The sequence below is a fragment of the Lonchura striata genome, chromosome 10 (genome assembly GCF_046129695.1).
Source record: "Lonchura striata isolate bLonStr1 chromosome 10, bLonStr1.mat, whole genome shotgun sequence".
NCBI lineage: Eukaryota > Metazoa > Chordata > Aves > Passeriformes > Estrildidae > Lonchura > Lonchura striata.
Genome location: NC_134612.1, coordinates 18,852,894 through 19,429,609, shown reverse-complemented (window position 1 = coordinate 19,429,609; position 576,716 = coordinate 18,852,894). Strand labels below are relative to the sequence as shown.

The following is a 576,716-nucleotide window of genomic DNA, read 5'->3' as shown; positions in this document are numbered from 1 at the left end:
CCCAGTTAGGCCACAGCTGCTTTCCTCCCTGAGAATCCAGGTGTCTGTGTGACTGAACACTTCCCTAGAACAGCCAAAAATCTCATTATTTTCTATATTTCTGCACCTTTATTAAAAATATGCATCACAACAGTCAAACACAGTTATCCCTTTAAAATCACAGGCAGTGAAGAAAGTGCTGTAAAATGAGTGGTCTGTGAAGTCAGTGGCCCATTTTCCCTTCCCCTTAAACATCCCTTCTTTCCATCAGAGCAATCAACACTTGGAAATTGCATCAGTTTACTTCAAATCAGTTCAGGTAAATTAAAACAGCTTTTTTTGGATACACAGTTTGACACCAGTGTAATGTTAGCTACATAACTTCTGCCAGTTTTCCGGCATGATGGGGATTTACTATACTAAATTTGCCAGAATTAATGTAGATCCAAGTGTTGTCCCCAGCAGCTGCTTTTAAACTAAGTTGACACAACAAAAGGATTTGCAATGATTGATCATGGAATTTCTGATCTGTTTATATAAGAAACTTTGCTATCTCTAAGAAAAAAAAATAAATTATACAAGACAGTATGAAATTGATAATGTTTTGAGTATGTGCTTGGACTAGCAGCTTTGGGATATTGCTGTGCTTCTAGTGGTCAAAATGGACTTTCAGAAATTGTTTGAGTATGTCATCAGCTCAGATGTGTGTTTTGCAGATTTTGGTGGAAGGAAGCCCACATCTGTACAGGCAGCCATGGTTACAGAGGAACATCTGTGCCCCAGGATTTGCAAACATCCTTCTGACCACATGCACAGGATTATGGTGCTGTACAGGCACAGTAACAGCCTCAGCCATCACACAGGTGCATCACTTACCACCAGCAGTAGATGCAAATGCAGACAGAATATTTCAGACATCAAATCAGTTCCTGTTTTAGCAAGACAGGCAGCAAACTAGATGACTATGGGCAAATGGTAATTCTGCTGACCTCTGAGAGCTTCACTTCTCCAGGACAGCAGGACTATTACATGCCACACGCTTAGAGCCTGCCTGAATTAAGACCTAAGACAAATTGGGGGTTTATCTGGGACATTGAAAATGTCCTAGAAAAGATGAGACTTTTACCTCTAAATTGTCCTTGGCTTTCCCTGCTCCAGAGCATAATTTCATTTATTAGTTAAATTTATTCATTTTAATTCAGGAAAAAAAAACCAAACATTTCTCAAACATAGCAAAGAAAAGTAGGAGTAATTATTTAATAACAAGGCAGAAGTTTATGAAATATGAAGAATATCTAAAATAATGATAGCAATGCTGCTCCTTCCTTTGAAAATTTGAAAATCTTGCAATCAAAACCAGTATTTTCACAGTTTTTAATTTTGGCTGAAAGCTGAAAATTTAATTGCAGCCGTTAGTATTATTTGCTACACTGGAAAAACCTTAAGGAGTCTGAAACACTATTTGTAAAATGGTAGTAATAAGTGTGCACTTTCATTACACTATTGGATTGACACAGTAATTTGCCAAGGTGACCCTACAGAGAAAATTAAAAATCTGTTTTTTCAGATTGGGCATCACAAATATATTGGAGATGTGGCAGTGGTGGGCCATAGTCAGCGCTCCTGGTGTTAGATGTGGATATGGTTACAGAGAGTGAGAATATTTCCCCAATAGAGAGCAACCTGGTTATTGAGGTACTGCTGATGCTCTGTAGGGCTGTTGATGTGTCAGATGAAACAAGTGTTTTTCTTTCATTAGCATAAATTGCCTGTTATGAACAGTGAGTTAATAAATATAGTAAATAACTGCAGAAGTTTTGACTTTATATATTACTCCCCAGCTGCTACCACCAAGCAATCACTTGGATAAAGTGTTTATTCTGCAGTGGGTAACAACCCAGCCTGATCAAAGCTTTGCCTGCTGTGTGGGGACTGCCTCCTGAATAAATAAGGAGAGTCACTAAGTAGTTGAACATTTAATCTATCTGCAAATGAAATTAACTGGACAAACCCAGAAGGGTTCAGTCTAAATAACTCTCCTGAATGGAGTGTAAATCCTAGGGTGTTAGATTTTAGAAAAATGCACACCATGGTTAAGGTTCAGGGAAGAAAAGTTCTTTTCCATAGCTGCTCACAAATGTCGTGAGAGTCAAGCACATTAGTAAAAATGTACTGGACTACTTTGGAAGAACCTTTGTGCTGTCTTTGCAAATACACACAGTTGTTCCCTGCACAGTTTGCAGTCTACCAAGAGAAGTAACTCTTAACTATTAAAGTAGTTTCCATCCTCTGTTCAAATCCAGCTGACACCAAGTTCCACATCCATGAGAGTGGACAGAGCAGTAGTAAAATGGCCCTTCCTCATCAGCTCACTGGAACTGAGGATTTACAGTTTCTGATAAAAGGAAATAGTGGGGTAATCCACAGTAGAAAAGCAGATTTGTAGGCAAGTTTTATTCTTAAGCTTCTCTCTTTGAGGAGAAACACTAGGGAATCCAGAGCAGGTCCAGAAAGGGACTATAATAGAAGTTTGATTTTGTCTCTCCTTTTTGGGTTGCCATCTGCTTTATCATTTACAGAATGTTAACATTCTTTAAAAATGGGCAGATGGACCTCATTCAAGTTCTGACAGTAACTCTTTGTTATTGGTACAAATAGCTGCAGAGGTATTTAATTACCATTAGTAGTCATCAGTTTGCTTCAAGCTGGTGACATTCAGAATAGTGAGCAGGCTGCATTCTTTGTGTCCAGTGAGTTCATAGAAAGTTAAACCTACTTTTGACAACAGCCTCAAGTTAGCTACCATTAACCCCTCTTCAGTTACTGGATGATGTGTTTGAACAGTATGAATGATTAATGAAGGTTAAATAGTCCAGTTTCTATCTTAAAACCTTTTGTTATTGGCAAAGGGCATGGCAACTGACAAGGTGAGCAGAAATTCAAGTGTTTGGTTTTCACCAAATAGTTCTTGGCAAATTTAAATTATTGTGAGATGGTACATTCAGAAGGAAATGAAGGGTTGGGCCAAGAATGTAATCCTTGCCAGTCTGGCAAAATTAAACCAATCTTGCTTATGAAATTAAACTTCTCTACTTATATTTTTCTCAGCAGACAGTGCATTCTATTGCAGTATGTAAAAATAACCAGTCTAGCAAAAGACCAGCATTTGGTTTTATTCTTTGTCCCTTTCTTAGATGATAGAAACAGAAGGAAAGAAAATTGCTGGTAGTTGCATTCACCTACTCTACCCTAATTCCTGCTCTGAATCTGGCTTTCTGAAGTTTTGCAGAGGTGAGACTCACTTTCAACACCATATGATTTGCTGGTGAATCCATGGTATAATATTTGCCAGTTCTGCATTAGGAGACAATCCTGGAAGGTTCAAAAGTTACAGGGCAGAGGTGGGTCCAGACACTTGGGTCTTCTTCAACCTCAGACCATCCAGGGTTGCCTTTTTGCCTGTGAATGAGTTAAAGGCAGACCAAGCAAACACAAATCTTTTCAGCCAATGCTCTGAGATTCAAACTGTCGTGGGCTGATTTTTTCTTCTCTCTTGCACACTGCCATTGCAAAGAAAGTTAACACTGACTTCTTTAGCAAGTGATCCTTGCTGACACCTTTAAAGCTTTATTGGCTACTGGAACTTTCCAGAACAGTACAGACCATTGACAGACCTAGACTCTGTTTCCTACTTTTTCTTTGAATCTGCTTAGACACTTTGTGATCATTAACAGTGACCATAACAAAAATATATCTGATCTGCACACCTCAAAGAAAAGGTTAAATCCTCATTTGTTAAAAGTAACTATTGAGCCTTAAGAGCTTCCATTGTAATCTAATGTAATGTACATAGTCTAAAGTATGTGATCTAAGAAAAATATATCTGATATCACTATGACTACAGCCCCTTCTAGTCTCTCTCCAGTGATATCTGTTGTCTACAGGAAGAAAAGAGCAATACCCCTAGGTTATTCAGCACTGATTCTTGTCCTATTTTCTGTCTAATATCAGACCTCATACCAACTAACTAACTAAAATTACTGGTGACAAGACTGTGCTGCCACTGGAGGAAGATGATGGTTAATTGGCCACAACCCTTGTAGTGACATCACTGAGATGGGTCACAAAAGACTGTTGGGTCATACTCATTAGGTACAGAGGGACATATTTTCTGTCCATGCCTTCCCATTAAAAAGAGAGCATTGTAATAATTTAGAAATGTGATTTTCAGTAGCTCTGGTGTGTTTGTGAAACAATTTTGTGAAATCTCTTATGCATGTATGCCCTCCAGGTATCATGGGTAACATCTGGACTTGCTTGAGTAATGCTTCTTGCATTGTTTCCTGTTTTCCAAGGCAATCCTGTACCTGTCCAAGGTAGAGCACTAATTATTAGTTAGGAGAGGATTAGAAATGCAGAGTTGTGCCTGATATGACTCCTCCACCCTGGCTGTAGCACTGCATGGAGTGCAGTCTAAGGCAGCTTTTCTGACTGATGAAATGTCCAACCCTGGGGTATGAGTCTCAAACAGTACCTGAATTAGCTTTTGCTGAAGTGAACCCTGACATGCAGTCACTCCACTGCACTTCTGGAGACTTCTGCAGGCTGCTCTGTTTCATCTTGTAACTCTTGTGCTTCTTGTTTCCTAAGATACATCTGCGTGGGAGCAGACACCGTGAGTCAGCTCTGCCCTGAGTTAGATACCAAGGCTAACTAACAGTTTGAGAAGTCAGTGCTCAGATGCAAATTGGTATCTGACTTTCCTGATTTGTTTCCTTGATTTAATGCCCCCTTAATGGTGGAAGAAATGCTTTCAAAAACACTGAAGTGAAAAATGTGTTGAGAAATGTATACAGAAATTAATTTTGAAATGGAAAGCAAAAGAATGAGCCTCCAAGACTGAAAAATGTGTTGCTAGGACATTACAGCCCTTAGCCATTGTGTTATGATTTACCCTTTCATGTGTGTATGAGGTAAAGATAGGGGATGGAAGAATAGAATGTATCATCCTTCTAGGCTCACTATCTTGGACAGAGTCCACCATGCAAGGAGGTACTTCCACCTCTGGATTTTCTCACCTGTCTCAGAGCTTTCAGAGCTACATGATGTGACCTGTATGTCCAGGTTTAATAGCCATCAAACTTTTAAAGAAAAAATGATGGCAAAAGTCTGCCCAATATATTGTTGGCTTACATTTAGTTGCCCAGTCACAAGCCCAGTTCATTCAGCTGCATTGACATATGTAAGAAGAATAAATGATTAGCAAATATTCAGAAATAGGTATCTAGAGTTCTGATAAGTGTGTATTTTGTCAAATTATGTCTGGCCTTTAGAAACTGGATAAAACATCCATAAGTTTCTAAAGACTAAATTTATTCTATTATATAAAGTAGGTAATGAGCTGCCTAAGGATTTATTTACACGTACAGTAATAATATTTTAAAGAATGATTAGGAGCAATGAATCACACTTTAGCAGCCATTTTTTGGTGAGTAGTAGAATTTTAATTAGCTTCATATTCATTACTCATCCAATACCTAGTCTCTAATTGTACCCTCAGTGTATTTTGCTGTCACTGGAGTTCACTTTTATTACCTATAATCATTGAAGGTTTTATGAAGCCTATCTGTAGTACATGAATACCACAGTGCAAGTGAATCACTCAGCCTTACTAAACTGGTATGAGCATTTGCCAGTAGATAAGTACATTTTGTACTTGCACTGGCATGACAGTTATGAGAGGCTGAAGAAAAATCTGATTTAATTGACCATCAAGGAAAAGTCTGGTATTTGAGTATGTAAATTTTGTGAACTCAGTAGTTTGTTCCATTTTTTCAAAAGTATTTGTTTAGAAAAAACAGGTGTGCAACTTCATTTTAAAAATAAAATTAAAATAATTCCTTTTCTTTTTTTTATCATTAACAATACCCATTTAATCAGTATAGAATAATAACGTCCATGATAGCTGTACTTCTCTGTCCATGCAGTCACCCAAAAACTGTACATGAAAAAGTAAAATACATGAGCCTATTTTGGTTTTCATTAAAACCTAACAAAAAAGTGTTTATCACTTGTGCTTTTAGAGTGAACTTCACCAGCATCATTGACAAACAGACTCTTAATCCCTTTGGAGTGCAAATTCACAACCATGAGAACTGATTCCTGCTACTGATGGGTTTCTGGTTTGTTTGTAAGCTTGTCTCCTCTTTCCCTGTATTCTGAACTTCTCTGTTTGGATTGTAAATTTGTCCATCAGCATAATAATGTGTTGATAAGAACAGTAAATAAAATTACCCCTGACAAACAGCAGTATCATAAGCATAGAGTTCCATAAAACTGTCTGTTCTTCATAAGCTTTTTCATCTTTTAATAAGGTAGGTAGTTCTTACACAAACATCAAATGTTAAGTGGAAATGTGTTGCTGGTGACTATGTTGAAAGTGCTGACCTTGCCTTTTTTCAATCAAATTCTCAATAATAAGAATGTAAGATTTGCCTAGAGCGGGCCTGAATTGGTATTAAGGATGGCAGCTGTCAGTGATTTTGCCTGTAAAGTAATGTTACTTGATGCTTCTGTCACAGAAATGATAATAAGAAAGTAATTAGTGTTTGTAGTATTAATCTTATTGGAGCAAGAATTCTTTCAGAGATCATGATTTTTCTCTAATTTCTCAATTGGCCATTAAAGAATTGTGAACTGGTACTGTATGTCATTCTCACACTCAGAAAATGTCAGTCAAATAGAAAGATGACAATTAGTAAGTTCTGCTTAAATGCCTACCATAGACAGAAGCAGATGGAAGAGTGATTTGGTCTGAATTTTTTTTTCTGTTCTGGTACTGCAAAAATGCAGTAGAAAGTAATATCAGACAGCAAGCTACTCTCTAATTATTCTAACCAAATTGCCTTGAAATTATTAAAAAAAAAAATCCAAAGGGAGTTGGTTTAGATATGAAGTTAACAAACTGCGTTTCAGGAGTTTGTAATAAATACACACCTGTTTTTTGTTGGCTAAAAACTCCTTCAAATTTTTAAGACATTGCTGACTTTCCATCAAAGATGTCATTTAGATGAAATTATATAGATGAAAGAAGAAGCAGTTGCAAGCCCCAGATATGTTGAGGCAAATTTTTAGTTTAAACCCAAATCTGTCTCTGTGTGCTAAGGTATCACCCAGAAGACATGACTCCATCACAATGCCAAAGGGCTCTAACCCACCAATGAGAACAGAGAATCCATCAGTTCTCTCCTCTGATTTCTTCTGGAAGAGAATTGATGATCTTCCCTCTTTTAGCATCACTGGATTAGAAACCTAACCCTGTTGAAATTAGTGGTGCAAACACCAGGAAGCAAGGTTGGGATGGTGCAAGGATGTGAGGAAATTTGAATGGCAAGGTTGCTACAGTGGAATTGCAAATGTTGCTAATAGTCTTTGATAGACTCAGATTCAGATACTTCCACCAGGACTTCCACTTGCTTGGGATCACTTTGCTGATCACTGCTGCTCTCACCTCTCTGTGAATGTGTCTGCCTGATCTTTTGTATAAATGCAACATCAAGATATATTTCTGGAAAAAATATACCTCATCTCATAGTAAGTAAATGACAGTCAATCATTCTTGCAATGTTCCCAGATAATTAGCCACTGGGCCTGTCTAATTACTTCCATGAAACATGAGTTGTCTTTCTTAAATTTCTGAAATATGGTCTGGGAAGTCTCAAGTAACACAGTGGTTAGCCACTGGCTGGTCAACAGTGATGATTAATAAAGTTTATTAGTGGTAGTTGAATGAGGGATGGTAAAATATGGATATGCTCCTTACTTTCAAATGATTTATTAATTATTTTATATTACCTTTTTCCACTGTAGTGATTAGCTTGTTTTAATAATATATCAATGTAATCATGTATACATGATAAAAATACACTGGTTCACCTTGCATGGGAGTAGAAATTCAAAACAAGAACAAGTCTCTAGCAAAAGACACTAAATAGGGCTCAGAGAATTTTCCAACCGCACATTCTCTTTTTATTTCATTACAGGAACGACTTTTCCTGGTACAATGAGTTTCTATTTAAGAAAGGTGTCCAAGACATACATTTTGGTGTATTTTCACAATTTATTTTATCCAATTCTTAGCTGTGCCTTTTTCCTTCTTTTAGCGCATTTGCTTTTGGTCCTATAGAACCTATTGATAATCAGAATTTCCACTCTGCAAAATTTGAAATTGCATCAAAAAGTTTCACATTTCAAAACAATCTATATCTGCTCCAATCTGAGAAGACTGCATTGGGATGATTATCTTTACAACAGTTAAAATGGCAGAAAAGAATCTCTTATGGAGTCTGTGGAAGAGGGACAGCCCATGCAAGCAATTCCTGCAGCTCTCTGTGTGTAAGACCCACATGGAGTGAGTTCTCAGAACCCAATGCCAGGGTGCTCTGCAGTGCTGTGCCAGCTTGGTTTGTTGTCTCCAGGTCCCAAGGTGTGGCACAGCTAATCCTCTTTGCCTTTTAATGAAATTGTTCTTTGGATTCCTTTGTTGAGGAAGATTTTCCTTGTGCTTGCACCTGGGACCTTAGAATAGGAGGTGCCTTCCTTCCCTGGCTTTTGTTCTCCCATATCCGCTGTACAGTCAGTCCGGTCTGAGTTTGGGTTTTGTCTTCCCTCTGCAGATTTCCATGTCTGAACACAGGCTTATGGCTCTGTGCTCACCAGGAGCCTGCTCCGCCTTTGGAAGCTTCTACAGAGACATAGATCAATTATAATTTTGGGGAAATGATGACATATGGCCAGTTTTGTCATGTTGTTCTGTTGGCTTTTACATTTAGGTGATCTGGGAATGACAAATGTTTCAGCCACAAGTTTTGCTGCAGGGCCAACAGTGGTATCAAAAGAGAAATTAAGGGAAAATGCAACTCTGTCATCAGCTGATAGAGAGCTTGCAAAACGTTGTGTCCCTTCACAGCTTTTAAATGCACAGCTCTATTGAAAATCATGGAGAATCAATGGAAAACTACAAGCAGTTATCCATTACTCTGCAAATACACTTTACATAGCTGAACTGCATCAAATGTCCAGTTCCAATATACCATTCTCTTGCTCTTGATTGAATTCTGGTAATTCATCGTCAGCCTCTACTGCAGGATAAATCTTTCCTTGAGGATATTCTCAATTCTTCTTGAAAACCAGGGAGGAATCCTGGCACTAGTGTTATTCTCTTTTATTTATTTCAGTGCAACAACATTTTGGCCCTTTTTTCTTGCTCTGTTATATCTAGAGAAGTTTGCATGAAAAGAACAAAAAGCTGTAGAAGAAAAGGCAGATCTCTGCAACCTTTATTCTCTTGATTTCCTGGAGAATCCTCTCTGGGTGAAGGTAAACACTTGCAAGAATTGGGGTTTTTTTGGTGAACAAACTGGCTCACCATCCCTGAAATCAAGGAAATGGATTAGTCAAAACAATTTGTGTTTTTATACAATGAATATGTTTAAATCCAGCATGGAACTCAGCTCCAACTGTGCACTGGGATCAGGCCAAAAATATGCCTTTCCCAAGGTGGGTCCCAGAGACAAAGAATGAATCAGGGCTGGATTCCTATGCAGGTGTAAGTCACTGGCTATATTAGAGGGAAATTGAAGACACCAGTAAACATATTTCATATGAAGTAATTGTTATTCAAAAATTAAAATTACTTGTATTAAAATTGCTAACAGTTATAGGTCAGATTTTCTTGCTGTCTTGTGGGGCTGAGAAGTTTACAGGTAAATGCAAAATTTGGTGTTTTTTTACAGAAAATAAGATAACTTTTTGCATTTGGATACAACACAAAGTTATTAGGCTTTAGGATGGACCTGTTATTTCCAAATCTAGGAAGTTTGAACTTATAGATCCAGTCAGTAGTTATTTTTAATCTATTAAAGTCTGGTAACATAGAAAATGCAAGTTTTATGTGCCATTTGTGTCTGTATATGCCCAAGGAGTGCACACATCTGTCTCTGTGACTGACATTGTTTCATTTGAACTTTGAATGTAATGACATGGCAATGAAATACAAAAGGACAACCTGCAGTGATCTTTGGAGAGGGATCATCACCCTCTCAGCCAAGAAGTTCTCTTTAACATGAATTAATTTTGGATGGAATGGAAGGGACTGAAGAGTGATGTTCCTCCAGCATCTCTTTAACTCACCACCCCTCACTCCCATCCCAACTCAGTGCTGTATGTAAGCAGAAATGTGGCATTGGGTTTAATCTTTTGGCACAGGGAGATCAGGCACTCCCACTAAGCATTAAAGCACTCAGCATTAGTGCTCAGTACCAGGAAATCCCCCAGTTCCCAGAGCCTTGGGTAAGATGCTTACATGTCCAAGCATATTTATACACTACTGGAAAATAGGCATTTTTACAGGAAGCATTTCAGATTGCACTTTGTATACTTTTTATTCATTTTTAGAATGTTAAACACAGAACCTCTTTGATTTTGCACTGTAATGGCTCTGTGGGACTCGGTTACCCTGGGATGAAACAACACAAAATCACCTGTTACTAGGAAAAGTGTAAGAGAAAGACTCATAAATATAACAAACAGAGTAGCAGTGATGTTCATCTGATACAACTGAAAGGGTGGACTGGTACTTGTAGCTGAGAAATTAAAATACTAACTATTTTATAGCATGAAATCCCTTTGTGTAAACTGTGTAGCATTTTTGCAGAGTACAGGCTGCCGAAAACATTGTTGGTTCTTGAAAAGTGAGATCTCTGCATGCCTGGGGGATAGATGACTCGAGCAAGTGGGAAAGTGCTGGACAGGCTGCTGTCACTGCCACCTCTGGTCTTCAAACTTCTGTGTTTGAACATTTCTTCTTCTGCACCCACCGTGCTGCTCCCTCCAACTGGCCACACTCTGCCTTGGGAGGTTTGGGCTTCCCAACCCTCTGGATAGGTGAACTGCTCTTTATTCTCTCTTCTATATTCCTGCTCCTTTAGTCAACTGTTCTGGCCATTCCAACCTCTCCTCACTCAGGAGTCAGAGGGTTTTATAGGCTCATTTCTCTGATTTAGATACTTGAAGAAGAACCCTAAGGTAATCCTGAGCATATTGGAAGGTAAAAATGATGATGCTTTTCATGGATTTTTAACCTTGGAGCTTGGTGCAAGGATGTTGGTTTAGGAGTCAAGACTGATAATGATCTCATCTCTGCTCCTGCCTCTTGCACTGCTGAGGTCAATTCACTTCATTTCTCCCCTGTTTTCATTTGCCAACAGACGTAGTTCTAGAGACCTGCTTTTGTATTAATAGCTCTGATATGTATGGATGCAAATTACTAAGAAACCCTCAGTATTATTTTGTCAATGCAATAATGAACTTTACACTTTTAGAGAACCACATATTCCAGAGAACCAGACTTGAAAAAGAAAATGAAGAATGGTTTTATCTATTATTGAAATAGCATAAATATTACTGCCACCCTTGAAATTAAGAAGAAGAATTTGAAATGCTTCTTAGCACTGGGCAGGAATTGGGCAACTGCACAGATGCCTCTGGAAATCAAATCCAGGCAGAAGGGAAAATACTCCCTTGTTGTACAGAAAGGAACTGATGTTCATATGTTTGGGAATTTACACAGATCCTCATTCAGTAAGGCCCAGCGGCAGGAGCCACCTGCAGATACGGCTGGGGGCACACAAGAGGACGGGTATATCCTCCACATACCAGCTGGCCCTTGCAAGAACCAGTCTCCTCTTCACTCCCCTCTGAATGCCACAAGCTCGCTTTTTAGTTTCATGATCTTAAAAAAAAAAAAAAATTGTTTATTTAAAAGAGAAAAACTTCCTGCAAATAATTAACTGCCAAAAATGACCACTTGGGAGTTTTATACTGATTTATTCCTCTGTCCACCGAACACTTCTGTTCTGTATCTTCAACCTACTACATTATCACTTGTCTATTTTGCATACTGGGGTTATGGATTTGCCTTTTCAGCTGTCTTAGGCTATTTGCATATCCTGATTGTTGATAAAAATATGACAAATTGTTCTTGGTAATGGGAGGGGAAGGGTTTTAATGATAAATGGGCTTTGAACAGCAAGCATATATATTCTGCATTTCCTATGAATGCTGTCTACCAAAAAGCTCATTGCAGCCTGACAAAACATTTTTCTGGATTTAGCCTTAAATAAAAATTTAATAGCCATATAAAATAGCAAAAGTTCTTTTCCCTTTTCATTTTCCCCCCTTTTTGGCAGTTTTCCTCACTACTTTTCTTTCTTTAAGAGCCTTCTTTGACAACAGGACAGTGCCCCAGATTTCCCAAATCTTAGAAAGCCTGGAAAAGGTTAATTGGGAAAGTCAGGGTTGCAGTTGGATATAGTTAGTGCAGCTGTATTCTCTCTGCTGCTTGTTAACATTTTGTCAGTGCCTCCAGGCCCCACTACTCAGTGTCACTGCTGTCGCCAGTGCCCCGGCTGTGAGTCCCCTCCCCAGCCTCGCTGGCTCCTCATTTCTGTACGCTTCACTTTGCTGAGCCACTCCGAGCTGGCGTCATCCATCCAGTCACAGCTCTCTGAGTTTGCCATGTGCACTGACCCCGTGCTGACCCTGAACCATGATACAAACTATGGGATTGTAATTAATCTCTAATTACCCACAATACCTCGCTGGGTATTCAGCCTGCTGTTCAGTTGTATTCCTAACCAGTTCAGTCATCGGCGGAGCATTCAAATTTCAGGGCAGCTCAGTGTTTAGAAACCAAGGGCTTCACTAATGTTGACTGGCTGGGCTACTTTAGAGGGCTGTGTCCACCTTGCTCTGCTCCTGCAGGCAGGGCAGAGCCAGGCTCCAGCTCCAGCTTGGACAATTGAGGGTGCAATGCTGATGTGCATGTCCCACCATTCAAAAGACAACTGAGAAGGCTGCGTGTGACTCCGGTCATTTATCTCTATTAGTTCTTTCTTTTGCAGCTGGTGTTATTTCCCCTGCCAGGGGACAGAAGGAGACTGTTATTGAGTCAGCCTATCTTGCTAGAAGGCAACACTCTTATTTTAATTTAAGTTGTATTCCTACTTCTGGCTGAGTGATGGGATCTAGAAAGAGTAATTCACTGGAAAGATGCCCTGAGGATGCTGACTGGGAGTTGGGAACCAGTGCTAGGATTGTGAGATGGGTCCTGCTCTTGAGCTCCCAGCTAAATTCAACCCTTAAGAGGAGACATTGGGTTTGGGCTTGACTCTAGGAGCTGTTGTGGACTGCAAATCCAGTTTTGCTCTGGTGATCCCCCTGCGACAGGGTCTTCCACTCCTTCTGCATACAGCATATGCAAAGCCATTGTGCTGCAGGCCTCAAGTGCTAGGTGGAGCACTCAGGAATCAAAGAACTGTAGAAGAAAAGAGAAAAAAAACCTTCCCTTCCTGATTACCATTACCTGCGCTGGTAAATTCTTTCCCCAAGTGTAGCTGCCTTACTATCTTCTCATGTTTCAAATGGTTTTCTTTCCCTCCTTTCCCATACTTTCACTTTTCTGACTTTCCCCTGTCCTGAAGTACTCCTCACATCTTCTCATTCATCCTACTATTCTCCCTCCACTCCAAAATCTTTTCAAAGTTTCATACACCCTTTCTTGGAGATAGGAAGGAATATTTTAATAGGATATGGTTTGAGCAGAATGTTTTTATTTGTTAAAAATTTGAAAGTCCTAGTTCCAATGACATATGGACATTGTCAAACCAGACCAGCACAAATTTGTTTGGCTCCCAGTGGCCAGATACCATGTCTGACATACCAGAACAGTGCTGGAACTTCAGGACTGCTCTCACCCCCTCTTTTGCAACTGGTGTTTCTTGGTTTCTGTACTCCTGACTGGGTGACAGACCTGTCCCTCAGCTCACAGGGATTTATGGGGCTGTTCTGGGCACCACCAAAGAGAGCAGCCAGCTGTTGCATTCCAATGTGAAAACTAGAAAGAAAACGTTGTTATAGAAAAAAAATTAAATTTCTTTTCAGTGGGAAATTCACAATTTTAAATGGAAAACTAGTAAATATATCAATCTCTGTTTTGAACCTCTTAGGCTCATTCCTAGCACTATTTGGAGTGGGAAGCTGTCTCAAAATGAAAGTGTCTTGAGAAGTCTTCTGACCTCCTTTGTACATGATAAATGCTATATATATGCTTTCAAATATAGAATTTTATTTTTTCACTACGGGAAAACAGAGCTGGCTTAAAAATCTAGGCAGTTTTACTTATGACTTGATACCAGCTCAGTCTTATCCCTGACTACTAGACCAGTAGTAGCTGTGTTTCTCTATGTGACAACTTTTCCGTGGCCAGTATCCAACAGCCACCTCAAATCTGATGTAACACTTGCTGTGGTGACTGTTTTGCTCTTAAGTTGTCATGACATATGAAATGAGCATGTTAAAACCTGCCTAACTTGTTCAAATATTGTATATGGCAATCCTGTTCTCTACCAGCAATGACTTGTACTACTTTGCTAGCTGTCATATGGCAGATATGCAAGAAATCTTTGAGAAATCTTTGTACCAGACATGCTCCACACATCTCATTGGACTTGGTTTTGTCCTGGGTTAAATACTTATTCCTTAAGTATTTAACAGAGAATTTGGGATGAGCAAGATCTCTTTAGCAATCCCACAAACCTTCAGCTTGGTTGTGTGACAGACTCTCCCAGGGTGCCATGCTGCCATCACATGCAATTATAGTAACTAGTCTAATTAACACTTATTTTTCCCACTGAACTAATATTCCCAATGTCTGAAACAAAGTGGGTAGTTAAGACACTGCCTCCATCTATCCAGTGCATCCATCAGTCGTCTGTTTTCCTGCTCCCAGCACCCAGCTCTAAGGAGCACCCTGCACCTGTTGGCACAGTTTGTCCACATAATGTCTTCTCCTCTACTTTTAGATTTTTGCTTCCCACACCAGGTGCTGGCAGCATTCCCACCTGCAGGACATGGAAAATACTAATGAAAACAGCTTCAATTTTTTTCCCTGAACATATTTTAGACCTCCTATCTTTATTCACAACACTGTAAAATCTTAGCATTTTTCTTTAGAGGCTGCAGGTCAGTAAAATTGTTGGACTTTCTGCTTATGTTTACTTTGGTAATTAATGAAAATAAATAACTGCACCCACAGTTAAGGTCCAAAGAACAATGAAGTCCTAACAATAATTATCCCTTTTTTAGTTGCCTTCGTATTCCTTAACCTCAGTTTTGGAAAATAGATGAGATTTGCCAATGGGCAATGTGGATGTACATTATATGTATACCCTGGATGCACTTAGGGAACTTATCTCTATTTCTAAGCAAACCCTAAAAGAATGTGGATAGCACTATTAAATAATCCATCTATTTATAACATACAAATAAATGTTTCTTTCTTTCACAATTTAAATTGAAAACCGACCCAGTTTATGATACTGGTGTGCTAGAGATTGCAGGAGAAAGAATGAAGAAAAAAACATCACACAATATTTTTCAGCACCCAGTAATGCAGGCATCTGATAAAACATAGGGATCTGTGATTCATATTTGGCCTGCTTTTGACCCCTGAGCTTTGTAGAGTGATGAAATTTGAACAGCAGTATTTGTGTATTTAAACAGTTGGTTTTGAAAAGCCACATGAGACACCCTTGACACCGCCTTTTTTCTAAAACCAGCTTTCTCATTTCTACCTCTTGCTCATACATTTCTCTTTTTGTTTGGGAAAATTTCTGTTATCACACTGAGGGGTTATTAAGTGGCACAGAGAGCCATATTCTATTCTGGAATCATTTACCAGATGTATGACCTTGGGCAGTTAGTGGAAAGTCACTTTACCTGTGTTAGAAATGGGCACAGAAGTGAGTAAATCCCAGCACAGAGGCTGGTTGATGAGGTAATTACCTATAGGCACAAGCAGGCATTTGTGGATCTATGGTGCTGTTCCACTGATACAGAATGGACCTTGTTGTAAATCTGCTTATTTCATAAAAACTTCCTCATGAACAGATACAGTGGTGGTTGGTAGATTATTGCCAAGAAGCAATATAATTTTTTCTTTTTCTCAGTTTAAAAACAACACCTTCTTCTGTTTAAGCTTCTCAGAAAATTTCTTCTTTTTTTTGTTTCCTCTCACTGACAGAGATCCAGGTCTTATGTTTTTGACTAGCTTGTATTTTCAAGTCTGTTCCCTAGAATTTAAGAATTTAATTTTGTTTTGGCAGAAATTCTCACATGCTTATGGATGTGTTTACCTTTTCTAAAGTTAATTGTCCTCATGGACTTGGTCTTCCATGGTGTTTTGTCAGACAGAAGGAAGTGGAAGGTTACTTTTATAGTTGTATACTCAACTGCAATAATCTTTGATTTTTCAGTTGATGGCTTGAAAAATTATCAGTTTTAGGAAGGTTTGCCTCTCCTGAACTTACAAGCAGGGATGGAAGCTGGGAACACGTGGACATACTGGTCTGTTTATTTTGATTACTGTGGTGGGAACTGCCGTGCTGAACCTAAGACCTTCTACATTTTCTTCATATGCCTCAAGTTTGCAAAAGTACCTTGATCACCCAGCAGAATACAAATGGCAAATTCCTACTGCTTAAGGAAAAAAACTAATCTTCACATCATAATGAAAGATATATCACATTTTGTGCAGCTGGTGGGGAAATGGTTAAGACAAGTCTGGAGGGAAAAGGGAAATACTCCAGCTGGCTGCAGACAGCAGGTATACAAAGCCTTGTCTCTCAGAAGAGAGGTGCTCTATCTAGGGGCTACAGATTTATAGCAAGAGCCTGAACAGCAGGGTTCAGTGCAGCTCAAACCACAGGTTTATTAAAGGGTGACTCTCAGATGCACAGAGAGCAGGACTTCTCTATTAAAGATAAAACCGAATGCAGGAAAGGGTGGTTGGAGTAAACCTTTCCACTGACCTTTATGGCTTGACATGGCTGCAAAGAGCCAGATATTATCCTTTGGACTTTTCCACTGGAGTTTCTAGCTAAATATTGTCTATTCCAACAGATAAATTGGGTTAAAACTCAAGATTGTAAAGGAAGAACAGACAGAATTTACTTTGGGGGTTAGAAGTGTCAGTGAAAAGCCTACTGTGACCTAATGTGTCAGTCCTAGTGATGCAATAGAGAAACTCACTGAAAAACAAAGTTCAAAACAAAAGGAAAAAGATCCTCATTTTTTGTATTTGGGTTGTTGGGTTTTCTGCAAGGAATTTCTGTTGCAAGCACGGAAGTTTGGGGGTTCTCCCCATGATCATTTTAGCGGCATTTTATACAGCCATTGAAAGGCTCTTCTGTCATATTTTCCCTTTTTTCTTTATTGATTTTTTTTTCTCTTTAAGACTTTAATTCACTCTTCTTCAGTTGCTACAGTTAAGAGAAAAATTCTCTAGATCACATAGAGATAACATTCCAGCCAACACTGGGTCACTTGCACTCACACAAGAATACAAGCTTCCTGCAGACAGCTAGTCCTTTCCTGCTTTTCAGGCCTTTTTGCTCAATCTTTTCTTTTTTTTTTTTTCCTCCCTTAGTATTTGGGTCTTATTCTTTCTTTAGACTTATCCTTCGTGCTGTGCTCATCTCAAATGTACCAATAATTGCTGCTACTTTTATGTGGTTTGATCATTCTGTGCATTCCTTGTTGAAACTATCAGAGCAACAAGACATCTAAAACATGATTCTGTAGAGTTAGAGTAATATTTTGGGTGTCTGAAATCTCTTATAAATTGTTCTGTAGAAAGTCCATTTTTTAAAGGAAAAAATGACAGCAACAAGCCAACCCTAATGACATATTTCAGTGTAATGCTGTAATTTTAGTCCCTGCCATGAACTATTGCTGTTGTACAGTAAAGTATTTTGCTAGTAAATGGTGAATTGTTTCCAGTAAGACCCTTTCTCTTTATTCCATCCTTCCATCAGAATGATTCCCATCTTGCTGATTCCAATGCATTAAAAGAAAGTACTCATCTGAAGCACATTAGACACCATGTGAGTGCCCTGCAAAAAGTAAGTAGTAAAGATAAGTAAAGCAAGTTGTAGTTTCACATTGTTTATTTTCAGATGTTTTTGAAAAGGCAGAAGGCAAAGGTGCTTCTTGCCTTGAAATGGATGAAGTGTCCCAAGTGCATGACCTGTTTATTGGTATCAGTGTTTTGCCTTGTTCCTGCACATGTGCACAGTAATGTGCAAACATGTTTAACAGCCTCTGCACTAATAAGCCTTTCCCTAGGAAGCCAAATATCTTTTTAATAAGGCTTTTTTATTTTCCTCTTTCTCTGGTGCCCTGCTTGCTGGAAGTCTCCTCCTTCAATGTACTTCCAGTTCTCTCTTTCTCATTGAAATTAATTTTCTAGTGGTTTACTTCTGAACTTCTTTCTTCTATTGGGTGCATTTCTATGGCTCTTCATGGCTGACCAACTTCAGGATCTGTTGCCATCAGTCAGCATCTAAGAACTTGTTAGAGGATGAGTAAACAGGGACAAGATGGTCAGTGGTCACACTGATGGTGGGGTCAGTAGGACCTCCAAATGCTGCACCCATGCAGGCAGAGGCACAGAAGGGAGGACAAGGATTGACACTATGATTTCCATGTTTTGTGGGGCCTTCATTTGCAAACTTGGGAAACGTGACTCTGAACTGAGCTCTGAGCACAAAGCCACAGAGCCTCCATGGCTGGCAAGCGTAGACCCGGAAACTCAGATGAATAGAGCCCTAAATGTTTTTTTGTTTAATGCTCATGCTGAACAGAAAATGATGAATCCATTAGCAAGTGATTCTGCTGCCAAAAGAAACAGACTTGCACTTGCAGATTGCTTTCTTTCTGTGCTATCAAGCCACTGCATGGTCAGGTTCTTCAAAGCTGACACTCATCTATCAATTTAAAATGGGTTTTTTAGAGGCACTGTAGTATTTGTTTTATGTGTGTATGTGTCTGCTTGAAAGTGTCTGATTAAAATATACTGATCTCATCAAGCACCTAAAAAAATCTAAAGTAGAAAATTACTTATTTTCTGTTTATGTTTAATTATTTTGAAGTTTTTCACTAGTTTCACATGACAATGGGGCTTTTGGAGTGGTTTGTTTGGGTTTTTTGTTCGTTTGTGGGGGTTTTTTGTTGTTTTGTGTTTTTTTTGGTTTTGGTTTTTTTTTTTTTGTTTGTGGTGATGTGTCAGGAAGACTAAACAGCTCTTACTAGGCACAATGTGAAAAATGTACCAGCGGAGAGTGGATCTGGGAGGTTCTGATCTCATAAGGGGCAAGAACATCTCTGAGTCTGAGAAAACTCCCTGCAGTCCTAAGAATCCTGCTGAAAGCAGTGAGCCTCCTGAATAATTAAAGGATCCATGATCAGATGAGTAATGTCTCTAGAAACAAAAAAACATCCTAAGCTAAAGAATTTTTTAAATTTATGATATATTTTATCCAGCATAGTAAAAACATGTATATTTATAGCTTAGATTACACTTTGTTTTGTGGGATGAAAAGACACATTTTAAAGTTGGCCCCTTTCCTGAACAGATGTTTCTGGCCTGGGTGAATAACTTACTCAAGCATATGATTGAACAGAATTGAAACAGAATTTTTGCCAAACTCTGTTCTGACTAAAACTGAAATCTTTCACCACTTTTCTTCCCTCTGTCATACAGGCTCTGCTGTTCAGTTCATCCTGATCTCTGTCTTCCAGCTATGCCTGTTGATGGCTGATATCAAACCCTTTGGTTTTGAACTTGCATTATTTCCATGCAAGAAAATCTGTGAGCAGTTTAAAAAAAAAACATTCTACCCTGAAAAGACTGTCAGGGTAACATCAGGGGCTTCAATGTTTGTCTCTCACTGAGTTCTCACATCAACTGTGTTTATTTTGCCAGTACAAAGATGTTTACTCCTAATTGCCACTGCTTCTAGCTCCAGCTGGCTTCTTTCCTTATTGCACATTATCACCAGAATTTAAGGTTTTACAGGTCAAATTAAACTCACAGTGACATCTGTGGCACCCATTGCTTTCAAAGAGACTACCCAGGTGTGGCTGAATGCAGATGGAAGAACCATCCTCTCTGTGCAAGAGGGGACAGCGTGGATCTCCTTTACTCTCGGTCTTGATGGATCTGTGGTTTAACAAATCCCAAAAGAAAATAAATTAATTTCTTGTCCAAGCCTACACTGAACTGGGAGTAAGAAACAGATCTTTTAATAGCAAATTAATTAGTTTTCATGAAGGTATCACTGAGTCTGAGAAAAAGAAATGAAGGAGTTTCATGATGACTATGACTCTGAGTGTGATGCTGTTTCACTCACCTGAGGTGTTATAACTACCTCCCTCAATGACTAAATGCACTGAGAACTGCCTAGAAAACCCTACTGACCCTACTGTGTGAGGACACAGCAATGTCAGTGTCAATGATGCCTTCACAACAACTGAGATAGTTCAACTGACATATCAAAGCCCTCCAAGAAACTGGGGAGGGGGTGTGATGTCCTTGGCAGAACCTGATGAGCTAGGATGCACATTTGCTCTTCAGGAAGACAGTGAAGCATCCTCTTGTGCATCTGCTTTCCCATAAACAGAGAGGGAGTAGGTTAGTGGATATTTGCACAGTTCCACACTAAGCCTTTGTGCACACTGATGCAGGTCAGAGGACATTGATGCAGTCATTGAGATGCTGTTAGTAGTTAGAATCTTAAAAATAGTAACATTGAAATACAAATAAGCGACTAGATTACATATGTAAGATAAACTATATAAGAAAGCATAACTATTTACATAAGCACATGCTTCTTGACAAACTTGATAAATAAAAGTTTTGAATATTGTTAACTCACTGCCCAGTGGTTATACCTGCCTCTGATAGATTTTTAAATACTATCATTGATCAGTTTTAGGATTTGCTTATCTGTGCTGTATCCACAAGTTTCACTGAATATTTTCCATGGTTGAGTTTCTTCTGTCCAGCCTCTCAGTTTGCATGCAGTGCAATTCTTGGGGATAGCAAGACAGTGTAGCTGCTCTGTTCAGAAATGTATTAGTAAAAGTACTTGAAAACACTGATTATTTTTTTCTTTTTGCTCCATTAATACTTTGGGAAACACATAAATCTCTTATAAATCTCTTGGTTTAATTTCTCTTTGGAGTTTAATGCTTAAACAAGCATTTACTTTCCTACATTGCTATTAATGCATCCCATTCTTGAAAGTAAAACCTAGCTGAATTTCAGGAATTTGAAAAAGTTATGATCTTAACATATTAATTTCACATATTAAAGTATGCAAGAAGATTCTCAGATACATTCACACACTCAGTTTTCAAAAAGGATCATCTGTATGAGTAGTTCTTTGTTTTCCTTTCTGTGATTTGTACAGGTTTTTAGAGCACTCAGACTGATACTGGCAATAATTGAAAATTCTTCACAAATGCTTTAAATCTCAGAGGCTGGATTCTTCTTTACTGACTCCAATCTCCTGCCATAATCGCTGCATTTGGTTCAGTACAGAACAGGTTTAAACTGGGAGAGTGCAGGGGAGCAGGGGAATGGAGTCATATTTCCATGTGTTCTGTTCTGATATTTTAAAAAATTACACTAGCTGCCAGATTTGGGAAGTCTTGTCTGCTGTGACCGCCTGTGGCAGTGAGGAGAACATATCATGCAGGTCCCCACTGCTTGGTGCATGCTCTTTCAGGCTGTCATTAAATGTCCCTGTGTGCTGCCATTTATACAGTGGGCATCACATGTATGTACAGAGAGATGCAAGTTTGCAGGGACTCTTGTGTAAGCATGCCCTGGATGAAAAATCAGAGATTAAGCAGTCCACTGTCCCCAGCTCCCCTTGGCCAACAACCTATTGGCATATTATTTTCCTTGGGGGAAGAAAGCTGATTTACCCTTTGGAAAAGTGCTGCACAGACCAATCTAGTTCTCCACCGAGAGAGGTCATTCATTTGCCTGTTGCTTGCCATGTTCTGGGTCTTCTGCTGGGGTCTGGAATCTGTTCCCATTGACCTTGCAGGGCCTGGACTCCTTTTCCATCAGGTTTTGAGTGGGATTCTTCCCACTGACACCCATCATTTGAAAGCTGGCTGTGGAGTCTGAACTAAGCAAAGAGCTTGTCTTTTATTGATGAAGAGAAACAGATACCTCTCCAGGGACCCGCATCCCAGGCTAAGATACATGTCTAAATAGCTGTGATGAACTGCCCTTTCTGAGGTTTTCTCTGTACAGCCAGATTATAAAGGGAAGCAGAGTAGCTTAGACCAAAGGGATGATAAGAGGAAAGATGACTACACACCGGCAGTCACAGTGGTAGCAAAAAGCCTCTGGCTCAGGGCGGCAGAATTTTATACCCATAGAAAACAGCTTTCAGTTGCTATGTAGGCAATGAGAAAACTCTGTCAGTCTTTGATGGAAGCTGCTATAGGTCCTGGAAATTATTATACCTGATGGGGAGATGAGCAGTGAGGGAAAAAGAATTTGTCCACGTTTAAAATAATCTGTAATTCAGTAGATTGTCAGGAAACCTCTATTTCACTTCTGAGTAACTGGATTGTGAAGCAGAACTAATGGTAATGTACTTTTAAGTGAACATGAAATATGCAAAAATGGAGCTTAAATATATTGCAAGTGTTCTGACCCCTTAAAATATAGTTCTTTCTGTACAATAAAAGGATTTTGGTAGAAGTCAGTGCATAACAGCACTTAAAATCAGGCAAAAGATTATTAAAATGATGCTTCCTGTGTTATTAAAGTCTTTATCCCAATGTACTGTGGAGCAAATCCAATGGGATGCAGTTACTGAAGTGTGCTCCATCACAGAGCAGCTCTTTGGCAGAGGCTGTCTTAGCACAATGTCCCTGCTCTGATGGCTTTGCATTTCCACTATAGTGGCTTCACTTTTCTAACTGAAACATCCAGGTCTTTCATGAGGTAGGGGGATAAGGCAGCCAAAGAAGAGAAAGTCCAAGCAGAAATCACAAAAACAGCAAGGCCAAAATTCCATCCAACCTCAGCTCATTCTGCATCTGTGCTCACTTTGTTAGGATCCACCAAGAAATTGAGGGCAAAGCGTTTTGTTTTCCCCCTAGGTCAATAAAAAATACTTTCCCAGTAGCAAAACTGCTCAATGTTGTTGAGCACAAAGTCTCCAGTCATCCAGGAAATAGTAAGTCAGGTGAGTGTCTTGAGGCAGTCTGGCCTCAGCTTGTCCTGGTATTTGTAGTAGTGAGAAAGCAGAAATCTTACTGGTATCACTCATTTTGTTCTGATTTTTTCTATATTATGTACTCACTTGAATTATGAAACCAAGTTATTTTGTTGTTCTTTATTTGTCTCTGTCACAGAGAGCAAACTTTCAGCATCCACTCCATTAGAAAATGCTTCTCTTATTTGGGTGATAAAATAGCTGAGAGAATTATTTCCTAGAGCTTTGCACTTGAGCAAGTGGCCAGATTTTTGGTCAAAATAAAGGTAAATAATTTTTATGAGCATTTTAGGTCAATAATAGCAGATCTGGGCTATCTTTAGGAAATTGTTTTCTTGGAAGTACCGCTCCTCAAACAAAACATGTTTGCTTCCATAGAACATTTTGGAAGGTATTTCTTCATACTCTGTGGTAAAGTATCAACTTCTGCTATCTGTTGATTCAAAAATTAGAGGTGTGCAGCAGTTGCTCTGGCAACAGAGTCTCGTTTTACCCCTCTGCTCATTTCCAACCTGTTACTAAATTACTCAGCACAGAAGGATGCATCAAAGAGCACCTAGAGACACTGCTAATGTAATGAAACCGAGCCTTCATCTACTTAAAACATGTTGTGTCAGCTTGGAAATAAGACAGGTGATTTCTTTACCCCCAAAAGTTGGCACTGTGTCAGCTACTTAAAGTTTTAAAGTTGTAAAAACAAGGTCTGCACACAAAAAAAATATTTCTATAGAATTTTTTGATATGTTGTACCTGGAAATATTACATTTGTTTGTTAGCAAATTACAAGGTATCTTTATCTCTTTACTGGTTATAACAGCTGTCATGTGTTCTTACTATTTTTAAGTACTTCAGTTGGTATTTTCTGTGTGTATGTCATATAATGGATGTGTGGATTTATAGCTACTATTGCAGACATTTAGCAGTATGATCAGTCCTTCAGATGGGAAGAAACTGCAGGTGGGAATCTGTTATGGAAGACAGCACTGTGCAATTTAAAAATGTTATCACATCATTTCTGTGGGGGCAAATTCTCTTTATAGAGTTTGAGTTTAGCAAGAAATTTAGTCTCAAGAGCTTTCACTCTGCTTTGCAGAAAGGGTAAAATAAGGAAGAAATTTATTCTTCTGTTAAAAGATGCTGTTTCCAGCATCACACCATGAGATCAGTTTGGCTCCCTGTTTTTCAAGCAGGGCTTTCAAGGCTGAACCCTTGTGCCCTTGTCTCCTGGGATAAAATGGGGAAGGACAATAATCATAAGGTTCAGGGCTACTGCTGGTCCACCCTGAGCACAGAGTCTCATCTCTGGTGTGACACCCACACCAGGAACTGTGGGCATCCACAAGGCATCAGCAGTGGCCTTGCCAGCACTGCTAGATGCTTTCCTCCTTTTACTTGCTGCAGAGAGGTGACAGCAGTCTCATCTGGACTCCTCTCTCTATTCTAATCCTGGTTCATAAATTCTTTTGCCATATGTAATGTAAGTTCCTGAATTACTTATGTGAAGTCGTGTTTGGCTGTGATTTGAGAGGTTCTATATACAAGAATTACCTTTTGATAGTTTTTTTCCACAGCATCTGTAGACTATTATCAAGTAGTAGGCGACCAACTGGAAAGAGCTTCCACAATGTCAGCAAAATTTTCAGCTCCTTAATGCAGTGGTCTTATGCTATTTCCCAGCTTGAAAACCCAGTATTAAGCCTTTAAAATACTCTGTAAGATATCTTTGTATAAAAGTAGGGTGCCAGATAGTGCCTATAAATGTAGATGTTTGCATTTAGATTTACATTGCAACCTTTTCCTATGTGATTCTGGTATATTCACACCAGCTTCTTTTGACTGTCATTTTTAATGTATAATGTTTTTACCAGGTGGGCTATAGAGCTGTGTTATCACTACAGTGAAAAAGTCCACATGGACCATGTTACAAAGTGCAGAACATACTAGATATAATTTCCATACTGGTTTTAGAGGTCAGAGTTAAGCATAACTTTGCTCCAGATGCAAGATGTGGACAACAGAGACATGTTTTGCTATAGGTTTTACTAATGCAGGTTTAAAATAACATGACTGAAGTTCTAAATTGATATGACAGTTGCACCTTTTCTGGATAAAAGAGCCAGCTGCAATGTTATGCCTGGTTTTAAAACCAATACACATGATCTGAAACAGATTTTTTCATCATGGTTTTGAAATTTTCTTTTCAGACAGAGGGAGTGTTTAGGAACATTTCAAAGAAATGTAAACATGCGCTTAGACAAAATACAATGTGTCCAGGCCAAATTTCAATTGGAGTGTTTATTATTTTCCACCTCCTTCCAAAATTTCAGTGGCACTTGGCTTGTATTCTCTTTATTTCCACACTGGTGCAGTGTAGCTGCACGTAGTTAGACCTCTCAAGTGCCTCAGCCCAGGGGCAGCCGAGGTTGGGGAAAGGCTTTCCCAGTACTTGGAGATCTGCTTCCCCATCTGGGAACAATGCTGCCAGTGGGCTAATGCTGCAGGAGCCAGCGGGACTCCTTCCTCTGCTTCTGAGACTTTTTGAAAACTGGCAAAGGAATTGATTGAGAGAAATGGGGCAATGCATGGTTTTACTGGAGAAACCAATTTGTTCTTTCTGATACCTGAAGATGTTTCTTCTGAACATAGCCCTGAAAAAGGAATAGAAACTGAAGTTTCTCTTGACAATTCCAGTCTATGTGTTAGAAAAAGAGCCAAGATCAAAATCTGCCGGGGAGGCACCACTGCTGTTGAAGGAAAGCTCATCATTGTTAAATTATCTGTAAATATCACATACTGTGGGATGCTCTGTAGTTTGTATGCTGCGCTATGTAAACTCTCCTGAATGCTTTTTGGCAGAATTTTGCTCCCGTGCAAACATTTTATAAACTGTGTCATGAAGCAGCTTGTTTTGCCTACAGCATCAAAGTCTGGGTGTCTCACAGCTTCCAGTGACTCATGCCTTTCTTTGCAGCTTGGTTGCCTCCCCGTGAGACAGAATAGCTGGCTAATAAGTTTGCTGAGTGTATTGATGTCCTTTTGGTTGAAAGGATCATATTAGCAAACAGTAAGATGAGAAGCTATGGATATGGATTAAAAGACATTAGGATAATAGTAATTGCATTTAAATAGGGGAGATCAACCAAGTAAAGAAAAAGGAAAAAAAATAGTGACAAATTTTTTTGCCTTGCCCTTAGTTTAACTCTTGTAAAAACAATCTTTGCAAGAGGAGAGAGAGCAAATGACTCCAGTATTGTTTTGATTGCTTTTAGATTGGCATTGATGTGCTGTGATCCTTTTCTTCTCATGTAACATTAGAGGTAGAGGTCAACAATCTACCTTTTCTTAATTGAAGGACCATCAGCTTAATTTGGGAACAGACTTGTCAAATGAAAAACTTACCCAGGAGTCCATAAAAACAAATAACAATAATACAGCTAAGGTCAGCAATTCAGGAACATTTTACCAAAACCTAACTTGTTTTAGGAATAGTGTCACACAGTGTATTCAGATGATGTCTTATGTACTATATAATGTTAATATTACTATATGCCATTATAATAGTATATGTAATATCTGATATAATAATACAACAATATGTAATAATATAATTAACTATTATAATTATTTATGGACTTATACAATGTATATAATTATAAAGAGCAAGAAGGAAAACCATGCAGTTTTAGAGAAAGTTCAATTTGTTCTCTTATTCAGCACTGTGTAGGTTCTATTTATGTAATTACTAGACCTTTGGATATTGCTGAGCTTTTTACTGAGAATGGGTCTTGACACATTCAATAAGTTCAATTGCCCAAATGTAGGAAAGTAAAAAGTAACACGGCGACCTTAACTCAACCAAAGATCTTGATGTTTTTCAATTTCAGCAGAAGTTGGATCCTCCTCATTAGATGTAACTTTTGTTATGGATTCTTGGTGTGATTTCAACTCTTTATTGAATTATATACAACAAAATATTAAACCAGTGTAGTGGAAATCCTGTGACAACAGCAGTTCTCAGCATTTTCAGGGAAACAACTTTACACACAAAACTAAACCATGACCTCTAAATTTGATGTAGACCTCCCTCTGTATGTCAAAAAATCTCATTTTAAGCCTAATTCAAATTTAAACTAAATATTCTTTGCTCATCCTGTCTTCAGTGGAATCCTTTGCTGATTCCCCTTCAGCTCCAACAGAGGATGAATCAAGCCATCCTCACCCTACGGGCACCCAGCAACCCCACCCTGTGACATCAGCAGCCCTGCAGCCAGAGAAGGGACTGAGATCCCAGATTTGAAATAATGTTATTTGTGGCTTTCTTGTTTTTCCTCTTCTACTAATGACAATACAGAGAAATATCTGTTCTTAGTAAATGAAAAGCAAACACTAACATGTCAATTAGATGTTCCTGTAAAGTGTCCAGAGTATGTTACAATATGTATTGCACACTTCAAAAGCACATTACCTTGTCCAATGCCACATATGAAAAGGTCAGCACTGGTCTTCTTCTTTTTTTTATTTTCTACATATAAATCATTGGCAAAAAAAAAAGCTTTAACATTTGTGTTACTATTTTAATCTTCACTACTATTTATGAGGGATCTCAAAATACTTGTGACCCTTAGAAAATATTCCAGTGGGGGGCAGTGCTGTGACCCACTCATGTTACAAATGAGACACAAAGATGGCCTAGCTGAAATTTTCCAAAGTGGCTGCTGCCTGGGGCAGGGAAAGGGCACCTCGCTCTCTGAGCATCTAGCCTGAATGATGGAGGGTTCCATTATCAGACATAGTGTCATATACCAGTGAGAGATACAAATATTCTGCATTTCTCAAAAATAAACATGCTATTCAGATAGCTCAGGTTTTGTACAGAAAGTAAGCAAAACCTGCAGAAAAGTGAAATTCTGAGTGCACTGAAGGACAACTGATGTGATAAAGCCAAGGGGATAGCTTTGTTTTCCACACTCAGGGTTTCACCAACAGATGAGTTCCCACTTAGTTAATCAGGCTAGAGCAATTCTGTGCAACTTCTTCCCCTGAAATAACTTTGGCGATGTCAGAATCATATATATGCTGTGCTCTCTGCCTCTGACTCACTCAGGAACATTCTTAAAAAGGCATTTTTGTGTCTTTATAATTGAATTGATTCTCAAGTTGTGCCACGGGTGTACACCTTATCAAAGAAGACTTGGCACTCCATTTGTACATAATGCCCTTTCGGAGGAGGTTTAACATGCAATGTTTGTTGTTTCTAGCAGGTCTCTCTGCAGAGAGAGAGGTCACTACTCAGGGAGGCACTTTCCTCCTTGGAAACAAGAAAAGAAATCACCAGGAAGGAGGGGAAAATGCATCTGGGTAACAGGAGGGGATCTTGTCAATCTTCAAGCCACTAGAAAATGATCATGAAAATCTTTTGTTAGAGAAGCCTATAATGGTACTATTGCTTGTCTATTGTGGCCACTAACAGCAAATATCCTGCGAGGCCAGGGGAGAGGTAGGATTAGACATATTGTGAAGAGGGGCTCTGGATGCTTGAAAAGTACAGTCCTGCCCATCAAGGTCAGAGGGGTCAAAATAGTGTCATCATTAATCCTCAATGGAATTATTCCCATAAACAAATTTACCTCAAAAAACATCTACAGTGTATATGGAATAATGCCAATGATGAACTATTGGATTTCTTCCACAAGTGGAAACAGGAAAGCAATTGTATCAGAAATGCAAAATGTAATTGCAAGAAACTTAAATTGAGCTGGTGACCATGGTGTACAGTATTTTTCTACCACTAGAAACTGCATTTAGCATGAAAAAAAATTAGAAAGCTTCTATGGTATGATAATTTTTGATGCATTTTAAGAATAAGCCCAGTTGTTAAATACTTTTCAGAGGATTAATCCTTATCCATATGTATATTTCTGGGGATACCATGGGGCTGAAGCTGTATGCATTCATTGCAGGATGGCAAAAAGGGTGAATGGAATCTTTCCTACTGGAAGAGGCACTGAGTACCAGCTTTCCCTTTCTAGCCTAACAAGTTCAGTTGTCCTTCTCAGCTGTGATTTTGAGCCAGGGTCCTTGCATAAACTGTCTTCTGTCTTCAGTACTTGGTGGGGCAATTGCTTAAGTAACTTAATCAGAGTTTCCTTGTTAATAAGGAAATTGTTCTTTCATAATACACTTGAAGCGCATGAAAAGAGCTTCAAGTAGACAATGATAGACATGGATGTTACACTGAATGGCAGCTGCTAAATATATGTGTGCTGATAAATGTCTGTGAAGCAACTTCATATGGAAAGACAAGTTAAACGTTTATTTAAAGTTTTAATTAAAAGTTACCTCACTAAAATTTTCAAAAGCATCAAAGTCACCGACTACATTGAATTATTCTCCCTCTTTGTGCAGTCAGGAGCCTGGTTTTTATGCCATCTTGAAGAATGCACATTATTAATTCTCAAACTCACAGTACCTAACAAATGACCACATATGAGAAAGATGCCCTTGACTGTAGCCATCTACTTGCAAAGTAATATTGTTTCCAAACACCTGAATAAAAGCACATTAACAGCAGGAGTCAACAGAGGTAGTTGTATGATTTTTATTTTTAAAGCAATACTTTAAAAATGCCCCGATACTTTTTTAGCATCTTTTTCAACTGTATTTTTCTTGAACAATACTTACATCATCTTGATCTTTGCAGTCAAAGCATTCTCTCAGTTGCATGCTGTGCAACTCTGAAAATTTGGAATGAGTTTAAAAGTTTGAAGGACTTACTTTAACTGCCAAGCTTAAACATAGATTCAGGCATTCCCTGGGTCCTCCAAAGCATACCTCTTTTTGTAGGTCTCTACAAAAATGGGGGTATGGGAAAGTCACTTAAAGGTTCTGTGGCCCTGCTGTAAAATGGAGACAGTGACACCTCTTTTGCTCCTCCTGCATGTTTAAAGTGAAGCTCTTTCAGGCCAAGATGTTTCTTTTTTCTGGGAAAGGACAAGAAGGCTCCAGTATAGACTAATACTTTGAAACAGTATAAGGAGGATCCAAATCTGTCCATTTTTAATCCTTTCACAGACAGCTAATCAAACAATGAAAATGGAGCCCAAAGGGAGCATTACATGAACTTGGGCACTTACAGGGAGATTTCTAGATGCTAAATCAATGAGTTAGTTACCAGTTGGTTTTTCTGGGATAGCTAAAATAAAATTAAACAAAAATACTTTATTTCGCTGACTTGATTTTCATTAGCTTGTTTTTTTTAATATCAACATCAACAAATCCTCAACTTTGTCCTAAAAAGACAGCATAATATATTTTGATCTAAAAGTTTGTTGTGGTTGAGCTGTAAGCACTCTAAGGCTGTGATAGTGATGAGAGTCATAGGAAACAGAAAGGTTCTAATATTTCATGTTCCTCAGTATCAGATTTAGCTTTGAGGATGAGCCTAAAGGCAGCAAAATCTGACTTCTGAGCACTTTGAGCTCAGTAAGCTTGCAGTGGTCCCTGTTCTGGAGGTGTAACTTGTAGTCAAAGCTACTAGAGCACAGGAAACTTAAATGGGCTGCTCTTTTCTACTAGGCCTGTGTATGCAAAGGGTTTTCATCTCAGAGCAAGTACATGCACATAACTCAGAGACTTTACTTATATGTCAGGTGCTGCAATTTCTCATCTCACAATGTGGGTCTCATCTTAAAAGAGTCTAACTTTTAATTGATAAAACGGGACACCCAGGATTAAAAAAATTCTCTTCCTGGAGACGATGGCTTGTAGCAAGGTGCTGTCAGGACACAAGGCAAGAGCTCCATTTACTGTCTGTGCTCCTCCACCAAAGCCCTGCAGACCAGGTGCAACACTGCACGCCTGCCCTGATTGCAGCTCTAAAGGTGACCTAAACCTGACCCTGCTGCTAGACTCATCCACCTAACCTCACCTAGTGCTCAGATGAAACAACTTCCTTTTAGTCTTTTGGTGTTTTTAATTGTTATTATTCCTTTAGATCTTGTGCAACAATAAAAGGGAGGCTTCAGTTCCTGGCTGCAGCAACCGCTCCTACGAATCAAAAGAATGTGACTTTCATTTTGAAAAGAATGAATAAATATATCCTGAATAAGAAGGGCACAGATTCCAAACACCCTGAAGTCTTGCAAGAAACAATTGTTTCTTCTTTCATTTGATTCATTCTCACAGGTTCTCTCTATGCATCTCACTGAGTCTGGGTTGGTTTTAGAGCCAAGGCTTTGTCTCTGGTGAAGGTGTTGAGAGGTGCCACAGGAACAATGAGACAGAAGGTATAACCAAGGGTTTGGGATTTCAGTTTACGGGAAGAGCTGGTAATTTGGGAGATCTGAGTTATCTTTATCTGACCTGACTTTCAGTGCATTGGATCCTTTGTACTTCCTGAAAGTCAGACCCTGTGATGGGGTCTTGAGTCCAGAATTCACCAGACAGGAAACCTTCCCTGGCAGGGAAGAGACCCATGGGCTCAGCAGCCAAAACCTTGTCTGCCACACTGACATACAGCCTATTTTAACTTCTCTCAGGGTAGAGGGAAAACAGCCTTTCTTGCTCTCCTAAGCCCTCCCAGTGAAGGCAGCCCTGCACATTTCAGCTCTCCCCCAAAAGCCAGGTTTCAGCACCCCAGCCAGGGCAGGGATCTCCCCACCCAGCTGTACACCCTGAACAGCTCTTTTTGTCTCCTCTCCCCTTTGTCAGTGAATGCCCCAGGGACCTGGTGCACTCGAGTTTCAGACCTGCAGAAGCACAGCTCAGAGAACTTTTGCTGTCAGCTTCCTAATGCAGTACTCTTTGTGAGGCAGACAGAAATTATGGGCAATTGTTTGCCTTTGGTATTTTATTTTGGTTAAATTAAGTAAGTGTAAGATGTGAAATAACTCACATGCTGCAAATTCGTGCTGCAATTTCATAACACTATTTTGCTACAGTCCTGGAAATGAGAGAGGATTTTATTCATCTCTGTGATAATTACATTTGAAATCCATGTCAATTGGTCTATCTCCCCCCAGACTTGTCTGAATAATGAAGTTTGTTCATTTGGTGAGACCTTTATTTTGCTTTGCACAGTAGATGTTTCCATCTTGGTAGGTAACATAGAGTTAATGAGAATCCTTTGGTAGCCAAAGTTCTTTGGCATCTAAAATACTGACCATGCAGTTGTATCTCTGATAGCATCTTTTTTCATGGGCCAGCCTTAGAGCATTAGAGCAAAAGCCAATTTCTCTTCCCCAGCTTTCTGACTTCTGCTTTTGAAGTACAAATCCCCCAGATCCTGGGAAGGAAAGGGTTAATATTTTTTGTCCCTGAGCTACCACAGGTGTCTGCCCTCTTTGAGGATTACAAGGGAGCCCAGGTATGCAGGGTTTAGCTGGAGCAAATTGCTCCATCAGGAGGGCCTATAAAAGGAAGGAGTGACCAAGTGATGGGTCAGGCACCCAGGGCTATGGAGATTGCTTACTGTGAGGAGCTTATTTATTTATGTAATCCCCTTTTCAGCCCAGCTATGGGAAATCTTTTCCATTTTCCACTGTGCTCTCCTTTTGTGCTCTCCCATCCACCTAACCTGAAAGAGCTTTTTGAGCATCCTTCAGTGGCTCCTCTGGCCCATCACACTTCTCAGACTCATCCCATCATTTCTGTTCTGTTTTACATGGTTTAATCTGTCCTATTATTTCCATATTGGCAGCTTTTAAGCTAAAAGGCCTAGCACACTTGTAAAGACTATTAGACACAATTTATTATTTCTTCTGTGGCCTTTTGCATGTAAAATGCAAGCCCATTCCATTTCAAGGAAAGACACTTAAAAATTGACCTACATTTCTGTTGAACTATGTCTCATGTAGCATAGTGCTCAACTTTCTGGAAAGACAGGGCTTTGCAGGATGTCAGAAATTAGTTTGAGAAGGAAAAGTATAAAGAACATGGAGTTAAAAATATAACAGGCACTTGCTCACCACTGTGTGAAGAATGCCTTATTCCTTAGTTTAGGTGAGATTACAATTAGGGGTAGATAACACTTTAAGAGACCTATTGTTCTTTTAGGTCTTTTCATTTTTATACAACATAATTACAACTATTATGCACTTTCATCTTGATTCATAGAAAAGGCAACCATATTACATCAGTAAGAACTTTATGTTCATAATATTAAGATATGTTTCTGCCTAGGAAATTAACTATTTTACCGTACTATCATAAATTACAAGATTAGATGGTTTAAAGAATGGGTCTAACTGCCAGGAGTCTTAGTGTAGATAATAACTCTGGATGTTTCCTGGTCTACAGTCACTGTTGTGTCTTGGAAATAAATTCTTAGCAAGATCATTTATTCTCCCCATTAATAAAGGCATATATCTTCAAATTTATCTAGCTTTTTCTTAGTGTAACAATGAAAATACTGTGATATTTTGGGCCAAAGCAATTAGCTTCTCTGCTTGAGGTGAAAGTGAAAGTCTGCAGCAGCTCTCCCAAACCTGTTTCCTTACTTGTCTCCATTGGATTTGTATTGCCTTGTCTGCTGAGAACGGGTTTAATAATGCTCAGTTCTTCACAAAGGGGTCACAAGGCTTAGTCAGTGCTTGTGAACTATTTAGGTCTCAAAAATAAAGAAAATTTAGTTGATAAACACTGAGCACCCATGCTACTGACAGACTGAGGCGCTGTGTTGTCTTTGTAGTTCTGGAATAATTCAGTGAAAGATCCAGAAGTAAAAGTTTGTAGATTCTTTATTTCCAGTTTGTAAAAGGAAGAGGAGAACCCCTGCATGGATGCATACATATATATTTTTCCTTTTTCTTTGTGTTTGGCTTAGGGATGTGTACAAGATACAACCTTGTGCAAATGTCATGGGAATTTATGTAGTTTAAAGACTTTAGTTCATTGTTGTTTGAGAATTTTTTTCTTCAGATTTCTTTATTCTATTTCCTTTAATAACCCATTCATAAATGATGTGGCATTTTGTTCTGGCTCTGATTTGATTACCAAAAAAACATTACTAACAGAACAGCAGCCAGCATGCACTGAATTCCTTTTAAAGTACTGTATTAAAGATTTCTCTTCTTTCTGAGCATCTTTACACTCACTTTTCCAGCAGGATTTCATTTTCCATATAGCTATTTTTAAAAAGCAAAGGCCTGACCTCCTTGATGTTCAAGTTTGAAATTTGCCTTGAACCTAATAGGACTAGAACTACCTGTTTCATCTTTGGGAGTTTCCAGGTAGTTTGATGAGCCCAAAGAGGCTTCATTCCTTACTGGAACCTCTTGAGGGATTTTGTAATGGAAATAACTGGTAAGCAGCCCAGCAGTGGATTCCCATGAACTCCTATGCACAGGCTGGCAAAGCTTAAGTTATTGATCCTGGGGAATGGAAGGGATTTTTGCTTAGTAGCATGAGGTGATAGCTGCAGAACATTCAGCTCAGCAGATCAGTATCCTTTATGCAGATGTGGCTCAGGACAGGACACAGTGAGGCTGGACTTGGCAGCCCTGTGTTCGCTGTAACTCCTGTGTGCTGTTAATCAGCCAGTTTGACCCTGCTGGCACTCAGAGCTGTTGTTAGACACCCCCAGATCCAGCTTTTGCTGCTGCTCAGCAGAGCTGCTTGATCTGACCTCCTGCACTGAGTCATCACTTCTGGAGGCTTTGCTTTTAGACCAATTAAAAGAGTCATCTTCCAGAGGAAAAAACTTATCAGTTGAGTCACACAAAACTCTCCTAGATCCATCATTGCTTCTTATTATGAAATTAATGAGTAAAAGGAAGAAATCAGGAAAAAGAAAGTATTAAAGTGCGGGATGGGATTTAAATGTATGGGAGGAGACTGTAGGAGATGTAAATTCTAACAAAGTTTATAGAAATATAAGTCAGCACTCATTTATATTTTTGTAATGTTTGATAAAACATGAAAATACATGTACCAGAGTTCTATAAAAGACATCCATCTTTTTATAAGTTATGAAAAATGTTTATGTTCTGCTACAATTATTGAATTCATGCTCCTCCTATACAATCCTCACTGTATACAAATCTGCCTCCTCCTCACTGGGCTTGCTAAACATTACCCTCAGCTTGGCTTAAAAAGTAAGTATAGGCATTAAAGAGTGTAGAGATTGTAAAAGATTTTTTACTTTTAGTTAACTTTTATAGAAGGTATTTCACTCTTAGTTAACTTTTCAGGCTTAGAGGAAAAAGATATAATGATATATGTCTTGAAAATGGAAACTAAAGACATTCACAACAGAATCAATTTTATTTTAAGGAGGATAGTTAACCTCTGATACCTGGAGACAATATGGGTTCTCTGCCATGGCAACTTCTTAAATCAAGCCTTGGTGTCTCTAATGTTGTAGCATGAAAGACAAGAGTTTTAGTGTGAGATTATTGCCTTCTGAGATAAAGGTGATCAGGCTCTCATGAACAGTTCTCTGCTCCACTTCTAGCTACAAGAATTTACTTTTCTGTTTCCAGTTACAAAATTAGTTAGTTAGTTTATCTCCATCAGTCCCTGGGCTCAGTCCTCTATGTAGACCTCTGGAATCAAATCCTGGATCACAAGAACCTGAACTTGTCTAGATAAAGTATCTATCTACATAAGGAGCACATTGATTGTGGAGAAGCACATATTGCACAGTGTATTAAGCTCAGGTCCCAGCTGACCTGACAATCAAATTCTAACAAGTAGACCTTTTGGGAAAGTATCTTTTGATGTAATATATTCCCAGTGTGTCAGGCTGGAATTGCCTTACCTCGGCTCTGGAGAAAGTCAAGTACTACCAATGGGAAGTGGTGATTTATGGCTAAAACATTGGTGTTAAGGACTATATGTAGTATTTGTTTGCTTTTAAGTCTTGAATGTGGTTGTCAGTAGTGTTTTGGGTACAGAGATTCTACCACAAGGCTGGCAGCTTAAAGCCTTGTGAATTTGGTGTACAAGGAAACTTTCGATCTTTTTGCTTCCATTTAACATGCAGGTTCCACAGCACTGAAAGAGTTAATCCTCAACCTGTTTTCACCAAACCTGACAGCATGGCTGGAAACTTTTTATCTTGTTCTATTCTTCCTTGTCCTTATCCCCAGCCCTTTCCATCATTCTTCTTATATCCTGAAAAGAAATCAATCAAAATGTAGATTGAAATTCCAAGTAAAAGTCAGTTTCTTAAGGAAAGATAATGGCTGCTAGACAAAAGTACACCACTCGCATTCTGACAAAGAATTATGGTGTACCCTGCATGTTCACTTGTTTCTCCTCAGTGCTGTTTATAGTGAGTTATTTCCTTTCTATTTTCAATGTGTTCCAGTTGGAAATTCCTCTCTCTGAGCATTTGCTATGATGAGAGTCATATAAATCTGGAAAAAGTAAAAGAAAGAAGATGATGTGCCAGAGTGGGTAACTTAATCCCACCCAATGACAGAATAAGGTGCTTGTTTCTGTATCTGAGGATTTTATGAATGTATACCTTTTTTTTTTTTTTGTTCAAGTTAGGGGTTTGGAAGTGGAAAATCTAAGGTACAGCCCTAGCTTTCCTGAAGTCTACTGATCCCTTGAAGAAATGTTCAAATGTGTTCAAATGTATTTTAGTTGTAAATGAGATTTTAAAATGCTGCTTAATTAGAACTGAAGTTCTCCAAGCACAGTGCTGATTCAAAGGCCAGTCCATGGTAGTGTGGTCTTAAAGTGAGGGGGGGGAGGCAATGCTCTCTGGGAAAGAGTGGAGACATCAGTTTTATTTCTAGGCTGTCAGGAAGAATTCTCAGTTTGAGGGTTGCTTTTGGGCCCGTGTCCATCAGGGTCTGGAGGAGGATGGCTGATGCACTCCTTCCATACACAATTCTGACACCTGCCAAAACCTAATGGTTTCCTGTTACTGCTGACACAGCCCAGATCTAAACCACGGACCTGGAGGTGAAAGGCTCTGTATCCCATCAGCAATCTTCCTCTCTACATTTCTCCTATTGTTAATTTTTACTATTCTTGAAAACTTACACTGCAGAACCTCACTGGCACCAGTCAATCATAAAATAAGACAAGTTTAAGTGCATCTCTTTTGAGGGCTAGGCAGATTCTTTCAGTCTGATATTTCATTTCCATTCTCAGATAGGCTGCTCCTTTTTTTGTTACTTGTTTACAGAAATGAATGATATATCATAGCTTTCAAGTTTTATTTTCTTCTCAAAGTTTTTTAGACATACTAAAGGACACAATCCAAGAAACTGGAATGTAATTACAGATTTTGCATCTTCTGTATGACCTGTCAGAAGTCTGCTATTTCTTATAAAGCCATTCCAGCATATACTTACTGTCAGTTTGATAGAAGAAACACTTTCATAGGTTTCTTTGATAGACACATTTAAAATGACATCAGTTCCTAGTTTTAAAACCTATTGTTATTAAGTCTCTGTTGCTATTTATGTTAGAAATATGTGCATGTATGTCAAAACAATACATCAACTTTGCTGATTGGCTGCACGTTGAATGGGTTGCCAAGGTAACAGAACAATTGCTTTTAATCTTTCCTAAATTGTCTTATTTGTTTGTTTCACATTCCAAGTTTCATATTTAATTTTCCAAAAGCTTAATTTTATGATTATTTTTGAAATATTTTTTAGACCACTTGTGCATTCTGCACATATTATGAAATGTGCATGGCATACACTTTCTATCAAGAGTAAAAAGAGTAAATAATTAAATGGCTTATTTGAGATAAATATCTATTATTGTGTTAGTGGGTATGCAAAGAGCTCTTCAGTGTGGTATATCTGGTATTTATAGGTTACTTCTGAAGCAGTGCATAGTGATGTCATCTCCTCCACAATTTGATTATCTTAGGTGGCAAGACCATCATCTAGGACCTGTGTCTTTTCTAGGAATGCTGCTGTTGGCACTACAAAAATATGAGCAAATACCTTTTGGGGTGCTTTCCTATTTTTACTTGGAAAAATAACTCTTTGCCCAACTGGAAGAATGCTCACTCTGTGTGTGTGAGTTTCTAGACCCAGGTATAAACTGGATGATATTTTTGCACTTCCTGCTTGAATCTGGAGGGAAATTTTGATACCTCAATACGTAAATTAGATAGGAATTATCCAAGTTTCTATTTTTTTCCCCTGTTTGGTTATGTAGCAAACCCCAAAAAACTTCTCATACTTAGTGGGGTCAGGCTAAATCTGAGAAACTCAATAAAGCTGCCTTTGTTCAAATGCATCCCAGTTAATTTCAGGCCAAATGGCGATGAGTACATTAAACTCTTGAGTTTTACATGGAGTCAGGAGAGTTAGACACAGTCTTGTATCTATGGCATGTCAGTAAGGACCAGCTTGGTCAGTGAATTTCAGTTGTGCATATACATACAGAAAGGTAACCACAGATTTTGGGTAAGGTCATGTCTGTGTTTTTATACATTTGCAGTGGAATATTGGGACAAACATATCCAAAAGATAATGGTGGGTTTTCATCATCCACCAAAATAAGACCTGGAAAGGCACATCCCTGACAATCAGCTCAGGCTTAAGTGGGTTTGGACAAGAAGTGACTTCCCTACACACACTTTTCCAAAGTAATTACCATGCTATGAAAGTGCTAAGCAACACACTGATCAACTTTATAGCAAGCTTTTCAGATCTCTTTTTCCCCAGAAAATGGTGAATTCATATTCAATCTTTCCTCTAGAAACTTGCCCCGTAAGTTATTAAATAAAAAGTAACATATATGAACATTAGTAACCCAAGCTTTGCTGATGTTTTGTCAAGGAAATTGCAGTGTCCATTTCAGAGTAGGAGCAGTTATGTATCCAAGCATTATTTCAGCAAAATGGGAGATTAGGTCTGTTAGTTGATTACATTAAAGAGGTTTTTAAGAGCAGCGTGTGTCCTATAGTTAAGGATGTATCATCATGCTTATTAGGACATATTGTAGCAAAGCTCACACAATCTTTTAAATAGATGGCAAAAGAAGATCAGAGGGCTCTTACACCTGTAGGCATTTTTTAATTGATGGCAAAAAAAGATCAGAGAGATTTTACACCTGTGCAAGGTTCTATTGTCCTTTGCATGTTATACTGAAATGTTCTGTAACTGTAACCTCAATAACTTGATAAATACTGCACACAGAGTCTAAAAGAGCATATGTTATAAGAAATTTTATTACTAAAGTAAAGAAAACATATTGTTGATATGAATACAATGGAGAGATTTATGTTGGGAAAGATCAACAAGTGCAAATACAGACTTGCCAGCTTCTATCTGAAGAATAAGAACAAACATTGTATTTCAACAAATAAGAAGAAATGCACTTGGAACTCTCTTGGCTAATTCTTCAGGAATCAGTTTTCACAAGGATCATGGTTTGTGTTCCCAACCCTCTCTTTGATGTTATCTAACCATTGTATCAACTATTTTCCTGTTATATCATTTTGAAATGGCTTCCAATGGCTTGTATAAATGTAAATAATTCAGCATTTTCTGGGTTCAAGTTACACCTAAAATACATAAAACATTATTCTTGCTTTTAATGAATAAACTGTAGTATAATAGTACTTTCAAAGAATTAGATTTTAAAAGTAGCATATGAAAATAATGAAATTCTGTAATAATTTGCTTTACAAATAGTATCACCTATCTGAACAGTGGAAATATTTTAAATTATGGCTGTGGGATGGAGCATTATTTCATGTTAATAAGGCTGTGTGCCCAGTGAACAGAGCAGTGAAACTTTTAATTCTATATCCAGCGACAGTGATAGTAATAGGAAAATGTTGAGTGGAATAGAGCCTTGAATGGAAGGAGCACAACATTCTCGGGGGAATTTTTGGCAGAGCAAGAAGTCAGGAGCCATGTCCCACTAAGGAAAGTGCAAAAGAGGTGTCAGGGTAAAGAACTTTACAAGACCTTCTAGAGTAATCTGAAGGATGTTTCACAGCCTGAAAGAAAGTCTTAGATACTTTAACACTCAGTATTTGATGCCAATGCACAGGTGCCCAACCCACCTAAGACTGTGAAGTATTTGTGTGCTGTTAATCCTGGCCATAAAACACAAAGTGGCTCAGGTTGAATATAACTCTATTCCCACATCAGTGAATGTAACAAGAATGGAAAATGATACAAACCTAGCCCTTTCATGTTATAATATTAATCTCAACTGGCACAACATGAGTCCACTTCTACAACAAAGATTGGACAGTGAAAGGGAAGGGAACACATGTCAACTATTCTCACAACAAATCTGAATAATCTAATCGGGTGTGTGGTCCTTCTCAGAAGTTTGTCCAAGTCTGGTTACAAAATTACAGGACAGTTTTTTGGGGTTTTCTTATTGTAACAAGAAAAGACTCAGTATGTTTCTATCTAAGAAAAGGCTCAAGTTTCGGTTGTTATTAAGGACTTTAGTCAGAAGCACACTAAACATTTTTGGATATCAGAAACTCTTCAACTGAAAAATGTCACAGCTACACTTGAGTGGTGTGATATTTTTTCTCATTCTTGAAATGTACCAAGCACCAATCTTTAGCATACTGTAGGCTGGAAGAAGCACTTCTGAACACTCTTTTTGAGTACATGTTCTGTACTTTAAAAAGCAGCGGTTTCCACCCCCTTGCTGTCTGGCTCTTCTCACCTAATACAATATTCATGAGAGACCAGATCAACAGCTTCAGAGAACAACACCCTCTCCACACAGAACAGCTGCTCCACGGATCCCTGTGCACCCTCCCTGGGGTTGTGCCTCAAACCTGTTCCAGGAGCACCACTTTAGGGAGTGCAGGAGCAACAGAGGCACCACATCCCTCTGACTCCCTGTATCTCTTCTGGTGCTATCCACTTATAACAACTGTGAATGTGAGTTTAGAGCCAGTCTCCCATGGACTCTCCCTGGGCTGTGAGGCCTTTGAGACGCGTCACAGAAACCACACTATGTCAGCCATTCAGTGCTGCCTCTTTAGCATGGGTGCATTGCACTTAAACTACTCTCTAGAACTGCTTTTAGCTCTTTTAAAATTGCAGAGTCACTCGCTCTTGTGACTTTCTGGCATTGCCTCTTGCTGAGGAGGTGCTTTGTGACTTGCTGGCTCAGCACACTCGCACAGGCTGTGTCACCCCTGCTGCCTTGGTGTGTGGTGACATTGTGCATCCCCGAGTCGATGCTTCACAGCTGCAGCTTGCTCAGGTGCCACTTGCAGGACCCTGACTCCTCAACTTGCCGAGTGGTGTCTTTGTGACACCCACCACCCTGCCCCTGCAGCATGTGGCTGCTCTCAGTGGCCAGTGACAGAGCACTGTCTCACCTCAGCAGGATTTTAAGGCTTTTTTGAGAAGCCTGGGAGGTATTTTAAAATTTATTCCAAAGTGCAGGGGACAGAAAGTGCAAAGCCAAGGGTCTGTCTGCTACTAAGTGTAATAGACTGTAAATTTTTAATGTGGTATTTTTTTTGTTACTTGCCCTGCTTCTGAGCTGTCACCATCCTGCTGGGTTTCATTTCTACTGCTCTTTGTATGGTTTGTTTCCAAAATTTCTTCCTAGCTGCTAAAATCCAATATTGCACTACAAACTTGACGTAGCAAAGTCTCTTCTGCCTATGGTACCACACCCATGATGGGCTGGAATCAGGCTGGGACTCATCTTGCCATGTTTTCTTATACCACAGAGCAGCTATTCCCTCACCTCTATCACATGCTACTGCAGAAGAAATCACCCTGTTACCCACCTAATATGCCCATCTTTTGTCTGAGGTGCAATGCTCTAGCAGGCAGCAGAAAGCTGCGGGAGCTGCTTGAAATCTGGTACAAAAACATCAGCTCCTGTAGGGGACATCCTGTGGTCTTTTCAGGCAGGGGTATAAATGCCTTTGACTATTTGTATCGATGAACTCAATGTCACTATAGAGCAAAATGTCTTGCCTTTCATATAGTACAGATGTCATTGTTCTCTACCCACTCCTTAAGACAGTGATCCTCAAAAAATCAGCTGCTCTGAGCAATGCAGCCTGGCCATGCTAAACCAAAATTCACCGCCTGTACTCTAGCCACACAAAGGTTAAAGATTCCTTCATGCTAGCATGCTGAAAAGGAAGGTGAAGTAGCAAAGCACCAGGATGGCTTTTGTGGTTTATAATATATCAATTTGTACAGTAAATAGGGTCTGTGTTTAATGCTCCCCTGCAGCGATGACTATTAATAATAAAAGGCCCTGAAAGGAACTGAACTTTCACGATAAAGTATTTCTGACAGCTCACTCCTCAGCACAACAACTGTTGTCCCCAGAGACTCATTCAACATTCATTTGAATCATGGAGAAAGAAGACCAGCTTGGAAGATGTTTTTTCTGGAGTGCGGAGGGGGACTTTGATCCTAGCTCAGATAACAGCTGCTCTACCTGAGTGGATTTTCGGGTAGATGTATCCTTCAGCCCAGGTAAGCCTCGAGGGAGGTGTCTGGTTGACCTCAAAGCTCAGGGAAGGCACCTGATACCTGAGGGAGGGTATTTGAATGGCCAGGAGGAGCTGGCAGCACATTTTATCTTTGTGTCAGTCTCGCGTTTCTGGCGAGAGCCAGCGCACACAGGAAGGGAACTCCTGAAGGGATTCGAGTCACACCTTGAATTTTTTTCCCCATTGTAAAATAAAAAGGAGGCAAAAAGCCAAAATACTTTGATTAGATTTTGTCAGTACTATTGTGTTTTCTCACTGCCCTTGGAGGGTACAAAGCACTTTGTTTGAAATCCATGACCCTGATTTCCCAAGCTGGAGCAAAAAGCAAATACCAGATACTTGATAAACTTCTCAGAGGAAAATGAAGCAGTTCATATAGTGCCTATAAGAACAACAGTGATGGGAATTATGCACATCCCTACAGTAAACAGACAATGCTAGCTGCTGCAAAAAGTGTCAAATTCTTTGGCATGTATGCAGACAAAAATCCAACTGAAAATAATTTTAGCGTTTGGTAGGATATCATAAAGATTACTGTATGATCTTTTTATTCTTTCAGTAGCATCTGTGCTGGTTTCTGAAAATTAATGTGAAAAGTATTTGGGATTTCTTGACTGTAGAAGTGACAATGCACTGATTTTCCAAAACTGATTTCATTTCAATAATTCTTTTTTCCCATGCCTGTCTTTGTGATACTGGGGTAAACCCAGAGTAGCCCAGATATAAATTGCAATAATTAACTTTTTAATATTTTACTGCAAGGCCATTTGGAAACATTATCCTCAAAAACTGTTCCTTCATTTATGAATATTCTGTTCATTAATTTTCTCACCAAGGACAATTTATCATTCCCTCTTAATCTGAAGTGGGAAAGGCTTTAAGATATCCTTTGATTTGGAATCTCAAATTATGCCCTTGATACCATGACTTTTTAAAGTAAAACTTCTTTAAGAAATAAAGACACTTGCTGAAGTAAGTATCTTGTAAGACAGGAGATCACCTCCTGGTATTGATTGTCTTCCAAACAATCAATACAGGATTTCCAAAAGTAATGAGAAAACTGCTGATCATAGGTTTTTTGAGCATAATTAAAAGTCTAAAAACAGTGGAAACGTTGTGGGGAAACAAATGGAACAAATATTTAAAAGCAAGTTGAAACTTTCCCTCAGTCATAGTCAATACAGACAGGGATAGCCAAAGTTGCACCCAAAATTGCCAGGGATGTTTCTGTCTGAGAGCAGCTGGTTTGTGGCATCCAAGGCAAGAACCTTGTGCAGCCCCTTTCTGCTGGAGCGTGGCAGCTGTCCTTGCTATTAGGAACAGAGGCAGGGAGGAATTATTTTAACTGTAGAGTTCATGAGATAAAGATAGTGAAGTATGGATGGGAGCGCTGCACAGGGGTGGGTTTTGGTGTTTCTGAACAAAAACCTGCTTGTGAAGAGAACAGACGTGAACAAAGTCCAGCCCTGCAGCAAATTTTCAGTGTCTTTTCCTGCATAAAGACCAGGGACAAGCCAGCTGCAGTGCACACACACAGAGGCATCCTCTGGCTTCCCGCGGGACTGAGATGTGGCAGAGAGGCATCAAGGTAAAAGAACCCTGCTTTGGAAAGTTTTAGCTCCTGAAAGAGGCTTTGAAGATGTTTGAGGAGGAAGGATTTCTGTGGTTCTTTTGTACATAGTTTACACAGCCAACCTTTCAAACTGCTAACAGAGTCCAGAGCCTAGAAACATTCACAGTTGCTTCAAAGTTAAGGGTTTTGTCCTGTTAAGTCATTACATTATCTGAGTATAAACCAAAGAGTTTTCAGCTCTGAATAATTTAGGTGAAACAGTTAGCCCTAGGCCAGGTGCTCTACTTAGGGAGATGGTGAAATAAATTATTCAGAAAGGGAGACAGGTAAAACAGATGGAAAAGGCCGCCAAAACAAGACACCCAGAGGGCAGCTGTTTTGCAGGTCCCCTGTGAAGCACCTCACTTACTAGGAGGGCTGTGGTAATGAGTCAAGCAGTGGTGTTGAAATGGAACTTTGCCTTATTAATTCACGTGGTGGTCACAGGGAATACAAGTACTGATACCTAGAAGCAACCACCACGGTGTCCAAGCCTGTGTAACCCACACTTTAACATTAGAGAGTACATTCATAAAGCACTTAGGACAGAGGTTCCTAAATTATTTGATTGTGAAAATTATCTTCAGCGAAGAGGGGAAAAATACACTTCTCAAAGTATTTACTTAATTTAAACACCTTTTCAAACACAAAGAATCGTAGAATGGCCTGGGTTGGAAAGGATCTTAAAGCTCATTGATTTTCATCCCCCTGCCATGGGTAGAGACACCTTCCTCTAGACCAGGTTGCTCAGAGCCCTGTCCAACCTGGCCTTGAACCAACCCTTCCATGGACAGGGCATCCACAGCTTCTCTGGGAAACTTGTTCCAGTTGCATTTTGTCTTCCCACTCATATCTAGATTTTAAATTTTGATTTAACTTGTGCAATTTGGAGTGCATTTTATGAGGCAATTTGGGATTCCTACTACTTCTGTTTATGGTCATATGTGTCAATTTTTCTAGAACACATAATTTCAACAACGATAAATGAAATCCTTTGATATTAAAAGTACTCAGATTGTCCAGGAACTTATGCCAAAGCAATGAAAAGTTCTAAATTATCTTGCCATTTTTACTGACAAGTGAACATTTTACTGGCTTTTACTGTCAGTCAATGTTTGATTCTTTTGCTAATGACAATCACTACTGATGGTTGGCAATGTAAGACAAGTGTCATGAATGTATATGAAAGCTGACACAATTTTTTTTTTTAGGGAAACCAAATAAACAAATCACTGCAATGCTGATTTTCATTCCCATAATACAGTAACTACTCACACAAATAATTGTCCTGGTTATGAGGGAATAAGTTGCCTGTGCAAATGGCAAATTAGATGTACAATTGTCCAGTGAGATGTTTTTTGAACAGAAGCTAGGTACTTTGCCCAAGTCTGTCTCACTAGGGGTGAGCTTTCACCAAGAAGAGAATCCCAATCCCAATCCCATCCCTACCCTAATCCCTCTCTCTCCTGCTTCCCTGTCCCAGGAGCAAGTGACAAAGAGTACAAGAGAATGAAAGCAAAAGGAGACACCTGAGCAAGGAAAAGAGGGAAACAGATTAAAGACTTCACTAAAAGAAAGCACTGTGAGGAAAGAATACTGGTGTGGCAAACACTGAGGAAATCCTTCTCCTATAATTTCATCAGCCTAGATTCTGATAAATGGCACCAAAGTTGCATTGTCCTTGCTGTCTTCCTGGAGAATCTGATTCACAGCTGGGCCTCGAAAATTTCAACCCATTCCTAATTTCTGTGTCTTTTCCTTGTTGAGCTACCCAGTGGCTGAGCCCTGTGGGGCAGAAACCCTACCTTGGCATTTTCTGTTTGTGATGTTCAGCATGATAAAGCCTCAGTCCTACTGGGGCTGGGTGTAAGTGTAGCAGAGACAACACAGTTACAGACAACCCCTGCAGAAAGCACACTTATACATAGATCTGGATAGCAACACATCCCCTGTGGTCTTTAGATTGTATATTCCATATTTTTCTGTACTGCAGAAAGGTTTTAATGAAGAAAACGCATTCATGTTGCTATTGTTGCAATATAGGCTATTGTGGTAATAATTTCTCATTAAGGAACTCTCTAAATCTAGTAGAGACCTAGTAGAAATGACCTTGTACCTTGAAATGCAAACAACTTTTTTCAGGTATAGTTTGTTTGTTGAAGTCATGCATTTATGACATTGTGATAAATTGTGTGAAAATTCATGAAAAAAGGTTGTGGCTTCACTATAATTCCAGGCAGAACTGTTACAACAGTGAAATCTCTTGTTTAATCTCAAATGTCAGTAAAGGTAGCACAGAAGGGCTCAAACATAACCTTTTAAGAAAAGTTAACCTTTTTCTTTTCAACTTCACGCTAATGTAAGAGTTCTTCTTAAGTAACACTTTATGTAATTGTTTTCCAAAATGAGTGTAAGATGATCTTTGGCATCCTCAGGAAGTTTCTTTTGCTGTTTAATAGGAATTGTTAGATATTCTTGCTGTCTGCTGGCTCCTCTGAGCTGACATTCTGCTTGTACTTACCTGAGATATTATTCAAGACCAAGAATTTCAGTTATTTTCCAGTCAGGCAAGTGAGTATGTGAGCTAAGGATGGCACTTGGTCAATAAATCCTTTCACTTCCTTTGCACTTCCTTTGATCTCCAAGGAGGATTTTGCCATCCTCTTCAAAGAAAACAATATCCGCTGATGTCCATCTTTTCTGATTCCCTCTTGATATCTTTCCTTCTTTGTGATCATCACTGTGGCTTCCTGATTTCTTTCATTTGGTAGCTAACTGAGATATACTTGAAGCATTTACTCTTCTTTCATGTCTCTGTTTTCTTGGCCCTGTTCTCATTTTACCAACATTTTAATTAACCTTATTTTCTGTCTCTTCCTCCTAAAAAGGAAGATATTTTTCTTTTCTGGTTTTTTTTTTACCATTGTTTATACTGATCTCTTCATTTGTTACTCTTTTCCTAAGTGATATTTTTAGTAATTTAATGATTATCTTGAATTTGCATGTCTGTCTGTTTGTCATCTGCATATCTGTATACTTCCTATGGCACTTTTTCTTTTGAATGAACGTTTGTTACACAGTAAAATTATCCTGTAAATACTACTTAGAAACTTTTCAAATCATGTAATCACCTTGCAGTTCTATTTTGAATTCCCATCCTAAAGGAAAAAAACTTATATATCTAATTGCATTAGTGAGGTCAGGTGAATTACCCAGTAGCTCAAGAAGGGATTGTGATTTCACCTCATTAGAAGGTTTTTCTCTCTTCTTCCCAAGTTTTATAATCAGTAAATGAGAAAGATCACAACTGTCATCTGCCCAGCCCTGGGGCAGTGTGAGACAAAACAAGAAAGATATTCTTTTAGCAATTGCTTCCCATGTCAATTCACAGAAAGGAGTTTTCATTAAGTTTATTGGAAAACAGCATCTTCCGCTGAGAGGAAACTAATACAAGGAACAAATCTGGATTGGCACAGACTATGGAAGGAATAGGATGTACCAGGAAACAACCAACTACTTATTAATGAAGGGGAAAAGCTCTAAACTTATTTTCTACAACTTTGAATTTATACCTCAAATTATGGCAATATTTGTTAAAATAAATATTAAAATAATTTCTAAAAATCCTGTTAAGACAAACTAAACTAATTTGGCTGAAATATGTGAAAAATCCAACGGGTTTGCAGGCAGAGGATTTAATAAGTGATACTGTACACACACTTGAGAAAATAATTTGGTTCTTTCTTGGTTCATGTCATTATAAATGGTGCATTGATTAAGCAGAATTTTTTTTAACTACAATTATTCTAAGCATTCTATTTAGATTAAAATTAATTAAAAATCCTATAAAAATTAATAAAATTTATAAAATGGCTGTATTCCTGTGATTGAAAAGGCTGATGGATGTTGTTTTTCACTCAATGCATCATTAAAGAGGAAACAAACTGTAATGGTCAGCGGGGCTGAACTGAAAATAATAATGGAACTGAGAACAGTGTGTTTGAAAATTTGAGAAATCTGACCAGTATATGCAGTGTTTCTCTGGAAAAGCAGATAATTTCAGGAATGACCTCATCCCAGAGTGTAGATATCATGTGCTTTTGTGGATCTAAATAGACATTTCCAGATGATTTCATGTAGGTAAACTCCAAACTGTAATGAAACTATCTTTAGTGTCATATGTTTTTTATAGTAATATTTGTTGTGAAAATGAGTCTTGTACATAACTTATGGGCTCGATCAATTATTCTAAGATGTTTGCAAGAGATTGAAATTAGTATCCTTCTGTTATGAAAGAGAAAATCTTTATCATTGGATGCACGGCTGGATCTCTTTTTTAAGGTGCCTGGAAATTAAGAGAGGCTGATTTGTATATGTCATTACAGTAGAATATTTTTTGAGTCTGCTCCATTAAAGTGGGTGAGATTCATCTGAGATACAGCTGAGATCAGGTTCAGGCTGAGAAGACTGAGGTATTTTGCTTGCAAACTCTACAATGAATTTTTAATAATGAATATAACCAGTACTTAATGATTCAGAGGCATGTTGCTTAATATATGTGTGCAGGGAACAGCTGTAAACTTCATCTTAAAAGAATATTTTATATACACTTTGTACAAAAGAGGAGAAATTACTGCAAGTCTGAGCTTGCATTTTGAAATGTGAACTAAATTGTATTTTATGGAAAGGGTACTACTCTTTTAAGACTTTTTTCATTTTTCCTTTTTTTTTTTTCCCCAGGAAAGACAATGCACTAGAAGTTGGATTTGTTAATAGCTTTCTCTGACCCGTTATGAAATATTTCAAATTTGGTAAGTAGGGAAGAGAATGAAAATACATTGATTTTTACAAGGGGGTATAATTTTTAAAACAATTTTTCATGGACTTTTTTTTTTTTTGTCAGCTCCATTGATTATTGCCTACATCTTTCTCAAAGCTTCTTTGGGTAGATGAATCACAAGCTGTGATTATCAGTTATCTGGTGTTCCTATTAGTTATTCATCAATATGTTCTAATGCAGTTGCTATGAAATACGTGTTTTCTGCTGTAACTATTAAAAGTTTCAGTCTCTGCTGTCAGTAGTGGACACAATTTGCAAAGTAAACTTCAGTGGTAGATGAAATGCCACAAGTTTTGGAATACTTTCACCACAATAAATTACCGAATATATACTCCTGCCTCACATAAATGAATGGATAAAATTCCCTTAACTTCTATGATCAGGATTTTGGCCTGAAGCATATGGATTTAACTAGGAGCTGAGATATTTGAAAACATGGCTTCTGTTTTAAGTAGCTCTGGGTCACGGTCAGGGTGGGAGGGGCACCAGGCAAGTTACTGCATGAGTTTCAGGAGGGAAATACTGGATTTCCAGAGGACATTGGGTGAGCATGCTGCTTCATCCAAGCAGGGCACTCCAGGAGTGGCATGCATTTTTCTGCTACCCTGTCTTGTGGCTCTTGACTAGAACTCATGTGTGGGACATGTGTTAGGGTTGAGGTGACATTTTCATAGGCTCAGCAGGCAGGTCACAGACAAGGTACACGTCTGTTTGCATCTTGTTCAAGGTACACACCCTTCCATTATGAACCTCTTCCTATTCAGCCATGACTCTGCTCTCCTTTTTGCACCTTCATATTTAAAGTTGCAATTAATTCTTTAACCTTTGGAACTGAAGATTAGCACACATTCCAGCCAAATAAAAAAGTGAGATGGTAACTGAGAGGTGTTTACAATGTGGAGCAGCAGGGTTGTGTAATAGTGTGTAATTCATGTGTGGTCTGCTGAGAAGTGCCAATCTGTGCCAATCTGTAATGACAAAAAGCCAGAAAAGAGGCCATAAAAACTGGCACCAAGTGAAGAAAAGGTACTACAGTTTGAGTAGAGGTACTAGGGGTACTCTAGGTACTTAGAGTTAGTAGCCCATGACATGTAGAGGGGAAGGAATATATGGGGATTTAGTGTCTTTTCCTATGCAAAGCCTGACAAATCAAATTCTGACTGCCCTGCTACAAAACAAAATGTTTGCATTACATCTAGCCATAAGGATGGAACAGTTAAATCAACACATAGACTTTATCTGGGGAATCTATGGAAGAGCAAAGATAGGGAGGTGGTGAAGGAAAGAGAAGACCACAGAGGCTCACTTGGATGGGTTTGTGCAATGTTCTATTAAGACATGGTGATCTCCCTTCTCCAGTGCCCCCAGCTGTGACAGGGGCACAGCTGGGGTGCAGGAAATCCACTGGCAGACAGTTCAGACACACATGAAGTGTGCAAAGAACCAGCTTGGTCTCTTGCCTCATGGGATTTGAAATGGGATTGGTGGTGTCTGATTTCAAGATGCCTTCCTAGTCCCAAGAGATTTCTTTATGGAGTTTGTCAGGGAATTTACATAAGTGGCTTTTCTCTCACATGAGGATTTGAAAAGCAGAAGGCTCATGATTTTCAAATCATGCAACATAGCTTGATATCACTCATGAAGTGACACACATGTCAATGGGAAAAAACACATATGATAAGTGAAATATTTTCAGTATTTTCCTTCAGTGGAAAAATACAGTGACACTTTAAATCTACTGAAATAAAAGGCAGCTAATATTTTAATTTTCTATATATAAAAATGTGTTTGTGGAAGCTGTTATTAACACACACCTTACTGTAATGATTCATACAGATGTTAAGTAGGATTATGAGACAAATAAAGGCATAAGCATTCTCTTAAATCATGCTATACTGATCAAACAGTTCTGTGCAACATCCCAGCTATTCACTTACAACAAGAAAAAACATGATTAGTGCACATTAGTAGTGTGGTAAAGTGAAAATACTCGCCAAGTACTCATTACCCAGGCAAAGAGTACTAAGAAACAAAGCCAAGTCTACCATTACAACAAATTTACACTCATCTAAGAAGTTATTAAAAAATTAATATTAATTTCATCAAATAACTAATGTAAGCCTGTATTTGCTGATTCAACAAATCTCCAAACACTGCTTAATTTTAAGCATGTAAGTTAATAGTTTTCATTCTGGGGTCCGTAGATGCCTGGAAGACCCTGGCCAACAGAAATAAGGAAGAAAAGTATAAACCTTTGAAAGTCATTGTTCTGCTGGTAAACTTACAAAAACAGCATGTTAGAAAAAGATATTTAATATAAACACTCTGCCTTCTTGTCCATCTGAAAGTTAAGCATGTGTTAAACTGGCTGTATAAATCTATTTTTTATGTTATAGAGAACAAAACCAAGAAACACTGTGGAATACAAATCAATTAAACAGTGAGTTGGAGATACACTATGGCTATTTGTCCCAGGTGATATCATGGCACAAAAGTTAATGTAAATTCATTTCTCAATTTTAAATCTTTAAAATGTTACATGGTGGCAACTACTTTCTCTAATACAAATCATTGTGCCTTGTGTCCTTACCAATTGCTGTATCAACCAAGTCCTTTGGTCAAAATAAAAACTGAGGAACAGATTCAACAATTTTTGTTGAGCTCTTTTGTAGAGCCCTATGTGCATGACAGCATTGATATGGCAGGAGTCTGTACCTTGCAAAGAGATAAAAAGAGCATTTTTGCTGTGGCACCATTGTGTATTTGTACCTGAGTGGAGAGTGCAGCAGGATTTGGAAATAAGGATGATGTGAAACACAAAAAAGATTATTTAGTTGATTGAGTGTTAACCAGTGGTTGGAAGACCAGAGGTAAAAATAAATTTAGATAAAATTTCCTGCTGAAATTCTTTCCTGTTCTGTGACATCTTTGCCCTGTGGCCTCCAGAGAGTCACACAGACCTAGAAAATCTGAAGATATTCAGGCTCCTACCTTCCCTTTGAAAACAATCAGGATATAAGTTCCTGAATACCTTGGTGAAAAAAAGCCTTTAATCCTTGTGTTTGCTTCAACTCTCTAAGAGATAAATAGTGCCTCTCTGAGAATGTGATCATTTAGGTGTGAAGTTTTAAGAAATTGTGGTAAAGAGGCCACAGAACTACCTAAAGCAGCTGCTTTTCAGCAGGTAAAGCCTTCAAGGCAGCATAAAATTTTGGCAGTTGCAGTATTTGTTTATTCTCTGAAGCAGTTTTGATTTTTATTTTGCTCTGTGAGCACTCTGTGGGGGCTATCATTGTTCTTGGTTATCACTACAGATTCTGCTTTTATTGTTGTGTTACGGAAAAGCCTAGCACCTTAGCATGAAACTGTTTGGAGTTCAGGATAGTAGAAAAAAAAGGGGGTTTAAATCATCAAAACTATGAATCAAGCAAACAGGATTTTTTTTTTCAACGGGAGTTTATTATAATTATAATTCTTATTTGCAGCAAAACCTTTGTTTCTTGAAGTTCTTTCCCAAAGCTAGGGCCAGAAAAGTCAATGCTCACACTTGTTATCATTGTCCACATTTTCTGGCGCAGAGATTGATCTTGAATTTTATTTTTTCTCCAAGAAGAAGAACCCAACTCTACAAAATAGACCCAGATCTCTACTGAGTGCTTTCATAAAACTAATGGTAAGTTGCTGTGCTCTCAGCTGGGCATGTTAACTTTCCATCTTGATTCTGGATAAATGCTATTCAAATAGAAGATACTTATTATCATGATCATTATATGCTGAGCTGAAAAATTAATGCAGAACTGGGTCCATAGTCCTGACTAATAATTTTGCCAAAGGGAGAGGACAACTGGTCTGGAGAATCAGTAGAAAAACTCTGCCAAATATAGCCATGGGAGAAGTGCAAAGTAATGGAACTCTGAAGTAAAATGAAGTGCTTGGCAGCTTTTAGAACAGTTGAGAACATCACTCTGCAGTATTCATAGTGCCTGCCTCATCAAAGTCTGTAATGATCAACCATCTTAGAGAATGGAATATCTGCTATGGAAATGTACAGGACCTTGCACAGTGGATGGAGAGGATTTGTCATGGTGCCTGGCAGATGGCCTGACTCGATCTCAATTAACTTTAAATACCCTTTGATGTTGAGAGTGCACTTATCCCATGTTGTCTGCTCTGATGGAACAGGATAAAACCTCTCCCAGAATGCATGGGGACCTGGGTCCTGCAGGCACCATGCCACTCATACCTTGACTTTAGGGTTGATGCTCACACCATGAACACATCCCCAGACATCACCCCGTGTGTGTGGTCACCTTCCCCAGCTCCTGGCAGAAAGGGCTGTTGTTCCTTGCTGCAAGTGGAGCTGTGGTGGGCTGTGCCTCTTACTTAAGCTGACAGCTGGTGTGTTTGAAAGAGCAGGAGTTGTAGCCCAACCCACATCTCCCACATTGTACCAGACTGGGTGTTCTTTACCCCGCTCCTCCTTGCAGAGAGTGAAGCAGGTACACCCAGTGGCCCTCTGGCAGGAGAGGAGGGGATCATTGTGCAGACAGTAACACACTGTAGTGATCCCAGGATGACGTGGTGACATCCACAAAGCCCACTTTGGTCCCCTGCCCAAAACCATGCGACTGGGGAATTGCGAAGCTCAGAGTCATCTTGACTAGTTTCTATTCTGTATACATTTCTATTCTGTATATATGTTGCTGGGGTTTTGCCATACTGCCTGAGGCAAACTCCTGTCAAACTAAATTACATATGGTTACACAGGCACAGATGATGAACTGCCTACAAGCTCATAATAGAGGTGTTAATATTGAGGTTGGTCTAGAAAAGCTCAGACCTGGACTGCTCAGCTTGAATTGTATCTTCAATTAATTTAGAATTATGTGTAACTACCAATCCCTACTGAGTCAATAAAGTGTCTGCATCCAGGACTGGTAAATTAGGTTTTTGGCACAGGGAAATATTTTGTCAGGGCAGAGACACAACTGATAAATAAATTTCAAGTTGTCTCAGAGACATGGAGACAGAGACTCTGTTCTGTAAAAGCAGCAAAGGACTATGGTATGGTTCTAAAAGTCATATGGTATCACCTGAATTCAGAGCCTCCTTTTATTCTACAACTTGGAAGTTCAAGCCAGACACTGTTAGAACTAGTCAGTGATGGCATGGCAAACTGAGCTCTACCCACAAACACAGTCCAGTGATCCTACAGACATAATTCTGGGATGCAGCACAAACTTCTGAGAGGTACTCAGCAGCCTCAACCCTCTTAAAGCCCCTGGGAAGCGAGGAAGCTCAGCATGTTGTCAACACAGGCTCTAAAGTGCATTTCAGTTGTGTGCCTACCAGGCACACAGGTTGTATATTTAAACTCTCAGAACTCAGTCAAACAAGCCCAGTTTACCTCTCAGCCAGACTAAATTTTAATTCCTCAGTTAAGATTATTTCCACATTTAAATGAAAAGGATCCATTCTGTGTTGGCTGCCTAGCACTTGTAAGAACTAAGGTCAAAATATATTTCTATAGTTTGGAAACTGTACTTTTGTCATTCACTCAATAGTGTTTGAAATCTTAATGTTTGAATTTCACAACAATAATAATAGTATTGCTTTTGAATGAGAGCTCAGCATAGCAATTATCAGCTGAGACAAAATGAATGTTTAAAAAATTATCACTATCTGAACCTAAGCTTTTATACTGCAAGATGTTTTATAATCTAATTGAGAAGAAATCCTCATATTCTAATAAAATTAAGTAACTGGAGACAAAGTGAAATAAATAGCAGCAATAACAATACTTCTTGTGATTAAATATTTCACATTTCAAGGATGCCTATTCACAAAACACTTAAATAGCTCATCAATTTGGACAATTTCCCTTGGTTGTGAGGAATGGAATGCCTTAATCTGAGTGGACATTCTCACTGTACATCTACTTTAGAGAGACAGTTTATGTCCAAGCTTTTGCAACTAGACTGCCTCATGTCTGTGTAAATAATTCAGTCACAGTACACATTTTGGTGAACCATAGTCACTTGCAGGCTTGGGTTCTCTTTAGATCAAAGGGCAAACCACTCCACAGAAGAGATCAGCTGAATGGGGAGAGCAGAGTTATGGAAGAAACTTCCTAACTGATGAGCAGGCAAAGTGCTCTGAAGGTTGTCAGTCACATTGTGCTTCCTTTGATACAAAAGCATGCTTGTTTTTAGTCTCTTCATGCCCTGCTAGTACTGGGCAGCAGGGATAATGTACAGCAGAGTTCTCAGCTGCTGTGCTGGAAACTGGGAGATCTCAGCACTCCTCACAATTAGTCCCTAGACTGGGACAAGATGGTGGCCATCCTGAAAAATAATCCAGAAATTAGGATGGCACCTGACTTTCCAGGAAAATGCTTCTGTGAGTGTCTCAGTATTTAATAAAGGGTGTCTGATGTGCTCAGCTGCACAAGCAGACACAAATACATAAATATGACTTCTAGATTTGAATCTACCCTTACCAAAAGTAACTTAATTGATGTCTGTGGCATTACACCTGGTTTCTAGAAATGCTGAATGGGGCTCTCTCTACAGGTCCATAAAGTTCTCTTTACTACATATGTAATTATATTGATGTAATGTCTGTCTTTCCCTTTTATGATAAAGTAATACACAATCCCCTTCTAATTCCTTACATCTTTTTTTGTTTTATTTTATAAATCTAAAGCAAAAGTGGTTCATAACAGTTTTTACAAACAAGCTGCATCTGTTTAATATTGAAGTGAAAAAAATCATAATAGAACCATTACTTTGGAATATCCAAATAACCTGAGGAAAAATAGCATCCATCTGGTCATTGGTATAACTGTTTTTTACATCAGCTGGATGTTTCTGGGATTGCAGAATTCAACACTTATCTTTAAGTAGAGTGAGTTTCTAAAGATGTAGCATCCAGAAACTTGTGAGTAATCTGTCTGCTTAGAAGTACAATATTGTGTTACCAGATCTGCTGAGCAAAGGCACAATAAAGTTAATCCTTTGGTTCTGGAAAAGCTGTAGGTATTGCAATGGCAGATGTGCTGAAACAGAAGTGTTTACGTTTCTTAGGGCATGTGAAGCAGCAGCTCTGCCAGCTCACGAGTATTTGAATTTCCTGCAAACTTTTACCTAAGGGCTGTCGTGGGGAAGGAAAAGAGCTCAGAAGGAGTCTCTGCACCCTGTTGGCAGGCTGGAAAATCTCTTTTGGTGAATTGGTTGGCATGCACCTGGATTTTCTCATTGAACTTATTCCCTGTGAATGGAGTCATTATGGCATTACAGTGCTTTTGGTATATGGGGTACTGCATTACCAAGATCAATACTCTGTTATATTTAATATATTTTCCACCTCTTACTACACCATGTGGAAAGGAAAAAAAATGTTAGGTCAAGGATTTTGTACTGTGGAGGTGTGATATGACTCTGGTTTGGCCAGAGCTTTAAGATGGAGCTGCCTTCTAGACCTTTGCCAACAGTGAGCTCCCCAGAGAAGTCTGTCAGACTTTAAACTCACAAAGCCAGGTTGTGCAGAGCACAAAGAAGAAGGTTAATCTTTTCATGAGAGGAAATACAAAGTAGCTAGGTAAGAACTAAAATCAAAATCAGTCATTTATAGTATTTTCTCTGCCTACAAAATCCTTGCTAGCAGGTCCTTGCTTCCATGCCTGGTAGCAGTTGACTTGGGGACTTCAGATTGCAATTAATTCTGTCCAGACTAAAGAAAATCCTTCCTTCTGTCCCTCTAATGCCTTGCTGGCTGCAGCTGCCCTTTCCTACCATCATTGTGGGACTTGCTGACTTCCAGCTCCGTGCTATATCCATCTTTCCCAAAAGAAGGCACAGATTCCCCCTTAGCAAGAAGGAGTTCTTGTCTGGACACTTTTCAGGGTCTAATTATGTAGAGTTATAAAAAAGATGGTGGTGAAGAAGGTCATAGTAGCACTTAAAAGAGTTTGTGCTGGGGATTTCTAAACATTATGTTACTGTCCTTCCCTTGGAAGCTTTTAGTTGAAATCTCACAGGCAATCAAAACACAAATGGAAATGGACTCCCAAAAGAGTGAAAAATTTTGACTTCACCAGCAAAGCATCCGTAAAAGACCTGGGAATAGACCACAACTCCACTGATTCCCTTTCTGTTTTCCATTCCATACCAACACAGTTAGACACACTCAGTTTGCTCTTTGGATGATCTGAACTCACCTCTGTGGTCTTCTCACTAAAAATATCCTAGTTCTTCATCCAATGCTTTGACAGATCTGTTCTTCCAGAGAAAAAAATCATTATGAGGAATGTCAGCAAAGCAGAGGTAGTCCCAGAGGTCCAGTATAAAAAAGAAAGACCAGAAGCCCCTGAGCAGTACTGTTGGACAGGGAATGGCAGTAAGCTGGAAAAAAAAAAGCAGAAGAGTGTTCCTGACATAACAGTGACATTTTTTCTGTTGTCACAGCTGAGTATCAGCACAGAGCTTTATCAAGAGCCAGAATACCACTGAACTAGCTCCTGTATAAATACAGATTGAGAGGCCAGTCATTGCCCTGGACCATTTCCAAAGTATGTAAGAAAAGCACACAGAAACAGTCAAACCTTATTGATGACATTAATAAACAATAATCATAGAAACATAGCTTTAAAATTTTGGTTGTGTTTTTTTTTTTGTTTGTTTGTTTGGTTGTTTTTTTTGTTGGTTTTTTTTTTTTTCCTAGGTAGTTTTTCAGAAGAGTTTATATCAGCATTTTGAGGGAGGATAATGAGATTACTTGAAGCTACCAGAGCTGCTCCCAGGAGATGAAGTCTAGAAAAGAACTGAAAATCAAGCAAATAGGTGTGGGTAGGTGCTCACTGTATGGATGGATGGTAAGAAGAAGCTTATGTCTAGGGACTCAACATGATGCAGGAGGTCAACAAAGAATTTTTGAGTAAAGCCAAAATCTTGTATTGGCTGACAAAAGGAGGAAATATAGTGGGACACCTAAGAAGGAAATCATAGTAAAAAGTATTTCTTGCAGCAGCATTTTGGATGGATGGATGGATGGATGGATGGATGGATGGATGGATGGATGGACGGATGGATGGATGGCAGGCAATAGGTTAAATCTGCACTCATCAAAAACAGAAAAAAAAAAAGGAATTATCATCAATATATATAATGAGTGCAGGACCTTTAGTTTCATGTAATAGGAGAAAACTATTAAAGTTTCAACAGAGCTGAAGTACGGAGACCTAGAGAAGCTTAGATCAGAAATTATATCATAAGTATGTGTGACAGGCAGGAAGAAGATTCTGTCAGGGTGGTTCAGCCTAATTCAGAAAAACTCCTTGTTGACACCATAACGAGTTCCCCAAATAGGCTTTAGGGCTCTTATTTGCCATGTGTAGTATTTATTGTGCTTGGTGGTAGCAAGCTGTCCATTGCAAAATCTGAAGAGAAAAGTAGGTAATTTGGACTAGAATGTTTACTGTAATATTTCTGTGGAGGCCTACATTTTCAGGTCAGGTGTAAAATACATAAGAAAATATTCACAAAAGATCTTGTGGAACTTCTAGAGGAGAAAAAGCCAGATGAAGAAAGTCCTTCACAGAAGTTGAGAAAGATAAGCCATCAGGTTGCTCATGCTCAAGGAGTAGATATCTGGCAAATCAGAAAAAAAAAATGATTAGGTGTTGGTTTTTACATCAACAAGAACCTGTAAGAGATTTTACCAGAGCAATTTTTTGGTGGAACATTAAAGAAGTCAGATTCCAAAGGGCTTGAACTAAAACAGAAGGCTAATATAAACTCCAGGCAGTGATTTAGATTTTGTGTTCACTGTTTGCATAGGGGTGGAAGGGATCTTGTAGATTGCCAAGTCCATTCCTCTGCTGCTATAAGCAACTGTATCTCATAGTCTATACATTTACTAAGCTTCACACAACAATTCTATTTCCTTTCTTCCTAGTTTTAGTGGAAAGGTGGTACAGAAGTTTAGTCTTTTGATAATCAGAAACTTTAATTTATGGGTTGAATTTATTAATTGCTCATTAGTAATCATTTGTTCTTGTGTCGTCATTGTCCATTTGCTTAAGTATCTTTTCTCTCGCTTTAGTGCCTAACCTGAATGTATTTATAGAGAGCAATTATATTCACTCTCAGCATGAATGAGCTTAGAGATGAAAGGGAGAAGGAAGCAAACATGTTGCTTCAGCCTGGACCAGCTGGAATCTCTTTGTTCAGACTCATGTAAAATGTTTTGCAGCAGCTGAATCTGGAAGCAGCATTTGTGCAGCTCATAGAAATATGATACAGATCTCACCACCTCACAGCCAGATGAGATGGGAATGGACATAGCAAGCAGGGATATTGTTTGAATATCCATGGGTGCTGTGGACCTGAGAACACCAAGACTACAGTCCAGCTTAGCTGGAGAAAAAAAAAACATCTGCTTTTGGCTGATGTAAACACCCATGGTAAGCAATTGTAAGCATTTCCCATTACCCCTTGTATTTTTCTAGTGTTGGGAGTTAGGTGTCTGTCTGTAATAGGTTATCACCACCTATGTGACTTATTTTGAAGAGATGTTGTCTGCTGTAGACTCTGGAGTCAGTTCAGTCACTCTGGAGTCTGCTCTTTCCTAGCATTGTTGTATGGCTGTATCCCAGAGATCTTCACACTCAGCATAATTAGAGAAGAGCAGGGATTGCCCATCTTTCATACTGTGTATTACAAATTTCTTACACAAAATAGATTGAATAATTCAGTCACAACATTCTCCACCATAGCATGTGTTCAGATAGTGTCTTAAAAGAGGATTCCTTAAGGGAAAGGCAATTGCTCTAAACTATTCTTGTTTGGTGGCATCTCATTGCCAGCATCAGTAAGCACAGCTGAACACCCGTATTAAGAGATGTTGGATACTTTAAATGTGTGATTGTACCTCATCCCTTTGGATGTAGATTTTAACTGTGTGAGAGCAGTTTGTTGTGAATTGTTTTTTTCAACACATTTTATATAGGAAGGGCTTTTAGATCTGAAACTGCTTATTCCTCCTATATGTGTGCCATCATTCATGTTGAAAAGTATGATTTTTTCCAGTCAAAATTTTCTTGGGGTTCCGTCAACTGCAGAAGCAATGGAAAGTTAAGGGCCTTTAATTCTGTTGAAGATGTGTGATGTATAGTAAAATGAAGAAATAGAATAAGATGATGACCACTGTAGCTGCTGTAGATTAGTTACTCTGTGGAATAATGCATCTCATCACCTCTTTTCTTCTGGAAAGTATTTTTTTTATCTTGGCTTAAAGCTAAACCCTGCTGTCTCCTTGTAACTGACCCTTGTGCATCTTCATGTAAGGGCAGAATTTGTACAAATTTGAGTTCTTTTCACAGTTCAGTACAAACCATTGTGTCTTTCCTAAGGGAGAAAGATATACAAGAGTAGTGCAGGTCAGGGTTGTGGTGAGCCACATAAGGAAGCTTGTGCAATACCTGATTTAAGTGTAAGATTCTCACAGGGTTTTTAAAAACGGTGTGGTTGGCCATGGTGTTTTCCAAAGGAGCTCTGCATTAAGATTCTAGAGACGGTTTTGAGTTCACCTGGTCCATTGCCCTGAGCTTGCCTGATCAGGGAGTGACAGCCCCATGGCCATGGAGGAAAGGATGTTGCAGTAAATAATCTGAAAATCAAATTTGGCAGCCTACTCAGTGAAAAGGAATGAAAAAGCGGAGGTGGCAGGAGGGGTTTTTAAGGCTTTCAAGAAGGGTGGTGGTTTGCTTCAGCAGCACAAATACACAACTGAAACAGGGACAAACACAGTGTGGAAAAAGCCTGTTGGATACTTGTCTTTGCACAACAACTTCTTCATCAAGAAAACAGCTTAAACACAACGAGTTGTGCAATAAAACTCCAGTTTGCTGGCAGCGCCCTCACCTGTCTCCTCAAAATATCTGACATGCTGGTTCAGGTGTAGATTTTAAAAAAAGCAACAGTCAGCAGACTGAAATCAGAAAAATGTGGTGACCAGGTACAGAAGAATGTACTCTCACACTTTAGAAGCATGGAGTACAGGAAAGGGGCCTGCATCTCCCACAGGGAGAAAAAAATTGGATCATAAAAGCATTTCCCTGAGTCAGATTTGATCTGCAGACCACTAGCTAGACCCAACAGCTAAATAATACCTCTGTAGGAAAATTTTAAATTCAGAGATATTTTGAAAGGAAAATATAAAATATTTATCTTCAGGCTATGTCAGGGTGTTTAGGGAGGACCAAAGCAGACAAAAAATTAGAAATCTGTGATATCAAAACTGAGTTTACCAAAATAAAGGTTTAAAAAAAATTGAAAAACTCTCTTGAACTGTAGGAACCAGTAAAAACTTCAGTTCTTATGAAGACCTTTATTTTTATCAAACAAAACCTGTCTGCTGTGAGAAGACTCACTAGGTTGATTCTCTTGTTATAAAAATATGAAATTCCCAACATACCCAAGAAAAAACCCAATCTCTCAAGAGCTCCAAATCCAGACAGGAAGAAGGTAAAGCCACCCTGAGGAGCCTGGGCACTTCTCTAATGTCAGTGACTAACTGAAGAACATCCCCAACCTTACAGTGATGATCAGCAGTGGCAAACTCTCCAGCTGGTGTGAAACTTCATCTCCTTGAGACCTGCCATAGCTTGGACAGTTCTATCTGGGTGCTGGCACTGAAAAGTCATGGTCCAGATCAGGGACTGCTGTGCTAGACACTGTCTAAAGATACCACAAACAGGCATGTGGCAGCAATGCCACACAGTTGTGGGATTTCTTTTGGCTTTAATTGGAAAAAAACCCAACCCTGCAGTTATCTGATGCTCTTGGTCTATGTACAGAGCACGTTTAAAAATACAATAGGCATTCAAATGGGAACATTATTAATTAAAAGCCTCCGCGTACTGTACAAATGAAACATTCTTCTCTCTACCTACTCAAGTTATTCATTCAGAAAAATTCTGGGAAAATAGTTAGGCTTTGCAATGTGCCCCATAGGTCAATGTATTCAGACTCTCAACAGACCAAGTGGAAAGAGCGAGTTCCAGAACAGCAAGATCTTCACTCTCAAAGGGAGCACATTCAGAAATGTGCATGATCACAGGAAAATGGCTCTAGTACCCAGCTCCAATTTTAAATGAGTCCTTTAATATATGTATGTCTAAGCAAAGAAGAGATGCTGATCTATGCTCCTTCCTGGAGCACAGCAGTGGGAAGGACTTTGAAGCCCTGTAGGGTTACAGACCCACAGCTTGCCTGCCTTGGTTCTTTTTCTACTGTATATGTTCTAAAGGGATCAATTTATACTATATATTTATATTTATGCCACAACAACTCCTTTTCTCTATGTCCAGCCACACTATGTCCCCTTTATTTAATAACAGAGGTGTCCTTGAGAGCCAAACTGTCCTTGGGCAGCTCAGTGACAGGATGTTCCAGAGCATATCCGTAAGTGCTGGTCTCACAACTGTTTACTTTTATGAAAGTCCCATATCAAAAGTCCTTTTTTATTATAAGGATGGGTCAAAGTCTGTCTGCTGAAGCCAGAGCCAAATTTGCCTCATGCTTTAAAGTTTGGTGTTGTATTTCAGATCCATCCCCTAAATCACACTGGCTTTCAGTGTTCAGATCAGAACAATCCCTATCTTATTTGCTTGCTGGCTGCAAAACAGTAGGAAGATTGTCAATACCCTGCCCAGGCTCTAATTAAAAATCCAAACTCAAATTTAATATTTCAAACATTATTTAAAATATATTAAGATAGTCAGTCTATTGCTGTTGCTCATTACTCTGTTGAAACCTAATATTAGTAACAGCATGTACAGAGGACCTGGAGCATGAATTAATAATGAGGTCCTTGTGCTGGAAAACATGTGAGAACTTGGTTCCCTGAGCTGGCAGGGACTGCTTTGCTCTTCTCTGCACACTGATCAAGTCTTCTGCTCATCAAAATCATTGGGAAGGAAAGTATTTATGATTACTTTGCTTCTTCTGATGGCCATTCCCCAAAAAATTTTCTTGAAGAAGACAGGCCATCAGAAACGAAAAGGACTACACTGGGGTAAACCCTTTAGCCCAAAGGCACTGTGCTGTGGATCAAAGAGCAGTGATGGTACTCAAGTATCACCCTCCAGTGGCAGAGGACCCCCGTGCCCTCAGCCTGCCCTCCCCTGGTTCATGAAGTCTGTTCTTGAGGCTTTTGAGGTGAGGTTTAATCAGCTCTCTCCTTCTGTCTCCTTGGCCTAACAGAAAAAAAACTGGATGAGAACAGAGAGAAAGAGCATGTGGCTTGTTAGTGCTCTTGGCCCAGAGTGAAGGTATTGGAGGTGTTTGCATGTTTTCAGTAGAAAAGAGCAAGGACTTAGCAGGTCAGTGAGCTCTTCAGGTGATGCCAGAATCAGTAAAGATGTTCAGGCTAGAACATACCTGCACTACTTGTGTATGTATGCATCTAAAATATGTGCATATAAAAAGTATTCTAGTCATGTAAGCTGCATTTTAGCCACATAGTGATATAATAAAGAGATTAGATGTATTTATTTGTACATACCTGCTCTTCTTATGTATGCTTCACAGGAAACTGGCCATCACCTGTCCTCCCAGTGCCCTATGCTGGACTCCTCTGCTATGCACTTCTCTGCTGAGGTGAGCCCAGAGATCTTTGTGCTTCCTCTGTACAAGGACAAACTTTCTACAAATCTTCAGATTTGTAGAAAACAAACAACCATTCCTGAAGGTGCTGGTGCCCTGAATTTTAGCTGCACCCTGGTCTTATAAAGCCTTTTCCTTTAAGATGAATATACTGTTAACCACAGTGAAGCACTCAGTTCTGTACCTACTGCCTTGTTCTCACCCTGTAAATTAGAAGGTGAGAAGGAGAAGGAAATTTGCCAGAGTGAATGAGAGAAATTATGACATAATTTTGTGTAATTTTTGATGCAGGAAACAATTTTCTCAGCACACCTGTTGAGGGGAGAAACAAGGCTCCTTCAGGCATCAATCTGTGGGACCTCAGAGCTCAGCTTGAAAGCAAAGGCGAAACGAAATACGAAAATTGCAGTGCAGCAGAAGAGAGTCAGCTATCTGTGGGCCTCTGCTGAAATCCCATCTTTCGGGTAGGGTTTCTTGTGCATTTTCGTGTTTTGGTCACCTGACAGGAGCTCTCTGGCCTAATTGGTTTCCTAGTTAACAGACTAAGTAATGATGTAACCAGAGTGTGTGGGAACCAGACCTGTGTGACAGATACAAATTTTCCCAGCCACACTAATTTTGCCTGCTTACCTGGTTCTGCTGCTGGTTATCGGGAAACTTGAACTACTTAAAGGATATAATGAGCCCAGCAAAGGTTGAGACACAGCTTAGTCATTTAACATAAAATTATCTCCTGCTGCAAAACCTATTAACTTGTGAAGTCAAATTATTTTTGTTACTAAACAACACCGTGTTTTAAGAGATATGGCTGTGTCTACATCTTTTTTTTACTTTTCCTGTGGTTGGATGAAGTGAAAATTAGTTGCCTTTAGCCTAAAGGAGCAGATCAGCTCTGTTCAATTACAAGCCTGTCTCAATAACCACTTTCTACTCTTCACTGTCTGCTGTCCCCAGGCACACTCCCACAGTGCTGCTCATTTGTGCTGGTGATTTTTGTAGTTGAACATTGTTGCTGTTGCCTCCATGACAATACAAGGGTTTCAGAAAGGCTCCAGCTAAGATCTAGGTCTTGCTGAACTGGGCACTATGTAAACATATAATGAGAAAGTCCTTTAAATTCAAAGTGGCTGCATCCCAAATATGACTGACAGAGGTGGTGGTAGTTGATACGAAAGTTTTGCAGCCTCAGATCTGAGCTTCTGAAACAGTAATTGAAAAAAAAATCATCAGTAGAAAGAGCCTCATGTAAAATAATCAAATTGGGAAAGGAAAGTGAGAGAGAAAGGGAATGCCTGGCACAGAAGAAGTCTGACCAACTTCCTTCTCCATGTGGCAGACAAAGAATGAATTTCTCTAGATTTGTCTCTGCTGTAATATAAAATCCCAGTAAGCACATATAGCTAGCTCATACTCTGCAAAGGAGCAGCTTGAGCTGGGAATCCGCCTGGCACCTGTCATTTCTGTGGTCCACAGGCTGTTCCCTTGCAGGTCTCTCTGCACAACAGTTAAATATTTTCTTACAAGTTGAGGCACCCAGGCTTCTCCTGGATGGGCTACACAGCCTGGGGCAAACTTTGCCATGACACTGGTGGTTATTGTTCTGCAGAAATGTGCAGCTAGTATGGCTGTGTCTGATACTTTTTAGCAGAGAGGAAAAAAGTTTTGTGTTTGTTAGTGTGCATCTGGCTGCTCTTTCACTTTGCACTCACACACACATTTGATGAATGGAAGTAACTGAGAGCAGAAGCAAGACAGTGGACTTTAAAGGTGGTGTGAAACTGGCTTATGTTTTCCTTGAAAACAGGACTCTTAAATGTGATGACAGAAATCATGAAAGTAGCAGGGCTCTGTATACATTGATGTGATTAATCGAGCCAGTAAAAGTAGTGTTAAAAAAAGGACACCCCACAGCATTTCAGTATCCTTCCATCTGAAGTTTATACGATGCCTAACACGTATGCAATGGATCTGAGGCCTGACATTTATTTAAACTCTTTGGGAGCAATATCAAACATTAATGGGGATTAGTGTTAGAACTGGTGTAAACATAGCAAACAATCTGCTCTAAGTGTATGCTCACATTTCCATATGTTATGTAGGTAAGCAGAGCCATGGCAGAGGAAAGAAACCTGGAGATGTAGTTCTCAGCTAACTGCCTCTAGGATCAGTAGAGGCAGTCACTAGCAGGCCACAATTATCTCCTGATATCACTATCTACATACTCATAAAATGCTCTGTCTGGAGCTGCAGTTTAGTTTTGCAAAAGGTAAGAAAGATTTAAAGAGATGCAATTCCATTGTGCAAAACCACTAAAAAACAGATTAAAATGATTTAGTACTTCCAGGTGCACTGTAATTCTTGGCAGGAAAAGCTAATTCCAGGTGTCTAATTTAAAAAAAAAAATTAAAAAAAATCCAACCCTCTTGTCAAACCTGGATAAAAACATCAAGTTAGAAAAACAGAAGCTAAACTAGGAACAAAGTCCAAAGTACAACTGCAGAAAGAGCCTCTCGATTGAAGAAATTATTGTATATAAGTGAATCTCCCTATTACTTGAGTAAACATAACTTGATTCTGGGCAATATTTCAAAAGAGATAAAGCTTTGGCATGCATGAGCACATAGAAAGATGACATGTTCACAGTGGGAGGTATGAGGTGGGGTTTCCAGTAGTGCCAAAATTTATCTCACACATATATGCTTAGGGCCAGATCCAAAGCTGCTGAAGTCAGGAGCAAATCTTTCCACTGTCTTCAACTGGTTTTGTATTCTACACTCTCGCTAGGAGAAAGGGGAGGAGGAAATAAATTTTTTTCCTTATTTTCAGCCAAATTGTATACACATTTTTCCTTCTCCTTTTAAGCCTGGGGAACTCTGGTAAGGAGCAGGTCCTTAATCAATAGATGAAAACATAAACTGTACCACAAGATGGAAAATACTATCATACCAGCTAAAGTTATTTGCTTCAGCAACACATGTGGTAAGGGATATTATTATTCCATAATAGAACACACATTGATTCATTTGGCACTTTATTTTTAAAGAGTTTTTATTTATATTATGTGTTTATGGACAAATATGCACTGAATGCTTTTTAAGTCCCATTATGGTTTGGTTTTATTTCCACATGTTCAGATGAAATGACCATTACTGGGCCTAGAAACCTGCTAAACTAATGGAAGTTCTTAGAGTCGGTGCCAGTTTTATATCCTGCAGGGGTAGTTGCCACTATATTAATATCCTGCAGGTCAAGTTATTTAAAAAAAAAACCCTCAACATATTTTGCAGGCTGTATGCAATTCAATATAGTGTCACCCTTAGTATGCACCAGTTTTGCATCTGAATTAAGAGCCAGGGATCAGACCTCCAAGTACCAGATCAGACCTCCAAGTAAGTAGGTTTTGCAGAAATCCATGGCCTCACAGAAGGAAAATGGACATGGCAACCTTGTCTCCCCAAGGTCTGTGTGAAAATTCTTTAAAAATCATCATTCTCTCTCTGAAAGAGTAAGAATGCTAGTGAAAACTGGGCTCTCTGCTGCTATGATGAGGGGCCAGGTGCTTGCTGCTGCATTCAGCTGCTTTTGCCCTTGTGAATAAACGATTTTTCCTGTGCTGTAACCTCAATTTAACAGAAAGGGGGTAGAGAAACCCAATCCTTTCACAGTCACTCCCTGACGTTCAGCACTGCTGTCAGCCCTGGGAGCCCAGGCAGGGTCGTGCCCGTGCTGGCACATTGGCATTTCCGTGAGGTGAGAATGACACGCAGGAATTATGGAAACCTTTCCGCCTTTGCCTTGGCACTGCTGGGCTCGGTGGCCCTTTCTTGTGGCAGAGAAGCAACAAGGTGTGACTGTGCATAGGGCCAGGCAATTAACAGCCCAGCTGTGATTGCACAGGGCTTTCTGGGGCCTCTCCTGTTCCCACACAGAACTATGTGCACGGAGGAGAGGGGAGGGCACTTTTCATTTCATTTCTCCTCTCGCTGCTGAGATTGCACTAAGTCAGTACAGAGATCCTTATCTCAAAGCAGAAAGGAAAATGAAATGTCCAGTTTTGTCACTGTTTGAGTGCTCTGTTATCAGTGCTTCTGATATCTAGCTCAGACGGCCCTGATTTTATTGCCGTGGCATTGCTGTCAATTAGAAGTGGTGGTTCTGTGCAGATCCCAGCATTAGGGCAGACAGGGTCCAAAGTGGAGTTAAAGGTGTATCAAACCTAGCATGAAACTGCTTTGGGTTTGTGACATTGTGATAAACCTGTTTTCCATTGAAAAGCACTGAGGAGAGGTATAATTCTTAACCATCATTACAGACTCCCCAGACTATTAAGGCTGCATAAATATTAAAGGCTTGTTATTTACATTAGAACCATTATCTTTATAGATATTGGTGCTTGTTAAATGACTCATAATGCATAATTCATTCAACCAATCCTGCCCTTTTCTCTGTTTATTATTCATCTGCAAATAGACTTTGATTTTTACAAATTTGTTCATTATTCATATTATTCCAGACTCTCTGCACATATTTTAGTGGTCTCCTTTGCTCGACACCTATTGTCTCCTACCCTATTTTTATCAATTTGCTTCTGTTGTTACTTGCAGAGTGTAATTGAGCATTTAATAACAGATCTGAAACTCCCCCTGACTTTAATGAAGATTTATGGGAGAGCTCTGGGGATTCATGATGATGCTTCTGCCTCTGCCACATAGCCCCTGACAGGACATGGTCTGCAGTCATTCATACAGCAGGCTCTGCCTTTTATTCCCATTTGTTGAAACACAATAATCCATAGAGTTCTGCAGCACATGGCCAGGTTCTAAATTCTGCCAAATTAACTTGTGTGTTTATGTACAAAGCAAGTGTAGCAAGGAAGATTTCCCTGCACAGCATGGTGTGGTTCAAGGAGAGAGCACCAAAATGGGATTTCAGATATCTGGGTCAGGTCTCCAGCCAACCCTTTCCATGCAGAGTTGGCTCTCCATGTGCCTCAGTTTCCTCTTCTGCAGATTGGTATCAATGTTGCTTGAGGAAGATCATGCTCTGCAGAGGCCAGAAGGAGTAAAAAATGTTCCTGGCATCTAACTTTAGGCACAGTTATTAACTTGCTTCCCCTGAGCTTCCTGAAGAGTTGTGAGAAGTTTCTCCACTGATTTCTATTCTTGGGGCCGCTGTTCAGAAATGTCTCCAAGCTCATCCCTCAACTCCCTCTTGGAGGATCTGGATAAACTCACTATTTCATAGCTTGGGTGAAGCACCTGAAGAAATCCTGCCAGGCTTCTAGAAACAGAAAACAGTTCAGGAAATAGAGTATAATGTGTTTGTATCTGATCCAAATACTTTGATCTGTAAGATAAGAATAGTTAACAAATAACAAAAAGTTCTCTTTGTTTTTGATTCAGCTTGTCACTACTCATCATTAGTTTATTTTGGATGCACTTCTGAGAAGTTGCTACCTGCACTGTGAGGAAATAGAAATCAATACCATGCAGTAAAAAAATTAATTTGATAGTAAGGAACTAATTTGTTATCTGAGTCTACAAATAAATTATTTTAACAATCACAATAATTAAAATTGTTTAAAATGCCTGAAGAAAAAAAATTTCTTAAATATTTTTAGAAAAAAACCCAAAAGTGTACACTTTGACTTTTTTATGATTTCAGAGTGAAGTTTCAGGACAAAGGAATCAAAATGAAGCCATTTTTGTTTAAGTTTAGTTTGAAATACAGTTTTCAGTTTAGTTAGCAAAAAAGATTTTCAAATTTTTTCTGATGATTGCTGTCACTATTACAGACTGGTCCCAATATCTTTTATTTTACTGGAAGAAAATGATGATAAATTATATTTAGAAATACTGAAAGCTTGGAAATGAAAAAAACAGAACATTAAATTTGACTTAGAATCTTCTCCTTTCTTCTAGTTTTTCAGCCAGAAAAACATGACAAATGGCCCTGAATGAAAGTGCCCTCTTAATTTATAATATTTCTTCTCTTAAATATTTAAATGGTTTGTTTTTTTTTTGGTGGTGGTGGTTTGTAATTTTTTGGGGGTTTTTTTTTGTCCACTTATGTTCTTCATGTTCTCCATTTTCTTTTCTTTTTTTTTTTTTTTTCTCTCATGCAATGTCCTTGCCTCTTGGACTGATTTTTTTTGGAGATAAAAAGTTTAGACTTACTTCTGGAGATCAGAACCCAAACTCCATCCAAGCACTGGAGGAGCAGCAGTACTTTAGTGCATTGCAGTGCCTGGCCTGATTCTGGTCTGGTTTTAGACCGCCCATGATCTCAGTCCACCACACACAGCAGAAATTCTGTGATTTTCTTCATACCTATCTCAAATTCAACTGATAATGAGTTATGAAAAGAACCAAACTCCATGGACTGTAACAACCTCCAGTCCTGATCTCCTGATAAGCAGTGGAAGCATGAAAAGTGAAAAACTACAGTACTGTTCATTTCCACCAGTCCTCATGTATCTTCCTGCTTTCTTCTCTCCTCATACCATGAGTCATCCAACATTTGATGCCTGGGGACTCCATGTGTAATTTTGTTTCCCAGTCACTTTTGTCCCTTCCTCATGCAATGCATTCACATAAGCCCTGAGAGAACCCAGCAGCTCTGGCTAAAATGGCTCAGCTTCCTTCCCAGGGTGTCAGAGAGCCAGGAAGAAAGGTTTGTTCAAGGTCTTGGCTCCCTCTCCTGGCTGGCTTTGCAGCAATTTTAAATGAGATTTTAGCCCTTCAAAAAAATTGGTGTTTGCTTACTGCCAATGAACACTTGAAACAGGAGAGAAGAGCACTCTTGTGATGAGATTCTGGTTTAAAAAAAAAATTAGAATGCTGGAAGTTAATCTCACTAAAAATATGTTAAGTAAAATCATCATGTTTTTTTATATAGACTATTTGAAAAATTTTTATTCCTGCCAAGATTTATTGAATACTACATATATAAGAAAATTTGGTTTTAAAATATTTTCTTTGTTTTTCTGGATTACCTGTATTTTTCCTTCTGACCTGCAGGCTCTAGACTTCTACTTAATAAATGTCCCGATACAAGCTGTGTGTTATCCTTAAACAGTGGTAGCATTCCCCCTACCTGCTAATTGCTTTATTTGTCCTTACTGCTTCCGTTCCCTCATCAACAAAGGCTTTAGCATAAAGGGCAATGAGGTAGAACATGACAAGGAGAGTGGGAGCCAGAAGAGTGAATACTTCTGTAATTACACAGTAGCCTGGAGTAGCTCTTCTCAAATCAATTATGTAGCCTGGATTGCCCAAAACTCTGAGGACAGAGCCCTTCTTTTAATTTGCCTATGGAGCTATGTGCTCCAGTAATGGCCAAAATTTTTCCCTTGTTACCAGTTGCCTTTTATAGGAATCTACATAATTCCTTCCTTATTTATTTTTCTTTAATTACTTTATTAATAGTACATTGTATTTAGCTCAGCTACAAACTGATCATTGCAAATTGCTTCACAAACATTACCAAATGGATTTTTACCTTGTCTTGTTGAAAAGGTAGAGCCACGTCCCTTTTTCAACAGGGCAAACTGAGACAAAAAAATTGTAATAGAAAGTGTTTAGAAAAAGCAAATGGAAAATCATCCATAAAATCCTGACAACCTGTAGTTGCAAAGTAAATTGTCAGATAACTCAAGAATGTAACTTAGCAATCAAAACATTTATCCCAAATTCTATGCTTGCTCTGAAGTCCTCAGATTTATCCTTCTTGGGACTTTATAGCAAGATGATATAAAAGCAAAGTATTACTAGTGCCAAGATTTCAGTAGTTTTGTAGACTTATTTTTGCTGTTATTGAAGAGTTTACTAAACAGAATACTGCATGTCACAGGGACAGTATGAGATTTAGGAGAATGAGCATCTTCACTGTCAGCTGATTTTACAACTCCATGCAGGTCTCATCTTCCAAAGGCTCCAACTCATTGTCACAGAAATCAATGTGAAAATACTTCCTTGGTATCAGTGACTGGGATTGGGCCCACATGTTGGTCACTGCTTCCATGTGTTTCTCATTTCTTCCTTCCCTGTGGGATGCAGAACAGAAGCTGCGTCCAAATGCCTGTGAAATTTTGGATCTAGGCAAAACTTTGCTTGGGATCCCTACTCCCTTCAAAAATGAACTCCCAGGATATAATGAGCAGTCAGAGTCCTGGTTGTTTTATTTAAGCAATGGCTTCAGCAATACCCTAACTTAGGGAAGGAAATACTTTTGATGATACATTTAAAAGGTATTACAGCCACTGTCTGAAAGGAGAAGCTTCCAGGAGGCAGAAGGGAGGCCAGTGAAGCTGTTCAGGTAAGTGGCTCTTCAATAACAGGGGTGTGTATGCAATAACAGAGGCGAAATTTTTGGCAAAATTTTGATTAATTAAAACACTGAAAATAATATTTTGTATTTCACTGTTTGAAGCTTCCTAGACATTTCTAACTATCTGCAAGTAAATTTAGATTGAAAATGTTTTCAGACTCTTAGCTAGAAAAGAGATGAAAATATCCATTCATGAAAAGTTTGTGATCGTATGTATTTGTCAGTGGAAAAGGTTTATCTGGAAAAAAATGTGTCTGGCTCTAGTTGTAACCTTATCTGCATAACCTGTAATAGAACAACTATAGCTATAGAAAGACTTTTGTTCCTTTTGGCATAGCTGATCAATTAGATGTGTAGGATGGAGTTACAAAAGCTCTTACACTTTGCAGGAGTTGCTTTGCTTTTCATGGCTGTGTGAACAGCACAGAGCTAGAAATGATGTTACAAGGAGTGACTGATATTTTGAAACCCAGTTATTCTTTATGTCATGTAGCTAAAGCCCTCAATTGCCACTGGTTTCCCATAGGATTTTGATGCCACAGAAATGCACATGAAGGGTCAGTCCTTGCTTCAGTCTGTCTTGATGGCAGAAAATAAAGGCAGTGGTGTTCTGACTGCTCACAGGGAGGCAAGGGTCAAGCTAATTTTTCTTCTGGTTTGGTTTGGGGGTTTGGGTGGGTTTTATTTTCAATCAGCTTTTTAAATTAATTTTTAATTTTGATGCACTCACCATCACTATATCATCTTTTCATTAGCAACCCTCATTGGCCATAAGTAACTTCCCAAAATCTCTGAGGAGGTCTCTGGGAGAGCTGGGAACGGAACCTTTCATATATGTAATGACAGTCAATGCACACTTCTAGATAGGGAATAGATGTAAACCTTCATTCAAAATCCATGTTCAAAAACACCTTTTAAAAGACAGCTGACCTACTGGAGGATTACAGTTTCAGGTGAAGCAAGCCAGAGCCAGAGCAGGTCCTTACTGAATAACCTGCTGTGTGCAAGGTGAAAGCAGCACAATTTCAAGGCTGCATCCACTTAGTAAGTCCAAGGATCCATGGAGAGCGACTAATCGACAGGGAATGAACCAGTACATCTTGCAAGATTTTTCTCTAGTCAAGTTGGGTGTCAGTAAAATTGTCTGAAGCTGCAAGAATGAAAAGTTTAGTAATTTATTTATGGATAGAAGTCCAGTAGCTGAAGTGCAGCCTTGTTGGTGCAGCATCACCTCCTGTGCCTGAACATCCAGACATGTCAAAAAACAGCACCTTTTCTTTTCTATAACACATTTACTTTTACTGGAAAAATCCAAATGCATTATCATCCTGATATTAATTTGCCATGTTAGTCACTACTATAATGCCCAGACAGTCAAGAGAGCAGGGAATAGTTGTCATTTGGAAGGAGACAGTGTTACAGAGATGGAAATCACCCCTTTAAGGATTTATAGGAAAACAATTGATTCAGTATGGTGTCCAGCTCCCTCCCCAACTACTGCTAATGCATTTGTGAAGGCATTAACACATTAAAGTTTGAGTTTGGCTCCCCCTTATCTTAGAACAGCCACCAAATGGCATTCTTGCAGTATTAACTTTCTGTCACTTCCAGCTCAAGATATGACCTAGAGTAAAAGGTTTCCTATCACCCCATCAGCTCCCTTAACTACTCTCTTTCAATGCATGTTAATTTTGTGTCTTCATTTCACAGTGCACAACTAGAAAAAAATTAGAGACTTGTAGTAATAGTCTTCCAATTAAAAGAAAACATTTGCATTGTCAAAGCTAATAAAGCTGACTTCTGAAATTTCTGTAAACTTCAGAAGCACTCAGCCTTGCCACACAAGCTGCAGGCAGGTTCACTAAAAGTATTTTCTCCCTCCTATATTCCTACATTTGCTAAGTTACAAAGCAAAAATGAAACAGTTCTCTATTAAACACAGAGAACATGTTTCATAGGGAGAGAAACACCTCTCTGGAAACATTTGGCTCTTTTTTGTAGCCATGTGCCGCATGCATGCTGATATAACACCCCCATCCTTGAAAGGCTCCCTCCCACCTAAACCAAGACTGATTTCTAGAACTTACAAACTCTTGCCATCCCCCAGGCTGTCCTGGGAGACAGGAGCAGTGTGAGGATGATCAGAGGCTCGGGCAGCACCTGGCAGCTCTGCCTGCACCAGGCCACAGCTGGACAGGGAGAACTCCCCCTCCTGCTCTCGCAAGCCTGCAGGCAGAGAGCTGACATCACCTCCACTTCGTGCTGGAAAGGAGGTACAAACTGCAGCCAAAGTGGCGAGTTTTACTTGATGTTCATCTTGAAGGTCCCTTTTTATGTGTCTAAACTTAAGAGTAGTAAATATGACAAAAATGTTGATGAGAAATAATACAGGAATGCATTTTCTGTGCAGCCAGTCTGACCCGTGGAGATGCACATTTGGGTTTTTAGCTGGTATGCAAGACTTTTTTCCTTTGCCAGCACTAGCATCACTCCACCTCTGTGCTCTTACAACTACTTTTTCTCTGGGAGGTGGAAGGTAGAGGGCTTGGCAGAGAGCAGCTGCAGCCAGTGGAGATTTCCCTGAGGTTATATAGCTGGATCCACAGGGCTCAAAAGATGAGGGGGAAAAAGGTGCTACAGGCAGCCCAAATACTCTGGGAAACAGCATCTTTATCACTGGGAAAGAAGAGAAAACTAAGCCTTCCTTCATCCAAATCGTTTACCTTTGAGGGTTGGAGGATTTTTGGTGTTGTTTTGTTGTTTTGTTTTTGGTTTTTTTTTTTAAGGGGGAAAAGGCTGAGGCTGGGGGGGGGGGTGGGGGGGGGATGGAGAGCAAAAATGCTGACCTTAATTAATGGAAGGCCTGCTAGAGCCGAAGGAAAGAGTTTGGCTCTCAAGGCCTGGGCCTCCCCCTGAGCCTCTCCTGGGTGTAATGAGAGAGCTCAGCTTCATTACTGGCAGCTGAGGGGAAGGGTCACTGGGGCTGGATTTGCAGGGCCCTCATTGAGGGATCACTCCATGCTGAGAGAAGCTGGCCATGCTCTTGGACACCTGGTCATTAACATTGCTAATTAGCGGCCATTAATCAGGGCCCTGGGTTTTTTGTTGTGTGTCACCGGCTCAGAGGAACCAAGTGAATAAGAAGATTGTTTCATTACCTCCACAAGAGGTGGAATGAAAGCAGTTCCCATCAGCTCAAGATGAGCTGAATTAAGGGAAAGGTTAGACAACAATTTAAGATGAGCTGCCAAGGGGGAGCTGGGGGACCTGAGCTGTCCTCTGAGAGGAAAACCAGTCACCTATAATTAATGAAATCTTCCACAACCTCACTCTAATCACCGTGTGAGCTTCTCACCAAAAAAAACCCACCTATCTTTCACATTGGAAAACTCTAATTTATCTGTTCATGAAGTCCTAATCTTGGCAAGATTTAATTCCATAGGATTTTTGCACCTTATATGTATACACACATACACAAAAATACAAGGATATGTATAAGTATATTCTCACATAGTGTGAATGTGTCCCTGTATTTGTTTCACAGATTAACCTGAGTCAGCAAGGATGGTTTTCACACAGCCAACCCTCCTGGCAGGGGCAGGGGGGAACAACAAAAATCTGTATTAAAAAGTATCTAGACTATATTTAAAATATTTATCTAAATGTTTGCATTTCATATGCTCTGGCTCTGAAAGCATTGAAGAGATCTGGTGGTTTTAAGAGACAGAATAGGTAGGTAGGTTTGGTAGGTTAAAAAAAACATGGGAAAAGTGATAGTTATTGGCATACATAGGAAAAAGTAAAGAATTTAATTAGCAACCAGATAGTTAAAATGCAGTTTCTCCTCCCATGCTCTATTGTCCAACTTTTGTGGAACAGGTGCCTAATTTTCCTAATGGGATACATTTTAATTGACAAAGTAGTAGCTTCACACCAATTTTCAGTTCCTTGCTTACTTTTAATATAATAAACTCCTCTATTTCTACAAACTCAGATACCCTCTAGAAAATAATTAGAAGCAGGTTTTATCTGCCTATCTTTTTTTATAAGCCACTTTTTGATTTCTGAAACCAACTGACGAAAAGCTTGATTTGTTCTGCTGATGTGTGAGAGCCAGTAACTTTTAGTCATATGCACTGAGCATTTCAATCAAGTTGTTTGCATATCCATTCATTTCAGAAATACTCTCAAAATGGATTACAAACATTTAATTGTAAGAGGAATAAAATAATTAAGGCAGTACAAGTGGAAGTTAAAAATATGCCTAAGGATTCACAACAGTTATTGGATCATTCTCATCATGGGGCATAAATTCCTTCTTGTAGTTTCAAAGAACTTTATTCAAGTAGGCACATTGCCTTTCCTAACAACAGAAAGTAAACCCATGTTTCTTATGTATGTGATGCTCTTTGTAGAGCTGTGAGATTGGTTAAAATGTCCTTAAAATTATCTGTGGAGCATTGCAGCTGGTCTGGAATTCTATAATATGATTTCTGGGACTTCATGGGAAAGTTGAAGGCTCAAGGGGAAATTACACAATGAACAGCTGAGAAAAAGTTGCATTCTGGCACAGAATCATGCAAATGGGGCACATTCTTCAGTTTTCTCATGACGGATTGTCTCTGAAACTACTGAGCCAAGTTGCTGAAATGCTAATGAAGGAGAAGCATCAATGAGCAGTGTCATCCTGGGGGCTTCTGAAGGGGACAGAGTAGGGGATGGAGGGAGGGGGTGAGGGGGAAGGAAGGAAGGAAGAAAAAGAGAATGAAAAGAAATGGAGCAGGAGTTTCAAATATCGGGGCTGGCCCCCTCTTAAAATTAAGTAGGGGGGTTGGGGAGAAACAGAGCTGTGATGAACACGTTTCTCTTGGCTTATAAAAATGAATAAAAGCACTTAAAAGCTAGAATTTGGCTTTGACTAGGGGGGAGGTGAGTGTGGGCACAGCTCACACTGGGAGCCACCCTTCTGTTTGATACAGGAGATGGGTGTAGGCCCCCAGGCTCCCAGCAGATAAGCCTGGAGGAAGCACACAGATGTTTGAGGGACACCAGTGCAGGGAGCATGGGTGACAAACAGGAGGAGCTGGAAGCCATGATAAAGCAGGAAAACTGTGACATCCTTGCCATCATGGAGCATGGTGGGATGACTCACACAGCTGGAGGGCTGCAGTGGATGCTATAAACTCTTCAGAAGGGCCAGGTGAGGAAGGAGAGGTCATGGGTAGCCCTGTGTGTTGGGGAGTGGTTTGACTGTCTAGAGCTTAATGATGGTGATGATAGGGTTGGTGTTTATGGGTAAGAATCAGCCAGTGTGTGCCTAGGTGGCCAAGAAAGCCAAAGGCACCTGGTTTGTACCATCAAAAGTGTGGCCAGTGGGACCAGGGTAGTGACTGTCCCCTGGATTTGGGACTGGTGAGACCACACCTCCCAAGGCCTGTGTCCAGTTCTGGACACCTCAATATAAAAAACATTTAGAGGCTGGAGCAAATTAAGAGAAGGGCAACACAAGGGGGAAGGGTCTGGAGCACAAGTCCTGTGAGAAGCAGCTGAGGGAGCTGACTGTGTTTAGCCTGGAGAAAAGGAGGCTCAGGGTGGACCTTATCACTCTCTACAACTCCCTGAATGGAGGTTGTAGCCAGGTAAGCATTAGCCTCTTCTCCAAGGAATAAGGAATAAGACAAGAAGAAATGGCTTCAAGTTGCACCAGAGAGGGTCTAAATTAGATATAATCTAGGAGACATTTCTCCACTGAAAGGGTTGTCAAGTACTACTCAGGTGGAGTCCCCATCCCTGGAGGTATTTAGATTCTTCTACACTTCTGTGTAGAGAAGGTTTAGTGGAGGACTCAGCCGTACTGGTAATGGCTGGATTTAATGATCTTAAAGATATTTTTCCCACCTAATAATTTCTACAATTATAAGGAGAATAGGATCCCATTGCAAAAATGTGGGGAAATGGAGTAGGCCTTTTATTTGTCTCTAAAAAATGTTACTATTTGCAATTTTTTAAAAAGCCCTTTTATCATGGCACAGAATTTGTGCATCTCTTTTTGTACAGGGGAACAGTTCATTTTTCCATAGATAGGTGAGCTTTATAACCAGATAGCCCATGGCTCAGCTACCAAGGCTCCTTAAATATTTGTCTTACAAGTACTGGATCTTGAAGAACATTTATACTAAAAATACCCAAAAGGCTATGTTTTGCAGACTTTCAAAATCGTTCTGTTCTCTCTCAGACTCCAGTGTAAATGGCCAAAGGTCTCAGCAAGTTGGTACTGAGCTATTTTGAACATCTGGCTGGTGGTTGCTTCCCGTCAGTGTTCCTGGAGGAGCTGCCAGGTGGTGAGAACTTTAAAATATGGCCCTCAGCCCTTCAGATACAACATGTGCTAGTCAAGCTTGTAGAAGGGCTATGAAAATCTGGCAGTCACAGAGGAACAAAATCCAGTCATCTGCCTTTTGTCCTCATTGTTGGTGAGAGTAGAAAATTAGTAGGTGTCATAAGTGTTGTGCAAATGGGAGGAAACCAAACTCAGTGTTTGGGTCAGGGCTGTGCAGTGGATTCATCACTGGACCAGTGCTCTGAAGCCCTGGGTATTGACCTAATTTATAACCTCTGGCAAGTCCCTTAACCCATTTTTGTTTCCTTTCCCACTTTTTTGCCTCAATGTGTCTATTTAAATTTGCTGAAATTAAGATATCTCTTCCTATGAAAATAAGATGCCTCTTCCTATGACTTTTTATGTTGACTACCAGGATGGACCCTCAGTTTTACCTGGGTTTTTCCAGTGCTGCTCTAACACATACAGAGAAAAAACCAGTAGAGAACAATTGCACAAAATGTGAAACCCACCATGTGAAATCTTTCAGAGCACTTTGGGAATGGCTGTATTGGACCCACAGCAGTTAGGTGTGTTACATACTGCTGTATGTAATTGTGCTTTAATGGACCGCTTTAATGGTGGTTTTTACTGCTTTGAAGCCTCAGCAATACGCACAGCCTTAGTTTCACAAGCAGCCTTTAAATTTGGTACAAGTATTTGCACATGCAAATCACTGGGTGGTGTCTGCCTGCCCACATACTGCACTTATTTATGTTACATCTTGTAGCATTATTACAGAATCCCAGAGCTCTAGGCACGGAACAGGGCTTGTGCAAGCACCAGTTTCCCTGATACTACAGTGATGCCAGAGACAGCAGACAGATGTAGGCAGGCTGGGGACACTAGAACTCTCCCCACAGCAGTAGGTTGAAGGTGGAGTCAGCACCCTGAGTTATTGCCCTCCCCTTTGAGTTGTTTGGTAGGACAATTTTTGAAGATTTATCTTCCCAAGGGAGAGGCAGAGCCCAAAGTTATTTTTGATTGAAATCATCACAAGCACCAGAGTTGATCAGGAGCTGGGTTGGCTATTTAGTACTTAATGAATTAATGATATGGAGACAAGGGACCAGCTATGGAGGAGACACTTGAAGCCCAAGTGGCATGTGAGGAGACCTCTTTGGTTAACTGGCATTGCAAGGAGTCAGAGGAGAGAAGGCAGCAGCTCCTCCCTGATATAGTCCCCACAGACACATGCCTATACTGCTGTTAACCTGCAAGGGAAAGGGCTGATGGCAACACAGACCTGTACGCATTGGATTACAGAGCTTTTCTTTTTCCTGCATGATCTCTCAATGACTGTAATTAATGTGATTATGGATGCTATTCCTGCTTTGCAGGCCTCATGCCACTTTGGCCAAGTCCAGCCTCTCCACATTAAGCCCTGTCCTTCTATGCAGTGGTGTCCCAAAATGAGACAGGACATGCTTGCCCAAGGACCTCTGCACCCTTCCCACTACTGCAGCTCCCAGCAGTTATTACATCCCACCCTGCTCCCAGCCTGAGCATACTGCCCCTCACAGACCCTTGGCATCAAGCTGTGACTGTGCCAAACGAGACTTTTTGTCCTCCTTCATTGGTGACCTTTCTGAAATATTTTCCCTGTCTTTGCATGTGATGAGGGAATTCTCACCTTCTGAAAATCCTGCTTGTGCTGCTGCTTCCTGTCACTGGTTTCCCAAGCCAGTGTTGTAGCTTCCTGATCTGCTGTGGAAGGATTGTTCTTGCAGCACTGTTAAAAAAGCTGGTAAATGCTGAGATGAATATACAAGCTGTTTTCTGTAGGATGGCTCTATAGTTCTGTACCTGCTAGAAAGTATGTGTGCATTGGGAGGAACAAGAGAATGAAAAGCTGGTTGGACTTTATTGCTTTGATTTAAATAAAAATGGATTCTTCTTTAAAAGCTGGAGGTTACTTGGAGCTTAAGAAGATTTTGCAATGTTCTACTCAAGCAACACTGAAAGAGTAAACAAACAAAAGCAAAGGAACCAGAATGCAGGATAGGTGACCATGGGGCAAAGCAGGTCAGTATTAAAAAAAAAAATCCATGTATAAATAAACATGGATGAAAAGGGGAGCCTGAAAGCACACTTAAGGCCACAACGTAGGACCAAGAAGAAAGCTCCTATATTAGCACCCTAAGTTTCAATTACATCTGATGGGAAAAAAAAAATCAACATTCTTTATCTCTCAAACTGAACTTTTCCAAAGTCTGTAGATGTAAATAAGAAATTTTTTTCAAAGAGTCATCTCAAATGCTATATTGTACACAGCAGTGTGATTACAGTGAACAAGTATTAGGAGATCCTAAAACACGCTGACAGCTTCTAACATGCCTTATTGTGCTCCAGTGCTCCAGCTCGTATGGTACAGTCAGGGGACCACACACAGTTCATAACAGTCATAATGGAAAATTGTACAGGCTGGTCTAGCTAGGCATAATTGGATGGGCAAGAAATTGAGTTTTCCAGCTTTCAGAGTTGTTTACTTGACCTGTTTAAATTTTAGTAGAGATGGAATAATACGTTTCTCCAGGAAATAGGCAGGAGTTGTCACTTTTTAGCCTAATAAATCTCATCTTCAGAAGTGTCTTTAAGTTCACATTTCTAATGGCAAAGAATGCAAACTCTTTTGACACTATAGATTAAATCCAGAGTAGTTTTACAACTAACAGCACTTACACTGAACCAATTGAACTGCTTGAAAGTTTTATAGGAACCAACACTGGGTTTTTTTCATAATATCACTTGACATGCTCTCTCCCACTCTGCCAGCCTGCAATTTACTTCTTCTGACATATCCTTACTGCAAGTCCTGGTGTGCCAGTGTCACCTTGAATTATGTTTATTTTGAAAGCTTGTGGACATCCCTGTTGGCCCCCCAAGGGAAAAGCACTTTTGGGCTGACTGGTGAGAATTAGTATTGGACTGTGTTTACTTTGCCCCAAGTCCAGCAGCTCTTTGGGCTGAAATTTGAGAAGAGGCTACCAAGCCATTTTTAAAAACAAATGGATCCTAAGCCATGCAACTTCGTAGGCAAACATACCAGAGGCTCAACATATCAGAGGCAGAGCTCAAGAGTTGTTATGCTTTTTTAGGCAAGTATCTGTTTATAAAACAATGTAATAAATAAGGAGGCTCTGCACCACCACAGTGTCTTTTGGCTGGATTATTGTCATGGTGCATTGGATTCTGTCAATGTTCAGTTGGCCTGCATAGGTCAGCTGAAAGTTTTTGCCACACCAATTTTGGAGTGATTGAAAAAAAGCCATAAAAAGGTGTGAAACTCAACATCCTGACATATGAGCCACGGCCCATCAGAAGAGCTGTCCCCAGAGGGCACCAGTGCTTTGGGGTGCTCCTCATTGCCAGAAAGATTCTTTGACGTCTTAGAATGGCACAGAATATATCAGCCTTAGACTGTTCTCATTTATATCTCAGTCTGAATTCACTTATCCAAAATAAGGTATTTTTTCTGTCTTTCCAGTTCTGTGTCAATCTGACTTGAGGTTCCCTAAAGTCACTATACCCCAGCACCATTTTCCTGGCAGCACTCTTGCAGTAGGGTTATTGGAGCTTCTGAGACTTTCAAGCTTATTTTTTCTTTTTGCAATGGTCAATTTAGCAATAGTTTTATTTATCAAAATGTGGGACTGCAGCATAAAAGAGAGATCTCAGTAATTTAAAGCTTTGAAAAAAATCATAGTTGGCATAAGCCAGAAAATAAGCCATTTTAAGGAAAACTGAAAATACTTCTAGTAATTGAATCATGCTGGAATCTCCTCCCCACTCCACTCCCCTCTGTCTGAATCACACTTGTCCATTTGGACCCTGGTGTGTTACCAGGACACTCTGGAAGAAACTTGTCTGGTCTTCCACACTGATTTGAGTTTCTCTGACTCAGTGGAAAATTTGCCTTGACTTCATGGCAGCTGGATCAAGCTTTCTGCAAGTAAATAAAGGATCCCATTTTCCAGGCTTTTGTGTGGTGTCTCAGCACTGCAAAATCTGTTCAGGTTATTAAAAATAATTATGTCATCAAACTGATTTTTATTCCTTTATATTTTGGCCTGAAAAATAAAACAGGAAAAAAAAAAAGGCATAAACTCATTAAGCCTTAATCTAAAACAAAAGTTTGGAGCCAAATGTCCATGTTCAGTCTTTTCATTCTTTAAACAACAGAGTCCTATTAGACAGAGATAACACATAAGGGGTACAGATGACAAACAGCACATTCATAGGATCTGTATTCACTCTGAACAGAAGGGGAAAAGAAGTGTGTATTTACCAGTAATTAACATGTTAAATAGTGTTTGGTGAAATCCATAATATGATTAAAAAAATAAGAATTCCTGGATTACAGGGAAGAGCAATTACCTAAATAAAGGCAACTGAAAAGTTGTCCAGAGATATAATAATAATAATAATAATAATAATAATAATAATAATAATAAAGATCCCCCTCCCCAGTGGGAAATGATTGCACAGTAATCCATGCCACTTAGTCAAATATCAGAAAAGGGTCCCATAGACCCATAATTAGCAATGTAACAAGCAGAGCCTTGAGAAAACAAGCTGGTCCTCAAGACAATAATCTTCATTGCTAGCACCCATCCAACAGCCTTCAACTCAAGGAGTGAAAGAGGCAGGCAAGATAATAAAGGGACCCAACAGAGCCAGCAGGAAAGTTCCCCATGTGCTACTTGGAGTGGCCTTCAAGGGGGTAAAACAAGGAGAGGTAGGAAGGGGCAAAGCAGTCATGCCCTCCCCTCCCTAAAAAGAATGAAAAAGAAAGGAAAAGAATCCAAGTTGCTTCTGCAGAAGCTGCCTAGCGACACACAACTAATTACTACAACCAGTCCCCTGTTTGCAGATCTTGTTATCAGTAAAAATAATAATAAAATGAGCCCTAGCAGTCTGGATATCTGCAATTACAGTGTGAATTGCATGAGAGGATTATATGAAGTGCTCTTGGCGTGGAGGGTGGGGGACCAAGGCGCTTCAACTTGAGAGCAGAAAGCAGCTGCTTTGGGGCTTTGCACCTGCTGCTCACCAGGCTGTTTTCACCTCTAGACCAAAACAGCCTTCTCTCTCCTCCTCTGTCTCCTTTCTTTTCACACAGCGCACAAATGTAAAAGCAGAGAAGGATTTTTATTTGAAAAAGAAAAAGAAGGAGGAAAAAAATGGACAGAAAATGAAATTGTCTTCTTAAAGAAGTTTCTCTGAAGCAACATGAGGGGCGTCTTAGGGCAGCCAAGGGGAATCTGAAGATGGAGTGTGGGGCCAAAGAAACAGGCAAGCAGCTCCATTTTAATGCAGAGACAGCAGACAGAGTGCGATCTGAGATTGGCAAAGTTTCAATGTAAATCCAGGGGGCAAGGGGGATGGGGCTGGGATGAGAAGAAAGGACTCTTTTACTGTTTCATGCTTCTAAGTCCTGCCGATCAGCATAAGCTCAGCTCGACATTCTGGGAATAGCAATGAGGCACACACAACAATCAAAACACCCTAAATCTGTTTGATGATTCAGACACTTCGTGCATCTGCACCGACAAAATGGGACTTCAATTAAATAACTTGCAGATTTCCACAGAGGGGGGAAAAAGTCGGGGGAACATGAGGATTTTTAATTAGTAACTCTGAATACAAGCCGTTTTTTTAATTAGGTGTTTGCACTACCACTTTATTCTTAAAGGGAGATTTGTAAGCGCGTGGGATTGTTGTGAAAGAAGATCCTGGACAGTTTGTTCCTAACATTTTGTTGCAACCTGCATTTGCTCCTAAACAGCTTTTCTTTAGCAAAGGAAACTCAGCTACAACTCCAAGCAACTTGTTCAAATGAAGGCTGAGATTTTTTTGGAAGTTTTAAGTGCACACATACATCATAAATACATATTAGTGTATATATAGTGTCCAGAGTAGGTTTCAAGGCCCTGCAAGAGTTTTCATGTGTTTTTATGTTTCAGATTACTCTCTGTGATTTATCTACTTAAATTTATATATTTATATAATATATAACTCCACTGTAGGTATTATATACATAACTGCACAATACACTGGGTTTAAACAGAGATAGTAGAAGTTTGTCACAGAGTTGAATGAAATTCCCATATGACTTCACTGCTCTGCAGCCACCACTTTTACAACAAACCACGAATGATTGTAAGCTTCAGAGTCTGAAAAATGATGGGTGAAATCCCAAACCCTTTGAAGTCATTGAGTGCTTTTCATTCACTATTGGGGTCAGGATTCATGCTCAAAATCTCTCGAGTGTGCGCTGCTGTGGCACAGTGATGTACAGGTCTCTCACATGCACATGCACCGTGAACCTGCAAAATCTGCTGTGAAAAGGCATTCTCCCTGTGGCAGGCAATGGTTTTTGGAGCCTTAGAAGGCACATTTGATCTTTTTAGTAGATGAACCACTGAGGACACTAGAATGAGGACAGTTGTGTGGTAATTTTAAATGTAGCCAAAGAGGAAACTGAGGAATTAACGTATTTTTGCATCTTTATCTCTAAGTTCTTGGACATTTTTTTTTTCTTTGATAAAACATTTACAACGATGTGTAAGAGATTAAAAGTTGGATTTCTCAATACCCACCCGACCCTCCCCCTCCTTATCCTAACGGGTACAGCAAGATCATATAAAGAGGGACCATGATCATTTATCCAAATGCAAACAAACCTAAGTATGAGGATTTACCATAGCCTGACTTTCTTTTTTAAAAATTTTATTTCATGTGTTAATACAAAGACTATTTAGCAAAAGTAGAATGCCAGGATTTGCATATGAATAGATACCTAAAGATCAACGAGATCAACTCATTAGGGCTTGAACATCTAAACATATGAAAGTCAAAGAGGCCAGAGCTCAAGAGCCTGGCTGCTGAGATTCCCAGTGACTAATCCAAGCAAAGCTGATAGTTTTAAACTTATTAGTATGTTTTCCTGCCTTAACAAAAAAATCCTTTACCTGAAATCAAAGCTCAGTCCAAGGAAAATAGCCTTGTGATTGCGTCTAGGACTAAATTTCTTCCTTTGCCACAAGCTTTCTCCATGGCATTGGGCAAAGTCATTTCAGAAGGGGTTCGCCTGACCCAGCAGCATCTGTCTCGAAGGGAGGGATTTTAACTACCTCGTCATCCGGGCTCCCTTCACAGTCAATGTAAAAAAAGGCACTCTCCAAAGGGCTGTTCATTCTTGCTGTAGTGTCCCCTCCTAAGACAGTGTCTAAATCTCTGGCTGCAGGTGTTTATCTCGTCCTCTTGCCTATGCCAAGAGTGTCTCAGAGTAGTTCAGATTGAAATGAGTATGGAGTGTGATGTGCCTCAGTTCATCATCTGTAAAATGGGATTAAGTGATTAATGCTACCTCTGTATCTCATGGGTGAGTTAGGAAGTGGAATATATTATAAACCACAAGATGCTCAGATATTAAAATAGTGAGAGTGATATGAGTGCCATAAAAAGATAAGGTCCTGATCCAGTATCTGTGGCAACCAAGGGAATCTCTCCTCTGGCCTTTTGTGGGTATTAGATCAATCAATCCCCAGTGACATTATCCATTCACTGCAGAGTAAGTGAAGGTATGGCCAGAATTTTTCCACCGGCAGAGAAGGGAGAGGGTATGGGAAAGCCCTGACCTTACTCTATGCTTGAATAGTAGGAAGAGGGAAAGCACAAACAGGCTTTCAAAGCTGCCTACAGGATTTGGACACATCAGCTTATTAATGTTAGCGGAAATTGGGCATCCACATCTCTGGAAATTTCAGCCTCTGCATTTACAACACAAAAAGAGCCCAACCACAGAGGAGATATTTCCCTAATCTTGGCACCACTGCAGATTTTTGTTTGCGCTTCCTTGGATTAGACCTTTAGCAAACGACAGTGCTTGGATGTTGCGGGAAGGACACGTTTTCTCCTCATCCACTCCAAGGTGTAGCAGGCAGTGTCAGGGCAGCATATTCTCATGGCTAGATCCTGAGCCTGTCATTAAATCTGTCTTTTGACCTTGGGCAAGTCACTTAACCTCAGTTTCCTCTGACTGTAAAATGTAGATAAAATATTCCCTGCCTCACGGCAGTGTTGGGAAGATTAACAGTTAGACATTGTTCTGAGAACCTTGAATAAGAGCTGTGAGTGCATGCAGAGCACTGTTTCTATTGGATACTGCTTTCTCTTTCCACATACAGAAGGGCTGACTTTTAAACTGGCAAGAAGCCCAGGCCCGTGACTAGTGGTGTGCCCCCTTTGAATGCACAATAACTACAGTTGCATGCACAAATTGGGTATCCGTGCATGGAAACTGGACACACAGTTGTTTACAGAACAGAAGAGTTTCTCTCTCGTGCACCCTTGGAAAACTCAAGGACTCCATTTATTAAGTAGTAAAAGCAGTGCCACCACCCGTGCAGTTTCTAGGCAGCATTTTTCAGCAGGTTAATAAGGTATAATATCATTCCCTCCAGAGACTGTAAGGTGGGCACTTTACGTTGACCTGAGTTAAAATTTCACACTCATTTTACAACTCTTGCAGACTGTCTTGGTTTAAAAGTGCCAGGTGAGACGTTTTGGGGAAGTTGAGAAGGGAAAAGATTTGCAGGTATTTTGTTTGATGTGTGTAAATCAGGACTGAAATAAATGGCATAGGTGGAGTTTACCCAGATATAAATGGGACTTGGCTGAGAATCTGGCACTCTTTATATGTGAGCCTATAAACAAACCACAGTCAGGACAGCAGACACGTTGTGTGAAGCCTCAGGGGGGCTGCTTGGCCAGGGCTCAGGCTCTGCTACCCTCACTGAGGAGCCCTGCTCTGTGCTGCTTTGGGTGGGGGTGTGCTGCAGAGCTGTGGGGATCCCAGCAGCAGCAAGCTGTGATGGGAAGAATGGAGGCTGCATACTCCCTCTGTGCACAGTCTGATCTCCAGGCATTTTCCAGAACCAGAACTCCAAAAACAGAACAAAAAAAATCTCATGAATAAGGTGGAGTTGCACGGAGAAGAAAGAGGGAGTGAGGGCAGAGAGCCACTGGCCAGGACAGCATTATTTTTTCTCACTCATTGAACTCCTTTTACTACAAAAGCTAAACCTTCAAGCAGGAATATCTCACATTTCTGTATTCTCTGCTTTCCTTCTGGCTGTCACTGGAGGTATCTAGAAGAGATGGCAGCAAGGTTTTGTGAAGCCTTCCCATGCCATACAGCTTCAGGCACAACTTGCTTCAAGAGCAACCCCCTTACAGGCACCTTCTCATGCCCCAGGCCAGGTCTGTGCCATGGCCCTGCTAGCAGCAGGAGTCAATGTTCCTCGAACACCTCAACACACTGAAAGGAGACGATATTCTGGGATGGCATCAGGCCTTGTTGCCTTATTTATGGTGAAGGAGCTGGTTGCATAGGCCTCTCTTCATGGTGGGTGAGCAGCATCAGCTTAGGATGCCCCCATCACTACAGCTTATCTGCTTTAAGCAGTAATACACTAATTTACTACTGTGGTAGGAATGATTGAAATCTTTAGACATAATGGAGGAAGTTTAATAGGGTCTACTGAGAAACCCAGGTGTTTAGATCAGCTTAAAAATAATAACCTTCTCCCCTGCTGAGCACTTTCTTTTCACAATAAGCTCAGCTTTTATTCTTAACCATAAAGACTACCTCAGACAGGAAATTATTCACGTGATTGGTCTTTACAAGTAGCGGAGGGTTTAAACTCGGGGCTGGAGAGGTCATTAGTGGACAGCCATGTGATTAACCTTTGCTTGCCCGTTTCTTTTCACACTTTGTTAACAGCTCCCATTATTGCCCTTCTGTGTCTCAAGGAAGTAGTTTATTGACAGTATTAAAAATACATAGCTACAAATTCCAAAGAGCCTTATCCTTGTGTAAAACCTCCAGTAATTTCTAGCCAGCTGATACACACTGGGGAGAGCCTCTCAATTTCTGGCCAAAGTGTATCCAGAAATAAATGTGCCCATTAACAGAGGATCTGAGTTAACACATTTGTTTTACCCATTGCAGAACCTGTTCCTGGGCCTGTCTCAGAAAGTTTTATACAGCAAAAAAAGGTAAGGTTTAGTTACATAGTGCCATTAGCACTTGCTTAACATATCACAGCTTAATAGGGGTCACACAAGACCCTGAGTATCTTTGAGCAGAGATGGGCATCCAAAGGACTTTGAAACCTTGATCAAAATGATGAGGTCTTCCAGAGCTGTGGTTTGATTTTGTAATAATCCATCTGCTACTTACTTGTTTCCAAGCCAAAGGAGCAGCCTCGAGATTCTGTTCTGGCCAGCGCTGGCCGTGCCCAGGAGCTCTCGGTGGTGCAGAATGTGACACACACCCAGAGGGGTTCATGCTCGGGGGGATCTCTTCCCACAGCCAAAGAAACCAAATAAAAACACTGAGGCAAAAGCAAAACGCCATGAAAGAGGAACACAATTTCTGTGAATATAACACCAAGCAGCATCACTTTCGCACCAGTCTGGACTTTGCGAGTGTCTTGCATAAAATTAATAGTGAAGATGGCAACAACAAAATACTTCAGCAAAAGCTGGGGGCAGGGGAGAAGGGTGCCTCTTTTACTTATTTATTTTGCATTGTTGTTGCAGGGTAAGTTCAAGAGGGAGGTGAAAGGGGGGAGGTGTTCAATGGGGGCTTTTCCAAAGCAAAAGGGTCTTTTGGACAGAAAGAGAGTGTCAAGGCATTTTGACAGAAAGTGGCTGAATGTGTCTTTTCTAGTTAACTTCTGTGAACTGCTGGGCATTTCCGCACACAAAGGGGCACTTTCTTGGCAGCTGAGGAGCGAGGGCAGAAGTCAGAGAGGGCAAAAGAGGAAGAAAAAGGAGAACATCAGTTTATGAATACAAAACTTACAGTAGAATTTCTTTTTTTAAGTAGAACATGTACATTGAAGAAAGCCTCTGGGCAGGCATAACTTCCTCAGCTGGCGTTTATTTGGCAGAAACCCCAAGCCTCAGTGAATTTAACTGCGCTTCAGGAAGCATCCACCCACGGCATCACTCAGCCTGCACTGAACCCAGCAGGGTGCTGAGCCCCTTCAGCTCCTCTTGAAGTTGCTCAGTGTTGTGATGCTCAGCACCTTGCAGGGATGAGGCTGTAGCTCAGGGTGGCTGTGAAGCACAGAGAAGAAAATTCTGAGATGTGTCAGTGATCCTAGAAGTAGCTCAGGTGCCAGTGGCCCTGGTGTATACATAATTTCTGACATCTAGACTAGATAATTTACCGGTGATTCAGATAGCTCTGCACTACATTACCTGTTAGATATGTCCTAAGAATTCAGCACTTCTCCCTCAGTTATTCTATTTAGATTTTAGGGTTTTAAATTGAATGGGGAAATTTAAGTACTTGACAGCAATGAAAACAAAGGACATCTTTAGGAATTATGAAAGCTTTCATAAAGATAAACAAAGAAAGCACTTTTATTTTTTTAGTTTTATCTACACCTGACTATTTCTTAAGCTATAACCCAAGCAAGACTTGGCCTTCCTTTATGATAGTTATACATCAGAAGTGAGACAAGATTTGGAACTCACTATGAAAGAATACATTAAAATCTTTTCCAAGGGAAAGGTGAGATCAATCAGAATGGTTTGTGTAGGTTTGTAGAAACACCTGAGACAGAGCAGTAAGGAATTGAAAAGCTGCAAAAGCAGAAAAGACAGGAACATTTGAAACAGGAACCTCAGCAACAGCTTGTAATTCCAAGTACATAATTTTATTTATTCAGAGGGGAAAGGTCAAAGTAAGGCCCCAAAGCAAAGGCAGCTTAAAGTTTAGTTGGATTCACAGGCCCTTCTGGAATTGACCATTTATGTCTAAACTGGTCAAAAAGTAGTTTTGTGAGTCACAACTCTATTTTGTGTTTTAGCTTTCCTATAAGAAGAGCTCCAGTTTAACCAAACTTAACCTGCAGTACTCTTCAAGAGCAAACAGTACTAGAGGCACAAGAGGCACATAAGGACTCATTAGGATGATTGTGCTTTTGAACTCTGTATTAGAAAGATGGATCTGTTCAGCTGCATAAAAGCATTTTACAAACAATGTACCAGAGGTGTTAGTGATATTTTAACAGCTAAGACTTTCAAACCAACAACATTTTAGTAACTTAACCTGTACCTGGTTACAAACTTCTAATTAAAGCTGTGTCAGAGCTTCTATGTGTTTTTAGCTTTCTGGAGTTTATCTTGAGTCTTGGCTTTAAAAATTACCTGCTGGCTAAAATTGTCATACAAGGACTTACATAGGAACATGTTTTAAATAATAATAATAAACCCCCACTTTGACAGCTTTATAAGTTATTACAGTGTTTCAAAAAAGAAATCTGTCAGTTCAGGTTTTCTTAGGACCCCCTGGAAATTGTGCTGCCTGTTAAACAGCAGTCACTGACACTTGGGGATTGTTTCTAAGTGTTGGGAGTGAAGCCAGGTACCTCAGCTGAGGCACGTTTCCAAAAGAAGTTATTGCAGGTGTGTTTTATTAACTCACCACCCTGTGTATTTCTTCTGCATTTTAGGTCAGAAACTTCGAGGTCTGAGTGGTGCTGGTCTACTTATTTTGTATTCTGACTGTAACAAAAGGCAGGGTCCCACTTGGACTAGGCCTTGTGCCTTTGTTTTTTGTAGAAGGTTTTGTTTTTGGTTTTTTTGTTTGTTTGTTTGTTTGTTTGCAGCACTAAAACCTGAAACTTGGCTGAACTTGAGATTCTTGAAAGCTCTTGGCTGGAGTTGTTCTGCTGTGCACTGCTGCTTCTTCTTCCATAGGGGAGTGTCAAGGTAGGAGTATAGTCTATACTTCTTTGTTCCAGTGCTGTACCAAAGTCACCTCGAATTTGATCTGAGAACATACATTGCATCCTTATTTTTATCTGTCCCAGTTCTCCTATGCTGGGTGCCAGTCACCCTCTGGCCATGAGTTAATAGCAAAATAGGAATTCACTCTGCACTGTGCTCTGGACGTAGCTCTTATCTGTGGTGGGTACAGCACTCTCTGTACATGTTGCACGAGTGTCTTCTGTGGTAAATCCTGGCTGTCCTCTTTCCTTGGATGAGCTCAGAGCCCTCACTGGAACTGAGTGTATTGTGGGGAAGCCTTGAGTATGCTGTGAGTGAATGGATTTGGCACTAGGTGAGACAAACTAATGGGTTTTTTAGTCACACAGTTGTTTTTGTCTTTAAGCTCCTGCATTTCAAATAATTTTTACCCTCCTGCTCCATGCAGCTGTCACTGCTCCCTTAGGAAGGAGACATGCCTATGTTGATGGCAACAGAAGCTGGTTGCTCACCATCTTCCTGAGACAGCATCACCATCCTGATAGCAGCAAAACCTTTGATTCCGAATCCTGAGGCTGCTCATTGTCCCTGGCAGGCTTGGCATTCACTTGGTTGTTTTTTCTGTACTGTCACAGTCAGAAATCAGCAGGGGAGTCAGTTACTGGCAATATTCACTTTTTGAGCCTGGTTTGGTTTCTTTTATAGACTGGATATGTCTGGGCAGGTGTAAAGGCTGTTCTTTTTCCTCATGTTGGCTAATGTGACCTCAAACCTAGTCAGAGCAGGGTTTTTTAAATGTTCTAAGATTTTAGGAAAGGTCTTTTCAGGCTGCTTTTCAGACTGATTTTTGGGGTGCTCCTTGGAGTTTTAAGTACCGAGACCTCATTTAATACCTTAGCAGTAGCCACTGCTGTACAAATCTGACCAGAGCCACCAGAAAGCCAGTTGCTTTTCTGCCACAACTTTGTGACTAAGGTTTCCCATTGTAGTGTTGGTTTTGGTGCTTTATATAATTTTTAAATTTTGGCTTCTGTTGCATCTGATACACCTGCTATTATTTGGAAGGGTGGCTCAGGCAGGGAGTGTGCAAGTTGGAATCTGAGCTTTGCCATATGCTGGTGTGAGAGAGAATTCTCTTCAGCCACCTGTGTCTCCCTTATTCTGGGTGTAAAAGTGGACTGACAGTTCTTAGCCCTTCCCCATTTAACTGAAAGCTTTTAGAAGGATAATCTTACTGTTTTGGTGGGGTGGCTTGCTTGTTTGATTGAGGTTTTTTGACTGTTAGCTCCAGTTTTTGCTATAATGCCAACATTAAGTAATGAGAAATTAGTAAAACAACACTTCTTCCCACCCTGTATATGGTACACCAAGTATTTTTTGATGAGAAGAGCTAAAGAAACCTCTACACTTCTGCATGGGGAATGGTCACAATGAAGGGAAGAAAGAAAATATGAATTTTTATTTTGAAATTCCAAGCTGAATGGCTTGCTCGGACTTGTTGGCCAAGGGGAGAAGAGGTACCAGTTAAGTTTTAATACCACGGTGTTAATACAGTTTTAGTCCTTTTCTCTCCATCCATTTTTGTCCTGGAAGTCACATTTAGAAATGTATTTTGTGGCATCAGTGTCTGATGCTTACATGAGATCTTTGCATGCTTGTATCTAACATTGACTATTACTCACATTTTTTAATATTTTCATTAAAAAAACAGCTGAGTAGGCCCTCTGTGTTTCATCCTGGGTAGCACATTCCTGGGGTTCAATGGGCATCTCCTCTCCAAGCACTGCCTAGACCAACTGGCACTGCCAGAGGCTTGGCTGCCTTTTCCACAGTGCTTTCTCAGGGTGCCTGGTACCCAGACTGCCAGCACAAAAGCTGATTCAGAGCAGCTTGATGCTCAGGTATACTGAGAACTGAACCACAAGCAGATACCATCAAAACACATTTCACTTGTGACCTTTCACAGCCAATGAATTGGAGGGATTTTCCTTTACTGTGGATCAAATTTAAAACTACTTCCCAGGAGTGAAAGGTCATCTCGTGGAGTCATGATATCCAGTTAAATACAGCTAAATAGAACTCGTTAGCATCACAATGAATGGAGTTATATATTACCTGCTCTGGAGGATGACTGGGGTGGGTGGGGTAGATCCCTCATCACCCTTAATAAAGCACCACAATAGCAGAGAAAAAGCACAAAGAGCAGAATTTGACTAAATCTGCCCTTTAAATCTGTTTCTTCTGGCCAGCAATATGAGTGGTCAGAAAAACATGGGAAATGTCACATAAAGGATGTATTCTCCTCTTGCCATGTTTGCATTCACGGGAGCTACAATTCCATCCAAGTGAGAATATGCTCGGTAGCAGCTCCCGGCGGGGCTTTGATCTGCAGATACAGCCTGCTCTGAGGAAAAAGGAAATCCAGTGATCTTGTGTCTGAAATTAGATTCCCACAGAGGGGCAAGCTGCCCCTCCAGACACTATCTGATTGGCAGAAGGGCTTCATATATATATAAGTGGATCCATGACATCTTTTATCCTGCCAAGCCAAGAAATACTTCTGGGGAGTATTACTTGCTCTCCAGCCCTTTCCTAATGATTGTTATTTCAGCCCTGCTGTTTCTGGTCATACTTCATGAGGACTGCTTTTTCTGAGTGTAAAGCTGCATGGCTCTTTCCTCAGCACTGGCAGCAGGTCAGGGATGTGAAATGAGTGCAGGAGGCTTTGGGATCTTTGGCAAAGAGGCTGTCTCAGATCAGAGGAGGATCCACACACAAAACTTGGTGTCATCATCCTGTGAAGTGAATAGCTCAAAGTCAATCAATTACCTTGGTGATCTGGCTTTTCCTTTTCTCTCTCTCCTTCTTGACATTCTTAGGTCTTTGTATTCTACTTCTATATTTTCTGGGGGAGGGAAGGATAGATGAGATCAAAGTGAAGGATCAGCTTCTTTGTTTATAATAAATAAAGAACTGTTTGAATTCTCTCAACCTTTTTTACAAGTGGCTCCTTTGCCTATATGTATTGCTTTGACTTTTCTGTACTAATTCAAGGCTTAATGGTCATAACAGCCAAGCAAGTTACTGTCATTAGGAGTCAAATACAGCTGGGCATCTACAGAGGTTCTTTTGCTGCTTAGTTCTTAAGGGATCATAGGGATCTTTGCTCTAGTATCCAGTAAAACTGAATGTTGGGACTCTGCTGCATTCAAAACACCCACCTCAGTTAGCAAATTGCTGAGGACAGGCAGGGATGTGCAGGCTTTGAGCAATGATGGATGAACTTTGCTATGGTAAATGGTGTTGGATTTCTTCTCTAGCTGGTTAAAGCAGACCCAAACTGCAGCAACTGTTAGTGAAATAAATCACCTTTTCCATGTCTAGTGGTTACAGTGTCCTGTTCCCAGTCTTCCCCTGCCCCTGCTGCCCCTCAGCATCAGGGTCAGCAATCTGCTGCAATTCAAGAACCAAGGAAGAGCAAAACCATTTTTTTTCCGACTCGTCTGAGTGTGTCACTAAGTTGGTGAATTTTGCTCCCAGATGAAACTCCTGGAGAGGCCATGGGTGTGATGCAGCACATAGCAGTGCCTCTGGTGGCTGTTCAGGCACTGTGGCTGCATCTGAAACCCCAGAGCCAGACCATGCAGTTCCCAAGCCATTGAGTGGAAAAACTGGGGACCCTTACCCCACCTTCCAAGGGAAATTCTTTTTAATATCTTGCCTCAAGTATGATATACCAGTCATACCTGCCACCAGTGTGTTGTGCCAGCTGAAGGCAAGCATGTAAGGGAAGAAGTAATACAGAAAGGGGATCAGTAATGAGGCTTTACATTTATTCATACTAAACCAGGGATTAGCTATGGTGGGTGTAAATTATTTTGTTAATGAACTCAAATAAACCAAAACTCAGTGTTATCAGTGTCCCTGTCTTAACATTTCCAGTGATTGACTGAGGGGATCTTGATGGAGGATGTTCCTGGGAGTAGTCTGGAATATTTACCTTTTTTTTTTAATAAGGCTTGAATTTTAATGACTTCCAATAAACCTGCCATCCATGTACTGGAAATACCTCAAAATTTCCACCCCTGCCTAAGGCAAGCTCCACTGGAGTTAGGCAGTGCTGATTTACACCAGCTGAGGTGCCTGATTTTATTTTACTTTTATAGGATTTTTTTGTCCTTGGTTATAAAACTTTTACTAGCTGGAAGAGATCACATTCCATTTGGGAGCTCACTTTATGTCCTTCAGATAGCAAATCATCACCTTGGTGCAGACAAGCTTCAGCATTTTGGCATTGAGAAAAGGGGGAGCAGGGAAGGGGAGCAGATTTAGCTTCCTAACTGCAGTGCTTCACAGAGATGGGGAAATGCCTCCAGCAAAAGCAGGCAGAGGGAGCCTGTTCTGTAGAGAACATCTGGAAATGGAGACCTGCATATTCCTTTTCTTCATGCTCCCAGAGTTGCAGGGCTGTTGTGTCCCAGAAGACTCCTGCTCTGACTCCAAGCTCTCCCCATCCTCTGCAGCCTCCTCATTTCCCACAGGATTACCCTGATGACCAGGGGCATTTCCCAGGCTAAGGCTGCCTGAACATGTAACATGATCCTGGGATCTGTCATCCTCTATTGGGTAATCAGCCACTTCTCTCTACCCCTATTTTTTAATGAGGAAATAATCCTTTTCTTCTGCTTTTAATGCAATATGTCTTTTTGAATGTATGGAAAGGCTGTGTACTTCTGAGCCACTGCTGAGTGATTCTATCAGTTGGGTTTATCTTAGAATTATTCTGCACTTTCATGGTTTCTAAGGCAACCACACTTTTTGAATGAACTGTGGAGTAAATGAAGGTATCCAAAATACGTGACAGACAGATCAACCTACATGATGTGCCTCTGATATACTGAGTTACCTGCATGTAGCAGTTCAACTCTTTAAACATTTCAGACTAAATAGTATCTTTAGGTCTTAGAGAACCTGATTTATATCAGCTACAGGTCTGATTCTTGCTGATATGGAACATGGTGCTTGGTATGGTGAGGCAGGTAAGGATTGTGAAAGGCAAAGGTGGTCCCTAAAGACTTCAGTAGATTCTGACAGTTTTCATTTGAAAATAACTAATTGGAAAAATACTAAAAATGTTATTATGAGCATTGGTCTGTGTGCAATTAAGGGATAACAGTGTTTGTTTCTGTTTTTAAATATTTAAGCTAATTGGGAATCAAGGTACTGGGATTATGAACTTTCCAATCTCCTCTTCTCTGCAGAAATGGCACTTTCTGTGTATTTTAAATATAAGTGATTTTTCCAGTGCAGATCAGTTCAGAACCACAGAAATCAATATTATTTATCCTGACGATACTAGCACCACTAACAAAACTGCAAGTAATGCAGCAGAAAGAGGATTTTCCCTATATCTGGTAACATATGAACATGAAATAGCAGCCTGCAAGCTTGGAGAGTGATGGCTTCTGGTGTCCAGGTGCAGCTCAAGTCATCTCTCTTGTACCCAGCCTTTTCCCTTGCAGAATTTACTTCGTGCTTGGGAGGCTGGATGGTGTGGAGGGTTTCAAAATGACTGCTCTTAAAGCCCTGCCCATTGCACACGTCAGTCATGTACAGCTGGAGGAACTGATTGACAGCTTCAAGGATGACTGATAGGAAAGGGACTGATAGGAAAGGGCTTTAATTTTTCTTTATTTTTTTTTCCTCAGAGCCTCTCATTGGCCTTGTGTTGTTATTTTTACATTTCTGTATTAGTGCAAGCCTGAACCATGTGTGTCTCCTTTCAGACCAAACAGTTAAAGGAGACTTTTTATAATGCCAGACCTACAGTACAACAATGCAGCATAATATGTACTTTCAACTACTGTGCACACCTCTTTAGCAAGGAAAACTTCTGATGCACGTTTTCATCTTGCTTCGTTTTTATGTGGTTCAGCCCTGGCACTTTTAGATTCCTGCCCCTCCCCCCAAAAAAATAAAATATTTGTTTAATAGATTTTGCATTGCTCTTGCATTTCCATTTTTAGCACATGCAGATGTGCTCTCTCTGATGGAACCTTTCATTTTGCTAAATGGGGAGAAGGATTTTTGCACACACCAACTGAGCTGCAATTAGGATTATTACAAGAAATAGATCCAGGGAAGGTTCCTGTGTAGCTTGGTCTGAGGTTCCTCAGCAACAGACAGAGGAGATCAAAAATTTAAGATCTTTCCTTCATAGTATTCAGTTTTTCTTATAAGTAATCTTTTTTTGGGTCTTGACTTTCCCCAAACCTCCCTGAGTACCCCAAGTTCTCTTCCCAGGAAAGCAGATGGGTGTAACTGTAGGGATCCCATGAGCTTTATGTTGATGCCATCAGAAGAGACCTCATCAACAACGGGCTTGAGATATTCAGCAACTCTCCTCAGAGCAGTCAAACATTATTCTGCCTTTGATTTTAGTTCTGTTCTTGATTTTGGCTAAACAAAAATTGAGGCTATGCCCACTAAAGCTCTGGCATTTCAGCTGTCTTTATTCTACCTTTGCCACTGAGTTAAAACAGAGAAAAGCAATTCATTTTCCAAACCCAGGCATTCATTTTCCTTAATCTGAACTCAACAGCAATTTGTGAACATATTCTGTGAAATCCTTGCAGGGTTTTCACAAAAAGCTGGGTAACTCTTGCTGAGTGAGCCAGTCTGCAAAATTGTGGTAATTTTGTGAGGCACCAACATGGCAACAGTCACTGGGTGAATGCAGCTCAGCACCTCCAGCTGATGTAATTTTCAGGTACCCAAAACACCCCAGTCCCAGAAATGGAAGTGTAGAGGGATCTGCTGAATTCTGTCAGGCAGCTGTGACAGGGACAGTGCATTTGGACCTTATGTCTGCACTAGCAAAGCCTGGATTTGCCAGGCAGCTGGGGGCAGCTGCCATTAGGGAATTAACTGCAGACCATCAGTGCTGCCCCTCACACAGGCTCTGAAAACAATCCTTATAAGAGGGCAGGAAGGAATCCCTTTAACTCCTAGAACATGAGAGAAAACATTTTTATGTGGGAGGGTTATTTTAAAAGCCTCCAACCTGTTTTTCTAGGGGAGCAGTCACCAGCTTTCCTAAAATGTTTGGACAGCCTAAGGACTGAAAGGTGTGAAGAGCTTCTCTCAGCCGAGCAAACTCAGGAGACAGCATTTCTTTATGCAAGCTTAACAGTGGGTGGTAAACATGGAAAAATGTCTCTTCCCTCACATTGCAACGTGACATATCACGTAGAGCTTGTCAGGAAACAACGTCTGGGTTATGTTTGCTGCCAGGTATTACTACAGGAGGAACACCTGACATGGGGTATCTTTTTTTCAGGCAGTTACTGGGTGGGGTTATCCACACCGCTGCAGGTATTTGGGGATTAGCTGTACATCATTCAGCAGAACTGCGAGCATCACTTAGCAGAAACTCAAACAGGGACTGCTGTGTGCAGCACATGCTGCTGTGGCTTTCTTTGAGGAAGTCACGTGAACTACTCCAAATGTCCCCTGAACCACTCTGACTTCTCTAGAAATGAAGTAGATCCTCTCAGAGATAGTTAGGAAACTGAGTTAGCATCTTCTTCTAAAGCAGGGTAATTTCTGAATTTAAAGCTTAGGATTTCTGTTGACTGAGATAGTTGAGAAGGGAAGGAAACTGATAGCAGCATGGTCTTCACAGCCTGTTTTCCTGTTGGAATCAATGGAATACCCCCACACCACCATATGTGCAGGTCTAGGACTATAACAAAAAGATTTGCACCACTAGAAATAATTTCCCTTTAGTGGATATGCTACTGTATTTACATACAATTTTATATACACATATAACTAAGGATAGATCAGATCACTGAATTATATTACTAATAAAATACTTGAAAGATAAAATACGAATTCTTCTACAGCTGATAGCATTCTATTCTGCAGACCTGGCCTCGTCAGCAGACAATTGAAGGCCAGATGCTACAAGTTTGGGTATGGCAGTGTGGTACTCTCTTTCTTTTGACAATCTTTCTCTGTAGCAAAGTAAAATAATTCTGCTGTTATGTGGAGCCCAGAAAAAACTAACAGCATGTGCCAGTGTTAAATTTTATCAGGTGAAATGCCTTCCCAGAAGCTGCTGGTAGCACTGTCTTCCCTGCCAACCCAAAAGGCTCTGCTAGGCTTTTGTGGCAACACTTACTGCTAAAATGAATTCTGGGAACAGAAATTGCCTGCTCCCTCTGAGAACCTCTTCATTCAACATTTGGAATGGCCAGGTCTCCTCCCAAGCTCCTCCTCAAGCACCTGAGTGTACTGAGCTCCATAGATCTTCCCCCACAGGTCTGGCTCTCCAGCTCCTGTATCACTTGTGTGATTCCCATCTAAACTCCCTCCCCTGTTTCCAGATACACAAGTGGACCTCCAAACTAGGCACGGTTTTGCTGTTGTGATCTGAGAGTAGTTCCCCACTGAGGCAGGATCACTTCCCCAGCTCTAACTTGATACCTCCCTTCTCACACCCCGAGAGGACACACCTGCCCTTTGAGCTGCAGCTTTGCATTGAGAGCTCATGTTGAAGCTGTTATCTCCACTGACTTTTTCAGTCTCGCTCAGGGTCACGTTTTTCCAAGACAGAATCTTCCATCTTACAGCTGTAATCTGCCCTCCAGGTTCCCAGATGTATCACCTTGCATTTGGCTGTATTAAATGCAGCCACACTGAATCACAATCGTTTGACCAGGAGATTCAGCTCACTCTGTAATAGTAGCCAATCTTGGTGATGTCTGCTGAAACCTTATCGGTGAGAATTGTATATCATCACCCAGGTTGTTGGTAAAAATCTTTAAAACAATATTAAAAAAAAAAAAAAATTCTGCAGTTCAGACCATGAGGGGATTCTTCTACATCTTTTCCATGCATATTGCTAAAGGTATCCTGCTAATTGGTATTTCTCCCTTAAAAATTGAACCCATCACAAACATGCTTTTGAGCTATAGAAGATATATATATATATATATATATATATATATATATATATATATATATATAAATTCTCTTAACACAAGTTTTGACTGAAAATTTTACTTACAGTTGAAAAATTCATTAATCAACTTCATTAACAAATTGTGAGCCTGCCCCCTAATCCTTCTACCCTCTCCTTTAAACCCCAAAAACAGCTTCCAGACAGGTTTTCTAACTCTTTACCTGTGTTGAAAACAGACTAATACATACACTGGTATGAATTCTGCCTTTGGCACTAATTATCTGTTATTAAAATACCAAACAAACAGTTGTTTTACATTTCTAGGATTGCTTTTGAATTAACCTCTGTACAGTTTGGTTTCTTAAAAAAAATTACTTAGTCAGACCTGGACACCACTCATTCGTCACCAGCAATAATTAAAATTATGAGTCAATTTGAACTAAATTTCCTGGTGAGACTAATATTCCAGACTTATTACTTAGTAGTGAGTTTTGAAAGCAAATTCCAACAAAAAGATGGAAGAAGGAGGTCAACATAATGTCTATTGTTCAGTCAAATTTGCTGCCTCACAGAGATCTCACCTTGGAGAAGACCTTGGGGAAGCTGACTCTGTAAGAGTTACACACACTCTGGAATGTGCCACCCTTGTGGTGCAAAAATGTCTATTTTTGGTAGGTGCTATTCTTATCCTTGTCCTATCCTTATTTCTGGTCCAATGCCAGCATCCTAGAAAGAAAATGGCCTCTTCCTCCTGTTTCTCAAATGCAGAATAGACATAGCTGTGGACAGTTCCTGCTTTTTTCTATGTGTTTATTTAGCACTTCTCTGTTTCAGTCTAGTAATGATCATATGTGTGACCTATAGTTTGTGTGTTCTTAATAAGCTTTTCTTAAAGTGCTTATATTCAGCTCTTCTGGCCATAGATATTTCAGGAATTCTGTTGGCTTCATTGAGCAGCAAACTACATATTAAGATTAGAGCTTTGATTTCACCTTATCTTGTTTCCATCTGCTGTACACACACTTTATATCATGATGATGCATCTACTTGCAGTATGTACAGCTGCAATACTGACATTAATGAGGGCTCCAAGATAGCATCTTTATTATAATAGGCTGTTAATATGGCCCTAAAATGCTGCTGCTTGTGGTTCTGCCTCAACATGAAGCAGCTGGCAGCTATGTCAATTGTCATTCTGAATATATTAATATACAAAAAAAATGAGAGTTTATTAATACGAAGCAATGCACAGAGACTAAAGGAGGCAAATGGGCCCAGAGCTGCAGCTGACCTGGGCAGCAGCTTGAACAGAGCAGAAGCTCACATGCACCTGATGAAAAAAGGGCAGGAGTTTTGCATTGTGACTTGAATGGAAATTGAAGATATGAATTCTGCCTGAAGTGTACAGTTGTCTCCAGCACAGCATCCAACTCACCACATTCTGCTTTGTGATGATCTTTCTGAATAGAATTCTACTGCATAAGAATCTTGAATATCACAGGAAAGCATTATTCCTATTTTACAAGAAGACATTAAAGAAGACTAATAGTAGCCAAGCCCGGGCCCTTACTGTAATTGTGAATGTCTGAAATGTGCTCCTCTGAGTGCAGCATCATGCTGCAGACACATCTCTGTGGCCTGAAGGGTACATATTCTATATTTAGTAACATGTTCAAAAACTGACTTCTGATCTTAAGCTGATCAGGTAGAAAGCACAGAAAGTGCAGCTGTAAGTGTGATATTTGTCATGTGTTGTTGTCTTCTCTTTCACCCAGTGCTGGTGAGGGACTATCAATGGGACAACTCATCCAGCAGCAGCCTGTGAATGACAGCAGTTCTTGTTCCACAGAAATGCTGATTTTTGAGACAGGCCCATCTTCCCATCCCAGCCTGGTAACGACTGTCCACTGGTGACAGTTCGGAAGAAAAATGAAGGTGAAAAATCAGAGCAAGAGGAACAGAGAGGGGTAAAGCTGAAGATGATTCGGGAGGGGAAAGCAACCCCTCCATAGATTGCATTTGCCCTCTCTTGCCTTGTGAATGGGGACTAAGTCGAGGTTACACAGAGATGTTAAAAAGATAAGACACAACACAAGAGGAAGCGGTGACGGGATGAAAGGTTCGCCGAGATCAAATGAGAGAAATGAGGACTCGAAGGGTCAGTCCTCCCTCTTATGCTTGCAAGTTCGGGCATTGGCTGTGCAAGGAACCTGGTTTGACAAAGCAGAAGGACAGACAGAGGGCTGCAGGGGCTGATCCTTCCCTCTGCTGCTCCAGGATTCCGTGCGTGACATCCCCAGTGACATCCCCAGTGACATCCCCAGTGACATCCCCAGTGACATCCCCAGTGACTGCGGGGCACAAAGCTGGGAGCAAAGGAGCAGCGGCTCCTCTGAACGAACCTTGCAGCAGCACTTAACCCCCACTGGGTGGGTCACAAACCTGAGATTACATCCTTGTTCCCCAAGGCCTGGGAACACTTTGGGAAGATTTTAAGAGCTCAGTGTTTAACTGTGTATTTAGCAGCAAAGGAAAGAAAGAACAGGCTCTGTCTTGGCAAACATTTCTCTATAAATTGGGGATACTCATGAGTGAGCTGTTCACTGGAAGTCTTGTGGAATTCCAAATGTTTTTCACTCTCTGGTGAAAGCTGGAAAAGCAGCAAAGCGGTAATAGTCAGAAACATCCCAGGAAATATTTGGAAGCTGTGTAAAACTCCCACAGTAATAAGGGATGTAACCAATCCTGCAATAAGACCTTATGCAAAGCTGCTCAGTGATGGTGTATAACCACTGCAAGGTGAAATCCATATCCTCCAGTAAATTCTTCTTTCTGCAGACCTTGGTCTAAAGTGATTAAGGACTAATGCCTCTCAAAAGTGTATCTACAACTTGAAATGGGAAGATCTTGAGGTTGAAAGCCATACTTAATTTAATGTGACTATTCTGTTCAGCTCTATACTCCATGTACATAGTAGCCATAGGGTTGGCTCATTAGCAGCATTCCCACCATTACAGTAGTAAGGGAAGATAGTGTGTAAATGTAAGTATGATCCCTGAGTAACTTCAGTTTTAGGGCTTTTTTCCTGGTCCAAAAATATCTATACCTTTTCCTGCTATTAAATAAGGAAACATAAATTCGTTATTTGCTTACACTGTGCAGTGCAACATGGTACAGAAACTTTAGAGGTGGTGCTAATGAAAACCAGAAGCACCAGGCAGCACAGAGGTGCAACTGGACTGGTGAGCCTGCGCTCACCCACAACACCTAACATTGCACTGGCATGGTCAGATTGTTACTGGGCTCTGAGCTGGTGCCTCTGCAGGCTGAGAGGAAATGGCTGGGAGGGTGCTCTGAGCACACTGGAGGATGTCTCAAAGCTCAGGTTTGCACCATGTGGGCTGAGCCTGTGTAGCCGCTCCTGTAGGGTCTTGCTCCTACTGGACTTTGCAGTTAAAATTCTCAGCATCATGAAAAGTCCTTGAGTTCAGTGGGAAGGCAAAAAGAAGAATCCTACAAGGAAAATATGATTTTTCAACAAATATATGGAGGAGGGTTTTGTAAATGTGCCAATGGAAATTAATTGCTTTCATAAAATACATAAGTGTATTAAGCCAGGCTGCTCACTGTGACTTCAAATCTTGCAAAGGTGATCTGCTACAGAAGTGGGGTTTGACTCATCAAAATTATTTTCATTTGAAATTAAATGCTCTTAAGGATAGCTTTTGAGATAAAGTATTGATCCTATAACAGAAAGTGTGTGTAAACACAATCTGTAACATGGAATGACATCCTGTGAAAGAAGAAATTGTTTCAATTTGTTTTCACAGGGTTTTCAGTTGAAACCACACCCCTGTGGTCCAAAAACTCTGAGAACACCTCCAAAGCAACACTTAATGTGTGTGTATATGCATTAATGAATTTCTGTTCCCAGTGAAAGAGGACTGCACGTCTCAGCACTCTGAATAAGAACAGAGCATTCAATCCCTCTCCATAGCAAATTCAGCCTTCAACAAGTTAGTTCTTCCAGGGATGGCAGTGATGCAAAACTGCTTTGCAAATGTTTTTCTGGGTTTTGTTGCTAGGTGATGACTTGGAAAACTTTTCTATTCCTGCTGAGAGGTTTAAAAAAAACAGGCCTCACATTAAAGAGTACAAAAAATAGGCCATCTTGCTCCGTAACTCCCATTTCCTAACTCCTGGAGTTTGCACCTTGTGTGCCTTCTACACTCTCACATGCCCCTCTCTCCCCCTGCCTTGGATCTGCTTGCCAGAAACTGGAGGCCCAAAAAAACACTTCTATTAGAGTGTAAGAAAAGGAGAGATCGTTAATCTTTCTATGCCTGACCAAAAGAAGCAATTCTGCAAGTGTGCACTGATTTATACTGACTTTTCTTTTCTAGTTAAATTTTAGCAGATTTTAATTTAATTAATCCTGGATGAACAGATTAATTACTGATGATGTTGCCATCTCTTTCATATAGAAAGAAACAAGAAAGGCTTGGAGATGACTCCACAGTTGTTTGCTGAATCCTATACTTGGTCTGAATGTAAAATCCTTTGACAGGGTGGCACATGGGTAATTGAAAAGGAAAAGAGGCAGAGATGGCACTCAGGGTGAGAGGTCAAAGAGTTATCCATTGGGATACTTCCAAACTAGGCCTGTTGGTGGGGGGGAATAAGGTGTATTTATTCAATTCATCATTGGTATTTTTGTCTCTTGGTGCATTTTTAATATCATTTATCCAAGATTACAGAGATGTGGCCTTGAACTAGTATATGGCTAAACACAGTATGCTCAGAAACAATTAGACACTGCTGCTCTCCTTGAAAGTTATTTCTAAAAGCTAAAGTCTGGTGCTATAAACTGAATATAGGAACAAGCATTTTTTATATGTTAGGTGAGGACAAGATACCAATAATTGTTAAAAATTATCAAAGCCAGAGGAGGAAACAGCTATTTTCAGCAGCCAGAAAATAACCATCATTGACCTCTGTAGCCTCAATTTGCAATCTGGCTCATTTGTAGCTTAATCCTCTTTCATGAGGTTGGCCAAGTAAGAAGACCCCAAATCTCATCTGCAGGGAAGTTCTTGGCATTTGACAACATTTGGTCTCTTAAAGTGATAGCATTTCTTGAGTGTAACTTGCACTGTACAACTATTGAAAGACATAAAGCCAAGAATTTCAGGCCCTAATCCTGTAAATCCTTGCATTTTCTTTTAAAATCTATTCATGTGAAAAGCTCCCTTGGCTTCGGCAGCACTATTAGTATTCATGACTTTTAGCACATGAAAATTTCTGTATGATCAGGGTCTGAAACCAGGAGGACCAGCAAGCCCCAGGGTCTGCGCTGAGTTTCCAGCGCCCGTTTCTGGGAGGCTTTTGGCAGGTGTGGTTTGGCTCTGCCCTGGGACTGGTTTCTCTCCCTGTGCAGCCTCCACGGCAGCCCCGAGCGCTCGCAGTCGCTTTAACACTTCATCAGTTCTGGTGCGCTGACAGGAGCTGTGCTCTGCCCCTTCACCAAGCAGTAACTTAGGTGAGGGGTGGGGAAGAGGCACTTGCTTCTGAGTCTTGGGATAGGCAGCACAGGAGCAAGTGGTACTGACACTGTCCAAAGAGGTTGCTGCCTTTCTGGCTGGTTTTTTGTTTTGTTTTTTTTTTTTCTTTAATAACCTTAAGTAACTGCAAATGTCGTCGTGACAGGTGGATTAGCTTCTTTCCAGCCTATACAGAGCGCATGGCAACTCTACCCTCCAAGACTGAGATGCATTTGTTATCTAATTATGTGTTCATTGCCAGGAGAAAAATTACCAATTGCAGCACTACTGTTCTGTGCAGAACACTTTAAGAGATGGGTGGGAACTGGATACTGCATAGAGAAAGGGACTTTGTATGGTTGGTGTTGTTTAATGCCTGCTCACTACTGAGCTTTATATGTGGATTATAGATCTCTTCAGCTAAGGCTGAAGTTCTTCATATTTACCAGTTTAAATCAATTGCTTTTTCTCAGAATGGCTTAGAGTGAGTTTGCTCCTCATTGTCAATCTGCTGGTCCTTGGTCTTGCTGATGTCAAGGCAAATCCTAACAACACTCTAAATTTCATTTTGTTCTTGTCAGCCATCTGCAAGAAAAATGTTGTGGATCAGTCCTTGTTTTTGGGATAGCAATGAATTATCATTAGAAGCTTGGTAGATAGTAACATGTTTTAAACATGTTTGAGTAGTGGGTTTTTTAAATATATGTCTGTAAATGTTCTGGAATCCTTTGGGAAGGGTAATGCTGGTCTTTCAGGTGCAAAAATTATCCAGTAGCTTCAAAGAAAGGCAAAACTGAAAAACAGCTTCTTACTTAGCAACATTCAATCTCAGTACAAGAGTTTAAGGGAATCAGCCAGGGTGGAAGATAAAAAAGAGCACAGCAAGTGAAACTGGGTCGAGGGTGCAAGAAGGGAAAGGGGACTCCAGTTCTGCTTTCAGATACTTTGAAATAGTGGTGGATAATATGTTAATTTAGTTAAATAAAACAAATTTGCAGTAGTGCAGTGCTTAGGGGGAGTAGTTCACTTGCACACCAGCACTGTGAAAGATGCCATGTAAAAGACTCTTGGAGGTCAGGGAGGACAGTCACCAGTGTCTGTGGGCATCTTTTCCCAGTCTGGTGAAGGGTTTGTGCCAGGCTGAGGTGGCACAGTGGGAATTAGTGTCATGCTCTCCATTGTCTGTTTTCCTGTGGGACCAAAGGGTTACAAAAGCATTATGTTTATGTCCATCTGTTTGTCCCCTGATAAGGACTTTTTCATTTATTTGCTGATTTCATCTAAGCTTGACAAGATCTTGACGGTCTCAAAGGTCAGTAAGTTCCTACAGGTCTCAAAAGGTTTTCAATTAGTCTTGAGGCAGGGGCCTATACTGTGGAAAATTAGTTTAGGAAAGGGGGAAGAACCCATATAAATGACAAATTATGTCAAATACTCCTACTGAAACTTCGTCCTCTGACACTAAAAGCAATGTGTAGGAAACCAAACTTCATTAGCTTCTTTAACTAGAAGAACTGCTAGTTTAACTCAGGGGGTTGAACAGCCATAGGAGAAGTTTGCTTGCTGAAAGGGCAGCAAGATCTGGGAAATGCATGGGGATGGTGGATCCTGGTTCCAGCAGAACTGCACATTCAGGAATCTGTGCTGTGAGGTGTCCAAACCCAAATGACCCAACTGACCTCAAATGGAGACAGTTATGGAGCATGGTGCAATTACCCAAATACTCGGAAATTTGGAGCCCTGCAGCAAAGAAAAAAGTCTGGATAGCTGAGCTAGAAGATGAACTAATGATTGGTTTGCTTCTCATTATGACTGGTAACTTTGTATTAGATGCCAGGAATAGTCTGTGGAAACTCCCTTTAAAGATGTGTCTTGGATCAAACAAATGATTTCCAGGCAATTAGTTGAAGAGAGCAAACTGTCCAGGGCAGAGAGTTAATAAGGGCTACATGCTGCAGGAGTTATCCAGGGAAAAAAAAAAAAAAAAAAAAAATCTGAAACCAGTTTAAAGATTGAGCACTTTTCTGGAGATTTTAGCTATGTGAGCCCAGGGTGATTTCCCAGGGTTCCCATCAAAAGGATTATTTGCAGATCTGTATCCATAGATGGGATGTGGCAAAATCACCTTGGGAAGCCTCAGCAGTGATTCACCCATGCACTGCACCAGCCAGATCCAGGCCAGAAGCTTCATTAGAGTGGCAGAAAGTAGCAAGCCATGGCGGGGAGCAAGGGGAAGGAGATCAAGCCATGAGTGCATGAACAAGCAGCTCTGGGCAGTCTGCAGCAGGACCCAAAATAAAAAGAGAGAAAGCCTATAGTAGAATGCCTCTCAGTGCTACTGGAGAAGGTAACTACAAATATTATAGAATGTCTTGAGAGAGTGGTGCCTGACTGCAGGAAAAGCCTCCATTTCCATTAAAGAATTAGGTCAAGAAGGTGCTGCTGGCAGCTACTGTCAGTCACAGGGAGCGTTGTTGCTGATCCTCATATTTGCAGTCAGTATGCACTCTGGATGTATTTTCTTTTAATAAATAATTGCCTCAATTCAAAAAATTGAGATTTCTATCATACTAAAGGTAATCACAGGTGGAAACAAATTTTTCAAGTCATTTTTTCAAATAGTTTCAGCAGATGAAAGAATTGGAGTGAAATCGCTGATGCCTTTGGTATGAGCTCTGTCACTGAGCTGGTAATTGAAGGAAGAGACCATTGCCAATGTATTTCAAGGCTTATCTTTCATACTTTGTTTTTTCCTACAACTACTCAACCAGAATTTTATTTTTATTTCAGTTCAGGGCAGAAGCAGCCAAACTGATCATATCCTTCTATATACAGTATAAGAGGTTTTTTTCTTTTTTTTCCCCACTTGTCAAGAAGGAATACACTGGTTTTGTTCCATCCTTTTCTAGGCAGGTTTTGGTTCAGCAGCCAGGAGGGGATGTGTCTCCATCTCTCCAGATGTGTACACACAGGTGGAGCTCACTTGGGGCTGGAGCAAGTGAGGTGAATCCCATGGGGCTGGCCTGAGCACAGACATGCCAGTGCTGTGGCACTGGACAGACTGGTTCCTTGGAAGGCTAATTGGAAACCTGCCCTAACCAAGTGAGCAAAAAAAGTTACTCAGGGTTGTAAATGTGCACAAATAAGATGAGGGGGTTCTGATTGCCATGGGGTGTTAGATATGCATGGATGCTTGGGTTTGCTGCTGAAGGATTGGGTCTGCTGTCACTGAAAGGTTTTCCAGAGCTGCTTAGGGATTCATAAAGGGAATCTTTAGATCCTGGTATCTTCCTAACATGGCTGGAAATGGTTTGGTCATTGAGAAAGAATTTAGGTGTAAAGGTGATCTGTGTTTAGATGGTCCTTAGGATGCTGGGGCTAGCTATCAACAGGTAGAAAAAGACAGTGTTGAAAACAAAAGAAATTATTTGTTGCTATGAACATACTTAAAGGGGTTCCTACCATGAGGCTGAGAGGAAATGGGAAAGAGGGAGAAGATCTGGAGAGGTTTACATGGCAGTAGATTTGCTTTGCTTTTTCATGTAACTGGCAAAGCTGTGCTGGGGGATCATGGCACTGCCTTTGGCTCCATGGAGCAGTGAGTAAAGCCAGGATGGAAGCATTGCAAGGGGTTGATCCACAGATCCAAATTCATTTTCTCACGATGCCATGAGTCAAAACAGTTCCCACCCATCCACTGGTCCTGGCTGCTCCCCCTGTCCCTTCCCAACTGGCAGAACCATTGTCTGTGGATCCATGTTGTGAGCTGGCACAAATGGAAAATCTTTTTCCAGCTGCATCAGCTCTGAGATCCGCTTCAGTGTTGTGGCAACACTTCCAAGGGGGAGTGGAGGCCGTGACAAGCAGCAGGGCGTGGGAATATCTCAGTTTGATACTGCCATGAGGAATCTGCCCAGAAAAGTCTCTGAAATTCAGAGAAAGCAAGCACCACTTTTCTTACAGGGTCACTGTGAGAAACTGTGTAAACTTCTTTCAGAAATCATATTTAATCAATTATGCCTTTCAACTCAAACCTCCCAGAACCAAAAATGTGGTATCTGCAGCAGCTACAAGGAAAGTGTGCCCTGCGTGTCTTTTGGTGGTGTCTGGGATGTCGTAGGCAGCACTGAAGTAAAAGTTTTCAAATAGGCTTCAAAAAATAAGTAATTTGTCTGTTTTTCTTCTGTGTTCTGACTCATTAGGGATCACATTTTCTACCTAAACAAGAATCCTTTTTAAAATGTAATGACTACAGAAGTTAGGGTTTAAGCAAAATAGAAATGTATTGAGACTGACACTAGGAGTGTGGGAGTAGATAGCTCCAACACTTTTACTTGTAGCTACTGTCAGGATTTTGAAATTAAGTTGAGTGGAGAGGTGTCATGAGGCAGCCAGTTTAGAAACATTTGAAATTGGGTAGTTCTGCCTCAGCCCTAATTGCAAAAGGAAAGAAAAGCATGTTTAAAACAACAATCTCCTCTTTTCTCTGGGTCCTAGTGAGCAAGAATGAGGCTTTAAAGAAGACTTTGTTGCAGAACTTCCACTACACTGAAAGATTATAGCCCCACTTTTTTTTTCTATTTTTTCTTTACAACATGAGAGAAAGGCAAGTTCACTGTAAGTTGAAAAGTAAATAACCAGGCTAGGAATTTCTATGTACAAAGCAGATGGACACACACGGCCCTTTTTGGAATACTTGGGTATGTCTCCTTAGGCACCACAGCTTGTTTTGCACTCCGTATTGCTCCACACAGGCCATTGTTGCCATGCACCTGTCTGTAATTTTGTAGGTTCATCTACCTCCAGCAAACTATATTTAAAATCCTCAGTGCTGATTAGAGGGAAGAAAAAAGTTCAGGGGAAGGGATTTCCTAGTTCACAAATAAGAATGTGCAGTGGAGCACTCACTAAGTAAACAGAAAACATGGGCAGCTGAGAGAAATCAATTTAGCTGAACAAACAATGTTCCATGTAATGAACTACTAATTATCCTTTTATGCCATGTCAGTCTGAGTGATTACAGAGCTGTGCAGTTTAATTTGACGTTTGAGCATTGCCTTGCTCCATTAGCCTCATATAAAGCTATGACACGTTGAGAGGAATTAAAAAAAAAATGGTGGGTTGGGGGGGAAGTGGGCTGCATTTATCCAGAACTAAGTAAGCACCTGTAGCAGTTATGGGGAAAAGAGCTTCTCAATTTCTTTTTCTTTTGGTTTTTTAAATCTTGGTTGTGGTGAGAGGGGAAGCACTTGGGAGGTAAGAAAGAGGATGGCTGGTACTCACAGAAAACTCCTTCAGAGTGTTGATAATGTCCCAGTTCTTTAGACCCCATTTTAAACTATCATTGAGGGCTTGAATAAATAAATTGCATAGATCAGACATGCATACAGATCAAGGGAAAAGTGGATGGTAAACAATACAGTGTGGGAGCAAATACATTTTCCTGGATACTTTCTTTTTACTGGAGATTTGCACACAGTAGGTAAATCGAATCCCTAGGTGCTTGGGAAATCTCGTGGTTAATCTAGGACTGAAGGACATGTATTTTAAATACTGCTTTATTATCACACTGTTTGTCCAACTACCTGTACTGATAACAGGATTAGAGGGAATTAACATATGGAGAAAGCTAAAGACAGTTTGTTGGGACATATATTAGGGCTATTAACCCTAGGAGTACCAGTGAAGTATCTGCAGTCGGATATAGAGCTACACATTTTGGACTAGATTTTTCTTTCATAAAAGGTAAGGCAAGCCAAGCACCACCGAAGTTCTAAGAGAAATTTCCATGGGAATGGTGCAGATACAGGGAGGCCTGTGCCAATGTCTAGGTAATACATCAACACATGAGACAGCATCATGAGGGATAAAAATTATATTTTTATTGCCAGTGCCCAAAGGCAATATTTATGGGATTGCATTCATTTAAGCCCAAGTTGAAAAGCAAATGTTTAAAAAACATTTGGTGTAACTGCCTGGTATCTCTGCTATGCACACCATAGAAACATGTGCCATGGGACCTGCCAAGCTCACTCTTCCCTCACTGGGACATAGATGAGAACTCCCAGGTTAAGATAATATTTTTTAAAAAGCCTTTCCAAAATTCTAAATATTTTAAAATTTTCTTGTAAATCTTGAAGAAGAAATAATAGAAACTGAAATTATTTAAAAAAAAAAAAAAAAAAAAAGAAGAAATATGAAGGTAAAAAGCCTCCCAAAACTGGGAAACTCAAAGAGCCAGTTGACTATTCTGGCTGAGATGCAGCTCCTAGGAAGCCAGATCCTTGGCAAGGGCAGGCTGATTTTGATGAAGAATCCCTCTCTTGTGCACGAAGGATGGGTGCTGGCACAGAGGACGCAGTGGCCCCTCTCCCACATTTGCTGTTGACATTCAGCCTGCTCGCTTTGGCAGCCCCCAGGCTGTCCTCAGGGTCTCACAGGTGCCCCCCACCCTGCTGGTTTTTTTTTCTTTCTTTCTTTATCTCTGTTGAGAGCTTTCCCTTTGACAGCCCTGAAGCCTGGGTGCCCCTGTGCTGGCGCCGTGGTGCCGCTCAGCTCGGGGGCACCCGGTGCTGTTTGGGCACCTGTTTGCTGCACAGTCCGTGGCCCTCAGCCACCTGCTGGGGGTGTTCCATGGGACTCAGTCACCTGCCAGGTGGTACCAGTGTCTTGTTTGTTCTCTTTTCTTGTTTTGGTGCTTATCCCATTGGTCTGGCCCGAACTGAGCTGAATTTCTGCTCTGCTGCGAGGCGTGAGCGAGTGCAGGCTCCTGCCCCGGGGCTGAGCTGGCCCCTCTGTCCATCCCTAATGCCCGTTGGACACATTGGGGCCTCTCTCCGCTGTGCACTCGCAGCTCTGTTGACACTAATGGGGGTGACATGTGTCTATCCAGGGAGAATGGCCCCCATTGACCGCGGCAGCTCCCCGGCCTCGAGCGGAGCTCGTCACTTGATTAAGCCAAACTAATGAGGCACGACCGGGGCCAATGGGAATGTGTGGGACTGAGGCATTGCAAAAGCTGGTGGAAACCTGCAGCTTTACTGGGGGCTGGGTTTTGTTATGCCAGGCAAAGTCACGGGATGCCATGGGATGGAGTGTGCGGGAACAGGCGCTGTCACACAGAAATGAGCAGTGCACAGAGGTTCATGCTGCTGGTGACAGCACCCGAACCGCCCTCTTCAAGTGGTAATTACATGGGAGAGTGCCTTGTGTGCTTAGCAGGCTTTAAAACTAGGCTTGGTCACAGCTCTTGCTCAGTGCCTTTCTACATACAGTGTCTGAATTTGGCCCTGTGGCTCTTTCTCTTGGGCATGTGTACAAGAGCAATTTTGGCTCTTCAGCAGACAGCCCAGGGCAGGTAGCATCCTTTTCACCAACATTAAACAGCATCACTTTGGGAAATGGGAAAAAAGGGGAATGCAGAGACGCTGTAGGAAGTGTTTCTTGCATGTTGCCTGCTCTGCAAGAAGAGTCACCAGAGGTATGGCTTGTCCATGGCAGCTCTCCCTCATGTGCACTGCTGGTCACTAGTCCAGTCCAACTGCAGAGCACCAGCTGTATTCACAAGAGGCTGGAGGAACATGGGGGGCTGGACTCTCTTTTTCTTCGGCTGGTCCCAAAGCATCTAAACTGGGCCAGATGCAAGAATGCAAACTCAAGGCATGTGCTTGGAAGTGTGAGCGCCACTGTGCTTGCAGAAAAACAGGTTGGGAGAAAAATCAGGAGACTGACCCCTGAAGAACAGAGACTGTGGACATGGCCTCCATGAACAGAGACAGACCCCCATAAGGGCACAAAATGCTGCCTGCTGAACTGAGACCAGGAACTTTGGCCTTGCTGCAAAACACAGCATCATCCCAAACCACTGTGGTAACGTGAGGGCACAACCTGGTAGTCCAGGGCCAGACTACAAAAGCAGATAGGTCAGTTGTGGATTTTGAGAGAAAAAAGTATTAAAAAAACCTCTCCATTCTATTTAAAGATTTGCTGTTTTGGAGAGCCTGGGTGAGAAGTTGCTTGTACTTTTCCCTGTACTTTACCTGCTGGTACATTCCAGGTCAGAGGAGGTTTGTATTTTTGTCATATTGCAATACTTGCCTTTATGTAAGTGCTGCTAAGAATAAAATTAGCAGTGGGAGAAAAACATCAGTTTGATGTCTAAATTTGGAAAACTTGATGAATAACTCTATTAACTTCATTGTAGGGAGAGAAAAGAATAGCAATCTTTTGTTTAAAGAAAAAATAAAATAAATACGAAATAAGAGCTAATTGCCCTCTCTGGTTTTCTGAGGTGGGTTCTTAAACACTCTCTTGTCCCCTTCAGAGGATAAATATGAATTAGCTCTGATGTGTGAGACTCTGGCTTGAGAAGATATGGTCAGTTGGATCTGAAAAGCTTCAACATGATTATCAAATGCTCTCAGTGAAGGGAGGGAGCAAAGGGAAGGAGAGTTTGTCCTCCCAGAGGATGGGTTCCTGCAGGTGTTGGGCAGCAGCGCTGGCCTCGCTGGCACGGCCCCAGCGGGCAGCCCCTGTGCCAGGACACCAAGTAACCAGCAAGGAGCAGCACAGGGCGGGGAGAATGCCGGCCTAAAACTGCCCCAACACCACCAGTTTCTCCCTGTGCCTGCATCCCAGGCTGTGTGGGACTGTGTTCTCCAGTCAAGTCCCACAGTGATCATAGCACACCTAAGAGTTTTTTGGCTTTGTCCAGAGCTCTGGGGGATGCTGCCATCTGCACCTTGCAGGCACCTCCTTCCGCCTGCCCTGAAGTTTAGCACAAGGCAGTAAAGTCCCTACCACAGACTACAGCATTTTATGGCAAGAACTGTCTCCTTTTGCCCAGTATCTCTGGCTGCTGATACTTTTCTTGGCACATCCAGAACAGGTCACTTCTACCTTTATTGATTAATTATAGATTATTGATCAAGCAACTGAGATTGAAAACAAGAGGTTAGAAATGAGAATATTTATTAGTCAGATAATAGGCAAGTACAGTCCTTGTCGATCTTAAGAGGTGGATAATTATCTGGTCGTCTTGTTTGCTCACTTCTCTAAATCCTTCTGGAGTAAGAAGATGGCATGTAAATGTGAATGTCCTGTTTAGTTCTTCTTCCCAAGGGGCAGCCTTAGGTGCTTAACAACAATTTTCTTGTCTTCTTTTGTACTTAATTTCCTGGACACGGAGGAGGCAGTTGCATAAACTCAGCAAATATTGTTTATGTTCTTCCTGTAACTGCTCTTTGGACACCTACAGGTCATTAATTCTTTTGTTTCCACTCAACCTGCCAGGAGCAGCTCTCCTGCCCAGTATGAGCTGTTCCCTCCATGTGGGTTGCTGACCCGTTCCCACTGAGCTCTGCTACCAGACGTGTTCAGGACGGATCAGGACTCCTGGGACATTACTCACTTTCTGCTGAGACTAGAAGAGATAGAGGTCATATGGCAATAATACAGATAACCAGAACTCTCTGTTTTCCCAACCTATGCTCCATATACTTGACAGGGTTGTCTAAAGAGTGATATTATTAATTTTGGGGGCATCAGGCCTTGCTAGCAGGTGGATGCTGCTGCTGAAAAGGGAGTAAGAGCTATGCTGTGACTACAGATCTATCACACAAAAGCCCAAAGCTGTTACTGCACCCTCCAAGAAACAGCCTCTGGTGATAGAAAGAAAATCAGCATCATCCTATGACACTGATGTTCCTTCCTATAGGTTGTGAATTTAAAAGAAGGCAGGCTGAGGAAGGGAGTTTGGAAATCCCTGCTGATCAAGAGTGAGACTATTTTTCTCCTTTAAGAACATTTGTTCAGCTTTTTAATTTCCAGTGTTTCCAGTTGCCATATCAACCTGAGAAATTTTCCTGGCAATTGATGGCATATTTTTCAATGGATGATTAAAAAACTTAGTTGCATCAGGTTCAGCATTTTTTGCTAGGGTTTCACTTTATGCTATTTTACTTCATTCCCAGTGTTTGCTTTCCAAGCCATGTTAGCAGATGACCAAGGATCCCACCCTTCCTTTGCCCAGGCACATCTTAGGGTCAGGAGTCCATGTGCAGAAGTCTGGAGCCAGGTCAAAACACAGCCAATGCCAGTAGCTGGGAGAAAGCCTGTGGAACACATCCTACAGGCTGGGAAAGGCCACAGCATCAACAGAAACACCCTGGCTGAAGGCAAGTGGCAGTTTCAGCTTTTTTGCTGCTCTGGAGAGCAGTTGCAGGAGGCAGAGTGGAGGGAAGGGAGGTTGCCTCTGGCTTTGCTGTTGAACAGTGTACTGGTGTTCTGAGAACCTGCATCTGCATCCTGCACCACTGAGGTGGGGAAGGAGCCTGCACCCACTCCCAGTGGTACCCAGAAATCCCTGTGTCCCCCCATTGTTCACCCATGTCCTCTCTCCAGCCCATCCCTGGCCATGCATGGGTCACTGGTGCTAATGGGGACTTATCTGCCCCAGTGCAGATGAATCTGCAGGGACTTTGCTGTGGTGAATATATTGTTTGGTTTGTTGTGAGCTTGTGGTGGTTTTGTTTTTTTCTTTTTTTTTTTTTTTTTCTTTAAAAGGAATAAGAATGGAAAACAAGAAAGTCAAAAAGCCCTGGATCTTTACCTTTTTAAAGTGGAGACACCGCCACAGCAGGACATAATGGCTCACTGTGGTGGTGGTGGTTTGCCTGAGAGCCTGGAGATTTATGTAATGAGAAACACAATTCCTGCAAAGAACATTGTTAAATCTTTTCAAAATTTCAGCTATAAGCCATTTTATTGCTAATAATATGGCTAGATTCTTCTTTTGAAGAATCTGGGAATGTTTGACAAGTGGGGAAAATGGAGAGGACTTGAGGCACCATAATCTGTATTTTCCATTTACCTTGCTTGAAGCTTGAACAACACATGTGCCACAAATGATTTGTTTATTCCTAAGCGCTCCCAAGGAGCCCAGTCTCCATTCTCAGGCATATAATGGCTATTCAAATGAAAGCTTTAATAGGTTGTTGCAGATCTGATACCAATGCAGTGAGAGAAAGAGATATGCAAATATTCAAAATTAAACAAACTAGCTCCTGCCCTTTGCCTTCAGAGGTTCAGCCTCAGATCTGGACAATGTCACCAGTGCAATGAGCCCGCTAGACTCAGCTCTCTGGTGAATGAGTTTGTTTTTCTCTTTTCCCACCCCCACACCACTTTGCCTTACTAAGCTTTCACTTGAAAGTGAAAGTTATTTTGCTTAAATATTTTCTGTCTGTAGCACTCATGGGGAAGGAGAGCTCCAATGAGGGCTGAAATACACAACATGTTCAGATTTGAGCCTGAGGAATATTTCTGGGGAAAGCTCCTCTGTGCTGGTTTTCTCCACATCTTAAAACAAGGCCCTGAACCTGAATGTCTTCCCCTGAGCATTTCTTCATGCTGTAGAAACAATTTTGGAAGAGCAACACAAACAAAAGTCCAATTAGGGGTTACAGTCTAAGTAAAACCTGTTTCTGCCCAAACCACAAGACAAATCAGGGGCTTCACTGGTTCTTAACACCAGTTCTTCTGTTCCTTTTTTGTTGCATATCTTGTGTGTATGAGTGAGGCCCCAAAGCCACTTCAAAAATGCAAAAATAACATGTCATCCACCTAACCATTGAAACTGTGCCAGCAGCTACTGTGTGCACTGAACAGCAGTCGAACATAATAATTTTACATCAAAAATACCATAAAAGTTTTTCAGTGTCTTCCAGGTTCTTGTAAAACTACTGTTATCTTATCCAACCCGCAAGGCTTTTTGCACAATTATCAATTAGTTCTGTGGCTGGTTTTCAAAAAGGCAGTGCTGGAAACAGAGGCCATGCAGCAAATCACACAGTTGGGAGGTGGAAGTGCAGCTGTGCCTCCTCCACAGGATGTCCATGCACAGCTTGATTCTGCTCCTGGTTCAGGGGCACAATCCCTGGAGCATCCCTGTACCTCTCTTGCCCTGCCATCTTCTGTGCTCTGAGCACAAGAGCTTTGAAGCAAAACTTGCCTCTTGTTCCATCATAATTGCTGGCATACCAAACTTTGTCAGCAATAAAATATTTCTGGAGATCTGCAAATATCTAGAAAACCCCTGAGCTACAGGGGTTGAGCTGAAGCTGCAGCTTCAGACATGAAGAGAGAGCCCCATGCTCAGCAGAAGGCATGATCTTGCTTTGGCTGGAGTGTTTGGACAGTGTTCTGGCTGTAACAGGTACCAGAATGTGTTGGAAGCAGTGTGGGAAGTGGGTTTGCACCTCGGAGATTTGAAGCTCTCCCTCACTGATGTTAACCAAAGCTGGACACCTCAGGGTTTCAGGGGGGAGGGTCTGATGAGGGCAGATTAAGTAAAGGAGTTTAGAAAATCAATGCCCAACTTTTATTTAAGTAGTCTTTTCCATCAGAACACAGGAGGGAAAAGCCCAGTAACCAAAATGATAGGAGAAAGAAGATCTTCCTTTGCAAGTGTGAACTGTATCATACAGAAATGTTCCCCAAATCTATATTTGAATATGGCTAGACAGTGGAATTAAAGGTGATCTCTGGCCATGTTAAAACATGAACTGGGCCATAAGCTACTTACAGGCTGTGGTTACAAAAGAATAGAAAGGGCTGACTCACAGTGGGAGAGCACGAGGCTGGTGGGTTCCCATGCAATGCTCCCTGTGCTCTGCAGGTGCCCAGGCTGCTCCTGGGGATCCTCAACACCTCCTTCTCCCCAGACACTTCCCTTGGCACTGGCAGGTTGTTGGTAATTCTGAAAGCCTGACTTAAAGGCTGAAGATGAGAAGGGTTTCTTTTGGCCTGTCAGCAGCACAAATGAGAAGAATGGAATTCTCCAAAGTTTTTCCAGAGTGCATGCCCAATTCAAACACACTCATCCGGCTTCCTTGCAAGTGGGATTCCCAGATCACAGCTATGTCTAGCACAAACTTCCCTAACGCCATCTCCAGTGGCATTACTGTGCTAAAGCAGGTTTGTATTTTTCCAATTAAAAAATATTAATTAAATGCTGATACGTCTTGTGGGAAGCTCTTGATTTTGGCCCACCTGATTTTAAGTTTTAAACATTTTTACTTGGTCAGCATTTTATAATGAAATATATTGTTTTATAAAGAGGAGCACATAATTCTATAGGGGAAAATATATTAAGGATCAAATAATATTTAAGCATGAAACAAATCAGCATCTAACCAGTTTTTGTTTCTTTCAGACAGCCAATTTTCAGAAATTGAGATTACCAGTTCTGGTGCTGTTTAAGACTGGGGAGAAAATGAAAAATTCTGAAATGTCTGCAAGGTTGGAGAGCAGTTTTCCACCGAGCTCTCCTCAGATGAGATTGCAGAAATTCTCCTGTTTTCTCCTTCCTCCCTGGCTCTGCCACCAGGCAATTCTGTTCACACTGTTCTCCAAGACAAAATGTGAGCCAGGCTGAGATTTGTGCTGATGGTGAGTGCCTGCCTTTCTTTCTATTTTTCTTTCTTTAAATAAAACAATTTCCTAAGTCTTTGAAATGGGGCTGATAAAAAGCAGCTTTTAAAATGCATTTTAGTAAATAGTTTGAAACCAGACCATAAAGTCTCATAACTGTAGGTTTGCCCTTAATTATACCTCACTGACAGCCCATTTTCCTTCTCCTCTGCAACCAGTCTCCTTTTTCTTTAAGAGCAAAACATATTGTATGCTACTTTTGAAAGATTTGTGGAGTTTCACGCAAATTCGACAAGATCTGTAGGTAAAGAGTGTCACCTAGTGGATAACCGGCATCGATTTTCCCAAACTGTGGAAAAAGTTTAGCTGTGTGGTTTCTCCATTTTGTCCTAGAAGAAATATTACCTCAAATTGGAAGGAACCCTGTGCTGAGAAATGGGATCGCTGCCAAATGGCTGCAAATCCAAAGTGGCAAGATTTGATGGCCAGCACTGAGTGGGACATTTGTCATGGGCATGGGCACAGATCCAGTCCCATCACCAGCTTAAAGGGGAAGAACCAAATCTCCAGCTCAGTGTCTGAAGGGAAAAGGGTATAGCAGCACATCCTAAAATATTATTTCCTACATGTGTAAAGGTGTACCAGACTCCACATCATCTCCTGCACCATCATTTGCCCCTCTCCAGGCACAGCAAACAAGAGGATATCAGGAGGAGTCTGCCATGTGATCAGCTGAGGTTTCTGAGCAGTAAAAGTTAAAAAAAAAAACAAACCCAAAACTACAAAGTCCTCGGGAGATTTGGCAGAGAGTATTGGAAAGCAGGAAAAAGAGTACAAGCTCCATGGAGAAATCTCTCACCCTGAGAGAGTGGGATAGCTTTGGGAGTGTGGTGGCAGGTATCTATGAGAAAAACTTCCTAGGGAAAGCAAGAGCTAAGGTAAGCCTTGGAGAGCCTTCTGAGTTAAAAGTAACAGGTTAGAAAATCAGAACACAAGAGCCTCAAACAAGACTAAAGTGGTCTGGGAGGAAGGATATGCTCCTGAAAATTACACTGAGGCTGGATATCCTGAAGACCACTTGCAGCACTTAGGTTTCTGCTTTCTAATTAATTTTGCTGTCAGGATCCCTTAGAGTCAAGATGGATTTGAACCAGAGCACTGCGGGAAGAAATAAATATAAACAGAATTGAGACAAAAATGGAAAGAGCGCTTCAGAGTTAGGGAAATTCCTGAGGGAAAGAAAAAGGTAGAATTCAAGTAGCAAAGGTGAGAACTCACGTAACTTGGTTTCTAAACAAATCAAAGACTGGCATTCAGCTGGCTTTGTGCAAGTGGGGTGGGAAATGGAGGGTTTATCTTCCACTCTCACTACCCACCCCTGTTTTTCCTCCCCCTGTAACAAACACTGCAGTTTGTTACAATTGCATTTGGGTTTTTTTCTGAAAATCCCACTGATATCCCACTCCTTTCCTCATATTGGACAAGAATGAGAAGGAGAGCAGAAGTGTGGTGCTAGAGATGTCCCTTCCATGTCCAAGAGGCAGCAGGTGGGAAAACCCAGGTGAAAATTCAGGATATTATTGGCATCTTCTTAACATAGAGGCAAGTCATGGAGAAGAGCAGAATTGCTCTATCACTGGACTCCAGCAAGTTGCCCGTGAGCGTTCTCAGGCTGAACATTCATAGCCAGGTCTTACATTGATGTGGCTTTGGTAAAAAACAATAAGTCAGAGCAACCTGAAGAATGTATGGATGCATGTTGGAATTGCAGTTAAAATTATAAATACCTTATTTTCATAGGTCAGGAAGCCTGAGCTCTAGCAGTTAATTATCTTCCAAATAAGAGGAAAAAAGTGATTGATTCTTAAGGCAGATTGTTCTGCTAAGCTTGTGTTTCTGCATTTTTGTCATGTGTCAAATGGATGGTCTGTCATTGTTCTCCAAAGGAGGGAAAGTGATTCTCATGTAAAGCCCAGAGGAGCTCTGCTTACAGGCAAGCTGAAATATGCTGCAAGTCAGGACACTTTCTCACCTGAGCATACCCTGTGTTTCCAAAACAAACACTGGCATCACTGTATTTGCTCAGTTTCAAGAAGTTTTCCTCCAAACTATTTCATGTTTATTTTTTATACCAGTGTTCTTGGACCAGTTCCCACTGAATGAAACCGTGGAAGGCCCCATCTTCTACTGGTCCCTGCTGTGGACATTGGCAGGTACAGACTTTGTGACACCACTTAGATTGCTCTGTGCCTCAGTTTACTCCTCCATTAATCTGAGTTCTACATTGACTTTCCCACAGTCCTTTTATTCTTGGTACCTATGAGAAATTCTCTTACCTACCCTCTGTCAGACAGTCAAACCATTACTAAATCAGACATATTTATAATATTTATCCATGTATTATGTATATATATTATCTATATCTATATATCCATATATTATGATAAATACTTATCATATTTCCCTTCTCAGAGAGGTGATAATAATTTCTCTGCTCAATAAACTATAAATGGAGAGTAATCCTGCTGGGTGATACTATGAGATGTAATAGCACTGCATGAGGTCAGAATGTTCCCACGTGAGTTACAAGTCCAAAAAACAGTGAGTAAAAAGCTTGACTAGGGCAAGGATCCCACTCCTGGGAACAACAGAAGGAAGAAATAGAAGTAGCATCTGGAAAATGCTGCTCTCAATCAAGAGAGGTATCCTCCCCTGGAAATACCTGCTAACTCCAATATTAAACAAATCAAAATTTACTTATTCTGTGGAATCCTCTTTTGCTTCTTTATACAGGAACACTTGCAGAAATTTCACAATAATTTTTTTAAGAAGCTCTTGTTCCACCAGGAAATCATAGTTTCTTTAGCCAAGAACATCTAGTCTCGAGTGTGGGGAGGGCTGGCATCTTCTGCAGCAGTGTGCAGCAACAGCCCAAGCATCTTAACATTCCCAGGCTGGAAGCATCCCTGCTGTCAGCAAACCCCTTGGAGGCTCTGCTTGCCCCCCTGGCTGTGTGTGCTCCCAAATCCATGTTCTCAGAGGGCACCATGCCAGCCCAGGGTGGGCTGCCAGCTCCCCCAGGGGGCAGGTACAGCCTAAGGAGAGCTTTTCCCAGGCAGCCTGCCTGAAGCTGAGAGTGCTGAGCCTTCATGAGAAATTCCCTTCCCTTGTGGCAGCAGCACACACGAGTGCTCCCAGTTTGGATCCCTTTATACACATGTGACCAAAAGGTGAGAGAAGACAGCTGTGGGGGCAAACTGCATCGCCCAAGTAAATGAGAAATCTTTGGCAGCCAGGAAAGGATATAGAAATATAATCACATTAACATCCATCCCTCAGGCTGTCCAGGCAAATGAAGATCCAGGGAAAGCAGCAGCATGCTGAGGAAATGAGGAAAATCTGTATGTATGCATGTGCACGTGAGATGCTGTTTTACCCATTTAAATTATCACCATCATGATCATATAAAACAAAAATTATAAAGAAAAGCCAAATCCAAGGCTTCCAGTCTGTCTGCATCCCATCCTTCAAGGTGGGCACTGAATTGTCACATCCCTGAGTGCTGGGGAAATTTGAAGAGCTAATCATTTCCTCTGACTCAAAAGCAAAACAGCAAAGCAAAACCAAAACCCACTCATCATCTTTCTGAAGCTCCCTGTTTAAATCTGCTTTTCAGTTTGTGCAGCACTTCTTTACCTCATAAACTGTTTCTCAGGGTGACTCAGGACACTGGATGTGTGAGCTTGAGGACCTCAACAAATTTGAAGAGAAGATCTGGACTCTATGTTTCCTCAGCTTCCCTCCCAGCTGCCCAGACAGATTTTTCAGGAGTGCTATGAAATAAGCTTTTTATTTCTATTACTAGTTCACATCCAGTCCTGGAGGAGTTTGTGCCTTAACAGAAGAAAACATCTGGAAGCTGGCTCTCACGCAGGGCCCATTTTAAGACTGGGTTGGTTTAAGACTGGCTGTAAACTCCAATTTGCCTTCTTGTTCCTTGGGGTGGCCTAGCAGGGTAGGAAATTAATGAGGCAGCCAGGAAAAGGTGGCACCACTTCTGTATGTGTACAACTTCAGTCCACAATGGTTTCATCCCAGCACCTTTCCCTACAGTAAATCCAGTGAATATTCCGATTCCTGTTCTAAAAGCAACACTAAATGGGATGGTTTAAGCTGAGAATATTTTCCCAGCTCCTGGAAAGGGTTAGACACACAGCCCTGAGGTGGGCAAAGTGTGTGATTGCCATCAAATTAAGCAGCCGTGTTCAGCTTGTCTTGGATTTCTTTATATGAAACAAGGGATGATTCATAAAAGCAAATGCTGAGGCCACACAGTTTGTCTAGGCTCTAGTCTAACCAGGTGTAATGATTGAGGTTTTGCAGACGAGCTGCAGTTAAGGCAGAAAAATAACAGATCATGGGTCAAATCCATCCCTGAGGTAACTCCAGCATCATCAGTAGGAGTTACCCACGTGTGAATTTGGCCCCATGTTCCTGACTCATACAATAGAGCAAGGTCCCTCCTGCAGCAGAATCAATTGGAAAAAGGAGAAGGGGAAAATGCTTCTTTCTTGACCACATTAAAAATAATCACTTTTTTGTTGCACAATGGGGAAGAGAAAACCAGTCCTAGAAACCAGAATACAATTTCCTCAGCATGTCACAGGGAGGGGAGAGAGGGGGGAAATTGGCATAACCAAGAGGTTTCTTTTATCTCTGTGCAGTTCTAAATGATGCAGGGAACAGGGGAAAGCACACCTAGATATCTATATATCTATATCTATCTATATAGATATTTAGATTAATGTTCTCGTCTTCCCTCTATCTGTATCTACAATCTATACATAATGCATGGATAGCTATAGATAACTACATAGCTTCCACAAACACAGAGGAATTTAGGAAAAGAAAAGGACTATATTATTTCTGTTGATTGGACTGGATGTTTTAAAATAGTAAAATGAAAAAATACTAAATATAATGTTTGGTGTCTCAGCTTTTCCTTCCCATTTGGCAGGTCAGGTGTGTTTGTGAGCTCTATGGGAATGCAGAAAATTCATCTGCAGGAGAAAATTGCTATTCACTAAAAATTCCTAATCATTCTTTCACACTAAACAAACACCACTGAGAGATTTTTAGTTATACAAAGGTGGATTATTTTTTTGTTGTTCTTTCCCCTTTTCCTTCTCTTCTCCAACTAATGATTCAGATGTGCAAAATGCAGGATATGACATCCTACTAAGCATTAGGTGCAGTGTTTTGCAGGTGACAGGATCCAGGTCTGAGTCCAAAATAAAAGCACAATAGCCTGAAAATCATCTACTGCACATTGCTAGCACTTTACAACCTAAATGGCAGGAAAAGCAATTCATACAGTAATACAATAATCTTTCCAGAAAAATTTGTATTCCAGCCCCAGTGAGGTCCCTCTGAGCCTGTGGCCCTGGTGCAACTGCCCTCTAGAAGAGTATGCAAACTAATCACATGAGATAAAAAGCTGGAAGAAAAAGATATCACTTGATCTAGAATTCTTACACCTAGGAAACTCAGAGTGCTTGAGATCTCCCTAGTGAAAGTAGAAACTAGACCCACTTCTGCACCCCAGGGTCCCAGCCAGAGGAGTCTGATGCCTCCCATCTCCCCTCTCCCAGCACTACTCCTCTCAGAAGGCTTTTGCTAACATCCAGAGAATGCAGAGCTGTTCTACCCATTGCACTTCAACAAACCCATTCACACCTAAACCTGCTCATTTGTCTTTGCCAAGGATGCTCCTCCACTAATTTCACTGGCTGGAGTCCCTTTTCCTTGGCACAGCAGCAGCAGTGGCAGTGAGGGGCTCCAGGGCTTCATCTCCTTCAGTTCTGCAGGACACCCCACTCCTGCAGCCCTCTGCTCCAGCCTCCTTCATGCCGAGGGGGATAAACAGGAATTGTGACAGCTGACATCAGTGTTTGCTGTGGAGCTTCCAGAGAAATAGTCCTGCATTCCTGGGCTCACTGGGTATCTGTCTGAAAATGAAGGAGAAGGAATTGTCTGTACAGAAAAATATCAGTGGCGGCCCTGTGTATTTATGCCATAAATGTATCTTTTTTAAAAAATAAAAATCAGGATGATTCCCTCTGCTGACTCTATTTCACTTCGGGCCTCAGAATACAGGTGAGAACCATCTGCTGACAGGGGTGGTATATATATTTTGTCATTACTTCAGCTGGAGATTTCCTATCCCATATGGGGTGGCTGGGCCTTCCTCAGGCTCAGCTGCTAAGCCACTGCCTCACAGGAATCAACTCTCAGTGCTGCAGCATTCCTGTTTTCTTCCCTTGAGAGGGAAGAAAATTAAGGTGACAAATTTTCCATATTTTTAGCCCATGGCCAACAACTTTATTGTGACATGGCTATGGATCCTCCTCCTCTGAAGAGGACTGGTTTAATTTATGTTGACACACTGGGGTTTAATTCTCTGGACTAAATTTATACCCTCTTTGCAAAAAATTTTTATTTCTGTCCTGTTCCCCTCTGGTTCTCTCCTGTGACTGTGAGCACAGCACACATCATCTAAAGCAAACAGAAGCACAATATAATTTTTATCACTGCTCTTAACTAGTCTGAAATTCGTCTTTTTGGGTCAGCTGTGCTCATTCACATTGCAAAACATGAGAACCCCTCTAGAGCATTTTTACTGCACTCATAAAGAAATAATGGAAAACCAAGAATGGTTCCTAGAGAAAGGATAGCATGAAGCATGAGCAAAGTCTGGCTACAGTTCCACTCCTGATCTCTTCTCTGGACAGAACAAAGTAGGACAGTGCACTTAAACACATCTATTTTACAACCAGACTAATGGTTGCTTTGCTGCTGTGATATTAAAATCCTGTCCCTGAGCTTTAGGATTAGCAGCCTGTGGGAGGCACCTCGAGGAGCTCTGCGGCTGCCGCGGGAGCACTGCCCGCACCACGACTGCAAACTGCTCTGCCTCGTGGTTTCTACATCACTGAGTGCTTTGCCTTGAAATATTTTGCCTCTAGAGAAGACACACTGAAATTTTCTGAAGTAGAACATGATATTACATAAATCTGATGTTTTGACACTGATATTTTTAAGCTTGTGGAATTCACTGAATTCCACCCAAGTTTTTCATTTCAATACCTCAGAAGCAGCATTTGTCGGTCAGTTTTAGGCTTCTTCAGAAAGATTTATTTTTTTTCCATTGCTCCATTCCCCAGGGGTCCCAGTGGAGTTTCCATGGAGGATCCTTAGCATGAGAGGCTGGTGATGACATTGGTTTTGTCAAAAGTGATTATAAGGATCGTGCTGTAAAGTTGCTGTTTTGTGGCCAAAACATGCCCTTGCAATTACCCACCAGCAATAGCTCCTGGCATCTGTGGGAGAACACAGCCTTGCAATGAGGTGGGTTAGTACTAATTACAAGATGTTTATTCAGTGTAAGTAAAATACACTGTATTTTACTCATTAGCACTCAAAATGGCACATGCAATTGGAGCAACATACTAATCCAAATTGGGGATTACAGCTAAGCAGGGTGCTGAACTGTCTGCAGTTAATTTATAGCTAACCAAGACGCTCATTTACCCTGGTAAGAGCACGCACCCACCAGCAGTGCTGGGAGAGAAGGATCTCATCAGACTTTAGAGAAGTATCTTTTCCTGCAGCAAACACATCAATCCTAATAAAGTCAGATAACAAAGGAGAAGACCCAGCCTCTTTATTGGCATTAATGTGTTTGCTATAGGAAGAGATACTTTTTCTTTACCCAGTTAAGGATACAAGGGCCTTTCTCAACTCAGCTTTTCTTCAGGTGATCACCTAATAACTAAAGCACAGTAAAAATATAGTCTGTTTTCTCATGTCTTGTGTTTGCTGAATCTTTCCCATGTCCATAATCAGGGCTGATCCTCAACTGGTTTATAAGAGATTTATTATGAGATCATAGGCTGGCTTCATAAAACTCACACCCAAGTGAATGGACATTTTTATGACTGATGAAGCTTGAAATGATTAGGAAACAGTGTCAACTCAACCTGAAATGGTTATTATAATCCAAGATTAAAATGTTTTCTCAGCAGTTTGTGCTATTGAAGTTCACGTGTACATTCATCTACCAACCCCTTACTGTGCATTTCACCTGCAAATCAGATGGAGAGCACTGTGAGCTCGCTGAGCCTTTTAATTGCTCTATTGAAAATTACTGAGGAAGAAGCAAACCAATAGAAAAAGAGGGTGCTGGGCTTATTAACCCACAGGTGAGATCACTTTCTGTGTATCAAGATGGCGGAGAGGCTATAAAAGGAGGAATGGAAGGCATTTTCCTCAGAAATGATCATGAGTAATTTGGGACAAAAAAAAATAAATTGAGCATTGAAAGTCTTAGAAAGGTAAGAGTTACTGAATGGGATGCATTCACTAACTTGGTTTACAGTTTAAAAAAAATGTGGTACCTGTTTGAATTTTAATCTGATCTTTTGACAATAGTTTTACTTCTCTTGGTGAAAGGCATATTTTTGGAGTAAACCTCATATTCTAGGGAGCTGTGGAGCTTTATTTTGTGCTTTAGCATTTAGGGGGCAATGCTGTTCTGGCAGAATAACCTGAGCTTTCTGCTAGATGCCCACCAAGTTACTCTCTTGTTCCTCTCCTCAATGGAGCAGGGGAAGAAAACAAGTGTGAAAAAAGCTTATGGATTAAGGTAAAGGCAAGGGGGTTACTTGACAATCAGCATCACCAACAAAACAGAAAAAATTAGGTTTTGGGGAAAATAATTTAATCTATTTTCAGTTTAAAAACAGAGAAGGAAACTAGGAAATTAAAACACCCTCTCCACCTCACCTGTGCTCCCCAGACTCAACTTCACTCCCTCATTCCCAGCTCTTCCATCTCTTCCCCATATTTAGCAAAGGGAGATGGGGAGGAGGGAAACTGTGGTCAGCATGGCGTGCAGAAACTGCTCCCATGGGGCACCAGTTCTTCAAGAAACAGCTCCAGCATGGGCTGCAGCTTCCTGCAGGGTGCCTGGCTGTTCCCATGTTGGCCTTCCTGGGCTGCAGGGGAGCAACCCACTTGGACATGGCCTTCTCCATGGGCTGCAAGGGAACTTGCTCCAGCTCTTGGAGCACCTCTTCCCCCTCCTTCATCACTGACCTCGGTGCCTGCAGGGCTGTTTCTTCTGCACTTTTTCCTTAGTCCTTTCTCTTGTAGCTGTTGGTCAGTGTTTGTTACTCCTTAGAGGTGTTTTCACAAAGGTGCCACCAGCATTGCTGCTGGGCTCAGTTTTGGCTATATCCTTTCTGGAGCTGGCTCTGCCCAGTACTGGGGCAGCTCCTGGCCTTTTGTCACAGGGGTCACCCCTGCAGATCACCTCCCAGTACCACACCATGCCACACAAACCAAATGTCCTAATTCATTCACTATGGTTTTGTGATTGAGGAGGGGGGAGGCAATTCTGAAGTCATGCACATATCTGTTCTGTGTTTATACTTGACTACATTTAGTCTCTTGACTAAACACATGTTCTTGTGCACGCTCTGTATGCTTGTTTTATCAGCTGTTTCTTCCTATTAGGTGTTCATACTAACAGGTATTGCTATGCAGTGAAATCTCATCATAGTGTTCTGAGCTTTTTATGTGGCTGGTCACTGTGCCCTAACCCTAGATGTATGCACTGAATAACCACATTGTTCATTTATAATGTCCTTGGCTTTTCTATAGCTTTGTCCCTATGATATTACTTGTGGACACAGTGGGCTGGATTGAAGACAGTGAAGTTAAAAGTGGTGATGTATGCAGCTATGTAACTGTGAGAAGAAATGTATTGATTCCCCATACCTCCTTTTCTAACCTGCTGTAAGGTGTTTCATCATGTAGGACATCATGGAGATCTTATATTTGTTACTTAACATACATTGAAAGGTCTGACTTCTCTTCCTTGCTGGCTTTCTGAATGGGAAAAGCTGTTGTTAACATGTCTTGTGTGTCAGAGATCAGGCTGCTCATGATAGCTCGTGAAGCTTTGAACGTATATAGTAATAGAGAGGAATGGCAAACTGTTATATTAATGTAGCTGAAGCACAAAAAGTGAAACTATTGACCTTGCCAGCTCTGCATTTGGGGCAAATGTTACTGCAGTGAACAGAGTAACTTTAGATGATGTTAAACTGAAGTTGTTTTGAATTTTGGTTTGTGTATTTATCTCTGGTATAGATAAATATGAATGCCTGAGAAGGGCTGAGCAAAGTGCTAAAGATAGTTGCAATTTTGCACGTGTCAAAATTAATTTTTGTGAAAAATTTATTTGTAGACAAAGAGGCCAGTAATGAAAGAGAAACAAAAATTATTTCCATGGATTCCTAAGTCACTGATAAAGTATTTGTTAATCAACTTCCTTTTCTGAGATAATGTTCTTTTAAATCAACAAAACAAAAAAGCCTTTGCTATTGCTCTTGCCTGGCATGGAATTGGTATTCCCCAGATGGAACCAGCAGGTATCCAATAGGTCATTCAGCACAGCTCCTGACCTTCCTCAGAGAAAAGATCCTAAGACTTACAGTGGCTGCTACCTGGAGCATATAAAAGACACTGCAAAAACATATGTCAAGAGATATTTATAAGATTGTGTTGAGAGGTGTGTATGGGTTACATGGAGAAGCAAGGTGTTTAGCTATTTTCCATTCCTTTCACCCAAACCCAGTATCAAAATCAGCCTTGCAGGGCAGCATACAGGCAGATACAGCTTATCAATAGGCTGCTTCCCAGAGGTGCCATGTGCTGCCCAAAGCCCCTACTTCATGGAAGGAACTCCTGCCCCACAGCTGATTTACATGGCCTTCCCACTGTGTGCAGCATCACATGTGCTGAAGCAGCTGCTTCCCCAGCAGGGGATGAAGATACTGGGGGGCAGAGGTGCCCAGACCCCACACTTGGCCAGCCAGCTGTGGGTTTGTGTGGCTTGCATTGCTTGGGGCAGCCCAGAAACACTGTCCCTGCCTCTTCCACGAGGGAAAGCCTGTGCAGCTGAGCCCTGTGCTGTGTCCCAGGCCAAGAGTCCCAAGCAGTCCCTGCTCAGCCCCTGGCACACGGGCTCCTCGGCACAGGGAGCGTTCCGGGGAAGCCCAAGCCGTGGCCATTAGTGCTGTGCTGACAGCAGCCTCTGTGGATAACGAGAAGCCCTTCTGCCTCACTGCTATTAAACTGCTGCCTTTTCACGAGAGGAATCCTGAATCTTTCCTCAAACCTAAACAAAAAAGTCAGTCTTTTATTCGTTTCATCATTATCTAGGGCTGCCACATTCAAATGATGCTCCAGCAGTCCCTTCATTTCCGAGTGCACACGTTGAGAAGGGATTGGAAGCCTTTTGATTAAGAATAAGAGGTGATGACACTACAACCAGTGCAGGGTTGTCATCATTACCATGTACCTGCACTTCCACAGAGCTCTCGCTCTGGGTTGCCTCTGATATAAAGCTGCTGTACTCTGTGCCCTAATTGAATGGAACTATTTTATAAACACGCATTCCCTGAATCCCAGAAAAGATCCTTTTAGAGGGGAAGATATGGGGAGGGTGGTGGGGAGGTGAGGAGCTAGATGGGCTCAGTTCCTGGCAGACCAATTTTGTCTGTGAGAGAGATTTCTTTGTTCTCTGCAAAACTGCTTGTTGTCTACGAGCAGATATCATGGGGTTTTATTCCCCTGCAAGTCAAATGAATGATCTGACCACCCACTTTTAATCCTGTGATTTTCTGCTTTTGGCCTGGATTACAAGTCACCTATGGCCACCTTTGGAGTGTAACAGGCTCTAAGTTTACACAAGGTACCTAAGGGAAAAACAACCCTTCCTCCCTGGCCCTGTTTAACTGTTCATATCTGATAATTTAACTGAGTGGCTTGGTCACAATAATGACCTTTCAGTAGCAGCACAGGGAGGAAACCTGCTGTCCACCCACCAGGATGCTCTCATGTGTCTCATGAGGTTGTATTCATGTTGCATCCTAAACCCACACCGCTGATCGTGGGAGTGACACTGCAGAGACTTGTTAAGCAGTGTCCCTCTTTTCAAGCACTGTGTGCTCACACTCTGGAATACCCACTGGTGATTTACTGCTTTCCAGGTTAGCTTTCAAGTGCTGATTTTGACCCATATTCCTGTCCTGGCTATTTCTCTGTTACTGTGTGACACAACTGCAGCTGTAGCAGGTACAAGTGCTGTACCTGAGCCTCGAAGGATGCTGGGCCAGTGCCTTGGTGCATACTTGTCCCCCAGTTGCAGTTCAATAGTTAAACTAATTCTCTGCTATCTGTGTGTTTAAAGGTGAAAGGCTTTTATTGTTAAACAAGCTTTCCCTGGAGCCTACATTTTAGTAAGAATACTCTAAAACTGCTGTATGGAATTATATTAATGGACAACAAAATTACAGCCAATTTCTGGTACTATTTCAATAGCTGTGTATGAAATTTACTGCATAAGGGATGTTGAGTTAAAAGTGGTCAGAGGAGCTACTTTTATCTTGGCTTACATATAGCATTACATTTACACCTGAACACAGGGTGAATTATCATCCAGAGGAGTTGAGAAGGAATCTCTTTTCTCTGGGAATGGCAATTATATTTGATTAGGTACATGGGAGCTTTTTCCTCTCCTGGCCAAGGAGCTGAGGGCAGTGCTTTGAAGACACCCAGCCTCATGATCAAGGTGTAAAGCATAATGACAAATGTGAAGTTCCTGCAGGGTCAGAGTCAGCTACAATAGTTCAGGGGAGAGGGCATCGGACTGGGACTTAAGAGGCTTGACTTGACTGCCCTGTTCTTCCACTGGGCTGCAGGACAAATCACTTCCTTTCTGTGCCACAGTTTCCTTATCTGTGAAATGGTGGTAATGAGCCTTTCTTCTTCATTTCTCTTTGTAATCGCTCCAAGAGCTGCAGGTAAAACATGCTATACAAGCACTTGGTATTACTGTGTTTGATTTGGGGGATTTTTCTGTGTGATATCCTAACGCAAGCAGTTGTTCCAGATTTGCACACATGAGCTCAAGGACTGTGGTGTTTGTCATCCTGCTGTTAACAGCTCTTCCCTGAAATCATTTGGATGTAAAGGTAGTACCCTGGGTTTGTTTTTGTTAGGATATCTGCAGCCTGCAATCTTAGTGCAACAGGATTTGTTAGTGAAGCATAGCCCTCAAACAAAAGCACCCAGAGGATGTGCCTTGTCAGATGCTCTCCTTTGCACAAGGAACCCCCAGATCCTTTTGCCTCTGGTATCTGCTGGTCCCCTGTTGAGAGCCCTCCATGCCTGTGGTCATCAACAGTTTGCCAACACGAGGAGGGGGAGGAAAAAAATCCCCTTGACATGTGTAGTAACCTAAGCCTCATTCCAAATGTGTTTGCTCAAGCATTGCTAAGGTTTCCCTTCTTCCCATCCCCATCACTTCTCCCCTCAACCTGCCTTTGTTTCAAGATGGGAGGAGGCTGCTGGAGGGGTGGGGGATTTCTGTGGCAGTGCCTGCTGTGATCGGGGCACTCTTTGTTTGACAACGTGTGCAGAGTCCCGGCAACCTCTTGCTAATGAAATACCTTGAGAGGCAGAGTCCTAATTGTGAGGTGATAGCCCAGCGAGTGTCAGGGCAGGCAGGGTGTGCATGATGCTCTTTAGTTTGGGTCATTGCAAGTGAGAGATGCAGGAGGATGGTAGATTAGTTCCTGCTGAAACCTGAGACGCTGCCTGTGCTGGTGAATGTCACCCAGAGCTCTGCAAATGCATTCAGACAAAATCGCTGAAATCTTGGGTTTCAGGCCTAAGTGACCACAACAGGCACTCGTAGTTCCTGCCTGTGGAATAAACATTTGCTGGACACATTTCAGCTTAATAATACTTTGTGCAGCAAGCAGTCTCTCACCACCCTCTGTCTCTTCTCAGTGTTGCGACAATCCAAAGGCTACTCAGAACACAACTGTGTCAATAGCTCCTACAATTGTTTTATTAACAGGTTGCTTAACTTCCCTTGACCAGATGTCAGGGTGCAGTATTTCCTTGTTGAATGTATTTTTGTTTAACGTGCTGGTTTTGCTCAGTCTGTTCAGTGGAGCTGGACAGTAGGGCAATAATGGGAGATGCAGGATGTGCAACCTTTCCACTGTTGTAATATACAGATAGTGCTTGGTGCTATTGGTGACCTGAGATATAAAAAAAAAATTCCAAGGAATTATTTCCTCTCCTCCACATGTTCAGCTCATCTGCTGAATGCCATTTTGGAGTAGGAGCTGTACAATTGACCAGTGCAGTGGGGTAAAAGATTTCACTTGGGTACAATGAGATTTTTTAGTGGTAAATAGATTCTCAGGATGTCCAACAGAAAACACTGCCTGCAGAGTGAGGTCTGAGCCAAGTCTCTTGACTCCTAGCCGACTGTGTCACCTGCAATGGGATCTTGTTCCAGGGTTGGAGCTCCAGGATGCTGCTACATTTTTATGCCAGAGGACTGCTTGGAGCAAGGGGTGTGCTTTGTGAAAATGAAACTGTGTCTGTAAAACACTCATAACAAAGTGAGGACAATGGACATACTATGGCTTCAAAGTTATGAATACTATGAAGAAGTGCTTATCTTGCATTTTTTTAAGGCCTTTCTGCAGTATTTAACCCTCAAATCAAATTTCTCCTCCCATTTCCAAAAATTTATAGAGCCAACCATGAAATTAGGGAAGTGTCAACTGGAAATAAGGAAGCATTTGACTTTGACACTAAAATTAATTAAACTGTTATTACATTGATCTCTGCAGCATCTGTTCCACTTGTATGCAGAAATGCTGGTGTGCACTATGGGGCCATTTCATACTGGTGGAATTGGATGCTGTGATCAGCCATATGCTGATAAAATTATTCTTTTGTCAGCATGTCTGCTTGGAATTGCTTCAGGAGCTGGAAACATTCAAAGCAACAATGCTCAGCGCTGAGTGCTTAAGATTGCTGATGTGAAAGGGACTTTTGGTGTAGTTCTACACTCCACATGCACTTCATACCTCACAGGTTAGCAAGCCTGTTCCTATATAAGCAGCTAAAAATGGACTTTTAAGGCACTTCAGTTTTCATAACAAACTTTGTTTACTGCATGGGTTATAACTTAGGTTTGCAAAGATCCCTTCAACTCTAGTCCAGTTAAATCTGATTCTGTTGCCACTTTAGGGGAAGTTGGGTCAGACCCCAGAGAGGTTGGGGTAGAAGAAAGCTGATGTAAAAGCCCTGCTGACTGTGTCAGGTGGAAGGTATCAGTAATTAGGTTTATTTGTTGGATGGGCCTTTGTGACTTTTGTTTGTGTAGCTTATACAGAGATCAATCCCAGGCACCAAAATCCATCAGAATATAAAAGGTTTGTGAGGCAAATAGAGCTGCATTCACACTTTGCTTTCCTCTATGGTTTGCATCCAGAATTTGTAATGAGCTCCTATTTCTCAGTGCACAAAGAATATAAGATTTATCAGGTGCTGGGAGGGGAACTGGAAAGAAGAAAACTGAACCAGCCACTGCAGTGGTTTGTAGAGTAATGATAGAGGAACTGACTCAGTCCTGAGGTCATCTGCATTCCTCCCAGTGTACCAGCATTGCATATGGAGCCCTGTTGTGATTTAAAAAAAAAAAGGAAAATTATGTGGGCCAATTCCATCCATGGGTCAAGACACCTTGATGATGAGCAGAGCCTCATCTGATTATCTGGGTACTGTCCATGTCAGTCAGTAATTATTCCCTGAATATGCACCTGAAACACAGCTGTTACAAGCTTTTTTTTTTTTTTTTTTTTTTTCCTTTTAGAAAACGTGGCCATTTAAAAGTGGGTATTGTGCTGGAGAATTGTCATAGTTTCTGTTTACAGTTGAAAGCAATTCTCTTCAAGCCTTGAAAAGGATGTAATTATTTGGTTTTACAATTAAAGCCATACAAGCAGTAAGCTATTGTTGCATGCTCCTTAAAAATGTGCTCTTGCTTTTGATGACTGTCATATCTTTAATCAGTTAATTATCATCGCTGGTTTAGGACAAAAATGCCCAAGCAAACACAAATTCCTGCTCCTTAAGGAATTCATCTGAACACTTTTTGCACTTGCTGGGGCTGTGCAGAAGCACCAGGCGCTGGCTCAGCCTCAGCTCCAAGCCCTGAAAGGTCGGTGCTTTGTGAGGACCCCATCAGGTGTCAGCACCAGGTATTTGCCTGTGGCATTGGCCAGCTGAGTGATTAGCTGACACAGCTCCCCACTCTGTGGGTCACTGGCAAAACAGACAGGCTCAAAAATTTAAGACATTTGTTCCAACTCCTCCTGTATGTCTTACCTTACTCATTCAGCTATCAGCTCACTTGGCTGGTGCAGGCAAAATAACAAATGCTGACACTTAAGCTGCTCAAAAATAGCCACTCAGCCTGTGGTGGGCAGAAATACTGAATTATTTTGGAGGGGATTTTTTTTGTTTTGGCCTTTTTGCTCTGTCTGGTAGAAAGGAATGGAGAGGCAGCTTCATCTTGCATTGTGAGGGCTGTGTGTGCCCTCACTTACACCAGGGTTACCTGATAACTACACTGAGTTCCTGAATCTGGCCTCAATTTGTGTCCTGGTTTCACAGTGGTAGGAAAACCCACATTAGCTCACACATCTGGTTTTTAAGAGACAGGTATAGCTTTTCTGTGTGTGCAGAAGAGCAGCTTTCTGATGCCACGCTGAAATGGGAAATTTGTTCTCATCAAATTGCATTTCAGGCTTGTCCCTCCCACCTCTTTTACTCAAGCAGAATGTCTGTGAACTATAACAAAGGGATAATTTGGGTTTTTTTAAAACATAATAATGGTAATGCTGTATCCCTGTGGATAAGAAGAATAAGTGAGTGTTATGATTGTGAGCTGTAACTAGCCATAAAAAACTAATGCCCAAAGACAGTAATAGAAAATACCAAAGATCTATAATAGAGCTGATGGCTTAAGAAAGAGAGAGTCCTTTCTTGTTACAGCACAAGGAAAAAGATGATCTGCTTTGCCTAATTAAAGTTGCATTTGGCACTTAGGAGGGTTAAAAGTTGCTTTCCATTTAACATTCAATTGCTTTAAGAATTACCTCCATGATGCTACATGGTATTTCAGGGCCAGTTTTCTTGTACTGCCTCCCCTTCACTCAGTGCATGTGATTTTCTCTTGAAGTGTTAATGGCTGATGATGAAAGCTAAGGGTGGGCCCAAGGTGATCCTGCTAGCCAAAAAACTTGCCTAAAAGGGGGAAGGTAAAGAGCAGTTTTCCTGAAATATAAAAGAGGCAAGCATGATTGAAAGTTGAGGGATATATTTAGATAGAACAGGATCGTGTCCTGTGTCTAGTTTCCATGGTGTCAAAGTCTTAGCTAAATCCTCATATCATAAAAATAAAACTAGACAGAAATGCACTGTTTTAATGTGTCAGAGGGGCAGTAGGATTTGAAGATCTTGTCAACAGAAAAAACAGACGAGTATTATTCTTTTGTGGGAATCAGCACACAAAAGATACTACTCAGTTGACCACAAATAAAAATGTTGAGAGACACAAGTCAAAGAATGTTTTGTGCCATGTGTGTAAAGGACTTTATGTAACATACACTGGGCTTAAAGCACCCTGAGAAAGGCCCACATTCTCCTAATATTAAGGGTTTAACTTCAGGCTGAGAGGGAGCAAAGTTGTTCAGATCCTTAAAGCAAAGTGTTCTGCTGTATTGGTTGTGAGAAAAAGACATGCAGCATCCCACGGAGAAGTAAGGCAAAGGAAAATACATCTACCACTCCCCCATGCAGGCCCCCAGTCAATTCACCACTCTTTCTTCATAAATCTTAGCAAATATCAGTGGCTGAATTTCAACAAACCCCTCTTTTTTTTCTCCTTCTCCCAGAAGATGTGAATACCATGAAGTGCATGAATACTTTATTCCTCTTCTTCTAACCCTGAAGAAGAGGAGAAAATTGATCAGAGGACCCATTGCTGCTTACTGGCATGTGTCTGTGAGTTGAAAGCAAAGATGGTCTTATTTTGATAAAACCCTTGTGTGCACACTGCAGTATTTTAGGAGTCCTGTCCTCAAGACTACTGAAGTTACACAAGTCTGGGGATGGCAGCGACTCTGCAGTAACAAGCTGTGGCTTTGCACTCGGGCTAATTACTGCTGAAGTCCATGGGAGCTGGATTATTTCCTGCCAGAAAGTGCTTGAACTGCAGCAGAATGAATTCTGTGTGCAAAACCATTTGTGTGGGTTTTACTGTTTTCCGTCCTGAAACTGAGGCAGAGCAGAAATTAGGCAGTTTGCCAGAGGCTGAAGAGAGGCACAGACTACAAGGGGAGAGGGGTGGGCCTGGTGACTCCCAAGACACATTCATCACTTGGCAGATTGTGCTGTCCTACCAGCATGCATTGCAAGGAAAATTAACTACCTAAATGAGATGATTCTGAAAGGACTTTTTTTAGCATCTCCCTCTGCTGTTTTTTTGGTAGATGAAAATATGGGAAGTTAGCCAAAACTATGTTCCTGTAATGGCCAAATGCTATTTAAGCACCATGACTAATGAGAGCAGGATTTGGCTCTCTGTTTGCCCTGTGCTCTTCTCTCTGCTCTATAAAACATGATGGTGGATCAGGTGTTACTCACCACTGCTCTGAAAACAGGAGAGGCATATTCAGAAGAGAAGCCCTAAAACTCATTGAATTCACTGCTAATTAGGGAGAGGAGAGAGCCCTGTGCCTAACACTTGCTGAATTCTTGCAAGAAAAAGTCCAGCTTCAAGTATATTTAAATTTTAACTGCCAAGTTAAACCTTTGCACAAAAAAAAAAAAAAAAAAAAAAACTTACAATAGAAATGCTGACAGGTCCTTAACTATAGTAGCAGTAGCAGTCTCTGCTATAATAAAGATGTTGCATGTTATCAATAATCCTCTTTTTGCCTGAATCCCTGTCTTTCTAAAGAGAAAGGGCTTACTGACTGGGCAAATCTATTTATAAATTTTGTCTTGGCACAAGAGGAGCATATCGACAATGCAGTGGAGATCTGGGGAGGCAGCTGGCCTGACTGCACGCAAGCAGCAAGCTGAGTGTCAAAGCAGAGCACTTAAATTTTCTCTCATTCCTCTAAAAGAGGGAGTGGGAGGAATTAGGAAGGAGGAAAAAAAAAAAAAAAAGCTTTCCTTTGAACGAGGCAGGGTCAGAGGAGCTACAAAAGATTGAATAAACTGTCACCTTGGCTCTCTGAAGAGCTTTGAAGGGCTTTCACAAGCTGCTCACCAGTGGACAAAGTCATCTGGACTGGGAGCCAGGGTGTGCTTGCATTTATAGCCCGTGCTGAGGCACGTGTGCCATGGCAGCCCAGGCTGATAAGGACAGCTCTTCCTGCAGTTTGCTTTGCATAAAACAATGGAGGGGAAAGAGATAAGATCTCAAGAACACTTCTTTTCCCTCCCTGGGTCATTTTAAAAGGGTGTTTTTCTTTGGATGTTCTATGGTGGGTTTTACATCTGTTCACTCCCAAGCAAAGTCTTGCAGAGAAGGTGATGGACTTACTTAATAGCACAAACTAGCAAAAAAAAGTTTAAGTCCTGTCCTTTACCCTCTTTTCATATTAGTAACAGTCTAATAAAATTGGACTTTTTCCCTTCAAATGGTAAGAAATAGAGATGGCAATGCTCCTTAATGTTCCTGTACACCTGCAGCTGTGCAATACCAAATAATTGTCTTATTTTCCCAGGACTCGGGCCCATTCCAGTCTGATAGAGAATAAAGCCACCTAGATATTTACTGCAGTGACTGTATTCCTGTGAGAATCAAAGCTTTGTGAGTTTATTCTTTCTCCTTTCTGCAGTTATGAATGGTTTTGAAAATCCCACTCTGAATGTATATGGCTGTCCTCTATTACATGGATGTCAAATTTCTCTCTTCTTATACCCAAAGGCTAAAGTTTACTCAAAGCAAAGAACAGCAAGGATCACATTGCTCTCGCCAAAATAGCTTACAACATGCAACCAATAAGTAGGTCACTTATCTGAATGGGATACTCTGTAAGTAGCATGTTTGTCACAAGAGACTTATGAGCCAGTCCCCTATGGTGCACATATAATAGTCTGTCAGTCTGATTCAATTCCCACTGATGTTTCAGCTAGACCCTGGTTTAAATGGGGCTGGATCAAGGGGTGTGCATCACGTATGAACTGTGGATGTGCCTTTTTCCACAAGGGCTTACTGAAGTCGCTGGGGATGTCACAAAAGGCCAAAATTGATTGTATAACTTTTTTCAATCTTCACAAACTACTTGAATGATCCAGACATATTCCTGCAGAAAATGCAGGGGAGGAGAATAATGCACATGGCAGTGTTAGCTTGGGGCATCGATGAACTGTTCAAATCTTGCAGATGACCTTACTCTGACCCTTTTAGCAACTAAAGAATTTCTTTTAGGTTTGTCTTCATTCTCTGCTGGCTTTGGAAGGATTGCTCAAAGTTAGGAGGAAGATGATAGAGACAAAATTCCTAACCAAAGCAAAGGAATTCTGAAAGTCTTGGTGGAGAAGCTGTAATTTGGGGAATTGTCTGCTGGCTGCTTTTGCAAATGGAGCACATTGCATCCAAGAGCAATAGCCTGGGAAAGGAGGCTGAGGTGATTCCAGGCTTGGAGCTGCTGAAAATCTCTTCCAGTGCTGTGTGTTTCAGCAGCATTAGAGGAAAATCTTTCTCCCTCTGCAGTGAAATTCCATGTAGGGAAGAGCATGACCCAGTGTGTTTAAGTTTAAATTTTGACATGGCTTAGGTGGAAGATAACCTTTGACTGCAAGGGCCTAGGAAAGCAGTCTCTGCAGGGATCATCCAGCTGAAATCTCAGTGACGAGTTTGCTTCCCTCTGAGTTTTGAAGACTGTGACTATAATTAGGAGGTGCCTCTGATGGATTCCACCAACACCTCTTCTCCTAAAGGACAGAAGTCAGACTTGTGGGCTAGTGGGAGATCAAGTGTGAAAGCCAAGACTCCCAACTCTATTGCACTGGAAAACCACTAATAAGGGGTCAGCATCATCATTAATTTCAAACTATTTTATGTGTAGATAAGACACGGAGGAAGAATTGGCACTGACAAAAGATTGTTCTTCAAAGACAAGCTAGTTATTCTGCAGTTTTCATTACAGGAATTGCCTTGCTTTGGGGAACTGTTTTTCAGTGGTAGAGTACAACATTTTTGAGTGATTTAAGAAAACACAGCAACAGAAAAAAAAACCAAAAAACATCTCTCTTGGCCATTTGCATAACTGCATATGTTCAAAGTCTGGTGGGTCAGTCAAGGGTAGAAGAGTTGAGCACTGAAAGAAGTGAACAAGAGCAGATGCTGGACTGGACACTCCACAGCCACCTGTTATTTGGTAAGGGAGAGGAGATGCCTCTGGATTTATTCCCCTGGACATAGTATCCAGAGTTATCTGATTTCAAGGAACATAGAAAGGAAGACAAAATTGTGCCTTATTAGATGTTCCATAAACACCTTCCTGGTTCCACCCTCACCTTGATGTTGCTCTCCCTAGAGGCAGCACAGGTTTTACATAGGTCTGCCTTTTGCCCTCAGTCTCTGCACAAAATTTCAGTGTTGAAAAATATGTTTAAACCTGGTGTTCTGGTAAAGGTGTAAAACTGTGGTTGTCACTCAGGGTTGGACCTAGACACTTCAAGGAGCACACTTGAAATCTGTGTACAGCAACCCTGGGTGCCACCATCACAAATTGTGTGTATGTGGTGTGTCATAGAGAAGGAACATGTGACCAAGACCTTCATTAGATGGCAGATTTCCACATTAAAATGAACATTAGCAATTTCAGCCTCAAAACCACTTCTGAAAACAGTTAAAAGGCACTGAAAGTAATAAAGTATTAATCATTAGTAAGAAGGTAAAATCATTTTCCAAGGGGCATCTTGTGGTGCTACAGCTTTGCACAATTTCCTATCTCACACTTCCTTCCTCATTAGGTTGGCATTGGGATAAAAGAGCAGAATGGGTCAGGAGGTCCTGTTCCAAGTAATTAGAGAGTTGCTTCTTTTATCTAAGTGTACCTTGTTAAAGTATATCAGTGTCAGACAGGTTAATTGGAACTTTAATACATAATTGATGCTAATTTATGGTAGTTTTTGTTCCAGGATACTGATGCAGACCCCAAAGTCAGGATACAGTTTTCTTGTTATTAATTATATACTGAAAACCAATATCCCATTGGAAGGAGACCTGCAACTTATTATATTTTATAGATTTTCTGCCCCCAAACCCCTTGGTTCACTTGTTCCATGTTTGTTTTAAAAAGCTCCTATTTAGCCTCCAGAAAAAAAATGTAAAATAAATGTTTATTTCTCTTTTCAGCCATCAACACACTCCATGGAAATGTTCAGCTGTGCTGCTGTGAGAAGGGCAGGACTCCAACTCTATAGCTGAACTATTATTCCCAAAAAATGCTTTTCTCCATCTAATTGACAAAATATCCATGAAGAAATAAGTAAATGCTATTGCTGCATTTTAATTAATTTTAAAAGTGAAGTCAGAGCTGTGCATTGGTGGATCTATGAGAAGGAAACACCTAGAAAAGGCAAATAAGAGCCAAGTGCCCTGAATCATTGCAGCCCATGGATTTCCCTGTCTGAGGTTTGGACTGCCAATGGGATGGGGGTAGCAGCTTTCCCTGAACAGCATTATTTAGTGTGGTTGGAGAACTGAGATTTTCATGGTGGTGTTTCATCTGAAACACCTGGGAACCTTTTTCCCTCATCACTGCAATGACCAGGAAATACAACAAGGGGCTGTGGGTCAGCCTGCAGATCCCATGTAAGATAAGAGGATCACAGGAGGTGTAGGATGGCCAGACCATTCATTTACCTCATAATTTGCACATCTCAGATTCAGTGTCTATGGGCTTTCAGGACTTGTACAGGCAAAACATGGGGAATGATTTTTTCTCTTGTCAGTTTGGCTGAGATTTTTAGTCAGAGTTTTTCTAAATAATGTTCTTGTAGCATCTAAGTACAGCAGGGATTGCACAGATAATTTGCTGTCCCTGCTTTGGCATGTCCAAAACTAATTTTGTTTCTGGGGTTAACAATGGTCCTACAAGTACACTGGAAGTTCACCTGCTCCTGTAGGTTGCCAGATATTTGAACTGGTTAGATCTGATACATGTACAACTGGTTCCTCCTTGAATTTGTTCCTCATTTGATTTTGTTCTCTGGAAACCAGATGTGGCATAACATGATAAAATACCTGTAGTGGGTTATGCTGGAACATGACACAACATGTGTCAAGTTTCTTTTGAACCTTTCTGAGATCAGGTATCAGTCAAAAGGAGGTCATTTTAATTACCAATGATTAATTAATTAGATGATTGTTGGACAGATGATTATATAGCACTCCAAAGATTATATAGCACTCCTAATCAGTGTCTGCAACCTAGAAGAAAAATGAAGATTTTTTTTTTTTTAAGATGAAAGAATGGAAAGATTGCTGCTCAAAATGTCAGTTATTTGTGTGATGTTTGTGTAGCATTCTAAAAGTGATGAAGTGAAGTAGCATCTCTCAGTACAACCTCATGAACACTGGCAAACAATTAGGAATCACTCTGCATTTCAGAAACTACCTCTTGATTTAAATATATTCCTACCCCATTTTGGTTTTTAGATGTCCAAACTGAACTATTTTTATTCATGCTGCTATTTAGGGATTTGAGTGCTGTGCAGAGTTGGGGTGTGCCAGCAGTCCTTGCCCAGTTATTCCATGTGGATCCTCCTGCTGCTGCTGCTGGCTGGGATGGCTGGGGACCTGCAGGGTAAAGTGATCCTGATCACATCAAAGCAGCACTGATGACAGAAGGTGAGGTGCAGAATTGGGATGGGGATGCTTTCGCAGCAGAAAAATCCTTTTGATGGGATCTGCTGTTTCCAAGGATGCCTTGTGTGTTGCACAGCTCCATAAATGCTGGGGCCCTGAGGCCCCTGTGCTCCTTGCTGGCCCTGAGCAGGACGTGGCCAGCTCAGCCCAACGTGTTCACAGCTCAGGTGTACATGTGTAAGTGCCAGCATTGTACACAACCCGAGGTGTGGCCAAACTTTGGTACAAGAGCAGTGCCTTGATGGGATAACTCTGGAGACCAGTTTACCCAGGGAGGAGTGAAGGGGATTTTAGCACTTTGCTTCCTTCTATATTTCACTGATGTAGCATTTGCTTTTGCCACATGTGAAATGTCCACACTAGACAAAGGTCCACCACTGCCCCAGTCGTGGTGCAATTCACATTGTGACAGAGCAAGAGGAAAGTCTAGAGACCAGTCCATGTTTTCCATCAGGAAAATACAGAGGCACCACTGAGCTCCAGCTGCTGCAAACCAATGAGTTTGGACCTTTCAGTAGCAAAACTGCATTTGTGAGTGCCCAGTCAAGAGAAATTGTGGCAAAGAGGGAAGAGGGTTTGGCAATTTGATTGGGATCAGTGTTGCTTGAATGGCTCCATAGGCCCATGTTTAATGCTAATTTTCATGTGTCTATAACCACTCAAATTTCTTTGCACTCAATGCTCTTTGTGTGCCAGGCTGTGCAAGGTAAATCTATCTCTTCACAAAGTTTTGGGTTCTGAAGTGGTTCTGGTAACTCGCATGGTGCCGCACAGTAATTTGCTGTGTAGTACTTCAAATGTGGCACAGACTGGGTGGTCTTGGCAAATTAAAAGTGCAGTTCAGTATTTGAGGGGTTTTATTTAAGGCGTAATTTGAGTATCTAGCAGCATACTTTCCAAAGATGGCAAAACTGAGACAAACACCATTAAAAACTGAAGCAATCTTGAGGCTATAAGGATTGCATGAAAATCTCCCTTGGCTTTTATCTTCTTATTCTTTCCTGTCCGAGTATTTCACAAGAGAGGACTGAGTGGAATCGATTAACCTCACAGAAACTCCAGCAAGACTTAATATTCTCAAAGGAAGGTCACCAGGTTTCAGTCTGTGCCAGCACTCACTGTCCTGAGGTATTGAAGGCTGGGAAGCTGGAAGTGAACCTTGGTCTCCAGCAAAAGAACTGGAGAAATGTGCCAAGCGATTTGAATAGAAATTGATGTGGCAGTAATTTTTCTTCCTTTTTTCTTTTATTTTTAAAAATTTTAGAAGTTGCTCCTGTTTTCAGGACTGTGCTCACCTCAGAAAGGAGGCTGGGGAATAAGGGAATAATGCTTCACATAGATGATTGTCATTGCTTTGGTGGCACAAAATAAACAGAATGGGGAAGGCAGCAAGTGTGTTAGGGCAGGGGAAATAAGGAAGCATTTCTAACCTCTCACAGCAATAGGCAGCAGGGCACATAATGAGCTCTGCTGCACTTGTGTGAACTAAGGGAGGTTGTTCATTCCCACCTTCCTCCTGATGGCACATCTGCTAGTGCCCTGTGGAGAGCAGTCAGCCAGGGTTAGCAGCAGTTAGCCCTGTCCTATTAAGTGCAGGGTCTGATTTTAGGGTTTTTCTATTGGGTCTGATTAGAGGATTTTATTGTCTCTAATGGTTGACTAACTAATGTTCAGACCATCAACTTGGAGTTGGCTGGTGTTTTCCCAGAGTTGGGATAGAAACTCCCCCTTGCAGTTGGGATAGAAACTGTCCCTTATCTTCATTTTAGCTGCAGCTGCTCAGGTGAGGAGCCAGAGCTGGAGTATATAGCCCTCAAGGAAAACAAATCCCCTTTTTTCCTGTAAATGCTGGAAGTAATTATAAACAAGTGAATCATGTCTGGAATACCCATAGCTTTGCATCTATACAGGCACAGACTTGGGATGGCAGATAGGCTAGTGGTGGGAATTTCCTTTTTCTCAGACATTTCTCAGCTCTTTCTGAGACTGCCTGCCTGCCCCTGCTGCTTTCTGCACCATATGCACTGCTTTGGATTGACTCAATAATGATTATGAATATATTATTATTAATATATTGATAGAATTGTGAGTCTCTTTAAGACAAATAACATGCAGCAAGTATCTCAAGGTCACCTATTTCTAAGCAGTTGCTCAAAGAAGTCTACGGGTTTGTATTTTTTTTTTTTTCTCCAGTAGGAAGAGACTGTAGAAAACAAGGTATTTCACATCTTCATAAACAGTTAACTCCAGCAGTGACTGAACAAAACTGGCTAATCAGAGCTCCCTCAGGAGGGCCAGCAAAATTGGAAAAGGTACCACTGCTTATACCAGAAGAGTAGCTTTTATAGCTTCATCACCTGCTAGAAACACTTAAAGTGAAAAATATTCTCCTGCCTGGTCCCCAGGCCTGCGAGCAGCCTTTCCCAACCATCCCTGCCTTTGGAGGCCCTTACAGGTTTTGATTTTTTGAATTTGGAAGCTGTGCTTGCTGCGAAGCAGATGCTGTTCCCTGGATGATTTTGCTGCTTGGTGTTTAAATCACACTGCCATTGCAACACAACTAGGTCTTCTTTTCTTTTTCTTTTTTTTTTTTTTGTGTGTGTGTTATTTTTCTGGTCTCAAGAGTCCAGGTGTGTTTCTGCTGAACTGCCCTGCTTACCTGTTGCAATGTTTTGGGCACTAATTGCACTGAGGATGCTGCAGGAATGAAGCTGCCATGTGTTTTTTCTGTGAAATGGTGATGTGCACCTCTGCAAACACTGCCTTTGTGACTGAAATATTCTGGTCTTATATGGCACCCCTTCAAAGCCAGTCACATTAAAGCACCAGTGGAGGTGCTTTATTTCAGAAGTGTGTTTCTGCTGTCAGCTGTATGTGATGCATAGCTATGTTTTTAAAATATTAGTCTTCAAAAATTGATGAGCAGTACTGGGGGTTTATTGAGCCTCTCTTTGCAAGCTTAGGCTGTAAATGTTTTTTTACACCAATTACAGAATTCGGCTTGAAAATACAAGAAATCTTGAAGACATTCCTGGGAAATACCCAGTGAAATGGTGCATATCTCACGTTTACTCACGGTGTGCCCAGTTCCCCAGTTCATAGCTGCTGTGTTGCAAACCTGAAGGGAAGGAGCATATTTACATTTCTCAAATGACCCTGTAAATGCCGCATAAATTCTGTGTACCTGGTTAGAGGAGGAGGGAAGAGAAGGGGTTTGGTGAGACTTGGAGCTGGAGACAGAGCCGAGCTCCGAGCCTGGAGCTCCCTTTAGCGACGGCGGCGGGCAGTGCACAGCTCAGCATCCCGCATCCCGCATCCCGCCCGGTTCCCGCATCCCTCATCCCGCCCGGCCCCCGCATCCCGCCCGGCTCCAGCCCGAGAGCCGAGCTGCCCTCAGAAACCCCGGCTCTCGGCAGGGCTGGCACCAATCTTCAGAGGAATCTCACCTGGAGATGGGGAGAGATGCCGGCGCTCCCAATTCCCACCTGGGAACAGAAGACCAGCCTTCATTTAAAATGAAGTCCCTCATGTAAAATGCTCTGGCGAGGCAAAAGGCTGGACTCCTTCAGAGGCTGCAAGGCTGGACTTGAACCCCCCAGCTGAGCTGGTTCTCCTGCTTGGTTCGGAAAGCGAGAGCCTCTTTATTGCCATGCTCTTAGAGCTGGGACTAGTGGGACTTGAGATGACTTTTTTCTTCTTTGGTCAAGTGGATTACAAAAACAAATGTGCTGTTGTTAACTGTGGGCTCCAGCCAAGGGTAATGGAAAACCTCAGAACCCAAGAATTTACCTGTGGAGAGTAAAAAGGCCAAATGGCTGCTTTTTCCCATCAAAAGCAAAAGATGGGTGACAGGGAAGGAATGGACTCCTCTCTCCACAGAGTGTGGCCTGTTGCTACAAGGACACCCTGTGGGATTCTCACATCTCAAGTGCTGAGTGTGTCCCTTGCTGGTTTCTTCCCTCTCCCCCCTGGCTGAGGTGGCTGCACCTTGGCCATTTGGAGCACTGTGTCCTATGGTCTCCTCTTTCCCTCTTTTGACCCCATGGACAGGCTGTGCTGGCTGCTCTGGAAAAGTGGTTTATGGTGGTGTTCTCTGGCCTGTAAGCCCCTGCTTTGGGAGTGGGTGCTATACATCCTCTCCTGTACCCCATGCCTGTCAGTGTGGTGAGATGGGGCTGATAACAGGTTTGTACTCCAGCCTGTTCCCAAAAACTTGTGTACCTTGTTCTCAAATCCTCGATGATATAGGTCCTTTTGTTGAAGCACTGCAATCTATGGCATTATCTATTTTCAAGGAAATAGTCTATAGCTCTGATAACATATATTTAGAGGGCACTGATAAGTTTCTTCTCTGAAAATGTAACTTTATAAGGAGACTCGAAGTCCAGTCTTCATATCCATTCAACTCAGATAAATGAAAACCAGTGCTCTGCATTGCTGGCAGCTTATACTGAATTTAGGCTGATGGTCTGGAAGTAAAAGGTTTGATTTCAGTATCAACTAGTTGTCTGGGCTACAAAAGATTTTCTTTGCCATGTTTCACAGTGATGTGATGGAAAAGTCCTGAGAACATGCAGAGATATTAGAGTAAAATGCAAATTTGAGCCTCCTATCTTACAGGATTTGGTGTGCTTCAGAAGAAGATAAAGAATGAATGGCTTCCTCAGGAGCAGGAGCCAGTGTCCAGCTTTGGAGCAGAATCTAAATCTAAGTCAGATCTCATGTTGCTTGGCTTCCAGCACACTTCAGGGGTAGACAAGATGTATGGGGTAGCACATCAACAGATGGGGAGGAAATCAGCAGCAGGTCTAATTGGGGACTTTGAAAGATGGGGAGCTGGTAGGAGAGAGTGAGGGATAAGATCTTGACAACATTACAACTTTCCATAAACTTGTTCTGTTTAATTCCATTATTTTGAACATCTGGTCCATCAACTTCTCCCAAGCATTTAAATTTCATTTCCTAGTGTGAGTGAGGGATAGTTATTAATGCAGGATGGTGGGAGGTGTGTTCAAAAATCCGTTTATCAGATAATGGGATTAACACGAATACCTCCCTAGCCCTGCTTTGGAAACTCACTTCTAAATCTACATATTCAGCGACTACAGCAGCCACATTGCAGCACAACAAATGAAAGTGCTGGACAAGCATTTTAAGGCCTTCTCTCACAGTTCTGATAACAAAGCTGGAGCCCTAAAGAGGGACAAACTCTCTCCTTACTAAGTGGGTTGGAGGATGTGAGCTCCTTTGCTACTGATAAAGTGAAACAAATGCAGATGAGATTGCAGCTGCATTTGAAGCAGAAAAGAGCAGCACCCAAACACTGAAGGATGCTTACCTGGCTGTACCTGTATCTCCTTTGCTTCTTATTTCAGCAGGAGACATAATGGGCACAGGCAAAGAGGAAAGATGCAAATGATTTAAAGATAAGACCAGACCTAAACTGTTCTATATGTGTCTGACCATGCCACAGCCTGTTTGCATGCACTGGCGTATTAAGACTTTTTGTGGTTTCATATCTTATCCCACACAAATTCTAGGCTTTGTTGTTTGTTTTTTTTTTCCTACTTTCTCCCATATTCTTTACAGTTAACTGTTTTTTTTTTAATTCACAAATTGGAGTTTGAGGTGTTCCTTCTCTGCAGAAAAGTCTCATCTCATTACCACTGCATTTTTACTATTTGCAAGCATTTTACTTTCATTTAAAATAAAAGTACAGGAAAAGGCATCAGAGGTTCTCTATGTGAATAAGAAGAACAATGTTCTTTTCAACAGGGAGAAGGACCTTACTTAGAGTGAAATTCTGTTTTGTACTTGGCCTGCCACAAAGCTTCTAATAATTATTTCCATGTGTATATTAACATTTTCTCTCTTTAAAAAAGTCCTTGAATGGAAAAATACTATGGTGGGGTTTATCTCAGGAAAGGAATGGCAAGTTTCTTTATCTTTTCTGGTAGAGATTTGAACGAAACTAAAGCTTGACATTGTGAACATGTCAGTGTTGTCAACACAACCTGTGGCTTTGTAGCACCGGCCTTTACAGTTGTCTCTCTGTCTCTTTTTGCAAAGCAGAGATGAAGGAGTAGTTTCCACATGCAGAGAGCATTCACCATTTGCAGAATGAGGTGGTTTCTAAGGGATGCTGGTTTCTGCCTATGTATCATCCTGGTTTAGGTAAGAAAGCCCTGTTAAAAATTCCCCTCCCCTGTACACCCTGCTGCACCTCCTTGTGCCCCTGCTGTGCCTCCTGCCCCAGCCCTGTGGTGGGCACGGGTGGAGGAGACTTGTCTTACCCTGACTTTGCAGCCAAAGGCAGCACATCCAGCATCCCCTAAGTGCAGTGCTCTCACAGTGCTTGTGTTCATGTCCACCTACTGAAGAACATGCACAAATTTAAAAGATTAGCAGTAACACAGAAAAGTATATTGTGAGATAGGATATGGAGTTTTATGGAGGAAAAGGATTAGTAGATATTGCAAAGAGCTTCTGCAGTAAAAGAAGTGCTGAGATTTTAATAACCTAAGGTATTAAGTTTTTATCTCCATTTTTCTAAGGCTCTGCATCAAGGTTTTTTGGAGGCATAGGGAGGATTTACACACATGCATCATCTATCAATGGAACCCTGAAGTCAAGCAGAAACTCCAAGCATCTTGAGACAAGCCAGGCTCAAACTTAGCAGTTCTTCTCATCATATGAGTCCAGCATGCAGGGACGGGGTCACTGTTCTATTTTGGCTCCTTCAAATGACAAGGTCAGCTGAATCTCTGTGAGTCCAGCACACATTTCTCCCTTTGTACAAGTAGAACGCTGAACATTCTTCTTACTCATAGAAGTAACACTGTGTTACTTCTACGTGTGAAAGGGGCTTTTCTGCCCTCTTCTGATATGGGGCCATGGAGCCAAATGAACAAAGTTTTCCTTAACTCTCCCTGGTCACACTGGCATGGTCAGCCTGTGCCATCCAGCACACAGTCTGACAGGGGAGGGCTGTAACCAACAGTAAGAGCATGTGAGAAGCTCAAGGCAGATATGGTAGGAGCAGGGGAGAGTAAAATATATGTGCAGGAAGCCTAAATCCTTAATTCTCAGTAGGTAGACAGGTTTTTTTCCTTTCTTCCTAGCCTTAACTTATTTTCTCAGTAACGATTGCACCCTAACTTCCTTTGAAAGAGAAAAGAGACCATTCCCTCCCAGGGAATTGAATCCATACCTTGATTTTGTTTGTTTGTTTGTTTGTTTGGTTTTGTTTTGTTTTGTGCATATCACTTCCAACAACAGTGTATCCAAATCTGAGCTTACAGAGATTTATTTTCCACTAGATGGAGCTTGAGTATTTCCTCACCACGCATCCCTGCAGCTCCCTGCATCCATGCTCTGCTCAGGAGCAGCAGCATCCAGCAGTGCAGTTATGGCTCTTGGCCTGCACTATTGGTATCATTCTTGCCAGACCATATAATTAATAATACATTTATTTTCCTCTGCTGAAAAGTATTAATTATTTCTTAGTGGAAAGCCAGAGAACCCACAAGCAAATTCCTTTTGGGAGGATTCCTGAAGTCACACACTTATTTACAGAGCAGCATAGTCCTACAGATCATCGGAGTGCTTTTTTTTGGAAGTCTTCAACGTAGCTGTGTTTCATCATACACTTTGGGTTTTATGGTTTGGGAAAGTAACTTCCAAAATCTGGCTGGACTCTGTTCTGGTTCAGAACAGAGTCCAGAATTGTCTGAATCCACAGAGCTGTAGTGATGATGGTGTGGGCAGGCTGTGTTCTGAAGGTCAGTCACATTAGGGTTCATGTCACTACTAAAATTCACTGCAAATAGTTCTAGACAGATATGAAAACTGTTCTGTGAGGGGCTCTGTGATGACCAGATAATCATTAGTATTTTGTTGAAACCTGATAGGAATGAGAAGTTTAATAGTGTTTACTGAAAAAAAATATCTGATTTCCCAGTCCACAAAGAAAAATAAAAACCATCCTTTTCCTTGTATCTTCTGAAAATCAGCAGTAAGCCTACTGGGTAATTTTCTGAGGTTTTAATACTGTGTATGTGCCCTTCACAACCCACGCATATGCTAATTTCCACTGCTTTATACTGTGTATTCCACGAGCAAAGTCTTTGAGCTCTCTGAATGGGAAAGGAGTTTTTGTTATTGAGGGAGGAGGGAACTACCAGCTACAGAAAGAATTCAGTGCTAAGGGGACTAAAGCTTAAAGTGAGGTTGCTGATTTCCTCAGACCTGAGACTCCACAGCTCTGAGGGGATGATATAAATCAGTCTTTTAAACCAGCTCACATAGGTGAAAAATGGTCCTCTCCTAAGTATTGCTTCCCTAGACAGTTAGGAAAGACTTATTAATCTGTATCTGTATTAAATCTGTGACATAAAGCTGAGGGCAAGAGATGTATCTGGAATTTTCAGCAATTCTGACTGAACACCTGGAGGAGGACTGACATTGCCCTGGTGGTTCATGTGAGGCGGTACAGAATGTAGCATGAATAGACTGAAATATCTTGGAAATCATAGCAATACCAATAGGAAGTGGCATAAATACGGGGTGCACTGAGCAAGCAGGATTCCTCAGGCAAACATCACATAGCAGTATTGTTTCCAGGATATTTTGTTTAAATTGAGACTTTAGCTGCCAGACAATTCATCAGCTGAAAAGTTCAATATGTTCTTTCAACTCAAATTTGCTGATCATCATTAAATTCTGTTGAAGAGTTGTTTTCTTGAACAGGAAAGTTGGAAGCTTTCTCTTGAAATAGCAGTTATTCTGCTACAAGTGGAGATGTTGGCCAAAATTGCAGCAGTCATCCTTGAAAGCCAGGCAGGTCTGGGGCCTGACAAGCTGCTCAGCTCTGAGCCTTCCCTAGGCACTGGCACAGCTCGATGTGGGTGTCAGTCTTCTGACTCCCCTTGCAAAGTGCTTTATTCTGCTCAAGCCCCAAATGATCAGTCAATTGTGCACTGTCTGCCCCAGCAAAGGGTGTCCCTGTGAATGGCTCCTGCTGCACTAGCTCCCCCAAAATACTGATTACAGGGATAAACAGTGTATGCTGGGAACTACTCAAAGTGATGGGTGAGCTTTTTGGAGCCTGCCTCTGTTGCATGATTTGGTAACAAAAGGTATTGCCTTTTTTCTCCTCTTGTTCTCTGACTATTTTGAAAGTGTGTTTGGTTTCCAGAGCTAATGGTAACATTGTTTGCTTGCCAGTCAGCTGATTGGCCATTGTACTTTTAAATCAGAGGGATTTAAACTAATGCTCTCTAACCGTTCTGGAAAAAATGTAATTTTCCAGTTGGACTCAATGGCAGAGAGCGATGCCACTCACTATTGCAGGAGGGCTCCTTGCAAAATGGTCTGTGGCTGCAGTGGGGGGAAAGCGTTGACTGGTGGCTGGCAATGTAATGATCCAGCTGATATTTGGATGATGCTGTTATAGCTGGTTTGTCAAGGGCACCTGAAGAGTCAGCTATTGCACTGGAAAAGCAATGGAAAAGTTATCCTGTGAGCCCTCAGAAATGAATATATCACCATTTCAGGGTCATTCATGCAGTGTTGCTTTGCATTTCCAAGACTCATTTCTGAAGGGAAAAGCACTTGGATGATATTGCTTGACTTTGGAGCTCCCAAAGGCATTTCAGTGGGTTGGGTGCCAGGCCAATATTGAGGCTGGCTGTATGATTTAAGCTTCTGTAAGTCCTGTCTGAAAGTTGGGGAGACAAGTGCATTTAGGGCTGAAATCAGAAAAGGTCTGAGATGTGCTCAAAGGGAGGTAAGAAGTCTGTCACATACCCAGAACATGTCCTCCCCACAGAGTGCAGGAGCTGTCAGACACATCTCCAATCTGACTATTTACAGCATTCTCACTCTCCAGGCTCTTTTATTTGCATTCACAGAGAGGGACAGAGAAGGGTGCTGCTGCTTTCAAATGAGGCTAGAGCAGGAGAGCAGAAGAGTGTGCCTAGTGCTCCTTTTTATCTGCCATCTTTCCACCTGCCTGCCTGCAGTAATGATAATGCCCATGGGGATTTGCACCTCTCAGCTGGAGCAGGAGAAGTTCTCAGAGCCCAGGGAAGAGAGGGAGGCTCACTGTTTCAGAAAACACCAGAAATAAAACTGCCAGGGACAGGGGAGCCCAGATCAGAGACACAGATTTGAAGAGTTAGAAGGAAGAGAACAATTTACCTGTGGGCATTAAAGATCCAGCTGCAGGGCAACAGCAGTGCTAAGGATGAATGTGGAAGTCAGAGGGAGTAGCCAAAGCCACGTAGCAGGTTCTTGGGCACCAGGCTGTGTTTCTTCAAAGGCTGCCACCTCCGCCGGAGGGGAGCACTTCATCTCGCAGTCCGTGTGTTCGTTTGTCAGCTGCCTTCACACCCAGCTCTCCCACGCTCTGCCGTGACTTTCTGAACCTTCTGATGCTCCTGTGCTCAAATGTATTTCCTGATTATTTTCCCCTGAGATGAATTTCTCATGTCACTGTACTTTAGGCTATGCTCTAAGTTGTTTTTTTGTTCTGTTACTCTCCGTAAGTGCTGGTGTATAACTGAGCTGTCACAAGAACAAATCAGCAAAATAATTGCCTCTGACGGGGTGTTCACATCATGTAACTGCCAGTGTCTGGCACTGATATTCAAACTAGCCAGAGAAACTTCATTGAATCACAGAAAGGCTTTGATTTTTGAATATGTTGTAGGTCTGAGTGTTGATTATCCATCTTGTCTCACCCTCAAGGTCCCACTCCTAGCCCACCTCACCCCCAGTTTGGAGGCAGCCTTTGTGTTGCCATCATGTCCAACCTGGAATATGAACTCACCTGTGAAAGACTGAGGAAAAAAACTACGTCTGGCTCAAAACCAGCCTCCACATATTTACTACCCCCAGTCCTGTTTAATGGCTCCAATTCACACTCAGGGATGGAGTCAAGGATCTGATTTAGGGTTAGGGCTGGTTGAGCCCAGGATGGCTGGTGGGGTTACTGCTGGTGCCTGTCCATCCACTCACGCTCCCTAGAAGCTGGGTTGGTTGTGGCTGGGCTCCAGCTCATCTTCAGTCTCCAGCTCAGCACTGCAAAGCTGGGCAGAACTGATAAAACCAGGGAAGAGATGAAAAACTGTGCTTCTCACATGGGCATCTTACTTAGGTGCACAAAATTAGGCTGCTTACCTGCTGGATTGTAATTTATCCTGTTCTCCCTTCATTTTGATCTTAGAAGGAACAAAGACTAAGTTTTATGAAGTGTGTTCAAGTATTTAATGATGCAATTAGGAAATGCAATTTGAAAGTCAGACTAATTGGCTGTCTACACCATTAGGCATTTAAATAGTTTTTAAAAATCTATCCCCTTAGTACTTGACCCTGTTTCATAGAGCAACTTCCTTCTTCTTGGGCACCCAGCCAGTACCCTGGTTGCAAAGACAAGTGAGTGACACGTTGCAGGGGAATCTGCCTTTGAGAAAAGCAGCCTTGGGGTTTCTTCCTCCTCGCATTTCATCTGCATTCTCACTCCTCCCCTTGCAGACAGATTGACACTAGCTAGCCATGAGCACGGGAAATACCTGGCAGTAAAATAGGGAAGCTAGCTGCACTGGAAGTGGTGGTGCAGAAATTTAGGAAATTGAAAGCTCTGTGGTTGCTTTGACTCCCACGTAGCCAAAACCATTTTCAAAACCACTGATCCACAGAATACTGGCAACTACAATGTCCAAATATACTGCCTGAAACCAACACCAGATTAGAAGGAGGTCTTCCTGAATGTGTCCCTCATTCTTAGTCTCTTTCCCTAGTTTGCTGCTGACTATTTTGGAAGACTGACTCAGGCTAGCTGTTCATATGTATGTATTTATACACAAATATTTTCCTCTGTGATTGCTTTATGGCTATGCCTGTTTGATTCAAGAAAGTTATTAACTTCAGAAAATATTTATTAAAGGTTTTAAATTATTGATTTGGTCTAGATTACATAAATGTTGGTAATAGTATATATTGATGAGGAGAGAATTGCACCCAAGTGTCACATATGAAGACATGTCATTTCAGAGTAGCTCAAAATTTGCTCTTAATACCATATATAGAAATGTTAGGATTTTTTTTGTGTTCATAGGTAGATTAGTACTAGAAAACTGCAAGCTACTAGCTAATTATCACTGTTATTAAATGTCTGTCTTAGTGCAGAATACAGCTTATGAGCTTTAAAGCTTACACTAATCAAGAAGCATGATCAACCAGTGATGTAGGTCACTTACAGCTCAGCTGATATGTAGCTGCTCCTCACTGATGTTACTGCCTAAACATTTATATTGATGAAATAAAAAGTAACAGTTCCATGATATGAAGTAAAGGAATAATTACATTTTGATTATTAGAGAGTCAGTCACCAGTCCAATTTGGACAAAACACGCAAGTACATAAAAGAACAGAAAACTAAATATATTCAGTAATACAACATCTGAATTGTATCAATTGTAAAAAGCATTGGAGCTTCCAAGTCTTCATTGCTGTAATATTGTTATTTTAACCCAATGATGGTTAAACATTGCAGAGGTACATAGAGGCATGTGGTCATTGGGCTTTAGGCTATTGAGAGGGAATCTAAATCTCTCCTTTGTTTATGTAACGCAGAGATGGTTCAACACGTTTTTTGAAAATGGACCTGAACACATCTCAAGTGCGTGTCCTGACCACAATGTGATGTAAACCAGTAATTACTTTCTTCATTCCCTGCAAAAGTGTTTCAGTTGGTAGGCTGCATTCCACAGGACATTGTTGAGACTCAGCTTTCTTCCAGAAGAGAAGTGGTGCAGATTTGCACCTGCATTTCACTCCTGGCTCAGGTTGCTCTCTTCACTTTCTAAGGATATCTCCTGTGAAGTGTCTTAACATGCTTAGAAGAAACACCTTATATTGGTACTTGGAAATGACTAAGAAAGAAATCAGAGTATGTCAGCAACTCTGGAATAACTCTGCATCCTGTCAACTACTGAGTTACTAATTCCTACTTACATTGATTTCCAGGGAATGCAACTTCAGCATTTTTACATATTTATCGTATTATAAGAACTTTTGCCTTTAAGTTTAGAAACTTTTGTGCATGTTATGCTGTCATGCTGGTACCTATGGCCTGGTTCTCCTTTCACCCACGCTGGTGTGCCTGAGGAGTGGTTTGGTGAGAGGGGATGGAGATCAGCACAGCACTGCTGATTCACAACTGTGGTTCATTGTTCATGGTAGCTGCAGCTCTTGGCCAGTAGAGTTTCACCAAGGTAAGGCACTACTACTCAGTCCTTGAATTCAATGCCATAACTGACATCTAAATGCTTAAAACTGGAGGCAAGTAGTCCATGGCTGTGAGGTCTAGGGCTCCTTAGCACAAGTGTAGATGGAGAATATTCAGGAAGAATTAAAAAGATTGGGAGTTTATTAAAGCTTAGGAAGTCATCCACACTCTTTTCTTGGATATGCATTTTAACATTGTCTCCTTTCTCATTTAAGTAACACTGAGGTCAAAAACCAAAGTAGCAAAACCAAGACGGTTCATGGTGAAAATTGTCCTTAATTCAACCAGAACAGGAAAGGAACCTCCATGATACAGCAGAGGACTCTAAGGACACAGCAGCAAACTGAACTCATGTTTCGCCTCTGGCAGTGTACAGTACAAGTGTAAAATAATTTCACTAACTAGGTTTCAGTTGACAAACAGTATGGGTGAACAAATGCTTGAAATGCGCTGCTAGGGATACAGCCAGCTTTTATCCTCAGTTCTTCTCTTAGTGGTGCTATTCTAGGCTTGAATTTATGAAATAGTTTGCCCAGGGATAAAGAATGTTGTGAAGGCTTGGTTTGCCATTCCTTGTGCTTACCAGTGGATGGTTTTCCATGGAGTGCAGTGAATACTGGGTTAGACCCAAAACTAATTAATTTCCCAATAGCTTGTTCTAGAAGTTATTTTTAATTTATCCTGACCTAGCTGCATTGTCATTTTGTTAAGAGCACGTTGGTAATGTAATTCAATCAGATGTACTACTACACACAAGAATCCATAAAGCTACATCTTGTGTAACAAGAGAGATGTAACAGGAGTTATCAGGTAGGAGTTAAAATTTCCATCAGCTCATGGTAGCAGATTCTGTGCAACATTAAACAATCATGGTTTACAAGTTGAAACAATCCATCAATGTGAAACTAAACACTCTCTAATGGTGGTAAACTTTAACTCTTGCTTTTAGCTGTCTCTGGTGTAAGAGTACATCTCTGTCTAGGTGAACCTGTTCCATTTTCCAAGCCTCTGCATCAGGATATTTGCAAAGCAGTGGCTCCTGAACTTCTTGCCATGATGCAAACAGCCTTCTCTTTCTCCCAGATCCATTCTTATAATTGGCTGCAGCTGTTTAGAGATAGCTCTTTATTTTTCCCAAAAAAACTTGGCCTGTGCTGATCCCAGTACAAAAAGTCACAGCAAAAATTTCAGAGTGGAAAATCTGGCCTCACTTCTTCAAACAATTTAAGCCACAATTTTCAAATCCAACTGCCTAGACACAGGTCCCTAACATGTGTCCTTTGAAGCCACCTGCAAGGATTTAAGAAGCAACTGCCTACACTTTATGTGGCCTTTCTGACAGCATTCACCACATGTCAAGGAGGGCATGAGCCCCTAACTCAGAGGCTCCAGTTCCTTCTGTCATACCAACACAGGTATTCTAAATTGATGATTTTTTTTAGCGTCAGCAGTGGGAACAACAGAGCTTGAAGTTAAGCAACTACTTGAAGCTGTGCAGAATGCCAAACTGGCACCTTAAATCTGCACTCAGGCCTCTTAACATAAAGCTGAGTGTCTTGGCAAGCTTATGTCCACATTAATAATAAATCCTGGTGACACAACCCATTTAAGAAGAACAGTAAGAGCTGAAGCGTCCTTAAGTGGAAGCAATCTACTTTGTTGTGTTTCAGTGTAGCCAGAATACTTGGTGGAAGATCTTTTTATTTTGTTCTATGCTCTCTCTCATTATCGGAGTTCCCAAAAGCAGTATGGTTCAGTCAATGCTGTTTTAACTAGCTTGTTCCTTTATCTGGTTAGTCATTTTAAGAGCTGTCTACTTGCTTAGGGAAGTCTGTATGTTTTGATTTTATTTTTATTCTGAATGACTGTAGTCATCTGGCTGTTTATGTGAATGATTAAAGTCTTTAAAAGCTCTGCTGGATCTTTTTACTCTCTTGGTCCTGTTACATTCCAGATTTCTGCAAATGCAGAAATACATATGTCATTCTGTGAAAGCAAAGGCTGTTAACAAACAGTAAATAAACCAAACTGGATTTCTATTATAATGGCAGACTAATGAGCCGAGTAATTTGAGTGGTATAAATAAGGAATGGCCAGAAGCGAGGGAGGCTGTAAGAGAGTCCATTGTAAGAGGAGACTGGGTTTACTGAAGCCTTTCAGCAGAGTGATTATTTAATAAAGAGCCTTATAAGCAAAGGTCCCGGGCTGGAGACTGCTCTGTATTGCTGATAACAGGGTAACAGGGTTAGCAGGATCTGGTTCTCTTGAGTTCCAGTAGACCTGAAGGGGAATCTGAATGGATGATCCAATATGATGCATTTGATATGTGTACATGCAACAGATTTTGAAGCATCACAGTATAGGAATCACACAGGCATAGGTCCTGGAAATTACACTAAGATGAAATAAGATGAGCAGGACACTTTAGGGATTATAATCAATTATTTGAAGAAAATGAATGGATCTCATTCCACAGTGAGATCACATTCCAAGTCCTTTACAGACATATTGCTGGACAGAGAAGTGTTTCTATTACCTCAGCTTTCAGAACTGGTTTATGGATAGCTTTAAGAGAGCTTCTTCTTTGCACAAATCCTGCCAAGGTGTGGATGTATCCAAGACTTCTATTTGTATAGGGTGAGCTGAAGATGTGTCACTAAAGAGAAATCCTTGCTATCTCCATGTGAGCTCTTCCTTAGCCAATGTTAAATATTTTTCTAGTGTACTGGCTGCCAATAAATGGCCCAGGATACTATACTGTAATTACTTTTCATTCCTGTCTCAGTTTCCTGTAATTTTTGACTCTGTTTACTTATGGCTGTGTTGAAAGAAGATGGTGTAAATCTGAGAGTTTTAGCTGTTCCATCCTTCTGTTCAGTATTCAGGTTTTAAAATTATTATAAGCTTGTGCCTATAGAAATGTCCTTGTTTCCATCACCTGTGTTTGGCTTCCAGGCTACATACTGGAATTTATAGATACTGTGCAGCTTACAGATGCTCTGTGGAAATTTTTGAGGAACTATGTTCTCCTTAGGCTTTGAAACTGAGATCATATTTGAGAGAGAATGATGTTCAGGGAACAGACAAAAAGAGCAGACTGAGCAAATGTAATTTCTTATGAGTATAATGGGTGGAAGTTTAAAGCCATTCAAAAATGGCTGGAAGAGACTCCTGAGTTATTTCAGGCACAGCAGAGTAAATGTTCAGCCCCATTCGTACAATCTATGATGATAAGAACAGAGATTCATCACCTCAGTGCAATGGTATTGGTTGATGCTGGTAAGATTCAATTAGCTTTTCAGGCTGCCAGGAATCATTCAGTGCTAGTGAGAATGGTCCTCAGAGAAGGACCACTGAATGGCAAACTAACAACCAGTGTCTGTTTGGGTTTTGCATTCCCCCAAACCTGAATGTTGTGTCATCCTCTTCTATTTAGATGCCGAATGGCTCTAAGCAATTATCTCTGCAGCGTGCAGGGAGTGGTTTGTCCTTCCACAGCATTTCTGAGTTCTCAGAAATTCCCAGAGAGTTCTCAGGACCTTGTTGGGCCAAGCAGACAGACATTAGTGCTTTTGCAAAAACATGTACGACTGGAACTGTGCTTTAAATTGAAGAAAAGGTCTTGTAATATCCTTCAGATATTTGTAGTGAGGATCTGAAATTGTAGCTTGAGAAATGCTGATAAAGCTGATTAGTCCAGTTTATAATGTGGAAATATTTGTGTTTTACAAATACTGACCACTCTTCTCTGAACTGGTTCAGCTTGTTTTTGATTAGATTTTGAATTTGTGTTGAGTTTTTCCCTGTAGCAGGTGCAGATGAGCATGAAAACTGAAGCAGAGAGCAGCAGTGTGCTGCTTGGGGAAATGGCAAGTGACTCTATAATTTACTCAGTGGTGTGTTTCTCCTTATAATTATTGCTAGTTAAAAAAAAAAAAAAAAATCACTACGAATTGCATGGCAGCATTGTGTAAGATGAATGTAGAGATAAAACATGAATACAGCCCATGCCTTGTAGGCTGGCAAATGAAGTGTAAGGTACTATTGTTTGTTTACTGACTGCCTAAGCATGAGATGAATGATTATCTCTGCTTCAAGAGGTAGCCCAAGGTTTCCAGTGGTATCAATCTTCCTGTTTGTGATTCATTTGTGCAAACACTAGAGAGCTGAGCGTGTAACTGGAGGCGATTACCCAATTACTTCTCTGCCCCTTAAAAATGACATTGATTCTCCATTCCCTTTTGAAACTCAGGATTGCACTGGAGCAATACTGGGATGGTGAGCCCGCTCCTGGACATGTCAAGGCAGGTCCAGACTCACAGTCCTGCCTGCAAATCTCCTCGCTGGGAATTGCTGCTGCCCAGCAGGAAGACGTTTCTAATGAGCTCACCGGGAGTGGGAGAAGGAGCTGAATTCACCCAGGTGCATCCAGAGCTGCCGAGGTGTGGGAGCAACCTCTTCTCCCTCCCTAGAGAAGGCTGCACCTCTGTTGGTGTCAGGAGGCTGTGGGACAGGGCTGGTTTTAGGGTGTGACATCCTTTTTGTGGTTCCTGCACAGAGGTGTGAGGAAGCTGCAGGGGGAGGGTTCCCAGGTGGCTGACAGCAGGATGTGAAATAGGTGGAGCCCTGGGCCAGCTCTGTGCTCTCCATGGCCCAGCTAACAGCAAACTCAATGGGGAAGCTGGCCTGGGCAGTAAAAACCAGATTAATTAGTCAGGTGTGAGCCTGATGACTGAGTCCTCTTCCAACCCCAGTCTTGCCAGGACAGGTAACACTGCTTTCCCACACCAAGCATTTAAGATCTTGGCCTTCAGTGGTGCTTCTTTCTTTCTGGTTTTGATCTGTAATAACTTCATTCATTCCACTTTCCCACTTTCATTCATTCCACTGATTCCCCACAAAGCATTGCTTGTCTGCAAACCAGCTGGAGGAGCAAACTGGAAAATGAACAAGGTCCCAGTGAAAATTGTAGAAAGCTTAATCCATTTAGTGGATTAACACAAAAGTGAAATGGTGATGAGGCAGTGGTTTGTAAATATTTACATAACTAAGATATCTGATAGTATTGGACTCTGAAATCCAGTGGATATCTTAGATTAGGGGATAAATCTTGTCTCCATTTGGGATTGAACACTGCAACAGTTTCATAAGGGAGGGCTAGGCTGCTTCTCATTTGAAGTCATTAAGTAAATAATTGTTAGTTTGGGGTTTTTTTAATTGAGGACTAAAATTACCTGGTTTCACTAAAAAGTAAAGTCTGCATATGGGACATACCGAGTGAAACTCCTGGGCCTGTAGGAGGAGAAAGTTTAGACTAATAGCCTGTGAAAATACACTAACATTAACCACTACAAGTTTTAAAATTAACTTGGCAGTTCACCATCAGCTTTTGAAGAGAGCACTAAAAAGTGAATTGTGGAAATGTAATGAAAGCAACACCATGACAAGACTCAGAGTCTTAATCTCCCAACTCACCAGGTCATTGAGGACCCTAGAGAGAAACCAGCATCACCTCTTGGCATGTGAGAAGTACCTCAGAAGGGCACTTCTATGTAGCAGAGGTACTTGCTGGAGCAAATAAAACACCAGTGACTTAAAAATGTATTCTGCATTGTCTTTGTCAAGTGCTGTTAACATTTTTCAGAATCACCTTTCCCGTAAGGCAGCGTTGGAAGGATGGGGATTAATTGTCCCTCAGGAAATGCTCTGTTGGCACAGCCAGCTCACAGCCCTATGGACTAATTAGGAACAGAAACTGCAAACAAACACAAACCATTATTTGACCATACTAGCTTTCTTCTGGAACTCACTTTAGGTGCTAAAATAATATGCACCCCACTAACTTCAGTCCTGAATGCTCCTGGTTTGCCCAGTCCTTGTTTGTGTAGCTGAGTGCCTGCAGAAGCATTACTGGAACCTGATGATGATGATAGAAGAGGTTCATTCCCATGGATCTGTTGGAACTGATCTCCCAGGTGATTGACTCTCCCTATCCCTATCATTTCCTTTCTTTCTTTGCTCCATTTCACTGTTGTTCAGCTTTTGTCAAAACTGGGAAAAAAAAAAAAAAAAAAAAGAAAAGAGAAAATTTTCTGCAGGAAACAGGGATCTCCTGAGGGAGTTTTTTTCTTTTCCATAGAACTCCTAACCTAGCAGCATCACTGCATTGCTGCCAGAGTGGAAATGTATACAGCACAGGCTGCAGCCTCAGCTATCTGATCTTATATAGCACAGTCTACCCGTGTACCGATTTGTAACACGTCCAAAGCCTTGTGAAAGCATCCCCATGTGTAGAATTACATGTGTCATATTTATTTAATGATAGATTTGCTAATACAGCACCTGCTCAACAGAATTGCAGACTACATTGAAATCAATCACTGTATGCAAACTGCTTCTAGCAAGTGGGGCTAGAACTGAACTGTGCAGAGCCACCTGTGCAGAGTGTTTTTGGTCATCTTTTTTAACACAGCTATTAATCTGGACTGTCAGACTTTTCAGACACATATTAGATGGTTTTCTGTTTCTATTGTGTTTAACTAAATGAAAACTGGTGCCCTCTCTAGACTTGGAACCAAACTGCTGAAAGTCAGTGGGTGTCAGGAGTCAGGGCCTCTGTGTAATTCGGGAGAAAATTCAGTTTCCAGTCCAAAGCTCTCTCTAAAGCTTGAGTTTTTTTGTGTGCATGTCCTGGGAGATGCATTTAGAGACTTAGAGATGTTTGAGCCTGAAAAGGCTGTATTTGGGTTACCACTTTTTGGAGATGCTTTTCTGGGATGCTTGTGGCTGTAGTAAAGTTTTCTTGGGCTCTGACCTGCTGTTATACTGGTTCTATTCTGCTCGCCCTCCACATCAGATATGCCTGAGAGAGGGAAAATCCCTTTCCACTATAGTATGCAGAACAAAAACAGCAGGGAAGAATGTCTGGAAGCCCAAGGGTCTCATTCCCATACCATTTACATCCCCATTGTAATTGGCTTACCTAGACTGCTTCCTTGAGGGCTAGCGCTCCTAAATGCCCCAAAATACAAAAATAAACATTTGTTTCTTTATATTTCAACAGAGCTTCGTTGCTTTGGAAAACAGTTTTATTTAATTTGTGGTTTTCATATTCACTTGGAAGCCAGAAGTACTTGAGCTATAAAAGGAGTTTTGTGCACTGGATGCAGCTGACTTGATTTCCATCATGAAAAATACATGACTCATCAGCTGCAGGAGTATGTCTTGAATGTTTCTGAAAGTGTCCCCCAGAAAGATGTTCTAAAAGTTGAGGTAAACAAAAGAAATCTAGCTAGTTTGTATGGGAGTTTTTAAAGGCATTGGTATCAATTATAATGTGAATATTAAATATTATGTTAATGATAATTAGTAAATGTTTAATAGTTCAGTAAATAAGTTAATTATTCCATATTCTATCAAAGTTATGGGGTTAATTCTGGTCATCACTGGAAGGGAGAGCCAGAATCCTTCCATGGTTAATATTAATGTGTTTTACTCATGGTTCTGGGTGAAAAATTAAGTGGGTATAAAAACTGACAGTGTTTCTTTAGCTTCAGAGGCAACTTTCTTATTGGTGTTACTGGCCCTCACCGTCATAAATCAAACCAGATAGTTCATCAGCTCCTTTCCATATACACTTCTCACTTTTTGGTTAAAAGACTATTTTTCAGACCTGCCACAGCAGCAAGCTTTACGTACTCAAGTATTGGAGAGCTTTTCTATAGCAGGAGATACCAACAGTAAAATTGTTGCTCAGCTGTAAGTGCCATCATTGTCATTCTAAAGGGCACTGGCAAATGAAAAATATCTGACAAATTGACAACTTGACAGCGACCCAAGATGGTGAATTAATCCACCTTGGCAGATGGCTGTTGATGAATATTTAAATAGGTTAATAGTCAACATCAGAACCCTGAAACCAAATACAGGCTGGCAGCAGTAAGGAACAGGTAAATCTGATATCTAAATTATACTGTTACTAGTGTGCTTCAATCTCAGAATGGAAATCAGATCCTAAAATCTGAAATAAAAAAGTTAATAATCTTCCCTTACAGATAGTTCTTTGAGCAGTAGCCTTTTCTATCAAAAGAAGGTGCTTGTTTCTTTAATTTATGTGTGCCCTTACACAGGCAAATCCCCAGTTCCTTATTCATCTCAAAGAAACACACACATTCAAATAAGAAGATAGGTAAGTTCACAAAACAGAAATATATTAAAAATAAGTGAATCCCATCTGAATTGGCATTGATAAATTTTGAATAAATTTATGAGTCTCTCAATTTCTCTGTTCCTTCTCCCAAAACGCAATAAGAAATACTCCCTGTTCTGACCATGTATGACAGATAGACAGGAGCACATCTCTTTGGGGTGGCTTCCATGGTGTTCTTCCAGCCAAGATCTGCACTCCTGAGGGTGCCATCAGCCCAGCACCAGAGCTGGAGTTGCAGAAAACGAGAAGTGAGAAAGGAGCATAAGGATGTGTAGCAGTGGTGTAGATGACCCAACCTCAGCTCTTCACTGCGGTACTTTCTGGGTCACCTGCAGTATCTTTTTGGCAAAATGCAGAAGGGCAAGCTCAGCTGGCACCACACACATTTACCTTGCAGAGTATCATTAAAAATGTACAAGTTGGACAATGCACTTTTTCCGTATCACTTTCAGGTACTTTCGGGTGGCATTCCTCCAAAGGGCTGATGCAGTTCAATAACAGTGGTTTTAGCCATCTGTGGGCTCTGTAATGAATTCCTTTACTAACCCAGAATTGTTTGGCTCAAGAAAGGCTCCATAGCAGCCAGGCAAGTCAGGTATACTGGAATCTATCTGTTGTCTAAGGATAACTCAGCTCCATGTTAATAATAAGAGCTAGTCCATTCTCATTGTGTAAATTGAAGGGTGGTTCTTATGAGAGTCTGTTCTTGGTTCAACACTAATCAGTATTTTCATTAAGCACTGGGATTAGGGCATACTGTTTTACTATATTTGCAGATGATACCAAGATGGGAGGCACATTGCAGGAAAAAAGGTAAATTCAAAAAAATATTGGTAAAGTAGATAAATAGTCTGGGTGATGCTAAAATAAAAATATTAATTTTAAAAAATATTAATTATTTAAGAATAATTAATTGCATGAACATTAGATATAAAGTGACCAATTTGGCCTGCCAGAAAAAAAGTTTCAAAAGTTACAGAGCATACATATGCCAGTAGTCACAATAGCTATACGGGGGAAAACAACCATATCTTGTTATGGGTTATACAAATACATGTGAGATAAGTGAAATTATTTTTCCATTGCACACAGCACAGATAAGCCCTCAGTTAATGTATCAGCTCCATTTGGTAATTGTAGATTTGGAAAATAATTGGCCAGGATAATGTCCAGATGACAGCAACAAAAAGAACAACAGCTTTTATCTGAAAAAATAAGGAAACTGGATGATCTTTAGGTTAAAGAAGTAGAATTGTTTTCATATAGTACACAGATATTTTGCGGTATTACAATTCATATTTGGGTCAGGATAAGAAGCAAAAAAATTACCTATTGGTAAAGAATATCTAAGTTAGAAGTTCAGAAAATTTAATGCTTTGGGGGATATTGAGCTTTATGATTGATTTTTGGGAGCAGCTGGATGACCAGGATTGGCTGGTGCAGCAGGCCTTGGGCACGAGCGTGGTGCTGCCACATTTTATTTTCTAGAAAACAATTGCTTAAGTCCCAGCTGATGTCAGTGGTACTGAAATATCTGAATATATTTTTGTGGAACAAGCAAAACTGAGGATAAGCAGAAGAGAAGGAAATACAGTAACTTAAAAAACATGAAAGACTGTTTTTCTTGCTATGGCTCATCATCTAATGTTGCTTACGGATATATTTTAACAAATAGATTCATGGGCAGTATGAGATTAAAAAAATAAAATCGGAGAATATTTGGGTCTCATTCACCAATTTATAAATGTGAATTTTTTCTGCTTAAGAATAATTTTTGTTTTAGGAAGCAAGAAGTACAAGGAATAGCATGTCAGATGTGTACTTCCAAAGAATAATTTCAGTAAGGTCTACACAGTAGGAATAAACCTCCTGTGGCCCAGCATTGTTCCCACTCAAGTCAATGAAAAGCCTGCTATTTTTTTTCAGCTGGACGATCCTCAGAGTTATTTTAGCAATTAGGTTCACATAATGAATTAATTACATAAAATTATAAGCAATTTGTAGACAAATACAAAGAAATTAAATTAATTGAATAAATTATGTGCTGTGAACCACTCATCTGCAATACTTGTCTTTTTCTATTGTGTGCCCTTAGAAATATTCCAAATAAGAAATACAGTCTAATAAAAGTGACTTAAAGAATATAATTGTTACAAGATTGCTTAATTGATATGGGGATTATTTAATTTTTTTTGTGTGTGTGAAATTATTAAATAAATTCCAAAACATCTCATGGAAATGCATCACCAAACGTAAGCACTAGCACAGTCTCTTCTTTTTCTGAGTCCAGCATTTAAATCTGCACTGGATCCTGTCCCTCCAGGCTGTTTTTCATTGAGCCAGTAAAATAATTTCAGATTATAGCAGTGGCATAAATCCTAGGGTAAAATCAGAAGCAGGGTCAGGTTGCTCACAGGGAATTCAGTGTTCCAACACTAGAACTGATTTATTACCAACTAGTTTGTTTACAGCTATCTTCAATATCTTCTGGCTACTTTGAATTATGCATTGTTGACATACCCTCAGCCAACCTCTACTGATATTAATGAAACATTCAAAACAACAGATATTCAACTAAGGACAGAGTAAAAAATGCTTGGAGACCTCTCGATTTGTTTCAATAGGGTGAGGCTTAACATTTTATTTTTACTGATGCAATAGCATCAGTACTGTACATTTGCTGTGTAAGAAAATTGGCAGAAAGCTAAAAACTAAACTTTTCACTCCATCAGAACCATTAGCAACTAAAAATTTCTCCTTTCAGACAGGCAGGAGACTGGGAAACAAAAGTAAAAATATGTGAGGAAATTACAAAATATGGGAGATTTATAGATTTACAGCTGCAGCAGGCCTAGATGGAGAAAGTGAGACAGCAGAAAAGGGATTAGGATTAGGATTACTTATGCACTTATATAACATTTGTTCTAAATTTGATTACAGTACTCAGTAAAATGAGAACTCAGTATTCATCATGCACAGCAAAAAAACTTCACGTCAGCATCTTCATTTACATTTGCAAAAATAATTAGGAATCATTTGTAAAATGTTTTAATTATGTTAATCAGCCAATGTTTTGCTACACTTTGAAGATATAAAAGATTGTAGGAACTTCAGACAGAGCAACCATATGTTTGTTTGCCTCACATGGCTGTAGGAACATCATCTGTCATGTTCACAGCTTTTTTTTTTTTTTTTCTGCCCGCAGAGTCCCTGGTTATTCCTGCATGGTATATTATTGCACCCTACTTCTAGAATACTGGGCCATGAGGGGATTTTAAAAAAACAATAAATATATGCACACACTCTCTTCAATTTTGAGTATCTAGCTTTAGATTTATAAAGCTTAACTGCTAAACACTTCCCAAGGGTTTATTTATTCTGCAACTACTCCACAAACTTGACTGAAATGTTAGACAGGTTTTTGAAACTCTGAGTTTATGTGACTTTTCTTAAAGCTTAGCTGGAAAGGAGATGTGAAGGTGTTGTGGAATCAGTGGTACCATGACCTGTCATCAGACTTTACATATACTTTTCCTGTATGATACATAACTTGTCTTGATAGTAATCTCCAACCTAAAGGTCAGGAAAGTCTCATTCCCCAAGGGCAGTGTAAATCAACCCATTTTATTATATTTATACCAAAATAAGAGGTATATTTATATAAAGAGGGGAGAGAAAAAAAACAAACCAAAAGCTTTTTTTGTGATTGCTGTGAACCAAACAACAATGTGCTGTGTCTGTGGGAGGGAAGCCTGGCCCGGGACAAGGCTCTGGTGGGAAGAGAGGTCAGCAACAGCTGGGAGCCAGCCTGGCATTCCTGGTGGACACACCTAGATGGGAGATCTGCCCAGAGGCTTACAGAGTGTTATTAACACAGTATCAACACACTTGGTTTGGGTGGAAAGGATGGTGGTGAAAGGAAAGCTGGTGGAAAGACAGGTCCAATCATAAATACCAGCTGGAGATGTGATTAAAGAGCCAAAAACTTTATTGTAAACACTATGTTGGAAGGAAAAAGTGTTTTTGCCAGTTTATTCTGTTTGGTAGACGCTTTTGTAAAACCCTGTTGCTATATAAAATGCATCTCTGTTAGCACAAATTGCTTTTACAGCTGCACTAATGAACAGCCTCTCCAGTGCTGAGCAAGTACAAGATCTTCATTTTTGAGACCCTCTCCTACTCACTGATATATCTGAAACCTGTGTTCGTGGCCAATGCTGGCAGAGCTCTTCTGTTTTGTCCTTTGTTACCTAAGGTGGCTGTATCAGTTTTAGATGAGGCACTGAAATCTTCCTCACTTCCCTAAGGTGTCTGTCTGTCTGCCTCTCCAAGCCTCTTTGCCTTGCTCCCTGAGGCATTTGTGTAACCCAGCCAGGCTGGAGCCCTGGGCTTTGTCATTGACACCTGTGCAAGGGAGTAACCATTTCTCTTTAAGACTCTTGTACAAAGCAGGGATGGGGTGAAGTCAATGGGCACGAATTTAGTCTCTCACCCTTGAGAAAGGGAGGAACTCACCAATATTGGCTAATATCCTGCCACTTACCATTGAGGCACAGATTTAAATAATGGGGAATTGATGGAAAGCACTGAATGATAAGGCTCTGTTAAATTGTTTTCCCTTTTCCCTTAGATGAGTTGAGAGAAAGGAAGACCCTTGAAAAGGAACCTGTATAATCACAGCTTGTTGCTGGGTCAGGTAAGATCCACAGGCATCCAAATTGGGTTTTCAGCATTCAAGCTGGCTACAATCCAGCCAACAGCATAGCAAGGAACACCTTCAGAAATACCTATTTCATAATTTGAGTGCAGTATAGGAACGTATTAGCTGGCATTATATGAGCTAACTCAAATACTAAAAAACTGAATCATGAGCCTAAAAAAATATGTTAGTTATGACAAACTCACTTCATATCTAAATCCCACAGAGATTTACGTGACTTGTAAAGTCTGAACCAGAAGGGGCTCTCAGAAAACCTCTATGCAATTCTGCAGTTTGCCCTCCAAGGCATGGGAAACTGAAGTTCTACATGAGGGTGTTTGAAATCCTACTTCCCACCACCTGGAGAACACTCCATATATTAGATGTTACACTATTTTGAAGCAAGCTATTAAACCAAGAGTGTACAACCATGACCAGAATCTCCATGTTCCTTTCCCACAGAGATCTCAAACTCCTTGCCAAGGTAATATCCCTATGAGTGTAACTGTTTGTATTCCAGTTGTCACGGTAATGTCCCAGGTGACCGGTGTCAAGAGACCTGGACACCAGGCCCCGTGTTTATTCTCCAGAGTTCAATCTTTCTTTATTCACTCAGTGGTCTTAACTGAAGTGCTACAAAGCAGAAGAAAAAAAAATCCCTGTAGAATATCATGAGTTTTTTATTGACATGCATAATTTTCTGCCTGGCAATTTTTTACAAAGGTTAACCATGAGGTGACGTATGAATGCCAGTAATCACTAGGGCTTATAAATTAGAATAGAAAAGGATATTGTTATAAAAATATGAGGATAAGAATAAATTAGTTGGTAAGTGTATTTTTATAAATCATTAAATAGTCTAGAGAAAAATTCACACTTTATAAGGTTATCCTTGTTTATAACACAGAATCACAAAAATTATGTCACTGTCAAGGATATACTAGAAATTAACTGACTTACCTGAACACTTATTCTAACAAAACCACTGTTTTGCAAGATTTTGAGTCCTCCACTTTCCATCAAGACAGGGCCGTTAGAGATGTTCCAAACTTTATGAGCCATGGGTTAAAAATGTATATCTTCCCAAAAAAAAAAAAAAAAAAGAGCATGAAGTATAAAATTAGCATTTTATACTTAATCCTGGTCATACTCAGCTTCATGAAGATAAGGGATGGTTCTTCAGGATTTCCTATTTCTTCTCCTCTTGGACTGCTTCCCTGGGGGAAAAGAAAACAAAACAGCTTTAGAGAAAGCCACAAGCTGAACATTATGGCCTACAGGTAACACGTAATTAAAAAGTTAACAGTGAGGCTGAAAGGGAAGATGAATTTTAATGTTTTCCATATCTTCCTCTTATCCTGAGGACTTGCAAAATGAGTAGCACTGATAGTAAACTCTCTTGATTTTCATTTAGCAGGCTAGGCCATTCCACACATCCAGGGATGAGGTAAGTGCAGAGCATCTTTTGGTGAAGGGTCGTGCAGTGCAAAGTTCTCTGTGCCTGCAGGGCACTGACAGGTTTGACCTTCTTTGTGTCACATGGAGCCCCTCACCTGGCACTTGGGATCCAGCTCTCTTGACCTTAATGTGTTGGATAGAAGTTGAAGTTCTACAATCTCAACAAAGCTCTCAAGTGAAAATAAAAAAAACAACAATGGAAATGTGAGGTGTAACGTCAAGATCCAGGTTTTAAGAACTGAGAGGGTAAGAAGAAATAAAAAAATACTGCATTATTGTGGACATCCAGTAAGTGTCTTGGAAATGTCACCTTGTGAATCCTGTAATTTAATCAGATTTTATTTCTCTCAGGGCACAAAAAGGGAGTGCAAACTGCATGCAAGGTTTCCCTTTAAAAAGTTCAGTTTGTTTTTTAGCTCTTTTACTTTCTCCCTGAAGACTGGTTGCTCTAGGTAAGAATACACATGTGTTTTTAGATGAAAAGCCTTGTGACTGAAAATCAGCCACTGATTATCTCTATATAATTGATGCTTCAGCCAGTAAGTGAATGCTTGAAGAAACCCTGTGTCTCTCAGGCAGCCCTTAACCTTGATGGATTGGAAACAAAACAGGTATTTTATAGCGTACATTTTTAATTAGCACTGTAATTAGCAAGTAAATAATGTATAGATTAAAATATTCATTTAGAGAAATTACAAAATATTTCATTGAAACCAAAGTAATGACTGAGAGGAATTTTCCACCAGGAAAATGATACTGTAAGGAGCTACACAAACCTACATCCCTACTCTGAACCTACATCCCTGCTCCGCACCTCTTTGGCTTTTCTGTCCCAAAAGTCAGAGGTGTTTTGTAGATGCAACACAAGAGCTGGGCTGTCCCAGAGTCAGTGCACCAGATGAGACCACTCCCTTTGCAGCACTCTGGGAGGCTGGGATGGGGCTGGTGCATCCAGGGATGGGGCAGGTGATAGGGCAGAGTTTTCCAAGGCAGGAATGCTGCAGGCAGATCACCCTCTGGCATCAGTGCTGCACTTCCCTCTCCTTTCATCATGCACTGGATGTGGCCATACAGCCTGACAGCATCTCACCAGTTCCTGCTGGAAAAGAGCCCCAAAACACCATTCAAAACGGATGGAAATGCATGATGTCTCCCATAGGAACAAGTTCAGGGAGCAGCATCAGCAGCCCCAGTGACAATTTGATGGTTGCATGTTCAGGCAATGATTCTGTGGTTATGTTTAATTTTATAAACCTAAAAGTAGCACCATTGATTATATAAGAATTACTCATGCATGCATAAATAAAAGCTTGCTGGACCTAACATTTTTATGTATGTTTTTATGTTTATATAAACATTTATTTATCAGAAAGCATTTGTATCCTGATCTTGCTAAACAAACATCTGAAATCATTACTCCTATAGAAACTTAAGTGGAAAGCTTGGAGTCTAATCAAGAGAGACTGGGCAATGGGTTAAACCTAATCTTTGGAAGGTGACTTTTTTTTTCTTCAGCAGCTGGTTTTTTCTGTATAAACCTGCTGTGTGTGAATTCAGGTGACTCCAGAGTACTATTTTAAAGTGGGGTGTCTGATGTGGGAATCTTAATTCTTAATACAGTTGACCTCTGATTTGAGAAGTGCTGGAGTGTTACTGGCTAATCAATACCTGGCTTGGCTGCTCTGCTTCAATTTTCTCTTCTGAAAACTATTTCTCTCAAGGGTGAGATGAAACTTCATAAGTGTCTACTGTGGGCTTTTGAGCAATTTAAAAGGTGCAAAGTTTTACTAGGCAGGATGCTAGGAAAGGATGTTTTTTTAGTGAAATTTTTCTGTGTATTTGAAAAGGTGCCTTTGCTGCACAGAGCAAAAAAATTCCATCCTATCAATATACTTTTAGGCACCAAAATACAAACATCTTAGAGTGAAAAATACAGACTGCAGAGTTCAAATCACTTGCAAATTGCTTCCAAGTTTTGTCTGGTGAAACAGTATCATTACAGCAAATGTGGAACAGACAGCGCCAAGCAGCTTTATGTAACACAACTGCAAGCCATAGAAACAGAGGCTTGCAGAAAGTGCAACTCATACTGGTATTTGGCAGGGACAGAGTGACAAATATTCTTGCACTTCAGAGTAATGGCATATGAATTTTAGTGTGTAGTGGTCAGGAGCCTATTCTACATCTGATGATAAAAGAGGAGCACGAATATTGAGTGTATCAGTTCAGCTTCTGGCTTAAGGCCACTCTCCAGGCAAAGTGCCACAGCTATGAAATCACTGTTATTTTTGACTTCTCATTAGATGAATAGGGTAGTGCAAGCTGTTTGAAACTCTGCTTTGATGTATTTAAATGTTTTGAAATAATGCCTAGCATTTAATACCAAGTTTTGCTAATGTGAGCTTTCCTAAGTGCCTGATAAAAATAGTTTTATTCCCCACTGTTTAAACGTTATTTTTCTAATTAAATGCAGCTGCTTAAACCACAGCATTCTCCACAAGATTCTGTTGCTCAGACATTAGGTCATCCATCTTAAATTCTGAATTACATTCTAAATTTCTATATGAACACTAAATACTATAGCAGATATGATTATGATTTGTTGCTAAAAGTCCTAATTCCCTGGGAACAAATGGGAGCTGCAGGAACAGTGCTCTTCACTCACAGAAACACTTCTCTTTAATTGTGTCAAAATCGTCACTGACTTCAGGGACAACTGTATTTGGGACTGCTTAAACTAATCTCCTTTAGTTCTTAGTCACACAGGCACAGAAGCTGCCGACTTGTATAGGTGTGTCCCATGTTTGGCGCTGAACACTGTTTTGTTTCGATAAGCAACATCTGTTTTCTGGGCAAAATCACAGAATTGTAAAGGTTGGGAGGGAACCTCTGGAGATCACCCAGCCCAACCCCCTGGCAAGGCAGGGTCACCCAGAGCAGGAACGCGTCCAGGTGGGAAGATTTCTTCCAGTGGAAGATTTCAGAGAGATCACTGCCTGCCACCAGCACGTTTCTACACCCGATTTTAGCAAACAATGCTGACAGCAGCTGGGCGCCAGATCATCCAGCACCTGTTCCCTGCTTTGGGAGACCCACACACCGTGCGCTTGGGCTTTAACTCAGTGGTTATCTGCTCTCTTTTCAAAGTCTTTATTCCAACACGTGTACCCTTTGCACTTTTTGAAAAGAAAAGAAAGATAAAACAGTCAAGTTGCGAAGTAGCTTCCCCTGGGTAGAACAGGGGGCCATCGTAGGGCTGAGGGCGCTGAGCCCTCACGGGCTGCGGCCGGAGCCCATCTGCGGAGCTGGAATTTGCCCGAGGATCACTCGGGCACGCACGGCTCCTGCGCCCCAGAGCCGCACCTCAGGGCGGCGGAGCGGCCGGACCGCGGCCACGGCAGCTCCCCCCTCACGGCTCCGTCGTTCGTTCACACCGGCCCCGCTCCCCGCCCCGCCACGTCACTTCCCGGGGCGGCCGCAGCCGCCGAGTGTCCGCGGCCGTGCTGTGATGGCGGCGGCAGCCGCGGCTCGGGGCGCCGGCGGGGCCGTGCCGCTCCTGACTCGGCGTGGGCCCCGCGCCATGGGGAGCAGCCGCGGCGGGCGGCTCGCCTGAGGCGGCGGCGGCGATAGCGGAGGGAGGGCGCGGCGCTGCCGAGGGAGCCCCGCCGCGGGGCCGCGACCCGCGCCGCCGGGGATGCTGCGCTGGGTCCGGCAGCAGCTGGTAGGTGCCTCCTGCGCCCTCCGCGCCACGGCCGGGCGGGCTCTGCGCTCGGCCCCGTCCCGACGGCGCCGCCCGGGCCGCGGAGAAAGCAGGGCCGGGCTGCGGGAGAGAGGAAAGTCCTTCCCCCCGCGGGGGCTGGGGAGACCCGCAGGCTGCACTTGGATCGTTATTGGCGGGGTTTTTAGTTTTATTTTAAACCCGTGTCCGAGGGTTTGGGTTGTGTCGGTCTTCTGGCCTTTGGTTGGGTTTTTTTTTTTGGTGGGTTTTTTTCCCCTCGAAACCTTGGCACAGAGGCGCGTTCCCTTTCGTGTAGCCCCCGTTGGGAAGGGCTCCCCAAACTTATCGGAGAAATGACGGTGTGTCTTTTTCCCTGGACCGACACTCCAGAGATTCGCAGCTTCTTCCTCGTTCCCGTTGCGAAATGTTTTAAGGCTTTTTCACCGAGACGTGCGTCTCTCTCAAATATTTCCCTGTACCTGAGCGCTTTGCAGCCGCTGCGTGCTGAGGATTTGAAAGTGCAAGAAATGGAAGGAAAACATCCGTGAAATGCTTCTGGCGGGGGAAACCGCTGGGAAAAGGCAGCAGTGAGGGTGCCTGTCCCCCCACAAGGGCGGTGCTGGCTGTGCTGGGCTAGAACGAGCCGGGGAAAGCAGGCGGCCCTGCTGTCACGTCTGTGCTGCTGTAGCGCTCTAAGGGAACTACATGAGTTTTACTTATTTTGATTTGAAGCATTGGCCGGCTTCCTGCCCCAACCAGAATTATTCTACTTTCGTTTTCTCTAAGGGAGAAATTCTTTCTAAATGATGCATTTGTAAAATAACTTCTTCCATTCTTTGGAGGTACTTTCCATCACGGATGTTGTCCAGGTTAGTGCAAGAGCTTAATTAGTTAGGTTTTCAGATTTTGATTTGTTAAAGCTTCTGTCTCACTCGTGATTTGCTTAATTTGTTGCATCACTTTTAACCAAAAAATAAGATAAGAAATTTTATGTTTTCCTTTTTCTTCCTGTACTTCCCTGACCTCGTTTCCCATGGCCCATAGATTTTCCCAGTTCTGTGTCTGAGGCAGAAAGCTTGTGGTGATGGTCTCGGTGCCAGCTTGACAGTGCTCAGTAGTTTGGTCTGACACCAAGAGTTACTGACCTGGAAATTAATTGCTCTGTTTGAGCTCTGACCACGCTCTTCTGTTCTGTTACAGTCGTACACATGTTTTTTAGGAAAAAAACTGGTGTAACGTAGCTGTCATTTTTTCCACTTGAAGATGTCTTGAGGTTTGTGTGTGTGGTTTTTAAAGCAGCTGTCTTCCTTAGAGTTTAGATTCGGGCTGTATCAGTGCTAGCAACTCGTGTATCTAACATGGTTGCTTTTTTTCACTGCAAGTAGTGCAATGACCAGCTTTCCAGAAATCTGTTTGCCCTTAATAGAAAGTAAAACATTAGTGTAATAGGATGAGCAATAAACTTGGCACTAGGAGGTTTTAGTCCTTCTTAAAGGAAACTGGTAGAAAATAACTGCTTAAAACTTGTACTAGTTTTGACAGGGAAGAAAAGAATTAGTGTAGTAGAAAAGCAGGACAATAAAAATTCAAGACTCTTGGCAGACATCTAAATATAGTACTGATGAGAAAAAATTATTGCAATGATATGTGCTTTGTGGGTTTTTTCCTATAGACGTCACAGATTTTAATGGCTTGGTTGTTTCACTGCTCATGAAGATGAAAAATGGCTTAAGATAGGTATCACACTGCATGTTTCTTCCCAAAGACACTCAGACAACTCATCCCTGTGTGTAATTGCTGGTTTAACATAGATCCCACCATATGTTTGCTTCTCCACATGGCTGTGATGTTTAGTTTTGAAAGAATGTCAGAGGGCTAAAAACATGGGGAAGGATGCTGACAAAATAACCAGAATGAGTGGGAAGAGTGGGGTGACAGAAATAATCGAATCAAAAGGTGCCAAAATCTGTGTCTGAGAGGAGAATAGAGGAATGTGTGGGTTTGGATGCCTTTGGAGCGTGTGTTTGTACCTGTGCTTGATGTGGCAACAGGTTTTAAAAAAGGGTCCTCATCCTTCCAGGAGGGTTGGAGTCAGGCAAATGCGTGGGAGTGATGCAAGTGGGATGTTGTAGTAATACAAAAGAAAAACGTTGGTGTGCAGAACTGCTGGAAAAGTAGTAAGGGACTGGGGAAAAGGGGAGGGACTGGTGCTTTGCTGAAGGTGCTTTGAGATAGTTTTTAAGTACTCTCTGTATGAAACCAATGAATTGTTTTGCAACTTCTTGTTTGCTTAAGAGAACAGAATACAAAATGCTTAGGAGTGTGCATGTTTAAAGTAATGAGAGGACCTGGTATGGAATTCAGGCTATTTTAGCTATGTTTTGAAAGTGGTGGCTTTGCTGCGTTTTCTCTGAAGTCCAGTGCATGCCTATAGAGCTACAGAAAGGGATAGAAAGGCATGAACAGTCACCTGAAGAGACATGCTGAGAATGTAAGACTTCATTCATCCTTATTATCATCTTACAAGTCCATAACAATTTTTTAACTGAGGTGTTGGATGCTTTTTAGTGATTTGTTGTATCTAAGAAACTGATGACAGCAGTACAGCCTTCAGTGCCTGTGTGGCACAAACCATCAGTTTGTTTGGTATCTTGGCCTTCAGTCTGATTTTCTTACTCTGAAACAATTCACACCAACCTGCAGAGACAGTTTTTCAGTTCTTCATCTAATGCTGCCTCATGCTAAATGAGCTGCATAGTAAGTCATTAACTTCCTAGTTAATGAGATGTTATACTATGTAGTTAATAGTTGGAAGTACTTGGGTTTTAGTAATGAAAAAATATAGAGCCAAATGGAGTTAACAATTCATGGCTTTGAGTGAAATGCCATGACAAAGGCAAGCTTTGGGCAGGAGAGATGTCTGGGTTCCAGCTCTGTTACCTTGAGATCTCAGAGAGCAGTAGGCATGTGGATTTGGAGGGTTGCATAACACCACAGGCACAGCCAACTCTGCTTGAAAAAAGCAACCGGATAAACAGCAGTTGATGGAAGCATCATTAATATTTAGGAATAGCATGGTATATTTATTTGCATTTCCAGATATGATGGGCTAGATCTTATGGCAAATCTGTGTACCAAGTGCTGTTGTGGCTCCCACTGTTGAGTTTGTGCAGTACCAACACAAAAGGAGAATACAGTGACATTTGTAACACCCAGGGACTTTCTGATCCACTTCTTTGGTGGGTTTATGGCAGTGTTTGGGCTGTGCTGCTCTCTGATGGTGCACATGCAGTGCAGAAGCTGTTGCAGTGTTATTAACAGAATGTACTGACACCTTCAGTTCTCTGGCAAGGAGGTCTCTGAAAATTGTGGTAGAATACCCTTGTATGTATGATTTTAGCTGCATAATTTTAAATTATTAGTCCTGTCAATTGGAGAAGGGATTCAGGATTTCTCTTCTATTGCTGTTATGAGGAGTTTGAGCCTTTTGAGCTGTTGTCTAACAGCTCAGTAAAGTACAAAGGATACTGCATGGACAAAACTTAAGAGTTGCCTGCTTGGCCTCTTTTTTATTAATGACAATTCAAGACAAGTATTGTTCTGGATTTGGCAGGGTATCTTTGCAATTTAAGGACCTGAATGCTGTAGTGCACAACAGCTTTAATGCTGTGGAGAGCTTGGTGTTTGGGCAAATGCAGCTTTCTTATTTAACTGTAAATCAAAGATAAAATCTATAGATTAACTGAAAAACCTAGTTACCAGGCTATTTTATTTATTTTGTGATTATAAGAAGGTTCAGACTGGGATGGATGTCAGGAGTTTTTCAAGTCCAGAAGTTCTCCATAGGCTGCATTGAGGGGTGATCGCAGGGAATGTTTTTGACTGTTTTGTGTAGGTAGTGCCTGTCACACCTCACACCCTCCACAGCCAGCACAGTATCTGTAGGAGTGTTCATCTTCTAGATCTGTTCTAATGAAAAAATTTCTACTAATAAGGGAATGTCCTCAAATAGATTAACCAGCATCTGAAAGGAAAAAAAACATCCCAGACATACAATCCTCTAGTGCTAATGTTAAGATGTTCTGAGATGACAGATGGTATTTTGTAATACCTTGCAGTTAGTGGCATTCTGAACAAGGTGGACAGCATTTATTTCATTGTTTGCACTGACAAATGTGTATTATTTTCACGTAATCGTTTTACTGAATACAGTTACTTTCCCCCCCCCCCCCGCGCGCAAAATTCCTTTTGTTTTCTGAATGCCAGAAGTACTTCACACTAATCCAGTGACTGAGAATCTAGCTTCTGAAATCACCTTGCTATTCGGGAGTACAATTTCCCCCCTCTTATTTCTCAATGAAGCCTCTTCCCCTTTCTGGCTAAAACTAACCAACTGCTTGTTATTTTATGCTAGAAAAATAAATGCATATTTGCTCAGAAGAATTCCTGGGGTTCAGACTGCATGGTTAATAATACCTTCTGAATTATCACTGAAGGGGCAGTGAGGTGTTTGTTGGAACAGCCCAAATGTTGCATTGCTTTGCTGCAGTAGTTGGAGAGCTGGAGGTTAAGGACCGTCCTCCTGTAACTTAGCAGAGGAGCAAATGTGGCCTTCCTTTTTTTGCTAGAGATATTCTTTGATCTGCTGGACTAGTGCTCCCATGTGTTTGGGTCTTTTAACCTTATTTTCTCTTTGTATTCTGTGGCTGCTGAGGGCTGATACATTTGCAGCACAGTGTGTTCCAAAGCGTGCAGAACCTGGCCCTGTCTTCAGCCAGCTGTCAGCTCCAAATGGAGACATCCCTTGTGTCCTGTGTGTAATTCGTAAGTCTTACCTCATGAAAATTAAACTCTAAATCTTGCATACCAATACATAATCAAACCAGTCCTGACACTGATTCTTTCTAAAACTGTTTTTAAAATGGAAAGATCAGTGTTGTCCGATGTGCTGCTTTGCTGTGAGACTTGGGTATTTGACCTGTATCTTATCCCATCCTCTTTTCTTTCTTCTCCTCTCCATGAGCTTTTTAAACAGCAATTTTTGTTGTGCCAAATTTCCACTTATCACTCAATAATAATTGTTTAATTGACTGTATGATATTCCTGCACTAATGGGGTCCTGCTTCCTTAATAACTTTTGTCTGTGTATGGTTTTTATGTGACTAAGGGAGAACAGGGAGAAAAACAGAATTTTGTTAACAATGAGCAAAAACTATTTGTGTTCTGGTCAACAAGGGAGTATCTAGTGGGATGGGTGAAAAGCTCTGTTTATTGTTCAGAGATTGTTTCTGTGCTCTCAGTGGAAGGTAAAATTTGTAATCTAAGGCAAGTAGATGCATGCTGGATTTAGTAACATTCAACATGTGTTTTGAATATCATCGGTATTTGTTTTTCTAGTTTTAAATGGGTTGGCTGACTTAATTAAAACTGACATTTGCTTTCCTCTGGGATGGAGAGATAAAAGTTATAAAAGAAAAATACAACAATGTATTTAAATTTCATTAAAAACGTCATGACTTGTGACACTCACTGATGATCTGCTCTTGCTTTTTCTTGACTGTATTGTGATGTGCTCAGTAGTTATGACTGTTTGTGTAGTTATATCACCAGGAAATAGTTTATCTCTCAAAAAAATCCTTCAATTTCTAGCACAAAATCTGTTTGTTAAGCAAGCAGATAAGAACTGCAGCAAAATAGATGTGACAAAGTGTCTCTGTAAATGCAAGGTCATATCTTCTAGCAAAACACAGGTGACATATTTGCAGCTAGACTTTTTTCAACCTCTTTTCACCTGCTGTTGAGAAAACCACTTAGAATTAGTACAGACCATGGTAGAAAAGATAGAAAGTGGGACTGAGAACTACACTATGATTTAAAAAACAAACGCCTGCAATTCCTTGGCCTCCCACATGCAATGACTTAAGAGGATTTTTTTTCCTTGTTTTCTTTGAGTAAAAATAAGTCTGGGAAAGGAGAACTTTCCGTAAATGTGAAGGAGAGATCATGATGCAGACAAAAGGCAAACTGTTTTTATCCTGAAATGTTTTACTAGAGGAAGAGGTTTTAAATGGTTTATCCCCCAAAATACATGTTGTAATCTGTTGTTACTCCTTTACACATTTTTGTACTATTTTGTGTGGCTGTGCACATTTTTGTAGATATTTACATTTCTGTTTGGAAAGAGAATTGCCAAAAAATGGAAAGGAAGCTTAAGATTTAGCAAGCTTTAAGGATAGAATAGTCTGTACACATGTCTGAAAGCAGGGCATTAAACTGACACTTAAATCATAAATCATGTTTGAAATGGAATTAGAACTAAAACTGTTATTGGTTGGATGCAGTAGACTCAAAACTGTAATGTTTTACAGAGCAGGCTTTTCAAAGCATGTTAAAAGAAGAGCTAGACAGTTTCAGCAATGAAATAAATTCTCTTCCTGTGAAATTTATTGAACAGCGACTGTCGGGAATTGTCAGTATAATTTTGGCACACATTTTGATAAAGCCTTAAGATTTATTATTTAATGGTGATTTTGGGGGAAGATACTTTTGGAAAGGGTTTGTTGTGTTTTTTTCTTCTGTACTGAAAGAAAATATGAATTAGACTCTCAGTGCAGGAGCTCATTGGCATAAATAGCTATTGCCTAGTAGAAAAAATCCAAATATTGAAAACAAGGATTTTCAATAATGGCTGTATGAGTAGTCCAGAACAGAAACCCTTCATGCTTGTGTAAAATACTTTTATAAATGATTCTTCAAAGCAGAGGGTAAACAGCATTTCATTTTAAGATAATAGTGTATTTAGTATGCCAGTATGAAGGAATGTACAATTGCTCTGTGTTTTTCCTGTCATGGACTTGAGAAATGTCATTTTTTAATGGTGAAATTGCTATCTACAAAATGTGAGCCGCTTTCTAGCCTTAAGGGAAAGTTCATAGCTTGTCACAGATTTGAATGCTTTACTTAATATTGAAAATCTCCTATAAACCTGCTTAACAAATGCAGGGAATGTACAGAAAGGATGTACTTGGGGGGGGTTCTTTTTCTGAGATCCATTCTGTGGTCATTAGAGGAATGTGAAGGATTTGCATGTTAAATGTTTCATTTCCTGCATTGGTTCTGTATTTCTTAGTGCGGCCTGTTTAGTAGCTGCTGTTTCTGTGGTTGATTATTGCAGAATTTTAGCACTTTACATGTTCAGTGTAGTTTATGTAGTTTGAGAAGTCTTCTGAAAAAGTGCCTTGTGATTTTTGAGCTCTCGATTCTTATCTTATAAAATGTGATGCCCTGTAGCTGTCTCCTGACGGGTGTCTGAAGTCACCCTTCAGCTTTAAAAATCTTGCCTACTCTCCTTTTGTACATGCCTGACAGGAAGATGATATTGCAGATAAAGAAAACTAATTGCTGGAGCCCACAGAGGAAAACTTTCAGTTCTGAAATTAGAACTGTGTAGTTGGAACTGCAAAGGCATTTTCATTTCCATGTTAGAGCAGTGTGCTGCTTTGGGAGCTTGTGGCAAAAGATCACATTTGGCATTTTGGACTACAGACACTGTCAAGCCTCAGTGTCTCTTCAACTTCTTGGACTTTACATAAAACATTTTTTTCAAAGAAAAGGAAATTAGAGCACACTTACTGGCCTTGAAATGTAACTTGGGAGCCACTAGCCCTGTCTTTGGGATTGAGGCTTGCTTTTAAGTTTCTTCCTTCCTTAGAGCTGAAGGCAATTTATTGTAGAGTCTCTTCTCTTCCAAAAAGCATGTGAGCAGAAGTTATTGATGATGTGTGTCTGACAGGAAGCATCCTAAAATAAAGCAATGGACAAGGAATGTATTACAGGCATTTAGTTGTTTAAGCACATTGAGACAAGAGGATAAGCCAACCTGGCCGTGAACACTTCCAGGAATGGAGCAGCCACAGATTCTCTGGGTAACCTGTGCCAGAGCCTCTGCACCCTCACAATGAAGAATTTCTTACTTATATCTAATCTAAATCTGCACTCTCTCAGTTTAAGTCCATTTCCCTTTGTCATATCACTACATGCACTTTAAACAGTCCTCCCTGGCAAAATTTTGTGTAGGCCCTCTTTGGGTGCTGGATTAATAAAGTGAATCTTGGCATTCTGTTGAAGACAGTCACAAAAGAGCAGCTATTACAAGGTCTTAGGTTTGTATTATAGGAAGTCCAAAACAGATTATGCTTTATAAATATTGTCATTTGGATTTTAGGGGAGGATAAGAAAGCCATTTCCTTCATCGATGCAAGTTGGACTGTTTTTAAATTAAACAATTTACCTGAATCTCCATTCAAATCCTTTGCTGCTAACAGGAAGTGGACATGCCATAGCAGCCTTTGAGATTGCTGTGTTAGAAAGCTTAACTTGCCTGTTCAGCTCATTTTTCCTTTCTGATTTTATTGATGTTACAAGACCAGTCTGTTTGGTGTTGGTGACCTGAGCAGAGAAACTGGCGTGAGGCAGAATGTTAGCAGTGAATGAGCCCAGCTTACCTTGCTTGTTGTGTTTGCAGATAAACAGAAGATAGGTGATTTTTAAAAATTTTAAGTAGGGATTTTTCCAAGTTATTTTTGGTGGGCACCTTGACAAAATAATACGTAAAATAAGAACAACTTGAGCTCTTTGTGAGCAGGACTTTGGGGTGAGCACTAGTACAACTTTCCTTACTGTAGTACTAGGCATATTTTAACTTTGTGAAAGGAAGGGTTATTGCCTCATGATTTCGTAGGCCTTGTTACCTAGAGGGTGTGTTTTCACAAAAGAATGTAATCTGGTTATAGGTCTTTTAGGAGGTTACAACATGATTTATTATGAGATATTTTGAACAGCTGTAGATACAGTAAGAGGGAAGAGGAAGTTGCACAAATAATGCATGACTTTCAGTAGTTTTATTTCTTTACTGCAGTGGTATTTAAAAGGGGAGGTACAAATTGCATGGCACTGTGTACACATCAGGGTGCTTCAGCTGATTCACTATTTTAGTTGTTAGAGCAGCGTTTAAAATTGCTGTGAGAGGCTGTTTCTTCCTTCATGCTAACCTTTGATAAGGCAAATTCAGTTTGACTGCTGCCCAGTTACATGACTGAAAGAATTATTGGCTGACTGTATGGAGTACAAATTTACACAGACTTCTGAAAATGGGCATGGAGTGTGAATAGATTATCTTATCTGACAGAGGAAAAAAGTATTCTATGTATATTCAGAAGAAAATCCAAAGCAAGAGAATCTATTTCCTCAAAACACCTTTAATCAAAATATATCTTGACAGCAGTGTAATAGCAGACTTTTGGGCTGTCTGCCAGGAAATGTGGTGTTCTGCTTCTGCAGCCATGATCAGTCCAGTTACTTCCCTAGGAGAAAGGGTTTCTGAGACCAAGTTTTCTTCTGTTTATTAGTTTTGTTAAGTAGTATGTGATATTCAGAAAGGTTTTAAGGGAGCTGCTGCTTTTGTCTGTTGTGTTCAGTGTGGGTTTTTAAAGGAGGAAGAGGCTCTGAATAAGACTTCCTTCTTTCAAACACTTTTCACTTTTCAGTGGTCACATAGCAAAAGTTATTTTGGCAAAATAAGTTAGGTTTTTCTTCCTCTTCTGTAAAAGCTCTGAGTAATGAATGAGAAACCCTGGGATATGATATTAAAATATACTAAGTTTATGCAAGTCATAAGCAAAAACCACCTGGTAGATGATTTGCAATTATCAATGCATGTATTGATAATGAAGTTGATGTGTTATTTGCCGGTCTCATGTCAGGAATCCTTGCTGAAAGACCTGTGGATTTCTGCTCTCTCACCTAACAGTGCTGTAGAGTGTGTGGGGAGGGCGTTGGTTCTCACTGCCATACCTTAATAGTGCTATTGAAGTGTTAAGAGTCCTACAATAGATGTGTATGTTACAGCAACAGGTTGAGTACAAAAGCATTTTTTTCTTTTCTTCCTTTGCACTTGCAGGTTTTGGGAGGATCTTTTTTGTAGAGCTGATCGTCATTTGCTTCCTGTGTGGTTGCCTGGTTTGTTATGTTATTAGGGCTTCCTCAGCAGCAGTTCAAAACTCTTCTTTCACAGGGAAGCTTTTTATTGTATGAACAGACAACTGCATGACATGTTAAAAAAGCTGGGGAAAGAACCCTGAGACAAAACCATAAACACAAACCAAAGTGGGAAAATGGATGGATCAGTTTTCCTTACCTTATGGCCGATGGGCAGTTCTCCAAGTACTGTGATTGAGATGCAGACAAAATGTAGGAAAGAGTTGTTTTGAGACTGGCTGTTGAATCCCATGGCTTTCATGAAATAAATTGCATAAAATTGCAGTCAAATACTTCTCCTCAGTTCCCCGGGATATTTCTTCTGTGCTGTTTTAAAGGAACCTAATTTACTGCACAGAGAATATCTTTGTCTAACTTTTAGAACAGTAATAAAATCACTGCTGAAGAAGTTTAATAAAAATTACTTGGACTTTGCTTATAGTCATTCAAATTTATAAGAAATGAAAACTATGAATCACTTCTTTCTTTTTCTTTTTTTAAAGGTTATTTTCATTTGTGCTTTATAAATTTGCTTGACTAGAATATCTGTGTACTGTATATGAGTGGCATGCTTTTAGGCTGTTTTCAAAACCAAAGTATTAAGTTCATCTGGGTGCAAAACTTCTTCTGGGGAAGTGTGTAGTAAAGATTAAATGAGAGCTGTATTCCAAGGGTAGATAATGCTTTATTTGTGTTGGTAAATCATCTGAAGAACTGAACTTTAGCCAACAAATCTACATTTAATTTGCAACATGAAGGGGAAGAAAATCAGGTCGTTTCATCTTATGGTCAAATTTTATTTAAAGGGTATTCATGTAATATATATGCCTGTAATATACCTGGTTGAGAAGCCTTAAATACTAGGTCTTGTAATATATTCAGCATTATTTGTAATGAAGTCAGTGAGCTGTGCACTTGGGTAAAAATCACTTCAGTAGATAACTGCAGGAAAAAATAACATTTTTTGAAAGAAATTGGTGACAATCATTTTGCAAGACTCTAATTTAGGGTTTCTCTGCTCATGCTCTTTAGCTGCAGAAATCCTTTGACAAGGGCATGTTACCCTACTTTTGCAGCTGAGTTGGAGAATGACGTTAGAAAGAGAGAGAACTGTCTATTAAGTGAAATTAGGAAACAGTGTGTTTTCTGCACCACTTTGCTGGCTGCACAGGTCATTGTGGAAAATCCCTTGCTGGGCAGAAATTTGGACTACAAATCAGTTTAGTGTCAGGAGCAGGCTCTGTGACCAGACCCATCGTTAGGGAAGAGTTAAAGCATTGTTCAGCTCTTGAACAATGAAGTTCAAGAACTGTGCAGAATTTTCCTTGGAGAGATGTGTAATTAAAATTTTTCTGGAAGATCTGCTTAGCTGTGGTCTCATCAGCTAATTATGAGAGATGGCAGGGTTGTTGGCTAATTTCAAGTGATTTTTAGTAGTTGTAGTCATAAAACGTAGGAAATCTGGGTTTTGTTTCCAGCTCTGACACTCACTTCCTGCTGTGCCTACAGTCAGTCACTGAGGTTGTCAGGGATGTGTTCTTTTCCAACTGCACCTCTGACAACTGAGGGGTTTTGTCCCCAGCCTGCCTTGCTGTGTGCACTGTGATCTGCTGACTGCACAGCTTCTGTGCCTTCTCCATGGCAAATGGCAACAAAACAGAATTAAATCTCTACAGACTGCAAATTTAAGCTGTTTTAGCTCCACAACTGCACCTGTAAACTTGTATGGCCTAAGATTCTGATTTATTTGGAAAGTAAAGTTCTTGGTTTAAATCATCTGAGCCTGCTTCAGCAGAGGTATTCATTCCGATAGGAGTGCTTGTGCAGTGAGACTGGAGTTGTGCAGAGGTCTTTACTCTTCATCATGAAGTGCCATCAAACTCATCAACCCTCAGGTGCTCAGATAGTGGCCTAAAAAGGGCATATAAAAAATTCAGTGATATCCTAGTCACTCAGTAATCTTTGATTTATCTTTTAATAGTGTTCAGCAAGTGGCATGCATGTTAGCATTTATCACTGTCAGAAGGAAGACTGCAACTTGTTTTCTTTGCTCTTTGTGGTTTTTTTCCTTGTTTTACATCTGTTTGATTTAGAGTGGAATTTTTTCAGGCTGTAGAGTCTGACTTTCCAAAGTGAGGATGTCTGGCATTTTGTGAGTGCCAGACATTTTCTGAGCTGTAGAAGAGAGCTGTGCATGAAGTCTTACTAATTAGGCACCTTTTTTCTTGCTTGAAAAACACTTTTATTTGTGGCATATTCTGGATTGAAATACTGTGTCAGTAATGTCAGATACCCAAAATGCTTCTGTGACAAACACTCTTCTCTTTAAATTTTGTGTCAGCAGTTAACAGGTACATTTTTTTTTCATCTTCCTTTCATGCTTGTATTTCTTTCCTTAAAGCTGTGAACAGTTCCTTACATTTTGCTTTTGGTATCCTGTGCATTTTTTTCCATCCTTTCCTCTATCTACTTTTTGTCTCCCTGCTCCACTCTTATCTTGAAACAAGTTTTCACCCTGGAGCATGTGACTAGACCAGCCTTCCACTACTTGTCATCTAAAGTTTATTTTCCTTCAAATCTCTTTGAAAAATCCCCCTTCCTTTCTTTCTCCCTTCCTTATTCTGGACCTCTTTCTTTCTAAAGTAGAATGTTTCTGTAGTAATGATGCTAAACACAAACATTTGTGTGTTTGAGAGTTTTTTTTAATGATTCCTTTACTTTATAAATGACACCATCCTGAATATGAACATACCTAATGACCTGTGTTAGAGATATCAATGGATTAAAAAAAAAATAATGTTTGGTTATACCAACCAATTTTTATGTCAGTTAATGTGTTCACTGTTTATCTTCTGTAGTTAGCTGGTACAGAAGTATCTTCTGGTGTTCTGTAAATGTCACTTTTTATTTGACATGAATAATGCTCTGAGCCTCATTCAGAGGTGAAGCAAAACAACTGCAAGTGCAGTTTCCTCACCTGCAGTGGTGGAATTGATAATGCCCTTTCTAGCAAAGGACACCACCAGTTGTCCTTGCACTTGGTATCAAAGAACAAGGAGATTGTGTAAACTCTGCAAGTTGGTTCTAAGATAGAAATGTGTGTGATACTGATGTTGGAATTCACCACTTTGCACACAGTCATTGACTCCCAATCAACAGTTCCAAATTTAATTTCACTAGTTTATTTCATGTGTAAAAGCTTTTTGACTTTTTCTTTAGTAGTTTTCTTGGCCTGTTATCTGAATTATTACTGTTTGGTTGTCTTCTGCCATCACCTGCTTCTCTGGGTCAGAGCATTATTGCTAGGAAGGGTTCTGGTGAGTCATGTAGCCCCAGGAAAGGCTCAATTAAACATAGACTTGAATGACCTAGATATAAGCCCTTGTGTTACAGACATTGCAACCTTTCCTCATGACTTATTTTGGTATTTAATTATTCCTTTCCACAACAAAAGAATTTGTTTGCTTTCTAATACCCAGACTTAAGTTTTCTTACCTGCAACATAACCCTGCTTACTTCTGTTATTTGGCCTTCAAAGCCCCCATTTTCTCTATGGAGCAGTTTTCTGTGTATCAGGAGATTTACTAGGATATCCCAAGTTTCCTCTCCTCCAGGCTAAATTACTCTAATTTGTTTGCTCTTTGCTTTTTTGATTGCTCAGCCTTGTGTTATATGTCATGTTTTCAGGATCTCTTGGGGCTCATGTTGCACTCCTCTGGGTGCTGTCCAGTTGGTTCGCAGTGCTTCAGCTGTGCCTCCCACTCCTCCTGCAGCCTCCTCTGCACTGAAGGCCTTTTTCTCAGTGGGGTGACGTGGATGACTCATGTCTAGCCTGTGATCTGTTATAGCCTTTGACATTTTTCTTCAAAATTCCTTTACGGGCTTTTATTCTCTTTTTCTGGATGCAGTTCCTTTGTGCTGGATCTTTGTGTTCTGTGCATCTGGTTGGTCAAGAATTTTCTCTTGGTGTTCTTGCAGTCAGTCCCAGGGTGGTGTCATCTGCAGGTTTAACACTTGTGTTCCACTTCCCCTTGAAGAAGCAGATAATGAAAACACTGACCATTAGACCTACAACAGGGCTTTGATTCCCAGGGACCTCACTCAGATAATCTGTTTTGGCAGGAAATTATTGATAAGTATTTCTGAGTATGCTTTTTCTTTTTTTTCCCCATGGGTTTGCTTTCACTGTTGCACCATCCATGTATGAATTGGTGGTAATGGCAGGAAATCACATTTGAAATGAGACAAAATGTTAGTTTTTGGAGATAGAAATTGTTTGGAAAAATACTGCTCTCTGGTCAGATATATATGCTTTTGGCTTTTCTCTGATGAGAATCTTTTCAAAATCCAGTTACCACAGCATAGTAGTATAGCTTGTATGTTCTGACATTTTATTTTTCTCAATAATATGTTTTATTAGGGTTATCATAAGCACGGCTGTGAAATTTTGTAAATTATTTCTGTTTTTTCCTTTTTAAGTTTTGCAGGGCTTCAAGTTTGCATGTTAGCTAGTGTTCTCTATTCTTGAGACAGGTTTTCTTCTCTCATTTTTTTCAGAATGAGTACACAATTTCAAAAGTAAGATTCTGGGTTATTTCACTACAGTTTGTGAAAATTGTCTGGACACAGTAGACTTCAGTTTTATACACTAATTTTCTTTACTCTTTGAAAACTGCTGCTTGATATCTGAATGTCCTTTTCCACAGAATTTTACAAAACAGCAGTTAATAAACTCAACTTTTTGATTACCTCTTTTTTTATTTTATGTTCTAGGGTTTTGACCCACCGCATCAAAGCGACACAAGAACTATTTATATAGCAAACCGTTTTCCCCAGCATGGCCATTATGTCCCTCAGAAGTTTGCAGACAACAGAATCATATCATCCAAGGTAAGGAATCAATTTGTCATAGCAAAACCACTTGATGTGTTGCTTAGGAAGTTGTGTGGCTGATGTGCATGCCTCTATTATGTCTAGTGATGCATATACAATATTCAAAATGAAACAAACTCTGAACAGTTTTGAGAGAAAAGCTGGGTTGCTTGTTGTACAATTTGTCTCATTCTTTCACCTTTCTTTCCTCAAAACACAGCAATTAAGCAAGTTGGTCAGGCTTTCTGAAGAAAAGTAGTTTTTCATCCAGTGTTGCCCAAACTACTTAAAAGGCAGGATGAAGCTGGTATGAGGTTTTTTGAAATAGCCAAATTGAAAGCCAGTAGTCTGCATAAAATAAATCAGCAGTGGACTGCAGTTGTGGATTCCCTCCCGGTGTGTCCTTGGATTGAAATCAATAGAACTGATGGTGGGGATGTGCCTCATTGCTGTAGTGTTGGAGGGAATGTTACAGCTGCAGGAATTAATTTCTTTCCTCCTACCCAGGACAAAAGCAGTCAAACGATTCCAGCTGCCCCTGTCCCGGTTGGAGGAAAACATTTTAAACTTGGCCTGTAGAGGAAATGCAGTTGCTACCCCTGTTTCCCTGCTAGCTGTACCCAAACCAGAAGGAATTAAAAAAATGAATAAAAATTGGATACAGCACCAAGGTCTGGGGGAGGGGACCTGGGGAATGAAAAGATTTAGGTTAAGAGAGTTCAGTGGGAGCAGAACTGAATTGCATTGAAAAATTGTGCATTGTGTTGTAATTATTCATCTCTCTCTCCTTTTCTTCCCTTCAGTATACAGTGTGGAATTTTGTTCCAAAAAACTTATTTGAGCAGTTCAGAAGAGTAGCCAACTTTTATTTTCTCATTATATTTTTGGTTCAGGTAAGTTGAATAATACTCAAGAAATTGCAATTTTTGTTGTAGATTTTGCCACTGATTTTTGTTTTATGAATTTGACTTCTCTACTTATATATTCTGTCTATAAAAAGAACACATTTCCAGTTTCTCTAGGAAAACAACATAACTTTAAAAATAATTATGTCCAAATTTAAGTATTATCCTTAGGTTTTATCTTCATGAATGCTAATGTATTTAAGTGTGCAGCTTCAAAGTCCATTGCACAGTCAGCGCAGGGATTCCGTAGTCTGCCTCCAATACAACTTTAAAGCTCTTAAGGGAGAAATGGAATTCCAGACATGCTTCTTGTTTTTGTGGGCATTGGTGGTGTTTGAATGTCTGTATATTTTCACTGTAGGTGGTTGTAATCAACAGACTATTGTGATATAGTTCTAAGAGCCTCAAATTCAATTTGTTCTAATAAAATGAACATACAGATGTTACAGTTAAAATCAATAGTTTGCCAGTTTTGAAGACCTGAGTTAGTGCTGTTACTGTTACAGCTTATGTCAGAAATATTGCTGTGGCTTTTGTAGCCAACTGTATTTCTTTTAATTAAGAACACCCATGAGTAGATCAGGACAGTCTGTAATTTTCTATGATCTTTGCCTCTTCAGCTCTGTAATATACCTGAATTCTGTGGAGCTGTTGCAGACATAATAGGTGAAGGATAAGTGGGAGAAGGGGTCAGAGGAGAGATAGTAACTTCTGAAAGACTAATTAGTATCTGAGGCAGAGACAAGATTTTGGGGTACACAAACTTTTCTGTCATCATAAAACAATTATTTGAACATGAACAGCCCTCCACAGTGATTAACCAACATTTAGAGTGTACGTATGAAAAAGATGGCACCTCATTTGACAAAGAATGGGGATAGTGAAGAGTTCATAAAACTTGTCTGTGGTTGTGTAAGGTGTCAGTATCAGGGCCAGGTCTGCAGCTTTAAATCCATTGCCTCCTATGTCCCTTGAGCTTGTTCTTTCACATTTAAAAAGAAGGACATTCCTAGGCTGAAAATGCCTGTGCTGGACTAAAGTCATACAGTTCTAACTTAGGCTGACAAAATGTGTTGTCCATCACATCTTCTTGTTAAGAATAATGACTATGTCACTCCTGTTGTAATGTTTCATGCTGTTTAACATATTGTAGCATGAGGAAGATGGGAACCTGCTGAAGATGGAACATAAATGTTATTAAAGTAACCACATACAGCATGGCTTTTACTACTTTTTAATACTTTTTAACTCTCTTCAGTTCAATGTTGTGTCACAGTTCTTTAAAACTATTGCCTTTCACTAGTGTCTAAATAAACAAATAAGGATTTAAGGGCAGGAATTATGTTCTGAGTGGAATCCTGTTCTCTCAGTTTTTGTCAAATAGATGTCCTCATGTGTATGGAAAATGTCTTCTTGTCCATGTGTCTACGTTCTTAGAACAGCAAAAAAGTTGAAGTCATTTTTGTTCATTTGTTAAAATGGAGATCTGTTTTTATTCAAATCCCTTTTGGAAGTTCATTAATATCTAGTTTTTGGGTTTTTTTAATGAGGCAAACCTACATTTTAAAGCTGACCACCATGGGACCTTCCATGTCCTGTGAATCTCATGTGGCCAAGATGCAGCGTCTGTCATTACCACCTTTTCCACTGGGGATGGCATAGCTGGGGCAGGGTCTCATCGTGTGATTTCAACTTGCAGCACAGTCCAGTCCACATTGTTCACCACACATGTGCATGCCCAAAACAAGGTGACAGACTGCATTTTGGTCACATGAGGTGTGTCATGGATGTGTGTCCAGCTGCATGGCAGGCAGAGGACCATAGTGTTCTGGTGAAATGTGACAATTCAGCACAAAACCTGCCTCATTTTCATATATGAGCCTCTCTTGAGAAAGAATGAGAGAGTAGATGGCAGAAATGCCATGATTAACCCTATCCAGCCAAAAATCAGATGCTTTTATATGGTTTTTCTTAGTCAATATGCTGCCAAGCTGAAATTGTAATGCTACAGTTAAAGAACAGACAGTATTTCAGCCTAGGTCTCATTTTTGTTGTGTTCTGTAAATTGTCTGTTTCTGTAAAAAAAAACAACCAAAAACCTCATGTGTGCATTGCAAAGTGCCATGATCTGTTTTCTCTGCGAGGTTCTTCCCCTAGTGATAGAGTAAACTTCATGTATGACTTTTCTTTCTTCTTTAATGATTCCCAAAGCAATGCCATAAGTCTCAGGTAAAGTGGATCAAATCAGTGTTTGTGGGTTTGAGTAGTTCTTGTGTATATTTCCTTTACAGCACTTGACCATGTTGATTTTTTCCTGCAGCAGAAGAGAACCACTAACATTCCCCCACATACAGAGCCTTAGTGTGTACACTGCACTTTTGGCATGCCAGCAATAATTGCACAAATTGTAAAAACTGCATGTTAACTTGGGGCAACCAGAAAGGTGCAGTCAAAAAAAAGTGTTCTCTGATATCTAAATCACTGGAAATTTCTGTTCTTAACCTTATTTTCACTTCTAAAGTGGTTGATGTTATACTCTACATTGCTGGTAAGCACTAGATCATATAGAGTGTTGAAACAGCTTCATAAAATGTAGATTTCCTTCCTTTGAAATATCCTTTTGAATTCATTTTTCCAGGATGAAATTATATTTTCCTTTTAGTAAGGGACTTTAAAGATGTCACATGCTTTACAAATGTGACTAAGGCTGCTCTGTGCCCTGAAACATTTGTTTGCATCATTACTGATGTATTATTTAGTATTCAGAAACGGAGTTTTGCTTGAGGAATTCTGCAGGAAATGCAGTAAAAATACTCACAGGTTATAATAAAGAGTCTGGGAAATAGTCTTCTTGCTGCTGCTTTTTTTTTTTTTTTTTTTTTTTTTTTTTTTTTTTTTTTTGAATATACAATTGTAAAAATAACATTTGGTGTGTTTTATTTTCTTTTAGCTCATGATAGATACCCCAACCAGTCCTATTACCAGTGGATTGCCATTATTCTTTGTCATAACTGTGACAGCCATAAAACAGGTAAAGGGGAAAAATCTGCAACATGAAGTCCTACTGAAGTAAAGTTACTTAACAGAGTCTGACCAGGATAGTGCTTAGAGACTAAAAATACATTAAAATGGTGTCATTTTTAGAAACTATTTTGGGTCTAATGCTTCTAGTTAGATGCTTGAGTTTCAGCATTTGGTTGGTTGTCAAGCACTCAGTGACTCACTGCAGTACCCTAAAATGGACAGTGGATGACTGTCAGGCAGCATTTTTGTCTAAATATTACATGTCACTTGTTATCAGACCTTTTCTGAAAGCTCCTCACTTATTCCTTTGGCACACCTCGCTGCCTGTTAGAACCAGTCCTCCCACATCACACCCTGAGAAAGGGGCTTGGGCAGATGAAAAAGTGATGCAGGGTGTGTTTGTCAGTAGTTAAAAGTCAAATTTTGCCCCAAGGGGTATGTTTCATGGTGTAAAATGTGTATTAACTGTGGTCCTGTACCAGGTAAAAGCTCTGGTATAGAAAGCTCCTGGTCGTCTTTGGTTGCATAAAACATTTTGTAGTGCTTCATAGCACTTAAAATAAGAAAAATCTTCTGAGTTTTATAGAAAACTTGTTCCAGCACCATGTTATATCCTTCTGAGACCTAGAGCCTCTGGAATCAATATAAAAATAAAAGAAAAAGAAAAAAAATGTCTTCTGTTTTCTTTATGCCCTTAAAGCAAGAGGAGAAAGAAACAAGCTCATAAATAAAGAATTGATGTGGATAAAAATTATAATCTCTTCTGCAGGGAGGTAATTTTCAGGAACTATCCTCTTCAAGGCATTTGACAGTGCTGTCGGGAATAGATGCAGCCTTGCAACTGAAAAATAAGCAGGAGAGTGTTTCAGAGCTGTAACTGGAATTTCAATTTGCCTTCTGTGCTAGAAAGACCCAAAGCCACCCAGAAATAGGGCAAAAGTAAAAATAGTTCTAGTTTTCAAGCAGATAGAAAGGTGTTTGGGACAGAGTGGTTCTTAATGCTGGAGTAATATTTGGACTAATATTTCATCTTGTTGCTGTGCAGTTTGTATATGTAGAATGCCCTAATCCTATTCAATTGCAGTTGTTACCATAACCCCCAAAAAATCACATGTTCAAAAGCTATAATCATAAGTAGGCAATGGATAATGAAACTGTGTGAACTAAAAGATTATGAAACAGAGTTAAAAATATTAGATCACTTTTTCCAGAAAGAAGTTGGACTTGTGTAAATCTAATATAGTCCAAAATAATCTTAACACCACCTTGTTTCTAGATGTCCAATCTTGTATTGGGAAATTCAACTCTCTTATCATCAATTTCAAACAGAGATTCTGTCATTCCTTTTGGAAGCTTGAATCATTCATGACTTTCCAGGCATCAAGAGATTTTCTGGCAGTCTTAATATCTCTGTAAGACTGTTGGAACCACCTAAACTGATTTAATGGAGTCTCATGTTTCTCCTACCTACTGCAAAGGAAGCAAGCAATATTCACAGGCTGTTGTCTTGAAGGGACAATGAATTGTGCTATTTCCAACAGGCTGCCCCCAGACAAGGGAGAAAGACAAATCTGTTGGAGTGCAGAGAGAAAAATCTCCAGTATTGCCTCAAAATCAGTTCCCATTTTCTCTAAACCAGAAGTGTAATAGGAAACAGATTTTAAGGAAAGAACCCCTTTTTGAAAGCTGTGGGGCACTGGTTCTATACAAAGGTACATCAGGATGAATGTTAAACTATAATTTAGTATTCTCTCAAAAGATGAAGGGGAAAAAATAGAAGCATTAATCATATGAAGGTTTGAGAAGCTTAGCAGTGGATGGAAAAAGTCTCCTGCCTTCCAGAAGACTGGTGAATGTGGCACCTCTTGCAAACCTTAGAACTCAGCCTTGTTTTAATCTCAGCCAAGGAGACAGAACTTTTTCTACTTGGAAGTGTAATTGCACCTAGGTCAGAAGAAGGACATACAAGACTGCAAAGTGATGCAGCTCATGCTGTGTCATTTTGTCTGTCTTGTTAGCCAGAGCATTTTCCTCCTTATGCCTCTGAAGATCTGTATGCAATCCTCCAAGGACTTCAAAGTTAGCAAATAAATAAAAACAAAAAGTTAAAAAAAAAACAACAAACCCAAACTAAAATACAACAAAATAAAGGTACTTTCCAAGGAACTTTAGGAAACAGTGCATTTTAATAAGTTTGTAAGTATTTAGTAGAAGGAACACAAATGTTTACTTGACTGCCAGGTAAATTATAAACAGCTACTTTGCAGGTTTTTATTAACTATAGACCTAAACTGAAAATGACAAACCTGGTTATATGAAATGCAGATCTTTTCTCAATTACATTGGTGCAGTTATTTAAGCAGGACGTAAGAATATAATTTAATTGAGGGATTTTAATCTTTAGTTTATTTTCATGTAAGTAGGCAACATTCCCTGTATTCCTCTTGTATCTTTCTTTTTCACTGTATTTTTCCAATGTTTTCAAGTGAGGATAAGGACCTCTCAAAAATGCTGCAGTAGGTAAATCTGGGGGGAATTTGAACTGACCACACTATGCTGGCTCTTAAGAATTCCCTGGTGTGAGGTGTCACCCTTGTGTTGGAGGCAGGAGGTGTCAGATGGAGAAAGCGCTGAAATCTGTGCTTTCTAAAGAAGGTAAATTTCAGTTCTTTGCCAAATGCCCACATTGCTCAGCTGTTCAGGTTTGTGAGACAAATGCCCCAAGGTTACTGGATGTTAGTTAAATCCTTGATTTCTTCTGTCAGTCACCTTTAACAAGGAGCTGTAGGTACTGACTCTTGCTTTTTTATACTGCTTAGGAGGGATTCAAGAGTCTTACTTAGGGACTTCAGGATTCTGAAGTCCCAGTATCTCCCTGTATGATTGCTATTACTGCATATTTCTTAATTATTGATTTTGAAGCATTTGGCATATAAAGCTCTTTTCCCCATTCCCCCTGTTCTTCATCTTTCTTTTCAAACACAGGTAGTGCAGTTGTGTTGTCCTTATTCCTTTGTACTAATAACGGTGGAGATGTGTGAAGGTAGAATTGCAACACTATTTTTAACATGCAAAATTCATCATATAACTTTTCCTACAAACTCTTGTCAACCACAGAACTCTATAAACTACATCTGCATTAGTACTTCTTGTACTATGCCATTCATATAATGTTTGTAGGATGAATTTGGATTATGCCTGCTGTTTCACACTTCTTCTGTCTGCACACTTCCATGGAAATGTTTTTAACTCTTTCACAGTTCTTATACCTACATTTCATATACAGAAAAGCATTTTAGGAAGTCTCTATTATTGAAGATTGAGTGCAGGAGTCTTGTCAGGTTGTAAGAGACATATGAACTTCATGAATGATTGATCCATTTCCTGTGCTTGCTGGTGGGGCTTTCAGTACCTAGACTTGGAGATGAGAGATTAATATGCTATTATGATCTAATGCTGTTTGATTAAACAAGCAGTGGATTTATACTTTAGGAAAATAGGAGGGGAATAGTATACTTGGATTCACAATCTTGAGTGTTTGCACATGTGTGTGCATGGGATAAAAGGTGCCTAAACAGATGTGAAGTATCAGGTAAAGAAAAGCTGCTTAGTTTATCAGTTAAAAGCTCAGTTGCTGCAGACTATTCCATTAGGGCTCAAAAGTAACAGAAATCTTCCCAGTCATCTCTTGCTGGACAGAGCTGATGTGTCAACAGCATGTCACCCAGAGTTAAGTCTTGAGATTTCATGCATGGGCTATGGCAGTAACTATAAGAAGCGCTATATGATATGACTTGAGAAAGTAATTTCAATCTGTAAAAAAAAAAAAAGAAATCCACAAAGGAGCCTGAGGACTGACTGTTCCCAGTTTTGTGGTGTATTAATCCATACAGACCATAGATTTATTGATTGCTTGGTCATCTGATCTGCAGAAAATGTCACTGCGTGTTTTTGTTTTAATAGAACATGGGACTGTTAAGTTTCCTCACCATTGCTGCTACTTTATTTGCCTTTACATGTTTGTGTAAAGTGACAAAATTAAGAGGTTTGCAGGTTCTTGAGTAACAGCTGGAGCAGAAACTCAAGAGAAGTTAGTAACTGAATTCAGACAATGCAGGAAGTACTTTTAATGCATTTGCTTATTAGATTAAGCTTAGTCTATTTTTTAGTTTTCTTGCTTTAAAAGTAGATTTTTATGTGTTTTCTACAGGGCTATGAGGACTGGCTACGACATAAAGCAGACAATGAAGTCAACGGTGCTCCAGTTTATGTTGTTCGAAGTGGTGGCCTTGTGAAAACCAGATCCAAAAACATTCGGGTAAAGCACCAACTGAGCATTTTGTTTCTATTACACAGCTACAAGTCTTGCTTTATTATAGCTAATTATTGTGGTTTGGTAGCAATGCTGGAATGAATTCTGCCCTTTAAACCTCTTTGTATCTTTCTGATCTATGTTCACTTTGTTAGGTGGGGGACATTGTCAGAGTAGCCAAAGATGAGACTTTCCCTGTTGATCTGGTGCTCCTGTCATCTGACCGAGTGGACGGTTCATGCCACGTTACCACTGCAAGTTTGGATGGAGAGACCAATCTTAAGGTCTGCGTTATTTCTGTGAAATAGAATGTAGTTAATTTGTAGTGCCGTTTTTCCTTCAGCTTGTTGAAATACCTGCCCTGGTAGTCCTGTAGTAACCTAATGGGCACTGTTTTACAGACACATGTTGCAGTCCCAGAAACAGCAGTGCTGCAGTCTGTTGCCAACCTGGACAAACTGGTAGCTGTTATAGAATGTCAGCAGCCAGAAGCAGATCTATACAGGTATCACTTTATTAGTAAATATTTTGAAATTAAATCAAAATGAGGTGTTTAATACTCATAACGTTGCAGGTTAGGATTAAAATAGCTTCAGACATCTGCTTGAACTTCAAGTTTTAATAATCAGCTTGTGTTTATACATATGTACTTACTGAAAGTTGCAAGTGACAAGTTAAATTTGAGTACTTGAGTAGTAAACCAGACAAAATATTTATCTTTTTTTATTTTAATTATGTACATTTCAGTTCTACTTATTAAACGTGTTTCTAGATTTTAAAGAATTAAATGGCCTAGTTTGATCAGGTTGAATATACTTCTATAAGGTTCTGCTGGACATTTCAATATTATAAAGGATATGCTAAAATGGAATTGGCTCAAGTCTAACTCTGAGGATATGTGTTGCTCATATTTATTTTGTATATGCTCCAGAGAAGATTTGAAATCCATTCTTCATCAGCAGAACCTTACATTAAAAAAAGGATATCTGGGTGTGCTTTACCATCAGCAAGCAAAGTCATAGACTCTGTAAAGCAGCATCATGGGAAGTAAAAATTATGTTCCCATCCAAGTTTCTTCTGAATTGTATAATGGGAAATGATGGCTATGAAGTAGTAGTTTTTAAAATCCAAGTACACTATCGCAGTTGTTCTGAAGTAAGCTTGGAGATCTTTGAGAAATATTAAGTATTTTAAAACTAAGGTACTCAGTTTGAACAGAAGTTCAAATATTTGATATTTAGAAAATTAAGATACAATCACTATAGAAGTTTGTGTCCCCTTTTGTGGCTAGAGTCATGCTAAATAAGTGCGTGTCAGATTTTTAAATGTGTAGTAGACTGGCTTTATTAAATGAAAAGTTTCTATTTCTGGTGGATAATGTGCAAACTTTCATTTGTTGAGGAATTATTTCCTACTGAATCATCAAGAAGTCACAATCTGTTTTAAATGATAAAAATATAATCTTTTGTAGTAATTAATCAGAGTTAATAAGCTTTCTCAAATGCCTGTTCCTATGAGGGATAAATGTTTCCGTTCCTAAATGTGTCTTGTAAAATTATTGCCAGTTTTGCCATATTGATTTAGTTTGATTGTTAATAAAAGTTGATTCATTTTTTACTTGTGAACCATTAATGACTTTTTGGTAAATATAGAGAAGGTTTTTACATTTTTGAGTCTTTATGTAGATACTTCTAAGACATATCCATCTTTCATAGATTTGTTGGAAGAATAACTGTAAGTCAACAAGCTGAAGAAATAGTACGGTGAGTAAAATTGTATAAGGTGATTATTTAGAACACATGGAGGTGATTTAAATCTTGACTATCACAGGGGTTACTCTTGAATATATGAAAATGGGAGGTATTTTTATTAAGTGTATCAACTGCAGCTGCATACCTTAGATGGAGGTGAGAAAAAATGAGCGAAAGAAGTTTGTTACTACCCAGTGTTACAGATTTAATACAAGAGTTCTGGAAAGCTTGGCTGTTGTGAGACAGGTAATTTTTTTGGCACTGGTAATCAGCTGGTAACTGTTGTTATTTGTTAATTAAAGCATTTATTGATCTGAAACAATTTCCACTGACATATTATCTATCCTACAAGAGATCCCCTGTCATCAGAGGCACTGAGAAGGAGTTTTTGCAGTTGAAATTCCTAGAAATTCCTGGTTTAACAAAGCCTCTACAAATTTGTAATTTTTAGTATCTATTTCAAACTACAGCTGGACTGTGCAGATAAGTGCTTACATCTGTCACAGGCAGCACAGCTGTGCACACATAATCATGGACTCACCACCTTTCCTTGTGCAGTCACAGCAAACTTGCAATTACAAAAATCAAGATGTGAAGCCATTTACAGACTTCCATCTCGACTTCCTGGAAAGATTTCTAATTGCTGTGGGTTGGTCCCAGCTACCAGTGAGGCATCCAAACAGCTGCTCATTCAATTGCCACCACCATAACAGGATAGGAGAGAAAACAGGAAGGACAGGAGTGAGAAGAATCATGGTTTGAAAGGAAGACATAGAAATCACTCACAAGAAATTACCAAATTTTCAGAAATATTTAGCATTCCAGTTTAATTTTTATCTTGAAAGTCATTGATTGTCCAGCTTTAAAAAAAACTTTGTCACCTCTTCTGAAAAGGTGAAGTGCTGTGTGTAAATTAGTAAACAAGTAAATCTGCTATGGTTCTTTCACTCCTCTGATGTCCAAAATGTTATCCTTCACACTTTTTTTTTAGTGAAATTTCTACTTGAATTTTAAAAGACTACTGTTTTCCATGTAATATCTGCCTTCAGTCTGAGGAGCTGAATGTCTCTCAGTCTGAGGCTGGCAAACATCTGTAAACTAGAACAGTGACATGGAGTTCAGAGTAAATCGAGGTTTTCAGTGGTTTTGCAATAAATATGGAAGTGTAGCAGCCAGGTCACTTGGCCTCAAGTTCAGTGGCTTAGTCACCCTCACCAAAAGACCTCACTTATGTCACCCCCAAAAACCCACTCAGTTGTTCTCTAAGGTCACTTTTGCTACTTCATTGACAGCTTTTCAGAATTCATTCCTGCCAAGCTTGACAGATGAAGCATTGGGGTAATTTATCAAAATAATTCAGTTGACAATGTGAAACAGCTGGTTAAAGGGAGTTGGAAAAAATAATTACTGACTACTAAAATAATTTCTGACTACCAGTGGAGCTGTATCTTCTATCTAAGATAAACTTGGGTGGTCTGTGTTGTGCTGATTCAGTTTTGGTATTTTGGGTTTGTCAAGCTAGTTTTACAGAATTGAATCCAGAAATACAAGTTATGTTTCTTATATGGAAATTTTAAATGCTCAAACATTTAGTTGCTTTTAGTTCAAATTTTCACTTAAAGTCTGAGTCTAGCCTAAAATATTAACATATGTATGTTTAATTTAAAGAATCCATCATAATCTGTGAGTATAATTGATACACATGGTATTTGTGGTGGTAACTGTTACATTTACAGTAACATTTAAGTTAAATTTTTGACTGTAGGAGGTGGCTTGTGGGGTTTGGCTTTGTTTTTTATTGAGTAACTTCACCTTATTCTTTCAAAGAGACTTCAGGTTTAAGAGCTTTGTTTATATAATAGTAATCATGGCCTGTATGTGGCACAGTTAAAGGAAAGGGCTTGCATGCCAAAGCACTTAGCATCAGAACTTTTAATTCTTTTGTTTCTACCTAATATGTCAGTCTGGCTACTACAGTTGTTAAATTTCTGCTTTCATATGAAACAGTGGAAAAAATACCTTTTTTTACATTTCAGACCAACCCTGCTGGCAGTTTCTAAAGATGATACAGCTGCTGCAGTAGAACATATGGTTCCAATCTTATATTAACCTTGTTTCTAACTAGACCCTTATTTTCACAGCACTGCTTATGGTGAACGTAGCCAAAGAAATGAATGTGTTATTGTGTTGTGATAGATGTGAGGAAAAAACATCTATTTTACCTTCTGAAATTTTATCTGCTGTGTTAGGCAACAAAATTGGCACTGCTGTGGTGGTATCCATCTAATTGTTTCTTTGGTGTGAATAGCTTTTGAACTTTCTAGATCATTTCAGTCTAACAGAGGGGTAGAGGATTGGTAAATTAGCCAAACCTAAACCAGCACTTCGTGTGTACTGTGAGCTTGACTGATTTCTTGCCTGCTTCCTTCCCAAGTAGCTTGTGGCTCTCCCTAAAGCAGCCATTTGGAATATTTAGCTCAGTCAGTAGTTATAGGATAGGGAACAGTGGTGGAAGAGTATGGCAGTGACAAAAGGAGACATGAAAGGAAACAGAGTTCTGTGGAGCGTGTGGGAGCTGTGGTGAAAGGGGTAAGGTCACCGAGTTGCTGCATTGGGAATTTAGAGGGGATATAGCACAGCCTTGCATAGGAAACTGGATTTCAGTACTTTTCCAGTATACAGAACAGCTAATGTTTACATGCTGATATGTCTATTTCTTTTTAGACCTCTTGGGCCTGAAAGTCTCTTACTTCGTGGAGCAAGATTAAAAAACACTAAAGAAATATTTGGTTTGTAGACATCTAAATATTTAAAGAGTATTCTCTTCTTAAAACCTGTTGATGAACTGTGTTTTAATTCTACTTGACTGAAGAAATTGTAATAATCTTGCTGACTGTTACCTGAGGGGATGTGATTAGAGATGAAAGTAATGATATTATGCTGAAGAACCTCTAAGGATATAAAGTTCCAGCTCTGCTCTGTGAAAATATTTGAAGTGGTTCAATAAAGGAATAACTTAACTTCAATGGATAAATGACTGTTCTTACTGTTACCTATTGTTGAAGGCTTTCTCCTGAGATTTACCAGGCTGATTTCCATAAAATACATATTGAAGAGCAGTACAGTCATAATAATGAAGCGTATTAAAGTAGGTGTTAAAATTGCTTCAGTATTACTCTTTTACTACAGAAGAGTCTTGCAAATAGTATATAATACTGTTTTGTAATAAACACAGAATTACTACCACATTTTGCTTTTATCCTATATCTCTCAAAATGAAAAATTCTGCAAACTGTATTTATACAGAAAATGAAGTCTGACTCTTCCCCCCTTCCTTCCCAGGTGTTGCTGTGTATACAGGTATGGAGACAAAGATGGCATTAAATTACAAGAGTAAATCTCAGAAACGGTCAGCAGTAGAAAAGTATGTTTATTTTCTAATATCTCTCTTATTTGTAGAGCTTAGTTTTTCCTGTGTAGCCTTAAAACCCTGGTAGTCTCATCATTGAGTTATAGGCAAAGGGAAGAGAGTGTTAATTGCCTTGCCTTCAGTAGGGAGCTGTAAAGATAAAATCCATTTTTTGATATTGCATCCTTTAGTAGTGTACAAAGTGGAAATATCCAAGCTTGCTCCTGGTTGCAGGGTAGGTGTTGCTATGGTAGATACTTACATTGAATTTCTATTTATTTTAAAAAGAAAAGGAGTTCTGATATGTTGTCTTTATTCCAATTACTAAAAATCTGAGAGAGCCCCCTGGCATTCCTGTGCAAATAAATAGCTACATGCAAACAACTGTATGTAGCACAAGAGAAGTTCAGCTGTCAAAGCATGGGCAGGAAGGATGGTCTGGCTGGTTACAAAACAGGAATCAGGTGTGACTATCCTGCTGTAGCCTGGCCTGGGTTAAATGTTAAGCTAAATGTTGAGCTGCACATGGCAGTGCTCTTCTAACTGAGGAAAGAGTGTGGCCATGGGTTTCTGCTGTGCTTGTTTGTACTGGCTGCACAGCCTTGCAAGCTCCTTGGGGGAAAAGAGGACCCACACTGGGTCCCCCTGTATGGGACTGTAGGTGTGACACAAGTGAGCTGTTGGGGTGTTCCTGCACCTTAATCTAGTCTTCACATTGCCATATAGAGTTTCTCTTAGTCAGATGTAGAATTTCTTTCCCATTCTGTTGCCTGCTTGTCGCATAGCAACTTTATATCTGTATCAAGCATAGGCTACACTTTCTACAAAAAAGCCCAACAAGTTTTTGATCAATTCATGTAACCACACTGTGTCAACAGATGACGTAAAATAAACTGAAATTTCTTGCTTTATTTGTTTGCCTCTTTATAGGTCCATGAATTCCTTTTTGATTATTTATCTAATAATCCTCCTCTTTGAAGCCATTCTTAGCACTATTTTAAAGTATGCATGGCAAGCTGAAGAGAAATGGGATGAGCCTTGGTATAATGAAAAAACAGAGCATGAAAGAAACAGCAGTAAGGTAAAGTAGTTCTGCCCAGTTGCATATCTGAGGAACACTCAATGTTGTATATATTATGTCTCTATTCTATGTGTAACCACCACATGATCCACTTGCAAGTCTCTGTGCTGTTGTCTCAGTGATTTTTGAATTAGTCCCCTGTGGCGTCACCATTGTGTAGAAACATTTCTACTTCTGTTACTGGTTGGACTTTTCCTTCCTTTATGAAAAAATCAGACTTTTTGAAAACTTTTGAAAAGGCTTTGTTAGGACATATTTCTAATGGTCTGTGTTCTAATTACTGTTCTTTAGGATGTCTTTTGTCATTCCATAAAGGAAAAGAGGACGAGGAGGGCTGTTCTTGTGTATGTTCTATTGCAGTGATTTCACAGTTCAGGAATTTTGTACATTCTGTGATGTTGAGATGGTTTGGACAATTTCCTAAGGCTGTAATTTTGCTCAGGCTCCTGCTTGCCTGCACAGTTCTTTTAGAGATTGAAGGGATACTTTAAAGTGTTCCTGAAATCTGTGGTTCTGAAAAATATATCTTTTTTCAATTAGTCTGTATTTTTCTGTGTTCTCTTTAATTTTTGATTTCTGTATGAGTCTGCCTTTGTCCAAAGCAGTTCAGGAGCTTAATCTGAAATAATTGCTATGCAAGTTAGTCTAGCCTGTGGAGCCTTTCAGTTCTGAATAGAGCAGGGATAAGTATTTCCTCAATCTTTACATTCCTTTGCCATCAGGAATGTAGAGAGCCATATGTGTTTCTGCAGTGTCATTCTCCTTCTGTCATGTCTTTGTTTTTCTGTCTCCCATGTTGACTTCCACAATCTGCTTTGCATTTCTCAGCATGCTGACATCCTTACTCAGAGTTCTTTTCCTGTCCATCTCCTCCTGTGTGTGCAGATTGTTATTTCATTGCCATTGCTTGAAGAACATTCTCTAACTTAAGTAATTGTCACTACCTCTCTTAGATGAATTATTGCTCTCACGTTCTATCTGAATTTTCTGGTTTAGTCTGAAAGATCTTTTAGGCACAGAATTTGCTGAGTTTTTGTCAGCTACTTTAATTATTTATTAAATACTTACAGCTATGGTCCCTAAAGAGAAAGAACAAACATTATTTAGCTTTGCAAATTGTTGACTACTTTTATGCTTCCTTCATTTAAAACATTCTCCTGCACCAGTATCTGGTGGAGTTAAAAGAGGTAGCCTGATTTTTGTCACCCTTGCTTAATATTCAAGTGTTGGTAAGTCTTTCTGAAGTACACGTTAGATACTGAGTTTGTTGTGGGGATGAAAAAGAGACTGTAGTGCTGCATTTCAGTATTTATTAAAATTATCATACCTAGTAAAAAGAGGTTTCTCTCCTGTCACATAGGTGTTGCCTGAAATGTGTGTGTGGAACAAAATTATTTGAAGAGGCATAAAAGAAATCCACATGGTCCCTTTCTTTTTAAGTAGTCGGGATCACCCAAATCACTGGGAAGTGCCAACAAACAGGAACCCTCTTGACACTTTACTGTCCTGAAACAACAGAGTGCTTGCAGATTCCTCTGACAGCATGGAAAATCACTTGTTTGCCTTCACAATTTAGGGTTCCTCAGAAAAGCTTACATGAATGATGCTGTTTGATGGAATGGGGAACACAGTTGATTTCTCAGACCAAACTCTTTCAGAGCTGGAAAGCAAAGTCACCATGACAGTTAATATTATTTGGCAGCCCTCCTGAAAATTCAGTAGAGAGACAAAAACTAATGAACTTGTGAATTGAAACCTCCAGTCACAGCTTAAAGCAGACTTTTTGCATCAGTGTGAAGGTGTGTTACTGGGGCAACCTGCAAGTGCCTGTGTTGTCACTGGAGTGTTGTCTCTCTCATGTGTGTGGGACTTGGGATTCTCTGCCTCTCCCAGTTTGTCATTTTTCATGCATACTGAAGCATAATTAAGTTACGATGTTTCACCTGACCACTGTGGTAATCTGTACATTTTCTTTTTTTCCTCTTGTAGATCCTGAGATTTATTTCAGACTTTCTTGCTTTTCTGGTACTTTACAATTTTATCATACCCATTTCACTTTATGTGACTGTTGAGATGCAGAAATTTCTTGGATCATTTTTTATTGGCTGGGATCTTGACCTCTATCATGAAGAAACAAACCAGAGAGCACAAGTAAATACTTCAGACCTCAATGAGGAATTGGGACAGGTAAAAAAATATGTTGTCTGTTGGATTTTTTTCACCTATTTTCTACTTAGTTTTTAATATTAAAATTTGTTACTGTGGGCTTTTTATTACTTGTGATATGACTTCTGATTAATTTTAAAATAAGGTATAAAAACCTGATGGCAGAAGTTAAAATTCTTATAGGATTAAAAAAATCTGTGTAATAGAAAGTGTGACTGGAGATTATTGTATCTTTTTTTCTTCTAACAAGTACATGCAATTCAAGTTTGTGTTTTTGCTTTATTTTACAAAAGGTAGAGTATGTGTTTACAGACAAAACTGGTACATTAACTGAAAATGAGATGCAGTTTCGGGAGTGCTCTATTAATGGCATAAAGTACCAAGAGGTCAATGGTAAACTAACTCCAGAAGGATTTTCTGAAGATTCTCCAGATGGAAATAGGCATGGTTTGGTAAGGCTTTTTGGTTTTCCAACTGTTAGTCATCCTAGTTGGAAAATGTTTTATTTCAGAGAAATCCTCGTGTACCATTAGCATAAAAAAAACCTCAGCCCAAACATAAATCAGAATTTCTGAATAGTTTGAAGCTTTCAAGTGTCACTGAACAAATAATATTTATTAGACATGTTGAGATATGATTATTTAACATGAAATGCTTGGCAGATTTCTAAGTAAAACCACTTTTTTCTTAATTGTATTCAAAACTGGGTTGATATGTAAATGTTACAAGTCAAGTTTTTTCTTTCTTCTAGGTGAAAGAGGAAGAGCTCTTCTTGAAAGCAGTTTGTCTGTGTCATACAGTGCAGATCAATGCAGATCAGACAGATGGTGCTGATGGTCCCTGGCATGCCAATGGAATAACAGCCCCCCTGGAATATTATGCTTCTTCCCCAGATGAGAAGGCTTTGGTGGAAGCTGCGAGCCGGTGAGCAGCACTGCCAGGGCTGTCTGACACAGGAATTGCCTGCCAGGGCAACCTTACAAATGGCTCAGGACACTGGTGAAGCCCAGGGCCTGGCACTGCCACCTTACTGGGAAAACATTCAGATGCAAAATACACAGCCCCCTAGGTGTATTATAAAGTGATGATTTAAAATATTTATGAAAATAGCTGAGAAATTACAGTGGTCAGAGTATGATGTGAATAAAATACTGCAGAAATGGGCATTCTTAATTTTCCTTAGAAGGAGAGTACAAGTAATGGGGTGTGACAGTCTTTTTCTTCCCTGCCATCTTCCCCTCCCTCCATTAATAGGCATTTTGTCTCAATTGATACTTAAATGTATATTTTCTTTACTTTTAGGGTTGGAGTAGTATTTACTGGAATTAGTGGAGACAGTATGGAAGTAAAAAGTCTTGGAAAACCAGAGAGGTATTTGGTTTTTTATCTTGATTATTTTGAAGGCTGGAACAGCAGTGAAAATTAATGTAATATTCTCCTCTTAATCCTCTTTGTTCATAAGCAAACCTTGCCTTTCCACAGCGTGCTCTGTTTAATGCTTTTCCCTTGATGTCTTCAAGACAGCTTGCATCTTATTCCTTACCAATTGTAGCTGAGATGCAAGAATTTTGTGTGAGTTACTCTGTGTAGGTGTGTGTTGTAACAGTTTGTATTTTTGCCCATTCCTCAAAGGTTGAGACTGTAGCAGGGTTGGAAAACTGAATTGCTTATTCAAGTCTTGTTTCAGTTCTCGAAATTCCCAGAATTAGTCTCGTCTGTGCATAATCTAATCAGATATTTTAAACTTTCCTAAAATGAGTACAAATTATTAATAACTGTATATCTGGAGTATGCCATAACTCCTTTTACTCATTTGGTCTGTCAGCTAGTTGGCAGTACTTTGAATTTAAATGTCTAAAATTAATTTTTTAAGCTAGTGGTAACATAACAAAAACTGATCCACTTACCACAGCACACACACTTTTTAGACAGTCTAGACTTTTTACAAATTTGTCAGAAACAAAATGTAGTTTTCAAAGTTATACTTGAAGTAACAACAGAACGATGAAGAAATAGATAGGAGCTGCTTGTAATTGCCAAATGTCAAGTTAGTATTCAGAAAGCTATTCCTGTTGGTAGAAGAACCTTTTATTCTTACAGAATGGAATTAAGCATATATAAACTGATAAAAAACACTGAACGATGATTGTTGTTCAGCAGTGCTTTTAGAGTTTCTGTACAAAAATGACACTTTGAGGAAAGGTCTGTGGTGTAAGAGTCTATTTATAAGTAATTGTCTTTGGAAATTTATTTCTAAAAATGTTTTATTCTCATTCCCTCTTTTAAAACACAAAATACAGGTATAAATTGCTTCATGTATTGGAGTTCGATCCAAATCGCAGACGAATGAGTGTCATTGTAGAGAGTCCCTCAGGTACGTGATCAGAAATTGCACAAGCAGCACTTGAGGACTTCTTAAACAACATTATTTTTAATTTCAGTTTTGTTTGACTTTCTAGGGGAGAAGCTTTTATTCACAAAGGGAGCAGAATCTTCCATTCTTCCTCGTAGTAAGAGTGGAGAAATAGATAAAACAAGGATACATGTGGATGAATTTGCTTTGGTAAGTGTATATGCTTGCCCAACTCCCAGCCTCAGCTGATTAGAAGAAAATTCATGCAGTATAAATTTTGACTTGAAGTGAAAAAATTGCTGGTGACTCCTTCTTGTTAGACAGAATCTTGTCTACTCTGAATGTAGTCTTTTATTTTTTTGCAGAAAGGCCTAAGAACTTTGTGTGTGGCCTACAGAAGATTCACACCCGAGGAGTACCAAGAAATTGGCAAACGCCTTCATGAGGCCAGGACTGCCTTACAGCAGCGGGAGGAGAGATTAGCAGATGTGTTCAACTTCATAGAAAGGGATCTGGAATTACTTGGGGCTACAGGAGTAGAAGACAAGTATGCCACGGAGTTACTGCTATCTATGCTCTAACCCAGCGAGTTTAGGATTTATACTTGAAATGCAAAGTGTGAAAAGCTCTCCCACTATGACCAAAAGTTCTGTGCTATTCTTCTTTAGTATGTTTGCCTTTGGATTGAGGCAGATTCAAAACAAAACTTGTACCAACTGATTCTGTCTTAATAACAGTGATGTACAGTGTGTTTCATCAAGAGAGATGTCATGTATGTGAATGGGAATAGTTGCAACAAATATTTAGTGTAACAGCAAATTCCTTAGGAAAGTTTCTACACACAGCTCCTTTGCAAAGCATTCTGCTCGTGCTCTGTAGGTCACAGGGTGTGTTGTACACTGAAGTGGGCACATGGGGCTTGAGAAGCTTTTCATGCACCACAATAGCCAGGAATTATTGTGGACTGTTTTAAAGCTTCTCAAATGCAGTGACAGTGCCTAGTTTAAATCAAGATATGCTTAGTTTTTACGCTTACAAATTTTTGCTCCCTTAGAAGGATTGAAGTTTAGTTTTTGTTTCATCAAGACCTTTGTTTTGTTGTTGGTAACAGGATATCATTTGCCACGCTATGATTCTCTGAAAATACATGTAACATTGGAAAGGCACACTTAACTCACCATGACAGTGGGGTTACAGTGGTAGCATGGGGTTACTGTATGAGCTCTTTTGTTTGTAAAGTGTTCAGTTGGTTATTTAAGATTTTTCTTGTTTTTAGACTTCAGGAAAAAGTCCAAGAAACTATAGAAGCCCTCAGGCTGGCTGGTATCAAAGTGTGGGTGCTCACTGGAGACAAGCACGAAACAGCTGTTAGTGTCAGTTTGTCCTGTGGACACTTTCACAGAACCATGAACATCCTTGAGCTTGTGCAGCACAAGTCAGACAGTACCTGTGCAGAACAGCTGAGGCAGCTAGCCAAGAGGTAAAATACCTGAGATGTCACTATCTCATTGATGATCTTAGCTTGGGTTGCTTTCATTTTTAAGTTTTATGGCAGTCTCTTTGATGCATGTGCCAAAGAGGTTGTCTTTAAAAAAAAAAAAATTATTAATATCATACCAGACTGGAAGAAGTAGTCTGTCTGGCAGATTAACTCCTTTGCTTATTGTCTGGCCAACAACATAGTTTATAGCAAAAATGGAATTTTACCATTAACACTGGTACAAAGTCAACATTTTTGTCCCTGAATAGAATAAAGGAAGACCATGTTATCCAGCATGGACTGGTTGTGGATGGGACCAGCCTCTCTCTTGCACTCAGGGAACATGAAAAACTGTTCATGGAAGTTTGCAAAAACTGTTCTGCAGTGTTGTGCTGTCGCATGGCCCCCCTTCAGAAAGCAAAGGTGAGTGAGAATATAGTCAGGGTTGCCTTTGAAGTATTTTTATCATACTTTGAGGAGGCAAGGATTTCTTTGTTTGTCTGACCGTTTTTATGACCTCTGAATCCTTGTTAAATTCAGACCTAGAGTTAGTTTGCTAAGAAGTTTCAGCACATGTGTTTGAAAATATGCAAGTGGATGGAGAAATCAAAATACTGCCAAGCTCAACTTTATTCTGCCTCTTGAATGTTCAGTAAGGCAGCAGCTCTCCCAGTCTCCTGCATGCTTTTGCCTTAGCTGCTCCATCACTTCTCCAGTCCTAAAAACTAAATTGAAAATTCATGAACCTGAAAGGAGGAACTGCTTCTCTAAATGTTTTAAAAATATCCAAGTTTGAGGAAGAAGTAAAAAGAAAGGGAAGACAAGGCCTGGTCTCTAGGAAAGGTTTGCCTTAATGCTCTCTTGTTATACCATTTTTCCTTCACATGTACTGAACTTTGCTCAAATACATGTTGGATAAGATTTGTATTTTTGGTGATCAAATTCATATCTTTGGTGTTGTTTTTTTTTTTTGGACTCCAGAAAGCTAAGATCTGAAGGACTATAATATTCTTTTCTTTTGAAATTTTCTCTTCATGAGAAGACATCTCTTTTCCTTAAAGCTCTAGGAAACCCTTCTGTGAGGTATTAGATTTTCAAGAGGCAGGCTGTTTTACTGTAACAGAAGTGACCTGTTAGGAGGTCACTCTTCCTTCAGAGTTCTCATGCAGTCTTTAGAATCACTTCGGTATAGAACTGTTCACCTGGTATGGTATCAGTTTCAGTGATATGTTGAAAGGAAGTTGTAGCTACACTGAGTAAACCAATCTGTTGGATATGTCAACTCTGTACATTCTCTTGGTTGAAATTTTTGCCATCCTGTCTCTTTAAGGTGCAGTTATTTGTCAGTGTCGTATCCTTGTTCTTATTTTGTCATTTAACTTGATTTATAATGTTTTGTACTGCTTTCCTTAATTCTTCTCCTCACCAGCAGATAATGGAGATTATTTCCTGTCTTGAGTCATGAAGTACAGCAAAATGTAATTTTAATTGCAGTGAATTTTTAATTTCAAACATTGAAGTATATAAATCACCAAGACAGATGCCATACAACTTGAGGGGTAGGGAAGGAAGTGCAGGGTAGTTTAGACTAGTCTTGCACATTATTTTTTGCTGTAGGCAAGCTTTTTGTGAGATTTATTCCAAGATTAAGCTGGAACTCAGTTTAATACTTCCTACATATTTAATTATAATGCATGTTAATGTTTGGTTAGTGGTCTCACTACTAATTTTGGTATGTTTTATGACTCAAAATCTTGTTTAAACATCATCATTTCAGTCATTTGGAGCTACTGCTGATTGCTGCTGTTAACATTTGCTAAAGGATTTGTCTTGACCTTTTCACATAGATGTTTGCCTGTCCAAATTACCCAAGCCTTGGGGGTTTCAAGAGGACTGATATGGGTGACATCCTGCAGCCTTGTTCCCTCTCTAAGGCTGCTTCCTAGGATCTAATACTAAATGTATTTGAAGAAATTACCCCTTAGGAATGGGGAACTTTTAAACTTGAATAATAATACCTGCAATTAGGGAATGTATTCTAACAATCAGGTGGATTTCTCTGAGCTGTGGACTTTGTTTAATCACTGTTGCATTCCTCATGTGAATTCCCACTCCTGTGAATCAATGTCCTGACACTGCCAGCCACAGCTCAATTACTCCAATGCAGTTTTTTGTGTCTACTTAACTTCATGCAGTTGCTCCATTAATATTTCCTTTTGGGGTTTCTGGAACTTGAGGGGGAAAATGTTTTTTCATACATATTTAGTTCCTTGATTTTGGAAAACCTCTTGGTCTGTGTTCATATCTTTACCTGCACCCACTTACAACTGAATTAGTGAAGCTTCTACCTTAAACTAGAGCTCTGTGGGAGGTCAATGAATCACTAATTCTCCTTAACTAAAAGCCTCATCTAACTAGCTCCTTTGTATTTAGAATATTATTGACACTTGTATTAAAGATCTGTTATTGCTGCTTCTCTTCTGAGTATTTTAGGGCCTTGCATGTCAACCATTTTTTCCCTCATTCTGTCATATCTTCTTCTGTTTCTTTGTCAGTTGAGGATACCCCTTGATGATAATGAAGTTGCTTTAGAAAGAAGCTATTTTCCTTAATTATGGCATATTGATCTTTTAGCTAATACATTTGCTTTTTCAAATTCTTCTTTCACCTGGATCAGTTCCGTTAATTATAAATATGAAGAATCTGGGTTTATTAAAGGGCATTAAATCTGTATTGATCTGTAAGTAAATTTTCTGTTCGAAATTTTACTTGACTTTGTTTTGTATGACAAAGCACCAAGCTAAGAGTTGTAACAGAACATTGAAATAAGAACAGGAAAATAGGCTCAAGGCAGATATAATATTTAAATCAGGTTTGTGCTCTAAAACAGGCAGCTTTTCTAAAAAGAAAGAATTCTTTTCTAAAGAAGGAATTAATATATGCATGTGATATGCCAAAGATATTTTTTACCCAAACATGCATGTTAATAAATTAGATATTATTAGATAAATGTAGATATTAATTATATCTACAGATAGGCAGCTAACTGATATACTTGGGAATTGCTGGCATGGTTTGTAGGTAGACTGTTTAATCTGAAAGTGTTTAATTTTCTTTCTCCAGGTGGTTCGACTGTTAAAAACCTCTCCAGAGAAGCCCATAACGCTGGCGATCGGAGATGGTGCTAATGATGTCAGCATGATCCAGGAGGCCCACGTTGGCATAGGTAACTTCCTTCTGTCTCCACCAAGTGGGGCTTCTTTCCTTGAATCAGCATCAGATGAGCAGCTTCCTTTAGTTGTGAGTGTGAGGAATAATGTCTTCCTTTGCAACACTGCTGAAGTCTTTGCAGTGTTGAAGTGCAGGAAGACAGAGCTGTAGCTTCAGATGTATGGTGTTGGGCTTTTTAAACTTCAGTTTTGGTTCCACTTAACCTGTTTTGTGTTTTGTTTCCCAAATATTACAGGAATCATGGGCAAGGAAGGAAGGCAAGCTGTAAGAAACAGTGACTATGCAATAGCACGGTTTAAATTCCTCTCCAAGTTGCTTTTTGTTCATGGGCACTTTTACTATATTAGAATAGCAACCCTTGTACAGTACTTTTTTTATAAGGTGAGTTTTTTCCCAGCAAGAAAATTATTTCAGATCTGAGATTCTTGTTGGGATCAGGTTAAATATCTCTGTTTAAACATGTTTTCTGGACTATTTTATTTTATGCAGTAATTTAACTGTGAAATTGTTTAGTCTTTCCACCTGGAAATAGGCTTTAAATACTGCAGTGAGTTTGTCTAGACTGAGATAGGGATGTTTTTGTTTTCTCAAGGCAGGGATTTTGTTTGTTTGGTTGGGGTTCTTATGGTTTTCTTTTTTTACTTGTTCATCAGTTTTCATAACAAGTCAAAACTCACTATCTTTATTGAATTTTTCTGGGATTTCAGCTTTGGCTCCCAAGTCCTTTTTGAAGCTGTTTTCTTTCATTTAATGACAATAGCATGGTGTTACATTTTGATTTCTTCTTTGTTTACTTCCATGCAACAAACACATAGGAGCACAGCACAGCTTTATTGAATAAAATGTGGAATCTATTCAGCAAAGACATTCTTAAAAAGAAACTGAAGGGGGAAATGAATGGGTTTCTTCTACTTAATTACTACTTAGACTCCTGTAGTGAGATGTGCTCATCAAGCATATATAGTTAAGCTCATACTTTTCATGTTCTTTGTCCCAAAGGACAAACAAACAAAATATCCTCTCAACTAAAGCATCTTGCTTTACTTTGCCAAGTAAAATGCTGAAAGGCTGTGTGCTCTCCCTGTGTGAGCAGCTTGTGAGAGTTAACAATTTCTTTTAGGGCTGTGAGGCATGTACTAAGGATTAACTATTTCCTTAATTTCTCTTTATTTCAGAATGTGTGCTTTATTACACCACAATTTTTATATCAGTTCTTCTGTTTGTTTTCACAACAAGTAAGTATTGCATGCCTGACTTCTTGTCTGTGAAACACTCGAGGTCTATAATTAAAGAAAATACAAGGGAGACACAAGGAGCAGTAGAGATGTTACACTTAGCAAATACCCAGCTCTTTTTTATGTATTTGGTAGCTGATGTTATTAGATTGTTTTGTGAGTGCAGCTGTTTTCCTAACTAGCAAATTAATGTAACTGATCATTTGTTGCTGCTATAAGAGTGCTAATTAATCTTTACTGATTCCAAGGCATAAAATGCTTTTTGCTTTCTTTTGCAGACGCTCTATGACAGTGTGTACCTGACTTTGTACAATATTTGTTTCACTTCCCTGCCTGTCCTCATCTACAGTCTTTTTGAGCAGCATGTGCACCCGCATGTATTGCAGAGTAAACCTGTGCTCTACAGGTATGTATGTCCTGCATCAATTCCCACAGGGGCTCATCTTGTACAGCAGCAGTGGCATCTGCACAGCTCTGAACTTGCTATTAGGCATTTGTACAATAATTATCTGTAATTTAGGCATTTTTAGTAACTATCTTGATGAGGAAGAATTGAAGCTACATAGTTCTCATCCTAAAAGTTAATTAAAAGGAGTGTTTTAAAGAGAAGTGTCTTTTTATGTCAGCCATGTTGTGAGTGAAGAGCACTGAGCACTTGGTCAGCTTACATGATTGGCAGCCTTCTCCATTACATGTAGGAGATGAAAATCACTCAAACAAGGAGAATGAAAAACTAGGACACCATGATTAGGGCAATCACCACCAAAAAAATCCTTTACTAAGAGGAAGAGGATAGAATTAGATGTCCTCCCAGTGGTAGCATGTTGCACTGCATACTGCTTTTTGGAAAAAAAAGTAGGTATTTTTTTAAAAAAGAGATATCTTCTCTCAGATGTTTCTCTTTTTGTAAAGATCTTTTAAGCAGAGCAAGGGGTAAGTATCAGGAGATTTGGCTTTTTCTTCCTCTTGCAGTTCTACCTCCAGGGACAAGAATTCTAGTTTGTGCTATTTTGATTTTGACCCATTAGAGACCCTTAAAGAGATCCTTAAAGCAGAGCCAGATCATGAGAGCTCAGAGTTCTTTTTTTGCCCATGATTTCTGTATTTTTTTCATATGTCAGCATTTGTTTTAATGTGTCTTGGTGCAGCTGAAAGTTGCATTTATTCAAAGCAGTAGCAGTCATGCAGTGTGGATAGCTGATGATTATGGACAGTATGAATTCCAAAATCTGTTTTATTTCTGCAGAGACATCAGTAAAAATGCCCATCTGGGGTTTAAACCATTTCTTTACTGGACCATCTTGGGCTTCTTTCATGCATTTGTTTTCTTTTATGGCTCGTATCTTCTAATGGGAGAAGATACTTCTCTGCTGGGAAATGGCCAGGTAAAATAGCACAAGTGTTATTCTATTACTGTATTTTGTGTTAGTATTTCTTAGTGCTTTTTTGAAAAATCTTCCTGTGTCCAAGACATTTTGTTTTTATGAACTACAGTTGTCAAAGATTCTTCGTCACTATTTATGTGTGCTCTCAAGAGTAACATTTCTTAGCATGGAATTGTAAGGTGTTGTCAGAAAGCATATGTCTCTGAAGACCATGTCTTTCAAGATAATAGATGTATCATGGTTGTCTTAAACTTTGCTGTATTTCATAAACTGTTTTTGTCAAAATCCTATTTCATAATGTCAGCAAATAAGAATATATATTCATTCATTCAAAATTAATTTTGAATTGGACTTAATTGAAAAGTCAAGCAGTGGCTTCTCAGTAGCTGTTATAAAATTAGGCTGAAAGTTGGCAAAAGTCTTAAAGCTTCTCCTGAAAATATGTTATTTTAATTACTGTGAATTTTTCTAAATTTAGTGGTACAAGCTGCTTTTAAATTATGGTTTTTATTCAATAAGTGTTTTTAAGGTCATACCTTCATGAAATCATCATACACGAATTTGACACTTTGTATTTTAAAACTGTTAAAGTTCACAAGAAGACTCAATCAAAAAACTCAAAAGCTTGAACAAAACCATTTTAAGTCTGTTTCCTTATTCCCCTTGGTTCTGAGTTAGTTAAGTCAATTTAAAACAATTAGATTCCGATTTTTCCCTTGTTAAATATGGGTAGTAATGGAAAAATACATTTGTTTCTGATTATGCCATACTTAATACTGGCATGAAGAACTTGCCAGTTGTCATAATGCTTGGCAGAGTTCCAAGTTAGGGCACAAGGGACAAAAGCAGCATCCTGCTGAATTCCCAGTGTCACCTGTGCCAGGGAGTGGGTGTGAGCTCAGGAGGTTTAGTCAGAAATGCAGTGATGTTCAGACAGGGAACAGAATGGTCCTGAGGGGCTGCAGGCAGAGCTGGTGGCTGGCAGTGTCCCTGTAGAGGGAGGAGCAGCGAAGGGAGAGTGGTGCAGCCACCTGGAGCATCCATTCCATCATCAGATGTTTGTTAAGAATGTTAAAACAATTGTGCTTTAGACTAAAATGGCTCTTCCCAGCTGAGGCATGAGAGTGTCCTCTCTTGTCATTTGTTACAAGATGTGGGATTTGAAATTCTTGAGAGGTTGTAAAGGTCCTTCAGGACTCTTGTAATGAGGTAATTTTAGACTATGAGTCAGTGTGTGTGGTGCATCCATCGTTGGTTGTCAAAGCACCTCACTTCAAAATTGCTTGGTAAATGTCCACGGGGCAGGAAGAGATTTCTCCCATTGTATTTAGTAACAACTCTTTGGTTTGGGGAGTTGGCAGCTGCCCTTTAGCTTCTTACGTGATATGACTTCAATAAATTCTAAGACTTTTCTGGGTTTTAGTTACTCTGCCTCTGTGTTTGCTAAAAGATGTTGATTAGAACTGGTAGAACTGTGCAACACATATTCCACTGTGTTGCAGTGGAATATCTGCGTTGCATAGTTTCTTGCAAATTTAATGTGTGCTTGGAAAAGCCAAAATTAAGGGCAGGAGGATTTTGTGTGCTGCTGAAGTGCTTTCTTAAGTCCTCAAGAATTGATCACCTGTACAGATCTGTGGTAGAGGGTAGTGTTAGTGAAAGGCCTCACATTTCCATTCCAAGTTCTCAGTTCAGAGCACAGCAGAATAGAAGAGATGGTAAATAATTTGTTAATGCTGGTGCTTTGTTAGGCTTACCTCAACACATTGTGCAACAACTTGATCTTTTAGTTGTTTTTTCTCCCCCCTTTTTCATGCTGTGCATGTCGTCAGATATTGAAACCTAACAGGCAAATGGTAAGAGTTTAGAAAAGGAGGAGATACAAAATATTGTATCTGTTATTTCATAGGATTAAAGGACGCAGCATCTGCAGTGTAAATGTGTTCAAAAATAAAATGGTGGCAAGAACCTGTGCGTGTTTTGCATTCTAACTCTGACCATTGAGAGCAGTGTTAGCAAAGACACTTTCTTTCACAGGTCACTCAGGAGAAGTTTAATTTTGCTTTTAAGATGAATATTGCAGCAGTTAACAATAAGCACATTACTTGTTAACCATTGCTGTTGGTGGGACAAGTAAATCCAAGGCTTCAAGAAGGCATGTTATCACAAAGATCTTTAAAATTATCAGTAAATCCAGACTCATGGCTGCCTCTGTTTTGTACCTTATATATAGATGAGAGAAGTGGGTGTGAGATCTGTCCTCAGGCTGTTGGGATTTTCTGTCAGAGCTCTGCAACAAGAACTACAACTGTGTGAATCCCAGTTCTGTGCCCCTGTGCTGTCCTGACACATTTAGCTCTAGGATGACCCTGGTTGTCTGTCTGCATGTGGTACCTTCCTCCTTGCTTGCTTAGTCTGCTACCAGTAAATCCAACTCTGAGGATTTGGTCATTGTTCAGTTTGTCAGTGGCAAAAACAGCTGTGAAACAGCCACAGCTTCCCTGTGATCCCCCAGCCAGGGGGACCTGGTGTAGAATGGCAGCCCTGAGTAGCATGTGTGTCGATAGATACGACTTCAGCATCCCTGCTTGGTTGTCAGAGCTGAGATTTTATTGTTGTAGACCTTGTTCAGAGTTTTGATAGTTTAATTTATGAGCACAAGAGAATACAAAAGTGACAGATTTCAGTGTTTCAGAATTAGAGCTTAATTTTGTGTTTCTTAGCCTTGAAACAAAGTGTCTTTTCCTTAGAATTTTCTTTATAAAATACAATGGCACCATTATTTTTGAATTGTATAATTGTGCTTGAGGTTAAAAGTGAACCTTCATTTGATGCTGCATGTTTAAAATTATCTGGAAGTATTTAAACTCAAAAGTGTTTTGCACTTAAAGTGAATACCTTCCACCCAATATTTCCTTTCTATTGGACGCTTATAATTGATCAAATTGGTATCTTCATTTCCCTACCATTTCATATTACTTTTTTGACCTTTTTTTTTTTCATATTTCATGTAGCCTTTGTGGTGATTTGTTTTGAACCAAAAAGAAAGATGACTTGGGAGTTGTTAACTATGCTCTTATAATAACCTGTATTTTTTCAAGTAGTTTGTGTTGTAGCCTCCTTGCTTTTTTCATGATGATTACTTGTCACAAGCTTATGTCTTATATCTTTAGTGTAGATAACTTGAGAAGAATTTAACTTACTGTGAATGCCCTTAACTGATGTTTTTTTATTCCATGATTTTTGCCTTGCCATTTTCTTAGATGTTTGGGAACTGGACATTTGGTACTTTGGTCTTCACCGTTATGGTTATAACTGTTACGATGAAGGTATGATATCACACTGACTGCTCTTTGGGTCTGGATGTGTAGGCAAATATGTAACAAAGCAGTAATTTTAAATTTATTCCAAAGTTACTGATCCTTGGGGGTTCCAGACCTTTATGTTTAGTTTCAACAGTGGTTGAAATTTTTCTTTAGTTTTTGTGTGTTACAACAATATTTAGTGTTTGGGATGGAAGTTCATCAGTGTGTTCTGACTGGTATTTATAGTTTCCTGTGAAGTGGGTGGAAAACAGAAGCTCACTGAAGTTATCTCTGTTTTAGATGGCACTAGAAACTCACTTCTGGACATGGATAAACCATTTTGTTACGTGGGGATCCATTGTATTTTATTTCATATTCTCCTTGTTTTACGGGGGAATTATCTGGTAAGTGATTTTCCCCCCATCCTTTTTATTACATGTAATATCAATGAAGCTAAAAACCACAGAATTACTATGTTCCACCACTTTGTTCTGAATTTTGTGATAGTTTTGTGATAAAAAGGCTTTAAATCTAAGACTGCCACTTGCTTTTGCTGATTTTTTGAAAAATTTAAGTGCTGTTGTGCTGTCCTATGCTAAAGGACACACAGTATCTGTCTCTGACAGCCTGTAACTATAAAGGCATTTTTAAGAAGTGAATAGGTTCCCAGAGGAATCTATGTTCCTCACCTATGTAATAGGTGAATAACTGCAACAGAAATAAAGAAGAGGGGGTTTGAATCAATAAAGCAAAGTATTTTTGCTTGTAATTTGGAGTCTGAAGGGATAGATGGGTGATTGATTATCTTCAACATAATTTAAATCTAAATCGGAATGTTTTTCCTCCAAAGTTCAGTACCCTTTTTCTCTGGAGCTCACTGGCAGGTCAGGTCCAACAGGTTGCTGGACTCCACATGGCCATGGTGCAGTTGTGACTGCATCCTGAGTCTCTCTGCTTGGTGTAAAATAAGATACACTTGAGACAGCCTGTGCTGTACTTCTGTTTCTAGAAGTTCTTTTTAGTAATTGCCACTTCTTTTAACTTTTCAGGCCATTTTTACATACCCAGGACATGTACTTTGTATTTGTTCAACTGTTGTCAAGTGGTTCTGCTTGGTTTGCCATAATCCTCATAGTAGTTGCTTGTTTGTTTATTGATGTTGTGAAGAAAGTGCTGTACAGACATCTGCAACCAACAAGTACTGAAAAAGCTCAGGTAATGTTATGCTTTTGTATCCAACTTGCCCAATAGTTGCCCTCTTACATTACTGTCATGTTTAGTGCAGTGTTCTCATTTTGAAATACACTTGTTAATTTCAAATTACAAAAGTGAGCACACCATTTTACAAGTCACTAATGTTTATGTTAATAATTGGTAATAAAAAGAATAGAATTATTTATGAAGGTGTTGCTCAGTCTTTTGCATCTCAGATTGCAGCTGTATGAAAGGGTCACACTGCACATTTTTATACTGCTTTATAGAGGGTAACTTCTTGTCTAGGTATTAGAAGTATTAGAAGCTACTCCTCTAATTGGCACTGAATATTTCTTAAAATGTGATGGAAACAGAAATTGTAAAAATTACTTTAGTAAAACTTGTTTTAATTATTATTTCTTAAATCTCAATAATTTCATATGTTGTGCATTTTATTGTTGATTCTGTAGTTAAACCCAACTACCCATGTGATAGTTTCACAGATTCACAGATTCATAGACAAGGTCTAAAGTTATGCTGTGATAATGGAATCTCCCTTTTGCCTGACACAGCAAAAACATCCTTTCAATCATTCTGGTGAGATTAGACTGTCTTTTAGGTAAATATCTCATCTTTGAGTATTTTCTTCTTTTTAGAGAATGTTATGGAGAAGTTATCCTGACCTATTATTCTAATAGTAACTGTCTCTCTGGTTTCAGTTTTCAACATTTTATATTTTTATACTTCCTTTGCTAAACTGAGCAAGTTTCTATTACCATTTTTGTTTTTCTCACAGGTTTGTAATCAAGTGAATTTTAGCACTGATAGGTAGATTGGACTTGCATCTTCAGTCAAAAAGGTTGCTTTAGAATCTTTTCATCATTCATGTGTTTCTCCTGTAATTTTCACCCTTCTTCAACCTCATCTTGAATTTTGGATTTCACCAGTGGACACAATATTCCAGTACAGCAGACACCAGTGCCAAGTACCAAAATAATGGGTCCCCAGCTATATTCAGATTACAGAATAACATACATCAATAACCTGTTGTCTTCTGCATCTTCTACACATCTGCAGCTGGTGATGTTGGTTTCTTTCAGGTTATTGATGAGAGGTCAATTAGTATAGAGCCAAAAATAGTGAAAGTGTATGAAGAACCCAGTTGACAAAGATATCCCATGCACAGTGATGGTCTGAAACCTCTCAGCAGCTTTCTGTCCACCTGTGTGCCAGATGGATTTTGTGGTGTCCTGATTGCTTAATGCAAGTGGCACTGAGCTGTGTGCATGCAGAACTGCTGACTGCAGTGCATCACTGCTGCTGTCTTTATCAGTGCTGCTATCTTTAGCATCTAACCTTGTAATTACTTGGATGTGAGTGCATGTTGATTTACTTAAATTATATTATCCTTCTAATATGTGTGTTTAAAAAAAAAATCCGTGTGAGACTTTCTCTTAATTTGCCTAGGATCAACATCAAGCTGACAAGTCTACCTAGCCAAAATATCCCACTAGACCCTTTTAAAAATTGGAATATTGGCTGCTTTATCCTGTCTTGGAATTTAGTAGCTAAAAGCCAAAGTAAATAACTACTGGCTTTCATAAGACTGTTCAGATAGACCTGGTAAGGCTCTGGATTGCACATTACTGCACTTCTTGGGTTAGAGTGACTGTAGGCAATGATATTTACCTATCTTTTTTTCTCTCCTCAAAAGCTAGTGGCAGTATTTATCAAAACACTCTCTTTTCTTCCTTGCTGTACATCACCTGTTGCTGTCTGGCACAGTATTGGTGTGGTTCTTGAGTTTTTTCATGTTCTTGAAGTGCTTGAATTAAAACCCTAAAAGCCATGTGGATTTTCCTGCCTTTATCTATATACTTCTGCTACATTCTCTTGCTTTAGGACTCCTTTCTGAAGATTTTTTGGGTTCAGTTTAATGCCATTACAGCTGTGCAAAGACACAATAGGACTTTTTATTAGGACTTTTTAAGAAGGAATCTTGATGAATATCTAACTCCTTTCCTGTGGCTATAGTTTGATTCTTGGCCATGGGGATTTTGCTTTGTGCATCTCTATTAGTTATATTTCTTCTTTTTCCTTATTTGCTTTCTACTTTGCATTTGACAGAGTCAGCACTGAGGTCTCTGTTGACCAAAATACTGTCTTGTCACTGAAAATTCTTAATTCCTCATGCTGCCAAGTCAAGGTATCTGAAATGTGATTTGACCACAAGTTCTTCTTCAGCAGCTATCCAGTGGTTTCTTTTTGTGTGTCTGATTGTGAAATTATAGCGACAAATGTACTTGGAAAAAGAAGGTGCCTCTTTGTTCCTTTCTTGAAGTTTAATCTTTTAAGATTTTCCTACTCTTGCTTTAATGGGCCAGTCAGTTCTACTGGATTTCATTCACTGTTCCTACAGTGGGGAATTGGATGTTACTGTAGACGAGCAGCTGATCAGCTCAGCACATGTGTTGTCAAGAAGTGATAGAATGCTTCTTTTATGATCATACCTCATAATTTGTGTTTAAAATTCCTAGTAAATATTTTTCTTTCTGTTTCCAAGCAGAGGAAGAGACTGACTTTCAGATAAAAAGGGTTTGGAGAATATCTTTGTCCTAAAGACTAAGAGTGATGACTGATGTTAGTGAATTCTGTGAAAGTCATTGAAGGAGTAAATATGGAACTTTGTGTATTATCTTTTAAAACTACTTTTCATAGTGTAGGTACACTCCACTAAACATGTTTAATTACTCATTTTTACTTGTAGGACTACATTGGTATATTTTCATATTGGAGGAAAGAAAAAGCTTGGTTTATAGTTACTGTGCTTTTATTATGGCAAAATTAATTGTTACATTCCCTAGTTCCCTGTTTTTAAATTGAAGCTTTTTAGCTTATTTGTTTCTGCCTGCCATAATTTAAATTCCAAACTAATCCCAGGAGCAGTGAGCAAAACACACATTTCTTGACTGAAAATGCTTGCCCCTATTGTTTTAATTTTTGAGAAATATTTTGTGTGTGACTTACCTTAGTGCTCTGAATTCACTGTATCAGTAGGAATCTTTCTTACTTTGATTTTTTGTCTTTGTTTTAGTATAAGGTGATAGCATCAAGTGTGAGTTTGTTAGATGTTACATGTAGATAAGTTATTCATAAGAGAGCAGAGAAATTTAACTGACATGAGAAAGAAATTTGATAGGCTTTAAAATGTAAATATTGTTCTTTCACAGCAACTTAAATCTCAGTCATTCATTTTAGGAAACTAAAAATTAAAAATTTGACAGGCAAGCATGAGTTGACTTTTATAGAGGATGAGCTTGGTTGACTTTGTTCCTTAATGCACTGTATTTTATTTTAGTTTTTACGTGTTTCGAGGGTTTTTTGCTGTCCTAAAGAAAAGCTATCTTATGTTTCACTGAGGTCAGTTGCCCTGAAGTAGTTTGTGGGCAATTTCTCAATATAGATCTGTTACAGAATCATACAGGTGAAATTGGACAGTAAGGTAAAACGTGAATCAAAATACGAATCTTTGGGTAAAGATAAATTACAGCACTACTGAGGAGAGAAAACAATGCAGAATAAAGGTGTCTGGTAAAGCACAGATGTAAAAGTGTGTAGGCCTTTTCTCTCAGTCTTAAAGCAAAGGTACTTTAAGAATGGTCCTGCCAAGCAGTGACTGGCTGTGATGGTCCCAGGAGCTGTCTTGAAGGTACCAGGCTCGTGTTCTGTATATGATGTGTATTCCACTTAAATAACAATGTGTTGTCCTGTGTCTTTCTCTTAGAAAATTACTGCTGCTACTTACTGACATGTATGTTCCATCCCTTCTCTGTCCAATTGTAGATGTACTCCAACAGAGTTGCTTTAAGTGACGAGTTCATCGCACTGCAGCCATTGTCCAGGGCAAGGAATCAGCTGAGCAAAATTAGGTAGAGTAGGAGGGACAGTTCCTCATCAACTCTTATGCATGCTCAAGGTGAACTAACCAGTGCTGAGAGAGATGGGAAGAGGCATGAATATCTATCTATTAGTGGGGTGAGAGGGCAATACGTGTAGTGCAGAAACATTCAGTTTGGTGATTTCTTGGCTTTGCTCTGTGTTTCTAGGCCAAATGCTTCTCCTAAGTAGCATGTGTTGGACGTGCTTCTTTTTTTTTTTTTTTTTTTTTTTTAGGAAAAAACATCCCTAGCATGATGTTCAACTTCCAGAATAAGGATCAGCTGTTCTTGCATCCATTTTTAAATAACTGTAGTTTCTAGCATGGTTATAATGCTTTTGGTTTCTTTATGATAAAAATTAACAGCGCATTTTGCATGCTGGATAATTTCAGCTTTATAAGGCTGTGACAGGAAGATCCATGTACTTCAGGCAAAAATTTATTGCAAGTTATTTGCCCATTTTAATTTGCTTTCAGTTGTGTGGAAAGAGCAGATAATGTTTGAAGCTTGGGTGCGTCCATACCCTTGTGCAGCTGAGGCTTTTTGTGTCTGTTTTGTGCAGCTATAAAGTGAGTGTTGTTTGTTTTCAATGTGTATAGATACATATTCCTAAAGGCATTTGGCTACAAAGTCCCAGAAAATTATTCAAAACAAGATCAAAACATACATGTGTCTGTGTAGGTAAAACATGATTCTGCAGCTCTTCAAATGCACCGAGTTCAGCACATGAAATGCTGTCAAATGCTGATTCTCTTTTGTAAGACTTAAGCATTTATATGCATCAGTAATGTCTGTCTGTTTAATTCCACACCCTACAGCAAGAATTAATGCAAAGATCTGATTACTTTTAAATATTTTTCAAGGTGACTTTGTTGTTAAAAATGTGCAAATAGGTGCCTAGGGAACCAACTAACCTACATTTTAGGGATTTAATTGCTGTTTGTTAAACCAAAAGAGAGAAGTTTTGTATTTCCTCTGAGAGTGCACTACAACTTTACAAGGCAAAAGTTGAAATGGCCATTGTGTTGTAGTGTTAGTGACCCCAGTGGGAAACACAACACCTTGGATTTCCAAACTCCCAGGGTGAGGGGGGTGGGCCAGTTTTATTTTGTTTTGTTTTGTTTTGAATTCAGCACTTAATAGCTTTAAAACAGGCAAAATACAGTATAGCTTTTGAAAGCTGTTAAACTTAGCAACATATTGGGGAGGTTGCTCTGCAAAAGCCTTTGCAAGTTAGCTTTTCAAATTCTTAGCTTATCTAATTCTTAGATATCTTGGTTTATGAAGTTACCTTTTAAAAACTGTGGATAAGTGTATGTAAGTTTGTTTTCTCAGTTAATTATTAAAGTGAATTACATAACACATCATATCTACACCAAAAGTTTTAGAACAGAAAATTCTGTTAAAATTTCAAAAACTAAACACATCTTAATGGCTATACACATGGATAGTCAAAGAAAAATAAAACTGTCTAGGAATGCAGCACTGTAGCCATTAAAATACTAAAACCAGGAGAATCCTTGCTAACCTGAAGCAATTTTCGTCATATTAAACTTAGGGAAGAGTTGAAAAAAAGTGGAAATCTGTTTTATCCATGAGTAACAAATGATTATGCAAATCCAATTCTCTTGTAAGTCAGAATTTTTGCACTTGAGTATCTGATAGTACAAGCACTGGTTAGTAGCTGAAGTACCTGAAGTACACTGATAGTACCTGAAGTACAAGCACTGGCTGCTTTCTAATGTGCAGTTGAGCTTGTAAAATGCAACAAGAAGCAAACAAATATTCAGGTTTCTCTGGTTCTTTATTCTGCCTTTGGACAAAGTTCAGAAGTTATCCTGTGGATCTTTGCCTAAAACAGTGAAAAGGAAAATCAACTGATAGACAGAAACTATACATTTTACTAAACTAAATAAAATCTAATTTGGAGTGAAAAGCATGAGTTGGTTTCTATGCTTTTTCCAAGGGCAGAGAAGGCAAGGAAAACTATAGGAGCATGAAACAAAACATCTGCCTGGTGAATATGTAGCTGTAAAGCAGCTAATCTGTCACACCTCATTTGTACATGCCCACCCAGGGATTGCATCCTTTGTGACTGCAGAATGCATGGAGGTTGATGAGCAGACCTTGGCAGGTTTTTGTTGTTTGTAAATATGTATTAAAAGTCTCGAAAGGAGCATAACTCCAGGTTAAACTGAGTTATGCCTTGTTCTGCCAAAATGCTTGCTCTTCTCTTGAGATCAGAAGACTTCTTTTATGAATGCAGATTAAAAGAGAAGTATGATTTTACAATAATTTTTTTATAGTAGGCTTCACAGTGTGCAAAAAATGTTCAAGTTTATATTGAGTACATTGGTGATGTAGGGTTAACATCTTTGAGGGGATCTCTAGGTGTCCAGGTGATTCCTGTAAGTCAGAATTGCAGTCTTGTGTGTGACTGTTAAAGTCTTGCCTCTGAACTTTCCTGTCCCTTTGGGAACATAGGATGAAGAGGAAATGAGGCAGCTCAAGCAGGTGCAGCAGGTGGTGTGCTTAGTTGGAGTCTGGCTAAGCACTGCTTTCCTTCATAGGTGTCCCTCCTGTCCTTGGAATGTGTGAAATACATACCTTAGGGTGCTATAACTGTATCTCATTCCATGTTTTTATCTGTAAAGGAAGTGTTCTGTGTGCATGCATGTCTTCTACATGTCCTGTGCTTTGTAAGAACTGTCAGAAATCTTAAGCCACATTTGAGAAGTGTTGCTTGGACAACACTTCTGATGTTTTAATTCTACTTACTGATGGGATTAACTGTGTTTACAGAGTTTCTACCTTTGGATAGTGTGTATGAACTGTACCCAGAACTGGGGAAATGTAAGAAGTCAGAAAAGGGTTTTATTTAAAGAGAAGGCTGTTGGTGCTCAGTGTTGTATCCAGGGCTCTGGAGCATTTGCCTTGTCACAGCCAAACCCTGTTCTTTCCCCATCTCCAGCCCCATGAGTCTGCTGTTGCCTGGTTTTCCCTTCACCTCAGTCCAGATTTGCTCTTTAGCTGTCTCCAGAGCTCCAGGCTCTAGGCCCCGCCTTTAAGGCCTTCAGTCCTTGTCTGTATTTTTAACTCCAGCTCCTGTTCCATAGGATTTCCCTTACAGCTTTCAGGTCTGACCCAGCCCAGCTGTGTTGTGTCAAAAGCAAAGAGCTCTCTGTTCCTTTTACAGTCTGTGTTTTCTGTAAGGAGCATGCAATTTCTGAGAAAACTGTCCCAGTGGAAGCATGAATTCCCACTAATGAGGTGTGCCAGAACATCTTGATGTGCTGCACTTTGATCAAGGGTGATCTCTTCCTTTACAGACCTGTTAATTGTTTTAGCATTGGTTGGTGTTGATCTGTTGGTTAATCTACAGAATCTGTCATAGAAAGATGAGGAAATGAGGGAAGAATGCACCTTTTTGGATTTGACTTCAGTCACAAAAGTGCACATACTACTTACCTGAAGAAACCTTTGTCTAATGACTTGGAAATAATGAAATAATTTGGCACTCGTAGGTTCATTTAATACAAAGAGTAGAAAAAGAAAAAAGTGATAAAAATTCCCTTATATTTTCTTTAAAAAATTTAAATCTAATTGTTTGGGATTTTGGTATATGGTATGTTAAGGGTTAAAGATAGAGATTTACAGTAGGGAGCAAGTTTTAACTTAGTTGTGGAATAGTAGTAACCATCTCATATCAATTTTCTAAAACATTCATGTGGCATCAGAGTGTTGGCAACTGGGACCTGGGCTCAGGAGAATACCCTGCAGTGTCCTTAACTTGGTGTACAGGATTAAATACATTCCCCATTCCTCAAAGTTCCAACTTTTCAGTGTGATTACATCTTGGGTTGAAGTGTCTGTCTTGTGGAATAGCTTGCAGTAAGACAAACTGAAATGGTCCTTTCTGTTAGAAGGGGGAAAACAAATAAAACTCCAGAATGTAAGAATTTTAGATAGGTTCCAAATTTGTTTGGTTTCCTTCTTGTAGTCTCTAGAGCACAAAAAGGCCAAACACTTTTAACACTTGGGCACTGAGAAACCACATTTGATCCACCAAAAAGTAAAATTGCCTCTTGACCTTGTAAATATGCCTCGTTCTTTCAATACCAGACCTGTAAAAGTTCTTGTAACAATGGTAACTGTTTTAAGTCAATGCAAGCATGGTGCTTTATAAGATCTCTTGCTTTTCTGTCCTTCTAGATGGAAGAAGATAAGGGTTCAGTCAGCTCAGCATGTGACTTTGCTGAAAGCAGGCACAGAGGGGAGGACAGTAGGCAGCTGCTAGACCCATCTTGCCTGCCCGACAGTTCTTACCTCCACTAGGTAGTACTCCCACTGTACCCTAATGTGTGTGTATTTATTTACATCTCTCATACAGAGACAGTCATTGAGCCATCTCCAAAATACCCATATTTTTGGCATCTACAAGAAAAATTGCATCATAGAATGTTGGAATTTTTTTTCTTTATCAAGCTGAATCATTCTTTAATTCTGCACCTCAGTTGCTTTTTGATTTATTACATCCACTGGGCCATTCTCATATGAAGTATTATGTTTATTGAGATTCCAGATCTTACCTGATAAACATACTTTATTTGCCACCCAAATATTAGTAATATCTAGTATTTTTCTATGCTCATTAATTTTTTTAAAGCATTGTCTCTCCTGCCTTGTGTTTCCTGAGGGTTGTTTCAGGTCTCCAGGGAACATTATGCCTTCTTCCCTTGCCATGCCAGGTTTTACTTTGGTGTTAAATTATGACCATAATTGTCCTCCACAGAGAGCAAGTGAGAAAAGAAACTCTCTAGCATATATATCTTCCTTCCAGGTAGTGGATGTAAATACAAAAATCCATGTTCACCAGGCAGTGATAAACAATATATGTACATATAAAATTTAGTTAGGTTTTTTGTCGTTAATGTTCTCACACAATTTCTTTACACTTAACTGTGAGTTTGACAGAACAGAATTGTTGTTTCCAGGCTTATGTAAGGTCTTATTTGCCATTTTTTTAAAAAGTGACATTAACTTTTCCAGAAGTTGTGGTTCAAGCATGATCCTTGCTTTTTATATCTAACTTGTGAAGAAAAAGGAGATTCTCCAAAAAAAGAGATGTTAGACCTCTTAAATCCAGAGTTGAGGGTTTGCTCCTTGGAAGCTCCTTTGGATTACTCTTGGTTCCTCATTCTAACAGTCTTGGGATAATATCAGGACTTCTGGCTTTCAGAGTAACAGATTCTAAGGAAAAAAATGCTCTGGTTCTTCTGATCCAGCATACAGCCACTGTAATGTGACTTTCTGCAGTAAATTTGAAGGTCTGCTTGAGCATTACAGATTAACTAAATATTCTGTTTGAAATCCTGAATGTAGCACTGTTGCAGTTTTGTATTGCTGTGGCCACAGCTGTGAAGGTCACTCCATCTGCAGCAGGGGGTTTGCCTGCTGACCTCCAGATGGGAATTCCTTCTGCTCTGTGTAATCTCTTGTGTCACAGTTCTGGGAGCACAGTCTGAGGTGGCTCTGAATGTCGTATTTGCTGGTACTGCAGTGCTGCAAAGTGTGCTGTTCCTGATTCTGGCATTTTCTGTGGCACTGCAGCTGGGACCAGTCATGGTGGCCATCACGTGAGGGTATTCAGGGACTCAGGCTCTGTTGAGGTGTATTTTGTTTTGTTTTGTTTGTCTTTTAACCAGAACCCTTTTCAGACTTGCAAAATCTTCTGTTTCTGCCTCTCAGGTACAGAAGTTCATTGTCACAGTAAATGTTCCTTCTGTGTCCCAAAGACCCCCCAGATGAGTGTGTGAGTTAAAGTGTGTTCTGCCTGTACTCAGGCACGGGCTCTGAGGTGCAGCATCCACAGGATCGGGGGCTCTGTTTGTAGAGGATCCTGTACATTCCAACAGCTGCTCAGTGACACTTCTGTGACCATCACAATGAGTGGTGTGATGGGAAGGAAGGTCTGGAGGGGCTGTGGGGAATGTGGCACGCGGCTGAGGTAAGGGACAGGCACAGAAGAAGGTGCATGGAAACAGTTCTGCATATGTTCCTCCTTATCCTACCAGCTGGGATTTTTTCTTTATTTCCAAAAGCCTCTTGTTTCTGTTAGCTGCCTCTTTGTTGTGTGGCTGCTCTGCTGTTGTAAAGCTGTAAATGTGCCCAGCTGCCTGTTTAGAGGGATTGGGAAAGAGAGTGTGGCCACTCATATAGTAAACTGTTCCCATAGGGAACTCTGGAGGTTCTTTGCTTTCCTTGCAGTTTTTGGCAATTGTGTGTGGTGTGGAATAAATGGGGGCTCAAAACTAGAATTTTCAGGTAACCCTCAGTGACCTTTGGCGTCACAGTGAAAAGTTGTAGGAAGGTCTTAAGTGAGCTATATCTTGTCATGGACTAAGATGCCTCCTCCCAGAATTCTTTCTCCTGGCGCAAGGAGAAGGTAAAGTTCAGCCTCTGTGTTTAGTATTTGTTTAACAGGATGCTCTCATGGAGAGTTTAAAATTAAATTAAAAAGCATCCCCATACTTCACATTTTTATTTCTTTTTGGAATGGTTACTGAAGTCAGTTTAGGATATTCTCTCTGCAGAAGCAGGAGATTCCAGTTATGCTGCAGTTGGTGCAGCAGTGCGTAGAGGAGCACACTGGTAGGTGGCACTTACACCCATACATCTGTTGCTGCTTTCTTTTCATTTTATTTCTTTTATTCCTTTTTTTCCCCACCTACAAAACATGAGCTGTTGAAAGAGTTTATTATGCTAATGCTGAATTATTCTTCATGCTGGCATGAACATGACTGAACCTTTCTGACATCAGCCTTGTTTGCTTTTGGATAAACCATGTTCACACAATCAGGAATGTGCTTTTGTTCTGTACCAAGCCAAGGGTATCTATGGTAGTGATATAATGTCAATTATTCTAGGAAGTTGCATCGTGTGCTTGAGGAAGAATTACTTCGGATCAGCTTGCGGTGTTGTATTCTGCCGCCTGAAGCTTTGTCTTGATAAATTTCCCTTAAAATAGGGTTGAGCTGATATAAATTGCTTTAGAGGTGAATAAATTGCCACAGAGGTGACTCAAGGCATCCCAGCTGGAAGTGCATGTGCTCTGCTGTGGGGTTTGGTGGAGGGAATTCCTGAGCAGTTCATTTCCAGGGTTAGGCAGATGCAGTGCCAGACCATTTCCATGGCTCAACAAGGCTGCACTCAAACCTTGGGAAGAACAAATTTTAGTGTATGTAGACCTTAGGGAGTTGTAATATTATTATTCTTGTAGTTCTCCTATAAAATTGAAAAATATTCAACACTCTAAGAAAACCTGCTTTTCCTAAGAGTTTTTTTCATTGCTAGAATTTCTGAGTAATGATTTTTCTTCTTTCTTTTTTTTTTTCTTTTCTTTTTTTTTTTTTTTTTAATTTTTTCTTTCCAGCTTACTGAGGCAGGTTCAGGTATCAACTGCTTGGACTCCATGTGCTGCTTCTCAGATGGGGAAACAGCATGCACATCTGTTAGAAGAATGCTGGAACGACTGATGGGAAGGTGTAGCCCAACCCGGGTCAACAGGTGTGGCATTTCTCTCAATAGCATTTGCTGCAGACGATTCTCCTATAAACTGGAACCCGATGAGCCTGCAGCAATAGATGTCTAGAAACCAGCTGCAGGTTTTGCTTATCTAAGTAGAAACTGCAACTCTTTATTGTACTTTTTTCATCCTAAAATATTAACTTCTTGTTTCTTTTGGAGTGGTTTCTTTTGGGATGGGGAGGGGAAAAACAGTATTCAAAATATTTCTGTTAAAGTGTTTTTTAGTTTGGCTTTACAAGCTCTTGTGTTGTATCTATCGTAATTTCTCTTAGATTTGTTCATTCTTCTCTTTAGAAAGTCAAGCCTTGCTCCTGTTTTTGTTCTCCTTTTTATGATTACTTTTTTGCCTTCACAAATCAGGAGTTGTTTGTAAAGTCGAAAGACTTTTCCCTTTGGTTCTTGATGTACAACCTCCAAATATTTACCTTGGAGCTTGCATTACTCCTGAAGGTATACAAAAGGCTCACATTCCCCCCCTTAAATTCCCCCCTAACTTCATTGTTAGGAGGAGAGCCTTTAAATCTTTCAGCCATTGATTGATATGAAGATGAAATATTTTTGTAGCATAACTTTTATAATCTATTTCTAAAATCAGAGTGATTGACAGAACAGAGTCTTCAGGTTCTAAGAATTTTCAATGTTTTTTGGGTTCCAGAAGGTATATTGTCAAAATCATGTGTGCCATTCCAAAGTATGTGCTAAATAAATCTTTCCTTCACAAACCAGGTGTGAAACAAACATCAGTGGGGTAAAAGCATGTTGAGTAATTTAACATGTCTGCAGAGCAACACTGCTCTTGCAGTCAGCCCAACTGGGAGAGGAGCTCTCACTGAATCCTCTCATGTGCCATCTCCCCATTTCCAAACAAAGAGGGATAGCAAACAAATATGGAAATATTTGGGGGTAGAAATAAAAATAGTCTTTTGTACATCGTAATCTTTGTCCCTGAATGATATCATGGTCCTTTATTGGTCAAAAGGCAAACTTGAAAACACTGAACTTCACACATTTTCAAGGAAACTAATTTTGTATTTGAAGAACTTTCTCTTTCAGTTAAAGGTTGTGATATCATTCATTGGGTATCAAATCTCGTGTGGGAAATTTGCCCTGACAGCTTTGTCAGCTCTGATTCTGCCTTTAGGTATTGCCTGGTCTGTAGCTCATCTCTGTTGGAACTCTTGTGTTGAACATGGTGTCTGTGCTTTCAGTCAGTCTCTCTCTTCTGGCTTGCTTATGAAATTTATTCAATGTTTCTACAAATTTAGGGTATGAGTATGCAAGAAGTTTCATTCCATATGAAAAATGAACTGTTACGATTAAGTCCATTTTTAATTCAAACTTGCTGTGTAGAAAGCGGGCATGATGTGTAAAATAAACAGTTTAATAGAATTTTTAATCTACAAGGTGAGCATTTAATTGGTCTAAAAATCAACATTTTGGTAGCAGTTGCTCTAACTTTTCTGGGTTTTTTTTCACTTTTCTGTAAAATTGTGCTTTCTAAATGAGGAATTTCTCATGCTAGTTTATTTCACTTATTGTTATCTAATGAGGGCAGATTGTTAGTTAAATATTGCCTTAGTAACCTGTAGTCTTCTTAAAAGGTAGGTATTCTCTGTTTTGTTTTCTGCAATGGATTTGCAGTTTTACAATTTTCTCTTTGTTCCTCTCAAATTTTCTTTCCTTAAGAACTTAAAAATACTTATTGAAGCTAACTCGTATTTGACAGAATATGAAACATTTTTTTCAAGAATGCTTTTTGTCAGGTTTCTTTTCTGATTACCTCATGTAATTTTCAGATGAAGTTCCATCTAGCCAAATTATTTTAGAGTTCTTAGAACACAGACATTAGGATTAAGTTCAATGAATATGCAAAACTGTCTTGGTGCTACACTAAGGACTTGAATTCTGTGGGTTTTGCATCTGCCTCTGGTTGAAATTGTTCTGAACAATCTTCTGGTTTTTTCACGAGATTTTTTTTAAGTCGGTCATATTTATTTTCTCCAGTGATTTCAGTTCCTTCCACTCAGTATTGACACTTAAACCTGGTCTAAAAGTCAAGGGACCATTTTCTCCCTTACACCTTTTTGCTAATATGAGAAAGTCTTTATTCATTTTTTTTAAATTACCAATTACCTACATTACATAAAGCAGTTAGAAGTTGTGAAATGCCAAAGGTACAATTAAGAAAACTGTTGGGTGATTTTAAAATTGTTTAGACTTTGTTCATGAGCTTGAACTGCTTTGTTTTTTATCTAAATCTCCAGAAGATTGTGCAGTCCCCAAAAGGATGGGCTTTTGTGTACTTGTACTCTATAAAACAGCTAAGTATTCAGCCAGGAAGTAGCTGCAAATTATTTTTGTTGATTGAAGTGATGTTGATGAATATGTTTGTGCAAGTGCTGTAGAATGAAGAGCACTATTTTAAATAATGTTGCTGTAGCCAGCTGGTGTTCTATTCTCTGCTCCTGATATTCTGTCAAATATGATATTCTGTCAAGTATGATAAAATGAAATCAAACATTGTATCAAATTTTGATAAAACCTTTGATGAATCAAAGTCGTACAAATGCTTGGAGTAGCGGGCCACAGGAATATAGTCTCTTGTGCTTAATTTACTGCTTGTAAAATGTATTTGAGAAGTATTTTCTATAGCTTCATTAGCCAGTTAGAATATAAAATGTGTGGTGTGGTGTGGTATGTTAAAATGCATTTTTGTCTGTCTGTTCCATTAAATTGTCTGTCAACTTGTCAGTCACTAAAATATTAAGAATGCTGGATCACATACATCATTTGTACAGTAGGAATCATTGTTGAATTGTTGGTTCTCCCATTAGTGGTTCTTTTGTCAAGGCACTGGATGGAACAGTTCTAAAGAAACAGCAGATTTCTGACAGAGCCTAATTTGGAGGATAAGCTTGTTGTGTTTTGATTTCCTGCCTTCCAAACTTCTTCAGCCTTTCCCATACAGTTCTGTAGTGCAGCCAAGAACAGTATTTCTTCCCAAGCAGTAATTTGTCCTCAAGTGAAAGACATTGTGAGACCCCTTTGAGTCAGCAGCTGTGACATCTGGGGTGGTCCCTGATGTTTTGAAGTGTGTCAGGAAGGGATGAAACAGGTTCCTGGCTGTAGATAAGTTTTGCCTCCCCCAGGTTCAGGCAGTGTGGATGTTTCCTGCTGGGACACGGCTGTTCCGAGTTCCCAGGGTTGGCTGTGTGCTCCACAGGGCTCTGCTGGAACAGCCTCACAGTGCCTCTGTACACAGGCAGCCTCCTGAGGCACAGCACCAAAACTCAGCTGCAAAATAGGCATAAAAACCTCTGGTTATTTTAATTTATAGTGATAGAAATAGCTGCAGCTGTGTGCTAATTACACAGCAGGCACAAATTGGCCTCTGTTTCCAAAGGTCTGAATGAATTGCGGGTACCTACATGAAATTAGTAGATTAGTCCTTTAAAGAGGTACATTTGCGTGCTCTCATAACACTTCTATCTTTTGCTCTCATAGACTTTTCTCCTCACCTCCCAGTACAAGTACAAGTTCCCAGTCAGCCAAACTTTTCTTTTATTGTTACTTTAGATCATGGAGTTCATCGGATCCCTTCTATGCCAACGACAGGAGCATCTTGACTCTCTCCACAATGGACTCAGCCACTTGCTGACAGGGACATTTTTGAATGCCTTGTGGAAGCCATGTGGTGCTCACACACCTGTAGCAGGTGCTGAGGCGAGCTCAGTGCCCGGCGTGCCCTAGGAAAGCCCAGAGGACTCCTGAGTCCAGGCAGGGCTTGTCTGGCCTGGCAGAATCTGCACAGCAATTGCTTCCAGGATTTTTTCTAAATATATCTACAAATTGCTAAATAAGTTTTTGGTTTTTTGGGGTTTTTTTAAGGAATGCTTTTACCTCTGACAATTTGATCCTTTTTGTTGCTGTATGAGCAAGATTGGAATCCTACATTTAATACTGGAGATGTCCCTGCAGGGCAATGACAGAAATCTTACTTCTCCCAAACTTGAGTGATCAAATTTCAATCTCCACAATTAAACTTTTAAAAGTTATGTTTTTAATGATGACCCTTCATTTAAAACACACATTCATTTTGAGCTGTGTTGCAATGCTGTCTTAGCAGTTTGCAAATCAATTTTGTTACTTCTGTGGACAGTTACTGTATTCTATAAGCAATCAGTTTAGTAATTTTTGAGAGTTCAATGCAATTCAAATATTTATGCTGGTGTATGAGTGGCTAATACTAGCCATTGCTTTGAAAAACACTGTTACCTGTGACAAATCAGTAATTTGGAATAACAAGGAATACAACAGCTCACTATTCTCCTAAAGTACAATTCAGAAACCAGTCATCTTTTTTTATGCCCTGTATGTTTTGTTAATAGTTCTGGATCCTGACCTGAAAAAACTTAATAATTGGTGGATTGAGCAGAAGTCTCACTAGCATAAATTTTTGAATTGTTAATTCTTTTAAAGTTGGGGAATTTTTGCATGTTTTGTTCTTTTTCATGTATTTATATTCAGTCACGTTGTACTTTGAAAATATAATTAATGCTTAATTATCTTCATCTATCGGAAGGATCCGAGACCTTGATGGCAATGTTTTGATACCTAAGTATGCCAATAAAAACAAATTGCACAGTTGGAGTTCTGGGTGGTGCATCCTGCAGGTGCCTCCCCTGTCCCAGTACAGACCTGTCTGCATGGTTGGGGCTGGGGAGCAGCAACATTTCACTGTTCCCTCAGCCAGGGCAGCTGAACCCACTGCTTGTCCTGGGGTGTGGGAGATGAAGTGGAGGTGCTGCAAGGCTGCCTCAGCATGGAGCTGTTCATGGCTGGGGACTGGGAAAAGTGCTGCTGCTCCAGGACAACCCCTTTTGTCACCTCTGCCAGTCACATCCAATCAATAACTGGAATACTCGTCCTGTCGGACAGTTAAAAGTGTAAAGATCCATCTTAAAATTAGCTCTGGGTAAAAACTCTAAATCTGGGCTGCTGCAAACCTGGCTGACTGTAACTGGGCTGCTGCCAGGGGAGTGTAACCCTCTTGTCATCCCAAGTTCAATGAGTAAAGCAACAGGTCCCACTTTCCTGGGATCACATCCTTCAAATGTTTACTTATAAACAGCTCTGCTGTTCATTTTCCTGCCCATGATTTAACTGGGATTATTTCAGCTCTCCTTTTGGAGCTTTGTTTTTGCATTAGTGCCTGGCCGCTTCTCTCAAACCTGAAGGCTGCAGGTACTGTGGAGTTTACAACATCTCAGTGCTCAAGGCAACGTCTGTGTAGGAAAGAAATTGTCATTGCAACTTTGTTGTTAAATTTCTAGTGACTTGAATGTGCAACACACAAGGGATTTTTCCCTGTTATAGGTAAAGATCAGTTCAGAAATTAAAAAGCTTTAAAAATAAATTGTGAGACAAGAAGAAGGAACAAAATACTTTCCTTTGAAATAAGTGTTTAATGTAACATTCATAGTACATTTGTGTATCATGTCTTCAGATGCCTGAGTGCAGTGAAGCTTGAGGTTGAAAATGTCAGTGTGCACTAGATCCCCCCAGCAAGTGCCATGGGGATGAAGAAACACTAAAATTGAGCCTTGTCTTCTCATGCAGCAGGTATGAACATGTGACTAATCCCACTGCATGGGGCTGAACACCTGGATCCAGCTGGAGAGGCAATACCCTGATTGCCATCCATCCTGTCCCCTCCAGATCTGCATTAGTAGCAAAATACACTTAATTTTCACCAACTCCTATAACTTCCTTTATATTTCATATCTATCTTGAACCTGGGTTTTAAATAGTAATTTTCTTCCTTGTAGTTTCTCTTCCTAGGAGTCTTCATGCTGCCATGGATACCTAGCAAACACAGAATTATTTTACTACTCTAATCAGATATCTGCTGTTTAGCTGTATTTTACAGTGCTTGTTTGTCCGTGTGAGGCACAGCATTGTCCTGTCAGTGTGTGTGACCGTGTGCCCTCATCCATCGTGTGCTTCTGTGTCCTGCCTGGGGGCCGGGCAGGTTCCTTGTGTGGGGCTTTGCCACAGCCCCGCTCCAAGCATTTCCACTGGCCCAGCTCTGTAGGTGATGTATTTTGGTTTTTATCACACCAGGGCATTGAGTAGGTTTGCACTAAAGCAGCACAGTCGTGTAATTGAAGAATATTTTGCGCTCATTATGTGTTTCTTTAAAACCTTCCATCTCCTCTCCTCCCTTTCTCCCAACTTTCCCTTTTCCCAGTGTTTGTAAGGTTACCGAAGAAACTTGCATTTAAACAATTCAGGAAGGACTTAAGAATCCATCCCTCGGCCAAGGTATATTCTTCTATTTGCAGTAAATTTAAGTCAGTAATTTCTCATTGAGTAAGTGCATAGATGTGGTTTGCTTAAGGACAGATTTTTTTGGCGTGACAAATATTTTGTGTGGAAGTCACTGGGGTTTTTGTGTTGATACCACAAATTGTTTAAAAATGTTCCTATTCAGGGAAGAAAGACTTTGTGTATTTCTTTGATGGCTGAAGTGTAGAAGCCAGTTCCTTCATGAGGGAAACTGAAAAATCCACCTAAAATTCAGTGTAATGCTGGCATTCACCTCCCAGTGCGGATGTGAATGGGTGGGGAAGGCTTTGCCATGGGGGAGAGAAGTTTTATTATTTACCTTTAAGCCTTGAAATCCATAAAAGCCTGTAGTAGATGTTTGTAGTTCAAAGAGTGGTGTACACTCACTTTACTATGCAGTGTCCCTGAGGAAGCATATTGGCCACAGCAGCTCCCCAATGGGATCGTGTTCTCTGCAGGTCAGTTCTGCCTCTGGGAAAAACAGGGTTTGGTTTTGTTAATTAGGAAAACAATTTCAGTTGCCAAACTCATGCTTTTAAGAGGATGCGGTGGAAAAAAAATTTGAGATGTTTTGAATTGGTTCAAAAACTAAAGTGTAAATATTCTGCTTTAAAATACTCTGTATTTTTTAAGATTACAGCAGGGAAGGGGGAACAGAAGCATCGAAGGAATGCTGAAAACGTTGATTTTTCATTTTCAGAATGATTTGAGAAAAGCTTTTGCAACTTAGAATGCATATTAAGCACCTGTAATTTCTTATAGGAGTAAAATACCATTTTCTAGTGCTGGAAGTGTCTCAAAGTTGCAGCCTAAATTATTTTTCATTGTTCTGTCTGCTATTGCAGATAGATACTATCTAAATATATATTTAGGTACTTCTAAATATCTGTAATTTTGGTGAAATTCAGTTTTCCAAAGTGCTCAAGCAAAATGTGCTTTTGAACCACTTATTTCGAGGTTATTTCTTTGTGTGTGTAGAATCCCTAATACCTCACCATTGTCACTGCCCTCGCCACTGCTTTTACACAGATTGTTACACGGATGTCACTGCTTAAAGGAGCCGTTCCTAGAGCTGGGCAAACCTTTCACCAGGGCTTCATTTGAGCCTTTATCCTGTTCCTAAATTATTTCCCAGCCAGAGGCTCTCCTTTGGAGCTCTGGACTGGGATGTTTTCTGCAGATGTTTTTACTGTTGGTTGTTTCGCACGTTCCTCGCTGCCGTTGCTGGTTCCCGGTTTGGTTTGGTTCGGAGCAGGGCCGGGTGCCGGGGATGTGCCAGGCCTCTGCTTTCCATGGGTTTCTCTCTCCTTCAGCTCAGGGCTGCTCCAAGGCGCCAGGACTGGCTCAGAGCCGCGTGTGCCGCTCCTTGGGGACGCTGCTGTCGCCGCCGGCTCGGGCCGAGCCTGCCCGTGTCCCCGGAGCGCTCGAGGGGGACCCGCGGAACGGAACCGCGCCGAGCGGGGCTGGGCTGGAAGGGACCCTGCCGGGCACCTCCATGGCCTGCGGGTTTCTTCATCTCCTCAGCGGCTTGCAAGGAAATTACTTCAAACTGCAGCAAGCTCTCACCCTTTCTACATTTTGACAACAGGGTAAAAGATGGTCTGTGGAGCATGCAGCTGAAAGTGGTTAAAACTGAGGCGCCCCTTGCTCCAGGAGGATCTTAATTTTTATCTCAAAGAATTTATTTTTACAATTCCTACTTGCAGTCCCCATGACAGATTTCAGGTTTTCTGCATACAAAAATAACAAATAATCTAAGACTCGTTTTTTCACTGAAGCGGGGCTGAGCTTGCTTCTTTGAAGAAAACAGCCGGAATGGTTTCATCTCTGCAAGAAGTACTGTTGAAAAGATGTTGATCCTTAATTTTAGGCAGATTAGGGGCGTTGCCCACTGGAAATGAGCAATAAGTAATACAAAGAATTTTGGACCTCTGACACTGTGGCTGCCTCATGTTATTTTTGCTCCTCTGTCAGTGAGGCCGTGTGCTTGCTCCTTGTAAAGCTTGGTCAGTAGATGTTTTGAAAATGGTTTATGAAAATTATATTTATTAAATAAAATTTTCACTTCTAGCTGAGTCATTGTTTTAATTATGTATGTGGTAGAGGAAAAGATGGCAGATCTACCCTGGCCCAAGAATAGTCAGGAGCGGGGCTGGAGAAATCACCAGCAAGAAAAAAGTAACAAATCTGGGCCTGTCTCCACAATTTTTACAGCCCCCTCCTTTCTCACCTTCCCAGGTTCCTCACCCTATTTTGATTTATTCCTCAGACTCCTGCCACTTTTCCTTTGAACACTGAAAAAGGCTTGAAATGGTATATTCCACAATCACAGAGTTGAGTTTAGAAAAGAAACAGCTGCAGTTTCATGCAAAACATTCAAATTGCATTTAGGCAGCTTTTGCTGACTGAGAAGTTCCAGAAGGTGAGTGTTGAGTTCCCTACCAGTTTAGATGGTCAGACTTGGGCCTGAGGTACAGGTGCCTATTTAGGAGCAAAACTCTTGGTGTTTATTTTCTGCAGACATTTCCACTTTAGTACATGTTGGTATTAAACCAGCTCCATATTTACAAAATAAGGCATGTTTTTGATGGATTAAATTATATTTACATCAAGTATTTCATGGTGTGGTCAACTGCTGGAGAGCTCAGAGGCCTGAAAGGCATCACTGGTTTTTGTTTAAAAGCCAACCCAGACAATTTACCATCCTCAAATAAAATCTACAGAGACTTCTGGCAACGTTATTTAAATAAGAGTGTGAATGACAAAAGTTTATTAAATGCATTCTTTAAAAAAATTGTATCTTTCTTAAATAAGGATGTCTCGGTACGGATTTCATAGTAAAACAGTTTTGAGGCAAGTCAGAAGTTACTTATTAACAGGCTGATCAGTAAAAAGTGGTTTTACTGCTGTACTTGAGGCATATCTGAGCCACTGCAGTGTGTGGTGCCTTCCTCCACATGCTGGGGCATGGCCCTGCCCAGGGCTGGGAGAATCAGCTCCAGGTGGGACTTGTAAACACTGGGAACAAGCAACAGGCAAGGCAGAGGAGCAGATTTTAGAAATTTTTTTTTCCCCACCCAAAAGAAAGACTTGGCCCTGAACTGTATTTTATGCAGAACACACGTATTCCATGTTTTTTTTTCTTTCCCCCCCACTCCCTAAAAGCACATTCCAGAAATAGGTTTTACAAATAATACACTGAAACAATGCAGTACAAACCTCAGTCATGGCAATTTCACTGGAGCTTTATTGCCTCTGTTGGTAATGAGAGGGATTGTAAGAAGTTACATTTTGAACTTACAGAGATATGTAAATGATGGGTTTTTACTAAATATAATCTCAATATTAAGTGTTTTATATCAGGGCACTTCTAATTTTGTACATATTTTAATGTATAAAAACAGTTTACAAACTTGATGTTTGCCTTCATTTTGTTTTCCTTGACATTTGGCAAAATTAATCCATTTGCGGGGATATCATCAAATTGAAAACATAAGCACTTACGAATTAACAGCAATCCAAGTAAGCAACTGGCTGCATTCTTAAAAAAAAAAAAAAACAAAAAACAAACAAAAAAAAAAACAACCCCACACATATATAAAGGAAAAAAAACCACATGGCCACATTTGAGCACATTTCAGTACAAAATACTCCCTGTAACCAGGCATTTTGTCCTTAGAGCAACACCCTGTTACATCAATGTTTCTTTAAACTTCAGTTATTTGGAAAAACTTTTAAGATGCCATGATAGCACAAATAACCCTCTTCTGCAACATAATTAGTCAAAGTTTTTATGTATTTCTTTATAATTACACAGTAATTATAAGCATGTAGTACCAAACTGATGACAACACTATTTTGTTGGAAAGATCTTGCATTCAAAAGGAAGAGTCTCTAAAACACCACGGCACTTTGCCACTGCCCAATCCCAGACTTTTTTGAGGGAAGAGTCTGCATTGGGATGAAAAGCAAGTCAGTTCTCCTCTCCAAGCACAGCATACTTGAACGAATCAATCTGAAACAGTACCAAAACCCTCAAGACAGAAAACAGCACGCAGAGATAACCTTGTCAAGCTTTTTTTTTCCCCACCCCACCCACCCCATAATTTCATGTCCCCATTTTTATTTACACAAAACTGAGAAACAAAATATTGAAAGCAGCAAAACACAGAGTTTTTGGCATAGCCAATTCCAGTAGCTGGAGAAAGTCTGCAATGTTTTTGAGGAACTGTATTTTTGGAATAAATGCACAACTGGATTTGCCAAAAGGGCACTGCTGTAAGGGGAGCCAGCCTTAAGGTCAACTGCACAGAGTACAAATAAAAATTTTAGCTGTTTAATAGCCAATTTTTCTCTAAAATACTTTTACCATCTGCATAAAATCATGCTGCAGTCTAGTGCAAGTACCAGTGACTCATCTCAAGAACAATTCTTGCCTTGTCAGGGCACTATTTAGAACACGGACTTAAATCCCCTCTTCTCACTTTTAAGTATGGTCTGTCTCCTCTCCTGGAGCTCGTTCTCCCCAGCTTCTTTTCCAGAGCAGGATTTATCACATCTCTTCACAAGTAACTCAGTGAGGAGTAAAAGACCATAAAAGCAGCTAAGGAGCTCTTGTATTATTAAAGAATTGCATCTGATAAAACCTGTTTGATCCAAATGAAGCAATTTAGTCAAATGCAGCAAGACAGAAGTAGTGATGGTAACAAAATAATTTAAATAAACAAAGCCAGTGTTGTAGTTTCTATCTGATCTGTGCTTGTTTGGGAAAGCTTTACTCTTAATTTCTGTATTTGGCAACCAAAGTGATATGGAAATTTAAGGAAAACTCAGCAAAATAATTTAAAAAAGGATGCATCCATAATGGCAGTACCTCTGTGTTACAAAGATTTAACTTACCAGGATAATGGTTTCAAAACCCAGATTCACATCAACCTCACCAGCTTCTTGTACAACAGGGCCATTTGCTTCATCGCACCTCAGCCATAAAAGTCACGTCTCAATTTAAAATACTGTATTGTGTAGCAAACAGTTAAGACACAAATTCAGTATATTCAAGTGTTTGATTTCCACAGAAATGAAAAACCTTTCTTTGACAGACAGATAAGCATTTCAAAACTGCAATGAAATCTGATTTCTTAGAGAGTAACCTAGAGAACGCTGGCTTCTCTGAGGACACAGCTCAGCCACTGCAGGCTCTGCCATGGCCCACGGGGTGCAAGTGCTCGAGTTGTGTCGTCCCCAAGCTGTCCCCAGAGCAGCTGAGCACCAGCAAACCTCAGCCAGGCACCAGAGACCCCCAGTCAACAGCCCTGGGGCTCCTTGGTCATTCCTGTCACTGCTGTGACCAGAGACTCAAACTCAGACGACACCTGCACTTTTCCAGAAAAGAAAAATCTCGGACCCAGTAGACATAATATATCACTCTTGCAGGAAGTGCTATCAGTACAGTCTTTGCAACTAGCCCCAAGTGTGTATTTAAGGATTCTTTTAAAAATTGTTTTGATGTTGATCTGTATAATTCAAATGCCATACAACAGTTGTCTGATGATGACCAGTGTTGTGCTTTATGTGAAATCAGAAACCTCAAAATAATTATAAAGCTTCTAGGACTTATGGGAGATGAAACTAGGGTGATCCACCAACAAAAAATAAATCCATGATGAAATCCACAGTGTTGGAATTTTAACAGGCAAGAGTGGTCCAGACTAGAAGAAAAGCCCAAACCACCAGTAGAAGAATGAAATATGATATGGTCCAAGATGTATCCTTAAAGTTTTGTCTCAACCCTCAGCCACATTGTGAGGATTGATCTTCAGTTCAGTCCAGCCAGCAGAAATTGACTGTGCAATTTTCCATTTCAGGTATTGTACAGACTATGTACACTCTAGAAGGGTCCTTTAGTGCTACACTGTCGTACTTTTTGTCCCAGCAATTTGAGGGCGTGCAAATTCCACAAAGTCATCAATAAGAACTGGCCATGCCCCTGAAAGAGGAAAACACCAGAATGTAAGAACTTGGTTTAACAAGGCATTCTATCACAAGCTTCCTATCCTGACAAGCTATTTGCTTTCCAGTATTAAAACTAGGCAGAGTTTGAAGCAAAAAAATATAATTTTATTTTCCTGCTTGAAATTTAAGAGCCGATTGAAGATTTCTGCTTCCTTTAAAACCAGTTAATACACATCACTTTCAAGGGTCATCTTCCAGACAAAAACAAGAAACTGACCAAAATCCTAACTCAAAACTGACAAGGGAATGAGAACAGTCCACAATTACTAAATAAAGTTGGAGAACTTTGCTGCCCTCTGCTCCAGAGGTATCCCAAGTTTCATTTCCCCCCTCACTGAACTGATGTTCTGCCAAGGGCTGAGGGTAATCAGCTGTTCTTGGATGCACATGGACTAGAAGAGGAAAGATCAATACAAAAGTTTACAAGAAACACCTTTGGTAGGAAGTGAGTTCTGTTCAGCAGCCCCTGTGTGCTGCCAGCTTCACTTCTATGTCAAAACATGTCCAGGCCTCACATAAACTGAAGCAAACAGACTTAAAAACATTCTCAGCTATGAAATGCAGTAAGCAGGGGACCCTACTGCACAAACCATGGATCAGTTACTTGGATGAAGATGCCAAGAATCTGTGGGTTTTACATAGACATATAGCAGGGTTTGTCTCAATAAGAAAGAATTTGGGGTTGTCTCAGTAAGAAAGAATTTGTGTCTGAGCTTAGACAGAACAAAACAAGAAAAATTATTCCATGAAAGCTTCAGCAATTCTTTTTTCAAACATCAGTAACAGAGATGATTACAATGTGCATTAAAGGAGCTCTAACTGGACTTCAGATCACCAGTAATACTCTAATGGAGCTGGTTTTGAAATTGTGCCAAAGCAGATACACAGCAATAAATGTAACATAAAACACAGTTAGAAGTTAATGAGAAAAAATGGCAATGTTTACCTTCCTCGTCATAGTTAGACATATCATCTGCTATCATTGTACTAAAGTCTAGAAGAAGGTTCCAGGTATCCTTAGGAATTGATCTTTTATGATGTTCCTGTTTGGAGAGGTGGAAAATTTATATTTAAAAAAATAAATTAAAACCCTATTACACATTCATTTCTGCTGTCTCAAACACATCCATATCCCCAAAGCACATTTCTATTGTACACACTATGAATATCTGGGATTTAGGTCAAGACAGTCTATTTTATCGCCTCAATAACTTAAACATGTTTATCTTCCAAGATATGAAAATACTGCAGATAATGTAAAGGTTTAAACTTACCAACAAAAATTTGTTCCACAAGTCTAGAAATTTAAATCTTCCATTAAGTACTAAATTCCAGTAGGCAATGGCCATTTCTAAATCTGTAATATCAAAATAATTACTTTTAGAGATAACTATATCACATATATAGTCTCCACAACTACTGAACACCATGTATCCAAAAACATGAAAAGATTAAACTAAAGCAAATATACTTGTGGATCCTTTACAAAAAGGCAACCATAAACACAAATATTTCATATTTTACAGAACTGAAAATTGCCCATATTAATATCTAACATATCCAAACCCCCCCGGACATTTCATACGCCTTTTGCTATCTAACAGTACTTTAAAGTCAGCAAAACATTTTCAGTTAAGGATGCTATTGGCTTGAAAAGAAAATTTGTAGTATTTTGTACTGAGACTTTTTAAAATTATTTTTTAATGTACAAAATACAATTGAGGTAAAACCAGCTTTTAATTATTTCATTTTTAGGGCAACATTATTACAAGCACTGCCTTTGTAAGGAGGCACTTTGTCAAGTGCTAATTTCTGTAGTCAAGATTTCCTTTTGAAATAGAAACTTTAGGTAGTGTCCTTGAGCAGACAGAAAATAGCTGGTTTATTTGTTGCTGGTGTTGTTTTGGTTGGCTTGAGTTCTTGCTTTTGTTTGGGGTTTTTTTCTTGATGGTTTGGGGTAGTTTTTGGCCATTTTGGTTTGGGATTTTTTTTCCTTTTGTTTGTTGGGTGTTTTTTTTGTGGTGGGTTGGCTTTTTTTGTTCTTTCAAAGCCTTCTGCTAAATTCCTGCTTGTTTGGAATGAGTGAAGCCTGAGCTGACACACTGGAGAGCAGCCCCCCTGCCTGTCAGAGCTGCTGGAGGGCAGCAGCTCCCAAAAAACCTGGCTGGTCCGGATGGAGGAGGACAGAGCCAGCTGCCCCTCCCTGGGGAGGCCAAAGGCTGGAGGGCCAGCAGGGGCAGACAGGAGCTTGTGAGCACAGAAAAGACATTTGGAAGCCACAACTCTTTCCAGGGTCACCTGCACTACCAGGAATTACCAGGGAATTGCTGCAGCCCCAAACCCCACTCACTGTGAATTACCAAATTCAGTATCCTCAGCCACAGGATGTCACACAGTGACCCCAAAAGGCTGCCTAGCTTGAGTGGCCTCTTTTTAACAAAAACTTCTATATTTGACAGTCTAGCAAATTTCTTCTATAAACAATCTCCTTGTGGAAGCAGGGGGAGAAGTCAGAGGATCAACTGCACACCTTTGGAAAAGAAAAAAACCCACACCAATAACCCAAGAACTCCACTCCCTTCCTTCCCCCAGGATGTCCAAATATTTTAAAAAAACCAGAGAGGTAGATCTTGGAGGTGAAACCAACAGCAAATAAAACTAAGTATGAAGTCTGCATTGCTGGAGGGAAAATAGAAACTGATGAGGAGTTTCTGAATTGTTTACCATCTGATATTAAAAGTTCTCAAACAGCAGAGTCACATTATAATATCTCCTGACCAAAGTACAGAATAAAATTTGTGAAGGATTTTCTGCTGTAAAGCTGCAAAGAGGTTTGATTTCAGACAAATCAGATTTGATTTCAGAGACAAATTAGACAAAAGTCACTACTCCTCAGTACATAAAGCTGTATCTGAAAATGGCAACTCATTCAAGACTGTAGAGGCTCAAAATCTCTTTAACAGGAGATTCAGGTACAAAACCATGCATTTGAGTTTTCAACTAAAACTACTGTCTTTCTAAAAATTAATAGATAGAAGCTTCAGAGGAAGCTTATCAGTTCCTCAAGGAAAAAACTAAAAACTATATTTTATTTACTTGTGCTGCAATAATGGTGTGCATGCAAAATGCAAGGTGATCAAATCACTGCATTTTACAGCGGTTTGTAAACAATCACTATAAACAAACTCTGCATTCTGACATTTTTATACAATTTGGAGGTAATTCTTGTGGATAAGCAAAGACTGTTATAAGCTAAATCTCAGAATGCTGCAACCTCAAACTCACTCTATGAGTCCAAACATGTAAAGCATGATGACATAATGCCTTGGGACAAAGTACAATTTAAAAAATAAATTATATTAAATAACAAAGCTGGAAGGTAAAGATATAATTTTAGGTTTCTGTAAGTGTGAAAATGCTCAGTGAAATCCTCCTGGCTCAAATATAGGAGTCTCAAAATACATCCTCCATTTTTAATTTTATCCAGAGAGATGCAAGAGAAGCAAACAATGTTTGAGATGAACACCAGCTACAGGGCATTCTCCAATGAGATGCAAACATCACAAGAAGTTTTCAGACACCCTCCTACTTACACAGTAGTAAGGAGCTATGCAGAGGAAATATATTTCCAGAACTGTGCCTGAACTACTGCACAATGTTTGCATGATTAGAGGCCAATATACATTAAAATCAATTTGGCAAGTTCCTACAAGCAGTTATTTAGACACACCAGAATTAATTGCCTAACTAGCAGCACTTACTTTGCAGCTCTGTACTTCTCCCAGTATTGTTTTGCTCCAGGGTTGCCAGAATTATTCTGCCCTGTTCTAAATTCATGCCTAGAACTGTGTATTTATGAGCACCAAAATGGCTGGTAAGCATCCAGACTTTAGGCTCAGACTTCCAGACCCAAACATTAAAACAAAAACAATTAAAAAACCTATCTTACACTATGTATATCCTATATGGATCTCAGAAAACTATATTTGTCTGCCACTGCTACAGCTTAACATGCATGAAGAATCTTTATGATGAATGAGAAATAAAGCAAGTGAATGAGTTTTCCTGGGAAATTAATCCCACAATTCATTTGCTGTCCACATTTTCCTTGTTGTAGCTGCTTAAAAAAATTAGGGTGATTTTCTACAAGAAATACAAATCAGCGTATTCATTTATTTGCATGATTCAGAAATTACTACAAGCATGCACAAGTATTTTCAGATGGTTTAGCAGCACTTTTAGCTCCTTTGGATACAATGAAATTCACAATCCACTGAAAACAACAAACAAGATAGAGCCAGATGCCAAAGAAGGACACAAATTTTTTGCTTATTTACTTATTTTTCAATACTCATTTTAAGCTAAAAGTTGGTCTGTACAGAAAAGCCAGTAAAACTAAAGCAGAAAGCTCATCTTTACACAGCCTGGGAATGCAAAGCTGTCCAGTGGCAGCCAGTTTAGAGCATTTTCATTACTGAGAAAAACAAATTCATAAGCTGCCAAGGAAGAACCTACCAGCCTTTCCATATTTTATTACTTCTCAAAACCAGAAAAATTAACTTACGAAGTTACGGGATCATGAAAGGTTAGTTATGGCTAATAGCCAAATCACACGGTAGAGAAATTAATGTACATCCTGAGTGTTTAACGTCACAGCTTGAAAGAAATATTTATTCCCTCATTTTTGTTATTTTGAATAGACAGAGCTACAATTTGTTGCTTTAATTCCATCCAAACTGTGGTGTTCTGAAATTATTTTTAATAAGTTATTCTTCTACTACACCTGTTACACCAACCAAAGCCACACTCAGCGTGTGAAATCTGAAATAATGACAAAAAAGCCTTCACAGAGGTAAGGGGAAAAAAACTGTAGGTAGGCACCAGCAGGCATCAGGCCCAGAACACAGGAATCATTTCTACCATTCCAATTCTATCCTGCCAGGACATTTGCAAGCATTTCTGGTGTTACAAGGGACTGTACAAATGTGCTTACACAGAAAATGGTTTTAACAGCTTTAATTTATCCTAAAAGTAAAAATTCAATTAATCTGTTCAGTGCTGCAAATTCTAAGTGGTGCAATTACGTCTTTAATATAAGAGCACAATCCATTGTGCTTACTGAGAACTACACTCACTGTGAGTGAACAAATAAACCTTCTCTCATAAAATTCTGTAGCCTTTATTAATAATCAATTTGAGTACCTTAATGTCTTTCAAAACACAGAGATGCATTTTATCCCAAGGGTGATTATCTTTCAGATTCATTGGATCACAATAATACATTCATTTACTGCTTTAATTAGTCATTTCCAATATTTATGAACAAATGCTTATGAATTAGAATACATACCTAAACCTTTTTGTCCTGGGTTCTTTGCAAAGTTGAAAGTAAATTGATAAAAATCCTTAAATCTTCCTGGCTCTTTTAATTCTTGTTCCATTTTAGGAATCTGGGCCTTCAGTTTTTCTATGCTGTCACATCTGCATTTTAAAAAGAATATTTGTTTGTATATTTATGTATTATTCATTTTGCCATAAAAACATGAGTTAAACAAAAATCTATAAACTATTTGTAGAACACAATATGATTATCAAAACAGAATTCAGGAAGCCTTTAATGAGTCTGCACTTCTACAAGAATTTCATTTATTTGTTATTTCTTCGCATGGCATTTGCACATATACCTGACATATCAGGTTCTAGAATCCACAAAATTTTTAGGAAAATGCAATAAAGACCTCTGCACTCTCACAAGGCAGAGAAACCCAGGTCTGCCCAACATCCCTGCTCTACCTGCCAGAGCAACTCTGTGCCAACCACCACACAACCCTCCCACAACCACGGCTGGGCTGCGTTTTTCCAGAGGCAGACAAGTGATGCTGGACTCTGAAACACCTCAGAGAGGACACCAAGACTGAGAAATCCCCAAACCAGGGCACTGGATCACACTGGCACCATCTAACACTCAGTGAGCACTCACCCCAGCTCAGTCATTCCATCCATGAATTCCAGCTTTGAAAATTCACACTGTGTTGCAGCCCGGAATTTCCACGCGATGATGAGTACAGTGATGCTGGCTGGGTCAAGAGCTAGGTCATCACAGAACTGCTGTATGCCATCTATACCAATCTTATTTTCATCTTGAGGATCTTTGGCACATAAAAGTAAGTATCAAGAGAAACAGGTATTTGAAAAAGCTAATTTGTTCAGAAAGTATATTTAAGACAAGGAAACATTTTCAACAATCCTTTTTTGGGATCTGCCCTTATAAGAGAGTATTTTACAAACGAAGATACATCAGTGTTCCAATGGTTAAGCTTTAACAATTGAGGCAGTTATTGCAATAAAGCCTCCCATACAATGAAGATCATATTATTTTCATTGAGAGACAAAAGCACCACAAACATTTTGTTTTATGCCTAATAATATGCAGGATCTTCTGACTCATTCCCTACAGAGCGCAGTGGTTCTCTCCTCCAGCACACTCAATTATTGGCCTCTTTGGTCAGACTGATGAGCTGTGTTCCAGTAGAAGCCATTCTGCAGTGTTCATTTCCAAGCTGTACCAATACCCAAATCTGCCCATCCATGGCTATCCCAAGAGCAAATTTAGGCATTTCCTGGCCCACAGGTTTCCAGCATGCAGAGGTTGGACACAGTAACCAGGGGGAAATTGTGCTGCTCCATTAGTGATTCCAAGTCAGCCAGACCCACTCCTCCTCTTTCCACAAAGGAATCAACATCTGGTCTGGAAGTGAGATGCTCACATTTCAACTGTGCTAAAAAAGATCTATTAACACAAGCCAAGACAGACTTCACAAAAATGGTATTTGGATTATACATATAAAACATATGAAAATTGACAGAAAACAGAGCACTCATTTTTAGATTAAGCGCTAAAACACAGGAATTGTTCTGCTCTGCTGAGTCTACTTTATGTGGTAGGATATCAGTTGAACACTGGCTATATAACAGATAGAGAGACTTTGTTTTCTTTTACACTCTGTAACTACCTGATGATAAGGGCAAGCTGAACAAAAACTAAGGTAGAACCCATTCCTAATATGCAGCCTTGTCCTTTGTCAGGATCAAGTCCTGTGTGATGTGCCTTCCCCAGGAGACTTATCTAAAATCCTTGTTAACCATCACAATCACTCACTGTACACACAATTCCAGCTCAGACCCTACTGTCCTATAAATGTAGATACATTCAGAGCACATAAAGTAACTGCATGTAATCCTTGTGAAGCAGAAACGTACCTATATTTCCCTTCTAATTTCTATTATTAGCACAGAAAAACAAAGCTGAAAGAGCGAGTTAAGCACAAGAGCACAGCATCACCATTACATTGTAAATAAGAATTATACAAGTATGAAATAAGCCTTAAAATTCAGGGTACTCACCTTTGTATCTGTTATATAGTTGTTCTAACTTCTTTCTGTCCAGTGATCCTTTAACACTCTCTCGTATATAAAGTTCAGGATTTTGGAAAAAGTTGTCTGTTGCAACATCTAACTTCCAGTCATTTTGAGACAGACAACTGACTGCTGTCTTTTCACTAGATTGTGTGAAGACCATAAACTGACGCACTTTATCCTTCTGTGATGATTTCAACTTGTTCTAGTGAAAACAGACAATACTGTAACTAGAAATGTCTACTAGACAAAAAATCCGCAATACCAGTCTCTTAATGTTTTTAAAATCAGTATCTTTATAATTTTCCCAAGCAATCAGGATACCAAAATATCTGATCAAGTTCCTCCAGAGGCGGGGCAGAGCAGGCCACTGAACAGCTTAGCACTACTGAGCAGCAGGCTGGTGTCCTTTTGGTCCCAGCTCCTGCAGGACCAGGGCCACCCCTGGAATGAGATCTCCTGAGGTGCCTCGTGATGGCAGCAAGGGACTGGGCTGGGCCATCCATTCCAGGGAGCTACACACTGAAATACCTTAAAGACTTTCTCTTTAAAGAGATTTTTCACTTTGAAGGTTCTCAGCTCCACCTACATAAATTGCAAAACATTCCTGCGAGGAGGCATTGTCTCCATTTCACAGGTGCAGGAACCGAAGCTAAGGAAAAAAAAGGCAACGGCGCCTGAGGCAGGCGGGGGAGTGAGCAGCCAAGGTGAGAGCTCTGGAATTCCAGGCCTCCTGCCCAGGCCCAGCCATCCCGCCCTGCTCTAGCCCAGAACTGAACACACTTGCTGCTTATCAGCAGAGAGGGATTCCCAAAGATATTTCCCATTTTTCTGAGAAGCACGCTTACGATTTCAAGGGTATGAGTTACACAAAATTAACTGCTCATCAGGAGAAAGCAAGCACAGCTCCTGTGCTACACCCAAATTCGGTTCCACAGTTCACTCAATACAGTCAAAGCAAACACTCCCAATGTTACAACTTGGTAAATTAAAGTTATGACAAAATTTTAAATCAGGATTGGATTTCTTACATGGCACAAATATTTCATTTTTAGTTTACTTCGTATTCAAAGCAAAACTTGTACATTCTGTTCATTATTGTAACTAATTTCAACAGCTCCTCAGCGAATATGGAGAAAAAGGGCAAAAAAAAAGAAAATCCCAAGACATGATAAAATTCAGCCAAAGAATGAATGATTTAGGAGCAGTATATGCTCAAGCTCTGAATTCCAAAGGATAATTAGTGTTCAATCACATCATTACTAGAAAAAAGAACTAATGCTTCAGAACACAAATTCATCTGTCCTAAAAGTCAGGATCAGTTTTCTGTGGCTTGATACAATGAGTGTGAACACTTTGATTTGTAAGAACAGTTACCAGCTACACAGTTTAAAAAAAATTACAAAAACATCACATTTAGTTTAAACTGATACCCACATAATATACTAAATAGAACAATACCCTTAGTTTAAGTATCCTCTAATAAAAATAATCCCCCCCAAACCAAAACCACCTTGTATCTACAACACTTAACTGAAGTCGAACTTTTAGCTGAAACTGCAGACTTCAAACAGAGTGATATTAGTTAGGCTGTAGCATTTTTAAAGCTATTATATCCTGCTGCTTTATTTCAGTCTCTTGACCAAGTTTGTCACTGTGGACCTCTGGCTACAAAGACATTTCTGAAATGGAGATTGTCAGGCGTGGTTCCAGGTAAAGGCCAAGGCACCAGAGCAGCTCCTGTGCACCCCATCTGTCGATGCTTGACTCCTCAGCAGACACTCAGCACCTTGCACTACTGAGCTCACACTTCCACAAAAACCACTTACACTGACAAAGCCACGTGGAACTACTTCCAGAAATGACTAATGGATTTTCAGTTGCAGCTTTTCAAAATGTATTGTAAACTCAGATATATGAAAACAAACCACTGAAAGAAATCCCAAATGAAAATGAAACGATCCCAAATTTAATTTTCTCTATCAATTACCAGCTTCCTCTAATCAGTTCCACAGAGCCAGACTGCTGCATCACCACAGACTCAGCTGCACTATAGGGCAGCCATACTTAATTATCTTCGCTTTTCTTCTTTTTCTTTACAAAGCTGCTGCCTTTAATCTTTAGTATTTTCGATTTTTTTAAACATGTACACATAAGTATGCATAGCCCATTTAATAGTGAGTACTCTGTAAAACCTCGGGAGCCTTTGTTCTCCCCTGCTCCTGCAAGGGTGAACTCCAAAAGCAGTGACATCCCACAAAAAGTCAAGGAATAGGTTTAAATAGGTTTTGCCATGGATGCCCAGTGCCACAGAAGGTGGTTATGTTCTGCATCTTGTCACATAAAAGAAGAGTACAATTTGTTAGAACAAAAACTTGCAGCTTAAATGCCTTTTATGATAGAATTTAAATTCCACCTATGTACATTAGATTTTCCCATGCTTGGAGCTTCCTAAGTGATAGCAACAACATAAAGCTGAAATTGCAAAGAATCAAGCAGCTAACTACAACATTCAGTAAGGTATAAGATGCAATAAATCACACTGTTCAGCCATAATATTTTTCTTTAATATTCATATTTTAATATTCCTATTTTTCCTGGTCAAATATTAGTTTATTTTTAGTGAAGAAGTTCTGAAGTCCTTCCTTTATATTTGATTGTTTCTGCAGAGCCTTGCCAATTGGACAGGACACTCCACATCCTAAGTGACTGGGCACTCTTTGCAGGCCTACTACAGGACAGCAAGAGATGGAATTACTGCTGAGTTTTTATTATCCTATTATAGCTCTTCTTCCAGCACATTAAAAACCCACACTTCAAGCAGGAACAGGTTCCAAACCTTCTGCACTTTTAAGGGCTATTTCTAGACACTGAGCACTAATACTCTATTATTGTTTTAAGTGCAATACAGAGCAGCACATAACCTTTAATCCTACAGTCATCTGGCAACAAACACCTGACACTGAAATTGTGCTCACTGTAATGCAACACAATCCACTTAAAACACCTCAACTTTAACACAGGTTAAAAAGGAAGACAGAATTTTATTTTACAGATATGTGCTTTGCCTATATATATACAAATGAAAACCAATGGAAAGCAAATGAAACAAATTTGTACTCTTGTTTCTTGAATCAAAAGGAAAAGGAAAAAATTCAGTTCTGCAAGCCTTTGATCAAGTTTGTGTGGTATCCAAGCTACCTTTTATAATAAGGATGTCACAAGACAGATAACCTTACTTTAAAAACACAGAATAACTCCTCCAAATGAAAAGCTACATTGTGTAGATTCATAAAACTACACTCATTCTAATTAACATCAGTTCTATAATTTTGATTTTAAAATGAAGACTTGCCTCTTACCATGAAGTACCAAATTTGAATATTCTAATTCAATATATTTTCCTTGATCAGATACTTCAGTGAAAAATTACAAATAAAAAATAAAATAATTGGACTTATTTCCCCAAGTATTTTTTTCTCCTAGTCTCAGGCACAAAAAATGCTAGAACCTCTCTACCAACTCTGACTACAGCACTGTTTTTCCTTATCTTCTGCAGTGTTTTTAGTCACCCCAAATTCAAAGATAAGTTCTGCACACTGGTCATCAACATTCTGCAGATAGCTAATAGCCAAATGAGGGCTCCACTCTCTTGGATAATGTTCATGGGAAGCAGCATCAACCTTTGTCCCACACTGCCTGGACTGGAGAGCTGAGGATCCCTCCTGGAGCCTGTTCTTGGACTTGGCTCAAAGGTCCCATGTGGCCCCAGTGAGACAAGCAGGGCACGATGAGTTTTGCTGCCCAAACTTCCTTGTGGCCCCCAAGGAAGGCACTCAGCACTCCTCAGTGAGCGACTGCTTTGCACCTTTGCCTTCCCAGCCACTGTTAGGGACTGTCCCATTCCTGCGAGTTTCGCTGCTAAGTAAAGGAATTTGAACGATAGGATCTGTGCTTTTGTTTCAGGCAGGACTCAAAGAAAAGCCTGTTAAGTTCTCATGCATGCGAGAGGTAAAAGCCTTTTCTAAAATAGTATCAACCTCCACAAAGTCTTGGCCTTTAGAGACTGCATTGAGACTCCAGCAAGAGCTGTGGCTGTGGAAGCATCCCTGCTCTTCCCAAGGACCCAGCTCAATCCCTGAGGCTCGGCCATGCAGCCCCCTCACCTGGCTGCCACTTCTGTCCCTTGATGTGCCACGAATGGCCAGGGGAGTTCTGCTCCCCAGTCATCCCACCCTGAACTGTATCCATGAAAGGAACCACTGAAAGGAACCAAAGACACCTAAAAATGTCTGCTTTACTACTTGTATTCAACAAACACATGGCTAAAGCATAAAGGCAGAATCATGACTATTTTTGTTTTGTAAGGAAAACATTATTACAACAAAAATCTACAAATACACACAACTGCATCTTAACCCACCAACAGTGATGGCACACAGGTATACTACCAAAAAAATCTAAGGTAAAAACAATTAAAGTAAATAGCCACAGTTTCTCAATAATGTAAACAAACACATCCTTCAACTACATTTTATTTTCCATAGTAGTTTCTCTAACAGAGGGCACACAAAGTAAGACAGTCAGGACATTTGTAAGCTCCTGTTTCAAACTCATGTGAAATTCATTTGGCTGCAGTGGAACAAAACAAAACCACTTAAAAAGTCTGTTGAAATATAAAATTCAAGGGAAAAAATCACAACATAAAGTTGCTTTCTATCCTCTGTGATATTCTTTTAGTGGATAAAATAATTTCAGTATTCACATGCAGGCAGAAGGTCAATATACAGCTACCCAGAATATTGCTGTAGATATAATAGTAATTCATGCTAACCTGAGAGGTGAAGGAAACACAAAAATCAGGACTTTTCTGAAAAAAAAAAAAAAGGACAACATAAAGCAGGCAGTTGTTTAGCATTCTTAACTCTGGTCTGGGGCACAAGCTCTATTCATACTGTATATTTGCATTGGCACCATAAAACATGAGTAAAGTATCAAGAGCTACATAATAAATTTCACACCTTGTTCTCAGAGTAGTTCATATTCTCTAATATTTTTTTCATGGCTCTAGTTAAAAGTGATTTAAAGTATTAGTTCAAAGGGATCTCTGGTAAGCTAGGAGAGGAAATAAAATCATGCACCATCTTGTCCAGCACTCTGACTACTCCGTCGGAAGCATAATGCCAAGAATCTAAAGTTTTACCATGGGACAACCAAACCTCAAATATTTAGTATCAACAAACTGCTTCAGACATGCATATGCACCACTGATTACACATATAAACAGCTGGCCTTGCAGAATAGCTCATTGAGTTAAACACCACATAACAATGGCATGAAGTACACTAACATTGCAGGAGACAGCGTCAGACATTAAATTCTTGTAATATTAAATTTTACAACTTCCTGTCAGCTGAGGTTTGCAGTAAGAAATTATGTATTTATCAGCACAGAAGTATTTTTCAGAGAACACAAACTTGACAAACTAATAGATCATATAAATGGAGACAAGACTAGTACATGGCTCTGGATAAAGACGTAGATAATCACACGCTTGCCTCGATTACCACACACAGTTCTAAATTCATTAAATCATTCAGAATTGTACAGGCAGTGAAGATGGCTCAGAGGACAATGGACCAGCTTACTGCTCTGCCTTGATTCATGGGCACAGCATTGTCCTCAGGATGAGATGAAGCAGTAGCACTCTAACAGGGAAGGTGAAGGACAGCACTTCTACAGGTGCTGCTCAGCCAGCTCAAATGAAGAGTGGGTAAGAAAGGCTGACTGCTCTCAGCAGTCCAAGGAATGCTGGCAGGGTGGTGTCCCTTCAGATCTAGGACAAAGATGGTTCAAGGGCAGGAAAGCCCCGTCCTGAAGGCACGAGGCCATATGGACACTGGTGAGACAAAGGCAGAGCCAGCAGTGCCCTGTCTGGCAGTGCTGCATGGACAGGTAGGAGCCAGGCCCCAGCTGCAGGAGCCTGTGCCATGGCATTTGCTGTGCTGGACAAGCTGCCTGGCCACAGCCACTGGCAGGACGAGCCAGAGCAGTTGTGTACATGGGCAGAAAAACGGGACATCAAATCTCACATTTCTGGATGGGCATCCTCAGATCTCTGTGAAGTCTCCCTACCTTTCCCTTAACCAAACAGAGGATTTTGACATACCACAAATAAGGTACAGAATCCTACACTTGGGCACTGGAAACCATCCATACCTGTATTTACTACTTCTAAAAGCTGCAGCCTGTCATTTAGTCCCACTTCAATGTCTATGTCATCCTTTCACCTGGGTGCTGGATACAACAAGCACAACCTGGAACACAGTTGTTTGCACAGGACCTAACAGCTCTGCTCAGGGCCATGACTGGAGTATTCACATGCTCCCTCTCATCTGAGAAATACCAATCTACCTGTACAGAGCTGCTACACAGAATCTGTCTGCTGGTTCTTCAGTTAAGTGTTTCCAAGAAGACCAAGCAGAGCTCTGCTGTTTCTCACAAAAAGAAATTCTCTGAATAATGGGCCTCACTATTTCTTTTATAATGCTACTTTCTACAGTATGGTTCCATTTAAATTTCTAATCTCATACCCAGCCAATAATACATGTACATTCAAGACACTAACTATCTCATCAACCAAGTATCTATTTTGCCTACCTACACTGGATATACTGTGAGACAACTCTAGGTGATTTTTATGTAAAAAAAGTCTTCATAAAAAGTTGTGTAACACTACTGTGAATGCACAATTTGAGACAGTCCCAGACCTGCACAATTACAATAAGACACCTTTGCAGTCTGAACTTTATTCACACTTCAGTCTTAAGCGCTCATAAAAAAACACAAACGAAGATCTGCATCAAACTATTCAATTAAAAATTATACTAGTTACATAGTGACAAGTTTATTAGAGGTCTGCACACCACCAATTTAAATGATGGCTAACCAAATTTTTATGCCAGTGTGACTCCATCAATTAAAGGTGACGTTGTAATTTTTTTTAATATGTTTTTAACTCTGCTTGTCAGAATAGTATTAACAGCAAGTATAAGATATCTTTATACCAATAAACAGACACCAGTATATCTTATGACTCCCTCCTACACCATTCCTAAGACTATACCACTGCTACAGAAAAGTACTGCTTTAAATTGTACAGGTGTAGTAGCTAAAGCTGTTACAACATTTGAATATAGAGAAAGCCTGGAAGTACTACTATAAACTGTTCCCTCTGGTGCATAAAGACGCTGTGCAAGAAACCAATGAGGGCCCCCTTAATTAAATTAAAGGAATGTATTTTTCTTTTGTTTAGGCAAACAAAACCAGCAGATGTTCTTCTAAACACTGCAGTTTCCCCTTACAAGAAGCAAGGGAGAAAGCCCACAGCAAATCCTCAGCCATAAGAATAGTATTACAGAGAAAATGCAAGATAAACCTTTACAAGACCTTTACTAGGATGACCTCTGCAAGGCCCTCCTTTACAACGCTTCTATGAAAAGAACCAACCAAGGCCCTAGAACAATCATCCAGAAATTCTCCAACACCATCCCAGCTCAAGAAGCATCAGCACCCCCAAGTTTCCCCGTGAACTGACAGCACTTAATGGGCCCCGAGACGCCTGAAATCCTGCGGGAGAACTCCGAGCAGCCCCTGGTCCCCGGCAGCCCTCCGCGCTGCGGCAGGCACAGGGCGGGCAGCGCTGCCCGAGCCCCGCCGCTGTCCCCGAACCCTCGCCCCAGGTGCCAGCGAGCCCCTCCCGCCTGCGGGCCCGCGGCTCGGAGCCTGCCCGGGATCCCGCGGCCCCGCGTGGGCCCCTGCCCGGAGCAGCCCCCGCCGCCCGCCCGCGGCCCCGGCCCGGGCCCCGCACGCCGGCCCCGGCAGGAGGACGAGCGGCCCCGGCAGGAGGACGAGCGGCCCCGGCAGGAGGACGAGCGGCCCCGGCAGGAGGACGAGCGGCCCGGGCCGGCGCGCCGTGCCCCGCCGCGGAGCCCCGACACGGCCGCGCGGCCGCTGCCGGACGCCCGGCGCGCCACGAGCAGGCCGCGCTGCCCCGCCCGGCCCCGCGGCGCCGCGCCGGGCCCGGCGGGGCCCCGGGCGGCCGCTCACCATGGTGGGGGCTGCGCGGGCCTCTCCCCTCCCGGCTCGGGCGGACACTGAGGGCGGCGGCGGCGGCGGCGCTTCCTCCGGCGGCGGCGGCGGCTCCCGGCTCCTCACGGGCCCTTCCGCCGCCTTCCCCCGCTCATGCGCAGTGCGGGGAGCCGGAGCCGCACGGGGGACGGCGGCGGCCGCGGGCGGGCTCGCTCGGGCCGAGGTCGCGGCGGGCACCGGGGGAGCCGCGGCCCGAGCAGGGAGGGGAAATCCCCCCAGCCTCCTGGAGGCTTTTACGGGCTGGGCTCGGAGGAGATGCGGCGGGGGCAGGTGGGGAGCGCGGTCCCAGCGGCTCCTCACCCCGGGAACCGCTGTTTTGTCGGGAAAAGTCGCTATATGTTCCTGTTTCGTCAATATCAAAAGGTCAAACGCTTTCCGAGCGCCCGGGCCGTGTGGCCGCCGTTCCCGGGGGCCTGAACACGGAAAGGGCGAGGTGGGAAAGTCCCCCGGGCTTCCCAGGATGGATTGGCAGAAGAGGCAGAATTGTTTGCTGAGCAGCCACGGAGACCTGGAGAAGGCGAAGTCCCGGGGCAGCAGCTTTACAGAGGAGCACCTCCACAGCTGTAAGATTTCCCCGATTTCCCTGCTCCAGGCTGTGATCCCCTCTGCGGAGCTGTGGACAGATGTAGCTCTTCCTGCATTAGCACAGCTGTACTAGCAGAAGGTGCTGCAATAGTTAAATCACGGTTCGTACCACTATCCCAGGCAGTTGTTTTTTCCCAGGAAAGCTTACTCTACCTACTGCAGGTTTTTGGCAGCCGAGGGAGTTTGGGGAAGCAAAATACTTGCTGATAAAACTCACAGTGGTGGCAAACTGCTGTTGTGAAGGACAAAGGTTTGAGATCTGATCTTGTTCTCTAATCTCCTGCTGAGCTTGGAGCTATTAAAGTAAGCTTCTGTATTTATTATGACTGGTATGATTGCACACACCACAGAGAAATTAAAGACTTCAAAAAGCCATTCCTCATCATGGATGTTCACAGTTTATGTATGTGTTCTTATAGAAAAGGTTCTGAATAGTTTATTGCTTACTTTCCTGAAAATCAGAGCAAAGCTTAGATGGGAATGTGAGGAGTAGAGTTGTATTTGGTGAGGAAAATCAGGCCTGTCCTGTGAAGTGTCTAATTTTGCTGTTGTATGAAATAAAATTAAGAGCTTGATATCAAGTATATGGGAATACAGCTGAATTCAGCTATCCTTGGAGATAGCAGTTGCCTGGATACCTTGAATCCTACCAAAGAGCATAATTTTGAAATTGGGGATGGATGCAAATTGGCCAGTGAACAGCCACGAACACTGAACAGCAGCCCAGTCCTTGTAACCACAGCAGGGGAGGCAAAGCCAAACCTGGAAATCTCTTTTGATTGAGTTAGCTAATTGCCATCACTGTAACATGCTGTGACAGCCCTCCTGCCAGCTGAAGACGCAGTTTAGACCTGGAGAATTATTGTGACATGTAACAATAATCTGAGAGATGAGCTGTGCATGCAGGAGACTCCTCAGGAGAGGAAGGATTTTTCAGGTGACTTGTTTTTTTCTAATACCCGTGGATCTTGCAGGTTTCTTGTAATGCAGGGTCTCTTAGTGGGTTTTTTGAGTGTATGGTGGCACACTGTATTTGTGTTTAGTTTTTTGACTGGCTTTTGATTTGATCTCCCTAAGTTACTAAATTGCTCTACATAATGAATTCCTGTTGTATAGGGTAAGTAAAATAATACTTAACTGCTTCTGAGTAGAGCCGATAACAAGGTAATCCAGCAATATGATAATGAAATACATCCAAAAATATGAGATGCATATTGCTGCTATTCACAGCATGCATGCTACTCCTTGTGGGTTTTTTCCCAATTCAGGATCACTCCTCAGGTGAAACTGTACCTGAGAAAAGGAGTGACTTCCTGCTGCCATTTAGGTTGTAAGTCTAGTGTTACTGATTTTAGTGGGAGCTGCAATGTTCCGTATTGATTTCCAGAGTGCTTCCACATGGCTGAATTTCTTAATCTGAGGTTACCTTACGCAGGGCTCTTGACCAGCATGGTCTGACTAGACTGAGTGATTCTCCAAACACAACTCACTGCAGTGGGCAGGCACACACCTCAGGACACAGCCAGATTGCCCCAATTCCACCCATATCCACATGCTTGAGCCTGCCTACAGATGGAGATGTGTGCATGATGTGTGTGCTGTCTGAATCTCAACACTTCTGAGCAAAACCTTGATGCTTTATAAAGCAGGAGGCAGCATGAGGCCACCAGAAAGCCTAAGTTACTTCAACTGGGCTTGTTACGTGTTGCCTTTTGTACAGCTCCCTGCAGGATGGAGCCCCAGGTCAGAGCAGGGAGACCCAGCTCTTCTGCTTGTGAACGTGACACATGCCCTCAGCAACACAGAGAAGGAAATTTCATTGTGCAATGTGCACGCAGCATAATCACCGTGACCAGGGTAACGTGATGACTTGTTCAGTTTATTTTAAGGCTGACACACTTGCCTTGTTTTGTTGTGTGAGCCAATGATGTTTTATCTTACGTGAACCCCAGGAAAATGAGGCAGTGATTTTATTTTTTTAAAACCAACTGTGTCAAGTGCATAACTGAATATAACACTGAACTGGTTTACAGTGACCTGAGCTCTCCTCTTGAGCAGACAAGTAAGACTCATGTTCGGTCAAAGCAGAATCCATTTAGTGTAATCCCCTGGCTGAGAACTTAGAGCACTTTCTGAGGAAGAAGCCCAAAGCTTTATGAAGGATAACAATAACCTGGGGCAGCCTGGGCTGGACGTGTCTTTCTAACCACATTGTTTTAGCAGCTACTTGTGCTCTAGAAAATAAAACCACCAAATCATCATATACTGGGTGATTACAGCAATGGCCCTTTGCCTGCAAACTGACCCCATGGTTAAGAGAGAACAAAGGCCCATGAACTATCCTGCACAAGGAGATTTAATGTCACTCTGTAGGCATCCAGAGGTGCAGACCCAATGGTTTGCTCCTGTTGTGCTGTTCAGCTGATACAGTTGGAATGTCTCTGTCATTATGGGTTTTTTCTGCACTGAAAAGCACAGCAGAAGTAAACAGTGTAAGTCCTCCTGTAGGTGTCTGAGCAATTTAACCTGCAGTGACACAGCACCAATATCAGAAGATTGTTGTTGATAGGTTGCAGGAAAGGGTGTTCACCTTCTATTAAGTTTTTCATCCTTCCTGCATTACACAAGAGGTTAACAAGTTACTACACCCAGTCCAAGGCACTGTTAGGAGCAGTTTTTGATGTGACAGCATCTCTGGGAGGAAGCAGGACAGCTTTATGTGACAAAGCAAAATCAGGTCAGAGAGCCTAAGAAAATCTGAAAATTTCTCATGTATTCCACCATATACTCTAGCAGGCCTGAATAAACTGAGACTTTCTAGAACACCTAAAAGGCAACAAACTTCTAGGCTTCTCTATTTTTTTTTAACTATTAAGTACTGAGATACATTACTTAAAATGCCTTGCTTTCAGTATACGTGAGTTAGCAAATGGGAGGGCAGTAGGAATTGACAAAGCTAGTTGATTTTTATATGGACATTTTTTTAGTTCAGAACTTCTCTAAAACAAAGTACAATGTTTCTAACCAGAATTCTTTAAAACTTTCCCAAGCTGTAATCCCCACAATGCCATCACAGCTTCATGATTAAAACCTACACCTTTGAACTGTAAGTAGCTCTCCATTCTCACTACAAAGAATTGCAGGTGATTTTAAGAATCTAGAAGACTGAGACATAATTATTTCCCTATCCCAGTGATTTTCTCTGCCATCTGTACTTGTTCAATGAAATAAAAGTCAGCCATCCCAATGCAAAGCATATACTTTGATATTAATACACAAAACAATAATTTACTTGTAGAGCCTTTTGCCTTGAAGGTAGGCACACTGCAGCTGTACAAAGCAGGAGTAGTAAGATGGCTTTTGCCTCCTGTCACATGTTACACACATTTGGCCTTTTCCACTCCTCCTTGTAACACCATTCTTTGGCTCATGTCTACACCATCTGGCCAATTATATTGTCCTGATTATAACCTCCATGCACATGACTGGCTGCCTGTATCAACACAGTGGGGCAGGTCTCAAGGAAAATGTGCATTAACCACATCTGTATGTAACAGGGCTGGGTTTAAATGGGTTTATTCTCATATTTTACCTCATTTTACAGCTCTGTAGAGCAGCAGCTGTGCCCGATGTTTCTGGGATGCTTATCCCAGGACACTGAACAGGCATGGAGTCTTTGGTGGCAGATCCCACCCCGTATTGGTTACTGGGTGTTCCTGTGTGTGAGTGAGCAGAAGGGGACAGCCCAGAAGATGTCACCTCCCTTTTCAGGGAGGCCAAAGAGGGATGCAGCTCTCAGCAGCAGCTTTTTTCACCACTCTGGAGCTTTGCTGTGGCACCACAACTGTTTAAGGAAAACAGGCTGTCATGTTTTAACCCCAGCATGCAGCTGCTCACATCCACTGGGATGGGGAACAAAGGAAAATGGGATCTAGCCCTTTACAGCTTGATGGCATTAGGATGCACTGTGCACAGGTATCTGCTAGAGCCTTTCACTCCTGTGGGTCTGTTGTGCCAGGCCATCTGATCCCCACAGTCCCTTAAACCTGACTGTCTCTCTCCTCCATCTGGCTGGAGGCAGGGCTCCTCTAGAACTGGTCTTAGGATTCTCCACTTCTTGTAAAAATGGATTCAGATTTTTTTCCATAGGATCAGAAATGAGATCAGCTCTTTCTCACTGTATGGGGAACTGCCCAGTGGAGACTGGAACAGCAGTTTTTCTGGAAGAATCCCCATTTGTGATTGTTTTTAATTTGTTTCAGAAGCAGCAATTCTATCATATCATAGGCCAGTGTAATAAAGTACAACAGAATTTACCTTAGCCCAGCCCCCAGAGGTGAGAAACAGCACAAAGGCAGCTTAGACACCAAACACATCATCACGACACAAACCAGAGTACAAGCACAACAACTCTGAGAACAAACAACTGACTATTAAATTAATATAATGAATGCTTGTGACAAATCTGTTTTACACGCTCTGGTCTGATCTGTTGTTATCTCCACCCTTTGTGCCCCACACTGGGCACCACAAAGATCTGTCACAGCTTAACTCCATCCAGCAATTAGGTACCATGCAACTGCTCATTCACCACCCTTCACTTCCTGCTGGAATGGGGAGGCAGGATGGGGAAAAAAGGGCAGAACCCAAGGGTTGAAGTAAGAACAATTTAATAGTAGAAATAAAATAAGTGTAATGAAAAGATGACAAAGGAACTGCAAAATAAAACCCAGTAGAGACAGGTGATGCACACTACAGTTGCTCAGTGCATCCTGGACTGATGCCCAGAATGTCCCCAAACAGCAATCAGTGTCCCCTGGCCAGCTTCCCCCCCGTCTGTGCTTGCCACAGTGTTCTGTGGTATGGAATGTCCCTTGGGCCAGCGGGGGTCAGCTGTCCCAGCCCCGCTCACTCCCAGCCCCTCGTACACCTGTCTGCTGGCAGAGCATGGGAAACTGGAAAGCCTTTAACTTAGAGCAAGCAGCACTCAGCAACAACTAAAACAGCAGCTTGTTACCAATATTGTTCTCTGACTGACTCCAAAACACAGCCCTCGACCAGCTACTAGGAAGAAAGTTAACTCCCAGCTGAAACCAGGCCACAGATTAAAGTTAAATCCAACAACCATTATGATTTTAAAACCCAGCAGGACTCCAGATGTGTTTTATTAATTACTGCTATAATAAAAAATATGGTGTATTCAACCAGAACATCCATGTTTGTTTTATTATGAATTCATTATATAATCAACAGATTTTAAGCTAACATCAAGTGTCTCAAAACTGCTTTTAGAATCCAGGCTCTTCCAAGAAATTCAGTTGGATCACATAAAAATAAATACCAAAGTTTCAATGATCAATTTCTGCAATATTGATTTTTTAACACAGCATTCAGTGGTGCATATTATTTTCCAAATGGAATTCTTATGCAGAAGGATATGCCCCAGTAAGTGACACTTACCTGCAAGGAATTTGTGTGTAAAAGTCTCAACTTGGAACATAACTGTACAAGAAGTTGAAGTATCTTGTGTATGTTGAGAATATACTTTGTGTAAAAGCTGGTAGTTCAGAACTTAATCAATTGCCATTGATTGTTCAGTAAACATATTCTAATCAGCACAGCTGAGCTTTTTACAAACAGAACACAGACAATTCCTGATCTGCTTGAAAAGGATTATCAGCAGCAGTGAATATACCTGTGAGAGTGCACTGGTACCTCTTTCAAGGGACATAACAAGAAGTTACTTTAATAAAAGAGTCGCGTGCCCAGATTAACTTTTTATTTCCCCTACTATTGGCTAAATTATAAAGGTCCTGCCGAAAACCACTTGAGTATTCATTTTTTTTAGTCAGCATGAAGACTTGAAGCTAAGATTTCCTGGTAACTAGCTGGTACAATCATTACAACAAAGGATACAATACACACTGGAAGCTTTGTAACACTATGGTATTGATATTTGATGTATAAAAGATTAAAAAAAACCTTTACAAGTAGAATTAGTCTACATCTGAAATTACAAATTTCCCAACAAGCAGAGCAAATTATTTCTAAATTAGCGTGTCCACAAATTTTGCAGTGTTTTGATTGCCATCAACCTCATTAAATAGGAGGAAATAGGCAAATATCTACCAAGTGACTTGTCTGAAGTCACAGTGAGTCAGTGGCAGAAATAAGAACACAGTTCTGCTCTCCTGGTTCCCACTCTGGCATGGATTGAAGCTCCACAGCACAGAGCTTCCCTGGGTATCAGCCACAGGAACTGGCAGCAGCTGACTGCAGGAGATCCCCACGGGGGGAACTGAAGTTTGCATTCCTGATCCCACTGACCAATGCTCAGTGTCACTCCCTGACCCTGCCTCAGAGGAGCCCAAGTCTGGAACACCAACAGCTTTGTTCTTTCCTGCAGACCATCAACAGGCTGAACTAAGTATCTCATGACACAGCTCCCTCTCTCTGGCAGCAAGAAAAAATCATTACAACTAGAATCAGTTCAGATTCATTGTTCCAGCAACATCTGTGACTGTTGTTTCAGAACTACAGTACTATCTGAAAAGGTACATTGATAATAAATTAGTAACAGAGATTTAGCCGCTTTAAACCAAATGCTAAAATACTGCATTTAAAAAAATTAATTTTTTTTTTCTTAGTCTGCCATTAGGTGTTTTAGAGACAAGTGACAGCTATGTTACTAGGGCTCTTACCAATTTACATTTGTAACACAAAAATTTATTTGTAATAAACTGAAGATTCATGAATATTTTTTTAACTAAGATATTGGTATAGGAACAACCTACCTTTAACAATTCTTTGAGCATTTCCAAGTTCAATTAAATCACACTGCAGTAAAGCATTTCAAGTATGCAAACTGTGAAGTGACTTCTGCAAGAAATTTTTCTTAAACAAAACCATCACTATCTGAAAAATCTATCTCAGTAGAAACCTATAGAGATAAAAACCTAACAGCTAATTTTTGAGAAGTGAGGGAAAATGAACACTGGTGAGATTATTTGTCTCCCCTGGCTCCGGAGGGAGGACATTTTGTCAGCTCCCAGGGAATGTGCTTTGCTGCACTGGCTGTGTGCAGCCAAGCTGTGCAGACTGAGCGGGCAGAGAACCTCCTGCTGGGAGTTTGAATGTTTTAGTACAGATTCAGTGCAGCAAAGTCAGTCTAGAAACAGCCATGTCACAGAGAGAGAAAAAAATAAATGCCAAGCTGCTGAGCCTCTTCAGGGCTGAGCTCATGTGAGGATTCAATTCTGGATAAAACAAGTGCCTAACCTTACCTGCAGTGAAACCCATCACGAGTGTCTGGATTACTGCCTCCTAAATGTCATCTGCAGATTGTGCTCATCATCATCAGATGATACAGAAACAGCTGCTTAAACCCTCTAATCCAATGCATGAACAGAAGCAACCAGGGAAAGAACAAAATGGAGAAAAATCAAATCAAACATTCCATGTTATGCCTGATTTTTATTTGGCAGTAAATAAAAATAATAGTGGCAATATTCTACATGATCATCACTGGAATTTAATTATTTGCTAGGTGACCATAGGATTAGAAGGAAAATTGTGAAGTATTAAAATATTATTTTAATACACTGATCATCAGAGTCATTGCTTTTTCACCACTTTTTTTTTCTGCATTGCAGACAAGGCTGCACAGTTATAAAAGCAGACCAGAGAATTCCCCATGATACTGTATATTGATTCAGAAATGAGATTTTTGGTAAGGGTCCATTTGCACAGATTTAACTACAGGCTTGGGATCACTGCAGCATCTGATTGTTCCTTTCTGCAGTACAAAACAGATTATTTAATTAAATTAGCATATCAAAACTTCACATGATAACAGAACTTCACATTAACTGAAAAATGAAAAGACTTTCAAAGTTTTCAACAATTAAAACATTTTTTTTCTTTGCCTTGTTTCTCTAAGGTGCTGGTTAATTAAGTTAATTTTATAGCAAATTATCAGTATGCTTAGTCTGAGAATACTTTTTCTCTGCATATCCAAAAACCTACCAATTTTCCATTCTGAAACCCTGCATATACAAAAAAAATCTATTATTAGTAACGTTTCATGTTGTTATAAAGACTGTGGTGTACTTCAGACAATAAGAAATACATTCGAACATGAACAATATGGTAACAGTAATGAAGATTTTGAAGTCAGTATTGTATTTTGGCACGCTACGTATTAAATAAGCTTATATTTCTATGTTACTGCTTTCTGCTTAAAGTTCAAATGGTATTTTTGGAAAGCAGTTACATTTTAACTTTGATTAGTGTAGCAAATGTATTTGAAAAATGCTTTGCATCACATATTTTGAGGTATATTAAAGAATAATTTTTGAAATGTAGATTTTCACAACTCACTGAGGTAAACAGGAAAAACAGATGCACCAGAAATGACTGAGAGGGATTCTGGGCTAGGTATATTCCTAAATTTCCTATTAAGGCAAAAACATAAGATACAAACAGGAATTTTGCCAGAAAATAGAAAAACAGTCTTTTAGATTTCCTTCAAATCAATCCTCACATATTTAAGGGAAAAAAGGCAGCTGTGAATAAGAAAAACCCAACCTGCCTGTACCTAATAGTCCTTATTAACCTCTCTGAACCTTTCAGTTTCACATCTTCTTCCAGTCCTTTCCTCATGCAAACCACTGGACAACAATCACATAGGTCCACAAGTTATATATACAATTACAGTATAATGATACCCAAATTTCAGTGAAGTCAGCATTAATTTACAGTCAAACTATGCAGGAAATGCAGAGGAAACCAATCCCCCATTCATACAAAACATTCATATTTTGCTGAAAATATGAAGAAATCTTCTTCCATGAGAAAATCAGCAAAGTGGAAAAAATAAAATGCACCTTCCTTGAATTTCATTTTGACTCTGCCTCTTCATCCATGAATTCAACGAGTGGAGCATGCCTGTTGGCCTGGGCACCTTCTTGGAAATTGACCTTTTTAATCACTCCTGCCTTGGGAGCCCTTATGGTGTGCTGCACAGAAACACAGCCAGAGTGAACAGCAGACAACTCAAGGGGTTTCCCTCCCTTTGCTCTCTCCAGCAAATGCCAGCATTACTGCTTGGTCCAATTAGGATTGAACACACTTAATTCCGTCCTCTGACATGGTTTATTTTAAACCTTCTTTTAAACATCCACTTTAAGGTTTTATTTTCTCATGAATATTTGATAAGTATACTGGGGAGAAAAATGCTATATAATACATTTATATGAATTATCATCATCATAGGAATGATCATCAGTATGAACTGCTGACTTATTTTACCTCATTAAATACATTCTGTTGTAAAAAATACCAAACAAAAATAACACAGTATTAATCCAAAATGTTAATCAGACAGCAGATTTATTCCCTTAAGAGAAATTTTCAGATTTACTAAAGATATTTCTTTTTTCTGGCCAGGAGGGGTCTTTAGTGAGCAGATATTTAGCAAAATGCAGATGAAACACAGATACAGCTACTAATGACAGCAAAGAAACAGCACGCTTACACACCAACCCCCAAGTGTCTGCTTGTCATTGCACCAATTTGATATTTTATAGTTTAGTTTGATATTGTAGCTTTGCCTCTTGGTAGTTTTCTACATAGGGTTAGTCTAGCATCAAAACATTTAAGATCAGATATTAGATCCTCACATCTAAAGATTCTCTAAATAATAACTTGCTTTTTAAATTTTACATTAAAAAATAACTCAGGTAATGTCAGTCTGGATACCAGCTGGAGAGGCACAAACACATTTAGCAACCAACTGCAAAGAAGTTGGTGTGTAGGTTTTTTTTTAATGCATAGTTTTATTTAATATAATTTGAGTGTCATTAAAAAAAGAACACCATAAGAGAAAGGCAGATTTTCTCAACAGTGTTAGTTCTGCTGCCACAAACTGAGATTTATTTTAAACTAATAGTGAAACTAAACCAGTTTAGGCTACAGAAACTGTAATTCAAGCAATCAGAGCCACAGTCAAGCACTGTGACAAGGTAAAATGGCCAAAATGCCAGTCCTCTGAATGCTGTATGGGTAACTTTAAGTAAATTGTATTATTGTTATTAAATCTCTGCTTGAAGTAACTGCAGACATCCATGTGCCTGGATCACAACCAGGAGCCAAGAGACACAGCAAGATAGTTTTGTGCTACAGAAGTCAAAGGAGAGGGGGGACAGAAGGCCTGACACCACCACTCAAATGCATGTTAAAACAGCTGCAGAATACCATGGATTATATAATCATCATTTGTTAGTGAAATAACAGCAAATTTAATCCTCTGAAATCTAGTCAGACACAACACTGATGTTACTGCAGATGGAGTGGTACTGACATCTGCAAGCTGCACTCTACACTGAACTTCAATAATGCAACTGAAAATTATTTCATTTTGAGGAGATTTTTATTTTAAAACCTTTATATGTCACTTACCTCCATTTTCATAGCTATCATAACCATTAGAGGGTCTCCAATCTGAACCTTATCCCCTACTTTCACAAAGACCTGCAATTCAGGAGAAAATTGGGGGGAAAAATCATTTATGCCTGTACCATATAAAATCAGCTGGATCTTGACTAACACAATGCACAGAGGGAGTGAGGTTTTGCAAAACAGCCTCCTATTAATCTTTTTTGATGTGGGACTTCTCTAGATAGGGAACAGTTCCAGATCCCCTCAAGGGAAGGCAGAGCCTACAGAAAGAGGGTCAGTACCAGATGACAGGATGACCAGAAGCCATTTACCTATCAAAGAAGAAACACTAGAAGAGATTATGTACACTCTACCCTTTCTGGGCTTCAGCAATTCTATTTTGAGAAAAGTGCAGAAGCTCTTCTTGGAGCCAGTCCCTAAAGTCTTTAAAACAAGATCCAGAAAGAAGATGGCAGGAGTCACCTCATTTTTCAACAACTCCTCTGACTTGGAGTGTTCATTCAGGATGTTAGAGATCCCCATTCAATGTACTCCACCCTTCGTGCCTTTTTATTAGTGGCTGAATCTTTCAACCACCAAACTCTCTAGAAAATCTCCTTCTGTTGAAACTTTGTCACTGTACAGAGAATGCAGAAGACTTGCTGAGATAAAGAAATTAAATCAATTCACAGCTCAACAAAAGAGGCATTTACGAGTATTTATTCTTTTGCAAGTGCATCTCACTCCTTTGTTAGATGAAATGAATCAAACAGTCTGTAACACTTCAGGGAGCTTTGACTTGGGAAGTAATTAAGATGAAGAAAAAATTATTTAAGCAGCAGTATTAGTTCAGATCTTCCAGAGCTCTAGAGAAAGAACGGAAGCCTTAAAAAGCCACGGGTGGCTGCTGAAAACTCAGAGTAAACAAAACTTTTTCCAATCAGAAATCACACAGCACTGACATTTCTGGCCCCAGTTCTTCCCTGGCAGTACAGAAGCACTATTTCTGGCAGAGAAAATTTGAATATATTGGAGAATTCAGGTCCCACCCATGTTGTTATAATTACCTTTTCTACTGTGCCTGTCATGGGTGCCACAGCTCCACTTTGCTCTGCCCCTGAACTCACTGCAGACAAGTATTTGGGCACAGGGAGGCCAACCTGAGCACTGCCTTCCTACAAAAAGAAAATCCAGCACAGGTGAGATAACAACATGAAATAACAGCACTAGGAGATGGGCTGACAGAGGGAAAGAACAGAAAAAAATCTCTGCTATCAAAATCCCTTAAGTCCTCTCAGAGCTGCTTCCCAGAGTCTCTCAAAGACTCATTATCCCCCACATCCTACTCATGCCCTGAAGTCCTGTGATTTCTTCTCTATCACTCACCCCAGACTCCACTCTGATACCACAGGACAACTGAGCTTTGCCATTCCAGCATGGGTAATTTTGTCCTCATCACTAAAGCAATGAAGTTTTTGCTGCATTCTGCTGAAAGTCTTAAGGGGCTCAGAGCTAGAGGTTAATTACTGAAACTAATAAATAATTATTTATTTATTTAGATTACATTGAGTTACTTTAAGGCCTTGCAATGTTTTAATTTTAAATAAAAAAATACCAACCTAAGTTGGTAAGCAAGTAAGCAAGTTAGAGTACCTCTTCTTTCATATGTCATTTGCATATATGCAAGACATATAATGCCATGGTAACTCATAATTGCATATTTTAATATTAGCTGAAGTTATTCTTCCTCAGACCAATACTGATTTATTTATTGTCATATAATTTAAAAATTGTAACTGAAATTAAAATACCAGTTACAAGACCTTTCAAATATTTGTCAGTTTGAAGTATTTGCTACTGTCCTGTGACAAACTTAAATACCTGATAATTGTAGTATTTTGTGTTCCCTCCTCCTAAACCAAACCTGTCTCATTAACTGTATTTTAACTTTCTAAAAGTAATTCCTTTTCTCACTCACCACAAGCAATGAATTTCTAATTAGAACAATAATATGACAAGTATCAAAACTTGATAGGTCAAAGTAAGAAACTGAAATTGTTGTTCTCTTTCACATTCCATTGCAATTTATATTGTTCATTTATATGGATAAACTTCCAAAATTTTAAATTTGTGATAATAAAGAAAGGAACATTACCGGGAAGAACAGATAAATTGTGTTGTCCAAAATGACCAACTTAGATTTAGACACTGTTCCATTTACTGAAGACCTCAAGTAAAGTGAATCACCTTCTTTCAATATCTCTCCAGAAATCAGGAACTCTTTATCTTGAATCTGAAAGTTACATGTGTTTATAAGGACAAAGGTTAACCCTTCATGAGCAATAAATCAGAAGATTCTATTTCTACCCTCATAACCTGTGATTTTGCATAGAGAGCTCTGGATCTTCAAAAACAACTTGTTTTTAAACCTTATGTATCCTTTCTTTTTCAGTTAAGAGAGTGTTCTGTATCCAATAAAAACAACTCAGCAAATTATCTGATATATTCACTCAGGACAATTTTTATCTTAAACACAGATATACTATTTCTCAAGAAAAACAACAAACCTCCCCAAAATATTCAGTTTAGTAATGCTATTAAAATTCAATATTTTTCATTTGTCCTAGCATCTTGAATTTATTCAAACCGAGGAATTCATAGTATTCAGCTGACATATTCCACAATGTTTTCCAAAAGAAATGTGACTTCCTCTGTCTTGGAAGCTTGCAGGACAAGAACTACAACATATTGAGTAAACCTACAAAGGAACAGAACAGTAATGGAAACAGTGCCAATGAGACACTAATACTGCAAAAGAAAGACCAAATAAAAAGGTCATTTATTTATGAGTACCCTTCATCCCATCCCACCCTCTCCTTCAGTGGAAGCTGCACCTGTACTACAACTGCAGCACAAAAACTGTAAGAACACAGAGGTAAATACATTACATTTCACTTATATGTTTACTTCCAAGTCTGACATCACTGAGCACAGAATTAGAGACTTGCTGATCTTTCAGGATGCTAGAAATATAAAGTCAAGTCTTCATTTACATAGTTGCAAATTATTCTTCCACAGAAAACATGCACTGAAAGGATGCTGTTGATCTCTCACTGATCCCTGAGCAGAAAATTGTTTGCTTGAGCATTGAGTGCCTGCCAGTTCTAGGCCCAGCCACCTGCTCTGGTGGCTTTGCCTCAGGACAGGTTCTGTAACACTTCAGTGGCACTGTCCTCCTCATAATTTGCCCCTAGTTATGTCTTCATATCTCTTATCTCCAGCTGCTCTCCACTTCCATGCAACCCCCAGGCTTCCTTCTATCCCTAGGAGTCTACATTCTTCCCAGTTACACTTCCCTCCATAGCTGGTCCCTACATCCCTTCATCGAGCCTCTTCTCATCAGTGCTGAGGTAAGGCTCAGGTGTAAAAGCTGTCAGACATTATACAGATAATCAATACACTCAAAATTACCCAGGTATTACAGGAGGGATGTGGGTTATCTCAATCGTCAGATCAGTAGAAGTAAAGGTTTGAGTTGTCATGATATTCCCTTGAAAGAACAATCATTTTATCCCTATTTTTCTAGTACACCCATCTCTACACAGTCTAAGCAGTTAATAAATACTTATTCTCTTAATTCCCCTATTCTGACTATTAAAACAAGAAACAGAGACTGCATTCTTGAGTATTCATCTATTCTGGGTGCCAAATCTGAGAGAATAAGACATTCAAACTACAGGGGATGCCAGAAGGGAATATTGAACACCCAGCCAAACACAACCCAATTAAGGCAACAACTGGAGACTCTCACATCTGCACACACAAAATTATCTACAACTAAGGCATCTTGAGCTGTTTACTATAGGAGCTCTATAACATGGACAAAAAAGCCAGTTCTAGGGGGTATCATTTAATTATCTAACCAGAAGATTCCTCAGCTCATTTGGTAATCACTCTCCAATTTCCATCTGCAAAATAAAATGTTATCTTGCAGATAATGCTCTAGAAAACTTTTATTTATCCCATAGGAGATCCATTTTCATGCACAAAATAGAGCAGGAGTCCTGTGGAAAATAAGTTTTTTTAAATGCAGATTTAAATCTAACTTCCCATATTTTAAACAGACAAATTTAACAAGGAAAATAAATAAGACCTTTAAATACTGAAAATACAAACACTTTTCTTAGCCTTGTCAGAAATATTTTAATAGCTCTTCCAGGCCAATCCAGCACCTACTACAGATAATTTCGGGTAAAAGTAACAGTATATAGCAATGGATACAAGCAAACTAAAAATAGAATCCTGCACCTGTAATCACCAAGCAACTTTAGCCACAATTAACACTAACAGAAATATACAAGAAATGGATAATTTTATCTAATGAAGTATCTGAAAAAATTGTACCTGCATTTTGTATGACCCATCTTGATTGTAACTTACAGCTACATCCACAACTGTTCAATAGAACAAAATATGCATGTGTGAGTAGATTTAATTGGAGTATCTAGAGAATTATAACTGTATCTATAAACTGTATCAAAGCTTTCTTGATAAAAATGAGGCCTACCAACACTAAGATAAGAACAAGTATTTTCAGATTAGCTTACTACACACTGAAGAATTCCTATTGAATTCCAGACAATTTTTCTTTCAAAAGACAAACACCTGAAATTGTCTATCTAAAATCTGTATTATCTGGGCAGAAAAGTTTGTGGGGGAAAAAATATTCCTTTCACACCAAAAAGAAGTTTTAAAAAGTAAATGGCACTCTGCTCTTTTTAAAATCCCAATGTCATTCATTTAAATTATGAACATTAATCAGCAGTCATTTCAATTTGGTTTACATGTCCTCAGGATCGAACAGTGTGGATTAAACATGCTGTAATTCTGTGAATTCCCAGCTTACACTGCATAAAACTCATACTGCTTCTATGCAGTTTCTTAGCCTGAATTTTCAAGCATCAGTATAAATAACTTCATCCATCAAGTACCTCCCTTCCCTCCACACAGTTTTTTATTAACTTACTGTTTTCCCCATCCAGCAGAGACAATTCTCTAGTGTAACATATATTTATTCTTCTACCATTGCTGGATGCAAATGGTGAGAATTTATCTAAAACACAAGATACACAGGTATGTTATTTTCCATTCTACTTCAGCAAAACATAACACTTAGAACTTAGGCCTTAAAATCATTGTCCTGCTGTTACTACCTTCATATTTATGTATTTATATTGCACAGGAAAGACTGGGGAACTACTGTAGTCACAGAGAGTGACAATTCCTTGATCCCCAACACTGAATAAATTGATGCTGTGTGACCTACAGAAAACATGACACTAAGAAGGGCACTGTTTTCCATGAACACATCCTTAAACATCAGAATTCAACTACACCACAGCAGGTCCTGATGAACCTTTAGGTGAAGGTTCCATTAAACCCCACTGCCTCCCCCATTCAGAGCAGAGGTAATTTTGCCTGAAGACCTTGGCCAGCTGTAGGAATAACAGAGGCAGAAGGCCACTGCTTGTGGTTATCAAGAGCAAAGAGCTCACAGTGTCACTGACCACGAATCCCAAGATCTTACAGACAGTGCCTGTCTGAAGGGCTTTGGGAAGTGCTCTGGACACTACAGTGGTGACACATTCCATATCTTATCCTTAACAAAAGATATAGTCTGCCCTGTGTGTAAATATCTGGGAGATGCCACAACATAGAACCCTGAGTAGGCACAAAGTAGGGCAAAGAAAGAACATCCAAATTAAGTAACTGCACATGAACTCGTAAAATAAAACGATACAGAACAATGATCCTTACCATCTGACTGATCTCTGAAAGCATCTGTTAGCATCTTCTCTTTCAGGATGAGCCCTAGAGCTGCCTGACACATAACTTCATGTGGAGTTGCCTTTTTGGCTGGAAATAGTTCATCATGGTGTTGAGGGATGAAATTAGTGTGCACATTTCCAGCCTCAAACTGTGGGTGTCCTGACAGGCTCAGTAAGAAATCAATATTAGTGCTTAATCCTACAATCTGTAAAGAAACAGAAGCATATTCCAAACTGAGTTATGAATACACAGCTTTCTGCTCACAAATTTTGTCAACAAAATGTAATTCATTCAACTGCTCTATTATCAATTATACCACTGACTGTAAAAAGTAAAAAAAAAAAAACTCAAAAATTGCTTTCTTAAAAGCACTCTGTTTTCTAAATGTTGCCTTTGTCCACTGTCAAGTTGAGCAAAGTTCCCAGAAACCGTAATAGGAGGTAATTTCAGAAAAACCCTACTTTTGGAAAACTGTTCTCTGAGTATTTAAAAGAACATTCCTAACTTGACAAGTGCTTCTTATAAAAATTAGTTACAATAGAGTCAGTATTCCATATATGATCTTTTAATAGTAAAAAGTAGGTTTAAGTTTACTAGATAGTATCCATTTCCTGTAGTGCAAAATATCTAATGAAACAACATAATTATATTAGAGATTTAGTGAAACTGGTAACTATGTTATGCTGTCAACATTTACTGACAGAACTGCGCTGAATATTCTGGAAAAAGCAAGAGAATTCTTTTCTCTCTTTTTCTTGCAGTAAATTTCATTTTTAGCTAAAACAATAAGAGGCCAAACACTAATACTACCTCAGTCAATGAACGTGACGTTTATGTTGTTGATTTAAAAGTGTAAATTAGTTCTGCACAAGTCATATTCAGTCTCACCTCAAGCCAAACCTTCTGAATTCTGCTTTTGAAAACAGTTATAATTAATACCTGTAGTTTTCATAGGGGAAAAACGGATTGTTTCCTAAAAAGAACTGACAGTGTATTTCTTTACCACATGTATAGTTTAAAAACTTAGTTCTTTTTATAAATTAAAAATTACAAGCAAACATTGACACAAATTCCACTTAAGAAAACCCTTTAAGTCTGAGAAAGCTCACACAACAATTGAAAATGTTGTTTAGCCTTACCCTTCTAGAAAATCCAAGGTGCATACTCAAACTGAAGATACCACAAACTTAAAAACCTATGTGTAAAACTAGGCTTCACACTTATTTTTACTCACTCCATCAATGAAATCAGTATGCAAATCAGGAAAAAATACAACTTCTGCAAACAACTAATGAATTATTTGAAATGGCAGCAGCAAGGCAGGCTCCCTTTTGGAATCCACTTTTGTTTTACTACTGTATTTTCTGCATACTTTGATGGCTCAAGCTGTGCTACCACACTGGGCTCCTCTCACTTACATTGTACTGGTGCAAACTGTAGCGCAGCTTTCTGAGAGCTGCCTGTCGGTCCTCAGCCCAAACAACCAGCTTTGCAATCATGGGGTCATAATGCACAGAAACCTCATCACCTGAAATGTGGCAATCAAACAAAAATGCTGTAACATGCAACCAAGAATTTATGGAAGTTGGTAATGCAAGGCGCTGGACACCACATGGCATCCAGCTCAGGCACAATTCATGGCCACATTTCTCTCAAGATTAAAGCTGTTTAAGGACATGATTATGTGATCTGGCATTTTAATTTTAAGGACAATTTCAGCACAGACTTTTTATAAATTTTTGTAGAGGCAACATTACTCAAATTCAATCTTCTTTATTGCAATCAGAATGGAGGATTCCTAAATAGTGAAGAGAATATCACCACCATGATCCAGTAAACATTAATTTGGGTACAGGTAAAGAAGAGGTAAGTAAAATATTCAGTGATTGACCAAACGTACATGGAAAATCATAAGGAAGATTAATTCTGTAGAGATTTGTCTTTATAATAACACTCTTTTGGACAAACTTACTTAGGCCAAAGAGGGAAATGCTTACAAAGACAAGTTCTTGATGTTAATTATTTCTTCTTCCATCACTGCCTTCAGTTTTACCTTGCCTGACTCCAGTCTCTATCCTGGTGAAACGATCTGCTGGGGGGGTGGATAAGTGCAACAGCGGCCCAGCTCCTGGCATAAAGTTATTATTAGGGTCTTCAGCATATATTCTAGCTTCAAATGCATGGCCCTGGAGCAGGATCTCTTCCTGCATTAGAGGAATCTTCTCTCCTGCTGCAACCTGAAAACAATAGGTTTTTTCTTTAATGCAGAATCAATATTCTGGAATGCTGATACATGAAATATTAACTATATTCTTCTGAGCATGAACAACTAGGAAGCACATTTTAAAAAGCACAAGGAGAAAAACAGTGCCAAGACCAGTGAACCTGTCCACCTTCTCTCTTTCTTCCAGTGTTATTTTGATCCCTGCTCTCAGGATTAAATTATCAATTTCCATGTCCAGATAAGGAAGACAAATGTTCCTTCTTTTTGCATCAGCATTGCCATTTTAATTTTCTTTCTGATTACACTAAATACTTCCCCACCCTTAATCGCACACTACTTAAGCTGCTGTCCTCACTTTTGGATTTATGCAAACAGAACTGGGTTTTTTTCAAGTTCACCTAATACCCAAAACTTCCTGTGATCATTCAAACGTGTGAATCATCTCTGCAAATTGGGTGTGTAGGAAATCCACTGTTCCAGTCCACCCCACTGTACATCCATTTTAGAATGTGGCTATACTGGTATAACCCTCAGATATAGGTTTGTGTGAAGATTTTTTTCCTCCTACAGCCTAATGCAAGAATGATTTTTGGGCCACAGATTTCAATTAGAGTTTTAGAAACTTTTCAGCATAGCAAGGGAAAGATCAGGACCCCACTCCCTCCCACTTTCCACATTGTCTGTAATGCCTCCAAATGCACTTTAAAAATGTTTTCTCTCTACACAGCTGGGAAAAGCCTGGTTGAAATTCAGAGCACCTACACAAAGCTCTACATCCAATAGAGCAATGTGAGATGCTCCTGTGGAGCAAAGGAAACTCTACCCTGACAGCTGAGCAGGAGATAAGGATCTGGAAACCCATCTGACCTCTCACAGGCAGCGTCACTCAGCGCTCAGGAGGAGCTCTACATGTAAAAATCAATTAACACTCACCCTGAGCTGCCATTCCACCAAGTCTGTTCCAGTGATCATCTCTGTAACTGGGTGCTCTACTTGCAGCCTGGTATTCATCTCCATGAAGTAAAAATTATGTTGGGAGTCCATAATAAATTCGACTGTTCCTGAAGTATTTAACAAAAGGAGACTTCACCTAACAGCATCTTAGATGTCCATTTATGGAAAAGACATCCAAGACACTTAACTATGCCAAGACTATTATTTCTAAATCTTTCAAAGTATTCTGAATATTCATAGGGTATGTATTTTTTTTTAAATAAATACCCAAAGAAAACAGTGAGAAAATAAAGTTACAAATAATTTCAGGAGGTTACTTTTCATCTGGGAAATGGTGTGGACTTTAAAGTGAGTTGTGATTTTCTTTTAAAGACTACTGTTTGCATATAAAGTATTACCCTTTGTATGCTAAAATTATTTTCCTCTTGCTCAGCTCAAACTTACTAATTCATAATGCTCACTTTCCAACAGCAGTTGAGTTGATCAAATTATCTGCCCTGAAATTTTTTTCTACCCTTCAGCTGCCAATAGTCTTGAGCTCAGGTATGCTAATTGAAATCTGTAATTACATCAGGATTAACTACATGATTATTTGCTTAAACCTCAAAAATTTGAGAGATGTGTGTCATACCCAAAAGCAACCAGATGCCATTTGCTTGAGACTTAAAGTCTCATTAAGTTAAAAGCTGCACCTCCCCAGACCTACCTGCTCCCACGTAATTCACTGCTTTAGCTGCTTTGACAGCAGCTTCTCCAAGTCTCCTTCGAACCTCTGAACTAATTCCTGGCTGTAAATAACAATAATAATATTACAAACTATTGCTGATATTAAGCCTGGTATGCATGAATATTTAACAGTATTTAACAACTGTAGTGAAACCATGATCTGTGTTATACTTGAAATCTACATAATTTTTCTTTGAGAATAATTTTCCTAAAAATGTAGGGGTTTTTTTCAATTATGATATCTTCTGCAGCAAAACTAAATCAAGTCTGAGATTTACAAATAAATTATTACCCACTACATACTCTCAATGGGAGATAGCAATTACTATAAAAAACATGACGGTTCATAAAAAATATTAACAATTTTCTGCTCACCCCTGGTGCCTCTTCAATGATTTTCTGATGCCTCCTTTGTACGCTGCAGTCTCTTTCAAACAAATACACTGCGTTGCCATGCTGGTCACCAAATACCTGGACTTCAACATGCCTGTTCCATAAAAATAAATGTTTTAATGTATTTCAATGCTCCAAACAGACTTCAAACTTCTACATATCAGTAGGATTTCTTACAAGTGTAAGTTTCTGCCCTTAAAAAAGAGCCAAAAATGTAGAAGTGAGGCTGCTAATATGCAAGATTTTACTGTTTTAGACTTACTCAATCTTCTAAATGAAAGAGGATTCCTAATACTAACTACTGCAGTGAAATCTCATAGATTGTAGGATAAGCAAGAAGATTGAATAATCTGAAGGCTGGATAACATTTTCTTAGTTATTATAATAAAAGGAAAACCACTTTATTATTAATTTGATAATGATTATTTCCCTCATAATTTACTGTGCAGTAATTCACAAGAGACAATAGCAGTCCTGAGCCAGGGCTAACAAATAACATCATTCACTTCCAAACACCAGAGGATAACTATTAGGTGGCAGAAGTTTATTCTATGTATAAAACTAATAAAAACACATCACCATTCTGACAATCCCCTGATCCTGGCACAAGAAATTCCCCAGCAATGTGTTTTTTCTCATGTCCACCTGCCAGCATAAGCAGACCCTCAATTTCTTTGGAATAAATGCTTTCCCTACAGTGATTCTTCAAGGAAGAACAGATGTAAAGTACAAGAGTGTCAAACAGACCTCTACGAGATGTTCTGTATAAAAAATAAATTGGTTCAGTTTCACAGGCCAAACATGAGCTAAAGACTTTCACTTCTGTTTGAAATATCAAAGTAGAGGAAGATTAAATAACTGGTTTAGGACACCTGAGGGCAGCAGAAACCATCACAGCTTGACTAAGGTCTATAGTTTAAATATCATAGAGTGATTTTTTTCCTAGATGTAAATCAATTTTAGAAATCTCACTGCCATGTCTCCCAAGCAGTAGTATTTTAATTCCTGTCGTTCAAAACAAAGCCACTACAGGAAATTCAATAAATTATAAACAATTTTGACCAAATTAACAACTTTCATAACACAAATCAGAGATACAAAACCAATTTAATCCTACAACTAAGCGAGTTATGTTTGTTTAACTAAACTAAGCTATTTATGTTTATTTAAGTAGAATAAATATTACAGTGTTTATACTGAAACATCTATCTCTCACCTTGGATTATCTACAAATTTCTCAATCAGCATTGCATCATCATTAAAAGACTTCTTTGCTTCTCTCCTTGCTGATTCTAGTTGGTCCAGAAACTCCTTTTCTGAATGAGCAATCCTCATGCCCTAAAATACAGGAAAAAAGCTTATCTAAATATCTAAAAATACAGCACACGATGAAAAACCTTGTTGCACACACAGAATGAGAAATAAGCTTAAAAATAAATTTTTCTTTCTTTCATAAACTTTAGCAGAATTATGTAACAGCTTCCAGTAAGAAAATTCTATAAAGTCCCACTGAAAGTGCCATAAGAATTGTAAAAAATAGGTGTTATCATCCCATTGATATGAATGAGCACAAAATTCAATTTTGTCCTCAAATATTAAAGAAATTTCCAAGGTTGGCAGAGAAAAGCTTATTTTTTACAAAACAAATCTAGCTATTTTGGAATAACTAAAATTTTCTATATGTATTTTTACAGACATTTATTTCAGAACAAAATCTGATTTAGACTGGGAGTTCACCACTCATTAAAAAGTATCTAGACACAAAATGGTATTTCTAATCATTGCTTATGCAACATTTAAAACTCTTAGCAAAAGAAGTCAAGAAGCTATCACAGAGCAACAGTTTAAAGTCATCTCATTTTGCAAAAATCCATAGCACAACTTTTCTGCTTATGTGAATTACTGGAGATTTATTGAAATCAACAAAACTCCTCCAGTTTATTCCAGCTACTTCTGCATATCAAAGGGAAATGAGATTTCATAGTGCTAGATTGACTGTTAATAAATTTTAACACAAAGTACTTTTCCAGTTTTTGTTTTCTTTTAGAAAATTGAGTTTTCAGAGATCCTGAGCCGTGGTAAGTTTACAGCACATGATGAACAGATGAGTTCCTTACCTTTCCTCCACCCCCACGGACAGCTTTAATCATTACTGGGTATCCAATTCTCCTGGCATGTTCCTTTAGACACTCATCAGACTGATCTTCTCCATGATAACCTTCAACAACAGGAACGCCAGCAGCAGACATTATAGCTTTGGAAGTGCTTTGACAGAACAGTTTTATATTTAGAATGATAAAAATATTTTTTCCTTACTTTAAGCTCCAACCTGTCTAATGTTCCCAATGTTAATTCTCTCCATGAAAACAGTTCCACAATAGACCTCAACAGGACTACTTGCATAGGTGGGGTACACAGCATTGGACTGTAATTCCGCACATGCTTCAAACAAATATTTTTGTTTCTCCTAGCAGGATTACACTTTAGTTTGACTGGTTTTTCCACATTACAGATGCCAAAATCTAACATTTTCAAATTAAAACTGCATACTACAATATTTAAAGTTGTACAAAGGCAAAACTTTTCATTACACAGGCTACATTCACACCACACATAAAACACTCAAGCATAACAACTCTAATTTCCAAAATGCATGCAAAGCTCGTTAAACTACTGAGGCAATTTACTCTCACATTATGAGGTGATAAAGTTAATTCTCTCTAACTACTATTATACAGTTCCTGTGACAGTTATAACTTCATTTCCATATTCCTAATTTATACTTCATACCTTAAAAGTCTTTCTTTGATCTAAGTAACTAAGAATAAGATCCTCTGTGATGAGCTAAACTTAGAATTTTACATGAGCCACAATAACCCTGATGATTTGGTGCTTCTGTTCCACTTCTCTTTTGACCTATCCAGTCTGACTGCTGAACCTTTACCTATATTACACTGATATGCTTCAGTTCTGGAAAAGAAGAATCATTACTTATTTAATTACTAAAATCCCAATAACTGAACAATCTTGACTGATTATATCTATAAACAAATCTATAAACGTGAAGTTTATTCCCTTGAATGAAACTGTAAAAATACAATGCAAATTGACAGAATAAAACATTTACAGAGCAACTGGTCATTTGCTAACAAAATCAGCTTTACCAAGCTGTAAACTGCATAATCAAGGAACAAATCGTAAACAGATACCTTTTAATACCCATATCTCTGATAGCAGATGAAGGAGGACCTATGAAGATGATTCCCTGCTGCTTACACAGCTCAGCAAATTCTGTGTTTTCCGAGAGGAAACCATAACCTGGATGAACAGCCTAAAACAGAAAAATGTTACCGGCTTGTTTTTTGTATCACTTTAGCTTAGAAAACTCAGAAATTTCATAGATCATTAAGGAAAAGCAAGATGAGCAAAAATAAAGAGCTAAAGACACGGAAGTAACAGAAAATGTAAGGCCCTGATCTCCTTACCTGTGCTGCTGAGACCTTGGCCACCTGCAGTATTTTCTCCATGGCCAAGTAACTCTGCTGCGAGGGTGGTGGACCAATGCAATATGCTTCATCTGCCTGTTTTACAAAAAACACATACAACAGAGACTGTTTACTAGCAAATTTAAATGAATTTCTGAGCTAAGTATATCACTTATCAGACTGCAGTTTAAATCACTGCCTGTCCTCATGGAGAGGCTAAACTAGGTGAAACAAATTCTGACTTTTTCTCCAAAATCACAATCCATTCTCTAATCCCTGGCTGTCCAGAGTCAGAGAGCCAAACTTGAATGCACGTCCTGTAAAGCTGTCAGGTGTTGAGACAGAGACCAGGCAAACTTTCCATCCATTCAAGGAAAACTTGGCAGGTCTACAGAAGTGAAAATCAACTTTGCATCAGAACCCAAATCTGCTTTCCCATGGAACTTATCAATGAAAAATACTGTCACAAATGAATATCAGCCAAATTTAATTAATATACTTCACCATTGCAACATGCATGGAATTCCTGTCTGCTTCACTATAAACTGCTACAGACTTCACCCCCATTTTCTTGGCTGTTCGCATCACCCTGCAGGCGATTTCTCCTCGGTTTGCAATAAGGATCTTCCCAATGCTGTGACCTCCTGTTTGAAGGGATGAAGCACAGTAAGCAACCAAGCCACAAAAACATCCCTGCAAACAAAGCAACTTTAAATTTCTAGTTTATTTTACATTATTTATAAAGTTTATGCATTTCTGCAATAATGAAAAAAAAGCATGCTTCACACAAAAGCATTTCCAAGCTGCTCTTTGAATTTTTAACTCAGAATCCTTATGCAGAAGTATGCTTAAGCCATTTTTTTTTCTTTTTTAGAATTCAATAAATAGATCCTAACCCTAAAAAAGCCCACTTCTACATAACAGCTGATGCTCATAGCTGTGCTGTGTACCTTCTGGACTAACTAGGAAAACAACCAAAGCTGTGCTGTGTCCCTCACAACAGAAGCAATTCACGTATGAAGAGCACTGTTCCCCCTCAATACACAGTGACAAAGAAATAGCCAGATATCAACTTCTGTTGTTTTGGTTTTTTTTAATCAGTGACTTACAGACTTCTACAAAGCAGGCACAAGTTGATAGAAGTATAAGGCCAGCACGGCAGAGACTGTCTCTCAGTGAGAACTAAATAGCTTAAAACTAAACAATAAAATGAAAATAGATCTTTGAATTCTCAAACATAACTTTTTACATAATATGACCACAGAGTGAGTTTAAATAATCTTGCTAAACCCCTTTACTCTCCTTCATATATTGTTTAAATATCACTATGACTATAAAACAATTCTCACAGACTTTGCAACATTTGTATCAGAAAAGGACTCAAAGGAAAACATCACAAAAATTAAAAAGTTTTCATTAATTTCCAAATACCTAAATATGATAGATAAAATCATATAAAATGTTTAAACATTAAAGATGATTTCTGTTATGTTAGCTACAGGTTTCTGTTTTCAAAAACTGAAGATGCTGAATATTTATTAAAAAAACCTGCAGTCTTTCAGCAACTAATACTCTAAAAATATCCACTGTGCCTAACAATTTAAGCTAAAGAAGTGCAACTTCATACCTGTCGTTGAGGCCCATTTCACAAATACTCGAACTTGGTTCCATTGCCTGTGCAATTATAAAGGGACAGAAGTGTTACAAGTGCACATGAACTGGCAACTGAGCTAATTTTATTTTCAGGTGAGAGAAAGCACTGAAACTTCTGATACATCTATCAACACAGAACATATCCAGGTGTAACAAGGCAAGTTGCTCTCCCTAAGTACTTTCACTTGGACGCAATAAAAATTATCCTTGTGCTTTTTCAGTAGTATTCAAACAGAAATAATCGATGAGTTTTCTTATAACAAACAAGCAAAAAACCTCTTTTTGGTGGACAGAACAGCCAACAACTCACATTTATTTTTTACAGAGAGGCCAACTCATTAGTATTTGGGAAGACATGAGCAACCATAAAATTAAAAAAGCTTTAAAAGGCAACAGGAGCTGCTTTTGTAGAGCAAAGGTGCAAGAGAAAAGAATGTGGAAGAGCAAGGGCGAGCTATAGTGAATTTTAGAAATGGAAAGTTAAGCGTCAAATGATTAATGCTAACTAAATGAGATAACGGCAGTGAAGTCACTGGACAGAGATAAGAAAGCAAACTCCTGGAACTGTTTTAATTAGCATGTAAAACAACGTCGGAATTTTGGATCAGCTCCAGCGTTCTTTAAGCGTTATCGGACAAAAAGACACGGGACGTCCTCGACAGCACAGACCAGAGCTCGGCTGCACCACGGGAGGAGGAACCGGGGCACGTCCCGAACACCGAACGCAGCGGCCCCGGCCACGCTCCCGCGACAGGCTGCGGGCCGGCCCCGGCCCCGGGGCAGCGCCGCGGCGATTCCCAAGGCCCGGGAGGGTGTCTGTGCTCCTCCTCCCCACAGGGCAGCCCAGCCTTCCCGCGTGTCCCGCACAGCCCCCTCCCCTCCTGCTCGCTGCGGGCAGCTCCCCCGGCTCCCCGCCCCACGGCCGCCCCGGGCCGCTCGGGCTCCCCCGGCCCGCACTCACAGCCGGCGCAGCGCCCCGAGGCAGCCGCGGCCCCGCTCGGCCGCAGCCAGCGCCATGTTGGGCGCGGGAGCGGGGAAAGCCCTCACGGCAGGGAGCGCGTCACGGGGAGGGGCCGGGCACGGCCGGGCCGCTCGGCGGAGCGGGGGAATGGGGGAACGGCTGGCGGGGGCGGGGCTGGGCGGCGCTGGGAGGGCAGAGGGAATAAATTTCATTTAAATGTGAAACTGCGTGCTGCTGAAGCGCTGTCGGCCCTATGGGTGCACGGACTCAGCTGAGCGAGCTCCTTCAGGAATGATATCCGGGGTTGTAATAGGAGAGCGACACGCAAAAGTGAGGGTTGTTGGGAAGGGCGTGGGCATCGTGGGGTAACACAACATCATCCCCGGAGCCGGCATCGAACCGCAGAGCGGGAGCATCGGAAGCCGGCAGCGTCCATCGCGCTCCCTCAGGCTTCGGAGCTTCGCAGATCACAAGGCCATGGAAGATTTTTACACCCTCCAGTAGCCCAGGTTGCTGCCAACCCCATCCAGCCTGGCCTTGGGTACTTCCAGGGATGGGCATCCACATCCCTGTGCCAGGGCCTCACCCCCTCATAGGGAAGAATTTCTTCCCAGCATCTCTCAGTTTAAGGCCCAGCCCAGCCCAGTGTGGGGCCTTGCTAAACCTGCCCAGCCCCAGCACAGTCAAAATAAGTATTTCCAGTTGTTTACAAAAAGCAAAGCCTCCATGCTTTTTCACAATAGGAATACACAATCTATCAATTGCAATAGTGGCAGTGTTTAATGTCTTAAGTTTTCTCCACTAACAGCATCTTCACGATGTAGACAATCTCTGCTTGCTCCACTCCTGCTATTTTTATTCTGCCATGGTGACCCCTCACACCAGTGACTGGAAGGTTCAAGTAGGTTAAATAAATACGAGATCAGATTGGGAAAATCATCCCTTGGACCTGACTGCAAGAGGGATCAGCACTTGCTCTAAGGATGAGATTTTAAAAACTAAATTCCACTTCTCTGTAATCCGTACACTCCAATCTTCATCATAAAACGCTGACAGTGTAGATCTTACTTTTGCATTTCATAATCCAGATTTTTAAAAGGTCGTGTTTAATTTGTCTCTAAACACAAGATGGCAGCATTTTATGTAGTTTAACTGTTGCGTATTGGGGAGAGCTACAGATATTTTATAGTACATAAATCAGAGGTGGTGGAGGAGGCTTTTAGCAATAGAACTAATGGAAGTGGCAAACTCATTTACATTGCAATCTGCTCTTGGTGGAGGCATCCTGCCAGCAGGGTTTTTAGGGCTTGCAAAGTTAAGAGGGACCACCAGACTATATAGGCAGATGTTTGAAAGTACAGTGTAATAAAGCTTAAAAACGGAAATAATAATTTCCTCAGTGACACCACTAATACGTTTGTCAGAAGCACTCAGGTGAACCTACCAATGTAGTGGATAGGTTGGATTGGCAACATTTTTAAGAAAAAAACTATTGTGGAAGCTGGGCATATTTTGAAAGATGCTTTGATTAATAATTTGAGTCATTTTCTCATTAGAATTTTTCCATTAGCAGGTTGTGAAAAATGTAATATGAAATATTAATTCATTTTCCTTCACCTGATGACAAAAAAGCCACTCCTTGGTAAAATGAGGTTAAACATTGTCTGGACTCATGATTCATAGTCTTCAAACATTTTTGTGATACAGGAAACCCTCAGTAAAACTGAGGTTCAAAACCAAGATCTGTGTCTCTAATAAACACAGATATCCTGACTAAGATTGAGCACTTTCCTTTTTCCCAACAGCCATTTATTATGTTTCTGCATGTTGGAAATACACTTGTTCCAATCTAAAATTGTGAAGAAAGAGCTAAGTAAGAATCAAAATCAGTTGGTTTATAATTTAATAAACTACTTGAGATCTACCACTTCCATAGGCAGTAAGACTCGTAGAAAAAGAGAAACATATGTTTTGTGACGTTTTGTGGCTAGCTAGGAAAGCCCAGATGCTGATGAAGCCCAGCAGTGTTATGTTGCTGTGGCAGATAAACTTCAGACCCACATCCCCCTGCTTTGTTGCCATTCAATGGCCACAGTGCTGAATGTGAGGAAAAAAGGCGTAGTGTGCAAGTCTTGTCACCTTAGTCACAAAGGGTTAACTCCACAGGAATCTTTCTCTTCTCAGGCTTATTTTGCTCAAATTGATGCTTAAAAAATACACCTCCTTTTTCCTTCTAAATATTCTGATGCAAAGGTTTCTTCAGTGAATTCCAAACCTCTGTGCCTCTGGGACAGTCCAGGGTGTGACTCACAGAGGGGGACTTTTTGCCTTTAAGTAAAATAGTTGACTTTTCCTCCAAATGCCACTAAACCTTGTCAAGGAAGAATTTTGAAACACCAGCAGCCTTTGAGGGCCTACTTCACATACACAAGTGTGTATTTACCAGCCCAGCTTTTAAAACATCAGGAAGTAAGGAATCTTGCCACTAAATAGGTGCAAGCTGGCAAATTTAACATTGTACCAGGCCAAGCAAGTGCCAAAGGGCAGAACAAACTGCTCCTGCTCTCCTGGCAGCCCTGCTTTTCTTCTGAAGGACAAATCAAGGTGCTTGCAAAGTTTTCACCTTGTGACATTAAATAACCCATCATCTAGGGATACGTCCTGACACCAGAAATGAAGTTAAGCATAATTCTGGTATTTTATCCCTGAGGGAAGTTACAGCCTCACTGCTGCCCTCATTGGCACTTCTCATACAACCAAGTTCCTCAATCAGCTGCTGGCAGCACAGAGATTGTCTTTTCTCCCCCATCTTTACCACATCTTCTGCTTTCCTACAGTCCATCTAACAACCTTTGCTTCATGAAGAGCACAACTTGTGAGACTCACTCAGCCATTTTAGAGATAAAATCATCGCACACTCTAATGATTAAATATAGCCTTTATTGTATGGAAACACCAACAATAGAAAAATAAAGAGTATATCTTACTTCTCATAGCAAGTTATTTTTAGCAGCCATACATTATAGCAAGCTAGAAGTGATCAGCCAAGCCATACTTAGATACTCAAGATGCCAAACTAATCTCCCTTCCTCTTTCAACTGAACTAACAGCTGTTTCTTAATTTGTGCTTGTCCATTTTGCTTCTCAGCTGTCAGAGAACAGAAAAGACTGAAAGAAATTAAACCCTGCTTTTTATACTCCTCAGTTGCTTGTCTAAGCATGACATCGTTGTTTCTGGGATACCCTCATTCTGTCTTGGGTGTGCAGAGAGCACAGGGGATGGTCTGACATGGGAGCTGCAGCAGAGCCCCAGGGAGCCAACGGGATGTGGGGATGCACTCACCTCCTAATCCCTGTGATGGCCCCACAGCCCCTGACCAGCACACGCTTGTGCAGAAGTTAAGCTTCACTTCCCTGGTGGATTCATCACATCATCAGTGCATCACATCACCCTGATCAGCCCCTTCTGGTTCAGGGCTGGGTTGGTCTGAGCCTGCAGCTGGGGGAAGAAGTGAGCTGGAGTTGCTGATTCACTCTGGGATCCAGCTGCAGCCTTGTCTTCTCCCACAGCAGACAAAACTGCCCCGGTGCCCCAGGTATGGCCATTATAGCCCACCTAGTGTGCAAGCAGTTTACCAAATATCCTCCTTTTGTATGGTGTTCTTTTAGGGACTTTTTGATTAAGATACTTCCTCAAACAAGATGTTTAAAAAACCAAGCCTGGCAACACCAAGAGGAGTTACCCCTATAGTCTTCCCAGTAGGAGGGAGACCTCAAAGCCACTCCATTAGATAAAAAAGTGCCAGCTAAATATATTCCTATATTCTGGCAGAAAATAAACACGAACATCAGCTTTTAGAGCTGCACATGGCAGCTGAGGGAGCAGCTGGGCTGTCTGATTCTAATTCAGCATTAAATCTGGAGAGGCAATACTCCCTGCTATGTTGACACATCCCTGCTGCAGGCTGGTTGGGTTTTGGGATCAGGGATGGAGGTGACAGGATGCAGGCTGAGTCACAGCTGGGAGAAAGGTTGCACTTCAAGGCTGGGATCTGCTGATGCAGTGAGGATTTCTCCAATGGATGCTCTACTGCTGTAAAGCACTAACTCCATTGGATTAATTTTGCTGCATGCTGGCAGCATTTCCTGGGAACATCCAATCGTTTCACTGGTTTGCACCATGTGCGCTTCACCGGTGCCAGTTACAGCAAGCCCAGAGCATCATTCATGTACAAATGGCAGAATGCAGCTTCATAAAAATAGCAAACAAAAAATAGCAATAAAAAGCATAAGAACAAATAAGATAAATCTGAATCCAAATATTGTTCAATACCAACACGTTGATTCACTGTAGAAAGCAAAAAGAAAAAAACAATGAAGGAAAACATTATTCAGGCATCACTAGTGAAAATGCCAGGTGTCACAATATTAACCACAGAAATAGCAGTCATTAGTAACGCTTTTCTGTCCTCATGCTGATATCAGACTTTTTTAAAAGACTGAACATTAACATAAAGCAATTTTTCAGAACAGGACAAGCAAATGCTATATCCATGTCAGTAGAAGTAACACAGATTACACAACCCAACACATGAAATGGGACTCAGCTTTGACAAGGGAAAGATGTCTATTGATCCCTGAGCAGAACAGCTTAGGGCCAGACCATGTGCTGAGCTTTTTAGGCAGCTTTTGTTAAAATGTTCTCATGTAACAGACTGGGACAGTGACATCCCTACTGCAGGCACAGGCTCATTTTCAAATGGAAGCTCTTCATCCATTTACCTTTCCTTCCATACATGTCATTTTATTTTAAAAAGGTGAATGCTTTAATTGAGTATAAAAATCTGCTTTCTAAACAACAGATTCATAGTACTAAGTAACCCTGAGAATTAGAGGGATCTTATTAGGTCCAAGGTCTGAGTGCAGTGGCTGATTGTCTGCTAAGGGGAGGTGGGGGAATGGAAAATGAGCTCAATAAAGCTCACTAAGCATTATGAACAGTGGTGGAGCCCTTTGCAAAAGAATAATTGAAATACTTACATTTTAATTTGAGTATTCGGCTGAATACAGTCCAAGTCATGGTGTCTGTATTCAAAGCTTGAAAGTCTGGTGTCTTATTTCTTGTGCTGTTTTACCTTATAAATGTATTCAGCTGTTCCTGAGCTCACAGCTGGTTCTGATGTTTCTCCAAGTGTAAAAGTGCTTCAAAATTATCTTTATCTTTCTTATTTATTGATTCATTCAGACTCAAAGGGAACATTTCTAGAGAATGTTAATTACTTCCACAGCTACATATTATACTGATTATAGACAAGTATGGTCATGTTTCCTGCTTCACACAGATCAACATCTCTAATTAATTCATAGAATGGAAGAATTTATTTTCTTTCTTCATTTAAATAAGTAAACTTGCAATAATGAAATACTAGTAAAATATCATAAGTATTTTTAAAATACTTAAGGGAATATCTAACATGATATGACCATCAATTTTATCCAGTTAAAATCCAGTGAGGTTTCATCACCATTAATAACTGGGCAGGATTTGGACCATTATTCATAGAAATTAAATTAACTCCCAGCATTTCCTTTTTGTTTAGATACAAATTAAACTGTCAAGGCATTTTTGTCTATGGCTTCAGTCTTTCTTTTGTTTAATGAGTGCCATTCCACAGTCCTTTCCCAGGCCAAACTTTTATTAGTAAAATTTAAGCCATTAGTCTAACTCCTTGGAGGAAGTGTGCTCTTATTGAATATAATTTTCTCTTTTGCAAATGCTTTTGTACATAATTTCTTATCATTTTGATGTCATTTGCTTCAGTGAGCAGATTGTGTGGCATGGGCACATGTGCGTGTGTGTGTATGTGCACATTTCTGCACATGTAAATCTTTTGTGACAAGGAACTTTTTCTTGTTACAGCAAAGAACACGAGCTGGACATGCCTTCATCATTGGTTTAGCAGGAAATAGACTACAGAGTGTATCAGTGTGCTTTGCAGCAACTCCAAATTATTTCCATGTGAAAATCCAGCTGCTCAGCTGTGAGCACGCTGGAGAACACTCCCTTTTGGCCAGAGTTTGTCCAAGGCCTGTGCCAGCTTTTATATCCCACTGAAACCTTGACCATACAGCATCAGTGGATTTCCATTTCTCATGCACCTCATGCAGGTGCCCCAGTGGTGGTCACTTAATCCCAGGCATTTCCAGTGAGTGTGGCATCTTCCTGGACTAAGAGACCTCCCTGTTGCTCCAGCAGAGGACATTTCCTGGGCTCACTGTGGTCATTGGGACAGGTCCATGTCAGAACAGCACGTGGGGAGTTCCTGAGCTCTCATAAGACCAGGGTAAGAGTCACAATGACCACTCTGCCTTTGCAAAGGGCTTAGTGGGAGAGCCCCAGGAGCTTAGGAAGTGTAACTGTGTAGAACTAGTGAGAATTGGCTTGTGAGTGGAGTCATACTGACAATTTCCCTGAGATTTTGGCACACACCATGTTCTGAAAAAAGCTTTCCGTGAGCTCTCACTTAGCAGGGCTGTCTGTAGCTGTGGGCCTCTGGCTTATTCACCTGAAGGTCAGACTTGCATCTTTTGATAAATCTAAACACCGTCATTAACAAACCTGACGGATTTTCTGGGGGATAGTGATACTGCTTGCTTTAAGCTATTTTTAGGAATCTGGTTTAAGTGATCTGAATGACCTCCTTTGTTGACAACAGAGAGAATTTAGGCTCCTCATTTTGGACTATATATAAATTAGATGCTAAGAATAGCCTAAAGCAGAAGGTGAGTTCTCTCCTTCCCACCTTAAAAAAACTCCTTCCAGAAACATTCATTAGCTGTAAACACATGGTGTCGTGTCACTTAAAAATGTGGCTTCAGGACAGGGAGATTGCCAGGAAGAAGCAAAAACTGTGTCTTCTCTGCTTGCTGCAGACACTTGGAAGCACAAGGGCACCTCAGATGCGTTCATATCCTCTATGTGGCTTCCTCCTGGAGATCAGGAAGGTGGCAAACACAATGACAAACAATCCCAGGATAGTCAGGCACACTGCAATGGGAGCTACTTTGCCGTTTCTATCAGGAAAACATTCTTCTTCTGAAAGGAAAAAGAGATCAGAGACTGTTACTGCAGAGACACCATACTCCTAACCTGTACATCTGTATTCCAGTAAAGTTGGCAAATACAATCCAGAAGTTCTCAAAACCTTGCTTTCTTTTGTTTTTTCTTTCTTTTTCCTGAGCTATATTTACTACACTTTTTATCTGTGGTGATTCTTATCTCAAGAAAACCATCCTTGCCCCTTCTACAGTAGCTCTGTGCTTCCCTGCAGTGGCTCTTCTCCCTCACATCTGCAGGGATTGTTTCACCACTCAGCATACGCACAGCAGGGGCTTTCTTCCCAAAAGCAGATGGGGAGCACCACAATACAAAGTGCCATCCTGAAAATAAAGAGCAAGACATCCTGCATGGTCAAAAACTGCTCCTATGTGACATCTGATTGCTTCTTCCAAGTGAAGACGATCGGGCCAGAGACAGAAACCCATAGCCCAGCACATCACTAGTGCAATAGGGATCCTTGTTACATCAGTGTTTTCTAAGGAAAATCAAATTCTAATTGTTCTCTCTATTTATTCAGAGTATTTGTGGATAATGGTGGCTTAGATTCAGAGATTAGGAAAGCCTTGGATATAGTCCAGGGAATTGCTTTAGCAGTACCTTTGCAATTTTGTTGTATATATGATGATATCAGACACAAATAATATCTTTGAAGGACTGTCTAAAGATACCACTCCACACATACCTCTTAGCTACAGAGAGGGCAATTCCTTAGCCAGTTCCTACCCAAATTAATATTCAAATCATCCTTTGATTAAACAGAAACTTATTGCTTTAAAGTGAACTTCTAAACTGAAGTAAATTGGCAGTTTTCCTATGGAGAGACTGCACCACATGGGCCACTGACAGAAATGGAAAATTTACCCAGGAACAATGGCAGGATCAGCCTCATATTCAAAATACAAGTGTAGTCCTAGGAGTGAAGGCAGTGTCCGGGAATGACCACTAATGTGTTATCCCAGAATTGGATCAGGCCTACATCTCCCACCAGATCTACAGGAATGATCTTCCTCAAGCTCCAGGGAAAGACCTCTGTTGTGCTGCTGTGAGTGGCACCTGCAGAGCAAACTGTTCTCTAAGCCGGGCAGTGTGGTCAGCCAAACCCCACAGTAAATCCTAGCTCAGCAGCAAATCCAGTTTACAGCAGGATAAGAGGAAGATCCCACACCCTGTGCCCCTTCACTCCCTGGGACTGTTCTGAGGCAGGATTCAACAGTGCTGGGAGATAAAAACCTCAACTCTTACTCCATCACTCTGCTGGCACAGGTTGTAGCTTGGCTTGGGCATTTCCCCCCTGGGAATTTTATACTGTCAGTGGGCAATGAGCCCAGGGAACATGTGGAGTCCATGACATCATGTCACAACTCCAGAGCCTCCACATGGCTCTTCCCAAAGGCTGATCCTCTTCTGCTCTAATCCAGATGGTGATGCAATGCCACAAAGCCAGCAGCATGAGCATTCTATTAGTGGCTGCCTTTTAAAAGTTCTGTCTGGTTAATGTAACCTGCTGTTAAATGAGCTGAAAAGTATTTGCATCTAAGTGTTGTAAAATCCAGAGATCTTTGAATCGGCCATTTTGCTTTGATGAAACATTGGGAATGAAGGAATGAACTCCATGAACTCTAGAAATTGTTTCTGATACAATGAAGTACACAAGGCTCTTTTACAGATTTCCAGACTCAAACAGATCAAGCTACTGATATAACACTGCTGTAATCTGTACAAAATTGTAAGGAACTTGAAACCAGTGACCATTAATGTTTTCTTTTTCTTCTCCATTTAAAGATAAGCAAATCAGGAGCAACAGAAGTGAAACTATTAGTCTTGAGAGACCAAGGGGAGGAGGCTTTTGATGTGTTTAGTCATTCCTTCACTGGGGATTTTCTCTTTCAGAATCTGCACACGCAGCCAATACACAACAGTTTCATGACTATTTTATAGCCGCAGGGGAATTATTTCAGAGGTGGGGGCTGCTTTCTTAGCTCTCTGATTAAGAGCAAAACTAATTTAAATTTGTATATGGTATTGACTCGCAGAGATTAGTCTGACTTGGAGAGAGAGAGAGGGAGAAACAGAGAGCATCTTTCTCAGCTTAGTCTCTCCTAGAGGTGAGACCATACTTAATCCCATTAGTAATATCATCCATTGTACACATTTGAATGTGAATGCAGGGACCAGATGGGATCCCATGAGTTCTTCCAGCTCATTGTTATTCCATGAAAAAACTCTCCACAGAACGAGAGCATAGATGGGATTCTCAGTGTGGAGAAGGACCATGTCTTTAAAAAGCCCCAAATGTTGTTACACATTATATTAATTTTAAAATGGAAAAAGTAACCAAAATGGTGACCTAACAGAAGAAGAATTGGTTAAATAGAGCCAATCTGAGTCAGAAGACAGATATAAGGTAAAAAGAAGAATATAGGGGCAATATTTTGTAAACATACAGAAAGACAAATAGCAGAAAAGAGAATGTTTTATTGCTGCATTGGAAGGGCTGGAGAGCTGGTCAGCCCCTCTGTGCACCTGAGTTCTTCTATGGAAATGCCCTGAGAGGAAGCCTCAGAAATGAGAAAATGGACAACTTAAAAGAGACCACAAGGTCCCACTGAATCTCCCTCTCTGGTCTTTGTCTTTTACTGAGATACCTGATTGCCTCTTTGTGGCACTTCTCCAAGACAAACTGAATAGATGAGCATCATGTTTAATTCTGAAGCTGGGAGTGGGCCAGTTGTGCTTCTCCTCAGGAGCACATTTTATCATGTCTAGACACAGCTGCTCTGAAAATATCATCCTGCATTCACAAGTATCCCTTATTAGCTGGCAGTTTTGCTGCTGAAGCTGAGTGAGTATCAGGAGCCTTTTAGAATAGCTAAAATCTGGCTATATTGAGAACAGTGACCTGGAAATGAACTTTGCACGTTGGGGTTTGGGCAGTGCACTGGTGCTGAACATACCTCTGCTTGTTCCAGGAGAAAATGGATGAAGAAGAAAACTGCAGCTGTAGAGCTGAACATTTTTAATGAGAAGGTGAAATAGAAGGTACTGAATGTAGGGGGGAAAGAATTTTTCCATCCTCCATAGGTATTAGCACTGTGTTGGCAATGACTCAGGAAAGGTTGAGAAAACAGCAGTGGGATGTGTATGGGTGCAATTTAGCAGATTACATCCATGAGGCCACCAGAGTGCTGTAGATCTGGGAAGGGTGGAAAATGTCCTTCTACTCACCTTTTCCAAACTGATCACCCACAATGTCAAATGCCTGCAGCTGCATATGAACAAAGAGGATCTGGAAGTTCTTCTCCAAGACAAAGATTTGCCTGCTGGCACACTTAAAGGAATTCCCCAGCGTTGTTGTGAACAGCTTCTCATTTAGGGCTGCATAGTAAAGCATACCTGGAGGCCAGAAAAAGACAGATGAGAATCCACACTGACTCCATCAGAACCAACATCTTCCTGAGGTAAAATGGTCCCAGAGGTGACTAAAGTATGGACATTTTCTCCATAAACTATCACTTATTCTTCTGACAGTTTAAGTGAGTGCTTTAACTATCAACGGACAACTCAGCTGAGCTTAGGTCTGAAAAAGTGGTTGAAATTTCAGATGCTCCTTCAAATCACATTTTAACAAATTGAGTCTGCAAGAGGGGGTTAGAATTCTCACAGGAGCAGGCAAGATTTGAAGTAATCTCTATTCTGAAAGAGTGGGGCAGGGAAAGCTTTTGAGATCAAAAAGAAAATGTAATAAGAGTGATGTAACTGCAGTCAGGCCCATTCTCTTCCATTTTTATGCCATAAGATTTAGGTGAATGACACATTGATAAAACACATATTTGCAAAATCCAGTGTTTTAAAGATCTGAAAGCTTATCCCACACCCAGAACAGTTTGATATGAAATTAAGACAGAGTAAAATCACTGACCTTCAAAAGATAACTGTATTCTGCTCTCAATTTTAGTGACAGAGTAACTTGGAGCTTGCTGCAAAAGAAGATGTATCTTTATTTATAATACATGCTTATACTTGCAGGAGAAAGAAACACAGCTTACTTCAGCAAAATGGTCATAAAGAATTTCCCAAAGAATCACTGTGTAAAGCATCACCTTTGAGACCCAAGAACCAACTCTGTTGGATGAATTTTTGTTTTCTGAATCTCAGCTGCATCACCAGTTCTGTTCAGTTCAAAGAAATGGGACCATGCAGGTGTCATTTTACACAAACTGCTCAAGCTGGGCACTCATGAGATACTTGTGATAAGCAATAGTAGGAAGATTGCTGACATAGAAAGTACCTGGCACAACAGCACAGAACAAAATTTCCAGCCAGGTGTTCTGCCCGCATGTGCCTTGAAACCCTGGTGCAGCCTGGACACTGCTCTCCCCTGGAGTGTCACAGGGCAAGACCCAGCCCTGGGAGCTTCTCCCTGGTAGCAATGTTGGAGTTGCTACCCAGCTTAATTCCGGCTGTGAGCACACAGGGATTCATGAGTGCAGCTGGTGGATAAATGGTAGTAGATATGAATGTCTCCTGGGCACTTGTAGGATGGAGTGGGAAAATTGAAGGAAGAAATACATCAGAGAAGATGTTCTCAGCATCATTCCAACTTAAAGACATAAATATGACCATTTTTGGGTGGCAGCACTTTGTTCTGTCTGGCCACAGTTAAAAACTTTGCCTGGGGAAAACACCTGCTCCTACTTCACATCTTGTGTGTTGGTTACACAACTTCCTTTTTTCAAGCCCTTCACAGAGGCCACTGGAGTGGCAGTGCTGAACCATCCCTTCTCCTGTGCCACCCCAGCCCTGGGCTGGAGCCAGCTTCTCTCCCACCAGGGACAGCCACAAGTGCCACTGCTGGAGCACTCCTGCTTCAAAGCACTGAGCGAAGTTGTGGAGACCAAACACAAAAAGCCAGCAGCAAACTGTTTTCTTATTAACTTGAATTTCAAAGCAGTCCAAGCTGAGTCCTGCTATGCACTTGAGGCTTATCTTTAAGTGGAGGGTGCATTGTCTAATGCCATGCCAAAACCCACCTTTTTCAGGGCAAGGCAGGTCAAGCACCTCCTAAAGGTTCACATCACTCTCCTTAGCACTGCTGCAACCTGGGCTTTCATGGGTACTTGATTCCCCAGCCTTTCCCTAAGGATTCTTGTAACACCAAAAATGCTCCTCTTGTTGCAGGAAGCACCCATTTAAAACAAACACTCAAGAATCTGAACTGAGCCTTTGTTTTGAAAGAGCTCCTTCATTGTTTACCTTACTTTTCCTCTGCAGCTCATAAAAAACTTTTAGCCATAAGCTAAATTAAAAATGACTACTAATAGAAATATTTTCTCTGTTCAAGAATTAATGAAACATGCGGGGTATAATTTGCTGTTCCCTCTTGGACTTTCTGTGAAAATGACTGATTAACCATTTGTACTTTTCTTAATTGTCTTTAATTTGAGCTTGGAACTAGGCTGTAAGACTGACATTTAGCTTGATTAATTGAAGGACACAGATCAGCATTGCTGGCCAGATACAGCTCTCAGCTGCTGTGGAGCTCCAGGACATGGCCTTGATGTTCATTACACCTGCCAGAGTTTGATGAGATCCAACCCAGGCCGTGTTCTGCCCATTCCTCCATGCCCATTAATGACTTCATACACAGTGTTAGTTCTATTTTACCTCTATTGGCATCATCACCCAGCCCTTACAGCTTTCAGGTAAATGGTGCTGCATCCCAAAATGTCCAAATGCCTGATTTAGCAAGAGGATGGCTGCACTCTGGGATTTTCTCCTATGCTTATAAAAGCTGCAGCACTCTTGGTAGCTTGTGTTAAAGTCATACCTACATGTGATGTGATCTCAATGGAGAACATGGAATTAATAGCTACAATGTCAAAACCAGAGCTCAGTTTCCCACTGTGTAAGCAGGATCTCTTGTCTTGCCCAAGTTTCTGTGTGTGTTTATACGTCTCCCTGGTGTGGTGCATTTTAAAGCCATTTATCTACAATTGTGTTGTTTCAGTTCATATCTTTAGAATTTTCCACTCAGAAATTAGATGAAATTTGACTCCTTCAGCTGTGGATGGCTCCTGGGCACTTAAAACTGCACAGGCTGTCCTTTGAATTTGACAACCCTAGCTGGCTTTTAGGGGACACAAATGGCTGAGAGCAACTTGACAGTGAAAGCCAGTCCTAAACACTCCTTCCCTCTAAATGCAACAATTACCTTTACAAAGGTGATGTTTACAAATCCTCCACTAAAAGTTAAGCTCAGCTCAGACTGCACCATCCCACAGCTTCCAGATATCTTTGTCGCATTGGGGTTGACTGTCAGATATTCCATCTGCTCCTGTAGAGAAAAGAGACATTGCAGGGCTGCTGATGAATGAAAGCAAACATGCAAAGATTTAATAACTTTAAAACATGCAGAGATTTGCCCTTTTTTTTTACCCCCAAACAGGCTCTGTGTGGCTGAATGAATAGGCTAGTGGTGATGGCAGCCAAACTGCTGCCTGTCAGGGTTGTTGCTCACTTATAAACCAGCACTGGTGGTTGTCTGACACATCACTGAGCTGTTTCAGTGCATTAAGCTGGCAGAAAATACTTGGTTTCTGTTCATTCAGTGAACTGATATGATTCAGGTAGAGTCAGGTAAGTACGAGTGGTAATGTACAAAGAGGGAATACCTTGTATTATTATCAACATCTCACTATGGTCTGGTGAGGTTGGGAATCCTGCTCCCTTCCTGGCTTCTGCCAGGACAGGGGATGAAAATTACCTTTACCAACATTAGTCACTCTGATGGCTTGAGCATAAGAACCCCAGAGCCTGAGGATGTAGCTCCATATGGTGTATTAATGGAGGCAACAAAACCTTAAGCCTGAGGGACACAATTGCCATTTCAGGTTGTATGGCATCTTTTGCTGAATCATTCTCAGTGGATCACTTCTAGGGGAGAGGAGCAGCTCTTCAGGACCTGATAGTTCCCATGATCCTAAAATGTCCATACATGATCATCAGGACAACCCACCTGAAAATCCAAGTCTGTGACCTGGCAATTTCTTGCTTTCATTGCAACTCACAATGTCAAGCTCTTATCTGAAGTCAGTTCAGATTTTAACTAACCTCCCATTCTGGGAAGCACAAATAATTTTAACTAACCTCCTGTTCTGGGAAGCACCCTGCAGGCTGATCCCCTGCCCCAGCTTTGCTCCTACACAAATATCACTGAAGTAAGAAAGCGCCTTTACGTCCCCTTGCCATCGTCACCACCCAGGCCAAAGCACAGCAGCTGAGATGCTGTGGCACATGAGGGACCTTAGACTGGCAGCAAACCACTTATTTTGATGATAATTCTGAAAATGGCTTGGAAAGAGGAAGAATAACCTCCAGCTAATGAATGAAGTCACTACAAAGCTCAGCTTCCACCTCACCTGTTCTGTGTTTCGGGCCATCAGCTGCAGACCCATGACGGCTTTGACGCAGGTCCTGTTCCCATCGGAAACGGTGTAGGTGCCTGTGGGGATGGCAGAGGGCCGCGGGGTGGGAGAGGGTCTCGCTGTGCTGGCTGGGGACATGGGGGCTGTTTGTGTCCCTGCATGGGCGGTTGTTGTGTTGGTCACGGCCATGGCTGTTGGACAACCAGTGGCTGTTGTTTGGTTCTGCGACCGAGTGCTGGGCCCGGCCCTGTGCGTGCTGGTGGCTGCCAGGACAGTGGTGGCACCTGCCCCCTGGGTACTCGCTGTCCTGTGCTTCAGGGACGTGTTGGTGGCCACCGCTGCAGCTCCTGCGGTCACGAGTGGTCCCTTGCCATGCCTGGTGGAGGACACACAGGGACTGGTTGTGTTCTTCACTGCAGCTGTCAGCGAGGGCGTCGCCGGGGCCGTGGCCTGGCCGGCCGTGCCGGGGCTGTCCGCGGGGGCCGTGGATGCGGTGCCTGCTCCTGCTCCTGCCGTGAGCCCACCTGCAGCCGATGCTGCCTGGAGCTGCTCCGCTGTCTGCTCAGTTGTTCTGTGGCTCATGGATGTTTTTTGAAGAGGGCCTGTGCTGGGAAAAGGAGCTGTGGTGCTTTGATGTGGTGAAGAACGATAAAGGGAAAGTGGCTGAGCAGAAGTAGCCATTTGGTGGAAGGATGTGGCTTCTGGAGACAGTTCAACCCCCAGGGCCACTTCAGCAAAGCAGGAGGAAAATGCTGTAAGGAAACTAAAGTCAGTAGTCTAGAAACCTTTACATTTCACTTTTATGTTGATAACCACAATATGCTTGCACTGCCTTTGTTATCAAGTGGGTGATACAATTTCACTCTTCATTTGGCTCCAGTCATGACAGGAGAGCGAAGGCAGACACCCTGTAGGGCTATCCACAGCTAGGCACCACTCCCCCAAGCTGCACACCTCTGAGTATTCCCATTCCAGGGGAGCACACTGGCTCCCAGCTCTCCACACACTGAGGAACCAGACCTTGCACAATCCCCAGGCAGCACAAGAATTCTCTGCAGGAGGTAATTCATCAGGATTTGCTGGAAGCAAATTGTCAAGGTCTAAGGAAGATGAAGTGGGTGTAGCAGCCAAAGGGGTTGTTGGTTTCTTACCAACTAAGTGTAGGGAAAGGGGATGTGTCTGTGTGTGTGAAGGAAGTGAGGCAGTGCAGTGGTCTTACAGTGATTCACAGGTCTGGGAAACCAATCTGGGGACAGGGAAATTCCAGGTATTTATTTTGTTGAAGATATGTCAGCTTGAATCCTGGAGTTCCTCCTTCTGGAAGAACCCAAAGAAAGGCCATCCCCCTAAGTGATGGGCTTTCAGAAATGAGAAAAAAAAAATCAGGGTGCAGCATCCAGGAGCATTTTGGACCACATCAGGAAATAGTTTCAGCACCAAAATTATGCTTCCATCTAATAACATTTATAGAAATGTGTCCCTTGCAGAAGTGAAAAAAAAATCTGGCTCCTAAATGTAAATACAGAAGTGAACAAAAAGTGGGAAAGTACAGTGTAGAATATTTGAATGTCACAACTCTTCTGCTTGAGTCTTTGTGAGTGTGCAACAAGACTCTGGAATGAAAAGGTTGAGTTAAAGAAATAAATCACTGATGTACGTGAATTCTTTGATGTGCATAAAGGTATAGGTGTAGTTAAATGTTTTCTGGCCTAAATTAGGAGGAGGACAGAGATAAATTCTCCAGTTTGGAGACAGAAGGAACCCAAAAGTCCAAGATAGCTCATATTCCCAGCAGTACAGCTCCACAGAGTATGCCTCAACATGTTTGAGTTCACTGTACACTAGTTCTTTCAAAGAAATTTCTCATGAATCAGTGTCAAAGTTGATGGCAGGCAGGCTGCTGAGATTAGAATTTTAGGATAGATTAATGCCAGAGGCACATTTAGAGTGCAAATGGCTGAAATCTCACAAGTTCTTCTCTTTATTCATTTATTTATTGTCACTCATCGTGAACACAGATCTTCAATCATAGCTGAATTCACAAAATCTAAGCATTTTTGGATACATATAAACTAAGTAAGAATAATGAAACTTACTGTGTTTTTAATCAAATTCAAGATAAAAATCAAAGAAACAACAGCAGAGGCACAGATCGTAACCCTTACCACAATTTTCCCTTAAAAATGGCTATGCTGGAGAAGAGCAGAAATGTAGATGTAAATACTCCATACTCCTAAAATTGCCTGAGTTTCACTCTGAGCTGTGCAGAACACACCTGACTGCCACGTTAGGTGTTACCATCAAAAGGCAACTTGATACAGTTGAAAAAGCTCAAAAATATTGTGATTTTTCTCAAAATGAACCTAAAAATGCATAATTCATATGATATTTTAGTTAATTTTCTCTCTTTTCCTTATGCTTTACCACAGCTGATTTAGAGCTGTTAAGGAGATGACTGATCTCCTTCTGTGGGGCCAGGGGGAAGCCAGAGCAGTTGCCATACATCAGTTATGGGTAGCTGCATCCAAGTGTATCAGCATGATAAAAACAAGAAAGAAGAAGTTGCAATTTTCACTCTTTCTTCCCCTCTAAGACTGTGAAACAATCTATATTTAAATTTGCACGAGTCCTAAATTGTATGTACATGTTAGTTTTCAGTTCACAGATGGGTTTTGATTACTGACCAGGTAACACAGATGTAGAAGGAAATATTATTGAAGTGACGTTAGAATGCCACCCACAGCTTTTAAATAAAACTCTTCAAAAGGTTATTTCAACCCAATTATTTTTCATTATTCAGTCAGACAGGATGATCTGGGGGGTAAAGCTAGAAATGTCTTTGGAATGGCCCATGGCTCTTGCTCACTGGGTGACTACCAGACTGTTTCTCCAGACATTTTGGGGCTTCTGCCAGTGCATGATGGCCACACTGCTAAATCCATGGGCTTGGACTGTCATCCCAAAAGGCACTTGGCCACATCAGCTCCCAGGGATGGGCAGGGATCACTCTCCAGCTGCACCCATTGGCACTGGCTGTGTTTGGGTGGCTGCTGGAGGTGGTTTGGTGTTCCTGCTGTATGAAGGGGCAGATGGACCCATGGGGTCCCTGACCTACCCTCCAGCTGAGGCTGGGAAGGCTTCCATGGCTCCTTAGCATGGCCACACTCCTCTCTGGGAGCCTGGCACAGCTCAGAAAGCAGCCATGAGCATGACTCCCCCAGCACAGCCTTTTGTGGCTCTGCCAGCAGAACAAGCCACAGAAACATGAGGAGTGGCAGCTCTGCACCCCCCAGTAGTTTCCTTTTTTTTTTTTTTTTTTTTGTTTTCTCCCATAAAGCCAGCTCAAAAACTTCATACAAGCAACATTTTCTTGAGGGATGCAAGTGCCCTGGAGCAAGTAGCTGCAGTCCTCTTGTCTCACTTCAGCACCAAAATTGTGTGTTACAGATGCTGAGGGCTGTGTGAGAGCCCTGACAGCCTCCTTGCAATGCTCCAGAAAAAAACTCCCAGAAATGGACCAGCACAGTTCTCAGAAATCCACTGTTCCCAGTCTGGGCCTGGAGATCCCTTTTTCATGCTCTGGTGACAAGTTTTTGGGCACAAGGAACATCACTGCTTGGCTCCCAGGCCTTAGAGTGGAAAGCTGAGTGCTCAGTGCCATGGCCTGGCTGAGCCATTTCTCAGCCTGTGCTGGGGTGTGTGATAGAAACTTATCCCCTTTTCATCTAACACTCATCTGCCCAGCTGCCCAGCAGTTTTGTTCTGTACTAATTATGTTTCATTCCCTGTCTGCATGGAAAGAATTGACTTTACGACATTAATAAAACATCACAAATAATTATTAAAGGAAAGATCAAAATCGGGTAAAGAACAGAGGAAACAAGTTCTTTCTGGTCAAAAGTGATTGCTGACCACTGAATTATTAGTGTTGCTTCTCAGTCTGATCTTGCTCTCCCTTTCATCTCTAGGTTTTGGGGCTATTTCAGCGGATTTTGGCTATGAAGCAGGCTTGGGAAAGCAGAGAAATACAGCAGGAACCGCTCATGGTTGAGTCCCTGGGTACTTTCCCTGCCCATGGACTGGGAGGGGGACAGGGTTGTTGTTTTTGTGATCCCCATGTGCCAAATGCAAAAACACTCTCAACAGCAAGCTCAAACTGTTGGCCACTACACAGATTAAATCACATTTTGTCCTCTTCACCAGGCAAATTTGGTGCTGCTGCAGGTGTGAAGCAGTGCCTTAAAGCACTAGGAGATGTCCTTCATGTGTATGGCTCCCCAGATTTTCACAGAGCAGCATTAAGGATCAAATGGTGGGGTCTGTCATTGAGAGAAGCCCCAGCCTGTCTTCTCCAAGCCTCTGCCTCATTCTCATTTTCCTGATCCTGCTCTGCATCTTGCAGTGCAGATAAATTAATGACTCGAGCAATGCTTCCTTAGTTTTTTTCTTTCCTGATTGTCTCACTCAGGATTTTCAGTTAGTTTTGCTGGTCTAGAAATTCTTTTTAATAATTCATTATTTTTAATTAAGCGAAGCCAAAAATGTCTGCTTCTAACATGGCTTTGAACAGACTCCTTCACACAGAGTTTATACCACCACAAGAGTTCAAAGCAAAATACAGAGGAAAACATCACAAACAGAGTGTATACCACTACACAGTTTGATACACTAAGTGTATACCAGCTGCAATTAACAGCAGGCACGGTTATTCCTTAGCAGCGGGACTTTACTGAAAGCACCCTTAGTGTTAGCAACAAAACTGCCCAAAGTTTTGAGTCTGTTGGGTGCTGTCCCGACTGCAAGGAAACCAAACTGACACAATGTCTTGTTTTTCAGGTAGAAATGATGCTGTTACTCACCACAGGCGAGGGTCAGCGAGATGAGCTGCCGTGCGCTCCTCCCCATGGCCAGCACGGCTGCGGCTGTGAGAGGCGCAGCTTCTCCCCGGAGCGGGTGCGGAGCAAACCGAGCGTTCCTGCGGGCTCCAGAGTTTCGCTTGATGCAGGGAGTGCTCAGTCACATGGCTGGGAAGGAGGTGGAGAGAATCGGGGAGACCGGTCCCTCTCGTCTGCAAACTCACGCAGAAGGAAATAAATGATGGTTAGGAAAGAAAGTGAAAAGAGAAATGACTGCTGGGCTGACTGGGAGGAGACCTGGGGCTCTGCGAAAGCTTCGAAAAGCTTCGTGCATCTCCCTCCCTGTCTGAGAACAGTGCCACAGCAGAGGGTTACAGCCTGTAAATCAGTGCCTTCGCTGTGTTCTTTAGAAAATGCTTTATTTAAGGCCAAACTCCATCTTTTATGTTAAGGCACAGAAGGGTGAGGTGTGACCATCTCCAAAGAGCACCTGCTAAAAGCAAGTCAGGGCTGAGCAGAGCCCCAAATGGGCTCTTGCCCTGTGGGACCATCCTGGTGCTGCTCCCAGGCCTGCTCCCATCCGAGATGGATGGGCAGGGGCTCACTGTTAGTGCTGCATCCAAACACCCCTGTCACACAGAGGGCACCCCTGTCACACAGAGGGCTCCCCTGTCACACAGAGGGCTCCCCTGTCACACAGAGGGCACCCCTGTCACACAGAGGGCTCCCCTGTCACACAGAGGGCTCCTCTGTCACACAGAGGGCACCCCTGTCACACAGAGGGCTCCTCTGTCACACAGAGGGCACCCCTGTCACACAGAGGGCTCCTCTGTCACACAGAGGGCACCCCTGTCACACAGAGGGCTCCCCTGTCACACAGAGGGCACCCCTGTCACACAGAGGGCTCCCCTGTCACACAGAGGGCTCCTCTGTCACACAGAGGGCACCCCTGTCACACAGAAGCTCCTGTACAGCTCCCCGGGCCGAGGCAGGAGCTGTGCAGGCAGTGCCGGCTGCAGGCCAGGATGTGCAGCAGGAGAGCATCACTCACTTCTGCCCTGGGCATCCCCTGCCCCGGGCATTTGCCAGGGGCCTGCTTGGGGCAGGGAACAAAGCAGCCCCCATGCTGGCCTCTGGTGTGCTCCTGATTCTTCTTTACCTCATACCAATATCAGCTGCAGGAATATGGTGATGCCAAGGACTTGATAAGTCAGGTGAGGTGAAGTTTGCCCCCAGAAATCTGGATACTGCATGAAATCAGCTCCAGTTTATCTTACTGTGTTTGCACTGTGTTTCTACATTCTCACTTTTAACCTGCTTGCCTTTCTGCATGACCCACAGCTTGTATTTGGATCAATTACCATTCCCTAACAAACACTGGTAGCCAAAGTTATGCAGGTATCTCAGGAGTAACTATTACAAAGTCACCTACGACTTCCTCTGAGCTGTCTGTGTGAAGCTTTGCACTCTCCTAAGTGTACCAGTGATTCAGAACATGACTAAGGGAGATGGGTAAAGGAAAAAATCTGTTACTCTGCTTTTGTGTTGGACAAATTAAACTTATATTGGACAAATGTGTCGATTTTTTCAGCTCTGATAATGTGCCTTAACTGATAATTCATTTATTTCAAATAGAAAAAAAAAAAATCTCATTTTACTTGTTGCTTCATATAGAGACATTAACCACAGGGTTTTGTACTAGTTATAATTTTTATAAATTTCAAACAAAGTGTGGTTCTACACAGGTCAGAATGGCCTAATTACAGGAAGTTCATTTGCACACTTTTTTTTTCTTGTAATAAATTCATACATTCTGTATTAACTGGAAAAAAGGACAGGTAATTCTGTTCTCTTTCCCTGTCTGATTATCTCTCATCAGTCACAATATACAAATACATCATTATCAACACCATGGAAATCATGTAAGAAAAACAAACTGTACCAATTCTCAGCGGGGGAGAGGAAATCTTAGCAGCCATTTCAGTCCAGCTGCAAGAAGAAATACACATTTTGGATCTTTATTATTATTATTCTTATATATTTCTAATCACATATATATATTTGAAGTCTTTGAGTATTTTTAGAAAGGAAGCTCATGGCCTTTCTCATACCCAATCCTGTTTGAAATATCAAGACTCTAAGAAAATCATAGATAATAAAATGGCTTCTCATCACACACACAACCAGAACATGACACACACAGAGCTTTGCTGTCGCTGGCGAGAAAAGCCAGATTTCAGGTGTGGTTTGGCTGCAGCTATTTGTGTTCAAGACAACGAGCACTGGTCTGGTTCTCCACCTGGTTGTTGTTCCAGGTGAGAGGAGAGGATCAGGCCTGATTCTATTTTAGCCTGGTTTGCTAAAAGCAAGACTTGTGTGTCATGCAACTGCCCGTCTCTGTTCGCCACTGGTGCAGGGAAGGACTCTGCAGCCCACACACACCTGAGTGAGCACTTTTGAGGATGTGAAGGTTCTGAAGTTTCACAGAAGAGCAGCAGAGCAGAGAGAGGAGAGCCCAGGCAAACCCTCAGCCTGGAAGGCAGGTGTGACCAGCCCAGGCCCAGGAGCACAGCCAGGCACTGGGCAGCAGCAAGGGCTGCAGCAGCACAGATTTTCCTGGGGTCTGGTGTCTTCTACAGCCAAATGTTAGTCACAACCATTACTTTTAAATTGCTTCTAAATGGTCACTATAGCATCTCCAAACAACACTGAAATGAAATCCTTATTTGAAATCTATGATTTTTAGGTCCATCTACCTGAATGTGATGGTGTCAAAGACCTACAGACAGAATAAGCATACCCTAACATACACATTAGTCTCTCTGGACTTTACCAAATCATCTTCTAGACTGTACATGGAGAGTCACTCCCTTAATTATCACTTTGCTTGACAGAAATATACTAATTAAAGACTGTCCTGCATATTATTTAAAAAACTCAAAAAGTCACCAAATCCCATTTTGTCTCATCAGAAAAGCCAGAAGGTGTGGGTCTCAGAAGGTTGCTCCTTTGTCTTTCCATCCATCAGCAATGTCACAAATCTTCAATATGGCAGTTTCATACACTCAGGGTAACTCTTCCCTATCTCTCTCCCACACACAAAAGTTTACTATACTCACTAATGTGCAATCAAAGCTCCCTAACCCTTCCCTCTCCTATGCTTAGGGCAGGGGAAGACAGCAGCACTGTTCCTGTGCAAAAATTACTGAAAGTAATAGAGAAACCAGAATGAACTTATTTTAGAGAGGACAAAGTATTTGCACTATGAGAAAATGTCACTGCATATTTCCTTAGGGGACTGAAAGGAATCCATTCCTCCTGCAAGATGCTGATAACCACAGTAGACCAAGAGGATTCCTGTTCCTGAGAGCCTACATGTCACTTTTGAGGTAAATGACCAACTCAAACAGGCAAGCTCCTACCTCTGTAGAACAAAAATAGCTTCCAGAAAGGTCCTTTAGTCTTGAACAGAAAATGTCAAAAATCATAGAGTTTAGATATGGAGGGTTAGAAGAGCCATGGGAATCAATCACTACAGTGCAACTTATAATCAAGCAATAAGTCTTCACAGGCAAAAAAAGAAAAAACTGACTAAGCCTTTACCTACTCCAAGGTGTTTTCTCAAACAGGACTACCTACCTGCTCCACAGCTATCCTGACTCACACACTAAGGTACTTGCCTCCACTGAGACACAAAGGAAAACATTGGAGTCCCTTTGAAGGTGAGAGCAGAAACAATACACACACCTACTGCTTTGCTCAGAGGCTCAGTTAGTAAAGAGTGGGTTTTGGTTTGCTTCATCTCCATTTCTAGTGCTTTTAGTGCCCTTTGTTATTTACATAATGCACCACTAGTCTGAGGGTTAAACAAAATATCCCTAAGAGTGAAAGCCACTCATTCACTCTTGAGCTTCTTCTGAGCTCATTTTTACCAGACTGATCTTTGCCTGTTTGCAAGTCTTAGTCAATATTTATCTTTACCAAAGTACTAGCAGCTTTTGTGGGACCTAAGACCCAATTACCATCAAAATGCCTTCATGCCTTAACAGTTGCTCTAAATGAGCTAATGGCTTGTATAGGAATCATAACATCTGTAATCACTTTATATTATACATTACATCCTTATGTGGCAGAGATTTGGTACAGTCCTTTCATCAAACGTCCTGGAAAGAAGTATTTAACAACAACACTTTATCCACTCATGGAGCATCTAATGCTCACTGCCTATTTGCAATGCTCAAGTATATTCCAAATGGGGGGTGAAATGTATCTACTCATAGCCCAGCACACAAGGAAAGCATGCAGTCTACTCAAACATGTGACAGTAAATGGCATTCAACTGAATTCTCAGCACCAAATGCAAAGGGTTGTGATCCAGCAACCAGAGACTGTAGAGGGGGCAGAGGAATGACTTAGACTGTAAAAAGAGTTCAGAGTGTTCTTTGTCACAGTAGCTGTTACACATCTTCACTTCCCTGCTTAGCCCTGCACCTCCCAGGCAGGAGCTGCCACCTGCACCGTGCCAGGTGTGGAATGTGTGAGGCAGAACCTTCCCGGGCCACCGCAGCAGAGTCACGTCAGTGCTGCACCGAGCCTCTCGGATGGTCCCAGCCAGAAGTCTCCTTTCCACAGCCACCCTCAACTGGGGTGTTTTTGGTGTTGACTGACAGCAAAAAGGGCACATTTGTGATGATGTATCAGCTGGAATTAAGGAGGGAAGGCACAGCCAGAGGCAAGCAAATGGAAAAACCTCCAGGTGACCCCAGGGTGGAGCAAGGACTCGTAACCACCACGTGCCCCTCTGCAGTGATGTGGTGCTCAAGCAAAGTTGCCAAAAGGTGCGTGCATAGAGACTCGTCAGCTCTGCTGTCGACCTAATTTAGGCCACATCTTCTGAAACAGTTTGATAATCAATGCAAGAAGCATTTTTCTCCTCTAATACTGAAGGTATGTTTGATGTTTTCTGGATGTTTAATGCTCCTTTCAAGTTTGTTTTTTTTTTTTTTTCCCAGCTTGCCAGGTGGACAGCACAGTTCTCATCTGTTCATGTTGATAAAATTGTAGTGAATTATGAACCTCAGAGCTTGTGAGAAAGGCAACTTTGATCCAGTGTCCACCCAAGATAAAGACAGGTGGACAGGGTCCTGAGGAAGGCTGGTCCTGCTGTTCAGCTGCCAGCCCTCTGTTCTGCTGGGAAGCTTTTGGCCACTTCACTTTCCTTCGTGTCTGACTCTACTGAGGCTGTGCTGCAGGAGTCATTGTACGTGTCTGAAAAGGAGGACATGGGCATTGTCACTACAATATATCTACAGGATTTTTCATTTACAGTCTTGACGTTCTTTCTTAAAAGCCTGGAATAAAAGAAAACATAAAACCACAATTCTACTGCTCTTCTAACTCCTTCACAAAAGATAAGGGAGGCTCTGCTGGTATGTAACGGTAATGTGTGCCTGGCTTTGTTTTTATTTTGAAGCTCTGGACATGCCAGTGAAATGAGAGTCATTGTTGGGCTGCTGAGGTGAAGGAGCAGCAATTAACAAACTCCCTTTACACCACAGCAAAGAATCCTGAGGTTGAAAAAGGATTTCCTCTACTTAAATAAACTGACCAAAAGAATCAAGAGATCAGTAACTCAGAATAAAGTGCTGGTAGCTCTCCATCACATATCTCCAGGGGATGGCTGTGCCAGATTTTGCTTTCTTCTGCTACTAGCAGAATAAAAGGATATATTTTGGTAAATTATATTTAAGGATGGACAAATATTAGTCTGAATTGTAAACCTTTGATCTGCAGAGTTGTTTAGATTCAGCTTTTCCAGTGCAACCTGTTTGGGTGTTAAGTCAGAACCAAAGCTCTGACTGGATAGCTTTTAGTGCTGATTTGGCTGAAATCTTGCCAGAGCAGCCCTTCCTGCAGCTTTTGGAGCCAGCTGTGAAATATGATGAAGGCAGTAATGGTTCATGAATTTTTATTGTTTTCAAACCTAGGCCAGAAGCACAGCCCTGATGCTGGTCTCCATCCAAAGTCTATCCATGCCAGGATCAAAGCTGTCCTGCAGGTATACCCTGTGTATAAGACACTTGGGCTTGCTGTAAAGCAGCCAGCCTGAGTACTGATAGCTATAGAAGTTGGATGGGAGATTCAAGTTCTGCTCAGAAAGGGGAAAACAATTAAGCCAGGCCAAGGAAAGCTGATGTGCCTGACTAGCTCTGACACTCAGGCACCAAATTTCAGGTTAGCTCAGCCATGTCACCAGAGACTGCAGCACAGACATGCACTCAGGTGAGTACTTCAATACAGAAGTGCACTTTTTATCACCTTTCTTTTTTCTATCACATTCTTTTTCAGTTTGGAGAAAAAAAACCCCACCAAACCAGTAACACATTTTCTCTATTACCTGCATTGCTGCTCTTAATTATGTTGTTACTGTCCCCCTCTGCTGGCTGCAATATGCTGGAGGGAACCCAGTCACTTTTCTCAGAGACCAGTTTCTTCACTAACCTGAAACTCAGAGAACAGTCAGTGAATTTTCCTACATTGCCCTTTCCTGGGTTGTGTTTCTTAGAGGTGCATGTTGGGCTATTATTTCCTAAACTAAGGAAGGAGGCAGAGGACCCAGGGCAGTCCTACAGGTATCCATACAGAATCACAGAATGACCAGGTTGGAAGAGACCTTCAAGACCATAAAGTCCAACCCATCCCTAACACCTCAACTAAACCATGCACTGAGTGCCACATCCAGTCTTTTTTTTTAACACATCCAGGGATGGTGACTCCACCACCTCCCTGAGCAGACCATTCCAGAACTTTATCACTCTTTATGTAAAAAAATTGTTCCGTAATATCCAACCTATATTTCCATCTTTTCCAGGACGTTCTGGCTGTTCTAGATGTCCAGTTCTGTCTCTCTACCATACTCACCATTGACCATTCTCTCCTTCCTGCACAAACTGCACTAAATCTCCATCCTCGAGAGTAAGAGAATCTGGGAAACAGCTGTCAAAACTGCCTTCAACCCGGAAGAGATTGTTCCCCTAAAATGAATGAAACAAGGCACCAGAAATACAATCACCGTGGATGAAAGAACACTGTGCAAGAGATTTTAGTTAAATACTGAATTAGGCATTTCAAGCTGGCAGAGATTTCTTCTGTAGGTAGTTGTTCTTTATTATGCCCAGATTAAATATTATTCAAAATTTGGATAGACCTGTTCTCTGCATTTAGACTTTAGGCTTAACCCACCAGCCATTATGCTAGTATAAAAGTTAGGTTTGTGACAGCAGATGAAGTTATCTGGAAAAGTCTGAAATTATTTTTTAAAGACTCAGAGTTTTTTCTTGCTTTTGTAGCAGGCAAAGTGACAGCTTACATGTATGGGTGACTTTTTATGATCCTCATCCTGATCAACAAAAGTCTTGTAATAATCTTCCAACACCCCAGATCAAATTTCCATTTTCTGTATTCCCACACATCCATGGATTTAAGGCTGGTATGAACCCAAACTTTGCAGGTTACATTGTGATCCTTAAAGAAGAGGAAGTTGTGGTAGAAAAGATCAGTGTAATTTTAAAAAGCAATTACATTGTTAGGGTTGGTCTCTTCCTCCAAATCAGAAGAGTTGGAGAGTTCATCCATGCTGGAAGGGATGGCTTCAAAATCTTCAAATGTGTCTAGAGAAGGCATTTGTCTGCTGGGCCAACCTTTTCAAAAGACATAAGCCAGAAAGAGTTAGCTATCAGACATTAGCCTCTTTGAGAACCAGTCTGTAAAATAAAGGTCACAGGTCCACTTCCCGCTCTTCCACTTACCAAATTGCTGGTACTTTTTTATAGCTTATTCCATGGCTTTGCCATAAAAATTATGTCACAGCCATTATTGTGTCTCTAAAAGCCTGCACCACTCTCTGTGCCTGCTGTGAGAGCAGCGTGTGTGGCTGCAGCGCTCACACCCATGGATACCCCCAGTGCGCAGCATTGCCCAATCCCCTCAGCTCAGGAAGTACAAAAACCAAGGACCAGGAATCTTCCTGCAGAGCAAATGATAACTTGTGCTGACATGACTTTCAGAGGGCCATGATGATTCAGTTTCCAGCTTATCTCCACATGTTTAAGTAAGTACAAAACCATGGAATTTTGGTTGACTTCTTATCTCCATCTCACCCTAAGGTGATAATACCACCTGAGCAATTACAAGACTATACCCTAGAGCAGGCTGCAATGGAGGGAAGGTTCAGAGCAAGGCACAAAGACAGCCAGGGCGGTGAGTGGAGCTCTCAGTCATATTTGTGCTGTTACCTGTCTTACTGCATGATTTTCACCAGAACCACCCCAACCCAGTGGAATGGACTCAGTGAGAGATTTCTAGCCCAAGCTCAACAGCCAGTCTCTCTTCACCTAGAAAAGCATGTCTATAGGATGTGTCCTGAGGGAAACTGAGGCTGAGCCTTATAAGACCTGTCTGCCTGAGGCTCCCATGGTTCTCAGGCTCTTTTGTGCAGATGGCAACCATTATCTGCACTTTCCTGCACTTGATGCCTGTCCCTTTTCTGGTAGGGATAGGTATGACTACAGGCCAGCTCAGCAGAAACAGACCTTGCATCTACCAAAAGATTCTGCAGCCCTGACAGATACAAGCTGAATGGAGTCAGTCAATTTACCGTTGCCTTCCTAATTAGTGTACCTGCTGGCATTATGATTCACAGGGACTTGGCTGAGCAGATGCTGAACCAAATTCTTTACATCCTGTGTGTCACTGCTCTCAACAAGGCAAAGCTCTGGCCACAAGGCATGGAGACAGATTCTCACACAGTGGGAATATGCACATCCCAGCACTCTAAACCCACACCAAACCCTGGCCTGAGACAATACAAAACCTAAGCCAGGCAGTTCAGGCAGTAAGGAGAAAAGTGACCTGATCTAGGAGAAATAGGTTTATCAATTGGTTTATTTAATGCTTTCCCATGCACATCCTCCCTGCTATAGGTACTGGTTGGTGCAACACATGGTCATGCAGCTCTGCAGTCCCTTCTGCCACCCAGGGACTGGCTGCTCCAACAGCTGCAGCTCAGATAAAAGGGATGCAGGGACCTTCTTCCAGCACAGCTGCATCCCCAGCTATCACCCCACAGGTCTGGTCTGGTCATCTGTGCTTTCAAAGATGTAAACCAGTCTCTCCAAACTGACACTGTCCTGTACCAGTTTATTCACATCAGCAACACTAGCAAAGGTCTAAACATATAAGAATACTCTGATTCTAATTAATTTCAAACTGCTACTGCAATTTTAATTCAAATTCACAGGCTGAACTACAAACACCAAGAGAAAAAGATATCCCTCTACTCCATTAGACAAAGCTTCCACAGTCTTTTGCCAGTCATTTAGAAACCTCACCAGCAAGAATTCCTTACAAATACGTGCATCAGCCTCCCTCTTCCATACAAATCCCTATTCTAATTTCAGAGACTAAGAAACAGCTTGTTTCTCATGCTTAATTCTTATAAAATAAGACAGATCAAATTCTGAGCTTTCTTGCTTTCAATTAAAATAATTATTTTCAGCCTGACCTCAGAAAACCAGAATCTGGGGCATTGTTTCTAAGCTAGTGACCCAAGCTTTTTCTTTCCTTGTTTTGATGGGAAATAATATTCACCAAAAGAGAAAACTCTCCTTATAATAGAGTAAATATTATCATAAATTTAGTTTGCACTCTCAAATTGAGTTTACAAACACTTTAATTTTGTTTACCTGTCTGTGAAGCAGATCTAGGTACGGATCTCGTGGTGGAACCAGCATTACATTTAGTCTGGGCCAAAATGGTGTTCTCAAAAGCATCTGTGACAGGAAGTACAATTTGTGTCTTCAAGGTGAAATAGTGACCAGACAACCAGTACAAAGTGAATTCCTGCATCACCTCTGCAACTGACAGTCTCTTTAAGAAACAGGTGGACTGGGGTCCAACAGTTATAAAAGAGGAGACACATGACCAGCACAAATGAGTGAAAGGACAGCAGCATTCCACAGAAAAACTGTAAGTCTGAGAAGGACAGAGAACAGCGAAATGAATCAAACAGAAGCATTGATGTTAATTAAGGAAGACAGTTGCTGAGTGAATAGTGCAGTGTTCTATTTCATTACAGCTTCCTTACTCATTTTTAACACATTTTCCTTGCAGCTTTTCAAATAATTTTGTAGGTGATAATTTATGGGTTTTTTTTTAATCCATACAGCAGCAAAAAGAGGACCAGGGAGACCAGAAATTAATGATTTCACTCTAGATGAATGCAACAGAATTTTGGGGGAGAACCCCTCATGTTATTACCTCAGTCAGAGCCCTGGCAATAGCAGCAGTATCTTCTGGTAAAGGGGTGATAATGTTCATTGTTTCCTATTTAAAGGTACTCAGTCTGGTGAGGGATGCTGTGCAGCAGTACCTTGTTTTTAACCTGTGAGGAGCAAGTCAGTTCTGCAGATAGTTCTTGCACCTTGAAATCCCCCCTGCCCCTGCAGCCACAGGGGATGCTGACATCAGGGCATCTGTCAGTGAGGAAAGCAAGGCATAAACCCCACACTTTGGGAAACAGAATGGTTCTAAACGTAGTGCCAGGGGTCACTGGCATAAGGAAATATTCTGCAAACAGCAAAACTGCTGTCTCTGAATTGTTTCTTCCAACCTCTCTGTTCCTCTTCCACTGGGAGTACCATGGGAGATAGCTCTGATATTTCACCAGTTCCATCACTGACCTGTTCACTGGCTCTTCCTACCAAGTTTTTGTGCAGAACAACACAATGAAAGGAGTCCTCAGCCTGCATCTCTCTCCTGCCTGTCCTGAAGCAGGTACTTGAGGTACCTGGCTCCTTGTGTCTCTCTAAGGCAAATGGTCAGGGGAAGGGGAGGGCTGACAATGGAAGCTGGTGATCTTCCAGTAGCTGAGGAACAGCATCCCAATTTAACTCTTTGGTATTGTTTATTAATCAGTAATTTATGAATCTGCTGCAACCAATTGGTAGAAATTCTGCTTGTCTGAAATGAAACACTGCACCTGAAATGGCTATTAATGCACAGTCTAGCCTCCCCCGTAGTCTTCATGCACATGGCTCCTGCTTCTCTCATTAAGAGTAGACACCAACAAGGGAAGAGGGATGCAAGTGGCCAGACTGCAGATGAAGGTGAAAAGTAGCCCCTTGGTTCCCTGATGCTTCTCTCTATGGAGGGAGGCAGAGCCAGGCAGAAAATCCAAATCCAGGTGACAGCCTAGAGCTTTACTTCCCAAAACAGACAGAGAACTGGGGCTTTAATTTAGGCCTGTGCCTAGGTGAATATGAGTGCAAGGGACAGGCAAGGGAGTAACAAGCTGTCTTGATCCCAGTTATGCAGATAAACTGACCCCAACCCCTAATGAGCTCCAGTGTGATGAGATGTGAATTCAGTGAATAATATCAAACGAGGTTTTCATGCAGGATGGAAATACTCCTACCTTCAAACCCCAGGGGAGTTGGGTCACTCTTTATTTCATGTCTCTTGACTTTAACTGCAGGAACAAGGGGACCTGTGTGGAGTTTATAGAGTCACAAGACTGTAAATACTGTTAAAGGAGAAACTTGCTTTCCTACCACCTGAAAATACTAACTACCTAAGACTTTTCACCCAGAAGAATGACCAACCCCTGGGTTCTAGGTGGTGAAGACACACACTTCTGTGAAGTGGATAGGGAACAGACCCCTTTTGTCAAAAGACATTGAGACATCACAGCAGAAGAATCTGCTTCCCTTCGGGTCTCACAGATGTTCCCTCACTCTGCCCAGGAGATGGCACTAAGGCAGCCAGACCCGCAGCGCCCGCCCTCAGCCGGGAGGCTGGCAGGGCACAGCCACAGAGCCAACACTTCTGAGCCACAGAAGGGGGGGACACCAGCCACGGGTCATGTGCAGCACTCTCCTGTGCCCCGACTGCAGATGTGGGGGGAGCTGAACTGTCAGGAGTGAGGATCAGGCACAGCAGCAGCTGCAGCCTCAGAAGTGATGGCCACAACACCCTGGCCAGGTCTGCATCTGGGCTGATGCTGAGACAAGACTCAGGCATCAGTTCTTTTGTCATCGGAAAGATTTTCTTAAAGCAGATGCTGTAACTAAAACACTTAATTGAAAAATACTGATTCTGTTTTCTAGCTTTGAAAATCATTGCAGAAGTAGCTTTCTCAGTATCCCAAGAGATTGACAACAGTCTTTTGACAAACAGGATTCTAGGATAGGATTTTTTTATATGAAACTGTAACAAATTTTAAATGTCACAGCAATTCACACATGCTCTCTTTGATAAACCACACTAAAGAACAACCCTTGGTTGCCCATTTTCTTTGTAGAGATGTGCTTCATTCTGTTCCCCAGCTTTGAGAATAATTATTAGGAAATAACTCAGTCTTCCCATAATTTAGCAACTGATCATGTATTTCTGAGTTGTTGCTGAGGGCAAAAAACTGTAATAACCTCTTCTCATGTGCTGTGCCCATCACTTCCATATGAGGATGTTCTAGTGCTGTGGTCTAAAGGTGCTGTCAAAGAAATGTTTGTAGGTAGTGAGACTGTCACATCCTTCCTCTGCCCGTCAACCCCACCATGCCCTCATTCCCTGGCAGCCTCATTGCAGCCAAGAATGTGGCTCATATCCTTCACGGCTGCTGAGAAGGCAACAGATACTTGGCAACTTTCTTCCTGACAAGTATAGAGCAAAGATTTTTATACTAATTAATTCTGCCATTTTGTCTTCTGTTTTGATTTGTTAATTGCCCTGAAAATCTTAACCTTGCAAATCAGTTCCTCCAGTCCATTCCAGCAATTGCCAAAAGGTGGTATATTCAGAATTCCATGTAAAACCATATGTTGTGTTGTCAAAATTATCCCTGACTTGTAGGACATGTGCTCACAATGATTTTCAACACAATCAACTTGCCTAAATTCATGGGTTGCTTTTGAGGTTAAATCTAGGCACTAGTACAGTAAACTCATATTTTGTAAGTGCCTTTTCTAAAGCTAAATAAAGCATATAAATAAAACTTCCATAAGCTCCCACACAAACTGCATGGAGTTCAGTGCATTAGGCACCCAGTTTCCTTGCACATTGGAAAATTTCCCTGCAAACATAATTTCTGACTGTAACAGTGATATTACTAAACATAATTAAAACTGGCATCTATTGCTCCTCTGGTTTTGACTTGATTTCAGGCTTTCTTGATATTGCTATGCAATGAAGAGATTTTCTCCTTTTTGAAAGCAGAAATCCTAAACAGCTTTAAGGAAACAGAAATAATTTCAATTGAACATCAGTTAATCCAAACCAGGGAGAACTTAGAAACTTAACCCCACATCAGCCAAAAATTAATCCAATTTCCATGGACACCAGCAACACTTTTTGAAGTTTACAATGGAGAAACTGGGAAGAGTCACTCTGCGTGCTGGTAGCACACCTCAATACACATCCCAAATGTTCTGGCCTGCCTCCTTGCAGGTGCTACACTGGTGCTGACTCTTCTTCTACTGGAACCTCGTGCCTTTGTAAAAGCTGAGCCCGAGGTGCTCACTCTGTGAGCAGCATTTGGCAGTGAATGTGCCAGGCAGCAGGCAGGGGAGGGGAGCTAAGCAGGCAGCAGGACAGTACCTTTGGTGACAGCAGAAGCATTAACTGTGGTGCTGATGGAGGAGGCTAGGGAAAAGCGACGGGTAACTTCTCTGTCCTTACACTCTGGATCTGGGAGAACAGACAGATGCAATGCAGGGCAGGGTTAGAGGTTAATAAGCACTGGGGGTAAAAGATGTTCAAAGCAAAGCAGCAGCTGGAAAAAGGTAAATAGAAGAAAGGTTGCTCCTCTAAAACAGAGAGAAAAAAAATACCCTCAACAAGGTGAAAAGCACAGAAAGTGTTATTATGAACATATTTTCAAAGCAATTCCAATTGCACCAAATTTAATACTTCAGAAAAGAGCCATGCCAATTATTATTTTAGCAACCAACTAGTGTCCAAGTACAGCTACAAAACACAGAGAAATGAGCATGATGGCTGGAATGGGGTGTGCATCTACGGATGAGGTTTGGATCATTTTAGACACTGAACTGCTTGTTCTGTGATGACTGACCTGAAACACACCGAAATCAAGAATGAATGGTTTGGAGTTCATATTAGTCATTTCTAAAATTTGACTGTGTGAATGTCTGAAAATATTCTCCAAACTTCCATCTTTACCAGTGCAAGCCAGCTTGGAGAAAGTGAAGGATACATAGTGGTTTTTTGTTTCCTTATTTAGCATCCTGCCTTTTCTCTAAGTCTGCTCAGGAGTAAAGACACAGCTTTCACTATGAGATGTGCTGAAGTTATGCCCACCCCAGGGAATATGAACTTGGCTCTGAAAACCAGGATGGCTAGTGCTGACCCAAGGGTGGGGAGATGCAGGGTGCTTTGAATGTGGACTTGGATACACTTTGGTGCCAGCTCTGGGATGGCTGTCCCAGGGATCTCTGCACTGATGGAGTGCCAAATGCCAGTTTCTTTTCCAGACATCAGCATTTCTTTGACTAAAACACCAAAGTAATTATATACAACATTTTCCATCCTGTCATATCCAGCCTAGGCAGACATTCAGCATTTCTCTGAGTGTCCATGCTCCACTGTCAGTCGACACCCGATCTTGTTTTCACCCTAGTTAGTTGGGATATTATATTGTTCAGACCTTCCTTTTTATATGCTCTGGACAGAAACAGGCACAGCAGGTCTGAACCAAAGTATGCTCAGCTCAACACACCATCCTTCACCATGGCCAGTAACAAAACCCTTTAGACAAAGTGTTGAGGAGCAGGACAAGCTGGTTGCACACACTTCCCTGTTTCTCCCAGCTTCCAGCCGGCCCTGCAGTGCTGAGGGGCTTTGCCTGCAGCCATGACCACGGCCAGCCAGCCTGTCTGCCAGCAGCTCCCTCTGGGCAGGAGCAGGTCAGCACCACAAAGTGAAACAGGACATTGTGTAAGAGGTGTTCCACAGGAATCCCAAGTAACCAGGCCCAGCAAGGCTTTGAACTCGGAGCACTTACAGCTGAGGGGTTATGAGCTCTTCTGAGCTGTGCTTCACTGTCTGGAACACTGAATACAAGGCAAGACATTTCATATGACAAGAAAAACTCAGATTAAAAAGTGAAAGAGGCCCCAAACAAAATTGTAAATCTAGACTCGCAAAAATTGCAGCATTATTTCTGAAATCTGTGTCTTGTCATTGATTTTTCTGAGTCACAAGATCTAAAATCCACTTATTTTTATATTCAGACATTGAACTTTGTCCATCTTGGATCTCGCTACCACATGCAGCCTTAATCTTGTAACCAGAATCTTACAGTAATGCTGACTCTTGGTGCATTCCTATCTACTTTATCACATTATAATTTAATGTTTCTGTATTTCTGCTTTTATGCTTTCATCTTGGTTCTTCCTCCTTTGATGTTCACCCTCTCCATCACTGCATACTAACCTTTCATCTCATAGAGGAAATGCTATTTATCAGAACAGGAAAAAAGCCACGCAAAAACAATTAAAGGGAGTAATTACAGTATCTTTTCAGAAAGTGATTGTAAGTAGTCATTCAATTTAGTTTCTATTCACATTTCTTTCATTGCTCTAAAGTCTCTTCTTTGTACAGCTATCACAGGAACTTCATGGATATCTACTAAACATTTATGCACAAGTTTTCAAAACATAGCATTTTCTGGTGTCATATAAAATAATTAAGCTGAATAAAATCCCAGATCTCCTGAATTCTGATTCCCCACTAGGTCACAACTGAACAATATTTGAAAAAATTACATCCAACCAATGGATGATTTCACACATTAAACTCTCATGTAGCAAAATTGATACAATACTCTTTATCTTCAAGCCTGTAAGCTGCTGAAAGAAGTTCTGTTGACCATTTAAAGCCAGTTCACACTTTGACCCTTGAGAGAAACTGGAAACAAATGTTATTTGCACTTTGCACCAGTAGAAGACCCAACCAGCCGACCCAGAGGTTGCCTTGCCAGTGCTGCTGTGGGAGCAATTTTTGGTGACAGTGTCTTTGAGCAGAGGAGTCACTTGTGTGCACCAGGAAGGAGCATTTGGGTGAGATGCGGCAGCACTTTAGGAAAGGGTGATGGATGGCACCATGGGATGGAGAGAACATTGTGGGAGTGCAGGAGACAGATGGCCTGAGACCAAATGCTGCATGGGTGATTTTACCTTTGGGTGGAGCTCTGCGGTTGGAAAGACCTTGCAATGTGAATCGCTTTCTAGCAAGCGCTGTGCGCTCAAGGTTAAGGCTGCTGGAAGCATCAACTAGGAGAGAGAGGGAGAGGGAAGAGAAATAAGGAAGGAAGGGACAGCTGTTCAGCTTATGGGAAAGGAAAGGTTAGCAGTGGATGACAACTAAAAAGAAATAAATAAATTTTGATTCAGTTCAAGCCTGAGCAAGAGCTAATTAATTAGAAAGGTGACATGAGGTCAGGGTGAGTAAACCAGCGGAACCAAACAGAGCCCTTGGGTTGAGTTTGGCTCACTGAGTTTTAATGGAGAACAACAAAACAAAACCAAAGAAAAACAGGTGAAGGGAGGTAGCTCTCATCAAAGGAAAATACAATTTAGCAGCAAGCTAGTGCCTTCTGTTATGGAAACACATCATTGGTTGGAACAGTGAGTTGTAGGGAGAAGTAAGAGAAGAAGCCTTGCAGTGCAGGACATGCAAGTGTTGGGAGCAGTCCCACTTCTGCAATCCAGCACTGGCACTGAAGAGTCTGCCCTCATGAGCCCTATGGCTGGTACATCATCAGCCTTACCTGCTGAAGCCTTTCTAAAGCCTCTGAAGCTGGCAGAGTCATGCAATTGATCTCCTGATCTGCTGGGATGTAAGGATGCCATGCCAGCAAAGCTCACATGCCAGGCTCCTGCATGAATAATCAGCCACGCTGTCTGACAGCTGCCTCTGCAGAGATCTGTCACAGATGGTCCTGAGGCTCTGGGCTTGAAAGATACTCAGGTACTCACATTGCAGGAAACAGGACCTAGATCAAATCCCATATCCTGCCAAATCTTCCATCTGCTCCTTTCTTGGTGTGGGCAGATAACAACCAGAAGGTTTATGACAAAGGAGCAGGAGAAAAACCATGTATTGGGTACCTGGTTCTGAGCCTTGGGATTTAACCAATAGATTTTCCTCCTCTTTAGTTCATACACTGTCACATGAAAATCTTTAGAGGGACAAATGAAGACCAAAAGTACAAAGGAGACAAAGAGACAATGAATCCACACTGACAGACAAACAACAGACTGACAAGCTGTGCTTCCAAAGGAAAGTGCATCCCATCACTTCCTGATTTGCAGCCAAGATAATCCAGGATCTGAGGTGCCTGCATGCATAGGTGGGTGTGAGAGGAACAGATTTTAAGAACACAGAAGAATTATGTCACTGTGGTTCAGCTCCTTCTACCCAGTGCCAGCTCTGGGCCAGGCAGGTGCACCTGGTGAGGAGCTGCTCCCAAGCAGTGGGGTCAGCTGTGGGGCTGGCTCTGCCAGGCAATCTTTGGACAGATACTGTAGCTTATAAAGAATTCAAAAACTGGTATATAAAATACATTTACTTTCTGCTTTCTTAGAGCAAGAAAATCCAGAGCATTTAATTATCAGAGAGTCCCACAGGGAGTACAGCACTGCATGTGCAGAGGGCTGGGTTCCTGTGTTAGTTCTTCAGCTCTGCAATTGAATCACTTCCCTGAGGGACCCCTTTGCATTTCACAAGTCCCCACAGCCTCCCAGCACCAGCAAAGCATTAGACACTGGTCTCAAAAGTCATATTGTCTCCACCTGAGTCATTCAAACCTTTTCCTTCATTCTGCAGGTACACCAAAAAACCCTGGAAATTATTTCCAAACATAATAAGAACCAGGTCCTGATGGACAGTAGGATGAATGAGAGCCTGAATGCATACTTCAAAGAAAGCCAACAGCATCCTGGGCTGCATTAGCAGAGCTGTGCCAGCAGGTCCAGGGAGGTGATGTTTCCCTTGGCCCAGCACAAGAGACCCTCCTGCAGTGCTGTCCTGTCCTGGGCTTTGCAGGACATGGGCATACTCCAGTGAAAATCCAGTGAAAGGCCATGAAGATCATTAAGGGATTGCAGTAGCTGACATGAGGAGAGAGTGAAAGAGCTGTGATTGCACAGCCTGGAGGACAACAGGCTCAGGAGGATCTTATAAAATAAAGAAGATGGAGCAGATGCTTCTCAGTGGAGCCCAGTGAAAGCATGAGAGAGGCAACAGACACAAATTGACATATGGGAAATTCCATTTAAAAATGTGAAAAACCCTTTTTACTGTGAAAGGGGTTAAGTCTAGGACAGTGCCCCCATGGCAAATTGTGGAGTCACCATCCTTGGAGCTGTTCCAAGAACCCAAATGGACATGGCTGTGAACAGCTTTTTGCAGCTGATCCTGCTTCGAGCAGGGCAGTCAGACAAGGGGGTCCCCTACAGGTTCCTGCAGGATTTGCTCCCATTTTGTTTCAAGGCAGTGACTCCATCAGTCAGGTCCACACAAAACACTGGTCTACACAGAGAAAAGTCTGCCACAGGCACTTGTCAACAAGAATAACAAAACTGAAATAGATTGTCAATAGTACCCTCCCCTTCTGTACTAGAGAATCTCACCAGTATTTTAAAATAATCTGTGTTCACATTAACTACACTGATATTGGAAGCATTTTACAGGCAGTAGGTGGCACAAAAGAGACCGTTTTGGCAGAGCTCCAGGCTGTATCCCGGGTGTTGGAACATTTTTGAGTTCAGCCTCCTGCAGAGCCCCAGCGGTAGGTGCCTCACAGGGACACAAACTCGAGTTTTGGTGGGACATCTGGATCTGAAGAGCATTTTGCTGGCTCTGCAGAGCGAGGTTTGCAGCTCAGGATGCACAGGACACCCGAATCACCAAAGAAGAACAGACTCACTGCCCAGCCCTGCAGGAAGAGCCACCCACCCGAGGATGAGGATGCTCTGGGCTGAGGCAGTGGGATCCCAGCCAGAGCCCTGAGGAGCTGCTCATGGGAAAGGAGAAGACAGAAGAATGACAACCAGCACGGAATGCAAGCCCCGTTCCCACACTCTTGAGTAAGCTGGACAGTTAGAAAACATCAGTAATCTTCCTGGATTATTTTTTTGAAAAGGGGTTTATAAATTTAAAAGTAAAAGCTACTTTTCTGCTTTTTGAATTAGAAAAAAAGTCTAAATGTTTTAAAAATAAAATTTTAGTGAAACAAAATTTTAAGATTGGGTTTTCTAATGAAGAACCCATAACCTTTTTCCCAGCATGAAAACCTAATGCAATTAAACATCTTTTAGTAAATAGCCTTTGGTGAATATTTTTCCAAGAGAGATACTCTATTTTCTTTTTAAATATCTTTATAGATAAAGGGGCTGTTTCTTTATGCCACATTTGGGCATTAATCTCTTAAGACCTTACAATTTTCTTTTCTCATATTAGTAGAAAATTCTTTGTTCAACATTAAGAAATACTGCCTAAAAGAGAAATTGCTGTCAAAAGATTTTCTCTTGCTGCTGTCAGATGAGATTCAGTTTCTTTATAGTGTTTATTTTAACTTCTGTTTTATAGAAGATGTATTGCACTTATGGCCTCAAATAATGGTGGGACTTTCTGTGACTGCCTGTGGGTTTATTTACTGTACACCTGAGGGGAACTGATATACACAGAGGAGGCAAAACACTCTCAACTTAAACAAAGAAATCAGTTAGCAAATCTGTAGGAAAAAAATTTAAGTATGTCTAGAAATCAACTTCACCAGGATACATAAGGTTAAAACACATATGTTATTGTCCCCTAAGTTCTATTTTTAAATTACACAAGTTGTATAAAGAGCACTATAAAGCATCGAAACTCAGACTTAAAAACCCTAAACTGGTATTGCCTTTCGGTGCTCACAAATTTTCATGGTACAGTCATTCAGCTTTGTTTCCCCTTTTGTTTCTTTGTTTTCAGCATTGATTTTTCTATGTTGGGTTAAAACAACGTTTTAAAGTACCCTCATGAAACTCCAGAAATATATGCAAATATAAAAATTTTACCCTTTGGAAGCAAAAGCTCTATCAGAACTCCTACCTCTCTTTTGTCTGGCGCTGGGACTGGAATTCCTGTTTTTATTGTTTGATGCATCCACATTAGATGTCTCAGATTTGTTTTCATATATACTTGATGACTTCCTGCTATACCTTGGGACATAAGAAATACAAAAACAGTAACATCCTTGGTTAACATCTAATAAAGCACTGAGCACTAAGTATTCTTTTTTTCCCTTAGACATGGAAGCCTAAGGAACAAAGGACTGGTTTTAAAAGGCTGTGTGCTATAAAACCCTGCATCTGTGCAGGTATGTGTGGTGGGAAAAACCCATCCTCCCTCCTCTCCACACCACACAGTGAGGGATGTGCTTCATCAGAGTTGAGAAGGGGAAAATGAAGAAACAAGATGATTGTCTGCACAAGTTCTTTTTGCAAGTACAGCAGATTTGAAAGGTTGGAGTAGGAAGCCAGGTAAGAAAAGACAATCCAGATTTCCCATCCTTTGCAGCATAAATACATTTGTCATCCAGGAGAGAAATGGATACTAAATGGTCATGTAGAGGTCATACCATGCATAGAGCCACATATGAATTCTTCCCCAACATCTGTTTCTTCTGCTCTTTGGAGCATGAATCCTAGTGGGATATCCCTGTCTGTAGCTGGATCACAAATGGGAGGATCCACCTTGACAAACCTGCCCAGGTACTGGTCTTGGGTAATGGGACTGAGGCCCCTGTCCCAGGTTTGTAGGACATTCAAGTTGTGAGGTTTTCTTGTGGTTCTTTGCAAATGTCTGGTGGTTTAATTTGGGTGTCTGACTGTTATCTTTGGCAGACTGCACCACACAAATCATTTTATCTACACATTTGAAATATTCTTTGCCAAGGTGCCTGTTATTGACATGTATCAGCAATTAAACTGCTGCTTGCAATTAACACGAGCTGCTAAACTTAAAGTTCACAGGGTTTGTTCTGCTGTAAGGGAAGGTCCAAGATATCATTAAAATCTTAAAAATATCTTAAATACTAGAGATTTGTAAATACCTTTTCTAAATATAACGCAGTCCAGGACTCATTGTTTAGCATTTGAACTTCTGACCTGCTTCTGATGGAATTTTAGCAAAGTCTCTGTTACCTCCTGTACTAAATCAAAATGTGATTTTGCAGCCTAATGTCGGGTACAAAATGGGGCTCAAAATAAACATGGGAACAAATCCAAAGCACACTCACATTTCCTTCTTTTTCCTCCCTTTCTTCCCAGCTAGGCTGGGATAACTGTGAAACATGCAGCTGACAGAGTTAAAGATTTACAGCTGTGAGAAAGACACCAAGAAAATACACAAGCTTTTTTGAAACAGCATCTGCAGCCAGATTCCAAGAGTTTGTGTTTATCCATGTTCACAGGATATTTTTACATGGATGTATGACTGCATCAGTCATTTCCAACAAAGCAGATAGTTAAGCAGTTAGAACAATAGACTATTTAAGTTTCATATGTTTAAATAGATTAGAAAACAATACAAAGAGATAACTTCATTATCAATGAAATGCAGCAGCTATCCCTTGAGAGAGATACAGCAGCAATAGATACCACAGGGCATCCCAGTTTAGGATTAAACAGTGAACTTTGTGGAAGAATTTGGAGAGAGAGAGAGGAGAGAGAGAGAGAGAGAGAGAGAGAGAGAGAGAGAGAGAGAGAGAATTGAAATGGGCTGAACAGGACTTAAGGACACTCAGTAACTGCCTGTATTAAGGATGCTGGCTCCAAGTGTCCCTTTTCCCAACACCTCAGCTCCAATCCCAAGTCAGGCCTGCCTTATCTTATGGAATTGCAGTCCCAAGTGATGTTGGTGGCATGTAAACAGTAAAGGGGATAGTCTTTGTCATGGAACAGATACAGCTTGGGGAGGGTAAAGCATCCTGCAAAGAGATTTCCCCATTGTCACAGCAGTGGCTTGACACTTCCCAACAGCAGTCACTGTCACACATGGGCAACCCAGGAGTAGGTGTCTGTTGGGTAGATGATGTGTCAATGATTAATCAGCCTCCTTCTGCTGGCAGAGCACTGATGATGCTGGCTGCTCTTTAGCAAATGCTGTCTCCACTGGCCTCCAGCACCTTCACAACCAGGGCTGCTTGGTCACATCAGCCACGAGCACAGAGTGTGCCCGTGGTGGTACTGCAGTCCAGCCTCTTCCTTCCCCTCCTTGTTTCCCCCCAGCATCCCAGAGCAGGCTGAAGAAAGGGCTCCTCAGTCTGAGGAACTCTGGATCTACCATTTCACATCATCTCCTGCAAAGTCAGCTTGATGCTGCAATTCCACTGCCCTTGCTTATCTTGGGGACACAAATTACAGATAATGGGACACCCTGAACTTTGTGCCATTCATCACAGCCCAGAGCATTGTTCCTTAATGAAGACTCACTGTATTATTCCTCCTTTTACAATAACCCAGCATTTGGAGCAGGAGCACTGACCTGTCCTTTTCTGGCACAGTTGGCAGAGTGAGGACAACAAAAACTTAATTTTTCCTTTGGTTTAATCCACTCTAGGACAAATAGCTGATCACATGGCCTTTCTTCCTGGAGTTAATTTTCTGTTGACATATTTTGTCTATAATATGTGGCCTGGAAAATCTCACTTTAAGAGCCTTAAAAGAAGGACACACATCTGGATTCTTCTAAAACATTTTTGTGATTGCACTTCATATCTTACTGGAATAATTTTCTCCTATCCCCAGGGTGGTTCTGCTGAAAGATTTCCACCCTTGAACCCTAAAAAAAGTGAATTAACCAAGCCTAGAGAAAATATGGTGCAGGATTAATAGCACTACATCTGTTTAATATTTCTTGCATTGAGTTGTACAACTCTCAAAGGCTGGATTTAACCAAGAATATCCTGGCTTAGTTGAGTTTGCTAAAATTTTACAGTGATGTCCCATGCCAACTTACATTAAACTTGCCCAGCAACTGGGTCATTACAAAACTTTGCTGACAGCTCCATTTAAGATCTTAGAAATGTTCCAATACTTTTGTCTAAATTTGAATTAATCTTTGAAATTAATTCTGAATTCCTATATCACTTCTCTCTTGAGCAAACCTTTATCTGCATTTATGTATCTTTAGAAAATTTGAAGACAATTGAGTGAATTCATACCCAGGAAGCTAAACACAAAAACCTATTAATTTATGTACTGCAAAAGCACAAATGCAAGTTTGTGCAAAACAAAACATGGCCCCGATATGTCAAGGCAGCTGTGGTTACCTGCTTGCATTGGAGGAATCCATTGGTGCATGATACACACTCTCAGTGATTCTTTGGTGCAGTTGACTTGCTTCTGTTAAAGAAAAAGTAAAAAGAAGTTGCTCCAAAATGTGTAGGTTTCCTCTGTGTTTATGTAGAAGGTGGAGAAAGAAACAGGAGAGGAGAGATTTTGACTGCCACTGCAATAAAAATGAAATGCTTGTACTTTAAGAGAAAAGCGTATTAAGACCTTAATGAAACCTTTTAGCTCACCAAACAACTCTTCTACTCACAATTTTTTACCACAAAAGAGATTTCTTTCCCTGTTACATTCGGTTTCCTCTGTACCTCTTCCTAGCTAACTGCATGATATCGATCTGGAGAATGGACATAATGGCCTTCTTCCCAGAATACAAGTTGTGTGGCTCACAGCTTTGTCTGGATTTAGCAACACATGTCCATCAGTTCTTTTGCATATTCAGCCACATAACAGAATATACTCCCATCTCTCTGCAGAATGCTTTTGCTCAGCATCCTGGACAAAAAATAATCAGAAAATGTTATTCATATGCCACTTATTCACTCTTTTTCCAGGGCTGCAAGGTAGCAACAGACTTGTACTTTGTCCAGTCAATGCTGAGTGAAGAAAGATTTTAAGACAATTGCTCAGACCCTGGATTTCAGGAGAGTCAAACACTGAGAAGTGAGGAAGTAATGAAAGGAGCTGCTTTCAAAATCTCACATTGCTGAGATCCCTGGGCTATTTCACTCTGAAAAAAGATGAACCTCCTATCAGTGGAAGAGAAGTGATAAGGGGATGGGGCAGCACTGAAAGATTAAACCCATCCTTTGTTGGTGGGGTAGAAATGTCCATGCTGGCTGGGGAGTCAGACATAGCTCCATTCCTTGTTTGACAACTGATTCATGGCCTTACACAAATCCCTGAAGCTGTATCAGTAATTCCTTTGCCTGCAAGAGACAGCTGAGTTCTTGGGGATTGATGGGGCAAGGTGTTGCCCAAAGCCTGGTTAGCATTCCATGCTCACTGCAGTGTCTGAGGGGCTGGGTACACAGAGAGCGTTTGGGCACGAGTGACCCATATTTTAAACTATTTATCCCATCCTGTGGCCAACTTCTCTGCCCCTCACTCATTCACCTCAGCTGGTTCCTTTCAACATTCCAGCCCCCTGTGCAACTCCTGACAACAGTCATTAAAAACAGCCAAACAAACAAATATATCCCTCTTCCTTCTCCCATTGCAATGCTAAGTTGTAAAAATATCCAGTCTTGGATTAAGGCCTCTTCTTTTATGAGTCATTAGAAAAAGAAATTTTAAAACCACAGGACAAAGCATGTGCTTCCTGACATCAGTTATTGTAGTAAGGGGTTTGATTCATGTGATCTTTTGGGAAAAGGCAAATGGGAAGAGTTGCAATAGCATATGAGATACAATTTACACCCTCTGACTGGTGTTCTGCTGGATTCACAATAAAGGAAAGCTTGACTTTACTCATAGAATAGGATGAAAGTCACCCTTGGATGGTCTCAAGACCAGACTGAATAAAGTCTTGAGTAACCTTGTTTGACCAATAACTGACTCTGCTCTGAGCAGGACCTTGGACTGTGATGTCCTGAGGTCCCTTGAAACCTGAAATATTCTAGAATGGTTTGATCTTAGGGCAAAACAATAAAGAACATCAAAATATAAATGCTTCAATCAGTCTTGATTCCTGTATATTTTTCTCTGGAAAATGTAAAGTAAATCTAATAGCTGATCTTGTATCCTATAGAGATTTCATAAATGCTCAGGTGGGTAACATACAAGCTTAATTTCCTTTGCCTAGAAACAGAAATGGAGGACTAACACTCTATCCTATTAAATATGTACATTTACTCCATTAGCAACTCTTTGTGGTAGCCTAAGTAACCACCTTTTATACTTCAGAAGCAAATGTTACAAACCATATCAGAAAGTCTCTAGATTCAGTCTTGAAACTGCACTAACAAGAATCTTGAGGTCTTTCCTCAGCAGTTCCTGATGAGCTAATCACAGTAAAATTCAGAACAAAAAGGAGAAAGGATGAAGACAAGATCAGTAACACAAGACCAGAATAGTAAACATTGTAAATAAGTGTATTGTTATGGGATGGATTCAGTTGCTGAGGCTAATGTTCATAATTGTTTCCCTGTACCTAAGGAGGATGCAAGATCTCATTATCTTTGTGAAACAGGCAGTGAAAATAGAGCTGACATCTAAAGTTAAAGCACAGACACATGTTTCCACCTTGGACAAAGTCTGCTTAGGAATTTGAAGGATGTGGGTGGAGAGGCTTTACTTTAAAGAGAGAGGAGTGTATGAGAGAAGCAGAAAATGACAGACCAAGGTGAGAAGCAATGCCAAGATTCAGGAAAAGTCTGTGGGATTTTTTGTCCTAAGAGAATACATAGCATCTATGATAGCTATCATCATTATGTTCTTTTACTATCTGAAATAACCTGACTGAATTTTGTCTGTCTGGGATTCAATATCTCATATAAAAAAGGGTGTCATTTTCTTAGGTATTTAGGAGGCTTCAATCATTCATGGTGTTGAACACATCACAAATCACCTTCATAGTGACATCTCAGTGAGAGAGGGAAGTGTCATGAACCATGTTTTACAAGGAGGTCACTAAGATGGAAAGATGGGACAACTGACATTTAGAACATAAGGTGGGTGACTAGATTTGAAACAAAACCCCTCAAAACCCAAACAAAACAAAGCAAACACTAAGGCAGAGGAAGACAGTTGCTGTGTCCAGTTATGGATGTGGAAGGAGACCTTTTGATCAAGGAGACACAGAGTGCACACCCCATCTCCTCACATGCTGAGGTAAAAGGATGCTTCTGGAGTTGTGGCTTGAGAGGGACAACAGAGGAAAACCATGTTCCTTGGACTAACTGTGAATGGAATAGTTATCCCTGTCACTTATAAAAATCCAAGGAATGTTCTTTGATCAGGACATGGCTTTAAATCCCAGTAATGCTGCAACTGCCCAGCTGGTCCTGGCTGGCTTCACTGGGGGTACTGGCTGGCACTGTAAGCTGCCCCAGCCCCATACTGTCACACACAGTTACAGGGAAGGACACATTCCCAGCTGCTGCTCTGTGAGCCCTACCTCTGCATGCCTCCAGCTGTCCTGTCAGGACTTTGCGGATCTCTGAAATCCAGGTGTTTTTCAGCTCAACAGAAGATGCCTGAGAACAAAAGAGGACAAGGCAAAGCAGATCCATTAAAACATGCTGCCAGTCACAGGGCTGCCCTGACCTACACTGGCTTGCCAACAACTGGAACACTGTGGCCAGCTCTGAGCAAAGCAGATGCTCCTCAAGATGGAAAAGTTACCACAAATCCAAAGTCCTGTCCTTGCTTTTCTGTCCAGCATTCCAAGGAATTTTCCATTAATTTATTTCTTCTTTTGGCCAAAATCCTGACCATTTTCCCAATAAATTAGCCATTTCAGTGCCTATGAAAGTGCTTAAACAATGAAGCTTTCAATGGCTATTGTTTCTGGAGTGTACAGGACAGTGAATATTCTTAAAAACAATTCAATTGAAAGGAAGTATAGCCCTTGGAAACAAAAAGGATTGTCATTACCTGAATGATATAGACTTCTTCTCTTCCATTATACCAGATCTCAAACTTCTTATTATCCCCTTTTACATTTTCTGTAATGCCCACAGTGCTCATCTGTTTCAAAATAGAAAACAAGAATCTGGAATCTGGAAAATATCAATAGTCTTTAAACTTGATCCTCTGGGAAGCATTTTTTTAAAGGCTGCATTCACTTCTGACACCTTTGGGAGTCATTAAAAGTAAAATTCAGAGCATGTTATTTCTCAATATCTAATTTTTCATTAGTGTTTTTGATTGCTAAAAGGGAAAAAGAATGTTAAAAATTAACCCAAGATAATGTCTGATCTTGAATTTATCATCTTTTCTTTTATTGCTTGATCTGTGGATCAGTTTTCAACTCCATCTTGGCTCTTTCTCACCTTGACAAATTTTCAGTTTTATAACTGTTTTTTTTCACTTGCTATCACTGTCCTGTTGAGGTGGGAGAGAAAGAGGGGTGGAATAGGACTTTGTGAGATTTAATGAGCAGTCTGGAAATCCAGAAGACACAAAAAATCTGAAGGAAAAAAATCCTAGATTTCTTAAATGAAAAATTTTTAATCACAATCTTGAAGATCAGCTGCTACTAACCAACTTCTCATCTTATTACTGTATTTGCTCATGCCTCTTGGTCACATTCACATCAGCATTAATTTAAAGGTTTAGACAGTGTTCTGCCACCATTCCTTCTATCTCTACAGGATGAAACTTGAAATGTTTCTATGAATTGGTCCAAGCCTTGAAGCAGGTTCTGTTACAATTCCTGTCTGGGGACCCTGAAATAAGTTTGGAACATTACACTTGATGATCCATGTTAGCTGGTTAAAAGCCACAAGTGTCACACCAATGTGCTTAGAGGGAAAATGTGGCCTACTTGTGATTGGCACACTAAAATGTCCTGACTCATATCTGGAAATTTCACTCTTGCAAATAGAAGGGCACTTATACGGCACTGATTCATCTGTAGGTGTTACTGTCACAGAATTTGCTCAGCTGGGCCAATAGTAAAACTTGCCATAGAACTGCACCTGGAGGATGCCCATAGGCAGAACAATGAAAGGTGTGGGTCCATTCAGTCTGGCATCTCTTTATGGGACACTGGGCAAGAACACACAAAGTGCCCCTTTGTATCAAGTTGCAAAGAGCAAGGTTCATATCTGCACTTACAGGACACATGGCTTGGTCTGGCTCCAGCCCAAAACTAAATGGGAGCTGTCATTTACTCTGGGGTGCAAGACAGCTCCAGCTATGTGCACTTCTTCAAATCCCCATATGGACATATCCCTGTCTGTAAGAACACCAGACTTATTTCCCTCCCCCACCATTACTGCATTTATTACCTTTAATGAATTTTTAAAGCTGTATGAAGCTGTCTTCTCATGCCCATCAGTGTTCTCCTCCCGTTTCTTGCAGAAAAGTAGCATCTTTGTATAGAGGAAGAGGTGTCTCTGCATTGGTTTGAATCTAGCCAAGTCCTTCACCTTGTTGTGCCCCTTCTTGTGGTCAGTCCATACGTTGAAGGAACCCTGCATCAACAGCTTGCCAAGCTCACTGACATCCCCCTAGCCAGCAAGGAAAAGAGAGAGCATATATCACACTCAAACCAGGACAGTCCCAAGCACAGTTCATTGCTCTGGTGGTGTCTGAGGTTCCAGGCAGAGGCATCCCTTGTGTTGGAGAGTGCACATGTCCCCTTGCTAAGCCTGTGTGCTTTGTGCCCACAACCATTAACTCACCAGTTTCCATGTCCATAATTCCCAGTTTGTCTCCCCACTCATAGCTGGCATTTAAGATCCGTCTCAGAATCTCTTTGGATGTGACACACAAGCTGTCCCCTCTGGTCACCTCAGAGGAAGCTTCTTCTGACAAAACCTGTGTTTCAAGGCCCCTGACTCCAAGGCAGTAGGAAGGGCCAGTGCAGTCCAATACCCGAACAAAGGCTTTGATTCTGGAAGATCCAGTTTCAGTTTCCACTCTTGTACAAGCTTCCTCCATCCCTGGGCAAAACTTTGAAAGAGCTTAGATGCCTGAAGTCACGGATCAGTGCCTAGAGCTGTGTAGGTACGTAATTCCCTCCTGTTTCAAAACAGTCTTTACAAGCTTTGTCAATAATTTCTTGGCTCACCATCTATGCAACACTGCACAGCCCTGGGCAAGGAGGGAGTGAATGCACCAAGAAGCCATAAAAGTACCTGAGGGAGAATGAAACCAGGCAGGAACAAGACTTTTCTAAAATAAAGCTCTTGTCTGAAGACCACTGATGGGAAAATACTTCAACTTATATAAATATTAAGCTCACATGTCACCAGAACAATCCCATGTTAAGAATGGAGGAACATGTGCATATAAGACACGGCAATGTCTATATGGTAATGGGATTCAACAAATAATGATAATCATACTTATCTTAGCACAAGTTTTCCTAGGAATGCTTTGTATAATAAGTTGAGGGAATAAGCCTAGTGCATTATTAAAGTACTTACTTTCAACATTTGCATGTTCTGTTGATTATAAGGTGAAGACGTTGGCTCCAAGTAGGAATGTCTCATTTCTTATACTAAGAATTGCAACCTGTTCTCCCTCTCACTCCCCCTCCTCTACCCTAAATTCAACTGCAAAACCAGAGCTTTATTAGGTACTTTTACACTCTATGTCAGGGTATTATTAGACTCTCCAAACGATTCAGAAAACCTCAGCAATTTAGATAAATCTGTCATCTCTAATATCTAGATTGGATATTTTCCTTGTGCATCCAGGATTGTGCATGTTTTTATTTATATGTGCATGTAGCTATAAACTGCAAGCCTGTGAAAAGCACATTGATATGCAAAGCTAAATTTAAAAAAAAAAAAAAAAAGCATATTTTCTACATGGTTCTGACAGTGGTGAGAGGTTCCTGTCACTCCACACACTGGTTAATACAGCACTGAGATCCAGAAGCCCAGTTCAACTCTTATGACAGGTCTGTCTCTCCAACCTTGAACCTGGGATTGGGATAATAGTGAGTGAAGTGGGAGACAAGAAAGAGACAGACAGGGATGGCAGTCTGCAGCAGTCCCACAGGAGACTTTAAACATTAGTCCACAAGCATTGCACTCTCTTTGGTGTAGGCAGCAATAGGGAGACACTGTTTCTGGTAATTTCTCCTAGTGGACAGCAATATTTTATCCTAAAGGAAGTTTATTTAAAGTGGAGGATTTGGTCACTATCTCAAATATTATTCCCTGTTAGAGAAATACATAATACCCCATGTTTCCCATGGAAGATGAGCAATACATATGATAATTTATAAGAATCTCTCATCATAATTCATGGACAAACTACCCAGGCCAGATTGTGTACAAACATTGAGATAATAGTAGGAAACATATCTAAATCTTCTGCTCTCTGAGCTTTATTCTACTTGTTTTTTTTGTGGTTTTGCCAAAAAATAAAAAACATACACCAAACCAACCCCAGACTTACATGTTAGCAATTTCTTACACAAGAGTTCAGCTCCTCAAATCTGCATGTGCCCAAGTCCAAGAAACAGAATGTGCAGTTGGGAGCATCCATCAGCTGTCACAAAACTTGCTTTCCTACTGACATAATATCCCTCTCTGAAAGGTTTTCCAGGCAAATATCTCTATCATGGATGTGTGGGAAAGACTCCACAAGATCGGGTGTGGTTTCATTGTCTATAGGAGGTGTTTATTTGGTACCATAGCTGAGCACCTGGGACAGGTGGAACAGGAAGAAGAAATTATTGAGTACATCCTCTTTCACCCCATTTAAAAATTGTGTAAAAAACCATCTCAGGAATGCTGTCAGCATTGGGCTAAACAGTGACCATGTCTCACTATGCCATGTTTTGCAGTTCAGCTAAGAAAGCAGAAGCAAAGATCTACTCCTTGGATTTACTATCTGGTACTTCATGAAAGGCTGGAAAATTCAAAAGCAGAATTTTAAAAGGAACAGGAATGTTCTGTTGAATTCCTGAGTACAAAACTACTCACACTTTAAAGCAAGGACAAAAGGATGACCTCAGCATTTATATGGACAGGAATATGGATAAATCCCCCTTACTCAGGATAATATGTTACCTTTCTTGGAGAAGCTCTTCTTCCCTTCCCTTTACAGAACTGTTTTGAAATCAATTTTTTGCTGAATTTCTCTAAGTACATACATTTAAACTGAAAAACACAGGAGGAAAGCTACCTTTCTCTTTGAGAATTAATAAGAAACAATGGAAACTGGGAGGCGGAAGGTGTGTTGTATCCATGAGCTTCCCATGTCCATGTTGACTGGTTCAAGTCTGCAATAATAATATACAGGCTCTAAAGAGTTTTTCTAAAATGAGTCTCTGAGACACTCAAGACTTAGCTATGACCAGAATGGATTAAGTATGTGCTGCTTTATTTAAGTTTATCAGGCTCGAGATCTAAGATCGTATTTATGACCCGTGGTGTTTCTCTGATCCACAATCACCACACCTATTCAGTGTTTGCTGATTCAGTGAGGTGGCCACTGCTTCGCCTTCAACCCAGTAGAGCTACTGCAGGCAGAACTCAGCCCAAATGTAATGCACAGTCCACATCTCCAGCTGTGCAGCAATGGATCTCCAACAGGCAATTAAACAAGCAAGCAGTTAAATTTATTTATAAATCATGTTGGCAGCAGGCAGGGGTTCCTCAGCTACCAGAAGCAGGTGCACTTGCAAAAAAGAGAACTATAGAAATCAAAACTCCACTCCCATCCTGATAAGCAGAACTCTTCCCACCCAGACATTGTCTGTATAGACCTCAGCACCTTCTCAGGAAGTCAGATTCCACAAAAAATGTTTTTTCTGGATTAAAGCCTGTTACTGTGATGTAAAAATTTTTTTAACAATACTCAGTATATTGTTTCTCTATTGACATTTTCACCCTGCAGCTATTTCAAAATGGGCAACCACATGATTCCCAGGCTTCATTTTGCCAGGCTTGTTTCTCCTTTATGTGTCAATCACTTCCACTTCTCACTTAAGGACTCATTTTATGTAGTCAGCACTCATTCTTGAAAGTCATATGACTTCAATGGAGCTTCTGCAGAGACATATATTTGTACCCTTTGATTTGTACTGTGGTTGTTATTTCACATTTCAGATAACAAGCTTGCCAATCACTGGCACAGATTCCATTACCCACTTTAAATGAAAGCCACATTTTTCTCCCTAAGTGCAAAAGATTTGAAAACACTTGAGTTGCACAGGAGTCACAAAGTTTCAGCAAATTTCTTAAGCAAATTTCTTAGCTCTGCCACACTTGTACCTGTGACCTACAATGAGTTTTGGGTGCAATTACTCAAAAGTCCTGCATTTGCCCCACATTCACACTCCAGCTCCACATGACAGGGGTGCTGGGATGTATTTTTGCTCATCACAACACATCTCTGAGTGACACCTTTCAGGAACATGTCACAGGCTCCACAAAGCACAGTACCAGCCATGGGCACAGCATGATCAGTGGTGACAGGAGCATGGGATGGCTCAGACCAGAGCAGGAGCAGCAGTTACCTCATATCCTGTGATTGCTATCTGGTGCATGGAATCATTTACTGATTTGATGATATCAAGCACCGTGGCCAGGGCTTCTTCCAATTCAGCAGTACCTTCTGAATTCTTGCTGCACTTCAGCATTTCCTGATTAAAAAAGGATATGGGGAATACTTGAGAACTTCTGATACCAGAAGACACCATAAGACAATCCTCCCTGGAATTTGTGTTGCATAAACAAAGCAGCAGAACTAGAGGAAAACAAAAGAGGAACAAAAAACCCCAAATATGACATTCATTAGGGTGGTCATTGAGGACACACATTTTGATCTTTTGAACATTTTCAAGTTTAAAAGTTTAATTTGAGACAGGACCATTCCGACATATTTACAATTAACTCCTTGCATGTCATAGAATTACATCCAGGGTTTTTTTTTTTTTTTTCTTCACATCTGCTAGAAAAGAAACTCAGTATAATTATTGCAGGTGTTAGACAGTTCCTCATTTTCTTTTGCAATTAGTTGCAAAATTAATTTCTAGTCTGAATTTGGCAGGTTTGACATTCTGCATTTTGAGTCTGCATTTTAATCCAAAAGCTGAGGTGCATGTGTTTCTGTAAAATAGGGATGCAAAAAGATAGCTCCTGCAAACCCCAAACAGCAGCAGTCTCTCCTCAAGTGCTTGGGTAACCAGGATAAGAAGATAAAAGCAGGATGCATTCCTACAGTATCTGCTGCACATTTTCTAGGATGAGGATGGATCTCTGTACAGTGAGCATGCTGCTTTTATGAGTGTGAGCATATTAGCTAAACTGATTGAAACCAGAGGGTTGCAGTAATTGTGACCCAAAATTCAAATCCAGTCTGCCCACCACTCAAGGCACACATCTTCTTAAACACTTGTTTGTTACCAATTTTTTACTGGCTTCCATTTTTGTACATTTTTAAATGCTCCTGCAGCCAGGGAAGGAGTGCACCATCCTCCCAGACCTCATAAACCCTGACAAAGTAAATGTCAATGCCAATGTGTTGTTGCTAAGTAGAAAACTGGTCTGACCAGCTTCAAACCCCAATGGCTGAGACCTGTTTTGCTTGAGAATTTTACTTCTTGATCTAATCTTATTTACAGTCATATTTCAAATTAAAAGTAAAATCTGGTTTACTCTTGTTTTCCTGGAGACCTTGACAATTTTTCCCTTCTCACAGAATAGTTTCAAGAAATAGAGTTCAAATTATTTCTGGACTTTGTTGATGTAAATCTGCTGGAATCAGTGAAGTTGCATCCTTGTCAATATCCATGTTCAATATTTGGATTCTACAGTTTTGCATTAAGTAAATAAGCAGTTCACAGAGATATGAGAATGGCCAACCAGGTCCTCCCATGGCTTATACTGGCACATTTTGAGCAGTGCCATAGTAGCTATTAGCAAGTTAAATGGCAACCTAAAATCTTCATTGCAAATTTCAATGCTAAGTTTCATGACAGTACCTAACACTACTTTAAGCCCAGAGGCTTGAGAACAGCATGTAATTCACTTTCATGACCTTCCCATAGGCAAAATCAGGAAATATTATTTTTGAGAACTGAGTAGATGGAGACAGAAATTTAAGCCACCACCTTAAAAAGGAAAAAAAAATGGTTTGAGTGTATATATTTTCTATTGCCCAGTTCAGAACAGAATTTCAAGCATGGACCATTCATGGTTCCAACCATTCAAGAGAAAGTTCACATATTCACCCTGTGCAAAAATGGCAGACAATTTGTTCCTGGCTGTGTCTTTTAAAAAGAAGCAGCAAAAGGGAGTGGCTCCCTCTGAAAGGTTTGAGTCACAACTATGGGAAAATATTACCTCGGGGACCTGAAAGAGTTTTGTTAAACAGGGACAGATGTTACAGACAGGATCTAAGGCATCAGTTCCTGTTTTCAAATTGTAAAACTATATACTGATACAATAAAGCCAAGCTCAATTTCTGTTTAGAAATAAATAAAACAATAAATAAGACAATAAAATACTATTTTAAAATATTTTATATAGAGAGACCTATAAATGTAATAGTATACTGCTATTACTTAGTACAAGTACTGCTAAGTAATAGCAGTTCCCAATTTAAAACAGATAGGGAACTATTGGGAAAAAGTCTAATCTAAAATCTAAAATCTAAAATAGATTGGGAACAGGAAGTCCCTGTACAAGACTGTTTTCTACCATTTACAACTAAAAAATGCTGAGTATTTGCTGAAGAAAAGAGTGAGGATTTATTTCCAGGGAGTCCTGACTGATATGCAATTCCGGAAGTAAAACAAGCCATACATTGGAATTTTTGCATTGTCATGGAGAACTTACTTTTAGCAGCAGCTGGTACTTGGTGATTCTCTGAACTGGCTTTAAGAGATAAGCATCAAGTGAGAGCTTATGATCCAATTTACGCTGACATTCCTGCAGGAGACAACAAGGAAGAAAAATAAAAATTGTGTCTTGAAACACAGGCAAGTCACCAAGATCATTTTCATTTGACAATCTGAAGATTGTATGCCTGTGAATTAATTAAGAGAGAAATTTGTTCCATCTGCATAGGGATTTCCGGGTTACTTATGCCACAGAGAAAATACACCTAAAGCAAGAGCTAATGTCCAGGTTCAACTTAGTGTTGAAATCTGGCATTCCCTGCTGATAAGATTGCAATCAGCTGGGATTTGCAAAGCAGCCAGCAATTTTTTGGTGTGCTATAGCCTGCAGAGTCAGGGTCATGTCCAGGAAATCTACCACTGCTCTGCCTGCCCTGTCTCCTGTAGAGAACACCTTGACACACACTGGGCACCTGCCATCAGTATAAGAAGCATGCAGGAAAGTCTGTATATTACTCTAGGTTTTCTAAAGAATAGAGATATATAAGGAAAATGAGCTTTGAGGGTCTTGCACTGCTAGTCTGCAATGAAATTCCACCTGAAAAAAGATGCTGTCTCCACACTGTCTCCAGAGAGCTTCAGACCTTGGTTTGTTCTGACAGTACTTTTCATATATTTGGAGGTCCTCCTTCTGCAAGAAAAGAAGAGTTTAGGCAAGGGGAGGAAAAAGAATCCACAGAGTATCTTTCTTGAATCACACTTTTTCTTATCTTTCATCCTAAAACATGAAGTAATTATTACATGGAACAACTCTGTATGCAAAAACATACTGAAACCACCAAACCTGCTTTTTACTTCTGATTAAGTTAAATACACCAGAAAGTGAGATTTGTTTTTTTTCCCCTCACTTTTCATACAAAGCAAGGAGACTGCAGACAGGAAGACACATAATCTAACAGCAAAAGCAGTATCTTTTTCAGGGAGGTGAATTGATGGTTTGGAGAAAAAAACAAAACAAAAAATAAACATTAGTAATTTAAACTTTATTAACAATTTTATTAACAATACTGGCACGGACTTTAATTTTTAATGATGACTAAGGTTTACCAATTTATCACACTTCGAAAATAGCGTCGGCTCTCAACAGTACAAGAACAAATTAAAAAGGAAGAAGTTTGTCATGTTGATGACAGGCAAGGGGAATGTGCTTAAACCCTGTCCTCTCCAAATTAGAAGTGGGTGGATTCACTTTATTTAGCTTTGACTACACTCCAAGTGCTCTCACTGAGGTCCATGGCAAAAATCTCCCCGACTTCAGTGAAAACAGAGACAATCTCTGCAAAAGCCTGGAGAAGGTGTTCTGAGCTCCCTGGGCTCTGTGGGTGGGTGCAGAGCTGGGCATTTCTCTGCCAGGTCCTGGGCTTGCTGCCTGTGCACTGGGGTGGCCACGGGGCTCCTGGGCAGGGTTGGCTGTGCCTGACCAGCCAGGAGCTTCCCACTTTCATCTGCACCTACCCTGCTGGATGTGACCTCAGCAAATCAAAGAAAATCAAAGAAAACACTAAATATCTCAAAATCTCAGCAATTCCTGGATCGTTCCTCTGCGCTTTCAGCCCACCAGGCAGTTCCCATACACTCCTGCTGCAAGAAAATCACTTCCTTCTATACAATTACCAAAAGAAATCAGCATTGCTGCTGTCTTCCTCTACAGACCCATCCTGACATCACCCTGATGAATCAGCTGGGAAATCAGAGCTGTGCCACCTAACACCACACTGTGTCAAGGATTATGCAATATAAAAACCTCTTCTGTTGCAACTCGATAGAATATTTATGGTGCTGTTTCAAAATAGGTGCAGTTTTCTTCACAAAAATATAATTGTTCACACATGTTGCCCTGGAAGGAAGTTAGCAGGGGATAAACCCCACAGAACTAAAAATAGCAACAAAGCAAAATCAAGCATTACAGTCTCATCCTAGCTCATAGAAATCTAACTGGACTGGGTAGGAAGAACAAAGAGAGCAACAGACAAGAGAATTATGAGGAATAAGAGAAAAGAACCAATTTAGACTTAAAGAAAAGGGACAATAACCAAAAATTTACCAGTAATTTGCCATAGAGGATCTACCCTATACCAGTGCAATCTTCTGTTGCCTAAATCAGTGATACCTGTTAAGGCAGATACTTACATATTTAATTACAGCTTTAAGTTTTGCAATAGTGTTAGGAATAGAATTAGGCTCAGACTTCAAAATACCAAGAAATAATTGATTGTCAAATTATTCAAATCCCAGTCCTAAATGTGCCACACATCTGTATTTTTACATGCAAATGCTCTGAGTTCTTGCTGGTACTTTTACACCACGCTCTTCTCTCCTATAAAGCTTTTCCCTTCCACACTGATTTGGATCCTGAGAGCTCTGTAACCTCCAATGCACGTGGCATATATACACAGTTCCAATTATCTTTTTGACTGCTGATTTAGGAATAATTTAATTAGTCTAGAATTTAGACCTTTGAATCCAACTCACAGGTTCCTGATCAGCTGCTGCTTTCCTTTCACAGGTAGATTCCTTTTCTAAATGCTTCTTTCTCCCTGAATGACCAAATGCCTCAAATGCTGGCTCCTATTAAACGATTCCCTTTTTTAAGGTTAGCAAAATGAATAAGTGAAGAGTGGCAATCCACAGTGAATCACTCCTGCCAGACACATCATCTGGCACATTCTGGTAAGCAGTCTGACACTCCTTTGGTTCCATCCTGGGCATTCTTGCCTTGTTTTGGTAAGATTTCCTTCTTCACAGCCCTTTGAAAAGCAGATAAGCACAGTGTCCCCCCTGTTGCAAATAAAACTCCAGAAGACCATTCTGCAAAGAATTCAGTGCACATCCCTCCGGTCTTTGAATGCTATGTAGTCCTTGACCACACAGAGCTGTAAGTAAGGCCAAGCATCTTGGTGATGGCAAAATAGCTGCCATGTGGGTAAAGTTGAGCTGGCTCACTTGTAATTTAGCTCATCTGAGGATCATGCCCTAAACAAGGTCAGGCAAAGTGGGAGGGAGAACAAGAAAGGCATTTCTGGCTCATCTCTTACCAGATTCTGCTGCCATGTTCCAGGAGACAAAGCCAGAGAGAGACCCCACAACCTGTTTTTCCCATCACCTGAGATGCAGGGTTCACATTCATGGTGACAACTGCTCAGGTGGCATTGGTGGAGCTGGGAGGGTGTGTGAGGACATGGCAGAGGAATGACTGGCAGGGGATGGAGTGACTCCGGCACCAGAGTGTCTCACTGCAGCTCTAGGGATACTTTCAAGCAGCTCTGGAATCAGGGCTGAAAAGGCCCAGTGTGATCAGACAGGGTAAAACTCTTCAAAGTATGAATCTAAAAAAACTGCCTGTTTCTGATTATAGGCCCAGCCTGCTGTTGTGGCAGGATGGTCACACCCATACAAAGGGGAGAACCTGCAAGAGTGTGAGTTTCCTCCCAGAGCTCAGCATCACTTGGAACAGCAGCTGCTTCTGTGTGCCCCATCATAGCAAGCACAGCCATAACTCACAGGGCAGCCAGAAGCCACTGCTCAGCAGGAAGGCATAAAAAGCTGCCAAATCATGGGGAACACAAACACACAACCAGACTTTTGTTTGTGCCTCCTAAAAGCAGTCCAACAGAAACAACACATTTCTGGACTTTATGTGGCTTCTTCTAAAAACGGAATATAAGGGCAGGAATCAAAGGTGCTACTGTGTGAACAGAGACATCTCAAGAGAGAAACTTGTGCTTTCTTAGTGTGAAATTTGAAATAGGGAGAAAGCAAATGCATGATTTAACCTCTTATTTGATGGATCTAGTGTGGTTTGATGAGGCCACAGAAACTGATGAGCTAAGGTGATAGAGGGGCTGGTTTTCTTTCAATTCATACCTGAACCCCAGCTTTAGTGCTGTTTTCATATTGGTATAATAGTGAGGAGAATTGGGTTTAACAGCTGTTTTTACAGAGAGACAAGCTACAATATTTAAATATGGAGTTTGAAGCTCCTGCAGAATCAGAACATTTCCACATTTCTATACCAAGAATTTTTATTTAGCTGCATTCTTTAGGGATATATGCAGCACATGGACTATTTTACATTTCTTGGGTTTCAGAGATCTGCATTCTTCAAAGACTGCTTTTCCTCATTTGCATAATGATTTCACCACAGTATTTTCCTGCCCAGCATGTGAATCCTAGGATAACAACATATGCCTTAGTAGTTCAATTACTCAAGCTCTAAATGCTCATTGTTGAACAGAAAATAATCCAATGGACATATAATCACATTTACACTTGTGTGATTCTCTCCAGCCTGTTTGTAAATTGGAAGCATACCTTTTCCAAGTATCACATGCTCAAATTCCCATTAAATCTTAGTAATGTTGCAGTGCTCAGTACCTCTGACTGGTTCATCCAAATGTGTCTGTATTTAATGTATGCTCTAGAAAAGCAGCAAATTCTACCTGTAGTATACAGCAGAAGCAGGAGGTACCTTTGACTACAGAGGACAGATTTTCCCACTTCTCATGCCACTTCTATTTCCTGTGCAAAACACAGAGCCTTATTCACACAGTTTTGTCAAACTCTGAAAGCAGCAGCAAACCACCAAAACTTTTTTTTTATTTTTCATTAGTAGGGCCCCTGAAGGAGTGCTGTATAAACAAGCACCTTTGGTTGTGTTGCAGGAAAGAACTAATGGCCAGGCTGAGTGGGGGTGGAGGGGGAAGAGGGACATCACAGGGAGCTCTTGGAGAGAGCTGCAACACTTGTGAGTCACTTCACAGCAGAGGGGAAAATCCCACTTGGTGAGTTATGTGGAGAAGCACAGGGAACCTCACAGAGCCTTATGGGGCTGGTGGGGTCCCTGCAAGGACAGCAGCAGACTGCTGGGACAGTTCTCGGGGACCAAGTGTCCTGCACTGTGCAGAGAAGAGAGAGATAAGATAAAGCAGGAACAGGATGTGTTGTCTGCACTCAGAGCAACCTGCTGTGACACCGATACTGTCCTCTGCTTATTTACTGCAGGGTGGTGTCTGGGTTACATCATTCTCCTGCTATAGATGTGTCTGATATGAAAAGTATGTCAAACATTTGGATCACTGTTATTTGCTGTTTTTTTTCTTTTAGATGGGACTTAAAATATAAATATAACAGCTCTTTTCCTGTCAGTAAACCAGGTAAAGAATCAGATATCACAATGCATGCTTGGTAACTGTGGCTTAATTTGGGAATATCTGCTTAGAGGAGCTTCCCTCATTCACAAAAGCAAACAGACTGAAAAGATGGGAGTAAATCTCTAAGTACTGTAGGGTAAGACGGTAGATATTCATTCAAACCTGAAAAAGGATATACTTACTCTTTTCAAAAAGCATCGGGCAAGAAGCTCAGGGTTTTCAATGCAATTTTCTATCTCCTTGAGGAAAATCCTGAGGGGAAGAAAAAAAGAGCAAAGAGTAATATAAAATCCCACTCACATTGTGTGTTAGCTTCTGTGTTAATCCAGCTAAAAGCCTTCATTTTTGTAATATGAGGATTCAATTGGGAAGGTAGCAGTTTTGACACACCAAGAAATATGTATTTTAGAAAAATGGGATGTGGCTGCCACCTGATTCCCTAAATCACAAATATTATCATATTTTATCTGCTACATCTGATTCCTCTGGCTGTTGAAATTAGTTTCCAATCTGTAGCCCAAATACCTGCTTTCCATTTGGGTATGAGGACTTTTCAGAACAGCTAGAAAAGACAGGAATGCTCTGTCAGACGCAATTGCTCAATCAGCAAGTAGTGAAAATATGGGATGTAATCCAAAGGCTTCTGCAGTGACAGTCAATGCACTAAACCTTTAGGGAAAGAAAGATTGGGCTTGCAAAGAGAGAGGAATATCTTTCTCCAAATGGAAGACACAATCTTTGAAAATAATACTAAACTGGAAAATAATATTTTCTACTATGTATTAACTACTCTGGCATAATATTAGGAGACTTGCAAAAGAGATTTTTAAAATTTATTTTGTTCAACTAATTATTATATCTTACAGGCAATTATTATTCAAAAGCGTTCCTAAATTCCCACTTGGTTACAGCCGGTTTTGCTTAAGCAAGTCTCAGAAAAGCAGGATATTTATAGAAGTTGCCTTGAGATTTGTGTTTTGAAATCCAATTGCAGAAGGATTAATCTTGTTCATAATTGGTATTCTGTAGTTAAGGGCTCTGGATTTCCTTCTCCACAGTATTGACATGGCTTCTGGATAAGTTTGTGATCTTATATGTGGAATAAAAAGAAAAGTGGTATCAAATATAAAACATCTTCTGATCTGATAACAGAAATACAGGACAAATAAGCTGAACACTAAAAAAACTTCCTCACAGAGGTGTCTTGCGAGGCAGAAAATATCAGGATTTAGTCCTGTGACATCTACCAGTATACCAAGAGAGGTGGTAAAATACTGACCACAAGGGACATTCTAAATGGATCCTGCCAGGAGAAATCACTAGTAAATGCACAAAGAGTACAATCTTCACCCAAAAAAAGATGAAATATATTATCTTGGAGGTGTTCTCTACACATGGGTTTTACAGGACACACACAGAGATGGAGTGAGGATAACTTTTCCTGCCAGTGTACATGTGAGCATGACAAAGCACATGACAGAAAAGGATTGGATGTGATGGTGGCACCCAAGGATGCAGGACAACCACCAGTTCCCATGTACCTGTTGTGGAAATAGTAGATTTCTGGGAGGTTCCCAAAAAGAATTTCCTTCTTGTTCTGAAGTGCAGATGGAATCAGATGTACTAAATTGGGGTTGTCCATTTCTGAAGCGTACCCCTGCAGGGGAGAGTGGAAAATAAAACCAGCCTGTTTTTACCAAGGAAGAAATACTGTATTCAAGGCACTGGAAAGCCCCAAAGTTCATGTGCTTTTATTATCCACAGAGCAAACAAAGCTTCTTCGATGCCCATTGCTTTGTTGCTCCCATGAATTCCTGATGCTTCTGATTTTCCCCAGAGATTTCACCCTGTAACTGTGCAAACACATTTTAACCACAAATGAAGAGGTCAGGAGGTTAAGAAAAAATAGACAAAATTATGTGCCTAGGATTCAAAAGCCATTTGGGTCATGTAGGGATGGAGACTGCTAAGACTGACAGACAGATATCTTTCTGCTACCCTGCTTCATTGCACAAGAGTTAGTTTGGATTTATTTGTTGGATTTTTTTGTTTGTTTGTTTGTTTCTTGTAAAAACTGTATTGTGTTTCTTCAGTAATAACTTTGAGAAAAGAACATTCAAATTTTAAACTCAAGAGTAATATATCAATTACCAGAGCTGCCAGTTCCCATGGAACAAATGCAATAAGAATCAACCACAGGTCCCCAAAGTCCCACCCAAATAAAAACATGATTGATCCCTACTCAGCTTCTGTCCTCCCACAGACTGGGGACCTCAGATTCCACACACACTGAATGTGCTGGTATCCTATTGGTTTCAAAAGCTCAAGAATTATATTTTCGGCATGAGCTTTTTTTTCTGTGTTTAAGTACAACATGCGAAGAAGAGCAGGAGGGGTGCCTTCCTTTTCCTCAATCATTTTCCAATTGCAGATTCACAGAATTTAGTGTCTGGCCCCAAGAACTTCAAAGTGCTGCTTCTGAGACCCATTGGTAATATTTCAAAAAGACATTATTAACTCTTTCTCTGTGCATAACTTTCAGAACCATCAAATTGTCATTCTGTGGGCTTGGGCCAAAGAGGGTGCCTTTTCCTTTAAGGCCTGAGGAAGGATGTTCAAAACATCCTTCCCATTCTTCATCTCCAAGGCTGAGCTATCTTGACAACACAGCCTGTGTGTTATAAACATGAGGTGGGAGTGCTCAGCCCATGAAGGATGTGCACCTGCAGTGATGACTTAGAGGTTAAGCACCAAAAAGTAATTTCAGAAGAGTTTCTTACCTCTATTATACTTTGAAGTTCTTCTACATAAACCCGTTCTGTTTCTATCAGCTCATTGATTATGTGGCTGAAAGACAAGAAGGTAGAGAGTCATAGTGTTAACCAAGCACATGTGAAAGAAAAAAAAATAGGATTCCTTAAAAATTCCTGTTTATGCCTTCAACTACACACAAAAATCTTCTGAAGGTCATTTCTCATTTCTTCAATATTGTGCCTTGTTGATAAGATTAAAAGACCTAAGCACATCTTGGACTGTATTTTTTTCACCTAATTTTAAACTTCATCTTGGATTTTTCTGTCATTTTTATACCTGCAAACTGGAAAAAAAAAGGTCTTTTTTCTAAGAATAACTAATATTGAATAAAATGAAGCTATATGTCAGAGCTATGCTAATGTTTCTGTTTAATTTCTTTTATAAAATAAACAAAATCAGTGGCTAGATTTCCATCCTTTAATACAATGCAAAAATAGGCAACAGGATGATTTCAGAAGTCTGAAAAGATGAAACTATATTAGAGGAAATATTTTTACTACATTTTTGACTTTTTTAATATCAGTTTAATGCTCCCAGGTAACTTGAAAAAATGTATCTTGAAGATGCCTACCTTATTTCACAGAAATGTAAACATAATAACCAATTCACTCTTGGACAAATAACTAATTAGATTTTAAAATAAAATAACATTAGTTCTCTCATATTTTTATGCATCAAATATCCCATATTATCAAGAAAGTGTTGTCTTTAGTAGTGTTATGAACAAAGTTTTCAGGGTAGCTCCTCCAGAGGTGTGAGCAGTAGGAAAGAACAAGTACCTGGTGTTCCTTCCCTGGCTTGCACTTCTCGAGAATCTTTAGGCACGGCTAGCTCAAGCCAAAACACATCCCCAGAAGGACACTGGGGAATAATGTCTAGAGGAACTGGAGTGTGGCCAGCCATGAGCAGCACACAACTCGAGGCCAGTAAAGTGTAGGCAGCTCTTGGCATCAATACCAGCACATGCATTCATGCAGCATCTTCCTGCACACACTGCCTGTGCCTGGTTACCTGGCTTTGTGTGTCACACAGCAGTCACACCATCAGCCAGACCCTGCTTACCTGGCTTTGTGTGTCACACAGCAGTCACACCATCAGCCAGACCCCGTCAGCCCTTCAGATCATGAATCATGCCTGTACTGTTGCATCCACTATAAGGGGTTTTCCTCATTCTCCACAATTTTTTAGCATGTCCTTTTTGAGGTTAAAAAAACCATTATACCTCTGATAAAGCTTCATTTGAATGGTTTGGCCAAGCATTTGAAAATAAAATAGCCACATTTCAGCTTGCAGCTTGAAATGCAAAAGCAATGACTAAAATATTACTTGGCTACTACAATAGATTCACTGGTTTCCTTTGGATTTCCCCAGTCCTTTTTCAAGGAAATGTGGTTTTTTAGGCTAGCTAGGGACCACTTATTCAGGTCTCAAAGGCTATTACTCCTTTATGGACCACTGCTTGAGAAACATTATAAATACTGAGAAAACCAGACCTTACCTTTAACTGATGTTTCAAATTTTGTTATAAAATATCTGGGATTTCATAGCTGTCTTGACATAATGCCTTAAATTACAGTGTCCAGCACAAGGTAGGGCAGTGGGTGAGAGCTGTACCAGTGCTCCCCTGGCCACAGTCAGGTCCCATTGGCCACTCTTGCACTGGCTGTGGGCTCCTGGTGACTCTCTGTGCTCCCCCTCAGGTGTCCCTAGTTTGGGAGACCCCCCCCCCAAAATATTCCACTGCTGATTGTGCCAGGACTGGAGCTGCTCTGTGACTGCCATAGGCAATGAGGGGAGCTTAGCACACACCTGCTGCCAGTATCACATTTAACAAAAATACGAGGCAGCAATTGACAGGATTATTGTCTGCCCACCCCCTTTTCCCCTTTGACATGCATGACCTACTCTAGAACTACTTTCTAGTGTAACTGGGATGTGTGAAATAAAGGGGCAGGGGAGAACTTCTGCACTGTATTGTTCATTCATTTCAGAGAAATTTTACAAGAATTTGAGCTTTGCATGGCAGCAGTCCAAACACAACAAAACTCTGAGCTCACTGAAGTTTATGGGCAGTTCTGTCAAGAATAACTCCTCACCAGGATAATTTCCAAGCAAACTGGCCATCTCAGCAGGGATGGTAAAGTATTAGGCATCTGACCTAAATGTCAGAATCTGAGAAATCCCTAAAGTCCTATCTGTAGGCATTCTTGTTGCTAGTAAAACTTCATTTCACTCAAGTACACTTGCTCCTTCCCCATGAAACAAAGAAATTCACCAAACCATCAGAGTTAGCCAAAAGTAGAATATTCTGGTCCCGGTAATACCTGACTCAGTATCTTTCCTGGCATGGAAATAGTGATGTGAAACACTGCTCAGGAGGTCAAGGCCAGCTGTCCCTCTGTGGGGGGAGTTAAACATGTCCTAACAGAGGGAGCTCAGCAACCACCAACCTGGCAAAGCCCCAAGTATGGCAGGCCCCTGCTGCCCCCCTGCTTGCCAGAATTAGGGTGTGTTTGTGGCAGGGATCACACACAGATTCACTGATAGGATGTCAGATGTTCCTCCAGCAAAGGAAACTTCTTGCTGTGGAACTTAAATACAATGCAGGCACTAGCTCACATTTCCTTGAATGATTGATCTGGGTTTCTAAGGAAACATTGTGGCCTTGGATACACCAAGACCATATTTCCCTCAAGGGGGATTTTACAGAGGTGCCATTTGGGCTGGTTTTTCTCACTTCAGCAGCTGTGATATCCTGTGGCCCTGCAACACTACTAAGATCTCACACATTGAACCATTTTCCATGACTACCCAGCTTTGAGAAGCCCTGAAGTGCCAGCACAATATGGATGATAAGAAAGGAGACAGTAGCCAAAGTTTACAATTTCTGCTTTGTCAATAGTGCTGTCTCTGGCAAGTTAGTCGTGCCATGCTGAGTGAAGAAAAAAAAAAATATTTCACAGAGGAAGTTCCTCAACAAGGGTTAGAATGTAGGAGCTGCAATGGACAACAAAGCATTGGGAAAAGATTTGTTTTTAGCCAAGGCTGCAAGTGAAACCTTGAAACTGAGGTAAACACTGCTATTACCTATCACCCTTGACTTTTAGAGATGCATTTCTCTATCTGCCCCTGCCTGTGCTGGTATTTAGATCAAAGGTAGCTATTTATATCACTTTGGACTGAGCAAATAGCAATTAGCAGCATTGTTGTTATACGTATAAACTTACCCTGCACTGTATTGTGTTGTTGCAACAAAATTTTGTCAGTAGGTATTTATCTGAGCTGGCTTCTTCAGGTAACTGAGGGCACACTTCTAGGAAGGGCCTCACCACAGTGGCCATAGAGCAGACACATATCAAACCATTTCATCTCAGTTACTCTTTCTCCTTCCTTCTTTAAAAACAGAAGGAAAAAGAAACAACTGAACAGTTGGCCAAGCTTCCCAGAGTTGTCAGGTCATTCTGCAAGTCTCTGTCACAGTAATTTTGGTAGAATGGTTTCTCTGCTGTAATGTGCTGCCTTAAAAAACCCCATCAAATATAATGAAACACTAAGCAGGAATATAATCTAGAGATTACCACAACCTATTAATATCTCCTCTGGCTAAATCTCAATTGCTTTGTCCTCATACAGTTACTATTTGTGCATCCTGCTCAGATGACAATACAAACTAATTCAGGATTTTTGTCTCCATAGCTGTGTTTCTCTAACAAACTCATTGACTCACCTTCTCTCACAGATCCTGTTTCTATGCCTGGATTTGCTATCACACATGCCTGTCCTGATAAGGAGTCTTCCCAGAAGAGGAATTGAACCTATTAATTAGAATTAAACCAGGGAGCTTTTTTGAAAAGAACCCCTGGCATAAATCAAACTGGTGTTCCAAAATTATTATGCTGCAGAAAACCTGACTGCGTGGCCGGTGTGGAACCAGCAGAAACAGCACTCATGCATGAGCTCTCTATACCTGTCTATACAGTGCCTAGTAAATGGAACAAGAGTATTTTCAACAGCCAGAACAGCAGAAAATGGGTATGCAAGAACAAAATATTTAATTTAATAAATGAAAACAACAACAACAACAACAACAACAAAAACCACTCCCATCACTTTCATAAATACATCTAATATAGACAGAGAGCTACTTAAATTGAAAATACTGGCTCTTTTAATACCTGAGGCTTCAAACACAATAGTAAGGACTGAAAGAACCTCTGTGCAATCATGGAAATATAAACACAGAAAAAATATCAACATTGGATAGACTTGGACTTAAGGGAAGTCAGAGTGAATAATTTACTGGCTTGCAAAAATGAGCACAGTGGTAAAAACCCCTCTGGTCTAGCACTCTGGCTACTTTTAAGTACTGTGAAACTTCTATTTCTGAATGTAAATAAAATTTAACAAAACTATAATTTTTTGCAATGGTATCTTCTTTGTAGGTGGTATATGATAAAAGTCTCACTGTTGCAGTAGAAACAGAATCAGCAATAAATATCACATCCAGTTTTGAATTAGAAATCACTACAAGAAATTCTAAGGCTGGTCTAATTGTAAAATCTCAAAATTATCTTGGTGCTGTGGAATGAAAAGAAATGACAGCATGTCAATAGCTGAGTAGAAGAAACTTCCATTCCACCTACATAATTGAATTTAAGAGGCCTTTTTCAGTAGAAAAATATTCTCAACTGAGGTTGTGCAACAACTCAAATGAAATTTGAGTAATGAGTCAGTTGCTGTACTTTACCTCGTGAAATGTAATAAAAGATCATTCTGGATGTAAGAACTTGTGTTTCAACAGAATTTGTTGTTAGTTGATACAGTATTTGTTAGTTGATACAGAAAACAGTTCTTATTTCTCTGCCATGTACTCTTATTTTTGTTGTTTTGTTTTGTTTTGTTTTGTTTTTTCCAATGAGAGCAATGCCTCAAAAGAACAATGATAGTTCTTAAAATACATTTCATGGCTGCAAACAAAATCCAACTAAGTAACTTTGAGAAGCATAAGGGACTTAGGTAATTCTCCACTCCATCTCAAAATCTGTGCCCTTTACTGAAGTTATTGTAATTGCCTGCTGCAACATCTAATGGATTTGCTCTGTTATGGAAGTTCCTCTGAGCAGAAGGATTGCATCTTTGTTAGAAATATATTTCACCACCAAAGTCACCACTTATAATATTTTGCTTCTTCTGAAATAATCTGAACACTTCACATAAAAGGAATTGTCCCACATTCATTGTTCCCAAAACAAATGACCTTGGGGAAATATTTTTATATATCTTAATTAGTTGGCCTACATTATAGGAACCAGAGCATAGTTGTTAATGGAGACGTAAATTAATTAAATCACCTACAGAAAGGAATAATATGAATAGAGGACTAAAAGTCACACAGGAGCTGTTTCTCATCTCAGCTGTACATCTACACTGAAAAGATGCATCTCTGAACCTAAATTTGAGCTGCCTTTAGACAATGTGGATGCTACAGACTGGTTCTTACTATAGGCCAAAATGACAGACCACATAGCTGTGTACATATTTTGTCAATTACCCACATTTGTGAACTACACATCAGGCTCCCCTCGTGATTTTGGTTTTAATCTTGCAGCTCCACTCTTTCTATTTGATGATAGAGATATATTTAGCTCTGTGATATCTCAGCATTGAGTAATCAATTAGCTGAAAGCAGGTGAATAATTTATATACAAAAATAGTGTAACTGCTAGGAGTTATTAGTATTAGGTTGTATTCCAGCAGATTGTAGTAGGTTGGTAGTAAATTGAGATCCATAGAAACTCCTATACACATGTGCTTGTGAAATATTTGATGTAACTGAGACACTGCAGGTTAAGAAATTGCTCCCACACTGTGCAGACTTCCAAACAATTTCTTTGTTTGTTTGGGATCATGAGTATTTACATACAGGCTACAGAATTAACTTAATTACTCAGATTTCAGTATTCTTCTTTAGAAATATTTCCCAGTCAAAAGAAAGCATGGTGATTTCCTAGGGCCAGGCGGATCTAGTGCAGCAACAAACGATACTGCATAAAGGATTTAAAGTGAGGACAGAGGAGGAAGATATAATTCTTCACTACACTTTCTTAAGGATGGATTTGATCTGCTGAACTGAAGACAGTATGAGTTACCACCCAACCAAGGAAGCTCACTGATTTTTAAAATGTAGAAATACAAATATATGCACATATGCATAAAAGTAAAGGTAATTTATATACTAATACTGACATTTACTCTCATACTTATTTTTAGCTTAAAACATACTTTGTGAATATATATCAGTCATATATATATATACATATATCAGTGATATTTATATATATATATATTCATGTATCAGTCACAACTGATATTCAAAAGATAAGGCCTCTGAAATTAAGCACTTTAGATTTTGCATGTCCTACTCATGTGGGAAATTCACAGGGGTTTTTTTGGGTCCTGGCAGTAATTTCTTCCTGGCCCCCTTTCTCTTAAAAGTTGAAAATAGAGCAGGTAAAAAAAAAAGTCTCTAGATATGTAATAGTTTCTGACTTCTGAAAAAAAGAAAATATTTAACAGCCTTTTTGTATGCCCAACCTAACTTTTAAGACAGCAGCTACTTTCAGATTACATGCCGTATGCTTTTTCCATTCCTTTGTAGACACAATACAACAATATCCAAATACCAGTTGACCTCATTGAGCAAGAAATCTGATAAGGGCTGACAGTGCTGTGGATTTTCCCACACAGGATGGTAAAGCACTTTTTCAATAACAGCAAAAGTTACAGTGGTAAAACCCCAAAGCTTTCAGACAGACAAGACCAGCCATATAAAACCCAGAAGTAGGTTAAAGGAAACATAACGGACTCTGTTTATACTGAGAATTTATGCTGACTGATAGAGCTCAGGCTCTAAACAAACCTAAAGCTACACCTACACCTAAACCTAAACCTAAACCTAAACCTAAACCTAAACCTAAACCTAAACCTAAACCTAAACCTAAACCTAAACCTAAACCATGCCCACAGCCTCGCTCCAAAATTCTCAGCAGTCTCAGGTGGGTATCCTTGCTGTGGGTGTCTTGTTGGGACAGAGAAGGATTTAGACACTTGTGACTCTGCTCCCTACAGATTCCTATACCATCCTAATCTCTCACTGCAGAGCACCTCTGATAGTGCTGTGACTTACACATCTCAGGTCTGTGGTACTCACTTGTCCCCTCCCTGTCCCTGCAAAGACATTTTGTGCCATACAGAGGCATTTTTTATTGGAATATAAAAGCTTAATACAGAACTATAATTTACTTTGTGCAAATGGCAACACAAATTCTATTCTGAAAGGCAAATGTCTTCAGAAGAGCAGGAGAAGAGCATCAGTGGTTTTGATTCTCATGGCAGATTTGCCTTTGATAGCTTTGTTCTGCAAGACTTTGTAAGGCCATTTGGGTAGAACGAAGAATTAGTTTCATTAATAAAATTAATAATAATTGATCTTATGGACAGGCCTGAGTTTATGTTGGGGAGGACTGACCAAGGAAGTTCATGTTGCACTTGGAAGTGAGAAGATAGGTTTGGTGATGATGCCTCATCCTTTGAGGGGCTATATTTCAAGCACTGGAACAAGCTTCCCAGGAAAGTGGCGGAGTCACCATCCCTGGAGGTATTTTAAAGTTGTGTAGATGTGGCACCTGGGGACATGGTGTAGTGGTGGCCTTAACAGTGCTGGGGTAATGGTTAGACTTGATAACCTTAAAGGTCTTTTCCAACTGAAATTATTCTATGGTTCTGTGGTTTCAGTCTGAGATATGACCCTAAGGAAACTCCATCCTGCAAAATCTGCTTCTTCCCATAATAGAACACGGCATTGTGCCAGACTTACAATCTATGGTCCTCCACACCAAACTCTAGTATACCTTGGACTCAGCTTTTAAATAATCTCAAGAATCAGCATTCTTGGGGCCTGGGACAAATAAACTCAGATGTTAGTTACAGGACAGTGGCAATGGAACAGGGAGAGAAAATTCTGACCAGCTCAAATGGAGCAACTGAAACACATATTATGCTTTAGTTAATCTCTTCTTGGCACATTTACATCAGTCAGTAAGTTGTGAACTGCCACAGCTGAGGACAAACATCCCCTTTTTGTGTGTCACACTTCCTCAGCCACAGCAATCTGGGCCAGAGGGGCAGGCAAGGATGCTGCCATCTGCAGCTACCACACTCCACCCGGCAGGGACTGAGAATCACAGCTCTCAGCAACATCCACATCCATTTACTGAACTATACTTTGGGCAACCCTGTCTGCCACACCCTGAAACACTGCTTGCAGAATTTAATGATAAACTTGGAGAAAGAGGGAGAGGCACTCATGGAATATATTCCAAACTTAGAAAGAAAGTTTAGAGAACTGTTGGATAGACTCCAGCTGGAGAATGTGTTCAGAGGGCCACCTTACTCAGTAGGAAACTCAGAGGGAAACTCTCACAGTTGAAGATTGCAGGAAACTGGAAGGACATTACCCAGCACTTGGTTTCTTACTTTTTTCTCTAAGCAGCTGCTAATGGGGAACGTCCAAGATAATACAATGGGACAAAGAGATTTCTAGGCTCATCCACGACAGCCATTCTTCAAGCAGGGAGCTTGGTTTATCAGCTTCAGTGGCTGTTGCAGGTCTTACACAAGCCCTGCCTACGTGGGAAATGCCTTGTTTGCCACTCCAATGTTTGTAGTTAGAGCTGGGGCTGGGTGCAGCTGCAACGTTGCCTGGCAGAGGTAAGAGCACTGCACCAAGCACGGCTCTTACAGGGGTTGGAGCTCGGTGTCCTCTGCCCACACAGGAAATCTGGCCTGACCAACTGCTGGGGGAGCCAGCACAGACAAATAGAACTTAGGCGCTTTTACCAAGAAGAGCATGCTTAGGATCACCTTGTTCAGCTCTAATGCAAGTCAGGTGCCACAAAGGCAAGACTGTCCACGTAGTTTATCCAACATGGATATTAACCAGGGAACAGTATTTGAAGACACGTCTGTAATAACTAGAAATACAAATAAAGCATCTGTGTCTTCCAACTAGAGGCCACAGAGAAAGATCAGCAACAGCATATTGAATAATCTGCATATGCACAGGAACTTTGCAGAGTCTACAGAGGAGCTGCTGGACAGACAAGTCATGCTATGTAAAACAGAATTCCTTTCTAGACTCATACAAAGAAAGAATGTTCCTCCTGGATTAAAAAATCCACATGAATTTTCAGAAGTGAATACAGAATTCTAAACATGATTACGTCACAAATCTTCCAAACCTAGTTATTATATTCCAGTTAATGAGCAGCTTTTAAATGCAGGAAATAAAGTCAGCAGTGATTTACTGCACTAAATCACTGCTCCATTGAATCACTGAGTGATCTCCCATCTGCTCTGTCCTGTCTGCTGCTGTCCTGCAAACTGTGCAATTATTTAGATCAGCTCAGTGTGGGTGCAAGTCACTGACATCTGATTAGGCAACATGACGTGCTCTTTGTGCTGCTGTAAATAACAATGTGAAGTGCTCAGCACTCCTTCATGAGCTAATTGACACACAGGAGCTGCATGTTTTTGACTACAGAGTTTAAAACCGGATTCCATTGAAACTGGTGTGAATGTGTGAAGGGAAGGCTTTGGCAGCTGTCCGGAGAATTTTACACTCTGAGAGGTGTGATTGCTCCTGGTTTATTTCCGTGGTTTCCCAGCCTGGAGACTGTCACTGTTCTGCCCTTACAGAGAAGGCAGCACCACCTGAACTGAGGTGGTATAAAATCACACCAGAGCCTCTCCCTCTCCTTCCCCATCCCTCAGCTGCTAACACTGACAACAGGGCTAATTTCTTCTGCTCCTGGGCTTGTGCCTGTGTTACCTGGGATTTCGAGGTATTATGCAAATACATAAAGGCCAGAGACTATAGACCTGCCATGTTGGAGCCAAGCCAGGTTTTTATGGAGACGTGAACAAGCTACAGCTGGGGAGAAACAAACAAAAAACTTCAAGTCCACATGTGCTTCTTCAGAGAAGATGCATCCAGTCCTAAGCCAACACAGAGCTGCCTTTCTTTGCGTGTGCTCTGTAAAGCCTGAGTTGGCTCAGGGGTGTGAGGGAGCAGACCTTTAGGCAGAGGAAGAGGAAGAGGTGGGAGATTGCTGCCCATTGACTGCAGAAATTTTCAGTGCTTTTCAAATGGAGCACACGCATTTCTGTGACACTGGACAAGACAGAAGATACCTGTGATGCTAAACACCCCATGTGCCTAAACTAAACCGACCATCCAGGATGTGCATGTGGCCAGCTGCATTCCTGGAGCCTGCCCAGAGCCAGCAGGCAGCAGAACAACTGCACAGAAAACAAGCTGGGGAATTCCTGGAATTTCTGAAGAGCATTAAAATAACCTTAGTATCCAATAGCAAGCAGGTATGAGAGATAATAGCAGAAGTGACTGCTTAATGCTCATTTATATTCGATTAAGTGCAGATTTTGTAAGAAAACATATCGAGAGTGCTTTTTTCAGCTTTTCTCTACCTCCCAGACTTGGGAGCAAGGACACAAGGACTTCAGGGACTTCAGGAAACCTCCAGAACACTCAGTCAAATGCTGTATTGTAGCAATAAGATTTTTTTTTCCTCCTCTTCATAATAATTTTCCCAGTTCCCAGAAATATTTGGAACTCTAGTAGGAATACATCTCCCCTTGCTATTCTACACAGATTTCTATCAGTATCCAGATCTCCCTACATGGCAGCACACACTTCACTTCAAAGGTCTTCCCAACCCTTTAGGCTGTAATTAGACTTGTAAATGCTGGAGCCAATCTGCCCAACAGGGAAACTTCTCTGAAAACAAAAATTTTGTAAAAGTTGAAAGAGATGATGGCAAACAAGAAATGGCTTGTGGCTTCTTGAAATTTCTCCTGCTGACTGAACTTTCATTAAGTCTGGTGAAAGAAAACAGCTCCCTGTGCCTATTGATAAAGTTGAGAACATAATTTGTCTTTTGAAATGTAGACTCAAAGTTCTTCCCCACTACCAGCTGGGAGTTTTCATGAGCCTGGAAAGTAGACTGGAAAAGCATGATGTTGGGCTTCTACTGTAACACTCACTAAAATCACCTTGTTTCAATTGTAACAGAAGTCTTATATTACACTATTTTATGAAATTTGTTATATATTTTTACATTCAGGCTATATATATATTTCCATTCATTTACACACTGAATGGAAGCCTTTGCAATGGATCTTACTTATGTCATGTAAAGGGGGAGAATTGTCGTCTAGTCTGGAAAAGAAAAGGCTTTGGACTTCGGCCTTTTAAAATATAAAGGGGCTTACAAGAGAGAGACATTTACCAAAGCCTGTAGTGACAGCACAAGGGGTGATGGTTTTAAACTGGCTGAAGGCAGATTTAGATTAGATATCAGGAAGAAATTCTTCACTGTGAGGGTGGTGAGGCATTGGAACAGGTTGCCCAGAGAGGCTGAGGATTACCCTTACCTGAGAGTGTTCAAGGCCAGCCTGGATGGGGGTCTGAACAACCTGCTCTAGGTGCAAGGTTCCCTGGCCATGGTAGGGGTGTTGCACTAAAAGATTTTTGGGTCCATTCCAACCTACACTATTCTAGGTTCTAATATTTATCTCTGCCTCCTGTAGAAGCTTTGCATCTTTGACCAATAGCTAATGAAATCAGGAAACTTAGCTCTCTACTGCATACACAGGTCTGATGGTTACAATAAGTGCTTGGACACCAAAGCTTTTAGTAGCACTCCCTAAGCTACTAGTATTTTTGACACCAGTCTACACCTAAATTTAGCAATTCCCAGACCTAATGTCAGCACAACTTTGCTATTGCCGATTTAGAATAGGGCTCTGGCACAATATTCTCATTCTGAAAATAGCTTCTAATTCTTCACCCAGGGCAGAATTGCTGTCCTGCTCTACCCACACAACCTGATGATTCAGTGATACACTTATTCTCATGTTCAGAGTGATGCAGACTGGAGGTCCCCAGTCCTTGCTAGATCAATAACTCCGACCCAGATAATAAGAAACACTGAATCTAAAGGATTCTTAGATTTAAATAATATCCAAATCTACAATGGGAGCCTGGCATTTGAGGGCACAAACACCTTCAGGCACACAGGCTGCACACTCCAGAATATGAATATGCAAAGTGACAGCTGGCTGCTGGTGTGCAGAAGTGATCCCAGATGCTCCACAGGTTTCCTCAGTATGTAAAGCACACTTTATGTGTGTGTTCAGAGGACAAGCAGTGAGTCTGGACTGTGTACATGCTTGGAGATTATTTTGCATGTGTACAGAAGTGCCCCATGCATACATGATAGCTGAGGCCACTCCTTAGTCTTAAACTTGATTCTCTTTCATTAAAGTCACAAAAATGATACCTCAGACTTCAAACCCTGAACTGGTCATTCATGAAGTTAATTATGTCTGAATATAAATGTAGGAGAGGTTACTGTCTCATGAGAATTTAATTCAGAAAAGAGGGAGTATGCTGCTTATGTGACATGCCTCACCTGAGTACAAAACCACCAATGCCTTGCTTATTATTCAGCAGTAATAGACCTGAATGAAGATGAAACATGAATAACACTGTAACTCCTGCCACTGCACACCAGTCACTTCCAGACACACATTGCTGTGCTTGTAAGTGATCTCTGTCAAGGCCATATTGACTAGTCACTGAGAACACTAAAACCACATGCACAATCTTGGGGGTCATCTCATGAAAAGAGTTAGACTGTGGTCAGAAAGCCCTGGAACAGGTGTCATACTTCTGTGTTTTCAAAATGAAGCACTAACACTGCCCAACAGTGAGTTCCCTAGCCCTTGTTGCAAGGTGGACTAGAAAAATGCTGGGTTTATCAGATCCAAACCAGGAAAATAGTCCAAATTTACAGGAAATTCAGTTTCCTATCTGATGGGGATTGCCAATGTCAGCTTTTTGGATGAAGTTTCTTGATCAGTTTATCCACTCCATAACTATAAAGGAACAACTGAGCATCTTTGCATGCTCCCAGTACTTCCATCCTGCCTCCTTCCTCACGTTTGAGAGTGAGAGTACACCAGCATGCACTAAGGTAAACTGGTGAGCTTGAGGAGTTGACCCAACCCAAAAAACACCACACACAAAAAAAAAAAAAAAAAAAAACCAACACCAAAAAACCTCAAAAAACAACAAAAAACAAACTACATGAGGTGAGTGTGTGGAGAGAGAGAAAAAAGTGCAATAGCAGCCCTAAATGAGCTTAGACTGGTTGTAAAATTATTTTCAGAATAGATCTATGAATCAGATTTCCGGCCATAAATTCAAACCACAGAGCAGCCAAGCAAATCATTTCCCCACAATAATATTTGAACATAAATTGAGTAATATCCCAGCAAAATAATCAATGCATGATTTGGCCAGTTTGCTACAGGAATAGGCTGCCTACAGACATTTGTGCAAATGAACTAGAAAGGGTTGCCTTGCTTGCAATTTTGTTAAAAATGCCCAGCTCTGTTATACTTACAGTCTAAGCATAGTCATGTGGTTGTGAAAGACTTTCACACTTCTCATACAAGAAGCACGTCAAGGATACCCAGAAAGATGCTGGTTTGGTTTATCAAATAGAACTGTGCTTCTGGATTTTTAGATTGTCTTTCCATTGACTGAATAGCTCTTCTCAGGAATGTTGGGTCTGGGCTATCCTGGGCTGCACTGCACAACACAACAGGCACTGCTGGATCATGGCAGTCCCTCCTGTTGAGGTGGGTCTGTGGGATGAACCCAGCAGCAGCTGGGCCAGAAGCACAACCCCTCTGAGAGCAATGTGTGGCTTCCTCAGGGCTCCTTGGAGATTCAAAGGCTCAGAAGCATTAAATGACAGATCTCTGATCCCAACCTCCTTGTGCAAATACTTCGTTGGTAAATCGTCTTCTACTTAGTTACAAAGTATTTTATGGAATTTCCCTCAGACCTTCCTCTTCCACTGGGCAACAATAGCTAAACCATGTTGCTCATACAGTATGAACCAATAAGAGCACTGCAGCTCAACACAAATCTGCAGGAATTACAAACCATTCTACAAAACAGTAACATCTAGGTATTTCTCCATGTTTTGTTGAATCTTATCAACTGATTATTTACTCTGAAATAGAGCCTGAGGTTTCCAGCTGGATGTGAGGGCAGTGAGTAGAATACAGGAATCAAACCCACATCCTAGGTTGATACTGGTGCCACGGTGTGAGGGACTGAGTGAAATAGAAAGGCAGTTTGGGTAGCAGTGATGTACCTGCTAAACGTCATCCCTGTGAGCTGCCTGCACTGTCCCACATCCTTCCACTGACAAACCACCCCGCTCTCTGCACGGTGACCTGAACCTGTGCATGCAGGACAGCATGATTACATCAGGGGAGGTTTTCTGGGGAAAACCACATGTGAGGGGCCTCTCAGAACAGACAGCCAGATAGGACTGCCTCCTGCTTTGCTGGTTTAGAGACACAACCGGCTCTGCACTTCTGCCAGGGCTGAGGGGGCCTGATATGGCCGAGAAGGGATGTTTAAATGTAGTTTATAAGCAAATAAGGGTGGTGCTCTGAAAAACTCTCCTTACTAGCATCACTGGGGAAAAAAGAGGTGGAGCTTAATTTCTAAGTAAGTTTTATCTCAACAGAGGACCTAACAAGATTCGGTTTAATACAAAGGAAATGGAAAGGGGAAGGGAACATGGAAAGGAAAAAGAAGGGAAGTGAAAGTGGAAAGAGGAAGGGAAAATGGAAAGAAAAAAAAAGGGGGGGAAAGGGGAAAGGGGAAAGGGAAAAGGGGAAAGGGGAAAGGGGAAAGGGGAAAGGGGAAAGGGGAAAGGGGAAAGGGGAAAGGGGAAAGGGGAAAAGGGGAAAGGGAAGTCCATTTTACATTCTGTTTATTGAAAAATAAAATCTATTAAGAGATATAGACATAAGCTTTGCTGCTGCAATTTCGGGTCAGAAGCAGGATGAAGTGTGATTACTTCAATGACATCAATTGGAGAAAATCCAGATCAATCAAGATGGGGCATTAGTGAATACAAAGAAAAGGTTGTGGATCCTTTGAGCAGATGTCACTTTTCAGGAAAAAAGTGGACACAACTGTATGTCAAACTCAGTTTCTTTGCAGTGCTGATTAGAAAGTCATTTTTGTTCCAAAATTGAAATATTTCTGACTTTGTTTTCTATGGACCCAGTTCTTCAAATCTTTTAATTATGTCTGAATGATGTTTCCACATAAACACACCTTTAATTTTTAAGTTATCTCCTAATTTTGAGACTGACTCAAAATCAGTCAATTTTTTTGTGACTCATTGAAGCTGTATTTTCTGGGACCTGCATTATCCAGACACAGATAATGCAGAAATGCAGACACTTAAAAGTAAGAAAGAAGAATAATGTATGGAAAAAAACTCACCATATTTGTGAACTAGGGAAGGAATCAACAACTATCATTTTGGTAAGAAAAATGAATGGTGCTTTTTTTATAAGGTTATTTCTATTGTTTTTTAAACACTGCTCAGAAAACATCTCAAATCTCCACAATGACCTACAAACTTTTCCTTGTAAGGTGAACTGAAGATTGCACAGAATTATACTTCATCTTACTCCAGAATCAAACAGACAAAGAAAAATCTGGGAAGGCTGCTATAAAGTATTTAGTCATACTAAGTCACATACAGGAAAAACTCCTTTCCTAAGGAGAAAGTAGAAACTCTTAAGGAAAAATTCCTTAGGCCTTGAAGCTTCCCAAGCAAAACCTGTATTGCAAAACAACACATCCTTCCATAGGATCATCAGCCGCTCAGGTTTTACCCTTGCTCTACTTTTGCTGGGTGACCTTGACAACAGTATTCCTATCTCTGTTTTCTCTCTTGTGTGTGAAAAGAAAACAATTCCTTGCCTCACAAAGATGTTGTCAGATTTATGGTTGCAAAGTGACAAACAGACCCTAATTGTCATGATATGCAATAGTTAAATTTCTATGAAGTCACTGATGAGGTCAGGAATGATTCAGATCAATCACAGTCATGTGAAAGAATTGGAGATACACAATGGGTTTGTGTTTGATATTTATAGACAGCAAGAAATCTATGATTCTGTGATTCTACAAAATTACACAAGGCACAGCATTGTAATGGCTTTTCAAGTGAATTTGAATGCCATTTTTAACCGAGTTTTTATCTTCACAAAAGTTTGGCAAAACTGTATTCAATGAAGGTGAGTTCACAGTATTTTCTTTGGTTTGTTTTTTAAATACTTCTGTCTGAGCCCTACTGCCCATGGAGACTGACTTACTCTTGGTGTTCTTCAATGAATCAGGCATTCTCCTCAGGCTGGTGTGAGGAAGTCACTAAGATTTGTGGGGAAGGTGAAAAAGAAACCCTAAATCGTGCTCTTTACTCCTCTGAAGATTCCCAACAGCAAAATGAGACAAACAAGTTTCACTGTGACCTACAAACTAACTACCCAGCAATAAGATGTTATTTGGCACCTCGGAGACTTAGAGGAGCAATTAGCTTAACTTTTATGGCGTCCCCTAAGAAATGTTTAATATCTAAGTACTTCAGAACTTTTAGCACATCACTTTCCGCGCTGTGAGCGTCAGCGCATGACAGCTTTCCCACGTCGCACGCTGCAGTCTCAGCCTGCCCAGCTGCTCGGGAGCAGCGCCGCGGGCGGGCAGGGCGTTCGCGAGCAGCGGGACGCCCGAGCCGGGGAGGGAGCCCGGGCCGGGCGCGGGGAGCGCGGCGCAGGGGGCGGAGCCGGTGGCTCCCGGGCCGCCGGAGCCCGTCTGCTGCCGGGGAGCGCCGTGGCCCGGCCCGTCCCTGCCGCCCGGGAGAGCCGGCGGAGGAGAAAGCAGCTCTCCGGCCAGTTCGGTAGGTGAGCTGCGGGGATCTCTGCTGGGTGTCTGTCGTCCCGCTGCCCCTCGCGCTTTCTGAACTAAGAGCGGCCGGGCTGTTCGTCCCTCTGATGGCTAAAGCGAGTGCCGGGTAACTAAAAGTAGTGAAAGTATTCCGGTTTTCTAAATGCTATTTTTTCCTCTTCTCTGCCTGGCTTCAGGGATTGTAAGAGCTGGTCTATTCAGGGGAGGAGGGTGTCTCACTTCTCCGCGTTTCAGGAATTGCGGTTCCCTGCTTTGGACTAACGAGTTTTCCAACTGCTTTGTCTCCAAGGTTTCGGTGCAGACCGCATCCATTATCGCCGTATGCGCTTGCCGCTCTCCCGTCCTAAAGAAGGGTCTTGTTGGTGTTTGGGATTTCAAATTCCTGTGATAAACGAGACCCAAACTTCAGTGTAGTTTTGATGTCTGTTCTGGTAAACCTTTTAGCAGATTTCCCCCAAACCTCTGATTGTCTGGTAGTCGATTATGTTTTAGGGAAAAAAAAAAAAAAAAAGCCAGAAAAAAGCTTTTTTGTGGTTATTTCAGGGTCTTTCTCATGCCCTGAGCCTTGGAGGGAAAACTCACGGCCACTCGAGCATTGCAGTGAAACAACCCATTCAAAGGCGCGCCGTTTCCTCCCGCCCCTTGTTCCAGCAGCCCCTCCCGGCTTCCTATTCCTCCAAACAACTTTTTTCCTACAAGGAAAAGTGTGGGATTTTTTTTTTTTCTTCCTCCACTGTTCCCACACAAGAAACTCGCAGATCCGGCTGGGAGTTTCTCCGCGCAGCCCTGCGTTGCAACACGGGGACGCGCCCCCGAGAGCGCCGGGGCTGCCGCCCGCCTGCTGAGCGCGGAACGTGGGCACGGAGCTGCCGCCGCCCCGAGCAGCCTTTGGGCTCCCGTAGGAAAAATCGGCAGAGAAAAATCACTTTAGGGAAAAGGAGAGTGAACGCTTTCAAAAAGGCGGTTTGCGCGAAGCAAAGCTTTTTTGGTCTGTGCTGTTGGCCAGGCTGCGGAGCTCCCGAGGGGGGAGGCTGGCGGCGGGGGGCGTGCAGGGACGGGCCCCCGGCTCCCGCCTTTGTTCCCCCGAAGGGGCGCCCGCAGCCGCATGGCTGGGAGCTGTTCCCTGCCCGCCGCCCCTCCCAGGCCGCTCCCGTCTCCGCGGGTGCTCCGGAGGACGGGGCTGGGGGGAGGCGCGGCGGTGGGCAGGATCGCCATCGCTCTGGGGCTGCCGGGAGGCGGCAACAGCCTTCGGGGGAAAGCCCGTGGGGGCGGCGGGGTGTCCTCCAGCCCGCGACTTTCCCGGTATGTTCGATTCTCCTGGGCTCCAGAGGTTTCGGGAGAGCTGGGGATGCCCTTGTTGCCGCGCTGGGAGGCGGACGCGGGGCAGGGCTGCGGGTTCGGCCGGGCTGGGGGCGGCGGGACCCAGGAAAGGGAGAATCGCAGCGCCTCATCTGTGCGGGGAGCACAGAAATCACCTGAGCTGTTTGGGAGACAGTAGCTTCCTTAACTGCTTCTGCGCAAGATGTTGGATGTATCCGGAGACGGGAGATGCCGGTGTAAGCAACTACATGGAGTGCAAGACAATGATAAGAACCTCTGTAATTATCTTGGCAAGGCAGTGCAGAACTCGGTACGTGCTGCAGCATCCTCAACTCAGATACCCAGCCGCATGCCTGAGGATCTCTTAGCAGTAGTGTTGAAACTACTAGTGCAGCTGTTGAAACCTGGTTTGTATAAGGCTGTCTGGTTCTCACTTCTCCTCGGTACTTGCATTTCTTCTAGCAGTTGAAAAGGAAAAAGGATGGGGCTAGAAAAGGAACTGATTATTTTTTAAAAGGAAACATAGCTGCAGTCTAAGGGGATTTTGTTGAATAGGGCAGGAGACAGTAAGTCACTGTTGATAACAGCTGTAAAATATTCTAGCAGTATCCCAGAAGCCTGGACTGTCACATAGAGCTGGGTGTTGCTTTGCTATTATGGAAGTTACTGGTTGTTTTTCCAAGAACTTGTTTCATACAAGTCCACCATCTGTTATATACAGAAATGTAGTATCACAGTAAAAATGCGTGCTTTTTTTGCAGGTAAGGGGTTTGGAGTTTGTTTTTCTGCTTAGAAATATAATAGTATCTGCTTACTGGTTGTCTTCCACTGAGTGGAACAAAACTGTATCACTTGCTGCTTTCTCTGAGATCCCATATTATTGAGAAATAAACTGGTTGCTCCTGCTGCCCAGGCAGCAGTTGTGACAGTCTCTCTGACATCTGGCCAAACTGGAGTAGTGAGTACTGCTGATATGAATGGTAATTCACCTACAGATTAGGGAGAAGCATGTGGAAAACCCTGCAAGTCATGGCTTATCGTTGGAAATGCCAGTGGCTGATGTGTTTGGTGTCACTTTGCACCACCAGCGTTACAGCATCCAGGATGTACTGAGCGTTGCCTCTGCCATGGTTATCCCTCTGCACCTGAGCAGTTGTCTAGGTAATCCTCTACCTTGAAGATGTTGGTTACTAGGGGTACAAGAAATACTGAGGGGGTTTTGTTGTTGGGAAACCTCCCTGTGGCATTGCTGTTACTGCAGTGGGTCTGGCTGGGACTTGGGACTGGTAAAAAGAGGGAGGGAACCACCTGATGTTGAGCATTATACTACTGTGATGGATTAGCACTGCACTACTGGTTCTTCCTTCCACATGGCACTTGCAGAGATTAGTCAGATACCTTCCTTAGCTTCCTAAAATGAGCACAGCTCAAGTGAGGCTATCTCATTCAGTAATAAGTAATCTTTAAATTCCTGTGGAAAGCAGCATGGCCCACCTCTGTCACGTTGGCCAGAAGTGGAAGCAGGATTTTTCTCTGATAAAGGAGATATATCTTTGGATTCTTTGCAACATTTGGCATATTGTGGTCCAGATCCTGAACTGAGATCTGTGCATTCCTGAGTCTTCACAAACTGAAATAATAGATATGGATACTAGAGGTCCCACTCTTTCATAAGTTTTCCTTGTAGGACGTTTGTCCCTGGCAGCAAAGGGGAGAATGCTGTGGAAGGATCTTTGAAAGATGACACTTGACTTACATTTTATAGTCAATGGGGAAACCACCACCATGCATGAAGTAGGATGATGACACACCTTGATTTGGGATTTGCAACATTTTAGAATAAACCTGAAGCTTACTTGTTGCTTGGCCAGCTGTGTAGTCTGATCTTCAACTCAGAACTGTGGTTTGGACATGCTGTGGCTGCTACATGCCCAAATAACTCAGAAAATCTAACAGATCCCAGGGCTGCTTAAACAACCTGCAAACAGATGACCTCAGAAGAAGGGAATGCTGTAAGTAAAAGCAACTTAGTTGGCATCACTGTTGAAGTGGGACATACATGTACACATTGCAATGACCAAAGGCTGTAGGATTTCCTTCCTTGGCTTTCCTGCAAAGCAGTTTCATGAGGTCAAGGTTGACTGTCTGATACCAACTCCAGCTTTCTGAATGTAGTTTAAAACTTGAATAAAAAATGGTCACTCAGAACTCCCAGGAATGCTTCTGTGCTCTGAAGGTTCATGACCACCCTTCACATGCAGCAGCAAAACCTCACCAATTCAGGTGAGGCAGGAAATTGGAAATAAAGAACATCTTTTGTCAACACAGAGCATATGGTTGGAGGTGCTTTGGGACATGGCAGCAAAGGAAAGGATTTAATTGGTCCTTTGCATTTAGAGCTAAGGAAAGTTTCTTCAAATTGAACATGCTGTTGACCTGCTAAGACTGATCACATTTCTTCTCCTATCGTATCCTGCAAAATTTTTTTCTTCCAGTCTCACTTCCAGTAAGACCTGAGAACGCTTTTCAGACAAAACAGACCTTTTGTCTTAGGGCAGAAAACTTGATTTTTCTTGTTCTTTAAACTGCTACTCATCAATAGCAGTTTACAAACAACACAGCAGCCCTGTGCCCTCAGCCCTCGATTAGCTGTGTTTTTGTAAGGAATATGGAACAGAGGAAGGATGCTTGACTTAGTTAACTAAAGGATGCTTAGTCTTTAACTTTGCACTGTGCACCAGACTGTGCAAGCTATGTGTTTTACTGTTAAAAATACACAAAGAGCTTTCACACAAAATGCTTTCTTCCTTGTAATGTTCCTGACTTTCCAGTAACAAATTTATTCACTACATTTTTACTAGGAAACCTTCTAGTGAGTAATAAGGGTTGCAAAGGGACCCTAGCTATGACTAATTGTTTGCTGAGGTTCCGACTGCTTTGTCGGCAAGCCGTGAGTAAAGTCCTGTGGAAATTACAAATACTGGCTTTCTAGTGCATTGTTTTCCAAGTTCAACTTTCTAGACCGATTAGGCTTCTTTAGCGACATTTTTGGTTTTCCTTCTTAACTCGTGCATTAAGTCATCCCTGCCTTGCAAGTCTCTGCTCCCATCTTTGTAGCTTCCTTCTGCAGTCCACAGATTGTTTTTTTGTGGTTCTCTCTCATTGAATTATATTTGTAGTTTCTACTTAACTCCATTCCACTAAACTGTCCTCCCAGCAGTTCCTAAACTGGTGCTGTGTGTATGCAAGTGCTGTAGGTAGTTTGTTACATTCTTGGCCTTACATTAATCTTGCAGAGAAGTGTGTATCTGTATATACACACATATATACAACAGACATGTATTTTTTATATATGTAAAAATATTATTTTACTGGCTCTTGATGTTATTGACTAGCGTGACCTATTATCCATTTCACCTAAGATGAGACAAGCACTTCTGGTTAAATTCAAGAACACAAGTTCCTTGTTTAATTTACAAAGACTGTCACCTTGGAGAAATCTCCAGTGCTTATTAAACACATTGAGAGTGTTTAGCAGCTCCTTTGTTTGACTTTTCTTATCTGATTTGCATCTTGAGGAACTCTGCTTAGCCCTCTGTTTTGTGGCTTGTTATGGCTGTTTGTTAACAGCTCTCAGGGAGGGCACTTGAGCCATGGTGAGTTGGAACTGCGGGATGCTGTTCCTAGCAGCTGTACCTCTCTGTTCCTCCTAAGTGCACGGAGTGGGGAAGGAGGGGTGCTTTACTTTGGTTTTCTGCCATGAGCCTATGCTCGTCCTGCTTCCCATTTAATAACACCTAAGAGCAGGCAAATATCTCCTGTTCAATCCCTGCCCTTGTTGCATTGCAGAAGAGGATGTATAAAAGCCAAAATTCTCCTTAGTTCCCACAGAAGTAGGAGAGGACTAATGGAATTCTTCCCACCCTTGCAGACAGGCTTAAACAAAGCCTTGCACCGCTATTATCCCAGCCAATCTGCAGCTCCTTTGTATATGCTGAGGTGGCTCTCAATCCACATTATCCTAAAATCTGAAATGCTTACGTCTTTCCGGCTGGCCTGAGGCAATCATGGAGACCCCCAATATGCATGTAGAAACCTTCAGTACTGAATCTGTTTTTAAATTTTCAAAGAACTATCAGCTTGTGAAATATTTGACGGTCTTGAAAACTTTAAAATGTGCAAACCACACGAGAACCTTGAAACTTATGTAATCATATAAAATAATTGAAATGAAACATTTCACTGCTGTACTAATAGAAAAGGATAGCTGGATAGATGAATCCAGATGTCACAGACGTGCTAAATCAGTGGGGAAACATTATCCTGGCTGGTCTATTGGTGGCCAGCTCATCGAGTACACTTATAATAGCAAAAGTTTGCCGTCTTCTATAACCCTCTCCCCTAACTGACAGCTCCTTCCCAAGAAGTGGGATCTTCTATACAAATTGAGATTGGAGAACATGAACCTTACAGGTTTGGATAGTGCTTGTTTGTTTAGAAGTTTGGTTACTCAAACTCCTCTATCTCCCGTGCCTCTTGACATAACGTTTCTTCAGTTTCAATGCTACAACTATTTTGGGTTATTCTTTGCTCTGTGAAAACGGTGAATGCTTTCAGAATTGAAGGCTGGAAGTTAGGAGAAATGGACAGTCTGATGTATTCCTATTTCTAGAAAATGATTTGCCTCAAGTTAGAGTGACACTTTAGTTGAATTTAAGGTGCTGTTTGTGTAGCTTTAATTTTAAAGTAGTTAAAAATGTACCTTCTTTAACTTCTGTTAGTATATCTTGAATGACTGGTACTTCATGCTTTTATAGAAAATGTGTGTGTGTGTGTGTGTGTGTGTGTGTGTGTGTGTGTATGTGTATAGTATGTATAAACTTTGCATTTACACAGCATCTGCACAGTTTTATCAAATTACTGCTGAGCTATCCCAAATGGTAATTAATCTCTTAAGAAAATAACTGCAGTACAAGTGCTAAACAAGAAGTGAATGTGTGATAGGACAGGCTGATTGCTTGGTTCAAATAGATGCATTTCCTATGAATGAAAGAAGACAACCCACGAGATGGGATTATGCAAGAAGCAGACAGGGGTCATTAACAACGTTCCTCTTCCCTCAGCCTCGAGCAGAATACAGCATTTCTCTCTTTCTGCTTAAGTGCTGGTGGTAGCTAAGCACAACAGTGAATGGGAGGGGGTGAGGATGAACAACAGCAGACTCTGTTCGGGGCCAAAGAACAGTGGGCAATGGCTGTCTCTTCTTAAGTGCATGTAAATCTGTGGGTGTATGGAAAGATGGAGTGGACTGGGCAATATTTGCTCTTGGTGATCTCAGGAGGAGGCCTCTGAAGTGTTGTAGTGGCAGCTCCACTGCAGTCATGGGAGGGGATGAGTGATTAGCGGTCATCTTAAAGAGGTTCTCTTCCTGATTATCATTAATCAGAAAGCTCATTTTTAATAATTAATTATATATGCATGTGTGTCCTTAGATATTGATAGAAGTATTGTTTTTCTCCATGGAGCAGCTTCCTTTCTAGGCTGATCCTATAGTTTAAATTACTAGATCTGTGTGTGTAAGAGTGTGCTTTGCTCGAGGTACAGCTTTGTGCGTGGTGGATTCAGTGTAGCGTTGGACCCTGTGCTTGCTGGGTGTGTGCATGTGGTGGGGAAAGCATGGCCTTGAAACTGCAGACCTGGATACCTTCCTGACAACAGAACTGTAATCCAGGCTATGTTTCTGTTTGATGAAAGAGTTTTCAGTAAAAGTGATGTCAGTTCTGACTGATGGGATCTTAGGATGGGAATGAGCACTAGTGTTCTGCAACCCATCTTCCTCAAACTCTTGTGTATGTGCTTTGCAGGTTGCAAGCAAACCTGAAGATTTGTCTCCCTGGGCTCTACTTATATGTTTGGGAAAGGATCTGGAGCAGAAAAGAGTGATGCAGGACTTCTGTCATGGTCAGTTGTCTATAGAGCGTAAATGGTGTCTGGATGGTAAGTCAGCATGAGACTTGTCTGAGTTGAATGAGCCATGCTTAAGAGAGCAGCTGAGATAATTTGGGAAGTCTTGATGGGATGATACTCTGCTATGTGGACTCAAGAGTTCACCTCTGTTCTGTGCTAACTTCAGTGCAGAACAGGGAGAGTTAATCTAACAGAGCACTAAAAAAACCCACAATACTCCCATACCCTGCAAGTTAACCAGTATATTTGACATTTTTAATTACAACATGTTTTATCATCGCTGGCCTAACTGAAGGAGAAAAACACAATAATTTGGCACAAAACCACCCTGCATCCTCATCTAAAACTGAACTTAGAAATTCTCATTTGTCTGTCTTCCTGCCTCAGTGCCTACATTGTAGTGGCCCATGCAACAGCCAAGCTCTTGCTGCAGTGTGGGACATCTATTTGGAGTTAGATGCTGAATTAGATTAAAAGGCTACAGTATTGTCTGAGGAAGAGGGGAAGCAGATGAGAGAATATTTACTCTGGGATTAAAATCTTAAACCTAGAAATGGCCATGGTGCAGTGGTGTTAACTTTCAGTTTAAACTAGCCCTTCACACACTTTCTGACTCACTGCATTATTTTTAAGTATTCTTACTGGGCAAAAGAAAGGTTTCTGAGAAGCTCCATAGAAAGGCAGCTTGAACTAGTCTTACAGTTAGTTGTGTCAGTCTGAAACTTGACTTCCTCTTTTAGTTGGCAGCTAGCATGGAAAAAGTCTGCTTCAGTTGTTTGGCTTGATTTTCAGGTATGGCCTGCAGACTGGAACAGAAATCACCTTGGATTTGTGGGGAAAATAGGCAGGAAATAACATCTCTAAATCTAGCTGCAAATAAATATCTGAATGGGCTTACTTAAAACAGGCACCCTAAAAAATTTTTGATTAGGTGGAGCCCTGATGTTGTAGCTCATCAACTGGAACATGCTATGAAACAGGGACATTCAGTATTAATGCCTAACTAGGGAATTTCCAATATATTTTCTTTCACTATTAAGTTTTGTACTGGACCCTTAACTGCTTGCTATTTCATAATTTCTTTCTCTACTATGGGGAAAATAGTTTTCTTCAGTGTTCAGTTCAAAGTGTGCAGTGTTTAATGGGATGTCCTTCTTGCAAGATTGTCTGAAATCCACTTCTGTAAAGACGTGAATACACTAATGTGGGATAGAAAGTAGTGGCGAGCCCTTTGTAATGCCTCTTGTGGTCCTTGCCCACTTTTGCAGGCAAGCTGTGTTTATATCCTGGGAGTAAGTGATATTAGAATCACTAGAAAATTCATTACACCACTTGCACAGAAGCTTACAGATAAGACTCCAAATACAAACAGAAATGATCTACTGTAAAATGGAGAGGGAGGTGACTTTCCAGAAGCTATAGTAATGGAGTAACATTAACAGCTGCAGTTAATGTGCTCTGCTCCTTTGCTACCTCTTTGTGCCTTGGTGCATGGGAAAATAAAGAAATGTGTGCCAGAATCATGTCTTTAAATGTGCAAGTGAACTTAACGTAAATTCAGACTGCTGCTCAGAGCATCATTAGAGATTGCTGCCAAAACAGATGTGATGGGTTGTACAATAGGTGCCTTTACAGCCTTTGTATCTGAGTCTCAAGAGTTCTGACTTGTCTGTGTGGAAGTTGAGTGCTTAACTTCGTCCTTCCTCTCAGAACATGAGGACATGTGGCCTCAATCATGCCACTGACAGGCACAAACTTCAGAATGTTATCCTTACTGTCAGTGCAAAGAACAGGCTCTTTTCACCTAATCTGCTTCATGTAAAACAAAAAAAATCATGTTGGTGCTTGTGCTTTTTATGCAAATCCCTTGAAGTAAATGACTCATATTTGGGAGACTCATTCTGGAAAATGCCATCCTTCTAGGTTGTATGAGGAAGAGTCTGCAGTGGATATGGGAGGTTAAAACAACTGAGAACTGCAGTCTCATGTAGACTGATGCTTGAAAGATGTGGTCCTGCTCCTCTCCTGCCATCTCCATAGAGGCTGTTTTGGACAACTGATCTTGATAAAAGCAATTGAAGAAGGCAAATCTGTTTTCTCTGGCAGATGTCTCAATATAAATTGGCTTGTAGCAGCTGGGAAGTTTCAGCTTATTTTAGGGGAAATCATTCTCTCTCTTTCCACCCAATAGTGGAAAAGTAGAAGAAATCATTCTCTTTCTTTCCACCCAATAGTTACAGTAAGTGCAAAACCTCTGTAGAAACTAAATCTCTATTGGCAATTAGCTGCTTCCTGGCAGTGCTGAGCATTTACAACCTGTTTCTTCTTCCAGCCCTGAAGAAATTGAACTGCTTTGCTCAATTGCCATCTAAAGCTTTGCCATCCTTTTAATATCTCTGCCAACATTGCTCAGCACTTGCAAGTTTTCGCCATCAGTGAGAATCAGCAATTGGGCACAGCTTCAAATGGCTCATTTTTCTAGGTGGTGGTGTAGTTATTCTGATACAGAACTTCCCTGGACAAAGTGTTGTGCTTCTATGCCCATTGTTTTAAATAAGGGTATTCCCGAGCAATTTCAGAATCATTTAAGGAGTTTGTGTTCTGGAAAATGCTGAATGTTCACCTTCATGGGAAGTCAGGTATCTGTTCAACCTGAGAATTCCTCAACACATACACAAAGAGAATGTAAGAATGCTGCTGTACCATCCCAGGAAACTGTACCCTCAGTAGGAGCTTCAGGCAAACTCAAGAGCTTGCAGGTGAAGCCTGCATTGGAAGTTGCAAAAGATGGGTTATATGTTCTTGAAACAAAATTTGCAAAGCTACTGTCAGTCATTGCTGCATTATGTTCCTTATTGATGCAACATCTGTGACCTGATTGTAAACTTTTCATAGATCTTTGGAACACACGACTATTTCCTTTTGTTAATTCCATTGCCATTGTGACTATGTTTTCCTAAAGAATACTTGTCTGAGCTGGTTTCCATTTCTGAGCAGTTTGGGCAGAACAAGGTGTAACAGGGGGAGTCTACATTTTTGAAATTATTTTCTTTGCAGGCTGTTTGTGACTTCTTTTCTTCTTGGTGCTTGCAAATTATGTAGGAAGGCAGCCTTAGCTAAGCAACTTACTGCATCTTTTTTTCCTAAAGTGATCTTCTGTCACTATGGCAGGAAGTTCTAGAAGTGCCAGGAACTGTCCTTTATTTTGTGGCACAGGTCACATAACAGAAGAACCTGAAGATTAATATGTAAGTGCTTAATATATAAGAAGTTTTTAAAAAGTGGGAAGTGAAGAAGGAGGACATAGGCTTGGGAAGAGATGACAGATAACATGACTTGTGAAGACACGTCAACAACAAAAAAACCATCAGAGGAACCTGGGTTACATAATCTTGTAGCTAAGCAGTAAAGTCCATTCAGGCTTTGCTCCCACTAATTTAGACGCATACTTTTGTCATCTTCAATTACTCAATCATAATGAAAAATCTTGATAAACTTGTGTCTTGATGGCTTATTTGATGTGTGAACTTGGCTAGATTTCCTTTGGACTTTGTGTAAACAGTACATAAATCAATACTAGAGACGGGAGAGTTCAATTTCACAGGAATTATAACTGTTTAAATTGCTTCAAACACAGCAAAAAAGGTTTCCAATTTTACTTAACAAATAAAACTCTCAAACATATCAAGACATGGTCTTTGAACCCCATAGTCCCTTTCTAAGATATTTTAAAAGCTTCTAAAAAATCCAACTCACTCTTTTCAGGATTGTTCCATCCTTACACTAGACTTGACACATCTCTCTGAATTTAAAGCCAGGAATGATAATCTTGGCCCATGCAGCATTAACTGCAACATAATCTTCCTCTGTCACCTCTGTGGCTGGGCACATTCCTTTAGTGCGTAGAAGTGGTGACATCTCATGTCACATCTGACATCAAGATGGAGCAAGCAGGATGGAGTGCAGCTGAAACACACCCCTACAATGTGACTTCTAACCTGGGCATCCATTCCAGTGTCAAACAAGCTGATACGGAGTAGCTCGTGTGACAGAACTATCCCAAGCTTAAAGCAAAAGCCTGTCCTAGGGCTTCAAAATTTCTGTAGCACTAGAGCCTGGCAGTAGGCTTAGAATTGAAAAGACTGAAAGCTTTAGAAACTGTGTGTTACATCAGGTTCTACAAAAGAAAATCCTTGCGTCCTATTGTGCACTTAGGTTGGCACAGCTGGACCTCAATTAGCCACTTTCTGATAATTCTTTCAGGGATTCAGCATGTTGCTTTTTGGAGGGTAAGAGGATGGGAGGAGCTAAATTTGGATTGTTGAGCAACTATATAAACTCCAGAGCTGTTGCTAGCTGTGGAAGGTTAGTGTGGTAAGGATGAGAGGGCAGAGTGACTGTGAGGCTGTCCCCAAAAGCCAAGGACAGACAATACATGGACATAGAAAGCAGCAGCTCTTCAGATTATTTCTGTTTGGAACTAGGCAATGTTTGAGGTCTTCAGTCTTTCTGATAGATCTTCTGAACTTTAACCAAGAGTTGCTGATATGAAAGGGCCAATTGCTACAAGCTGACTGTAAAAAATGGTTCTATCTAAAATAGTGTTTTGTGGTATATCCTGGCAAAGCCATTGTGATCTGAACTTATCTTCTGTCCTAGGTGGGAAGAGTGAAAAATAACTACACATTATGATCTTTGTCCTAAAATACATGTCATGCTGGGAGGTGGTGTATTGAAGCCTACCCTGTGTATGGTACCACATGACAAAATTTGTAACTGGGAGTTTTGAGATGTTTTCTCTGGGCAGTCTTAGTTGGTCTCTTGGATTTAGGTTTTTATCAGGGTGATATTAGTTGGAAAAATCTCCATGTTAGACGTCTTTTGTGTAAATGTTGTCTCTTCCTAGTTCTTCCTGTGAGGGTCTGTGCCTCTGGTGCATCATGTCTAGAGTGTCTTTATTTCTCTTTAGGATGTGTCTTGTTTGCCTCTCCTTAGCTGACTTTCCAAAACTCTTCTACTTCTATCCTGAAACAAACTTCATACTGACTTTTTTCAAAAGTTAAAGTAGGTCCCTAAGGATTTGCTTTTCCATAGTGGCCACTCTTCAAACTATTGAGTTTGCAAGTCAAACTATGTCAGCTCCTCTTTCACCCTAGAATACATTCCAGATGCAAAACACAGAACAGTGGACAGTTGCTACAATGAGTCATGCTTGTGGAAGTACTGAAAGGTTAAATAAACTCCATTAGCAAAGACAGGATTGCTACAGGATGGCAAAAGCCTGCAGTACTTGCAGCTGGGGGGAATACCATAGGCAGCTCTAATCTTAAATCTGCAGAAAGAAAGGCAGTTAGGAACTGTGTAGGGATCCTTGGTTCTTACAATCTTTTTCCAATATTGGAGTAGATTTAACAGCTTTCAAGCCGCAAGTAAGAAATTGCACAACAAGAGGAAATCAAGTAAGAAAAAAAATCAAGAAAGGAAATCAAGTAAGAAAATGCACAACAAGAGGAAAACCACCTTAGTTATGGTCAGAAAAATGACTGTCAAGTGCGGTTTTATCTCTGTTCCATGGTGTTTCCTCTTGCTAGGGAGAACACATTGATGAGTTGGATTGCTTTGTTTTCCTGGAATGATGAAATTTGAATAGCAGTAAATAGCTGCTCTGTTGTCTTGACTTGTTTTCCAGGTAAGGGAAGGACAACATGACTAAGTCCAAAGGCTGGGTTATAAAAAGTTCTGATAATCAAAGAGACCCTACTTGGGCATTTGTACCTTCAGCACACATCTCCATGCTTTTTTTGAGAGATGGAGGAGTGGGTATAGACCATCTTAAATTTCATCAGTATTGCTCATCTATAGTCACATATTACCTGAGAAATATTTTTCTGAGGAGAATTCTGAACAACTTTTGTTTACTAACGGTTCATCCAATTCCACTGAACTAGAACAAGGAAATGACAGACCAGATTGTTCCAGCCCTTAGCCAGTTAATTTTACAGCTCTTTTTTTTTTCCTCATAGGAAAAATTCTCTTACCAGCATCCCTGACTACAGGAAAGGGTGTTAGGGAGCAGAAAACTGAGTCTATGCATGCCTCTTGTCCCATGCTACCTGCTCCATATTTAAAGCTATTGCCATGACGTGTTTTGTGGTGGGTTTTTTTGGTGGGTGTGTGGGTTTGGTTTGAGTGTTGTTGATTTTGTTTTTTTTCTGGAGACTGTTTTTTTTTCCCTTGTGGGGAATAACTGTCATATAGGTTAGTTTCACTGCTAGCTTGCAGTGACCATGTCCTTTTTATCTGTGGTGTTGGCTGTTGTCTCCTTTTACGTGATGGCTTTGGCAATTGCAGACTGTTTCCTGAACTTCTTATCCAAGTGTAATCCAAAAAAGTTGTATTTGGTGATGACTATCCTTGTGTTTACCAAGGTAAACTTTGCTTTAGGTGGTTAAATAGATTGCCTTGTGCTCCCTTTGCTTTCAGTCCTCTGTTTTATAATTATCATCATGGCAGTGAACAACCTGACTACTTGGTGGCTTCAGACTCCCTCCTTCAAAAGAAGCTACCAAAAGTTGGGATTTCTATAACGCTCCAGCTTGTCTTCATCCCTGTGCTTCATCTGAAACAAGAGTAAGCTTTGCAATAGTGTTCTATTGTAAAGTTGCTGAGTTTATAACTCTGACGTGCATTGTTTAACTTCATGTTTCCAAAATAAAAAGGGTTTAAACTGATACTATAAAAAGTGCTGACTGACTTTTATTCACCAAACTGCCCATACAGCTTTTCTGTTATGCATTACAATCTGCAATCCTCGGGTACACCAATGCATGGTTTCCATTTTGAGCAGCTGGTCCCCTTCCTGGAGCACCACAAAATTGCCCCAGGTATTCTTATCACTGTATACTCTGTTGTGTTCTCATCATGCTATTCTAGTTACAAGACTTCAGATGGCTAAAACAATCTCAAAATATTTGTGTTGCAAATAACTTCTGACTTGAAAGTGATAGCTTGTGTTCTCTTGCTTCTGGGATTGTTTCCATACAACAAGTGCTTAGTTCGTGGGATGTCATTCCTTATGGTGCTAGTCCTACACCTCTTGCTTGAGAGCTGATTTTGGCTTTTTATGGGATGAACAAGTAGTTGCTACTTCAGGCTGCTCATGTTTGTGATACAGAAGAGACAACCCTGGCTACAAGAACCAAATTATAACATGTAGGGCAAGAAGGCTGAACTTGGGTGGCTTTTTGTGCTTTGGATTCTTCACACTTAAACCCTGGCCGGTAGCAGAGACAGTGGTGCTGTAAGTGTGAGTGGTGCGGTGTTGAGAGGTGTACCTGTGGCAGGGGTGCCTAACGGGAGAGTCAGTGAGTGTGTGTGTCTGTGTGCCAGTCCGTGTGTCCGTGTGTCAGTCTGTATGCCAGTCCGTGTGTCCCAGGTAACATGGGTGTCCGAAGGGGTCGGGCAGAGCCTGTGTGTTTGGGTGTCCGTGTGTCCGTGTGCCTGCGTGCCAGTCTGTGTGTCCCGGGTAACTTGGGTGCCTGAAGGTGCAGGCCGGCAGAGCCTGTGTGTCCGTGTGTCTGTGTGTCAGTCCATGTGTCCGTGTGCCAGTCCATGTGTCCCCGCTAACTCGAGTGCCCCAGAGGGACTGGGCAGAGTCCGTGTCTGTGTGTCTGTGTGTCTGTGTGTCTGTGTTTCAGTCCATGTGTCAGTCCATGTGTCTGTGTGTCAGTCCGTGTGTCCTGGCTAACTTGGGCACCGGAGGGGCTGGGCAGAGTCTGTGTGTCCCTGTGTCCGTGTCTCAGTCCGTGTGTCCGTGTCTCAGTCCGTGTGTCCGTGTGCCTGTCCGTGTGTCCGTGTGTCAGTCCGTGTGTCCATGTCTCAGTCCGTGTGTCCTGGCTAACACGGGTGCCAGAGGGGCCGGGCAGAGTCTGTGTGTTTGTGTGTCTGTGTGTCAGTCCCTGTGCCGTGTGTCGGTCCGTGTGTCGGTCCGTGTGTCGGTCCGTGTGTCCGTGTGTCGGTCCGTGTGTCGGTCCGTGTGTCGGTCCGTGTGTCAGTCCGTGTGTCCGTGTGTCGGTCCGTGTGTCAGTCCGTGTGTCGGTCCGTGTATCCGTGTGTCAGTCCGTGTGTCAGTCCGTGTGTCGGTCCGTGTGTTGGTCCGTGTGTCCGTGTGTCGGTCCGTGTGTCCGTGTGTCCGTGTGTCGGTCCGTGTGCCTGTCCGTGTGTCCGTGTGTCGGTCCGTGTGCCGGTCCGTGTATCCGTGTGTCGGTCCGTGTGTCGGTCCGTGTGTCGGTCCGTGTGTCCGTGTGTCGGTCCGTGTGCCGGTCTGTGTATCCGTGTGTCGGTCCGTGTGTCGGTCCGTGTGTCGGTCCGTGTGTCCGTGTGTCGGTCCGTGTGTCGGTCCGTGTGTCGGTCCGTGTCTCAGTCCGTGTGTCCGTGTGCCGGTCCGTGTGTCGGTCCGTGTGCCGGTCCGTGTGTCGGTCCGTGTGTCGGTCCGTGTCTCAGTCCGTGTGTCCGTGTGCCGGTCCGTGTGTCGGTCCGTGTGTCGGTCGGTGTGTCGGTCCGTGTCTCAGTCCGTGTGTCGGTCCGTGTGCCGGTCCGTGTATCCGTGTGTCAGTCCGTGTGTCGGTCCGTGTGCCGGTCCGTGTGTCGGTCCGTGTGTCGGTCCGTGTCTCAGTCCGTGTGCCGGTCCGTGTGTCCGTGTGCCGGTCCGTGTGTCAGTCCGTGTGCCGGTCCGTGTGCCGGTCCGTGTGTCGGTCCGTGTCTCAGTCCGTGTGCCGGTCCGTGTGCCGGTCCGTGTGCCGGTCCGTGTGTCGGTCGGTGTGTCGGTCCGTGTCTCAGTCCGTGTGCCGGTCCGTGTGCCGGTCGGTGTGTCCCGGCTCGCTCGCTGGGTGCCGCAGGGGCCGGGCGGCAGCGGCCGTTGCGGGCTGCCCGCGCCCCGCGCCCCGCGGCCGTTGGGCCCAACGGGCGCTCGCTCCCCTCAGGCCGGCGGGGCCGGGCGGGGCCGGGCGGGGCCGGCCTGGGGCTTGCGGCCACCGAGGTGCGGGACGAGGCCGCGGCGACGTGCCCAGGGCTGGGGGAGAAGGAGCGGCGCGGGCGGGGCCCCGAGCGTGGCCCGGCGCTCGCTGCCCGGGAGCAGTCGCGGGGCTCCGCCTGGCTCCGGGTCCAGCCGACCGCCGGCCCAAGAGGCATTTGTGTGCCTTTTGTAAACCCGGCCGTTCGTCGGTGCGGCGCTCCCCGGGCCTAGAGGAGTTTAAAAGATTGTCATCCACCCGCTAACGGCAGCGGGGGTTTCTAAGAAAGAGGTTTCTGTGTCAGTCTCCTCTCTCACTGGCCTCCACAAGCTTGCTCCGGGCCACTGACTGCCTCTGACTTGCTGCCAGTCGGCTCTTTTTTTTTTTTAATTTAAATTTTGAGGAGTGGGAGGGATGTGTGCATGTGGGTGGTGATGGGCAATGACTGAAAAGTCGGCTCATTTCCATGACCAAACCTAAAACCAAATGTGTCAATAACAGCTCACTTAAACTTCTCTCTTCTCTCCCTTCAGAATTGGCAGGTGTTCATCTTCATGAAGGAAAGAAACACTAGAAGTTCAGACTAGAACTGTAGTGTTTGCATCAAGATGCCCCAAAGGGAAAATACTCATCTGCAAGCCTCATCTTTCAAAACTGCCTGTGTTCTTTCAATCAAAAGAAAATGTTTTTTGAGAAAGATGACTTGTGAAGTCTGTGAACAAAGCTGTCTTCACAAGGATGCTGAATGAAAGACATCATGCCTTACAAGGGACACTTATCTTGAAGGGTGACACTGTGCTCTTAAACTAAAACACAGGCACTGTAAAAGCACTGCTCCTGAACAAAAATAAGGATTATAAAAACTGCATCAGAATGTTTGTTAGTCCCAGAAGAGTCAGAAAATGCCATTTTTTGCAGATATGTGCCACTTGCTTCATACTGTGTCTCATGATTTTTTGGGTACCATTTGATAATCACATTATGAGCCATATGAAGTCCTATTCCTACAGATACCTCATAAATAGCTACCATTTTGTGAATGACAGCCTATCTATCAGCAGGGATAACCTGAACAGAGTATCAAGATACCAGTACTTGATCAACCACAGAGAGAAATGTCAGCAGCAGGATGTCCTTCTCCTATTGTTTGTGAAGTCTTCTCCTGAAAACCGTCATCGAAGGGATGCAATTAGACAAACTTGGGGTAATGAGAAGTATGTTCGTTCTCAACTTAATGCCAACATTAAAACCCTTTTTGCTTTAGGACGACCAACACACCATCTGCGGAAAATACAGCAGCAAAGAGAACTTGAGCTCGAAGACCAGAAATACCAGGATCTGATTCAGCAAGACTTCTTGGATACTTTTCACAATCTTACTCTTAAATTGCTTTTGCAGTTTAGCTGGGTGAATGCCTACTGTCCTCATGCCAGGTTCATTATGTCTGCAGATGATGACATATTTATCCATATGCCAAATCTCATTGATTATCTCCAAAGCCTCACACAAATGGGTGCTCAAGATCTCTGGATTGGTCGTGTCCATCGCGGATCCCCTCCCGTAAGAGACAAGAGCAGCAAATACTATGTTCCATATGAAATGTACCAGTGGCCCTCATACCCTGACTACACAGCAGGAGCTGCATATGTAATATCAAATGATGTAGCAGCTAAAGTCTATGAGGCTTCATTGACTCTGAATACAAGTCTTTATATAGATGATGTTTTCATGGGTCTCTGTGCTAATAAAATGGGAATTGTACCACAATATAATGTATTTTTTTCTGGGGAAGGAAAGGCTCCATATCATCCCTGTATTTATAACAAGATGATGACATCTCATGGACACGTAGATGATCTTCGCCAGCTCTGGAAGGAGGCTACAGATCCCAAAGTTAAAAAGATTACTTCAGGGATTTGGGGTAGAATGTACTGCAAACTAGTCAAGATTGTGCTTCTCTGTAAACTGTACTATGTGGACACGTATCCTTGTTCAGCTGCGTTTTCTTAATACTTGAATATCTGCATTTAAGATCCACTGAGCCAAGACAGAGCAACAACATTTTAGGTGTTTATCCAAAATATATGTAAACATGGAAAGAGGTAAAATTTACATATGAATACTTGGGGTGGGCAGAGGGAGAAGAAGATGATGGTCCCAGGGTCCCAGATTCTGTTCAGAGACTTACTGGAATAGCTCTCCTGTTATACTTCAACTTTTTACATTGTAGCCTGTTTTTTTACACCTTTCAAGGGATGCAAGTCTGGATTACAAGTGAACTCTAATGGACTTGACTTCTAGACTTTGTAATGCTTGTCGAAAATATGTTTCTTTGAACTTGTCAGTAAGTCTTGATGATTTTTATAAAAGCTATGTGAACTAAAGCATGTGGCAAAAAAAAACCCCCTGTTATACCAGAATGGAGTAGACCTTTCAAAGCATGAGGAAAGTGGAACTTCTGACTTGATGAATGAGGCTGGCTATCACAGTAGTTTAAGGTAGTGTAAACTCTCTACAAATATTCACCATTTTTCAGTGCTTCATACAAAGTCAGTCTGAACATGCACAGCTGACAAATAGTGAGTGCTAGAAGTGAAGACCTGCTACAATTGTTTTGTCAAAGCTGCCTAAATCTGAAATAGGGAAACTGTCTGGATGCCCTCTGATTTAGTGGTTTTAAATAACAAAGGAACCCCCTTTAGAACTGGAAGCTATAAAAAACCAAATACCACTCACGTGACTGGTTGGGCTAATATTTCTCTGTTTTCTGAAAACTGAATCAGCACATTAAAAAAGCTCAATCTTTAATAAGCAAGTTAGTTAAATTTTCTCCTAATAATGCTTCTGTTTTCCAATATTCTAGAGGTGAAAAGCTAGCAAAAGTCCCTGGGAATGTTACTTAGAGCTAGTTAAAGACTTAAAAAAGAAAAATTTAATGCTTGTACTAACAGAGAGGGAGGGTATTTTCTGTACAAACTGACTTTGCATTGAAGGGATAGGAAGATGGTGATTCACACCAACTCAGTTCACAAATCATAATAACTAAAATATTTCTCCTGAAGTCAAAATTGTCTTTAAAATTCCAGGGTTGTTTGTGTCCACAAACCCCTGTACCTTGAATATATCTCAACGTGAATATCACTTGCAAGGGAACAAAATGCCTGTGCTTTGTAAGCTAAAACAGAGCTAAGTGATGTGCAAACTGCAGCCCTTATGAGTTGTCCTGTGGTGCCATAAAGATACTGCAGAGAACCAGAGTTGCGGGCTGCCTGCAGTCCTTGCACAGCTCAGTCATGGTGCTTCCACAGACTCTCAGGACAGATATCTTAGTTGCTAATTTCCAAAGCTGTGGCAGCTGTACAGGACTTGCTAGTTTGAAGCTGTGAGTAGTAAATTTGGTGTAACTAATGGCTACTGCTCTTGGAGCTGCAGGTTTTGTGGTTTGAATGGATAATGGCACCTGTCAGTGCAGACAGAATCCAGGAGAGAGCTTGCTGACTATTCTTTAAGCTCTTCAGATGGAGGGTAGGTAGTTTCTGGAACTAAGTCAAACATGTAACTTTGTATCATTGGTTTTACAGAAAGAAGATAAGATTCCTAACGGGTTCCAAATGTTGGGCATATAAAGAGCTCACAAAGAAATAATTTATCAGCATCAGAATGACTGACAAGTATGACAAGTACAGCTATACTTCAGAAAGAACAAATCCAGTTCCTTTTCTTGCCTAAACAAATGGATAATAGCACTGGGGATGTAGATCTTTCTAACCTGTTGCATACAGAGAAAATGAATGCACATATAGAGAAAGTATTATTGTGTATTGAAGGAAAGCTGCTTCATCAGATTTCTGACTTCTTGTGAGCTGTTTAAATCAACAAAGCTGCACAGCAAAACTGCACTGCTAGAAAAGCCACCCTGTTCACTGAAGGGAAAGAGGGTCTTCATATGCAGTATGCAACCAAAATGTGCTAGTAAGACTATAGTCTTCCAGCATATCTACGTGTCGGGATTTGTTTTCACTCGTATTCGCAAATGTAAAGTAATCTTTAAGTAGCTTTAAATAGCTAACATCTAAAACGCTGCTTAAATGTAGTTGCCATTATCTGAAAATCACTTTTGACCATTGAAATACTATGTGTTACAGTTGGTTTGAGCTTTGTTTGGATTGTTTCTTAATCTTAAAAGGGCCTTGTTTGTAGTAGGCATTTTCTTTTGCTGCAGTGAAAAGAAGTTGCTTGTTGAATAAAAAGGAAAGCATGAAGGTACACCTTTCAAAAAATAGAAAAGACATAGAAAACTTCATCTTTTCTGGTTCTAAACACAAATTAAGATTTGTACACTTCCATCAGGAATCCTTTTTAACAATAATCTCAGTGCTCCAATGCAGGGCTGATAGGTTTTACTTCAAATAAAACTGTATCAGCCTGAATGGTCACTCCTCATAAAGAGTTTGACATTGTTGCACAGCATATTTAATGCTATTTTTTTTACCTGTTTGTTTGGTTTGCATCAGTTTCCCTTTGATATTACTAATTTTTATACAAAGTATTCAATATTTATTCTTAAAGTTTGCTCTGTACCACAGAAAGATAGTTGTTTTGTAAAATTTGTTTTGAATAAACAGACTTATTTCTTTTAAAAAAAGTAAGAATACAGAAAAGGTAAATATCTCTTGTTGCTTTCTTTGTAACTGACAGGATCAATTCTGATACTTTTAAGTGTTGTTCCGAGTTCCCTTTTACAAGAGGACTTCAAACTGCCCCTCATTCTCCCCTTGCCTCTGATGTGTGCAAAAGGCAAAATTTGTGTTCCCAAGAAAAGAGAGAGCTCACAAATTTGTTTAACAAGCTTCTAGGTCTAAAGCTGTGTAAAATTGCCAGGTATTAGAAGCTGAACCTGTTGTTATGGTTATAATTTGTATGTTCTCTTCAGGCAGCCATTCCCCTGGAGATGCATATGTGTCTACACAAGATTTCAGATCATACTTTGGAAAAGTAGCTGGTGGTTTGGGGACCAGACATGGTATTTTCATAGGGTATAATTAAATTCAGATAATTATGATTTGTATGTCTCTCCAATTTGTCTGACATAATGTATCAAGTTAGGGATTTTACAGGTGGAGTCATTTGCATCAGGTAACTCAGTGTACAAGACAGGGGCATAACTAAAGCATGAATTATCTAAATGACAGTGAAGAAGAGAACAAAGGAAATTAAGTCAGGATTGTGGCATTTGGCTTCTTTGCAGGGGGGTTTTGTTGTGGGTTTTTTGTTTTCTGGGGTTTTTTTATTTAATTGTTCCCTTTGACCTAGAAACTGCAGTTCAGCTAAAATTGTGTTTGCTTGATACTTTTTGTGGAAGTGATTCAAATAGCTGGTGCTTTAGAATGCATTGTTAATAATTTTTTTCTCAAGCTTTTGCAGAAATTTGAGCTTGCAGTTAAAAAACCTGGAAGCCCCTCAGAGGTATATAGTCAAATGTGAATATTCTGAACACTATGAGAGGATCTTTTTAACACCAGGGTTTTTCTGTAAATACATGCAAGACTTATTCTAATGACTTATTTTCTCAAATCTTGTAATTAATACTTCTAAGAGAAAAAAACTGTAAAAAAGCCCCAACCCAAAAACCATAACTCTTATTTGCTTTTCCATCTGCTAGACTCGGCATAAATGCATGGCTGTATTTCAGTGACTTCATTATTGCTAATTATTTATTAATCTGGGGGAACTTCAAAGAGGTTGTAGAGAATGTACTACAAATGCAGCAATTTGCATTCTAAGAAGAAAAAAAAATACAGCAGCTCATATGTGCAGCCTTACCTCCTCCTTGTTGACAAGTTCTCATCACTTTCACTGGTCACCAGGACTCTGCTAGATCCTCCTTGACTGGCTTCATGCATCACTTCAATCTGAATGAGAAGGACATGTTAAAACTGAAAATAATTACTGATGCTTTCATTTAGAGAACTTTAACTCTTTGAAAGAATAAAAATCAGGTCCTACCTAACCTAGAAAGTCACTAGACAAGTTCAAATAATTGAATTCTAGATGTGCAGAAATATCTCCTATTTATAATCTCCATCCTTGCTCAGTGCTGGTGTGTAGGCATTCCTTACTCCAGGCAAAGTCATTATATTCTTGCACCACAGAAGGGGAATTACCTCCTTGTGTAGATAATTACAGGCATAATAATCTGTTCTTTAGACTCTGGAATACTATTTTTTCATTTCCTGTCTGAAGCCAACCCAAAGACTTCACATTTCCAGAGTTCTTTGTAGAATGTCCTGTGGAGGAATCTGGGAATCCTCCGTGTGCCTCTGCGAAGTGTCTGTGTCCCAGCAGCAGTGCTGGGTGAGGCAGTGCTGAGCACAGGCCCCTGTGCAGAACCCGTGCCCAGGCTGAAACAGAGCTTTTGCACAGCTCCAGTGTTTGTTTTGATGAACACTCATATACTCTCTTGTCCAATCTTGCAGAGTTGGATCATTTCAAGTGCTCTCCAGGCAAGTTTTCAGCAGGCTTTTCCTCCTTTTGCCTGCAGCTTTAAGAGCACCAAGCACTACTTGCACTTACTCAACAGCCAATCTCTTCAAATTCAGTTAAACAACCCATCTGCTGAGTTTGCTGTTAATCCAGGCTAATACCTAAATCCCAGCAGAATCCAACTTCCCGAGCACTTTCATTTCTAAGGGCTGATTCTTGCATTCTATATTGCTAAATTATTTAGCTGGTTGATGATAATGATGGAATCCAGTAATGAACTGTCCTCATATGAACTATTACCAGAACAATGGGGAGGAAAGGGAGGGGGCAGAATTTGCAGTGTAGTATTGGAAAGTGGATTTAAAAATTAATGAATGGATGTTTTATAAAGCCTATACCATGCTGCTGCATACACCTAACTACGTGGGAGAAATGCAACTGATTACCTGCATTACTGATGAGAGTAAAACTAATTCTGCAGTCACCTTCTGTCAGTTTAGGCAAAGAGGAGACCCACCTGGATGTTCCTGCTCATAACAGTGTTTTACTCTGTGCTTATTGCTGAAGGTATGGGCTGTGCTGGCCATTTCAGAGAATGGATTGCATTTAATTTTTGCTTTCAGCTTTGGATGAATAAAGATGAAATGAACAAATCAGGGTTGTGGATAACAGACAGTTGGGTTAAAATAGCTTGTCCTTATCAGAGAGTTAACTTAGAAATGCTCCATTTTAAAAAAAATTCTAAGTATAGATATGTAAATCTATATTTATGAGGTTTTTGAGTTCTCTTGCAATATGGGATGTCCCCAAATTACAAGTAATCCTACCTTAATTCCACCTTTTGTCTTCTTAATGCTTTTCTTTTTTGATAACTCTACTTCAGAAACAGTCTTTGGAGGGCAGGAAATTTCTGTAGACCTCCTGTTGGTAGCTGAAAGAGTTAAAAAAGAAAGTAACATTAGAAAATGTGCTAAAAACAAAAATTCTTCTTCCTAATAAAAGCAATTAACAAAGTGGTAAATGAGACTTGACTTAGAGAACTGAGCTGTGCTGGGGCAGTGATGGACTGGGTGGAACAAGGGATGGGTTCCCTTGTTCAGTGCTGCACTGTGTCTTAAACTGGCGTTTTCAGCTCCACACTGAAAGGATTGCTTTGGTTTGGCTTCCCCTGGGAAAACCATCTCTGGGACAGCACAGGTAAATGTCAGCCAGCTGCACCAACTTGGGTAATTGTCACTTGCATGGTGTTGCTTGTGTGGGTTCCCAGGAAATTTTGTTTCTGGTAATGGTTTGCTGATTGGTGTTTGATTAAAGGATTGTTCCCTGTAAGGTTTCATTACATGAACAACTCTGAAAAGAGAAATTGCAGGGGTTCAGCAAGGCACAATGATATGTGTGTAAGGACAAAATCTGAAGATATTATTTCAGAATGTGCCCTGTTGTGTCAGGTTTGGTGGCCCAGCTGAGGTTACTGGACAGTCATCCTTAACAACGAAACCACTTGTGCTGAGCCTGCTGTCCAAAGCAAAGAGTTGGAATAAACGATGAGATGGGGAATAATACATTTGGCTTGAGTAGAAAATAATATCTATTACAGCTTTATCTTTGTTGTAGATTGGTAATGAGTTCATAGCACATGTAAGTACAAGGCAAACAACACTCTCCCTTCATTGCTGAATTGATATGGGCAGCCATTCATGTCATGGGTGAAAACATGAAAGCCAGATGAAATGCTGAAAGAATCTGGGTCAGACAACAAAGAACAAAATTGAGGTTAAGTCCTTTTCTTTTTTATTCTGGCAAAACTTTATAATTGAACAAGCTTTTTTTCTAAGAATAAAAGCTGGTGTTTTCAAATGCATCTGGCAACATTTTGTTTAAGAGGGTTTCACCAAGTTTAATGTTTTGAAGTGTTGAGAGTCTTGATAGTCATTAACTTTTTCTTCTTTGGGAGAAGCTAAGGGATACAGTAAAAAAGATGCAGACATTTTTGAATGAGGAAGACCTAGTATCAAAGGTTTGATATAGGAGAGGTCTGAATACTTTTTAAAAAGAAACACCTTGACAAAATTTCAAATGCCCTTGTCATTATATTCTTCTTTTAAAGTAGTTTTTAAAAAGGCAAAAAGAAGCACATAGAAGCACCTCAAATTATATTGAGTTAAAAAGACAACATATCAGTTTTACAGGTGGTAATAATGGAAGCTGACAGTTCTTCTACCCTGTATCTTTTCAAAAGCCTTATCACACAGCTGGGAAGAGAATTAATTAAAGCAATTGTCTCCAACTCTTCCCTAAATCTTCTTGGATTTATCCGATGCTGAATGCATAAGGACTTTGCAATGCCCATATCATGCCTGTTACCTCCTCACAATGACTCCATACTAGAAAGCTTCCTCAATAGAACAGTGAAATCTGGCAGTCACCAGCAGCTATAATTGACTGGTAGAGAATTCTTGTGGTTCCCAGGACTGAGCTGAAATGCAAATGTCTCTTTTTGGCTCTCCCATCACTCAGAATATACAGCAGGGGATTTGTTTTGATTTTGAGCACTACTTTCAACAAATAGCTTTTTCCTATCCCCAAGCAAGCTTTCCCTGAAGTAGTATTTGTTCTCTTAAAGGTATTTTTATTTCACCCAAAAAGTGGTGTACTGACATTTGGGAACCAAGGGAACAAAAAGATGCAAGATGCAGCACATGGAAGCTATTGATCCTGATTGTCAAACTTCTTCATGCCTTTCTAATCAGCAGGGAGGGTGACTGCTACTGTTGGCAAAACCAGAATATTTGGTAAGTTTTCAAATGGGCCCTTTTAGTGTTTTCATATGAATCTCTGAGTAAAGTGTCTATAAGCATCAGGAAATTCACCCTTTTCTGTATTGATGCGGCCTGGAGAGTCTATTTAGCTATAAAGTGTCACCTACCACGATCATGACATAACAGGCTGTTCTCAGACCTATTACACTAAAAACTATTATCTCCTGGAGCTTCTCCCAGCTATATTCTACTTATACCTTGAAAAATCAGCATAGAATTGGCCACCAAGATATTGTTTCATAATATTACCCACACCTGAATACCCTAGATATGCTTCCAATGTCTAGTTGCCCTCTCTAAAACTGAATTCAGTCCCTCGGATTGTTCTACAATCTAATTCACAATTTTTATGGATATGTCATGGAAATTAAGGGAAGCAACAGAAATAACTTCAGAAAACATGAGGACTTTAGCTTAGAAGAGCATAGTCAGCAATACCAAGTTGTTTGGCTTATTCATTAATCAGAACATTTTGTAACTTGAAGGGATGATTGATACTGGTATGAAAACCTTTGCTGAAAGCAATCAACAGAAAAAGTGAAAAACAGTTACAACTTCGATGTCTGGATCACAACTTGAAAGCTCAGACAGCTCCAGGTGATCCAGGAAAGAGAGCACAGTACAGTTTAAATGAAAGATGGCATATTCACAAGAAGCCAAACTGCACGTGCTCCTTGATCCAGCAGCCAATTTCTCAGATCAGTTCACATTCTGAGTCTTGGCTTCTTCAGTGTGACATTTTTCAGAAAAGGAGACAGGTACAACATAAGAAAGCAGTCAAATTCAACTGAGTGTGTTTCAGAGATTAATTTGATTCATATTGACACAGTGAACTTCCCTTTCCAATTAGACCCAGAAATGAACTGAAAATAGGAAACAAGCTGCTTTAGTTATGCTCTGGAGAATTTTTCAGTTATTGATTGGCCCTTATTCAGAAACTGCTACATGTCACTGCATTTAAGTAGTTGCTGAAGGAGTACAGAAAAAACCAGCCCAAATACCTGCCAATTATTATGGTACTAATTACTGTGGAACTGGAAATATAAGGGAAACTCCCTTATAGAATTCAGTAGAGTTGGCTGTTTCAAGGTCAGTACAGTGTTGTCTTGCTGAAGAAGCTGAAAATTACAATGCTGAACTGCCTACTGAAAGAATAAAGGCACAGGAACAGAGAACTGGAAATTATCTAATGTCTGCATGGTTTCAGGGTTGTTTTCATCCTATTGTTTCACACGAGTCTCCTGGATGATACATAATGATGATTTCATTTTGAATTCATTAATATTTTAAATTGCTTGATGCTGCTTTTAAAGTAAATATTGTCAAAGGGCATTGTAAAACAGAGTTTGGGTCTGTCACTTGCATTCACTTGGAGAACCACTACACTTTTCCGATGGGGCTTTAGTAAAATTTACTGTTTTTTTATGAGCAAGTTGTATAACAAGTATGGAATTACTGTTGTATATTTAGCCTACAGCAAATGGTAAAGTGGGCTGTACTGTCCCTAAGGCTGTTAGAAAATGACAGAAACTCATGTGCCCTGTTTTGCCTTGCAGTCTCTCCACCCCTCTAAGACTGAAATAAATTCAGTGAGGAAAATTCATGCCACTTGTGAGAAAAAGCTGTGGTTTCACCCATTCGCCCCCCTGCTCCTCTGTGGCAGGACACAGGCACCACCTCTCAGGTGCTGATATCTTACAGGGGGACTACATCCCCCACTGAGGGACAGACTGAGGGACAGACAGAACTGTGGGCAGCTCCCAGGTGCTCAGAGACACTTGGATTAGTTGGTAAGTGGCCTAAGCTAGCTCTTGCTAGAATAACTCATTAGCTAGCAAGAGACACAGGCCATAGCCAAAGGTAACGATGCATACTCTGCACCTGCAAGATATTCCAAACCCCCCTCAAGTAAGTACCACACTTCACATTCAGGTGTGGGGGGAATTCCCCCATCACATTTTCCCGTTTGTTTTCTGTATGGATTTGTGCATTCTCACTAATCACCTACAGCAGAACTGAATTCTTTTGACTTGCTGTTCATGCTGTCCAACAGGAATACAAATTTGAAGATAATTAATGGCTTCATTGTTGTTTTGAATACTGGTGATGGCAAAACAATGTTTAGGCAGCTAAAGAAACACCAGAGCTGCTATGGTTTGTCACTTAATGGCTTAGGGCAGAAAGACTTTGCCATTCTTAGGCAATATAATTTAGACTTCTTCTCTCTGGCAAAATTTCTGTCAAGTGCCCTGAAAATCTGCTGATATAAGAAGCACAGAACAAGCTTCCTGCATGTGGAATATTCTTCTACAAGGATACACTACTTGGTTTCCTCTGACCCAAGTGTAATAGCAATCCCACACTCACACAACTGAAAGTATCCTCTCTTTTTTCAACTTTATTTATAGAAAAATATACTGAACTAGAAAAACTAGTGGTTTCTCAAACCATTCATGAGTCACACACACCATCTCTTCTGAGTCAGCTAATCTCTCCACAGCCTCACTTCCCCTGCACACATCCCCAGACTCTTGCAAGAAATTCTTTCTTTATCCTCTGTCCAGATGTTATTAGTTAGTGAGTGTTACACACAAATGACTGTGAGGAATGCTGGACTGGATCCAATGAGCAGTTGTATACATTTAACTGAGATAGAACCAGCTTAAATTTTATTATTTGAAGAACTGAAAAGGTTCCAGCTGTGTTCCCCTTTATGAATCTTGTGTTCCAAGTTGGCCTTTTAAGATGCTTGTATGGTGAGTCATGGATTTTGTATGTGCAATGTGCTGTTAAACATGTTATTTGTTTAACAAGCTCACAGAAATTTTGACATTTCTGCTCCTGTATTTCACATTTATGTTGCCCACAAAGAACTTCCAGGTGAACATTTTATAGCACTTTGTCCTGCCATTTTCCAGCTCTTGTGAGAAAGGTAACTAAAGCAAGACATTTTTCCTAACCATGGTCATTGAGATGGCCAAATCACCTTTCACTGAAATTTTCCAAGAATATGTGAGGTTGAAGGGAATAGTCTTTGGGAAAGTATGATTTCAAAAAGTAAGAGTCTGGGAGAATTACAAGCACATTAAAATAGATAAATGCTAACTGCAGTAATTTCTAATTGCTTGCATTATCCTTTACAGTTCTGTAGTTCATCTCATTGTGTCTGACAGACTGTGTGGTTTGACTCTGTGGACCAATTCCAATTCATTCCATGCTAAAGAGTTTTCCACAGAAATGCAGATAACAAATGTGTAGTCAAATCATCAAAAATTATGCCCTCAAAAGTGAATCAGAGCAAAAATATTTCCATAGCAAGTGCCACTTCTTTCCTCCCAACAGACATTGGGACAAATTTAGCTATTAGAATTCAAGCAGCTTCCACTGGGAGAAAATGGAGTTCTCCTTAAAATAAAGTGTCATATATACTACATAAATATTTTAAAGGCTCTTATAAAAAGGTCAACAGAGTTTTCTGCCTTTTCAGGGTTGATCTGTGAATAATATTTAATCAAATTCTCACAAACTGAAGGAGAGTCAACTCTGAGCTGCCATTCTGGATCTTCACTGAGCTAAAAGATTGCTGAGAATCACCAGAAACCACAAGGACATGCACATGAAACTATGACAGTCCTGAGAGAAACCTGAGAGAAATCTGCCCTTTCTCTCAGACATGGTATCAGCTATGCCTGTGTGCAGAAACTCCATCTCTGCCGATGTATTTGCCCATGTAAAATGGAGAGTCTGACAGTTACAATAATGGAGTATTTAATGTCTGAGCCTTTATACCTGTGAAGATTTTTCCATTAGCACTCTGAATTGGACTGAATTTTCCCAACTGCTCCCTGTTAGGAAAATGGAGAGTCAGCAAGGAAGAACAAAACAAAATCTATTCTGGAACAAATGTAACTTCTTTTCCTTTCACAGACCAACCACCCCAGTTCTGCCATGGTATTGTTACTCTGCTGCCTGGGGACAAAAGCCTTTCTTTCTGGTCTTCTGATTCTGTTTACCACATTTTATTGCCTTTGCTTGCCTTTTTATTTACACAGTCTAAGAACATGGTATTTTCCTGTTGTCATATTCTATTTTGCAAGCTTTTAGAAATATTCAGGTATGTCCTGGGTAACAAATGATGAATGAGTTAAAAAACCTGTTTCAAGAAGGTGCTCTAAGCCTCTCTCAGGTTTCCAAGATGTTGCTCAATAAATTCTCCCCATAAGTAAATGCTGATTGTGCATTGATGCCATGAATGTGAAGAAAGGACACAGAGGAAAGTCCAAAAGACGGTAGCTTCAAGAAGAGCAGAATTTCACAGCCTCATTTTCAGGCTTGGAATAGGACTCAGTGTTCCTGTTTCTATTCTCAGACACATTTCAGAGTCAGACTGTGAAACACCTTGGTGAATTCCTTGGTTTATCTCTGCTTCAGTTTTCTTTCTGAAAAAAAGAGGTTGAAATACTGACCAGTGCTTGTCAAGTGCTTTAGCATTCTGAGGGAAAGGGCACTCAGGAATTTCAAAGTATGATTCTTTGTAGCAGACAACTGGATAACACCAAAGTGATTAATAAAGAATATGTGAATATATATGCACTATTCATAGCTGTTAAAGTCATTGACTGTGAGTCCCTGGATGAGCTGTAGATACTCAGGCAGTTCTGTGTCTTTGCACAGAGGTACTCTTGGTCAGTCACTCAAGAATCTGAATGAAATGGCAGAGTCTGCTTATCAATGTCTGAACAGAACTGGGTTACACTTTGCACTTCCTTACAGCCAGAGTAGCATTTTAAAATAAATTTCAACTACCTATTATTTTACAGCAGGACATTAAAGGCTAAGCCTTGTCACACACTTATCCTATATTGGGTTGTATAACCGTGAACTGCAATTCAAGGGACAGAGCAAGGGAGCATCTCATGACTTTCTATGAAAGAGCTGATGGTATGTGGGATGGGCTGTATGAACAAGAATCAAAACTTAGAGCACTCTCATAAACCAGTGACTGTTCTATAAGGTTCTATCTGTATCAATAATTTAATTTAAAAATCTGCAAATGTGCAAAAATGACAAGAAAGAAGTTCAAGAAACAGTTCAAGAGACTGCATGCATAAACAGAATGGCAAGATGAACTTTTAGCCTGAAGATGCAGATTCACAGTAGGTGAAAGCCATTCTAAAACTGTGCTGCCACTGACAGGAACTAACTGGCTCTGACCTACTGACCCCATAACCCCATTTTCTGCAACTTCCTTTGCTTCAGCACTAGTGGCCATGCTCAATAGTGAGCAATCTGATGAACACTGACATTAGTGCTGCTTAGAGCAGGTGACTGTGCTGTGTGATCTCCAGAGCTCCCTGCATTTCTCTAACTCATGCAATGGAAAAAGAACTACTACACTTTTGCAGTCTCTGTATTCAGTTTTCAAGGCAAATCACAACTCCAGCAAACTGACTGCCTACCCCAGTGCAAGAGGGGAGCACAGTGCTGGAGGATGTGGCAGAGCAGGACCTCTTCACAGGAGTTGTGTTCTCAGCTTGCCTCAAACTAAAATAGAAGCTGGAAGTTGAGGTAGGATCTGTACATAAAAAACACAGCTACCATGGTTTGAGGGAAAAAATGTACAGATGTCAAACCAGCATGGGAACAGGAAAAAGATGATTTTCCTTTGGAAGAAAAGAAGAATGCTGGGGAGCAGAGGAGAGCAGGGACAGTAGTGTGACTTTCTGCTGGTATGCCTAGAAAGAAAAATGGTCAGGCTACTGGCCATCCTAATCTTCCTATTGAGAAAGCAGCTTATTGAATGCTCTTCATGCAAATTAGAGGGATTTTTAAGGCTTTTTGCTAAAGCTTCCCCTTTTGAACAGCCCTAAAAGTTCCAAAGTGACAACCTCTTCCTGCCACCAAGCACAAGGTGACTGGTCTCCAGGATACACTGCTTCAAATTAGTTTCACCCATGTTCCTTTTGCAAAAAACCAGTTATCTTGGCTGGACACAAATGCTAACCTCAAATAAGGAACTTTCAGTAATTTCCAAAGAGAAGCAATGCTAAGCTTTTATGGTTAGCAGAGGACAAGGTAGAAAGTGAACTAACATCTATGTAGAGGGGGAAAATGAGTCAGTGTCACTCACTAATGAACCCTTAATTTTGCAAGTATCTGATTGAAACTTGAGGAATTATGACACTTGAAAGCCAAATATTCACATTGCATTATAAGGAATATAAAAGAGGTTCAGATGCTTACATTGCAGGCTTGCATTGACTACCCTGGTGTGGGTATTTGAGAATTAGCAATACAAGACACACTGACACACAGTATGGAAATGTACTCTGTAGATTAGACCTAGGAAGAGAAACCTGGTGGGTTTTTTTGATTCACTCTTGTTTGTATGTTTGCAATAAGAGACATTTCATATTCATTTTTTACTAGCTGGACCTACGAGGTTGACACTGCACATCAAATTCAAATGTTCATTCTGATAACAAAAATCAAACATGACCATGTGGACAAAACACTGGTGTGAGTCTGAAAGCAGCTGCTCATGGCCTACCTACTGCTGCTGGTCTGGTAATCTTTGGTGATGCTCGCTTTGGCGAAGATTCAGGATGTGGAGCAACAGGTTGTACTGGCCGGGTCTGTTTGGCTGCCAGCTTCTTCAGACTTACTTGTCTCTTGTCAAACATTTCTTGCACATCTTCGAGTTTTTGTACAATTCTTTGGGCATTGGCCTTGACAAAGAAAAGGCAAACAACAAATGGTTGTCAGTGCTGGAATGAGTGAAGAAAGGACTTGTATTCCCAGACTCAGACTAGAGCTGGAGATCACAGTGTGCTGCAGGTTATTGCAGCCCAGTCCACACATTCTGCCCAGATCACAGTTTCTCTGACCTGTGATGGTGACTCAAGCAGTATTTCTAGCACTGCTCTGAAGAAAATGACGCAAGTGTTGCATGACTACTCTTATGAGTAAAGCTTATTGCCACAAATACTGACCTCTGTGCCCTTTTGGACTAGGGAAAGAGGCATATTTTACCAGACTCAAATATATAGCCCAGTACACTTTCATAGACAAAGCAACTGGAAATTTTTAACTTCTAGGTGAGCACATGTACATCTGAGGGGTTTTACCTTTATTTCAGGGGTGAGAATCATGTCAAACTGATTGTAGAACTCCTTCGGGTTGGAGAGCTGGTGTTCCTTAGCTGTTACCAAGAACTTCTCAATTTCAACGAGTGCAGTTTCAGCTCCCTCTTGTGACTGGCACTTGTCCACAGCTTGGGAAGCTAAGAGGTAGATTCCAGCTTCGCACCATTGGCTTGCCTTTAAAGAAAAGTGGGGAAACAAGAACTTATCACTGACAGTCCCAGTTGTCAGGTGTTCCTTCTACTCTATGGAAAAGAGATTAGCCCTAACATGTCATTAAAAGGGGATCAATGTTACTCATAGTGTGCCTGTCCATAGTTCCTGCCCACAAGTCACCCCATCAGCATATACAGAATTGAACTTGCTGAACTAATGCAAAGCTCCAATATTTATATTAATATTTACTGAATAAAATGGAAAAAAACCAAACACAACTTTTTATCTTCATCATAATTACCTGAGCTAATAAAATCCTTAATTTTTAATAGGACCTTGCCAGAGCTGTTATCTGAAAAGATTCACTCACCTTATCTAATTGCTTATGCAGCTCAAGGGATTTTCCCAAAATATCATACTTTTTCTTGGTCTCATTGGTAAAGTCATCACAAATTCGCCTGAGTTCAACACACTTTGGTCTAATGGAATCAACTGCATAATGGTTGTTTTGGATGAGCTGTTCTCCATGGAGAGCGAGAGACTGGGCTTTCTCCAAAGGTTCCTGTACAATTAATAAGAAAAATCCAAAATTTAAATTACATGCCTAATAAGGACAATCCTTCTCTGTAACCCCTGCTGTTATTTTATATTATTTTACATTTACATTGAAGGCCCACTTCCACGTCAGTGAGTACATTGAAACTCATGAGGGTCCCTCTGAACGCCAGGAAGCACTTTTTTGTTGTGAGGGTAACCAAACACTGGAACAGGTTGCCCACTGAGATTATGGAGTCCACTTTTTCCTCCTCACATACTGGGGACATTCATTATTCAAGGTTTTTTCCTACTTTTTCCCCTAGTTTTCCAAGTAATGAAATGGAACTACTGGGTCTGAACAACCCTGGCTTCTGGAAATTAGGATCTGTTTTGCAATTTAAAGTTATGACTCATGAGAAGAGAGTAAATCTGGACAAAAAAATGGGGCAGTGACAAGTGTCTAGAATACCATGTCTATAGCAGCTAGAATACTAAATTGAGTACAAACCTGTCCTTTCTCTTCCAGATGTTTCTGTTCCTTTAGGAGGTTCTCAACTCGAGTCACACTGTCTCCAATGTCAGCAAAACTTGCTTGTGTTTCCATGAGGTTATCCAATGTCAATTTTACCTAAAAAACAGCAACAATAAAAACATAAATCAAAACAAAATAAACACACCCAAAACCCCATCACAAGAATGAAAATTACAACAAACATTCACCTACATCTGTGATCTCAAGTTTATTTTTTGAGTTTACTCCAAAATGGAAAATCCAATGAATAAATTAACAACCAACTATTCTTCAAAGAGTTTCCCTGCTTCTCACTAATTAGGCCCACAAAGTTTTGACAACCTGTAACTCCAGAGTTTATATTACTTCAGAATCTGTATTACTCCAGTCTCTGGACTGACAGTTGGGCTTTCTAAACTGTATTCCCTTGACTGTGTTGGGATTGGTGATTTACCATCACAGAAGAATCTATGTTTGATAATTTCACACCTAAATGCAAAATTATTTATCAAGATAAATTTAGTTATTGGTGCTCCACATTTTGGCCTCACAGTCTGGCACTTTCCTCACTGTGCCTTATTCAAGTGTTGTAAGACATCTGAAAGCTGTCAAGACTTTAATTTTAGAATATTCATTTCCTAATGCATAATGAAGGTCTTCTCTCCCAACCTCCTTTTTGGACTGGTGGTATACTCTAAGTATGGATAGAATTTGACCTTATTTATCAGAGAAGGCTAGACAGCATGAACAAAGAAATACCTCTCTAAAATCATGTTCAAAGTGTCGAAGCTGCAGGCACTGTTCTAGTTTTAGATGATGCTTGGTCCAAAATTGATCAAAAGCCTTTTCTGTTTCATCCAACTGAGCCAACAACCTGTTAAGAAATTATAATGAACAGAATGTATGTATTTCCTATAGTTCATTTCTTTTAAGTTACAGTAATTGATGGCAGAAAGCAGAGCGGGGAGGTGGTGGGGAGCCCTAACTTATGTAAGAGGGCTCTGTGTCAGCTCTCCCACAAGCAAAAGAGAATGGAATTTGCAGTAGGACAGGCGGGAATGTGACAGATGAGTGACAATTACATGGATCTACTGTGGCAGTCACAGTCCTGCCTCCTGGTGTGCAAGAGGGACTCTGAGCTGTTCCATGTGCTGGCAGCCAAGGGCAGCTGTCACTCCCTAACTTCCACCCAATGCTTCAAAGATAATCCATCCCAACTTATGCAGATTGAATATGATGCAATTATTTTATGGAATTATTAAAACAGAACTCTACAACTTGCTAACTTTCTTCACCGATCAGAAGTAGGCAAGGGCCGAATCATTCTTCCCAGTCTGTTAAAAACAATAGATTAATGACTCCCATGGACATTGTTTTACTTTGTGTAAATGATGAAACATTTATTTGCAAAGACATTAATCTCAAGGTGTCATATCTTCAGTACAATATCTGACACCAGGATAGTGAGTCATCCTCAAGAGTTTCTCAATGATCCATTAATTATGGAGTAGAATAGTTTTAAACAAGTAGAAAAAAACAAAAAGGAAGTGTTCTCTGAATATCTTGTATTTTAATAGATGGGCATTCTTTGGGCAGATGAGGGATCAGTGTATGCTGAAATAATCAAGTTACTGGGGCAAATGCCAATAGCTCCCTCCTATTTGTCTCAAAAACAAGTTTCTGTTTTCAATCTGTCCCTGGAAAACCTTTTTAAAATCAAAGCTAGTTGTTGAATTCAACATGAATTCACAAATTCCTTTGTGATGACTGCTCAAAGGATTTTAAAGTATTCAGTGAAAAATATCAGCTCAGCTTTACTTTCAGCACCTTTGTTCCCAGTGAATGCAGACATGCTGAAACCCTAGCATGGCATTTCTCTTTGCTCTGCATCACATGGCACAGCAGAAACTTCTACATGGTGACTAAAAGCTTTATGGTAATAACTAGCATTGTAGGAAGGAAAAGAGGGTTCTCTCTCTGTGTATCTCTGCAGTTGTGACACACAGAATGTTTCAGGTATCACCTTCATCTGCTCCTCCCCCAGTGTTTCCACAGACATTCACAAGCACATCAGCCACTCATCTCACAGAGACTCAGGTACTACTTTCTAACCAGGCATAGAAGTTTGGAGGACATATGTGTCAGGGAGAAAGTAAGTCCCACCTTGAATCTTCAGCCAGGTAGGTAGTGATCTGACCAAAAATCACCAAAAAATTCAGGACTTGTTTGAACTTGCCTTGACAGTTTAATTGAGTAATTTCCTCTAAGGTATTTCCTTCTCTGACTTACCTGTCCATAAATCCTGAGTACGTGGTAATTTATAACCTGCATATTTAAATTCTTTAAATTACATTTACACCTCCTAGGAATAAATTGGCAAGTTGCACAAGGTAATTTAGTTCCACTGACCTTTCCACTGTGGCCACATTTTCCAGTTCATCTGGACTGAGTTTGCTGTTGGCACTTCGGGTGACTGGCTCTCGGATACATGTCAGTAAGGTGGCCCCCTGCTTCACTGCTAGTTTCAGCTCATCCTGAGGGGAAAAAACAAGCCAAAAACCAAATTGTATGTACTTCTAACAACACTCACATCTCTTAGGTGAAAACAGAGTGATGATAAAGGAGGATTTTTTCATAGGTACAAAATACTTGAAACAAAATATAAATGCTTACCAAAGGTGGTATGTTTTTCTAGCAAATGTGGAGACCTAAGTCTTTTAACTTTGAATAGTAGATCTATTTCTGAGAAAAGGAATAGAGTAATTTCTGAGTAGATTGCATATCTGACCAGGCCACTTGCAGAATAAATTATTCTACCACAAATTGAATGCATGTTGTAGATTGTGAGCTGAGAGACTGGGCTGAGACATTGCACTTCTTAATGGAATTTCCTCAAACAACATTGTGCCATGCTGAGCCATAGTACCTCAGCTATAAGAAGTCATCCACAGAATTGTCTTCCCAGCATGAAGTAATAAAAAGACAAAGAGGCTCAAATATTAACTTGTCAGATGACAAATTCCCACTTCACTACACAGTTCTTCCATAAAAATTGTTCTTGTGCTAATATAGCTTAAGAAGTATTTTTAATCTTGTGTTTAATGTAAGGTATTTGCTGACAGCAGTAATATTTACTTCTGATCCTTACTCTGCAAAGCTAAACTAGTCCCAACTTTTTTTTTTTACAAAACAACAGTCATCATCTAGTTAGATCGTTCTGTCTATTCCTGACTATTCTCTGTTTCTGCTCCAATGTAAGTCCATCCTTTATGATGAACTCTTCATCAGGAGCCCATGCTATTCCAGATGTGATCCCATTATTCCCTCTCACACAGTGGAAGTGACGCTTCCCCATTCTATCATTCCTGAAGCATAAAATGTTCTTTTCCACAGCTGAATCAAATTGACCTCCTGAACCCAGATGTCTGTCCTTCTCAGTGGTTTCCAGACAATGGCCAGTGATGGTAGAAAATTTTGTTAGACCAGAGCTCATCTATTGCACTGCTGGAGCCATCGTGGGGCAACAATCACCTTCAGCTTGCTGTGGTGGTCGGTGTGTGAGGAGAGAAGCTCCTCTGTGCACTGCACATCGTTGGGAAGTTCAGTCTCTGCTAAGTCTGTTCCAAAGGTCTGTAGCATCTGTGCTGTTGTTTTTACTGTCATTGCAAAGTTTTCAATGGCCTGGAAAAGCAAATGCATAAAGTCACAGATTGGTTATTTACCCTTAGCACTTTAACAACACTTTGTGCTTCAGGCGCACCGTGCTGCAAGTATTACATGCCTTAAAGCTGGTCACGTTGCCTTTTTCGGGTGATGTGCTTAAAGTTACAAATTAAACCATGTGTCACAAATGACCTTTTTACAGGTCTGCACGTATTGTCACTTTGGTGAGCCAACGGGGAACTCCCAGAGCTCAGAAGACATAATGAAACCACAGAGGACATCGGCTTCAAAGACAAGCTTGGAACTTCAGATCCTCTGCCCATGCTTGCTGGGAAATTCTGCCATGTTTAAAATTTTAATGAAGGCTTTATTTAAGTATAGAACACTACTAAAATATATAGGGCAAAGCCTTTATATTTATACAGCCATTGTTCACTCAGCAGTAATCTGTCTTCCCCTGACTTCTGAATATGTGCATCTCCATCTTGCCTATCAGTACAAGGTGCATTCTAGTCAGTTCCTCCCATCTGTCCATGCTAGCACCCAAATACAGGAACAAGTAACTACAAATACAGTTAAAATGCGTAAATTCATGGGAACATTGCTGTTTCTTTATCACTTGGGTGCAGCAACACAAAGCTTGTCAGAAATCTGTGGTTTTAATGCAGAATGAGGAAGTGAGGGAAGCTAAAAAAAAACAATGCCATCCTCTCAGAGTAGAATATAATGTTCAGACCTGTGACATATGATTAAAACCTTTATATCTAGTAGAAAGTAACTGCATGGGATGTTTTTCCATGATCATGCCCAAGTTTGGGTGTGGCTGTGTTGTTTTGTATAGCTCTTTATTATTTGTACTTTTTGATCTAATCCCCCACAGGTTTGAGTCCGTCAACAAACACTAGGGATGCTCTTACACACAATCAAACACTATGTAGTAGTTGCACACTGCATTCGTTTTTCCAGCAATGATGATAATTCATTGTTTGCAGCCATGACAGATGAAATTATGTTGTGAGCTCAGTGAAAAACAAACTGGAGGTAGATCATCATTCAAAAGGCATAGAGAGAAATTAGCCCACATTTGTGATCTCAAGCATGCCCCCCATGAAAGAATGCTAGCAGAGTTCACAGCCTTCTTCCCTCTTCCCCCATAAATTCATGTCTGCTTTCAACACAAGTAGTACAGACCACACATGCTCTATCTTAGTGCTCTGCAGCTGTATGCTGCTGTTCTCAGCACTGAAACTACTGGATTAGAACTGGCTGAAATGTCACACTTCTGACTGCAACACAGACATGGCCATCCATGACCAAAGGCCATTTACTGAAAGCCAAAAATGCACTCGGTGGGCAAGAAAGTCCATAGGCTCCTGGAAGCCAAGAGAGGAGAACAGCAACAGTGAATGATGTGAGGAGGTTGTTGTGTCATTTAGCAAGAGTTTAAAGCTTTTTCAGAAGAAAATCACTGGCAGGACAAGATATGAGAACACTGAGAGAAGCAGCAAAGGGCATGAAGATAGTAGCTCAGGAAGACTGGAAGTCAGATTGTTTCAAGGTGCCATGGAAGATGACACTTCCCTAATGACAATTCTCAACCTTTTATCCAGCAGATATTCCTTGGCTGACTGCACCATGAACTTGTCATTGTTTCACTCAATAGCATTTCCACTCTCTCCTGTGTATATGAGCAATAAGTTGTTTCATGTACCTAAGTTACGTCTGTGGATTGGCTTTTTTCCCGTCTCTGTGTGCTTGGTAAAATTTTTTCTAAAAAATTTAACTAACATCTCTGGGGATTACATAGCCCTACTCCTCTAAATTCTTAGCTCATTTTGTTTGTGTATTTTACCAAAATATGTATTATTGCTTTATGTAAACCCCTGCCATTAATAAATAATACCACCCTTCTTATACCTCTTTTTATGCCCCTTCATATTTTCAAATCTTTTGCTGTTTGAAAGCTCTTACAGGTGATTCATTTTTTCACACTCCCTGTTTCTGCAAGGACAGTTTCATATTTTTGATATGTTTGACACATGAGCTTATTCACTCATCTCAACCCTAACCTCATTATAGTCCACACAGTTATAAATGTAGAAAATCAATGTTAGACATAGTTCAGATTCTATGTTTCAGAAGCCTGAAATATTTGGTGGTTCTCAAGGAAACTAAAATTTAATTTTATAAGGACAGCAAAGCACAAAAAAGGTATAGCAAGAAAATTATAAAAGTGATTTGATGTAAATTACCTCAGAAAAGCTCTTTTTATGAGTTAGCTGTACCCTGCCCATCAGCAACAACAGACTCAAACGCAGTGCTGCTCAGAACTTTGCAAATATTGAGGCTCACATTGGATGTGGGCTCTAATATATCAATCTTACAAGTAGGCCCACAAAGAGAGATGCAAACATTGTATAAATTCTCTGTGGAATTAATTACTTTTCCAGGATTGTGACCCAGTTTAGCCCATTTTGCTTAGGAAGAATGAAATTATATTTTGTCTACTAATGTGCCAGAGTTTGGAGTCTGTTTTTTGTGAACTGTCATCTTACCTGGGCACCATAATGAATGGTTTACATTGTTTTGAAGCAGACACTGATATGCATCAACCAGCCGAAAAAGGGAACAATCAAACCTGTACAAGTTTCCTCAATAGAATAAAAAAGTCTTTCTGCCTTCCTCCTAACAACTGTTCTTCAATTACCCAAAATAAGACCCAGCTAAGTGCTTGTATAGGATAGAAATGAAAAATATAACACAGTGCCCTAAATATTTTTATTCTCTTAAAAGCATGGACATAATTAATCATTAGACTGAGACTTTTGACCTTACTTTTGACCTTTGTAAAGTCAGCAAAGTGCTACAGCCTATTTTCAATTGCAGCTGAAGGCCTATGAATCCCATCAATTATTTAAAAGGCAAGAGAAGGCATTGCTGAGTAAGAATGCCACGACACTGTTAGGCCCAGGGCCAGGTATGCAGTGAGATACAATTACTGCTTCCATTACAAACTTTTGGGGAATTTGCCTTTCTCTGTCTGAGTCATGGATTTGCTCTTTCCCTGAGTCCCTAGCAGAATCCATAGGCTGTAATGCAACTGAAAAGTGCCTGTTTAATGGTTGCTCTGCATTTGTCCCTGGGACAGTTGTGGTGCAGGTGTGTGAGAACAGCAGCACTCACTGTTCGGTGATGGATCCACTGGCTGTGGCCGTACTCCAGGGTTCCCCCCAGCTCCCGGGTCAGCTGGCTCTTGTCAATGTAGCCATGCAGATCAGAGACAGAATTTAGCATGATGATCTGAAATGAATCCAAACACACTGCACTGAGAGAAATAACAAGCCTTTTAATCATTGTTCTAAGATCTGGGTTTGCCTGAATATAGATGACCACTGCAGTTCCACCAGAGGCCATCAGTTCTCATTTTTCGTTTTCTCGTGACATGGCCACAGTTTATTTTTTCTAGATTTTGCCTTCTCAGTGTGTACATGGACTTTCTTGAACTAACCTTGGTTTGACATCATCTTCCTCCTTGCTGGGCTAACTCATTTTGCATGTGCATCAAGAGCAAAAGTATGGTATTGGTAATGTTCACACAAACTTCTATGACATAATTTATCCTCTAGATAACATTTATTTACAGAGAAATGGAGACACAGGCAAGTTAAACAGCTTCTTCAACACCAACCACTTGATCCAGGGAAGTGACCATTGAGAATAAGATTTTACTTTCCATTTCCTGATTTTTTTTGGCACTGTATGTTCACTGAACTCACTGGCATTTTCCCATTTAAAATCATAATGTAAGATAAAGGAGAAATACCCTAGATCAATTATTTTACTTTAGAATCTCCCTACCACTAGACTTGCTCGAAGAAAGCCAAACAAAATTTCAGTTCAGCTGCAGATAAGGAGCATTAACTTTTGGCAACCAAGTGGTAAATTTGTCAACACAAGTGGTTGCACAAGTAGCACTCATTTATTGTTGCTCCAACAGCTAGAAGACATGCCATGATTTCAGCAACATAAGAATAAAAAGTTGAGCACAAATAACTAAGAATTTTAAATAAATAAATGTCATAAATATGTCAAATGGGTTACTTGAGCCTATTTAAATAAAGCTTATGTGTCTCTGCACCTCAGCAGGCTCCAAGGGAGCATGGTAAGTACACTGATGAACACTATGGACAGTGAGATGAGTGCAGATGTATGGAGACAAGAGAATGCATATTCTAGGCTAAGAGTGCTCTAAGAAAAGCCTTGAGAACAAACCTGAACAAGTTTTTAGCTGATCTTTGTTACAAAATCTTTCTAGAATAATTCAAGTTGGCACGAACCTCAGCTCTCTAGTCCAACTTTTTTCTCAAAGCTGTGTCAGCTGTGAGATCAAACCAGGTTGCTCAGATCTTTATCCACCTGAGACTTAAAAACATCCAAGGATTGAGATTGTACAATCTTTGGGCAGTCTGCTCTGCTGCCTGACTTTTGTAGTGAGAAAGTTTTTTCTTATGTCAAGTCAGAGCTGCCCTTGTTTCACTTTATGTCAGTTATTTCTTATCCTACCACCACATACAAGCTGGCTGCAGTGCCCAGTAACCTGGAGGGACTGGAAAGCTGCTGCTATGTTATATTAACCCTCCTAAGCCTTCCCTTCTCCACTTTAGACAAGCACAGTTCCCTCAGCATCTACTTACAGAACACATGCTCCAAGTCCTGACCTTCTTGGCTCTCCAATATTACTCCAGATTAATATTTTTCTTGTACTGGGGGAACCAAAACTCAGGGTGCTCTCAATGTGAATTAATTAGAGTCAAGTAAAGGGGGAGGAGTGATCAACCTGTTGGCCTTGCTCCTGTTCATGCAGGATGCTGATGGCTTCCTTTGCTGCCAAGCCACACTCTGGCTCATGTACAGCTTGCTCCCAGCTCCTTTTCTGCAGAGATGCTCACCAGACAGTCAGGCTACAGTGTTGTCAACAACACAACTCTTGTGTTGTTGGAAGGGAAGAACATGAGTTCTTTCTTGAGTAAGAAAATCCTTCTGGAAGGAAACTCCCAGTTGCAGGACTTTGCTTTGCCCCTTTGGTATATATAAAATAATATGCTGGTCAGCCTGTTCCTTGAGTTTTTGTTCCAGTGGCCCTGTCTTGGAATATACGATCTGCTCCTCCTGGTTTAGTGTCATCTGCACACTTGATGACAGTGCAGCCTGTTGCCTCTTCCATGTCACTGATGAAGATATCAAACAGGGCAGATTCACTCACTACAACACTCCACTTGTTGCCTACTTCCAGGCAGAGTATGACTCATTACCATTACCCTCCTAACCCATCATGAAACTAGTTTTTAAAACCACATGTAGTTGTCCATCCATCCAGACTGTAAACCTGACTTGCATACAAGAAGATAGTGGAGGATGCATTTGGCCCCAGGGACCCATAAAGGCTGAAAATTCTCAAGTAGGCCCTCACTCTGTTCTTTTTCACTTCCAGCAGTTCATCTTCCCCTTGACCCCTGTCTTTAAACAAAGAAACAAGGAGATCTTGTTAGAGAAGAAACTGTGGCAAAGAAAGCTATCTCAGCCAAAGTTAAAGGAAAAACTGTTCCCTGAATGTGTTATGAAACACTGTTCTGTTATGATCAAAGCTAGAAAGTTCAAAAAGCTGCATCATCTTGAAAAGGCCTCACACTGGAACATAAAGTCTATGCACTAATTCTGAATTGGAAATCACATTTGAAAAAGTAAATCGTAACTGCTTTGTAGCTTTTCACCACCAGAGATGTTGCTGACAAGCTGGAACTTTTCTGATACTTCAAACCTCATTGAAACCACAGAGGTACACTGTCATGCAGTTTTCTTTTAGGAAGAATTTTATGTTTGCTTTAACTTGGTATACTCAGCATGAGCCACAAAACAAACCTATTAATATTGCCCACTATGGTGCTACCCAACATGGTGTGGGTCTTCACCATGCAGGCACTCCTGCAGGAGAAAGCCTATGAGCAATCCAGCATCCATCTAAAAAAACAGTCTAATAGAGCATTAGCATCTCTTATGCCACTTTCCAGACAGGAGACAGCCACAGTCAGTCAGTTGGAGAGTGCAAAGGAGCAGCAGCTTAGAAGAGAAGGGTCAGTGTGGAACATGCAGCTGTGGGGGAGCTGCTTCTGGAAAGGATAGGCTGCCAAAAAGAAGTCACAGCCTACAAAACTCATGAAAGCACTTGTTATGGACAAATTGTTCAGATTTTTATGGATGTTCTGAAGATGCTTTAATTCTCTTCCTATGATAGGAGGTTCCTTGGGTGCATCTCTGGGTGTTCCTTTTGAATTCACAGATTTTAATCTCAGATGAACCCTGCTGTGTTTCCTATATTTCTATGTCTTCATCCTGGCTAATGATATCTACTCAAATCACTATCCCAGTAGAAATTTGCCTGATGAGGTTTTATTACCCACATTTGTATGCCAATGTGATATGAATCCTTCATTTCCTTTTTGTGTCTGGTTGGTTATTTCAGCCTTTATTTCCATCTCCTGTTTGATCTTCTAGTTTCTACTCATTCCCATATTCATTTAACCCAGAAAATCTATTTTACTGAGCATATTTGCAGTCTGATAGCTCAAATAAACTATTAAACAAATGTTGCCTTAACAAACACACAAAATATTCTTGGAGCTCCTTTTGAATGCTCATGTCTTAGTCCTGACTCACTTACAGTTGTGACAGGAAATGTCACTCATCCACAGGCCAGTTATGACATGAATGTTGTTATAAGGCCAAACACATAACATGAACAACCTGCAAACAACTTAAAAGATCATGGTGATATTGAAGATAGGTACTGATCCCTAATTCCTTGAGTAAGGACATACCCAATGGGACAAGAACTCTGTGATCCTGTTCTCCTGCTTGGCATTTAGGATGCTGTTTTCAAGGAGGACAAACAGACATTGTTCTCAGTAACTTCCCTGCCCTGAAACTGGGGTATGCAAGGACATTCCCAGATGGTATTTTTAGGATGGGCTGCAACACAGGAGAAAAGCCCCTCCAGAGGGCATGACAGATCCCAGGAACTTAGAACACCTGCAGTATAGCCCCAAGTAACTTAGAACAGCATCAGACCTATGTGGGTAGCCTGTCTATAAATCTGACAGGTTGTCTGCAGATATCTGGGCATGAGGGAGCAAGCCTGTCATGCTCTTAGTTTTTGTAAAGCTGCTCTCTAAGAGCTCTGTGGACACACCCAGGATGGCTCAAAATATTCAAGACAACCCCAAACTAAATTGATCTCTTGATTTTCCTACCTGTAAGAAAGATAAGTTAGTATTTCATACTTAATGCAGTGCTTGACCCCTGCCTAGAACTAACCTCCCTTCCAACTTTGATTCCTTCCAAGTCTTGAAATGCAACTCTGGTGTCAAATAAATTGTTAAAAGCATAGGAAATGCTGAATTGTTGGAAAATGCCAGTCTTAGATGAAGTTTCTGGGCTGCAGGCACTGGTACAATGGTTGCTGTAGCAACAGATTGTGGCATATTAAATATAGGTACATCCATTTTTAAAAGTACTATAAAATATTTTGGTTTGTATATAAACATAATTTTTTCATCAATTTTACATTTTGCCAAAAAGCCACCCTTACCAAATGACAGTAAATGTTACAATTTAACCAAAGTAACCAAATGCCTATTCATGGTTCCTTTCCTGTATGCACTATAATAAATAGCTGCTGTCTCTCACTTCAGGAGACACAGAAAGTATTTTAAACACCTGAACTTCAAACGTGAGTTTCAACAGAGCTAGATTTGTTGGAGGAGAGCCATAAGTATTTTGCAAAATATAAACCCAAAAGCAAAATCCAAAACAGTAATCTGAAATCCCACCAGTAAAGCCACTGTGGAACACAGTATGAGTCTGATCCAGGATGAAATATCATCAATAATCATAATTCATATTTATAGAACTTAAAAATTTCTGACACCACATGCAAACATGCAGCTAAAAACAACTCCTAAAAGACTCCTCAGAGAATAATCTCAAACTCTTTCAGGATTGATAACCTTCTTTACATCACAGTCTCATCAACCTACAGCATATGCCAAGTGCATATAAAAATAACTAAAACACAAACTCTGAATCTTCAGGGCATGGGAATCATAAAAGACATTCAGAATAAGCAATGTTATAGGGACAGTCAGTGCTGCCATGGATAACCCATCAAAGAGTGCAGAATTCAGCCCTAGGCTTCCACTGCTCTGTAGTCCTGAATACTTATGTTTGTCACTGAAGTGGGATCTTCCTCTACCTACAGGAAGGGAACATCTCCACTTAGTCAAAATTCCAGTACTTAAAAACTGAGCCACATTTTATAGCTAGACTGACATGGGAACATATCCATTAAATACTATGAACCACCCACTGCTAAATAACTCTTTGGAATCACCACACAGACCCAGATGAAAGGCCCCAGGTGGCACTTGCAATCCTGGGTTATGGGAAATTGCTGACAGCCCAGAACTGAAATGGAAAAAAGAAAATGCATGGACAAAAAACCGCATGCTTACCGGTACCTTCATTTTAAAGTCATCTCGATAGAGTTTAATGCCAATGTCAGCGATTGCCCTTTGGATAAAGCGGGAGGGTCTCAGGACAAGCACCAGCTGCAGGTTTCCTGGAAATGCTCCCTGCAAGGAATAGAATTATTAGAAGGCACATTTCTACCTTACAAGGGAATTTTCAGCCAAGTGTTTCCTCACCAGTAGGGCAAAGTAGGTAGGACTCATTGCACCAGCTGGTCCATTCAGCATGTGCTCATTGTCACCATTTCCAAACCCAGCAGGAAGACTGACCCATGGATTTTACTGCCCAGCCACATGTTGTTTCATGATACAAATTTATCACAGAGCTCCAAAGTTCCTGACAAATGCCTTTCTTCTCCAGACCCTAATCCCACCAATCCCATTTGCACCACCACACCAGAATTTTTCCCATTTTTTAGGCTGCAGCCACTAGAGGGCAAAGCTGGCTGCCCACGTTGGACCGGTGAGGGAAGCTGGTAGCACAGATGGATTCCCCAGGCTGACCTACGTAACTCTGCAAAGGGTTTTGAATCTTTTTAACCTCACATATTTTTACACACAGGCAGGCACTCAACATGTTCATCAGATATGGCCCTGCCTGCAACACCCAGCCTACATCTCTCACACTTCTCTGAGCTCATCAGGCATAAAAAAGGACAATTTCTTGAAGAGAGCAGCAAAAAAGCCTGAGAATGAAAAACCTTTCTGTCTAAATACCTTGGAAGAATTTAAAGTAGCCTTTGTCATCCCACCATCTTACACCTCTGTGTGTAAGTGCTTGGTCCTCTCACAGTAAATGCTCCTAACTAAGAGATGTATAAAACCAGCTGCATTTTTTAGCGCTGAAAATCGGTGCCCAGGTCTGACTTTTGCAAATGAGATATAATAATCTATTAAGAGTTTCTGACAGAGATCCTTTACTACTGTGCAAACACAAATCCCTTAGGATCTATTTCTTTCATAAGGAAGCCATGTCATCCCTTCTCTGGGGACAGAAGGGTACCTCTTAATACTCCTCTAGGAACCAACTTCAAATTACTAAAATATATATTGCAGTCAACCCAGAAAGCAAGGAATTTGTCCTAATTCAGCAGTAAACAAGACTATGTAATTTGTCTCTGCAGCTTCCTCCCTCTCTTATTTAACACTTACTAACTGCAGGGCCAGGGAGAATCTGCATCCACAGCCAGAAAATGGGAGCTTAAAATGAGCAGTGGAGCCTGTATTGTGTGCTGAAGGTTCAGCAGACAATTTTAATTTCTAGAAGATAAATAACAAAAGCAAGCACTTACTGCTATTCGTGTCAGGGATGCCTTGACTGCACTCCATTTGTCCCGTCGTCTGTCTATGATGATGATGAATCCGATGCTGGCAGCCTCCAGACTGCAAAACAGATGAAATAGGTGTGCTGGGTTACAGGGAGACACTCCTGTTCCAAGGCAGAGAACTGCAGCAAAACACAGCCTCCGTCACACCACGCTCGGAGCCCATTATGAAAACACAACGTACAGTGGAAAGAATGAATATTTGGCAGAAACACACATGAAAAGGAAAGCCAGAAAAATTTCTCTTTCCAGCATAAGGCTAGCAGCTTACACAAAACATGAATATTTTATCTGCTGAATCTCTCAGCTGCTGTGCTACTCTGCTGCCAGAACATGAATAGTTCAGGATCACAAATTACACTGTGCTCCTTTGAAGACAAAACCCCCAGATTTTTTTTTTTTTCTGCAAAATTAGACACCCCTCTACAGTTTTCATTCTCCAAGTATGCTGACACCTGACAGGGCACTGAGCTCCAGGGCATCAGTATCCCCTGACTTGTGTACACAAAGCCCCAGGAATTCTGGTAGGCAAAGCAGAAAATGAAGAGTTCTATTTTGCCAATCACAAGCTTGTTCTGGAGTTACAAGTCATTCAAAACTATCCTTTTCAACATATTGGCTAGAATAACGGTTCCTGTTCCTTCTCAGTGCTTTTCAAGGAGGATCAAGGAAGCAGTGATTTGGTGTTCCATTCCACCTATGTAGACCTCATGAATACCCCATCCTCTCTTTCCCTCTCAAAAATCCCACTCTGTAGTGCCAGGTTTCAGTGGGACTGCTCTTCTCTCTGCCTTCCAAGAGCACTCAGCATTGGAGAAGCTAAGTACACACTGAGTGTCCAGAACCTTCACTAAAGCAGAACAGCTCAGTCATCTCAGAAAAACCAGAGGCAGGCAAGAAGAGTATAAATGTAATAATCAGAGAACATACTGCAATCAAACATATCATCACATCTTAAGGAAAATAAATTGTTTAAAGTATCTCCTTGATCCCTTGTCCACCATCCATACAAGGACCAACTCAGGAACACTGTTTCCATGGGTCATTTTATCCAAACTCACGTCAATAATCTACTGAAGACTATCAACACAGTAACAACTCTGAGCTCTTGCTACAGCTCTGCAGGATCAAAAACTGAAAGTCAAAGTATTGTGCAAAACTGAGATGCCACGAGAATGCTCCTAGTAGTTCATACTGATAACAGGAAAAACTACTGAATTTTCCAATTCAGTATTTTTACAACATTCCTCTAAGGATTACAAAATTCAATGACAATACATGACCTTTCCTCTTTAGTAGTGCAACATGCAACTCTCTGCAGAGGACAGAAAAGATGTTTGCAGCAGTGCCTCTAAAGCACAGGGAAGAGAACCTGTTTTACCTTTTATAAATACACAAATGTATACATACTCTTCAGTAGTCTTAGATATAAACAAACACATACCTATCCTTCAGTAGCTCAACAAATATTCCACAGAATAAAGTTCTTTGATAATGTTCAAATAAAGGCAACAAAGATATTGTGTGTATTGCATATTGTTAAAGAAAGGGTGAGAAACTAAATGCAAAAGTCTCAACCTGGGTCCTTCACATTCAAATGATGTTCAGCATAGCATCAATTGTAGTCACTGAGATAAGCCAATGATACTTGTATGTTTGCTTTTTGATGTGGAGGGTTTTTTTGTTGTTGTTTTGCTTGTGGGGTTGTTTGTTGTTGTTGTTGGGGGAGTTTTGTGGATTTTTTTCTTTTTAGCTAGGTAGGACTGACTGAAGTTCTAAATTTAACCAGGGAAACAGAGAGAGTGTCAGCAAGTGATCCTATTTCAACCAGCATGCTGAAAGGCCATGCCAAGGTCTGAATGTCATTTGGCACCAAGGGCTGAATGCAGGCACACAGCCACAGGAAGAGGCCTGGCTGAGATGGCAGCATCAGCACAAGTGGATGCCCAGCTGAGAACCCCCACTCCAGTCTGCATCCAGAGAAAGTTTGTTTAAGAACAAACACACACACACACACACACACATTCTATCAATGTTTTCTCAGTATCAGTACTGTAATATCTCTATCCTCATTATGAAAATGCATTGGGATTTTTCCAGTTCTCTGAAAAGGAGGGTTTGAAGACAATCCTGAAAAGCAGATAAACATCAGGTTTACCTCCAAAATAAATTCTGGCACATTTGCCTAGATCTACAGATGTCTGGCAGAAAGGTTCTCTTTCCCTGAATGAAATATCTGCAATCAGCAGAGCTCTTATGTTCTCAGCTCTTTATTCAGGTTAGCCCTTGAACACTGACTTGAGATGTTGAATTTCCTGACCTCTTTTGGAAGGAGAGAAGGACACCTGTTTATCAAAGTACTTAATCCATGTCAAGCTAAAGAGAAAGGAATTCTGGCCATGCAATAAAGCAAGTAAAAAATGGCTTTCTGGAGCTATCTAGTGCATGCACAGAGGTATGCATGTACATACACCATGTTACATAGTGTCTGTGGATGTGTTTGTATACAGACTCCTTTGGAGGAGCACTCTCATGAGCAGGTGTTGAACCACAGGGAAAATGAATCAGGTTACAAGAGTCTCACTGGGCTGATCTTCGGTCCTATCATGTGTTTTGTCAGATGAGCATATAAGATTATTCATTCCAGAGGGACTTAGAAAGTTACTAACACTAAGTGAAGTTATCTGCAATCACAGAGCTTATCTCCACAACCAGCATGAACCTTACGGTACAGGATATACTAAATCAGACATTATCAAAGACAGATATTCTCTCTACATTTACCTGGAAAAGGATGCTGATTTCTCTGGTTCACTAAGCTCTGAAGACAGAAGTATTTTCTATGATAAATAGGATTAACTGTTTTTCAAACTATACCTCATCTCACCTGATTCATGGTCATACCCTTTGTAAGTCCAGAAGAGTTAGAGACAGTTCTCTGTTCTTAGTCACTTTGTTGGATACCTTCACATCCTTCTGGAGAATTAAAGTAAAAGGTGGACTACTAGCAATAAAACTACACACAGGAATACTGTTATATTACACACAGCACTATCTAGTACAGTAGTGCTGGCAAAATTAACAACGCACACCCTTTACTGCTTGCTGATGTATATGGCAGAAACATTGTGTGCAAGGACCAGCCAACTGCAGATTGACAGAGCTCTTCTGTACCCAAACAGGTCCACTACTTAGGCCTCATTGAGTTTGAAATCTATTTAATTATGTCATAAATCACACAAAGCTTGCTGCTCAGGTTCTTCTTCTAAATTAACATCTTTCTTCCTCATTATTTACAGATAGTGGAAAGTTTCATATAGTGACTCAAGAAATGCAGGCAATCTTTCTAAAAGTACTGCAATAAAGACTAGAAAATTTCCTGGAAAATTCACATCCCTTCAGTGTGGTCTATGATCAAACCTAAGAGCCAAATCAATGTGCTGGTATGCAGAAAATGTACCTTGAAACTCCAGCTAGTCACTGACCTTGAACAGGTCATTTAGAGCAAACTGAACAGTCACTCACTCAACACAATTTTTTGTAGAGTGAGATACTACCCACATTTATCTCATCATCTGTAAAATAGATATATCACAGCTCTCCTGACTTACGAATTTTTGAACCTCAATTCTTCATTCTTTGCACATGGCTCTGGGATTCCTCAGGAGAGGAGAACAGAAACTGAGTCAAAGCAAAAGTCCATCTAGCTCAACACCCTGACTCCACTGTTGGTAGATAGTGGCTACTGAGACAAAGGCAGCAGGAAAATGAGGACAATATTTCTCTTGGTATATTCTCCCAGGTCCCAGCATTAAGGAATACATTAATTTCTTCAGCCTGGGTTTGTATTTGAGCCATTGTGTCCAGCTGCCATTTTCATGAATTTAGCTAATTTCTTTTGAATGCATCTGTGCTTTTGGGCTTCACACAGGCTGAGGAAGCTCAAAGGGTTTCTGTCTATCATGTTGACAATGTAACATGCTGGTTTCCTGACAAAATCACTGAGAATCATCTCCCTGCATAGCAAGTACAAAGTACTGAAAAACTAGTTTTGTGCTTTTCTCAGCCACTGCTGCTGTTGTATATAACCTGGGGCTGGTCACCCTCCCAGTCCTGAAGGAGTAAAGAAACACTCAAAACAGAGTTTCCCCTGGTGGAACAGAAGTCCCACAGAGCAGAGTGAAACAATGAACCTGTTAAGTTCACAATATGTGGTTTCTCTCAGCTTGCTTTGGCAACTCCTTGGTAACAACTTTGTCAGATACATGTAGCTGGAGCTATAAAACTTCCTACTCAAACTTGAAGGAGGCACATTTTCTGCTATGATCCTCTAAGCACCTTTTTGCAGAAGACCACAGAAAGTGATAAATCATTGCTGTGCTTCTCACTAGTACAAACAGCCATAGTCTAGAAACAGGATCAGGGGACTGAAAAAATATTAAGCTCTCTTAGATAAGTAAAAAGTAATTCAGCAGTCATGCATTAGCACATTTCCTCAGAGGAGAAGTCTGTTTGTTTCACTATCCTTATAAAGCTGCAGGCAAAAAGCAAGGAAAACATCCTGGCTGTGGAGCAATCTCCAAAGAAATGAAGTACCTGAAAGCGCATGGTACTTGCTAGAATCCTGTCAGTGGGGAACCTCACTTGCTTTCTCAGCAAAGGGAAAGCTGCATAGAAAGGTGCACTCAGAGAAAAAGCAGTCATGGGGCCTATGTAAGTATGGCTCCTTCTGAAGCAGCCCTTCCCTTCTTACATCCAGTGCCCCTGAGGCTTTTCACAAACAGCCCCTCTTAGCTCCATTTGATCTGCCATCTTTGCTGCTGCTCTTCAGATCTATCCCTGTTCCAATTCAGTTCAACCTGCCCTGTGTAAAGCTTTCTTTTCCATGAAAATGACACAATTCCTAGGACCTCCAGTAGATAGAGAAATTTCATAATGACTGGAGAATGCAGAGGCACTGGTATGTCCTGGTAGGACCACTAAAATCAGTGAGCCACTGGGGAAACAACAGAAATTTGTGCTTAGTCTCACCTGGGAATGCTGGTTAGATAAGTGACCACGTTCAGAAAATCATCATCAGGTATCTCACTGAATCCTGCAAATTCTGGAAAGGTTATAATGGGTGCACCATCCTTCCCTCTTCCTCCTGCAAAATACAAATCATAAAGTTTAGAAGGTGATTTTATAATTTTGGACAGACTGGTCAGTAGTCAAGTGAGACAGACTGGCATATTTCTCCTTGTAAAGTACCCACATCCAGTAATCATCATCAGCTCTCATATGATACAACTCACTGTAGTTTCATTACCTCTGTTTACATTTACAGATGAGATTCTAGCCTTTGAGATTCTCAGCTTTTTCATTAATCTTCTGCACAATTCTGATTAAGTGCTTTTTTTGTTACTTTCCATTTCCAAATAATTTCTTGTGATAATATTAAAATATTTCCTTATGTATAGGTACAGGACTCTCCAATTCCTTCTAGACATCAAATGAAATGAAGTAACAGAACACACAAGCTTTGAAGACACACATATAGCCCAAAATACAAGCTTGGGGCCAATCCAGGTTTAGGTCTTTCCTTGAGAATGCTCAAATGCATGGAGGAATTTTGTTTACAATGTTTATTTGCATCAAACCTCTATTAAACAGGACAGGAAATTGCAAAACCCATAATCAATAAGGTTGAGAAAGTCCCTTTCTGAGGGATTCCCTGATCCAAATTCAGGTAGAGCTACAGAAAGCATGGAGCCAAGCCCCCTGGAAGCAAGCAGCTTTTACAGTTCTCCTGACACGATGCTCAGCCCCAAGAGCCACTGTAGCCCACAGCACAAACCCTGTTTACTTGTAGCACCATTCCTAACTTGATTCCACTAATAAATCTGGGCATTGCTCCAACCACACAGAAGTTACCACACAGAGGGATTTTCTCACCAGCTTGGGCTCAAAGCTGAGAGCAGACTGAGGAGGCAGCAGCACATAAAGCAGCATGATGAAACAAAGTTTTGTTACAGGTACCTTATTGCTTAGTTCTCCTTAAACAGGGTATTAAGGAAATGCTTTTCCCTGAGTCTTTCTCCTTTCTGTGCAATCTTTATGTAAACCTATTTTTTGCACCAGGCTCAGGAATTCGCTAACAATCCAATACTGAGTGTATTTCTGCTGTAGACACAGTTTTCTGAGTCATTCATCACACACAGAGGACTCTTGTCCAAGGGATAGCCAGACTCTGGGCTTCTTTTTAGTAAAGAGGAAGCTGTGAGCCGATAAATTACCTTCCTCAGGAAAATATCCAATAAAGTATCCCATTAGGAGCATGAGAGTGGGAAAAAAAAACCAAAAATAAAATAATAAAAAAACCAACCAAACAAAAAAACCCACCAAAACAAAAAAAAACCAAACAAACAAAACCAAAACAAAACCAAAAAAACCCCACCACATTCTCATTCCTTGAAAGGACCCTCTAAATCCCTGTAAATAATCCCTGTTTCCAGGCTGCTCCTATCCACTGTTGCCTTTCCCTGTTGATAACCACAGCTGATGCCACAAACCAGTTTCTCCTGCTCTGTTGGTGGTCATTGCTAGGAGGTGCTCCAGTAATTCCTGGCTGTTTCTCTGTAGAGTGGACAGTCCCTTGCTAGTCCTGATCCTGCCTCTGCCCTATCCACACACCCTCAGTTGGATTATTTAAAATCCTTTCTGTGCTGTCTGGCCATGGAGAGCTGGAATGATGCAGAATACAATGTTTGCACAAGGTAAAACTCAGAGCTCTAGGAAACAGGAATTTTGGACAAGGAAACCCTTTCTCTTCCTGACATCTGGTGGCATGGTATCAGCACACTACCTTTAGCCCCTCTTTTCCTGCCTGAAGATTGATTATTACTTTGATTACACCTGAAAATGATTCAGTTGTGTGAAATCATTCACTAAACTCACCTTGCTAGGGAGAAAACAGGCCTACAGAGACTCAAATGTCTCTCAGCCAAGAGAGAAAGCAAGAAAGCCATTATTCACACTGCACTGAATTGGATTTCAAATGCTGAGCAGATCCACAGCAGATCCACAATGACCTCCCCACTGCCTTAGGGTGGTGCCAAATGCTGATGCATGGCAGCTGCATTTCCAGCTGCACTGTCTGCAGTCAGCAGTGATGTAGAATATGCTGTCTTGTTAATTTAGTCAGGCTTTCCCCAGACTGCTGCACTCTAGACCAGGGGCTCCAGCCAGCAGTACCCAGCTGGTTTGTTACAGATTCTCAGTGACATCTCCTGGACACAAACAGTAACAGCCAGGAAAATGTAATACCAAATTTGTCCGCTGTCTCTTTGTGCAGAGCTCAGTATGCGCCAAGATATTTCATACCTGGTATCTTGTGAACATTCACAGGATTTTGGGCACGAAACTTAACCATTCACATACTTGAAATATGTGAATGTACCTTAAATGAGGGAGATGTAGTAACTTGGAATATTTTGGTTTCAAGCAGCAATATTTGCCACTGGAGGATAAGGTAGAGATTCCCCTGGATCCCCTTCTTTAACCTCTGATTGTTTAGGTGCAGTTATACTCAAGATTTGATCAAACTAGAAGTCTCAAATGGTTCTTCTAATGCTTCTGCTGATGAGGATCTCTTTGTGTCCCTTTTATTTCACCTCCTGCATCTCCATTCACACATGTGCTCTTCTTCCCCTTGTCTCTTCCCTGAGCTGGATGAGGCAGGCTGAGATGTATGTGGGTGTGTGTATTTGTCATGTAATCTTCTCCTATAAAAAGCCATCCAAATAATTAATGTAAGCAGACTGAACATTGACTTCTTCCTTTCACCACTGACAAAAAATCTAGGACACTTAGGAGCAGTCTCAGACTGAACATTCAACTAAGAGTCAGCAGCTCCTGCCTCTGACTAAGCCACAGGCCCTTAACAGCTCCTGATCTCCATCTCATTTTCCAATGTGAAGGCAACACTTCCTGCTGCAAGCACACCAGAACCCTGAGATGACTCAGCAGAGATGTATTTCAGACAGAGAAATAAAGAAGGAAATCTGCAGTTCCTGCCACACCAGGAAATTAGGGGGAAGTTTGAGGGAATTTGGTCTTCAGAAATTAAGTGCTATGATGAGAAGAGAGCAGAAATGTCTGAAGTGTTGTATGATAAGAAATACCACAAATATGTTACAAATGAGTTTTTCCTGCCCATATCTGAACTTAAAGCAGTAGTTGAGTTACAAAGGAAAATGATCCATATCCATTTGGATAAGGGATATAAGGGAATCTCCTTAAATACCAAGGGTGTCTGTAAAACTCTTTCTTCAGTATAAGTGAGCCATTCCATACATCTAAATGTTAATGCCATTTTTCCCCTGACACTAATCCAAGAATTGCTGCAGTATGCAAATTTCTGCAGAATGTGAATTGACAAGCTGCAGCCCTTTTTTTCCTTGGCCATCAACCTTTCTTTCTAGGGAGTTGCCTCAAGATTTCTTCCAGTTCTTGAAATACTTTAGCTAGATATTACTCAATGTCTTCAAAGGGCAGACAGCACAAACTAAAAGTCAATAAGGAGACTCTTCTGTCAGCACCATGGCCATAAGGATTGAGTCATGGAATTTGGCCCCAAGAACTCTCTGTATACCATCCTTGTGCTTGTTGGGACTGTGCATAATCCCTACATTCCTGGGCACTCTTCTCACTTTTGAGAAGAGTCCAGCTGCCAAGTAGAAGAGTTTACAGCCCATCATAAGTAAGGCAGACAGGGACAGAACAAGCTCCAGCAGCTCCACAGGACACCAGAAGAAAAAAATAGTCCTCAACTGGAAAAAAAAAAAAAAAAAGAAAAAGTACACTATCTATAAAATGAGGGCATGAAGAGGGAGAAGGGATACAGAAGTGCTGAAGAGAGTGAGCCAATGAGCCCAGCAGAGGTGAGAGGGCATACCTTAGAGCTGCCAGAAAGACTCTGCTATTCAGCAGCGTCTGTGCAGCTGGGCATGGAACCCAAGGACTGTCAAGAGCAAATGCACTCTTGAGGCATGAACTGAGCCAAGAAGCTCCAAGGGAGAATCAAGCAATACCTTGAGTTTAGTGCAGTCAGAAGCAAAAGCAAAGACACACTGAAAAACAGGCATCAGCACCGTAGCTGTGCTTGGCGGTGTCTCCATGCAATGCACTGGTCTCTGCCTCTCTGATTTGCAGCTTTTCCAGGCACCATTAGATGCCACCCTGCAGCACTCTCCAAGCAGCACAGCTACCCCAGCACCTCCTGGCAGCTCCAAATGCTAGTGCCCAGCCAGGGAATCCGCAGCTGGTGGCAGTGGCTGTGCCAAGCAGCAGCCAGGAAAGCTGCAGGTCCAGGCGGCAGCAGGGAAGGTTCCGGCTGTCCTGCAGCTGAACCAACGTGAGGCTCTCTCCTGAGGCTCTCCTCTCGCCTTAGGGCAGCCAGGCTATCCCACAGACAGCTTCTGTGGCTGGGTCACTGCTCCTCAGCCACAGCCCAGGCTGCTCCATCATAAATAGCCACAGAATTTTGCCTGCAGAGGAAACCCAATCAGATTTTTGTCTCCTATACAGACCTGAGCTCAACAAGTTGGAGCACAACTGAAGCAAACCACAACAGGATTTAGAAGAGCAGAGGGCTGAACTGCCTGGTGAAAGGCATGATTTCCAAGGAAAATATTACTTGACCTGCCTGGTTTGCAGAATGTGAATGACAGCACCTCATTCCTCCTTTTCCTGGGCACACTCCTTAATTTGTTCAGCTTTTCCTCTTCACTTGTGGCCCAAGGGCAAAGGGAAAGGAAGAACCTAGGTGACAGGTCAGAAGTCAGAGTGAATGTGGAAGGTTAAGAAATTTAGAAGAAATGGCACACAAACAGTACCAGGGTTGTACAAGATACCCCTGGTAATGGGACCTTCACTCACTCTTGTGTGTGCCAATCCCCAAAGTCCCAGGACACAGAGCAGCATTCATAGCTGCTCCTGCTAGACAGACTTTCCAGCAGCCAATGCAGCCTGGATAGCTGCTGCAGTGAAGATGGGCCAGAATTCAACTGTGGAAACAAAACAGTTGAAGTATTTAGGGAAGGAATATATCTGGGGGAGAAAAGGTTATTGCAGCTGAGAAAATTTAATTTTGCTTTGCAGTGTAAAGGGTGTGATTGACAAATGAGGTGTGAGTGCTGAATTCTGAGAGCTCTCATGGCTGAAGCTGTATGTTGGTATGACTGATGTAAAAGCAGAAAGCAATCACAACTGCAGGCCAAGGTCCTTAACACAATAAGGATCTTAGAAAATTTCCCACTCCTCAGTTCTAGCTCTCCCATGCTTCCCACCTAGGCACAAAAAATATCCATGGTTGAGACGATCAGGACTGAAGTCCTATTCTATAGGCAGCAGCTCTTTTAACTAGAGATCACCAAATATGCTGACTCCCTTGGGAAATAAAACCAAAATGAAAAGCACCAGCCCAACAAAGGTGCTATAATCAGGACAAGTTCCAAAAGTTAGTTTGCAGGTTTCCAGAGCTCACCTCCCCAGCCTGCCACAGACACTAACTCATCAGTTAGTATTGGAAAGTGTTCTCTCAAATGCTGCTGACACGTGCAGGCTTAACTGCTTGGGCCTGCCCACATACAGAGAGCTCCCTGAGTCATCAAGCTCAACCCTGACTACAGTTCATCTCCTGGGTCAGACAGCCAAAAAGTCTAATGATATCTTGGCTGAAGTTTCACAGCTTTGGTCAGGTCTTGCTTTTTCCAAGCTCAGATTTTTTTGTTTTCCATGTTGATTAAGGGTTGTGAGTGATCAATTTCTCATTAAATCATTTTCCTGAGTCTCAATTTTTATAAAAGATCCAAACTGTCCTTTTGGCAAGGTCAGGCCAGGTTTTCCAAAAGGCTCACCTTAAACAGGAAGCAGATAGCCAAATACCCTCCAGGCTTTGCAAATTAAATAAACTGGCTTCTGAGTCAGTTACCATTTTCAGATATACTCTCCCATACACTGAAGTCTGTTAACAGGAGCAGAACACAAAGAAAATTATTCTCTCTGCTAATACACTTCGTGACAGTTTGTCTAATATAGTCGTGATTTAGCAACATGATCTATTATTGCTGCAAATGGCAGATCGGGCTCTTCGACAGAATAATTACAGATAAGAACAGGCTGTGAAGCTGAAGATAAAAAGGTGTTGTGGGGAAGCAATGATACAAGTTCCAAGAGCATATTGGTACAGCAGGACAGAAAAAGTATTTTACTAGTGGTTCTTTATTCTTGAGTAAAAATTGGTGTGCTAGAATAACCAGGCTTTCAGTACTACCCAGCTTTGTGACCTAGTTCCCTTAACAGCTACAGGAAACACACAAACCTAGCTGAGCACTCCTGTGTTGTCACAGCTGTAGTCCCATAATTGAGAGTTTGGTTTTCAAGGAAAGGAAAAAGGCAGTAGCAGTATCAAAGCTAGAATTTAACCACAAGAACCAGTACTCCTACCAGATCTCACAAGCTTAGCAGGGCTAAATCAGCACATGGGAGAAGAGATGACCAAAGTAAAATTACATGATAAAGGACATTGCCACATTACACTGCAGCCTTTTCCATGACCTCAGTGGACCAGGGAAGTGTTTGGAGAGTTTCCCTGTTCTTAGCATGGAGTAAGGTCTTAATTAGTCTGGAAGGTGGAGGACCAGGACAAACAGGAGGCTGTTAGTAGGAAATATGTATATTATAACTAGATTCTGACATAATAAAACACCAAGTCATTAGACTTGTTATGTAATTCCTACCATCTGCTCTGAGACCACAAGACAGTCAGATCCTCTCAAGAAGTTTGCACACAGCAACAGTGGAGAGAAGTGTTTCTAATGAGTCATGTCCAGAGAAAACGAAGAGCCCTTGATTCAATCATTTTCCTCTTTCTTTTCTGCTTTACTGCAAGGAAACTTTGTGAGTCCACTGTATCTGCCTCAGGTGCCAGTTGTTACTAAAAAGGTGGTATTAAGCAAAGAAATACTAACTTATGACAAAGTTTACAACAGTCAACCACTGACTTCCGTTATCACTGGACAAATGCATTTGGGGTCCACAGGATGAGCAGGAGAGCTTGATGAAGCTAGAGGCTGGTGGAGTAACACAAAGCAGACTCAGCACTGCAGCTCTGGGCTCTGCAGAGGCTTGGAAGAGGTGACTGGCTGCACTTTGGTGGCTGCAGCCTCCAGACTGAAAGAAATAACCCCATCTAGTATAAATCAGTGTATACCACTGTTAGGAAGTTGCTCAGAGAAACATAATTCATGTCCATAACACTCTACAAGAACACTGGAATTGCCTTTTGCTGCCCAAGATGGTGACACCAAAGAACAGAAGGGTTTTGTTTGTTTTTTTTTTCCGGACAGTGGCTACTGAGCTGCAACATTTCAATATGGAAAATCAGGAAATAGGCTAAGTACCAAATTTTCAACCACCATGTAGGCAAGCACTGAAGCACCAAAATATTTGTGGTTGCTCATACCTAATGAAAAGCAGCTAACAGCATGCTTTGGGAAAAAGCTACAGAGCCATATGGAAAAAAAATCTAAATCAAATGAGATCATTTATGTGTGAATTACTTTAATAAGTGAAATGAGAAAGAAGAATGTCCAGTTTTATTTTCATTGCATTAAAAAACCAATCTTTTTCTAAAGGAGAAAGAAAGTTACATTATTTAGAGAAATGCATTTTTTGAAAAGCATAGTAATGTCTGACTTGCACCTAAAGTTCTCTTTGCAGGAGGCAATAGAGGGAGAGTAAGGAAAATTCTAAAATTCTTGCTATGTTTCACCTATGACTCACCAGTGGTCACCAACAGAATAAGATACTGGGTCAAAGGAGCTTCTAAGCCTTCCTTATTTTCTTCACATGCGACCATGGGGATTCTGGAGTGGAGGCACCCAAGTTTCCAAATTTAGCTGACTAAAGTCAACTTCGAAACTATGAACTACACTGCTCTGTTTTATAGTAGGATACTATTTCTGGACTGTACTGAGGAGATTTTAGATAAGCCTGAAAATTCTTAAAATGTGATTTGTTATTTAGGTAGATGGGGGCATGAAAGACATCTCACTCTCCTTTGGTATTTGTTGTTAGTACTTCTATGCTGATGAACCAGTAATTTGCTGATTCCTAACAAAAAAGCCCCTCAGCCTTGCCTTCTATGAAGAGCTATGTTTCAAGTCTTTAAGCAGCTCACATTTAAACAGCCTCATTTAAACACCTTTCTCATCACTTCCAAGAATAAAAATAAGATAAATGTGAAAAGTTGAATTTGCTAAAATAGCAGGTGAGAATACAGGCCCTGCTGAAATTATGAGTCCATAAAGAAAAATGAAAATTCTTTTTTTATGTCTACCCTTGACATTTTTATTCCATGTTTAATGTTCTAGCTGGAACTGGATTTTTCCTTCCTGTTTAGTAAACCACTTTCCATAAATTACTCATTACATAGTGTATTCAGCTTTTGCTATTAGTCCCAAATGTTGCAAGGTAATGGGGTTCAAAAATAGCAATCCTCCACATTTTACTGTGTAGGCAATTGCATATGAGGCACTCAATTCTCAACAATTCCTACTTACCCTGCAGTGAGCACAACAGTGGGATGAATAGGGTTTGAGCAGTTCAATGCAGTTACAGACCCTGTCCTGCCCAGAGGGCTGTGTTCATTAGGAATTCTAGGAAGGTGGGACCCTGAGATGCTTTACTGCAGAGAAGGCAGTTGGTTCCACCTCTGCTCAGTCAATGCCCTCTGCCTAATGCAAACCCTCTAGTTATTGAACTTAGGAAACTGCCACAAGATCCTACCTGCAAGCCTCCAAAGTCAAGTTTTAATGCTCAGAGCTACATAAAGAATTCTGTGTAAACTAAATTTGGATTTCTTTTGGCAACTTGGAATGCATTTTAAATTGCAAAGACACTACAAGGACTGGGCCCGCTGAGCTGACTATTTCCAGAGCTGGGTTGGTGCACTTTCTGCACTCTATACCCAGTGTTCCTCTCCACTAAGAGGTATAAGCTTTTCAAGAGGACCTTCTTATAATTTCATTATATTAGCATTTTGTGCAAAATCATGAAACTTCACTGTTTCTATGGGGAAGACGATAAGAAAATTCTGAATTTTCTTATTTGCAGAACAGACAGAAATAGAGACAAAAGGAGTTGCCAGAGGCCACGTAGTCAACAGCAGAGACTGTTTTAGGATCCAGATAAGATTTTATCATCTACAGTATCCAAAATAATGTAATAAATAATTTGCCAAAAATTTCAGTATCAGCTCCTTCTTTGGGGAAGGAACTGCGTCACTTTGTGTGATTGCAAACTTCAGGCAAACAAAGGACTATGTAATAATCATATCTTTTAAAGATTAGAACCTTACACTTTAGCAATGAATCATTTCTAAAACAAAGGCAAATGAGGAAGAAGGGGGAGGTAATGAATAGATCCCTGATAGACCATAATATTTTCCCACAAACAAGATGCTTGGACATTGTGCAAAGATATGTAGTGAAAGTTTTGTTTAATTTCTTGCTCTCTATATATGTTCCTCCCAGTCCATTGTGGAGATTATGGAAAATTAACTTGCCTTAAAAAAGCAAGTACAGCAGCTTGGCACTTATCCATACACTGTGAATATCTGATTGCAGCAGCACTTCCCAGGAGCAATATGAAAATACTACTGCAACTGCTGTACAGAGCTGAAGGGTGACAGTCAGCATGACACATTCCAGTATGTCTCCAAGAGAATCACAGAGTGTCATTACCAGTAACTTCTTACCTGACAAGATTGCAAATTGCCTGTGCAGCTGCTCTATTATATCCACTGCCACCAGCGGCCGTATCTCCTGCTGCATGATTTCATCTGTGCAAGGGAAAACAGAAATCTTCCGTGAGTTCATAAAGCCTAAATGACTATTTATTTCTCCTTTAACAACCCAGCAAAACAAAGGTGACACTCAAAGTAAAGAGCCTAGCCAGACTATTGCCTCAGCTATTATATTATGATTGTAGTAAATATTATGGTACTTACGGAATCTCCTCTTCAGCCTATTAACTTCATCTACTGCCTTGTGATTTCAGAGAGGGCTTTTCATAAACCTGCTCCAGGGAATCTGCCAGAGTTTGCCACAGGTTTGTTCAAGCTGACAGCCTGCTCCTTACCACTTCAGGTTGCGTATTAAGTCACTGCATTTGGCCTCCCACTACAGCAGTTTTTCAGTCTTTGAAAGAGTGAAGTCTACTCCACAAACATGGCCCTGTTCCACCCTGAACTCCCCGAACTCTGCTGGAGGACTTTGTGTAGCCAGCCAATCCACAGCAGTTTCCTTTCCTGATGCTTTTTCCGCTATAAGCAAATACATAGTAAAAGGAGGAAATAAGGGGCTGTGAGACTTTCTTCTCATGAAAACAAAGCCTGTTATTTTAACTGAGCCTGTTAGTTTAAACACTAAAAAGTTAAAAAGTAACTTGGCAAGCAGCTGGGCAAAAAATGACCTCAATTTTTGTGTGTGATCTATGGAGTGAAAAGCAATTATAGTCTCACATGGAGCTAATTTGATCACTTTTTGTAACAGGTGCACACAGTTGATTTCCCTACTCTTCACACCAGTCTAAAGCAGCAACATTTACAAGAAATATCTGCCTACTTAACTGGTAGGATCAAGGTTTATGTTCTAATAACACTTATTGGAACTGCTCCTTTAGCCACTGTACAGAACAACAACCAGTCCCGATGTTGTGCAGATCACCTCTAAGTACCCAGACAACAGGTGGAAGGAAAGAAGCTGGGTCTAGATAGACCACAGACCTGAGTCAGGGCAGGCAGTTGCCTCATTTAAGCACCAAAATCGTTACTGATGTGAATTCAACAAAGGCACGGAAATACTTTTGTGCACCTGGTTTTAAACCAACAGTTCAGAAACAGAGAGGGAGGTCAGAGAAGTTACAGATTAGCTTCTTCCTCCTGCATCCTAGTCTACTGCCCAAAATACCTTCTCTGTCTTGCTTTCAGACATCCACTCTGATACTTTCCAGAACTAGGGATTCTAGGTTTTAAATGACACAATATCATTTGGAAAGTTTTATGTTCCTTTTCAATCGCTTCACTAATGCCTTGAGATGAAGCAGCTGAAGAGCTTGTGTCACAGCAGGTGACACACAATGTGAAAAGAAGTTGCACAGATTTTGGCTGATGCACAAAAAAGGCAATGATTCCAAAAAACTGGGAGGGGGAAAAGTCAAGGAGGAAGATTTTGCAAATCCTCCTTTTGAACTTAATAGGAGAAAATGCAAACTCAAATAAATGATGTTTTTGATGTGGGACCTTCTTTTTCATCCTGTTTTTGAGGCTCTCTATCAGCTTTCTGATTCTTGACATTGTGGGTGGCAAAAGCAACCAGGAATCACAAAGGAGCTTGGTGTGAGGGATTGTTATACATTGCCAAGCAAACAAAAGTGTAGCAACCCATTAAATTTTCCTCTTTTACTCTGCAATTTCTTCCATGCATATCCAGAATGGGACTTGGGGGGGGGGGGGGGAGCGGAGGGGGGGGGAATTGCAGAGCAAATAAAGGAAGCAAGCTGTTTTTGAATATGCAAGGTTATGTTTTAGAAAGTAGACAATACTATAAGCCTGATTTCTCTCTAGCTGCTGAAGAACAGCTTGTTGATAACCCTGTTTGAAGTCAGATAAATACTACACTCAAGGAACCAGCAGCAAAAAAGTCCTGTAATCTATTAACACAATTCTCAACAGATACTGAGAAGTGTCCCCAGATTATTGGTCCAAAGATTCTACCATCCTTCAGAAAGTACACTGGAAGTATTTCTGAAACACCATAATAGTGACAGATTTGCCCTTTTCAAAACAGATGTTGGCAGCAAGATGAAGTCAGAAGAGAGAAACTAGTGACTGTAGCTGATTGTAACCAAAAAGCAGTCAGCATAGAAGTACGGGAAAGGAAAATCAAATTAATAATTTAAACAAAGCTTGGATCAAAACATCATCCATTGAAGGAAATTCTTCTGATTTAATCCAGAAGGTGCAAAGTTATTGTGATATCTGTGCAGTCCCACAGGTGTCAGGTGGTCAGGTACACTCAGGTTTAACCAGGACTGAGATTATGCCAAACACCTTAAAAAAAAAAAAAAAATATTTCTACAATGGATGACAGGATCACAAGAGAATTTTCAACAGAAATGGAAAGTTAACTAAAAAAGGTGCTACCATCTCTTACCTCTCAGAGACTTGCCCAGCCCTCCAGGGCAACAAGTCTGCCAGTAGTTTAGTTTGTATCTGGTGTTTGCCAATGTGAAGACATCATTCATATCAACCAGTCTTGAGCAAAACCAAAATTTCACTGCCCACCCAACCCCTATTTAACTTTATTCGCTTGCTCTAAACATAGCTTGGTTTCTGGTTTCTAAATATCCTTTTTATTTCAAAATATTTTTGTGATGTAAGGATAAGATGAAGTAAAAGAAACAAAAACTGCAGAGTGCAAGTTAGGTCTCAGCAAATCCCATCTGGGCAAGACAAACCACATGGGACTGCTGTAAACCCACACTCAGGAGGAGATGTTCAGATGATGAGAAAGGTGGTACAAAACACATTCAGTGATTTAGAAATCACACATTCAATAAGTCAGTACAGTTCACACACTGACATGCTGGGAAAAACAATTGGAGCAGAAGAAACCAGCAGGAGGCTGAGAAAATGAGAAAACCAGGGAAGGTGCCTCATGAGCCCAAACAGCAAATCAGATCATGTGGCTATGAAATGTCAGCAGCTGTAGGCAACAGCACTCAAGGTCCCATTTGCCCATTTGTATCCTCCTCTAGGACAGTGCTTAAAGGTGGTCACTCCCCAACATGGAAGAATTTGTAGCACCACCACAGCACAGACCTTACAATAGAAGTCCCAGTCCTTGGAAACATGATTGATTACTTGGGGCTGCTTGAGGAAGTTTTTAATCTTTGACTAGAAGAAAAGATTGAAAAAAAATCTTATAAGCAAACAAAAAGATACAAGTCTAAGTTTGTTTCAAAGCTATGACATTTGCCTAGCACCAGTGAGCATTAACCATTTATAGCTTCCACTAGCTTTATCCCAGGAAGTTCTGAAGCCTCTCTGGTCTGTACTGCAAGCCAGAAGGCAGCAGGAAGTGCTGCTCACCCTCCTGGATAGAAGCAAGGTACCTTTTTTCTGTGGAACTGATATTCCAGCTGAGAAACCCTTTCTTCAGGGTAACATGAACTGGTATTCAGCTGACAGCTACAGGTTCATAGACACTTCAGAAAAGCTTATTCTTGACAGGCACATTTTAACACTCCACGGGGTCAAGGGGAAGGTTTCAGAAAGCTGAAAAATCTGCAGGAACTTGAAAACTATCTTGTTTCATAGCACCCCTTGCTAATATCTACAGAGGACATTGGACAACTCCTGGTCACTTCAAGGAGTCCTGTCCTCTGATAAAATCTGTATCTGTATAGGCATGCAACTTGAGATCTTATCAAAACATGCACCAGCCAAGTGTCTGTAACATATTTATTTAGGTAAACTTGACTCAGATGTTTCCCACCTTCTGTGTGATTGCTCTTATGGTCTTCACTTTTTTTTTTTTTTTAAGAGGCAGTTATTCTTAGCCTCTGAAATTTAAAAAAGAAAAATTTAATTGTTTGGTGTTACATTAAACAATGCCAGTCCCTACACAGATCATCAAAGATGAACATTTACACATACCACACACTTCTTCATTACTTGAATTAATTGAAACTGTCAGGACAATTTAAATATGAATAAGGATGTGATAAAAGGGGGGGAAAATAAAAGAAACAAGTCAGTTCATCTATTCTTGGTTCTCCTCTTGAACTGCTATAAATTCTGTTCCTAGCAGAGGCCAGTTTCAATGGAGAAGAATTAGGCCTTACAGTTTTGCTTCCCAAGGTTTTCTACCAAGGGGGAGAAAAAGCAAAGCAAGTACTACAGCCATCTGTCTGGCACAGCTTCTCCTCCTTCCCAGCTCTCCAGGGAGGCTCACTGCAACTGTGCTATCTGATCCTCAAGGGGAAAGCCATTCAGTTATGCTTCATAATTCCTCATTCACATCTTGGCCTTGCAAACACTTGCTTATTCTGGGTCTCACCCAGCTCTATGTGCTCCCACGGCTGGTCTGGAGGAGCTACACCAGCAGCAGATGGTTAAAAGCAACAAAGAATATCCTCTTGTTCTTTCCTCTCTTCTCAGAGCAGACACAAACTAGTTTACATGCTAATGGCAATTAATTGTTTCCATCAGCACTGGAAAGGTGACCTGCTGGAATGAGGGACTGGACTGCATGAGCAGATTGACACAGCAGTGCCTGTTGCTCCACCAAGGACAACTAAAGGCCACCAGCCACACCAGGATACTGGGGCTTCTTTGTTTTTAAGTGGCTGAAAGCCACAACTGCCTGGCCTTCTGCTGACTGCAGGAGAGGATGGCTTCAATCCCCCATCTGAAGTCACTGCTCTTGGAATAATGGGCTAAAAATTTCCAGAGCAAAGTTAATATCTTCTTAATGACAGCCTTATATGTAATTCACAGGGAAAGAAGACAGCTGAGTGTGAAAGAAAATGTTTTCTAAAATAGTAGAGTACATCAGCCTACTTCTACTTTGTGCAAGTTCTGGAAAAAGTTATGCTCAGAGCTTTTGTAATTTTTTGGAGAAAAATCCGATTGCTGATGTGATGAAAAAGGGTCAGACAGGGTTAAGCATGAGGTCAGACATTTCTTGGCCAGATATTTCATTTTAAGAACACGAAAGGACACCTTACATTATGTGTTCTTATGCTTCTTAGAAAGTACCAAAAGGCAAATCCAAACTTTGAAAGTTGCAGAATTCCTATAGTCCAGAACTTCTCCCAGGTCCTGAGTCTGCTTTGCTTGCCACCAACAACAGAAAAGTCTAGCAGAGCTAAGTTAGATTTCAAGAATTAAACACACTAAGGAAACAAATTTGCATGTTTCACTGATAAGATTTAAGCAGGCTAAAGGATTTGAAAATATTCTGTCCCACCAAAATTCCCAGTTCAAGTCCTTAATCAAAACATTTCCCTTTTTGAAGGTCAAAAAGAACTTCAAGGCTATTACACCAGAGAAAGAATCTCTTAGTTTGGGATCCTTTTTAAAATTTATTTTTCTTTCTCACCATTTGTGCCCCTTGTTTACTTTCTAAAAAGGTTTGTTTATTCTCTCAACCCAGGCAGACAAACAGTGAGGTCAGTTACTGATACAAGCTGCTGTGCTACAGATTGTTCTAAGGAGGAACTAAAAATCTAGTTATAAACAGAAGGGAAATCTCATCCTTTCTCTTCTGCACATTCCTGCCATCTCTTTTTTTTTGCTAACCCATGTTGAGTCAACTGAAAACTAAGCCAGGCATAACGTTATTGTAAACAACGTTGTAAATTGTAATTGTAATTGTATTGTAAATTTCCTTAGTGATTGTTTCTGATCTGGGTTAGTTGTCTGCAAAGCTGCTTGAAGGGTTCAGTTGCTGGAAATGCATAGGAGGGGTGGGGAGTGGCAAAGCCAGGACTACCCTTCCAGGAGAGAATCAAACTTAGGTCAGCTTAGACCAAAAGCCAAAATGAAACATAGGTGACTGGTATCAGCTTTTCTCTCAGATCAATTTTTCACCAAGCACGACTGTAAAACCTACAAAGAGTATTTGTTTTAATGTAATTTCTCTTCTCATTAAAGCCAAGTTTCATAGCAAAGTTTGGTAGCCATCTCCCAAAGACTGAAGATCCTGCTAAAATATTTAAGTAACTCTTGTTTGGAGTTACAGACGTACAGCAGTGGTTACAGACTTTAATAAGTTGTTTTTACAGACAGGCACAGTACACATTAGGAGTCTACTGTGCTTGACTTATAAAGGGAAAAAAAGTAGAGCTGTTCATATATAAAATTGAAATTTTGCCCTCTCAAATGGAAATGCACCCTCTAGGCATGATGTCAGCTTTCTAAGCCTGAGTCAAAATATTTTGGAATACACTTCCTTGGATGAAGAAACAGATTTTGCTGCTTTTTCCATTTAACTACTTCTTCAAAAACAGTCTTTGGATGTTCTTTTTTGATGGAGATTTTTTATTTGTTTTTAAAGAAGTCCTAAAATTGATATTAAATATTAAAAAAAAATAAAAGCTTTCTTCTGCATAGGTAAACCATCATTTTGATTAACTGTTGGTACATTCTGCAAAAATACGTTAGTGTGTACCAATTTATACTTACAGTCACACTTCAAGGATTTCAATGACTATTTACCATCAGAACACACCATACATTTATGCACACATTTAGGAATTCTCCATTAATAATTCCCATAAATGCTAAATTTACAAACTAATATAAAATTCTCAAAGCATTCTCCACTGTTCAGTTCAGTTCATATCCTTGGCTATTATGAAGATACTCCTTATAATACTGCTGTAAAGATAAGAAATTATAAACAAATCTTCACTCTACATTATTAATTATCCATGACCAGAAAAGATCTAAAGAAACACACCATACCACATCATTTGCTCTGCAAGATATTGCTTGATTTCACAGACCACCCCCTGGTGGGGGGATGCTACATTCTACTATCCACAAAACTGAAACTTCCCTAATAAAAAGCATTAAATGCAAAGGTCTCATCTCAGCATTCAAGAAATAAATTTAGATTTATAGCAGCATGGGACAGCCTCTTGATTAGTGCCTCAGTAGTAATAACTTCTTGACAGTTTCTGATTTTTGCCAGAGAAAAGTTAATTCATCTTCTTCCCAAAATCTGTTCTTCACAACAATGCTGGATTGCTAGAATGTAAATTCCTGCTCAGAGAATAGAAGAAAAGAACATTTCCATAATGTCATGTTAAAAACCATCATGAATAACAAAAGCCACAATAGCAAACTGCAAAGCTAAAATATGCTCACTACAATGCCTGGACATTGAGCTAATCAAGAGATACAGCAGGCTGTACTGCAGACTTCATTCCTTTCTCCCAGAGCTTGCCAGCAGACAGTTTCATAGCTGAAACTGTATCTTAGAAAAAATTCTAGCCACTCTGCCCTGAACTATTGCATCCAGCAAAATCATTTCAGAGCCTATTCACATAGTTTCTGTGCTCAGGAGCTCAGAAGGAGCTGAAGGACTGGTTGCTTGCTCACTGCTGAACAGAGGCCAGTTAGCTCAAAAATATTTCCCTGGTTACTGTATTGGAGACAAACAGTGAGCCACAGCAGCCACCACTGCTGCCAGCAGCGCTGTGAGTGTATCTCCGGGACAAACTCTGCTCACAGCCGACCTCTGCCCAGGACAGCTCCCAGTCACCCTCCTGCAGCCTTCTCCAAGCTGTCACCGGCAGCTCAGTCCAGAAGCCCCTCAGAAAAAGCAACAGAAAGACACGGCAAAGAGCGCTGGCTGCCCTGCAGCCCCTGCAGCACTCACGAGCCCTCCCTGGTGAGGCACCGGGCTCCTCGCAGTCCCGCTGTGGCAATGAGGTCAGCGAGGCACAGGGTGGGGAGGGACGGAGGGATGGAGAGAGGCAGCGCTCCGTGCAGCAATCCTGGATCCAACCAACGGTGCACCCAAGAGCTGACGCTCTGCCGGAGGAGTCTGCACAAGTGGCTTAGGAACAGCTTCAGGGCAAACCACTGCAGAGACCTCGGACCCGCACCACGGCCGGGTTTAACCCTGCCCGAGGTGCAGCTGCCTCTCCCCGCATGGACAGCTCTCCACGCAGGCCCCTCCAAAGGACATTTCGGAGGCAGTCACAGCTTGGCACAAACAATAAAGGTACAGCCCAACAAACAATAAAACATATTCATTTGCTCAGACTAAGGCATGGTAAGGCTTTCATTAAAATAACCTTAAATAGTACGGTGTTTGGGGCCAAGGAAAACCAGTAGTGCTGTCTGGAGCACAATCCCAAAGGCACAGCCACACATCAGAATATAGTGCTGTTATTTAAAGACAAAGGAGAAGACTGCACAAGACCAATGAGTTTGGTAGGAAACTTGACCTCAAGTTTTGTACAGTGGAGTGATCACTTTTACATAGTTATTTCAATGAATACTTCAGAATATAAGCTTTCAGTGCATGAAGGGAGTACACATGTGTCTTGATGAAGGTGGCATCACACTTATAGCAATCTGAAGCAACACTGGGAAGCAACATTAACATTAGGTTAACTCATAAAATTTACTGTCCCTTTACTGGCACAACCCCCAGCAGCTCAGTGGCTTTAGATACAAGTCACTCTCTACCCAGGCTACAGTAGCTGTCCCCTAGGATGTGTGATGCAGTGGAAATATCTTGTTTGTTCTGTGTCTTCAGGCTCTAAAAAGACAAGTGTCCTTCATTTTATAGATAGGGAAATTGAGGCACAGGAATAGGAAACCAGGTCATCAGTCAACTTCAGTTTTCCCCAGCAGTAAATTGAGGAGCAGACCAAAGTTTTTTCTACAGACAGGCTACCGGACAGTGGATCTGTCTTAAGGATAATATACCCAGTATTTCCATCCTTCTCCCATCAGCTAACCAACACAAACTATGACAATGCTTATAGTACAGCATGAGAAAACTAACAGGATTGTCTACAAATGCAGGTACAAATAAATGTCAAATTTAAGCAGAGCATCACCATGCTTGGTACAAGATACACCTGAGAGCTTATGACACCTCTAGCTTTACAGACAGACACTACTTGGTGGATAAAGGTACAACAAGAGAGTGGAAATATGTATGGATTTTACACTGCACTTCCTTTCCCAGCCTCCCCTACACTGCCTGCCAAGCAAGTGAATTCACCAGCTGTAGTGGATGTGTAATGTTACTCTCTGCTGCCTGTACCAGTATAAATGTCCACGTGTAACCAATGTACAAAATCTGTCTCCCATTCCAGACACGCTTTGTTCTCCTGCGAGCTTCCCTCCAGCTCTGCTTGTGCGGAGCGAACTGACCACAGCCCTGTGAGCCCAGCCCGGCCCCGGGGCAGCCGAGACAGCAGCAGAGCCGGGGCACAGCTGGGTCCCCAGCCAGGTGTGGGGGGCTCGCTGCCCCCTCCTGGCACCATCCGGCACCTTCCTGCCGGGATTGGCCTCCCTGCGACACAGAGGGACAAGCGTCACACCCGTCCCAGTGGCTGATAAATGTGCCAGATGATTACAGTCTAAAAAGCACGATAACCCTCTGCATAGAGATGCTGCAGATCCCGCCGTGGAGTTAGAAGATGAAATGCTACTCTGCAAGTGAATGTAAATTACTAACCTAAATGTGGATTCAGGATATAAGGAGAGGAATTAACTCACCATGGAAGTGGCACCAAGAAATTCCTCTCAGGCCACTACATTCTCCTTGGGAAGTACTTAAGTTTCATAAGCTAAATTTACACATCAGACATCTTTCCATTTGGGTAATTAGTACAGGTAATATCAGTCTGCATCTGCAAAATGTCTTTGCCAAGCTGAAAAGGCTTAGTTGTGCCTCTCTCAGCAGAATAATATTTTGTACTATTCAAATACTGTCCCACAAGCATACAACCCATATAATAGGGTAATGCAGACATTTGAGAAGCAACTGTACTACACATTTAAGTTAACTTTATAAAAAGATAATAATATTAAAGGATATGATCTTCTTTGGCTACAATACACCCCAGTTTCATGGAAATAACTTGCACCATGTCAGCATCTGTCTCCACATGTTCATGTGTTCATGCCTGTGGGTGTGGGCCTCCAAAAGCATGACAAGGAATGGCTCATACCCAAGTGCCTCTAACTCAGAGATCATCTTCCCAGATTCTTTCACTGCAGGACCAAAGAGGACCACTAGGTTCATTGTGTTTGACTTGTTGAACACACAAGATGTTCATGGAAATTGGATTAAACCAGCATTTTAGAAAGCTCTTTAATCTTACGTTAAAGACTTCAGGTAACTGCAAATCCCCTGTTTCCTCTAGAGAAGGCCTAACACAAAGAAACTGGCTTGTGTTTCACAGCTCCCAATTTGACTTACAGCCCACTGATTTTTATTGTGCTTTTGACTTGAAAATTAAAGTTGCCTCCCCCATTTCATCCATTCTCTGACACACTTCTTGAGCCTAGTGGTAAAGTCAAGGGAAAATGGAACACAGTATCCCTTTACCCCTTCCCATTCCACCTCAGCTTTTCCCAATGCTAGCAAATTATGGCCTTATTAATTAACAGTACCCCAATTTAAAAATCAGGTCTTCACTCCTGTAGACCTCCTCAGAGTCATCCCCAGAAGCACACTGTCTCAAGGTGTGACTCAGGAGTTTCAACAAGTAGCCTAAACTGAGCAATCCCCAGTATAATGACTCATAGGCACAGGTTCTGAATATAAATAAGGCATTGACTCTGTGCAAAACAAAGATGCTGGGATATTCCAGCTTGGAAAAAGGTGGAAAAAAATGCTTGGTCAATAATTCTTGTCTGTTGTAAGAGCCTGGAAGATTTTTTTCCCCTTGAAAAATTGAATTAACTAATAGTATCAGAAATTTGTGCAATAAGACACTTGGCATAGTCCAAATATTCATATATAGCTGGGCTGCTTCAAACAAGCATTTATTTATCATTCCTTTATACTTGATCCTGAGTATCTCTAGTAGATAATGTGCTGGTGGTGAAGAAGGAAAGTCCATGTCATAGAAAACTCACTGGTCAGGTTAATCCACAGCAAGATTCAGGTAATAAAGCTGCAGTACAATTTGTATAAAAAAATCAATACATTAGCACAGCAGAATTGTGTCTTTAAGTGAGGTTTGAAGCAGCAGAACTGGCTGAATTTGGAGAATAATCTCTGTGAGCATAACCAGGGTGAGAGCTCTGCACAGGCAGTCTCCAACCTCCCAGCATACTCAGCACCATTCTCCCCTGAAATCTTCTCCCCAGGCAGTTTACACTACAATTTAGGTAATAAAGAAAAGCAAACTGGGCTATTATATTGTGGTAATAAGTCCCACAAGTTAACAAAACATTGCCAATTATAGCAATCTGTCTATCCATGTTTAATGCTTTTCCATTTCACTGAGCTGTTTCTTGTTCTGGTATCATGAGAGAAAGGGAAAAACATAAATACCCACAAGGCCTCTGCTCTAACTTGCCCTCTGAGAATTTGTTCTCTTGATCTTTGCAGTACTACATCTCTCTCAGAATTCTTTTAAATGAAAATCAAGCTGTGCCTTCCCTATTTCTCTCATAATTGTCTGGATTTTTCTGATTACATAAACAGGGTTTAATATTTCTCAACCACAGCAGAACACACTGCATATGTATGTGAACAGGTAAAAAGAAACACAAGCATCTAAGATAATAATATTTTCTCAGAAAAACCTCTGTGGAAAACAAAATATTTTATTTCAGCTATTCTATATGCAATGAGAGCCAGCTGAAAAAAGTTATCCTAGGTCCCCTAAGCAGCATTTTTTATTAAAGAGAAGAAGAAATACTGAATGCAAATAGAACCAGAACAATTTTGAGCAATACACAAGGAGCCACTCTGAGTCTCAAGGGATTTAGAAATACTTTCCACTTATACTTCAGATTTTGGTCTTCACACAAAATAGTCACTTTCTCCAGTAACCAGCACCTTTGTGGAAAGGTCAGTCAGTTGTGAAAGGAAAGCATTTCTCATTTATTTTACTACTAAAGGTGGAGAAGCTCCAAAAAGTCCAACAAATTTCAGTTTCAATTCATTTCAGACGGGATTTCCTTCCAGAGATAGCACCATATTCCTTAACTGCTCCAGTACTTGAGTCCCTTTTCCTCCCTGAACAGATGGATCTGAATAATTGCTTTTCAACTCCAGCAGTAAGAGAGGCACAGCAGTAGGACTGAGAACAACCTCCCATGATTGCTGGACAGACAGAACTGCAGCATTCCTCTGTCCTACAGAGGACAAAAGCAGAAACAATGCTAGCACAACAGACAGGTCCCCATCCTACTGGCAAGGAGCCTCTTGCCTGGTTTTGCAGTAACAGCAAAATCATGAAAAGCTTCAGTAATAAACTGCAAATTTCTTAGTGTCTGCAGATTCACTACCCTGATTCAAGCAGCCACCAGCCTTGAGCACAGATGAAAACCACACATTTATTCCCCTAAAAATATAAAATCCCCTTGCAGCCCCCAAGCTCCACAGCATGCTGAGACACAGTCATAGCCAGCACAGGATCATTCATCCATGTAAAACCCCCGCAGGTGTATGATCCTCTTGGAGGACTTGAGCATCACAAGACAGAGGCTAACTAGGAGCATCTGGGGACAAAGGGGCCAGTTTGGCAAGAGGTGTTCTCAAGCATTAAAGATGTTCACCAGCAGCAGGGTGACATAAATAGTCAGGTCTGTGCTGAAAAGTCATGTGAGCCACTGTGCAAGAATGATGCATTTCATGGCGAGAGGCTATGCTTTCCTTTCAGCCTCACTACATGTTTCATGAGGAACTGAGGGCACTCCAACAACAATCAGTGATGAACTGGGATCCCTGCCACATCTCTGCCTGGCTTTCTGGGGACTGCTTCCCTTTGGTTCTCACAGCTGTGCTATAACCAGCACTTTGGAGCTGCAGCTCCTGGAGTCTCAAGGGCACATATAGTGGTATTCAAAATAGCACCATTTGTACATCAGATCCCAGAGGGCCCTGTAGGCAGCTCATATAGCCTGTTGCAGGGAGCCAGGGCTGAGGAGCTCTGAGCAGGCATCACTTGCCCAATAAGGAAACTCCCCTTCAGCTGGCCCCTCACAGCAGCACTTCCTTTTTGTGAGCATTCACTATTTTTATCCCTTTACCTGAACAGAAGCCTACAACCATACCTCTAACCACTCATCAGACCAAATCACACTGATTCAAAGAAAGCCTTGAAAGTTGCATGATCCAGGAATATGGAAGATCAGACTGGAACTGGAATACAGGAACTGGAATGGCTTGGCACAGCACTGCTTGCTGTGGGGTACTGCTGATAAAAGGCACAGGTAACCTGCAGGCCACTGCAAGCATGTGGCCTCTATTTCTGCAGTAGTTACCTGCATGCCTTCCATATATTCTCATTATGATATCTAATACACAAGATAAAATTGCCACAGAATATTCTAAAAGCTCCACAGGCATGGTCTGTATGTATGTCTTGGGGAAGGAAAAGGTGAAAATTGCTCCATGTTTTGGAGTGCTTGAAGTACTGAGTAGACATCAGCCAATTGGACCATAGCAACATTCCAGCTCGATCTTTAAAGTGCAGAAAGGGTACTCCCCCTAAAATGATGGTAAGTCAGAACATGCCCCAGGGATCCTGCATTGCCACTATGTTCAGAGAAAGTCAGCCTGAATAAAAGGCAGTCAATAAGCCTTAGCTTGTAGGACTAGATGGAGCAGACAGAATCCAAGTTCTCTGGGACAGGTAATCGTTCTGCCTCTGTGTTTATACAGCACAGACAACTAAGGGAAACTGGTCTAGTCATCAAAGTAGTAATATGAAGTAGTCATAACTACATCATCAGGATCCACATTTATGGACACAGGTAATTCCCACTCCTACTTTACAAATAAGAAAACACTGGCCAAAAAACCCCATGATGAACACAAGGTCAGAGTCAGTTCAGAGCAGGAGAAAACAACCCACACAGTGTTGTTATGAATTCCTGTGCCACCTTGCCAGCTTCTTAGCCCCCTTCTAACACTGTCACCATACAAAGAGCTGCCCCAGTGTGTTCTCACAACTCAGACAGTTCCAATACCTGCAGCTGAAGGCACTGTGTCCTCAGCAATAACTGAACTTCTGCCCCTACGGCGGCTTCACTGGCAGAGTTTAATACTAAAGCAGCAATGATGTTTTCTGCCTCACAAAATGACAACAGGCTCGGGCTGATCTGACATGCTCTCTGTTCCCTAGCAAAAAATTATTTTCCAAGGGACTTCCACCCATATTACTATGCCAGGTAGTCTCTCAACATGAGAGCAAGAGAAGGTGTTTCCCTGGGAACAGTAACCATGGCAAAGCCCTTACTAGTCTCTTCCCCTCTCTACTACAGGAAGAAAAAGAGCAGCAGATGACTGAGCTCTGCCTCCAGTAGGTCCATAGGTCCACAAAGCCATAAGCAACCTGATCAAACATTCAGGAAGGAACTTCAATGAATCCACTGTCTTTTACAGGATACCAGACATTTCTGCCCTGCTGTGCTGAACTCGGAATGCCTCAGTACAAAGAGTGCAACTGGAAACATCAGTGTTACTGAAAGGTCAGCCAAATACAACAATGCATAGGTAGGCACTGAGCCCAAAGATCAGCATGGATGGATCACCCACAGAAGCAGAGGTACAATGGGCTGGCTTTGCAGTTTTCAAACCCTGACATTGTACATTAGAGCCCTATTAAAGAAAGCATCTGCAAAGACCAGTTTGTGAGCAGTGGCTGCAGCCGATATCCTGCTTCTGGTCTACCTCTTTTTCTACAGAATATTCTCGATTTAGCAGATAGAATGCAACACTCTTTGCTGAAGAGCTAATTAAATAGTAATAAACAATTTAACTTTCAAATACAATCATATTGCATGCTTGTGGGAATCTTCATCATGCACTAGTGAACATGTTGTAAATTTCTGGGTTTGAGGTTTACTACATATTTATTCAAGTACAGAGGGCAAATGAAGGGGAGCTCTTTGAAAAATCTTCTCAATGACACAGAGAAAAAGTGTTCTATGATTCAGCAATCTTGATATGTCAATAGACAGTCAACAGCCTAGATCACTGCATCACTCCACTTCAGAGTTAGCATGCAGTTAACAGAAATTGCTAGGTACCAGTACCTTGTACTAGCAACCCTCTGAGAGTGGAATACTGCCCTGTACCTGGGCTGACTCACACAGAGCACAAAAAGCTCCATTGTACTGCTTTCCAAATTAAAAAAAAATTCTTGACAGAGAGGAAGATATTGACCTTCTACGTAATAATTCAGGAGCACAGGGTGACAGGGTCAGCTGGGTCATGACACACACTGCTCCAGCTCTTTACATTTATTTTTAAAAAGTATTTTCTGTGCACAACAGATACCTACTCCTGACATATACAGAAAACTCAGTGTCTAACACCCAAATGAAATAAATATTTATTCAAAATAAGTCTAACATTGATTTTAACCTCCTTTAGGTCAAATCATTGCAAATATCCCAGAAATATACAGCCAAGTCAAATGCTGCAGACACACCTGAGGTAATACCCAAATTCAGCCAGTTGCCTTTCATTATCACTGACTCCTCAGAGAAAGCATTAAGAATATAATCTCTTTTTGCAAATTGCCTGGGGATGCAATGCAATTACCACTGCAAGAAGATGCTATTTTGTTTAAAGATGCTACACATACCTTTCTTTGCCATGTGCTCCAGTCTAATGCATTCTCCTATAAAATCATGGTAAGATTTCATTTCTCCTTCTGTTATCCGGACAGCAGTGAAAGGCAGATTCCTGGGTACCTGTTGTCCACATTTCCGACACCGAGAAGCCATTGCCACAGCTCAGGAGACTCTTGTCAGGAATCTGCTCTCTGTTTGCTAGAATCCAGCTTGATTCTTCAGCTGTCAGTCCAGCCTGGTGACTTTATCCCATTTAGTTCATTCAAGGTCATCCTCGCCAGCAGGATGTTCACCATTGCAATTGGCTAAGACTTTTATAGGCTTACTGACTGTGTTTGTTTCTCCCTCCTTGCCTTCAATATCAGTTTACTTTAATCTCTCATTCAGAATGAAAGCTGTGAACCTCAGCACAGCCCATGCCCTGAATGGCTTCCTTATCATTAATTTAAAGCTGTCTTATAAGCAACAATGAAGAAAGAAGATCCCAGAAGCACATTGCAAGATCACAGAACGACTCTTAATGAGAATGCCAGATATGTTCACAAAGGTTTTTCTTCATGATTTTTGGTTCCTTTCAGGCTTACGATTTTGATTCTTCATCTCTGAGAATGAATTTTTTTACTTCAGCATTTCAGCTTGGACGGTGCAAGGAGACTGCTCTGCAGAGCTGCTCAACCAATTACTCACACGTCTGGCAGTGGCACTGGGAGGCTGCAACTGTACAGAAAAGCCCTCTGCTGCTGTGCACAGTCCCTGCTCATAAGATCTGATAATCGAAATGAACAGAGTAGCAAATGGAGGACAAGGGAAATATTGTTGGCAGACATGCTCTGCTAGCTGTGCAACCCCCCAACTAATTTTTTAAACAAAGAAATTGGACCCATTAGTTAGACATCAAACTCAGATATTTGAAACATCCATTTAGAAATCCCCTTTGGAAGGGGCTGGATATTTAAGCTGACTTTTTTTCCCTTTTAATAATTACCATAACACATATCACTGGTTAGAGAGCCTTATGAAGAAACTAGTTATTGAGGAATTGAGTGGAGAGAGCACTCAATCCTGATACAGTGAATTAAAAAGGAGCTTTCCCTAGGATCAGTAGGGGACTGCACAGGAGATGCATAACAGGCACAAGGCCAACACTGGTGACAGTGCAAAGAATACAATGAGAACCCAATGAATCAGGGCTGAGCTGCCACCCAGAGCCCAACTGCAGTGACCTGAGCACAGAATGAGTTTCCTGCAAGGATATTACACACAGATTGAGAACCTTTGCCTTCCTCTGCCTCAGTCACTAACACCTGTTGGCACTTTACACAGTGTCAGAACATCCAGTGCTGTTCAGCTTGTGACCTGCTCAGATCACAGCAGATCCCTAGATGTGGAGTGGGAAAGCAGAAGGCTAATTAATCCAAATCAGAGAATGACCTAGAGGGGACAAAGATGTCCAGGAGAAAAAAGCCTCCTATGGTGCCACTACAAAAATGCTGAATAACTGGCTGGACTGCATTGAATGCCTGTAAGCTGAAATATACAGAAGTCAACTCACCAGCCCCTACTTCTTTCCCATTCAATGAACTTGCAGCTTCTCCCCAGCCAGCTCTGCTGCCTCATGCACACAGGGAGAGATGTTTAAGCTTCTAAGCCAGCACACACAAACTGGCCTTGTAATCAAACAGCTACCAGACTTGAGAACTGAGTCTCAGAACCTCTTCTTTTGATGAAATGAAGCTATAAGGGACATTTCTACTCTTAAAGGTAAAAGATTTTTACCCTCACCTCCAAATTTGCTATGTGGTATGAAGTTGCTCAATCTCCTGCTCTTTGCCTTTGCCAAAACCCTGCCTGCAAAGTGAGAACATTGATGTACTGAGCTGTTGAATAACCTGATTCATTAGCATTTGTAAAATATTTATTAGAGCTTCCATAGAGCAATCCCTAGGGGAGAGGAATATTTTACAGATAGGGAGAGCAGTGGCACAGAAGGCAGAAATACTTTGTAGAAAACTGTCATGATGAGATAAGAAAACTAGAAACACAACCCTGCTGTTTTATCTTTAAATATTCCCTCCCTCTTTTCTTTCATTACAAGTGCTCAAGGTGTCCTTCCTTACAGGGACAAACATGATATACCTTGGCAAATAAACATTTCTGACAATACATTCATGTCTGACATACACAGAAGAATAGCACTTCAATCCTGCACACAGAGATAAACAATGAGGCAGAATCCAGCATTTGTGGAAATACATTTCTGTCTGCCATCCTTCCTCGTGTACACTGGTCCCCACCAGTGTGACATGCTGCCTTCCAAGGGGGAGACTTGGTGCTGGAAGTGGATGCAAGAAAAAATCTGCCCTAGATGTGAGCTTTGGAAGCACCGGTAGCCACAGAATACACAACAGGGAAATGATCTAAAATAATTTCCCAGTCTTTCCCTAGGAAAGCCTGATGCATTACAATGCTAAATACAAACTTCTGCTGCCTGGGGTACCACTGCCATCACCCAGCTCCAGACACAAAAATAAGCTGGCTGCAGCTGCTACACATTTAGCAACAGGGCACATAAGGGTCACTTCAGGGACTGAGTGCTGTGATGGATGGACAGAAGGATCTGTTTGCTCTACTGTAAGTTTCACTGCAGTCCCATTCACAAACTGGGCTAGCTTCTCCTGGCACATATGGAAAACCTGACATGGAAGCACTGAGACCTGCCCTGTTTCTTGTCACACAAATGACCTCTTCTGTATTGCTTTGGCTGTGTCTGCACAGGAGCTGCAGTAAAGCCTGCCTTGCAGGAATTCTTCTATGTAACATATTACCAAACACAAACTCCATGTTGATAATGTAGAATTCACAAATTTCCTTCATTAGCTGAAAGGTACCAGTCTATTTGAAAGAAGAAGGTTGTAGTGCAGGGAGCAGGTACAGAAAATTGTATGCATGCTTCCCTGGGTCTTCTCCATAATAACACAGAATGGAAAGGCATTACTTTCCTGCTGCTCTAAACACCCATAGCAAAATGACTGGAAAATCTAAGGAAGAAGGAGGATATTTTATGGTCATGAATTGGCAGCATTGCCTAGCAACATAATCTGCATTGGTCTGTCCATGAATAAGCAAGTAAATAAATGTAAGAAAGTGTCATCATAAATTGAAAATTAAAAAAACCCCCATACAACAAAAATAAATAAAGAAAAAAAAACCCACTCTACAACCCAGATACCCTAAGATGCCATTGCCCAAAATAGCCTGCAGAACTGCACTAGTTCCTAATTTCATTAGAAACAGTTTGCCTTGGAATTGATGCTTGCTGGAAAGTGCTTGCTGCCACGACTTTGTGACCAGAGGATGGCAACAAATTTAAAGTCAGCTCAGTTAAATCCATTTAAGCCCCATATCTCTTCTCCTGAAATAAGATGTTTCTGCCCCAAAAAGCTGTGCTGTAATGGTTGGTATCACTGTTAAGCACAAAACATGCAACAAGCACATTGGATCTCAATGATGATGAGCCTGAGACATAATTTCTTGTGAATAATCAAGATTTGAGTTAGGGAACAGCATTTATATGTCAGAGGAAGGAGGAAGAGAAGCCTACTTCTGCTGCACGTGTAAATGAGGCAGCTAGAAAACACTGTAAAACACTCCCTGTTTGCAGCTTACCCCACACAGTCTTTAGAGCAATTGAAGGGAAACTGGAGTTGCTTTTCTATTGGAGCCTTGTAAGAACTGTCAGGAAAGTTTAGTGTAGAAAAAACTGAAAAAATTATCTCTCTTATCCACCAACATTTTAGAGATGACAAAACATAAAAACCCAACAGCAAAAAGGATCTTATTTATTAGTGAAGACCAGCAGCTCCCCCCAACCTATGTATGTAGTATTCCACAAATCTAAGAAATAAGTTGTCTAAATCCAATGCCATTATAAAGACTAATACACACAGAAGCTAAGAAAATAATCTATATTTCTTTCCTGAAACCCCAGCTTCAAATTTTCCTATTTCATGATGTTTTATCTGATGTTTGAACTAATCTTTGATAGCTATGCCGAAATACATTTTCATTTTGCATATACCTCAATAAGCTTCCTTCTGCCTCCCCATCTCCCAGATCTTGAATCTGATCAGCCATGAGGCATATCAGTAGTTTGACACAAACGTTTATTTTCAGAGCACTCTTGGTGCAATGGTAACATCCATTCCTGTGTTCATATAGAAAATAGAAACTAGTATTTTTTATTAACTTTCATTTATTTTCTTCCAACTAAAAAAAAGCAGACCAGGACTTCCTCTCCCTCCCTTTTTAATGAAGGGCTATATCCCAGGAATTGTTTTAAACCCCAAGGAGTTAAAGGAATAAGCAGAGGAAAAAACACCTCTGTTCTTGAAATTCCTCATAGCATACAGCATTGTTGCAATTGCAACATGCAGTTCCTGCACTAGAAGGCACTAATTCCAGTGCCATATGGCTTCAGAATCTCATTACACTGATCTGCTTAAAGTGATTTCTTAACGGACAAGCAAAACATTTTTGGTCACCTTCAGCAGAGAGAAACAATTCTGCCACTGTTGACGCACATGAACTCCCACGCAAACTGCCAAAAGCAGGAGCGAGCAGTGAAGATCAAGGGACAACCTTAGCCAAGGAACTTTCGTTGTCATCTCAAAGCTGTGAAGACATCAAGGGTATTCAAGGACCATTACCATCATTTAAAAAAAAAAAAAAAAAGGAAAGAAAATCCAAAACTAATAAACAAAACTGCAGATGAAAAGAAACCCCCAAGCCAATGACATCACTGCTGGATTAGACAAGATTCTCAGAAGATCAGGAGAGAAGCAGAATCTTCACAGGCCAAGCAGTGGGCACAAATTGTTGCTGCACCTGCAGGGTTTATTTTACCTGGCTCTCTTGATCTCTGCAACTAAGAGCAGATCACCAAGAACAGAAGGCATTTCTGTCCTGCTAGGTCTCTGCTTGGCAAGATAAAGAAACAGATCCCAGAATTACTAAAGTGTAGCTGGCACAGGGGTACAGAGTAGCTGGATCCAGGGTTCAAGCTTGGATGCAAAGTTATTCCAGTCTTGACGATGAAAATAGTTACAGATCTACATGAGACCAAGAGCCTTTCTGAGTAATCTACCCAGAACATAAATGGCTCTTGGCTTAGAGTCATGGGAATAAACTGAGAGACAAGTAAATACAAAAGAAATACAAGAGAGAGACACTGGATAATGCAGAGAAGGCTGTGATCTATAAAACCAGGCTTGTCAGATCCCCATTCTCCAGCTCCTAAACCCTATAACCAGTGCATGGGCAGTCTTTGTGTCATGACCCTCCAGCAGCACCGTGACAGCTGGAAAGCACAGACTGAACATTTAGAAGGGAACATGTTTTTTCCTCTCTGTACTCTGCCATTGACACACTGAGTCACCTCCGGGGCATGGTAACCCTGATCCTTGCTGTCATCCAGACCACTGCATTCACTGCACTATTCCTCTTTCTTTCCCCCTTCACCTTTTTCCCCCTGCAATGAACCTCTGGAGCATTCCCAGTGCAGAACAGCTCCTGGATCCATGCAGCCAAGACCACCAAGACAGCTTCTTTCCCTGAGGAGCAGCTGTACACATTCCCTGAAACAGCTTTTTTTTTTTTTGTTTTGAAACACATAAAGGAGAACTAGAAAGACACAGGGATAAAAATATCATCTGTGAGCATCACAAGGGCTGTTGATACTCCAGGCTTTTGGACACAAGCCAAATGCTAGCTGAACAAGAAGAAAGAGCTTCTCACATTACAAAGTACAGTAAAGGCCTTTCCAATGTTTTCTTGCCATCTCTCAAGCACTCAACATCAGTTACCACAAGGGGTAGGAAACTCGGCCTTAGGGACTATTGATTTTTCCCTGTTTGCCTGTGTGTGCACTGAGGTTCACTCAGTCACTCTGGGCAGCCCACAAGGAAAAAGAAGCTCTTGTAGAGACTTTTCTGGATGCTGCTTCGCCTGACTGGGCTCTCAGCTGGCAGATACACGTCAAACACACTCCTTTAACATCCCCCAGGCAGGGCTTGTGTTCATCTAGGGAACTGAGGATAAAATCAGTCAAAGAGGAGTTATTCCCTCTGCTCTGGCAATTGTGAAGTACACGTCCTTTTTATTTTCCCCAGGAGAGGACTGCTGTCAGAAACCAGAGGTCTGTCCTGAAGGACCTGTCCACACAGGCATTTCTCTGTGCTGAGCACCAGCAAATGAGAAGCTGGAACACTTTCCTCTGTGTGCATCCACAAGTGCAAACACACAGGGCAGCTGGATGCTTGCACACACCCACCCAGGTAACAGGAATTTGTCCTGTTCAGTGCATTGTACTGCAGAGCTGTTCCTTCCTCATGCCCACTCACAGCCTGAACCCCTGCACCATTCCCAGCCCAGTTTACCCACCCCAGCTTTGTCTCTAAGCCACCAGCTGTAACACATTTAAGAAAGACACAATCTCTAGGGTGATTTCCCAAGTCACACCAAAGCCTGATGTGAAGCAGGAAAATACAGGTATGGATAATCTACTAGCAAATGCACTGGTGTGCACCATATGTGCCCTTCCTTCACCTCTCTCCACCTGCAGCACTGCATCACACACCAGCACGGCAGGGTAAGATGTTGCCACACACAACCACACCCTCAGTCCTCTCCCTCGCCTCCTCAGCCAGCACTGTTATTGGGTTTTGTTATCATACCCAATCTTGAATATGTAAATAGGATAAATTTACAGGAAACAAAGTTTCAGTCCTTTGTCAAAACCAGGCAAGAGCTGCTAAAATTATATGGAAAAGGGCCAGCTGGGATAGAAGAAGCATGAGCATGAAAGCCTCATTTCCTTTCATACCAAGACTAAAATTATTAATGGATCTACATTAACAGGCAAGTATGCCCACACAGTAAAAAAAAAAAAAAAAAGACATCTGTAAATCAGCTTCAGGTGCAGAAAGAGGATAGAGCTGCACCTGAGTGAACTTTTCCTACAGGAAGCAGCACAAGGATTTTTCTGCAACATCACACTAATGTTGTGACCTCCCCTGTCAACTCCAAGCATCCCACATGCAGCATTCACGTGCTGGGAGGTGCTGAGCATTGTCTGCACATGGTTAGACCTCCAGCCCACATGAAATAAGGGCAGTGCTTTGACTTCAACAGCACCATTGACTTAAATTGCCTAAAGCTGAGTGGTGCAGTGTTTTGATGAGATAAGAAATTGCTCTTTAGTCTGTCAGGAAACCTCATCACAAATGCTTTCTGCTGACCAGCAAAGATTAACTCAATAAAATGTATCTAAATCCCACATCCGTTTATGGACCTTAGTCCCAGCACAAGTTCACTTCATGGCATGTAGCACTAAATAAAGCTTTGTGCTTCTCCAGTGAGTCTCAGCTGAGAACTCTGGCACCACAGAGAAATTGTGGTGTTTCATTCTCCCATGAAACAGACTATTTCCTTTCTAATTGTCAATAAAAGAATACAGTTTAAGAAAAATATTTTTGCTTAGGTATATTTGAGAATGCATCTGAGAACTATTTGAAGAAAGCTTGTGGGGGGAGGAATAATTTCATCTAAAGTTTGCCCCACAAGAGCCTAAAAATTGAGAGGAATGTGCTAAAAGTATATATCCACACATCTCCCACTGGCTTGTGAGCCCTTTGAATTGGCTTAACAATAATTTCACCTTCTCTTTAACCGCTTCTTTGCTGCTCCTTAGTAGCATAAATGCACATAATTCTACACAATATTTTCCTGTCTCTTTAAATATACTTGTTTCAAGAATAGCAATCAATTGTAAAACAAAAAAAAATCCAATATTTTTAATTGTACCAGAAGCATTGTAAAAACACACTAGTGAACTTTAAAATCCCAATACAAATAATGAAGCATAAGGAAAAATTCTTCAGCTGGGAATTGAATCCCAAGATACAGTTTGTCTAAGATCAATTGCAATCACTGCAGTAAAGCTAGAAAATAAAGAAATATCTACTAACACACTAAGAAATATCCCTTTCTTGATTGTAGACTTAAGCATGGCACATACAGCCAATGCTATTTTATACCATTTCATTAAAATGTATTTCTCAATGTTATTTTATACCATTTGTAGATATCCCCATCTTTCTAACATTGAATTTAAAATAGAGTTTTGCTCATTAAGATCTTGCAGCATTGTCTGCATCAGTCTAATTACTACTGCACACACATTCAGGGTCAGCAGGCCTCATAGTGAAGACTGCTGAACTGAAACCGCTAAGAATTAACTGATTTGTTAAAATAAAAACAAGATGCTAACAAGGAGTTTTATAATCAGCCTCAGTGACTGATTCTAAATATCAGCACTGGCAGTGGACATGCCAGGTATTTTAGAGCATGTGAGCTCTGTTGAGAGAGTACTTTGCATTTGGCAGCAGCATGGAGTCAGGGTCCTGAGTACTCTGGTCAGTCCAAACTGCCAGAGCATTCTCACTTGAGGCTTCCATCAACACATCCTCTACCCAGTGCTTCAACTACTGCATTTAGGAGGGTCCCCAGTGCCTTCCCCTTATGCTGTGGGCGATGCTGTTTTCAGATGGTTTCTCTGCTGTTCCTGACCTGCAGTTTAAACTTGTTAGATTGATTTAGACCTGATATATCATTTGAATGTCTCCATCTTTGCTCAAGTATTGTAGGACAGCTCTCAGGGGCGTGAGAATGGGCATACTAATGCCAGTCTTATTTTTCTGTAAGGTATATTCCTAGGTTTCATATTTGCTGGCAGATGTTTAAGACTTTTAAGAACTTCTGTAGTGTTTAATCATGTTATCAAAACTACAACAGATTCTCACATTTGCTGAAGGAGAAGTTGTTATAAGATTAGGCTTTCCTATATTTTCTACAGATTAAAATAAACAGATGTGTTTACTCCTAAATAGGAAAATGGATTTTATGTGAAACTTCAACTATTGTTCCTAAAAATATCAAGAATACACACGTAGTCAAGTGATGTTCTCCTATAGTATAACCCAGTTTGGATGGAAAGCTAAAATAGAGAATCTAGGTACCCCATTTTCAAAGGTTCAGCTCCCAACTCGCTGTTTATCTCTGGTGACCTCGATTCTCTCTGAATTAGTGCTTTGCATGCAGATACTGTTGCCACAGGAGCGGGGAGATGAGCCAGCTCTGGGGGCTTGGGCCGGGAGCGGGTCTCTCTGGGGCCGGGAGCGGGTCTCTCTCTCGGGCCGGGAGCGGGTCACTCTCGGGCCGGGAGCGGGTCTCTATGGGGCCGGGAGCGGGTCTCTATTGGGGCCGGGAGCGGGTCTCTCTCGGGCCGGGAGCGGGTCTCTATGGGGCCGGGAGCGGGTCTCTCTCTCGGGCCGGGAGCGGGTCTCTCTCTCGGGCCGGGAGCGGGTCTCTATGGGGCCGGGAGCGGGTCTCTATTGGGGCCGGGAGCGGGTCTCTCTCGGGCCGGGAGCGGGTCTCTCTCTCGGGCCGGGAGCGGGTCACTCTCGGGCCGGGAGCGGGTCACTCTCGGGCCGGGAGCGGGTCTCTCTCGGGCCGGGAGCGGGTCTCTCTGGGGCCGGGAGCGGGTCTCTCTCGGGCCGGGAGCGGGTCACTCTCGGGCCGGGAGCGGGTCTCTCTGGGGCCGGGAGCGGGTCTCTCTCTCGGGCCGGGAGCGGGTCTCTCTCGGGCCGGGAGCGGGTCTCTATGGGGCCGGGAGCGGGTCTCTCTCGGGCCGGGAGCGGGTCTCTCTCTGGGGCCGGGAGCGGGTCTCCACCCCGCGCCCTCCGGAGGCTCCTCCGCGAACAGGCAGCGCTGGCAGCTCCTGAATCTCTCCAGCAACGGAGAGCAGCTCCTGGGTACCAAACCCTGCAGAGCCATCACATCTCTTGGAAAAGGGGCTTGAAGGAAAGAGGCTCCTCTGCCCAACTCTGTAACATCCTGCCTTTCAGTTGATCCGGGAAGGGTCTGGCCCTATCCTTGAGGGTCTGGGGCAGTGGGAACTGCAGTCTCAAACGGCGCTGCTGTGCCCTCTGCTGCCTTTCCCCTGCGGCAGAAGATGCTGCTCTGGCACAGCTTCTTCCTGGGACCAACCCATGCACACACCCCGTCCCCAGGCAGCAGCCCTGCTCTGCTATCCTGCTGGAAAGAGGATTCAGGGGATAAGTGCTTGTGTTTCATTTCTGCTTCTCATTGCTGGACTGGGAACACCTCTCACAGCAGTGACATCTCAGCTCTGAAGGGGACAGTGAAGCAGGCAGTGTGTGGCCTGTACAGAGCTGCTGCTGCAGATATTGGGGTAGAATGGGCGCAAACTATCACTGACAAGCTCCTCTTTTCTCAGTCCAACCACTTCTGCTCCTCACAGGGCACTTGCTGCCAGCTCTCCTGCTCCCATTCAAGATAACATGATGCACAAGGCTCTGTGTACAGCCAGGGTGTAATTCAACATGATCCAAAATGACAATTGCACATTGCTGAAACTGCATTCTCCCCTAGCTGAAAACAAAACCAGGAAGATGGATTTTTATGAGCTATCAACAAAAATTAGTAAGAAGTTTACCTCAAACTGAACTGTGACTTCAAAGCCATCTGTGAAGCCTTTCCTGGTTTTATCAATGTGGAAGGGGAAGAGATACTAGACACAGATAACAGTACAAATATCTGAGACAGATGAAGTGGTGAGAATAGTTTAGAATCTCTCATTTAAAACAAACAGGAGGTCTGTTTTCACAGAATAAGCTGATCACCATTACAAGAATTAATCAGGTTTTCCTAGGAACCTTCAGGCACCAACAACTGGCATGTAATTGCCAGAGCTCTCTGATCAGTTATGCACCTGCTTACAGTTCAGGGTCATGCTAAGGCCACAGCTATTTCAGTTTGAAATAACCTTTTCTCTTGATATTGCAAGATCAATAGCATGGCTCCTATGTATGTCATCAGTTTTGGCTTTTATGCCGCAAACACCAATATTGATCCCTTCAAAAATTAAGCCTTGGCTTCAGAGACCTCTGAACCACATGTAATGGTTAACAGTGAACTTCAGACTCAAAGGGGGGACATATTTATAGTCATGCTTTGTTTGGTGAAGGATTATTGATTGATAACAAGAAGCAAACTCTCCTGATAGTAATACTGGCCACAGCAATTTGGTGAGAATATGAAATTCATACCAGACAAAAATGCATTTGAAGTGTTAAAGTTGTAACATATATGATTAACAGGCAGCATATTCAAACTTCTCACATCCAAATAACCAAATTTTAATTTATCATTGCTCCTAGAGCTGCATGTGTTTGCTGTGGTTCTTTCCTCAATACCTGTCTGTCAGCCTGTGCACATCCTTGGAAAGTTATAATTAAACTTGAGATATTGCACAAATAACAATTGGAGATGCCAATAACTGTGGGCTAATTGCCTACCTATGTATAAATAAAATTCTTATAGGTTTTGGAATTTAAAGGCAAAAGTCACTCTCCTGAAATACTGAAAAGCACCGTCTCTGGGTTTAGATTTTCTTCACCTCTTCACATTGAACCTGAAGTGGTTTTCCAATGTAAAATGTGAGTACAAAATCTCTGAAGCTCAAGGCATGTAAGAGGAGAGTCAGATTCTATCAACAGCTGTTGCCAGGCAGCCCACAATGCTGTACATCAGCATTGTTTGTCTTGTATTTATGTCTTGGAACTGCAGATAACCGTTCCTGTATCTGGGGCCAGCTGTAGACAATTCATTGCCCAAGGGAAACTGGAAATCACATAGCTCACGGTCATGCAGAGGAAGCAAGAGCTAAATGGTTTGCAGCCCCTCATATCTTGTTGCCCTGGGCAACAGTCTGCAGAGTGGAAGTGGCAGATTCAGCCTTCCTCATATGAATTCTGTAATTTATGTTGTTAATATATGGATTGATACTATGACAGCCCCTCTGTAGTACTATTGAGGTGCTCATGCATTAGGTGATACGTGTGCATGCATAAACAAGTCTCAGGATAAGAGCTGCTGGTTTCCATCCAAGATCTTTGAGACACATATGGAGGTAACTGGAAGCACAGAGATTACAGGTTGCACTCACGGATGTAGGGAATCTGAATCCAGATCCTCTCAGCATGGCTTTCCTTGAGCTGTGACAAACTAACTCGGATCCTCATATGAACCCAGGACAATGCTGACAGTAAGTGCTAACTCTGTGCTGCCTCTTACAACTATTTGCAGCAGGGGCTACAGCTGGGTCAGCTACATTGAGTGCACTCAGACAAAAATATCTGGTCCCATGGAGTGCTGAGTACCAGCAGTTCCCCATATTCATACAAAAATAAAGAGCTCTTTGCACCTTTCTGAATCAGAGCCACTTTGTTGTATTATTGATGACAGACGATTTCCCATCACCTCTTTGCAATGTTTCATAGGATTTTGACTTCTGCAAAAATTTAACCTTTACTCCCATGCTTGAGTAATCCAGGTCAGTGAATTTTAAAATAAATATAACATTGGACTAACATTCCAAAAAGGACCTTTGTGCATCTGTTTGAACTTCCATAAAATCACCTTTGCATTTGCTGTAATAGTCTTGCACTTATTGCAACTGAGTCCCCAGAGAACTTCATCTGTGTTGCATTCGTGTACCTCTGGAATCAGGGAAGCTCTGCAGATAGAAGAGAGGGCTGGACTGACTGCCTTGAAGGGCTGAGCAAGCCTCTGTGTGCTCAGAGCAGGAGAGCTACTACAAGATGGTAGTACCTTATACAGGAGCCAAATCATGGGCACAATCCACCTTTGAGACAGGCAGAGTAATGGTACTGAAGTGAGTAACAGTCTCCATGAAGGCATGGACACTCAGTGCTTTGGCTGTGCTTGTTTAGCTCCTGAGTGCCCAAAAAGGACTCAAAGGACATGACAGCAGTGATTTTGGAACAACACATTTTCAACAACATGCCAAGCACGATGCACAGCAGGTGGAAAGCTGCTCTTGAGCAGGAGTGTGGGTGTGGGTGTATGCATGTTGTGCTGGCAAACAAAATAGACAATGATTTCATGACAGCATGGATTATTGATCCTGGTAGTCTGTCCTTCCTCTGGCCATTTTTTGGGGGATATTGTACTGTACTGTCAGGTCCCTGAAATGGCTAGAAAAGATGGAGACAGGACACAGCAGCTTTGTAACCTAAATCTTTGGGTCCATGGATATTTACGATTGTCTGTCTCAGTTCAGGACAGACATAATACAGCGCAGGAAATAATAGAAAACAGGATGAATGCAGAATTATATTCAGAATAATTCATTTATAATAAATTATTTGCAGGCCTCTGCTGAAAAGGCACCAGCCTTCTGCAATGCTGTACTGCAAAAGACAAGAAGTAAGTGCACATAAATGTAGTGTACTTCACCCTTGAATGAATGCTGTTGCTTCAAATTTTACCAGCCTGAATTCACATGCTGGACATGGCCCTCCTCCAGTACATGAGCTCAATCATTCCTCAGAGGCAGTTATGCTTTTTGACTCACAGATCTTATCTGTGTTGTGCTTACATGACAGTGGATCTTGAAGATACTGTGATCTCAACCCAATTGTCCTCTACACATCTGTCCCCACGCCAAAGTGGGCCTGCTGCCCTTTGCTCCACTAAACTCATGAGCTTTTTACAGTGTTCCTGCTCCCTAAGCAGTACCTCCTTCCATGCCATGACTTACAGATCACTTAAGGTATTTACAACTGATGTTTTTCCATCTATGCATGTAAGAGTTGGCTGTTTCTTCACCCTATCTCCCTTCTGTTCCTTGGTTTCAGTTCTGGCAGCATCTGCTGCACTGGTTAGTGTGAGTCACTGATTAGCAATGATCCATGTGCCATGTTATCTCTTTCACATCATTCTCCAACATTTTCTCATGTGAGCAGGATCAGGCAGCTTTGCAGAGAATTCAGATTGCTGCCAGTCATTGACCCACTGACCACCTGGCGCAATCCAGATGTTACTGTGCTGAACTCTAAAGGGAGGTACAAGAAGCCTGGCCAGCCTGGCCTTTAGCCTGGCCTTTTAACAGCAAAACATGTTAACATAAAACATGTATGGTTGGTTTCTCTTCTCCCAAACACTTGAACACAAGCCCAGTTCTGAAGAACAGGAGAAAATATACACACAGGACTAGTATCATGTACCACACACTGTGCTGTCAGGATTATTTTAGCAGTCACCTGGGCTCCATTCAGAAAAGTTCATCCTAGATCAAATACTAAATCCAGCCTTGGGACTAAGAGAGGCCTCAAACGTACAGAACAGGGGAAAGAGTGACAGTAATGGAATTGATTAGCTTATTTTCTACTCAATGAGATGACCTGGTGCTGCAAGTACCCTCCCTCCTGTTTCCCTCAGGGAGAAGTCCTCTCAGGGGGACTCTTGCATTTAGACACCATATGGAAGGCGAGAAAAAGGAATTAAATAAAAGATGAGGCAAGGGATGGAAAAAAGTCCTTGTATTTAACGAGTTGCCAGACAATGTGATAGATGTTAGCTTAGTTTAATTTCCAGTGAGGCCATCAGGACTCCCCTCTGCCACAGAGATGGGAACAGACGGGCTCCTCTCTGCCTCCTTTTGGTCCTATTTGCTTTTTAAGCTTGCGCTTTAGCAATGCAGAATGGTCACTACTGCCTGCCCTGTTAGCAAGCAATGACTTCTGCCAGCACCAACATTTCTCATTATGCCTGACTTAGAGACCTCACACAGGAGGAGGTCCCGCACTTGCTTTGCCCTGGAGATTCCTCCCACTTCCTCCTTCCAGGTAACCCAGGGCTTGCCCTGGAGTGTTTAAGAGCAGACCTGGAAGTGCCACAGTCTGACTAGCTCATTGAATGATGGTGCCATTTTCCCCTTGCTTTTGACCTCATTAAGCTACCTCATTCTTTATTAAAAATTTGTTATTTGATAGCCAACCCTCTCCCTACCCCCCAAAAATAAAACTGTGCCAAAAAATAACCAAAACCCAAAACCCCAGGACCCAACAAAAGACTACTATATAGTGTTAGCAAGAGCCTGCTGTGGAAGTCAGAGATTTCTGCTTTCTGCTCCACTAAAACTGCCAATAGAGGGCTAACAGGCCTGAAACATAGGAAGCATCAGGAAAATCATGAGAAGAGCTGACCCAAACAGCAAACAGACAGACTTCCTTTAAGCTGAATCTTGTATCCTGGAATAACTCATTTGAGTCCCAATTATTTTCCAGGTGCTAAAAAATGAACTGCAGAAGCCAGTAGAGCTTCTAAGAACCTGGTGCCTGGCAAGCACAGCTGTGAAAGGGACCATAGGAATCATGACTACTAACAGCTAAACTTGGATCCTGCCACCTGACTTTCCTTTACTAATTGCTTTGTGTGTTAAACACTCCTCCATGCCAACAGGCAAACACCTACAAGTCATTACTAAGGTAGATTAGAAAATAAAGGACTGCTGTAGCATTAGATTTAACAGCAACAATGCAGAGGTTTTTGAAAGAGAGAGTGACTGAGAGATTGACAAATTGGATCACACCTCAGGTCCATCCAGCCTAGTTCCCTGTTTCCAACAGTTGCCATCACAACATGCGTGAGTAGAAAGTGTGAAAACCTTGCAGTAAGCAGATGGTGGATAGCTACTCCTATTCCCTTTTCTCCCCAACATCCTGGTCTCTTCCTGGCATGAGAATGAAAGCTCAGAGTGTAACAGCCAGTTTTGGGGAGGGTATCAATAAATGTGAAAACAGGGCTGTAAGCAGCCTTGGGGCTCTGCATGGCTCTCCTTAGGGCACACCACTCTGAAAGAAATTAGCAATAGTATCACACCCAGATATTGCAAGGTTTTTTTTAAATCCTGTCAAGGATGCCAGGATCACATCCCATACAAAAAAGTATTCACCTAAAATAAAAGATGGAATGTAGAAGAGGGACATCTCTGAGCTACTCTCTCCTGAAACTGAACCAGCCTTAACGCATGCTACTGCTTCTGGTAAGCTCTTTAGTCACCTCTGTCTTTCTGAACATGAGGCCAACCTATCACATAAATATTTTGCCTTTAGACAATCTAGTGTTCTGGATCCCAGCTCATTGCAGTTTCTTACAATCTTTCTTTCTGATAAGGTCTCTGCAAACCAGATTAGAATGTGAGCTTTAAATAAGTCTGTGGTACTTGCAATATTCTACATCTTGGAAAGTGCACCAGGTATATCTGCACATTTGTAATGGATTTCTCTGAGAGCATACTTTCCACTTTTTCATGTGACTTCATGTCAATCTTCAGATACAAACTTTGCAGCATTAGCAAAACACTTATAAACAGTTCTATTAAACAGTTTCCAGTGAAACAGCTGCACAGAATAGGCCATATTGAATGGGGTAAAATTACTAACCATAATCTATGAACAAAAAAGTAAACAAGTAGCTTTTTTAAGCTGTGAAACTAAAAAAGTTAAATTGTTGTTATCTCTACTTTCCCACATTCCACCCTCCCACATGGAATCTCTGAGGTCTAATAGAATGAGTTTATTTTCCTTGTCTTCACTATTTTAATCTTTCTCATCAGATTCTATTTTTATATTTGGCATGAATTCAATATTTTCGACCTTTATCACTTCACCACGTTTGGTAAAAACTGGTCAACAGTTCAAAAGCTTTACTGGGGTACAAAGATAAAGACACAGATCAAAGCTCAATATTTTTACAGAAGTAGGTTAATGGAGAAACTTCACCCTACCATTTCTCATAAGCTTGAGATCCCAAGTAAATTTAGCAAACCCATTTCTCCACTTTTCTATTGTCATATATTATTGGGAATGCAGTGATTGATGCCCCTCCCATGCCTGTATATTATTTTGGGTAGGGAAATCTGGTGTGCTGTGGTCAATGGAGAGACCACTTTCCACTTGCTGTGCACCAGAAATCCCTTAGTAGAACAGAGACACAGAATCCGTGGTTCAAAAAGAGTTCCTGAAATGCATGAATGCTCTAAAACAAAGGCAAGAATTTTATGTTGCAGAGGAATTTGATTTGATTTGATTTAAGCCTTTGCATAGGAGTAGTAAAGGGTCTATTTGATATTGTACCTCAAAAGTTAACTTCCAAAAAAATCACTTTTTTGTGTCCTTGATGTGCACAGAAGCATATCAGAAACTTTTCAATTGTCTGTCCAGCTGTGACATATTAGATTATTTGTGGCTTTGTAGCATAAAGCAGATTCTGTGACTTGTGATGCTTAGCCACTGGCCTTGGACAAGTGCCAACTTGGGTTATTCCATTCTGCTGACCTAAATTCCTCTCACACAGTCAGGTGGATGCAGTATCATCCTTTGCTTCCTGTCCCAAATTGTAACACAGCTTCTCTTCATACACACAGGTATCTTACACCGCTCCTCAACTCTGGTGGTTAAGCCAGGAGTGATAGGAATTTACATACCACGGTTAACAGATAGGAATTTTAAGTCCAGAGATGTGAATCCTAAACTAAATTCAGTCATTGACTTTGCTTTTGATTTCCATGAAGCTGTTTGAATTCCTTTTTGTTTGTTTTTTTTCATAAAATGAGAGACTGCGGAAATATGAGTTTGTATAATCAGATGAAAACTGACACTAATGTATAGAGTTATTTCTTGTATATAACATTTGTGCAATGTAGTGCTTTCTGCAAATTCACATCAGTGCCTCTCCTACCAGGGACACTGACAGTCAGCTCATCTGGGTCCAGTTAACACGCGAAGGGGAGGAACTCTTACAACTTCATTGAGGATTATAGGGAGCCTCCAACAAAACCCCATCTCCCATGTGCTGTGTAATTCTTTAGTGGCAAGAGAGAAGCCAAGCTGCTGACCTTCTGAAATGGTTCACATTGGATGTGGCAGCTCCATCCTATCATAAAATCATTTTAAGAAAAATATCTGCAGAAAACGGGGCACTGGGTGGAGGTGCCTGTGTGTGCAGCTGTGCCCAGAACATTGCTCACACATAGCAAAGCTGGCATCAACTTCTGGGGGCCAACTGCCAAGTGTGGGTGGGTAGTGAGAGCACAAAAGCCTATTCCTGTGGGATTTGCAGGCTGGAAGAGCTGTACATGTTCCCACAGGCAAACAATCCTGCAGTCAGCACCACCCTGCAAAGCTCTTCCCTCCCCACCACAGAAGAGCTCCCACCTACCCAAAGGACACACTTTTTCCAAAATTGATGAGTGTTTCCCCAACACCTCCCAACAAACAAGTTCAATGAAAGTAGGGTAAATTAAAAAAAGACTCTTGACGCAGTTTTGGTAACAAGATTGGGTAGTGTTGCTGCTAAATCACAGATAGTAAGCAGAAAGCTTGCTAGCATTCACAAACTACTCCTTTCCTAGGCACCTGTGGTGGCCCCATTACCTCATCCACACCAGGACAGTCAGGACTAATCCCAGGGAGGCTGAGGGAGCACAGGGCTACTTAAGAGATCTAATTTGGTCCTCTGTACTTTCTCAAGATGTGCTATCATGCAGATTGGTACTAGAAAAGTACCAAGTTAAGAGAGCTACTGTGGAGGAGGAAAATACCTTCAAAGCTTTGATTTTGACCCAGGTGACGTAGGTACTGCATATATGAAGTCTGTAGCAGGATAAGAAGCTTTTTTTGCTAGAACATGAACTGTGTAACACAACATGAGTCAGTTAATGAGGGATCAAAACTTTTGCCCAGGACAGATAAGCTGAGCCCCAGGCAATTAATTATGTGACACTCTTATTGACACATTAAAAATAAAATAGTGTGTCATTACTTCACACAGACCAAAATGATCCTATAAAGGTTTTATTAAAAATTTAAAGGTCTTTCTTTTTAACATTCCCATAAAGTTCTTGTTTGGCATTTCACAAATTTTGTGAATAAATTTCTTCCCTCCTGCTCTTGGGTGAGCTGGGAGCTGTGCTCCCAACCAAGAGCTGGCTACATTTTAGAGAGTTTGAATCCCACCAGTCCAAGAGGCAATATGAGAGTGAGAGTTGTAAAAATACCAAACACTATAGATGGCCAGGGATCCCCTCAGTTTGCTAAGGCTGAGAGCCCTTTCAGTTGTTTGAGCTGTAAAGATTCCCAGTGAACATACGAGAGACCCCTTCAGCTTCCCAGGAATTATATTTCCAATGAACTACTGCTGATTCAGCTAAGGCACCCATGTTACAACTTGTGATACATAAATACGGTGCATCATCATTATGGGTTTGGAAGAAACATTTTCCCTTCAGCCAACAAATATTTTAATGTTCCTTTCTTATAGTTTTGCATGTGATTCAATAAAAAATGAACTCTGTCCACAAAAAGACAGGCAGACTCCACAAGTAGGGTCTGATTTGTAGGTTTTGAATGGCTGGGGAAATGGTGGAGTTATCCTTCCCTGATGGAAGCTGATCAGCTAAGCTCTTGTCTCAGTGTGGAATGGAGAAAACACTACCATCCATGATCTTTGCTCCTCTCCCGAGGACTGGCCTGCTGGTTGACCTCCAGGAAACCAGTAAGACTCTCTAGCATCAGCCCCATGACCCAGAAACCTCTCTTGAATTTAGCAGAGAACAGGGAAAAGGCTCATTAACATTTCAGTGTCCAGAATGACTTCCTATTAAACAATAGTATATTACACAGTAGGTAACATAATGCTATGTTACCTCTAACAAATACCTTCTGATTTCAAGGAGAGCCTTTAACAAGGATGATGGTACCTGCACTGAGTTTAACATGGAAACTTGAAGACATACGAATCTTTTTGGGTCTCCTGAAATACTTAATTAAAAAAAAAAAAAAAAAAAAAAAAGGAATATGCCTCATATTGAATTCCAAATCTTCATTTAAAAAATGTGAATTCACATAACTTCATGTCAATCTGAATTTGCACAATTGCAAAGCAATTCATGTTGGCATTACTGGGTCAAAGAACCTGCTGCTGCAAGCTCTCCTGGAAATCATGTTCTCTCTCACAAGCTCCTGCTGAGGTTATCCTGGAAAAGATTTTGGAGAGATGGGGCCTGGTCCTAAATATTTTATTGATTTTGAATCTGTTTTTGTGCTATTTCTTTAGGCAAGATACTGATTGCATGTGCTCTATTAAACTTAGTTAAGCTGCCATGGCTAATATGAAACCAAAGAATAATGTTGGTCTAAAACCTTATTTATATATTCTCTAAAAGCCAAATTTTGGTCACACGCTGTTTCATATATAAATTGAACAAAGCCAGTGACAAAGGCATCTCAGGAACCTGTACAACATCTTCAGCATTCACAGCACACAATCCATTGCAAACACTGACAGCTACAAAATTTGTTTCTATGCAATTCAACAAAAAATGTTCTGTTCTCTTTATGTGATGCAACACAGCTGCAATCTGCTTTAACTCAACTGTAGGTAACAAAAAGGGTCACAAAGGCATTTCTCAGCTGATATTTTAATCACCAGCATCTCTTACTGTCTTGCTAGTTTCAGGTTCCTCAGTCCCTGGTCATGCAGTCAGTCCCCAATGCCAGCAGGTGGGCATCCAGACCAGATGCATAAGGATGTCAGTGCAAAGTATAGGGCCTCACCTGTATTCACTGGCATTTGAATATTAGAAACAGTAAAACCAAGCCTGACATCGAGAAAAGCTTTTGAGATCCTGTCCTAGCACCATCCAGAAATCCTGAAACAGTAAAGGCCATGAAAAGATTCTCTGAGAATGGGCTGCTATTCCAGCATCACAAGCAAATGCACAGTACATTAGCGCTGCCGTTGCTCCAGCATCCTCCCACACCCACTTTTCTCCACCACCTCCCTGCAAGAATTGTGCTCGGGTATTTTACACAGATCACTTCACAGGTAGGACACGCTGCTCTTACTGTTCTTGCTTTTCAGAGAAAACATGCTTGAAAAACAAACCAACAATAAAAGGCTGTGTAATTGCCCAAAGCCGGGGATTCGAAGTCTGCTGATGGCTCCTGTTTCGCACACAGGTGTGATACCGTCACACAAAGGCAGCAGCACCTCCTGGGGGAACAGGGCTCCCAAATCCACACAAATGTAGTAAGAAGAAAAATAAAGATGCCTTACCCACATGGGTGATAACCGTAGTCAGTCGCTGGGTGAGCTCCTGATGTGACATCTCTTCTTCTTTTAGCCAAAAAAGCATTTCACACAGGGAACTATACAGCATCCAAAAAAAGATGCACTCAGAGTGGGAGGCTGCACACTCACTGCCTCACTTGCACACAAAGCAAGGACCACTCCCACGGCACGGCCCTTCCAGCTCTCACATCTTCTCTCAGCAGCTCACCTCTTCCAATTCGCCGCCATCCATACATGAACCTTGAAAATCTCCTTCCAGACGGGGACTTTGCCCCCCTTGACGGAAGGGAGCAGGAGGGTGGAAATATAAAATGGGGGGAAAGCAGACGAGTTGATTGCTTATGGCTTTTTTCCTCCCTTCTCCCGCGGATGAGGCAAAGGATAAAAAGACGAACCAGCAAGCAGATACCTTCCTCCAGGGAGACTTTTGGATGGTGATGCTGCGAGTCAGGGAAAAATCCTGGAGGTAGGAATGGCATCGGGAGGAGTGGAGCTGGCAGGAGAGCTCTAACAGCCGCAGCTGCTCTGCGACGCTCCCTTCACCAGCGCGCCTGGGAGCGGTGAACAACACGCACACAGCCCCTGGGGCCCGAGTGCCTTGCAGGCTGTCGTTGAGTGGAACCCCGCAATGTCTCCAGAGACCCTCCTTCCAACCCCTGTTAGAAACCCCTGCCTGCGGGGCCGCTTCCATGGAGGGGGAGGGGGGCACCGAGCGTTATGTGTGTGCTGTGGCCAGAGGCTTTGCTGCTCCACCTGCACGGACGGGATCCCTGGGATCCTGGCTGAGCCCACAGGACCCTCTCCAGCTGTATGTGTGCAAGCAGGGTGAATTAATCAGCCGTGGGTGCTGGGCAGGGCTCACCTGCGCTCGTGGGCAGGTAGGGAGGCACGGGTGGCCCTCAGTGGCCAGAGCAGGTCTGTGGGGAGCAGCTGCCCCGGGTGCCTGCGACACAGCTGAGCCTTGCCCGGACGCTTGGCTGCCATGGGGCAACGGGAAAGCTTCATCAACCCTGCCGGCCACAGATCCCAGCTGCGATCCGAGAACAGGGAGAGTAAGGCAGGCAAGGAAGAGAGAAAGGGTAGGACAAACCAAGGACTTGTATGTCTCCATTCCGTCCCTCTTTACATCTCATCCTTGGAAGCCTACCTGAAGGTCCACACAAGGTAATTCCAGAAACATGGAAAACTTACTGCACAGCTGAAATGGAAGAAATAAAAGAGAAGGGTGCAGCTGCCTTCAAGATCTGCTCTATTCCCACAGAATTAACTCAGCTCTAAATCCAGAACCCAACCCATCCATAGAGTTTTGCTTAAGTCCACCTTTCCAAGCATGCCAAAGAACTTGACAACATGTATGACCAAAGCTGGGGCTGTAAAACATCCCTGTGGGCTTGTCAGATCTTACAGCACAGTTAGTGAGGCTGTCCTGGTGTTGCAAAAAGATTTACCTCTGTGAAGAGAAAATCCTATAATCAGCTGGCTGACCTAAAAGCCAGTCTGAGCACCTGTGCTGCTGTCCTCATTTTTGGATGACTGAACAACTATGCCAAGAGGTTCCTTGCCTACTTCTGTTCAGTTAGTTTAACAGCAAATCTGTCTGAAAACATGAGAAAGATGATTTAGAACCACCCACTAGGTAACATTTTTGGATTAAAGCAAAAGCCTTTTTTTTTTTTCTGAGATCCAAATTTACTGCCTATCTAGGCAGTAAAGGTCACACTGCAAAGACCTCAACTAATGTTAAAAGGATTCCCCCAACCAGGGAAGAGATGCCATCACTGGAGAAAAAAAAAGTATGTGGGAAAGAGACTGACATCTAGCTATATTTTTGAGGGATTTGAAAGGTCTGGGATGCTTTATTTTTTTCCTGAAGGGTCACAGATGGCAGGTAGGAACATAGCACTAGAAAAGTCATCATGTTTCCCGACACTTAAATTTTTTTATTTTTTTTTTCTGCAGGAAGAGGCACTGTATAAGCCCATTCATAAATACACTGAAAAGCAGAGTAAAGGATTTGCTCTCACTACTCCTACAGCAAGCTGTTCAAGATCATCAAGGATAACTAAGAGCCTTTGTCTAATTTCTAGCTAGATTAATTCTCAGCTATTTTAATATGATATGCTCTTATACCAACATTGTTATTCAGCATCAGTAACTGCAGATTTGTGAATATTTTAAGATCCCTTTTCTCTTATTATTTGTTCTTGCTATGCTAATCTGCTTTCTAGCTTTCCAGCACACCTTCAATAGCTTTTGAACTTGTCAGTCAATTGCAATCAGGTTCAAGAGAGAGGAATTATCACAAGTTCACTGAAACTCAGCCAGGTGCACAATGTCTGAAAGGGGGAAGGATGCAGTAGGGACTCACTAATTAATCCTGGCTGCTCCCTGCCCAGCTTAAACTGTGGGGTGGGTTACATGGGATCAGTCCAAGGCTAAATGGGATTTAGTCCAAGTTATGGTGCTGTCCCTTCCTTATGATGTGAGTGATAACAAACAAAAAGGGGGAATTTTGGTGGGAAAGTTTGGGTAGCAGGACACAGCCATGGGATAGCAAACTCCATTTGTTTTACCAGTTACAGGATAATTTCTTTACACTGCCAAGATTCAGTGGTGCCTGTGTTAGAAAAAGGCTACTGTTTGTTAATTGTGTATATTGCCATTACAAATTCCCAAATGGAAGAGCCACTGGATGGAAGTAAAAAATATTGCAAAAGCATGGGTGATCCACAAACCCAAGTGGAGAAAGGGAAAAAATAGAAGCCTAGACTATAGGGATCTCTTGGAGACACAGAGAAATGAAAGCCCTGTATCTGTCACTTGAGGAATGGTTGCTGAAGTAACTTAGTCTATCAATGAGGTGGTAACAATTTCCAGTGCAGGGAATTTTTTTTTGTGACATTGAGCCAGTACTTTTACAATAAATACTGTCTTCCCCTCTGAAAGATAAAAGCCCTTGCTAATAAACATGTTGTAGAGGTACAGAGGATGATGATTTACATTCCAGGCAGGGATCTCACTGAAAACAGAATTAGGGGCTGGGTGAAAACACCATGGTTCCAATGCTAAGATGATGGCCAACAGGCAAAACAATTTGATTTTTCCATAGAATGACAGCCTGACAAATCACCAGCTCTTTATTAGATCTTGAATCAAACATCTGAGGCCAAAGCATTGTAAGCAATTCTAGTAAGCAGTAAATTGCACACTGCTAACAAAAAGTGTTTATAAGACTCTATGGCCTGACCAGTATAAGGGGAAACCCACAAAGGGGAAAAAATTATCTTTTCTTCTTTTTCATCTTACATAGCTATATATCTTCCTTCTGTCACTAAAAAACACCTAGTCAACTGAGTCTGAAGGGCCATTGAGAATTGAAATGAGATCCATCCCTGAAAATAGTCTATCTTCTTCACTGTCTTGATTATTTATATTTTCTCAGTCCTACATTACCTTCATAAATTCACCCATCTTTTAGTTTTTCATGAAAATCTCCTTCCAGAGCAATATTACAACCTTCTGGTGTACAGAGTGCATCTGAAGACATTTCCATAGCAGAAATAGAGGCAGGCTGATGGAATAACAGAGATGTTTAGAATCCCTCTACAAAGTTTCTTCCTTTGAAATCTTTGGTACTATTTTGATATCATACCCCTCCCTCTTTTGTCTCTAGACTGACTGATCCCTGTATCAAAGGCTGCAACTCAGTTACTTGCTGGGAAGAACTGGATCACTTTCGGCACAACTGGGAAAGGTAATTGCACTGTCACCACTTCTGGCTGGCTATGGCAGTACCTCAGAACCGCAGCACACTTCCATTAGTAGAAGAAACTGTTAAGTGAGTCAGATACTTCTTTGATTCACATGAAAAGAAGGCACCCAGAGTGCTGCTTCCTTTCTGGAACATCAGTCACATAGTAAAGGAAAATAGCACTCCATAGTTTAAGATTTTTTACTTATATTCTATTTGGAACACTTTAGCCAACAGTGCTTTTTCTTGGTTTTTAAGAGAGTCACAGTGCTGGTGCTTCTCTGCTGTTCTCAGCTTTCCGCTGGCCTCTTGGTCAGATCCTGTGACAAATCTGGGCTTCTCTGCCAAAACTTGCAGGAACACTTTTCTTCACACACAGCTCCCCTGACAATGCCTGAGGCTCTACCCTCACACTTAGCCTCTCACCTAAGCTCTGCAAAGCCTGACCTGCTTTGCCTCATATGCTGTTTCAGTTACTTGAAAAGGAGCACATCTCCTTGTAAAATCTATTCTGAACAAAAAGAGACCACTGAAGACACAACACTAGTTTTAGCACAATTCTCTGCTCCTCCTGTCTTCTTCCCAATTGTAAACCTTTTTGTCAACATCATTTACATCAATCATTCATTTTCTGTGCTCCAGAACAACTGTCCTGACACAGGCTGGGGTAGTGGCCCATCTGTGAGCAGGACCATTCATATACCCTCAGGGAAGAGTGCATGATACAGGCCACTTAAAGAAATTATCTCTCTCCAGTATTTCCCTGTCAGATTGCACTGATCTCTGGTTCAGAGACTTTCTGAACTTGAGTCTGCATATGACTGATAATATTTAATACTCTATTTCTTCAAGAATCTGTCCAGCTATTTTTTAATCAACTTGTAATTTTGATGGCCATAAAGTTTGATAGTAACAAGACTTGCAATTTAAATATGCATTGTGTGAAAAAAACTACTTCTTTTGGTTTTAAATCTGAAGCTTGATAGTTCCGTTTCAGGCCTCTGATTCCTGTGTCTTGAGAAGGAATGGATATTTTCCTATTTGCAGTATTCACCTTAGCTATGAATTTTTATGCAGTGATCATATCCCACATTTACCTGAGCTGAGCTGAGCTGAGACAAATGCTGTCCTAGTTACTATATCTAAAGGGGAAAAAAAAGAAACCCATTGATACCTTCAACATTCTTGCCATGTTGCTTTGAACTTTCTCTTGTTTATGCAGCTTGGACAGTGAAAACCTCCAGTGCCAGTCTGCTCTGTGTTGCTTGCATAATTCTGGCAGATATCTTCCAATGCTAAGAGTTAGGAGATAAATGTTTGATGTTACATTTTTACAAAAATCCCTATGCCTATTTTTATTGCATTCATTTCTTTCAACTCTTTCCTCTTTTAAAACAAAGCCTGAATTTCAGACAAAGCTGTTGAACAGAAGTGATTCTGTAATTTTTAGGCCCAGCTTACTTCTATAAACTCTATGTAGTTTATTTTAAGGAAGCCACTTGTCCTCTTTCAGCATCATAAAGACCCCTAAATTGATCTCCTAGGAAGCTTTCATGTCAACTGACTGGAGGTCTAGATTGATGGAGGCATGGGGAGGTCTCCAGGGCAGCAGGCAGAGGAACTTCTAAAGACAAATGTCCTCCCTGTAATCAATTCTCCTGCCCTGCTACTGTCACTAGCCCCTGACACATTGGTTTTCTGTCAGATGAGCTCTTGAACTCTCATTCTGCTGCTGTACATCTGCAAATTGCTCACAAAAGACTGGTGTCCTGATTTCAGCTGGGATTGGTTTGGTTTTCTTCTTAGAAGCTGGTACAATGCTTTTGGATTCAGTGTGAGAATAATGCTGATAGGAAACGGATGTTTTGGTTGTAGCCAAGCGGTGCTTACCCAAAGCCAATGACTTTACATTGTCCCATGTTCTGCTAGTGAGGAGGGGCACAAAGAACTGGGAGGGAGCATGGCTGGGACAGCCGACCTGAACTGGCCAAAGGGATATTCCATTCCACAGAATGATTTTTTCAGTGTATAAACAGGGGGAGTTGGCCAGGAGGGGCTGATCCACTGCTCAGGGATGGGCTGAGCACAGGTCAGCTTTGTGTGAATCACTTGTCTGGAGTTTGATTTCTCAGGCTCTCCTTTACATTACAATTATTATTACTATTTTTCTTGTTATCTTCAGTATTATTATTATATTTTACTTAGTTTCAATTGTTAAACTGTTCTTATATCAACCCACAAGTTTTACTTTTTTTTCTGATTCTCCTCCTCATCCCATCAGAGGGACAGAAGTATGTGAGGACTGCATGGATTTAGTTACTGGCTGAGGTGAAACCACAGCAACTGGAAAGGGTCCCCATTTAGGTCAGCTCAAGGAGCACTGACTAGGCTGGTGTAAAAAACAATCTCTCCATGGCAAATGCCAGACAGAAGCAAAGGAGAGGACATGGTAACTGACTTTGATCTGTTAGACCTTAATATGGTGAGTGAATACGATTCAACAGAATGGAGGAAGCATAATTTTCAGTCCTTATATATATGAGGGAGAGAGAAAAAAAAAATAAAAACCAGGGAAAAAGAGAGGGAAAAAAAAAAAAAAAACAGGGATAAAGAGAGAAGCTTGGGCTTCACTATTCCTTTCTGGAATTTTAAGCTTTTCTTAAGGTAATGAAACTAAAAGTTGTGTTATGCAGTTCAGTTAATGTGGCAGAAGGTGAATTCCACTGCTGAATTGAATCTCAGGCTCATCCAGAGTTGACAAAATGGAAAATGCAAGGTACATTTGAGGTGGCCCCATTAAGGAGAGTGGATTGAATAGAGATCAACAAATAGAACAAAGCTTCAAAAAGACAGCAAAGCTTTATACAATTGCAGAAAGGAACTGATTTCAGAAATCATTTTACCATGACTTGGAAGTACCAAATATAATCATAGTAGGAAAAAAAATAATTGCATTTTCATATAGAACAAAACAACTTCAATAATTATATGTGTGGGCATTTCTTGCTAAGACTACAATCTGGATTTCATTCTTCAATAGAAGAACACCAGATGAAAGGAAACAACTTATTTAAAATTGCCCAGACACGAATTACAGGTTTGACTCACTGACAGATTTATGTATTTTTAGCCGACATTTTTTCCTACATTTCTTTTTCCAAAGGCTGTTCTTCTGTTGCCATAGAGACCATTTCAAGAGTTTCTTTTCACATCCACAGGGTCTATTCTGGGGGATCACTACTGCAGCTTCCCAGGCCACTCTGTGTCTCGTGCCCAGAGTAGCCAAGGGAAAACAGTAAAGCAGAACATCTGCAGCCACACAATATAATTCTGCTGGTAGCAGAAATACTTCAAATTTTTAACCACAAAGCTGGTGCGTAATTGGAAGGATAAGCTACAGCCACCCAGCACATGGAAATGTGGGCGTTCATCACGACTGCCACATCTACCAGGATGTTTTCTCGTCATTTAAAGAGATCTGTCACATCAATCACATTCCTGAATTTACATTTTTCCTGGCTTAGCTGTGATGGATGTCACTAGAAATAATGGGAAAACACAAAGGATTGACGTTCGCTTCACTCCACCACCAATAGCCCTGAGCCTGCACACCTGGGGGAGCTGTTCGCACGGCAGCAGCGAGGGCCGGAACAGGTTTGAGCACCGACAGCCATAAAGGCCCAAATATCTGCCCCAGGACAGGCCCTGGCCAGCCTCGGGCTCTCCTGGGCTTCATTTCACCTCACTCGGGGGCGCTTCCAGCGCCCTCAGAGGCACCTCAGCCATCAAGGGAAGGGAGCAAGCCCTAGCCTCAGGACCGCAGGAGGTCCCCCTGCACAGAGAGGTTCTTCATCCGCTTGCTCTCATGCGGCGCTTGCTCTTTTGTGAGGGGGTGGGGGAGGCTCTTTTTTGTTCGTCATTTCACACTCGGGGAGGCGCACTTGTGGTGAGGCGCATTTGTGAGGCGGCGCGGAGCCGCCCTGAGGGGCGCCCTCCTCGCGCCGCCCGCGCGCGCGGCCCCCGCACCCCGCCCCTTCAGGTGCAGGAGCGCGCGAAGCGTGACGTCACGCTCGCCTCCCTCCCCGGCGGTGCCGCAGCGCTCTCTGATTGGCTGTCGGCGGGCGGAAGCGGCCCGTGCGCGGACGGGTTGGCGGGAAGGGCCGGCGGGGCCTGAGGCGGACGGGGCCGTGAGGGGCCTGGCCTGGCCTGGCACGGCACGGCACGGCCATGCAGGCCTTCCTCAAGGGCCCGGCCTCTATCAGCACCAAACCCGTCGCTGCTAAGGAAAAGAACGCGGCCGGCAGCAGCGGGGAGGGCAAGAGGGCCAAACCCATCCCCTGGGTGGAGAAATAGTAAGGGATGCTCTGGCGCAGTGGGAGCGCTGGCCATGAGGGGGGAGGTTGGCTCTGGAGGGTGCAGAGAGTAGTTGGTGCATAGCAAAAGGGGGTCGCAGGTGTAGGTGGCCCCACCAGGGAGAACAGCTTAACTTTCCCTGTCATGGGGGAGCTCCAGGAATGGAAGGTGCTGTAAGTGCCCTTTGTGTCTGGTACTGAGCAGAAAATCTTGGCCATGTCAAACCGTGCTGTTTCATCGGTGTGTTTTGGTGCATGAATGTATTTAATGCTTTGGTTTTTTGAGAAGCCTTTATCACAAAGTGGTAAAATACTGCAGTTCTGCTTGTAAAAACATCTCAGACAGGTGTTTATAACAGAAAAAGCTTCTTGAGAAATTAGATCACTTCAGTAAGAGATCAGAGGCATTAGACTTCTTGTGGTGATTTTGATTTCAACTACAAAATTCACTGTAATCCTTCAGTACCTGATACATCAGAAGGTGAAATGTTGTTTTTTCTCAATTTCAGCTTTCCTATGAAACTCTGTCAGCTAATAAATTTTATTTAATGCCTTTTTCTTTAGTCGTCCCAAAAATGTGGATGAAGTTGCCTTCCAGGATGAAGTTGTAGCTGTGCTGAAGAAGTCCCTGGAAGGTGCTGATGTGAGTGTAATGACAACATCTCCCTAATCAGCATTTTTAGACAGACACTTGAGTCAGTGGTAACAAAAATTTCTCTTTTCCAACTCAGCAATGATCATTTTTACAGCAGTACTTCATGAACAGACTAAGTGACTTCCTCATGATATATCCTGTGTTGTATCCTGTTGTGATATATGTGTAAAGCTTCTTATATCCCCAGTCCTCTGAACACTGTAGAATTGTAAGTTCCACGACGCAGTTTGGAATTTTTCTAGAAATGCTTGAATAGTAAATTTCTTGTTAATAGCTTAAACCTGGAAAAGCTTTTGTTGTCTCCATACCTGCTACTCCACTAGTACTTGTGACATTCATGTTTAAGACAAGAGGAGAAAGCTTTTCTTTCATAGACAAGTCTGAATTGCCAGTTATTCCTAAACATTTCTAGTGTACTGTCAGTGCTTCTGTGAAGCTGCTGAACACTAAAAATTTTGGTTGATGAGAGAAATTTAATTTATAAGTGCCAGATCTACTGCTTGGATAGTGATTCCCAAACTTTTTGGGTTAAAGTTTCCAAGTAAGTCTCTTTGGCTTTAAAAAGGTAAATATGGCAGTTGTAGTGTTGGCTTGTGTGTCCTAAGAGAGTAGATGAGCGGGGCATTTGTAGTTACATTTGTTTAGTCTTGCATTTGCTTTTGGATAAAAATGTATGTACTTTGGTATGTTTGATGGTTATTTCTTCCAAAGCAGCTGATGTGGAGGTGAAGGAGCTGAAGGGAGAAATAAATTACCTAGCCAAAAGTTGGCTCTGCTTTTTTCCAAATCTGATCAATTCCTTCTTTTGTACATATTGAGACTTCTTTTCCTCCACACCCAGGACAATCATACTAGTCTTAAAAAGCTTTCTGTTTTCATGGGCTACAGTTTTGGTTTGCTCTGCAGTGATACGAGTCTGTTTATATCTGAAAATAATAATTTAATCAAAGCTTGCAAAACAACGATACCTTCTTTGTCTGAGTGTGTGAAGCCAAAATTAAATTGGTACAGCACAACTGCAAAAGATTCGTGCTTCTTTCTTTAGCTCCTTCCTCACATTCAGTTTGCTTTGAGAATGCTCTCGTAATGTGACCTTGTCAGGTAATGTACCCCAGAAAACTGTGTTTCAACAGCAATGCTGCTGGATTACAGTATTTATAGAGTTGAGGTAATTAGGAAGGAACTGTTAACAGCAATGGAGAAATGAGCTGCTGCCACCTATTCTGTCTGGACATATCAGTTGTGTAACTTTGCTTAGGTGATGGGTTGGGAAGTTCTATTTTGAGCAACGTTATTTAAAACCCTACAGCTTGTGGATCAGCAGTGTTTCTTGGATTCTGAGCCTAGTGCACTTGTGTTGACTTTTGGCCTCCTGAGTTGAAAAGACAAATTATAATTCCTCCTTATGGTTAGAGGCTCTGTATTTTGCCATAGCTACCCAAACTCAGCAAGGCATTTGAGAACAAAACCATCCAAATACTTTAAAATATTTAACAGTAATATTTGAAACTAATAAAAATAGACAATTTATTAGTTTCTTGAAAGGACTCATTCTGTCAAACAGGCAAAAGTATAATTGAACTCTGAGGTGGCTAGTACTTACTTCAGTAACTACACATTTCTGCAGAGGTTCTTACTGAGTCTGGTGATCTGGTGAGATCAAAGAAACAGCTGTGACAATGCTGTAGGTTTGACTAATGTGCTTTATAAACCACAGTGGCGGAAATGCAGTGTCAGTCCTCTGTCAATTGCCTGTATTTGTGGGCCTTGATTTGGGAGGTGCTAAATGGAGCAGGACTTGTAACTCCCTATAACTAATACGTGACTTGTAACTCTCTATAACCAATATACCTCCATCTGTAAGAGCACACATCATCCTGTTATAAACTGGGGATAGCAGAGTCCTTCAGTTTGAACTGAAGAAATTGATTCTGTCTGCCAGGAGTGTTGATTTGTTGTTTTTTGGCAAAGAAACTGAAAATGGTCATGGTATTCTTTAGTTTTTGTTTGCTTCATGATATCTTAATAACTGAAAAGAGAGTGCAGGATTATCATTGCAATTTACATCTTCACTTGTATTGAAACTTCTGAAAAAGCATCTGAGATTTGCACTATATTTAGGTAGCTTTCCCATGAGCAGAGTGATGCCTGCAGGTATCCTGCTTACTCCTGGCAAGCATGGAAAAATTGATAACCAGATCAGGTTGCAGTTTATTTAAAAATACTGCCACAGTTACATAAAGGTTTAGGTTGTGCTTGGTGAAAAGTGGTGTAAATACTTCAGTGAGAAACCAGCATAAATGAGATTGAAACAGAAACAGTGATAAAGTTATTGTGTAGTGGAATTAGGACCTTTTACCTGCTTATGCTTTTTTGAGGACAGTAGTGTGTGAATTAGCCCAGAGGCATGAAATTATGAATCTCCTCACAAACATCAACCCTTGCAATGTGCCAACCTAGCACAGAGACTGGTGAATTTTCAGCTGTCATTCAGTACACTTTCCATCTCTCTGGCTGTCACAAAAGGGGAGAATAATACTACTGTGGTGTCTAAACTTGAAAAAGTGTTTGTTAGTAGGGGATGCTGTTTGCTTATTAGTAATTAGGCAAACAAGCAACAATTGATTGGCAGAAAGAGCAGGCGAAATTGAAATTCATTTATTTACTAGAAATTGATTAAAAATTTAAATTCTTCTACCTCTACTTTTAGGGTACATACACAGTTGAGTCTGTGCACTGTGTTTTGTCTTAGTTGTTAAAATGGGATGTTTGTTACCAAAATTATTGTCTCTCTTTCATTTTCTGATTATGTACTCCTACATTTTTCTCTGTTCTTTGAATGGTTTTGGTTTTGCTGTTCCCGTTCTGTCTGTCTTACATGCTATATTCAGCATAGAATTCTCTAATCTAATTTTAGTTGACTCTTTAAAAATAGAATGCTTATTAAGAGCTATAAATCAAGTCAGACTGAGAGGTTTGTCTTTTTGCTATTGGTTGGAGGGAACTTTTGGATTCTTGTTTTAAAAATGTAGAAGTGGAACATCCCCTATTGTCAAAGACAGTAGTTTTAAAGTGATAATTTATGAAATTGATTGCTTGAAATAGTAATATAGAAAACTATCACTTCTATGTTAGCTGGAAAGCTTGATTTTAGCCAAAATTCAGTCATGGCTTGTACAAATTTTGTTTATGCCAGCTTTGTTCTTTGTGTTGCTCAGGTATATTTATGAAGATCAGTCATATTCCCTCTCAGCTTTTGTTTTGCTGATCTAACTAAACCAAATTCTTCAAAGCATCACTTTTCATAAGATAGGCCTTTAACTTGTTTAATTACGTTTCTCAGTTTGGGTTCATCATCCTTGTCTAAGGATGACTTGAACTGTGTGTTGTAGTATTAATAATTTACATCTGCATTAAAAGTGCATAATTCGGACCACCATGTTACACAGACTTATACTGCTCCTCTGACAGACAAAACAAAACCAGCTTATGTTTCATTCCATCTAATGAATTTTAGATATTTAGCAAATACTTAGTTATGTTTTCAAATTGAGAGATTTTTTTTTTTGCTTTGTGCTGCTAAATGTCATCCTAAAATTATTGCTGCAGTCTTTGTTGTGCTGCTGTGATCTTCCTGTGTCAGCATATCTCCTTAATGCAGCTGTATTTTTGATGTTGAGGTCACTAATTAAATTATTTTAAAGATCAATTGACCTAATTTCCTTAAGAAATGCCGGTGGTCACCTTTGAGAACTCCTTGGATGGGTGCAGGAGTTTGCCAGGGCTGTGCAGTGCAGTGGGTTGGTGGCACTGTCCCCATGGCCGCTGTGGGGCTGTGTCCTTGCTCATTGCAGTGCAGCTGGTGGCAGCACAGAATCCTCAGCATGGCCAGACAAGGCAGGCGGGGGAGCTGAGCAAACAAAGGATGGTTTCAACTGCACTGCTGGTATCACCCAGGCTGTTTAAAGCTGCTCTTGGATAAATTTGGGTGTCACTGCAATCAGAGCAGCGGGCTCTGTAGGCTTTAGTGATCTCAGACATGCCCTGGAGTGTATATATAAAAATAAATAGAGATTGGAATATCAGTTTGAATAGAACATGGGATGGTGCCACTAAATAACACTTGTTCATGCTGTGCTATAAACAACAGCTGTTTGTCCTTCTTTAGAGACCAGAAGAGAAAGACTTGCCATTATTTGCTATGAGGAATAGATAGTTTTTGTTCTATTAGGTGCTCAGATTGTCAGTAGGTTTTCCTGTTAGTGGATTTTTTAAATTTCCTTTTCTTACAAATGATACCTTGCTGTTTCAGCTTCCAAATCTGTTGTTCTATGGCCCACCTGGAACTGGAAAGACTTCCACTATTTTAGCAGCTGCTAGAGAACTGTTTGGGTAAGCTGGAATCAAATTGCTTGAGTGTAATCAAATGTCACATGTCTCCTAGTCATGTCATGAAATGCCTCTGGTCATAGTCTGCTCTTAGGTAGTTCCCAGCACTTTTTCAGGAATAACTTCATGTTCTAATTCAGCTCTAACCTAAGATTTCTTCCTCATTTGTCCTGTCACAAGTCACCAATTCCTGTTACCAGTATGCTATAGACTGGCAGCCATGTAACCCACCCAACAAAGAAAGAATGGAAAGATGGAAAGAATATGGTTTGCATATAAATTACTGAACTTTGTAAAGGAATTCCAATTTTTATGGTTTATTTAGTAAGTTGTTAGCTACACATAGATCTCAAAGTGCTTCATAAAACGTCTGACTTTTAATCTCTCTGTTATGCATCATTGAATTGTGTCTGGAAAGTAGTATTGGGACTTAGACTAAAATTCAGCATGTATACATTAACTCACTTGTAACACTTGGGAGTTTTTGAGTAGTAAATTCAGTGATCTATAAGCAAAAGATGGATAAGAAGGTAGTTTGATGTTAAGGTCAAATGTAATGTTGAATTTAATACCTCCCCCATCCTATTTGTCATCTTTAATCTTTGACTCACTGTTTTTTCGGAGAGAACCACTTCTACTTTAGTAGGAGGAAGACAACTCCACATTGTGAGTCCACTTTAACTCCCAGGATTTAAAGTCCAGTGTATTGTTGGTTTGTTTTTTAAAATGGAGTATAGATAGTACTGCAGGTGAATACTGCATGTCTTATACTTTCTGGATATTTCATTCTGGTAGTGCTGCTAGTGACTGTATTGTGGCATTTTACTTGTTATTTCACATTGCTCATGGGCTGTAAGTAAAAAGGCTTATAATACAGTGCTCTGAACATATGAAGCCAACTCCCTACTTTTTTTTTTTCCTGTTTAACTGATATAATTTTACACTTCATTGTTTTCTGTAGCCCTGGAGGAGATTCTAAAAGTATCTAATGGAAATTCATACTTAACATTTTATGAGCTCATCTTAAGTGGCTTTTAACAATGTTATTTAGTAATGCTGATAAAAATATTCCCTGCCATTCAAAACAGCCAGAAGGGTTGTTGTTATATTTTCTAACATATCATTACAAGGGTTAGCAGCTAACGTGTTGTAATAAAAATTTTGCAGGCCTGATTTATTCCGGCAGAGAGTCCTTGAGTTAAACGCTTCTGATGAGCGTGGGATACAAGTGATTCGGGAAAAAGTGAAGGCTTTTGCTCAGCTTACGGCGTCTGGAAGCCGTTCAGAGTAAGTGCTGGATCAAACCCCTCCTGCTTAGGACAAAGCATGTGGTTGTTTTTGTTTCTAATATAAATGATGGGTCAGCACTGCCCAGAAGTTGGCAAAACACAGTGCTGTGGCTGAGCTTTTACTTCATGGAATTTCACATTGAGGGTTTGAATACTCATGAGGATTTTTACTGTTGCTGTTAGCATTGGAGGCAGACAGCAAAAACTCCACAAGGTCAAGACTTCTGGATTTGGGCACATGTTGTTGCCTTTGCAGATGTTGTCTGACTACCATAGAAAAGTTTATTTGGGTAAATTGTGCCAGAAGTTTCTTCCCTAATTCTTCTAATCTGCAGGAATTTCTTCAATATGGGTGTTGGTTTCTAAAAGTATTCTGGTGTTAGGTGATGGGAAGCTCAGTGCAGGTCAAGCCTTGTGTATGGGCTGTGGAAAGCAGCAGGAAGAAATGCATGCCAAGACAGCCTGACTGATTCCAGTACAGTATTGTGTACTGGAATCAGTCTGTTGAGTATTCTTAGGAGTTTAGGGAATCAGGAAGCCTGTAAAAAGAAGACCTACATGAGGTGTTAAAAGAAGCAGATTACAGCAAGAGTATGTATTTTTAGAGGACTTCTGCTGTATTAAAGTGTTGGTCTTTCTATGGCAACTCAGTTGCTGCCTTTATTACAAATATTAGTCTTTAATCTAAAAACAATTTTTAAAAGATTGAACCTCTAAATCTGTTTTATTTTTCTAAAGGGTAAATGCTAAAGTAAAATATTACTTGCTGTTTGCAGTGATTTCTCTGTGTACATTTTTTTTTCCCTTGGTCTGTGCATTTCCTGTCTGCTGAATAACAGATTTCTAATTTTTCAGTGGTAAAATGTGTCCTCCCTTTAAAATTGTGATCCTGGATGAAGCAGACTCTATGACTTCAGCAGCCCAGGCAGCCTTAAGACGCACAATGGAAAAAGAGTCTAAAACAACACGGTTCTGTCTTATTTGTAACTACATCAGCAGGTACACCTGGAGTTTGTTGCTTATTTGGATTTGCTGTCTTGCTCTGTAGTCTCTTTTTAGTTTTTCCCCTGCTTAAAAGTTGGTATCTAATTTTCATAGTTTTCAGTTAATAGAGATGTCAGTATATGCATGCAAGCCTAAAACAATACTTAGATTTCATCTTTAATTTTTACAATGTTGCAGTTTTAGGGTTATTTAAACCCTAAAGATTATTTTAAACCTTTTCTGCCTTTGTTAGCTTTGTCTGTGAGAACTTGAGCATGCATTCTTTACCCCGTCCTTCCTTTCTTTCAGAATAATTGAACCTTTAACGTCTCGATGCTCCAAATTCCGCTTCAAGCCTTTGTCTGACAGTATCCAACAGCAGAGGCTGCTGGATGTTTCTGAGAAGGAACATGTGAAAATCAGTAATGAGGTAACTCTGTGGTTGCCATGTAATTTTACTGCTTAATCCACTGCATAATTGCATGGCAGCGAACGAGGCTAAGTCAGCATACTTTTCCAGGCTGCTCAGTTGTATGAAATAAAATACATAAACTCATTTATTCTCCTTCCATAGATGAGATGAATTTTAAGTTGTCCTAAAACCAGAGAAATGTCCACCAGATAAAACTGAAGCCAAACTGTAGGGCTTTTTGTTCTCTGCTGAGTGTACTGGCATTAAACTGGGCTTCTTTCTCAAACTGCCAGCACACATTTGTGTTAGTAGAGAGGTTGTTTTGTAACTTGTGTATTGTGCTTGGCTCAGACAATCTGCTTTATGCACTACATGGTGTTTTAAAGTAGCTGCTGAAAAAGTGCATTAGATTTTAATTAACAGTGTACATTTAACTTAGCATTTTTTGACATTATTTTTCAGGCAATATCATACCTGGTGAAAGTGTCAGAAGGAGACTTAAGAAAAGCAATTACTTTTCTTCAAAGTGCCACTCGCCTAATGGGTGGGAAGGAAATCACAGAGAAGATAATCACTGAAATTGCTGGGGTAAGCTGTGCCTTACGGTTTCTTCTGGAATTACTCTATAAAGCATTTTTCCTACCTCTACCATAGCTCAAAGTTCGGTGGAGAATAGTTTTATACTCTCTAGTATTGCAGCATGGTAATGATGCCCTATATCTACCAGAATTTTAAAGACTGCCTGATTCTGTACACTTAGTACATAGCAGGTTTCTAGCAACTTCTGTACATCATGGAAAACTGTAAAGTAGTCTTATAATTCAAACTGCAGTTGAAATAATCTGCCCATAAATGCAAACCATGGAGGGTTTTTGTGGGAGATTAGATGAGAACATTTTTTTGTGCTTTTCTCTATGTGTGTATATAAGTATAGGTCATTACAATATTGGTTTGGAAGCACCACAGGAAAATTACTTTCAGTAGCAGCTCATTTCCAGCTTAACGTTCACAGTGACAGTGACAAGGATCTGTGTGGATCCTGTTTTTTAATGAAACAGTACTGGTTTGTTCTAGAATGACACGAGTAATACTGAAAGGCACAGGAGAAACCTGAGAAAAAATGCATTTAATAAAATTTGTGTGAAGGTGTTCCTATAGCAACAAAACACCTCAGAAAAAGGAAAAGTGAGGTTATGAACTGAAGAGCTGAAAAAAAAATGATGGACACACTTCCCATGAAGGTACTGCCATTGTAGCTCATTGCAGGAATTGGGAGGTTCTCACTTTGATGAAACCAGAGGCAATTGTTTCTGTGCAGAGTTTTACGGAACAATTTTAAGCAATTTCCACAGTGAAAATTTTTGTTCAGTTTTGTGTATCTGTAAACCAGATAGTATCTGAATAGATACTGGACATCTGAAACCTGGCAGAAATTGACTGTAATTAGAAAGAGAAGCATGACATTCCATTATTGAATAAAAAATGCTTGTCTAAAGCAAGGGAACCCAACTTTACATGTTCATAAAAACCTGAAGTTCTTGGTCATTCACAACTTCAGTGACCCCGGAGTGACCTTAGTACAAAAGCTTCATAAAGAAGCTTTGAAACCACATTGTCCAGGCACTCAGCTGACAGGAATGACAATGAGTGAAGGGGGAAAGGGGCAGCTCTTCTCTGCACAGAGTGACATAATGGCATCTGTCAACTTATTTCCTTCTGATTTATTGTCTGATCTTGTTGCATTGTGCATTTTTTGGATGCTGTTGTTTTGTCCCTGGAAATAAAATCTATTTGTTGTGTTGTTCAGGTGTAGAATGGTACAGAAAGCACTGGCTGATCTAACTGTTGAAGAATGTCCTCCTCTTAGTCAGTGTCCTGAATAAGCAGTTGGATTTAGGAAGGTGACTTTGACAATCTATTGTCATGATATGGTTTTTCTTTTAATATCAGCAGTATAGGACAAATACCACAGCCTAGTTCTCACTTTAAAAATTCATTTCGTCTGTCTCATATACTTGCTAGAAGTGGATGGGTGTATAGAGGAATGAAATCCTGAAATGGCCTCTGCCATGAACAATTTGTTTCTGTAAGCATCAACACCGATTTTATGTTTAAGAAATGTCACTTCTTGTTACAGGTCATCCCTAAAGAAACAATTGATGAACTGCTATTGGGCTGCCAAAGTGGTTCCTTTGAGAAACTGGAAACACTGGCAAAGGTAGAGGTTCTCTTAGTGCTTAACCTGGGTATTTCCCTCAGCCGAGGCCCTGTGAATCCTTGGTTCCCAGGCTACAGCTGGGGAACATTTGGCCTCAGGCAGTTTGGATGCACATTTGAGAAGTGTCTTTCACCAGTCAGGACTCCCAATCTTTCCCTTCTGAGGAAGAGCTGTCAAAGTTGAAAATAAATTTCCCTATCAATGTGACTCTGGCTTACTCCTGAGTTAAACTGATGGCAAGTAGATCTGTTCAGCTGAACAGAAAAATAAGATTACCCCAATGATGTTTCTATTTTCATAAACTTGTCTCTATATAAATGGCTTCACTGAACATTGTTCTCAAAACATGACATTTTTGTAAATGGGCACTACTTATTTTTTGGTAAGCTGTCTTTAGTTGCCATGAGTTTTACTTTATTAAAAAAGGTTTGGTCTTACAGATCTCTCAATCCTGAGACTAGCAATGACCAGATGAAGACAATAAATCCTAAGTAGGTGGCCCTTTAAAATGTGAAGGCTGTGAAACTGCTATCTGATGCTGTGGGTGCCAAACCCTCCTAATTTCAGAATAGGATTGGATAGGTTCAGTGGAGGTTGTTAAATGTTTTAAATGTCTCATAAAATTTCCCAGATGTAAATTGTCAGAAGCTGGAAGAACATTTGGCCAGAACTACTGCTCTGTGTCTGCCTTGCTCGTGCAGCCTGCCCGAGGTGCTCACGCTGGGTCACTGCTGGGCTGGGTGCAGGGCAGGGCTGTGCACAGGCTACTGAATTGTCCTCTACAATGTACAAGTTCTATACTAAATTGCAGTGCAGTCTCTCAGTTCACACAGACTTTTTCAAGATTATCTTTCCAGTTTGTTGTGTTTCTGCTGCTGAATTACTTCCATTTTCCTCTCTCCCTGTGCAGAATCTCATCAATGAGGGGTTTGCTGTTGCTCAGCTTGTAAACCAGCTGCATGACACCGTTGTGGAGAGTGAAGATTACAGCGATAAGCAGAAATCTGCCATCGTTGAGAAACTTGCAGTAAGTCTAGCTTGAGTTAAAGAAACCAAAACACATTAATCTCTACAGATTGATTTTTGTTTGCACAGTCTCTCACAAGAAGTACATGGTGACTTTTTTGTTTTGAATGTTTCTTGGTAGAATGTAAGCTTCTGTTGTGAGAAATTTCATGAGAAGGAATTGAAATCTAGTTAAGTGAATTATTATCCATATTATGTTGTTCTAGTGGATTCGATGAAGAGGTTTGTGGGTTTGGTTGTCTAGGTGTTTTTCTAATATAATGTTGAAGGAAAAATTAAGATGATAAAAGATCAGCATTTAAAAAAACCCTAGGAGCTGCAAAATGCAAGTTTTTGTTCTGGTGAATAAAAATGCCTTTCCAAAAAAGGGAAGATTCATTAAGTTGCTCCATTTTTGATGAAGAAGGAAAGCCAGCTGTGGTGGAGGTTTTACTAAAGTCACTGCAGCCAGGCAGGTGGTGTGGATGCCCTGCAGTGATGCTCCTGGCAGGGGCTTGCAGGGCCAGTGCCACACCCCTTTGTGTATGGAGCTTTCATGTGGTGAACTCCTCTAGGGGATGAGATGGGGCTGGAGAGCTCATGGTTCCCAGCCCAGTTGGAGCGGGGTGTGATGTGGCTCCTGGAGAAATCTCTGCTGATTAAGAAAACAGCTGGAAAACTTCTTGTTCTCCACTGTACCCCAAGACACAGCTGCCTTGAGCATTGCCATTCTTGGATTTTTCCCTTCTCTGTTCCTCTGCAGGAAGTGGACAAGTGCCTGGCAGATGGTGCTGATGAATTCTTGCAGCTGATGAGTCTCTGTGCCCTTGTGATGCAGCAGCTCACACAGAACATCTGACTCCTCCAGCAGCCCTTTGTTTCAGGGGTGGCTGGGGCTCTCAGAGCAGGGACCTGTGTACTTTTGTACTGGATTTTTTATTATTTTTTTTGCAATAAAGGAACTGTACTGCAGTTGGAAAGCCTGAGGCTGAATATTTAGAGCACAGGGGTCTGTAATGCTCCTACTGCACAGTTCATTGCTGTGCACTTACACGTGGAAACAAATTATCAGAAGTGAGCATATCCATACTGAAGTCTTCATCAGCTGCAAGCAGAGACAGAAGTTAGTCATTGTAGCCTATATTGGCTTGGAACAGACTGGGCAAAACCATCACATCCCTACAGACCACAGCTTCAGGCTGAACACAGCCCACACCTCCACAAGCCTGTATCTGATCCTTTAGGGTTAAACATAACAAAAATCACTTTACTAGTAAACATATTCCAACTTATTCCATTTCCTGTCACCTCACTATTCTTGCTTACAAGCAATTTTAAAGCTGTGACCTGGATAAGCATCTTTGGCACATACCCTTTCAGAGATGCTGCTTTGACCACCTGTCCCTCCTTCCTGAATGGCTTGGGGAAAAAAGAACTTGGATAGCTATTAAGCATAAATTATGCAGTGCAGCGCTTTTTCATCAAGCCAGAACCAATTATTAAGTGAGCAATTTTTCTACTCTGATGAAAGGGTGGTTCAGTTAAGGATGCAGGTGCAGCACCCCAGAGCTTGGTCACCCAAGGCCACACTGGCGCTTGAAGCTCACCTGCTCTGGAGTCCAGAGCCAGCCCTGCAATGAATGACAAAGTACAGGAGCTGTGGGCACAAGGCTGCAGCAGTTGCCACCTTCAGCACCCTGTAACAGTGCAGGTTGCTGTTGCCCTCCCCTCAACCGAAGAAGCAACTATTTACAATTTAAGTGAATATAGAAGTATTTTATTGAACATTCAAACTTCATTAAGACATGTGCAATATGGCAAATTTTACTGGGTTTAACCCTAACTAAGACAATAGTATGATTGCTTGCTTGCTGGGGCTTAGCAACAGGGTCCAGATCACACTTACCACTAATTAAATACTTTATTGAATAAATACATATGAAACAAAAATGCATTTTAATGCTCTTATAAAAGTTTAGATTTTGAAAGGCCTTTCCAATTTAATCTGAGGTGTAAGTACATACAATAAAGGAAGGTAGGCTAGTTTAACATAATTGGCTGACTTTATACAGCACTTATATCTTTTAGTCCATAAGTAAATTATTAAATGATAAAGAACATCTAATACAACCACTTCTATGGAACTAGGAAATAAATTTCTAATAAAGAAAAAATTTACAGACCCCATGACTTTCCACCCAACCCCAACAGTCTAACCCTAAAGTGGACAAAGCCAATGGCCTTTCCCACAAGAGCTCACGACAGGAAGTCGCTTCTCTTATCAAAAATCTGTATTTCTGATCCGTAATGAGCATTGAGACAAGATTCAATATATCCCCGAAGAAAGAAGCACAATGCGCGTTGTGAATCGCCTATTCAGCAACAGCGAGCACTGGATTCACAACCACCTCATCCCGGGGATTAAATGAGATCAGCCACATTCATCGGCATCTCCTCCACTGTAGTATTGTAGAAAGTCTCAATGTCTCGCAGGATCCTCTTGTCCTCTTCAGTGACAAAATTGATAGCCACACCTTTTCTGCCAAAACGACCACCCCGGCCAATTCTGCACAAAAAGAAAGCACATTTACACTCAAATTAGCCTCACCCATCTGCTTTACATGTGTGCAAGATCCATTCTTGACTGCTGCTCTGATCTGCCACTGGCCAGTCTATGCTGCCTTAAGACTGTCAGCTGCCACCCAGGTCACATCTCGTCAGGAAAAACCAGCAGCACAGCAGGTCCATTCCATGGCAGCAGCAGGGCACACAACAATTACTCTTTGGCTGCAAAGTAAGATCTTCATTTAATGCTTGGTGCTGTGTTCTGAAGTCCTCTGTTGAACTATGCACCCACCCCTCATGCATTCACTCTGAAGTACAGAGCACACGCTGTTGTAACAATCAGGCTGTTACCAAAGTTAACCCAATTTTATCCAGTAACATGGAACAGCACACTTTTAATTTCAGAATTTAATTTAACCTGTTTCCAGTGGGAAAACTTAGGGTTTTTGTTGATTTTCTTTGGAGAGTAAAATCCAAGTTCAGCATTTGTGCTTAAGCCCAGATCAGTCACTGACACATCAGTGCATGTGGTTTAGTTACATCCATCATGAGCTCCACCTCCCTACAGACTGCACAATAGAACACAGAAAGGGCTCACAAAACTTAGGGGAGAGTCACGACAAAATAAATAAATAAATACCAACTCGCTCTATTCAAACTGTGCCGCTTACGAATCCACGTCCTAAATTACGTCAACGTCGTTTCTGGGCACCATCTTGTGTCATCAACTGCTGCTATCGACTCCTGTATTTTTTTACATCAAGTAACAAAGCACAGTTTACTTAGTTTAGGGACAGTCACTAGAAGCAGGTAACTAAGCCTAGGGAAACAAACTCAAAGACACACAGCACAGAGAAGAATCCCACTAAGGAGCCACCAAGAGCAAACATGGACACAGCTGAACCTCCACAAGCAAAGGCAGCCCTAACAAGCTAGAAGTAAGGTCTGTCTTGTCACCAAGCAGCAACAACTCCGTATCAGCCAGAACCCTGACCAAGATGACCCTGCTGTCAAGATGCTGCACCACAAATGGTGTCACACTCCTATGTCACAGCCTATGACAAGAGGCCGTTCAGTTGCTGGCATTTTCCCCAAAACTACAAGGTTCATCAGTCATCACTGAATCTGTTATGTATCTAAGTTTTCCCACTGCTTCAAGTGTTCAAAAGTTCTGCTCCTTCCTTGTTTCAGAGCCACTGCTGTTTAAGGCAGGGCTTTTTTAAAGCCAATCCACAAGTGGTTTTGTTCCCTGCTAGCTCTGAGAAGCTTATGCATGGATGGTAACACCTGTGGGTTTGGTGAGGACTACAGGATCAGGTGAGGAGGTGTGAGCCAATGCCCATCCAGCACAGCACAGGGACTGACTGAGGGCAGAGCCAACTGACCTGTGAATGTAATTCTCACGATTGGTCGGCAGGTCGTAATTGATAACCAGGGACACTTGCTGCACATCAATGCCACGAGCCTGCAAAGCAACACCAAGTCTTCAAGTTAGGGGCTATTTTCAAATTTATCTATCTTGGGCTTTTGTCAACCACATTATTAGTTATGAACTACAACTGCGTAGTCCATAGTGGAGCATGGTCTTTGCTGTTCCAAAAAGCTCCCAACAGTTCAGGTTACAAAAACCATCACTCAGTTATGAAGCTTTTGGGGCAAGGCTGTAAGAGGAACATGTTCAATGGAAGACAGTGCTCACCAGCAAGTCAGTAGTGATCAGGACACGGCTGGACCCTGATCTAAACTCTCTCATGATAACATCCCGTTCCTTCTGGTCCATGTCACCATGCTAGAGATCAAAACAAAAAGCTGCAATTAGTACAGTTCCAATGCTCCAAACCAGAATATTCTTTACAGAACAAAGGCATGTATGAATCCCAGCGTCCCTACCTGCTGTGGAAACGAAGCAGGTAGGGATAGAAAGGAAACATTTTACTTTAAGCAGGGGGAACGATAATACAGCACTGCACAGCTATATTATAACTTTCCTGCTTCTCACTGATAGCCCCTCATCACTATTTCTTTTCCAGTAAATACACAGCATTTCAGAAGTGACTGAAAGCAGCAATTCTCACCAGAGCTGAGACTGTGAAGTCCCTGGCATGCATTTTCTCCGTAAGCCAGTCTACTTTTCTCCTTGTATTCAGGAAAATAACAGCCTGTGTAATGGTCAGTGTTTCATACAAGTCACAGAGCGTATCCAGCTTCCATTCCTGAGCAGAACACAAAGATCATCAGGAAAACACATCATGACAGACAGCTTTGTACATAACACAAACTTGAAACAAGGAATAGAACTTAAATACAACAACCTTAAATTAAGCCTGTTTTGGCACACAACTACATTCAGTATAACCTGGAAACTAAGTCAAGTTTTTGCATTAATTGTTGCACCAAATCTTCAGACACAGGACACTGGACATTAAGAAAGAGGTCCACCCTAGTCCTTTTTGATCTAGTGCATTGTTTTTCTTCTTCTTGCATTTACTCTACTAGCATTATTGCAGAAACTAAAGCTTAGCTTTGGTTTCCGCAATTTTAGCACAGTGCTTTAACAAGAAGGTAAGAGAACCTAACTCCTTCCTGTCAGACCAAGTACAACCAATACCAACCTCTCTCTCAACATTAATGTAGAACTGCTTGATACCCTCCAGAGTCAGTTCTTCCTTCTTCACCAAAATACGAATGGGATCTCTCATGAACTTTTTGGTCACTTCCAACACATCCATTGGCATTGTAGCTGACAGCAACACAACCTAAAATTTATTACTCTGTGTTAGCACATACCCCATTTACAACGATTTTCATTTGGTCAATTCAGTTCTCAGCCACACTATAATCAAATCTGCATGCATCACTTTACCATATGAAAGTTTTTTTACCTGGATGTTTGTGCTTAGTTTTTGAAAGATCTCATAAATTTGATCCTTAAATCCACGGCTCAACATTTCATCAGCTTCATCCAGAACAAACATTTTGATCCATTTTGGTGCTATTGGAAAAAGAGAAACATCTCATGAAGTTTCAGAAACACACACTCCTTTACAAGCATTATGCTGCTGTACTACTGAGCTTTCCACAGCACAACTCTCTACAATGAGAATACACTACAGCTCTTAGTGGGTATGAGGCTTTCACTGGAAATTTATAAGCAAGTGCACACTGAGGTCCATTCATACTTACAAAGATAGCGCCTGTTCAACATATCAAACACACGCCCTGGAGTTCCCACCACGATGTGTGGAGCCTCAGCCTGGAGTTTCTGCATTTCATTGCGCACATTTGTGCCACCAATACAAGCGTGGCATGTTGCTCCCATGTAGTCTCCAAGGGCCAGGATTACCTTCTGAATCTAAAAGAGAACCTTTAATTAGTAGTTCATAGGACAATAAAGTTTAAGTCCCATTATCACTGGTTTTTGTGGACTTTGGAAGCCAAGATACCAAATAAGGGCTATGCAGTCCTTGGAACTGAGAGCTGCCAAGAAGACCTTGCCCAACTTCACATAACTCATGTTGCTAACTAGAAACCAGACAGCAGAGGAACAGTTAAGTTACATTTTTGTTCTTACTGGCTGAACTTACTGAGTGTCTGCCATAAAACAATTACTAAACTGAGAGCAGGGCTACCAGAAGTGAGCTCAAGCACTCAGCTGCTCAGGCCTGCATGTTAAGCACTTGGACATTCTGTGAATGCTCTCCAAAGGCACCACTACAAGCCAGGTTTTAAAACAAGCCTCACCTGAACAGCTTTAGTGTAGAATAAAGGCATAACATTCTGATAAAAGGCCCTTATTCCATTTATTTTAGATTTAGTATGTTTAGCTTCACCATGAAGAATTGTCACACAGCACTTGCATTTCAGTATAGTCCAGTTGAAAATGACAAGTTTTCTACCTTAGAGCTGGTTTAACGTTGCACTTTAAGGCCCCTTATTACTGATATTATCCTAAATATTCAAGAGTCCTTGACGTTATTACCACACATCCACTTATCATAACAGAATACCAAGCCTTGAAGGTGAAAGACATGCAATTATGTTGTCAGGAAAACATACAGATACAAAACCATTTAAAAGTAACCAAATGTGCACTGCAGTTTTCATGTTGCACAACTGCATTTTAAGTTTAAATAGCTTTGAAACAAGTGTATTTTTTTGTTTCCACTCAGAACACTGGCTTTAGTAATTGTGTTTTTCCCCTGAAGATACTCCTTTCACTTTACACGCAGCATAGCAGCTGCCTCCTGCACCCCTGCCCCAACTCACCCTCTGTATTTATTAACTTAGCTCTTTACAGAGACAGAGAACTTGTGGGACAGAAGCCAGTTTGTATCCCCCATTACTTTTCACAAAAAGGGTTCTGAATGGATATTTATTACAGCCCCTTAAGAAGTCTGGTAATGTCTCACAGTTGTGAAACCTGAAACCTATGCAACACACAAAATTTTGGTTTTTTTTAAACTACACTATCAATACCTGTTGAGCCAGTTCTCTGGTAGGGGCCAATACTAGTGCCTGGGACTCCTTGAGATCAATCTCCAACTGCTGCAGGATGGAAATAGCAAATGTGGCTGTCTTGCCAGTACCTGACTGAGCTTGAGCAATCACATCATACCCTAAAAAAAGTAGGATACACATTTACTGCTCCCACACGGGTCAATCACGTTAGTTTTACTTAATTCCCCTTGAAGTAAGTGATCAGTACTAAAGAGGTCTCTCCATTTCAGGTCAGTCCCGAAAGATGGTGTACCATCATATCACTTGTTCAATGAAGATTGAAATTAGTTATTATTGCACACTAATGAAACAATGTGCATTTTATAATGCTTTCCTCATTATCCAATGTTGGTATTAATGAATCTACTGCATACCTTTGATGCATGGAATAATAGCTCTCTGCTGAATAGCTGAAGGCTTCTCAAAACCATAAGCATAAATGCCCCTTAGAAGGGATTCTTTTAAATTCATATCATCGAAATTGTCAACAATCTCATTCCAATTGCTCTGTAATAAAAAAAAAAAAAAAGAATAAAAAATAAATCCAATACCCCTTTCCACCAGCGATTCAATTCTCAGGTCAGTTTGCTAAGTGCTCACCTCGATGACACCATCGGGCTCCATTCCCTCTGGGCCGCCATGGTCTCTGCAATAAAAGAGAACACGCTGTTAGCACAAGAGCAGCCACCTCCACACAGAAGCGAGCCGACACGTCGGCTCAGACAGCGGCGGGGCCCGTGACAGATGATTCCAGCAGGTGCTCTGAGCTTTTGCCAACCGACAAACCCTTGCCCCTCTTCCCCAGCGGCCCGGGCGCCACCGGACGCCGAGCGCGGCTCCCGGGGCCGGGCCCGGCGCCGCGGCCCTGGGCGCGCCGAGCGCGCGCTCCCGCGGCGGCGCGCGGAGGGGGAAGGGGGGGGAGAGGGGGGAGGCGGGCGCGCTCCCGGCGCTGCAGCGGATCCCCCCGCCCCGCCCCGCCGAGGAACTCTCGCGAGAGCTCCACCCCTGGGATTGCGCAAACCGGGCGCTGCGGGCGGGCGGACGGCGCCGGGCGATCGCCTGGGGGGGGCCTCCCTCCCCCCCCGCAAAAAAATAAAATGGTCTCGCCCTCAGCGCGGCCCGAAAACCCGGGGCGAACCGACGGCGCCAGGGAGAACACAATGTAAAAAAAAAAAAAAAAAAATCCATAGAAAGGCATTTAAATATTTAAACTACAACACAGCTCTATACGAATTAATTTCGAAAAAGTCCTCTTTAGGGCTGACTGGATTGCTAAGAAAGCCAGCAACGACAATCGAGCCCCGAGGACTAGAGCTAAACCGTTGCTGAACCGCGAGCAAGGGGAGCGAGGGACCGAAACGTCTAGAACGGGAGGGGCCAGGGCGCAGGGCTGATTGTCCACAGTGCCCTGCTTCCCCCAAGACGCTCCGGCTCCCACCCCTCGACCTCTATCGACTTTCCCTCTCTCCCTGGCTGCCCCCGCATAACCCACAAACCCCCCCAATGTGGAAAGAGCCCAGGCCCTCACCATACCTGCTATAATCCGCGGAGCCCCCTGACATGTTCCGATCACCAGCTCTGTCCTCAACTGAAAAGGCAAGCCCTCCGCGGCGCCCGCCTTATATACCCGCCCTGCTGCCGGACTCGTTGCGCTCTGCTCTGCGCATGGATATATACCTTATGCTACACTCAAAAAAGCAAGAATCCCTCCGGTTTAAGCCCTGTACCCCAAGAGCTTCCCGCCACGCGACTTTTTCAGTTAATCCGAACGTTGTGTATGTGCCTCTGGGGTCTACGAGGCTACGTGGAACATAGAACTACTTTTTTGTTCAGATCGCGGAAGGATATTGCACCATTGAGTGCGTCACAGCGCCCCACTCCTTCCTCCCTCAGCCTCCCCTTCCCCCCGCGCGCACGGGGTTTCCCGTCCGGTCCCTGCTGCAGCGCGGGGCGGGAGGGGGAATGGCGGCGCCGGCGGGGCCGGGCTGAGGGGACGGCGAGCGGCCGTGCGGCAGCGGCTGTGGCGGCATAGCGGCCCCTTTTCGTGGTCGCGTTTTCCCCACCGTGTTGGTTGTTTTTAAAGCCCCGGATTTTTAAAGGCCCGGTGTCGGGGGGGTGGCAGGAGAGAGAAAGAGGCTTCCTCGGGCGGGGGCCGGCGGCCGCGCATCCGCCCCATCTGCACACAGAAATGGCTCCCGCCTCCTCCTCCTCCTCCCTGACAGGCGACACACACCCCGAGCTCTCCCCCTGCGCTCCCGGAGCGGGGGCAGCGCTGGGAGCTCAGGGAGAGGCCCTGAGGCGAGGGGGGCAGATGGAGGCGCCTCTGAGGGCTCCCGGCCCCTCGGCCGCGGGCTCACAGCCAGTGCAGGCCGGCGGGCCCCTGCCTGAGTCCCGCAAACTTGTCCCGAGGCGCTGAGGGTGGGCCATTCCTGAGGGGCATGCAGGAGTGTTTGTAGGAGACACGTTAGGTGGTCCTCGGGGTGCTGCCGAAAGCACGGTGCTGCGATGTGCTGCAGATCGCAGTACAGGAAAAAAACCTGGCAAGAATGATTTAAAGGTTAGTGCAGTCCAAAATAAAGCACTGAGAGAACTGTTACTGTGCAAACCGATTGCATGATCATGCCCAGCGCTTTCTACCGTGGTAGAAAAAATATCGATAATTTTAATGCTCTTTTCAGGTTTCACAATAATCTAATTATTCATCAGTATTTCTTATGGAGGCAAGTAATACCAATTATAAGCAATAATTTTCTGCCACCTTTGTATGGTTTTTGTATCACTTTGCAGTCTGTTTCCATAGTGATTATATATGAAGAAATGGAGGCAGTGCTTGAAAAACACAACCCTTTACTTGTCTAGAATATTGTCTGGAACCATCTAGAATATCCATAAAGAGAAACTCTCAAAGACTATTAACCTTGAATCTTCCTATGGTAGCATTTGCTGGGGCAATATTATCTGTAGAAATCCTACAACCTACCCCTATCCCAGCAAAATTATATAAATGCAGCTCCACTGTCAGCCTATCCTAATGCTCTCAAGTTCTTTCTGTCCACCCCTGCTGGGTAGAAAATATTGAGGATATTTCTTGTGTTTTGCAGTTCAGCTAGACACACAACAATAGCCAGAGGCCTTTTAAATGAATGATGCCAGTTTGCATGGACTATTAACCTCTGGTTGAAAAAGAAACGGGATGGACTGAAGAAAGAATGTGAACACAGTTTTGGGCTGGCACAGTTAGATTTCCTACTGCATTAAAAGTGATTTGAGTCTAAATGGAGAAATAGCACTACTGCATATTTGTTAAGGATCTTGAATATTTATTAGTAAAGCTGTTGAATTTGATATGATGAATATTTTTATTCAAGCACTGCATTTAAGTCTTAGTAGATTTGCAAATCTGAGAGGAAAAGATTTCCAGACATGTGGGAATTTCAGGAGGGTAAGCCATCATTCTTCACAGACCTGAAATGACATCTCAGAAGCAAGTATCTGCTTTATCTTTTCCAATAAAAAAATTAGTGTCATTTCAGACTGCCTGGGTATTCAGATCACTTTGAGTGTTCAGATTTGACAACAGTTTTCTAGTAAAGTCTTGTTAAGGCTTTCCTGACTTTTTTTTAAGGTGAAATTGTTCTCATTGCTCTAGCTTGCTGCAAATGGTAAAACTTCATTCTACTGAAAAATAATCAAAAAACCTTGAAAATTTTAAGCTATTATTATCTTCAATCAAGAGGGACAATTTTTAAAGTTGCTATGGTAATTTACTGGCTAAAATATTGGGTGGTCTCTTGATTAAATGCCAGGATTTCTTGGCATTAGGCAACTACAGAGCCAAACAGGTCCCCCTGAGCTCCTGGTCACTGACCTTTTTCAAGGAGCTTGAAATATTGCTGTCTCTGAAGATTTTGTTCATTTCTGATTCACCTAATTCTTAAATGTAAAGAAAAGCCTGTGAGCAGACTGGTTTCTGCTGTCACATGGTCATGGCAGAGTTTGGCAGAATTTGATAAAATTTGACCACGTTATTTGCTCTGGTTCATGGTTGTTTTAATGCAGTGACACTCCTCAGCCCACTGGCCCCTTAGCAGATGCTCTGTTTGCCTCAAGTGGTGTATGACTGGAACAATGAAATTATGATTTAAGAAACAAATAATCAGTTCCCATTTAAAAAGCATTTATTATATGGATGTTGCACATCTATACTGTATATTAAAGGTATATGAGAAAAAGAGCCCAGTGTTTCTTCTAGTGGAAATCATCATCTTCTTTCACCAAATGAAAAGATGAAAAAAAATTTTGTTTCACAAACTTCAAGCAAGCAGTTGGAAATGCAGGATCAGTCTTCTCTTTTTATGAAACAAGATATCTGGTCTTCCTGTATTAGCAGTGACCCCTAACTGCACTAGAGGAAAAAATCCTACACTTATACCCTTTAAAACCTCTGTACAACATTTGAGAAATATCTCTTTGGTCACAGTAGTGCAAACAGCCTTTTCATGTGTGTTCATATCTACTTTGTGTATTTTTGGGCCAGTGTTAGCCATGAAAGAAAGGAAGCATCAAACTGAGAGATACCAAAAGGTCAGATTTTGTCATTGACAAAGTCTTATAATGATACTGGGATTTCTTGTGATTCCCTGGCTTTAAATCTGATTAAGCTTTTAGAGCAGCCTCATCTGAAAACTTGCTCCCCAAGGACCAGGTTCATGTTATCTTCAGGCAGAAGGGATACCAAGAAGACACTAAATAATATGTCTGTGCTGCTAAAGATAGGATCTGCAGCCACATATATATGTGCACCTAATATACTTCTGTAGATGTTTCCCAAAAAGACAATCCCAGTGAATCATGAGCTCTTTAGTGAGAGTGAACATAATAATATGTTTATTAAGAGGGGTAACAGATGGACTAGCTGGTTTAGCAGCTGGGTTTCCAGTGATTATTCATGCAGACTGAAGTAAGGAGTGACGTATTTAAAGAAAGGAGTAGGAGCTGACACCTCCTGAAACTGAGCTCCAGTTGAGCAATCCCAGCTCACCAATGTTCTGGCAAAGGCAATGGTACAGTGTGCATTAGGAAATCTCAGAAATCTCCTTTTAATAATCCCATGGCTTGATTTGAACTTGCCATGAAACAGCCAGGTACTTCATAGGAAACTTGCAAGATCCCAGAATTTTTTCCTATTTCTTTAAGTCTGATGCCAGGCTTCAGACTGTGTATTATTTGATTGCCATGACTGGCAGGGCAAGGAAGGTGATGGTAAACAGACAGAGTTTGTTCACAGTAGGCCATGTTAAGGATCAAAATGGTTTGTTAGGGTGTTGTTAGCAAGAAGTGATTATTTTCAGTTCAGCAGTCCCAAAGGATCCTGCCTAAACAAAAGCATGCTTCCTCAGATGTAGGAGTGGATAGGTTCTGGAAAACCTCCAGAGGAGAAAGAAAGTCCAAATTCCTGGAATCCCATGCTTGTTATTTAAATGCAGTCAGGGTGTCATTAATGCTAACAAGCATTTTTGGTCATTCCATTGAAATGACAATCTTAAAAAGCTGAGCAACAAGAATGTGTAAGATACAGTGTTTTTAATTGATTGAGAATGCTGGCTTTGTATTCTGTACTACCTCAGTGTAATCTGAAATGCACATTATGATGACTTTAGTACATTGGGATGTTGGGCCTGCTTTGTCATCCTTTTTTAAAGTTATTTTACAACTTCGTTATGTTTTGACTAGATATTTCTAGTCTTTGTAACTGTAGTCAAATTTGTGTTGTGAAATCTCAGTGATGTCCCTGTTGAGTGAATTGAAAGTACATCCAGAATTTACTCTCTCTGTCCAAGTTCTGTCTCACTGAATAGTTGTGCACTAGGCCAATAAGGAACATATTCAAAGATGCTTGAATTATTTAGATGCCAAGCACTATGGAAAGGTGGTGGGATTTAAACTGCTTTGGTTGATTTAATTGCCCCACATGCTCAGTCTATTCAAGATATTCAGGCTTGTGCAGAGGATGTGGGGTGGACAGGGCCTTTTGCTGGCCAGCTGACTCACTTGTCTGAAATGTTTGTGGGGTGGTTTATGGCTTGTGCTTCCTAATTGCTTGGAGCATACGTCTCCAAGGAGTGTTCCTGCTTCAGTTGTGCAGAATTTTGTTTCTTAGCTTAAGTTGTCTCATTCCCAGTTAGATTTTTTTTATTGGAATAATTTGTTAAACTATTTAAGACTAATTTACTTGGTTTTTTTTTGTTTGTTTGTTTGGTTGGGTTTTTTTTTAAGAAACAGCAAAGTTGTGTGAATTTAATCTTTCAGGTTATTCATCCATTAATTCATCTCCTCTTAGAGTTTGGAGTTTAAATTCAGACTCATAATGACCCTCCCACATTCAGAGATTTGGAGTTATTTGTTACTTATTTCTTACTCTGGAATGATGAAGTTCTTGCTGAATTTTTAAGAAAGATGGTGTTTCTTCTATACAGTGGGACAGCTCTTGTAAACTGCTGCTGAAAAGGAAGCAGCAGAATGGTCTGGGCCCTCAGAGGAACCTTGGTTTCTCAGCCCTCTCCCAGGGGGTCAAAAAATCTAAAGAACTAAGGGAAGTTGATTGCTGCTTATTTTTATAGTGGGTATAGTTTCATCCAAAACTTTAAATTTGTGAAAAATTTCCCTTTTACTTTGGTTAGCATTTGGTTGGTCTTCTAATAAAAAACTAGGGTTAATTCTAGAAAGTCAGTATTCAATTTCTTAGTGGAAATATGTAAATTACTGTTAATTCTTTAAATGAGTGTAACATAAGAAAACTGTCATATGGACTCACTTATGGTAGTCTTGTAATTTTAGTAACAATTCTGGTAATAAGAGAAATGTTGGCACAATAAAATCTTAACCTAAATACTTGAAACAGAGAAATATGCTTTTTTTTTCTATGATTTTTGTAGTCATCCAGGCCTCTGCATGCTATAAAATTCAATAATTACAGTTTTATGTCTTGAATGTTCTTCTTGATTGAGCACTTAGATTCTTTGTTTCCAAGTTTTCAAGGTTTATAGTCAAGCCCAGGACATGAAATCAGCTTCGTTCTGTTCCTCTGTTGTGTTAAGGACTCCTAGTGTGATCACAGACTGGAATTTTAGGACTAAAATTGAGCAGATGCTTGTCGTTGAATGAGAATTCTTTTTGCACTTCAGTTTTCTTCTCTGTAATGTGGGGCTGATATTATTTGTCTCAGAGGTTATGCTTGGGCAAATCCTTGAAGAATGTGGGGATGAGTAATGGAAGGAGGCCTAGAAATCTTTGGTAGAAGTTTCAGGCTACTTTCAGGGTAGAGTTTGTTCTTTATATTACAAAAGTAAATAAAGCTGAGAGATGAACCAGGTGGTAGATGATAGCACCCTGACACAGTTGTGGTTACATTTATTTTTTTAAGCCATGAAATACTGCATGTCATATATTTCTGTGAGACAATTGGCAAAAAATACTTTTTTCCAGTTCCAAGAGAAAGGTATATATAAGCCTGTGCATTATTTTGAAGAAAGCTGTTTTCCTTCTGCTATTGGTTAACCATCTATGCACATTGTTTGTTCTCTTATTATACAAATTTGCAATCCACTGATATTGCTTGAGTTTTTTAATTGCTGGTTTCAGTTGGTTAAGTTTTGGAACAGCCACTACAGGCACACCTATATCTGTATTTAACTTGAGTACTTTTCCTTATTGGTAAAAACGCTGAGTGTTATGTGCTTAGTAGGAGGAAGTAATGCATGGGAACCAAACCCAAGATGAAAACACCAAAAAGGTCAAACAGTTCTTTGACTTTTACAGGGGTAAATTAAGGGATCCATTAGTGGTAAAAAAAAAGTACTAATCTCTAATGTATGCTGTAGATATGTGTACCTTGATAGATGCCCCATGTCCTGACTGGTGACAGCAATGAGCCATGTGACTCTTCTGTCCCCATCCCAGTCACACTTTTGGACGTCAGAACAAACACACTGTGCTTTCCAGAGTGTGTGTGCAGCACTGTGAGGTGTGAGGGCCTATCTCAAATTAGTGACAACAAAATGTCTGGTGTTATCAGCTGATACAGCACTGCACAGAGAGCTTTGCTTTGAGTGTATTACAGGCTATAATACACTCTGTTTTATTGTCAGAATGTTTCGAATGTGTACATCTCTAAGCAGTAAGACATCACAGAAATAATTTCATTTTCCCCTAACAGAAGTGCTTTCTGTTCATATCCAGTGTTGGATATTAACCGAATTCTCTTGTTTCTTTTCTATCAGAGTATTTTAACCTTTACAATAGTATTTTGCAGTTTATAGAGCTTCTTGTAACTTGTAAAAGTTAACAATAAAAGTAAATACTTTGTCATTAATAAAATGAACTCTGTAATCAGAAGTATTGGCCTCAAGGTAAATCTTAATTTCTATAAACTGAAAGTTTCCTACTGTGCTTTACTTTTCATAAGAAAATTGAGACTGTTCATGTCTTCAGGTTTGAAGAAATAGTTCAGATTCCCCAAGTTTTGTTTCTGTCACTGATACTGGCATAATGTGAAACTATAGATGAGTTGTTTCAGCTTTGTGCCCTTCTTTCATCTCTTGTAAAATGGAAATGATTATCTCTCTTTGAAGAATCTCTTTTTGTAAATTGTAAATTTGTAAAGCTGGGACTGATTGCTTTGTGAGCTGTGCTTTAGCCTGCAAAGCAGCCAGCTCAGGGTGGGGAAAAGTTTAAAAAAAAATTTAAAAATTAATCAAGATCAATATTCTGATTTGTTTAATAATTTTATTTGTTTAGTTTCTTAATCCTTCTGAGATTTTTTTTTTGATGAATATATAACTATTCAAAGGCCTTTCTCTTTAACAGTGTTAGAGATGCCACTCTTGTGGCTGAGTCTCAGTTGTGTGCCCATGAAACTGAAGTGCCAAGTGAGCTGCTAAATGTAACTGCTCTGGGGGCTTCTGTTTAGTGCTAGGAAGCCTCTGTAGGCCAGTCTTTAGCCCCAGTTTTTTCCCAGGACTCTAATCTATACTATTTTGTATGCCAACTGAATATTGCCAGATGAAACAAAAATGAACATATGAGGTGCTGGATTAGTAAGGAATTTGATGTCTTCCTCTCAGGTTGTGCCCAGGAACTCCTGCCTCTGTTTTCCATGTTTTCCAGCAATTGTGGACATGGACTGATGGAAGCACAGACAGGATGCAGGCGATCCCTTTCCTTCAGCCAGGAGTAACTGTGGTGTTGCTCAGGCTAGTCGAGGACATGCACTTTAACACATCATGTCACAGCAATTGGCAGTGGCCAGAAACCTTTGTTCTTTACACAGCAGGAGAGAGAAATGCAAGTTCATGTTGGATTGAAGGAATATATCGATTGATTTATTTTGTGCATGTGATAAAAGTGATTAGATTATAAAATACTGGCAGTTTTTGCAGTATATGGAGAGAATGTATGTGCCTCTATTCAAAGTATTTTCATCTTGTGCTTTGATTTAAGAGCATCTGCTAATAATTGTTTCTGAGTCTTAAGTAGTTGGGTTTTTTGCTGTCATATTCAGCATTTATTTGTAGCTCATTGTTCTCATTAATTTAGAAGTAACAAAGTAAGAAATCAGGAAAATCCTGATTTTGAAGCAGGCAGATGCTATAATACTCAGTAACTACCCAATTACTGGTAGTTTTTCTTTTGTTGCTTTCTTGTTCTCTATGGTTTGTGATATAAATACATTTCTAAATGTATTCTGGTATATACTTTTCCATGGGTTACAAGACTACAAGATTTTGTATGCTATTATTCCCTTTATTTCAGCAGGATTTTAACAAACAAAGCACTGATTTAATTTATGTACTAATAACAAAAAAAGACTCCATCAAAAAATGACAAATTCTTAGAGGACTTTATTTGAATGTAATACTGTGTATATCTTAAGTTCAGAATTCTCTTTTTTCACCTTTCTATCCAAGAAAGCTGAGTTGTTGTAAAGATGATTTTACAGTTAATTACCCAAATTAATTTCTCTGACTTCCTTTTAGTATTATTCATCTGCATTGCTAATATTCATCTCTTCTGGGAATATAACTTTGTACCCCCTGGAACACACTTTTTTTTCTGGATAATTGTGGAATTGTGTTTACTAATTTACATCACATCACAATTATCTTTGCTGATTTCCTGGGCTAACAGGCTGTGTATCTTTATGCAGAGGGAAGGAGAATGGAGTGAGAACTGTAAAGGACTGCTGCCTCAGAATTGCTGTTGCCATAGAGCTGCTAACAAGGGGAAAAAACTGCAGCATGGATTTCTTGTGCTGCTGAAGGTAAGATGAGGGCACAGCAAAGACTGGAGGAGGGGGAGGGGAGGCGAGGCAGAGGGAGGGAGAAGAGGAAGAAAGTCTGCGTCCTTGCTGTCTAAAAAAGGAAATTCAGTCTCAGTGTTCATGAGCAGAACTGCTGGTGCAGAAGAACAAAGCTATCTCAGTTGTTTAGGGTAGCAGGAGTGATGAGCAAGCAAGCACACTCCCATGCTTTCAGGAGGAAATGCTGCAAAGAAAGGAGGGAGAAGAGTGACTTTTTCCTTTAGAAAATACTCACTGCTGCTTCAAGGTAGCTGCTTTTTGATACTACTTGGGCATTAACATTATTACCCAGGGTAAAGGTAGCCATGAAAAAACTCAGTAGGGAGATAAACAAGAAGAAAAAATGGGAGTAAAAAATTCAGCATAATCTTGAGCTGACGAATGTGGTTTGTATGTATTAAAATGTCTCAGTTGTTACATTCAGCTGTGCAATGCTGTGAAACCTTTCAAAATGCAAATGAAATTATGTTTTTTTTGGAAAGATTGTTGTGATATGTTGATGTGTTATCAACCTCTTATCAATGATCTTTTGTCTTCTCTTATCTAAGTAGATGTTTTTTGAGAGGAAATGTAAAATAAATAAATAAAAATTAATATTGGATACTCAAGCATACTGAGTACAGAACCAACATCAGACATACTTTCTGTAGGATCTCTTTAATGTGTTGAGCTTTGTAGTAGTTTAAGACTTCAACATCATTACAGAATTATCTCCAACACACTCATGCAAAAGCTGCTGCTGCTGCTTCTACATTTGTCTATCATGTTACATATTTTTGCTATCCTTCACCTGCTCCTTCTCCCTGTCACTAGGATGTTTCTGACGTGTCTGAACCCGTGTGCCCTGCACAGCCAACCCAGCACACCTGCCATGTTTGCATGGTGGGGCCTTGAGGAGAATAAAACAAACTGTGGAGGCAGCAAGAACACTGACTTAGCTATGTTGATACTCCTGTGCTGATATTGCTTAACCATCTGTTTGCTGTGTTATCGAGCGTGCTTGGATAGATCAGCCCTTTCTCACAATTTCTTCTTTTGCACTTTATCACTATTTATCAAATAGTGTTTGACTGTTCTCCTGTAGTCTGTTTGCAGTTTGGGTCAGAGTAAATTTTTTTTCTACAGCAGCCTGATAGTACAACTGAGTAATTCAGGCTGTAAATGTTAGGGATTCAGATTTTTATTTTTAGCATTACCATCTCTCTGCAAAATTGTTATTCTTTGAGTGCATAGAGTTTAGCTCATACATTTTTCAGTCATGAATGGCACTGGGCAAGATCTATCAATCATGAATACATAAGTTTCCATTTCCAAAGTTTGTGATGTGTAATTGGATGTTCAAATGTATTTTTACTATCCAGACTCATTTTTGATTCAGATTAATTTTGTCAAACTTGTAAGTTACAGAAAGTTCTCCTGGATTCTTTAGAACCGTTATTTTAATTTACTTTGTTCCCCAGTGCACTTGAGGTTGATAACATCCTTTTAAGGTTTGTGGGGGTCCTCTGAGCCAGTGCATGTGAAGTTCAAGTCTTAATCCATGACTGCAGCATCCCCTGGCAGTACAAGTGATGGTGATTTAGTTCAGTGTCAGCAAGGAGTTTAGTCTCTTTCTCTGAACAATTGATAATGCCTTGCTGAGAGAATAATTGTGTTAGGACTGATTTCCACAAAGCATTAGGTGCTACATCCCAGAAGAGATCACTGAACTTCTGAGTCAAACCAGTTTGGGTTCTTCAGAAACATGAGATGATTATTTAAACAAGTATGACTGTGTAATAAACACCTCTTCGTAGAATAAGTGCTAAACAAGGAATGGATGGGCCCTATCCAGACAAAAATTTAGTTGCCTTATATAAATATTCAGTGTATGGTTAGTGTTGCAGTCTAAGATCAATGTAATAGTTTTTCACTGGCAGAGGGATGAGCAGAAGCGCAATGTTGCTAAATGAAAAGCTATTCTCATAAATTTCCAAATAGTATGAATATTTATTTGTTCCAGTTGATGGATTGATGGTGGCTAGTATGTATTTACAGTGAGTAAGAGCAGAGCTGCAGTAGTGCTGGTATGGAAATGTCTTGAGTAGAGTGCACCCACATTATAACCTTCATATTGCTGCTGTTCCTATGCCAAACTGTCAGCTACAACCCACAGATCTATGAACTTAGACAAAGTTTCAGAGGCATCTTGGTTGTCTTATGATAGAAAAGCAACTTAATGAAGCTGAACAAGACAGAGGAGTTGTTTGTAAATCTACTAATATGTCCACATGTTTGTACTGAATTCTGAAGAAACAGGTGATCTTGTAGTTTATGCTTGATTTGCCTGAGTCTTCCACCTGGTTTATATTGTGGGAGTGATCAAGAGAAAAAGGAAGTATGGCAAACATTGCCCAGAACACTCTAATCTCTGTATTTGGGCCAGGAAAAAATAGCTCTTAAGTCACTAGTGCTGCTGGAGTTAATGCCAGGACTTGCACCAATTCTGAAAACACTGTAAAATATAAAAGCTTCTTTGATGCCTATTGCTGTCCATAATTAACTTTTTGAGGTGTTGCACTGCTCAATTTCCATCTCAACCACTCCAGGTAATATCAGCTTTCCACATGATAGGCTTTGGCTGAGTGGTCCAAGGCCAGATTTTTGAAATGCTGAGTACCCATAATGCTATTTAAGGTTAATGGGAGCACAGACTTCTCAGCAAAATGTAAAATCAGGCTTCTGCACTCAAACAGGAGATTTTAGTTTAGCATTCACAAGACTGCTTAAATGATCAGTCTGAATTCTGGATTCCTTCTGGAACTGATTTTTTTTCTTTTGCAGAGCCTGAGTTATGTCCCATTACACCCCTTTGTTTTTATTAATTTTGTGAGCATTACTAGTCTTTTAGTCAGTACACAGCTAGTAGAACAATTGACACATAAAAGGAAGATAATTGCATTATAGTAGATTTACTTCTTTATAATGTTCTATGGCATTAGTCTTTTTTCTATTGGATTAAATGGCAAGAAATTATCTTCTGCTGACATGCTTAACAGTTAGAATAAGAAATAAAATAGTGTTCCATTACCTGTGTCTGGTGGATTTTTCAAGGCACTGAACTATAGTGTTTTGGCCATGTAGGAGAAGTCTTTCTTTAAACATGCTCCTATTGATATTGATAAGCATTATGTTCCCCAACTTGAAAACAATAATCCTCAATTCTTGTCTAGCCCAACTGTTTGAGTTTTCTTATAGTAATCTAAGTTTCAGTTAACAATACATCCTTGTTCATTCTCTGCCTTAGTCAGACTTGTTTTGTTCCCTTGTTTTTCACTGAAATTATAATATTTGTTTTGTTCCAAGCCAAATGGTCTGTTGGATCCTGTGGTAAGTGCATCCAGTGGAAGGTGGAGAGGCATCCACCAAATTCATACAGGGCCTCTCATAAATATATTTTGTCTTTGCATTTTTAAAACAAAAATGGCATGACTCTGGATTCTGCAAGAATTCTGATTTTCTGTAGCTTAATTTGAGTAAGTATTTTAATGCCTGATCTTCAACCCACAGCTCAGCACTGTCTGTAGACATGGCAGAAGAGAAAAGAATCACTATGAGGTTTCTAATGCCTGTTACTCCATAGTGGTAGGAGTTACTTCTTTGAAGGTTATGGTTGTGCTTTCAGTGGGCAGCAGATGGAAACCATTGCAGGAGCTGCAGTATTGGGAGTATTCATTGCAGCAAGATGCCTTACCCAACTAGAAAAACCTTCACTCTTTACTCCTTAATGCACCCTTCCTCTTATTTTAGAATGCAGTGGAAATATTGTGTTATTAATTGCATTTTCCCAAATGAACTTGCACATAAAGCGTAATTAAACTGTGGGAGCTGCATTACACTAATGTGGGCTTGTAAACACAGCAGAGTTAGGAATTGTGGGTGAGTAGCTGGTTACAGAATTGAAAATATCTATCCCCATTGTTATTTTTAAAGAATATATGAGGAATTTGTACATTGGATTTGGTACAGCTCTGTCTACATTACAATGGCCATGTAGTACTGTAATTTCTAGTTCTGTAGACACTTAGACTCATTTATCCTCAGAGCTGTTATTCCTAAATTGGGAGCAATTATCTTACTGGCTGAGAGACCTGGGAAAACAAGGAAAGAAATGGGTTCTTACATCCTATCAAACAGCAATGTTCATCATTAGTGCTCCACATGTTCTGATGTCAGGTGTTTGCACAGCTCTCTCCCGTGGCTTACACTGTGTGAACATAGCACTGGAGGATGATTGAAACTGCTGAGTGTGATGAAAAGGTCATGTCTGAATAATGGCAAAAATCCAATAGTCCATCCAGAGTCAAGCTGAGGAATTTTTCATATGGTCAGTTAAAATATGTGTTTTGTTCCATTGTCACAGATGGAATGAACAGGGGAGGGAACACATTAAATTCAGACAACTACAGAATGGCCATCATGTGGCTCTGGATGTCAGCAGTACGAGTAAACAGAGGTTTAATTCAGACATATTTTCAAACCCCAGACTCCTAGTTCCTATTATCTATATCAGTAAGAATGCAATTTTTCTGGTGCGGGAGTAGCCCTTATTTTTCACGTTCATGGAATTACATTTAGAATGTTATTTATATGCTTTGCTTATAGTAAGTAACTGGCAAGCATCGAAACTCTATTGCTAGAGCTTAATATTTAAAACAGATTGCACAGATGGGGTGTTTTTAGTTACAGTGTTACTCACCCAGAAGAAACGCTGAGTGTTAAGCCTGCTAAACCATTCCTGGCGATGACAAACCTGACAAAATTTGGCGATCATAAACCCTGTGGCAAAAGTTGTGCCATCTGCTGGCCAAGGAGGAAAGTGCTCCTTAGGCGCTGCGGGCTGGATAAAGCTCTCCAGCGCGATGCCGGCAGGAGGAGAGGCTGGGAGTTTTGCAGAGCTCTTCTGCAGCTGAGCGGGAACAGGCCTGGTCAGGAGTTTTCTCGCAGCAGCTTCTTCCATCTGAAAGTGCTGTTTTGTGACAATTGAAACTTTCTGTGGGAGCAGGTCAATAAGGAATGGAAATGTACTGTTCCAAAAATATCCAAACATTCTGATTCAGAATTTTGACACACGGAACACTGATTTTTACTCCAGAATGACTTTTTAAAAGTACTTAGTTTTGTAAATTATGTAAACAAATTGAAATTGTCATTTTTGTGTTAATAATGGAACCTCACATCATCACTACAGCACATGGTAAATGACAGTTCAGTCCTGTATCTCACTACTCGTGGTTGTGTATGTGTGCTCTGTGGGGAGAATACATCAAGAGTGTGACAGTCCTTTCATCACATCAGGGAGACTGGAAATGGAAAGAAAACTTTGCTTTTCTTATATTTGCTTCTTTATGTCTTTACTGTGATTTTGTATTAATTATTAAGTTGCTACTGTAATTTAAAGAAGAACTGTTTTGAGCTGTTAGTAATTCAGTATACACAAAGAGTTTCCAGTTACAGCCGAAATCATACCAATCAAATATTCAGAAGAAAAGAAGTAGAGAACTAAAGATAACTCTCAAGGTTTTCATTGGCATAGCTTTGTAAGTTCAGTTCTTGTCAAAACAAGAAGATAGCCTTTGCATATTATGCTGCAAGGAAAGGAATGAATTATAAAGGCTGGATTTGATTAGTGATGGATCCAGGGGTTATTATTACTGCATCTTTCTTTAAAATTTGGCTTCAGCTAATTTTTACAACTTCTGAATTATTATTTTCAGAAAGAAAGGAAGTATAATGGCTCTGATACCATCAGTTGTGATAGATATCTGTCTGCCTCCATCCATCCCTATCTGGCAGCCAGTTATACTGTGTAAAAAAAATTTCAGATGCACACAACCATGCTAAATTTTTTCTCACAGGCACTGTTTCTAATTTTAGATTTCCTTTTTCAATACATAGTAATGAATTTTCTAATGTAATTAGAATAAAAGGAACCAGGCATTGAGAACAGGAGGTGTGTTTACACTGTCAGGGAATGCTTCGATTCAGGCAGTATGAGTTCTGTTCTGTGATGTGCTGGGGACTCTCCTACACAGAGACCCCCTCTCTTGCTTTTTTATTTTTGTTCTTGCCCCATTTCTTGAGTTCTGTCTTTTACAGTTCATTGATGATTGTACTGTCACACGCTTTTCCATCTCATTCACTGTGTTTCAATTTTTACCACTAATTTGCTATTTTCTTTTGTTCTTCTCACCCCAGCCATATCATGCCACCCTGCCTGTGCTCTTTCCACCTCTGTGTACTCTGACCTTTTTTGGTAGCTATCTCCTCTTTGCAGATCATCCTTTGCCTGTTATGCCAAGACTCCCAATCCTGTTCCCATCTCTTTTGCCTTGTCTGAGTAAATTTCCTCTGTTTAGTGCCTCCTCATTGACTGTAGAAGCACAGCACACAAAAGGAGCCATTCCCAGCTGTTGAGTATAAAGTCTTGATGCTACAGCAATCCTAGCAGTTGGAATGAACAGAATTGCAGCTGTGGTGAAGGGCATTTCCACTGTGGTTTCAAGTAATGTGGTCTTTTAGAACAAAATCAATGAAGTATTATCATTTGTAGGACCTCGCCCTGTCACTCTTTACAGGATGGAGTAGCATTTCAAACTGGTGAACTTATCTGGCATTGAAGTATTTATTTATTTATTTATGTGTGGTTTTGGGGTTTTTTTCAGCTGAATAAGTTCTCACATCCATACAGAGGGAAAACATATTTTATTTTGCAAGAAATATTTGGTGCTCTTTAACTAATACATTGCACCAAAAGCTCAACCTTTGGAAGATACCTAGAATAGAAAAATCTGTCCAGTCTCAAAATTATGCACAATCTAATAATGGCATATAGGCATTAGGCATACAAATATAGACAAAGGCATACAAATTTTAGGTGTCTCAAGAGTTCGTAATTTTGTCATCTGATCTGTAGTATTTGTGTATCTCTGCTGAATGAAAATCTGGCAATCAATGTGTTTCTCTAGGAAGTTAACATAATATGTATAGGGAATAATAAATCTGCTTTATTTAGGATTCTCTCAGCTGTCCCTGTTATCTCATCCAACAGAGCAACTGCTAGTGATAGACTGGTAACAATATTGATTCGTTTAAAGAAATTAACAGTTTAAGAAGTTCCTTTGTTTTATTTTGTTTTTTAAATGATTCAGTCCAGTAAACTAGAGAAAAAATATTTCACATATCTAAGAGAGGCTCCCTTGTTCTATATTGTCTTGTTTTACCCATATTTGGTTGAGATTCTTTATGTAATCTGCAAAATTCTTTCTGCCATTGTTTTAACTATAATACAGTAGGATTTGATGCAGTGATTAAGTTTGTGTTTATAGAAAACTGAGGCAGATTATTTACACAGATTTACATATTTGCAAATATATGCAAATACACAGCATTGCGATATGGTCTTAGGTCCCCAGAAGTGCTGGTGACCTACTTGAGTATTTTAGTTAACAGAATATGAGCTTTTGCCTCTTTGTGTTTTATACATTTCAAAAGGCAGCATTCTTCTTATTTTCTTTGTAACATTTCTGAAAAGGAGCCTGCAATGTTTGAATTACACTAAAGCATCTCCGAGATCAAAGTCTTCCTCGTTGTTTTCTGTAGCTGGATTGATGTTTTCTGCTGCAGAAGGCAAGAGATCCTCATTTGTGAATTCTCTGGGAAAGCTAGGAGGGGCTGGAAAGCCCACAAGTTGTTTCCATGGTTTTCCAGGACATCTGGGGCGAGGAGATTCTGCGTGATCTGGCAACCCATTAAATAAAGAAGTATCAGGAACAATTAGTGGTTCTGCAGGTTTACTGGTTTCCTCCCTTGCAACCCCTGTACTAACCAGCTCCAGTGCTGTTTCAGCAGTAGATGATGGGAGGGTTTCATTTTGATTAAAACCCCTTTCATTTGACTCCTCAGAAGATTTTGGGTTTGGATGTTTATATTTATTCTTTTTACTGTGTTTTTTATGCCCACACCCATGGCCACTTCTGCGCCCACAACCAGTGTCATGCCTATGCCTTTTGTCATTGTCATGATCCTTCTTAACTCCATGCCTGTGCTTATGCCTGTGTTTGTGCCTGTGCTTGTGCTCAGGTTCACCTTCACCTTCTGGTTCCTCTCCATTGTCTTTCCTCGTTTCTGTGCTAGGGCTTTGACTTTCTCCTTCATTTTTATCAGCATGTGAAACTATATGTGGCTGGTTTAGCATCATAGTGCTCCGGAAAGGTGTGAATCCAGGAGGCCTTCTTGCAAAGAACACCTAAAAAACATTGCAATGGTAGCCACGTTTGTTACATGAAACAGAACAATTGCTTCAAATGTGGGAAATTCAGAAGCTGGTTCATTGCAGTACATGAATCACTTAGCAGATTTTTAAACTAAAATCTAAACAAGTATCTCTTCTGTGATAAGTGTACAAACATAAACATCCAAATAATTCTGGAGTATTTTAGCAGCTAAAGAAAAAGTTCTGAAGTTTTTTGATTATCACTGAAGTTTTGTCAGTGTAAGAGAGGAATTATACTACAGAGAGCAAAACACATGTACTGTCTGTTTTAATTTATGAACAATACAGTTGGATTCTAGGACTAAATGTCCTGGCACTTGTTAGAATGCTGAAAGTTGACATCTCTGAATAACATCATTGGCAGAATATACAGAAGATCTGTGTAATTTTGTTATATGAAATGTAACTATTAAAATTTTTACTTCTAGATTTGACATATTAATTTCAGAATACTGCCTGGAAATAACACACAGAGATTAAAGCTGATAATATCAAACATTCTGTTGTTATTGAGTCATCTCTACTCCCTCATCAGTGTTCAACTGGAAGACAAAGGCTGTGAATGCATGGTGTACAGTCACTGTACAACACGAGTTTCATTTCTCTCCACCAAAGTCTCTGATCATTGTCTAGCTGCAGATAAGAGTTATTTGCATTGAAGCTAAATTTGAAAGTTGATATGGATAAAATATTGTAGTGAAAATAGAGAGGAGAGACATTAGTTGATACATAACAAATGAATATTGTAGTTATGAAGGTGCTGAGTACTGTGAAGTTATTAGTTATGAGGGCAGGGTAATCTGCCTCTATTCAGTGTCACTAGTCCATCATGGAGCTGAGTAATAAGAAATTGGAAGATCCTTGTGCAGAGACTGACAGCTGCAGCAGGTACCACTCCACTCATATGAAAAGGTTCACAGAGCTTTGGAAGTTGGTGGGGTGTAATTATTGTGCCAGCAAATAAATTTTTATTTCAGCTTTTAAACCTAGTATGAGTAGCAATTTGGGGGATTTGATGGGGCTTGATACTCCAGAGCTTAACTGAGAGTGCAGAGGAACAGCAACAGCCAGAACTTCTCCCTGTCCCAGTGTCTCCCCTGTTAGCTATTGTCTCACCTTGTGGTGAAACTGCTTTGATGTAACAGGTTGTTGAGGTTAAAGAGTGAGAGAAAAGAGTGTGACATTAGTGAGGCTGTTAAGAGAACTGTGTTCCTTTATTTTTGGTATAAAATATGGGATAATTTGGAATGGATAAAGAATCCTATGCTCTACTTAATAGGTTGGGTAATGAAGAAGAATCTTACCACTTCGTGCTCCTCAGAGCAGTTCACCTGGGGATAGATTTTATCCAGCCACGGCATCACGTGAATTTGTGCGTCACATGACAGCGATTCCTGTTAACAAAACAAAACCAACACATTAAGGCAACAAAACTTCATACACAAAGGAAGAGACTTGAGCCTAAAAAAGAAACTTTAAAAAAAATAATACTTTAAAATCCTTGGAACCTTTACCAAGTATTTATGAAATCTATCTTAGTGGTGGATACTTCTGTATTGGGACACATCACAGCTTAGCTTTACAAGGTTGCAGTATGCCTTTGTGAACACTTTAATTCAAATTTGGATTTCAGATTAAATTTTGAAAATTGGATTTTTCACCTCCATCACTTTTGGAGCATTAACTGCATAATATTCCTAAGAAATATTTTTTGCATGATACTCCTAAGAAATATTTTTTATTTATGGTGTTTCTTCTACTAATAATTGGGAAATTGGGAAATTTAAATAAAGCCTTGTTTTTTCTTTTTAGTGCCTGCTGCACTAACAAATTCTAAAATCTCACAGGAAAGCACTGTTCATATGGTGGGAAAAGAGATGGTAGATGAAGGCCCTCTCCCCAAACGACCCCCTTGCCAGTGGTTTCTGGCCCTATCAGCATTCCTTTCCAGTGTCCAGAGCACATTTTCTCACTATCAACAGCATGGCATGCACTCCAGAAATGTCATTCCTTTGCTCACAAGTAACAATTCAGTCTCATGTTTTCCTTAACTGCAAGTCCACAGAGTAAGGAGTATTGCAGCTATTTCATTTGGCAGCAGCTTTTTCCTCTCCTTTCTTTGATTGATTATTATCAAAAGAAAGTTCCTTTGGTTTTGCAGTGAGCACTGATCCCATAGCCACAGTTCAAGTTTCAGGAGTTTTTAACTTGGGTTACAAACAGTGAAAGCTTCCCTTCTTCTTAGAACAAAAGTTTACTGAAAGAGGTAACAGAACCCAGGATGTGATTTTACTTAATCATTTACAGTTTCTGATGCAAATGAATTTGTCCATTAGAAACATTACAGTTGGCAAGATTATCATTACTTACACTGTTTGATGTGGCTGTACAGTCTTCATTAAGTTTTTCAAACTCACTCTTAGAGCAGTTTGTCTTCCAGACTGTAAATTTTACTCGATACATTTTTCCTGCAACCACCTGAAAAATGAGTAAGAAAGCTTTCTGCACTAAAGGCATTTTATTAAAAAAGTTTCACAGGAAAGATGATTTTCTACAAGCTTATACTACTTGTATTCTACAAGTCCTAACCACTGGGCCAGCATATGTGAAGAACAATATTAAAATATTTGGCAGTAAACTTATCTGCTTCTAATCAAGTAACTTATTTACTCCAGTTCCTATTCTCAAAAATTCTAGCATTGAAGCTGAAGGAAACAGAAAAGGTCAGAATAATATTGGGGCCACATTTATTAAATGTCTGTAGTAATTTCATTAGTAACAGATGAAATCATTAGTGATAGCACTGTAGAGAGCCAAATACGATGTCAGAAAAGTGGAATGCGAGTAAAACAAAGTGTGTGATGAACAGGCTTAGTTGAAAATGAACCTATTTGCCAAACGCATTAAAGAGAGAAACTGCATGGGTTCAAGAATGTGCCTGCTATGAGTTCTCATAGTATTTTTCACAGAGCTTGAAATAATATATCTTCCTTCGGGGACATCAGGCAAGACATGAAATTCTATTTCCCTGAAATCTATTTTAAAGGTGTATGCATGCTAATATCAGTCATGATAGGAAAAGTAATAAGGAAGAAAAAAGTTTGAAAGAGGAAAAGGCACAGATATTATCAGTAAGATAATACGAGCTGTTTGGAAAAATTCTGGTGTGTTTTTAGTGTCTTCTCCAGAGATACCTCATGCTCAGGAGTAGTTATGACCAAGTATTTTCTGAACTACTCCACTGTCAAATTTTCAGTTCTATCCTAAACTTCTGTTTTGATGTGTTGAGACATTAAACAAGGCATATGCAAACGCTGACTAATATTATCCCCCTGATTCCTCATCCTTTATCAAGTTCTATTTATCTGTATGTATTAAGTTATGCACAGATGTTCTTTTCTGAATCTAGCTAGAGTATTATTGGCAGCACAATCAGTATATTAAATAACACATTTTTAAGAGAAATTAAGGTGCCTCATTTTGGACAATACAATAACTGTAGGGTCGACACTGCTTAAAATAAAGTGGAGAGTATTGGTGTGGTGGATCAAGGGAGTAGTCCTGTCTAATAAAACTTTTATACTTTAAAAGTCTAAGGTATGTTATGAGGGTAAAAAATAGGGTAGATACATAGAAATCAAATGCCCTGACCCAACCTTCTTCACATCCTTTTAAAATAATTTTGTTTTAAGAAAAAAAGAAAATTCAAGGGATGGAAAATTTTTGAATTCAAGCCAGAATGGATTAGGTTTTACATGAAAAATTGCATGGATATTTCAGTTACATCATGTATCAGCACTTAGACAAAAACATTATTTCAAATCTAAATACAAACTTTAGGTAACATTCAGCTCAGGCCAATAATAATGTCATGTTTGTTCCTCATCTCTGTGATATATCCCAACCTGAACTGTTGCTGATCGTATTTCTCCACCTTTATAGTAGAAGTCATCATTGCTCTCCGAATTATACTTCTCTGTAGAAACCTTCAGTAGTTCTTTCAGTTCTGGACTGTCATTTGGGATCATCCTTGGACAACCTCGGCAATTGGCAGCAACTACCGTTTCTTCGACTGAAAGAGAACAACAGGTTTCAGATCTAAGAAACAAAAGATTCAATGTAGATAAAGGCTGGGAAAAACAGTTATAAAGCCCTGCTTTCTGGAACTCTTCATATTTGGGTCTATGAAATAAAAACAAAATATATTTTAGTTTTACATGATCAGCAATATCATATCTTGGTTATCTAAATTAACATCAGCACCTACTGTCACATGGGACATTTAACAACAGTTCTCAAGAATTGCATATGCCAGTTGTAGGTTGTCAGAAAACATGGAGAGGGAACAGCTACACATATGGAAAGATCTGATTTGGGTGAAACAAGAGGTGCATGTAACTGGCAGTGAATTTTTGTGTTGAGTAAAATCTAGTCTGAATGGGTAAGAATGCAGTGTTTATACATGGAACAATATTTGTGTCCAGATAGGCTGGAGAAAAAGTAACAATACATAACAATAAAAGACACTGAAAACTGTGGAACTTTCAAAACTGGTAGTGCCTAGGACATACCTGGAAGCTTGCAGTCACTGGCAGTGTCTACGATCTCTGCCTGAAGATTCTGAAATGCTTTGGCCTCACATTTAGCTACACGCTGGAGTCAAAAATGCAAAACAGATCCTTGTTATTTAGAAATAATGAGCAAGCTCACATCCTAATACCTTCCTGCTAACAGAATAAGTCAAGCATGTCTCCTCTCCTCTCCTCTCCTCTCCTCTCCTCTCCTCTCCTCTCCTCTCCTCTCCTCTCCTCTCCTCTCCTCTCCTCTCCTCTCCTCTCCTCTCCTCTCCTCTCCTCTCCTCTCCTCTCCTCTCCTCTCCTCTCCTCTCCTCTCCTCTCCTCTCCTCTCCTCTCCTCTCCTCTCCTCTCCTCTCCTCTCCTCTCCTCTCCTCTCCTCTCCTCTCCTCTCCTCTCCTCTTCGACAGTCTGCAGAGACAATAAATAATCAGAGTTCAAAAGGACTACTCAAAGAAAATAACACCCTAAAATAAAAGCCAAATTAACTATTTGTACGTGTTCATTAAAGAAAAAAAATGAGAATGTCTACAAGCCAAAATCATATTTTATGGAGAACTCTATGGAATTTCTGTCTCAAACTGTAAAGACCTAAAAGAAAATCACACAATTATCAAATCAAACATTACTGAGTTTCTTGTATTTTCTCAGGTCTTCTAAAGGAACCATTGTAACTTACAACAGCCTTGATATCTTAAAGCTGGAAGAAAGCAGATATTGATAGTGGGGTTTTTTGAAGATTATACAGCCTAAACCCAATTCCACCATTCCAGTGATTAAAAACAGTAATAAGCAAAGAACTAGAGGCAATGAATACATCCAGGAAAAACTGAGGTTTTGTGGTAAGCAGAGGTCATATTTTGCAGATTTGCCAAAGTTCTACAAAGCATCAGCATAGGTGGGTAAAGAGATCTCTTGATATATAGAGATTTTAAGAAAGGTTTTGGTGAAATCATTTATCAAAGACTAAAGAAACCCAAAATAAGAAGGAAGACTTAAAATTCAGACCTTAGAACCATGACAGTTACTTGAAAATGTAATTATTAAAAATCTACTTAGTAGTATTTTAGGACAACTGATGAAGAATATTGTCAAAGCTTATTATCCAGGTTAAAGGAATTGACATAATGTCCCAGTGTAGCTCAGTGGTTCATATGTGTGTTGAATACAAGGTGCGATCCTGGCCCTCCCATTTAAAGTTTAACAGTACAGAGCTAAATAAAGGTATGAGAAAACTTCCTTGGAATTTGGTCATTCCAAGGTATGGAATATTCTTGAAATATGGTATTCTAATATCTGTCAATGATCTACTGGCAAGTTCAGGGGATAAGTGCTTATGATCTAATACCAGAAGCCCTGTGTGACCAAAGCAGTATGTGGGTGAGGCAGTGCTCCTGCAATAGGTGGGGTGACAGAAGTCATCACCTCTGGGTGACAGCTGGGGAAACTCAGACTCAGGCTGGTTAAGTAACTTGGTTAAGGTTTAAAGGCACATGGGTAGTGGAGGGATTTGCTTTAGCTAGTCTCACTCTCATGCTTCTGTTATTTACTAGTGCTGTCATTCTTTCCTTTTTTGAACAATACTTCTGAAACATTATTGAGATGAACAAGGATTAATTTTTGAACAGGAGTGGCTCTTGAAAGTAACACTCAATGGTGCATTTCCTCAGCAGCCAAAATGGATGCCATTCTGTCCTCTCCCATTTACCACCACTGCTCATAGTGACTCTGCATTCCTGCCATTTGTTTTGTGTTTGAAAATCATTTTTCTGATGCCCTCATGAGCTGGTTCAGTGAGGTCAGTTGAGAAAGGAAGCCTCTATTTTTGGTACAGCTCCTTCAGATCCAGGTCAGTGAAGCCAAGAGAGTACCTGTGTTTACAGAAGTGTTTAGCTGGATTATGTATAAATTATGTTAATAAATTTCTTTTGAAGCTATTATTTGGACTGTGGTAAAGGTTAAGTAATAATTCAGCTACTGACTTTTCTGAGAAAATATGTCTTAGGCTGGAAATTGTGCTAATTTTAATTATCACTTCTTGGGTTGTACATGAGTAACTCCTGGAATACCTGGATAAAAACTTCTCAAGGGATTTATTATTTGGGTAAAAGTGGTTAGATTCTGTGGTGTAATCCATAAACCTTTCAGTGGTCCTCTTAGTCACTGATTCAGAAGACATGGATGTCCTAGTTACATAAACAGTTATGTGTAAGACTGGATTTAAACTTTATTTGTGAAATGAAGCAAGAATATAAGTATTTTATTGAGTCAGATCACAATTATTAATGTGATATTTTCTTGGTAAACAGATTTTTGAGATTACTTACACCTCTAGAAGTGATTCTGCATTCTGGAGTTAAATCTTGGAATTGGTCTTTGGTACAATTAGTCTCCTTAATTTCATATCTAATTACATAATTCCATCCAGCTACCACCTGGGAGAGATATTTAGGTTATATATTATGTAAAACAATGCAAACTTTAAACTATTACATGATGTTAGCAAAGAAAGCAAAACTACACAATTATTGCCTTCTACCTATCAAACCACTTCACACATTAAGCCACAGATTGTTCGTGGACAGCAAAAAAACATCCGTGCAGTACAAAATGTCAACTAAATCCTGCTTTTATTAGAAGTGCACTTTGTATTTGGTGTCCACTTCTGGCAAGCCTGCAGCCTCACACTGCTGGGTTTCTTGCCCTTTCCTCCAAAGATCTGTTACTTATTACTGCCTGTGACAGGAAGCTGGTCTAGATAGATGACTACAGTAACACAGCCTGGCAAGTCCTGCATTCCTGAGCATGGGACACAGTAAAACAGTATCTGAATAATGTAACTTTATACTGCTGGCATCATTTTTGTTGAGTGTTCTGCATTTATCATCTACCCATAATTGTGTCTATCCTGGGCTTTACCTTCCCACACACACTGTTTTCTCCAGGTTCATAACCCTTTCTAAAATTTTTCTCTCCAGGAAGCTGTTCCATTTTCCTAACAGTGGCTACTTCTTCTCACCCATGAAACATCTCCAAATCATAGTGTTGGGCCAGGTAACATTGTATTAAAAAGGAAAAACAATCAAGTATAAGAACTTGTTATCCCTGATCAATTGGAGAGCTCTGATTTTTCTCTGTTTGCCAGAGGTGACATGATGGTTCTCTTTCCAGCTGCTGGATTGCAGTCTGTCTGCAACACTTTGTCATGTGGCTTAAATGTTGTGCAAGTTTGTCTTTCAGCAAAGAGGATTGCTGCTGTCAGTAAATATAACAAGGACAGTCTGGTTTAAAGCATGAGTCAAGCTGCCATGAGACTAGAAGTTTCTTTTTGGCTTAGTAAATATACACAGGTTCAAAGAAAAGGGTCTGTGTTTACTGTTGGGTTGTACACTAGTTAAAAGCCAAATAAGAAACTTTACTTTCTAGTAATGTCACACCAACCCATAGGAGGCCTTTTCACAGGGGCCTTATTGTATGAAATACCAGATGACACAGAATTTCTGCAACATGAGTAGTCATTTCTTGCAAAGCAGATATTCCCATGAGCAGAAATCTTGCAGTAAGTGGCATGCTGGGGTTTTGGGTTCTCTTACCCATTTTTGCAATGTGGGGTTTACCTGTCCTATAGCACATAGCAGCTGCTAACAAATGGGCCCTATTGCCTGCAAAAACAGAGATGCCTGCTGCTGTTTGAGAGGCTGGTGAGTGCGAGAGACATCTGTGCAGCTTGGCAGCTTTGGCTTAGCCCCTAGGAGGGACCTGCTGCTGTAGGAGCCTCAGGGCAAGGCTAAAAGAAATACCCAGGAGGGTCTGAGATGATACAGGTTGCATGTGCCAGATCAGAATGGAAATAAACTGGTGCTAGACACTGCTTAGAAGCAACTGCAGATTAAAAAAAAAAAAAAAAAAAAAAAAAAAAAAAAAAAAGGTGTATATGCTATCAGTTGAGAGCTCTGTATCCAGTAGGTAACTGTTAATGATTCCTTATAAATGAAGATAATTATTTATTGAGCCTACCTATATATGCATTTTGTATGCTTTACTATCAGAAACATACAAAAAACAAACAAGATACATGCTTTGGGTTGGATTATTTAAGTAAAATTTAGAGAAAAATCATGCACAAACCTGTCTCTTAGCTTCTTTTATTTCCACAAGCTTAAAAAGGGCGAGTTCATCACTGTGCTTGTTAAACTTTTGAATGGCTTTTTTCAGAATTTCTGACACTTCTGAGCCATCATTTGATATATGATGAAAGCATCCAAGACATGGAGCCTCACTAAGTCTTATCTTTGACACATCTGGAAAAGAAAAACCAAAAATTATAGGGTTTCATGCAAAACAGCCTTAGGTTTTCAGTTTTCCTATCTGGGAGTGAGCAAGAACTTTTCCTGCTTTTAATTGATGAGATAAGCAAGCCCTATATTCCAGTTTCAAGGCCCACAAAGACATTTTTATATTTAGGAACATGTTCTGGTTGTAGTGGCAGGGGCCATCCATGACCTTAGGGTCCAGTGAACCCCATTCCAGCAATTACTGAATTTCAGAAAAATCTTGCATGTAGTTTTGACACTGTTAAGGAAGGTACATTACTCATTCAGCCAGGAAGGCTGAACTAAGGGGGTGGTTTTCAGATTCTTCAAAGCTCACCCACAGTGTGCAGCTGCTTGCTGTCCTCACCACTTTTCAGGGTGGGGACTTCAGCAGAGGAGTTTGGGCTCACCCGTGTGAGCTGCTGTGACTCTGAGTGCCCCAGGGACTGTAGTTGGACTGTTCTTCTGTTCCTACCAGTCATTGTGGCTGCCAGTTACCACTTGGTGCTACCTTCAGGCTAAACCAGCTGGATTGGCTGTGAATAGACAAGCTTGACAGGGATGCTCAAACTCCTGTTTCCTACTACTAATCCTATTAACTCTCTTTCCTTTCTAGTAATCATGGACTGGATTTTCATAAATTAATTTTATAGTTCAGTACATAAATTAATTTCACAAGTCAGTGAGCTTGAGAATGGAAGTGGGACAATATGTGGTCTCTGTGGAATTGAAGTCAAATTTACGTGCCTGATCTTCAGCTGGCATAAACTGGCTTAGAGGAAGTTATGCCAGTTTGCACCAGCCAGGAAACCAGTCCAGGGTCAGTTAGATTGAACTGTTCCACCAAAGAGGCTGAACAGTGTGGTACCAATACAGTGGAGAAATCCCTCATCTGTCAGGAATGATCAAAGTATGTCTTATGTTGACTCAGTAATGACAAATAGATACCTCACAGAAAAGTATGACCACATTTTCAGTAAGCAGTCACAAAGCAGAACCAGCAGCACCCCCATTTCTAGACCAGCTGTGGTCTCAGCATTTTTGTAAGGACTAAGCTGAACAAACATGTATTATTTGCCAGAGTTGTTATTACTTTGTAACAAGAGATTAGTTCCTTAGGTTGAATACCTGATTTGTTTAATTTATATATGGGGATTTTTTTCTTTCTAAGCAAAGATACAAATGCAAATTTCCCATGTGTTCTCTGTGGGATTCACACAACTTTTGCTGGCAACTAGGTGTCACCATTACCCTACAAATGCAGCATTTATTCAATGCAGAACATGGACTTTATACTGCAGTTCCTAGAAGTACAGTGTAGGCAAAGCCATTTCAGCTTTAAACAAGATAGCTAGGAACAAAAAGCATATACCGGCTGCCAAACATCTCAGAAATTGGGGAGAATATTTCTGTAGTTAATTGATGGATATTTTAAAGTGAACTTGGGTATATCTTTCAGAGCACCAAGCATAGAGATCTCAGTTGGAAATCTTTAAAACAATGTGATTTCTTCTTAATAAGGAGAATTCCTATGAGAATGTAATAGTCATATGAGTGTCTTATAGGTGAAAAATGTAGTACTTCTATTGTTAAGGTGTAAAAGATCTGTCTCTTACATAATTATATCACTGCCAGATTTCTATTTTGTAAATTTTTTTTTTCTTTCCTTGTTTGGGGTAAATATTTGTTTTGGTAAACTTTAACAGCAAGAATTCATTAATTTTCAGTTTGGAGAAAATGAAGGTGCAATTTTGTCATACCAAGTATTTTCCAGTAATTCCTTGGACAATTTTATGTTTAAAAATGTAAGGACAGAAAGCTGAAGTGTGACAAGTTGCATCCAGTCTCTTAAGTTATTAGTATGCTTTTGGTCTTAAGCAAATTTGGCATAATTCTAGTGCTTGAAGAAACTCACTACACATAAATGCTGAATTTTATTACCCTGGGCAGAAACTGCCTGTGCTTCACTGATTTAGTCTACATGTGTATAACAGTGAAGTTAAAATTTATCTTTAACCAATAGTTGCTTACAAAGTATTATTTATAAATGTCTGACTAGAATGATAAGGAGCTTCTACCTTTAAAATTACCTGAAAGTCTCAGTATTTTATTTATTCCATTTTTTATTCCATTTTTATTTGTAAGTGTATTTGTTGAATGCTGTCTCAAATAGTTACATACCTGAGAAAATTTTGCACTCTTGTGAAACATTAGTTGTTTTATCAGCATCATTCATATGAACTCGAGCTGTGCATTCTCCTGTTTTCTGCAAAAACATATGGCAACAGTTGTCTGAAACTTGCTAAATAAAAACACAGTGCTTTAGCTATTGAACACAGTTGACCATTGCAGACTGATTTTGGGGAAGAGGTTCATGTGTATGTTTGTAGTAATGTCTAACAGTTTTGTTACTGTAAAAGGATCAGTTTTGTTGATTGTGAGGAAAGTAGGGGACAAACTGAGCAGATTACTTGAATGATGCTTTGTATTTGTATGATGTGCATTGATTAACTAAAGGCTTTACAGTCAGAGTAATGGAAATGAACACATGCCCATGACTAAAGACTGTATAAGCTATGTATTTATCCATTTTCCTCTCTACTAGTACAAAGTATGAAGCAATGGCCATGGCATTTCACATAGATTCAAATTATATTGCCACCATGATCCCTTCCTGTGCACTGTGGGAAAGAGCAGTGCCATGCCCTGGGAATGTGCAGTGTCCCTGCAGTGTGTGCCCCCATTTTACCTCCCCTGGGTGCCCTCCGGTAGCATGAGCCAGACATGCTTGGCACTGCTGAAAGCCCTCTGCCTAAATTTCTGTCATAGTGGCTTGCATGTCAGTATTTGGTTGTGCAAGCTTCCATTATACATAATTAATACCAAGTATTACAGTCCTTACACTCTCACAGTGCACAAATCTTATGTAGGATTTATTGTGAACCTTCATATTGAAGCACTGAAATGTTCCTTTCTGCATATATTCAGGATTGTACCGGAAAACTCAGGACGATAATGGTTAACTTTGGGGCTGTAAACATTTCTGTACTGTAGTCATATAAGCTCTCTAAAGCAATGCAGCTTAAAAAGTTAATTCTGCTGTATTTTCCCCAGGCAATTGCAGTCTTGGTCCTTATGTTTCTGCAGAGAACTTTAAAGAGAACAGATACTTACAGCCTCTGCAGATACTTTGTAATGACAGTGTTGCCAGTGTTTGTTTTCTTCAGTGGCACAAGTGCTTTCAAGTATTCGGTATTTCACATAGAACTGTGGGTCGGGACCTGCCTGGATTAAAATAACATCCATGTCATCATTTGCATGGTAATAAGTTAAAAGATAGGAGTTTCAAAAAAGTAAATACTATTCCTTAGTTACCTTAAGTTTTATAGTATGGTTTCCCATTAGCTGCTGGTCTCTCAGATCTTGGTAGTTCAAATATTAACTTACCTAATTATATTACTTAGCCCTTACCTACTGTGACAATATGTTGATATAAAGCATACAATACGCTTAACTGCCTTCATTTTAACTTGTAGTACCAATGGGTTTAGAACCAAAAAGAAGTAGTTAGGTTTTATACTCTCATTCAAATGTGCTCCAAAAAAGCCATTTTGGGTGGCTGTTTGGATAGTTAGCATAATTACCAGCTTGGACTGTGCTCCTGTCTGACTCCCTCACTCTCAGTCTTGGCCTCCTCCCAGATCTGTCCACTTTCTTTCTGTACAGCTCCCCTGGCAGCCCAGAGGCAGCAGCCCTGAGGCAGCCTGGCAGTGCCCAAACAGCCCCTGCTCTGTGGTACCAGGGAACTTCAGCTGCCCGGCCTGCCCGGGAAGGGGGGAGCAGGGATGTGCTCTGGAGACAGCCTTGAGCAGTGCCTGTGGTTTTCTACAGGCATTGGAGGCTGGGCTGCAGGGCAGGACAGCCTCAGGAATCCCATAAGATGAAATAAAAAACATTAAGCAAAGTTTGGCCTGGCCACTGTAAGTACTTCAGAATCTGGTAAATCAGTAGTGGGCATTTTCTCCTTGCCATAAACCAGGTAGCAGGCCTGTGTCTACAGGTGACAGTGACAATACTGTAAGGTTTGTGGTTCATCCTCTAGAGAAGATATGAAGTCAGAGCTTACTAACCTTTTACAGCTACTGAAAATGCTCTGACAATGTGACTTTTCAAATACAAACAGGCAGCTGCTGTAGTTTAGCACTGATGATTCTAAAATATCCAGTTATTTTTCTCTGTCTCTGCTGGGAGGATTAAATTATAATTCTTGCCTTAGTGCTACCAAAAAAATGAGGCTGAGCTGATGTGGTTGGCATATACTAGATTTACGCTGATGTAGTAGACACAGAATTATATTCTGCCTTCTCTTAATTCCTGTTGTGTATTGCTATAGGTACAAAGAAGTGTAAAGGTACCTCATATAATAGTTGTAAAAAAGGATAAAAGGGGCTCTAAAAATATAATAGACTTAGTCCTCAGCAGGTAGAAATTGACTTTTATGGAATTACATCAGATTATACTATTTGGGATTTAAAAAGAGCCAAATTCTGTTCCCTGTTACAGCTTTCTAAATCTGCAATTAACCAGTTCAGTAAGTAAACGATGTAAGAAAAGGCATTGTTTCTGTATTATTTGCTATTAGTTTATTGCATTACTATTATGAACAGCTATGCCTTTAACTGGGGCAGGTTTAGTTTTTCACTAGTAAGCTTTTATGTTTTATTACCTTATCAATAATTAATGTACATGAATATGTAATAACCAGCTATTTAATTAATGCATTCAACATTGTGAGACTAGTGAGAAGTAAAATCTATACTCTTTTTAGAAAAAGCATTTCAAATATGGGGAAATTTCAATTGCAGATTCCTTTTCTCTGTTTTTTACTTAATATCATAATCAGATCAATGACTCAAAGTTATAATTGATTTCCACTTTGTATCTTTTAAGGAAAGATGGCTATCTAGAGAAGGAAAGATGAATAATAATTGCAATAAATATGTATTCTTGAAAATATAGCATTGTTTAAGATAAAATTCTGAAACTCCTGTCTCCCCTTTGGGAACACCAGCAAAAGGAAGGTAGGTGGTACTACACCTCTAATATAGAGATATTTGCATGTGGCTGTTGTTAAGAATGGGAACGTTAAAAATGTTCAGTGAGACTATTAATTTACTTAATATTAATCATCTAAAGGGTTTTCTGATTTTACTCTTTGTCTCCACATGCTAAAATTTCCTGTGTAAACAGGAACATGAGAGGGCATGTGCCAGGAGATGTGGGTAATTTGCTGTAAGTGTTTAGCAATATATGGCTCCTTTCCGAGGTCAATTTCTGTCTGGGTAAAAATGTCCTGTGATTTTTGGAGTGCAAAATATTCTGTCTAACACTGGATTTCTTGTGGTTTACATCTGAAAATCCAATCCAGTAGGAAAAGAAAAAAAAGCTAATGTTATTTTCAAGTGAAATAATGCTTGTCATTATTATGGTAATACCATCTTTGTATACCTCTCTGAGGTAAATACTCTTTTGTTAGATTAAGGCTATATAGAAGAACTCCAGGCAAAGGATCGTGTTGCATTCTTCTTTCTTCTGTAATTTTAGCTGTTACCCTATTAGACTAAAATACCACCTACTGCTTCTAGATAGATCTGTGACTTAGGAATGGTGTCAATCACATAGTATTCACAAACAAATCAGAATATTGCCAAACTTTATCAGGTGATTCCTCTTCATATGCGGCACCAGCTCTTCCCAAGTCAAGATTATAGTAATATTTTTTATAAGTGTGGTTTTGCCATTGGTCTGAAAACCCTACACATGATGGAAAGGGGTAGAATTCCCAATAAAGAAAAAAAGAGGACAGAGTGGAATAGTAAGACAAATTGTGTTGGTGATAGAAATTTTCTGTTCTTTAGTCCTTACATTAGTAAGCAATTCAGCAGCACACAGAGTTCTGCTGATAAAAACATAATATACTCCCCTGCTTGTCAGGGGAACAAGTATCTTACTGTGCAAGTCACTTTGATTTTTTAAAAACATTTTTGGAAGACACTTTGCTACCATGCTTGCCCCCTTACAAATGAGATGGAGATAAGCTGATTCAGAGTGCATAAACAATTCCAGCTTTTTTTTTTTTTTTTTTTTCAAAATGTACTTACAGTTCTCTTGGCTTCCATCACCATGAATAGAGCAAATTGGTTACCAGTTTCCCTGTCTCCATTGTATTTCTTCAGTGCTGCATCAACAGCTTGAAAGACATCAGGGTCATCACAGTCCGAAAACTCAAATGCAAGAGGAATGGCTCTGCTAGAGAAAAAACTACAGCAGAGTACTAGTACAATGAAAGCCCTCATAACTGGATGAAAAGGGCCCCCTGAATTAGAAGGCTCTTTAAGAACCAAATGGAAAAGGAATGCCTGACAGGATTTTAGTCACCTCTTCTCTTTTTCAGGAGCAGTAGTTAAGTAAACAGAATGAGTGGGTTGCTGGGGTTGGTTGGTTCTCATCATACCCTGTTTATACTACAAATAAACTTCTGAGTTTATCTAAATAAACTTTGTTTGTTCACGAGAATGACACTAAGGTTATCCACCTGCCATCAAGATAACAGGATAAATGGCTGCAGCTGGGGACCAGTTTAGGAAAAGTAAAGCAAAAGAGAAAGAAGTGGCTGCAGCTGGGGACCAGTTTAGGAAAAGTAAAGGAAAAGAGAAAGAAGTGGCTGCAGCTTTCTGACTTCTTAACACCTAAGCTGCCACTGAGAATGAATTTTACAAGGCTTAAATAAAATATCCATGAAGGTCACAGTGGCAATGAAGTTTTGGACAACAACCTTGTAAATTTTATAGATCTGTTTAGTGTTCAGATTGCAACAGTTCTGAGAACTGTAGTACTCAGAACATGTTTGAAAATCTTTGGACACATGCGTATGGTTGAATGTCACATAACCCTTCAATAGCACTTGATAAACCTTGTCCTTCACGGTCCTTTTGGGAAGTCCATCTCTGCTGCCATGTGGAGACTGCCTGGTTTAAGGATTAGTCAGTGATCATAGTGCTTTGTTATTGTTACAGATATGTGACACACAAGAACAAAGGATTAAATGCTATCGTCTGAGTCTGGTCAAGCCAGGATTAGAGATGGCTGAGAACTGGTACTTGTCTCCCCTGTGTGGCACCAAATAGTTTTGCTTTGAGTCTGTGAACACCTTGGGATTGCCTTGGCTCCTGTGTTCCAGCTGTTTCTTGCTGTATTGCATTTGTGTGGCAAGGTTTTGATAACAGCGGTGGCTTCTGTGAGAGGCTGCTGGAAGCTTCTCCTATGTCTGACAGAGCCAATGCCAGTCAGTTCCAAGATGGATCCAGTTCTGGCCAAGATTGAGTCCATCAGTGCTGGTGGTAGTTCCTCTGGATAACATAGTGGTGAAGGAAAAAAAAAGGAACTGGGAAAGAAGTGGGGAGAGAAGAGTGAGAATATGTGGGAAAAACAGCTATGCAAATCCCATGGCCTGTGAAGAATGTGTGGGAAGAACTGCTGTGGGTGAGGAGCAGAGATTTTCCTACAGCCTATGGAGCAACCATGGTGAGGCAGCTGTGCCCCTACAACCCCTGGAGGTCAGTGGTGGAGCAGGGATTCCCCTGCAGCTCATGGAGGACCCCACACCAGAGCATGTGGATGCCCAGTGGAGGCTATGACCCTGTGGAAGCCTGGGCTGGAGCAGTTTGTTCCTAAAGGACTGCACATCATGGAAAGGACATTGGATCAGTTCATGAAGGACCACTTCCAATGGGAGGGATCCCAGGCTGGGGCAAGGGAAGAGTGTAAGGAGTCCTTATCCTGAAGAAAAGGAAGGGGCAGAAGCAACATATGATGAGCTGATTGCAACTTCCATTCCCATCCCCCTACATCAGGTGACGGAGAAGGTAGAGAAAATCAGGAGTAAATTTAAGCCTGGGAAGAAGGTGTTTCAAAGATACTTTATTTCTCATTCTCTTACTCTGGTTTGATTAGTAATAAGCCAATTTCCCTGAGTCCAGTCAGTTTTGCCTGTGAGGATATTTGGTGAGTGATCTCTCTATCCTTACCTTGACTCATGAGCCTTCTGTTACATTTTCTCTTCCCTGTCTGGCTGAGGAGGGCAGTGACAGAGCAGCTTTATTGGGCACCTGGCACCCAGCCAGAGCAAACTCACCACACTTGTTACAAGTTTTAAGTGGATAAACTACACCAGAAATAAGTTTGTTCATACACGATAACAGGCTTTTAAAAATTAGTCAATCTTCACTCAGTCACGCTGTCCTCATTTTGTTTCTTTTTCTTCAATGTGGCCTTTGCACTGTGTTTCACTTTATGATACTAAAAAGCTATTTGGATGATCAAATTACTAACTTTTCTTGAGATTGAGCTTGAGAACCCCATATTCTTGCTGATGACATAGCTGTTCTGAACCATCTTGCTGGTCCCTGGACAGTCTGAATGGGCTTGACCTTGATGGGGGCTGGAGTATAAGGAGGCACCACTATTCTTTCTTCCTGCTCCTCCCAACTCAGATTCCAGTGAGGAAGGTTCAGCAATAAAGAAAACATTTACATGAAAGAGTTATTACATGCATCTGCTTTTCTCTTCCCCTGAGAGCAATTATGAACTATTTGAGAAGGGCTGTCCTTGACTGCAATATTTCTATGTATCACCACCAGCAGCTGTAGCGATGGAAGCACCTGTGCAGGCCACCCTGCAGTGAGACAGCAAGTCATTAACTGTTCTCAGACCCCTTCTAGATAACAGTGCTAACCCAAACACCATTAGTCAATCTATGCTAGAATTTGCTTTGTGGATCTTTAATACCTAAATAGCTTAATAGTTTAATATCATTTCTAGTTCAATATCTAATAGCTAATTATGTGTAGTACAAAAAACCAAAAAAAGCCAAAAAAAACCAAAACACGCAACTATGTCAAGAAAAAAATGCTTGTATTTTTATTTTCTATTAATCTGTATAAAGCATGAATATAAGTTTTATGGAAAACAGTCCAATTTCCTCTAGGTCAGATTCCTTGTAGAAGTGCATTATAGTTATGAATGATGAAAAAAGAAAGATTTTAGATGGTAATTTGCACTATTAGAGAATTTTCCTTTTTGTTAGAACTGAAGTACCATCATTTTCTGGGGAGATTTTTACCCATTCACATTACCTAAGGGACTCAGAATTTTGAGCCTTTCAGTTACAGTGGAGCTTGAGATAGCCATGATGAAGAAGCAGGTTGAAATATGTAATGATTATTTTCAGTGATTCTCCTTCCTAGAAACAGAATGCTTTTTCCACCTCTCCATGTGCTGTTTTCATTGACTGTAGGAACTGTGGTTGCCCATGAAATTATTGAGCCAAGAACATCTTTCTCTGAGGTCATATAGGAGAATTTTCTGTTACAAGGCTATAAGGAAATAAAGGCAAAATTTTTGGAAGGTCAAGTTTGGGTTTTCCGGGGCATGATTTTGATTTTGTAGGGAGATCTGGAAAGCCTGGAGCTTCTGCCATCTCCTTTAGTTTTGAGCCAGTGCTGGAAAAGTGAAGGTTGCATTGGGATAGTTCAGGAAAGTTTGCAGTGGGAGGTGTGAGAGAATGTTGCTGATTTGGAACTGGGATGCGATAGACAGCTCCTGTTACATGGCATGGAAAATACTTTCCTGATATGCTTGTCTTGTTGTGATGATGTCTGTAATAGTGATGACAGTGATGAGGAGGGTATCCAGGAGGAGGGGGACAGGGCCATCTATGATGGTGAGGAGGATGGTCGTGATCTGGTCCATGAGGAGGGGGACAGGGTGGTCCATGGTGGTGAGGAGGGTGGTGGTGACCTGGTCCATGAGGAGGAGGACAGGGCGGTCCATGATGGTGAGGAGGATGGTCGTGATCTGGTCCATGAGGTGGAGGACAGGGTGGTCCATGAGGTGGAGGGCAGGGTGGTCCATGATGGTGAGGAGGATGGTCGTGATCTGGTCCATGAGGTGGAGGACAGGGTGGTCCATGAGGTGGAGGGCAGGGTGGTCCATGATGGTGAGGAGGATGGTTGTGATCTGGTCCATGAGGTGGAGGACAGGGTGGTCCATGGTGGTGAGGAGGATGGTCGTGATCTGGTCCATGAGAAGGAGGGCAGGGTGGTCCATGGTGGTGAGGAGGATGGTCGTGATCTGGTCCATGAGAAGGAGGGCAGGGTGGTCCATGGTGGTGAGGAGGGTGGTCATGATCTGGTTCATGAGGAGGTGCAGTAGGATGGTGATGATCTGGTTCATTATCGGGAGGAGGGGGAGAAGAAGGTCCTTTGTCTTGAACTTCCTTGCTGGATTTGGGGTTATGCTCAGGGTCTTCAGGTCTGGACTGAGAAGAGGGGTGGCATTCATGTCTGTGGTGATGCTTATGGTGATGTCTGTGACCAAAATGATGATGACAGTGGGGATGTCTGTGTGGATGTCCCAGAGCTGAATGTTTCCATCTTCGCCCACAGCCATGGTGCTGTTTATAAAAACACCAGTGAGGAAGTATTAATCAGGTATTGATAGAGCAGAAGAAATTGATGAGAAGGAGAGAGGTGGGAGTTAGCAGGTTTGCATTCATAGCTCTGATGATCTTTAAGGGAAAAAAATCTGTATTTTTTTCATGGAGGATGGAGGAGAAGGAATAGATAATAAAATACCAAGTTACTAAAAATCTGCTGGAAACAGACAATGTTGAAATTATATAACCAGCTGAGAAGTATTTGTGATAGATCAAAACAAAACAAATTCATACTCGAGTAGCTGTTGTGATATAAACTGGAATACCAGATATGATAAGGATCATCTCCCCTCCCCTTGCTTTCTAAAATTCCTTTGAACTTTTTTGCCGATCTCTACTCACTTAGTCAAGTGATTGAACTGAGAAAAGACACACTTGGAAGGAGTAGTAGGGACAGCTCAATTCTGACTCATCCTTTGACTGACCTAGGACTTGCAGGTCAGTCTGTCCTGATGTGCTGCATCACACCCAGGCAATAGAAAATTTGCACAAATGTTACGATCATCTGCCAGTCTGGACTAAGCAAGGTTCTGCAACCTGCATGAGGATACAGCCAGAGACATATCCATAACTGAGTACATACCCAGGGATGGTAGATTTCACAGCTTATATCTATTCCATCAGCTTCATCTGTATCACTGATAATTCTTGCCTTGCAGAATCCAGTGTGCTAAGCAAAAAACAAGGAAAAAAACCCCACAATGCACATCTGGGTTCTTGTGATGGAATTAATACAAATTACTGAATGTTCAACATTTTACAAGTTAGGCTATTCCTTTGACACCTAAGTATATTGACATAATATAGCCAGACCCCAAGCCTTCCAATCAATGCTTGCCAGTGATTAATAATGATTAATATATGTGCAGTTTTTGAAGATTCTTGACTCTTCATGTGATGCACTCTACATGCACTTAGAGGGCTACTACTCTGCATCTGACTTCCCTTTTTATGTCTAAGAGATTGGCCAGCCACTAATGCCTCCAAAATGAGTACTCTTGGGCGCCTGATTTTTCTTGCTTTTTTTTTTTTTCTGTCTTTTCTTGTCAAACATCTGTTCAGATTGGACTGTTCCATAATTCTACTCAAAGCTCTCAAAACCTGGCACTGTGTGGCTATGCTGCTTCAGATAAAGCTCAAGGCAGAGCTTTCTTCCATTTATTTTTTAAAAAGCAATTTGTTGTAATTTTTTGCATTACTTCCCTTTGCATCCTATTTGCTGTGACTTTCTCTTGCTGTCCAGTTGCTGCATGTGGAATTGCTCAGGTGAAAGAGCACAGAACTCAGGTGATGGGTTCTGTGTGTGCTCTCTGTACTGGGTGCTTTGTCTTGATATTTATTTGGGCCATTAGTAGCCCATTGTGCTCAGTGACTACAAATGGTAATGGCACACAATTTCACACAAACAGCAGCGATGGCAGCACTGAGAACAGAATTCAGACCCTCTATTGCCATTTACCTTGTGCTTTGTTCTAGTGAACTTGTGGCTGCCTTACCAGTTAATTTACAACCTTTTCCAGTCTTCTGGAATATAAAAAACCAGAGAAGGTGATGGATGTAAACCGTCAAACCAAAATGGATGTAAACCTTATAAACCAAAAGTTTTACATATTTTCTTTTTTCCATGTTTTATTTCATTGTTTCAATTTTGTTTCTGGGAAATAATTTATTCTGAAATTATGAGATCTTGCCTAACTGTTTCTTTGATGTAGACTATAATAGTAATGGAAAAATGGGGTGAAGAGAATACTTCGGTAGTTTTCTGCAGATGACCTTGAATTATTCCACTCTCCATTCTTCTGCAGCAGAGAAAAAAGTGACCCTGAGCTCACTGGGATTACATAAGGCATATATTTTTTAAAGGATCTATGACTCATATTGGTATAAAAGTTTTTATGGACATAGCATGAATGATTTGCTAGGGATTGGCCACAATTTGAATCCAAAAGCCACATACAACCTGAAAAACTCTAGGCCTCTAGCATGCCAGATTCCAGTTGCATTAAGATTTGAGAATTCAGACTGTTTCCTTACAAAAGATAACAGAGCAGCTGTAAAATTAGGATCCAGGCTTGGACATGCTGGATTTTTTGTTTTGAGTTTGGGTGCATGCTTATACTAAACACTTGAAAATATATTGGTAGAATCTTCCCAGTATCACCCATTATATCAGTTCTCATTCTAAGACTTTACTTACAGCATGCCAGTCATGAAGAAAATCACATTCCAATGCCTGATCTGTTTCCTGCATAGATTTTGAACAGTTGGTCTCTTTTATAGAGAATCCTAAAATGTGACCTTCACGGGAGGCAGTCTGAAACCAAGAGGTCAAAGAACAAGTGGTAACTAGGTGTACTTAAAGTCTTGTAATTTTCAGAGCAATCGTATGTCATCTCATTTTCAAAATCCCATCTACCTCAAGCTTTCCTTACCTGTCCTGTTCAAATATTCATGCACATACACATATTCAGCAAGGAAAACAGGTTAGATAATTTATATCTCACATCCTTACAGCTTCCAAAAATGCTTACTTTAATTCTTTGTTTAGTATGTGTGTGTTATAAAATCTGTTACTTTTACAGCCTGTATTTTAGGAAGTAGCATCCTTAGAGTCTTTTCTGTAAACTGAACTGCTGCTTCTGTGAAAGCAGAGAGATCAATTGGATGGCAACCACCCATTTCCAGTGATGGGAGTATATATTATTAGAGTGCTGATATTAATTTGAGGTGAAATTCTGCCAGTTACTGTGATAATGTTGCTTTCTCAGTTGTCAAGGGCATTAGTTATGGAGAAGGCCTTACTCCATATGAACATGGGAGAAAGACTTTGTGATCCTATTAAAATCCATAAAGAGGTGTTTCATTTTAATTTCCAACTATAGCAGTACTTTTATTTCAAGTCTGTGTTGAAGGTGTCTTTAGCATGTGTGCATATACGAGTTTCACTAGTTTAACTAAATTGGTTAAAAGTGCATGCACATACTTTACGGTATGAGTTTTTATTGTAATTCATAGTTTCTGAGTGTTAAAATCCAGTGGTACAATGTAAAGTGTTGCTGTAGCTGAAGATGGTGAAGTGTGAAAACAAAGTGTATGGGGAGAAACACATGCAGCCAGGCAATGTGAAAACAATCCCTTTCTAAATGGCAGTAGGGATACAATGTGCACAGGACTCCACTGTGGGACACTGTCAGGTTTCGGAGCGATATTAAAAGCTGCAGGGAGGTGGCTTTGGCGTGCTATCACTTAGGCAGTTTCCAAGATCAACATGTATTATGGTGGGAGCCATGGGACCTCATTACAGAGGTGTCCTGAGCTGACACGTGTGTTGGCAGAATGATCCTGTGCTGTTTAAGTGAAAGTCCCCAGTATCTACCAACAAGAAATTTTGTTATATATACTTCAAATCACCCAAAGGATAAGTCTTCATGTTGACCTCACTTAGATATGGAGATATTTACCAGACCCAGAAGTTCTTCAAGAGTTACAGCACAAATTCACCTCCCTTCCTCAGCGTGCTGCTTTGCTCTGCAGCAAGAGTCAAAATGATGCTGAGCATGTTCCACTGTTTGTTGTGCCCATGTGCTAAATATTCTAAGAGTAAAAAATTATCTGCCTGCTACTGACAAAAATGTGACTGCAATAACACATGACTGTCCATCTCAAATTCTGCTCAGTAGTAAATAAACTTTTGTATGTCATGTATGTAAAAATTAAAATATTAAATTAACAAAGTAAAAAATATTAAAATAACAAAATAATAAAATATTAAAATAACAAAGAAGACCTTGCATTCTGAATGCCATCACACTGCCATAGTTCTTTAGCAAATGAGAAGTCCTTTTACTTTCACACACCTAAACTGAAGTTGGTAACAAGTCTTTGCTAAAATAGGACCTTCAACTTAGATCTGATCCTAGAAGGGGTTGAGTTCTGGTCCCATGGTCTTGGAGTTGCTCACAAAATTGTGTCATGTCTAAGTAATTCTAGGAGAAAATGCAACTTACCATCTTTAAAATTCTTTCAACTTTATCCACAGCGAAGTTGTTTGTATGGTTACCTTCACTGTTGAATTTCTTCAGGGCCTTTGCAGCAATATCTTTATGTTGCTCAGTGACTTCTAATGATTCAAGTTTCACAGGACAATCTTTGCACTCAACTAAGTCAGGTGGAACTGTGAAAACAAATAATTTACTAATATTACAGTGGATACTAATACTTTGGGAGTGTGCCCATGCCTTTAATGTGAACTCATAATGAGAAACTTAAATGCAGCGTTTCCTTGGAAGTGAAACATCTGTCCCTCACTCCACAAATAAGGGTTTGTTCTGTAATGTGAAAAAAACTCAGACCCATGAAAATGAGTATTCTTATAAATCACCTTAGAATCTTACCACCCCAAATGTGCAGTCTTCTCAAGTTTACATTTGTTCTGATATTCATGCTCATATTTAGGTGGACTGGAATGGTGATATCAGCTGACATCAGTAAAGTCTGGTTTAGAGGAGTAGGGTAACCTTAATTCTGTTACTCATTCTTAACATTCCATTTGAATTATCTAATATATGAATTACAAGCAGATGAATGGATCTGTTACTGTTTCCATACACTGGTAGTGTACAGACTTTGGTACAAGGGCTGGTTTGAGGTATGCATTGGCTTACAGCAGTGGTAATTTTACCTGGACTTAATGTACAATTAAATCCATATAGTTGAGGTTTCTTCAGCAGATGGTTTGTATATGTGATAATCTTACATTGCCCAAAGTCCTGAGAGGAAAAAAGAATACATGATTATGATGTTATTTTCCCTGGATTTAATTGGATGTAGGCGATCATAGAAATTATACCTCCTTTTAATGTGCAGTACCTCTAAGAATAACAGATGTGGTCAATAATGGAATGTTTGATCGGGTACCACTCAAAATTTGTCTTCAGATAAAATGGGATCTCTCTCTACAAGAGCTTTTATTTTAATTCTCAGTTTGCATGATTGAGTAGACAATGGAAATCTGAAACAGCTTTCTTAGTCATCCTGATACTTATTTAGAATAGGATAAGACAAGATGGCAGGGAAGGTTAGAATGCCAGGCTACACAAATCTTTGTAAAAAGTGAATGGACCTTTTCATTAATTCCTTTTCTCCATTAAAAAAAAAAAAGAAGAAATGTTTTCTCTTCTCTGCTCCTGGCCTTTCTGCTTTGTCCTTTGTCATAGTATCACAACTCCTGTGTAAATAAAGTTTTGGATTGGGAGTTCTCATCAGTGGAGTGCAAAAGAAAGGACAACTATTGCTGTATATCATTCATGTAATGACACTACCAATATTTCACATTGTCATACCACAAATGTTATGACAGAAAACTGACAAAAGATACCACTGGTATTTCTGCCTCATATACCAGGAACATGCTTTAAAAATAATTTCCAGTGCCCTTTAGTTGTCAGCAAATTACCCCTAAAACATAAGATCTGCTACAAGAAATTGAATGTGGAGTATAGTTCCTTTGAGACAGCAAGTTAAATAAAGTTATACTTATTTGAAGAGTCAATCATTCCCAAGCCTTTAGCATATGTTTGACATTCTAGAATTAGATAGATTTCATTTTAGAATTAACCATATTAAACCCCGTCTTCACTGATAGATTTTGTGACACAAATTTCTGGGCAGTTCAGATGAAGATCAAGTTAGTGCATTATTGGTGTATGAGTTAGTGCAGATGCCATTGCTTGCCATTGGATAGGTGTTACTGTATTCACAGGACTCCCAGTGTCTTCTGGATAAGACAGAGCATTCAGTTTCCAGCACATCCAAAGTTAAGTAGAGGACCGTTGAATTTCCCTGGAAGAGAAGTGCAAGTAAAAAAGAGTTTGTAAACAAGAAGTTTGGTATGAAAGAAACTTTTTTTGAGGTTGCTATGTTTAATCTTTAATGAGGCTTTTCCAGTTCTCTATTAAGGTTTTTCAGAGCTGACAAGCATAGAAAGTGTTCAGGCTGGAAGGGACCTTTGGAGGTCATCTTGCCCAGCCACATGCTTAAGGCAAAACTGAAACTTCAAAGTTTCAACTGCATTCTGTGTATGACCAAGACAGACATTCTACAACATCTTTGGGCCATTCTAGTACTTAACTTTTTCCACATCTATTTTTAGTCTTATATGTGGTCAGAATATCCCTTCCTGTAACTTACACCTGTTGTTTCTTATCCTTTTTTTTGATAACCTCTGAAAAGTGTCTGTTGTTAATTTGATATTCACCAAGTAGGAAAATGCCAGTGTTAAAAGGTTGCCATTCCCATTTCTGATTTTCCCATGGACCATACTGTTCTATTAGGACATCAGTTGTCTAGGCAGCCAATTATGTATCTACATCCATTTCAAATTACCTTAGTGACCAGATACTCTTTCAGAACTTTGCTTCCTACTCAGTTTATTCAGGGAGTGATGCAACAAAACTCTAATAATCCCAGTCAGAATCTTTAACTCTGAAACTCTTCTAGTATGTTCTGTCTCCTGAGCAAATATTGTTAGGAGAATTAAAATTTGGATTTAAATGGCAGTGTAATGGCATGTAGTGCTAAGAATTTTTCATTGGCCCACAGAAATAATTTTGGAATGGATTATTTAAACCTTATTCAGCCCTTGTATGGACATTCAGAATAAACACATATGTATTTTATCATTTCGATAAAAACATGCCCTACACTGTGAATAAGTGTCCTTGGGCTTTATGAAGTTCCATCCATTCAGGTTCCTTTTTCATTGTTTATTTATAGATGAGACCTTGTTGAAGAATTGCTGCACTCTAGTGTAATATTTTCACTAGTAAGAGTCCTCCAATGTCATGTTAAACACTGGTTTTGCAATATCTGTATATCTGAGCATTGTCTCTAATTTTAAAATTAGGGTTAAGTGCCTACATTCAAATAGGCAGCAGAAAATTCTTCTGTTTACCTGCTCAATAGCTCTTGGGGAAAAAATGTATCTTCTTGGATGCTTTAAAAACATTTTGTTCACTACAGTTCTGCACATGTTCAGAACTGTTTTTTTGTGGATACCTGAGTATCTTATGCTTCTAGAATTCCTGTGTAAACCCAGCAGAGATTTGGCTGGAATTGCTCTGCTTAGGTTTCTGAGGGGGCTGGTGTGATTAACCTGTTGCACACTACTGCATGGAGAAATAAAAATAATGTTTTGGTCTTTTTTTTTTTATTAACATATACATATTCTTAATGTTATCTTGGCAGTGGAACCAAAATAATTCTTGCACAATAATGTGCATGATTATTTGCAGGAGATCACATTTGGTGGCTTTGGGTCTGAGAATGTTCAGAAACCTTACAGGGAGGATTCTTTAGCGGTCAGATAGATAGAAGTGTCTTTTCTATTCTTGTAGACACTGGGACAGCTGAAGCTGTGGCCCTGGACTGCAAAGATGGCAAAATTTATTAAGGGTACAAAGCAAAACATAAACATGGTCATCTAGTGCTTATAGCATTCATCTGGAAGTCTGAATCCTCAGCACTAGTCCATATTCCAAGTTATGGTTTATGCTTTATATAGCCAATAGTTGCTTAAAACTTAAAAAACACCGAGATTTTTCTTTTTAGACCCAACTTTGCTTTTTATCATTCTTCCAATGCATTTTGCATGTCCTACTGCCTGGTGGTACCACTTCAGAGGGGTGGCATACACCTAGTTGCACGGCAGCAGAATTCTTCAAGGACAGGAGACTTCAGGGTTTAAATCTCTTAATGTAGAAGAGATCCTTCCTAGATTAAGCTCTTTAACTGCCTAGCTACTGTGTACAACCCAATGGTATAACTTGCTGCATTCTTGTCTTTGAAAAGCAAAAAAATCCATCAGGTTTTTTCCAGATGTACCCAAAGACCTGTGACAGCCTGGGCTTTGGGTCACTTTCTGAACCTGTCCTTGTCTGTACAGGCAGTACTGAGCAGGACTGAGCAGCTCCATCAAAAGCTAGCCTGTTTTTTCTTTTGCCATACTGAGACTTCTGGGACAGTGCATGTGTGCCTGAAAACCAGTTTCATAGTCAAGCAGCTAAAAGCTACCAGGTGGATTAGTAAATCTGCCTGTCCTTGGTCTCTTCTAAGTACTGTTTAAAGACATTTTTATTCTATTGCTTTTTCTGCTATTGATTTGTTTTGGCATTTCAGCTGTCATTGAGAAAGGCTTATGTATCTTCTCCAGGAAAAAAAAAATAGAAATAGGAAGGCGATAGAAAATAACTGATAGGGATTCTCTATCCGGTCCCTCCCCAGTTTTGCAAAGTAGCTATTCCTTTGACTTCCTCTGCCTTTTTCCCTTTCCACCAGTTTATTCAGCCATCTCTGAAATTAAGATAATAACAAAAAACCAATCTTGCAGGATACATTGGTCTAATTAATGTTAGACATTCATGGAATAAAGAAACCTTCTGAATATAAATTTTGAGTATAATATCTGAAATCAGACAGCAGACAGAACAGATTCATTTCCAGAGCTGTATAAAGCTGTTCAGAGCATCTCGTAGGCAAACATCCTGCTGGCCAAGAGAAGAGAGGCCATTCAGCATTGTTTGAAATCAAGTTTATGTGCAATAAATGATATACAAATGAATACTGAGGTGGTGTAAATTATAGCTGATTCATTGGTTTACATCAACATTGTTCTAGTAAAGCAATAAACATAAGCTCTTAATGGCCTCACTCATTATTTAAAAATCACAGTCTTGTGTAAATCAGCCTTTAAGTTGATACTTACTAAATGTAGTTCATGTGCATCAGCAACACGGAATAAACCAAAAACATAACCATCTCTGCGATGCCTGTTGACCAAATCCAGGGCCACTCCTGCATCTGTTTCAATGGTGCTACAGTCTGCAGGTGTAAAGCTTATTTCATTTTGGGCGTTAAAGCACTGCAGTAGTGTTAGAAAAAAAGCTGAAGCTAGAAGCAGCATTTTGTTTGCAGTGTTTGGTCACTTGTGCCCATGCCCTGATAAAGCCAGCCTGCTTTTATATCAGAGCAACCCACCAGAATCATAAATTAATGCTAAAAGGGCATGGTTTTACATAAATTTAAGTGTCGTGTCAGACAGCCATTACCTTGACCCTGGATTAACATTTGCAAACAGCAAGTAAATGATTATATAGTGATTTAACAGATTTTGAGGAAAGTGGGCTTTATAACACTTTCTGAGCCGCCCATCAAAGGGCCTGTTTATGATTCCTTAGGCAGACATTGTGCAATGGTGCTTTATCATGGAAAGTACTTCTAAAAGTGTAAGGCTGAGCCTGGCAGTAAGAAGGTCCAGTTTATGTTTGGAAATATGACACAATCTTGGTCTTCTGTTTACTATTAAAACAGTTGAACTGAAAATATGCTGAAATATTTGTAGTCAAATTATAGCTATATCCATATCCCTGTTTTTACAGATCCTTAACCACCAGGCAACTAGTGAAAGGGAAATAAGGAATTCACTCAGATGTGGAAAAGGGATATAGCTCAAGGTGCCCCTGCAGGCTGGTGCTCTGTAGCTGCCATGTGAGTACCTGCTACTCCTCCAGATCAAGAAAATTTAGAGCAGATTTCTCTCAGCTTTACATCATTTCAGACTGGTACTCAGAAAGCGTCTGACTGGCCTAATAGCTGTGTAATCTAGGTATGGCAAGAAGTTACGTAAAGCTGCCTTCACATTCTCAACCTGAGCAGTTTTGTGTGCTTTTTTGGCTGTGATAGCCTTCATAGACTTCTCTAGAGAATTGCTAGTAATTTTTCTTTTTGTATTTAATAAAATAATGCAGTACCTACTAAGATTTATACCTTTCAAGGATATGACAATATTCTCTCCTAAGCAGAAAGGATGAGATGTTGTTTCACTGTATTCAAAATCTTTTATTCAGGATAGTTTAAGACATTCTTAAAAAGCAGTAATTGCTTGTCAGGGGGTGACTGAAGATGGAATACAAAATTCAAACACTGAATAAGAAAATATAAAAATGCAAAGTGAGTCCAAAATGACAAGGTCAGACTCAGAAGAGGAATTTTCCAAATCTAGGTTGATGTTAAGACTTGATTAGCTTCTCACAGAAAAGGTGCTGGCTGTATAATTGACTTGGGGGCTGGAAGATAGATGATCTTTAAGATCCCTTCCAACTCAAAGCATTTTATGATTCTGTGACTTGGATTTACATGCTTGACCATGAAGGGTTTTAAATTCTTTTTCTTTTTTTGAGAAACCTTCAGAAATACAGTGAATAATCATCTTTAAAAATTACCTCATTTAAATATTCTTTATTTTTAAAAATTCCATCTCTTAGCATGTCTGTTGTCTAAGAAATCATGTTTTAAAATGAACTGAGCTGAAGCAGTATATTTCATACATAGTTAGTTCAGGACACACTTAACAATTCTCTGGTAACAGATAAACCAAATGGAGCATCTTAAAATATTAGGACCAGGGACACTCAAAACCATCATGAGTAAGTTTAGAACAGTTAAAAATAGTCCTCTCACTTGTGGAACTTGTTGCCACAGAAAGATCTGGATGCAGATACTGTCACTGGGGGCAGAAATTGCTTAGAAAACCTAGTGGGCAGCAGGTCCTGACCTGGATACCAGAAGGACTCAGCAGAAGAGTGGCCTTTAATGTCCCTGGTAGAATGATTCTGGGTGCTGGAAAAGTACAAAGGGAATGCTTTGCAGAGAGGGGCAGGTCATAAACTTCTTCTAACCACAATTGCCTTTTGCCACTGGGAGAGATGGATACTGGGCTGGATGTACAACTGTTCTGATGAAATAGGGCATTTCCTTTGGCTTGGTTTTATAATATTTTTCATTATAATTACTCAGAATCTCTTCCAGAAAATGGAAAAATAAGCAGTGAAATAAATGTTGTGTAAATAATCAAAGACATTTGAAGTATATCCCATCAGTTAAAAGTAAAGTTTCTGTTATTACTGTGCTCCAAATTGCACCCCAATTCATTTATTACAATACTTGTTAATTTTTTCAAATGGGCAGTGATACTGAAGAAAAGCATTGGATTAGGTGATTTATAACATAATTCCCTCAGCCGTCTGTTGTTTGCAGATTGTTCTTTTTTACCTCTTCTGTTCTGGGTTGTTCATTGTGACACTTACCAATTTTTTTTACCATAGCTTATGTATATTTTATGTGTGAAATTGAAACAGTATGAATAAACAGTGGAAAATGTGCAATTCCTGCAAAATTGACTGCAGAAGTAAAGTAAGATTCTGTTCCAACTCTAAAAGGTTTTGTCCTTGATTTCTTCAGAGGAGAAAGATTGGACCCTTTTATTAAAGTACAGCATTGACAAGAACTCCAGGCACAATAAGAGCAGTTAATTAAATATTGGTTGTATTTAAGTCAGAATAATTTATTTTTATCACTTCTTCAGTTCGATATATTTTTTAAAACTTATTTTGTTTTTATATTTATTACTTTTAAGTTTTGTGTATTGCTTTTATGAAGCCATCTCTGTAAATAGTTTGCTGGTAAGAATAGAAATATTTATCCAAACATGGCATTTCTCTTGTGTAGTGTATCAAAACCTCATTTATGACTTTTACTAAGGCTTGACTTGCAACAGTAAGAGGTGATCCACATTCAGAGTTTAAGGATATGGTAATAAACATCCATCCTAAACCTCTTCAGAGCACTGGGAGAGCACATCAAAGAGGCTTATCTTCCCCACTTGAAAAACAGTGTATGAAATGCATAATAAATCTAGAGGGATAGGAAAAGGAGAGCTGACACATAAAGGAGATGATATGCAATAACCAATTCCTCCTTTCCTAAAGTACAGCTGTAATTATTTACAGCTATCCCTGGTTTCTTGGGACCACAGCTGCTATGAGCAGACTGTTCTCTGCCTTCTGCAGGAGTGCTTCACACTCAGGCTGCTGTCACCACATGGCACAGCTCAGTCACCTCTGCAGGCAGCAAAGCCTTTCCCATCTCATACTGTGCTGCTCTGCAGCCACTCCTGTTCCTGCTCCCAAGCCAGAGCCCAGCTAACACAGACAAATGTGGCTTTAGCTGCTTAGAGGTGAGTTCTGGGCTGGCTTCTCTTTATTTTCAGTCTGAAATTCCCCAGAGCTTCAGGCCTTATTGGTCTTGATGCAAAAAACAAAAAAAGATTTGCAGTTCTTAGGGTGGCTCTGCACTGAACAGGAATGCCCCCAAGTAGGACAGAAAAATATGCAAATGTGACATGTCTTATTTTTATCTATTGGGTGTAAACAGGATGGCTCCAATGCACATGCCGTGTTAGACAAATTTGCTTTGGTTATGGTTTTCAGAGCAGCAGCTCCAGCTCAAACTTCCCCTCTCTGCCTGCACCTTATTTTTCTTTACCAGTCACCAGTTTTTTATCAAACTTGTAGAAGTTTCATCACCTTGTCTATCAAATTTCATTCAAAGAGACCTTAAGTTCAAAAGCTATTTGGAAGAGAAGACTGTCAAATGAACAGGTTGACAATGTAGTTACAAGAAGTCTTGTTGCTTAGGAGGCCTCAAGGACTAATACAGGGAATAAAAAGGGTGTCAGTATTTCTTGTCTTGTGTCTTGTCCTCAGTGTCTTTGGCTGCAAATTGCTTTTCAGAAAAAAAGCAGTCTAATTGTAAATTGATTAATGTAAGGATATGTTGGAAAACTGACCTTTTTGTAGAGAGGCTTGAGAGGCTGGGGGAAAAGGTGAGGTTGAGAATTTGATGTTAAGAATGGAGTCAGAGGGAGTTCTACATCTCAGATGCAGAAGAAAATGCTTAACTATGAAGTGTGTGCAATAGGTTCTGAAGTCACACAAATAGAATTTATACTTAGTTTTATTATAAAAACCTTGTTTTTAAAACCCATCTTAAGAACTTTGGTGTCTGGGTCTTGCTTTTAAAAATCTTCTGTTTCCTTTGAATATTACTGTTCCTATTTTTGCATTCATCGTGCCTCACCTATATTCTGAGGTAAAGGTTTGAAAATATTGGATAAAAATGTCAACAGTCCTGGAGGTCATTGACCATCATTTATCTGTGCCTGAATAAAAAATGTTGTTCATGTGAGATTGGAATGTTTGCTCAAACAAACATCAGACCACATTTTAGAGCACATATTGCCCAGATAAGTTATTAACGAATGATATTATATCATAATATCAATGTGTTGAAAAACAGTAAAACAAAATTGAAAAGTGAATTGGGAATTGTCTGCCCAAATCCATCTGCTTCTCATCTCCAACACTGGATGAAGGGCTTCATTGTGTCACTGGCCTGTTTTCTGCAGGACAAGGACCAGCAGCACGTAATAGTCCAGAGTCCTGGGAGGAGGAGAGGAGCACTTGGGGTGTAGCTGGAGGCATTCAGGGTGTGTTACTGCCCAGCTGCTTTGCTCACATTAGCTGGAAGCTGAGGCCAGGCCAGAAGATGGAGAGGTTCAGCACAGCCTGGGTATGTTTTTAAGATGATTTCCTGTCTCAGAGAGTCACTGTGTGGAGACAAGCTGCCTATGTGGGTGTGCTGGAGGGAGAATGCTGCAGTGCTGGCCCACTCACAGACTGGCATAAAGGTGCTGAATCAGCAGCAGATTTGAAGTCCCGATGAATAAATGCTACCAGCTGTTAATAATATCAATGCCATATGGAGTGCTGCAGTATCCAGGTATGTCCTGAGGACAAAGGAAACACAGAAACTATACAACTTCAGACTTCCTCTTGTAATTCAAAATTTAATCTTGGACATCAGTACCGGGACTCCATTATGGCAAACACTGGTGGTGGCCCAGGTGACAGTGAAACTGGATATGGACTCTGTGCTGGAGTGGCCACAGCAAATAAAGGAAATGCTCATGACTCCACACTGACCACTGGTGCTTTGCTGATCTGTGCTGGAGGTACAATTACTGCTCAAATAAACACCCCTCCTTCTGTTTATTTTTAAATCAGAGAAGTCTTTGAACCCAAATCCCAAATCCAAGTTAGGGAAATTATTGATTCAAATGTAATCTCTGAGCCTCATCAGCAAAACAGGCTATACAGTATCCAAATGGAATGCTCAAAACTGGGCATCCAGACTTTCCAGTTTCCCCTGCTTATGTTCACACCAACTCCACTCCGTTTATCTTCACTCACTGTGGCTGTGCAATTTACTGTTATAAGGAGCCATAGTCAAGAAAAAGAACTGAGTGAAATGGGGTTGTATCTAGCAGTCAATGAAGCTGATTTCTTCCCCAGTGCTCCTGTAGGGGAAGTATCTGGTTGTGTATGTTGATAAAAGTCTCAGTAGTGTCATTAAACTGATGGAACCACAGTGCGAATAGAATCGACATGCAAACAGTTAATAAAAAGGACTGTGCAGCAGAAGTGAGAAGTGTGGTGATTAACTGAAAAGAGGAGCAAACCCAGTGTTGTGAAAATCCCTGAAGTGTGACAGGCTGTTGCCCCAGTGCTCTGTTCCCTGACTCACTGAAGGCAGCCCTGGGTGCTCGGTGTGAGGGCATGGAGCAGTGCCTGGGATCCAGATTTTGGCATATGGTAGATCAGCAGTTCCTGTCCAGGGAAGGAGAACACACTGGTTGTGTTAGAGAAACCCGAGCTGGCAAAGGTGAAATTTCCCGAGGGAAAAACAAAATGCTGTAATTCGATGACTTGATAAAAAAGGGAATGCTGACACAACCTAGAGCTCCTACTGCAATAAGAATTAGTTAGAATTTGAATTTTAGGATTTTTCAAGAACTATCTGATTTTGAGTTTTTCTACTCTGAAATGAATTAAACCAAAATATATTGAACTTTCTCATAATGTGGGATTGAAAATGAATTATTTTTGGCTCAGTTAATATGTTTCACACATCTGGTTTTTTAGCTTATTTTAATCTTTGAATCAATTAAATTACTTCTTTATATCAAATTTATGTTTGTAAGATTTTTGCAGACTGAAAATGCAAATACAGTTTCTGTGAATATAATTCCACACATTTCAATATTATTTTGGCTCTACTCAAATACAATAATAATTTATATTTTATTTATAATAATAAAATAATATATTTTAATCAACTTGCATAATGCCAGGATACTTTGAAAAAAACATAGTTTTTTGTTGTAAGGCTCTTTAAATGTAGAACTTTTCCAGGATCTCTGGGGATGATAGAGTATCATAAAAGCTTCAGAAACATTATTTTATTGATTTTGTTTTGAAGAAATGGTCTTACGGATCTGGAGGCAACTGGAAAAAGGCTTTATGGTTTCATACAAACCCCTTAGTTATTGCAAATATCAGTGTACTCCTGGCCACAGATGACATTTCTTTCCTATGTTCATTCTTTTTCTTCTTGTCTTCTCATTTATTTATGTTTGTTTTTGTCAGTACAATTACCATGTCTGACTTCAGTGAAATCGATTTTTCTTGGCTGCAGGCTGTCGAGTGTCCCTGTGGCTTTTATTATAAAGCAGTTAATATGACCTATCTCAAGAAAGAATTAGGCTGATTTTTAAATCATTGTTTTTCCTACACAGCAGCATCACTAGAGCATAACAATCTCAATAGCCTGGATTTGATTCTTCACCAGCCAGAATTATGTGCAGAGGCTTTACACATGTGTAGGCTCTTCCACATGCTTTAAGTGAGGTATGAAGCATTAAGAAAAATATAATCTCTCTCGAGATTTTCTGCGGGAAATAAAAAAATAGGCTAAGCTCTTCACGATATAATTAAGTTTACCCACAAAACAGGAAAACCTCAGCAGTGTTTAATGCTACCCAGTGCTGCAGTGCTGCTCCCTGTCCATGCCGTGTCCCATGCTCGCAGCTCGGGCGGGGTTTGGTGCGGGGTGCCAGGCTCAGCGCACCGGGGCTGTTCCTTGGTGGCCCTGGGGACAGAGGCTCCCGGGCAGTGCCGGGGGAGGCCACGGCCGGGGCTGTCCCTCCCCGCTTCCCTCGGGAGCCGCTTGGAGCCGGGGCTGCAGCGTTCCTGCCGAGCCGCAGCTCCCGCGCCCGGCCGCAGCTGCGGCGGCGGCTCCGGCCGGGTCCGGCACACCGAGCGGGCGCTGCGGACACCGCTGCGCTGTGCCGGACTCGCTGCCGTCCCCACACACACCAGGCCTTGCTAGCTCGCTTCGGGGCCTGCCCCAGGCCGGCCTGCCTGCCCCGGCGGTGAGCCGGCTCCTTCAATAGCCTGACTTCCATCAGGCACCACAGGACGGGCCCTGCCCCGCCAGCCTGGTGGTCACACGTGGCTCATCTCCCCATGCCCTGGGGAGCTGCCATCCCCCTCCGGGCCCTGACGGCTACCAAAGATGTTTTTTTTCTGATGTCTTTGGGCTATCTCAGCCCTGCAAGTTCTTTTATCCTCCACAGTTACCTGTCCTTCATGTTCTGCCTGATGGGGGGAATTTCAGAATTAAAAGCCAAATAGTTTTGTTGGAAAAATGCCTCTGTTAAATTTCTTTTCCTAATCTGTTCCTGTGCTTTCGAGAATGCCAAAGATGAAGACTGTAACAAACTATTTATTTATTTGAAGGTGTTACACAAATTTAAAACCATGTTGCCATTTTGCTGTCATTTTGTTGCAGATAGTTGAGGTGCTTTGGTGCTGGCTAGACTGTGGTAGGCCAAAGATGAAGACTGTAACAAACTATTTATTTATTTGAAGGTGTTACACAAATTTAAAACCATGTTGCCATTTTGCTGTCATTTTGTTGCAGATAGTTGAGGTGCTTTGGTGCTGGCTAGACTGTGGTAGGCCAAAGATGAAGACTGTAACAAACTATTTATTTATTTGAAGGTGTTACACAAATTTAAAACCATGTTGCCATTTTGCTGTCATTTTGTTGCAGATAGTTGAGGTGCTTTGGTGCTGGCTAGACTGTGGTAGGCTTTCTAGTTATCAGAGGATGGAGGATGCCTTCTGTCTGCTTTGCTTCTCCTGGACATGAATCTGATAGAGAAGGCTCTTCAGGAAAAGGAAGAATAATGGGTCCAGTGACTGGTTTGGTTAAATCTGCTTTGTTTACTTGAGTCCTTTCTCCATCACACCTGTGGGCAGATCCGACAGCCTTAGGAGGAGCTGGATTTCCGTCTTTATGTTCATTTTGACTTTCTCTTAGGCTATGGAAAGTGATGTCCTCATTTGAAGGGGGTAGAATTTTAACCCAGCCCACTGTTTTTTTCAGGTGTGGGGAAAAGGGATTGGCATCTGAAGGGGAAGCCTGTTGATCCTGCATGGATTTTCCAGGTGTCTGATTAGCTTCCTTGTTTTCCTCTTCAGTGGCAGGATCCTAAATAACAAGGAATAAACATTATCTAAATTGAAGCAGTTCCAAATTCCTTCAGATATGAAGATTACCCTTCAAACTAAGGATCTGCTGTATCTCTAGTCCTCCAAGACCAGCTACAGAACAGAAGCTAAAAGGATAAATGGATGTAGCTACTTCTTTTGCCTGTTGTGATGAGTGCATGAAACTTGGGTAACTACAGTAATATCCACTTGCATTCTCTCTGTGATTTGCAATTTCATTGTAGGGCATTCTGAACACATTCTGCAGGATTGTCTCTATACTCACTCTATTGCCTTTTTATCCACCCAACAACAGTCTGTTTTATCACAAAACAGATTTCTTCCTGATCTGGCCTTATCAATTTCTTGAAGCACATCTTTGTGAATAATAAATCTTAAAAATGGCTAGGCTTTCAAAAGTTCAATACTTGTTTTGTAAGGGAGTATTACTCTTGCAATATTAAGATTAGATTAAGAAATACCTGCTGACTGAAGATTTCACAGGATATTGTGACAAACTGTTCCGCACGACTGTTTACTACAGAGCCTTTGCAGAAACCGATTTTCTGTAAGAAGAAAGTACAAGCATTTTTTTCACATGGAGCCCTGATACTAAGCTCCTATCTTGTAAAATAAGTGATTATGAAAGGCTGAATAGTTATATCTTTTAAGTGTATTTATAGGGATAAACAGCTTGGGCAAATTTTTATTTTGGGATTGGCAACCTCACAAAGGCAGGCAGTGTTTTGACAAAGGCCTTGTGTTTGTAAAGGAGGGTTAGGTAACACAATAGCAAAACTAAGCTGGCCAAACTACAATAGCTTGCTTAAGTTCTCCTGCAGCAGAATATCTCTATGCAGGCAAGCTGTGTGTAGAACATAATATAATTTTCCACACAGAACCAATTTCACGCCGTACTAGTGAAAGAAACTGTGACAAAAATGTTGTTTCTGGTAATTGTGTATAGGCATATACATCAATAGGTATCATGGCTATAAGTATCATGGCTTGGATCTCACTTAAGATGGGGCTTGAATTGTTATCTCTTGACAACATGCCCGTTTAGTCTTCCAGTTTATCTTACAATTTTTTTCCTTAGTTCCTAAATGTTTTCCTTAGCTGACCTGACTGTAGTATGAATATACTCTTCATGCATTGTTTGTGATTTATTGTCTTTGTCTGTTTCTTTGGGAGAAATCCTTTAGACTCATTCAGTTTTGTAAGGTGATTGCTACTCCACCTTTTTCTGAATGGTATTTTTTTTTTTTTTTTTTTACTTATGGACTTCTGGTAAGAATTCAGAACTTTTGCTGAAATGTTTCTCTATTCTAAAGCAGTCTGTAGACTTGCAAGACACTATAGAGCTATGATCCATAAAAAGATGACTGTGGATTTGGGTTCTTGTCTGCAAAGAGCCAAGGAGATAAATACTAAATATTTGAGGAATCATAGTATCTGGAAAACTGTGTTTATACAAGGAAATGTACTTACAGCTACTTCTGGTGGAAGTGGCTCACACATTGAGATGTCAGCAACCGTGTCATCTTTGGAGCAAGATGTCTCCTGAATTAAAAGCTCCACAAAATGTGCAGGACCAATGACCCACTGTAAATGAGAGGCCAGTGGCAATTAGAACTTGTGCATGTCTCAGGAAGAACAAAGAATTTCTACTGAGTTTGAAATTTATTAAAAACATCTGCTATGGAAGGAACAGGTAATACTTGGGCATTACTGTTAGCTGTGTTACAGTGATTTTTTTTTTTTTTTTTTTTTTTTTTGCCAGTACTGCTTTATTGCCTAGTCATTTTTTACTTCTTGTATATGCACAATCTTAATAACTCATGGAGTGGTGTAGTGGAAATGGGTTTACATTTTGTCATAAATTAGCATCCACATAGAACTACATAGCCAAAGACCCTCTTCAGTGTCTTGTTGACAATATCTGGTTGTTTTAATGAACAAAATCATTTTACTCTTTCTGAAGTTTGGGTTAGAAAACTGAAGTGATAAAATAGTATATTGTAGTAATATCTGACAGTTTAGATAAAGAAGAAAAACTTTGCCATCTATACATACTGAATTTTAGAGAGACTAGATAATACTGTGGTAAACAAAGAGGATTTAGCCAGGAGATCATGAGCTCTCTGTTAGTCTAAAATTAGTTCTAAACCATGCTTATATTCATTCAGTGAATTACAGGTATGTATTGGAAGGTACGACTGTGCTTTATTAAATACTTTCTACTAAGGGAATTGTGAATTCATGGTGGTGGAAGAAGAAAGAGTTAACAGTGAAGCTTTTCTGGACTTTGGAAGTAAGTCCGTGTCTTGACTTTTGTATTTCTTTTTGCAAGAAATGGAATCAGAGTCTTGGATCACGAAGATCAGGAGTATTCTGAATAAAGGATTCTTGAGGGCTCAACCAAGTCAGATGAGCCTTGGATTACCTGCATTGAAGCTCTTGTGACATTGAGGACTGAGAAGTAATGAGTTTGTTCACTCTCTCCATTGAACTTGGCAAGGCTTCGGACAGCAGCCTCCAAGTATTCAGGCTTAGTTGGAGAATCATCAACTGGGCAGTCAGGACACACTGACCAAATATATTTGCCTGGAACTTTTTATTCAAACACAACAATGTCATTAGAGAAGGCATAAACATAAAAGCATGTTGACAGTGTAGGTCACTGTAAATGCATCTGTGTCCCCAACCCTGCCCACTTGTCCTCCACTCCCCTGGAGTAAGAATGTGGTTTGCATCCCTCAATAATTTTGAATCTTTATGTATTTACAGACCCATAAAAATGTTGCAGCGGAGGCAGACACCAAAGGAAAAATTCAACCTATTGACAGTGGGCTTACTGTTTTTCCTTGCCTTTCACAAACCCACACAATTTTTTTTTGGTTCAGAGGCTCTGCTGAGTGTCCCAGAGGTTAAAACAGTTATTACTGAACTCTTTTGAGCTGCATTACCTCCCTGGCCTTATGATCACTGACTTGAGAAAATCAGGGCAGCTGAAGCTAATGAAGATACTGCAATGTCATAATTATATTTAAAATTTAAAGTAATGCTATTTGGCAAAGAATTCTTCCAGTTCTCCTATAAAGAGTATATTAAAGACATACCTGGTTGTAAAGTGCACTCATAAGTATTCAGATGAGCAATATTTCTTGCCTGATTAATATAGATAATTGCTTTGCATTGACCGTAAACCTAAAACAATATGAACATTTAGAAACAATTAATATTGTACCCTTTACTGATCATCTAGTACCTAGACAGGAGTGGTACATTTTCCTCTTGTAATTATGGAATTCTTTTCAATACAAAAGTTTTGTTAATACTCAAATGACAGTGAAGCACATTTCTAAGCATCTCATTTAAAAATAAAAGGCTAGCTCATCCCCTGGTATGATTCTGAGCTATACAGATGCAGTGCTTGACTGCTGGGTGGCCTGCCCAGGTCCACTCTTCTGGCAGCTGAGAAGTGCCCAAGTGTCACAGAATGCTCCTGGGTCTCTGTCCTGGGCTGGGTCTATGTCTGGAACTCAGAGAGTTTAAACCCAGAGATAATTCAGAGTGTCTGGATTCAGTTACCTGTCTTCCACATTCCCCCTTTTCCCTACAATCATAAGGAGAGTGGTAGGAAGGACCATAAATCAACTTTGTGGCATAGTAGGGTCATTCTTACACACAAAAAACTCTGACATTATGGCCAAAAAAAAATACTGGCCTGGTAATATCCATTGTGCTTTTATATTTAAGAGTGGAAAGTATATTCTCTGAGAGCTTCTTAGATATTCCTACATGTGTGCTCAAGGCCTCTGGACATGCATTTCTTGGCTTCACTGAAGCCATATAAACCATATAGGCTTTGTGCCCTTTTTCTGCTGAAAACACTCTAATGAGAAAGGAGTAGAATTTTTTTTTTCTAGTTTTTCATTAAAGAGTTAAAATTGATTGGCCTTAGAAGCAGTCCAGGAAAATTTACTCATAACTTTCTTTATATATATATATGAGTCTTGTTTCTTGTCATTCTTCATTTTCTAAGCATTTTTTTTTCAGTTTTTCAGAGCAGTTTTGGTCACCTGTAGCAACAGTCTTGGACCACTTTCTGTCTTCGCAGCTTAGCTTGGTGAGCTTTCTTTTTTCTCCTATTTCAGTGCAATTTTTACAAAGTTGTCAGAATAAAAGTGGAATTAAAGTAAACAAAAAAATCACATGTTATATAAAAGTGTTTTTCTTTTATTCCCTCCTTGACAGGCTATCTTGAAAACAAACTCTTATAGGGTTGCTGTAAAAAGTAAACCATTATTCTAAATAGTGTCCTAGAATGGCTATTTAGTTTGGCCTCCTTATTAGCTCTGGTCAAAAATTTTCTTTTAATTTCCACTTTTTAAAAGAAATCTTACCAGTATATAAACTGACTAGAATGTACATAGTAAAATTGTGGATGCTATAAAATGGCCTTTGATTTTTTCCTGAGCTCTGTTGCCTGCTAAAAATGCAAGTGTAGGGGTTTTGCAGTCATCAGTAGTAACTGAGTAACTCATCCTATGTGAGATTAAATAGAAAAATAAAATCCTTACAGTTGAATGAGCAGGTCTGGTGTTACAGTTCTTCCACAACTTTTTGCTGAGTACATGGCACTCAGTATCTACTACATCCAAGATGAGATAGAACACAGAACCAGTGATCTCCTGGAAACAAGAAATAAAAGGGTCACATCCCAGTTTTGTATCAAACAAAGTAGGGACTCATAAAAAGGAGAGATTAAGAAATGGAAAACACACAGGTGGAATGCAGAGATATCCTGAAAACTGAACACTCTCTGTGACAAAAATGGCAAATCAGGTGAAATTCAGGTCCTGTTAGAACAGGCTTAGTCATGCAGCTAGCCAGCTTTATATAAAGAACAGTCCTTTGGTCAGTTTAATTCTTCTGATTCTGGTACCAACCAGAACCCAAGAATAAAGAATAAACATGTTGATGTTTTCACTGTCAACTGCATTTTATTATCAGATCTGAAAGGTAGGTTATTTTGCCTGAAATAAGAATGAGATTGTAAATACCACAACTAATAGAAAACTGCTAACATGAAACATTCCCAGCAGGCATTAGAAAGATAAATATCTTATTTCTTAGGGCAGTGTCTTCTTCCAGTGTGCATGCTTTGCACTTGCTGTAAAGAGGCAAAGGCTGCATTGATAGAGAAGCTTAAATATTCTCTCAGCTGTCAGGGAGTCCTGTGAGAGACCTTGCAGAGTCACATGGATGTCTCAGACTCACTTAAAGCTTCAGTCCAGTTCTGGCCTGTGCTTCAGTCCAGAAACCTTTATTCAGTTCACTGCAGCACAGAGAAATTCAGGCTCATCTTTCCAGGCAAGAAGTACAAGGAGGGACTAAAAATACAGCTTTGTATATCTGCTGCTTACATTGTGTAGTGCAGGAAGATGAGATGCTGCATGGTGCAGCTCCTCATTCTGCTTCCACTGTAGACTCGGGTAAGCACCTTTCCAGCATATTTATCAAGGATACAGCTTAGTTGGATCATGTTTTATTTATATCCTTAGTGGAAAGCTGGAAAGAGGGCAGCTGTCATTTATACAACCTAAAGAACTTAGATGTGAGTGTTAGCTGCGTGTTTAGACTGAGATTATGTCTTTGCTGCAGGGGGAGAAAAACCAAAACTGACAGCAGTGTTCATTCATCCCTGCTTGATTTCATTGGTTTGTGGAGAAAACTCTAAATGGGGCAACAGTCTTGTGGAAGTCTGGGGCCAATATCTGTATCATTTTGGCTTTAGTTTTAGCCTCTGTTTAACAGTGACCAAATGTCAGTCCATAGGGCCTATGAAGCTGGAGTACTGTTGGTGTTTTGGTCTTCATACTGCTTAGAAAACCACTAAGTGATGTCTGCTCTGGAGTTCTGAGCAGATGGAGAGATACAAACTACTCTGATCACACCTATAGAGATCTGAGGGATGGGGATTTTATTTGAGCTCTACCATGTATACTAGTAATATTAAACCTTTAAATATGAAAGCGCAAAACTAAAATAAATATAAAGAATTATTAAATTGTTTTGTTACCATTGTCTCTTAGTTATTTTCTTACATATGCAACTTCTCGTGCTTTCTACTGTTTTTTGTATTTTCATATTATCTTTCTTTTCCTAAGTGTTCTATAAAGTGATCTGGTAATGCCTTACACTGAGATCTCAGGGCTTGCTTACACTAATCCTGAGGTTTAATTTGAAGGCTGTGGAAAGATCAAAAGTTATTTTGACAAAGAGTGACACCGAAGTGCAGCAGTGCTCTTTGTGCAGTGGCACAGCAATATCCCCACACCTGGCTGCAGAGATCCTTCTGTGGAAGGGACTAATCATAATTTTCTTGATTATGATCCATTGTTACATACAAGATATCTAAACACCCTGATGATAATTCTCTTTAATATGATAGCTAATACAGCTTAAATCAGTAAACACAAAGTAAAATCAGTTAAAAAGTAATTGCTATTTGCTGAAAATGTGTTTTGGAGTAGTGCAGCATTTGGTACAAGTTTGTAACTTTAAATATGACTTCTATAGGAAAAAAGCCATCACTAAGACTATCCACATGAAGAAGAAATAGCCAAGAAAAATGTGCATCTTTAAGGAGTCTTATATTTGGAATTAGTGACTTGAGCTTTCAAACTGGTTGTTAAGGTATTCCAGAGGCAAAAGCACACAAATACCTCATTAAAGAAATGTTCTTATAATCAAATGTGTTTGGTGTTAGATGGGTTTCCTCAACTGAATCATGAATATTGATTATAAAGAGGGGTGATCTTAGAAACACTAAATGCATCCAAGGCAGACCATATTGTATTTCTTGTTGCCTATAGGTCTCTTGTATAATACCAGCTCTAATAAGCAGATAAGTTTATTATAAAATCTACACATCTTTTGGTCTACCTGCTTCTTTATGTATCATTCTCCCCAAGGGAAAGGATAATTTGGAGCTTATTCAGAACTCAGCAGATCACTGAAGATTTAATCATCCTTATTTTAATTTTCATTACAAGACTGTTATGCAAAGGCCTTTTGATATCTGCCTAGTATTGAATAAAAAGTTGTATGTCTTTCCATTGCCAAAGAGATCCCTTCCTCAGCACTGCAGGTGCCAGGCTGCAATGTGTGCTGGGCACTGGGTGCCAGAGGAGATGTGGCAGCAGCGTGACCTGGTGCAAGGGAAAGAAATGAAATATTTTGGCATGTTTTTTGTAATTTTGGTTAAGTGCCTGTCATTGAAACTAATTGTGAGTATCTTATATGAAAGCAAGCTCTGTCCTACTTGCATATAAGTTAATAGCAGATGGCTCATTAGTTTCAATTAGAGTAAAGCTGAACCACAGGTTGCTTAAGGGCAGATTTGAATTTGAAGTAACTTTGAAAATGTTTTTATCCTCAGTACTGCTTGAGAAAGTGAGAAGGAGGACCACTGACTTGTGCACAGGGAAAAAAAAATTTCTTAATTTTTTTGAGAGGAATGGGAGGTGGCATAAGGCTGTTACTGTCCATGAACCCCTTGACGTTGCTGACTGCTCCTTATGTACTCAGTCCCAGCAGCAGCAACCATGGGACAAAAGGCTTAGAATGTCTAGTTTGTTATTGCAATGTCTTGAAACACCTTATTTACTGGATACAATAATAGATAAAAAAATAAAATAATAAAAGTAAATAAGTAAATTAAACCCCCAGATGAACAAAGTATGCTTGCTTTAAAGCAGTAAGTTAAGTCTTTAGGAAATGGAGTGACAGACAAATCACAACCGAGGATCTGTAGTAGATAGGGACAGGCGAACGGAAGATTTCGGGATGTGACGGAAAGAAAGACCCCTTCCCCCTCTCACCCTGCAACATGTTATCCATTTACCCCAAAGAATGTAACCACACCTAACCCAGTAGTTTTCCACTCCTGACTAACCCTAGAGACCCTACCAACCCCCCCTGACGTAACAGAGTCCCCCAAGACTATTTAAACCCATGAGATAAGATAATAAACGCTTTCGACCGTCCACCACACTGGTGCCTGCGTGTGTCGTTGGCCCGAGTGGCCCAGGGGAGACTGGGCTGCCGTGCTGTTCCTTGAAACCAGGTCGCCTTGCCTTCCCCTGAAGGCAACATAACTGGTGCCGAAACCCGGGAATAATTCGCTCGGGCAGCGGGTGTCGCCTGGACAAGAGCAGCGGCCAGACCGGTAAGACCGTGTTCTCGGCAAGGGAGACGTCCCAGGACCCGCGATCATCATGGATGCCATTGCCAGGGTCGTAAGTGAGGTTCATAAGCAATGGGGAATTGAGTGTAAGCTCAAAGACTTTTATCTTGCTATAGCAAGGCTGCTTGAGCTTGGGGCAATTGAACGCCCTGTGGATGTTTTGCATCCGGAGATATGGGAAAAATGCACAGCCGCGCTGGCCGAGGACACGAAATCCTCAGGCAGCGGCAAATGCCTTAAGGCGTGGGGAAAAGTAGAGAAAGCCCTGCGCAGAGCAATAGAAGAGCAAGAGACATGGAGCGCAGCGCGTACGTGTTTATTGGTTACACCCAAGCTAGGGGTAGGAGCGGCAACGCAAACTACCCCTGAGGACGATCCGCCCGGGAGCGGGGATCTGGGGGGGCCCGGCGCGTCGCCCCCCTCCCCGGGCCGGGGCCCGGGACCCCCCGCGGAAACCTCCCAAAAATCCGCGGCTTCCCCATCCGCCCCGCCACCGCCGGTCGGTGACCCGGTACCGGAGGTGCAGCGGCGCGCAGAGCTCTGTTGGCGGGGACTGGCGGGGGAAGCCAGAGGCGCGGGAGCCGCGGCTCGGGAGGGGATGCTGCCCACGCCGCCTCCATACGCCTTTGAAAATGGCGCCGGCAGCCAAGGGGAGGGGCGGGGCGCGGGCAGTCTCGGCGCGAAGAGCCCAGAGGCGCGGAGTTTCGCTAATGCGCGTGTGCGGGAGAAAGAGGAGGAGAGCGGCAGAGGGCTCGGAGCCAATCGGCAGCCGCGCCTGACGCTGCCACCATATAAGGGAGAAACCCACCCCTGCAGGAGGCAGGGCGAGCCTGGGGGGCGGCAGCGGCGCCACCCCCGGGGGGAGGAGCGGGGTCGGAGCCGCGCAAAACGGCACCGAGCCCCGGAAGTGCGCTGGCATTCGACTTCCGACTCGGAGTCCAGCAGCAGCTCCGGCAGCTCGGAAGAGCTGCCGGGAGCCAGCTGGGACTCTGAGACAAAGAGAATAGAGCCAATGCAATTTAAAACAAAACCAAGTAAAGCTTTAAGCCGCACCGAAAAGCAGCCACAATACGAACCAGCCCAGTTTACCGACTGGGGAGAAATAAAAATAGCCTGTGCTGAATGGTCCCCAGCGGCCGCCGTACAAGCCTTCCCGGTGAGGATCACCGGCCCGGAAGGGAACCAGCAGAGGGTATATGCCCCGGTAAACCCAAAAGATGTACAATCAATTGTCAAAGCCATTGCAGAAAAAGGAATCAATTCGGCCATGGTCTCTACACTAATTGATGGTCTTTTTAGTAATGACGACCTGCTTCCCTTTGATATCGAGCGAATAGGTCGTATGATACTTGATGGCGCGGGAATGATTGTATTTAGACAAGAATGGGAGGATAATTGTACAAAGCTATTAGCCCAAGCATCTGGCGCGAGGCAGCCACTACACAGATCGACTTTATCCAGGCTTATGGGAAAGCACGATGATATGATCACGCCTCAGCAGCAAGCCACGCAGATGCGGGCTGAGGAGGTCAGGGCGACCACTCAGGCTGCCAGGGAGGCTATTCGTGCAGCCTCCCGGGTCGTAGCCAAGCCATCGCCGTGGTCCACCGTGAGGCAGGCAGAGAGCGAAAGCTTCACGCAGTTCGTAGATCGCCTGCAGGCAGCAATAGACTCCTCTACCCTGCCGGCAGAGGCAAAGGGCCCCGTGGTAGCTGACTGCTTGCGCCAGCAGTGCAACTCTGTCACCAAAGATATCTTACGTTCCCTGCCAGCCGGAGCCAGCCTGGCTGACATGATCAGACATGTAGTGAGGGAAGAACACCTGACACCCATTCAGGCAGCCGTCCACACCCTGACCAGTGCCATGGCGTGTTTCAAGTGTGGTGAGGCAGGTCACATCGCGGTGAGCTGTCCCCAGCCGACACGGCAGCCCGCCGCGGCGCCTCCACCCCAAACACGCCAGAGAGGAGCCTGTTGGAGCTGCGGGAGGAAGGGGCATCTGGCCAAGGAATGCAGGTCCCGGCCCCAGGGAAACGGGAGAGGGAGGGGGCGTGCGGGCTGCACCCAGCCTCCTCCCGCTGCAAATGCAAGGCAGCCCATCTATGCCAACCCCCAGTAGGACGGGGCGCCCTTATACCCCGTACCCCCACGGGAGGCAGCCAGCTTCGTACCCTCGCCAGCGAATTTCGCAACACAGCCTGCGGTACCTTCGTACCCACTACTGCCGCAAGCAGCGCCTGTGCCGCAGGGTCAGCAGGGGACGCCCCAGAACGGGACCCCTGGGTGGCCCTGGCCATGAAAATAGGGAAGGAGCCACCGAAGGTGTGGGGGACGTGCCGCCTTTATGGCAGTCAAGACCCCCATGTCATAGGGCTTCAGTTTTGGGCAGACACAGGAGCAGACTGCTCGATTTTTCCCCAAGCACTGTGGCCCCGACACTGGCAATGCAAAGAAGTCCCCCCAGTGAACGGAGCGGGAGGGCCGTCCCGAGCTTGAAAAAGCACCCAATTAATAGCCATAACGCTTCATACAAAAAAGAGACCAGAACAAACAGTAGCAATCCACCCCTACATTTTGCAAAACTCTCCACCCCTGATAAGAAGGGACATCCTTGCTATGTTAGGAGTCAGGATTACAAATTTATAATAAGGGCCACTGCCGTACACCCACTGCTGCCAATCAAACTGACTTAGAAATCACCAGACCCCGTATGGGTCGAGCAGTGGCCCCTGTCAAAGCCTCGAATAGTAGCCTTGCTAGAACTGGTCGACCTCGAGCTGCAAAAGGGTCACATAGAACCCTCCACCAGCCCGTGGAACACCCCTGTGTTTATATACTAGAAACTACCTTTCTAACCCTAAACGAAACCAAACCGAACCTGACTAACTCCTGTTGGCTTTGTTATGATGTTAAACCCCCTTTCTACGAAGGCATTGCTTTAAACACCCCCTTCAGTTACTCCACAGCCAGTGCCCCCCACCAGTGCAGATGGGACACTCCCCGCAGAGGAATCACCCTGAGTCAAATCACAGGACAAGGCAAATGTTTTGGCAATGCAACTTTAGCAAAGCAGAAAGGCAACTTCTGCACTAAAGTTGTCAAGCCCAACAGAAAGATCGGTAAGTGGGTGGTCCCATCCGCATCTGGAATGTAAGTTTGCCAGCGATCCGGAGTGAGTCCTTGTGTGTTCCTTGCCAAATTTAATGACTCTATTAACTTCTGTGTCCAAGTTCTGATTGTTCCTAGGGTCCTATACCACTCAGATGAAGAAGTGTACCACCTTTTCGAAGAACCTGACAGACTGCACAAAAGAGAAATAATCACAGGTATAACTATCGCAATGCTGCTCGGCCTGGGAGCAGCTGGTACAGCCACAGGTGTCTCAGCCATCGCGACCCGACAGCACGGACTCTCTCAGCTGCAAATGACCATCGATGAAGACCTGCAGAGGATCGAGAAATCCATCTCCTATCTAGAGAAATCAGTCTCTTCGCTTTCAGAAGTAGTTTTACAGAATAGGCGAGGACTGGACCTCTTGTTCATGCAACAAGGAGGACTGTGTGCAGCTTTGAAAGAGGAATGCTGCTTTTATGCAGATCATACAGGAGTCGTTAAAGACTCTATGGCAGAACTCCGAGATAGACTGGCTCAAAGAAAGAAAGACAAGGAAACCCAGCAGAGCTGGTTCGAATCCTGGTTCAATCAATCACCTTGGCTCACCACTTTAATTTCTGCCCTGGTAAGTCCACTGGCAATACTGCTTTTAGCTGTTACCATAGGACCATGCCTGCTGAACAAGCTAGTCTCATTTGTTCAGGCCCGTCTAGAACGGGCGAACATTCTGTTCGTGGGCCAGCAACAAATGCTGTAAACCAAAAAGTGCGAACACAATCAGCTGCAAAAGCCTTCAAAACTCACCTTGCGAGATTTACTCAGGTTTACCAAAAACCCTTTTTTCCTTACCAAGTTACAAGTTTGTACCTCACTCCAGTGCCTATATCTACGACTACCTCATGTTACTTATGAAAAGGAGGGGGGAGATGTAGTAGATAGGGACAGGCGAACGGAAGATTTCGGGATGTGACGGAAAGAAAGACCCCTTCCCCCTCTCACCCTGCAACATGTTATCCATTTACCCCAAAGAATGTAACCACACCTAACCCAGTAGTTTTCCACTCCTGACTAACCCTAGAGACCCTACCAACCCCCCCTGACGTAACAGAGTCCCCCAAGACTATTTAAACCCATGAGATAAGATAATAAACGCTTTCGACCGTCCACCACACTGGTGCCTGCGTGTGTCGTTGGCCCGAGTGGCCCAGGGGAGACTGGGCTGCCATGCTGTTCCTTGAAACCAGGTCGCCTTGCCTTCCCCTGAAGGCAACAGGATCAAAAATCTCCAGTGTTGAGATATCTTTGGCTCAGGTGAAGGGTGAAGTAGGGAGAGGACTGGGGTGGTTTGCAGCATGTCTGCCCCCACCATGCTGCACTCTAGAGTGGTCATAGGGGGCTCTAATTATTGTCAATAGGAAATAACCCCAGGAAGGGGTCTGAGTACCAAACTCCATGAAATAGCCCCAGGAAGGGGTCTGAGCACCTAGCTCCCTGCTTGCTGATGTGGATTCTGGGCCAGCTCACCTGCATCATGTAGAAAAATTCTGAAGAGACCTGATCCAGTTGTTCAGTGGGCACATTCTGTCACCTGAGCAAGGCAGTATAGAGACCATAGTGCAAAACACAGCAGAGCATCTTTAGCTGTGAAATCTCATGTTGCTGGAGTCCACAGTGTGTCTGCAGGAGCCATGTCCTTGTAAGAGCAGCAGGAAGAAATGTCATATCCTTGCTAGCACAGGTCTAAGCATCTGGCAATGAGCCTAATTTTCTTTAGAGTTCAGAAGTGAGCTTTTCAGGTAAGCTTATGGGAAGTGACCAGTCATTGCAGGGAATGCCAGCAGCAGGTTTCCATAGTGCCTAATCTGCTGCAGGCCCTTGTGAATTCATTTCAGGCTGTCCCTAGTTAGTGCCAATAGATTCAGTTATTGTAGCACAAAATTGTCATAAATTAAGCACACACAGAGAAATACGATACTTGAGGAAATGGGAGTGATATTCTGTAGGTATTTCCAGTGCATTTTTTGCCCTTGAACTGGTTTCAGGTTTCTTCTGGAGAATGAGTCATCTTTTAGAGGTCTGTGAAGGAATTCCTTGGTCCCAAGCAGGATGTGTTTACACCTGTTAGTGCTCATATCTTTTGTGCAAAACACACTATGACTTACTAGCCTTTGCACTCCAACTGCTCAAGGCAGTGGGAGGAAGGTGTAAAATGAAATTAAATCAGAGTAGTGGTGTTTCATATCAAATTTGAACTGATGCCTGGAGCAATTCCAAGGGCCTGCAGCAGAGAGTCATGACTGAGATTTGCTCTCTAATTGCCCACAGTGTGATGAAATTGTTTCTAGTCTGTGCATAAAGTTGACATGGCCTCTGGAGTCCTGTGAATAGAGCTTTGCATTTGCCTTTGGAAATATTTCTTTATTCAAATAGATATTTCTGAGAAATAGACACAGGGAGGAACATATATTGAGCAAGAGGGTGACTTACCTGTGGCTGTTCTAGGGCACTGATGATTCTGTAGAGGCTGAGTACGTAGCCCTCTTCTCGGTCAGCATTGATCTGGCGGAGAGCCAGGTCTGCAGCCTCCTCCACTGCGGGGTCATCGCAGCGAGGGCAGAGCAGGGCAGCCCCTGCTCCTTGGGCAGGAGGGGCAGCAGTGCAGGAGCAAAGCACCTGTATGCCAAAGAGCATCCAAACAAGCCAAACCATTCTGCCTAGAGAGCCAGTGCTGCAGATGAGGGTGGTCAGTCAGGACAGAGGGGCTGAGACCTGAGTGAGATAACAGATCTTTATAGTGGAGCTGTGTCTCTTTATAAACTTGTGCCCCCTTTTTATTGCATACTGACCATCACCTTTAAACCTACAGCTGCAACAGTAAACACTAAGTCAATGATTACAAGGTTTTACAGAAGTGTTGTTGCTCCCTCTGAGACCAGACAGCACTTTTTCCTTCTGGCTTTCCATCTCTAAATTTGACTTCACTGGGCAGATCATGCAATTTTGACCTCATGGCAAGGTATAAGAATACACACACAAATCTGCTTCCTTAAGAAACCAGATTTGTTTGAATAAATCTCTGTGCAGAACAGGCCTGGCTCCAGTTCTGTTCTGTCAGTGATCCAGTTCTTCTGCCAAATAAAATGAAGACAAGGGTCTCAGTAATTTGAACAGAAAATGGATAAATGCCACAAGGTTGACTGATTTTGCACTTTGTATTTGTTAAGTGACAATTTTAAACCATTACATTGACTCTATTATATGCAGTCAGTTTGGTTGTGATAGAAAGCTCAGTTTGGATTCATGCTGTGAGCATTTCTACTCATCTGGATGCCTACAGTTGAATGCTACCACTTAGCCTTGGAGGCATTGACACCCCTCAAAGGTCATGGCAAATTCTTCCCGGAGAAACTTCAGTTTGAAATGACAGCAGTGTGCCTTGTGAATAACCTGTCAGGAACTCCATGATGGAGACAAGGGGGAATAGCTTTACAAGTAGCTTCTATCTTGAAGATCTGGAGAAGGGGTAGGGACCAGGGACCATTACCTGGAGAGAATCCCAGTTCAATGTCACTGGTTTTCTACTAAGGGGCAATTCTTAAGCATTTCACCTTGAAGGATATCAGAAGCTGGGTCACCAGGTCCCTGGCTCTCATTTTTTGTCATGGGACTCTGTGATTGCACCTTTCTGCTGGAGGACACCAAGTACCTTTAAGTTTGAAAGTTGTATTGAATGAGGAAGAAAAAATGCAAGTGAAGGACATAATTGTCTCTTCAATACTACTATGATATCTGGAGTAGTTAAAGATTTCTACATTGCCACTTTTTTACTGGCTGTGTAAAGAATCTTAGCCCAGAAGTATTTAAACCATCTGGGAGACAGCAGAATATGTCCCAGGGAATGTGCATAGAAAGCTGGGATAATAGATACAGCCAAAAGACCTGCAACAGCACTGGAGCTGAAACTCTTCTAAGAAGACTGTTTGGTGGAAAACCCCGATTGCAGGACAGAAGGGACACATGGCTGCTGGAGTGAGCCCCTCACGTGTCGGGTGAGGGATAATGCACAGACTGTGTCCCAGAGGGATGGGATACAAAGGGTGAATGTTGGGATACAAGGGGTGAATGTTGAGAAACACTGCTGTAGCCATAGTACAGGAACTACAGCAGCAGCAATGCAGACTTGCTCCCATTGTTCCTTGTGCCTGGGGAAGCTTCCCCTGCGGCTAAAGGATAATAACTCATTTTCTTTATCCTTACAGTGCATGGCATTTCTATGGAGATGGGTGCCAGTTAGTACTGGCTGTGTTGGTGCTTCTTATAATAGGGGATTGTTATATCCCTGACTCTGTTCTTTGTACTCTTCCTCTGCCTGGAAAGGAAAAATTTCTCTGTTGAAGTAGCTGACCTCAAAACATGGACACAGCTGGGAAATCCAAGCATGTTCAGCCAAAGCAGCACATGAAGTATATGAGCTTTTGCGAAACAGCTTCTGAAAAAGCTGGAAAAACATTGTTAGCCAGCAATGCAGACCTGGCAAAACTCTTCATGCTACATTTCAAGGAATTGTATTTCATGTACCACCATTTCATATGTCTCATTGCCCAGAGAATCAATTGTTAAGTAGTGAATCTGTTAGTAAGGCCCAGGTGCATGAAAATGGGGCTATACTGGTGGGAGACAAAGTGGTTGCTTTAAAGCAGTCACCGAAAACAGATCTGTAAGGAGGCATGATGTGTCCTTAAGAGGACAAGTGTTAAGGAGAAAGAAAATGAAGTGCAGCTACCAAAATGGAATGCACAGAGAAAATTTTTTTCTTCCTGTTTTAGAAAGCAAGGGATTGTTTCACCAGGTATAGAACATCTGTGAAGTATGGAGACTGCAGATGTTTCTGCTACATATCTTTTCTTTATGTGGTTTGAAAAGGCAACAAGAAAATGCAGCATTTCTGGATTTCAGGGAACCTCAGGGGCAGGGATCCCTTCTATAAACATTGTTTCTGCTATAAGAAGATTTTCTAAGCCTGGAAAACATTCTCTCTTCTATGAATTAGTTTCTATTTCATTATATAGAAGACAATTTCTATGGTTTAGTAATGGTGATTCCTAGTTTTGAAAAGTTTCATGTATCTGGTGTCACAGTGATGCAAAACAAAATAGTTGCAGTTTCATTAAATCCTGTGCTGTGTCTCATGCAGTGAGATAGGAAGACCTCCTATCTTACTGCATTAAGAGATTTCTACAGCTTAATATTAGCACTTTTTGATGGAATGGCTGCATGCAGGTTATACTGGAGTCTCTGCTCTACAGAGAAGCAAAACCTCCCTGAGCCACTGACTGGCTGTGGCTGGTGCATTTGCCCACAACATGCTTCCTGCAAAACTCAGCATTTGCTTGAAATGTGAGAGCAGCTATCTTCACAGGCAGAGCTTGCCCTCAGTGTGCTCCCATAACATTAGGCTGTGGTTTATAGAGTCTGGGCTGATTTTCCTTTTCTTTACACACCCAGCTGAAGCACTGGTGCAAATGCCAATGATTTACCCCTTCCCCATTGACACAGCAGAGCAGAACCTTTCTGTATTGTGAGCTGTTGCACTAGCACCAAGAGCAAGTGTTAGTTGTGTTGCTTACTAAGTACTGGATGATTGTAACTAGGAGAACAGGACAGGTTATTTGAAAGAGTTCAGAAATGACATGTGTTCTGCAATTTTTTGCTGCCTGCATGATAATTATCTTGTAGCAAGTGCTGTTCCTGGTTAAACATTCATGACTGTCTTTGAGACTGTTCCCCAGGGCCTGCAGAATTCCAGTCTGGCTGGCAGTAAAGATCCTTCTGGCCCCAGCCCCTTATTAATTCTCTACCTAGAATAGATTCTGCCTCTAACATGTGCCAGAAATTCAGAGAAGATTTGACTACTACAATAATGGTAAATTGCCATCCCTGTCAGGGTCCTGTTATATGAGATACATGCCAGTCATATATTTTTTATTCCCTTGAATTGGCACTTCCTCATATGCACACAGACCGTGCAGGACCCCATGATTATACTGCACCTGTGTGTCTGCTGGAAGACAGACAATACACATGTGTTTGGTTGCAGGGATTGATGCTTTCAGCCTGCCAGCAATGACAGTGTCCTCCTGACTCTCTGCTCTTTTCATAGACATGGATGCTCTTGTGCCATGTCCAAAAGTTTTGAGGTACTTCTGGTGCATATCAAAAGTAGGTACATGGTGGGAAACATTATAAGTGGAAGGGAAAAGTACTTTTTTTCCTGCCACCTCTTTAATGTTACTGGTGTGTGATCAAAAGGGAGGACTGACCTGATTTTCCGCAGTGCTCAGCACCCACACATCCCAGTGAAGCTGATCAGAAGTGCAGGAGCTTAGTGTTTTTGAAATCAAGCCCAGAATATGACTCATAATGCTGTGAAGGAGATACTTGACAACTAAATGAATATATATACAGATAGAAGGTAGCAAAGCTTTGAACATTTTATTGTGAACTAACCTTTCAGGTGGTTCTTCTGTCACAAAGCTACAACTGTTGTACAGCTCTTACAACAGTTTCACTGAAACAATATTTTCTGTATTTTAACTAGAGAAGCCCTCTATGTAAAGTAAACTACGGCTATATATTGTAATCATCTATATTTTGGAGCAGGCCTTTACAAGACTCTGGCCATGGCTCTGCTCTCTGGAGAGTAAAACTCATTCAGGCTCAGAGTCAAGCGTTCTCACCCATTTGTAGTCGATATTGTGGTCTGTGTGTTGCTGTTGCACTGATCCCTCAGTTTGGCTGCACTGCATATCTGAAACACAGCCTAGATATCGAAATGGCGAATCTTCCCAGGGCAGGGAGGAGGAAGAGGCACAAAGCCAACTGGGCGAGGTACTTTGTCATGCTGAGCAGCCACTGCAATTGCTCTCTTTGTTACTGATTTTGCTGCGAGCGCGGAACGCAAAATTTCTGAAGAGCTGGATTCGGATGCAACGGGGTTATTGTGGAAAAGCCCAAGATTATGGTTTGTGACACCTACAGCACTGGGTGCCAGTCCTGCTGATGTGTCTTGACCTGGATGAGCGTAGGTAACTCCAGGCTGGAAAATAAAAACAGGTCATGTTTGTTTTCAGGGACCTGGGGCTTTTCACATACAGGTAATTGATACCTTACTAAGTACCCTGCTCCTAAATAGCTATAGGCCTGCAACCCAGGTTCAAATGTTCCTGACTATCACAGAAGTCTGATTTGCATTGGAACCCATGCACAAGAACCCAGGAACACATTTTTTATAGCCAATGAATCATTAGGACCAAATTCTGTGCTATATGATATTTCAGAGCCACCTGCACAGCTGATGAAACATTCAAGACCAGCTGTCTCATTCTCTTTTTCCCATACCTTTTAATTAATTACTGTTGAGCTACCAAGACCTGTTGTCCATAGGAAGTGTTCAACCACCACCTAGTCCTCCTGAGACCAAATGTAGGCTAAAATACCTGAGAGTACTCAGGTCAGGTGCACATTTCCCTCCCCTTGCTACAGCAGTGCAGGACAAGGTCCCTGAATTCAGTCATGTCTAAGCACTAAAAGCCTCCAGCCTCGCAATGCTGATTTTTGTTTTACATTTTTCTGCCCCTTCCCTTTAACTGAGCAGAGTTTGGTTCCCTTTGCCCTGACAGACATGTGAATCTCTCAGATGGTCAAGAGGGCAAATTGTGTCAAGCATGGATGGCAGACATGGCTTAATTCCCAGCACAGAAATCCATGGGATACTCAGCAGCTACCTTGCCTTGGCTTTTAGGATACAAAGTTAAGTTATCACAGGTGGCCAATGCAGTCTACAATGAGAGAAGTAAACTCAAGATGATGCCATGTAACAGTACCAGTAGGCTAGAATGCCCAGGAAAGCAAGGGAATATCTGGAGCTGGTACCTGATGTCCATACAACTGGCAGTCCACCTGAAGGTCTTGTGAGGGACGTTTTACCATCACTGCTGTGCAGAAACCAAAATTCTGGCAAAATAGAACATAGTTAAGAGAAAATAGTTAGAAGATAGAGGGAAGCTGGATCAGAATTTTTAATTTCAGCACATTTAGAAATGGCAACTTTTTCTTGTGTTTTATCTGAGCAGCAAAGTGCTTGGTTTTTAGCCTGCTGGGCTCAAAAAAAACCCCAAAAAAACAAAAAAACAAACAAAAAAAACCCCCAAAAAAAAACCTCTTTAAATGCCTAAGCAGCAAATAAGGGAAACTCCTGTGTTCTTCTATAGTATGATCCTTTGTATGTCTGGATATGAGGGAAGGAAAGAATATATAAGAATCTAGATAAAGAGCTCCCACCCCCTAAAACTGCTTAGGACTCAGTCCCATCAGAAATAGAAGAATTTTGACATAAAAAGTATACAGTATAACTCTCAAGAGCATATATATCAGAACTGAGTGCACTGATATTGTAAGAGGGAGAAATGGTCTGCTTTTTTTTTTTAATGTGACAGTGTACTGTCCAATACAAAAAGCCTGATTTTCTCAGGTGCTCATTTTAAGAATAAACAATAATATATAGTCTATCCATTAAAAATATTCTGTCTCTGATCCTCAAGCTTTTTTCAAATGTATTCAAATCCATGAGAATTCAGTCCAAATACCTCAGAGAAAAGAGAAAGGTGTGATATAGCTTTAAGAATGATATATTGAAAAACATATCATGATGGTACACATCTCTTGCACTTTGATCCCCACAGGGGTTTATTCCTGCTCCAGCGAATGCACATCCCAGCATGAGGCTGCTTTTGTAGCTCAGAGCTGGGGAGGCTGGGGCTGATGTGCTGCCATACTCACAGACTGATCCTCGGGCAGCAGCTGACAAGCCCCCACGTTGGCTTTAGCTTCTTCTGCAGAGCAGTTCGTGGCACCCACAGCAAACTCAGTAACAACAACGTGTCCTGGGTGATACTGATAAAACAGGAAAAATGTTTGATTGACTTTGCACTCAGAAACTGCAGAGCTGCTGAGAAAAGATAAAAGGCAAATGTTGTGGCTTCATCTCCCACTGGAGTGAAAGGGAATCCTGTGGCTAAAATGACACATAATAGTTGGGAAATTAAAAGCAGATCAGGAGGGCGAATTAAAGCAAGCAAATTGTGTCTGTTTGCAAACATAACTAGGTAGCAGCGCACAGTTACTGTAGATGAAGTATTATGTTTACGTGAAAGGCTAGACATAACTGTAGAAATTACCTGTATTTTGGCTCTTCCAATCTCGAGGAGTCTGAGGTAAGAATCAGTGGTTTTGCTGTTGTAGTCATTGAGTGCCGCTGACACCGTTTCTAACACCTCTGTGTTGTTCAAACTTGCCAGCAGTGGACAGTCAGGGCAGACTTTGCGAATGTCTTCACTGGAGTCTGCAGGAGGAATAGATCATGTTTTGATCAGATTGTAAATTGTTTAGAAAGGCATTATAGGCCTATTCAGTAATACAAAGCACTGTTTAAAAGCCTGTCCTAAATTAAAGTGGCAGGAATTTTTCCAGTGCAGGCTATAGATGGCAGTGCATCACACAACTTGCCCATTCAGATCTTTCTGTAAAGAAAAGTGCTGTGGACTTCGGTAGCACATTTTATGTGTTCTTACCCATTTTTAGAAAATTTTCTTTCTGGAAACCTCTCTATGACACCAGTGAAAAGGTGCTTCAGCTCACACAAGGAATGGTAGAAAAATGAAAATATTTTACCTTATTGGAGTTGTGTTTGTGTGTGTTATTTCAGTCATCAGTTTTGACAGCAGTACTGAAGACATCTCGTACAGAGCTAAGAGATCTCACACTGAGCAGGCAGAATAGACATTCTGCTTTCCCATGGCAGTATTGAAAATGCTGGATTTAGTAAAGAAGCTACATCTGCCAGTGACACTCTGATGACCAACAAGCACAAGTAAACTCAGACCAACAAGGAATCAAATTCTTAAGGTTAAACTGATGATTGAAAAGACTCAAATCTGGGACTTGCTCCCCAGTTAGTCTTACAGTATCTTAGTTGTCGCAGTAAAGAGGAGCAAAGAGGAACAGTGGGTTTGTAAAGGGATGAAACCAGAAAAGGGGGCTAGATTTAGAAAACCAATTAACTGTTGTCTTTTATGCCATATTTATACCCAGCAGTTTAGAATCAGAAAAGTTACTGAACTGTAACCACTGCTATAAAAATAATCCAGCCTCTAGATTCAAACCTACAGAACAAAGCCCTTACCTGCATGTGAGTGGCATTTGCTAGCGAGTACAGATAATGTCCCATCCACCCTCTGCAGTTTAACATCACAGTCACCCTCAACTGCCTAGAGAGACAAAAAAATCAAAGGGTTACATTGTTGGATTTTCTGATAAAGGGCCACTAAATTCAAAAGAACAGATCCTAGCTGACCATTCCTGGCAACATCAGTCTGATGGCAAAGGCACTGCTAGGCATGTCCTAATGTCTGTGATTTTGTAAAAGGCAGATCAGAGCTATAAAATCTGGATCCAAATCTGGATCTCAAAAGTATCAAAAGTACCAGGGTAGAAAGATTGTGGACATTTAGTACAGGTTTGTCTCTCATATAGAGCAAAGAATATTAATACTTATGAATTAAGACCTTCCACAGAGCTGTTTGATAACGTTCTCACTAATCTCAGCTGGTCAGTGGCCATGGTAACAGCAGAGTGTGCTGCCTTCTGTGAGCAACATGATCCAGCAGGGGAGGAGATGTCAAAGGCAAAGCTGGAGTCACTGGGAAGAGGGAACAGTTAGAGTTACCTCCCCCCCGATGGAAAATAGAATCTGAGCCCTGATGAATACAGGGGTTGACCATGATTCATATTTAGTGAGCTCTGTGAATTGGGCCCCGTTCTAGAAACAGCAGGCTCAGACAACATTTCCACTGCTTTGGTCAGGGAAAGCGTCTCACAGCTGGATCACACTTGCATAAGAACAAAATATCAGAGGCCAGTAAATTCCAGCTGAGCACTACTTCAAAGGCAGAGCCCTATCTGAAGGGAATAGCTCATCTGCAGTTCTAACTAGGAAGAGATGGTTTGGTGAAACTGCACCAGGTAACAACCCACATCTAGCCAAGGGGAGGGTATTTTTGGACACATTGACAGCCTGCCCTGTCTGTGGTTTGCAATGAGGCAGTGACATCTGGGCTGAGCAAAGGGACTGAATCTGGAGCCCCTAAAGAAGGCCCCACAGCATTCGTGGACTGTGTGTGGGATGTTATGTTGGCAGAGATCTGTCCTGTTCAGATAACAGGACATGAAAGAAATCCAGGAGTGAAGTCCTTCATGACATGAAGGCAGTGAAGTCAGCAAGGAGGTTTCAAGTGGTTGGGTGGTTAAAGGCTGTTACAGGGATATGACATTTGCTTGGGAATCTGGTGATAGCCTGGCCTCTGGCATCAACATATTGAATATGCAGCTTTAGACCCAGCTGGTAGTGTTCAGGTACTCACATGTTCTGCAAAGCTCCTCACTGTACAATTTGCAAGAGGTGTAGGGCTGAGAATAGGGCACGTGGTCTCCAGTAAGTCAAGTTCAAGAAATATGATGTCATTATTTGGCCCCTGAAAGAAGAAAAATAAACCATTGAAATTGATGTAATTTCTTCACAAAACATCACCAGATTTCTTCCCTGGGGCTGCACTTCCTCTGTTGCTGACTATCATGGGTAGCTCCAGGTATACACCAGAGTAAATGAAAAGGTATTTACTTTTAACTTCATAAAAAAAACAGGACTCCAAATCTGGAGTAAGTCAAGATAATCACACTGAGTTTATTCCAGCTAATAAGGAACAGACTCATACATTTGGGAAAGTCAATCTTGTATGTAGTGACTCAGTTCTTTTAAGTTAACTTTATTTTGTTGGGTAGTTTTAAAAAGTCAACAGCTTTTTTTTTTTTTAATGAAAAACTTCATGTTTCTATAACTAGATACCAAACAAACACCAGTGAACATTGCCCTGTCTTGCATAGCCCATTGGAATTACACTGAATTGCATCAGTTCCTTTGCATCTGTAACAGAGGACACAGTTCCTTGGGTTCCCTAAGTCCAAGATGGATTCTGATGTTTGAGTCATGAGTGATTCCATTGAAACCAATTAAATAATTTTAGTGTAAAAGCATTACTATGAGCAAAGCACCATTACCAGTGTTTTTGTATGGGTAACTCTGGACACACCTCTAATCTCATTTATGTCTGCTGTAGTCTTTTCTAAACTTATCTTTTGTTATCTTATCTTTCATAACAAGTACAAAACAGCCATGGAGTTTCATTCATGTCTATCACTCATGTCATGTTTTACTCATGGGACATGTTTTCACTCATGGGACTATTTTCCATGTTTTAAGAGAATCAAAGGTTCTGAATTGGCACATATATTGTATTCATGGCCTTTTTATGGCCTTTCTAGATGCCTACAATAATGGCAATAGATCTTAGGGGGGAAAAGCCACTGTTATTTCCATTTAGACTCCTTGGCAGCTCAATGGGACATTAGGTAAAAATAATGCCTACTACAAAAATCACAAATAGCATGGAGTTTTGATAGGTATGTGTGTCACCCTGATTCTTAAGACTTCCTAAAGCCTTCTGAGTTTACATTCCTTTGGAGAACTTTCCCACACAATTTCTGTAAACAACATATTGTTTACATTCTTTTATGGGGGTGGAGAGCACTTGATGTACTGGTGGTTTGTCCAATGTCTTTGGAGAGGTGGCCCATTCACTCTCCAATCCAATGTCACCCTTGGGAAGGTATAAAAGACAGACTCAGATAATAAACGTCCCTTTTTTACCTTGCAAGCAGCAGGTGGTCCGCGTTGTGCTTTCACGTGTCCCACAGCGACAGTATGTGTTTAGCCAATAAGTAATTACCTGCATCTCAAAGATTATCCTCAGTTTTTCTCTAGATTAGCTACTGGGCTCACGAATCAGCACCTGGAATGATCTGCCCTAGTGAATGTGCTGCATTTGTAAATCGAGCCCTTTCTAGCATAGTACAAAAATGCCTGAACATTTCTCTTTCCCCCTCTGTTCCGCTCTTTGAGAGATACATTCCAGTGACCTGGATTCTCCACTGCTACCAGGTGTCCTTGCCCCATTTAAATCAACAGAGCCCTGCTGATTTCCCCATGTGAGGACAGCCTTTGCAGGCCCTTGGTGATTTCCAAGCATCCCCAGGTGAACACAGTGTTCTGCCTGCAAGCTGCTCACTTACCTGGGGTACCACGCGGATATCCTCGATTCTGTTTAAGGCAAACTTGTATCCATGATGACTCTGACCATTAATATAATTCACAGCAACTTCAGCTGCTGCTTCAGATTCTGGGTCATCACAGCCCAAGGGAGCAGGGGGAGCTGCTGGTACAGCTTTGTGAATTGGAAGCTGAACAAGCAGTATTAAAGCTACTAGTGCCTTCATGGCACCTGAGGAAAACGGATCCCTTTCAGAAATAAAGATCTAAGAATACAGCTCAGATGGTAGCTAGGTAGCAAGAGCTGGGGCCTCATTTATATAGTACATACCTCAGATTTACATGAGCACACGCCTGATATTTGTCCCAGTTCCAAGAAGCATTGCAAACAACAAAAGAGAAAAGTAAATGTTAGGACATCAAGCTGACTGATTAATTTTGGCCAAAGTAAACTTTATCAGGTAGGATATTGCGAAGTCTGCTAAAGCAACTTAAGAAGAAAGTGTCAGCAAAAATGTAACACAATTTTTAGACACTTCTACCAACAAAATACTGTCCATGGAAGAGGAATGTGATCCCTTCTGTTAAATGTGTAGAGATGCTAGTGCTAATTAAGCTTTCTTGTAAACAGGACACATTCTGTTGGGGCCCAAATCTCACCAGACACCAATCGAAATTGTGAGATCAGTAGCATGATAATTTACAAAATGGAATTTTAAGTAGTTTCAAGGATCACATTGAACAGCAAATGTAATTGAATAGCAACTTTTTCTACTGAATTTATTTGGAATAAGAAATGAGGCATAGTTCCTAAATCCTTTGCATCAGCTTTCTTTCTCTGAATAATCTGAACATGTCCAATAGTTCTTGGAGTTTTATTTTGCAAAGCAGGCATCTTGTAGGAATGTTTCTGGAATATGTTGTACAGATTTGAGGATTTGGCAGATGATCCTAAAGAGCACAAAGTGTTTTAAGGAGGATATAGAGGAAAATTAGCTGCTTAAATGCTTTGGAATGCTGGATTCAATCTTATATTTACATTCACGGTGTACATATTTACAAAAGAGTAACGGGATAAAAAAATAATCTATGTAGCAAAATAAAGCATGTATGATGTGTCCAGCATTTACAATCTTTCATTTAAGGTGAGATGACTTTGGCTAGATAGATTCTAGCTAGGCAGGCTGGCTCGACCAATAGAAATGGTTTTCCTGCAGGGGTTTCAGAGTAGCTTCCTACCATCCAGGCTAGGGCAGTGATCAGGCTGCAGAACAGTCAAGGTCCCTTTTGGCTTTAACACATCTGAACCTCTGCTGTCATTTTAAGAGCTGAGGAACTAGCTGCAGATTTGAGATTAATAGAAGGACTTTGGCATAGTTAGAAGTTGGGGTTTTTTTACTTTAGATAATAAGTATTTCTCCTCAGCTTATACAATATTGTGAGAGAGGCTAAAAGTTTTGGGAAAAGAAGTAGTCTTGAGTCATACCTCTCTCTCCTAGAATCTGTGAGTACAGGAAACACTATAAATAGAAATTATTCAGTAGGACAGGTTATGGATAAAGAAGGAGAATGGGAAGAGACTAAAAAGATTGGATTATTTGCTTCAGTTTTGGATGCTAGGATTTGAAAATTGAAGAGATTCATGGGGAAAATAAAGACTTTTTCTCTCTCACACAATAAAAAGTTGGTCCGAGCCTGATTTGTTTATTTTCCATGACTTGAAGCAGAGGTTTCTTGGCATTTTTTCTGTTGTGTGGATGATAATTTGCTTTCCTGACTTTGGTCTGCAACAATTAACGAATGAAGGTTTGGTGTCCCAAAAACACACTTTAAGTGTTCCTTGTGGGCATCTTTTGAATCACAGCAAATTTATTTAGAAAGATAGTATTTTACTCCTTACTGTTAATGCACAATTAAGTTTCTAACCTGTAAATATTTTCATTCCCCTTTTCCATTTTTTGGTCTGAAACATTGAGGTGAACTTCCACAAGGTGCAGATTGAAATAGTTTTTAACCTGAGTGACATATAATTATCCCAGTGAAGGATTTAAAATATTATTTAGAAATTTTGTGTGGTCATTCCTCAGCTTCTTAGGTTACATGTTTTCTACTTAGAATTGCAAATGCTGTAGGATGTATAACATTTCTGCAGTCAAGCTCTGCATATTCCTAAATGTAATATATAACCCAGTTCAGTCAACTTCAGGTTCCGGTTTCAAAGAACAACTTAAAACCTCAAATAGCAAACAGGATTTATTATCTTCTTTCTTCCCTCTTCATTGTCAGTCACATTCTGTATTCCATTTACCAAGCAGGACAAAAAGGAAATACTTTGAAGCCTGCTGTACTTCTCCTTAGTTTCTCTATAGGCTTACTCAAGCCCTTCTCCTCTTGGTGACTGTGTGAACTTTCTTTGTGGGCATACAGAGGATGAGAAATGTGCCCACATGATTATTAATGCTCAGTGCAATGTGGAATGTTGGCAGCTAGCAGGTTCAGGGTGACTTGTGATATGTGTGAGGAAATTTATGTTTGGTTTTTATGTTTGGGAAAGGAGTTTAAAAATACAATCAGGTAGTTTGGGTACAGGTAATATGACAAAGGAGCCTTTCACCTTTTGGGTACAGACTGCCACACATCTGCCTAATTATTCCCTCTAGAGGTGGGATTGCTGGTGTCAGTTCCCTGCAGGCCAGTGGCCTATCACAAGTGTCCTTTTCACAGCACCCTCACTGAAAAGGCAATAATTGCAGAGATAACTTCTCACTGAACTCAGGGCAGATCTGTTCTCTCTTTTTCATGCCTGAGATATAGTAACACATTGTCCTGTATTTTCAGTAGTGGCTGCAAATAGTTCTTACAGCACGAGAAAGTGACCAGAATCCCATGGTCTCCTGCACAGAAGGTGACATGTGAACCCCACTGAAGTGATCAAGCCTTTCACAGAATTCCAGGATCACAGAATGGTTGTCTTTGGAAAGGACATCTGGGGGTCTCCCTGTGCAACCTCACTGCACAAGTAGGGAGGGCCACCTTGAAACAGCTGCCCACAACCATGTCCAGGTGGCTTTTGATTATCTCCAAGAGAGAAGACTCCACAGCCCCTCTGGGCAACCTGTGCCCATGCTTGGTCACCCTCACAGTAAGGTGTGTTTCCTGATGTTCAGACAGAACCTTCTATTTCAGTCTGTGCTCGTTGCCCCTGGTCCTGTCACAGGATACCACTGACAAGAGACTTGTTCCATCCCTTTGCACCCTCTCTTTTGCTATTCATATCCATCAGGCCCTTCCAAGCTTCTCCTCTCTGTGCTAGGTAGTCCCAGCTCTCTCAGCCTTTCCTCACAGGAGATGCTCTAGTACTTTAAGTACCTTTATGGCCTTTTGCCACACTGTCTCCAGGATGTCTCTGTCTCTCCTATATTAAGGAGCCCAGAACTGGACACAGAAACCAGGTGTGACCTCACCACTGCTGAATACAGGGGAAGGATCACCTCCCTAAAGCTGCTGGCAGTGCTTTGCCCAATGCAGCTCAGGGTACTGTGCAGCATGAGAATATAATTTGCTCAGCTCGGTGCCTGCCAGCTCCTTTTCTGCCAAGCTGCTTTCCAGCTAGATGGTGTTTTCCAGCATGTTTTCCTACCTGTGCTCCCCTGGGGCAGGATTGCAGACTTCTGACTGAACTTTGTGAGGTTCCTGCCAGCCAGTTCTGCAGTCTGCCATGGTCCCTTCAATGACAGCATGACCCTGTGGCTTACCAGTCGCTTCCCCCAGTGTTGCTCATGATCCAGATCACTGCTGGTGTTTAACAGGACTGGACCCCAGTATTGCCCCTGTGGGGTACTGCAGCTGACTGGCCTCCATCTCGACTTTGTGCCACGATCAGCACCTCTGGGTCCAGCTCTTCAGCCAGTTTTCAACCCACCTCAATCCACCTTTCACATCAGTGGTGTGAGACTTTGGCCCTGGTGAATTAGGTTGCCTGAGAGACTTGACAAGGCTTCACTGTGATGGAAGCAGAACGAGCTGGGTTTACTGCCCTTGTTATATAAAATACAGTATTGATTCTATGCTCAAAAATTGAGGCTCCACTGAATCTCAGTTCTTAATAATTCATATAAACCACAATGGAAAGGTGAGTTGATGGTTTTCTTTCTTTTTTTGCTTTCTCTCTTTTTTTTTTTTGGGTTGGATGCTTGGAACAGCTAGTGATGATTGGAAATTTGCTGCCCCTGCTCAAACTCGTTTGGAAAAAAAGCAAAGAGCCACTTTCCTGGATGTCAAATTGACACCTTCCTGAGCTTAAAATTCAAGCAAATTAACCAAGCAAACAGATAAATATCATCTTTTTAAAGCTTCACATCAAAGTTAAAAACTTGTGGGGATTTCTGAGGCTCTCTTTTCAGATTACTAAACCGACATTTTTTGGTAAAGCAGACAGAACTGGTCCAATTCTCTGTACCACATCAAAAGATGCATTTCTGAGCAGTCAGGCGTTGTACAGTACTGCAAAACTTAATCACCTTTTGCTTTACACTTGATTAAGTACATTACTTTTGGATCATCGAGTTCACAAGATATTGGAACATCAGGGCTGTCTTCTATATAGCCATCACCTACCCAGAACCTGCACGCGAAGGCAAAAATGTCTGCAGGGAAAATGTCAGAAAGTTAAAGTCACCAGTCTTGTCAAGGCAGCATATTGCTCCCTTAAATGACAGTATAATCAGCATTTAAAAATAAAGTGTGTGAAACCCCATAGAGGTCTGAGAAAAACCTCAAGACAAATTAGACTAATTGATTTGCATAGTCTTATTGGCCCCTTTCCACTACCTGGGCAAATCTTCAGCAGATGTAAATTGGCTCAGAATCACTTCAGTCCAAGTCCCCCATTGTCCCTATAAGAGAAATTTCAGGCTGAAGACAAACTGTGAAGTCTGAACAGTTTTACCAGGTTTTAATAGTAGAATATTATATGTAAATTAATTTATTTTTATTAAATATTAGAATCTTTAATAGAAGGAAGGCTCACCACATGCTCTAATTTGCTGTGCTATTTGCAGTTGAGAAATTTCTTACTGTGAGATATAAAGTGTGCAGACATGGCATTTAATCTGGGAACTTTTAGTCCTGGATGTCCAGCTAGAGATTCCTTTTCAGTAAGCTTTGCTGATCTCAATCAGTTAATCTTTGTTTTCTTTTAACTGTAGGATGAAAATAACTATTTTCCCTTTAATTCTGTGATCTGAGATAACTCATAGAATTTTGTAAAAATATTTAGTATCACTGGGTAGAACGATGTATTCAAAACATTAGAGGAATCCAAGAGTCAGGAAAACCAGATGCCAGTCAGTAAAACCTTAGATAAGACTATTTCCTGGACTTATCAGAAATATAGGAGGATTGAGAGGATTGAAATTCAGTCTTCCAGATTTAGTATTTATTATTTCAGAGACATTTTTCACTGGTTAGATTTTCTTTTAAAAAACTTGCTTTTGTT

The 576,716-nt window shown here is 40.8% G+C and overlaps 12 protein-coding genes, 2 long non-coding RNA genes and 3 other non-coding genes across 31 annotated transcripts; 4 read left to right on the top strand and 13 right to left on the bottom strand.

The window, feature by feature from the left end:
- The first annotated feature begins 174,309 nt into the window (after positions 1-174,309).
- ATP11B (ATPase phospholipid transporting 11B (putative)) lies at positions 174,310-240,120 on the top strand. Of its 9 annotated transcripts, none has more exons than XM_031505619.2 (31): positions 174,310-174,442; positions 189,248-189,364; positions 190,150-190,239; positions 193,202-193,282; positions 197,486-197,593; positions 197,743-197,871; positions 197,989-198,092; positions 199,303-199,350; positions 202,063-202,127; positions 202,681-202,762; positions 203,678-203,828; positions 205,818-206,015; positions 206,288-206,446; positions 206,746-206,918; positions 207,297-207,365; positions 208,295-208,368; positions 208,454-208,557; positions 208,713-208,894; positions 209,624-209,827; positions 210,097-210,250; positions 212,951-213,053; positions 213,294-213,439; positions 214,234-214,293; positions 214,572-214,699; positions 215,540-215,678; positions 218,942-219,007; positions 219,284-219,387; positions 220,033-220,198; positions 231,548-231,681; positions 237,953-238,026; positions 239,364-240,120. In XM_031505619.2, exons 1-30 carry the CDS (start codon positions 174,416-174,418, stop codon positions 237,984-237,986), a joined length of 3,399 nt encoding a protein of 1,132 aa, XP_031361479.1. In that variant the 5' UTR covers positions 174,310-174,415; the 3' UTR covers positions 237,987-238,026; positions 239,364-240,120. The 9 variants fall into 9 exon arrangements, with proteins under 9 accessions (XP_031361479.1, XP_021399261.1, XP_021399253.1 ...); XM_021543586.2 differs by adding an exon at positions 224,021-224,106 and having other exon boundaries at positions 237,953-240,120; XM_021543578.2 differs by lacking the exons at positions 237,953-238,026; positions 239,364-240,120 and adding exons at positions 224,021-224,106; positions 235,279-235,347.
- Positions 240,121-243,590: 3,470 nt separating this feature from the next.
- DCUN1D1 (defective in cullin neddylation 1 domain containing 1) lies at positions 243,591-259,733 on the bottom strand. Its single transcript, XM_077785716.1, has 7 exons — positions 259,588-259,733; positions 251,467-251,683; positions 250,043-250,211; positions 249,413-249,543; positions 245,337-245,419; positions 245,009-245,105; positions 243,591-244,036 (listed from the first exon to the last, which is right to left on the bottom strand). Exons 1-7 carry the CDS (start codon positions 259,588-259,590, stop codon positions 243,957-243,959), a joined length of 780 nt encoding a protein of 259 aa, XP_077641842.1. The 5' UTR covers positions 259,591-259,733; the 3' UTR covers positions 243,591-243,956.
- A 128-nt stretch (positions 259,734-259,861) lies between these two features.
- Positions 259,862-260,589, top strand: LOC144246811 (uncharacterized). The gene is made up of 2 exons (XR_013340529.1): positions 259,862-259,899; positions 259,993-260,589. It is a non-coding gene; the product is annotated as an uncharacterized LOC144246811 (long non-coding RNA).
- Positions 260,590-265,978: 5,389 nt separating this feature from the next.
- On the bottom strand, positions 265,979-286,969 carry MCCC1 (methylcrotonyl-CoA carboxylase subunit 1). Its single transcript, XM_021543660.2, has 19 exons — positions 286,877-286,969; positions 285,890-285,936; positions 284,767-284,906; positions 284,263-284,358; positions 283,987-284,108; positions 282,895-283,042; positions 281,994-282,115; positions 280,760-280,871; positions 280,365-280,446; positions 279,638-279,765; positions 278,534-278,717; positions 277,899-278,008; positions 276,469-276,685; positions 275,678-275,764; positions 275,056-275,105; positions 272,807-272,944; positions 271,719-271,826; positions 270,673-270,744; positions 265,979-269,231 (listed from the first exon to the last, which is right to left on the bottom strand). The coding sequence occupies exons 1-19, from the start codon at positions 286,930-286,932 to the stop codon at positions 269,112-269,114; spliced, it is 2,139 nt and encodes a 712-aa protein (XP_021399335.2). The 5' UTR covers positions 286,933-286,969; the 3' UTR covers positions 265,979-269,111.
- Positions 286,970-289,799: 2,830 nt separating this feature from the next.
- On the bottom strand, positions 289,800-308,548 carry LAMP3 (lysosomal associated membrane protein 3). Its single transcript, XM_021543673.3, has 6 exons — positions 306,280-308,548; positions 301,415-302,172; positions 300,208-300,330; positions 297,916-297,973; positions 297,222-297,389; positions 289,800-293,972 (listed from the first exon to the last, which is right to left on the bottom strand). Exons 1-6 carry the CDS (start codon positions 306,323-306,325, stop codon positions 293,833-293,835), a joined length of 1,293 nt encoding a protein of 430 aa, XP_021399348.2. The 5' UTR covers positions 306,326-308,548; the 3' UTR covers positions 289,800-293,832.
- A 249-nt stretch (positions 308,549-308,797) lies between these two features.
- On the bottom strand, positions 308,798-465,694 carry MCF2L2 (MCF.2 cell line derived transforming sequence-like 2). Of its 5 annotated transcripts, none has more exons than XM_021543705.3 (34): positions 465,097-465,694; positions 428,428-428,511; positions 418,659-418,773; positions 413,595-413,685; positions 412,288-412,407; positions 406,904-407,020; positions 403,589-403,738; positions 402,467-402,591; positions 400,817-400,931; positions 400,055-400,174; positions 399,380-399,571; positions 398,839-399,030; positions 398,262-398,439; positions 389,720-389,823; positions 388,233-388,321; positions 349,148-349,214; positions 347,909-348,024; positions 346,550-346,619; positions 341,756-341,848; positions 341,156-341,248; positions 338,833-338,958; positions 334,640-334,861; positions 333,282-333,374; positions 332,803-332,881; positions 329,666-329,738; positions 326,443-326,552; positions 322,524-322,619; positions 319,927-320,016; positions 317,750-317,821; positions 316,020-316,106; positions 313,858-313,976; positions 313,198-313,310; positions 312,674-312,777; positions 308,798-311,544 (listed from the first exon to the last, which is right to left on the bottom strand). In XM_021543705.3, the coding sequence occupies exons 1-34, from the start codon at positions 465,197-465,199 to the stop codon at positions 311,444-311,446; spliced, it is 3,819 nt and encodes a 1,272-aa protein (XP_021399380.2). In that variant the 5' UTR covers positions 465,200-465,694; the 3' UTR covers positions 308,798-311,443. The 5 variants fall into 5 exon arrangements, with proteins under 5 accessions (XP_021399380.2, XP_021399364.2, XP_021399372.2 ...); XM_021543689.3 differs by lacking the exon at positions 465,097-465,694 and adding an exon at positions 444,045-445,637; XM_021543697.3 differs by lacking the exon at positions 465,097-465,694 and adding an exon at positions 444,045-445,637 and having other exon boundaries at positions 412,294-412,407.
- On the bottom strand, positions 353,217-356,388 carry LOC144246810 (uncharacterized). Its single transcript, XR_013340528.1, has 2 exons — positions 356,197-356,388; positions 353,217-356,166 (listed from the first exon to the last, which is right to left on the bottom strand). It is a non-coding gene; the product is annotated as an uncharacterized LOC144246810 (long non-coding RNA).
- B3GNT5 (UDP-GlcNAc:betaGal beta-1,3-N-acetylglucosaminyltransferase 5) lies at positions 383,105-384,558 on the top strand. Its single transcript, XM_031505620.2, has one exon. It carries the CDS (start codon positions 383,283-383,285, stop codon positions 384,417-384,419), a length of 1,137 nt encoding a protein of 378 aa, XP_031361480.2. The 5' UTR covers positions 383,105-383,282; the 3' UTR covers positions 384,420-384,558.
- Positions 465,695-473,001: 7,307 nt separating the features above from the next.
- On the top strand, positions 473,002-485,138 carry RFC4 (replication factor C subunit 4). The gene is made up of 10 exons (XM_021543764.3): positions 473,002-473,214; positions 473,779-473,857; positions 478,182-478,261; positions 479,426-479,545; positions 480,403-480,546; positions 480,841-480,961; positions 481,406-481,531; positions 483,081-483,161; positions 484,072-484,188; positions 484,930-485,138. Exons 1-10 carry the CDS (start codon positions 473,090-473,092, stop codon positions 485,023-485,025), a joined length of 1,089 nt encoding a protein of 362 aa, XP_021399439.1. The 5' UTR covers positions 473,002-473,089; the 3' UTR covers positions 485,026-485,138.
- Positions 485,139-485,927: 789 nt separating this feature from the next.
- On the bottom strand, positions 485,928-492,890 carry EIF4A2 (eukaryotic translation initiation factor 4A2). The gene is made up of 11 exons (XM_021543753.2): positions 492,762-492,890; positions 491,829-491,874; positions 491,603-491,735; positions 491,208-491,347; positions 489,915-490,083; positions 489,614-489,723; positions 489,344-489,487; positions 488,807-488,944; positions 488,431-488,520; positions 488,117-488,196; positions 485,928-486,732 (listed from the first exon to the last, which is right to left on the bottom strand). Exons 1-11 carry the CDS (start codon positions 492,788-492,790, stop codon positions 486,588-486,590), a joined length of 1,224 nt encoding a protein of 407 aa, XP_021399428.1. The 5' UTR covers positions 492,791-492,890; the 3' UTR covers positions 485,928-486,587.
- LOC116183989 (small nucleolar RNA SNORA63) lies at positions 488,598-488,725 on the bottom strand. The gene has a single exon (XR_004148706.1). It is a non-coding gene; the product is annotated as a small nucleolar RNA SNORA63 (small nucleolar RNA).
- LOC116183985 (small nucleolar RNA SNORA81) lies at positions 489,115-489,295 on the bottom strand. Its single transcript, XR_004148702.2, has one exon. It is a non-coding gene; the product is annotated as a small nucleolar RNA SNORA81 (small nucleolar RNA).
- On the bottom strand, positions 491,424-491,494 carry LOC116183987 (small nucleolar RNA SNORD2). Its single transcript, XR_004148704.1, has one exon. It is a non-coding gene; the product is annotated as a small nucleolar RNA SNORD2 (small nucleolar RNA).
- A 15,420-nt stretch (positions 492,891-508,310) lies between the features above and the next one.
- On the bottom strand, positions 508,311-525,287 carry KNG1 (kininogen 1). 3 transcript variants are annotated; one of them, XM_021543794.3, is made up of 11 exons: positions 524,948-525,284; positions 521,961-522,071; positions 520,968-521,052; positions 518,602-518,774; positions 516,801-516,908; positions 514,471-514,552; positions 513,805-513,971; positions 512,270-512,377; positions 511,204-511,293; positions 509,713-509,872; positions 508,311-509,364 (listed from the first exon to the last, which is right to left on the bottom strand). In XM_021543794.3, the coding sequence occupies exons 1-11, from the start codon at positions 525,140-525,142 to the stop codon at positions 509,177-509,179; spliced, it is 1,467 nt and encodes a 488-aa protein (XP_021399469.2). In that variant the 5' UTR covers positions 525,143-525,284; the 3' UTR covers positions 508,311-509,176. The 3 variants fall into 3 exon arrangements, with proteins under 3 accessions (XP_021399469.2, XP_021399475.2, XP_031361481.2); XM_021543800.3 differs by having other exon boundaries at positions 509,719-509,872; XM_031505621.2 differs by having other exon boundaries at positions 508,311-509,872; positions 524,948-525,287.
- A 2,455-nt stretch (positions 525,288-527,742) lies between these two features.
- HRG (histidine rich glycoprotein) lies at positions 527,743-538,376 on the bottom strand. The gene is made up of 7 exons (XM_077785715.1): positions 538,103-538,376; positions 535,075-535,182; positions 534,023-534,110; positions 533,349-533,515; positions 531,539-531,655; positions 529,925-530,011; positions 527,743-529,299 (listed from the first exon to the last, which is right to left on the bottom strand). The coding sequence occupies exons 1-7, from the start codon at positions 538,298-538,300 to the stop codon at positions 528,193-528,195; spliced, it is 1,872 nt and encodes a 623-aa protein (XP_077641841.1). The 5' UTR covers positions 538,301-538,376; the 3' UTR covers positions 527,743-528,192.
- Positions 538,377-545,971: 7,595 nt separating this feature from the next.
- Positions 545,972-560,863, bottom strand: FETUB (fetuin B). The gene is made up of 7 exons (XM_021543809.2): positions 560,488-560,863; positions 551,216-551,326; positions 549,752-549,839; positions 549,076-549,242; positions 548,121-548,234; positions 547,112-547,195; positions 545,972-546,630 (listed from the first exon to the last, which is right to left on the bottom strand). The coding sequence occupies exons 1-7, from the start codon at positions 560,707-560,709 to the stop codon at positions 546,214-546,216; spliced, it is 1,203 nt and encodes a 400-aa protein (XP_021399484.2). The 5' UTR covers positions 560,710-560,863; the 3' UTR covers positions 545,972-546,213.
- Positions 560,864-564,468: 3,605 nt separating this feature from the next.
- AHSG (alpha 2-HS glycoprotein) lies at positions 564,469-571,538 on the bottom strand. The gene is made up of 7 exons (XM_021543821.2): positions 571,243-571,538; positions 569,478-569,588; positions 568,241-568,325; positions 567,237-567,400; positions 566,839-566,952; positions 565,933-566,013; positions 564,469-565,096 (listed from the first exon to the last, which is right to left on the bottom strand). The coding sequence occupies exons 1-7, from the start codon at positions 571,444-571,446 to the stop codon at positions 564,821-564,823; spliced, it is 1,035 nt and encodes a 344-aa protein (XP_021399496.2). The 5' UTR covers positions 571,447-571,538; the 3' UTR covers positions 564,469-564,820.
- Between the last annotated feature and the right edge of the window lie 5,178 nt (positions 571,539-576,716).

Bases quoted from the DNA above. Each gene is read 5' to 3' on its own strand.
- ATP11B (XM_021543552.3), top strand. From the start codon at position 174,416: ATGCTGCGCTGGGTCCGGCAGCAGCTG. The intron at 202,128-202,680 runs GTTTGTAGACAT...CTTCCTTCCCAG, and splicing joins AAACACTAAAGAAATATTTG to GTGTTGCTGTGTATACAGGT. The intron at 219,008-219,283 runs GTATGATATCAC...TCTCTGTTTTAG, and splicing joins TTATAACTGTTACGATGAAG to ATGGCACTAGAAACTCACTT.
- DCUN1D1 (XM_077785716.1), bottom strand. The intron at 249,544-250,042 runs GTGAGTGCTCAC...TTTAAAATGCAG, and splicing joins GATGGAATGACTGAGCTGGG to ATGTGACAGCATAGAAAAAC. The intron at 245,420-249,412 runs GTATGTATTCTA...TTGATATTACAG, and splicing joins CCCAGGACAAAAAGGTTTAG to ATTTAGAAATGGCCATTGCC.
- MCCC1 (XM_021543660.2), bottom strand. From the start codon at position 286,932: ATGGCGCTGGCTGCGGCCGAGCGGGGCCGCGGCTGCCTCGGGGCGCTG. The intron at 280,447-280,759 runs GTGAGCAGAAAA...TGTTATTTACAG, and splicing joins TCATTGAAGAGGCACCAGGG to CCAGGAATTAGTTCAGAGGT. The intron at 270,745-271,718 runs GTAATTATAACA...CCTGAATTGCAG, and splicing joins TGACAGGCACAGTAGAAAAG to GTCTTTGTGAAAGTAGGGGA.
- LAMP3 (XM_021543673.3), bottom strand. From the start codon at position 306,325: ATGGGGAGGAGCGCACGGCAGCTCATCTCGCTGACCCTCGCCTGTG. The intron at 300,331-301,414 runs GTGAGGTGGAAG...TTTTCTCTACAG, and splicing joins TGGCCCGAAACACAGAACAG to GAGCAGATGGAATATCTGAC. The intron at 297,390-297,915 runs GTCAGTGATTTT...TCTGGCCTCCAG, and splicing joins AATACAGTTATCTTTTGAAG to GTATGCTTTACTATGCAGCC.
- B3GNT5 (XM_031505620.2), top strand. From the start codon at position 383,283: ATGTTTGTTAGTCCCAGAAGAGTCAGAAAATGCCATTTTTTGCAGATA.
- MCF2L2 (XM_021543689.3), bottom strand. From the start codon at position 444,186: ATGGCTTCTCGGTGTCGGAAATGTGGACAACAGGTACCCAGGAATCTG. The intron at 322,620-326,442 runs GTAGGAGTTCTG...TCTCTCTCCTAG, and splicing joins CAGCGCCAGACAAAAGAGAG to TTGATGCTTCCAGCAGCCTT. The intron at 317,822-319,926 runs GTACTGTCCTGC...AACTCCACACAG, and splicing joins TGCTTCTGCTGTCACCAAAG to GTCCCCTTGTTCCTGCAGTT.
- RFC4 (XM_021543764.3), top strand. From the start codon at position 473,090: ATGCAGGCCTTCCTCAAGGGCCCGGCCTCTATCAGCACCAAACCCGTC. The intron at 478,262-479,425 runs GTAAGCTGGAAT...AAAATTTTGCAG, and splicing joins GCTGCTAGAGAACTGTTTGG to GCCTGATTTATTCCGGCAGA. The intron at 479,546-480,402 runs GTAAGTGCTGGA...CTAATTTTTCAG, and splicing joins GCGTCTGGAAGCCGTTCAGA to TGGTAAAATGTGTCCTCCCT.
- EIF4A2 (XM_021543753.2), bottom strand. From the start codon at position 492,790: ATGTCAGGGGGCTCCGCGGATTATAGCAG. The intron at 490,084-491,207 runs GTATTGATAGTG...GTTCTCTTTTAG, and splicing joins CCAGAGAACTGGCTCAACAG to ATTCAGAAGGTAATCCTGGC. The intron at 488,521-488,806 runs GTGAGAATTGCT...TTTGATCTCTAG, and splicing joins ACTTCACAGTCTCAGCTCTG to CATGGTGACATGGACCAGAA.
- KNG1 (XM_031505621.2), bottom strand. From the start codon at position 525,142: ATGAGGGCTTTCATTGTACTAGTACTCTGCTGTAGTTTTTTCTCTAGC. The intron at 512,378-513,804 runs GTTGGGATATAT...CTCATTTTTCAG, and splicing joins TACGATCAGCAACAGTTCAG to GTGGTTGCAGGAAAAATGTA. The intron at 509,873-511,203 runs GTAAGATTCTTC...AATGTTTTTTAG, and splicing joins GCTCTGAGGAGCACGAAGTG to GTGTTCTTTGCAAGAAGGCC.
- HRG (XM_077785715.1), bottom strand. From the start codon at position 538,300: ATGCTGCTTCTAGCTTCAGCTTTTTTTCTAACACTACTGCAGTGCTTT. The intron at 533,516-534,022 runs GTAAAATTACCA...TTGTTTTCACAG, and splicing joins TAATTGTACATTAAGTCCAG to TTCCACCTGACTTAGTTGAG. The intron at 531,656-533,348 runs GTAAGTTGCATT...TCTTGGTTTCAG, and splicing joins TTGAAAGAATTTTAAAGATG to ACTGCCTCCCGTGAAGGTCA.
- FETUB (XM_021543809.2), bottom strand. From the start codon at position 560,709: ATGGTTTGGCTTGTTTGGATGCTCTTTGGCATACAGGTGCTTTGCTCC. The intron at 549,243-549,751 runs GTATGTCTTTAA...TTGAATAAAAAG, and splicing joins TGAGTGCACTTTACAACCAG to TTCCAGGCAAATATATTTGG. The intron at 547,196-548,120 runs GTAAGTACATTT...TTCTTCTTACAG, and splicing joins CACTTCCACCAGAAGTAGCT to AAAATCGGTTTCTGCAAAGG.
- AHSG (XM_021543821.2), bottom strand. From the start codon at position 571,446: ATGAAGGCACTAGTAGCTTTAATACTGCTTGTTCAGCTTCCAATTCAC. The intron at 569,589-571,242 runs GTAAGTGAGCAG...TTCTTCTTTCAG, and splicing joins ATATCCGCGTGGTACCCCAG to GGGCCAAATAATGACATCAT. The intron at 565,097-565,932 runs GTACCAGCTCCA...TTTATTTTCCAG, and splicing joins GCCAGTTGTATGGACATCAG to CCTGGAGTTACCTACGCTCA.